Raw genomic sequence first — 576,716 nt, forward strand, 5'->3', positions numbered from 1 at the left:
TTTGTTAAAAAAAAAAAACTGCTGCTGGACAGTTTAACATGGTTGTATTATCTGCAGTTTTTTCATTTCTTTTAATTTCCAATCAGAGTTTATAGTGAAATCGGTCTGCGGCAGGTTTTACATCGGCTAGAAAAGGGACTGCTTCAGAAAACTACTGGGAAGTTTTTATCGGCCACCCAAAGCAGGCCTTTTATCCCTTAATGAAATAACATGTCATTGCTAAAACTTTTTTTTTTAACTGCAGTCAATCGGTGTTGCTATGCATAAACCAAGCTAATTACAAAAAGAGAGAAATTCCACAGCTGTCAGCTTACACTGTCTCTGAGATGGTCCATAAAAATATTACTGTTTCGTTATGCCAAATGTAGCTTTAAGGCATCCTGCAAGCATGGATTTTTGTTGCCCGAAAAGTCACATAAAAAGACCTTCTTTGCTGTACAGTCAGGTCCATAAATATTGGGACATCGACACAATTCTAACATTTTTGGCTCTATACACCACCACAATGGATTTGAAATGAAACAAACAAGATGTGCTTTAACTGCAGACTGTCAGCTTTAATTTGAGGGTATTTACATCCAAATCAGGTGAACGGTGTAGGAATTACAACAGTTTGCATATGTGCCTCCCACTTGATAAGGGACCAAAAGTAATGGGACAGAATAATAATCATAAATCAAACTTTCACTTTTTAATACTTGGTTGCAAATCCTATGCAGTCAATTACAGCCTGAAGTCTGGAACGCATAGACATCACCAGACGCTAGGTTTCATCCCTGGTGATGCTCTGCCAGGCCTCTACTGCAACTGTCTTCAGTTCCTGTTTGTTCTTGGGGCATTTTCCCTTCAGTTTTGTCTTCAGCAAGTGAAATGCATGCTCAATCGGATTCAGGTCAGGTGATTGACTTGGCCATTGCATAACATTCCACTTCTTTCCCTTAAAAAACTCTTTGGTTGCTTTTGCAGTATGCTTTGGGTCCTTGTCCATCTGCACTGTGAAGCGGCGTCCAATGAGTTCTGAAGCATTTGGCTGAATATGAGCAGATAATATTGCCCGAAACACTTCAGAATTCATCCTGCTGCTTTTGTCTGCAGTCACATCATCAATAAATACAAGAGAACCAGTTCCATTGGCAGCCATACATGCCCACGCCATGACACTACCACCACCATGCTTCACTGATGAGGTGGTATGCTTAGGATCATGAGCATTTCCTTTCCTTCTCCATACTCTCTCTTCCCATCACTCTGGTACAAGTTGATCTTGGTCTCATCTGTCCATAGGATGTTGTTCCAGAACTGTGAAGGCTTTTTTAGATGTCGTTTGGCAAACTCTAATCTGGCCTTCCTGTTTTTGAGGCTCACCAATGGTTTACATCTTGTGGTGAACCCTCTGTATTCACTCTGGTGAAGTCTTCTCTTGATTGTTGACTTTGACACACATACACCTACCTCCTGGAGAGTGTTCTTGATCTGGCCAACTGTTGTGAAGGGTGTTTTCTTCACCAGGGAAAGAATTCTTCGGTCATCCACCACAGTTGTTTTCCATAGTCTTCCGGGTCTTTTGGTGTTGCTGAGCTCACCGGTGCGTTCCTTCTTTTTAAGAATGTTCCAAACAGTTGTTTTGGCCACGCCTAATGTTTTTTCTATCTCTCTGATGGGTTTGTTTTGTTTTTTCAGCCTAATGATGGCTTGCTTCACTGATAGTGACAGCTCTTTGGATCTCATCTTGAGAGTTGACAGTAACAGATTCCAAATGCAAATAGCGCACTTGAAATGAACTCTGGACCTTTTATCTGCTCATTGTAATTGGGATAATGAGGGAATAACACGCACCTGGCCATGGAACAGCTGGGAAGCCAATTGTCCCATTATTTTTGGTCCCTTAACAAGTGGGAGTGTCAAGGTCCTACCTTTCTTCAGAGCTTGTGCATCTCCATGAGCTGGCATCCATCTTGGTTTTCTGCAAAGCATGGTGGGAACCTTTATGCCTTCAGGCTTCTGCGGCTCCTCCTCAGAAGGGTGTGGTTGAGCACATTTAAACCTGCTGTCTGCAAGTGTGCTCTGCACTTGTGTCCTGTATTGCAAGCTCTTGTGTTGTTCCCATTGCTCTCCTGGTAACCGACTCGGCTTGGACAAGACTACTCTCTGCGTTAACCCTTTACCTGACCTCCCGTTGCTGAACCCGGCCCGTGACCTGAGTATTCTTTGCCTACCGTCTAGTACTGTCTGCTCCGTTGTTATTGACCCGGCTTGTCTGACTACTCTACTCGTGTTCCCATCTAGCTCCCACCAGCTGTACGCCATTGGCGGCAGTCGTTATCGCAGCTGGGGTCACTCGGGGGCCGCGACCTGGTCTCAGGCTGCGTCAAGTCCATCCCCACCATCAGGGGCCCTAGTGAAGGGTAGCCTGGGGCTTAGACTCCGCGCCCTGAGGGGCTCTGGTCTGTGGGTAGTGGCTGTCGTCAGTCGCAGTGTGACCGTACCATAGGCCTGCCTGCCCATTCCAGCGTTCCTGCCCTGACAGGGAGGCACATATGCAAACTGTTGTATTTCCTACATCGTTCACCTGATTTGGATGTAAATACCCTCAAATTAAAGCTGACAGTCTGCAGTTAAAGCACATCTTGTTTGTTTCATTTCAAATCCATTGTGGTGGTGTATAGAGCCCAAAATGTTAGAATTGTGTCGATGTCCCAATATTTATGGACCTGACTGTATGTACTTTTAAAAACATTTTTTTGGGTTCACAGATTTTGAAAAAGGATTCGAGAAACCCTCAGGTACATCAACCCAGGCAGATTCAATCATCCCTAGTGAAGGCACAATGTAAATGTATATCTCAAATTCTACATACAAATTAACTGAAAGCTAGAGAAGCTGGCAGGTAGCTTGAGAACACTTTTAGTGGGGACTGGAGGTGATGGACAATTAATGTGGAGTATGCATGAACATGCACTACGAAAGTGAAATGAATGATAACAGGTTTTTCCTCTCTGCCAGGATTAACACCACCGAGCAGATATCTTAGATATCCTATAGAGCTTTGATAATGCAGAAGAGAGCACACTGATCTATGAAGTTGTTCAAGCTGAACTGGTAAGTAAAACACAAATTTGATTTTTGATGAAGAGGGCATCATCAGGTTACAAACTTTTCATGCTATGTTATGTATCCATAAAGAAAAAAAATCATACTGACTGCTCTACTTTCTGAATAACTAACTTCTATGAGAACTTCAAAAAGTGTTTCACTTATTTTTTATTTACTTTGGTAAGATGAAGCTTGAACATGCAAATCGGACAAATTCAGTACATCAATGAAAGATTACAATTTTTGTTTTTGCCTGTTTATGTTTATGCAGAGTTCAGTAGTCTGTAAAGAACCATGCAAATAATTAATCCCCATTACCAAGATTCCTCACATCTGCCAATAACTTGGCATAACATGGTAGACTGGGGTGGACAAGACATTGGTGACAGTCTCTTTAAAGACCCCTTGTTTGTACAGACATTAATTTCTACAACAACTATACAATTATGGTTGCATTTTAGCATGTTTTATGTATTTTATTTACTTGTCTCCCTTATGTCTCCCTTATGTAGAAATTCAGAAAGTCTGGGACTGCTGCTAGGTACCATCCTCTTGGATGTGATGTCAGCAGACATATTGCTGCCCTTCATGTGTGTCATCCTCTGGCAGCTACATAAAAGGTTATGTAGGGAGGTAAGTGGAGGGGTAGAGGAGTTGGGCCAGAACAGATAATAATTACACTCCCAGAAGAGGCGAGGGCTATGACATTGCAGGAGGCAGGGTGAACTGTATCTGTGCTAAGGAACTGACTCTTCCTGGAGTGTCTGAATTCCCTAGCAAGTTCAACATAGCAAGTGAATAAAAAAAAGTATATGGAAAGGAAAAACGCTAAAATTAAGCATTTAAATTGTGATTTTTCTGTGCTGTTACCTGCAACATTTTAGGTTGGTAGCAAAACCATTTTAGGTTGGTGCCGTGGTTGGGATTTGAACCAACAACCGTAGTACTGCCAGGTGGAAGTGCTAACCATTTAGCCACTGTGCTGCCCAGAATGAGTCCTCAGCCCTGTGTGTGCGCTCCAGCATAGCTGTCTGAAGTTTATAGAGGACTATCTTTCACTGCTCCCAATGAACTAGAGGGGTTACAGAGAGCAAAGAAAAAATATGACTATGCACAGTGCCCCCCCGCTTCCATGTACACATGGATGATACGCCACTGACTCCAAGAAAGTAACTTGGTAAAGTGTGTTTTGTTTGTTTTTTTTATTTTATTTACTGTAAGGCTCGGTTCACACTGCCACGACTTTGGATCCGACTTGTGGGACTCCAATTCGCATGACATGTGAAATCCCATATTAATGAGAGCTGTCTTCATTAGCACTACTGAAGTCACTCTAACTTTAGAAAAGGTTCCTGTACTACTGCAAGACGGCTTCTATCCGACTTGTGCCCATAGACTTGAATGGAAGTTGCCTCCAACTCGGATCCTCATCTATGCTGATGTGATTTGGATCCGACATTACAGGAAGATTACCCAGGCATTCCCTGAAAGTTGCTTCGGAGTTGCGTCAAAGTAGTATTCAAGTTGCCTGTCAAAGTAGCACTGTAAGTGTACAGTGTTACCTTAAAGCAGGACAAATGGGTACAGCAAGACCTTTTTGTAATGCCATCTCTGCTATATAGTTGGGGAAAGATGTGCATGCATGTGCCCTCTAAGGAGCCGCAATGTATTAATAAGCCCTTCCAACCGGTCTAGGGTGTGAGTGTTGGGGTGTATGGGATACCCATTAAGTTCTAGAAGATTTCTTGACTTGCTCAAGTTCAGAAAATGACTCCAGAACCTCTCACAGGTTTGTTTAGTGTGCCTTTAAGCCAAACCCAGCGATACTGGATTGCAAGCCTTTAGCTGAGACTGGCAATACTTTGTGTGGTGAGCAGTTCAGGCTTTCTGTGGGGTCTAATGGTGTTAGCTTGTACCCAGCCCTCCAGGTCTTCCACGACAGCAAAGTTCCTTCTGCAGGATGCTCCTAACTGTCAGCCATGCTTCCACTCCCTTCCTCCTGGAGTCACCTTCCAGAAGGGCAGCATAAAGTGCAAAGGATCCTAAACAGTACAGTGTTCTGCCCCATCCAGCCATAGCCTGCGACAATGCTGCACTTGTCCCTCCTGGGCTTACTGAAATACTGCAAGGGATGCACAGTGTGTAAGGAGCCTAAAGCTGGACACACATCGATTAAAATTCAGGCAGTCCCTGCTGAATCAGCTGAATTTTGATAAGTGTGACCATCCCCACTCAACAGAAAATGATTAATTGATCAACGTCTGACAAAGGGACAAGGGAAATGTACCTTAATTAGCAGCTGCAACCACTGATTAGTGTATTCTGACTGTGCTGTCCCTCTCCATTTTTTCACAGCTCACAGTATGGAAAGTGTATACTACTGCTTTGCAGCCTAGGGAAAAATATGGTATAGCTTCACATCCAACTAGATTTTGGCATGCTACCATTTTTGGTGCCCTGGGTAAGTTAGGACCTCAAATAATATAAGCGTACATGACAAGTTTTATACCAAAGACATTATAAAAAAAATGTTATAAGGGACAACCCATTCTTACAATCTTATCATACACTAATGTTGCTTTTCTACTAATCCTCAAAAAGCGGGAGTGGATCATATACATGACTAAGACTACATCTGTTTCTCATGTTTGCATTTTTTTTTCTTTTTGTGTTTCACTACAGGGTGGAAAGAAGAAAAAAAAACTGGGCAGAAGAGTATAAAGCAGATGATAATGCATGACAAAAACATGACATGTCTATAGGAACATAGGAAACGCTGACTGTTGCTGATGATGTAAAGCTGAGGATGAAAACATGTTGGGTGGCACATTTTTATTATGTGAGTGAACTGGAAAATACTTGATTGAAATGTTAAAAACAATTACTAGGTAGTTGACATAAAAGAGAAAAGACTTTCTTGCTAGATGCAGTACTTCCTTCTTAAGACACGGAGTATTTTAAGTCAACCTCCAAAAAGGGGTTTATTTTTCAGAGCTGTGCAGATCAACAATTACTACTAATGCTTATTTAATCTTTATGTTCCACAATTAGCACTTTATTAAAAAACACAGATTCTGTATTTTAAACTTATGAGGGCTAACAAAGCTGAATAAGCTGTAAGCAGGTCATTGAGTGGCTTTACAGTATATTTGAGGGCTCATTGTCACCTTGTGTTGTCATGCATTAAACAGATTGTTCCAGGCCAACCAAAATGTTCTGCTTGAAAGGGGCCATTATATCATTGTCAATCTGCCCACCCCATGCAGATATGGTGGCAGGAACAGTGTGCCAGCTGTCAGATTCATGCACGTGCACTTGTGCATAGAAGTGTAAGCAAACAAACAACTTTACATAGGGATATAATACTCATGCACTGCCACAAATAAATGATAAGCTGCTGGGAGTACCTAAATGTGTTTTCACTTTAACCACTTCCCATCCACCCTATAGCAGAAATACTGCTACAGTGCGGCACAGGGGTGCGCAAAATCATGTGTATATATATATGTGATTTTGCATCTCCGGGTAGGGGGCCACGCGCACCCCACCCGCTCCACCATACGCGGCCGCGACTGTCATTCACCGGGTCCTGGCCAGTGATTAATCGCCGGCACCCAGTGATTTCCGACGATCTCCAACAGGGAGGAGGACTGTTTGTTTACTAACAGTTCTCCTCCCTGTCAGCTCCAGCACACTGCTTTGGGTGGCTTTTTTTTTTTTTTTTTTTTTTTTTTTAGCACTGATCACTGTATTGGTGTCACTGGGGATGTCAATGACACCAAGTCAGTTCCCCCCAGTGTCAGAATGTCCGATGCAGTTCCGCTATAAGTCGCTGATCACTGCCATTACTAGTAAAAATAATAAAAACAAAAAATTCCAGTATCTATACCGCCATTTGTAAATGCTATAACTTTCACGTAAACCATTTAATTTACACATACATTGGGATTTTTTTTTTTAGCAAAGACATGTAGCAAAATACGTTTTGACCTAAATTTATGATGAAATTTGATTTTTAAAATTTTTTTTACTGGACATGTTTCATAGCTAAAAGTCAAAAATATTGTTTTTTTTTCTCAAAATTGTTGGTCTTTTTTTTTATAGCGCAAAAAATAAAAAACGCAGAGGCGATCAAACACCACCAAAAGAAAGCTCAATTTGTGTGAAAAAAAAGGACATAAATCTCATTTGGGTGCAGTGTTTCAGGACTGCGCAATTGTCAGTTAAAGTAATGTAGCGCAGTAACCCAAAAAATTGCCTTGTCAGGAAGGTTTGTAAATCCTCTGGAGGACAAGAGGTTAATAGACCAAATACCCCAAAGTAGTGCTCCTTAGCGCCCCTAGTGAACCAAAAACAAACTGCTAATAAACACCTTCCTGAGTATCCATCCCAATGGGTATATAAATAAATAAAAAAACAAAAACTTCCCACATAAAAAACAAATGTGAAAAACCAATGCAGTCAATAATTCATAAATAAATACCTAGCTGAGCCACTATATCCAAGTACTGTAGTATATACGGTGTATCACGTGCAATAGATAATAAAGCAACCACTATATATATATATATATATATATATTCATAGGTTAAACACCTGGCTGAGATTAAAAAAAATATATATAAAGTGTAAAATTCAATGGAAAAAATGATAAAATACTTGTGCAGTAATCACCCAGCTGAGCAATCAACCCCCGGTATAAAAAGTGTATACCCATACCTGCATAGGCAGTTTTTTGTAAAGGTGAACTATAGCCCTGTAATCTCTCCATTGGAGAGATTTTCCTCTCTCCCTGTTTTAGGTAGTACCAGTGTCAAGCACCGTAAGTGAGGGTAAAAATCAACAATGGTGACAGAAGATGCAATAAAGAGCAAGCAGGGCTCTAACCCTTCCCAAATAAAAAAAAAAAACAAAACACAGTTTTGGCTCTGACATAGTTGAAACAATAATCAAACAACAAAAGTTGTGCATAGCACATTTCAATCAAAGTGTCTGACAAGGTCATGAAGAATACACAATGGAATAATTACAGTGCAACATGAACACCTTCCCACCTTCCCAGCTTCGGATTTCAGAATTTCTTATGAGCCCTGCTCCATGTTATCCAGATTAGTAACAATACAAAGTAGACAGTAACTTCACTATAGCTGTAAAGCAGATACAATATAAAATACCTGGAGTGTACAAACAGGTACATGGGAAAGAGAGGGAGACCAACAAGAAATGATCATAGGATCTACAGTTGTGACCAAAATTATTCAACCCCCAATGCTGTAAAGGGGTTTAGGGACTATAGTGTACATTTGGAATTGTATTCAGAATCAAATCCTACAAGGACGTTGTAACTACCCAAATGCAACTAAAATGACATCAATTGTTTATGTAATACAGTAGTAAATGGTTCTTATGTGGTTTCTTCATTGCCACAATTATTCAACCCCTTAAAGACTACCACTCTGAAGAACAGAGGTTCATACAGGTGCTTTCCATCAGGTATTGAAAACACCTGTGGATGTCACCGAGCAGCAATCAAGCATAATAAGCACCAATTAGGCAGCTTTAAAATGACTGTGATACTCAGCTCCTTCTAGACATTTACTGGTGTGGTTACAAACATGGTGAAGGCAAGAGAATGGTCCAGGAAGACAAGAGAAGAGGTGATTTCTCTTCACAGGAAGGGCAATGGCTATAAGAAGATTGCAAAGATGTTAAACATACCAAGAGACACCTTAGGAAGCATCATTCGCAAATTCAAGGCAAAGGGCACTGTTGAAACGCTACCTGGTCGTGGCAGAAAGAAGATGCTGACTTCGACTGCTGTGCGCTACCTGAAGCGTAGAGTGGAGAGAAGTCCCCGTGTGACTGCTGAGGAACTGAGAAAAGATTTGTCAGATGTGGGTACAGAAGTTTCAGCCCAGACAATAAGACGCACACTGCGTAATGAAGGCCTCCGTGCCAGAACTCCCAGGCGTACCCCCTTGCTGTCTCCAAAGAATAAGAAGAGTCGACTGCAGTATGCCAAAAGCCATGTGGACAAACCACAAAAGTTGTGGGATAGTGTTCTGTGGACTGATGAAACAAAATTAGAACTGTTTGGGCCCATGGATCAACGCTATGTTTGGAGGAGGAAGAACAAGGCCTATGATGAAAAGAACACCTTGCCTACTGTGAAGCATGGTGGAGGGTCAATCATGCTTTGGGGCTGTTTTGCTTCTGCAGGTACAGGGAAGCTTCAGCGTGTGCAAGGTACCATGAATTCTCTTCAGTACCAGGAGATATTGGATGGAAACGTGATGCAGTCCGTCACACACCTGAGGCTTGGGAGACGTTGGACCTTTCAACAGGACAATGATCCCAAGCATACCTCCAAGTCCACTAGAGCATGGTTGCAGAGGAAAGGCTGGAACATTTTGGAGTGGCCATCGCAGTCACCAGACTTAAATCCGATTGAGAACCTCTGGTGGGACTTAAAGAAAGCAGTTGCAGTGCGCAAGCCTAAGAATGTGACTGAACTGGAGGCCTTTGCCCATGAAGAATGGGCGAAGATACCCGTAGATCGCTGCAAGACACTTGTGTCAAGCTATGCTTCACGTTTAAAAGCTGTTATAACTGTAAAAGGATGCTGTACTAAGTACTAAGATTGAATGTCACTTGGGGGTTGAATAAAACTGATAATGCTGTGAGCACAGAAAAGACATTTGTGGTTATTTCATTATAACTGTTATGTTATATTTGTCTGACCTACAAGTGCCTCTTTAATGTAAATGTAAGCAAGATGACTGAATGATCAAAAGCAATGTCAAACTGGCCAAAACACTCAATTTCAGTGGGGGTTGAATAATTTTGGTCACAACTGTACTTTGAGAAGCACAAAATTAGGCAATATGGGCATGCTCTATGTCATCATCAACACCTTTTTCTGCAGCTAGAAGTAAAAAGGGCTATAGAAGACCTACACACTTGTACCCAGAGGCGGACTGACCATTTGGAAACTCTGGCACTGCCCAAGGTCAGTAGGGGCACCATGAGATGCCCCTGGTACCTTTTTCATAGGCTTTTTTGAGTTTGGGTAAGGACACAGGGGCCCCATGATCCCATATTGCTCGGGGGCCCCATGAGTTGTCAGTCTGCCCCTGCTTGTACCCAAGCTTTTGCTTTGTGGAAAAGAGCTAAGATCCAGCCCAGTATCCGATCCCCCAGGCCCAATGTTTCTTGCATGTAGTACATCCAGTTCACCCTGTCAAAGGCCTTCCCAGCACTACAGAATCAGGTAGGGAGCTCTTTCAGGGCCATACTTCTCCCAGTATAGAGGACTTTGATGGTAAGTTCACGTGCCTCTCGATCTACCATGAAGCCTGTTCAATCATGGTGAACCAATGATGCAACATGGCCTTGGAGCTGTATTTACACTTTTTAGTGTCTGTATTTAACAGGGAAATAGGCTGAAGGATCCTTCCCAGATTCGGGCAGTACTGTTATACATGCCAATAAAGCCTCTTTGGGTAGGGAGTTTGAGTCAGTGATGGCAATAAAATATGAACACATTGGTTCCACCAACATGTATGGTAGTTTTTTAATATTATTACTTAGTAAAACCATCTGGTCCCAGACTCTTACCTGAAGGGAGGTCAGAGATGTCCATGCCCAGTTCTAGTTCAGTAATAGGGTGTTCTAGGTCACTTATTATTTGGTCCGACGGTTGTAGGAAAGTTGTTTCATGTAAGTATGCATTTATGCAATCCCTCTGTTGGGTGTCCATCAGGGAGGAAGTAGAAGTCGAGAGGTCATATAAAGTATACAATTTCTGAAACTCTCGGGTTATTGCGCTCTGTCCAGTACAGGCTTGTCTTGCACCAGCAATCTATGGACCTGATAGGAAACCTTGTTTGTACTGAAATATCAAGTTTTGGATGTGCTCAGTAAAATAGGCAGGGACAAAAATATATACAAAACGGGAAGAATTGCCAGCAGAGGAAGATAATAAATCACTGTAGGCACTGCAATATTTTACTGATCCTGGCTTGATCAGCAGTCAGAACAAAGTTACTAAAAGAACGTCTATTACAAGAAGGGGAACAAACTAAATCCGGCCACAGAGAGGATATGGACATACAGTATATACAGTATGAAGGTAGGAACCAAATTTCTGTAGATGTGTTTTGGTCACGTTTCTGTCAGGTCAAACAAGTGTTTGTGTTTGGGTATATGCATGATGGAGGCCTGGCCTGTACACTGGAGACAGTCCTGGTGCCAGTTTATCTGGGGAAAAACAATGATCGAAGTTTTCTAAGGACATGTTCATGTCAAAACACGTGTTTTAATATGCTTGTGTTGGTGTGCATTGACATGCATTATTTTGTACTTTTGAAAAACTTGAATTTAGTTTTTTTCTAAGGCACTGCAGAGTAACCCATTGATGGGATCAGAATCTGCTGAAAATAATGAATTTTTTGTACTTGAAAATGCAGAAAAAATGATCCCTAAACAGTCTGATCCATTTCTATCTTGAGGTTTGTCCATGGATATGAGATGATTACTTTGTCTGGCAAATTCATTGGTGTGATGATCATCGCACATCTATGGACAGCACTGTAAGGCCTCTTTCACACAGGCAGTTGTTCTGCCACTTGTAAATGCATGTTTTTTTTTATTTTGAAATTCCAACACTCCTGGCACAGTGATCACTTCTGTTTGTACATTGTGTTTATCTGCGATTACATGCGTTTACATGCAGTTGTGTTTAGCAACTATTTACTTATTTTTTTCTTTGTACTGCGATGAACTGCGTTTATGTACACATAGCTGCGGTACATCACTCCTGGATGCTGTCAACTTTATTTTTCCTAGACGCATAAAACCGTATGTTATTAAAACGTTGCTAAATGCAGTGTGTGAATGGAGCCATAGAGATGCATTGTCTGCATTTAGCTGCAGTAAATAAGTTCCTCTAAAAGCTGAAATCTAACCGCTAGTGTGAAAGGGACCTTTCCAGATGCAAGGCAAGTGTCATAGTAGTTCTGCAGAAAAAGTATAATAATTAAGGCCAAGTGTGCATATTTAAGCACCCAGTCTTCACCCCTGACAGCTTGTCTGATGAAAACAAGCAACATGTTTCAGACACAAGGGCGGACTGACCATTTTGGAACTCCGGCACTGCCCGAGGGCCCGGGGTCAGTGGGGGGCCACATGAGATGCCCCTGGTTCCTTTCATTGGCTTTTTTGGGTGTGGTTTGAGTGTGGATGAGGACACGGGCCCCATGATCCCCTATTGCCTGGGGGCCCCATGAGTTGTCAGTCCGCCCCTGTTCAGACAACATATTTTCCCCCAGGTCGGTTATGTTCAGGATGACTGCAGAATTTGTAGAGTGCTTATATTTACACAATCCCAATCACAGGATTACCTATGGCTGACCTGAAAGGTTTGTAACATGCAGGGGTGGACTGACCATTTGGAAACTCGGGCATTGCCCGAGGGCCCGGGGTCAGTAGGGGGCCACATGAGATGCCCCTGGTACCTTTCATTGGCTTTTTTGGGTGTGGTTTGAGTGTGGACAAGGACACGGGGGCCCCATGATCTCCTATTGCCCGGGGGCCCCATGAGTTGTCAGTCCTCCCCTGTTCAGACAACATATTTTCCCCCAGGTTGGTTATGTTCAGGATGACTGCAGAATTTGTAGAGTGCTTATATTTACACAATCCCAATCACAGGATCACCTATGGCTGACCTGAAAGGTTTGTAACATCCTAAATGTATTTGATCTATAGAGCACTGCCCAGTTCTGAAACCCATTAGGGAGTGTATTAAACCCTGCAACCAAAAAAGCTTACAGTTTATTGGAGCTATCACAGTCCTAGTAGGGCCAGTTGTGGAACATCAAGAGAAATCTTATACACAACATGGAGTATAGATGTTATCCCAGGCTGGAATTGGACCCAGGACCATGACACAGCAGGATGATTAAAAAGCTTTTGTACACCAGGTAACATAAAATTAATTTAATGCATTAAAGGAAGGGGCTTTAAAATTTTCAGTTATGCTAATAAAATTGTTGTGATTTGTATGTAATTTCAACTATGCAAAGATAAAAATTGTGATGAAACGTAAGCTGATCAAGTGCAGGGCATTTAACTGTCATCATTGTGCTCCCAAAGATTACTTGAGTAGTCTTGCTGTATTATGAAAACGGTTTTGCTATACTGGTCATCTAAAACGTATTATTATTATTATTATTATTATTCTTATACAGTATTTATAAAGCGCCAATAGTTCGCTCAGCGCTGTACATTACAAAGGGGGACAGAACATGTGACAGAACAATACCAATACAATGCAAAACATGAGGGGATCGAGGGCCCTGCTCTTTCGAGCTTACAATCTAGGAGGGAGGGGATGGTGGCACAGGAGGAGATAGCTGTGGGGGATGGAGTGGTAGAAGGAGTGGAGGAGTTAGCAAGGGGTGGGGTAGGCTTCCCTGAAGAGATGGATTTTCAGGGTGTGCCTAAAGGAGAGGAGAGTAGGTGATAATCTGATGGGTTGGGGCAGGGAGTTCCAGAGGATGGGTGACACCCTGGAGAAGTCCTGGAGGCGGGCATGGGAGGAGGAGACCAGGGAACTAGAGAGAAGGAGGTCTTGTGAGGAGCGGAGTGTGCATGTTGGGCGGTACTTGGATATTAGGTCAGTGATGTAGTACGGGGCAGTATGGTGGACAGCTTTGTACGTCAGCGTTAGGATTTTGAATTTGATCCGTTGCGCAATCAGAAGCCAGTGGAGGGATTGGCAGAGGGGGGGTGGCGGAGATGGAGCGGTTGGAAAGGTGAATGAGTCTGGCAGCCGCATTCAGGATCGACTGAAGCGGGGATAGCCAGCGGCAAGGCAGGCCAATAAGGAGGGAGTTGCAGTAGTCGAGTCGTGATATGATGAAATGTGATTGGAGCTAATGGGGAAAAAATGCCGCGAAGTTTGTTCAAACATAAATTCACAAAGCACTCACTCCCATCTATTTTCTTACCCACATGCTCCAGTTGTATCTGTCAAACGTTCAGTATTTCTGGCCCTTTTCTCCTTGCTTTCTGTTAATTCACATTCTGGTCCCTCTGTTTTCCTTACTCGTTTTGAATCTTAGCTGTAGCCCTTTGCTCTAGGACAGGTTATAGGGGTTTAGCTGAGTTTTGAATTGTCACTTTAAAGGGAACAGTGTTACACAATATACAGTATCCTCAGCTTCCCCTTAGATGTGCCATCTACTGAACCTAGCACACTTCATTACATTGTTTCAACTCACTTTCCAAAGCATTAAAGTATCTCTAGGAGACACTTTTTTGCATTGTCAGATTTAACCTTCGTTTTGTACTGGTTACCGCTGTCTCTGAGAGTGATGGAAAACCCAAAATTAAAAATGTTAGAATTTACAGGACACTGAAGGTGCACCCTTCCCCCCTCAGCATCTGTGGTGGCAACCTGGTTCTTTTGTTTTTCTGGAGAACCCAAGACCGCTGTGATTGGCTGTGCCATAGAGAGCAGGAGGTGACTGGTCAGCATTCTAAGGTGACTAATGGACCTGAAAGCAGCTGTCACCTGTGATTGATTAGTTGCAATGGAAAGTAGGGGAGACATCAGAAGGGTCTAATAGAACCCTTATAGTTCCATAGAGTGGACCTGTCACCTGCACAGTTATATCACATAGGGGGCTTTGTGATAGCAATACATTTAATAAAGCAATAAAGTAAACAAAGAAAAAAATGAAAGTGTTTAACCACTTGCCCTCCTGAGGATTTACCCCCCTTCCTGACCAGGCCATTTTTTGTGTTACAGAGCTGCGTTACTTTAACTGATAATTGCGCGGTCATGCAATGCTGCACCCAAATGACATTTATTTTCTTTTTGTCACACAAATTGAGCTTTCTTTTGGTGGTATTTGATCGCCTGTGCACTTTTATTTTTTGTGATATAAAATAAAAAGACCGTCAATTTTGAGAAAAAAAACTATATTTTTGACTTTTTGCTATTAACCTCCCTAGCGGCCTGATTATGTCCATATTTCTGTGCTCAAACTGGTACATTTTTTTGCATGGAAATATGTAGTTTTTTTTTTTATTGTAGGCCCGTAATGTTTAGGAATAACTCGCTGAAATCTGTCCGAACAATAGTCTAGTAAACATCCTGGTTATGTTAAAATTTGAAACACGAAATCATAAATTATAATTTAATAATTAATCATAAAAAATAATATAATAAATTTAATTCAATAATATAATGAAACCAAAAACACTGAAATTTGAAATGGAGCGCCAGTTTGCACATCACTGAGCAAAGTCGCAAAATCGTTTTCAGTGTCTGATGACGAATTTCCCCACAAATCATCACTCAATTCTGCAAGTGGTTCTGATTTACTATCGCTGTATACTAGCTGGTCTAAAACCGCTTTTGACCTAAAGGAACGCTTTTTGGACGCCATGGACATTTCTCAGTTTCCAGGCAGAAAGAACAGTAAAAATGCAGGCAGGGCGCAGGACAAAGCACTCGGGACAAAATGTATGTGAAATGGTTTGATACAGCAATGTTTTACTATGTGATTTTAGTGAATTTAGTGAATGTCACTTTTATAATTTTCAGATTTCCCGCCGTTCCGTCCCCGTACGTCCTGACGTCGCAGGGAACGGAACCCGGAAGACAGATGCCGGCATGAGCCGGAGGACATTGCCGGGGACACTGCAGGAGGGACATTGCGGGAGCACAGGACAAGATAAGTGAAGAGATCCCGGAGCAGCGCCGCATGGTAAGCCCGAGTGCAGCTCTATGCTTGAAAGCACTCTGTTTGAAACATTTATAAAAAATGAATTATAATAAAATTTTGAATTGCCAGCCTTTTATCCTGAAAGGTCTCTTGCATTCAGAAAATATGCAATTTTTGTTTGTTTAAAGTAATTTTTAGTAAAAACTGCAGATTTTTGAATTTTTAAATTTGGCAACGCCAAAGCTGACTGTACTCCCATGCATGCATGGGAATGACGTCACCACCGCCTGGCCAATGAAAGCATCTGGAAGTTGTGATCTGGAAGCTGGCATCTCGAAGATGCCAGCAGGGAGCTCTGGGACATTGCATCGCTGGATCCAAGGCGAGTATAGTTCCACTTTACCAGGGTTGTATTTATAATAGTAACCAGGACACTTTAATGCAATCATGCATGTGGGCGAGCATATGTAGTATCTGTATTTTAATTTTGAAAACATTTCACTTGTGTTTGAGTTTTGAGTTGGATCTCATGTATCTGTGCACTTTTTTTCAAACTGCACTTGCTGGTGGGTGATATTAAAATGATTTTTCTATGAATTAAAGTATATCAAACCAAAAATTATTTTGTATTACATAAAGTGGGGGAAGGCTTAGAAGCCCTGTCTGGTTTTTACCGCTGTCTGGAGCTTGGATGAGAGCTTTTCCCTTATTTACTGTCCACGTGACGCTGTTTTCCAGGCAAGAAAGTAGATCAAATCCACGACAAGTACAAAGACAGAAATACAGATCTGGCAGGGTCATAGCCTTCTCCTATTCTACTATATATATGAAAAAAAGTAAGTTTATGTCTTTCTTTGTTGCTATTAGAGCGTTCCCTCATTTCCTGTCTTGCTTTACATGAATGGAAGAGTGCTCTCTAATGAAGCACACAATAGCAGTAAAAATCTAAACCCCATATACCAAACCCCATAAGTACAGTTCATGTAGAGGAAGGCAGAAAAAACCCTTATAAAAGCATGGTCCAATGTGCTCCACCAAGGAGAAAATAATCTCTTTTTGATCCTCTACGGCAGGGGTCTCCAAACAAGGAAGGGCTAGTTTAATGTCCTTTCCTACTTTAGGGGAGTAGGAAATGCCCCAGCATCAGTGGAAGCAAACAATGCCTCAGGCTTGATGATAAGTGGCAGTAAAACCATTGCATAGTGTCTGTGGTCAGTATGAGTAATAGTGCTGCAAAATTGGTATTAATGGGAGGAATAGTGCCTCATTTGTTGGTGTCAGTGGAAGGAATGGTCCCTTATCATTGGTGTCAGTGGGAGGGACTATGCCCTATTGTTGGTGTCAGTGGAAATAATGGTGCCTCGTTATTGGTGGCAGTGGAAGGAATAGTGCCTCATATCATATTCTCTAGGGTGTCGCCCATCCTCTGGAACTTCCTGCCCCAACCCCTTCAGATTATCACCTACTCTCCTCTCCTTTAGGCGCACCCTGAAAACCCACCTCTTCAGGGAAGCCTACCCTACCCCCTGCTAACTTGCCGACCTCCTCGACTCTTCCTACCACCCCATCCCCCACAGCTATCTCCTCCTGTGCCACCAGCGCTGAGCGAACTATTGGCGCTTTATAAATACTGTATAATAATATCAGGGTGAAGAATAGTCCCATAAGGGCCAGATAAAGGCAAGCATAGGACCACATTTAGCCCCTGGACCACAGTTTGGAGACCACTGCTCTAAGGCAATCTCTGATGTTATTACTTATAAATACTAATAGCCAGTTATATTCTATGCATTCAGGAATGCATCCAGCTTTTTAAACACAATTTTAAACAATCACCTTAGCAGGCTAAATCTAGTTTCTGAGGGAATCTATTCCACATTTTCACAGCTCTTTCTGTGAAGAAGCCTTTCTGTATGCTGAGGTTAAAGCCTAAGTGCAGCCAAAATCACAAACAGAAAAATAAGCACAAGGGATATAAAAAACTTAGATTTGGACCAAACCCAGATGCAAGCTGTCACAGGCCCAAATCAGTGCCCAGCTAGAACTATCCCTGCTGCAGATAACAAAGGGGAAGGGCTTCTTGTGACACAATTGACCTAATGTGGCCTCATGCCCATATGTAGATACTGTTATCGACCAAATATGGCTATGTGGCCATGTTAGGTCACTGATGTCATGTACAAACCCACCCTGCAACTGCAGGTGTGAATGCTCTGACTTCAGCTGATTGGGCAATGATTTAACAGGAGTGACAGCTAGTTGTTCAGACCAAGCTCCTGCTCACCCCTATCTGTAAAGACTTTATTTACCTACATAGTTTGATGTTATCTGCAATGTTCAGAAATGGCACTTTTATTCTCAAACTTTTTATCATTTATAAAAAAAAAGTTAAAAAGTAAGGGTCCCAACACTGAAGCTTCTTGTACACCACTGACAACCAAAGTCCATTTAGAGCATGAATCATTAATTAACAATTCGTTTTCTAAGCCTATAATCTGTAATTTACACATTAGACTTATGTGGGGAACTGTGTCAAACGTCTTTGGAAAGTTAAAGTATTCTTTATCCACAGCCACTACTTCATCTAAGCTTTTGCTTACTTCCTCATAAAATGAAGCAGATTTATTTGACAACTCCAGTCTTTTGTGAATCCATGCCTTAACTCTCAAGTATCTTCCCTACTATGGACGTTAAACTTGAAGGTCTGTAGTTGGTAAAGACTTTGATCCTTTTTTAAACATAGTAACAAACTAGTCATTATAGAGTCTCTAAAAATTAGTAACAATGGCTTTGAAATAACAGAGCTCAGCTCTTTGATGGCCCATGGATATAAGCCATCTGGTCCAGGTGCTTTAGTCACCATTTTTTTTTTTTTTTTTGGTTGAACACTTTCTAGACCATATCAAGTTTGATAGTATTGTCACAGCCTCAGATGAACTACAATGGCTCACTTGACATGAGCAGCCCTGTGCTCCTTTGTATACTCAGAGCTGAAGAAGGTATTTAATAAATTTGCCTTTTCTTTGTCCCCAGTCACCCACTGTTATCTTTAGAGGGGCCGTACATGCTCAGTCCTGATCTTTTTTTACTATTAATATTTTTAAAGCATTTTTGGAGCATTTCATTACTGTTTCGCATCCTGTCATTTGTTTTGAATTTTTTCGATCTTGTTTCCCTTTTTACATATTTTGTTATATTCTTTGTAATTTTCAAATAATGAAAGTGCTCCTTCATTTGTATACATTTTTTTAAAATGTCCTTTTCTTATTCATTAAAGCTTTTTTAACATTGGATGTGGGTCACATAGGTTTTACTTCTAGCTTCTTAAACTTATTGCCCATGGTCATATATCTTGTAGTGTGTTTGCGCACAGTAGTTTTGAAACATTTCTAGCATCACTGGTGATTTGTCACTAAGAAGCAATTTGTTGCTGCTACCAGCTAAACTAGTTTTACAACAATGGTTTGGTGTGCTCTGCTACAAGTTGCTCTGCTTCAACAATTTGTAGCTAAGCCCTCAGAGGTGAATGAAACAAGTGATAATGTCTTTAACATGAAACGCACCCAAAGCTCCGTTGCTGAGCAACTAGTCACAAATCATTGAAAAATTAGCCAGTTAGTGATTCCAGTGAGAAATCACTTACAAAAAAAAAAAAGGGGGGGGGGGCTGCAACCACATTGCCTGTCTGACATCAGCCTTACCTTGGTGATCAGTGTGATGCCCCTTGATATTGATAGTGTAGTGCCCCCTTATGTTGGCGGTCAGTGTAGTTCGCCCCCCTTGTGTTGGTGGCTGAGGGGTCAATGTAGTGTGCACCCCGCCCATGTTGGTGGTCGGGGTAATGTCCCCATCTGTGTTGATGGTCAGGGAAGTGCCCGCCCTATCTTGGTGGTCAGGGTAGTGCCCCCCTATTTTGGTGGCTGGTGTAGATCCTCCTTACATTAGTGATCAATGTAGTGCCTCCTTACAATGGTGGTTGTTGTATCTCCTCCTTACAATGGTGGTCAGTGTAGTGCCCCATTCCATTGGTGGTTAGTAGAAAAGGGCCCACTTATACTAGTGATTGTTGAAAAGAATACCCCTTACATTGATGGTCAGTGGGAAGAATCCCCTAATAGCTAAAGAGATCACTGGAGTTGACCCAAAAGGGAAAGTTCCACTTTAAGTACTGATTTCCCGCTCCCCGTGAGGAATTGGTACCTTTTTTGGGGAGCAGGTACCTGATTTTAATGGGGGCCGTTCCCACTTCTGCTGCGACCACCTAGGTAATGGGAAGTAGAAGTTGTCCTCACCCAAGTCCCCCCCCCCCCCCACATAGTCTTCTGGGACACGTGACAGGTACCAGAAGACTATGGGACCATTCACAAGGTACAGCATGTGCAGTGGGCACTTATCTCTAAAGCCACAAGCTGTTACAGCCAGGTGACCACACTTAAGATGCCAGGGAACAAGGATGGGCAGTTACACAAACTGTGGTGAGTACATTGCTGGATGGTGGGACAGGTGAGTGGCTGTTTTTTACAAGTCAGCAGCTACAGTTTGTGTAGCTGCTTTTATTTATTTTAGCTTTGACTGGAGTTCCGCTTTAGGCTAGCAATACCCATATAGGTTTCTCTTATTCGGCTTATGAATAAATCTAACCAATTCCTCCATCCACACTAAACAGATTGGATAGATGAATCTCCTTTGTCAGCAATTGTATACAGCCACTGTTCAATGGACAATTTTCCACCTACCTCCTGTAATGTGATACTAAACTCACACTGTTTAATTTACATTATCCCTTCTCTTTCTGTATGTGGATGATGACACTGCAATTTTAATTAAAAAACAAAAAGCAAAAACATCCAAGTACTTTTTTCCTAATCAATATACAGCTGTCACATGACCAAGCTCTTGCCCAGTCTATCTGCAGGGAAACATAGCCAGATATTGGACACAATTAGGTTTGTCTATGAAAGTTTTTTTGTAGTACCTTATCTGACAGGTGGTCCTTGCTGAAAGAACCCTGGTTGAAAGTCAAAAAAATAGGTGTGCCATCAGTCTTATTCTTTACTGTGTACTGAGGAGCACCTCCGTACTCACAGAATTTACCATCTGGTGAGCACTTCCTCTGTCGTTAACAGAGAGGTGGTAGCCTAAGGTCAGAATAAGGTCCACTTATGCTACATGTGAACCGTAGGTCTGTTTCTTTGTAGGAAAAATTACTTTATAGTAGATCAATCAACAATCATTTCTGTCTATATCAGACTAGGGCATTCCTTGTCTTGCAGCCACATGTATATGATGGGTGTATATACATGTATACGATGGGTGTGTGTACTGGGCCAATTATCTGTGGCTGGAGCATTCCATGTCTTGGAGCCACATGTATATGATGATCATGTACTGTATACAATGGGTGTGTATATTGGGCCAATTATCTGTGGCCAGAGCATTCCCTATCCTGCAGCCACATGTATATGATGGGTGTATACACATGTATACAATGGGTTTGTACATTGGGCCAATTTACTGTGGCTGCGGCATTCCATGTCTTGCAGCCACATGTACAGTATCTCACAGAAGTGAATATAACCCTCACATTTTTGTAAATATTTTATTCTATCTTTTCATGTGACAATACTGAAGAAATTACACTTTTCTACAATGTAAAGTAGTGAGTGTACAGCTTGTATAACAGTGTAAATTTGCTGTCCCCTCAAAATATCAACACACAGCCATTAATGTCTAAACCACTGGCAACAAAAGTGAGTACACCCCTAAGTGAAAATGTCCAAATTGGGCCCAATTAGCCATTTTCCCTCCCTGGTGTCATGTGACTCATTAGTGTTACAAGGTCTCAGGTGTTAGTGGGGAGCAGGTTTGTTAAATTTGGTGTTCTCGCTCTCACTATCATACTGGTCACTGGAAGTTCAACATAGCACCTCATGGCAAAGAACTCTCTGAGGATCTGAAAAAAAGAATTGTTGCTCTACATAAAGATGGCCTAGGCTATACGAAGATTGCCAAGACCCTGAAACTGAGCTGCAGCACGGTGGCCAAGACCATACAGCGGTTTAACAAGACAGGTTCCACTCAGAACAGGCCTCTACATGGTCGATCAAAGAAGTTGAGTGCACATGCTCAGCGTCATATCCAGAGGTTGTCTTTGGGAAATAGACGTATGAGTGCTTCCAGCATTGCTTCAGAGGTTGAAGGGGTGGAGGATCAGCCTGTCAGTGCTCAGACCCAATGCCGCACACTGCATCAAATTGGTCTGCATGGCGTTCATCCCAAAAGGAAGCCTCTTCTAAAGATAATGCACAAGAAAGCCCACAAACAGTTTGCTGAAGACAAGCAGACTAAGGACATGGATTACTGGAACCATGTCATGTGGTCTGATGAGACCAAGGTAAACTTATTTGGTTCAGATGGTGCAAGCGTGTGTGGCAACAACCAGGTGAGAAGTACAAAGACTAGTGTGTCTTGCCTACAGTCAAGCATGGTGGTGGGAGTGTCATGGTCTGGGGCTTCATGAGTGCTGCCAGCACTGGGGAGCTACAGTTCTTTGAGGGAACCATGAATGTCAACATGTACTGTGACATGCTGAAGCAGAACATGATCCTATCCCTTCGGAGACTAAGCCGCAGGGCAGTATTCCAACGCAATAACGACCCAAACACACCTCCAAGACAACCACTGCCTTGCTAAAGAAGCTGAGGGTAAAGGCGATGGACTGGCCAAGCATGTCTCCAGACCTAAATCCTGTGGGGCATCCTCAAACGGAAGGTGGAGGAGTGCAAGGTCTCTAACATCCACCAGCTCTGTGATGTCGTCATGGAGGAGTGGAAGAAGACTCCAGTGGCAACCTGTGAAGCTCTGGTGAACTCCATGCCCAAGAGGGTTAAGGCAGTACTGGAAAATAATGGTGACCACACAAAATATTGACACTTTGGGCCCAATTTGGACATTGTCACTTAGGGGTGTACTCACTTTTGTTGCCAGCGGTTTAGACATTAATATTTTGAGGGGACAGCAAATTGACACTGTTATACAAGCTGTACACTCACTACTTCACATTGTAGCAAAGTGTCATTTCTTCAGTGTTGTCACATGAAAAGATAGAATCAAATATTTACAAAGATTTGAGGGGTGTACTCACTTTTGGGAGATACTTTGTATGATTAGCATGTACTGTATCCAATGGGTGTGTATATTGGGCCAATTATCTGTGGCCGGGGCATTCCCTGTCCTGCAGCCACGTGTATATACATTTATACAATGGGTGTGTATGTTGGGCCAATTATCTGTGGCCAGGGCATTCCCTGTCCTGCAGCCATGTGTATATGATGGGTGTATATACATGTATACAATGGGTGTGTGTACTGGGCCAATTATCTGTGGCCGGGGCATTCCCTGTCCTGCATCCACATCTACAGGTGAAACTCGAAAAATTAGAATATCGTGCAAAAGTTCATTTATTTCAGTAATGCAACTTAAAAGGTGAAACTAATATATGAGATAGACTCATTACATGCAAAGCAAGATAGTTCAAGCCGTGATTTGTCATAATTGTGATGATTATGGCTTACAGCTCATGAAAACCCCAAATCCACAATCTTAGAAAATTAGAATATTACATGCAATCAATAAAACAAGGATTGTACATAGAACAATATCGGACCTCTGAAAAGTATAAGCATGCATATGTACTCAGTACTTGGTTTGGGCCCCTTTTGCAGCAATTACTGCCTCAATGCGGCGTGGCATGGAAGCTATCAGCCTGTGGCACTGCTGAGGTGTTATGGAAGACCAGGATGCTTCAATAGCGGCCTTCAGCTCTTCTGCATTGTTCAGTCTCGTGTCTCTCATCTTTCTCTTGGCAATGCCCCATAGATTCTCTATGGGGTTCAGGTCAGGCGAGTTTGCTGGCCAATCAAGCACAGTAATCCCACGGTCATTGAACCAGGTTTTGGTGCTTTTGGCAGTGTGGGCAGGTGCCAAGTCCTGCTGGAAAATGAAGTCAGCATCCCCATAAAGCTCGTCTGCGGAAGGAAGCATGAAGTGCTCCAAAATCTCCTGGTAGACGGCTGCATTGACCCTGGACTTAATGAAGCACAGTGGACCAACACCAGCAGATGACATGGCTCCCCAAATCAACACAGACTGTGGAAACTTCACCCTGGACTTCAAGCATCTTGCAGTGTGTGCCTCTCCATTCTTCCTCCATACTCTGGGTCCTTGGTTTCCAAATGAGATGCAAAAGTTGCTCTCATCAGAAAAGAGGACTTTGGACCACTGAGCAACAGGCCAGGTCTGTTTTTCTTTATCCCAGGTAAGACGCTTCTGACGTTGTTTGTTGTTCAGGAGCAGCTTGACAAGAGGAATACGACATTTGAAGCCAATGTCCAGGATCCGTCTGTGTGTGGTGGCTCTTGATGCACTGACTCCAGCCTCAGTCCACTCCTTGTGAAAGTCCCCAACACTTTTGAATGGCCTTTTCCTGACAATCCTCTCCAGGCTGCGGTCATCCCTGCTGCTTGTGCACCTTTTTATTCCACACTTTTCCCTTCCACATAACTTTCTATTAATGTGCTTTGATACAGCACTTTGGGAAAATCCAACTTCTTTTGCAATTACCTTTTGAGGCTTTCCCTCCTTATGGAGGGTGTCAATGATGGTTTTCTGCACAACTGTCAGGTCAGCAGTCTTTCCCATGATTGTGATTCCTACTGAACCAGACTGAGAGACCATTTAAAGGCTCAGGAACCCTTTGCAGGTGTTATGGCTTAATTAGCTGATTAGAGTGGGACACTTTGAGCCTAGGATATTGCATCTTTTCACAATATTCTAATTTTCTGAGATTGTGGATTTGGGGTTTTCATGAGCTGTAAGCCATAATCATCATAATTATGACAAATCACGGCTTGAATTATCTTGCTTTGCATGTAATGAGTCTATCTCATATATTATTTTCACCTTTTAAGTTGCATTACTGACATAAATGAACTTTTGCACAATATTCTAATTTTTCGAGTTTCACCTGTACATGGTGGGTGTATACACATGTATATAATGGGTGTGTTTTTAACAAGACATGTGACTTAAAAACCACACCAAAAATGTACCGTGTGTTTTTGTGGCGTTTTCCAGTGATTTCAATGGAGCATTTTTAAAAACGCACCAGACCCGCAACAGATCAGTGTGAAGAGTTCCAGAAGAATACATGGTCACGTGTTTTTCTTCCACTTTTGTTTGAACGCAGAAGTGGAAGAAAAGCGGATGAGTGTGAAAGCAGCCTTGGATGACTTTACCCACTGACCCACAGAGGTTGGAAGCAGCCTTGGATGACTTTACCCACTGACCCACAGAGGTTGGAAGCAGCCTTGGATGACTTTACCCACTGACCCACAGAGGTTGGAAGCAGCCTTGGATGACTTTACCCACAGAGGTTGGAAGCAGCCTTGGATGACTTTACTCACTGACCCACAGAGGTTGGAAGCAGCCTTGGATGACTTTACCCACTGACCCACAGAGGTTGGAAGCAGCCTTGGATGACTTTACCCACTGACCCTCAGAGGTTGGACGCAGCCTTGGATGACTTTACCCACAGAGGTTGGACGCAGCCTTGGATGACTTTACCCACTGACCCACAGAGGTTGGACGCAGCCTTGGATGACTTTACCCACTGACCCACAGAGGTTGGATGCAGCCTTGGAAGACTTTACCCAGTGACCCACAGAGGTTGGACGCAGCCTTGGATGACTTTACCCACTGACCCACAGAGGTTGGACGCAGCCTTGGATGACTTTACCCACTGACCCACAGAGGTTGGAAGCAGCCTTGGATGACTTTACCCACTGACCCACAGAGGTTGGAAGCAGCCTTGGATGACTTTACCCACTGACCCACAGAGGTTGGATTAATAGTGGCAAATAGGCTGCTGACTTCACAAGGGAACTTTCCCTCAGCTTAGTGCCTAGCCAATCACTTGAAGGGAACATGAAGCAGCATGCTGTCTGGCTGATGATTGGGTGACGGCTCCCCTCACTGATCTGTGGGGGGTGATTCCCTCCTATAGCGGACAGAGTGTAGCAGAGCGGAGCCCAGGAACGTCTAGAGGGATGCGAGGGAGGCCGGAGTGAGGCGCTTGGTGTAGAGAAGCAGCCCCGCTCCTCCCCTCCTCCTCCTCCGGTGATCTCACCAGCTCAGCCTGCGGCTCCTATGAGCAGGGAAGAGAGGGGACGCGGAGTTTGGAAAGCCCAGCAGCGGCGTGTGGAGTGTCCGGGGCGCCTGTCCTGAGAGCGGGCAGTGTGGGGGGATCTGTGTGCGGAGCTGTGGACAGCCCCGTCCTTTGTGTCCTTGTGGGAAGTCAGCCTGCGGCCGCCTCTCCCTCTCCAGCCATGGCCAGCAGCAGTAGTAGTAGCAGTAGTACGAGCGGCGGTGGCGCCCTGACCGGGCGTCTCCCGGGGGCCCGGAGCCAAAACCCCCGCAAGGGCCGCATACTGGGCTTCATCGATGCCATCCAGGATGCAGTGGGACCCCCCAAACAGGCGGCGGCCGACCGGAGGACGGTGGAGAAGACCTGGAAACTGATGGACAAAGTGGTAAGAGGGCAGGGGTGAGGGGGCATTGGGGCACATGGGGTGAGGGGGCATTTGGGGGGGATACAGGGAAGTCGTGTAAAGTTTGTGGGGTCAGGGCAGGCTGGGGCATTGTAAACAGTGGAGGAGGAAGTTGCAGGCTGATTCCTGGAGATGACTGGGGGGCTCCTCTTACCATCTGGCCCCTCTTACTGAGAGTTTACACATCTCCACAGGGGGTGAGGGGGGGCACACTTCTTCATCATCACCCCCCATAAATGGACCCCAGGACTTCTTATCCAATCTGTCCGGGAACACACCACTTCTCTTTTCTACACTTTAAAGCCCGACTCCAGAAAAGTACTCCCTTTGCAGCGGTGTGCTTGGTTCTGTGCGGGGGGTGAGGGGGGCACACTTCTTCATCATCACCCCCAATAAATGGACCCCAGGACTTGTTATCCAATCTGTCCGGGAACACACCACTTCTCTTTTCTGCACTTTAAAGCCCGACTCCAGAAAAGTCCTCCCTTTGCAGCGGTGCGCTCGGTTCTGTGAGGGGGGGCACACTTCTTCATCATCATCATCATCATCACCCCCCATAAATGGACCCCAGGACTTCTTATCCAATCTGTCCGGGATCACACCACTTCTCTTTTCTACACTTTAAAGCCCAACTCCAGAAAAGTCCTCCCTTTGCAGCGGTGTCTTTGGTTCTGTGCGGGGGTGAGGGGGGCACACTTCTTCATCATCACCCCCCATAAATGGACCCCAGGAACACTTTTAGGGCTCATTCACACTTGTGGCCAGAGGGTGGTAAAAATAGGTGGCTGGGCCACAATTTTGCGGCTCTCTGGTCCCGACACAGTGGTTGTACACAAGCCATGGCCACCATGCATTCGCATTTTAACAGGTAGTACTGGTGCCAGTCAACACCCGTTCGTGTGGCTGCCCTGCAACCATGAGCGTGGCATGGTGGTGTGAACTTTTAAAGGTTATAACAGGTGCTGAAGAGGCGACATATGACTTTGTAAAGTTGGTACCCATGCTGCAGGTAATGTCGTTACCCATAGGACAGGTGGACAGCAACCTTAGTTTTGTATATGATTAGATTGTAAGCTCTTATGAGCAGGGTCCTCCTAATCCTCTTGTTTTGATTGTATTGTAGCCCTTTTATATTGTAAAGCACTGGGCAAACTGTTGGTGCTATAGAAGTCCTGTATCATAATAATACGGTGGTTCATATTGACAGTTTTCTTTTTTTTTGCTTCTTTTGCTTCAATTTGTTTTTAAAGTGTTACTAAACCCAGGATCCTGCATTCACTATATCTGGTCTCCCACAGTACACAGAACATGGAAATGCAATTATTTTAGTAAATTATAAACTGCTAAATAACTCATCAGCAGTTAGAGCAGTAGTGTGACCTCAGTATCCAGCAGAGCACATGTTAAAGCTTGTAGGAGGAGTTTTCTATCTGCTCTAGGAGGATGCAGGACCCCTGAACGCTGTCTGGACAGTGCTGATTGGCCCTGTGCTGACTACATGCTGAAGGTTTTTTTTCTTGGGAGATTGCAATACACAAACTGAGCATGTGCAGAGTGACTCCTAGCTTATCTTCTATCAGGAGATATATTGGGGTCAGTAGAAGAAGGGGAGGATCAGAGAAGACAGGATCAAACCACCTTTTTACACAATGCAGAGAATTGGCCCCTTAGGTTCCACAGTGAGTATAACAAGCATGCTTTGCTGTATATACAGACTGATTGTTGTGGGTTTAAACATACACATCACTTCTCAACTGCCTGTCATGCACCCTCTGATCCACATTTGTGGATCACTTTTCAAAGGAGAGGCAAGGGCTGCTGCTAATGTAAACAAGCTCTTATTACAGATACTTGTATAGCGCTGAATGTGCACAACACTTTACATCTATATTGTACGTTCACAACATCAGTCCCTGCCCTCGAGGAGTTTACAATGTAAGGCCCCTAACTCTAGATGCACACTAAAATGCAGTGTGGTGAAACCAGGGATCTCTGCGTGTTTCCTGCACCACATTCAAATCATACTGCCCTTTGCTATCTATAGCAGGTGACAGTGCAATTTTAATGACACCCCAAATGCAGGTTGCAAACACAGTGCATTAGCCTGCACCAGATCGCATTGGTACAAAACACCCATGCAGTCCGGTTGCAAATTTGGTGAATGCATGACTTTGGTGCAATTTTAGAGCATTCAAAAAGATTGGGCTCAAGTTGCAGTGCACTGAATCATGTGGGAACTGAATAGGAATGCAGTGTGGTTCCTGTGCGATTCATATGCGGTTCATAGTGTAAACCAATGCTTACTCACATTCATACACACACTTTAGACAGTTTAGACAGGAGACAATTCACCTACCAGCTTGTCTTTGGAGAGTCTGAGTAAGCCGGAGTACCCGGAGGAAACCTGCACAGGGAGAACATCTTACCTGATCCTCTGCAGACAACTCTCTCCTGCTCTCCAGCAGTGGACTGTCCCCTGGCATCTACATGTCCAGTACAGGGCTATGGTTCCTGCTTTAGGTCTTGAAGATGTCAGATGACCTTAAACCACTGGATTGCAGGAGAGGAGAGGCTGCAGGGACTGGTCTAGCAACTTGGAGGAACCTACAGGAACAGAGAATCCGGTACGTTAAGTGTTTTAAGGTAGATTCACATTAGATGTGATGAGACTGTATTGAGCGGCTATTCCAGCACAGTCTCACCATATGACCATGCAAAATGGCTTGTGTCCTGTGTGCCTGGGTCACACCACTGCGTTTTGAAAAAAAAAGTAATTTTTTTTTTATCCATTACCTCACACTATGGCATGAACTATTAAACTTTGAGATGTCTGTGACATTTCAATAAAGTTCCAAAAAAAAAAAAAAAGCAAACAGTGTGATATGCAGCACAGTGGCTAAATGGTTAGCACTTCTGTGTGGCAGTACTAGGGTCATTGGTTCAAATCCCAACCACGGCATCACCTGCCTGGAGTTTGCTTGTTCTCCCTGTGCCTGCGTGGGTTTCCTCTGGGTACTCCGGTTTCCTCCCACACTCCAAAGACATGCTGGTAGGCTAATTGGCTCCTGTCTAAATTGTCCCTAGTATGTGTATGTATGAATGTGAGTTAGGGACCTTAGATTGTGTACCCCTTGAGGGTTAGGGACTGATGTGAATGTACAATATATATATGTAAAGAGCTGTGTAAATTGACAGTGCTATATAAGTTCCTGAAATATATATGCCAAGGTCGGCACATTAGCAGTGCACAGATCTGGCTGGACTGCAGACCACCCGCTGCATTGTAATCCTGTACCTTTACCCAGTCCCCTAGACAGAAATGAGCAGATAACCCCACTGCAGAGAGGACTGTTAGTTTTCCCAGAGGTCACTTTTAAACTTGTAATCATTCTAAGTTTCTAAGTCTGGTGGTTTTGCATGTCTAGTGGAATCTCTCATAACAATCAGATTTATGATAAGCAATGTCTTGTCTGGTATGTGATGACACATTTTGCAAAAAGTTAGTGTATCTAAATCTAAAAAACTGATCGTGTTGCAGCCTACCAGCCTTAGAATATTGTGGCTGCATTGGTTTTCTGTGTTGAGGCTTTTTTCCCTGGTAATAGTGCCATCAACACAGTTCCTGTCCTAGGGTGACAACCGTACTGAGCTGCACTCTCACCCTAAGACTACACTATACCACAGAACACCTCCCTACCATCTCTTCAACTGGCTTGGTATGTTGTATTGCACTGGCTAACAATGCTATCTGATAACTTCCTGTGCTCTCTGCTTCTGGATGGTTATCGGCTCACAAGATTTCTGGCTGGATGAACAGCTGTTTTTTTTTTCCTTTGTTGATCAGAGCTAACCAAACTCAGTGATCTATTAAACCATCAAGCAGGGAGCAAATAAGGTAAATATATTGTTAGGCTTTCAGTATAGCTGAAGTGGTGGTATCTGAAATGGGCCAAGAAGAACTGCAGATTGTGGATGACTGATACGCTTGTCAGCTTGGAATAATAGGAAGTGGACGTTGGTGTACCTAGCTAGGTGTTGGCTTGGATGCAGGAACTAGGAGAAACATCCTACACCCACTGCCTACGTACTGCTGATTTGTTTTTGTTTCCTTTTCATTGATCATACAGGAGTTCAGGGTACTGTACTATTCTTGGAGCTAAAAGTTCAAATCAAACTGGGAATGTGACCCATATATGCCACACATTGCAGAGTGTTCGATGTACTTGGATTGCTTTAACAACATTACAGAGCAAGCACGGTTTTCTTGTTTCCATTTGTTTTATTGTGCGTATGGGGTGAATTTTAAATTGTTATCGTGCTGGTATATACAGTGCATTGTTGAAAGTTTGCCACAAACTTAACCTTTTGAAGCACTTGTTTTGTGTTTATTTTTCAGAAGTGAAAACAAACTTTAACTGTAGTTGGTGTTCTGTTGGGTCCACTGATTGGCCTAAAAGCCACCATACTTGTCATTACAAAATGGACTGTATAATTAACAGTTTGGATTACCTACTAAACTATCCAATCCATTTGTATCCTTTTAGGAAGGCACTTGTACAACATTGTTGTCAAATAAATCTAAAGGAGATTGTACAGAAAAATTGAATTGTGTGTGGTGAGCTTTCGAATAGGCAGGTAGATATTTCTCTAGAAGATGTCTTCTGTACTTTAATACTGGAAGTACTCTAATGCTTTTTGTAGGAGCCCACGATGGCTAATCATATAACTCTTTTGTTGTACAGAAGTAATGCATGTACTGATAATAAATATTAATGCCTTTCCTGATGAACACAAGGAAGGTTAATTCAGGTCCACACAGTTGGAAATATCTGTGAGTGATAGCAAGTTGTTCGTTTTTTTTTGTTTTTTTTTGTAATAGGAAGCAGTGATGGATTATGATAAGAGCAAAATAGGCAGCTGCTTTGGGCTGCAGACTCGAGGGGCCCCATAGGGTTGCATTTAAAGCAGAGTTACATTTCCATTTCCTGTGATTCCTCTCCCACACAGGCACTAGCATGTATTTATTTATTATTTATTTCAGGTACTTCTATAGCACCATCAATTTACGCAGCACTTTACACATATATATTGTACATTCACATCAGTCCCTAACCCTCAAGGAGTGTACAATCTAAGGTCCCTAACTCACATTAATACATACACATATTAGGGCCAATTTAGACAGGATCCAATTAACCTTCCAGCATGTCTTTGGAGTGTGGGAGGAAACCGGAGTACCTGGATGAAACCCACGCATGCAAAGGGAGAACATGCAAACTCCAGGCAGGTGGTGCCGTGGTTGGGATTTGAACTGGCAACCCTGGTACTGCCAGGCGGAAGTGCTAACCACTTAGCCACTGTGTTGCCCCACTTAGCCACTGTGCTGTAGATTTTAAGATTGTAAAGTTACTTTTGATTGTATTTATTCAATCTCCCGTGTGCCTATAAGATCCCAACAACTGAATCCTCTTTTGAAACTATTATTTTACGGATGCTGGCACATTTCAGCATTCATTAATCCTGTTTCATATATGTATAAATGCCATTCTTTGGCTGTCTTCATTGGTCGGTTTGAGATGACATCACTTTTGTGCATGCGCAGGAGTCAGTCTTCTCAGCAGTTGAAGATAGCAAGCAGGCAGGTAGTTGTATTTTATTGCAGAAGATAATTGCATGTCTCTTCTACAACAAAGGGGTCTGTCTGCTCACTGTTTTTGTGGTGGCAAAACTTTATGGGAAGTAATCTTCAGCGCTGCAAGACTGAGTGTTCAACAATGGCAGACTTTTATTGCCTTCAGTTAGGGTTTCTGTTAAGATTATCAAACAATCATACCCAATACTTATGCACACTCCATGTACCTGTAAGCTTTGCTTTGAAATTATCTACTGCGATCACATGATCCAATTCAAACTCCAAATCCAGGACTTCTCCAGAGCTTCCCCCATCCTCTGGAACTCTCTATTGCAACTTATCAGACTATCGCCTACTCTGCACAAATTTAGGCGATCTCTGAAAACCTATCAATTCAGGGAAGCCTATCCTGCCCTCAGCTAACAATGGAATCTTCTATTCCTCCTACCAGTCCATCCCTCACAGTTATTACCTTTTGTACCACTAGCCCCTCTCTCTTAGGTTGTAAGCTCCAAGGAGCAGGGCCCTCTTAACCCTCTTGTATTGAACTGTATTGTTGCTATATTGTCTCCCGTTCTATTGTAAAGCTCTGAGCAAACTGTTGGCGCTATATAAATCCTGTTTATATGTTTAACAGACCCATGTCAAGAGCAAAACAGAAATATCTTTTGTACACTGACCCTGTATCCTGCATGATCCAATTAAGCCTGCGGGAGGCCCACCATACTGTTTATTTTAGATGGTTAAATAATTGGCTCAGAATTGCACATTTACAACTGCCGTCTTGTCTGTGGGTAGTTGTGTACATTTCTCTCCACAGTAACGCCTATTGTATATTAAGTTAAGGTCGATATAGATTTGGATAGTGTTTGAAAATAGAATGGCAATACTTGAGACAGATGGTGGAAATGTTTTCATAAACAATTCATTCCTGTGGTTCTTCCCTTTTTTTTTTTTTTTTTTTTTTTTTTGGACATCTGTAGTGCAGGTTAGGTAAACTTAAAGCTGAACTCCAGGGAAAGTAAAAATCCTCCCATGCAGCCCAGCACTGCAAAGGTTAACTACTTGTTTAGGTCTAGTGGACAAGAAAGAGAGCAGTTTCACTTACTGAATTCCGTAAAGGTGGGTACACACGGTCCACATGTCGGCTGGTTCAGCAGGAACTGGCTGCCATTTGGACCATGTGTACAGCTGTCCTTCCAGCAGAAACAAGTGTAAAGTCTGGCTGAGGAGACAGTCCCCCTGTCAGAGCAGAAAGGCACAGCAAGAGACATGACTGCACTAACCAGAGTTTTTTTTTTTTTCTTCTTTCTTGTGAGAGTGCATGTGATCAGCATTGCCCAGATAGAGGTCAGGAGTTCTGCATCCTCCTAGAGAACTCCTACAAGCTTTAACCAGTGCTCTGCTGAACACTGATAGAAATCACAAGACTGCTCTAACTGCTGATGAGAAAAGGTATTTAGCAGTATGTTTACTTAAATAATTGCACTTCCATGTTCTGTGTACTGTGGGAGACCAGATAGTGAATGCAGGGTCCTGGGTTTAGTAACCGTTTAATCCTTACAGTGCGGAGGCAGCCCCACAGCAAGGGAGCATTTTTCCTTTCCCCAGTGATGGGTTTAGGGATTGTGAATGCTAATACCAGTTTACTGTCTGTAAAATCTACCTGTCACAGCCGGGTGCCCAAACTAAAGATGCCAGCGCGGGAAGACTGTACAGCGCTGGACCGAGGAACAGGTAAGGTCCTGCTGCAGAAAAGAACTGAGCGGCCGGCCCGGTATTCTGACACTGTGTCGGCGGCGGAAATACCAGACCGGCCACTCCATATTCGCTCCATAAGATGCACTGACATTTCCCTCCTTTTTTGGGGGGAAAAAAGTGCATCTTATGGAGCGAAAAATATGGTATTTTCCAATCTGACTGGTTCTTGCTGTCTTTAGGTGCTAGAAGATCCCCCACTCCACACACAGTTAAACCCATTTTTTAGGGACACTGTGCTGCTAAGCTGAAATAACGAAGACTAAGCCAGTCACATATTACTGTCCAGGAGCATGGTATCTTCATGAGGCGCTGATTGAGATCAGCTATTTAAAACTTTTTTTTTTTTTTTATCTACTCTTATCTATCTTGTACATACATATATTTTGAACTTAAGCCGCCCATACATGAACTTCAGCCAGTTCAGCAGCGACTAAATTTTGATCAATGTATAGGCAGACTGGTTGTACACAAATCAATGTACTGTGACAGCCGGGTGCCCACTGTGCATGCGCGAGAAGCGTTGTGCTTTGTGAATGGCCTGGCATGCGCAGTGGGTACCGGGCTGTCACAGCTGGGTGCCCACACTAAAGAGAGAACAACTCCACGGAAGTGGGAGCGGGTACCTGTCAAATCCCCAAAGGTCCGCAGTCTCTGGTCATCTCCTGTACTGTGTCCGCAGTCTCTGGTCATCTCCTGTACTGTGTCCGCAGTCTCTGGTCATCTCCTGTACTGTGTCCGCAGTCTCTGGTCATCTCCTGTACTGTGTCCGCAGTCTCTGGTCATCTCCTGTACTGTGTCCGCAGTCTCTGGTCATCTCCTGTACTGTGTCCGCAGTCTCTGGTCATCTCCTGTACTGTGTCCGCAGTCTCTGGTCATCTCCTGTACTGTGTCCGCAGTCTCTGGTCATCTCCTGTACTGTGTCCGCAGTCTCTGGTCATCTCCTGTACTGTGTCCGCAGTCTCTGGTCATCTCCTGTACTGTGTCCGCAGTCTCTGGTCATCTCCTGCACTGTGTCCGCAGTCTCTGGTCATCTCCTGCACTGTGTCCGCAGTCTCTGGTCATCTCCTGCACTGTGTCCGCAGTCTCTGGTCATCTCCTGTACTGTGTCTGCAGTCTCTGGTCATCTCCTGTACTGTGTCCGCAGTCTCTGGTCATCTCCTGTACTGTGTCCGCAGTCCATTGGTTCAGAATATTTTTTTTCTTGTTTTTCTCCTCTAAAACCTAGGTGCATCTTATGGTCAGGTGCGTCTTATGGAGCGAAAAATACTGTATTTTCAGTAGCACCCTAACTAAAGCAATGTATCTGCATTGCATAATGTACTAGTGTGGGTAACAGTGCATTGCAATACCAAAAATGATGCTGGTTTGAATTTGTTGTGCATTGGAAGACTAAAATAGATGGACTACCAAAACGCAACGCTTATTAAGGCTAATTTCACAGTGCTCTTTTGTGAAAACGTGTTAAAAACACACATGCTTTTTTTACTGTGGTTTTGCACCTCTGAAAAAAGGTCCTGTGACTCCTGGTGCATTTTTGATGCAGTTTCTATTCATTTCATTTTTCTATGCAAAAGCAACATTAGGCTGCTGTCTCCTGATTTTGACTATGGAACAACTTCCTCTCTCCTCATCCATAAGGGGGGGGGGGGGGTGTTCTGCAGTCCAGCAGCAGATAACTGATCAGAGCTGATAACACTGTTTGAGATTTCATTGTAAGGCTGCATGCACACAAGCCTACCCTGGCCGCAGGAAAACGCAAAATACGGCAAAAATGCGTAATATGTCCTTTCCTAACGCTAAGCTCCAGGAAAACGAAAACTCCTCCCTTGCAGTGGGGCTTTACCCACACTTCAAGGGTTACCTGCTTGTTTAGGAATTTGGAAGAGCACTTTTTACTACCCTGATCATCCACTCTTGCAGTCTTCACTGCTGTCCCTAGTGCTGCTAGACCAGTTCCCGCAGCCTCTTCTCCTCCTATTCTCCAGCAGTCTAAGGGCCTCTGGAATCATCAAGACTGATTAAGGGACCATAGCCCTGCATTGGATGGGAGGATGCCAAGGGACAGTCCAATTCTGGAGTATGGGAGAGTGCAATCTGCGGTGGTGTGGCTGATCAGGTAAGTAAAACTGCTTATTTATGCCTACAGGACAGAAAAACAGTCAACCCTTGGACTGTGGGTGCAGCCTCACTGCAAGGAAGGAGTTTTCCTTTTACTAGAGTTAGGCTGGGTACACATGGATCGAAATCACCTGATTCAGCAGGGACCAGCCAAACTCTGATCTGTGTGTAGCCCTCCAGATTTAACAAAAGCTGAGTGTTAGCCTGGCTTCTGTCAAATGGACCTGCTGGAAATATTCCTTTTTATCAGCAGCTTGCAGCCAATCAAGGAGTCTCAGCTGTCAGAATACAATAGCACAGCTGGGAGGATTCCTCCATCCACCTTGTTGTGAGGATGGGGCAATCTGTTTGATTGTTGAACACAATGCTGAACCGTGTACACCGTGGTTTAGACCCACACACACATAGTACCTTCTGTAATCTGAGAAATCCTCTTTTCAAACAAGACTTAAAGATGAGCCTAAAGCTGGCCATACACTAATAGATTTTTGTTCAGCGTGCAGTGTGGATGGACAGATCTCCCCCCTGCCAGGAAATTGTATTTTGACAGCCATGAGTGCTTGCTGTCAGCAAACCTAAACAGTGCCCACAGCTAATGGCTGCAGGCCCTGTTCGCCTGACTATTTTCAACACCTTGCACCAAGGCTGATTGTAAAATTGAACAAAAACTACTGCAATTATTCAATTTCTAGGCCCACCTGCCCATGTGGTGAGCTGAGACGTTGTGTGTTTTTTTTTTTTTACAAGTATCCTGCTTATTTTATTACCAAGTATCCTGCTTATTTTATTACCAAGGATCCTGCTTATTTTATTACCAAGGATCCTGCTTATTTTATTACATAACACAATATGACATTATCCATTTTGGATGTTTTCATGCTAAGACGAACTTGTTTTGAAACAGAATCAAGTCTGAGAATAAAAATAGACAGAGCATATGCTTCTGAACTAGCTAGAACATTTCAGTTTTTTCAACAATTGCTTCATCAGCACTGGAAACAATGACATGTAGAACTGTAAAATTGTACTTTCCTGTAATTGCTGTGATGTAGACATTGTAAATGATTTAATAATTTGTAGTCCTTGTGACTTTCTTGTTCTTCCTGGATTGAATCCAGAAACCGTACCGGAGAGAAAATTTAGCCGTAGTACTCGGATGTGCTTTCCTCTCATTACAGCCTGCTGTGCTTTGATGTGTTGAATATGGATAGCCGAAATGGAGACTCTCTTATACAACTAAAGCTGGCTATACACCATTCTTTTTAGTTTTTCCACTGGGAAAAAACTATCATACTCCTCTGACCACCAAAATGGATGGAGGAATCCCCATTGCCCCTTCTTTTCACGAAACATGCTAATCTGACAGTGATATGGCTGTCAGAATACACTGATCTGTAGCTGATTGGCTGCAGCCACTGATCATCAAAAGGATTTTCAACATGTCCCTTCAACAGAAGTCAATCAAACAGTTGACATCTGTCAAGAAGGGGAGCCCAGACACTAATCGAAATGTGGCTGGTCCTGCAAGGACTGGAAAATTTTCGATCAGTGTGTGGCCAGCTTAAAGCTGTATTTAAACCCAAAACCAAACATTTATTACATTGTAGCTTACCATTTCATAGGTGTGATTACTGCATTAGTTTCCTTTTTAGATTTTCTTTCTTTTATTTTCCTCTGGTGATCAGGCAAGTAAGTCTGTTTTTTCAAAAGAACAGGCTCCTTTGCAGTTACAGGGATGAGACAAACCATTTACCACTGACAGGGGTGCTTTCAATAGTCAGCGTTTATTTATGTAAAATCTTTCTCCAAAAAGGAAAAAAAAACTGTTGTAACTGATTATAATGTGTGAGCTGGAGTTTGGCTTCAATTTTGTCACTGTATTTAAATCTGCTAGTACATCTAACACTCCCCTCCCCCAGACTGACAATGCTGCTATCCAAAGGGGCTCCCTGTGCTCCTTCATTCAGAGTCGGGGGGCTCTTTAACATAGGCTAGATCACCAGGTGAAAATGGAAGGGAAAAAGACTAAAAAAAGAACACTAATGCAGCCACCACATCAAAGGATTGGTAAATTTCAATATATAAAATTTTCTGCGTTTGACTTGAATTCCTCTTTAAGAATGCTTATCCATTTAATGTAGTAACCACAATAGCAACTTATTAGAACTCATTCAACCATTCCTGTATGGCAGTGGTTCCCAACTGCAGTCTTCAAGTACCCACAACAGGTCTTGTTGTGAAGATTTCCTTCACCTTGCACATGTGCTTTAAATCACTTTTAAAGCCTTGAGAGCTTTCTTTTTTTTTAATCTAAGGCCTCAGGCACACAGGGGCGTCTGCAAAAGCCACTTTGAACATTGGGATTGCTGGAAGGAAAAAGCGGCATAAAAAATGCATTCTACTTGCCAGAGTACCTAATACACATTGGCCAAATGTTGGGTGGCATTGGCCAGTTCAATAAAAACTGACTGACATTCGACCTGTGTTCACAGCAGCAGGTCCGACAGAAGCCGGACGTTCGGCCGACTTCTGTCGAAGGTCTGCCAATCTACGCTCTCAGCCAATGGCTGAGAGTGCTGACCGGAGTGTTCTAGAGGGGGGCCTCCCCTGTCAGAACACAATAGCACAGCAGAGGAGATCGCTGTACTAACATCAGATAGAAAAAACTAGTAGTGTGTACCAGTCTTTTTAGTGTATTCTGGCCTTTTGGAATGCTTTTACACGCATACCTTTTATGCGCATAGCATTTAAACACATTTTTTGACTGAAACTCCTCTCTACAATGCTCCTTTTTGTTGTGTTTTGTTTTTTATGTTTTTTTTTGCGTGCCTGTAAAAACCCTTTTTTAATATGCCTGTAAATACCTACATGTATATGGGACACACAGGATTACATAGAGGTGCTTTTATAGGCTGGAAGAAAAACACTCAACACCTGTATAAGCAGTGTTTTTAAAGCTCTGCGTGCATGAGGATGAAGGGAAATTCCCAAAACATGGCTTGTTGGGGGTAATTGAGGCCTGAGGTTGGGAATCACTGCCATATGGAATGGATTTTGATTGGCTGCTATAGGTTACTGTGCTTAAAGTGAAACCCCCCCAAAAAAATTGGGCATAGGCAAAAGTATAATTTACTTCTAATGCTAATTATTCCATTACTGGCTGGCTTCTTGTTACTGTACTTGGCTCTTTACAACACGGATACAACAAACTGCATTTTTTTTTCCCAGCATTGCAACTGAAATTTCTGGCTTAAAGTGGAGCTCCACCCAAAAGGTGAAGTTCCGCTTTAAGCCTTTGTCCCCCGTTTCCCAGTTAAGGTTTGGCACCTTTTGGGGAGCAGGGGGGGGACCCGAATTTGACAGGTACCTGCTCCCACTTCTGCTGCGATCGCCTAGGCGATCGGAAGCGGAAGTTGTCCCCCCTCCCTCCCCCCGCCCCGTAGTCTGCTGGGACATGTGACAGGTCCCAGAAGACTACGGGTCATTCACAAAACTCAGCGCTTCTCGCGCATGCACAGTGGGCACCTGGTTGTGAAGCCGCCAACTGTCACAGCCGGGTGCCCACACTGAAGATGCCCGGCGGCAAGGAGAGAAGACGACCGGTTAAACTTACCGACACGCAAGTGTCTGTATTTTAAAGTTTTTGTAGCTGCTGACTTTTTTTTTTTTCAAGTGGAACTCCGTTTTAAGTACAGTGCTGTCATTGTGTCATTGTGTTGATTACTCTCCCCTCATCCATTCATAAGACTTGTATTCTGTTTAAAAAAATAAAAGACATTCACGCTTTGACATATCCCAGTATAGACTTCTCCATGCCTTTTTTCAGTGCACGCTGGATCTGGATTTCCTGACCTGCTCTGACCTGCTGTCCTTTCCAGCATAACGACTCTGCATATAGACTCCTTAACTATTGTAGTCTTGTGTATTTTGTGCATACTTGGTACCGTTGTAGGGGCACTGAACTCTTTCCTGTTGCACTTTGTGCAATTGTGCTAGGTTCTGTACTAAGTTCTTGTAAATTGACAATTAAAAAAATGTGTGTGTGTGTATATATATATATATATGTGTGTGTGTGTGTGTGTGTGTGTGTGTGTGTATATGTATATATATATATATATATATATATATATATATATATATATATATATATTTCTGGAAAATGTACAAGGGGAGGTACCATTATTTACCCTCCTCTCACATTCATAGAACACATTGCATTCCATGAAAAGAATTCAACTCTTTTTGTGAACAGATGAGGACAATATTTAAAAAAAAAAAAAAAAAAGTAGCGGCTTGTATTTGTACATCTGGTACTCAGCTGCTGCAGAGGTCATATGGATGGCAGGTTACTGACCAAAGCAGAGGAAAAACCAGTTGGATCACATTTTGTATTAAAGGAGAAGTATAGCCAAAGCTTTTTTTGTCTGAAATTCTATGGATCACAGGAGTGCAGCTAAAGCACACTGTCTGCTAATATCGCAGAGTCGGTCCAGGCTTTGGAGAGATCCCGTCCATATGGTCAGAATTCACCTAAATGCCTGGACAAGCAGCTGGCTCAGCTTCTCAGCGATCTGCTGAGAGTCTGAGCCAGCTCCTCCTGCCCCCTCCACAGTCCAGCGCTCCAGTGAGGTCTGGAGGAGGCAGAGCACTTTGTTCACTGCTCACTGAAGGCTAAGAACTGAGCAGTCAGCAGTGTCTGATTGCTCAATTCTCAGTCTTAGAAGTGGTGAGGGACAGATGCAGCATCAGACCTATGCTGCATCCACCTAGGTGAGTATTATTTATTTACTTACTTACCGGATGCTATAATCATGTGGCAATTCTCTTTGTTTACTACGTGTAGTCTTTCTTTGGGTGTTCACATCACTCAATGTGTGATGTGCACAACTCTTATTGTTAGAGGTTATGCTTCTAGTGGCTGGGTTCTCTCTTATAGGCTCCAAGGACAGGAGAGCTCTTGTGGGAGTTGAGAACACCAGTGCACAAGAACATAACAAGTAGGGAAAAATGCCTGGTTCCCAAGGCAGGAAATTGGCTTTGCTCATAGACAAAAACTATGACTTTGATCCATTACACTGCAGAATGTCTTAGGAAGAGGAATCAAAACTGAGGTGTAAAGTGTTAGCTGCTGGACCCTTGAGCCTACTCTCCATTTACAGACCCCAGATGGACACTCGCCTATGGCTGGCAGGCCCAATCTGCTGAGTTTCGCTGCTTTCTTTACTTCTGCTCTCCTGGATTCTTCTGCTCTGCTCAGAACATGCGCTCTTGACTTCCATAAAAATAAAGGCTCTTCTCTAGCGCATCTTCATTCTTTAGAGACAACTGTATTTTTTTTTTTTCTCCAATAACATGGACTGGGCACCATTGAAGAGAGTCCAGAGAGCAGGAGGTAAACAGAAGCATCTCCTGGAACCCCTTGCCTGCTGGATCCAGGGTAGTGCCAGTCTGGGGGGCTTTCAGTATCTATGCTGAGAATTTGGACATGCCATACATGGAGAAAAATTCTTTCCTGCAACCGTGCGTGCACAGACAGTGTTGATGGGGGAATCCCTCTTTCCGAGCTTGGGTTCTCCTGGCGAGGGAAGCTGTCTCCGCCGGAAGAAAACTGTGATTATTGCTAGCGGCTATAGCAGCTGCTAGCGATAATCACATGTAAAACCCGAAAATGCTGGTTGTACCCAAGTTGATCGATTTGATCAATTTGCTACATTCAGCCTGTCCATACATGGTTCAAATCTTAGCTGGTTCCTGCTGAACTGGACGAGATTTGAACTATCTATGGCCAGTCTCAGTTTTTTCTGTTGTGTTTAAGGTAAATACTAAAAAGGAACACTTAATCTTGTTAGGTCCCGAAAGCTAACACTCCTACAGAAAGAGTTTTCCAATATGCAGTTAGGTCCATATATATTTGGACACAGGCACAGTTTTAACTTTTTTCAGGTATTTACCAAAACATATTCAAGCTATTGTTATATAATGGATATGGGCTGAAAGTGAACACTTTCAGGTTTAATTTGAGGGCATTTACATCCAAATTGGAGAAAGGGTTTACGAATTACAGCTCTTAAGAGTAGCCATCCCCTCTTTTTCAAGGGACCAAAAGTAATTGGACAATTGAATCAAAATCTGTTTCTTGGCCTTGTGTGGGCTACTTCTTCATTATTTCTTCATCATTTAAGCAGATAAAAGGTCTGGAGTTGATTCTAAGTGTGGTATTTGCATTTGGAATCTATTGCTGTGAAACTACATCATGTGTTCAAAGGAGCTGTCCATGCAAGTGAAACAGGCCAATGTAAGGCTTCAAAAATGAAACAAACAGAGAGATAGCAGCAACATTAGGAGTGGCCAAATCAACAGTTTGATACATTCTGAGGAAAGAAGAACGCACTGGTGAGCTCAGCAACATAAAAAGGCGTGGACGTCCATGGAAGACAACAGTGGTGGATGATCGCAGCATCCTCTCTATGGTAAAGATAAACCCATTCACAACATCCAGACAAGTGAAGGACACTCTCCAGGAGGTGGGTGTATCATTGTCAAAGTCTACAATCAAGAGAAAACATCACAAGAGCAAATACAGAGGGTTCACCACAAGGTGCAAACCATTTATAAGCCTGAAGAATAGAAAAGCCAGATTAGACTTTGCCAAAAACCATCTAAAAAAAGCCAGACCAGTTCTGGAAATCATTCTTTGGACGGATGAAACTAAGATTAATCTGTACCAGAATGACGGGAAGAAAAAAGTATGGAGAAGGCTTGGAACAGCTCATGATCCAAAGCACACAACGTTATCTGTAAAGCATGGTGGAGGCAGTGTGATGGCATGGGCATGCATGGCTTCCAGTGGCACTGGATCATTGGTGTTTATTGATGATGTGACAGAAGACAGAAGCAGCCGGATGAATTCTGCAGTGTTTAGAGATATACTGTCAGCCTAGATTCAGCCAAATGCAGCAAAATTGATTGGATGGCGCTTCACAGTACAGATGGACAATGATCCAAAACACACTGCAAAAGCAACCCAGGAGCTTTTGAAGGAAAAGAAGTGGAATATTTTGCAATGGCCGAGTCAATCACCTGATCTCGACCCAATTGAACATGCATTTCACTTGCTGAAGGCAAAACTAAAAGGCAGACCCACAAACAAAGAACAGCTACAGTTAGAGCCTGGCAAAGCATGAGAAAGGAGGAAACCCAGTCTTTGGTAATTTCCATGGGTTCCAGACTTCAGGCAGTCATTGCCAGTAAAGGGTTCTCAACAAAATATTAAAAATGAACATTTTATTTATGATTTTATTCAATTGTCCAATTACTTTTGGTCCCTTGAAAAAGAGGGGATGGATACTCTTCAGAGCTGTAATTCCTAAACCCTTCCTCCAATTTGGATGTACATACCCTCAAATTAAACCTGAGAGTGTGCACCTTCAGCCCATATCCATTATATAACTATAGCTTGAATATGTTTTGGTAAATTCCTGAAAAAAGCTAAAATAGTGCCTGTGTCCAAATATATATGGACCTAACTGTAACTTATTCAGTGGTGTGGGGTTGGGTGGCACATCTTGTTTATTTTTAATAGAAATATAATTCCACAAAATGTCAGCCTCTTCAGTTTCTGCAACCCATTACATTGTTTTTTAAAACCTGTGACCAAGATCCCACCTATCCACCAATGACAGATATGTACCCTGCCTGGTACATGTGGTGTAGGATGAGTCAAACATTCCAGTCTTCTATTACCTATTAGTGGTAAGTGACTCTTGTTGAGGGCATGAAATGAGCTTTAACAATCATTTATGTATTTTACAGGAAAATTAAACAGGCCTTTACATTTACAGTGAATAAACAAGCATTTTAATTTATATTGGAAAATAAATGAGCAAAATACAAGAGAAGAACAGCTGGGGTTTGGGTATTTGGTATTCTTACAAGTTTAGGCAGGTCTCAGATCCTTCTTCAGACATCTGCCTGTGTATAGACAGCCATTGACTAAATGTGGCCTGAATTTTCTTTGGTTTTGCAAAGACGAGAGGAAATTGGAAATCTGATTGCATTTGGAGTATTGTCTTTCAGTTTTATCAGACATAATTTGTAATACAGCATACAACCTGTTAGCACAGGTATATCAGCTATATTTACATAGCATGATTAATTTACTGTTCCCTTCAACAAACATCACATAGACATACCATTAAGATTTGTACATGATGAAACAGGTTCGCTAAAAGATTGTTGAAGCTGAGAGACTAACATATCTGATTTACGTGGGTTAAAAAATTCATTGCAATATCTGCTAGACACATGGACCAAAATAACTGAGGTGTAAATAATGCTGTACGAGGAGCAGTTCCTCAAACACCGCATTAGATTTCATAAACAACTCCTACGTAACTACTCTGTATAATTAATATGAAGTTTTCCATCTTAAAGTTGCATGCTGTTTTCATAGCAACCATGCTAATGTATTGTCTTATGAGGAGTCAGTTACCCATGGAAAATGGAAAATTTGGTGTTTTTTTTTTTTTTTTAGAGATAAATTGATTTGTTTTGTTTATTTGCATGGCTTTAACTATGTATATATCGCTTAAATAGGATGCTCGTTAGAGGACAATAGGGTAATTGCTGGTTTATAGCACCCTTTGCTAGTACTGCAACTGAATGTTTTGACTATCATTATTGGCATTTACGTAGCACTTTTTACATACTATTCATCCACATCAGACCCTGCCTTCTCACATGCACACATACTAGGTCCAATTTAGACTGGAGCCAATTAACCTTCCAGCATGCCTTCAGAGTGTGGGAGAAAATCGGAGTATCTGGAGGAATCACACGCAGGCACAGGGAGAACATGGCCTGGAATTTGAGCTGAAGGCAGAAGTAATCGCCACCAAGCCACTGTATTGCCTAATGAGATACTCCTAACATCAGGAAAACAGGCCTTTCTCTTGGCTATTTTTTGTACAATAGGCCAAATCAGGGATTCTGTCAGTTGTAGGATAGCCAAGCATCTACTAGGCTTTTTACCCATCTGTTGTGGTTGGGCTCCATAGCTGCCTGAACCAATGTTCTGTCACTTTTGTTGCTGCTAACTAGTTATCAAGATGCTGCAGCAATTCTTCCACTGTGGAGCTTTCTGGCTTTTGGTAGTGGCAAAATCGCCAATGCTGCATGGGCCTAAAGATGTAATTTTTCTCAGCATCCTACAGAGAAAGTTAAATCATTCAGTTGTCTGTCATGGGAGCATAGGTGTATTTAAAGGAGAAGTAGGGTAAAGGTTCTCGTCCCTACTTCCCCTGGGGGTCACATAAGTGCACTTTGTTCTGCACACCTGTGAACCATATTCTGCCAACAGAGGGCTAAAGTCAGCTGTTGGCGTATGTCACTCAGCTAGTCCAGTCTCTGGAAGGAGCCCAAATTTAATGTAGGATCCACCCAGATTCTTGACTAGCAGATGGCTCAACATCTCAGATTGCCTAAGAGCCTAAGCCAGACGCTCCCGTCTCCTCCACAGCCCAGTGCTCTAGTGAGCTCTGAAGGGGCAGGGCGGAGAGCCAGTTACTGACCGTCATAGCTCTCTGCTCACTGAAGACCAAGAACTGAGCGATCAGTGGTGTGTGTGTGATCTTGCAGTTCTTGGTCTTGGACATGATTGGGGAGGGGGGGGGGGGCAGATCCAGCATCGGACCAATGCTGCATGCTGCATCCACCTAGGTGAGTACTGTGTTTATTTTTAAATCCCACACTTCTCTTTTAAAGTATATTTGAACACTAGAACTAAAGCACATAGTAATACAGGCAGCATTCATAATTGCTCAAAGTATGAAGTTCAGTAAAAATAGCTGCCAGTTTTATATCTGATCAGTACAAAAAGTAATGTGGCTGGTACCTGTGGATCCAAGTACTTTGCAGTTAATTGCTGCACTTTTTAATTAAATAAGTCTACATTTGGATGCATCCACTGCTATTGAAAATGAAGCTTTGAGCATGCAATATATCTATACATTGAACAATATGCACTTTGAATGCTGTTGGCACTAAACATTAACATTTTGCTCTCTACCAGTGGTACTCCCAGCTGATAAACATTAGTTTGGTTTTGTTTTAGACAGATATACATGGCTATTTATTATTTATTATTATGATGGCTCCCTTACAGATTTGGTACAGGAACCTCCTGAAGATTTGACGAGTGTAGAATTTTTAAATAACTTTTAACATCTGCTCCAATGCAGTCATGCACTGCTTTTTCCCCAAAGACTTTATCAGTATGTTTTACATTTGTTTGAAAATGTAGTCCAAATGAGCAGTATCTCAAATCACCCAGCAGCATATATTTTTATGATCTTTTAAATACCTTTCTAAATATACTAGTTAGAGCCCTAAATGTGTGCTTAAAACTGCTGCTTTGTTTAATTGCTTCTGAATCTGCCTTAAAATATTTTAGCTAAAAACAACTGGGCAGCACACGGCACATAGATTATTGTAATTTTGTAAGTTAAAGTGATCCTAAATCCTAGATGTTTTGTTTTTTTCAGATAATGCATCCTTTGCATTAAGGTACAAAATGGCTCAGTACTTTTTTGTGCCCCCACTGTCTCTAAACTTGTACCTGGGGTCCATGTTTATTGGGTCCTCCTTGATCTACACTGCTTTCCGATCTTCTGGGTTGCATAGGAGGGTTCTGAGAGCAATGGCGCAATAGGCTTCTACTACCATCAGTAAATAGCTGGGAGGGCGGAGCAGGGACATTGCTTTCTGGGTGCTTTGTGTAGCTGTAGAGCATGGGTGTCTCCTTAGCAGCCAGGTAGCTAAAGGTGGCCATATACTGATAAAATTTAGTCCAGAAATGTTTGTTTTAGTTTTTTCTAATCATCACTGAGGTCAAATTGATGTTTACTTTTGACCTCCGTGATGAGATATTTTTAAAGTGTAGGATGGAAATTGTTTTTTTCTAGATTTAATGGGGTTCTAACCGTGAACGTGGTTTGTTTGGGAAATTCCATTCACTGTTCAAAATAGAATGTTAAAGCGGAGTTCCCCTCCCCGTAGTCTTCTGGGACACATGACAGGTCCCAGAAGACTAAGGGGTCATTCACAAAGCAGCCAGATGCCCACACTAAAGATGCCGGCGCCAGGGAGAGAAGACACCGCTGGACCGAGGGACAGGTAAGAGGCTGTATTTTAAAAGTCAGCAGCTACAGCTTTTGTAGCTGCTGACTTATATTTTTGTTTTTCAGCTGGAACTCGCTTTAAGAGAACTTTTAAAAATACCTTTTGAACGATATTCATCATGTTACCTAATGTATTGATGATTTTTGTATAAATGTTCTATTAATGTTTGTAATTTATGCCCAGCTTCAAGAGATGAATGCAAAAGAGCAAGGGTTGCCAGCAGCTTGGAGGCTGGTTGAAAGAGAACAAATAAGAAGATTCAGCCTATATTGTATAATCTGTGTGTCTTTCTCTGAAAAGTATCATATCAATTTCAGCAAATTCTCTACTGGAATTTGAAGCCTCTAATAATAATCTATATGTAGAATACCTATTTTAGCACCGTATTCTGTGTACTCTGAACATCTCCCCCTTTATGCAGAAATGCCCTTCTTACCCAGACTAAACTGATGGCCATGATGGTAAATGTGGTAAAAGAACAGATCTGCACACGGATTGCGTAAATTGTGTACAATATGGGGTTCATTTACTAAAGGCAAATAAACTGTGCACTTTGCAATGTGCAGTTGCTCCGGACTTTAGTAAATGAGATGAAGCTTCACTTTGCAAAGAATACCCAATCACATGCAAAGAAAATTATTTAAACAAAAAAACAAAAAAAATGCATTTTTGCTTTCTCATGGTGGAAGATAGCAGAGCTTCTGTTCATTTACTAAGCTCTGGAGCAACTGCACTTTGCAGAGTCTGTTTTGCCTTTAGTAAATCGACCCCTATATGTCTTTTGGAAATATGAGAAGCATTTCAGAAATATGCTATACAGCAGATTTACAGAAAAAAATGTATGAACCCTAGAACTGAGGTCTACTATATATTTTGGAAAGAGTTCTGAAATCCAGTTTTCTGAAATTGTATTCTTGTTAGCTCTGTAGACTTGCATGTATGTCAGGAAACCTTAAACTTACACTGGCCTTACACAGAGTTTTGATGAATTCGCTAAAATTCAAGCAATGGAAGGCCCTGTTGTCATCCTTCCACCCAACTTTCTGCAATCTGAAAATCAAAGGAGCTAAGAGAAAATTGTCAGCCAAACAGCAGCTGCATCCAGTTGGATGCAGCCATTGTTACAGTAATCTGGCAGCCCTGGGTTCCAGCTGTTAAAGTTGTTGCTGACACAAATTTTTACATCCACGCTGTTTAGCATGTACAGTCAGGTCCATAAATATTGGGACATCGACACAATTCTAACATTTTTGGCTCTATACACCACCACAATGGTTTTGAAATGAATAAGATGTGCTTTAACTGCAGACTGTCAGCTTTAATTTGAGGGTATTTACATCCAAATCAGATGAACGGTGTAGGAATTACAACAGTTTGCATATGTGCCTCCCACTTGTTAAGGGACCAAAAGTAATGGGACAATTGGCTTCTCAGCTGTTCCATGGCCAGGTGTGTGTTATTCCCTCATTATCCCAATTACAATGAGCAGATAAAAGGTCCAGAGTTCATTTCAAGTGTGCTATTTGCATTTGGAATCTGTTGCTGTCAACTCTCAAGATGAGATCCAAAGAGCTGTCACTATCAGTGAAGCAAGCCATCATTAGGCTGAAAAAACAAAACAAACCCATCAGAGAGATAGCAAAAACATTAGTCGTGGCCAAAACAACTGTTTGGAACATTCTTAAAAAGAAGGAACGCACCGGTGAGCTCAGCAACACCAAAAGACCCGGAAGACCACAGAAAATAACTGTGGTGGATGACCAAAGAATTCTTTCCCTGGTGAAGAAAACACCCTTCACAACAGTTGGCCAGATCAAGAACACTCTCCAGGAGGTAGGTGTATGTGTGTCAAAGTCAACAATCAAGAGAAGACTTCACCAGAGTGAATACAGAGGGTTCACCACAAGATGGAAACCATTGGTGAGCCTCAAAAACAGGAAGGCCAGATTAGAGTTTGCCAAACGACATCTAAAAAAGCCTTCACAGTTCTGGAACAACATCCTATGGACAGATGAGACCAAGATCAACTTGTACCAGAGTGATGGCAAGAGAAGAGTATGGAGAAGGAAAGGAACTGCTCATTATCCTAAGCATACCACCTCATCAGTGAAGCATGGTGGTGGTAGTGTCATGGCGTGGGCATGTATGGCTGCCAATGGAACTGGTTCTCTTGTATTTATTGATGATGTGACTGCTGACAAAAGCAGCCGGATGAATTCTGAAGTGTTTCGGGCAATATTATCTGCTCATATTCAGCCAAATGCTTCAGAACTCATTGGACGCCGCTTCACAGTGCAGATGGACAATGACCCAAAGCATACTGCAAAAGCAACCAAAGACTTTTTTAGGGGAAAGAAGTGGAATGGTATGCAATGGCTAAGTCAATCACCTGACCTGAATCCGATTGAGCATGCATTTCACTTGCTTAAGACAAAACTGAAGGGAAAATGCCCCAAGAACAAGCAGAAACTGAAGACAGATGCAGTAGAGGCCTGGCAGAGTATCACCAGGGATGAAACCCAGCGTCTGGTGATGTCTATGCGTTCCAGACTTCAGGCTGTAATTGACTGCAAAGGATTTGCAACCAAGTATTAAAATGTGAAAGTTTGATTTATGATTATTATTCTGTCCCACTACTTTTGGTCCCTTAACAAGTGGGAGGCACATATGCAAACTGTTGTAATTCCTACACCGTTCACCTGATTTGGATGTAAATACCCTCAAATTAAAGCTGACAGTCTGCAGTTAAAGCACATCTTGTTCATTTCATTTCAAATCCATTGTGGTGGTGTATAGAGCCACAAATGTTAGAATTGTGTTGATGTCCCAATATTTATGGACCTGACTGTATGTGGGAATTAATAGATTCTCTTGTTTAGCCTGCGGGGCAAGATGAGACATCTTATAGTGTTACAGTAAAGTATGCCATATTGCATGTAACAGGCTACTTGTAATTTTACCTTGGGCTTTTTGAAGACCTCTGGGAGTGTCCGTGTGGATTCACACATGCTGTGCGAATTGAGGCTCTGTTTTCACAGCTAATTGACAACATAGTTGTTCAGCATTTCATGTCAGGTTTAGATCAGTATCCGGTCAGGATTTTATCCTGTTCATGAATGAATGCCATGTGCGATTCAAAAGAAATCCCATAGAAGTCAATGGGCCTGAATTCGCACCTGAACTGAACTGCACTTTTCAATATTTTTCAATTTTCACTGAATCCACTCTTCAGCTGCATTGGACATATGTAAACAGGCACAATAGAAAGCAATGTTCTTCACATGCCATGTGAATTGGATGTGGTCCAAAATGCATCCAATTCGCATATGTATGAACCGGCATATCCACCTATCCTGGCCATACACTTTAGAATACAATTTAGCAATATCAGCCACCTTTAAAAAAAAAAAAAAAAAATATTGATTGGAAGGCAACCTACCCCCAACAATTTATGGAATTAGACATTTATGTAATTGCCTGGAATGGTGGTATATTGGTATTTCCTGCAGTCACACAGTATAAGAAAGAATGATGATCTAAAATTTGCAGTCTATAGTGAGGAAGGCTGTTCTCAGCATTCAAAAAGCACCTATGAAGCACTTGTAAAAAGGAGCATCTTAAGATGTAAAGCAGCAATGGAAGCTTTCATATTTCTATCCTGTCAGGTTTCTTTTAAAGGTGTATGGTGTGTCACAGGCCATGCTCTTCCTCCCTCATTAGAAATGTTCAAATCTGACATTAAATCCTGCATTATGCTGGTTCTTTTACTGTCAAGTGGGCATGTGGTTAGAATCAGAGAGCGGAGAGAAATACAGTGATCACATCTTTTCCAGACTGTCAATAAAACTTTCTGCCTAAGATCTGCTTGCGGTTTATTTAATAGACTACCAATTGAATTTGAGAATTTTTTAGTGAGAGAAAGGGGGAAAACAGGAAATCTGTCTCACTCCTTTTTCTCCCATGTGACAGCACTGGTGCTTAGTGTTTGGCTGTTTAGGCACCCAGTGCTATCATATGGGGGAACGGAGAGAATCTTCAGTCTTATATAAGCTCCAAGTCGTGAATTTGAGCTTACACAGGGTTTCCTGTATTCACACTGATGGCTAACGTTGTAATAACATGAAGATAATGAGGGTGCCAGTTCATAGCCTACATGGGCAAGGCACAGGTCTACTTTACAGTAAAACTCCAGGCAGAGCATTTTTTAAAATATCAGCTCTGTAAAAAAAAAAAAGCTAATATGCGTTATTGCAGTGGTTTATGCACCCACTTTTTTCCCCTTCTCCCGTATGCCAAGTCGATCTGGTGGGGATCTGCGGCAGTTTTCTATATCAATAACTGCCACATCTTCATTGCTAATTGGGTGCAGACCCTGCATAATTTCTACTTCACAGTAAAATAGAAACCAATTCTTGTGTTGCACAGATACCTGAAACACCTCTATCTGCGCAGTTTTATGTGGTGCACGCTACTCAGACCAGTTTGCTGCACCATTCAGGTCCATGCATTGTTTCTAATTTTTAGGGACTGTTTAATGACTGGCATAGTACCACTTGGATTGGCATAAGGCCAATGTGGTACCAATATTTTAAAAGGCGTCAAAATCTTTACCAAGTAATTATAGTCTTGCTGGAAAAAAATATTTTAACCTCTTGCCGACCGCGCATAGCCGAATGACGGCTTCACCGCGGCCGGCCAGTTCTGAGTGGACGTCATATGACGTCCTCCCAGAACGCGCTCTGGGGCGCGCACCCGGCGATCTCCGTGATCGCTGTGTACTACGGACACAGCTGATCACGTGATGTGGTGAAAGGCCGATCCCACCGGCCTTTTACCACGTGATCAGCGGTGTCCAATGACACGCTGATCACAGGGAAATGCAAGTGCCGGTTCTCGGCTGCACTTTCCTCACGCTGTCAGATCGTGAGGAAAGTACTGCCGAGAACCGGCAGTTGTCAGAGCGGGGATCGGCACCGATCATCAGGGCACTGATGATCAGTGCCCTGATGATCGGTGCCCAGCAGTGACACCCGCAAGTTCCGCCCAGCAGTGCGCCCACTAGCCCCGCCCACCCGTTCCCAGCAGTGCCCCCACCTGTGCCCAGCAGTGCACCCACCTGTGCCACTCTGCAGTGCCACCTACCTGTGCCCAGAAGTGCCACCTACATGTACCCAGCAATGCCACCCACCTGTGCCCACCCACCTGTGCCCACCAGTGCCACCCACCTGTGCCCATCCACCAGTGCTGCCCACCAGTGCCACCCACCAGTGCAGCCCAGCAGTGCTGCCAGTCAGTGCCACCAGTCAGTGCCCAGGGGTTGTGCCAGTCAGTGCCGCAAGTCAGTGCCCAGAAGTGATGCCAGTCAGTGCCGTCTATCAGTACCCATCATCAGTGTCACCTATCAGTGCTGCATATCAGTGCCGCCTATCCGTGACCCCTAATTAGTGCTGTCTATCAGTGCCGCCTATCCGTGCCACCTCATTAGTACTGCCTATCAGTGCCCTTTAGTGCTGCCTATCAGTGCCCATCAGTGCCGCCTATCAGTGCCCATCAGTGCCGCCTCAACGCAAATCAGTGAAGGAGAAAAAATACCTGTTTGAAAAATTTTATAAAAGATACAAATAAACTTTTTTTTTTTTTCAAATTTTTTGCACTTTTTTTAATTTATAGCGCAAAAAGTAAAGCGCCCAGTGGCGATTAAATACCACCAAAAGAAAGCTCTATTTGTGAGAAAAAAATGATCAAAATTTCATATGGGTACAATGTTGCATGACCGCGGAATTGTCAATCAAAGTGCGGCAGCGCTGAAAGCTGAAAATTGGCCTGGTAAGGAAGGGGGTATAAGTGCCTGGTAGGCAAGTGGTTAAGCAACAGACAGCATGGATTCATGAAAGACAGAAGTTATCAAACAAATCTGATTTCTTTTTATGAGGAGGTGAGCAAAACCTTGGACAGAGGGGAGGCAGTGGATGTGGTATACTTGGATTTTGCAAAAGCGTTTGACACAGTTCCCCACATACAGCTAATGTGTAAGGTAAAGTCTATGGGCTTGGAAAAATCTGTATGTAAATGGGTAGAAAACTGGCGAAAAGATTGTATTCATAGAGTGGTGGTTAATGATTCATACTCTGAATGGTCTAGGGTTGTCAGTGGTGTACCCCAAGGTTCAGTGTTGGGACCCTTACTTTTTAATATATTTATAAATGATATATGATATGGGATTATATATACCATTTCAGTCTTTGCAGATGACACCAAGCTGTGCAGTGGAATAACGTCCTTACAGGATGTCTTCAACTTACAAGCCGACCTCAATGCACTGTTTAATTGGGCAACTGTGTGGAAAATGAGATTTAATGTTGATAAATGTAAGGTTATGTACTTGGGGGCTAAGAATATGCATGCATCATACATACTAGGGGGGTACAACTGGGAGAATCAATGGTGGAGAAGGATCTGAGAGTTCTGGTAGATCACAAGCTTAATAATGGCATTCAATGCCAAGCTGCGATTTCTAAAGTGAGCAAAATCCTCTCTTGTATTAGAAGAGGTATAGACTCCAGAGAGAGATATCCTATTATCCCTGTACAAAAATTCAAGCAATGGAAGGCCCTGTTGTCATCCTTCCACCCAACTTTCTGCAATCTGAAAATCAAAGGAGCTAAGAGAAAATTGTCAGCCAAACAGCAGCTGCATCCAGTTGGACTAGCTTATAAAAGCAAGTGCCCAAACTCTTGTACAATACCAGCCACTGTGAACATTGTTTTATGCTGCTTTTTACTGACCAAGGCTCTGACATTTTGTTTTTCTTCCCGTAGTGTTCATTAACCCTAATAATGGTGCAGGTGGTTTAGGTAATACCCCTGTATGTGTTTTATGTTCATTTACATGCTTTCAAAGTATCTAATCCACCCTATGGTGCATAGATTTTATTTTCCCAAAGGTACTGTATTTAAACTGAAGGCTAATAAAAACATTATATCATTTAAAATAATTACATGAATTGAAATGTATTTAAAATGTCCTATAACTGCATGTATGTTACTGCCCTTGTGAATGAGACCTTTAACTGTGTGACTAAAAGTAAACTTTAAATTTGGGTAAGTAGTTCTTAATATATTTACTGTAGGTACTTGATTAGCGACTATGATTTACACAACACTTTACGTGTGTGTAATATTTATTCACATCAGTCCTGGCCCTCAAGGAGCTAACACCGCCACAGGGAGGGAGAGCCCCTACCTCCTGCTCCTGCTCCCATGTTTCCTGCCTACACTCAGAGGGAAAGCCGCTAGCTCCTGCCCTGCCTGCACCATTAGGGAATGTCACCAGCACCGAGAGGGGACCACAACAGTGCAGAAGGCTCTCACGCAGCCGCACACCTCATGGACACCCCAGCGGGCTCCCTGGCCCTCTCCACCAGCACCAAGAGCCACCCCTGGAAGACAGGAAACAGCCGCACAACACTCCTGACCCGACCACCCAGAGACCACTCACACCGACCGCAGCTCAACTTGACCTAAAGACTAGAACCCTAGATGTAAGACACCATAACGCGAAACCCCACTGCACACCAGACTGTCTCCAAGCACCCCTGGCAACCATCCATCCACCCCCGATCCCCTCTCCCTACTACCCTATACTCCAGCTACCGGAAGACACAGCGACGAGATACGCCACTGCACGCTGGACTATCGGCAGCCAAGCCTCCCACCACTCCTGTCCGCCACCCCGTGCACCTCCCAAAAATGCCTCTTCCACTCCTCATATTCCTCTCCGTTCCCAAAATCTACTCTCTATATCCTTCTGCTCCTCCCAAACAACTGTATATTGTGTCCTCACTGCTTCCTTCGCACCTCTATGGCACCCACCACCTCCTCCTAATACTCCACTCTCCCACTGACCTGAACACCTCCACTGGTAGACTTACACGCTCCTGCACATCCCGCTCCCATGCCACCTTTCTCACTCTCCTCCTAACTGCGGGGGACATCTCCCTGAACCCTGGCTCTCCACCACCTCGCTCACCCACATGGCACCCTCCCACGTCCACATCCTCACGCAACTTAGTATCTGTCCCCCTGCTCCCTAAAACCACCCCCCCTGTTTTCGTGTGCACTCCTAAATGCCCGATCGGTGTGCAACAAACTCACCGCCATCCACGACCTCTTTGTTTCCCGCTCCCTCAACCTCCTAGCGATCACAGAAACCTGGATCCAGGCCACTGACTCTACCTCCCCTGCTGCACTCTCCTACGGAGGTCTCACCTGGATCCACTCACCCAGGCCTAACGGTCATAAAGGTGGTGGGGTTGGGCTGCTCCTGTCACCACAGAGCACCTTCCGAGTCCTCCCAAACCTCCCCTCTCTATCCTTCTCCTCCTTCAAAGCCCATTGCATCCGACTATTCTCCCCAACCCCCCTGAAGGTTGCCGTAATCTACCGGCCTCCTGGACCCGTATCCCGCTTCCTTGATGACTTTTCCGCCTGGTTACCCTTCTTTCTCTCCGAGTTACCCACCATCATCCTTGGGGATTTCAACATCCCTGTCAACATTGACAACCGGCCTCATCCCAACTCCTCCACTTAATCTCCTCCTTTGCACTCACACAGTGCATACAATCCACCACCCACTCCGACAAAAATATCCTGGACCTTGTCTTCTCCCACCTCTGCGCTCCCCACAACCTCACTAACACCCCCTTCCCTCTCTCGGACCACAACCTTAGTACCTTCTCTGTCTCCTCGTCCTCAAGCGCCTACCCCTCCAAATGCCATACCACTACCAGCCGTAACCTCCGCAACCTGAACCCTGCCCCCCTCCACTCTGCAGCTGATCAACTCCACGACAGCATCCTCCCCCTGTCCTGCCCCGACCTGGCTATGACTGCTTATAACAACACGCTGTCAGCCGCCCTTGATTTATTAGTGCCTTTTAACCACACGAAACATCAGACCCCGACCGCTCCAGCCTTGGCAGACTGATCACACCAAAAGTCTCAAACGACACAGTCGTGCCTTGGAGCGACTATGGTGCAAAACCAGATCCCAACAAGCCTTCACCCGCTATAAATCCGCCTTCCACACATACACCTCTGCCCTCCACGCTGCAAAACAAGCCTACTTCCTGATCTCATCAAGACCCTCTCCTCCAATCCTCACCGACTTTTCTACACCTTTAACTCTCTCTGCCCCCACCTCCACCCAGCACCTCACTCACCGCCCTTGAGATTGTCAATCACTTTAAAAACAAGATTGACACAATTCGCAAGGACATCACCGCTCCTCAAACTCCCTCCAAACCCATCCCCTCTCACACAGCTACCCCCTCATCACCCCTCTCCCTCGGCCTCACCACTACTCTGACCTCCACCCCACCTAACATTCCTCACGCTGAAGCCCCCTCCACACTCCACACCTTCGACCTTACTACCATCGAGGAGGTCACCAAGGTCTTTTCTGACGCCCGCCTCACCACCTGCCCCCTCGACCCTATCCCTTCACAACTCCTACTACCTCCCTCCCCCTCCATCCTACGCTCCCTCACCCACATCTTTAATCTCTCCCTCTCTTCCAGCGCATTCCCCTCCCATCTGAAGCACGCGCACATCACTCCCATACTTAAAAAGCCCTCCCTGGACCCCAACATCCCGAACAACCTCAGACCCATCTCCCTGCTCCCATTCTCATCCAAACTCCTCGAGCGCTTAGTCTACAATCGCCTAAACTCTCACCTCAACGACAACCTCCTCGATCCCCTACAGTCCGGCTTCCAACCCCTACACTCCACCGAAACCGCCTTACTCAAACTCTCCAACAACCTTCTAACGGCCAAAGCTAATGGCCACTATTCAGTGCTCCTACTCCTCGACCTCTCCTCTGCCTTCGACACAGTCGACTACCCCCCTCCTCCTCAAAAAACTACACTCCCTCGGCCTCAGAGATTCTGCTCTCTCCTGGCTCTCGTCCTACCTATCACAACGCTCCTTCAGCGTTACCTATAATGCTACCACCTCCCCCTCTCTGTTGGGGTCCCTCAAGGCTCCGTCCTCGGGCCCCTTCTCTTCTCCATCTACACCTCCTCCCTTGGCAAACTCATACACTCTCACGGCTTCAACTACCACCTATATAGTCCCCTGTGCTTTTTACTATGCTTTGTGATCTAATGTTGATTGTTTTTAAATGTGGTGTCGCACATCCCCATGGAAGATGCGTGTTAATACCAAAAATGTAGCCAAGATGGATAGTGCAATACAATATGGCTATTACTGCAATATTATTATACTTTCGTTCTCCTTGTACAGTATATGGTAAAAATCTGGCCATATTGACATAATGCAATTTCAGTTTTTTTAGGTTCTTTGACAGAAACAATTGAATACTGACGTGATACTTTTTTTTATTTGTACTAACATACAATTTTGAGGACAACCTTTCGGGGTATGTCCCCTTCTTCAAGGTCCAAGCAGTACCTGTTAGGTTCTTTGTAAGTGTTGATACATTTTTGAAAGCTGTCATGGAAACAGTCTGGAAGTAGGAGAGTCTTTATATTGCCTGCCCCTTCAAACAGAAAGGTTCATGTGTTTGACGCATCACTCTAAAAATGCAAAGAGATGAAATTTGCCTTAATTGTGTTACTAGGGTTCTAGCCTGGTCATCTCAACAATATTTGTAATGCTTTATTATCAATGTGACACACTTTATTATAACTTTGATTTTTCAGAATGTAAAGTGTAAACATAATTAATCTTCTGAACTTGACTGGCTCTTTAGAACTGTTAGGAGTGATGAATTTTAGAAAGCTGACATAAATACCTTGGTTTAAAAAACAAAAAAAAACAGAAAAATACAGAAAATAAATAATATTCTTGGTCCTTTAACAAGAAAGCATTGCATATTGGTTGTTTGAAAAAATAACATTCTGTACAGAACACTTGGGAACCTTAGCGTAGAGTCTAGACTGTCTTCCTGGTTACATAGTCATTAGTGTCTTCTGCGTCATTATTATGCAGTGAGAGAGAGTTTGTGATGGAGGGCCTCCTGTATAAAAATGATAAAAAAAGGACATTGTATAACCAGATAGCACACATTTTCCTAGTGCAAGTACAAAAAAAAAATTTGATTGGAACCAGCTATCGTTTGTAACACACAAGGCCCATTAATTTTTGTTCACATTTTGATTTCTCGGGGCGAAGAGTGCTTTTTGTCTGAGCTTTTCACATGTTTATAAGGCCTCATAAACAAGGAAGTTTTATCAGCTTACAAGTCCTCAAGTGTAAAATCCTTCACACTTTCTTGCGTCCAGGGAGCAGCATGTGCAACATGCAGCTACCAGTACAAGCGAATGGCTATAGATGGCTGTACTCATGTAACCATTGCTTGCATTTTCTTCTCCTAAACTGAATTACCTGGAATAATATGAACCTTTAGCTGCCTGTGCACTGTCTCAGTTCCCTCAGACTGCATTCATACTTGAGCGTTTTGTAGCTTGAAGCTACAAAAAAGCTCAAACTTAAAAAATCAGTTTTTCTCTATGTGCCTGTTTTCATTTGATCACGCGATTAGGCATCATAGACAATTGATTTTTTTAAGTTTGAGCATTTTTGGAGCTTCATGCTTCAAGCTACAAAATGCTCAAGTGTGAATGCAGCCTTAGAGTGCCCAGTTACCCTAAACCAGTGTTTCTCAACTCCAGTCCTTATGGACCCCCAACAGGTCATGTTTTCAGGATTTCCATTATTTTGCACAGGTGATTTGATCAGTTTCACTGCCTTAGTAATTACCACAGCTGTTTCATCTGAGGGAAATCCTGAAAACATGACCTGTTGGGGGTCCATGAGGACTGGAGTTGAGAAACACTGCCCTAAACTTACACTACTTTTTTACCGGCATCTTTGTGGCTCCTGTTCTGGCCCCAATTCTGCATGACATATGGGCTTGGCCAGAGTAGAAACTATGGAATCTGTGCATTACGGAACACCCAGAAGTTGCTGCCATGCATGGGCATGCTGCAGAAAACAAGAGCATTCTTGTAGACCACCTTTATTTTCTAAGTGGAGATACAAATAACTGTCATATTCTAGCTTTTTGCCTGGGTAATAAAAAGAATCTGCTGTCTCTTCCAATCTTGGGCCAAATGAACTATTCCTTTACTAAGAGATGCAGCCACTGTCCGGCAGGGTCTTGGGAGACTTTCCGTCTGCTTCCAGAACAAAATCTATTCGGACTTAGTGTGTTTTCAGCCATTCGAAGTAAGCCTTGAATTTTTGCAATACATGGTGACCTCTGATTTGGCTGAGGTAGAGATCATGTTATTCGCCTGCCTCTCCACCCTGGCCAGTCAGAGGAAGCCTTGCATTCATTGATAAATACAAGGCTTTCTTGTGAATGAAAAGTTTATCTGGACTTGACTTGTTCCAGCAACGAATGGGAGCTCTCCTGAGATGTTGCTGCTGAAACGCAGCTGATACTAGTACAGTTTAGTACAGGGCTGACAGTGGTTGCATCACTTATTAAAGAAAATAGTTTGTTTGGGCCAACCTGGTCCAAATGGCTATTTAAAGTGTTAGTAATGTGGGAATTAGGCAATAACTGTGTAAACATGCACAATGGTGTTCAGAATTTTTATAAATTTAAGCAGTCTGTACCATATTAGGGGTCGTTCACACCAGCTGCTGCATTCCAGCACAGTGGCTGGTGTGCGATGCGGTGGAGCAGAGTCCAGTGGTTTTGTTTTGTTTTTTTTTTTTCTTTTGTCATGAATTTTATTGAAATGTCACATAGACATCTCATAACCTTCAATTGCTGGCTGGTATGCAGTACTTTTTTTTTGTTTTCAGCGCACTATGCCTGCACATCACCACAGTGCAATGGTGTGAGCCAGGCAAATAAGAGACAAGGCATTTTTGCCTTGTCCATTCTTGGGGGACTTCACTGGAATAGCCTCTCAATGCAGTCCCACTGCATGTAATGTGAACATAAAAATCGAATGTCGATTGTGGTGCTGTGCATTACAGGTGACCACTACTGTAACAGTGAGTTACAGTTTCATTGAAACCAATGACACAGCATCTTACAGTGGTGCAAGGATTACCATAGATTGCAATTGGTGGTGCACTGAAATGAACATTCTGGACCGAAACCTCAGGATGCACTTGGCTGAAAACTGAAATCAACAGTTTGACTTTTAAACTACAGACACTTACCTGTCCCTCGGTCCAGCAGTGTCCTCACCATGGCTGATTTCACTGGCCGTCTTCTCTCCCCGGCACCTTTAGTGTGTGCACCCGGCTGTGACAGCTTGCGGCGAATAGCGCTGTGCTTTGTGAATGGTCGCGTGTCCCAGAAGACTACAGGGAGGGAGGGGGGAGGACAACTTTCGCTTCCGATTGCCTTAGGTGATCGCAGCGGATGTGGGAGCAGGTACCTGTGAAATTCGGGTACCCGCTTCCCCTTTTGGGTGGAGCTCCGCTTTAAGTTGACCACTGAACTGTCAGAGTGAGGACGGATTCATTTATCACAGCTGGCTATGGAAATAATGATGGGTTTAGAAGTAAAGTTTAATATTTAATTTTATTTATTTTTCTGTTTTATTTTCCTTGTGTCCTTAAAATCCATCATTCCTAGATGTAGAAGACTTCTATAACCTGGAGGCAAATAAACTGATTTTTAAAGAGGAGATGATAATTATCCTTTTTAGTTGTGACATTTTCTAAAGCACTAAGCCCTTTGTTTTTTCCCTTTGATGTTTGATGTCTGTGAACAGGCAGCCTATTAGTAGTAATGTCTGTATTTGCCTCATTTATCTTTATCTTTTGACTAATTGTGTTTTCAGCTACAAAACACTATGGGACTGGCAATGTACTTTTTTTTCCTTAGTAGCAGGGCACTGTGTTTTGAAAAATAACTTTTTTTTTTTTTTTCCTTTTAAAATATCCTCTTTTAAAAACACATTGAACTCTGGCTTGACGTATTAGGGGTCACTAAGATCAAAACCTTTGCTCCTTTCTGCAATCTTTTGAAATGTTGCAAGTTCAAAAGTATGGAATTAATTTGCTAGATACTAACCAAGAAGTAGTACTTTATTTCTGAAGTAAATGGTCTCCAAACTGGATAACTTGTATTTGTACGGTAACCTGACAGTATTACTAGTCTACAATCTGCAGTATGAAGAAGGAAGTGATCTGAAATCGTTATTTTTCTCTGACACATTTCCTTGTTTTCAGGCCCTAGATCTTAAAGATAAAATGCAAACGGATGTTTTGTATTAATTAAAACCCGTGTATAAGGCTGGCCATACACAGTGGATTTTGCACAGTTCCTGGTGAATTAGCTGAAATTTGCTTCATGGGTGGCCCTGCTGCCCCCACATTTTTTTCATTCTTCCTTCAAATGAAAATCTAGCGACCTGGGTAGAAAATTGTCTGTCAGAAGAATGGTTGCAGCGTTCAATTAGATGTAGGCACTGTTTGGTGCCAGCTGTCAGACTACATTAGCCGCCACTGCAGATTCATCCATCCGTGCTGTATAGCATAGATAGATTTTTTTCATTCTGCCTAATAGATTTCTTTATCAGCGAATGGCCAATTTTACACTAGTATTAGCCCTCTGAAGCGTGATCTATGGTAGTTTGCTGTTCAGAGGTTGTTGGATGGTGGTTGCACTATGTCACCTCCTCAACACCTGTTTTAACCTCTGCAAACCCTAACTGCAATCATGTAAATTGCATGACGGGGGGCCAATTCTTGTCATGGCATTTGTGCACCCTTGTCTGCTATCTTGCAATTTAAGGAGAAGTGGTTGGGGGTTGGTAAATACCTGGCTAAACTGTGTTTTTTGCCGATCCCAACCACAAGAGCAAATGAGCCCTTAATGGATAAAATAGTAAACTAAAAAGTTTTAGTTTTCGATAGTGGAGAGGGATTAGAACACCTGTCAGGTTTTTATTTCTGTTTGTCTCCCCTTTAGGGAGATCCACTCTATTTGTCCTCTCCCAGTAACTGTTGTTGAGGAAATTCCAAAATCTTCCAAGAGGAACACTAGTTCTGGTGACAACTGGGCGATCCTACACTTTGGAGGCGTTGCCTCTCACTTCCTGCTTTGACAATGGGACAGAAAGTTCAAAACTGAAAGGGGTTATAACCCTAATTGATTTATTTGTTTATTACAGGTACTTGTATAGCACCCTCAATTTACGTAGCACATATTTACACATTTGCTCTGTCCAGAATGGGGGGGAGGTGGAAAACATATGGAGGTGTGCACTGCCATGCTGTTAAAATTGTGGTAAACTCATTATATTTAAAATCCGCCGACAGGCAAGGTTTTATACCAGAAAAGACCCTAGCGGTTTCTTCTGTCATAAATGTCCCCCTGTCTGTCAGCAGGTAATATGATCTGAGCCACACGTGCAGCTCAGACCACATTTATGACCTGGTCTGTGTCTGATATGATTCCTGTATGCATTCACGGGAGTCATGCCACTGTAGTGTAGGCATTGAAGCAGCTGAAGACGCAAAGCCTAAAAGGAATACTGGGGGAAGCTGTGACAGCGCTGCACTTAAGGGCTCTGTGTACAGGTAAGTATTTAAAAATTCTAGTCCATTATGACTTAAACCTGCAGGGAGATGGGCTTTTTTTATTTTTAAGAGAGGACTTTACTACCATTTTAAGAGCACAGTAAATCATTCTTTTGCTTTTGTTTATGAATACTTTGGGTTATGCTGTGGAGGATACCATGGCAATTATTCAGTGTAGTTTTATGTGTACTTTGGTTGTGTTCATCACAACATGGCTTACCAAGTTGTTGAAACCTCAATTTCTGATACTTCGCCTCATTGTTGCGGCAGATTCTGTCCTATATTCACTTACCATAATGGTATGGGGATACAGGATGAGATCAGATAAAGATAAACACCCCCCTTCCATTAAAGCTGGATTGGTACATCCTGACCAATTCATTTTGGGGCGGTGAAGAGCCGTGTCCCTCTAAAATATCTTTTTCTATATTTCTGCTGTTTCTTCAAGATAAGGTGTGCACCAGTTGTCTCTTCTTGGTGTATATAAAAATGCATGTTTCAGTCAAACTATGGTTCTTTGAAAGTAGAAGGCTGTGGTTGCCAACATCCCTATTTAATCACATAGATTGAAGACCCCTTTCATGGGATTTTATAGGCAACCAGAAAACAAGCTGTATGTATTTGTAAAGGCATTCTTTTATTAATCATACCATTGTGCTGACAAAAAGTTGATGAACATTAAAAATAATTTTTTGTATACATTGCTTCACATATCTGTATTTTCCACAAGACTGTTGCATTTTTTGTGCATCCTTGTTGATTGATTATTTTCAGAACAATACAAATATTGCAATCTCTATACAGTGGTATCCCCAGCTAATACATGAACAAAACATGTCCACACTTTCACAATTCGTTGGTTCTTGATTGTTCGTTGGTTAGCTTGAGGTATCCAACTCGTTTCACAGCTTTTTTTCTTTCTCTCCTTCCTCAGGGAAATCATACCACTCTGCAATATAAGGTTCTTGTCGCAATCAACTACATCCACATTATAACGAATAATATATCAAGGAAAAAGAAATTGCTTTCAAATATAACACGAAAAAGATTTTTCTTATGTATATCATCTGTTCGATATGGAAGCCATCTTCTATAGCCGAGGTGTGATTAAATGTTTACTGCCATCGCCCCTATGAATTTGCACAAGGACCTCTTAAACCTCACTGCCCACGGTTATAAAAAGGGGATGATACTAATACATTTGATTTTTAAATAAAGGGATTCTATATATCTCAGGTATTGGACAGGTTGACTAGTTTAAGACTACACCTATCATTTTGGCAAAATAAATTCTCCTAGTTTATATTCATGCTCTTAAGAATGGGAAAGAGAAATATCTATTACACCCTGCCAAAACTTTACTGGTAAAGAATCGATCCAAAATTACATTGTCCTCAACCAGAGAGACTATATATTCAAGTATCAATTATTGTCACAAAATAATCCCTCTCCATTTGATCAGACTTGGCAAAAATTAATATAAAATAATTAAATTTACATTTATCCATCCGTAGTATTAGTGCAAGAATCTCCAAGCCATTTGCATGAGCTATCTCCACCTTGGATATATGTCCAAAAAGTAAATGCTTAAAGACATCTTTTATATAGGGCAAGCTCAGTAGGGGGAGCCAAATATCCTCCTATAAAGATCAGCTGCAAGTTCTGCTATGTGGGTCTCTCATAAAGGAGGAAAATGGGGCCCAGTCAGGTCCTCTGTCATTCATCTCATACTGCACATGTGCGGTCAATGACGCGCCGTGCAGTGACGTCACATCCTGAGTCATGACGTGATATCACTGGCATCATGTCCAGTTTTACCACAGGGGTTTCCGGAAAGCCAGGAGTGGCATCAAGAGATGTGCCACCAACACAACAAACCGCAAACCCGCTGTGTGAATAGCAGGTTCGAGGGAGGACAGGCTAAGGAGCTGCCCAAACCTTCATGCACGGCAGTTACCTCCCCTCACAAATAGGCAACGCCTATTGTGCCGGGTGTGTAGGGTTATGGCATGTGACCACCTCACCTCAATCTCAGTACAGGAAAGGACTACATATCAAAAACAAAAAAGAACAGTACATCATAAAATAAAAGTATAAAATACTAAACTCAAGCATTGAAATCAATTCTATCTATTCTCAGGTCATTTATTCGGAAGGGGGGGGTGGGCGTTTACCACCAAGAAGAAAAATAGGAAGAGAAAGGGGAAAAAAAGGGGGTATGATAAATTGAAAAAAAGTTACCAGAACCTTAAATTGAGGGAGGTCTCTATATCTATGATCTCTATTAGATTGCCTGATTCGTTTTCCTGCAATAACAGATTCAAATCCCTAATCGCTTTAAAATCAGCTGTTGTAAGGCCCAATGCACATTGTACATCTTCCTTCTCCTGTTTGGCATAGAAGCTGTTTAGCAACAATTGTCTAGCAAATAAATTAATATGTCTTATTGCCTCAAATTTATCTGTTCTCTCAGTGGGGCAAAAGGATAGCTCTAATGACAAGACTTGTTTCTCCTCCGCAGACAACGCATACTATGAAAGATTATTTATATTTAATCCCCCTTCAGTGTCATTTTGACTACATATGGTTCTGTACTTTTGTGATTCGTGATTGGATTGTTTGGATTTTGTCTCTCTAAAAAAGTGTCCCGTGTTCTTGAGAGAGCTCCTCCATGTTTTTCTCAATTTTACTTGTGTCTTGCAATTTAGTTTGAGTTTTAGTGAGTGTAGCATCTGTGCTACCCTGTGCACCACCTACTTTCATGTTGCTGTTGTGTCCACCACCTCCTTCACCATGTAATGCTTCCACTAATTGGTTATTGTTAATGGGAAGATCTTTTTGAAAAAAAAAAAATAATTAGGGGGATTGCAGTGTAGTGTTTTTTAAGTTCTTTTTATATTGCTCATTTTTACAGAGTCTTTTTTTTTTTTTTCTGTCTTTCTGAAAATATATATTTGGTATGGTGGAATACAAAATGCACCTGTAGTGTTCTTTGTGTAAAGAAAAAAACACACAAATACTGGCTCTAAAGTTGGAAAAGCTTTTTGATCTTCTGTACTGTGCTGGAATAGATTTCAGGGTACCTATTAGAAGGAAGTAGTGCAGGGCATGAAAAAGCCGCTCGCCCAGTCAATGCCAGGAGAATTTCTTGAGCGGCTGCGCTCCAAGCCTCATTGTGAAGCCGAGTTCCGGTTTCCGGCTTCTTCGGCACCGCCGCTGAGGGGACAGGTGCAGGAGAGGTCCGCTCTCCTCCGCTTAGAGGAGACACCCTCTCCACCGCCGTGGGGGACTCAAGGAGTAAGTACTGTATACATGTCATATCACTATAATGGAGTGCAGAGGAGCTGGGATATACATTACTGTATACATGTGATATCACTATAATGGAGTACAGGGGAACTGGGATATACATTACTGTATACATGTCATATCGCTATAATGGAGTACAGGGGAGCTGGGATATACATTACTGTATACATGTCATATCGCTATAATGGAGTACAGGGGAGGGGGGATATACATTACTGTATACATGTCATATCACTATAATGGAGTACAGGGGAGCTGGGATATACATTACTGTATACATGTCATATCACTATAATGGAGTACAGGGGAGGGGGGATATACATTACTGTATACATGTCATATCACTATAATGGAGTACAGGGGAGCTGGGATATACATTCCTGTATACATGTCATACCACTATAATGGAGTACAGGGGAGCCGGGATATACATTACTGTATACATGTCATATCACTATAATGGGGTACAGGGGAGCTGGGATATACATTACTGTATACATGTCATATCACTATAATGGAGTACAGGGGAGCTGGGATATACATTACTGTATACATGTCATATCACTATAATGGAGTACAGGGGAGGGGGGATATACATTACTGTATACATGTCATATCACTATAATGGAGTACAGGGGAGGGGGGATATACATTACTGTATACAAGTCATATCACTATAATGGAGTACAGGGGAGCTGGGATATACATTACTGTATACATGTCATATCACTATAATGGAGTACAGGGGAGCTGGGATATACATTCATGTATACATGTCATACCACTATAATGGAGTACAGGGGAGCTGGGATATACATTACTGTATACATGTCATCACTATAATGGAGTGCAGGGGAGCCGGGATATACATTACTGTATACATGTCATCACTATAATGGAGGACAGGGGAGCTGGGATATACATTACTGTATACATGTCATATCACTATAATGGAGTACAGGGGAGCTGGGATATACATTACTGTATACATGTCACATCACTATAATGGAGTACAGGGGAGCTGGGATATACATTACTGTATACATGTCACATCACTATAATGGAGTACAGGGGAGCTGGGATATACATTACTGTATACAAGTCACATCACTATAATGGAGTACAGGGGAGCTGGGATATACATTACTGTATACATGTCACATCACTATAATGGAGTACAGGGGAGCTGGGATATACCTTACTGTATACATGTCATATCACTATAATGGAGTACAGGGGAGCTGGGATATACCTTACTGTATACATGTCATATCACTATAATGGAGTACAGGGGAGCTGGGATATACATTACTGTATACATGTCATATCACTATAATGGAGTACAGGGGAGCTGGGATATACATTACTGTATACATGTCATATCACTATAATGGAGTACAGGGGAGCTGGGATATACATTACTGTATACATGTCATATCACTATAATGGAGTACAGGGGAGCTGGGATATCCATTACTGTATACAAGTCATATCGCTATAATGGAGTACAGGGGAGGGGGGATATCCATTACTGTATACATGTCATATCACTATAATGGAGTACAGGGGAGCTGGGATATACATTACTGTATACAAGTCATATCACTATAATGGAGTACAGGGGAGCTGGGATATACCTTACTGTATACATGTCATATCACTATAATGGAGTACAGGGGAGGGGGGATATCCATTACTGTATACATGTCATATCACTATAATGGAGTACAGGGGAGGGGGGATATCCATTACTGTATACATGTCATATCACTATAATGGAGTACAGGGGAGCTGGGATATACCTTACTGTATACATGTCATATCACTATAATGGAGTACAGGGGAGCTGGGATATACATTACTGTATACATGTCATATCACTATAATGGAGTACAGGGGAGCTGGGATATACATTACTGTATACAAGTCATATCGCTATAATGGAGTACAGGGGAGGGGGGATATCCATTACTGTATACATGTCATATCACTATAATGGAGTACAGGGGAGCTGGGATATACCTTACTGTATACATGTCATATCACTATAATGGAGTACAGGGGAGCTGGGATATACATTACTGTATACATGTCATATCACTATAATGGAGTACAGGGGAGCCGGGATATACATTACTGTATACATGTCATATCACTATAATGGAGTACAGGGGAGCTGGGATATACCTTACTGTATACATGTCATATCACTATAATGGAGTACAGGGGAGCCGGGATATACATTACTGTATACATGTCATATCACTATAATGGAGTACAGGGGAGCTGGGATATACATTACTGTATACATGTCATATCACTACAATGGAGTACAGGGGAGCTGGGATATACATTACTGTATACATGTCATATCACTATAATGGAGTACAGGGGAGGGGGGATATACATTACTGTACACATGTCATATCACTATAATGGAGTACAGGGGAGCTGGGATATACATTCCTGTGTACAGTTTTATATTTTGGACTATTTATTCTAAAGAAAAATGTAATTTCATAAGCTTTAAGGGGGCATGGTTGGGGGCGGGGCGGGGGTGGGGTTGGAGGCAGACCTGGGCAAGGTTGGGTGGGGCAACTGGTGGAGAGTAAGGTTTGTGCCTGGCTAGTAGGTCTAGACTCGAAATTTTAAGCCCTGAAGTAGTGCATATAAAAAGTAAAACATCGCTAAAGGGTTTAAAAATTATCTTGCATAAAAAAAAAAAAAAAAAAAAAAAACCTGTGTGTCTGCTATACTTACCAATAAAGATTGTTACAATTTGAGGCATCGTGTGAACCTTGTTGCTGTGTAAGAGTTAAGTGCATATTTGTCCTTGTATTAGAAACAATAAGGAGCATCTGCAAGTGATTTTAACAGACTGGTGAACACACGTGCTCAGCTAAGAATCCTAAGCAACAACAACCCTTTTGTTTTGTTTTTTTTCTTTTTACCTTGACCTTTCGGTTAAGCACATCCTGTTTACGTTTACATAGAACAGAGAATTGGAAAATAATTTGCTTAGAACCTAGACAAGAATTTATCTTTCAGACAAACCTAATATTCTTAGATATATATATCAAATATGTGGTTTTTTGACTTGAGGACAAAAATATTTTGTGTAAAAAGTGTATACCATTTTGTGGTTTAAGCATTTGTTTTTGATCAGCTGAATTCATTTTTTTTATTTTTTTAATTTCTAGCTATTACTCCCAGAATTCTAAGCAAAACAGAACACATGTTTACCGCCACTTTGTGGCTTCTGTGAAGATGAAAAGGTAGTAGTAGAGGGTAGAGGGGCACTGGAAATGGATTTTTATAAGTTATCAAAATGAGAACAGGGTCATTACTTGAGTCCAATTGGCCTGCATTTAGCAGCTCACCACACAGATTGAAATCCTCCAGAAAAGGACATTCATGTGAGTTGAGAAATCCAAGTGTAATATGTCAAATGTTCTGTCATGTCACCTGGCACTGATGAAGGGGAATTTTGTGGCTCCTAAAACATGTTAGCTGTGTTTTGACCTGCTCACTGTAACCAGTTGAATAATAAAGTATTTGGACTCCTAAAGTGTTTCATTTGGCTCTCCCTTGTGTTTTTTTTTTTTTTTTTTTTTATACACCTAAACTAGCAATGTAACTTCAGCGCAATTTCAGGTCTTTTTGGAAATGAATATGCACTGCTCAGGCAGTTCCCATAGCCATGTACATGAAAATGGATTAACCACTTCAGCCTCCGAAAAGTTTCCATACGTCGCCAGGTTGAAGTGGTTATACTGCAATGATGCCTACAGCTACTTTTCAGCTGGGAGTCTGCTTTAAAACAGAAATCTGGTTAATTTTTTTTTTTGTGCCATGCAGTGGGGCTGTGCCCCTGGTGCATGGATCAGCTGCTTATATTTTCTAGGGGTGAGAACAAAGCTCATACTCGCCAGACCTGCTTTTCCTTTGGAAAACCATGTTCCCCCTCCCTGGTGGGATGGAGAGTCCGGGACTGAAGGCAGTAGTCCTGGCCGCTGTACATAGAGATAGCGAGGACCAGAATGTCCCCAATCATCTCTATGGAACCTAAACAATGAGTATATTGTCACTCAGCTGTACACAAGCCATTACTGGCTTGTGGCACCATCTGATCAAAGCAATCTTGGTGTGATCAGATGATTTTAAGGACAGAGGAGAGATCTCTCCATAAAGAGGACCAAGAATTCCTCCAGAAAAATGTTTGTGGTTTATATACATGCACATAGATATACAGTTTATTAGGCTATTGATCTTTTACTATAAATTAGTAAAATACTTTATTGCAAAAAAAATATTTAGCTCTAACCTCCAATATAACAATGTGCTAGAGATGGGAATACATTCTTGTCTGACTTCAATAGCTAATGTTAACCACCTTGGCAAACAAACAGGCAAAGAATTTTGGCGTGTTTAAGGATTTTCTTGAATATACAGCTTGCTTGATGTTCTTCCATAACCCTTCAGATTAACTGAGATTTCCATTTTTACTGATCCAACTCTTTTCCATTTTTTTTTCTTGGCTAATTCCATAACTGAGCAGCCTAGGCCCCAGGACAGTTAAATAGCCTCAAGCTGTAATGTTTCCACCACAATGTTTCTTGGCTGGTAAGAAACCAGAATTGAGTTCTGCAAGAATTCTCTCACGCATTACTTTCTGTGCTTTATTTAGTTGTGTACCACAGTCACATCATGTGGCATTCTTCAAGTAAGACTCAGAGGAAAATTTAAAAATGAGCTACGGGTTAAAGTGATTGTAATCATGTTACCTGCAAAAAAAAGTGCATTTTATTATTTTTTTTTTTTCAAAAGGTGAACTTCGCCTTTAATAGAAATCTGACCCCTACCTGGATGTGTCAATTCATGTCTGTTCCAGCCCCCTCCTGCTATGTAGGCAGATTGTAGGAGCTTGCATAGCTGCTTGTTAGACTAGCCATGCACATCAAGATTTCTAATGTCCAGCTCTGCGGGGGCTAAACAGTGTGGATGGTGATTTTTTCATGTCAGCTATTATATTCTAAGAAGCAAAGGTATTACTGCTCAGGCAAACAATCCAGATCAATCTAAGACAGGTGCAGACTCTGGCTTGCCACCACACGTGATGCAATAGGAAGAAGGGTTAGCCGCACACCGGAGAGTTGATGAGTATAGTTAGTATTTATTGATCCATAGGACATATTTAGCACCAGGACATGTATACAGAACTTAACACTCTTCACAAAATCTAATTTTAATCATAACTGATCATGATTAAGCACAAGATTGTGTGAAACACGTTAAGTCCTGTGTACATGTCCTAGTGTTCTATATGTCCTATGGATCAATAAATACTATACTCATCAACCCTGCAGAGTGTGACTAACCCTTCTTCCTATAGCTATTATATTCTGACTGCCACTGCTTCCACAACTGTCAGGATACACAAACAGTGGCTGTATCTGATTGGCTGCAGAAACTGTTTAGTTAAGAATTTTATTCCTGGCTTTTTTCAGTTTTTGGATTAAAGTTTAAAGTGGTTGTAAACCTAAAAAACACAAATAAATCTAATTCTACAGTTGAATAGATTTTACCTTTACTAAGCATTTGAGCTTAGTTTGGTATCTTGAAGCAATCCACTTCTCCAGAAATCCCCCCCCCCTGCTTTTCTGAACAGAATAGATCCGACACAAGCAGAAAAATGGTGTCGCCACTCCTTCTCCTGTGATTGATAGGCTGTGCTGAAGATGAGATCAGCATGAGCCTCCATGTAATACACTGCAAAGGGGTGGGCACGTGTCCTCTCCCTGCTGGTCTTTGCCTTCACAAGATTGGGAACTCAGCAGCAATGATTTGACATTGATCGGCATCACTTCAGTAATGCTATAGTAATCTAGGTAAGACTGCTGACAGCTAATTGTCCTGCTCTATTCACAGCACCTAGCTTGTGAATTACATGAGAATGTTTCCTGGTCCACATTGCCACTTTAGGCTGCAAGATTCCTGGGATTTTTAACATTAACCCCTTCCTACCAGCTTTCTCCCAATTAGCACAGATCCTGTGCTGTAAGCAGAGCTGACATAGTCACTGGCACCTGTGTATTCCACTGAATGCACTCAGGAGACATGCTCGCAGGCGCAGAGATGTCAGATAGTTGTGCACGTTCTTGAGCCAAGGCTGGAGGGTGTGTATAACTGAAGGATTGTGTGACATCACATCTCCGCCTACTATTCTCTGGTCCTAAGCCATGCCCATGGACCAGCAGTTTTTGGAGGGCTGAGACAAGTTAAGGGAGCATTTTTTGAGGTACACTCACAGCTGTATGTATGTTTAAATGAAAATGTATTAATTTATGGCAAAAAGTGTTTGCGTTTACAACCACTTTAAGTTGACTGATTCGAACAGTGCCACCCATGGCTCGAATTTTGGACGATTCAGCAGAATCCCAAGCCGTGAAAAGAGTTGGGGTCCTCCAGTTGTAAGCTATTTGAGAGGAGGGGAGTAAATCGTACATAAATTGACGTTTTGATCAATCTATGGCTGTTCCTGTCCAACAGAACTTTCATTTGATCAGTGATATAGCCAGTCGGCTGTAGCGCTGATCAATGTATTCTGGCAGCAGAGTTGTCAGAATACAGTGTCACAGTGGGGAGGATTCCTCTATCCACCTGGCTTGTGTGGAATATGTTAATATTTTTTTTTTCAGCATGCTGACTGATTACCAAAAACCCCCCACAAATTACACTGTCTAACAGTTTGTGTTTAAAAGGTTTAAGTTGCACAACATTTGCAAATAAGTTGAAGCCACACTGCCTTGTCAAGGCTGCTCTGTAAAGTGTGGTGCTAACTCTGGTATATGAGAGTCTCCATGTTGAAGCATACAGTATATACCAACAGACACACGGGGGGCAGATATTATTGGAGGTATCCCATTCCTCCTTAAGGCCTCTTGCATACTGCAGTTTGAAAAAGCTCAGTACAGTGTTTATTTTTTACTCATCTAAAATGCAGTCCTTTGTTTACAATGTGCCTGTACACTCAGGGGTGTAAACAAGTTATGTCTGTTCTTGAGTAAAAAAAAATGTAGAAAAATCTGCGTCAGTATTTTGCACCCATATGCGCATATGAACATAAATATTACTGGAGTTTGCATAGGAGCGTATTGTATGCGTGAATGTAAATACGTGCATACCAAAACGTCTAGAATTATGTCCAGAAATGATGATGCTCGAACATCGGAAATAAATCATCCAAAAAAAAAAAGTATGCAAGTGTTTTTTTTTGTTTTTTTTTTATCACACTTACCTAGGTGAATGTAGCATCGATCCAAACGCTGCATCTGTCTTCAGCTGGCTCAAAGAGTGAGAACTAATGCACCTGATTCCTCAGTTCTTCCTGCTGCTCTGAACAGAAAGTGGTGACTGTCAGTCAGGGTATAGGGAGGGAGAAGGTGCATTTGTGTTAGGGGGATTTGCTGTGAAGAGGGTGGGGGTGTCGGTAAAGTGAATCTAAATGTTCTGGTATGTGTGTGTTTGTTATTTAAAAAAATGCTGTACTTACCTGCTCTGTGCAGTGGTTTTGCATAGAGCAGCCCCGATCCTCTTCTCGCCAGTGCTCCTGCCCCCCTCCTCCCCGCCCAGTGCCCCCCGATAGCTAGCAGCTTGCTAGTAGCGTACTCCTGTGTGCTCGCTTCTGAGCCACCTTTTTGTGTCCATAAGATGCACAGAGGACAGCTCAGCCCCTCCCCCCTGATCCCTCCTCACTGGATGTGATTGACAGTCACTAAGCCAATGAAAAGTGAGAGCAGAGAGAGCCTTGGCTCACTAGTGCAAGGGATGAAGACCGGACTTGGGTGAGTATTGGGGGGCTGGGGCAGGGGGTTGGGGTAAGCTACAGTTAGATTTTTTTTTTTTTGCCTTCATGCATTGAATGACCAGAGCCACACTGGTGGTTGTCTTGCTGCTAAGTGGGTTTATTACTTATTCTCTCAACAGCTAGAGATTAAAATTGCGTATTTTCTGCAGCAATTCAACAGGAATTCAAGCTCTGGGTGGCCCTGTTCCCCGCTCAATAAGTAGATCTTTCTATGGACTTTTGTCGAAGGAGCTGGTCTGAACATAGTTTGCTGAACAGTGCTTGCATCCAATCAGATACAAGCTTTGTTCATTGCTGGAGCAACGACTACTGAATACAATAGCCGATAGCTGACATTCCTCTGTCCATGCTGCTTAGTGTGGATGGAGGCATCAGTGGATTTATTCAGTCCACAGGAAATTCAAAGTTTGTATGGCCAGCTTTAGGGCGGCTGAAGGTGGTCAGATCTGTTGGCCATAGTATAACAAGGTTTGGATGACACAGGGCAGTCTCTATTTATTCTAGTGATGTTCTGTGTAGAGCTTGGGTTCTGAAGGGGTTATTCTCTTTTTTCACAGAAAGGATGAAGATAAGATTGGTTGCAGCATGTATGCCACTAGCTAAAGATTTATTCTCACGCTACATTTCTTTTTGTTCTTTTTGTCTTCTGTGAAATGGGATCTTCAGTGGATATTCTAAAAATCCTTCCACTCAACACCAGTTCTGCTTAGAAGAATTACAGGAGAATTAAGTATCCAGTGCAGCATTGAGCAGGAAATGGCCCCCTTATATTAAGATATGTTTTTATACAGTATTATAGTGTATATGACAGTGCATTTTTTAACTAATGTAATGGTTGTGATCATACTTTAAGTGTATGCGGGCAATTGTATGTAATATTTGGCTAGTTCTGTCAAACCATTTGTGATTGCAGGATCTCCATGGATAGGAACTCTTGCAGCAGCTACATTCTCATGAGGGCTGAAGGGCTTTTGATCTGTCCTTTGTCAACATTTTGCTATTTATCAGAGCATGTACAGTACAAGCAATTTGCGCATTGGAGTAGACAAGTTGAAGCACAGCCAGTCAACATGCATATTAAATTTGTCTAGCCAAAAGAGTGCATTATGCGATGGAATATTGATTGGGTAATGAATACCTTCTATTGTTGAAAGCAGCAATTTCCAGATCTAGAGTAGTGAACTCCAGTTTCAAACTTTGTAAATCATATTCAACTTAGACACATCTTCTATGCTTATTGGTACAGTGCCTTTGTCTTAAAGTATACCTAAAACCAAAAATGTATTATATTGCAGCTTAGATGTGTTGGCTGCATTAGTTTTCACTTTAAGAACCTTTTACGGTACGTTCAGAAAATGTTTAATTTTGCCAGAAGCATAAACCTAATTTTACTAATTGTGTAAACTGCCAGTTCAATCAATTCACCACGTAATGGAAATCAATAATGCCAGACATGCAAAGTGTTTCATGATTGGAGGAGACAGACCTTTCATTCATCTGCCCTATCTCCAATCATAGAACACCTTTCCTTGTGGGAACCTGTGGTATAGGTGCTATTAATGGAGCATGGGGGGCAGGTCTAGAAAGTTCAGCCTGTGTTGCTACCATGGCTGTCACCATAGTGGAGAAATTGGTGTAGACACAAAATGGACAGCAGGTGGTATTTACCAGTTGAAAAACAAAAATTGAAAACAAAATGCCTAAAAAAAAAAAAAAGGAAACAAATGTAGCCACTGTATTTGAGGACTGGTAAGTTGCACTATATTACATTTTGTTTTTGGATTTAGATTCATGTTAATGGTGAACCTCAAGGTCATATAAAATCTGATAATGGATACCGTTACAGTATGTGCTTTTAGAACTACAGTGAACATACCTGAATTTTTAGCCTGCTGTAATCCCTTGTAAAAAAGAATTTGTGAAGGGCAGGGCAGACCAGTGAGCCAGTCAGATTTTGTTGCATTACATGTCAATCCGAGCTGCTTGAAACTAGGAAAGTGAAGTCAATATGAGAATAATGGAATAAACGTGACAGGTCTGGGATACTGCTTAGCCAAATTTCTTAAAAATGTTAAACGATCATACATTGCTATAATTAGCATGATTTCGTATTCATTATTTACTCATGATCTTCTCATCTATACCATTTAAAATCAAGCATCTGTTTTAACATCTTGGGGAAATGTAGATCAGCTTCTTTCTTGCATCGCTTCTATGTAATTGGAAATGGGAAATCCCAATGTTTGAATTGGAAACATCAGACTAGTATATTGTAGATTTGTCAAAGTTTTCTTCTTCAACAGTAAATTAGTTTTATATAAAAAAACTCAGCGAGCACTCACAATAAGAAAGCAGCTATGCATCATAAAGGAACCATAAAAACCTTCAAAAAGACATATAAAATATTCGTGCAGCGCTAAAATGTAATCCTGGTACGTATAAATCATATAGCTCATAAATATAATTCCAGTCCGTAATCCATGTATAAATGAATATATAAAAGCTGAAGGTGACTCCAATATTCCCAGTTGTATAAATCGACAAAATTCGGTGAGGGGCAGGAAACAGATAAAATGTACACCCCTTCTGAAGACGTACTGGTGTACAAAACGTGTCTTGGAGGAGCCTGCACGACGTGCCATCACGCCGCTCGATCACGGAGGTCCGGCAGCCATTACTAGATACCAGCTGGTCAGTGCTTTCAGCAGCTTTATGTTGCAAGCTATCTATTTATTGTACACAAGGAATTTCTCCATGTATGAATGCATTTATTGATTTTAACATTCCTACATTCAATAACTATGGTTAAATATTACACTATGGGCATTTCCCTTCTTGCTCTGTACAGAGCACCTAAATCCCCCAGAGCTCCCCCTGGTGACTTTACCAGTACAATGAAGAGGCTGCACCCGTGTCCTTAAAGGGGACCTCCGGTTGAACTACTATCCTACAACCCTGCTGATGGCCATCTACCCTGGGCTGCTTCTAACACCACCCTAAGAGTGATTCCTGGCAGACCTCCATTTATTTATACACTGTGCATGAACTTTGCGCATCTGGTGAGTGCGCATTTCATCTGTTTCCTGCCCCTCACCGAATTTTGTCGATTTATACAACTGGGAATATTTGAGTCACCTTGAGCTTTTATATATTCATTTATACATAATTACGGACTGGAATTATATTTATGAGCTATATGATTTATACGTATCAGGATTATATTTTAGTGCTGCACGAATATGTTATAAGTAAATTAGTTTTAGCTTCTGAAAATGATTGTTTTAAATACAGGCATTTTGGTTCCAGAAATGTTTGTATCTGTTGGTACTGTAGATCATATATAGTACTTGCTATGGTATTTTTATGCACAGCACCATCTATGCGTATGGAATTAAGGGATGCCAGGTTTCCCCTGCCTTTTTTATATCGCTCCTGCCTCCCTGCAGTGACTGCAGAGGTAAAGGGGAACCAGCACAAAAATGCAAGATGTCTCAGTTTTCTGTAGTTCAATGTCTTTAGAACTATGTGGTCCACAACCAGTGTTTACACACTGAGGGTTGTAATTGAAATATGACTATATACCCCAGGGAAAGTTTTTATATTTATATTACTAGTTGTAATAATGTTGGGCCAAAAATGCCATGCTGTCATATAGCGCCCTAAATATCATAGCTATAAAACAAGCACAGAAATATTTGCATGCAAATTAAATTGTTTTTGTTTTTTTTGTGACAGGTGCTAAAACAGATGGTAACTCTCTTTCCCATCCCCTGTAGTGCTGGAAGTGATGACATTAAGTGTACCCAGCAGATGAGTCCTCAAGTCTCCCGTATTAAACTCTGTATAATATAAATAGGAGTTCATGCCCTAGAAAGACTGGGTAAACAATCTAAAATTCCTTTCTTCTGGGAGGGATGTTCTGTTAAGCAACATCCTGTGGTTTTGTAGCTGAACATGTTGGCTACCATTGCTGACCTCTCCTTTTAAAAGTGAAAGTTTGGTTGATTTCATGCTGATCCAGTGGCTGGAATAGTTTACTGACCTAGGACATGTGTGTACATCAGCTCTGACCTCATCTGCTGCATGTTTGTTCTAGCCTAGAGATGTTGTTAGACGTGAAACCAGACAAAGCCAAATAATTACCTTTTTCTTTTACAATCTATTTTATATTAAGGCTCCGTTCACATTAGGTCATTTCAAATCGTGTGCGGAATCAGGGTGGGGGGGGGGTGTGTGTTTGCTATTTGTGGTTTTCACGCTGCGATTGAAGCAAACAAAATTGCGGGCCGTGCAATACTCAAAAATGGTCCTGGAACCTTGTTTGCGCGATCATGGCTCATTTGTTGTGTGGAAAAGCCATGCTGCGAATGCGGCAAAAATGCCCCGCATTTTCAGGTGCCATTGAAATGAATTTTCACATTGTCACAGCATGGTTTCGAATTGTTGCGATTCCATCCGCGATTTCAAACGCCCTAGTGTAAATGAAGCCTTTAGTAGTACAAAAATAAAAAGTGCCTAAAGGGCCCTTGCAGGAGTGAAACCAAAATTAACAATTACAGTGCAGTCAAGTAAGGTCACAATCAATCATACAGTGTGTGGCTCAAGTACTAGAATAAGCTGAAAATGCACAATATTATAACTAGGGATGCACCGATATAACGGAGGCCGAAATGTATTGGCCAAAATCACGCCACATATCTTACCAGTCGTCTTCATCCAAATTGGAAATATCCACCTGCCATTTCAGTCTCAGAATAGATAACTCAGGAGTGGCAGCTATGATAAGGTTGTGGTATAAGATCAAGGTAGGTTCCTTAATAGTGTGTCATGTAAACAGGCAAGACTCAACTGGTGGGGTGGAAATTGGCTACTAAAGGAACATAAAAGTAAAAAGAGGAAACGTTGAATTGGAAATTAGGTTAACCAAAGGGGAATAAACTAGAGCCCCTAATATATGTGCAGAAGCCTTAGTTTTATAGTTGGCTCAATCTTGAGGGTAAGGGAATACATAAAAGTGGGGAAGCGAAGTGTTTAACCACGGAGGGGTTTTAGGGGAGAGTCTCAATTGGACACTGAGACTCGAAATGGAATTCCAGTTTCCCAAGCTTTCAGTGCGGTGTGCATGGAAGGCGTAAGTGAATAAGGAACATGTGGCTCTTGATATAATAAAAATTGGAGCACTTCAAGAGTTTATTATGGTGGCCTCTAACACGGGTGAAGCATTAGACATATTGGACTGCAGCCACCAGTGTGCCATCACTGTATGATATAAAAGATAGTGAGCGCTCCTATAAAACAGCCGCTAAAACACCAAAAGGTACCAATGTAAAACCTTCAATGTAAACAGTATAATAGGGGTGTAGCGCTAAAAGATATGAAAAATGATAAAAAATTGCCAGCACAGAAAAACCTGTATGGATATACTATTGTGAATGTCCGCTGATAAAGTTCAAATATAAATATAATCCCAGGCTAGTGACTAACCCTGAGTTAAGATGGCCACCGGGCTTCCTCCTGGCTCTGGCGGCAGTGATGTCACGTGCTGTCTGGTTCCTCCTGAGGCCTTTCGTGCAATGGCACTTCATCAGGGGGAGAACCGATGGCCATCTTAACTCAGGGTTAGTCTCTGCATTCCTGTCATTTATGGATATTGCAATACCCTGTCAACTCCACTGTATTTCAAATAAAGTTTGCTGAACCTACTACACTATGGGCACCTGTTTTCTGGCTCCTTTATGGAGCTATTAAGCCTGCAGGTTTCTCCAGTGACACAACATTACCAGAGGAAAAGGAGCCCTGTACTCAGGCTGAGCACCTAATCCATCCTTAAGGGGACCTCTGGATCCAGCAGATCTCTTTTCATTCCCTACGGCTTGATGACTACACCATAGAGGAAAAATTCACCGGATCATCCTGCCAATCTACAGATACCTTGATGGTTTATATTATATGCGCATTATCCATGCGCTTCCGGTGAGTGCGCACTTTAACTATTGGTTGGTGTCACAAGTCTATCTGCTGCTGATTTCACTATCCTGGGATTTTATTTATATTTTAACTTTATCAGCAGACATTCACAATAGTATATCCATACAGGTTGTTCTGTGCTGGAAATTGTTTATCATTTTTCATATCTTTTAGCGCTACACCCCTATTATACAGTGTGCCATCACTAGTTGAGTGGCAAGGAAGTATTTCTGACAATCTGGCATAGCCAAACTGCTCTGAAAAGGTAGTGAGTCTGTATCTCGGTACTGTAGTTGGGAACCCCATAGAAAGGACTTAAACAGCTGATTAAGGTGAGTGAAAAAGGCTTTAGGAATCCACTGGGGGGATTGTGAAACAAGTACAGCTGCATCTCAATAAATTAGAATATCATCAAAAAGTTAATTTCATTAATTAAATTCAAAAAGTGAAACTTATATCCTATAGAGTCATTACACTTTTTTATTTTGATTATGGCGTACAGCTAGTGAAAACCCAAAATTCAGTATCTCAGAAAATTAGAATATTGTGAAAAGTTCAATATTGTAGACTCAGTGTCACACTCTAATCAGCTAATTAACTCAAACCACCTGTAAAAGTTTCCTGAGCCTTGACCAGAAGATAGTCATTGACATCCGCTTTGTGGAGGGTGTCAATGACTAAGTCACAAAAGGTCATTGCTAAAGAATCTGGCTGTTCCGAGTGCTGTATCCAAGCATATTAATGGAAAGTTGAGTGGAAGGAAAAAGTGTGGTAGACTGTGCACAAGCAACAAGGATAACCACAGTCTTGAGAGGATTGTGAAGCAAAGACCATTTAGGAATTTGGGGGAGATTCACAAGGAGTGGACTATGGCTGGTGTCGGTGCTTCAAGAGCCACCACAGACTGATGTATCCAGGACATGAGCTACAACTCTCACATTCCTTGTGTCAAGCCACTCCTGAACCAGAGACAACGTCAAACGCTTTTTACCTGGGCTAAGGAATAATAGGAGTGGACTGTTGCTCAGCGGTCCAAAGTCCTCTTTTCGGATGAAAGTAAATTTTGTGTTTCATTTGGAAAGGTCTCAGAATCTGGAGGAAGAGTGCAGAGGCACAGAAACCAAGTTGCATGAGGTCCAGTGTGAAGTTTCTATAGTCAGTGGTGATTTGGTGAGCCATGTCATCTGCTGGTGTTGGTCCACTGTGTTTTATTTTTTTTTTAAGAATATTTATTGGGTTTTAATAGGAGAAGACAGATCATAATCAACATGGTGCAGTAGTGATGGCATACATGATACAGCAAACTAGTCAGCATGGTAATAGCATGACAAATGAGACATACTTAGTATATTGGGGGGCCATGACAGGAGACATTTGAAGGCCACCAGAGTACAGAGTTTGCAAAAGTGAGAAACAATAGGAATGGTATATCAACGTGGTGGGGACGTAGTTCTTGTGTGAGAAGAAAGAGAATAAGGGAAGTGCTAGCCATTTGAGAGTGTACCTACAGAGGATGAGGTGATGACGAGGTTTTTCCAATACGATGCGTGGACTAAAATGTATGCATGCGCCATCCACTCTCCACCAATGTCATTGAAAAAGAGGGTAAAAAAGGGGAAACGTCGGAAAACTGAGGGGTTTGAGATGCGTAAGTGGGAATAGGAAGGTAGAGTAGGAGGTAAAGAGGAGGAGGAACCATGAGCAGAGAAATCGGTCGGAGTGAGTAACAACTTAAAAATTAATAGCGAATGATACGAGAAAGAGTGCAAATGCTGGGGTGAGAAAGTAAAGGGGGAATTTTACCAGGAGACCTAGATAGTCCAAAGACAGAAGAGGAGAAAGAGTAAGAGAAGGGAGGAGACAGGAGAAATGGAAGTCCGCAATTTCGGGAACCGCCCTGGGAGAGGTCGAGGAGACGTCCCACTCCAGTTGCTTCATGAAGGTCTATGTTATAAAATGGTGTCCCATATGAATATAAGCCTAGGTAGGGGGGAAAAACCAAGGAGCAAGAAATAGTTGAGGTAGAAGTAGATAGAAAGCGGAAGGAGAAAGAGGGGGAGATCAATTGAAACAAACATTGCATAATTAATTGCTTAACAACGTGTAACAAAAAGCATCTAGTCAACTAGACCAACGAGCCGATGCCACTGGATTCGTAGGAGAATTCGTTGGGCGGCTCGATTGATTGGGATTCTGATGAAAGAAGACCTGCTGTTGTACTGGTAGGGTTCCTGTGATATAGGAATCCCATTTACGGAGGTAGTGCGCCTCTTTTGAAGTGGTCGGGGAAATAATTAGATTGAGTCTGTCGAGACGTAGAAGGGAGTTGAGCTCTTGCTTGATGTCCGCCATGGTTGGCGGAGAGTTGGAGACCCATTTCCGGAGAATGACCCGCCTTGCTAATAGGAGACGTGGATATCCAGGGCTTGTTATTCCTGAAAGATGACGATTGGGAGGAGAATAGACCGATGACTGGCTGTTCCATATAGCCAAAGAGTAACGGTAGCGGGTGGAAGGGTAGTTGGAATGTGGTGATGAATGTTATGAAGTTGAGCACTTGCTTCCAGAACGTGGAGATGGCTGAGCAAAACCAGAGTCTGTGCTGGAGTGATGGTTTTTGGGTCCCGCATAGAGGGCATACAGACAGAGCCGGATCGTTTTTTGAGTAGATGCAGGGCATATAGGCACGATGAAGGATCTTAAGTTGTTGTTCCCGCCAGAATTTGTTGTGGTTGAAGGCACATGTGGAGTTGAATGCTTTGATCCAAGATTTCACAGCATTAAATGAGTCGAAAGCTTTGGCGTATAGAAGGCTTAGAGTTCGGTATATGTTTGATATTTTATATTTTCCAGAGTTGGCTAAGACATCAATGAATGTAGACTGAAATCTCACCGATTTGGTAGGAGTTAGCCAGACACCATAAGCTTCGTGAGATTGTGGGAGAGAAAAGGAAGGGTTATGATGAATAGGAAGAAAGCGAGAAAGCCATGGATAACCCCCCAATTTACGCCTGACTTCCCTCCATGTGATGAGAGTATCGTGGAAAAGTGGATTATTCTTTAGATAAGGCGGTAACAAGTTAACATTGGAATACAATAGGGCCGAGAGATCATAAGGACATGCTAATGCTGATTCAAGGTGGTAATTAGAATATTTGGATGATAGGGTGATCCAGTCCAGACCTATGCGAAGCAGACACGAACGATTATAGGCTCGCACGTTCGGAAGGCCGGAGCCTCCTTCGCTACATGGTAGGAACAATTTGTCAATCGCTATACGAGGGCGTTTGCCTATCCATAAAAAAGCTGCAATTGCCCGATTCAGTCTCGTTATGTCACTGTCTTAGGAGAAGGGGTATGGTTTGAAGTGGATAGAGAAGTTTTGAGAAACTCGCCATCTTAAAAAGGTGTGATCTGCCCAGGAGTGATAGCGGTAGGTCTTTCCACATTCCAGTTCTCCGATAACCCTGTCAATCGTGGGTGTGTAGTTCAGCGTGTAGAGAGATGAAGAAGACTTCCCCATCTTAATGCCCAAGTAAGTGATGTACTTGGTAGCAATTTTGAAAACTGAATTTTGCGCCCACGCTGGAAGGCGTGACTGAAAAAGCGGAAGCACCTGACTTTTAGCAAAGTTTATGCGGAGCCCTGAGCAAAGATGAGAATATATTTTGAATATACGGTAGGTCAAGGGACAGGTGGGAGGTGAAAATTAAAATACCGTCTGCAAACATGGCGATTCTCAAGTCCTGCTGCCCATTGGTGATACCATGAAGGTCTGAGTGAAATAATAGAAAGCGTGATAGTGGTTCCAGGGCCAAGTTAAAGAGTAAAGGGGATAGCGGGCAACCCTGCCTAGTGCCTTTGTGAAGTGGAATGGGATTGGATATGTGATCTGCTGTTACAACCTCGGCCATGGGGGATGAATACATAGCTTGGATCAGGTGCATAAAAGGGCCTTCGAAACCAAACCTCCCTAGTGTTAAGAAAAGCCAATCGAAGTTGACGTTATCGAATGCCTTTTCTGCGTCTAATGAAATTATTGCAAAGTCTTGGGTTGTATCTTTAGTGGTCTGACTCAGGGCAGATATCGCCTTATGAATGTTGGAAGCAGCTGATCGTCCCTGTATAATACCCGCTTGGGAAGGATGGATGAGGGTGGGCAAAATAGTTGCAAGACGTAGGGCTATAATTTTTGACATGAGTTTTGCATCGAGGTTCAACAGGGATATAGGCTGATACGATCCAGGATCCGTCGGATCTTTGTTTTTTTTGGGCAATTAATTTGATGTGAGCTTGAAATCCAGAGGGAGGGTAGCCCCCTCCCATCTGGATGGATTGAAAAACTGATTGCAAGGTAGGAGAGAGGGTATCAAGCATGAGTTTGTAAAATTCGGCTGTATAGCCATCAGGCCCCGGGGCTGTACCAATCGTGAGCGATTTAATAGCTAGGGATATATCTGCCTGAGTAATTGGAGCATTGAGGGCTTGAAGTGCTGCAGGGTCAATTTGTGGCGGTGAAGGAGGTGGCTATGGCAGTGTCGATTGGGTCTAGGCCATACAGAGACTGATAAAAAATTTCTAGGGCGGAAATAATGTCTATAGGGTCATTTTTTAATATTCCCTGAGCGTCTCTCAATGATGTAATGAGAGTGGGCTTAAATGGCTTCCTGCAGAGCCGTGCGAGCAACTTTCCTGGCTTATTGCCAAATTTATGGAATTGCAAGTCAGTGTAGGATTGGTGTGTTGCCTCTTGAGCTGCTGCCCATGTATTGAAGTATTGTTTAGCTTCTGACCATGCTTTCCTATTTGCAGGGGAGTTGAGGTTCGCCAAGTCCTGTTGCGCCCGTCTAAGATGAAGGCTTGCTGTTGTATAATTACGAAGGGTATTTTTCTTATAGGTGGAAGTAAATGCTATAATTCTGCCTCGTAAGACTGCCTTGCCCGTCTCCCAAAAAAGGTTAGGATTAGTTTGGTGTTCGCCATTTGTTTCACAGAATTCACTCCAGGTGGTCTTTAAGACTCGGAGTAGATCCCGGTTATTAGCCAGAAAGGATGGGAAACACCATGTGCGCGTGTGATGATTGGGCTTCACTTGTTGAATGGAGATAGAGATCGGGGAGTGGTCGGAAATTGCTATATCATGGATTTCAGTGTCCCTAATGCTTTGTAGTAACATGGGGTTGACGAAAAATAATCAATTCTGGACAATGTATGGTGGACGGGGGAGAAGAAAGTAAATTCTTTCCCATCCGGATGAGACAGACGCCAAACATCCGTAAGTTGTAAGGCTTCTGTAAAGGTGGGCAATAGCGCGAGAGATAGGGGGGAATGGAAAGGGTTGGCTGATTTGGGATAAAAGGTTTCAATTTATCCTCCTGAGCGTGCATACATTGATTGAAGTCCCCTCCCAACACAAGTGGGAGGTGCATGAGGTTGGATAACTTTGTGGACAAATCTTGGAAGAATGGTTTGGGTGAGGAGTTCGGGGCATATAGGTTGACTATTACTAGAGGGGAAGAATCCAATGCAATGTGTATGGCCACATATCGCTCCTCTGTGTCTGTATCTATTGATATAATGTCTGGGTTAATACGTTTATGTATGAGGACGATTACGCCCGATTTGCGATTGTTGGAAGACGAACCTATGACCTGTCCCACCCATAATTTTTTCATGAGCGTGAAATCCGCTTGATGTAAATGAGTTTCTTGAAGAAATGCGATATCTGTTTTCAATCGTTTAAGATGGTGAAGGATAGCCATACATTTTTGGGGTGATCTCAGACCCTTTACATTCCAAGATACTACACGAATCATGGTAAAATTGGTGTTTGAGCATTCAGAAGAGAGGTAGAAACTTTCCTATAAGGTGAGAGCTCCACAGACCCGATATTATGTTCCCTGTTCTCTCGTTGCAAGATTAAAAGCTGAGGCATTGGGGGGTCTCCGAGTAGGATGAAGAAGAAAAAAGAAGAGCGAAGAGAGGGAGAAGTGGGGAAAAGCATAGGTATCAGGGTGACCCAACAGGGGTCCAGTACAGTAACAAAATTAACAATAAACAGTATAAGTATCATGAACTTCACATTATTCCGTATGTCAACCTTCGTCCTTGACCTGCGTTACCGAAGATGAAAGGGTGTAAGACCTGCACCGAGGAGCCACGCATACCGACACAAGATGAAGAAGAAGAAGGCTCCTGTAAATAATGTGAGACATCAGCGGCAGTGGATGGAATGCAGCCAAGGATCGACAGCAACGCAGCGGTCAAAGAGTAAGATAGAGTAACATAATATACCAATGTAGGCGGACCTGCTAGTGAACCAGAAGGCCTGGGAGTGAACTGAACATCTCAGGCGAAAACAACAGAATAGAGCAGTAAAATACGACAGCTAATACGTGAGTATGTCAATGAGGAGCTCAATGACCCTTAAGGTGCTCTATGTTTTGCTGGTGAGAAGTTGACGCGTTGGCGCTTTGGTGGTTCTTTTCGCGGGGTACGTTGGTCTCTCGGGTCGGGGTCTCGTGGTGGATGCTGTGATTGTTGAAGGCCCGTGATATCGGATATATTATTTTGAATGTACAGAAGGGCTTCCTCAGGGTGTGAAAACAATTTAGATTCCCCTGTTGGTGTGGTAAAGCGCAGAGTAGCCAGGTATGCTAGGGTTAATTTGACCCCTTTTTGAAATAATGTAGCGCAAATTCGCTGGAAAGCTTTTCTTTTGCGGGAGACTTCTTGCGAGTAATCAGCAAAAAGTAATAATTTATGACCATCTAGCTGTAGGGAGCGTGAATTACGGAATGAATTGAGTATCACCAGACGGTCAGCGTAGTTGAGATATTTCACGATTGTTGAGCGCGGCGTGCGTCTATCATTGGAAGGTGCGTCAAGGCGATGAGCCCTTTCAACCTGGCAGGGTGTCATAATGCCTAATGCTGCTGGGATGCGTTTAGAGCAGATATCGGCCAATGCGCCTGAGTTGTAGGGATTCTGGGAGGCCTACGACACGTAAGTTGTTTCTGCGTGAGCGGTTTTTAAGGTCCTCCAGCTTATCCCATATACTTTGTTGCTCACGTTTAGATTGTGTGGCTTCTGCCTGCATAGCTTGAATCTCATCTTATAGATCAGAGAGGCGATGCTCAGCATCCATTATGCGTTTGGCGTTTTCGCTCAAGTCGCGTCTGATCTGTTCTATGCCCTGTGTAACCGCTCTGTCTACTGCCTGAGTGATAGTAGGTAGCAATAGAGAGGCGACCGCCTGTGCAATCTTTTCATAATCTGACTGATCTGTGGGACTACAGGTACCAGCATGTCCTACAGGGGGAGTGTGGGGAGGCTGTGCATCTCTCCTACCTGGTCCATGGTCTGGCTCTGGTGCTGTGTCCATGGATGCAGAGGTGTCCCTCCTGGGGCTGGGGGTGTCACCGCCGCTGCTGTCCTCTGTAGCGTAGCCGGCGGCCATCTTGGCTGCAGAAGAGGGAGAGATATCCCTTAGGGATTGAGCGGCGGGATCGTGGCCGGGTGTCGCCGTCCACAAATATCGATCCATGGGGGATCGGGTGGGAGAAGTCACATGGCACTCCCGTGTGTATCCGCCAGGCTCTCCGGTGCTGGAGGCCGAAGTTGTATGCAGGTGGTGTCCGGAGCCGCGGGATGCCGTCCCTGCTACATGCGGCGCCGGAACCGGAAGTCGGTCCACTGTGTTTTATCAAGTCCAAAGTCTGCGTAGCCCTCTACCGACCAGCTTTATGGAGATGCTGATTTCATTTTCCAGCAGCACTTTGCACCTGACCTCACTGCCAAAAGTACCAATACCTGGTTTAATGATCATGGTATCACTGTGCTTGATTGGCCAGCAAATTTGCCTGACCTAAACCCCATAGAGAATCTGTGGGGTATTGCCAAGAGGAAGATGAGAGACACCAGACCCAACAATGCAGATGAGCTGAAGGCCGCTATCAAAACAACCTGGGCTTCCATAACACCTCAGCAGTACCACAGGCTGATTGCCTCCATTCCATGCTGCATTGGTGCAGTAATTCAAGCAAAAGGAGCCCCTACCCAAGTATTGAGTGCATACTATACTGTACATGGACATACTTTTTCAGTAAGCCAACATTTCTGTATTAAAAATCCTTTTTTTATTGGTCTAATGTAATAATCTAATTTTCAGAGTTGCTGAATTTTGCTTTTTCACTAGCTGTAAGCCATAATCAAAATTAAAAGAAAGAAATGCTTGAAGTATATCACTCTGCGTGTAATGAATCTATAGAATGAGTTTCACTTTTTGAATTGAATTACTGAAATAAATTGACTTTTTGATGATATTCTAATTTAAGATGCACCTGTATGTGAATTTTGGGAGAATTTTCAACAAATTTAATAACGCCAATTAGGGAAAGTGGTAAGTTTTGCCATGCTGTCAGTCTAGCTTTCTGTAATAAAGGGTTAAGACTGAGAGTAAACATATTCGTTTACATTTTGAGAAATAACAGCCCCTAAATACATAAACGTTTTAACCCAAGAAGGTCTCTAGAGGAGGACATCACCGTTTTCATTCTATAGAAAAGAGTAATGATTTGCGCCAATTCATTCGAAGGCGAGGTATCTGGGGGAAAAAACATTCAAAACGTGGAGGAGAAATCAGCATAATTTGGGAACAGTAGGAGGCTGTTGACATATACGGCTGCCTTCTCCCCCAGCCAGTCTATCTTAAGGTCCCTGAACCCTTGGAGAGATTTGAAAGGCCGCTATGGGTTACTTTCTAGAAATACAACCATTCTACTGTGTCAGAGGCTTTCTATATATCCAGGGAGGTTCCCATTCTACACCCTGTTCCAAATTATTATGCAAATTCTATTTAAGTGTCACAAAGATTAAATATTTTGTTTTTCAGTGTAACTCATGGATGGCATTGTGTCTCAGGGCTGTTTTGATCACTGAAAACAATCTCGGACACCTGTGATAATTAGATTGGCAGGTGAGCCCAATTTAAGGAAAACCTACTAAAGGAGGGTGTTCCACATTATTAAGCAGAGCACCATTTTCAAGCAATATGGGAAAGAAAAAGGATCTCTCTGCTGCCAAAAAGAGTGAAATAGTTCCATGCCTTGGATGAGGTATGAAAACATTTGATATTCCAAGAAAACTTAAGCGTGACCATCGCACTATTAAGAGATTTGTGGCTGATTCAGAGCACAGACGGGTTCGTGCAGATAAAGGCACATTGAGGAAGATTTCTGCCAGATCCATGCATCGGATCAAGAGAGCAGCTGCTAAAATACCATTACATAGCAGCAAACAGATATTTGAAGCTGCTGGTGCCTCTGGAGTCCCACGGACATAAAGGTGTAGAGTCCTCCAGAGTCTTGCAACTGTGCATAAACCTTCTATTCGGCCACCACTAACCAATGCTCACACACAGAAACGACTGCATTGGGCAGAAAAATACATGAAGACTAATTTTCCAACAGTCCTGTTCACTGATGAGTGCCGTGCAACCCTGGATGGTCCAAATGGATGGAGTAGTGGATGGTTGGTGGACGGCCACCCTGTTCCAACAAGGCTGCGACGTCAGCAAGGCTGTGGTGGAGTCATGTTTTGGGCCGGAATCATGGGAACAGAGCTGGTCGGCCCCTTTAGGGTCCCCAAAGGTGTAAAGATGACCTCTGCAAAGTATGTGGTGTTTATGACTTTACCACTTTCTTCCCTGGTACAGAAGGAAGAACTATGCTTTCCGTAATAAAATAATCTTCATGCATGACAATGCACCATCTCATGCTGCAAAGAATACCTCTGCATCAATGGCTGCTATGGGGATAAAAGGTGAGAAAGTCATGGTGTGGCCTCCATCCTCCCCTGACCTCAATCCTATTGTGAACCTTTTGGAGCATCCTCAAGCAAAAGATCTATGAGGGTGGGAGGCAGTTTACATCCAAACAGCAGCTCTGGGAGGCTATTCTGACATTTTGCAAACAAATTCAAGCAGAAACTGTCCAAAAACTCACAAGTTCAATGGATGCAAGAAGCTGCTATCAAATAAGGGGTCCTATGTTAAAATGTAACGTGACCTGTTAAAATGTTTAAAAAGTTAAAATGTTAAAAGTTTGATTGAAATAGCTTTTGATTTCAGTAAATATGCTGCAAACACATCAAATGACAATTTTCAGTTCTTTACAACCTATAAAGTGTTTTGAAACTTACTGTGCGTAATAATTTGGAACAGTGCAGTGTAAGTTTTTTATGTTTAACAAAAATCCTGTTATCATTAGGAGGTTTGCTCAATAAAATGTGAATTGTACTCTTAATAGTTGATAACATGAGAATTTTGCTGACTGTTATTTACATCAATTATTTAGGTAAATGAGAAAAATATCATTTGCATAATAATTTGGAACAGGGTGCAGAGCCCTGATTTTGATGTTGAGCATGCATATTAGAGAATAGTTTAGCAAATTTGTATCAGTAAATGTTTGAGGCATGAAGCCTGTTTGGTCTTAAACTATTAAGGAGTTTATAATTAAGCTGATCCCTACTAGAGTTCAGAAGTTTTTTGTAATGTTTTCTCTCTCTCTATTTCTCATTAATGAGAAATTATATTAGAGCGAAATATTGCTTTTCTTAAAAGGCAGGGTGATGTTTGTACATTGCTGTTTTAGAAACTGGAATATCCTTTTAAGATGAGCACTCCTTTCTGAGCATGGTGTAACAGCTGGAGTAACATTTTGTGTTTTAAATGTTGTGCATTTTTACAGTTTTAGAATACTACTGTGTAATATATACAGTAGTGTTGGTAAAATGCACGTCAACTGGGGATGCACTGATATATTGGCTGCCTTAAATTATCATCTGAAATTAGGGTTATCGGCATTTTGCCGATAGAAAAAAAAAAAGGTGCTGATTAATGGCATGCTTCGGTCAATATACTTCAGTGCAAAATCACGGCCCATAGACTTCAGTGCAAAAACGACTGCCACATTAACTGAATTAAAAAAAAAAATCAAAAATTGTCAGAGTTTGATGTGCATCCTGAAGTTTCGGTTTCGCTACTGGAATTTTGATTGAGTGCACCATTAATGCCAACCTTTTGCTGCTCCACTGTTTAGATGTGACCTAGCTCTGTAAAGTTTTTCCAGTAATTGCTTAGCCACCCTGCTTCTTTTGGTTTTGTTGCCTAAATATTTCCCATTGAAGATAACTTGCTGGTAACTCTGACCTTCCAGGCTGCGTGCTCGGATAAGGGTCTGACATGGATTTTGGGGGGACTCCCATTCAGTTTTTTTTTTTTTCATGGGGTTCTCCTTAACATACATACCAGACGCTAAGGATGGAGTGGGGCGTTGGGATTCTCACACTGGTTTTGTCACATTCATTAATTGCTGGCAACGTGTGGTGTGTATTTTTATTTTTTTTTAAATATGTATTCATTAAGCTGTCGACGGCTGATTACTCACCTGTTATTAAGGACACCGCGGCCAGCTCCCAGGCCCTCTGTTTAACAATGGCGGCACTGCTCCTTAACGCTGAAGCTGCTAAACGTAGCTTACACACTAGGCTAAACACTTTCAAAAAACACTAAAACATTTAGCGTTTTTTTGGTCTGCATTTCTAAAGCAGTTTTTAGCTTTTCACAGTGTGCATGAGACCATACTTTCCTGATTATAGCCCAAACTTTGGGATTTTCTTTATTTTTAGTTTCAGCAATAAAACCTATAGGGGCTCTAATGCCTCTTCACTCTATCCAAAATTTAAAAAAAAGACGTTTAAAGGTATACTTTTAACTGAACAAACTGAAGATAGAAATGTAAATTCTCCATGCTTGCTTGTATACCCTTTTACAACCAATATGAGATGACTGCTTTGGTTAAATCAAATTATGCATTATCTGAGTTTCTCAAATCTGTTTTGAGATTAGACAAAGCTCCTAGATGGCTTTTTTTAAAATCTTAAACCAAATACAACTATTGCTTCACCATCCCTCAAAGGTGATACCTCAGAAACCAACTTACGTCCAGTCTGCTGAATGAATAGTGAAAGATCAACAGCGGATATGTAAGGGTATCCTGTCAGTTCACACTCCCTTGTCCTCCTATCAGCACGTTTTTTTTTTTTTTTTTTCCAGCATAAATTTGCATGCAGTAAACCTGATTGGCCCCTAGTACTGCCCTTCCCTCACCCATACTAAGTGCCACAGGGAATGCAAGGCACTAATACCAAGTCAAATTCAGATGTTTAAAGTGAACAAAGCATATCCCTCTATTGTGTGCATTTGTCTCAATTAGGAGAACAAAGTATCATGTCTGTCTTCTGCCTCCTTCCACTGCTATCAGCATAAATCACTTATGACAAGTTTTCTTGACACGGAGAAAACAGTGGTGGGATCTCCAGCACACAGCCTGTGATTGATAGCCTCAGCTCTGTTCTGGTGTGCTGTGAGAAGGGGTACCCCTTCCCTCCAATCAGATCTCTGATTTCTGCAGAGTTATTTAACTCCCCACCCCCTGCTTTCTGAAAGCTCTGATAAACTGTATAAGTTATGCACTTTCAACGGCTTTAGAGGCTTGAGGGCTGCAGATTAACAGGTACATCTTATGTAGGAGGATTTGTTTTCTTCTGTATTTCACCTAAGTCTAGTCCTTTCTCTGGGTATATGTGAGGATTTACAACCAATTTTAATCTGATTGAAAAAAAATCATTATTTGTCAATATCAAGGTGCATTTCTTTGTGTCTTCTTGGAGTTCATATTTAAGTCTCATCTTGAGGAAAATGTCCTGAATATGCAGACATGCAGATTTTTCATCAACAGTTTTAGTGAAAAAAAGTTATGCATGGGCATTTTCTCACAGAGTTCTCTCGTTTCAGTGTTTCCTTTGTATAGATGCCATAGCCTTACTAAATCAAAATGGGAATTTTCACTATGAATAAGTGTACTTGTGTTTTTAGCTGTGGGCAGTGAAATGTTTTCACCTTGAGCTTCTGTTTTATACAACAATTTTTGTGGTTTATGTAGACTCTTATGTTTTGAAAAGGTACACTTCACTTAATTGTATACTTGCATGACTCAGGAGGGAACATATGTCAGCATTAACAAATAACATTAGTATTTTTGAGTTAGAATAATACCTTGCTTCTAATGCGCAGACTATTTCTAAGTTCTTTCTTGTGACCTAAAGCCTGAGAAAAGATAATTTAAGGTCCAGAGTTTGAAAAGTGCGCTGAAAGTAAAATGTAAAAATCACTGTTGGAAGCTGATTGTTGGCTGTAGGCAACAAGACAAGTTTACCTTTTGCTTACCTTCATGCATCAAGGCCTAGTCTCTGTCTACCATGAGCCCTCTGAATCTTTCACAATATTTGAGACTGAAGATAGTCTGTTTTTACCACTTGCCCTCCAGAGGATTTACCCCCCCCCCCCCTTCCTGACCAGGCCATTTTTTGCGATCTGGCGCTGCGTTATTTTAACTGACAATTGTGCGGTCATGCAACGCTGCACCCACATTAAATTTATGTCCTTTTCCCCACAAATGGAGCTTTCTTTAGGTGGTATTTGATCACCTCTGCGGGTTTTTTTTTTTTTTGCGCTATAAACAAAAAAAGACCAACAATTTTGAAAATATATATATTTTTGCTATAAAATATATTCGGTAAAAAAAATTAAAAAAAACTAATTTTGTCATAAATTTAGGCCAAAATGTATTCTGCTACATGTCTTTATTAAAAGAATCCCAATACGTGTAAATTACCGTATTTGCCGGCGTATAAGACGACTGGGCGTATAAGACGACCCCCCTACTTTTCCTGCTAAAATGTAGTGTTTGGGCTATACTCGCCGTATAAGACTACCCCTCTTCCAATGCACACCAGTGGGAGGAATAGTGCCCCATCATTGATGTCAGTGGGAGGAATAGTGCCCCATCATTGGTGTCAGTGGGAGGAATAGTGCCCCATCATTGGTATCAGTGGGAGGAATAGTGCCCCATCATTGGTGTCAGTGGAGGAATAGTGCCCCATCATTGGTATCAGTGGAGGAATAGTGCCCCATCATTGGTATCAGTGGGGGGAATAGTGCCCCATCATTGGTATTAGTGGCAGGAATAGTGCCCCATCATTGGCATTAGTGGCAGGAATAGTGCCCTATCATTAGTATCAGTGGAGGAATAGTGCTCCATCATTGGTGTCAGTGGGGGGAATGGTGCCCCATCATTGGTATCAGTGGCAGGAATGGTGCCCCATCATTGGTATCAGTGGCAGGAATAGTGCCCCATCATTGGTGTCAGTGGGAGGAATAGTGCCCCATCATTGATGTCAGTGGGAGGAATGGTGTCCCATCATTGGTGTAAGTGAGGGGTGGAATAGTGCCCCATCATTGGTGTCAGTGGGGGGTGGAATAGTGCCCCATCATTGGTGTCAGTGGGGGGGGGAATAGTGCCCCATCGTTGGTGTCAGTGGGGGGGGAGGAATAGTGCCCCATCGTTGGTGTCAGTGGAAGGAATAGTGCCCCATCGTTGGTGTCAGTGGGAGGAATAGTGCCCCATCATTGGTATCAGTGACACCAATGATGGGGCACTATTCCTCCCACTGAGACTTGCTGACCCTGTTCTCGTATGGTGCTGCTGCAGCCAGCATATGTGGTTGCAGCAGCACCTCTACACAACACTTACCTGCTGCTCCGGCACTCAGTTTTCGCGGGGCCGCTCGGCTCCGCCCCCTCGCCGGTGATTGGCCGCCTGTGTGCCTTTCCTGAGCTACAGTTCTGGCGGCCAATCACCGGTGAGGAGGCGGAGCTGAGCAGCCGCACGAACATCCAGTGGCCGAACTGAAGGAGACGCCGCGCTTCCTGGACCGGATCGTCGTGGGACTGGATCCAGGTAAGAGACATCAGCCCCTGCAAACCCCTGTACTTAATGCCGCAGCCCCCCTAACATGTGTACCGGCGTATAAGACGACCCCCGACTTTTGAGAAGATTTTCAAGGATCAAAAAGTCGTCTTATACGCCGGCAAATACGGTAATTGGTTTATGTGAAAGTTACAGCGTCTAGAAATGGCGGTGTGTATATATACTGGAATTTTTTATTTTTTTTTTTATACTAGTAAAGCCGGCGATCAGCGACTTATAGCCGGACTGCAGTTGGCATTCAGACACTGGGGGGGGCAGTGAGTAACTGTCACGGACATCCCCAGTGACACTAATGCAGTGATCAGTGCTAATAAAAACCACTGACGCTATACTAATGACACTGGGCAGGATGGGGTTAACATCTGGGGCGATCAAAGGGTTAACTGTATGCTGTGTTTTACTAGAGAGGCATGCTGTTTGGTATTTATCTGCTTTCTCAGAGCAATACAAAGCAGCATGCTGGAGCTGATGGGAGAGATCTGTATTGTTTACATGCAGACCTATCCTCTGTCAGTGATAAATCTGCGATCGCTGGGTGCTGGTGGGGAACCACCAGCTGGGATCTGGTGATCAACAGCTGTAGCCGCCAATGGCGGCACGGGAATACAAAATCACACATACATGATTTTGCACAGCCCTGTAGCAGTAGTTCTGCTATAGGGCGGTCGAGAAGCAGTTAATATCAGAGACCTGCACTAGTAGGGCCTGAATATGTAATGAACAATATGGCTGCTCCCATATTTCTTTGTCATAAAATAGTGCACACATATATCTCTATAACCTCATATATATGAATGAAAGCATCTAATGTATGAGATATGCGCGGCACTATTTTATGACATCTCTTTTGTGCGTGGAAATGCATGTAAGTGTCAAAGGCACTGGTATACACAGGAATCTGAGGAGTCATTTGTTGCACTGAAGTTTTATTTGTACCCACTTCTTTATAATTGCAAACTATAGAAACAAGGCTATTTTGACTTGATTTCTACAATTTTTTTTCTTTACATTGACGTAGCAAAAAAAACAAAATAAATAGAATAAAAAAATTAAGGAGCCTGCAATCTCACTTTATTTCATAGACTAAGCCCCAGTTCACATTTATGCAAAATGGATGCATTTTGAACTGCATCCATTTTGATTGACATGTGAACATGCAGCCTTTTCAATGGAGCCAGTTCACATATGTGCAGGTCGGCGTTTTCAAAAATAGAGCCCAGTACGATTTTGAGCCTGGTTTCCAAAGTCATACAGTCTGACAATTCGCACCTGAACCACTGAATAAAGTTGCACCAGAGGAGGCTGAAATCACACTGTCAAAACCAGCCTGCACATACAGTATGTGAAAGTGTGCTCCATGTAGAGTTCTTCGATCTGCTTGGGCACTTTATTGGCCTATACAGAGGTATTACCTTGTTCAGAGATATACTGGGTTAGACAGAAAAGGCTTGTGCAGAGTCTCGGGTATGTCTGTACTGCTTCTATTTTAAGCTTGTCCTTGACTGGAGGTAAATTAGATGTTACCTGGTTCTTGTCACCAAACTTCTTTTCATTGGAAGAATAAATTCATCAACGTTTAAGAATTGTGTAGGCATCCCGATGCTAGCCTGACATTTAAAATCTTTTTTCCCCCATATGTATGTGAATTACTTAGGACTATTTAGGCCATAAATGGCTCAGAAGAGTTTGTAATCTAAAGACCCAGTCATGTTGATGATTTCCAAACTCATTCAGAATGTAAATGTTTATGTTTTTATTTTATTTTTTCCAGGTAAGATTATGCCAAAGCCCCAAACTTCAGCTGAAGAACAGCCCTCCATACATACTTGATATTTTGCCTGACACATATCAACATTTAAGACTTGTTTTGAGCAAGTATGATGACAATCAGAAGCTTGCACAGCTGAGTGAAAATGAATATTTTAAAATCTACATTGACAGTCTAATGAAGAAATCTAAAAGAGCAATAAGACTTTTCAAGGAAGGAAAAGAAAGAATGTATGAAGAACAGTCACAGGAAAGGTAAGCAACCATTTCTGTTCTCTATGTAGCAACTTTAATACAGAGAAATGACATGTAATGAGCTTGTGAATTGTCAGTAAACAACACAAATGAAGCTGTTGGATATCAGCTAAAATCTATTGTAACTCTGTCTGCGGACATCGCTTTAGAGCCCTGCCTGGCAGTGATGCCTTTCTCTATATCACTAATTCCATTCTCCTTAGAGTTGTGAGAGGGGGTCTGCTCTGTTTCTTTCAGTATGGGGAAAGCCGTCTGTATTTTACTTCTGAGAGCATTCATTAAGACTATAGGCTTTCCAAAAGTGTGCTGTGCCAGACAAAGTGAATTAAGTTTCAGGATAAAGTGTTAAACTTGGAGCAACTGTTATCGCCACTGGGTGTGTTTTTTTTTTTTTTTTTTTTTGTAAAGTATATAGAAAAGCCCAATAGGCTTTGTGTATTAATTTGAGTGAAAATTGCATCTGTGCATGTTGCTCCCTGCATTGGGTTTTGTAGCAATTCAGTTAAGCAAGGACAAAGATGATTTAGGATTAGAATCATATAGGGCCTTGTTTTTTATAAAGTGCTTTACTTGCTTATTTTGCACAGGTAAGTTGTTTCATTATTTTCTTTAACCCCCCCTGGAGGTATTCCTGAGTGTAGCTCGGGGTTACGTTTCAGTACCAAAAGCGGTAACCCCGAGCTACACTCGGGATTACCCTGCATCGTTGCTCTGGGATCCCTCTTGCACTCACCTTGTCCTTCGCTCCCGTGATGTCCCCCCTGCAGTGTCTCTGGCCAATGCCAGCATCCGTCTTCCAGGTTCCATTCCCTGCGAGCGTCGGGACGTTAGAGGGACGGAACCGGCGGGAAATTTAAAAAAGTTAAAAAGTGACATTCACTAAATACACTAAAATCACATAGTATAACATTACTGTATCAAAGCATTTCACATACATTTTGTCCCTAGTGCTTTGTCCTGTGCCCTGCCTGCATTTTTACTGTTCTTTCTGCCTGGAAACTGAGAAATGTCCATGGCGTTCAAAAAGCGTCCCTTTAGGTCAAAAGCAGTTTTAGACCGGCTAGAGAACAGTGACAGTAAATCAGAACTACTTGCAGAATTGAGTGATAATGATTTGTGGGGAAATTCGTCATCAGACACTGAAAACGATTCTGCGACTAAGCTCAGTGATATGCGAACTTGGCGCTCTATTTCAAATTTCAGTGTTTTTGGTTTGATTACATTATTGAATAACTATTATTATTATATTATTTTTTATTATTATTATTATATTAAAATTTATGATTTCGGGTTTCAAATTTTATCATACCCGGGATGTTTACTAGACTCTTGTTCGAACAGATTTCAGTGAGTTATTCCTAAAAATTACAGGCCTACAATAAAAAAACAACATATTTCAATGCAAAAAAATGTACCGCATTGAGCACAGAAATATTGACATAATCAGATTGCTAAGAAGTTTAAACCATATGCTTAACAGGTAGAGTCTTTCGATAGCAGAAACGTTATAAATATTTTCTGCTAAAAGCATTACCTGTCTGCTAGCAAATTTGTATTATCCATGCAGTTGACTGCAGCACAGTATACAGTTCCATCCCATTGCTCTGCGTGTATAACATGCCGAGAATGGAGTCGCGTGCCAAGTTAACATAACTGTTGTTGGCATGTAGCACTAACGAGAATGGAGGCTGAAATTTCAGACATCACTGAATGATAGCACGTTCAAAGGTAAGTATACTGTGCATACAAGATAGCAAATGCTAGCTGGCCACCATCCTGTTTACTTCCACTTTAACCGCTTCCCGACCACCCTATAGTAGAAATACTGCGGCATGGGTGCGCAAAACCACGTGTGTGTGTATATACTTTGTGTGTGTGTGTGTATATGTATATGTGTATATGTATATGTGTGTATATATATATATATATATATATATATATATATATATATATATATATATACATACAGTGAGGAACAGAAATATTTGAACACCCTGTGATTTTGCAAGTTCTCCCACTTAGAAATCATGGAGGGGTCTGAAATTCACATTGTAGGTGCATTCCCACTCTGAGAGACAGAATTTAAAAAAAAAAAAAATCAGGAAATCACATTGTATGATTTTTTTTAAAGAATTTATTTGTCTTGCACTGCTAAACATAAGTATTTGGACACCTGAGAAAATCAGTGTTAATATTTGGTACAGAAGCCTTTGTTTGCAATTACAGAGGTCAGACATTTCCTGTAGTTCTTGACCAGGTTTGCACACACTACAACAGGGATTTTGGCTCACTCCTCCACACAGATCTCCTCTAGATCTGTCAGGTTTCAGGGCTGTCACTGAGCAACACGGAGTTTCAGCTCCCTCCAAAGATGTTCTATTGGATTTAGGTCTGGATACTGGCTAGGCCACTCCAGAACCTTGATATGCTTCTTACGGAGCCACTCCTTGGTTATCCTGGCTGTGTGCTTCGGGTCGTTGTCATGTTGGAAGACCCAGCCACGACCCATCTTCAATGCTCTGACTGAGGGAAGGAGGTTGTTGCTCAAAATCTCACAATAAATGGCCCCTGTCATCCTCTCCTTAATACAGTGCAGTCGTCCTGTCCCCTTTGCAGAAAAGCACCCCCAAAGCATGATGTTACCACCCCCATGCTTCACAGTAGGGATGGTGTTCTTGGGATGCAACTCATCCTTCTTTTTCCTCCAAACACGACGAGTGAAGTTTAGACCAAAAAGTTCTACTTTGGTCTCATCTGACCACATGACTTTCTCCCTTGCCTCCTCTGGATCATCCAGATGGTCATTGGCAAACTTCAGACGGGCCTGGACATGTGATGACTTGAGCAGGGGAACCTTCTGTGCAATGCATGATTTGAAACCATGACGGCATAGTGTTCTACCGACAGTGACATTTGAAACTGTGGTCCCAGCTCTCTTCATGTCACTGACCAGCTCCTCCCTTGTAGTTCTGGGCTGATTCCTCACCTTTCTTATCAGTGATACCCCACGAGGTGAGATCTTGCATGGAGCCCCAGTCCGAGGGAGACTGACAGTCTTTAGCCTCTTCTATTTTCTAACAATTGCTCCAACAGTTGATCTATTTTCACCAAGCTGCTTGGCAATTGCCCCATAGACCTTTCCAGCCTTGAAGAGGTCCACAATTTTGTCTCTGGTGTCTTTTGACAGCTCTTTGGTCTTGCCCATGGCAGTAGTTGACGTCTGACTGACTGTGGGGTGGACAGGTGTCTTGAAAGAGCTCAGACAGGTGCTAATAAGTTAGATTAATGAGTGGAGTAGAGGTGGACTTTTTAAAGGCACAGTAACAGGTCTTTGAACACCTAAGAAACAGGCTCTCAAATACTTATGTTCAGCAGTGCAAGACAAATAAATTCTTTAAAAATCCTACAATGTGATTTCCTGAATTTTTTTTAATTCTGTCTCTCAGAGTGGGAATGCACCTACAATGTGAATTTCAGACCCCTCCATGATTTCTAAGTGGGAGAACTTGCAAAATCGCAGGGTGTTCAAATACTTCTGTTCCTCACTGTGTGTGTGTATATGTATGTATATGTGTATATATATACGTATGTATGTGTATGTACAGGTGAAACTAAAAAAATTAGAATATCGTGCAAAAGTTCATTTATTTCAGTAATGCAACTTAAAAGGTGAAACTAATATATGAGATAGACTCATTACATGCAAAGAAAGATAGTTCAAGCTGTGATTTGTCATATTTGTGATGATTATGGCTTACAGCTCATGAAAACCCCAAATCCACAATCTCAGAAAATGAGAATATTGTGAAAAGGTGCAATATTCTAGGCTCAAAGTGTCCCACTCTAATCAGCTAATTAAGCCATAACACCTGCAAAGAGTTCCTGAGCCTTTAAATGGTCTCTCAGTCTGGTTCAGTAGGAATCACAATCATGGGAAAGACTGACCTGACAGTTGTGCAGAAAACCATCATTGACACCCTCCATAAGGAGGGAAAGCCTCAAAAGGTAATTGCAAAAGAAGTTGGATGTTCCCAAAGTGCTGTATCAAAGCACATTAATAGAAAGCTATGTGGAAGGGAAAAGTGTGGAAGAAAAAGGTGCACAAGTAGCAGGGATGACCGCAGCCTGGAGAGGATTGTCAGGAAAAGGCCATTCAAAAGTGTTGGGGACTTTCACAAGGAGTGGACTGAGGCTGGAGTCAGTGCATCAAGAGCCAACACACACAGACGGATCCTGCACATAGGCTTCAAATGTCGTATTCCTCATGTCAAGCCGCTCCTGAACAACAAACAACGTCAGAACCGTCTTGCCTGGGCTAAAGAAAAACAGACCTGGTCTGTTGCTCAGTGGTCCAAAGTCCTCTTTTCTGATGAGAGCAACTTTTGCATGTCATTTGGAAACCAAGAACCCAGAGTATGGAGGAAGAATGGAGAGGCACACACTGCAAGATGCTTGAAGTCCAGGGTGAAGTTTCCACAGTCTGTGTTGATTTGGGGAGCCATGTCATCTGCTGGTGTTGGTACAGTGTGCTTCATTAAGTCCAGGGTCAATGCAGCCGTCTTTCAGGAGATTTTGGAGCACTTCATGCTTCCTTCCACAGACGAGCTTTATGGGGATGCTGACTTAATTTTCCAGCAGGACTTGGCACCTGCCCACACTGCCAAAAGCACCAAAACCTTGTTCAATGACCGTGGGATTACTGTGCTTGATTGGCCAGCAAACTCGCCTGACCTGAACCCCATAGACGATCTATGGGGCATTGCCAAGAGAAAGATGAGAGACATGAGACCGAACAATGCAGAAGAGCTGAAGGCCGCTATTGAAGCATCCTGGTTTTCAATAACACCTCAGCAATGCCATAGGCTGATAGCTTCCATGCCACGCCGCATTGAGGCAATAATTACTGCAAAAGGGGCCCAAACCAAATACTGAGTACATATGCATGCTTATACTTTTCAGAGGTCCGATATTGTTCTATGTACAATCCTTGTTTTATTGATTGCATGTAATATTCTAATTTTCGGAGATTGTGGATTTGGGGTTTTCATGAGCTGTAAGCCATAATCATCACAATTATGACAAATCACGGCTTGAACTATCTTGCTTTGCATGTAATGAGTCTATCTCATATATTAGTTTCACCTTTTAAGTTGCATTACTGAAATAAATGAACTTTTGCACGATATTCTAATTTTTCGAGTTTCACCTGTATGTGATTTAACATTTCCAGGTAGGGGTCGCACGCCCTACCCGAGCCTCCATTTGCAGCCGCAGCTGTCAATCACCGGGTCCCAACCGGTGATTACCCGCGTGGCGCATGGTGATTACAGACGATCACTGACGGGGAGGATGGCTGCTTTGTTTACTAACAGTTCTCCCTATCGGCTAGGGCACTCTGCTCTGGATGGTTATGCACAGCTATCTAGAGCAGTGTGCTTGTAGTGAGGCACACACCCCACCACCTAGTAAAACACTCCCAGCTCACAATTAACCCTTTGATCACCTCTCATGTTATTCCCTCCCTGCCCAGTGCCATTAGCACAGTGTCAGTTTTTTTTTTATAGCATTAATCCCTGTATTGGTGCCACTGGGGATGTCAGTGACACCAAGTCAGTTTCCCCACAGTGTCAGAATGCCTCCCGCAGTCCCTCTATAAGTCGCTGATCGCCACCATTATTAGTTAAAAGGGAGAAAAAAAAAATTCCAGTATCTATACCACCATTTGTAAATGCTATAACTTTCACGTAAACCAATTCATTTACACATATTGGGATTTTTTTTTTTTAGCAAAGACATGTCGCAGAATACATTTTGGCGTAAATTTGATTTTTTTTTACTGGACATGTCTAACCGCTTCTGCACTGCCCTATAGTAGAAATACTGCTACAGGGTGGTACGGGTGCACAAAATCACAGACGTATACGTTATTCGCACTCCCGAGGTTTTCGCACCCTTCCCAGATAGCATCAGATTGCCTGTAGGTACACCAATAATCACATTTAACCCCTTGATTGCCAGGAACACGCTCACATACACAATAAACCTCCATTAGATCATTTCTAATAAAGCTCCATTGCTAGTATTGTGTCTAAACGGATCAATATCTTTGATCAGATCAGCACTATACCAACATTCACATTAGTATAATGTCCCCAAAAATGCAGCGTTAGCGGGATCAGCCCCGGCACCTGCCAGCACCTGCGTTTAGTGCCTTCACTTACCCCCCTAGCAATTGCAGTGTCAGTAGGTCACGGTCACTTGATACATTACACACAAACCCGCAGTGTTCGCAGAACCAGGCCTGATCTCTGTTAGCACATGCCGGTAACTTTTTGCAGCGGTTCAAGCAGTCCCTGACAGCCAGGTGCTCTTTTTCCCATGAGTCTCACTAGGTACCTATAAATTTAGTGGCCAAAATGTCAATGGAAAGGTACTCTAGTGAAGGGGCTTACAGGATTCTGAGCATGTCAGATTAGAGCAAAGGGGAAGACTCACTGACACAATCAGCCTCAGAATACGAAGCTGTAGACAGCAGCAGCACCCTGACAGATAGCTCAGATGATGGAGAAGAGGTCCCTGTTAAGATCAGGCGTACCAGAAACCGTTCCCAGGTTGCTGAGATGTTGCAATCGTATGATGACTCTCATATGCAGCAGAGTGCTAGTACTAAGCTGGTGTGGTGGCGAGCACAAGTAGTGTCCCGCAGCCACCAAGAAATCACACACAGGCCCATAGAACCCCTAGTATCCTTTTGGATGTGCTTGCAAATCCCGATTGGTAGCCCACAAATTCTTTGGCACCCGTATTTCCCCTATTCACTGCCCACCCATAATTCAGGTGGAAACGGCAAATTTAAATATTCCCCTTGATTTTTTGGAGCTGTTTTTGAAGGAAGATTTGTTTGCATTGATTGTGGATCAAAACAATTTATATGCACAGCAGTTTATCGCCGCCAACCCAAATTCAAACCTTGCCAGACCATTCGCATTCTTTTTTTTTTTTTTTTTTTTTTGGGCCTAACCCTCAACATGGGCATTGCTAAAACAAAAAATGAATTGCGGTTGTATTGGTCCACAGACCCGATTCATAATATGCCCGTGTTCTCTGCTGCCATGGCCAGGCATATATATGAGAATATAATGTGTTTTTATGCATTTCAATGACAACACGCTCTATCGTCCTCGGGGTGATCCTGAATTTGACTGGCTCCACAAAATTCGGCCCCTTGTAAATCACCTTAACCAAAACTTTGTAGATATCTGTACTCCCTAGCAAAACATCTGTGTTGATGAGTACCTCATTAATTTTTCTGGCCGCCTTGCATTCAAACAATTTCTCCCCAGCAAGCGTGCCAGATAAGGGGTCAAGATATATAAGACCTGTGCGAGGGCAACAGGCTATTCATAGAAGTTTTGGATTTACGAGGGGAAAGTCATGTGAAGCCCCCCGAATGCACAGACTACATGCGGAGCAGTGGCAAGATAGTTTGATACTTGATCATCCTTTTTCCATATGGGGTACCACTTATACGTGGACAATTTTTATTTAAGCGTGCCACTATTTAGACATTTGTACATTCTTGGAATTGGTGCATGTGGCACCGTGCGACCTAATTGCCGGGGTTTCCCCCAACAGCTTGTAAATACCCATCTTAGAAAGGGGGAAAAAGCCTGCATGAGAAATGGGGATGTCATTCGCCTACAGCACTGACTTGTTTATTCTGACAGCAACAGGGTCTTGCTCTCAGAATATACATAAGTAGGTGTGTGCAGTGCTGTTGGATGAGATTTTTCATCCGCAGTTTAAAAAAAAAAAAACATATATGCCGAAGCATGGCAGCCTGGGATGGCCAGTGGCTGGATGGCCCCTATGCTTCGGCTTATATATTTTATAATATTTTTTACAACTTTTCATGTGTGCCCACCATTAGAAGTGGGTAGATGCAGGGAAGTATATTCTGACAGTGGGCATACCACACACTTTTCTTCTGGCAGAGATTTCTTCTCTTTTTTTCATTCAGCCCACCGGCTGCATTAAAAAAAACAAAACATGGCATATACACCCAACAAGGACCAGTGACGTACTAGTACATCACTGGAATTTGAGTGGTTATACCAGGATGATGCAGCTGCAGGCATCATCCTGGTATAATTTTTTTCAGCTGGTGATCGGGTTTCATGTAAAAGCAATCCTAGTGGCTAATTAGCTGCAGTATTGCTTTTAAAACAGCAGGAGAAGATGCCCCCACTGCCTTCCAGGGCATTCTCGGGCAGTTCCGTTCCATCGGAGGAACCTGAAAATGCAGCTGGTGTCTCTGCCAGCTGACCATAGAGCTGATTGGAGACCGGAATGGTGCCAAACATCTCTATAGACTAAGAAATCGGAAGCTTACGAGCATTTAATCACTTTAGTTTTGCAGGATCTAAACAGCGCCATTTGTTTATTGGGAAAGCATCTGATCACACCGATCTTGGTGAGATTAGATAATGTAAGAGCAGAGGAAATATCTAGAGTCTGATAGACCCCAGATTTCTCAGTAAAAGAATATATGACAATGCCAATGGAAGTTATAAGGGATATTTGCATTCCCTGTGATAGCATTAAAAGGGATTAAAAAAATGAAAGGGACAGTGTAAAAAATTATTAAAAAAAATTAAAATCACTTGCAAAAAAAAAAGCACCCTACCTTCCCCTTTGCCAGTATGTAAACAGCGGTTGCACCATGCATGTGAGGTATCGCCGCGAACGTCAGATCAAGGGCAGCAATTCTAACACTAGACCTCCTCTATAAATCTAAAATGGTAGCTTGTAAAGGCTTTGGAAGCGTTGCCTATGGATATTAAAAATGTATGCAGTTTGTCGCCATTTCACGGGGCATGCGCAGTGAGCCCCGTGAAAGCATGTCATGTTTGGTATCTATTTACCTCGCATACAATCATCTTCCTTATAATTTTTCAAAATAATTGGCCAATATATTGTGTTTTTGTGCATTAAAAGTAAAAAAAGCGTATTTAAAAAAAAAAAAGAATTGCGTTTGAAATATCGCTGCATGAGTACTATGTGACATAAAAAATTGCAGCACCCACCATTAGTGTGTCTGCTTTAAAAAATATATATAATCTTTGGGGGCTAAAATTAATTTCCTAGCAAAAAAATACAGATTTTTTTTCATGTGAACAAAAAGTGTCAGAAAAGGCTTGGTCTTCAGGTGGTTAGAAGAGTGAATGATGTGTGACTTAAATTTCTAATGCTGGGCTTAAAATGCCCCCACCCCCCAAAATGACCCCTTTTTGGAAAATAGACACCCTAAACTATTTGCTGGGAGGCATGTTAGGTCAATAGAAGAATTTTTATTTTTTTTACCACAAGTTTTTGGAAAATGACAAAATTATTTTTTTTTTACACAAAATTGTCACTTAAATGATTTATTGCTCACACATGCCATGGGTATATGTGGAATTACTCCCCAAAATACATTCTGCTACTTCTCCCGAGTATGGGGATACCACATGTGAGACACTTTTTGGCAGTCTAGCTAAGTACAGGACCTTAAAATCCAATAAGCACCTTCAGGCTTTTAAAGGGCTTTTATTCCTCATTACACTTCCTGACTACCTATCACAGTTTCTGAGGCCCTGAAATGTCATGATAGTACCAAACCCCCTAAATAACCCTATTTGGGAAAGTAGACACCCCAAGGAATTTGATAAGATGCATGGTGAGTATTTTGCAGATCTCGTTTGTTGCCACAAGTTTTTGGAAAATGAAGAAAAAAAACAAAAACATATTTTTTCTTTTGTTTTTTTTTATATTTCAAAACCTTGTGAGAAAAAATGAGATCTGCAAAATACTCACCATGCCTTTTTTAAAATTCCTTGGGGTGTCTATTTTCCAAAAAGGGGTCATTTGGGGGGGGGGGGGGGGGGTTGGTGCTATCCTGGGATTTCAGGGCCTTCGAAACTGTGATCGGTAGTGAGGAAGTGAAATGAGGAAGTGAAATACTCACCTTCAGGCTTTCAAAGTGGTCATTGAATTTCAGGCTCATGTATGTGGCTAGGCTCCCAAAAAGTCTCACACATGTGGTATTCCCATACTCGGTAGAAGTAGCAGAATGTATTTTGTGGTGTAATTCCACATATAGCCATGGCTTGTGTGAGCAACATAGCATTTAAGTGAGAACTTTGTGTGGGGAAAAAAAAAAAAGTTTTTGTAATTTTACAAAAACTTGTAGAAAAAAAATAAATCTTCCATGGATTCAATATGCCTCTCAGCAGATAGCTTAAGGTGTCTACTTTCCTAAAAGGGGTCATTTGGGGGTGTTGGTACTGTCCTAGTATTTTAGCACCTCAGAAAGTAAAAGCTGTGTAAATTCCATTATCTATACCATAGTTTTGTAGACGCTATAACTTTCACACAAAGCAATCAATATACACTTATTGGGATTTTTTTTTACCAAAAACATGTAGCAGACTACATTTTGGCCTGAATTTATGACAAAATTTTAGTTTTTGGAATATTTTTTATGACAGAAATGAGAAAATGTTTTTTTTTTTTAAATTTTCGGTCTTTTGTTTGTTTATAGCGCGAAAAATAAAAAGCGCACAGGTGATCATATACCACCAAAAAAAAAGAGCTCTATTTATGTGAAAAAAGGACACAAATTTCTTTTATGTACAGTATTGCATGACCGTGCAATTGTCCGTTAAACTAGCGCAGCGCTGTATAGCAGAAAATGGTGTAAATTGCAGTATCTATACCATAGTTTGTAGACACTATAACTTTCACACAAAACAATTATTATACACTTATTGGGATTTTTGTTTTACCAAAGACGTGTAGCAGAATACATTTTGGCCTAAATTTATGACTAACTGAGTTTACTATATATTTTTTATAGCCGAAAGCAAAAAAAATCAAAAATTTTGAAGAAAAACTATATTTTTTATTTATAGCACGAAAAATAAAAAGTGCACAGGTGATCAAATACCACCGAAAGAAAGTTCTATTTGTGTGAAAAAAAGATGGGTTAGTGGTTAAAGCTATCTAAACCCTAAACCTCACTGCACTGTATGCATGGAGGAACAGTGTCACCCTAGACTGCTCTCCTGATTTGGACTACCATTACCTCCTCTTCTTATGTCATCTTATCTCTAGTACATAGTGGGAAATTGCTTTTGTAGTTTACAGAAGATAGCAGAGAAAATTGATAACATTGTTTGAGATTTTGAATCGGAATCAAAAGGTATTTTGAATCAGAATCAAAAGGTATTTTCTCTGCACTTGCAGAGAGTGTACTTAAGCTGACCATACATGGATCGAAATTTGTATAGTTTAGCAGGGACCAGCTTAATTTCGATCCTTGAACTGCCGCTGGAGTTAAGCAAAAGATGGTCTACCAATCAACTTCTGTACAATCCCACTATTGGAAAATTACCTCTCGATCAGCACTGCAGCTATAGGTTATAGACTGCAGTGCTGTTTAGTTCATTCTGATGGCAGGAGAGTCTCCCTACATTCAGAATACAATGGCACAGCTGGGAGGATTCCCCATGCACACATTCACTCCCCATTGGTTGATCAAATTAAAGCAGACTTGTCTATGGCCAGCTTTAGTCTTAAGGGTGTATTCACACCTACAAATGTGCCCCACATAGATTACATGTGAGAACCCCAGCTGGGGTTCCTGGCCATTAGCTGTGGGAGCACGCTCCCTTGAAAGCACTGGAAGGCTGTCTGCTCCAGCAGCTAATCATGGCCGCTTGCATGTATTCACTCATGCAGTGATCATCTGTGATTGATCAGCCCTACATTTTGTCCAAAAGGTAGGCAGTGTTTGATAAAAAGAGCATAACTTGAGAGAAATGACACAAGGGGCTTGCTGGACTAGGTTTGTGTGTGTAAATATGCATGTATCGTTTATTGGTGAATAATAACAAATAAAGTACCACCTGTAATGCATTATAAAGGCACATGTGACCTTTATAAATGCATGCCATCACATTTATACAGTAAATAGGGCACACAGCCCCGTGTTATTTGTTTATTTCTGACATGTAAAGAATAACAGCAGAACCCATTCAGGTGGAGGACTGTGTCAGTGACAGTTTATCCTACTGCCACTTCAGGCTCATCAGTTAGTTAATGGATAACAGAGATGTCTTTCACAAATACTGCAGCTCAGTGCTGTATCTAGCATCATAATGTACATGGTTAAACTTCTGGGCATTTTTTTAGCTTGCTGAAAGCTAGATTTATGAATGAATGACAGCCTAATTTATTATAAAAATGATTAAAGGCTATCCCAAACACTGCTACACATGATAATGCTTCGCAGTAGTGCTTACATCACTGGTTGGAATGAGGTATTTTTCATATTTGCCCCAAACAAAATTATTGCGCACTAATACTCAATAATTTCACCTCTGCACCAGAGGCCGAATGGGCGTTAAGGGCGTAGATATCTATGCAGTTGCTGCACCACCTGCTCTATGCAGCAGCTGCATTTATAATTATGCCCCTGTAGCCCATTTGGGGGGGGCTGAGCTTTGCCTCCATAACTCCATATTGGCAGGGATCACATACCTAAAGAGTTCCCCACACTCCTCCATATTTGCATGGATTTGATCCCTGAACTTTGTCCCCCAGACTCCTCCATTTTGGCAGGGATTTCATGCCGAAAGAGTTCCCTGATCTTTGTCCCCAGAATCCTCCACACTGGCAGGATTTTCCATGACTGTTTTGCTGATCACATGACCGGAATCAGGATTGATGTACATATAACTTCATAAAATACTTTTGTGAAGCTTAACGTATTCTGTAAATGGAATTTTAGATCAGAGTGTAATATGGCTATATATGTTGAAAGATTAAAGTCAGTATGTTTTTCTGTTTTTGTACAATATGAATAATTCTTACAACTTGCATTCAACATGTGGAAAATTTAAAATACCAGCAGCTTTCTGGAGTCTTGAGTAATACCCATCTGTAAAATAGATCTGAATTATAAGGAGATAAGATTACTCAGGCAGCCATAGAAAGCATGTTTTTGGGTTGGAACTTTTGTGAAAACGTCAGAGGGGTTGCATCTGGGCTCCAGCTGGACACACTGATTGAGAGTATGACTTTTGAAAAATGTGTTGTATCTGTGTTTATAAAAGATGTGATTTATATGGGCAGCACAGTGACTAAATGGTTAGCACTTCCGCCTGGCAGTACTAGGGTTGTTGGTTTGTGAAAATCAGAAATTGAGTGTATTTTTTACTTTGCCTGTTAAAATATGAGTAAAATCAAGTTGTGCAAGGAATTTGGTTAAAAAATAAAAAGAAAGAAAAGCGAGTTTTTCCAAGGAATAGATTGCGTAAACTTGTGGTTATAAAATTATATGAAATCCATTTCCTCTAGGAACTGTGTTTTTGGCTGGATGAGCAACAGCTTGCATATAGTTCATGGTATACCCAAGCTGGGCTACTTTTGGGTTGCAGGATTGATAGACTGTTCTTAAATGCTAGTTCTCATGTCAATTAAGTAATTTACCTATGCTTTACCCAATTTCATTCAAATATGCTTTTGCATTCAGGCATATTTTTATATATTTATTTTTGGAGAGTTAGGCGGTACATCTTGACCTTTCATTGTAATTCCCATATGCTAAAGGCCAAGTTCTCCTTTTTGATCATATTACATGTTTACCCATATTTAGGGTAGAACATGTTACTTGCTTCTAGGGGGGAACATGTACCTGCTCCTGCCCCCTCTACCCCAGACCCACCTTTACTGTCACTTTTAAAAACCGCGCTCTGCCCACAAAGCCATGTCATTCATTCACAGATTCCTCTGAGTGAATTAAAGTGGAACTGCACTGCATCTGAGTACCACAAACCAAAAATGCTAACAAAGTAATTTTTACTGTTGAAAACAAACTCCTCCATTTAACTGTCTCTATGCTTTATTTTGCTGAGAAATCATTTTTGAAAAACACCACCTCGCATTTCTGCAAGTGGCCATCTTGAATAAGGGCAAATGATTCATTTAACAGTTACTTCCTGAAATCCATCTGTACTTAGCTCAGGCATTGGCTGAGCTGAGAACCCTCTCCCCCCCCCCCCCCCCGAAGACTCCTGAAATGTACGACATCACCAGGAAGTAAATGAAGGAATGCAAAATAAAGGTTAAACATGTAAATGTTCTATACTTTTAGAAATAGTGAAGTTTGTACTTGTAGTTTCAGTGGGCTGTGGGGGGCACTGGTGAGTGCTCTCAGTCCACTGACGTGTTCCAGATTTCAAACAGGCAGCTCAAACGCAGGTTATGGACTGAATGTTGGAGGTCATGTTTTCAGGAGCCCTCATTACATCTGTGATCTATTGATTGCAGTTGAAGTGCTTTCCTGGCTCCTGCAAGAAAAAATAAATGCATGCATTTATTATTTTTTCTGTAAAGGTGAACCCAGCCTTTAAAGTGTAACTAAACCCTCCTGACTTCTTTTTGATTTGCAGGTGCCATGGTGCTACATCTGATCAGTTATGACACGAGCCATGTGATGGCTTGACTGTTCAGTTGAGAGCACAAGCACCTATGACAATTATCATTCACAGCATGCCTTGAATGGAATTGGTTTGGGAAGCCATTAAATCAATAGGTTTAGTTCTGTTTAAACCACTTGCTGTCCTTAGGATATGATCCTAACAATCATTTTGTAGAGTCCGCGATTGACTTTCGGATAGAAGTGATTTGAGTGGTTCTAAAGCTGCCCAATCACTTTTATGGGGCTTGGAAGGGCTTCCCACACAGTGTGCCCTTTTCCATCAGGGAACACTGGACCACTGTAAATAGTCGGGCTGGCTGCACACAGAGGTGATGGAGGAACATCCCTGACCTCCTCTGCAATTTATTGAAGCTGGAAGCGATAAATGCAAATTGAATATTTTTTTTTAAACTGTCATCTATGGAGATTTTTAGGTACTTCAGGAGAGAGAGAGAGGGAGGGAAGGAGAGGGAGAATATGAGAATATATCACATGAAACCTGACATGCGGGCGTTTATCTGGGAGACTCAGGGTGCAGACAATAGAAAAACTAGTCCACAAGACACCGCAATGAAGAATGATTCTCAGGGTGGCAACATGCGGCAGCAGAGGGCAGGTAGTCAACAGGGCCGTAAGTCTTCAGCACAAAGGGCAAAGGGTTCCAGACAGAATAGGGTTAAGTCCAGCAAACAGGCAAAGGGTTCCGGGCAGAATAGGGTTAGGTCCAGTACACAGGGCAAAGGGTTCCAAACAGAATAGGGTTAGGTCTAGCACACAGGGAAAAGTCCTTGGCACAGGTTGGCACTCTAGTACAGCAGGGCTTAGTCCAGAGCCAAAAGCACCAATACGGCCCAGGGAGTAGCAGGCTGCACACTGATACAGCAAAGTCTGGGGCACAGGGCAGCAATTCAGGGACTCACCAGCCAGCAGTAGCCTCAGCAGAGGAAGTCTAGGTAGATAGATATGTAGAAGGAGGTTGAGCGGGCAGAGGTCCTTCATCAACTCCTCTCGGGTCTTCGGAGGGCTGTGTGTCATGGCCGCAGCTTCAAGACTACACATGCAGCAGTTGACGGAAGAGCAGAGGGTAGAATAAAGTCCTGGTTTGCGGAAAGCCACACAGACAATGTAGAACTACTAGTCCCAGCTGTGCAAAAAGCAGATCTGTCTCAGCAGTTCAATGCATCCTAGCAAGGCCTGCAGCCATGAGCTCCTCTGTCCATCAGTGGCTTCAGCTCTGCATGTTTTCTGCCAGCATAGTGACATTATATTGTCCTTTCAATTCTACCAAACCAAGCACCCCTTGCCGACACATCTGGCTTTTCCCAGCTGCAGGACACCATGCTCTGTGCCTCCCACTGAGGTCAACCTCATCTCCCACCACCTGCATGCACAGGAACTCATAAATTTAATTAAGCAGACAAGCTGACTGCTTGACACACTTATTGATTTCAGCAAAACAACATAAAAATAAAATAATATTTCTGATCTCCGTCACAACCCCTCCTCCTTTTCCAAAACATGTACCTGCAAGAGGCCGTAACACGTCTTGTGCAAGGTACATATGTAGCAGTTCTTCAGCAGAACCATCTAAGTGTTCATATAACTGCTTGTTATCTGAGGGCCAAGTGTGTATTTGAGTCCATTCAAGCAGGGCATCATGTGAGTGTATGGAGATTGTTGGGCTATGGGCACATTTGAACCCCTGTAAGGACAATTTGGTCTACTGACATTATCTGTCCACCAAAGTGATGCCGTGGAGTTCTTCCTACCTCTCCAATGACAATTGGTCTGCATATGCCCCCTCTGTTTGCAGTTGTAACTTTGGGGCTGGTGTGCCCTCCCTGTATCTCTCCATTTGTTATGAGAACCACAGTAGGCTCCCTGAAATATTGGGTTTTTGGCAGGGATGACACGAGCCCTTACATAGGTAACAGGGTAAATACTTGATTAATGTGTGTCTGGCCTTAATTCTGTTCTAGCCTTTGGCTTCACTCCCAGAGAGTGGCTCTGGGTCACACTCCCCAGAAATTGACAATTAAGCTCTCCCAAATCATTCCCCAGCAGAATGTCAGCTGGTAGGCCTGGCATTACCCCAACAGAACAACGTTTTTACCCAGACCCGTAATCCAGATGAACCATAGCCCTGGGGATGCATTTCCTGGCACCCCCCACTAGTTCAATAGAAAAGCCAGGGTTTTCTTTGATCGCTGCGGGATTCAGTACACAGGGATCAACACTAGTCAGGAACGCACCTGTGTCACGGAAACCAATAATCTTTCTTCCTTCTATGGAGACCTCCTGCAAATGCTGCTGCCTCTTCTTGGGGTAGCTTGGAGTAAGTATACTCCTTGGGGGTGTCAGTTACTGTTTGAGGCATCCATTAACTTTGGGATGGGGAGAGGCTCTTTCCTCCTAGTACCAGCTGCACATCATGATCAAGGTGAGGGGTTTGGGTCTGGGGAGGGTGGATGTTCCATGGGCATCTAGCCTGGGGGTGCCCAGGTTGTCCACATCTGTAGCATGGGTGGTTCGAGGGTAACCCAGAGGGCTGGGGTTGGAGTGGCATTTCCTCAGAATCTGAGTACATGTCCACATAGTGCACCGGCTTAGGAGAGCTGGGCCTGAGAGTCCTTTCCTTAGCTGGTCAGCTGGCCTGCTAGTGACTGGTTTGTCCACAGCCAAAACAGTGTCTCTCTAAAGTAGGCCTGGGGGCACACTGTGGGGGGGGGGGGGGGGGCGGATTGTGTGAGAACGTTGGCCAAGGGGGTGGCACTGCTTGGGGACTCATCCGGCAGTGGGGAGGCATAGAGGGCTCTGATGCAGTGCTGAGCATCCTAGTAATTTGGTGGGCCTCGGCCGGGGGCTTCTTCCATTGTTGGTTAATCAGGAGTGCCTCATCTGCTAAGGCCGCCACTTCCACTAGGGTGGTGGGTTTCTGTTCTCGCAACCATTGCCTGAGCTCCAGGGCACTCTTGGAAAAAAAACTGTTCCTTCAGGATTGGCTGTATGATCTCCTCGGGGGAGGTTGCCTTCTCCCTTGAGAAACATCTTGAAGGAGGTCTCTGGGAGGTGGGGGCAGTCTGGAACTTGGCCTGATAAGACTCTGGCTATACAGCATAATAGTCCAGCACTGTCCTTTTTATATCCTTGAAGCTCCAACATTCGATAGGCCTCAGCAACCCCCCACCTCCCCATCTAGAAGCCTTACCACATGACGGGTCCAGTATGTGGGTGGAATCTCCAATAGTTCGCATTGATGCTCACAGTCCTGAAAGAACCCTTCCACATCTCCTGTATGTTCTTGGTAGGGCTTAAAGTCCTTCCTGGAGATTCTCTGGGCCTCTTGTACCACAGAGGCGGACACAGGAGCAGCTGCTCAGTTCTATGTGGTTTCCCACTGCCTTTTTTGCGGCTTTTCAATGGCCGCAAGCTTTCTTTCTGTGGTGGCATCCTCTCCCAGAATGGCCATCTCTTCCTCATACCATATGACCCAAAGACTCTTGCTGCCTGGGCTGGGGGGCTGTGGTTCGTTTTCCCTGGAGCACGTCTAACCCATGTTTGTGGCAGACTCCTCCTGCTGGCTGGCTTCCTCCAGCAACTGGACCAGCTGGTCCTTATTCAGTCCCCTGTAGTTGAGACCCAACACTTTAGCTGTTTCTTGAAGACTGTTTGCCATCCAGTGGCTATACTGTGGGGTCTCACTGTCCATGGTGTGCAGACTGTCATCAGCCATCTCGCGCACTCTCGTTCTGCTGCTGCCAACCAGTCATTTTTCCCCCACAAATAGAGCTTTCTTTTGGTGGTATTTGATCACCTCCTGAGTTTATTTTTTGCACTATAAACAAAAATTCTGAAAATTAAAACAATATTTTCTAATTTTTGTTATAAAAAAATATCCAATAAACTAAAATTTCGTCATAAATTTAGGCCAAAATGTATTTTGCTACATGTCTTTGCTAAAAGAAAATCCCAATCAGTGTATATTAATTGGTTTATGTGAAAGTTATAGCGTCTACAAACTATGGTATAGATACTGGAATTAACACAACTTTTACTTTCTGACTGCCTATCACATCACATTTCTTGATGTGCTAAAATGCCAGGGCAGTACAAACACACTCAAATGGCCCCCTTTCGGAAAGTAGACACCCTAAGCTATCTGCTGAGAGGCATGTTGAGTCCATGGAAGACTTTTTCAAAAAACTTGTGGGGGAAAAAAAAAATGTTTTTGTTTACACAAAATTGTCAATTAAATGATATATTGCTCACAAATGCCACGGGTATAAGTGGAATTGAACCCCAAAATACTTTCTACTACTTCTATAGAGTATGGGGATGCCACATGTGTGGGACTTTTTAGGAGCCTAGCCACATACAGGAGCCCAAAATCCAGTGACCACTTTGAAAGCCTGAAGGTGAGAAACTTCCTCACTACCTCCCCCCTCCCCAAATAACAGCTTATTGGAATGTAGATACCCCAAGGAATTTAATAAGAGGTGTGGTGAGCATTTTGCAGATCTCATGTTTTCTCTGGTTTTGAAAAAAATGTTTTCTTTTTCTTTCCTTGGGGTGTCTACTTTCCAAAAAGGGGTCATTTGGGGGGGGGGGGGGGGGTTTGTACTATTCTGGCATTTTAGGGCGTGAAGGTGCTTATTGGATTTTGGGGTCCTGTACTTGGTAAGACTGGCAAAAAGTCTCTCACATGTGGTATGCCCATACTCGGGAGAAGTAGCAGAATGTATTTTGGGGTGTAATTCCACATACCAATGGCTTGTGTGAGCAATATATCCTTTTTTTGTCATTTTCCAAAAACTTGTGGTAAAAAATAAATTCTTCTATTGACTCAACATGCCTCTCAGCAAATCGTTTGGGGTGCCTACTTTCCAAAAAGGGGTCATTTGGGGAGGGGGTTGTTATCTTGGCATTTTATGCATTAGAAGCTTATGCCACACATCACTCACTCTTCTAACCACCAAGCCTCTTCTGGCACTTTTTGTTCATGTGGAAAAAAAAAAAAATATATAAAAACATTATATATTTTTTTAAAGCAGATGCCCTATAGAATAAAATGGTGGGTGCTGCAATTTTTTATGTCACATAGTACTTGCGCAGCGATTTTTCAAACGCAACTGCTTTGAAAAAAAATCACCTTTTTTTTTTAACTTGAATGCGCAAGAACACAATATATCTCCTCTGCCCTTGCATCATCTGATATCATCAAGATCGGTGTGATCAGATGCTTTCCCAATTTAAAAATTGCGCTGTTTATATAACTGAAGTGATGAAATGCTCAGTTTCCGGTTTCTTAGACTATAAGGATGATTGGCCCCATTCCGGTCTCCAATCAGTTCTATGGTCAGCTGATGGAAATGCTGGCTGCATTCTTAGGTTGTAGAAAAATGGATCAGTAAGTAAAAAACCCACTAGGAAAGAAGTCCTCATGAGAACATACTGCGGCTTAAAACATTTATTTATTTTTATTTCAGGCACTTATATAGCGTTGTCAATTTACGCAGCACTTTACATATATATTGTACATTCACATCAGTCCCTAACCCTCTAGGGGCGTACAATCTAAAAAACATGTTTATTAACACTTTCGTGACAAAATACAAAAGGCTGTAGAACCCTACACTATAAAACCATGACAACATTGCCATACAGTAAAACACCTGTCCTGGGATCCCGGTCCACACCACACGAACCCACACAGGCACAGCACACTAGATCAGCAAACAAAATGAGACACCATGAGACCTTTTTTTGAGACCTAAATAGTGGAGTGCTTGTATAAAAATTATCCACGTATAAGTGTTACCCCATATGGTAAAAGGGTGACACAAAGTCTCAAACTATCTTGCCAATGATCCATATGTAGTCTGGCATCTGGGGGGAGGGGAGCGGGGGGCTCCACGTGACTATCTTTTCCCTTGTAAATCCAAAAATTACATGTATAGCCTGTTGCCCTCTCACAGGTCTTATACATCTTGACTCCATATCTGGCACGCTTGCTGGGCAGAAATTGTTTGAATGCAAGCGGTCAGAAAAATTAATGAGAAATTCACGAGGGGCCGAATTTTGTGGAGCTGGTCATAATCGGGTTCACCCCTAGGACGACAGAGTGTATTGTCATTGAAATGCATAAATCACATTATATTCTCATATCTATGCCTGGCCATGGCAGGAGAGAATACAGGCATTTGATGAATCGGGTCTGTGGACCAATACAACTGCTATTCATTATTTTTTTTTTTTTTTAGTAATGCCCATGTTGAGGGTTAGCCCCAAAAATTCTTTTAAATTTGGAAACCGTAATAGTTTTCCATGCAAATGGTCTAGCAACGTTTGAATTTGGGTTGGTGGTGATAAATTGTCCACAATCAATCCATACAGATCTTCCATGAAACACAGCTCCAAAAAAATCAGGGGGAGTAGTTAAATTTGCTGTTTCCACCTGTATTATAGGGTGGAAATTGAATGGGGGAAGTACGGGTGCTGCAGAACTTGTGGGCCGCCAATCAGGATTTGCATGCACATCCGGAAGGACACTAGGGGCTCTACGGGCCTGTGTGCAAATTCTTGATGGCTGCGGGATGCTACTTGTACTAGCCAGCGCACCAGCTGGTACTGCACTTATGGGACTCGCCACATCACCAAGTGATACTGCAGTGCCAGTATGAAAAATACCAGGATGTACTAGGCTGCTGGTGCTCGCCAGTTCACCAAAAGGTAGAGTACTGGCACTCTGCTGCATATGATAATTATCATGCAGTTGTACCACTCAGCAACCTGGGAACAGGGTCGGGTACTCCTGACCTTAGAAGGGACCTCTACTCCATCATCTGAGCTGTCAGGGTGTTGCTGCTCTCTACAGGTTCGTATTCTGAGGCGGATTCTGTCAGTGAGGTTTCCCCTTCGCGCTCACCTGTCATGCTCAGAATCATGTAGGCCTCTTTACTAGTGTACCTTTTGTTGGACATTTTGGCCATTACATTTTTAGGTACCTAGTGCGGCTCCCAGGAAAAAGAGCACCTGGCTGTCAGGCACTGCTTGAACCACTACAAAAAAATGACCTGCTGGTGCTAGCAGAGATCAGGCCTGATCTTACTAACCCTGCAGTTTTGTGTGCAATGTATCAAATGACAGAGATCTACTGACATTGCACTTGCTGTGGGAGAAGGGGGGGGGGGGTAAGCATAGGGACTAAACACAGATGCTGGCTGGTGCAGAGTGACCCTGCTAATGCTACATTTTTGGGGACACTATACTATTGTGAACGCTGATATAGTTCTGAACTTCACAATGATATATTGATCCGTTCAGACACTATACTAGCAATGGAGGTATATTGTGCATGTGAGCATTTTCTTGGCAATTAAAGGATTAAATGTGATTAATGATTTAGTGGCGGGCAATATGACACTCTCTGGGAGGGACCCAGGAACTTTTTGAAGGAAAAAAATTTGTACACTGTACTAATGACACTGGGGACAAGGGGGGTGATCAGGGGGTTAAATGTGAGCTATCGGTGCTTTTAGTGTGTGTGTGTGTGTGTGTGTTGCTTTGACTCAAGTGGATCTGCTTTCTTCTCTCTCTGGAACGGAATGTGCTCCAAAGAGAGAAGATTGAATCCTTTCCTGTGCCTGTATAATGTAAGCACAGGCAGAGATCTGATTTGGTTCAGCAGATCCAGGCCAAACATCATTGGCCTGAAACTGTTGAGTGATTGGTGCTGTACGAGAATGCGGATCAGGTGTGTGTGTGTATGTATATGTGTGTGTGTGTATATGTATGTATATATATATGTATATGTATATGTATGGGTGTGTGTGTGTGTGTGTATATATATATATATATATATATATATATATATATATATTTAATTTATTTCAGGTACTTCTATAGTGCCGTCAATTTACGCAGCGCTTTACATATATATTGTACATTCACATCAGTCCTTAACCCTCGAGGAGCGTACAATCTAAAGTCCCTAACTTACATTCATACATACACATATTAGGGCCAATTTAGACAGGAGCCAATTAACCTACCAGCATGTCTTTGGAGTGTGGGATCCCGCCCTGTAGCAGTAAAACTGCTGTAGGTCGTATGTTAACTGGTTAATAGTGGTCCCTTAAATGCACTAATGCTGATTCCCATAGTTATGTTTAGAGAGACTGCCCTAATATATTGGACCCTGCATTGTAGTAGGTGCACCTTGTTTTGTGATTATTTTTTTTTGGCACTGTTCTGAGCTTTTTTTTTGTTGCCATGGTGCCTTTGGCTTCATGTGTAAAACAGCACTACGCCAAGGACCACCGGAGGGTTATACAAAACTTGTAAGGCAAATTGATGTAATGGCAAAACATTTTACACCTTTAATAATCTGTTTTACGTATTGCAGTGTATTTATGAAACCCCTCTGCCATTCCATTTCCTGTGTTGTGCTATAAAAAATGTTGTTTTCTGCTAAAAGAAAGTGTTGACCTGCGTTTACTAAGCAGTCCAAATAGTTTCCTAAACCGATTATCTACATGAAAGACGGCTGAGATTCAGAAGACATTCCAAGCCTCTCCACGGACCATTTAAAGTATGCAGATTCCTATAACATTACACAACCCATCATATTTCTTAATATCGCTTTACAAATCTGCCCTATAGGTAAAGGCTTATCCACTGGATTTTTCTGCCATGAATTCGTGGTGGCGGAGTCTTTGCTGGAGAAAGACTGTTTAACCTTGCTTGGGGCTGTAGATTTGCAAAGTAACTTGAAATTGACTAAAAGTTTAATCTGTAAAAGTCAGGTAGAAATCTTAAAGCATTATATTTAACAGAAAATGTACACAAAAGCCATGTTGTTATTGATTGTTTTTTCTGGGAATAACTGTGGTCCTCTAGATCAGGGGTCTCCAAACTTTGTAAACAAAGGGCAGGTTTTCTGGCCTTCAGACTTTAGAGGGTGTCAGTGGGAGTAAATAAAATTACACTGCACGTTTGGAGAGGAATAATGCCCTATCATTGGAGTCGGTGGGTGGAATAGTGCCCATGCTTGAATTAAGTGGGAGGAATAGTGCCCCACCGTTAGTGTCATTGGAAGGAATGGTGCCTCATCATTGGTGTCAGTAAGAGGAATAGTGCCACATTGTTGGTATCAATGGGAAGAATTATACCTTACTATTGGTGTCTGTAGAAGAAATGATGCCTCATCATTGGTGTCATTAGGAGCAATAGTGCCCCAAAGGCCAGATAAATGCAAGCATATTAGAGATCATTTTGAGAAGAAACCTGGGACGGCTTGAGGGTGAAGTCTGGATTGTGAGCATGTTCATACTACACACTAAACTTGGGTGTAACATGAAATATAAGAAATGTCAAGTTAGCTTTTAAAAACACAATTGAAATACATACAGTTAGGTCCATATATATTTGGACACAGGCATTTTTTCAGGTATTTGCCAAAAAATATTCACGCTATAGTTCTAGAATGGATATGGGCTGAAAGTGTACACTCTCAGGTTTAATTTGAGGGTAAGTACAGTGGGGATCAAAAGTTTGGGCACCCCAGCTAAAAATTTTTATTAATGTGCATAAAGAAGCCAAGGAAAGATGGAAAAATCTCCAAAAGGCATCAAATTACAGATTAGACATTCTTATAATATGTCAACAAAAGTTAGATTTTATTTCCATCATTTTACACTTTCAAAATAACAGAAAACAAAAAAATGGCGTCTGCAAAAGTTTGGGCACCCTGCAGAGTTAATATCTTGTACTGCCCCCTTTGGCAAGTATCACAGTTTGTAAATGCTTTTTGTAGCCAGCCAAGAGTCTTTCAATTCAAATCAACAGTTTAGTACATTCTGAGGAAAGAAAAAGGAATGGACGTTCACGGAAGACAGCAGTGGTGGATGATCACAGGATCCTCTTTATGGTAAAGAAAAACCCATTCACAACATCCAGACAAGTAAAGGACACTCTACAGGAGGTGGGCGTATCATTGTCAAAGTCTACAATCAAGAGAAGACTTCACAAAAGCAAACACAGAGGGTTCACCGCAAGGTGCAAACCATTCATACGCCTATAGAATAGAAAAGCCAGATTAGACTTTGCCAAAAAACATCCAAAAAAGCCATACCGGTTCTGGAAAAGCATTCTTCGGACAGATGAAACTAAGATGAATCTGTACCAGAAAGACGTTAAGAAAAAAGTGTGCAGAAGGCGTGGAACAGCTCATGATCCAAAGCACACAACGTCATCTGTAAAACATGGTGGAGGCAGAGTGATGGCATGGGCATGCATGACTTCCAGTAGCACAGGATCATTGGTGTTTATTGATGGAGTGACAGAAGCAGCCAGATGAATTCTGCAGTGTTTGGAGATATACTGTCAGCCCAGATTCAGCCAAATGCAGCAAAGTTGATTGAACGGCTGTTCACAGTACAGATGAACAATGATCTAAAACACACTGCAAAAGCAACCCAGGAACTTTTTGAAGGAAAAGAAGTGGAATATTCTGCAATGGCTAAGTTAATCACCTGATCTCAACCCAATTGAGCATGCATTTCACTTGCTGAAGGCAAAACTAAAGACAGAAAGACCCACAATTAAAGAACAACAAAGACCCACAAACAAAAAGAAAAAGAAAAAACACTTCATTACATAAAGGGAAAAAATTATCATATAAAAGCTTATCAGTTATATGTATTCCCCTGTAACATCAGATGTGTGTCACACAAACATAAGCATGCATTTTTTTTCTACAGTTTTTTTCTAAAAGTTCAACTTTGAGATTCTTAGCCCCCATTTACACTAGTGCGATTTCTGATGCAGTTGCTGTTCCGAAGCATGACATGACAATGGCCATCAAATCGTTCTCTGAGGTGCCCATTCACATCAATGCATCACAGCTGCTTTTATGTTTTTGGAAAAGGTGCAAGTGCTGTCTCTTTCTCCTACAAAAAAATGCATGAGGCATGATGTAAACACCAAAAGCAGCTGTAAAAACATCCAGTGTGCATGAGGACCAAAACTTAAATGACCCATCATAAAACTCATTGGGGAAGATTTGCTAAAACTGGTGCACTCCGATCTGGTGCAGCTGTACATGATAGCCTATCAGCTTCTAACTTCACCTCAATTAAGCTTTGACCTGGAAAAACCTAGAAGCTCATTGGTTTCTATGCACAGCTGTACCAGATTTTGCACGCTGCAGTTTTGGTAAATAACCCTGAATGTTACCTTGAAGAAAAGAATGTCTAATATTCTAGAGTTCATAAAAGCAGACATCTGGCATATACAGTCTCACATGTCAGATTGGCAAAATCTGCATGCATCCCCCTGCAGCTCACAAATAACCACCTCTTAGGATGCCCACTTCCACCCAGTCACTGGATTTCTCTATACAGCTGTCACATATAATCTTACAATCTCCCAGAATTAGGTCTCCATCCTTCAGTCATCTCCCCTGATACTGATCTCTATCCCCACTGATCTCCCATGAAATTCAATTTAGAATGCAAATGTAAATTTTAAATGTTTGCTAACGCCACAGGTACACTGGAGTAAAAAGTTAATCAGGTTAATTTTATAGCTATTTACAGTTCCTATATCTTTTAACCGCTTACCCATCCGGCCTATAGCAGAAGCACTGCTACAGGGCGGCACAGTTGCGCAAAATCACATGTGTGTGTGTGTGTGTGTGTGTGTGTATGTATGTATGTATGTGTGTGTGTGTGTGTGTGTATATATATATATATATATATATATATATGATTATGCGGTCGCGGGAAGAGGGCACGCGCGAGTCCTACTACCCACTCTGTCATTCGCGGCCTCGGTTGTCAATCACTGGGTCCTGGCCAGCGGAGCATCTCCGACAAGGGGGAAAACTGTTTGTAAACAACACAGTTCTCTCCACTGTCCGCTCCTGCACACTGCTTTGCATGGCTGTACATAGCACAGCCATGCAAAGCAGTGTGGTTACAGTGAAGCACACACACAGGACACAATGTAAAACGGCACACAGTTAACCTTTGATCGCCCCACATTAACTGCTGGGGATTATCACAGAAAATACATCTTAGTATTTAACACCTGTACAATAATTACACTTTCTATTCCTGGCAATAATTTGTGTTTGAGGGGGTGCAGCCAAATGGGTTCATTACTACATATGTTATGGTCATGCCTTCCTGTAAGGAGTTACTGGAACATGGGATTTAGGCTTCTTCCTGAAGTTACTGGGTTTATTACAAAAGCCAATCCTCAGTATAGGCATAGTCCACTTCTCCACTACTCTAAGGCCCCCCATTAGCAATTTCATTTCTGCAGCTAGAATAATGAAATGGAAGGGAAACCTGGTTCCCAACATTATTCACGTAACCAGACATTTAGATTTAACCAGTTGCCCGCTGCCCTATAGCAGAAATACTGCTAAAGGGTGGCAGGGCTGCGCAAAATCATGTCTATATACATAATTTGCATTTTGATGGCTAGGGATGTCAATCGCTGGGTCCCGAACGCGATTCACCGCCAGCACCCAGTGATAGTCGGAGAAAGCTGACAGGGGAGAGACCTATGTGTAAACAACACAGGTCTCTCCCCTGTCAACATAAACATGCTGCTTTGTATTTCTCTGCTGTGCAGAGAAATACAAAGCAGCATGTCTCCCTAGTAAAACGCACACAGCACATAATGTTAAAAGCAGCACAGCACACAGTTAACCCCCCAGATGTTAACCCCTTCCTGCCCAGTGTCATTAGTACCGTGTCAGCGGTTTGTTTGTTTTTTTAGCACTGATCACTGTATTAGTGTCACTGGGGATGTCAGTGGCAGTCATTTCCCCCCAGTCTCAGAATGCCCACCACAGTCCCGCAATAAGTCGCTGATCACTGCCATTACTAGTATAAAAAAAAATTCCAGTGTATATATACTACCATTTGTAGATGCTATAACTTTCATGTAAACCAATTAATATACACTTTTTGGGTTTTTGTTTTTTTTTTTAGCAAAGACATGGAGCGGACTACATTGTGACCTAAATTTATGATGCCATTTGATTTTTAAAATTTTTTTTATTGGATAGGTCTTAGCAAAAAGTCAAAAATATTGTTTTTTTTTTCTCAAAATTGTCAGTCTTTTTTTGTTTATAGCACAAAAAATAAATAACGCAAAGCTGATCAAATGGCACCGAACGAAAGCTCTATTTCTATAAATGTAATTTACTTACAGCGTTGCATGATTGCGCAATTGTCAGTTAAAGTAACACAACTCCGTATCACAAAAAATGGCCTGGTCAGGAAAGGGGGTAAATCCTCCTTGAGGGCAAGTGGTTAATATATACCTAGGAAAAAAAGAATAGCACTTCAAATGGGCAAAAAAAAAACAAAAAACAAACCTTGGGATCTGTGGCTATCAGATTGTTACAGCCAAAACAGAGTATTTCGATTACTGACTGAAGATAATGCCGTTTGTATGTTTAAATCATAAAACACTGCACTCTTAGAATAAGGCCTCTTTCACATGAATGGGTCTGTCTGTCCGTTTTTCAGATGGACTCAATTGGAACCTCCATTCTCCTCTATGAAGCAGCAGGCATAAATGACACGTGTTTGTTTATACCCGTCTACATCCAATCCAATCTGCTAAAAGCAAATGGATGGGCCAGATCGGATCGGATGCCAGTAAGATGTAAATGAATAGGAGGCCCGTTTACATCCAACTGCCCATAGAGGAGAGCAGGCTGCTTCTGAGTCCACTCTGCATAAGTGGTGCGGACACAGACCTGTCATCCACCTGATCAGCAGACAGATCCCCTCCTGAGCAAGTGGATCGCAGGCAAGAGTCCACCCCGTGTCAAAGGGGCCTAAATGAATAATCCCAAGCAGCTGCTTGTAGATGTCCCCTTTAAGATCAAGCTAGCATAATGAAATAAACAGTAGTGCTATACAAGCATTCACATCTTCATACTAATTAAAGCAGTATTAAACCCAAAAGCAAACATTTATTACACTGCAGCTTACCAATTCTTAGATGTGATGGCTGCATTAGTTTTCTTAATTTTCATCTGGTTATCCACACAGTCTGGTTTTTCAGCAGAACAAGCCTGCTGAAAATGTAGCAGCTAGAACAATGGTCTTCTATCAAATTTGAATTTGGCATGACTCCACCCGTACAGCTGCATAATTCATTCCAAGGAGTTGGGAATGAAAGAACTACAACCATTCCCATCTGCCTCTGCGGCAGAGGGACTAAAGTTCTCATTGGAGCACAAGTGTGGTGACATCACCACATTTGTAGTCAATTCATTCTCTCCAGCCCTGTAGCTGAACGTTCAAACCTTGCTATGAACCTGAACTGGAGGAGCAGTTTGCAGCTTCCAGAGCATTGCGCCCATCATAATAATATCATAACAGTTCCATTCTGTTAGGTCAGATTCTACAATGCGATATTCAGTATTACTCACTTATATTATTTATATAATGTGGCTAAAAGCATCACTTGTCTTTTACGTCTGTAAAATTTCAGATTTTCATTTCCTCCTATTACATTTATTGTTAGGAAATCTGTTTGCCAAATGTACTGCAGCAATTTTCTAATTGATGTTCTTAATTGAAATGGACTATATTGCTTTTCGCAGCATCATGATGTCCTAGAAATGATTAGAAAATCATCCCAAATACACGTGAGGTTTTCAGCTTTTCTACCAGAGAAAAAAAAACATTCCCCTGATTTGAACACTGGTAGTCTCATGAGAGGAGTAGAGGCATACATTGAATTCTCCAAAATACTGTCCTATTTAAAACCCAACATTTTGTATTTTTAGCTGGTGGTATGCACATTTAAAGTAGTCATCTGTGTAAATGCCAGATTTTCTGTGCATAGAAGAAAGTGATTTATCACAATTTATAGATCTATCTAAAGTGCAGTGTTCTTTAAAAAGTGTTTAGTTAAAGCAGAGGGGGAACACAAATGTAAAACTCAATACCTGTTGCTGATCTCACCTGGTACTTTAGTCATGTTTTCCCTGCTGAGTGGCTTTGTAGTGAATGTCAGAGCAAAAAAGTGAAGTACGTATATGCGAAAAATGTGCATTTTGTGTGTTTTATTAATTTAAAGTCCCTAAAGATTAAAAAATAAAAATACCTTTTGATCTGTCAGAAATGCACTCTGCTCCTACAATTTCCATAGTGGACTGACAACACACATCATTTTTGTGGATTGAATGGTGTCAGCACTTATTCATGGCTCTACAACCTAAATACTAACTGATCTGTAGTCACAAGATCACACTTGGGAGAGTTATTTAGGCAGGCCATACACTGAGCAAATTTCTTTCCTGCAACCAGGACACAGATCATCCCTCCCACGTAGTTATTGTAGTTTTCTAGCAGGGACAGGGGAAGCCGTCCCTGCTGGAGAGGACAGTGATTATTGCTAGCGGCTATGACAGCCGCTAGTGATAATCGCATGTAAAATCTGGCAGCTTGGTTATACCCAAGTTGCTCGATCAACTTGGGCACATTCAGCCAGCCCCATACGTGGTTCTAATCTCGACTGGTTCCTGCTGAATCGGCTGAGATTTGAACTATCTGTGGCTGGCTCCTTGAGACAGCTCTGAATTTCTGACACAATTAAGATGTTTTCCCAGTTATACAACAGATATAAAAAAAACTTTCAAATGTATATTTAACAGATCAAAGGAAAGCAAATAAAAGTTCAGTGTTAGGCCCCATGTACACGGGACACTTCTGAATGATAGAAACTGACTGCTGGAAAACATAGGTAAAAAGCGTCTGTTTTTCCGCGTTTGCATAACGAGTTTATGTTTGTTTGCGTTTAGAAGTGGTTTTTAAAGATAAGCACAAGAGAACCTCCAAAATGCCCAGAATGCACTGAAAAGTGGTAAATTATATTTCAGACTGTTTCAGAGAAATACAGAGAGTACAAGCAGAGACAGCAGTATGTGTTGACATTAGCTAGGTGTGAGTTGCTCATTAATAGTTCTTTTGTTTCCAAGGGTGGGAAAGGTGTCTGGTGGCCTGAGTCAGGAAGGCCACCAGGCAGGGGGGGTCATCATGAGGAATTTGAGGTGTGAATGGTCATTAACATATCCTTTGTTTCCAAGGGTGGGAGAGGTCTGAGGTGTGAATTGGTCATTACAATGTGTGACAAGCTTTGTGGGAACATCCTGTGTTCAGTGTTTTGTACCTTGAAAACACTTTGCATACATTTTTCATGATGAAAAAAGGCTCTGGACAGCATCGGGAACTGGAAGAGTTAACAAAAAAAAATTCAAACGCTTATAAACACAATTTGCCGCGTTTACAAGTGTTTTTGCATTTGAAACGCTGATAAAATCGACTGCTGAATGCAAGTTTTCTGCGTTCAAAAAAACGACTGTAAACGCAAATGCCTGTGAACGACTGTAAACGATGATGTGTACATGGACACATAGGAAAACATTAGGGAGAGTTCAGGGGCTGCTGAAAAAAAAACGCTGAACAGCTCCTAAACATGAGTTTATCAGCTGCGATGTACATGAGCCCTTAGGGTTTGCATACATTTTAAGTATAGTTATTTTTTTTTTAAGTAGAACTATAGGGAAATCTTTTTTTCATTTGGGATAGAGTAAGAGAGGGTTATAACCACTGTCTGATGATGATGATTATTTTTATAAACAAAATATCAAGAGTCCATCAGACGTGTGCAAAATTATCATTCAACAGCTGTGCACCAAACACCAAGTGATTATGATGACGCTTACCAATTCCTTAGACCCCTCAACTCAAGAGGTTGAAATCAGCATTTAAAAGATGACAGATTCCGCATGGATGGATGGATGGCTCTAGCTCTCTTCCTCTCACCTCTACAAGCATAACTCTGTCATGAATGGCATGCCCCAAAAGTGGTCACTAGATCGTTTCTCCTATACCGGTCTCAGCAGCAAAAGCACATACCAAGGTAAGAGCAAGGAATCCCGTAGTGAAGTACTGTTTAAAAACATTTATTAATAAACCAAGTGGGTGCTCACAGAACTGATAGTATGACAAGAATATCGCACGGCACCACTGACTTTCCAGGGAGGCACGATGTCACTGCTAAACTCTGCCCAGTCCTTTGCTGCTGAGACCAGTGTATGAGAAGTGATCCAGAGAAAACTTTTGGGGCATGAAAGATTGAGGCTTGTTGAGGTGTGAGAAGAAGAGAGCTGGAGCCATCCATCCATCTGGGATTTGTCATCTTTCAAAGGCTGATTTAGACCTCTTGAGTTGTGAGGTTTAAGGATTTGATAAGTGGCATTAAAATCACTTGGTGGTTGGTGCACATCTGCGGCATGACATTTTTCTACACTTTTGGTGGATCCTAATATTTTGTTTATAGGAGTTTATTTTATGATTTGTTAAACATTATACATTGAATTTGTAGTTATCCTGATAGCATGACATTATTTTTTCAGTTGTCTTCGATATTTGTGTGAATTTCAGCGAGTCATGATTTTTTACATTTTCAACTTCATTTAATTTGAATAATTTGCCAAAAGTGGGTTAAGCACAATGTTGGATCACAGATATTATTTTTTTGTCATTTTTGGGGAGATTTCCCTTTTCACTTTCTGTCCCGTAGCCAAAAAAAGGAAGTGAGAGGAAATTTCTCCAAAGTGAGGGAATCCCTAGTTGTCACCATGACTAGTGTGCCCATTGGAACATTTCCTCGATGTTTATATTCTGGTGACCACTCAAAATTTTGTGATTTTTCTTTCACTTTTACTTTTCAGTGATAAAGGTAAAGAGGGCAAATAGAGAATGAATTTCTCTAAAGAGGACAAAAATACTTAAAACTATAAAAAGTTCTGTCTTTAGCCACACTTTAATACAAGCACCATTCTCCGCTTTTCCATGTCTCATAACCAAGGTCAGTGCTAGAAGTTTTTTACTTAATTTTTTTTTTTGTTTCTTTTGCTTTGTTGGTTTTGTGAGATTTGTAAACCGTAATCCCTGATTGATCACTCACAAAAAATTAAAAGGAAAAGCAAAATTATTATTATACAGGATTTATATAGCGCCAACAGTTTGCTCAGCACTTTACAATATAATGGGAAACAATATAGCAACAATACAGTTCAATACAAGAGGATTAGGAGGGCCTTGCTCCTTGGAGCTTACAATCTAAGAGGGAGGGGCTAGTGGTACAAAAGGTAGTAACTGTGGAGAATGGACTGGTAGGAGGAGTAGAAGATTCCATTATTAGCTGAGGGCAGCATAAGCTTCCCTGAAGAGAGAGGTTTTCAGAGATCGCCTAAAAGTGAGCAGAGTAGGCGATAGTCTGAAAATTGGGGTAGAGAGTTCCAGAGGATTGGGGGAAGCTCTGGAGAAGTCCTGGAGATGAGCATGGGAGGAGGAGATAAAAAAGCAAGTATAAAAATATGACCTAGCTACACCAGCACTGTATTTGTCTAACGCTGACCATATTTTGTGTCAAGCTAGCCTGGCACCACGTTTGGTGATTTTATAAACAAAAAATGTCATACATAGTAGCTGTAGACACTTTTAGGTCTGCTTTTTCCATGTAATTATAGTGTATGGCACTTTTTTGCCCACTCATGCAGGCTCATGGTATATGAAGCTGTAGGGAATTACATGTTGTTTCACAGTTTCTGCTTTTCTGGTGATGAAATGACTATTGTTTAATTTTATGTCAACCCATTTTTTGAAAATCACTGCTGAAATCTTTGGTACACCATAGACATTCCAGGCATTGACAGATCATAGCAAGTTTAGATATTTAATGCCCTGTGGTTTGCAGTTGGTTACTTGTTGATCATAATTGTCCCTGCTTAAACTGCAAAAACTTCATGGAACTCGAACGGGAGTAGCAATGTTTTTTTTTCTCAAACAAAGCTAATGTGAGTACTCAACAGTTCTAGTACAAATTGAGTATATCAGAGCCTAATCCAAAGTACTAATGTTTTTATTATGAGTTTTCTTATAAGATTCACTACATTTTGTTGTTGATCTGACAGCTTTTCTTGATGTAAGCCTAAACTAGCAAAGGTGTTTTTCTCATGGAGTCTTACAGCTTAAATTTACAATATCCAATTGTTTTGGCAGCAGTCACTAGGCTATCACAGGTTACATTTATTCATCCACATTTGATTCAGTGTTTTGTTCTTTGTGCCTTGCAAATGATTTTATAATTGCAGTTTATGAAAAACCTGTTGACCTTTTGTGATTACATAGTGGTGGCTAACATTAAATCTAATGTTCTGAGACCACAGTAATAACTTCTGAATGGTCCTAATAGTGACCCTAAACATAAAAACCCTCCTTTTAACAAAGCAAATCCATAGCCGTGTATACTTGCCACCTGTTCCAGTAATTCTCCTATTCCAAATCACAAGACCAGAACAAATTGCCCTGCTAGGTTTGACCCTTTACATCAACCAAAGCTTAAAACTCAACAAAGGTGTGCAAACCATTTTAAAATGATGTTGTCTATTTGAAAAATAGGTGTAATAATACTAGGTTTGGAAACGTGTAATTTTTAGAACACACTTGTGACTGTATGGTATAACACATTGGCAGATGACATGAGTGATTACAGCACGTTTCAGACATGTATAATAGTTAGTGTTTGTGAAACTTTGATGGCCACTTCTACCCTGGCTGTTAGTATTCATAGCTGCATTTGTTAATTTTTGTACCCATTTTGCATCATATATTTAGCAAATGGTGTACATATATTATTACTATAATTGCTTATCTCCCCGGCATTATAATTTTATGATCACAAACCTTGCCTTTTATTCTCTTGTACTTTATTTTTTCTCTTGCCTTTATTGCTCTATATGAACACCAAATAGCCATGAAAAAATTGCCAGATCTCAATATTTATTTTCCCTTTTCCTTCTATCCTACAGCTTCCTACATATTTGAAGCATGCACTATTAATCCTGAGTTTTTATCATGGCCACCACATAATCATTAGACTCGGTAATATAGCCAGGAATTAATAAACCCGCTGTTTGAATGCTTGAATAACGGGAAGTCGCATCAGTTGCTAGGCAGCAAGATTTGAGTACAGCGACAACTGAGGTGTCAGCTGGCATGTGCACTTTGTGTGGGCATTAATGATGTGTGTTTTTTTTTTTTTTTTTTTGCTGTATGGTTTCTTTTCTAAAAATAAATGAGCACTTTTTTTTTTTTTAAATAAAGTAGATTTTGTTCTGTGTTTATAGGTTTATGACTGTGTTCTAATACAATGACAAAATGTTGGCTAAAAAGTTACAGAAGAAAGAATACAATGACAAAATGTTGGCTAAAAAGTTACAGAAGAAAGTACTATTTGCTGTGTCATTGTACAGTAGATAGAAATTACCGTGTTGTACATGTCTTTATTGTCATGCATGTATAACCTACTACGTCAGTATATAACCTAAAGCAAACCTATTACAGAAGTTTAGGTTGCAAGACACTGTCACCTTGCTCATTTAGAGTTTTTAGCAGTTGGTTTTGTAGCCTAGGACTACACAAGCAATTAGAGTGGATGAAAAAGGCTGAATGGAAAAAAAAAATATGACCGGTTCTTCAATTCATTCTATACAGCATGGATGTATGAATCTGCATGTATTGAACTCTGCCAGCCAGCTCCAGGAGCTGTCGGAATACCTGAACAGTGGCTGCATCTGATTCAATGCAGACCACTGTTTAGCCAGCAATTATCCGCCTAGCCCCTTCCATTTTTTATTCAAAAGATGGGGCAGAAGAATGCCGATGGGGCAGTCGCAAAGTGAATTTCGTCTGGTTCATCCAGAGCTGGACAAAATTTTCTTTGTATGGCCAGCTTTAGATACGAAGAAATGTAACTGCTTGTTGACAGTCCTCTCAATACAAGCACTCTGAAATCAATGTGGTGTTAACAAAATAACTTGTCAACTATCATCATAGAAGTTTGGGAGCCTCTGAATTCTTTGGTTGGAAATTATATTTACCTGAAGCCTGCTAGTGACTCTATAAATGAAATGAAGTTTTAATTGCCCAAGCTAAACATTTGAAAGGGACTGGCAGATTTACATGCTAATATACATGAAAACCGCGTGAATGCCAAATTTGTGGCTGCTGAAACCCCTAAATAGGTTTTCTTCCCGAAAAGCCAATATAACATAATGCCATATAAATATGTAGTATGTGTGTGTGTACATGCTGCACATCTTTGATATATGGCTATCTTCCAGGGTGAGTGTGGACACGCTGCGGGTGAAAATCATGCGGAAGCTGGATTTACAGCAGGCTTTAGGGCTGCAAAGGCTGAGTCCAGGTCAGGCTGTAGCATGGAAAGAGGCTGGATGAGCTCCGCAGGATGCGGTGGAATGCAGGTGGACCACAGCATTCCATGTGACTGGAAGTCAGCCCCAAAGCCTGCTCTAGATCCAGCTTCCGCATGATTTGCATCCGCAGTGTGTCCACACCCACCCTGGAAGATAGCCATATATCAAAGATGTCCCTGTGTATGTCTCCTAAAATGTGAGTGCATTTTCAACCAATTTTTAATAAAGTGTTTTACAGTCTACACTCAGTGGTGCCTTCTCCACCTGTCTTTTTACATGTTTATCTGGAGATCTGCTTCTACTCCGCTTTGTAAGGCCAGCCTTGAAGTGTGCACTGCTCTGGAACCACTGAGAATCCTCTGTCCGACTCAGCAGTGGGTTTCTTTCCCAGCTTTCCCCTCCATCCCTTCTTCTTTTTCTACCAAAGTGGGACTATGGACTAGCCAGAGGACATTTTTTGCTCCAACACCATTCCATGTATGGAGTAATGGTAGCATCTTATCTTTCAATATAGAACAGTACATCTGTGAATTCATGATACCATCAATGAAATGCACCTCCCAGCAGCACTCATGCAGCCCCACAGAAGGTCACTGCTACCACCATGTTTCACTGTAGGCACCATGCATTTTTCTTTGTACACCTCACCTTTGTGACGCCATACAATTTTGAAGCCATCAGTTCCAAAAACATTTATCTTGGTCTCATCACTCCAGAGTACAGAGTCCCAGTAGTAGTTTTCTTTTTCAGTATGGGCCCTGCAAATTCTATGTGGGCTTTTTTGTGCATGCGCTTTAGGAGAGGCCTCCTTCGTGGACTGCACCCATGCATGTTATTACTCTGCAGTGTATGCTGTATTGTGTTACAGGAAACAATCACCCCAGTTTGGCTTTCCACTTCTTTAGCTAACTGCAGTGAACTTGCATGGTGATTTTCTTCAACACTTCTCATCAGAAGATGTTTCTGTCAAGGTGTTAACTTCCATCGACAGCCTGGTCGTCTCTGTGAGATGGTTTCAGTTCCATCTTAGTTACATTTTTGTATCACTTTTGCTACAGTATTCTGACTGATAATTAAATCTTTGCTGATCTTCTTGTAGCCTTCACCTTTAACCTCCTTGGCGGTATGATTCCTTCTGATTTTTTTGTGCTGAAAGCGGTACCATTTTTTCGCATGGAAATAGTTTTTTATTGTAGGCTGTAATTTTTAGGAAAATTTCCCCACAAATCATGATCACTATCAATCATTCTGTAAGTGGTTCTGATTTACTATCGCTGTTCTCTAGCCGGTCTAAAACCGCTTTTGCCGTAAAGGGACGCTTTTTGGACGCCATGGACTTTTCTAAGTTTCCAGGCAGAAAGAACAGACAAAATGCAGGCAGGGCACAGGACAAAGCACTAGGGACAATATGTATGTGAAATGGGATGAAACAGCAATGTTTTACTATTTAAAATTGAAAAAAAAAAAAATGACATTTTTTAAATTTCCCGCCGCCGGCACGTCCCGACGTCACGGGGACCGGAACACAGAAGCGGGATGCCGGCATCGGCCGGAGGAGATGGCCAGGGACGCTGCAGGGGACACATCGTGGGAACGAAGGACAAGGTAAGTGCTGCAGGGACCCCCAGAGTAGCGCCGCATGGTAAGCCCGAGTGTAGCTCGGGGTTACCGCTTGTGGTATAGAAATTTTACCCCGAGCTACACTCTGGAAAACCGCCAGGGAGGTTAAAGAAATTATTTTCTTTCTCTTGCCTTGTGACATTTCTCTTCCATGTGGTGAAATGGGAAGGGGTTTTCTTTAAGTAACGCCCTTTTATAATCAACTGTCTGCTGGACACCTGTTTAATGAAGGTTAGACTCAACTGTAGTTGAATTCTTGTATATTAGGATTTTGTTGTTTAAATTAACAAATCTTGTTTGAAATCAATGGCCTGCATTTGTGGGAGTATTTTGTAGTATAGTGTCCCATAGAAAATGTTGATTCTGAAAGGAAAGTCAAGGTTCTCTGATAAATTTGTTGGGGTGTACTCATTTATGCAAAGCAGTGTGTGTGTGTGTGTGTGTGTGTGTGTGTGTGTATATATGTATATATATATATATATATATATATATATATATATATATATATATATATATATATATATATATATACACAGCACTGGGGTTGTTGGTTTGAATCCCAACCATAGCACCACCTGCCTGGAGTTTGCATGTTTTCCCTGTGCCTGCGTGGTTTCCTCCCACACTCCGAAGACATGCTGGTAGGTTAATTAGCTCCTGTCTAAATTGGCCCTAATATGTGTATGTATGAATGTAAGTTAGGGACTTTAGATTGTACACCCCTTGAGGGTTAGGGATTGATGTGAATGTACAATATATGTAAAGCGCTGCATAAATTGACGGTGCTATAGAAGTACCTGTAATAAATAAATATATTTATTGTAGAAGGCACCAAGGATACTTCATGGAGGGGCATTATTTTTGTTCCTTTTGAGAGGTTCTCAGCCCTAGCCGAGAGATTTCAGGGAAATGCCAACAAGAGGGAAATTGGTTAGCAGTTTCCCCTGCATTTCTTTAGTTTGTTATGGGTCCCTGGAGTCTGGAGACTTTAAGAATTAATGGCACGGATGAGTCTCCAACCTCTCACAATGGGAGCCAAAGCGTTAATGGCCTCATCTGGGAGGAGAGGCGTGTTAAGGGTGTAGGCCTCACCTAGCAAGGGGACTGTGTGACTGTGTATGTAAAGACACCTGGCAGAAATCCGGTATCTACTCCTAAACTGCTGAGCCATTTTGCTGGAGTTGCTATGCGCTGTGTTTGACTCTCAGAGAAAGGCGAGGACACAGCCCTGGAGTGACCTATTCTGTGGATGGTGGTAAGCCCCAAAGATTATTTTGAGTTAAGGGCTGTTTATAATATATTATGTATATATTAAAGGCCATGAAACTAGACATAGAAAAATCTTGATGCTTCGTATAAAAGTGTAATATCACGATGGAGAGTTTCTGAGTGGAAACAAGTACTGTATGTACAAAGATAGTAGCAGAAAGGTAGAAAAGATAAAGTAGCTCACTTGTATGAGGACACCTAAAAACAAGGTTGGAGATTAAAAAGATTGACAACAATTCAGGGAGAACCCCTTTCCCAAGTCAGATCCACTAACTAAGCAATTGGTTTAACAGTAGACTGTTTGGTGTGCTGCCTTTCATTAATACATGGGACTTCACAAATAATGTGCTCTGAACACAGACGCTTGTATGATATCCATGAGATACTGATTCAGCCCTGTGATGTGGATTAAGTGGTTTTTGCTCAGGTTCATTTATTAGCCCACCACAAAGTAAATTTATAATAAGAAAAAAATAGAGGGGCTTCCATTGTTAACCACTTTCTAAATGCAAGTTGCTTTTCTATTAAAAGAGAAGTATGTTTTTTTTTTTTTATATCATACTTACCTAGGTGAATGCAGCATTGGTCTCCCACTGGTTCTAATGGTGAGAACTCTGTGATCACATGATCGCTGAGTTCTCATGACCACTCTGAGCAGAGTGTGGTGACTGTCAGTCACCTCTGTCTGCTCTGCCCCTTCCCTTGCTCACTGGAGGGCTGGACTATAGAGGGTAAGCTGGCTCAGGCTCTCAGTGGCTCGTTGAGAGGCAGAGCCAGATGCCGCTCCAGACTCTGGGGTGGATACTTACTTTAAATTCGGGATCTTTCCCCAGCCTGGACCAGCTGAGTGGCGCCAGCCAATGGTGGGCCTCAACCCGCTGTCAGCTGAAAACTGGTCACAGGAGTGTAGAACAAACTGTACTCTGTGATCCACAAAAGAGCTTTGGCTGTAATTCTCCTTTAGGCTGGCCATAGACCATTTTTATTTTCTTTCAGCCAGTGGACTGAATCTTATGTTGGGACATTGTATACACCGATTAGCGGCTGCATCTGCTGATTGACAAAAGTTTTCCGGCATGTTCCTATGACAGAAGTCAATCAATCGACTTCTCTCAAGGAAGAATGGCCACATGCTGATCGACATTTGTCCGGTCCCTGCTGAACCAGCCACATTTTGGTTAGTGTATTGCCAGCTTTACTCTGACAACTTGGTTCAGCACTTCTCATATGGAGCAAGTGTGTAGGCCTGGAAAATCGGAAAAAAAACAGGCTGTATCTGCATATTTGTTCTAGTTCACTGACTCTGGAAATACTGAAGCCATTTTTTTAAATGTATATATTTTATTTATAAATGTTTATTGTTATAATCATTATTATGTTAATTTCTCAAGCGATGTAATTTGTTGTTGTGGATACCTAGTTATAGGAGGCCTGAATGTCATTTTTGTATCCATTTAAAAACAAATATTATATCTAATTTGGCTGGCAGAACATCTGCATGTTTAATTTAGGTAGATGAAAGAAGCTAATTAATAGTAATGTATGTAATACTGCAAATTAAGCCCTAATCCTTTCTTGGGAAGCTTTTGTGTGTTGGGTTCTGTAGTATAAAATAATCCATCTTTGGTTTTTTAGTGTGTTTGAGCTGTAACCATGGCCTGCAACTTTGTGATTTGGTTAACCATTATGTTCCTCTTTTCTGTGTGTTTAATAAAATCCAATAGTGAAAATGTGTCACATTCCAAGTTTGTTCCCCTTTTATATCAAGGTTGAATTGTCTATGAGATTTGTTATGCAAAGTGAGTACAATGTATTACTTTTAGTTTACCACGGTAACCAACAGTACAGTAGTAGTAAGACTGAATGTATATATACAATAGCCTGGGTTGGCAGCCTGTGACAGTTATGTTTGATGGTTTTGTAGCCTCTCTTTCCATTGTATGTGGCAGTTATTTCCACTTTATTACAATTTCTTTTGTTTCTAGCCATCATCATTCTCATACACTTTAATGGCTAAGTGCAGTCCATTTAATGTACTATCCTACCACCTTTTAAATGTATAAAGCCTTTGTTATCTTGAGAGTAAAGACTACATTTTCTATCCCTAAAAGCCCTTTTGTATTTACATTTAAATCCGATTTAATACCTAACTAAATGGCATTTAGGACGGCCATACATTTGTACAATTTTCCTTTAGATTTGACCTCATATTACACGGTTTTCGTAAATCTAAACACTTTCAATTTGTTTACGAAAACCGTATAATATGAGGTCAAATCTAAACACTTTCAATTTGTTTGCAATCAGGCAGGCTCTTGCACTACATAATTGAAGGTAAATCTAAAGGAAATTGAATAAGAAAATTGTATAATGTATGGCTAACTGAAGTTTGCAAGTGCATGGTGTAAAAAATTGCCAGTAAATCAACATTTTATTCAATCCATTCGATCAATAATTTTTATTCTAGAAATGCATTGGCTTTATTTTTGTTTTAATAATTCCCTAACCCAGCAATGCCTTTTTTATTTTACTGAGGTTTTATAGCTTGAGTACTTAAATGTAGCTTGATCAAGTTTGAAATTACTGCTGTGTTTAAATCTAAAATTGGAACATTTGTGATATTTTTTTTTTCACAATGTGTACGCCTTCTTCTCTTTCAATTAAAACGCAATTAACTTAAAAAAGCTTCCATAGAATAAATCTGCAGGACCTAATAATACTTTTTTTTTTTTCACGTGGAACACCTCTTAATATAATTGCTACCAGCATCTAAGAAATCAGTGTGTATTAAGAACACCTTTGTTGCTAAAAGAGCAAAAATGTACATGCATTAAAAAAATCTGAAAGCTTTTCTTTCTGCACACTACATGCACATAGTTTAGAGTCTTTTTTTTTTTTGTCTTAAAGTTTTGACTACAGTTTATATATATTTTTTTTTTTAGTTTTGGATGGAGTGGAGAGGGCTTCGAACCCTTGTCACGTTTTTATTTTTGTCTGTGTCCGTTAGGGAAATTCATCCTTTCTATTTGTCCTGTTTACCATTATCATCAAAGTGAAAGTAGAGAAAATCCAAAATTTGGGGTTTTCCCCAGAAAAAGAATACAAAGGAAATCTTCCAATGGGGACACTGGTTCTGTTGACCTAGAGGTTTCCCTAAATTTGCAGGGATTTACTCATTTCCTGTTTGGCTATGGATCAGGAAGTGAAGGGAAATCTCTGCAATGGGACACAGATGGCTAAAAAAAAAATCTGACTGGTTATAACCCTCCCTCACAGCAATGCAGATGTCTTAATAAGGCTTTCAATCAGTGCTTTCTGCCTGTTTATATTTTCCCTAAAGAAGATCTAGCATTATATTTTCTCTGTGGAACAAAGTACATGTAGTACTTTGTTGCATATTGTCAGGTGCCTACTAACCTTAGCTATAAGATATGAACTGCACATCACCCCTTAATCCGCAATTGATCCAACAACAGCTAGAAAGGAGAAGGCTGCTTCCAACATCATACAGTACTTTATATATTTACCTGCCATGCACACAAATCATAAAGCACCATTAGGTCATCAAGAATGCTTTTCAGAATCAACTGCCACACTTTGGATTCCTTCTTAGATTATGCCTATTATTTACAAGTCTGTGAATGTAATCTAAGTTTAATACAGTAGTACTCAAAAGTTTGCATCCCCTTGGAGAATAGGTAATGTACAGTATGTACCATTTGTAAAGAAAACATGAGTGAGCAGACAAAACACATTTAATTTATTTCATAAGGCATTCATATTCAGCTGTAGGTCATAACAGAATGGCACAATCCTAAAACAAAACAAGTAAACAAATGGAAATGACCCCTGTTCAAAAAATTGGCATACCCTTTCTTCCTAATACTGTGTATTGCCCCCTTTAGCATCAATGACAGCTTGCAGTATTTCATAATAGTTGTGTATGAGGCACAGAATTCTTGCAGGTGGTAAACCTGGCCATTCGTCTTGGCAAAATGCCTCCAGGTCATGCAACATCTTTGAGCGTCTTGCATGAACCATACGTTTTGAGGTCTTCCCAGAGTGGCTTGATGAAATTAGGGTCAGGAGACTGTGAAGGCCGATCCAGAACCTTGACATTTTACTGCTGTAACCATTGGAGGGTCAACTTGGCCTTGTGCTCAGGGTCAACTTGGCTTTGTGCTTAGGGTCATTGTGCAGAAAAGTCCAAGAAGGTCCCCATATCCTTTTCGATCTTTAGTCCCATTACCTTGTTAGACATGTTTTTTGACAGTTCTTTTCTGCTTCCCATGGCTCAGTATCTAGCCTGCTCAGTGAATACACCTGAGAGCTAACAAACTCGTTATTTATATACGGACACTAGTTGCAATTTAAAAAGCCACAGATGTGGGACATTAACCTTTTAATTGCCATTTTAACCTGTGTGTATTACCTTGTGTATCTGTACCAAGGCCAAACATTCCAGGATATATAAACTTTTGATCCAGGCCATTTGGGTGATTTCTGTTGTTATTTATAAAGAAGCCAAACTACTATGTAAAAATAAATGGCTTCATTGGATCACTATCCTAAAAGACAGTTTTTTGGTATGATCAGTCATACCAATGCCAAAATTTAATTATTTCTGCCAGGGTGTGCAAACGTTTGAGCACAACTGTACATCAGGTTTAAGTACTATGTTTACCAGTTTGAACATTTCTCCTGACCAAGAAAATGGGAAATTCTGAAGAATTCTAGCTTTGCATTCATAAAAAAAAAAAAAGTTTTTTTTTGTTTTTGTTTAAATGAATACTTTTACCTAATTTTTTTTAAAGTTGGCTAAGATTTGCGCTTTTGTTTTATAAGAAGTTTGGTGGAAAAAAAAACCCATACTGTTGCAGGTTTAAAATAACAGGCACATAGAGATGCCTGCACATACCTGCAGCAGCTTTTCAAACATTGCCATGCCTGAATTTTGTATTTCCTGCTGGCCCCTGAGCTTTCCTGCCTCTTCCTGCACATTCCTAATGGCCAGTGAGGCTGCCCATCATTGTGATGACCCAGTAGTAATGTGTGTGTATGAGAAGAGGAGACTTGGTCTCTTAACATTAAGAATACCTATACTAGGTATTAGAGTCTAAAATGCCTGTATATAAAGTTCCCTTAAACTTCTAGGTGTAAAGACTTTGCAAGCAACCCAGTTGAGGTAACCTAAAATATAAACTAGATCTAAGCATTGAATAATGGACAGGTGCCCAGGCTAAATATAACAACCCTATTGACAACCCTGCTGGATCCTCCTAAAATACGTTGACTTTCTGGGATGTGGAGAAATTAGTACATCATCTTTTCCATTACACAAAGCTGCACTTGGTTCATTGGTGACATACAGCTAGGCCTGAGCTTTTTCGGTTGGAGAAGGGGATGCAGGGGACACATGCAAGCTAGTGAAACATCTACTTTTAGGAAGTTGGTATTTACATAGGACAGGCCAGGACAAATTTGCTTTAAATCTAGGAGCCAGGTGGGGGGCCGTGTGACAGGTGGAGGGGCAGCGTCACAGGAGAGGGGCAGTGTCACAGAAGGGGGGCAGCAGGACAGAAGGAAAGCAGCTGCAAGACCGATGGAGGCCGACAGGAGGGGGAATTGTCATGGGAGGGGGCAGTGGGGCAGGAGGGGGTCAGCATCATAGGAGGGAGGGGTCAGCATCACAGTAGGGGGGGGCAGCGTTACAGGAGGGTAGCATCACAGGTGGGAAGCAGTGTCACAGGAAGGGGCAGCAAGACAGGTGGGGGGCAGTGGAATAGGCGAGGGACAGAGTCACAGTTGGGGGGGCAGTGGGACAGTGTTAGAGGAGAGGGACAGAACAGGTGGGGAGTAGGACAGGTGGGGTACGGTGATACAGGAGGAGGGCAGCGTCTCTGGAGGGGATAGCGGGACAGCTCTCTCCTGTCCAGCAGTGGCTCCTTCAGATGTACGCCTGGTTGTTGTGATCGGTTGGGGCTGTCTGCTATCGCACAGGTGACGGGGCTTGATGACTCCGGTCCTCTGGTAGGGAGCACCATTGAAGTTAAAGGTGGAATTGATGGGCTCTGTGGTGTGGACTGGGCAGTTGGTGTTGGAGGCCGCGTCCTCTGTTCCATGTGCTCAGGAGGGGGGGCTGCAGTGTTCTCCAGGGGGCTGGCTTTTGTGTAGCTGTGCAGCTTTGTTTTCCACCTTGTGCACAGGGAGGGATGGGGGAGACTCCGGGGGTCCTGGAATGCTGGGTTCCATTCTGTTGGGCGGGGGAGAGGTGCTGGCCAAGGGCGTGGGTGGGTGACAACAGAGCAGTGTGGACTGATGGGGACCGAGGCACCTGGGAATTGTCTAGCCCTGGCTTAGGAAATAATGCAAGGTGCAGGTTCATGCAACAGAAGTATGATAAAGCACATTATTGTGGCTACTAAGGCTAGTCTTGATGGTATACTGGTACCCCTTTTTTAGGGTCCGTAATATTTACGCTTATTACTCTTATTCTGGGAATAATTGAAACTTCTAAATATACGTTACGAAATGTAAACGTACAACCTTTTTCCTAAGTGTTTTGTTGCTTAGAGAACCTCCATGATAGGTTGGTGGTATAGCAGAGGTAGTAGTTCATGTAACCTAATCCACTGCTATTTTCTGACCCTGTCATATGTATTTTACCAGATACATTGTGTATGGTTTCCTTTGTTTGAACATAAATGTTTGCTAAATCAGGGATATTTATTGCTTATGCTGTCAATCAGAGTTCCTGCGATGAAGGGCACACAAGAAAGCAAAGGGCCAGAAAATTGTTGTCTTGTCATTATTAGGCAGTTGATAACAAGAAAATGTAAAGTCAAATCCTTTACATTTTTAAACTGATCCGTGGGCTGATGCTATTGCATATTTATAGCCTAGAGTTCTCCTTCAACATTTGCTGTTTAAATATGGTTGGTTAGTGGTTAATATTAGGCTTAGATATAAGTGAGATTTATGGCAATTCCATGCACAGTGAATATTAGTAACACAGAGGAAACATCAGTTGACGATGGAGGGATCTGGATGTTTCACTCATGTACAATGCCAGGAAGTGGTATGTGTACGTCATAAAAATTGGTAGAAATGTTGGTTTTGTTTTGAGTTTTGTTATAGAAAAGCTTCTTTCCAGCTGTGAATTTTTATTGACCAAATATTATGGTTTTCAGTCAATGCAGTCAGTCTATTGTCTACTATATTTTAATTTATTTATTTCAGGTACTTATATAGTGCCGTCAATTAACGCAGCGCTTTACATATATATTGTACATTCACATCAGTCCCTAACCCTACAATCTAAGGTCCCTAACTCGCATTCATTCATACACATGCTAGGGCCAATTTAGACAGGATCCAATTCACTTACCATAGAAAAGCATCAACTGAAATCTGATTGTATTACCTGATAATGATAGTATTTTCATTGCTCTAGTATTTTCAGATGTCTATAGTATTTAAAAAATTGTTGGTTATACCTGATAAGTCTCTGAGGGCTTTGAACGTATTATGCTCTGATGCCATTATAATTTGACTGTGCTCACTAGTGGTGACCTTATAGCGAGTTCTATCCTAGTAATTGGAAAATTGGCTTTCAACATTGGTTCTGTTTGCAGTCAGTACACAGTGAGCATGTGTTCTAACCACATCAATATACAGTATTTATCCAAGCATTTAAATAGCTTGATTAATAACTGAATAAAACATTATTACAAACTCACAGTAATTAGATGAAAATTAGCTGCTAGAACATACTGTATATCCGTATAGAAGATTTGTAATGTGAAAGTAACCGGAAAGTGCTTTACAGTGTCCATATCCACTCATTTATCCAGTTTAGAAGTGCAGAACATCTGGACACTGTTTCTGTATTTACATGTTATTTTCATTCTGGTGACACATGCCGTTTCAGGATGAGAGTTGCACTGTATATACATAGTTACCAACATTTAAAAAAACATTTCCAGGGACACTTTTTTGCTTTTTGCCAGCCACTTTAGGTGGAGAATAAAGTTTAATTAAAGGAAGGGGCGTTCATTTACAATGGATGTGGTTCTAAAACCGACATCGTTAAACCTAAAGTTTAGCTAAAAACAAAACTCTATAGCCTTCAACAGCCCATACATTAGTCTTTTTTTTATCCATTCAACCAGAGAGTTTAACAAAAAAAAAACTGACTTGATTCCCCCATCCACATTTGTGGTGGATGGTGGAATCCTCCCACCCAGCTGCTGTATTCTGACAGCAGGGAGACTCCCCCACCATCAGAATACACTGCAGGGTGTAGGGCTAATCAAGTGGGGAAAATCCAACAGGGCGTTTGTACAGAAGATGATCAGTAGAATTGACTTCTGTACAACCACAGTGCCCATACATGGATTGAAATTGGACTGGTCCCTGCTGAATTGGCCACATTTCGATCTATGTATGGCCAGCTTTAGTGCACTAACTTGCAAATAGTGAAGGATATCCCAGGCAGCTCTATCCTGGAGAAATCTTCTGTGCAAGGACGCTACATCTTCTTTTTGTGTCTGAACTACTGCTGTGGGGGTTAATAGCTTTGGATCTTTTATGAAGCTGCTGTGAGAACGTTCCCCATGAGAATCCTCCATTGCTTCTTCTGCCTGTAGCATGATCAAGGATTGGGGGAGAAAACCTTGTGACTGATCAGACTCTCTTGCATTTGCAGAGGCGCCCACCCTGCAAATCTCTGTACTCCCAGCACACCTCCTAAACTGATGCCCCCATTAGCCCTCTGTACCCCCCCAGAACTCCTTGACCACCAATGTGCCACTAGCACTTTTCTTCCTCCAATGCCTTCCAGAGCACGTCTACCTCGAATGCTCTCGCACCACTGCCTCCAATGACAAGTCCCGTCAACACCCCCCCCCCCTTTAGCAAACCTGTGTTTCAGGCCCTAAAACCCCAACCCCCCTTCCCTTCAGCACACCTCTGTCTACTATTCTCCCCCCCCCCCCAGCACACCTCTGTCACCAGTGTTTCCCATGCTCCCTTCCCATGCCTACTGGGCCATCATGCCTCTGCCCTCCAGCACACCTATGCCACCAACCCCCCCATCCTTTTCCAAGAACAACTCTGCCATCCCTATCTTTCTTCTCATCCTGGCCAAGCATTGGTACACAGCATCATGTGACTGACCTGTACAGGCATTCCTTGGCATTTGTTCAGAAGCTGAAGAGTGCCCAGGAATTATGCATCGCCTACTCTCCCACTTTGGAGGTGGAGTGGGTAGATCCCGGGCTATGCAGTATGCACAGTGGTGCAGTGCGGAATGTTATGCTCCACGGAAATGCCTGCTCTGTAAGCCTGTGTGGGGTCCTGGGCTATACAGTATGCCGCTTGTCATGTACAGCAAAGTGTGCAGGACTGCTCTTTTCCTTGACAAAGCTCAGGACACAGTTTGAGGTGAGTGAAAAAATAGTTACTTGTGCTTACAAAATGAAGAATAGACCGCATATGTGAGAAGGATAAATTTGGATTTTTTAAAAAAATAGTGGTTCTAATGAATTAACTTCTTACTTCCCCCTCCCCCCCTCTCTTTGCAGGAGAAACCTCACAAAGCTGTCCTTAATATTTAGTCACATGTTGGCAGAAATTAAGGCAATCTTTCCTAATGGACAGTTTCAAGGGGATACCTTCCGTATAACAAAAGCAGATGCTGCAGAGTTCTGGAGGAAGTTTTTTGGAGAAAAGTAAGTGTTACCACTTCACAAGATACATAGGTTCAATGATAACATGTTTGAAATCTACCTGTCATTTTGTAATTAAAGTGGAACTATGGGCAAAAAAAAAAATCACATTTTAGAAGTCTGTCGGTAGCATTAACACAGCAGTCTTTGTTTCTCTGGGTCCAGCTATAAGTTTATTTTTTATACAAGAAAAAGAATAGTGCAGCGCTGGATATCACTAGGTCAAAATATAAATGAGCTTTTAATTGAAAAATCATCATACATAAAGGGGGGCCTTACGTGCTGACATCATGCCGCCGGTTCCAGAACGTGGATCGGCGGCCATCTTTGTAAGTCTGGACAGATTGATTGTTTTGATGCATCCACGTGACTGTTTTTAACATTCTGTATTAGAGATTTTAATAGACTTCTACACTATATACCTTAATCTGGACTCTGTGGTGTGAGCTCTTTTCCATCTAGGAGATCTGATTGGTGGCCAGGGATTGGAACGCTGGAGCTAGTGCTGGGATTATACAACGCTGGCTATAATGTATGCATCTGTATTTTAGCCCGCTGGTGAGTGCATAAGGGTAGAGGATGGTACATGGCTGGTGACAGGGTGGAGAAGCTCTTTCCCTTTTTATTTTCCTTGCACTGTTTTAGAAGTTATAAAAATGTTGACATACACTTTATGGATTAGAAATATTTATTTTCAACACTGCTTGATGATTCATTTTCTGCGATATCTGTTTATTTATGATCTATGGATTGATGTTTATTTTAGACCATTTTAGAGAAGTAATTGGAGGTCATTTTTTGCATATATACTTTTTGTACTAATTTTTTGTATTTTATGCACTGATGATTTTTCACTTATAATGTAATTTATATTTTGATCTAGTGATATCCAGCGCTGCACTATTCTTTTTCTTGAATGATTTTATAAGGTTGGTGCTCATTTATATTTCTTCCCTAAAGTTTTTTTTTTAACTTTTTTTTTTTTTTTTTTTTATAGACCAAGCTGTCCTAAAAACTGGGGAAAAAAAAACCATTTGAAGCTGCAATAATAAGTAAAAGCAAATTTTTTTTTTTTTAGTTTTGGACAAAGTGCAGAGGGATTAGAACACCTGTCGGGTATTTATTGATGTCTGTGTCTCTGTTAAGGAGATTCTTGCTGCCTGTGTCCTGTTTACCATTATCATTGAAAGTAAAAGAAAATATCAAATTTTGGGATGCCTCCAAAAAAGCAACAGAGTGGAAATCTTCCACTAGTTCTGGTAACCTGTGGGTTGCCAAGGAATTCCCTAAATTTGCAGGGATTTCCTCTAATTTCCTGCTTTCCAAAATGTAAGAAAAAAACGTTATGCCTATAGTTCTACTTGAAGTTAATAAATATATATTATAATAATATATTATTTATTTATTTTTTTTTATGGGGGGATACAGCACCAAACATAGTATTGGTTACATTTAGTGGTGTGTATCTTATTACTTGCAGGCTGCTGCTTCTTGTTAAAATCTTCTCTTTTGTTTCTTCTTCATAGCCACTGGTGTTTGCCCTGAGCGGCTACCTTCCGTCACTGTAACATCCACTGCTGCTAGTCTGAAAAGTTGCACCTCTCATATGCCCTTTTTGCCATTCACAAAACTCGTACTACTGTTCTCTGACAATGCATCACGTTCTGCTAATGATGGATGAGCAGTTGAATGATAGGATCTCCACCGCCTATTCCTATAATGTGATGCATTGTTAGAAAATAGCAATACAAGCTCACTGAGTGGCAAATAGGGCAAAAATGCCAGATCAGTGAAAGATGGGTGGGAGAGCAAGCAGCACAGCTTTTCATGCTGTTAACTTTCACAACACTCGGTAATAGCCTCACAGGGCAATATCTGGCCACTCCGAAGGAGGCAACAAAGGGAAGATTTTGACAAGAAGCAGCTGCCTGCAAGTAATTGAATATACACAATTACACATACCTAATGTGTTTGGTGCTTCACCCAAACAAAATCCTGAACTTCAACTTTAACACCGTTTCAACCACCCTCTCTAGAGCTTGTAATGATCAGCTTTTACAAAAAAATGTTATAAAAGGAAAAAAAAAACTGTTACTGTCTAAATAGTGTTAGCTGGAGTTAGGCTTTAAGGTAGTATTAAAGGCTGTCGAGTGCCCCTCCAGCCCCCCCAAATACTTACATGAGACGGATCTTAATCCTGTAATGAGCACAAGAGTAGAGGCTCTCTCAGCTCCCTTTCCTCATTGGCTCAGACACAGCAGTGGGAGCCATTGAGTTCCACTGTTGTCAATCACAGCCAGTGAGGAGGGACTGGGGGGCAGGGCCTAGCCACGTTCTCTGTTTTATGGACACACAAAGCTAGCTCAGGAGCGAGCACACACGAGTGCCCCCCATAGCAAGCTACGTGCTGTGGGGGCACTTGACAGTGAGGAGGGGCCAGGAGCGGCAGCAGGGGACCTGAGATGAGGAGGATTGAGGCTGCCTTGTGCAAAACCATTGCACAGAGCAGGTAAATAGAGAAAAAAAAAACTGTGGCTTTACAATCACGTTAAACCCTCATTTATTAGGATGCCTTACACTGTAAATTAGTTTGTTAGCCTAATTGCAATATTTTTTTTTACATTTTTAATTTTTGAATTGTTTAATTTATCGCTCTCAGCTTTCCCCCTGTCTGGTGCACACACATTTTTGTACTGATTCTTGGCAGGGAGGGCTACATATCCCTTGAGTCCTCGAATATGCATTGATCATGCACAATAAACTGCAGAGAGTCTCTATAGTTCATTGACGTGCACTGTCCGTTACAGCTAGTGGGCAGAACAAAGCTGTAATGCAGTTCAGCCACTCTAGTCTGCACATGTGTCAGTTCAGAATAGTGATGCATCAGTGTAATCCTTGAGGGGTAGCTCACATGCTGTGATGGCCCATTGAGACAGCGCTGGTACCTGGAACCCCAATGTAAATGGGTAAGTACTGGTAGCATGAAAGTATCAGTTCTGAATTAAATAGTGAAGAAAGCTTGCAATATCAAAGATGCTTACAAGTAAGTGTGACTATTACTATATGTATGAGGCCATCTAAGAGCAGATTCACAATAGGTGTGGTTTCTAGCTCCGATATCAGTGCGAATTTAAAGTAGCAGCGGTTCAGAACAGGATTTGAAGCGAAAACATCGTGTTTACAAACTGACGTGTGGTTTAGAAGCGGTTCCAGTAAAAGTCAGTGAGCCTGAATTCGCACCTGAACTGGACCGCAGTGCTCAGAAAATGTACAGGGCCCTTTTTGAATTTGCACTGAATCTGCACTGCGCATATATGTGAATAGGCATAAAAGAAATCAATGTTCTTTCACATGTCATACGAATCCGATGGAATTCATAACTCTTCCGATCCGCATATATGTGAACCGGTTCTGACAGTACTCTTCAAGGGCGGCTATGCTTCTTCACCAAAGATACAGTGGAGGACCAAGCATAGCCACCCTAGGACAGGAAGTGTGTTTCTGAGCAGATCTCCAGGTGCAAATAAAGGAAAACTTACAAAATGAATGCAGACGCCACATGTAAGGATTGGCAAGCTGCAATAAATTATGTTTTTGTTTTTGGCTTTATATACACTTTTAAGAAGATGAATCAGTGTTGACTCATCTGCCCAACTGTTTTACGTCAGCAAGTTTTTCATAGCCATTCTTGTGGTTATTTTTTTCTTGCTTTTTAACACAAGTGTCTTAACCACCTTCTCTAGAGCCTGAAACAAATAGCATAGCATGTGCCCTTTGTCTTCCAAAAATCTATCATGTGACCTTCTGGTGAAAGTTATTCAGTTGTGTCATTATCAGAGCTTTTACTTTATAGTCTTTTTTACATGGAATTGGTACCTTTTATTTGTACACAGTAACTGTACATCTATCCTGCTTCATATAAACGCTGTATACATTTGCAATATGCAGATTGCAGGAACCCACAACAGCCAGTCAGAATCCATCTTTCACTGATCTGGCATTAGAGAAAAAAAAACAAAACGGTTTCTCTATGTTACTGTAGTTTTCACATCATTTACACAGATTGGTGGTGGCAAAGAAAAGCTTCTGAAGCTATTGCAAGACTAATAATGAAACCTTCTAAAAAAATAAACAAACTGTAGACCACTTGCCCTCCTGAGGATTTACTCCCCCTTCATGACCAGGCCATTTTATTTATGTTACAACGCTGCGTTACTTTAACAATTTTTTTACTAGTTTTTCACTAGTTTTGCATTTGGCTAGGGTCAGTGTCACTACTGGTAGCATGAGGCGATACCTGGACCCCATAGAGATTGCACAGGCAGTCCAATTCCTCCAGGATGGCACATCAATATGTGCAATTGCCAGTTCGCTGTGTCTCCCAGCACAGTCTCAGGAGCATGGAGGAGATACCAGGAGACAGGCAGTTACTCTAGGAGAGCTGGACAGGGCTGTAGAAGATCCTTAACCCATGAGCAGGACCGGTACCTGCTCCTTTGTGCAAGGAGGAACAGGGTGAGCACTGCCAAAGCCCTACAAAATGACCTCCTGCAGGCCACTGGTATGAATGTCTCTTACCAAACAATCAGAAACACACTTCATGGGGGTGGCCTGAGGGCCCGACATCCTCTAGTGCAGTGGTCCTCAACCTTCCTAATGCCGTGACCCTTTAATACAGTTCCTCATGTTGTGGTGACCCCCAACCATAAAATTATTTACCCAGTAATTATAATTCATGAGTGTCATTTTACCTCCAATACTGCTGCTTTCAACACAGTAGCTGCTTTTAACAGAGTAGCTGCTTTCAACACAGCAGCTGCTTTCTACACAGTAGCTGCTCTTTACACATCGGAAATATGTGTTTTCTGATGGTCTTAGGAGACCCCTGTGAAAGGGTCGTTCGACCCCCAAAGGGGTCGCGACCCACAGGTTGAGAACCACTGCTCTAGTGGGTCCTGTGCTCACTGCCCGGCACCATAGAGCTCAATTGGCATTTACCATTGAACACAAGAATTGGCAGGTCCGCCACTGGCGCCCTGTGCTTTTCACAGATGAGAGCAGGTTCACCCTGAGCACATGTGACAGATGTGAAAGGGTCTGGAGAAGCCGTGGAGAACACTATGCTGCCTGTATCATTGTTCAGCATGACCGTTTTGGTGGTGGGCCAGTAATGGTCTGGGGTGACATATCCATGGAGGGATGCACAGATCTCTACAGGCTAGACAAAGGCACCCTGACTGACAGTTATCAGGATTAAATCCTTGGGCCCGTTTTCGGACCCTACGCTGATGCAGTGAGTCTTGGATTCTTCCTGGTGCACGACAATGCCCGGCCTCATGTGGGGAGATTACGCAGACACTTCCTGGACACCATTGATTGGTCCCCATGCTCACCTGACCTAAATCCAATAGAACGCCTCTGGGATATCATGTTTTGGTCCATCCGGCGATGCCAGGTTGCACCTCAGACTGTCCTACTGAGTACCATTTTGAGTTGCTGCAATGAAATTTCAGCAAAATGGACTAGCATGCTGCTTCATTTTTTCACTTTGATTTTCGGGGTGTCTTTGATTTCAGTCCTCTGTAGGTTGATCATTTTCATTTCCATCGAACAATGGGGCATCCTTACGTTTCTAACACGTTACCCAGTCCACATCTATATAGATATCCAGCATGATATTTTTCCCCATTGAGATCTGATGTGTTTTCAAAGTGTTCTTTACATTTTTCTGAGCAGTGTATGTTTTTAATCTTACAGTACAGGTTGCAAGATAAGCTAAACACGGGTTATGTTGCAACCTTCAGCAGAATGTGCCCACTCTGTCAGCCCAGTATACCCCCTCCCAGTTTAGCAGAATGGATATCATCTCTGCTCTGAGAGAAGCAATTCTTTTTACTTTTTGTCAACTTTTTATTAACAATTTTTTGCATACTTCCCTATGCATGTGGATCAGTGCGTTGAGCCGCAGGGTACTGTAGAGATCTGTACAGATCCATTGTGGTGAAACCCAGTCCCTGAAGACCCTTTAGTGGGTATGTCTGGGTTATGAGGATTACTGCCGAGGGCTTGTCCCTAACTCCCTGACTGTCTGCCTGGGGGATGTACAGAATTGAAGATGGCTGTTGTGAGTAGGGCTATTGCTCTTTACATGGGAGCTGCTTAAATGGGAGTTGCCAGATGTGCTGCTTTGGTCCCCTAGGGGTTTGTGGGCAAAGTACTGGCTGCTCTAATTACAGTCTCAGGTGCTGGGGTGGGGGTTGCTAACTGTTTAAAAATGCACCAGTTTTGGTTTTCTGGGCTTGTGCCCAGGGATGTCTCCACTGAACCTGTCCGGCCTCCTGGTTTGGGCTTATTGCTCATGTGCAAACCATTTTGGGACCCATGCACGGAACTGACTTTATATGCCACATGCACCAGCTATCCCTTGGGACATGGCTTATTTTTCTCCCTGCTGTCTTCAGTAACAGACACTGCTGGTGTTAGACTGCAGGTCCTCTCCTGCAGTCTGTTGAGGGGAGTTCTCTTACACCATGGCAGATCATAGGCGCAAGGTGCGTCATCTAGGGTGGCACTGCTGGCTTGCTTTTGGCTAAGAATGCAGAAAGTGTCTGCAGCATTCCCCTGAGGGTCCCGAAAATGTTAGCTCGGACCATTGCTTGTCAAGGGAGGCATTTTCTACCACTGTGTAAGTAGGTCAGTTTTTGACCTTGTTAGAGCATTTGGTCAAAAAGGGCCACAAACGGACCCCTCTATCACTGCTCAAAGAAGTGCGTATTTGATTCTTATTTGGTTAGAAAGTCAGGTTCTGACCCTGTCCAATATGGGTATTCTGAGCATGGAAAATTGGCAGTTGAACTCCCTCAGTCATCAAATCCTAAACTTCAAAGTCTGGTCTCTTCATCTCAAGGTGTTTCTATACCAAGCTGTAGGATGCCAGATATGGACCTTCTGGCTCCCAGGTTTGAAAAACAAACTTTGACAGGTTTGTCACCACACACAGTCATCTCTGGCCTTTGCATCTGATACACTTGGGACTTTGCGGGATCAGGTGAACCTAATTTATGCCTTACCTCTTCTAAAACTGCTTCCTCACCTAACTTGAAGGATCAAGCAGGTTTCCCAGTGATTCACACACCAAATAAAATATAATTAACTCTACTAGTGCAGTGCCCCCCTCTAAAATCTCATATCTATATCATCCAATGCAAGTGTCTATATAAAACAATACCACAGCTAAATATGTGAAAACCAATAATAATGCAGTGCAAATAGTATATTACCAAACATACAATATAGAAATGACCAAATAAAATATAAAGGGAAGGTGCCAAGTGGCTTCTGGTGCAGTAGTATTTTATTAAGTGTTATGAAATAAAAACAAAAATGAATGTACTCACAAACGTCTCATGGTAGTGGGCATGTAAACAGCAAAGAGCAAGTCCAAAGCCAGCAAGTGATGGTCCTGTCCCAATGGGACCGGCTGTGAGCCACTGTTTTTATTACATTACACTTATTAAAATATTACTGCACCAGGGGCTGCTTGGCGCCTCTCTATCCCCTTCCCATTTTCTTTTGCAGTGCTTGGGTTCCCATCCTGTTTGAAATGACAGCCTTACTTAGTCAACTGAGTTAGCTGAATACTTAGCATTAGCCTGCACCTCCAGAATTGTTGTTTTTGTTGTACTTATACATTGCATTTTTTATTTTTGTTATCCTTGGTACAGGTTTCTTACTTACCTTTTCACTGTCAGGCGCAAGCAGCCTATTTTTCCAGCTTGTATATGCAGCTGCCTCTGGCAGTCCTTTAGCACATACTATACAGTTCCATTCACCATCCAGTTTAATAGGATAGATATTTTTTGTGTTTTTAGCAAGAGTAGTTCTGAGTATGTGGGTTTGTTTTCTTTATTTTACATCACTGGACACAGAGCAGGCTATGATAATGACTCTGTGGGTTATGCATGACCTATAAGTGAATGGACACTGGCAGCTCAATCAAACAGGAAGTCCTCTCCTTTATAACTCCTCCTACACAGGAAATACGTCAGTTTTTTTTTGCATTGTCCTGTTATGATTCAGAGTCCTGCAGCCAAATGGTATTACATTTGCAGAAAATCTGACTGTCTGGTCATTATCCCAGTAGCCACTGGGGACAGTGTGCTGTTTGGTCTGGCCAGGCCATGCTCTGTGTGTCTCTGAAGGGGTATTGGGCTGCAGTTTTCTCCTCCAGCCACTAGAGGTTGTGGGGCCGCTCTGTATAGCCTACTCTTGTGCAGTGGAGGCAAGAAGTAGAGGGCCGGTCATTTTGGCTTCTGGCTGAAGTCACATGTGGGCTGAAGGATCAGTGAGGCTTCTGAGAGATAACAGGGACATGGAACAGTCTATGGCTGGTTGATGGTAAGTATTACCTGTGGGGGGAGCTGCTTGACCATACAGGACACAATTATACACTACATTAGTCTGCGTAATCCCGGGGGACTTGTACAACTGTTTTCTGATACACCCTTGCTCAGGTATCAGCGCGCTTATAGGAGTTGTTTCTCTAGAATAGCTTGCATTTGATCTGTAGGAGATTATATTTAGACTTCACTGAAGCAGCATACAGGCCGCATTCAGGCTGCGTTTGATGCATATGTGCTTGCTTAGTCCTGCAAAACTAGCATGGGGCCATGTGCAGTTCATTTTGACACAGTTCTTTAAAGAAACAATACACTTCTAGAAAGCAGGCAGTTGCAGCATTGTATTACATTATTGTAATACTTAAATGCGTGCTTGCTTAAACTGCAAACTAATACTTGCATAAACTGTATACGTAAATGCATACTTGCATAGACTGCATACACACATGCATACGTAAATGCATACTTGCATAGACTGCATACACACATGCATACGTAAATGCATACTTGCATAGACTGCATACACACATGCATACATAAATGCATACTTGCATAGACTGCATGCTTATACTTGGTTTTACAAGATTTTACCAGGTGGATGTCTGAGCCATGGAGGATTCTGACTTTGGTCACAGCGTATTTGGAACAGCTGAGTAGGTCCATTTAGGATTGATTGCAGTGGTCATTATGGTGTCATCCAACACTCAGATTTTTATTGCTTTGGGGCATCCCACATAATCATTATTATAGCCTGCTCTGTGTCCTGTGATGTACGATAGAGAAAATTGGATTTTTTCTACATACCTACCTGTAAAATCCATTTCTTAGAGTGCACCATGGGACACAAAGGTCCTTCCCCTCTTTCTGGAATTTTCATTGCTTGCTTCAAAAACTGAAGTACTTCCTGTGTAGGAGGAGTTATATAGGGAAGGACTTTCTGTTTGATCTGCTAGTGTCCACCTATAGGTGGCGCATAACCCACATAGTCATTATTATAGCCTGCTCTGTGTCCCGTGCTGCACTCCAATAGATACTTACTATTAGAAGTAAGTATGTAGAAAAAAGTCCAATTTTTATTGTCAAAGTATAACATAATCAATGTTGTGTCCAACCATGTAGACAGTCTATTGTGCAAAAATGTCACAATCAAACACTTTATCACCCCACTGACCTCAGTCTGTGCCAAATACTCTTTGTGCTGTGCATAGATATCCTTTCTTTGCATCTGTCAATGCAAAACTACTTCTATGTGCACAATCCCAAGCTCTTCCACTACTTGTGCTTTATAGGTGTGATTTCACCTATTAAGATGGACCCCTATAATATAGCAGGTCAAATACAGCCTGATTGAAGCCACCAGATTTCACGTTGCTCCTCTGCAGCATCTCAAACTCTCACCTCCACTAAGTATATAATGGCTCAAAAAAAACAAAAAAAAAAGGCTCATGGTCAGCATTCTTTATTAAAGTAATGGTTAAAAGCACTCGCAATAGATGTGATCAATTAGCATATATACAAGTTGTTCTGCAAGCTGCCTGTCACCGTTCCTTGTTTACATAAGACAGTGGTACTCGGCAATGCTTAGCCAGTTTGTCATGTGTGATGACATCACTTGACTCCCCCATCTAACGTGTTGCGTCCTGATTAGACTTTCTCAGGGATAGGAGAGGAGAGAGTACTGCACTAGTAATTTATTATTTGGGGTGTGAATCACATTAAGGCTCTATGCACAGTGGGCATAAATAAAGTTGCTTACACAGGCTTTTACTTTTTTTTTTTTTTTTTCTTCAGCCTGTATTAACAGCTCTATGTTAGTCTATTTGTCCATGCACATTAGGGAGTTTTGCAGGCATATTTGCAGAGAAATGGTTTCACGCAGAAAGAAATCACATTGGAATTTCTTTTGAAAGGAACTTTCAGGCAGAAAGAAGGCTCGACACGCACAAATGCAGCGTTTATGAGCATTGTATATTGATTAGAGCGAAGAATGAGCAGAGGGGAAAATTTTGGAAAATAAACGCCTATTTAGGTTCCATACACACTGGCGGTTTTGTAAGCTCAAAAAGGATGGATAAAACACACTGGTAATAGCTGTTTTTACAGTATATGTAGGGGGGTGGAAGGGGGGGAATCTAGAAAAGCTGTTAGGAGCATTCAACGTTTTTTTTTTCTTCTGGCAAGTTCTCCCAATGCTTCTAGAAGCTGAATCTTGAAAAATGCTTCCAGCCTACAATAGTATGCATGGACATGCTCATAACTAGCTGCTAGGAGCTTAAAAATAGGCTAGTGTGCATGAAGCGTAAAAGCTAATACCCATGAACGCTCATAAACTCTTGTGCAATGAGCCACTATGAGCATTTTTTTATGCTGTTTTTTTTTTTCTGCCAGAGGTTCTGGCTTTTTTTTAGCTGCCTAGTATGCATGGGCCCTTAGTGTTAACTGGCTTTCACATATATTTGTGTTTGGTGAGAGGCAGCACAGGGATATTGCACTTTGTCCCAATAATTATCATTGCAATTAATTAACCCACTTGGCTGTGGTACTCAGACCTCACCAGGCCCGAGTCCCGAATACAGTATAGGATCCTGCCTGATATATCTGCACTTGTATAGGCTAGGATGTTGACTTCTCGCAAAGTCTACAATTACACATGGAAAGTGTATTTTACCAGGAATTTCTATCCTAGAAAGTACTCTGTGGGAAAGTTCCTCTAGTCTGGTCTGGATCAACATTTTGCTTTGAATGCCACCAATGGTCAAATCTCAGCCTTAACAATTCTCTTTTGGAGATCACTGGCTTCCACTCTCTTGTGAAGGCTTTGTCCAGGGTTTTGCTTACTTCCTGTATGCTCCATGGGATCTCAGTCAGGCCTTGTCAGCTTGCTGCTCAGATGCAAGACTGCTACCTGGTCTTCTGTTCACGTGTTCTTTAAGTTTTACCAGGTGGCTGCTTGTGCTGCCCTCGTTATCTTCTTGTTTTGTTCCTTGTGGGCCTGTTAGCTTTTTGTTAGCTGTTGTCCACCCCTCAGTTGGACTACTTTTGGACGCCTCAGTTTTTCAAATACAATCCTGTAATGTATCTGTAATGTACGATTAGGAAAACAGGATTTTTTTCTGATCTGTAAAATACTTTCTTGGAATATATTACAGGACTATCTCCCCAATTCTTATGGCTCACTCATAGTTTGAATATCCTGTGTAATTTGATCTCTAGTTGAGGTCTGTTAATAGGGGAACAGCGGATAAACGAACAGTCAGTTCTCTGTCTTGGTATGGGAGGTAGTGGGTTGTCATAAAAGTTTTATTTATTAATGTTTATACAAATGAAAAAAGAAATGCAAAACATACAACACAAACATTTTTTTTATAATATTGTAGGCATTCATAAACACTGAAAAAGTTAATAGCAAGTATACTTTCAACTTCTAAGGTGTGCATGGTTTTAAATGTACCCTTCTTTTTTAGGGTATAAATGTTATACACAATCTGTTTGTTTATTTTCTGTACATACTTTTGTACACAACAAGCTTAATGGTTTCCCTTCCCTCCCTTCACAGAACCATCGTGCCATGGAAAGTATTTAGACAGTGCCTTCATGAAGTACATCAGATCACATCAGGCTTAGAAGCAATGGCTTTAAAATCTACGATTGATTTGACATGCAATGATTACATTTCTGTTTTTGAATTTGATATTTTTACAAGACTTTTTCAGGTATAGTGTGTTCTTTGTACATCTCTTCTTTTTTTTTTCCTTTCCTTGTTTATATTACTATAGTATATCAAGATGTTTCTGGCCTGTCCATCTGATGGACTTTCATAGATACTTGAGTCCAAACCTCATCTGAAAGTCTCCATGTCACTGTCATTTTAAATTTCTCTGTATAAATGTATGAATTTTTTATTTTAAATTTTTAATTATTTCAGCTCTTTATAAATATTATTTAAAGTGACATTAAAGCTTAATTAAAATATTGCATAGAGCATCCCCAATCCTCTTCCTCTGGGGTCCTTCACCAGTGTCCCTGGCCCCTCCTCTGTGACAGGTGCCCGATTGGAAAGCAGCTTTCCATGAGGGGTCGCCCGTGCGGGCTTTCTCCCAAGCCGCCTTCTCTGCATCCATTGACACATAATGGACTGCATGGCCCCACCCCCCACTACCTCTGCACAACATTTGTTTGACAGCAGCTGGAGCCAATGGCTCCCGCTGCTCTCGTGCACATCGCTGGATTGTATCGAGCTCAGGTAAAAATTAGGGGGGAATGGGGGATATTGTGCAGCACAGAAGGTTTTTCACATAGAATTAATTAGAATGAAAAACCTTAAGGCTTAAGAACCACTTTAACTCTTTTAAAGCAGTCTTTAGTGAACTTTAGGACTAAATTAACATTTTTAACTTACAAGCATATAATTGGAAGTAAAAGCAAAATGATAATTATTAGGATATCAAATTATCTTAGGATGAGGCAGGCTAAAAGGAAGCAAAAAACCCCAACTCTAAGATACTGCCAAATACTGCCTTTTTGAAGAAGAATTCCAGGCATTGGCATATTATACATAGTTACTTTGGTCCAGCTTGAACCAAGCTAACTATGTATATGACATTCCTGCCCAATGTCAGTGGAAACTGGAAATCACTGCAGTAGTGGTGTCTACTTTAGTGATCTCCATTGCATCGAGCAGCTGCTCTCCCATATTGTGAACACTGGAGGTTGTTTGTTCAGCACGGATGCCATTTTTCTGACTGTATGCAAAGCTGTCGAGGTAAACACACACACCTTGTGCACACCACACTACAAGCAAAACAAAGACACTGGTCATACAGTGAGAAAACGACAATCAATAAATACACATAATAATGAGTCATTTTGTATACACCGTATGAACATATATCCTACAATAAGAAGCCTATTAAACCACACAGGTTGACCCAATTCAGTTTCCCCTTCTTATTATATCTAGCTACACTTTTCCGCAAACTTGTAAATTCCAGCTGTTATATCTTACAATTAAGGGCGTATTAAGGGGAATTTAATAAAACTAGAGCATCCAGAATCTGGAGCAGTTGTGTATGATAACCTGTCAACTTGTAGCTTTTATTTTTACAGCTTACCTGAACAAGCTGAAGCTGATTGAGTACTATACAGAGCTGCACCTGGTTCTCTGTGCTCCAGTTCTAGTAGAACAGAAAGATTTTGTGAGTGTCTTCCACACGCTCTAAAGGTGGTGCAAACTATGCTAAATTCATGTACCTGTCTAGAATTTGTACTTGAATTTGGCACACATTGCACCACTTTTAAAACTCGCTTTAAAAAGTACCATGGTCTTCTGCACGCAAAAAGAGAGTTGTATCTTACGAAAGTGTCGCTAGTTAAGACCAACTGTCATTATGTTATTTTGATTTTGGCACATTCAATGTCAAATCCTTTTAGAACTACCTGAATTTGGGGCACAAGTCACTATCAGAATCAGAAGTGTTGCAGATGCTTCATGAATTTGGCGCAAAACATTGAGGGATTAACGCAAGAAGAGTGCTACAGCAGCTTTATTGAATCGCCCCCCCCATTGTTCTTTGAAATAAATGAAATGCTTCTAAATACTTTGGTTTTATTTTTTTCTGATTATTTTCTGATACCTTGGGGCCTATTTAAAAAAGGTTCAGCACTTCATCGAATAAAGAAAACATTTTGCCTGGTTTGTTTCACCTGTGCTTTTTCCCATTTCCTTCTGACTAACAGCTGCCATCTGCCATTTCCTACCAGGTACAAGCTCCTAACTCTGATATGGAAGAGCTTGATTGGGCAGTCATATAGGAGGAATAAAAGAGAAATGGCTTTGTGCCAGCAGGGTGCACGTTGGCTCATCATTATGTTTGGGTGCAGCACTGGGTCTAGAGAGTAAAAACAGATCTAGAACTTTAGCAGCCATGCGTATCATTGTCACTTGCTGATGGGACTTTTGAGGGGTATTTCAAGTGGTTGTAAAGGCAGAAGGTAAAAACCTTCTGTGTGCTGCTTCCCCCACAGCCTCCCTAATACTTACCTGAGCCCCCTCTAGATCCAGCATTAGAGAGCAGTTTATGCAGTCCTGATCAGGTATGCAGCCTGGCAAGGTCAAAAAGTCCAGGAATATAGCTGTTGCTACTCATTGATTCCATGGTCTTTATTTTCCCTGCAGATTCTGCGTTGAAGAATCCACAGTAGCCAGATTCAGAATGCAGTAATAGTACCTGTGTAAACCAGCTCACATTGCTTTTCAACTTTCAAACATTCCTCTAAAGTGGTTGTATCCCCCCCCCCCCCTTTCTGACTTTCCTGCTCCAGTATACCAATATTGGGGAACTCCTATTGAGGTTGGTTAAGCGATCTTACCTCAAAAGGATTTCTGGGACTATCTTTTAGCAGAGTCAGACATCTAAGCGCTTTAACTACTCCTCTTTGACTCAAATCATGTGATCATTGCTGTAGCATTTGGCCTCATTGCCTGTAATAAAAGAATCCTGGATAAGGGGTGCCTTCAGGATAGAGAGATATGTACATGCTATTTTAACTATTGTGAGCACTAGGGTGGGAAAATTAGGACTGAGGAGGGAGTTGTTGAACTCCTATATTTAACCACTAGACCAGATGCCCGCCATACTAGGGTTAGTGAATATACCTGTACTTCCTCTTGTTTACCTTTGTGTGCACATATAAAGCGGCTGTCCTCACTGCTGTTAGACACCAAAGAGCATCAAATAATGGCACAGAGCCAATTGGATGCTAAAATATTTGGATTTATACATGACATCTAGTCATTGCCCACAATGCAATTTCAACCTTTCATCTTTCTTCCACCAGTAATGGAAGGCTTGCACTTGGCATCAATGCGCCAGTTTTTAAATGCTAAATTTATTTTTTACCCACCTCAATACCAGGATATTTTCTTCATTTACAGAAAATGTGGCAAGCAATAAGATTACCTTGGGATGTCCACTTTCCAAAAAGGGTAATTTTGGGAGTGATTATACCATCCTGGCTTTTTTATTTGATATGTTTTATACTGGATTTTCAGTGTGACTTTGATGTGACTTTGAGTGCGTGCACCTTTTCAAAGTCGCTGCAACTTTATGTTGCACTGATTTGAATGGGCATCATTGGAAAGAATGGGCTGCGACTTGTTATGCAACTTTCAGGTCTAAAGATGGCAAGTTGCACAAGTGTGATACTGCTTTTGCTTGTTTACATGTTTGAAAGCAGTTCCAGTTCTGGCTTAGCACTTGTCAGGGTGTTGAAATCTTTGAAAAACTACTTGTCCAGGGACTAAATTTGGGTTTCAATCTACTTGTCCAGATAAAAAAAAAAAAAATACATTTAACCAAAACCGTGTTTAAATCTAAGCTGCTTTTAAGAATTTCTGGTGCTTTTAAAAACAAAAGGGGCTTTATGGTAACTTAAACGTTTAATATTTTTAACATTGTGCTGTTTATCTCCTCCTCCCCTTTCTGCCTGTCTCCAGCATCGCACCTGGGGATTAGCTGGGAGGAAAGACCTTACAGTGTAATGAGCACTGATTGGGTGGTCATCAGGAAAAGGGAGTGTCGGGCTTATCCCTTTTTCCTTTCGCTGCCAGAGCCGTTTTTATGTTTTTTGCACAAGTTTAAAAAATCATTTTTAAGATTTGTGTAATTTTGAAGATTACACAAAACCCCTAAATGTTATATATTTTCTGGAAGCAGACACCCTAGAGAATAAAATAGTGGTAGTTAAAATTTTTTATGTTGCACAATATTACAGCAGAATTTCAAGTTAATTTTAGGGCATAAAAAAGCAATAAATTACCTTTTTATTTGTAAAATATAAAAGGTGTGGTTGCACCAAGTAGATAGATAATAGATATCCAACATGCTAAATCTTCAATTTGCGTGTGCTCGTGAAATGCGACGAACTTCAGTACTCTAAATTTTCTACAGGAGACATTTTGAAAGCCCCTTATGGGTCATTAGTATAGTGTTATGGAGGAGTATCGTGCTAGAATTATTGCTCTCATTATGACGTGAAGTGACGTCCCCTATGTGATGATTTTTGGTGACCGATTCTCTTTATTGAGACATAAAAGGTCTGAAAGACCCTGGGTGTCTCCCTTGTCCTCCACTGAATGTAATGCAGTGGACATCGCATGGCTAGGAAATATTTCAACAGGGACCTGGAAGTGACATCATAACGTCCCTTCTGGGTCAGGACAAGAAGGGAAGTGGACTTGTCCGCTGTCCTCCCTCCCCTCTAGCTGACGGCGGTGAAATGATCCCGGGCCCGCAGATGGGCAAGCGGAGCCCGGGAGACATAGTGGGCGGGGGTTCACATAGGTGGGGCGGAGGCTGGAACTGTAGGGTGTGTGAAAGCAATTGGGTGGTAGCGCGGCCACCCGAATGCTTTCACCTGACAGGTGAGCCCTGCTGCTTGCCCGGCGCCCTGAACTATATGTCCCAGGCATCAGGTGATATGAATTCAACATCCCTGCACTGTGTTAAATTGGTGTACTCTACACTTTTTGGCTTGGGTAGGATAGACCTCCAACCCCGAACCATCACTGCCATCCTACCAAGTTCTCTTTACCAATCCCATGAAATAGGGTAAGCTCTTTGTATACATTTCTTTTTTTTTTTTTTCTTTTTTTTAATAACTAAAGCTTAGCAGTTCGAATCTCGATCGGACTGGCCAATATTTAAACAGTGTATGGCCAGGCTGGACATACCCAAGTTGACCAAGTGATCAACTTGGGTACAACACAACCATCTTGTTGGACCATCTTGTACGATACAACCATCTTGGGTACAACACAACCATCTTGTTGGACCATCTTGTACGATACAACCATCTTGGGTACAACACAACCATCTTGTTGGACCATCTTGTACGATACAACCATCTTGGGTACAACACAACCATCTTGTTGGATCAAGTGATCAACTTGGGTACAACAAAACCATCTTGTTGGATTTTACTTTCAATTATTGCAAGTGGCTATTATAGCCGCTAGCAGTAATCACTGTGTTCTCCTGGAGGGGACGCCCCCTTGGTTGCAGGAAAGAAAATGGCATTGGTCTGTGGCCTGCATAAGTTTATGTACTGAAAATAAACCATGATATGCAGTATTTAAAAATGTATGCTATATTTACTTGAATACATCAGCCTTCCATTGAAATTGTTTTGTTTTTCTTATCTAAAAATAACATTTGAAAAGCTGTGAGATTTCACATTTCCTTCCTGTATAATTGATAGTTTTTTCCACAACACATTAATAAGTAGTATGATTCTGAAAGAAATTTCTTGGAGCAAAAAAACCCCCCAAAAAAACAAAAATAATACTCCTATAATTAGTTCCCGCGATTTAGTCTATTGTCTGAATGTTGTTGCAAAGTTTAGGCTGAAATGTTTATCTTTTAAAAAGTGCTGACTGATTTTGTTGTTTGTGTTTTGCCCATTTTTTTTGTGTGTGTGGAGGAGATAAAAATAATCCACTTTGGAGCCCATCGTGGCACAAGCTTGTCCAGGGTATTTCCACAGAATCCTAATACTACTTCTGAAACTATTTTCCTTTTATCTTCACATTTTCACAGGGATGCAACCTAAGCTGATTTAGAGTAAGTTTTGTTATTAAATGAAGTGGCTTAAAGATTAGGAAAAAAAAATACACTTGTATATTAGAAGTGATGTTGCGTTCACACATTATTGCACAGTTATACTTAGAGAGTTTAAGGTCTGCTGGTCTTTGACATTGAAGGACAACTCTAGAAAATCTTATCTGTGTTGCTAATATTTGAGAATATTTACGGTCTGAACAGTGCTATATACAATTCCTTGTCCTTATTTATTATAAACCATCCTGAGCACATGTGCCATCATTTCATATATGGCTGATGCCACTGACACAGATCATGTCTGAAGTGTGTCCTGTAAATGTTGTATCCACATACAATTGCTGTGTTACCAAATGTTTTGGAAAGGTCATTCATATTTTACACATACTGTGGCAGTGAGCTGTATTTGGACATCCTGCAGTTTTTGAAGTCTCTGGGTAGCTTGAGTCTTCAAGACTCAGACCACCTTGAAAAGAAAATGACTTGATTCTTCCCAAAACCTGCATTTCCAGTCTTGGTGAGGTGCACTGGCTCAAAAATATTTAGCATACAGCAATTTTGGAATGCCTGGTACCTGGTCCCTCTCTGTGTTCTGTGCTTCCTTCTGCCGTCCTCTATATCCATATAGGGTGCAGTAGTGATGTAGTAGTCAATGGCAGTGGCACAGTGGTAGCATATAGTACCTGGCAGTGTGATAGTGCTTGAAGGCAGCAGAAATTGGCAGCATAGGAGGGGAAACCGTCATTTTCATTATAAACTTTCTTGAACTACTGTCAGGATTTCTTTAAGATCCTGCAATCACCACAGAGAAAGAAACATTGCACAAAATACTCTGAAATATACGTTGGCAGCACTGGAAGGCATGTTATAGGTGAATATACTTCTGTAAAGCATGCAGTTCCTATGGCTGTGAACCTGTGCTTTTACAGGGCAAAATAGGCTCACTTTAATGCAACCCTCCCCAACTTAAACTTGCCCTCATTTTGTTCCACTGCTGTTTTGTTCAACCTCCCAGGAGCGTGTAAAAAAAGTCCAGTGTAAGCTCTGAGTTACTGTAGTTGGAGCCTTTACTGGGCTGCGATAGACCCGGGCCAATCATCAAGTATTGTCAAATGAAAGAAAGGGGAATGAATCACATGCTTTGTCATACCCAGAAGTCCCAGTTATATTGTTTTGCTTCTAGCAGCTGAACAGAGCAGTGGATTGTGAAGGAAAAGCGCAAGTGTGTGCTGCTAGGTTGGGAGAACCCTGCATAGACAAAGCACGGGCTTTCTTGAAGAGTGCATTTTCACGGGTGTTTAGCACAGAGCTTTTTCTTTGGCTCAGTAGTATTCTGTTTAAACAACTTTGTCAACTTTGAATGTACTATAATAGTATCATTCTATACCATGTTTGAATGATATATTATGACATCAACCTCCTTTTGCTTGGCTGCTCATGGCAATGCATAGCACATGTTGTGCCAGTGACCATAAGTAACATCAGTATCTTTTTTTTTGTAGATTTGACTTAGAAGGGATGTTCTTTCTGTAAATATATGAGCCCTATCATATTTTTATATAATCATTTCAAATGATGTGCATTGAATGAGTTTTTACCGAGCTTTAAATGTTTCAAAGATCCAAACTCTTAAAATAGATGGCTTTATTATTGTCTGTACTGACACCAGTTTACCTTTTCCCACCTTCCTTCCTCAGCCATGGAGCTCCATATTAAGAAACTGGAACTTTTTAGCAGTGACTCATCCTGGTTATATGGCATTTTTAACATATGACGAAGTCAAGGCACGTTTACAGAAGTACAGCACTAAACCAGGAAGGTAAGCAGAGTTATTTTCCTTGTGGGTTTTTTTGTTCCTACTTCAAAGCTTTACAAATGTTCTACGTAATGTTTTTTTTTCCCTCTGTGTAATTCTCTTGAGTTTACCTTGTGTAAATGCAGTTGTTATTTTTTTTTCTTTTTTGATTGAACATTTTAAGTATTTTGTGATGTATGTAATTTTTCTTTTCAGTTACATTTTTAGATTGAGTTGCACAAGACTGGGACAGTGGGCTATAGGTTATGTGACTGGTGATGGGAATATTCTGCAGACGATACCTCATAACAAACCATTGTTTCAAGCTCTTATCGATGGAAGTCGAGAAGGATTGTAAGTATGAATAAATAGGATTAACTTTGGCTTGTTATGGTTGATAGACAAGATAACATTGCTTGTGATTGTTACTGCTTGTGACTGCTTTGTATATGTTATGGAAAGGCCCAAATCTCCCCCCCCCCAAATGTCTTACTATAGCTACTTGGGTGACAGATGGAAATAATAATATTATATAACTTCCGTCAATGCTTGATGCTACGTGTCCGGAACGTATATACTGGGCTAGGCACTAATTCTTTTTTGAGGCACCTAGGTCATCTCTTAGGTGCTGCTTAGCAATGTGTACAACAAGGTACATAACTTTTGAGCCGTTTCAGAAGAGCGGTTCAATCCATGAAATGTGCCTAAGATCCAGGTTTATGTGGGAGATAAGATTTTCTTCTCTATATGTCAGAACTAAGGAGGTCTGAGCTGGGAGAAAAAAAGGTGAATCTTATTCTGCTATATGTAAGCTTTCTGTCGAGTCAGCACAAAGTAGTAGGGCAGTGGCAGATAACAAAAATGCAGAGTTTTTGCCATTTGAAAGCCATAGAAACTGTTCTCTTTGTGAAAAACATATTGATTGGTTGTATTAGTTTTTCTTTAAAATGTATTAATTGAAAAAAAAATGTTGCTTTTGTGTTAGACTAAATGTATTTGGTGTAGCTAGGGCGGGCATTCACAAAGCGCTATTCATACTTTGGTGCAGTGATTTAAAATCCGTGGCAACACACTACATTGGGGTGTGTGGGTTGCCTAGTAGGGCTTAGGCTACCTTACAGGAATCATTTTGCTGGCTTTACATGCAAAGCAGTGTGTACTTCACATATCTGCATTTTTTGTGAATGTTCATGTGTGGAAATGTGTATGATCACAGAAAATGTACATGTAAGTTTGCATGTTAATGTTCCCTTTATAGTTTGCATTTAAAATGTTCCTAAACCCAGGACCCTGCATTCACTATTTCTGGTCTCCCACAGTGCACAGAAAATGTAAATGCAATTATTTTAGTAAATATAAGCTGCTAAATACTTCCTCATCAGCAGTTAGATCAGTCTTGTGACTAGCAGTGTTCAGCAGAGCACTGGTTAAAGGTTGTAGGCGGAGTTTTCATTCTCCCCTGATTGTCCTACGAGGCTGCATAACCCCTGACCCTATATCTGGACAGTGCTGATTGGCCCTGTGCTGATCACATGCAATACATACCAGACTGAGCATGTGCAGCTTGCCCTCAAGGCTCTGTTCTATCAGTAGGTGGATTGGGGACAGTAGACGTAGGGGGGGATCAGAGAAGACAGGATGAAACAGCCTTTTTATACAATGTGGAGGATTAACCCCTTAGGTTCCACAGTGAGTATAACATGCATGCTTTACTGCATTTACATACTGATTTTACTGTCGTGGGTTTAGTAACACTTTAAAGGTAGCTGTATATAACCCATGGCTAAAGATCCTGTGTCATGCCTTGTATTGTACTCCAAGAAACGTATTTTACTGGTAAACCAAAAATACTATTATTTACAAGCTGAAAAGTGAATGGAAATAGTTTGTTCTACTTACACACAATCCAGTCTGTGTGTGTGTGTATATAAAAGCTCTTGCTGTACCACACATCATTACACAAAGCCAAGGTAATCATAAAACAGCAACACTTGTACTGATGCATAAATGCTGCTCTGCTAATTATGCAGAAGGACAAAATTCATCACACTGGGAACTGCATGTGAATCACACAGGAACGCTGTGCGGTTCCTGTCATGTGCAGTTCTGTGCAGTGTGATTTCAACCCATTCATTTTGACTAAAAGCAATGCATGCACTATCTTTGGAAACTCACTGTAACCAGATTGCATGGTACTTTTGTGTCATGTGATCCAGTGCAGGCAAACACACTGCTTTTGGGGTGTCATTAACTTTGTACTAATGCCCGCTGCAGATTGCAAGAGCAGTGTGATTGTAATGCAATGCGGGAAACTGGCACAGAACATGGGTCTGGGAAAGTATACACGTGATAGAAGCAGAAGAGCGTCTAGCACCTGTATTTCAGCCTTTGTTTAGTCCACATTTGTTTTGTTTTGTAGAAGGGAAAGTATTTAAAGTGATTGGCTGAGCATTGAATAAAGATTTCATGCAGCGTTTGGGTCAGTGTGGAAGAATGTGTTGCTGTATGATTGCAGATGTGCCTACCTTTTAAACCCAGGTTTTGGGATGCTTGGCAGATTTTGAACACACCTGCTAAACGCACACGTTTTCTGCAGGTTGCAGTCATACTTGAGGCCGTTCTGAAGGCTCATATACTTTTTGAATAGTGTCAGAATTTATTGCTGCAACAGCAACATGCAGATACCTCCTAGGTGACTGCAATTTATAGCAGCAGCAATTTTGGTTGTTCTGGACCAAGTGGCTTTAAATGACCATCAGTATGATTCATAGTCCAAACACTTTGCTTGGTCTTGCAACATTTGCTTACAGAGTACTCCAAGTTAATTATGCCAGGTAAGCAATTTTCTAAGTAAATTCTACTAAGCTTTCAATATCATCATTACATGACTTTAAATGTAATGTTAGAGTTGTTATATTATTTTGCATTCAAGGCCCAACCCTGGGGAAAACCTTTTTGTTTTGGGTAGAGATTGGAAGGAATAGAACCCTCTTGACAGGCTATTTTTTTTGTTTTGTTTTTTTTATGTTTGCGATACAGCTAGGGTAACTTGTCATATTGCCTTGATGACGGAACCCATCATGGTTCTGAAACTCTGTACCAATCTTGTGAAAAGAATGCATTAATAAATGCAAGAACTTTATATGAAAAAATTGGTTTGCTGGCAACCTACATTTCCGTTTCCTTGCCATGGTGCTAACCATTGGTTGGTTCAGCACTCAACTACAAGGTTGATGTCTGGTCTGGTGTGTTATGGGGATACCTCACTGACCCACTGAGGAAAATTTCCCTTATTTCTTGTCTACTTGACATTTTTGGTTTTCTTTTCTTTTCTTGTACAATGATTAAAGTGTTTCTAAAGGCAAAAGGTTTTTTCTTGGTTTTTTTTTTTTTTTTTTTACCTTAATGCATTCTCTGAATTACGGAAAAAAACCTAGCAGCTCCTCCCAGTCCCCCCAAAATATTAACTGGTTTTTCATTTTTGCATCAACTAATTTAAGTAAAACTGAAGATTTTGTAATCTAAGTTATATTATTAACCTTACTTTCATGTAATGAGCTAAACAAATGTTCCATTAAACTCAGTTTTGTAGAAATTTGGGAAATTGTACATTGACAGCCCAGTCACATCGGGTGCAACTTGGCATGCGATTTGCAAATTGTATGCCAAGTCACACCCTATTGAGCAGTCAAATCGGTGCCACACCGATTTCTAAAGTAGTACATGTACTACTTTTGGCGTGATTTGCATAGACATCTGTGTCAGATGTCTTGCAAATTGCCTCTGAAATCGGCATCTCACCCGACTTTGAAATCGTACGACTTCACTGTAAGTATAGATAGATAGATAAACAATGCTCCTAAAAGCTTCTAAATGCTATTAAAAGGGCTACTGTATTACCAGTGTTTTTATCCAGCGATTTTTGAGCTTAAAAAAATGCTAGTGTGCATGGAGCGTGAAAGTTGGTGGTAATTTATTAGGAAGCACACAAACTGCTGTTGGTGGTGGCCTGATCTGTTGAATCAAGTTTCCTTTTACATTATGTGGATGGCTGGGTGTGTACAACATTTATCTGGAAAGAAGATGGCACCAGGATGCACTATAGGAAAAAGGCCAGTCATTGGAAGCAGCATGATGCTTTGGGCAGTGTTCAGCTGGGATATCTTGGGCCCTCCTGTTCATGTGGGTACGGAGGTCTGGTACGAGCATGTAGACCCTTTACAAAATAATCTAGAGTGGGTGACTTGGGACAGAGAAGGCAAATTTATTAAATACCTTCTTCAGCTCTGTATATACAAAGGAGCATGGGGAAGCTCTTGTCCATAATGGGCATGGTATTGACACAGCTCCAGATAATCCACATTGGCTCACAATTGATATGATCCAAACATATTTAGACAGAATAAAGATGAATAAAGCACGTGGATCAGATGGCATACACCCACGGGTCCTTAAAGACTTGAGCTCTGTCATTTCAAAGCCGTTGTTTCTCATTTTTAGGGACTCTTTAATGATTGGCATAGTACCACTGGATTGGCGTAAGGCCAATGTGGTGCCTATATTTAAAAAGGGGTCAAAATCTTTACCAAGTAATTATAGACCTGTTTGTTTAACTTCTATAGTTAGGAAGATACTGGAGAGTTTTAATACAAGACCACATAGATGAGTTCTTCCTGGAAATAAATATTTTAACCACTTGCCTACCGGGCACTTATACCCCCTTCCTGCCCAGGCCAATTTTCAGCTTTCAGTGTGTCGCACTTTGAATGACAATTGCGTGGTCATGCAACACTGTACCCATATTCCATTTTTATAATTTTTTTTTCACACAAATAGAGCTTTCTTTTGGTGGTATTTAATCACCACTGGGTGTTTTTATTTTTTGCTCTATAAACAAAAAAAGAGCAAAAAATTTTGAAAAAAAATTTTCTTTGTTTCTATTATAACATTTTCCAAACAGGTAATTTTTCTTCTTTACTGATGTGTATTGATGAGGCTGCACTAATAGGCAGCACTGATGGGCACTGATAGGTGGCACTGATGAGGCAGCAATGATGATGCACTGGTATGCAACAATGATGGGCACTGATAGGCGGCACTGGTGGGTGGCACTGCTAGGCACTGATGGGCACTTGTGGGTGGCACTGCAGGCACTGATGGACACTGGTGGGTGGCACTGATCATCAGAACACTGATCATCAGTGCCGATCTGTTTTCTGACGATTGCCAATTGTTGGTAGTACTTTCCTCAATCTATGACAGCATGAGGAAAGTGCAGCCGATAACTGGCAACTGCTTTTACCCGGTGATCTGCTGTGTCATTGGACACAACTGATCACGTGGTAAAAGGCCGCTGTGATTGGTTTTTACCACATCACGTGATCTCTCTCATGGAGGACGTCATATGACGCTCTACAAGAACTAGACAACTGCGCTGTAGCCGTCATTCAGCTACAGCGCGGTTGGCAAATGGTTAAGCAACAGACATCATGGATTCATGAAACACAGAAGTTGTCAAACAAATTGATTTCTTTTTATGAGGAGGTGAGCAAAACCTTGGACAAAGGGGTGGCAGTGGACATGGTATACTTGGATTTTGCAAAAGCGTTTGACACAGTTCCCCACATACAGCTAATGTGTAAGGTAAAGTCTACAGGCTTGGGAAAATCTGTTTGTAATTGGATAGAAAACTGGCTAAAAGATCGTATTCAGAGAGTGGTGGTTAATGATTCATACTCTGAATGGTCTAGGGTTGTCAGTGGTGTACCCCAAGGTTCAGTGTTGGGACCCTTACTTTTTAATATATTTATAAAAGATATAGGGTCTGGGATTAAAAATACCATTTCAGTCTTTGCAGATGACACCAAGCTGTGCAGTGGAATAATGTCCTTACAGGATGTCTTCAACTTACAAGCCGACTTCAATGCACTGTTTAATTGGGCAACTATGTGGCAAATGAGGTTTAATGTTGATAAATGTAAGGTTATGTACTTGGGGGCTAAGAATATGCATGCATCATACATACTAGGGGGAGTACAACTGGGGGAGTCAATGGTGGAGAAGGATCTGGGAGTTCTGGTAGATCACAAGCCTAATAATGGCATGCAGTGTCCAGCTGCGGTTTCTAAAGCGAGCAAAATCCTCTCGAATTAAAAGGAGGTATAGGCTCTAGAGAGAGAGATATCATTTTACCCCTGTGCAAATCATTAGTAATACCTCATCTGGAATATGCAGTTCAATTTTGAGCACCAATTCACAAAAAGAACATTGGGGAACTGGAGGAAGTACAGAGAAGGGCAACCAAACTGATAACAGGCATCGAGGAGCTCAGCTATGAGGAAAGATTAGAGGAACTGAATTTATTCTCTCTTGAGAAGAGGAGATTAAGGGGGGATATGATCAACATGTATAAATACATCAGTGGTTCATATAGTGAACTTGATGTAGAGTTATTCACCCTGAGGTCATCACAGAGGACAAGGGGACACTCTTTACGTCTGGAGGAAAAAAAATTTAATCTCTAAACACGGAAAAGTTTCTTCACAGGAAGAGCTGTGAAAATGTGGAATAGACTCCCTCAAGAGTTGGTCCTGGCCAGCTCAGTGCATTGCTTTAAAAAAGGCTTGGGTTCTTTCTTGGATACACAGAATATAACTGGTTACTAACATTTATAGGTAAAGTTGATCCAGGGAATATCTGATTCCTTCCTGATCTCCCGAGAGGCAATTTTTCCCCTGCAGGAGCAAAATGCATCATGCTTTGCTGGTTTTTTTGCCTTCCTCTGGATCAGCAGTGGGTATAGGATTAGAACTTTTTTTTAATGGTTGAACTAGATGGACTTTTGTCTTTTTTCAACCAGACTAACTATGTAACTATGTGGTTGGTACTTAAAACATACCACCTACCTAAATATTGTTGCTGACCAAGTACTCCTCTTCATGGAAACAGTATTTCCTGATGGCATTGGCCGCTTTCTTCAGGATAATGCACCCTGTCCACACTGTAAAATGGTTCAAAAATGTTTTGAGGAACACAACAACAATTTTGGGATGCTGACATGGCCTCCAAATATTAGTCTATCTAGCATCTGTAGGATGTGCTGGAAAAATAAGTCTGATCTATGTTGGCCCCACCTTGCAACTTATGTGACTTAAAAGAATCTTCTTGTGATGGCTTGGTGCCAGATACCACAGTATAACTTCAGCGGTTTGGTGTCCATGCCATGACTGGTGAATACTGTTTTGATGGCAAAAGGGGAAGTACCTACTCAATATTAAGTGGGTCGTCATAATGTTATGGTTGATCGTTGTATTTATTTAATCCAGTTGTCACCACTCTCAAGGAAGATGACTTTTGTGCCTCATCGAAATAAACCACATCACTGAATGTTCACCTTTCTTGCCCTGTGAGGGCCGCCTTATCATTTGGATTATCAATATTTTACACTTTTTTTTTCTTTTACTGGCGGATTAACAATTGATAGAAAATGTTTCTACTTAATAGTGATGCCTAGAGCTAGACTCAATCTGGCCGTGTATGAACCTTCAACAATGTTGGATTTGGCATGGCATACTTTGTAGTCTGTGCTATATCCCAGAACAATATCAGCTTTACAGAACATGTGATTTAACTCAATAATGAAAATGAGTGCAATTTGAAAATATTGTACATGTCAATATCAAGTGAAATGAGAGAGACACTCTGGTTGCAAACACTAGATTAGAATGGCTGTGTTCAGTAGTGAAACCAAGCGCTTCCAGGATGACAAGTGCTACAGCCAAATGTATGAACACTTAGGAAGATGGGATAATTTAGGCCTGTCAGCTGTAGAGTACAAGTAGGATATCCATGCTGCTAAGGATTTTGTTTTACATGAAGACCTGTACTTAACTAATGCTCAAGTTGAATAAATTCAAAAACCTATTAGGAAGGTGTTACAGTTGAGCAGAGCATCGCTTGTGATAATTAGGCTTGTGTAGGGGTTACAGGTGGAAAGATATGTGCAAGCAGTGAATGTGCCTGCAACTGATTAGGGACCATTCTATTTTCGCCACAAAGAAAAGCAACAGTCCTTTAATGTGTATAGTTCAGTTGGAGTTGTTCTGAATCAATAAGGAGGTCATAGATTGATGATTTACAGACTTGAATTTATCATATTTAAAATAGGTTTACTTTTATACCTTTTTAAATTTACTCCTTACTTAACTAGTGTGTATAGATGATAGAAAAACGAATGCGCCGCGCTCCTATATATTAGTATATACAGTTTATACTACTAAAGTGTATCAATATAGTGAATAGTGACTATACCACTAATTACATATATTACATATAAATCACATGCACAGTGAATACTCCTAAAGTGATAGTGCCTTAGTGGGTGCTATGGTGTAAACCCATATTGCACCTCTATATAGCTGTGTACATACTATATGATTAATGCAAACACATATGTGCACGTGCTGGTAATACACAAATAATGAATAAAGTCTTTGAAATAAATGTGCAAGTGAATATTCTGTTCCTTTTCTCCAAGTGCTAGATGGTCTCCTTATATGCTCACCTCTATATTTGCCTGAACAAATCCAGGCAAATACGCTTTTTATCCTTCCAGGATAGATGAAATGGGATGATGCCTTTACTCCAGCCGTCCTATAAGGTGGACATACCTATGGATGGATCCTCCTGTTCTTTCCTTTATCTCCCTGTGTATCAATGAGTACACTGAATAGCTCTCTTGGGATCTCCCAGTTCCCCTCCTGGGGTTGTTTCCTCGTTCACTCCTCCTTATAGCAGCTCATGGGATGTTTGGTCAAAGAAGAAAAAGCAGACCATAGTGTCTTATCCTTGTACAAAAAATGGATTTATTTCTGCCACTAACAGGTATAACTTGGTGGCATACAGCTCATATGTGATCCAGACAGGTATAGATGGCAGTCAGCAGGTGAAAAAGCCGGTAGCAAGAACCTCTCTGTAGCTGCCCCTGCAGTGCTATCTGCCTGTGCTTGTATTCGGATCTACTCGCTTCTCCAGTGCAATGTCGTGACGTCAGAGCCCCTCCCCTACGCATTGCGTCACAGGGTCACGTGACTTCATCAGGGGGAATATGATTGGATGCCACGACTGTGTATGCCCAGCTATTTATATCTCTCGGCCGCCATTTTCCCGAAGCCCATATGGGCGCGGCCATTTTCCCAGTGATTTTCCCTAGCTGTATTGCAGGTAGGTATTTACAATGTACATGTCTACTTGGATCTTACGTTTCCTCTGTCCGTCAGACATTGCTAACTGGGTCAGCTGTAATCCATCTCATAACCTGCAATGGCTAAATGGTAACAACGAGTTGTAGTTTATATTACAAAGATAAGCTAATTACTTCTAGTTCTGGCAGATAAGCTGATTCTTTACTTTATTCAAATCAATATAAAATATAAGGTATAAAATATAGAATAATAAGACAAATTAAAATATTAAAAATAATGTATTAAACATTATGCAACTAAAAATCATATATATTTCTATAATTAACCTATGTAATATTAATTATAGTGTCATCTTCAATCCTTAATGCTACCCATCTCTATATCAAGGAAGATGCCGATGACAAGTGTAGTATAGTGTTAGAATATGTGCGTTTACTGCTAATATATATTACTCAAATATCATCCCAAACCCACCATGAGTATGCCCATGATGGAGTTGGAAAATACTAAGCCCATATAGTTAAATGTTCTCAATCTGTATGTATATTGGGGGTCTCGGAATATCATTATGAATCTCCATGTTTATTTATTGCTAATAAAACATGTCAGGTCAAATTCCTTATTTAACCCACTGGGAGCCATACAGCCCATTTCATAGATCCACTTCGACTCCTTCTTGCTAATTTCCCTTACTAGGTTATCCCCCCTCCAGTGTTGTATATGCTTCTCAATGCCCCAGAACTCTAGTTTGCTTGCATCTTTATTGTGATATTTTTTGAAGTGCTGTGATAGATGGTGGTATTTGTATCCCCTATTTATATTGTATACATGTTCTTTGATTCTTTCTTTAAGCATCCTCTTTGTACGACCAATGTATATTAGATTGCATGGACATTTTAGGGCATAGATAACCCCCTTTGTATCACATGATATGAATTGCTGGATAGTGTATTCCTTTCCACTTTGGGGATTCTGAAATGTAAATCTTCTCCTTGGATTATTGGTCACTCTAATACAACTGTAACATCTACCACAAGTGTAGAACCCTTTTCCTTGAAAGAAGCTTATTTGATGATTTTTGACAGGTGGTACTATTACGCTCTTAACGACCTTATCCCTAATATTAGGAGCTTTTTGGTATATAAATCTAGGCATTATAGGAATATTATTCTTCAGGTGCTTATCTAATGTCAAAATTTTCCAATGTTTTTTTATTATATTCTGTATTGATCTATACTGGGTGTTAAATTGTAGCACTACCGCTAGTTCCTCATTTGCAGTGTTATCTTTACATTTATCTGCTATCAATGCGTTCCGGTCCATAAGGCCTACTTTCTCCCTTTCTTTGTATATTGTTTCTTTTTTATATCCTTTATTAATGAATCTTTCTGATATTACACCACTTTGCTCTTCATAGTCCTTCATGTTAGTGCAGTTCCTTTTCAGTCTAATAAATTGACCTCTAGGGATATTAGTTAACCACGCTTTGTGATGGCAGCTGTCTATGGGGATATAGGAATTTCTATCTACTGCTTTGAAATGGTTTTTAGTGTATAGTTGTAATCCCTCTTTATAAATTTGGATATCTAGAAAGTTGATAAACTTATCATGTATATCATAGCTCAATTTTATATTAGCAGTATTCATATTTAGGTTATCATAGAATTTCACCAATTCCTCTTTTTCCCCTTTCCATATCACTAGGAGGTCATCAATAAATCTTTTATATATAATGATATCTGGGCTTTTATTCTGAAATACTGATTCCTCTTCCCATTTTGCCATATAAAGGTTAGCAATGCTAGGGGCGAATTTAGCGCCCATAGCTACTCCCTTTCTTTGTATATAGTATGTATTGTCGTACCAAAAGTAGTTGTGAGTAAGGCAAAACTTTAAACATTTTATGATGAATCTATTATGTCTAATAGTGTTGTTTCCATACTTATTTAGTGCCCATTTAGCTGCTTCTATGGCCCCCTGGTGGTCTATGTTGGTGTACAATGCTGCTACATCTGCTGTACTCAAAATCGTGTTTGGATCTATGTTGGTGTCCTTGATTTCCTGTATCACATGTTTTGTGTCCCTTAGGTATGCTATAGTTTGAGTGACCAATGGTTGTAGATGATAATCTACATATTGCCCTAGCCTGCTTGCTTCCTAAACTGTTTGTGCATTCCAAAAAAAAGTAACCATATTTTTAACAAATGAGCAACATTGAAATAAGATTCTCGTAATAGAAGTAGTCATTCATTATTTCAGAAAAATTGGAAAGTGGTCTTTGAAATGAAGTAGTGAGCCACTGTTACAGACAACTTGAGGACAGCCTGGCATCCATACAGTGCCTTGAAAAAGTATTCATATCCCTTGAAAATTTCCACATTTTACAGCCAAAAATGTAAATTTATTTTTTTGGGATGTTATGTGATAAACCAACACAAAGTGGCACATAATTGTGAAGTGGAAGGAAAATGATAATGGTTTTTAAAATGTTTTGCAAATAAATATCTGAAAAGTGTGGTGTGCATTTGTATTCAGTCCCCGAGTCAATACTTTGTAGAACCACCTTTCGCTGCAATTACAGCTGCAAGTCTTTTTGGGTATGTCTCTGCAGGCTTTGCACATCTAGACAGTGACATTTTTGCCCATTCTTCTTTGCACAATAGCTCAAGCTCTGTCACATTGGATGGAGAGCGTCTGAACAGATATTTTCAAGTTTTGCCACAGATTCTCAATTGGATTTAGGTCTGGACTTTGACTGGACCATTCGAACAGATGAATATGCTTTGATCTAAACCATTCCATTGTAGCTCTGGCTGTATGTTTAGGGTTATTTTCCTGCTGGAAGGTGAGCTTCTGCCCCAGTCTCAAGTCTTTTGCAGACTCTTAACATGTTTCTTCTAAGATTGCCCTGTATTTGGCTCCATCCATTTTCCCATCAACTCTGACCAGCTTCCCTGACCCTGCTGAAGAAAAACATCCCCACAACATGATGCTGCCACAACCATGTTTCATGATGGGGATAGCGTTTTATTTTTTAGGCCAAAAAGTTTGGTCTTATATGATCAAAGCATCTTCCTCCACGTGTTTGCTGTGTCCCCAACATGGTTTCTTGCAAACTGCAAACAGGACTTCTTAGGGCTTTCTTTCAACAATGGCTTTCTTCTTGCCACTCTGCCATAAAGGCCAGATATGTGGAGTGCACAACTAATAGTTGTCCTGTGGACAGATTCTCCCACCTGAGCTGTGGATCTCTGCAGCTCCTCCAAAGTTACCATGGGCCTCTTGGCTGCTTCTCTGATGAATGCTCTTCTTGCCCAGCCTATCAGTTTAGGCGGACAGCCATGTCTTGGTAGGTTTGCTGTTGTGGTATACTCTATCCATTTTTGGATGATGAATTGAACAGTGCTCAGTGAGATGTTCAGAGCTTGGGATATTTTTTTTTATAACCTAGCCCTGCTTTAAACTTCACCACACTTTTATCCTTGACCTGTCTGGTGTGTCCCTTGGCCTTCAAAATGCTGTTTGTTCTCTAATGTTCTCTAACAAACCTCTGAGGGCTTCGCAGACTAGCTGTATTTATTCTGAGATTATATTACTCACAGGTGGACTCTATTTACTAATTAGGTGACTTCTGAAGGCAATTGGCTCCACTAGATTTTAGTTAGGGGTATCAGAGTAAAGGGGGCTGAATACATATACACGCCACACTTTTCAGATACTTATTTGTAAAAAGTTTTGAAAACCATTTATCATTTTCCTTCCACTTCACAACTATGTGCAACATTGTGTTGGTCTATCACATAAAATTCCAATAAAATGCATTTATGTTTTTGGTTGTAACATGACAAAATGTGGAAAATTTCAAGGGGTATGAATACTTTTTCAAGGCACTGTATAATATTAACTGTATGCAGGCTGTATTCAGAGCTGCAGTTTATTTTTCTGTTTTACATGATCTACTTTACTTCTACCTCCAAAACTATAATGACCAAAAATAATTTAGGATCAGGAATCCTGATGTCTCTAAACATAAATGATTATAGATAATGACATACTTATAAAACAATATCTCTGTTCTACTTAATAAAATAAAGATCCTATCTTTTCTTAGCATTAGTGATTCGTTGGATAGTTACCAAGTATTGGTTATCTGCCATCAATGACAAGCTTTTGCTTTTTTTCAGCTATCTTTATCCTGATGGAAGAAGTTATAATCCTGATTTGACTGGTCTGTGTGAGCCAATGCCTCATGATCACATAAAAGTTACCCAGGTAGTTAAGGATTTCCTTTCCTTGGCTTAGCATGCATGTTTATCATACTGTACATACAGTAATTGATATATAAATTCAACCTTCTGGAACTACTAATCATTTTTTATACAGGGTCTGGATTATGTGCTAGGTTTAATTAGATATGTGATATGGAATCCAGGAAGGGGTGGTGGGTATGCATAAAACCAGAAATTAATTTGCTTGACTCCATGCTTTTGTGCAAAATTGTTAGAGAAAATGGAACTATTTTACAAACTTTATAATATTCGATAGTTTAATTTTCTAGAACAAAAACATTGTGTCTGATCTTGTAATTTAACCTTAGAAAAGGTATTGTTTGTCGTTGGTACAAGCTCTGTGCTTCAGCTGGCCACGAACCTGCTACTTATATAAGGGTTTTCAAGCCAGCTTAACTATTAATATATTTTATTTATTTTTTTGCAGTGGTAGGTCCACTGTTGTAATATTTTTTTTCCCTCTTCCTTTCAGGAACAATATGAATTGTACTGTGAAATGGGCTCTACTTTTCAGCTGTGTAAAATCTGCGCAGAAAATGACAAGGATGTCAAGATTGAGCCATGTGGCCATTTGATGTGTACCTCATGTCTAACATCTTGGCAGGTATTGTAAAGAGTAGGTTTAAAGATTTAGATGTTAGCAACATTTTGTTAGAGGTGCATAAACCCTTTCAGTAATAAGCTATATCATGTCCATTTGCTAAACTTTAAAGTTACCCTACAATATTAAAATTTATGTAAACCCATACAGTTTTAAATAGAAATCGAAGGTAAAACATTTGAGTATAGCTATAAAAACATTACAAAATTTCCACTTTTTAAAAAAAGGGGGGGGGGGAGGATCCGAAGGCTTATCATTGGAGGAGAACAGCCTGAGTTCCCAGCACAGCTAGAGGACTGACCACGCTGTGCTCTCATGTCTAGTGGGGTCTTTTTTTTTTTTTATTAGGAAAGCAGAGAGACTGGCAGGAGCACCATGGATTTCACGCAAAGGAAGCAATACAAAGAGAACAGGACACTTTTTCATACAAGTACATGGTACCACAGGCACATATCAGAAATATGTAGTGTTGGATTTACATATTCTTTGACTATGCACAGCCGCATCAACTGATACTGTGTGGTATGTTTATACATTATAGCTGTATAATTTCTATGGTACAAACACTTAAAATTGCCAGCTTGTAGGCAAATAAAGTGTCTTCATGTTCTTTAGATAGTGAACAGCCCATTTGGTAGCTTTTAATGTAAATCACAGTAGTTCTGAGACTTTTCTTGATCCAGGAAGGCTTTCACTGTGTGCACCACTGGCTCCTAATTGGCTGTAAATGTCTAAATGGAAACTTGTGTGATTGTGTTTAATAAAATAGTAAAAGATTCTGCATAAATGAATGCAGCTATTTCCTTAAAAAGGGATGTCTAATAGTGGCTATATACTGCACTTCATTTTCAGTAATGGTAGACTGTACCTGGCATAAGTGCTTTAGAATTCACTGTATAATAAAACTGCACTTTGCAGCTGGTAATCAGAATACAAATATGTCAGGAGTTAGCTTTTTAAATAAACCCTCGTTATTTCACAGAGAGATTTTCCAGTATGTTGGGCAATCATTCTATAACTGGGTACAATCCTTTCCTCTCCCCTACTTTGAAAGAGAGAAAAGCGCAAAGCATAGCACATATTTCAGCTTCACCTTTGGGTGATCAAGGTGGGTCTGAGCACTAACTCCTTAAGGGCTGCTCGATATCTCCCTGCCTATCACTCAGAGAGATGTCTGTCAATCTACTTCCTTCCTAGATATACTAAAGCTTTGACATATCCAGTATTTTAACTAAATTTACTCTAGGTTTATATGTCAGTTGAATGCTGGTATGCACAGAGTCACTTTTTTTTTTGTAAATTCAGAAATGTACCCAATGTAAATATTTACATGCTTTGTTGATGAACATGTGTGCATTGCTAAACCCAGGTCATCATTTGTAGTAACATAGAAATTACACCTTTTCATATTTAAAAAAAACAAAAAAAAAAAACAAGTTTTCATAAATATATTCTGGATATGTCACAAAATTCATCAACCATGTAATTTTTCAAAACAAGAGGTACCTTTTCTCATTCAAGGCATAGTCCATAGTATCCTTCCATGGTCCATGCGCAGTGCGTGCTCTTCAAGCCACTTCGTTTTGTACATGTGCCTCATTTGAATAAGATAAGTGGGCTTCCATGAAGCTGAAAACAAGTGTCCAAGCTCTGCTGTGTCCCAGAAAATGTTAGGTGGAAGCAAAGGTAAACAATATGGGAGAATATTGGGCAAGCTTTGGGGTTGCCAGCAGAGGCCTACAGATGTGCCAGTCACATTGCAATGTATTTTGCAAAAATGCTTGGTACATTGTAATATGTTGAGGCCACATGTCTGCATGGGTTGTTTTACGCATAAGGTGAACTTCACTTTAATAAAGCATTTTTCTGAAATGGTGAACCAATCCTTTAAAGTATTGCTAATGGCAAAATGGCCATTTGTGTTCCGTTAACTTCCTGTTCCATTGCCAGAACAGGTAGTAAGTGGAATTCTCACCAAAGTGAGGGAATTTCTAGTTGTAATTAAAATCCCCTTTGGAAGATTTCCCCTCCATTCATGTTGACACTTGGCTTTGCAGTCATTGTTTACTTATACTGCTTTATGTTTACTAATGGTTATATTTGATGCATTCTTGCTGTGTTTACTATGACAGAAATCATACCATGTTTGTCCTTTCTTGAAATTAATTTGTCCCTACTTTAGCATTGTTTTCTGGAACAAAAAGTCAGTACAATAAATCCAGACAGGATACAGCGTTTAAAACAACAATAAGTACTGAATACATTAAGCAAACATCAGCAATATGTTTACCTACACAGCTCATGATAAAGCCATGATGGTGAAATGTCTTATTGATGTTTAACTCTTTATTAGTCAGCCACCATAGATCTGTGCCCTGCATTGCTATACACCCCTGCTTCAAGCTCTTGATCAGTGTTAGCAAGCTTTTACTTTTAGAATGTCTGTAGCCACCTCTGGAAGCATGTACCAAAAGTGTGTACTTAAATGTGTACACAAGTTTTAATGTTCATATGCACTTATACTTGTGATAACCAGACAAAGCAGCTATGCAGACATACTAATACCATAAAATCTGTCTCCAAGAGATTTTTTCATGGGAGGAGGTGGATGAATTTGTAGAGGAATGCATAAAAACAAATACGTCTTCTGACCAGACTCACTCCTTGACCAAGTTATTTAGTGACTTACAGTGCATCCAGAAAGTATTCACAGCACTTAACTTTGCTACAATTTGTTATGTTACAGCCTTATTCCAAATGGATTAAATTAAATTTTTTCCTTAACATGCTACAAACAATACACCATAACGACAATGTGAAAGAAGTCAGTTTTGAAATCTTAGCAATTTATTAGAAATTAAAACGAAAATAAAACCCCACACGTACGTAAGTATTCACAGCCTTTGCTCAATGTTTTGTTGAAGAACCTTTTTCACCAATTACAGCCTCAAGTCATTTTGAGTATGATGCTACAAGCTTGGCACACCTATTTTTGGTCAATTTCTCACATTCCTCTTTGCAGTATTTCTCAAGCTCCATCAGATTGGATGGGGAGCATTGGTGCACAAACATTTTCAGATCGTGTTCAAGTCTGGGCTCTGGCTGAGCCACTCCAGGACATTCACAGAGTTAGCCCGTAGCCACTCCTTTCTTATGTAGGCTGTGTGCTTAGGGTCATTGTCCTGTTGAAAGATGAACCGTCGCACCAGTCTAAGATCCAGGATTTTATCAAGGATATCTCTGTACATTGCTGCTTTCATCTTCGATCCTGACTAGTCTCCCAGTCCCTGCCGCTGAAAAACATCCCCACATCATGATGCTGCCACCACCATGCTTCACTGTAGGTTTGGTATTGGCCAGGTGGTGAGTGGTGTCTGGTTTCCTCCAGACATGACACATGGCATTCAGGCCAAAGAGTTCAATCTTTGTTTCATGAGACTAGAGAGTTTTGTTTCTCATAGTCTGAGAGTCCCTCAGGTGCCTTTTGGCAAACTCCAGGCGGGCTGCAATTTTGTCTTTTACTGAGGAGTGGTTTCCGTCTGGGCACTCTACCATACAGGCTTGATATGTGGAGTGCTGCAGAGATGGTGGTTCTTCTGGAAGGTTCTCCTCTTTCCATAGAGAAACACTGAAGCTCTTTCAGAGTGACCATTGGGTGCTTCACCCTCGATTGCTCATTTTGGCTGGGCGGCCCGCTCTAGAAGATTCCTGGTGGTTCCAAACTTCATCCATTTATGGATGATGGGGGCCACTGTGCTCATTGGGGCCTTCAATGCTGCAGAAATTTTTCTGTGCCTTGATACAATCCTGTCTCGGAGGTCTACGGACAATTCCTTGGACTTCATGGCTTGGTATGTGCTCTGACATGCACTGTTAACTGTGGGACCTTATATAGGCAGGTTTATGCCTTTCCTAATCATGCCCAATCAACTGAATTTCCCACAGGTGGACTCCAATCAAGTTGTGGAAACAGGATGCACCAGAACTCAATTTTGAGTGTCATGGCAAAGGCTGTGAATACTTATGCACATGTGTTTTTTTTTTTTTAATAAATTGCAAAGATTTCAAACCGAACTTCTTTCGTCGTCATTATGGGGTATTATTTGTAGAATGTTGAGGAAAAAAATTAATTTAATCCATTTTGGAATAAGGCTGGAACATAACAAAATGTGGCAAAAGTTAAGCGCTGTGAATACTTTCTGGTTGCACTGTAAGTGGTTAATATATTTCTAAGCACTTACCCAACTGTTTTTCTTCTCTATATTTTTTGCATTTCACATTATTTTGTAAATATTATCATGTTCAGAACATACAATTTCTTTCTCAAACATCATTTTTTAATTAATGTCCTAAAATCATCTGAGTAGATATTATCAGGCTGTAAAAGTATTGTGTAAATATTTTCTGCCCACATTTACCTCCAGTATATGCTCCATTGCCAAACATAGTTCTTATGAGCTCCTCAACTGTGAACAGCAGCTGACAAAAATCAATTTTACTCTGTACGTGTAAAGAATGCAATGACTACTATTTGTCCACTTTAATGGTTTGTTAAACAGTTGGCATGTAAAATAATTTGATGACTTCAAAATGTCATGACTCCTGAAAATCTAGGCAAGGTAAAACCTAGCTCTGAACAATTTACTTTTCAGAACAGAAGATTTATGGAACTCATTTGGGAAATACTCCAGCTGCCAATGCAGCAAAGTAGCATTAGTAACATGCATCCATTCAGTTGTATGGACTGGGAGATTTATGCTAGGCATAAAAATTACCTGTTTTAGTGTGTGTGTGTGTATTTGAACCCCTGTTTTGCTTTGTGTCCTTTAAAGTTCTTTGCGGTAAAAGCATTGAAGCAATAACACCTCTATAGTGTATTAATGTTCTTCACTAAACAAGATGCTGTACATACAAACTATTTACAATTATAAGAATACAAGACTGATAATACATAAAACACATGCTACCTGAACTTCCTAGCGAATGAGCATAAACAATGGTCTTTATACAGTAGGAATATTCGAATAGTTACTTAGCTCAGGTTGCAGTGGCTTTACAATTTCTATAGGCAGTCAAGGCTCATGGCTTACTGTACAAGCGATTGCAAGAAATTGGCACTAGCGTCATTCAAGTGAAGTTCCGTCTGGTGTAGATTGATCTAGTTTTTATTACATTGTTATTTCCCTGTTTTGCATACAGAATAAACAGCCAGATTGCTGTTCCCTGTACACAGAGATCTGTGTTTTGCAAAGACAGAACTCTGTGTGTAATTGGACACATCCGATCATCTGACTTCTGTCAAAACCATTGACTGAAATCGGCTGCCAAACTCGTGCTGTGTCCATTCACAGCTTGGGTTGGCAGCGGACACCCACAGACCCGGAAGAAGGTAGTCGCACACATATAGGTTTGACCCTGCTGCAGTAAATTTTCAGTGGCGGGGCGGCAAGTGGTTTAATTTTATGTACTTCAATGTATAAACACTCTTAATTCTGAAAATATGTGCTGTCGTTTCTAATTTATGAATCTTAAAAGTTCAGGCTACACTCTTGGTATTTTTAAGATACTAAGACTAGTAGTTTTGAATGCCAAACGGATGTATAGTCACTCTTCTGTCATTCAGATAAACTCAAGTTTACGTTCATGGTGCCTTGTTTGCACATTGCTTGCCATGAGTGGCCATTGGCAGCCACTACATTGCTCCGATGCCCCTTGTATTCTGAGTATATGTACAGTTATGATGTGTCATGGAGGACAGGCTGAAGGATATGCTGAAACATGGGATTTCCCTAATTGTGAAGGGGGAAGAATCTGGAAAAATGGAACGCATTGCAGGTTAGTTTGTGCTGATGATCTTACTGGAAATGCTGTTGAAAATCTGGATGGTTTTTTAAAATGTACAAATTCACTAGAGTTCCTCTTCACTACTAGGAGATATACAGTAGGTACTGTATTTAGACTAATATGAGACAGAGTTTTAAATCATGAGTTTACTAAACCTTAAAAACCAGGCAGAGCAGTTGTTATCCGATAACATGGCATATCAAGGTTCCCAGGTTTAGTGCCATAATCTATGTAAACTTGACCAATGCTTTTCTGTGTGTTTCTTCACCGTCTGCACAGCACTGTGAGCTAGTCACCTAATAGCTGCTGTGTATTCCTTTATGACCTCTCAATTGCTTATATAATTACAATATACTGTACATGATGCATATACAGTGCACGATATAAGAGGCCTGGAGGTGGTCATTGGATTTTGGGGGCGTGTATGTGGCTACGCTGCCAAAAAGTCTCTCACGTGGTATCCCCATACTCGGGAGATGTAACAAAATGTGTTTTGGGGTGTGATTCCACATATACCCATGGCATGCATGAGCAATAAATCATTTAACTGACATCTTTGCGTAAAAAAAAAAAAAAAAAAGTTGTCATTTTCCAGAAATTTGTGGCAAAAAGTAGAATGTTCCATGGACTCAACATGCCCCTTGGCAAAATCCTTGGGGTGTCTACTTTCCAAAAAAGGGTCATTTGGGGGGTTTTTGTACTGCACTGGCATTTTAGCACCTCAAGAAATGTGATAGGCAGTAAGAAAATAAAAGCTGTGTAAATTCCAATATATATACCATAGTTTGTAGATGCTGTAACTTCATACAAACCAATTATACATGTATTGGGGTTTTTTTTTTTACCAAAGACATGTAGCAGAACACATTTTGGCCTAAATTTAGGACTAACTTTGAGTTTGCTATATATTGTTTATAACCGAAAGTTAAAAATATCGGGGGGTTTTTTTCTCTTTTTTTTCAAAATTTTCGGTCTTATTTTTTTGTTTGTATCACAAAAAATAAAAAACCCATTAGTGATCGAATACCACCAAAAGAAAACTCTAGTTATGTGATAAAAAGGACATAAGTTTAGTTTGGATACAGCATTGCATGACTGTGCAATTACCAGCTGAAATAGTGCAGTGCCGAAAATCAAAAAATGGCCTGGTCATTAAGGTGGGTAAATCTTTCTGAGGGCCAGTGGTTAAGAAAAACAAATTGTCTTGTCTTTGCATTAGCACTGTACTGGGAAAAACTGCCCATCACAGCCCAATGCACCTGGCATAAGTGGGCCATTATTCGGGCTCTTTTGCACTTCTTTTTTTTTTTTTCTTTGAATTGAACAATTATACGTACAATAGCGTAGAGTGCAACATATAAGATGTTTGTTGGTATTCGTATTAACTAGTGCTAACTGACTGCCACTTGCTTTCTTCTCATAAACCCTCTAGACCAGTGGTCTCCAAACTGCGGTGCGAGGGTCGGATGCAGCCTTTTGCGAGCCTTTTTCTGGCCCTTAGGGTAATAGTCCTCCCACCGATATGCCTTCCACCGACACCACAGTGGGGCCTAATTCCTGACACTAATAGTGGGGCACTATTTCTCCCACTGATATCAATAATGGGGCACTTTTCCTTCCACTGATATCAATCATGGGGCACTATTGCTCCCACTGATATCAATGATGGGGCACTATTCCTCCCACTGATATCATTGATGGGGCGCTATTCCTCCCACTGATATCAACGATGGGGCGCTATTCCTCCCACTGATATCAACGATGGGGCGCTATTCCTCCCACAGGTATCAATGATGGGGCGCTATTCCTCCCACAGGTATCAATGATGGGGCGCTATTCCTCCCACAGATATCAATGATGGGGCTCTATTCCTCCCACAGGTATCAATAATGGGGCACTATTCCTCCCACAGGTATCAATGATAAGGTGCTATTTGTTCCACTGATACCAAGGATGGGGTACTGTTCCTCCCAGTAATACTAATGATGGGCTACTATTAATCCTTCTACTAACCACAGGCACTATGTAACTGACTACCAACCCTGTGGCAATGTTTATTCTCACTGATGTTGAGCCTGGGACATTTTCTACCCCCAATGGCCACAATCTGGCCGCCCTAATATCTGAAGGACAGTAAACTGTCCCTTTGTAAAGTTTGGAGACTCCTGCTCTAGATGTTGTCTGATACTATGTCTTTTTTTTCAATAATAATGTATCCAAATGTGTGCTGCAGGCATCACTTTTTGAATGGCTTTATTGGTATGGTGCTCCTGTGACTATAAACATATGTTACTCTGGTTGAATGTGGAAGATGCCTTTTTCTTATCCTTTAGCCTTCATCTTTATTGGTGGCAGTTAAATGAGTAATAAGGTTATTTTTATTAGGCCTTAGTCATAGATTTCACAAGAACTTTTCCATATGGTGTTTGTTGAACAGCTGCTCTGCTGAACAGTCCATAGCTAGTAAAGATCACCATAAAAAGTGGATGCTGCTCGTCCTAAAATCAGTGGCAAATTCTGAACATGCAGGGATATTCATGTTCATCCGATTACTGTCTTTCAGCTCTCAATTTAGCTAGGGAGCATGTGATAGTGTGGAGCCTAAGCTGATACTTAATTGATGTCAGACTGGGATCTTGTGACCAGGATGATCATTAGGCCACTGCTGTGTTTAATCATGCAGTGACAAAGTCATGGAAGTAGTAAGCTGGGATTTTGTTTTTCTTTACAATCTCCGTTTGTAAGGCAAGATATATTATGCATTATTGAGCTATCTATATACCAAGTAGAAAATAGAGCACTTACACTGTATAATGAAAGATGAACAAAATCCATGAGAACCAGTTCACTAAATCATAGCTTATTTGGCATTCTCATTATTGTGTGTTATTTGATCATTTTACAGTCAAAAATGATGATTTGAGTTCACCAGAGGTTTTCCTTTACTGATCAGTTGCCTGAACCACATACTTGTTACTGATTTTTGCAGTATTTTATGTGTCTGTTAAGTTCACAAAAATCATTGCTAATTGTTTGGTGGGACTTTCTTGTCCTTTAAAGTGTGGCTGGCTTCTGACCAGCAATTATTGTGTGGTTGTATGAGGTATACGTTAATTTGTACAGCAGAAAAAAGCCGTTTGCGATGGGGATGAAATTATGTTTTATAAGAGAGAAGTGCAATTTCTTAAGAAATAAGGATCTGGTATGGCTAAATAACAATTTCATGTAGAAAAAAAAAATAAAAATGGAAAGATTGCCCACTTGTGCAGTATTCATGTGAATTGAACATATTAACAAAATTAATGCAAAAGAAATTTAATATGGCTAAAATAACTTGTGCAGCTTGGCGACTTACTCCACTATAGTTGGCAATATAAATGACAAAGAAAAAACGCAGAAAAATGTGAACATATGTCACTCATTTGTAAACTATGCTGTACAAATAAACATTTGTTTCAAATTCAGAGTGCACCCTGCATGCCAGCTGCAATTTAAAATTAGGCTGATGGATTGTCTGCATGCATTTGTAATTAAATCGAAGAGAAGGGCAGTGCAAAGGTGGTTGACACTAATTCACTAGGACTAGGATTTGAACATGCCTGAGCTTATCCCTAGTGTTTAGGGAGATGATTTTCAACTACTCCTGCACACTATACACCCTTAAATATTTCTAGCACACTTCTGCATGTATTTCAATACATGTATAAAGAATAAGTTCACCTTTTGTAAAAAATAAATAAATAAATGCACATCTTTTTGCAAGTAAAAAAAATGTGCAATTATTTTTTTTACATTTCACTCTGTAAGGCATTGCAACCACGATCATCAGATCTCGGGTGCAATGATTTTACCCCTCAAACTCTGAGTATACTGTCTGCCCATACATTGTATGACAGAATCAACTAACTACTTAGAGCACTTACCAGCACCATGGTAGTTCATTGAGAACTATAAGCTGTCATCCACAAAGGCTGAGGGTAGTTGTACTTCTTCAATGCACAGAACTCTTGTGAATAAATGACGCGGCCAGGTGGGTGGAGCCCTGCACTGCCACTTTTTTTCTTTGTAATAGTGACAGCGAGTGCAGGGAGAAGATCCCCGGCTTGTTGTCACAGGGAGAGGCATGTTACATGTTCCACTCTAAAAATGGATGGAACATGTATCATGTTCCCAAAGGTAAACTTATCATTTTAAGCGGGCCAGCCACATTAAGATCCCTCTCTGGTCAGTCCCTAATCTACTTAGCAGAATTTCACATTTTTACCAGAAAGGTCGCTCAGCCTTTACAGAAGCCAATGACAGGCTGACCACAGCTGCAGCTGTCCATGGTTGTTTGCGGCTGTTCACACATCCAATGATTAACTGCGGTTTGGGCAAGAAGATGATCATCTTTCCCTAACCACAGGTAATCCATGGATGTCAAGTTACATCCAAACAGCCACAGTCAGCAGCTATTGACAAACAAGTGTCATTATGACCACATGAATCTTTTAATTCTTGCTGTTGGAAGTCACACTATATAGTGAAAACATGTGTTAAAGTGCACTGCATTGCTTTGTGTCTGGGCCCTGATCTAGTTCTCCTTGATGCTTGGACTTTTCGGGTATTAAAGTTTGTGGAGGGATATCTGTTGCTTTCTTGTTTTCATTGTGATGAAACTTTAATTAAAAATTGTGTTGTAATCAGTTATTGACAGCAAAAATATATGTTGTATTAATTTGTTTTAATTGATAAAAAAAAAAAAAAGTTTTGGGGAATCCATATCTATTGATCGTACATGCATATACATGTTTACATACTCAAAGTCCAAGGCTCATTTTTATGAAAAAACAGCCTCTTTTAGCTTTAATTAAGTTCACAATGATTCAGAACACAACGGTGATTGGCTATTTCATTCTATTTTTCATTTACTTCTTCATAGGAATCTGATGGTCAAGGCTGTCCTTTTTGTCGATGTGAAATCAAGGGGACTGAACCAATTATAGTTGATCCTTTTGATCCAAGAGATGAGAACAGGATCTGCAACAATATGGACTGTTTAGGTACTCCAATACTGGATTTTGATGAGGAGGATGAGAGAGAAGAATGCTTGATAATGAACAGACTGGCCTCTGTGAGGAAGGTAAAGAAATGTTGTTTTGGTTTTTTTTTTTTATTTATACAACTGAAAATTTGTTCCCAAGATTGTTCTTCAAAGGTTTGCGGCACCTCATTGTACTCATAGTAACAATGTTGCCATAAGTTGTTGGGATCAATTTTACGAGGACTATATCTACTGTAAATTTGTATTCCTTTTGGATAAATTTCTTTCCTATGGTTTTATTTCCACCAAAACCTTCTGATGGGTTACCTGACTTCATTTGATTGGTTCATTGTATTCTGATAAGCTTCAATCAAGTAATCAAATGCAACCTCTCCTATGTAATTAACCAGTGCAAAACACACAAGAAAGCAATTTGTAATATACAAAAACAAAATACATAAACAATATCCCTTTGATTGCAAACCGGTAAAAAAAACAAAAAATGCCCACTTTGTGTTATAAAATAAAGATAGAATAAGATAGTCTGTGTTTATCTTGCAATTATATTTCTCCAGATGCCTCCATGTGTATCTGCTTCTACCGCTGTGCAACCCTCCACCTTTACTGCTTCTAGAGAAAACCCGCAGGATATGACCTTTTTACTATAAAGCTTAAAAAAATGCTCTCCACTTTTAGCTGATCTTATTTCCTTCTATGTACTCTTCCACTCCACATAACACATGTTTTTCTTGATATTGAAATCAAAAACCACTTCCATGATAGTATTTCCTCTGAGTATAATTGTGCTCCTCTGCAGTGCAGTACACAAAAATACCCCAATATTTTAATGCATCCTTCTGTTTAACCCTTTCGCTTCCAGGTCCTTATGTCGTACTGACCTGACGGGGGGGTTACACACAATCTGGAGGCTGCAGTCACCGGGATAGTGTATAAAACTGACTGGCAAACTCCTTTCTGCTTCTACACACCCCCGGTAGCGGTGCCCCTGCCATCTAATCCGGGCTCCACTTGCTCATCTTTGGACCTGAGGCTGACATACCGGGTGCTGGCAGGTGGAGAGGAGGGAGGAGAGCAGACACACGTCCGCTCTCCTCCCCATCTTTCTGTGACCTGGATTAGAGAGAAACTGTCACCTAAAAGTCATCACATAGGGGACTCTGTGTTCCCTACATGATGAAAAAAAACAGTTACACTGAAGCAGGTAAATTGCATTTAAAAGTGCCGAACTGCACCAGTTTGTGCAGGCTCAAATACTTAAACCATTGCAGAGCTGTGTACCATTGGCAACATGCATCGCTCTCTGCTCCTGGTTATTTACTTAACTACTTGATTAGTTTTGCCAATGCATTTAGTCATAGTCTGTTAAGGGATGGATTAGACAATGCATGCAGTAGCTAAAACCACTGTGAAGTACCTCTTTCATTACACAGAAGCCTTATACAAACTCCTAAACGAGTGTGTAAAAGTGCAGTGCAACATAAATCTAAAATAAAGTTTATCATAACAAAAACTAATAACATTAGAAGCACATATAAATGATTTTAATTTATAAGGGGCCTTAAATGCACCCCCTTTTATAGCCAAACGGTCACACATACTTTTCAGTAAATGTAATGCTGCCAGAGACTGCAGACATGGCCTCTTAACAAAACGTTTGACCTCCCGAAGGATTGGTCAACATGGGCAATATAATATATCCACTGGTGCAACAACAGATCCTCAATAGGATTCCCCTCCAGAACAATCAAGATACTTCTCCAATTCAGTGAACTTCCGGATAGCAGAAACTCCCATCAAATGGTAAAAGAACACATAGGGAAAAGAAGCCAACTCATAGTGTAGTATTAAAATTGAAACCAGTGGATTTATATAAGTTACATGAATATGAATATCTGTAAAAACCAGCATGATATATCCTTTTATTTCTCAAGTGTCTGCCGGCTGCCTTCCAGTGCTCCCAGTATTGTGCTCTCCTCCTTCAGCTTTGACTACTCCAATAATGGGAAGAGAGCACCAGGATTTGTGGTCTCAATTTTGTTTTCTCCTTGTTTCCTTCCATAGTTTTTTTTTTTTTCTCTTGTAGATGAATGATAGCCATAGTTCACCAGTGACATCACCAGGTTCCTCCCCACTTTCACAGAGGAAAAAAACACCCCCTGATCTATCAGTGCCACATCTAAACCTTCCACCGGTTCCTCCTCGACTAGATCTTATTCAGAAAGTAGCACGCTCACCTTGTGCCAGTCCAACAGGCTCACCAAAGGTAAATTCACTATAGTTTAATTTTTTATTTGTATAAAATAACAGACTGTTTAGCACATTAATAAGATGAGTAAGGTGCAAACTTCACACTAAAGTTCAAAACCACCCAGAGCCCTGGTACACCCTAGTGTGATTTTCTAGCGACTTAGGACATTCTGGCGACATGTAAAACCGCAGGTGAATTGATAACACATAGATTTTAATGGATGCTGTCTTAATTGGCACGACTTGGGTCTACAACAAAAAAAACGACTTCTTGCACTACTTTTGGGTGATTCTTGAGCTGTATGACTCCCATAGACATCAGTGTAAAATTACAAGCAAGTCTTACATTTGTTTTAATTGCAGTGATTTTGCTGAGACTTTTGAGGCAGTTTTTTTAACCCTCACCTCTTCTTCCTTGTCATTCTTGCTGCCTAAAAACTTCCTTCCTAGTACATCCCATTCATACCTGGGCATAGAGGAAACGCATATTCCCTTGCACGGGTTTTTTGTTTTGCATGTTTTTCACATGTAAACCTGTATTGCATATAGTGCAGCCCATTCAGTTGAATGGGCTACCCTACACTCAACAAACACCCCAAAGTAGCTCAGGAACTTTTTCGGTTGTGGAGCATTGCACATTTTGGCAGCGAAAATTTGCATCTGTTAACCGAAGGTTGGGGTGTCATTAACAGCCTACATTCACATCTGTGTATTTTCAAATACATGGCAACCCATTTTGGAAACAAGGCAAATGCGTGTCACACATGCATTGCCATTTAGGCAGTATTTGAATTTATGCATTTCTGAACGCGATGCAACCCGCAAGAAAATGCATGCTTTGCCGTGCGTGTTGAAAACGCGAGGCAATGCGTGTCGTGCTTGCTTTACCACTCGTTCCCGTGTGTGCATTTACAAACGCACAGCAATCTGCAAGAAAACTCACATGTGCTCAATATGCATCACGTTTGTGTTACCATTTAGGCTGTGTTTGCATCTGTGCATTTCTGAACGTGTGGCAACCCACACAGGAATTTGCGCATTGTGCTTTCCATTTTGACGACGCAAATGCAGTGCACATTTGCAGTACATTTCGGAAGTGCACGACAAAGCATGCATTTGCTGTGTTGGTTGCCCGCCCCACATTCAGAAACTTGCAGATGTAAATGACACCCAGATCATGGTTAGCAGATGTGTGTATTTGCCATGAGACAAACCGTGCTGCAAATGCGCACTGAGAATATGTGACACTCCGTGACTTAAAATGTTCTAGAGCTACTTTTGTGCATTTGTCAAGCTTAGGTCAGCCCATTCAGGTCAATGACCTGCCCTATGTGTTACGCATGTTTATGCTTAAAAAAATGCAAGCAGACACATGCGTTTCCCCTATACTCAGAAGGATGTTTTTAGGCAGCGGGAATGAACAGAGAGGAGGGTGAGGGTTAAAAAAAAAAAAAACAAACCACTGATCCATCAAAGTCGTATAGCAATACTTCTTATCAGTAAAGTAGTTTTGTAGTTTTAAAATTGCTTTGAAATTGTACCATGTCTCGGGAAGTTGTACAACAAAATCGCCTGGGAATCATGGCGGCTTTCATATCGTACTAGTGTGAACCAAGGCTGAATATTCTGTAAACCTTCCAGCTTGGAAGCATGCATGTTCAAACTGCCAGGAAGCTGATGTTGCATCTGAAGTTTAACGTATATCTGGTTGCTTTTGAGAGCCCCCTTTAAACTATTGACAGGCAAATAGCCAAAAATGTGGTTGAAACACACATATGAAAACTATTTAACCTGCTCAAGGATGATCGATTCTGTTTTGCCAGTCCTGAGATTCACACAGCCCTGTCAAGTAACAGAACCATGTTGGTGGCCTGACTTTTCTTATGGCCACCTCTCTGCCTTGTCTATGATTGGACAATCTGCTATCTGCATTTTTAAAATAAATGTATATATGTGGGTCTCTGGCTGTGACATGTGTGTGCCTAGAATAGGGTTGCTCTGATGCTGAGTTAGTGTAAGGCATTTAGCCTTTTTTCTTGTATAGATTAGACTGTTGAATGGCTCACTGTACCTCTCCTCCAGGCTCACGTAGATGCTTGTAGATCAGGGCTTGAAAGATGTGCTTAGAATCTTGGAGCCAGCTAAAAAAGTAAGGAGCCAGTCTATTACAGCGTAGCATGAGTTGTCAGCACCCCCTAACTCTAATGTACTTAAAGCACAGCAGCCAGCCAATAACCCCAATGTAACGACGCCTGGGATTTGTCGAGCCCTATTGTATTAATTGACCTAATAAGAATGTGTGCCACAATGCAACAATGTTCTAATGTGTATTTCTTTCATTGTAGTCTTCTCCATGTATGGTTCGAAAACAAGATAAACCACTTCCAGCTCCTCCACCTCCTTTAAGAGAACCACCTCCTCCTCCAGAAAGACCACCTCCGATCCCACCAGACAGCAGAACATGTAGACACGTACATCATGTGGAAAATGTGCCTTGTAGAGACCAGCCAATGCCCCTTGAAGCCTGGTGTCCAAGAGACATTTCTGGTGCCAGTCATTTAACTACATGTCATATTGCACATGACCGTTCCCCTAAACTTGGAAAAACTGCTAATTCTATTTTCAATGGAAGACACATGAGACACTTGAGTTCGGATGCCAGATTTATGCACAAACAACATAAACATCATGATTTTTCTTCAGAAAGTGTAAGGGTAAGAATGTGAATTTTAATAAAGGTTGCTGACACATTACTAGCTTCTATTTAAACATACTGTATGGGATGAGTGATTTTTACCATTTCTATTTTATGAAAATGGAAGGACTGCTTTGATTACAGCCACTCTGCCCCCCCAAAAACCTCCACCTACCCACCTTCCCAAATACAAATGACTTAAAAAAATAAATAAATTGGTTTGTAAAGAAAATAAATTCATCCCAGCTTCAAGGAGGCACAGGTGCTGTCATAATGCCTCCTTTGGGAGCTGGACACTCAAAATCCTGCGAGATTGCGCATTTGCAACGGGCTGGAGTGCATTCTAGCAGCATTGTAAGTGTCCAGCTCTCCAGAGTGACAGCAGTGGGACACAGTCATGTCACCCACACTTTCCTTTCTATTGGTTCTTACAGCCTTTATTTTTAGCATGGTTTTTTTTTTTTTTAATCTTTCATATTTGTAGGCGGTGTCTATGAGTAAAGCAAACCTTCCTTTTTCAGGGAAGGTCCACTTTAAAAGTTTATACAAGTATAATGTCATTCATTTAAAATCCTTAACCACTTAACGCCAAGCAGCATACGGGTACATTTCACAACTTTGAGTGGTGATACCTACAGCTGTTTATGTGATAATGAAATCTGCCAACACTGGTATTGGAAGGTTTTATTACCTTAATGCAGAGAATGCTGTAAGATTAAATAAAAAAAAAAAAACCCTTTGCCTTTAGAACCATTTTTAGGCCTCACACAGATTCTTCTGAATGCCTTTCTCCTGACAAGGGAAAATCCAAATTTAAAATGTTCATAAAGCCACAATATTTAAACATGTTTTCGCATGTTCAGGTTTGTCAAGCGTTTGGGTGTTAATTTCAGTGTCGAGAATAATAATTTATTCTGGCTACTGAAATTAATGAACTCTCAAGTGCTAAATGCACTTAGCGTTAAGATGCATTTACATGCGTTTAGGTGCGTCAGGAGGTCTGCCAATAAGCTTCTCTCCTAAATGCAATTTTGGTGAATTCAGATTTTTGCCCCTAAATGCCACTTCCTCTAAACTAAATGCCTATGTGGATGTACACACAGGCTAACAGAAATACGTTTTGGGGCAGAAATAAAAATGTTAAATGCCTGCCAGATGGGCGTTTGACAGCTGCAATGTGCATGATGCCTAAAGGGGAACTAACTCCTCTTATCCTTAACAGCCAAGGAAGCTGCCATCTTAGCCTCTGTTCGATCTGCAGTTGCATTGGTGCTGCACATGGGATCAGTGATGACACCAGTCATTTGATGGCTTGACAGTTCTGTTGAGAGCACAAGCAGCTGTGAAAGTTATCATTCATGGCATTTCTGAATGTAAATGTTTTGTGAAACCGTTAAATTGATGGGTTTAATTTCACTTTAGAGTGATACTAAACCCATCGATTTAACAGTTTCCCAAAACCTAATACAGCCACTACATCTAATGATTAATAAACTGCAGTATATAAGGTTTTTTTGTTGTTTAATATGGCTTTAAATGAGGTGGCTACATTGATTTTCTTTTATTCTACTTTTTATTTTATTTTCACCTGGTGATCTTGCTATCAAGTCTGCTTTTTTTCAGCTACCTTTATAAATCAAGCTGCCCAGCAAAAATGGCAGTGTATTTTTTTTTTGGCAGACCTGATCAGAAGCTCCATGCAGCTCTGTGGGCAGTTTACATCTGCCAAGGCCCGATTGAGATAGGGCAACATGAAATATAAAACACCAGCTAGGCTTAAGCAATTTTGTCAGCTAAAAGGCAGTAGATAAGCAGCAGCAGTAACAACAACTTTCCTGTTGGAAGCCCCATTTAGCTCAGGGAGCAGCTTGTTTTACGAACCGTGACATTTCCTTTTTGGCAGGTGACCCAATCGCAGAAACCGCCTGGATGCTGTTATTTAAGAGGGGGTAAAACATTTCCACAATGGGAGGTGTGAATCCTGGTGGGCTTACTTTCACCCTTGACATAGCAGTAGTCAGCAGAACCTGGTGAGGGTCCTCCCAAATGAGACTGCAGAGGCTCCACAAAGTGCTGCTGGACCATTTCTCAGTCTTGGTACTGAGACATTGTAGAATGTCTCTTAGCTCAGCATCTGGCAAAATACTTGGGAATGCAGGTCAGTTAGTGCATGACACAAATGCATTACAAGGCCACTCAAAACTTCAAAAGATGTCAGTTATGAGGAAAAACAAAGTTCAGTCTCTAGTGCTTTATCAAAAAGGTCATTCAAAAGTAAAAAGGCTTCCTAGGTGTGTGCTTGATAAGTGTGAGCCTCAGTGCATCAGTCCATTTTCATTCCTGCAACTCATATACTGCTACTTAGATTTAGCAACTTGATCTTTTCAATCTATCAACTTTCTCACTATTCTGTAGGGGACAACACATTTGGGGAAAACACCCCCCACCCTTTTATAGTGGTTCAGCTACTACACCTCAAGTCGTAAAATATCTTTCTCATCCCAAGGAAATACTCCCACATACATAAAACATACAAAGTCATAGAAACTATACTTATTCATTTATGACAATCAAGCCCAACATTTGAGTTTGTCAACAGACTGCGAACAAACTACACATGCCCATTGTACATATAAGACAATTTCCAGCGTACTGGATCATTTTGTAATCCGCTCATGTATTTCTTGCATTAACAAAAGAGAAAATTGATTTCTGCAAGAGAAAACTGGCATGGTCATTTGAACACTCAAGGTTGTACCGAAAGATCAGCTGGCATGGCCAGATCAAAGTATCGACAACTAGCATATATATGCATTTTTATCCCTTCTCAACCTCCCGCTCTCATCCATGAATGTACTGAATGGTGCAGGTAAGATGAAAAGAACACAAACTCTATGCCCCATTTGTTAAATAATACTAAAAATATAACTAATTAAATACTGTATCTCAAACTAGAATACCTACACCCGTAAGCCTAAAAAGGTCTTCCTTTCACCCTTGAAAGTAAATATATATATATATATATATATATAAACCCTTTTCTGTGCTCATCATATATATCCTCCAAATATTATAAGTGGAAGTCCATAAAGTCTCAATCTTACTGAAAAATAATCACCAAGTGTCCAAAAACTCAAAATTCCAATCCAAAAAAAGGAAAATTCCAAATCTTTCTGACGGGCTCTCCAAATTGCTCCAATGAAGACGTAAATCTCAAAACAAGGATAAATCAATAATGCATTACCATTGATAAAATAAATCATTAATAATGTAACGTGTGCATTAATCACTCGATAAAATGTGACCACATACGTGATTGTGAGCACTTGTGAAAACCGTGATAGTGTATCACACTGTGAATCAATAATTATATACAAAAATAATTTCCAGTGGCATTCAGTGTGCACTTCTACAGTGTCTGAATTTAATACCCTTACCAGATAAATATTATAACACACTTTAATCCAGCAGAGGGTATAGGCAGTATTGTTCCCATGGATGCCTTCAGAGCCTCAGTGTATGTACTCCATTATACCAATGCTCCACTGTATACATAGGAAAGAGGAACAGACCCCTATAGTGTAATTCCATTTTAAATATTCTAAATCACTTTATTGGTTGCTCTTACATTAAAACAGCACAAAAATGTCTTATTCCCATGACTCCAAACCTTGAAGCAGCTTCCAGGAATGCCAGGTATGATATTCCAACTTCCAAAATGGCCGCTCCAACACTTCCGGTCCTCTGGTAACGTCCGATGTCCCGTCCCTTGACACGTTTCGTCACTTCCTGGACTTATTCATAAGGGGAGATTAGTGCACACATGTTACATTATTAATGATTTATTTTATCAATGGTAATGCACTATTGAGTTTTCCTTGTTTTGAGGTATACGTCTTCTTTGGAGCCATTCGGAGGGCTCGGCAGAAAGATTTGGAATTTTCCTTTTTTTGGATCGGAATTTTGAGTGACTTAATTATTTATGGACGCTTGGTGATTGTTTTTTAGTAAGATTGGGACTTTATGGACTTCCACTTACAACGTTTGGAGGATATATGTGTTGAGCACAGAAAAGTGTTTATATATATATATAAATACTAAAAATATGCTAAGGACATTTTTACCCCATAATTATAATAATACCTGACTAAACTTCATCATTTCAATTATTTAAGCATTCAATCAGGGTCCTTTCATGATCAATATTTACAGTTTTTCATACTTTCACATGCTAATGGTTGTGTGTTTTTCCACCAACCTCCCTAATACCTTATATCATTTAAATCTCAATTCACACAAAAAACATAACACACTCTATTAAGCCTATTTGTAAGCATTAGTAAAACACCACTTAAACTATTATATCACTGTCAGTGTTATTTCATTGTCCCTCAGGAATCAGTGTAAAAAGTTACCACACAGGACAGTTACCCCTTAAGGAACAACACTGGCTTCAATAAAGCAATAAAATAACACTTCATATGTTAAGATAACAAAAAGAACTCTCAATAGATAAATGTTCAGCCCATGTGGAAAAATAAAGGTTACATACAGCTGTGCTCAAAAGTTTGCATACCCTGGCAGAAATTGTGAAATGTTGGCATTGATATTGAAAATTTGACTGATCATGCCAAAAAATGCTCTTTTATTGAAGGATGATGATCATATGAAGCCATTTATTATCAAATAGTTGTTTGGCTCCTTTTTAAATCATAATAACAAAAATCACCCAAATGGCCCTGATCAAAAGTTTACTTACCCTGGAATGTTTGGCCTTGGTACAGACACACAAGGTGACACACATTAAAATGCAAATAAGAGGTTAATGTCCCACATCTGTGGCTTTTTAAATTGCAATTAGTGTCAGTGTATAAATAGTCAATGAGTTTGTTAGCTCTTACTTGGAAGCACTGACTAGGCTAGATACTGAGCCATGGGGATCAGAAAAGAACTGTCAAAAGTCCTGCATAACAAGGTAATGGAACTTTAGAAAGATGGAAAAGGACATAAAAAGATGTCCAAAGCCTTGAATATGCCAATCAGTACTGTTAAATCACCTATTAAGAAGTGGAAAGTTCGGGGATCTCTTGATACCAAGCCAAGCTCAGGTAGACGAAGAAAGATTACAGCCAAAACTGTTAGAAAAATTGTCCGGGATTTAAAGAAAAACCCGCAGGCAACCTCAAAAGAAATACAGGCTGTTCTGGAAAAAGATGGTGTGGTTGTTTTTATGGTGTACAATACAGTGATACTTGAACAAAAAGGAGCTGTTTGGTCGTGGTGCCAGAAAGCAGCTTTTACTGCACCAATGCCACAAAAACGCCCAGTTACAATATGCTTGACAACACCTCGACATGCCTAGCCAGGCCTTTTTGTGTCATTGATGCAGTAAAGGCTTCTTTCTGGCACCTTAACCATGCAGCTCATTTTTGTTTAAGTGTCATCATATAGTGCTCCTTCAAAACAACCACACTGTCTTTTTCCAGAGCAGCCTGTATTTTTCTTGTGGTTACCTATGGGTTTCCCTTTGTATCCCGAAAAAAATTCTTCTGGCAGTTGTGGCTGCCAGCTTTTTTGGTCTACCTGTACTTGGCTTGATATCAAGAGGTCCCTGAATTTTCTACTTCTTAGTGGAAGTGATGACTGGCATGTTCAAGGCTTTGGGCATCTTTTTATGTCCTTTTCCATCTCTATAAAGTTCCATTACCTTGTTACGCAGGACTTTGGACAGTTCTTTTATGATCCCCATGGCTCAGTATCTAGCGTAGTCAGTGCTTCCATGTAAGAGCTAACAAACTCATTGACTATTTATACACTGACACTAATTGCAATTTAAAAAGCCACAGATGTGGGACATTAACCTCTAATTGGCATTTTAACCAGCATGTGTTACCTTGTGTGTCTGTGCCAAGGCCAAACATTCCTGAGTATGTAAACTTCTGATCATGGCCATTTGGGTGATTTCTGTTATCATTGTGATTGAAAAAGGAGTCAAACAACTATTTGATAATGAATGGCTTCATATGATCATCATCCTTCAATAAAAGAACATTTTTTGGCATGATCAGTCATATTTTCAATAGCAATGCCAAAATTTCACAATTTCTGCCAGGGTATGCAAACTTTTGAGCATCTCTCTCTCATACAACATCAAACATTGCATCAATACATCCACAAAATGCATTAAAAAAAACTTGATAGCCACTAACTTAGAACGACATCATAATGGCTTTGACTGAATGCATCAACATATTACATAATATAAATACAAGAAGGGACCTAAACAATCTTCCATCTCATCATATTAATATTATTACAATATTATTACTATTTTCATGGTCCCATCTGTACAGTCCTGCTGTATTCGGGTGAACACTGATTTAGGGTTATAGGCTGCTCTGCTTGTCACAATAAAAGACCGCAACCCCCCAAAAAACTCATACTTAAACATACAAAAGAGGAAATGCCTTGCAAATTATGTGAATTCCCAAACGTACAGACTATAGCAGAGATGGAAAACTGTTGTGCACGGCACAGCCATGCCAAGCAGTGTACTTACAGTGAAGCAGCAACATACCACCCCCCAGTAAAACACTCCCTGCACACAGTTGACCCTTTGATCGTCCCCTCATATTAACCCCTTCCTGCCCAGTGCCATTAGGACAGTGTCTGTGCCTTTTTTTTTTAGCATGGATCACTGTATTGGTGACACTGGGGATGTCAGTGACACCAAGTCAGTTCCCCCCCAGTGTCAGAATGCCCGCCGCAGTCCCGCTATAAGTTGCAAAAAAGTAGTAAAAAAAATTCCATTATCTATACCGCCATTTGTAAACGCTATAACTCTCACGTAAACCAATTAAATTACACATATTGGGATTTTTTTTAGCAAAGACGTAGCAGAATACATTTTTGCGTAAATTTATGATGAAATTTGATTTTTGAAATTTTTTTTACTGGACATGTTTAATAGCAAAAACTCAAAAATATTATTCTTTTCTCAAAATTGTCAGTCTTGTTGTTTTTTTTTGTTTGTTTTTTCTGTAACACAAAACATAAAAACTGCACAGGCGATCAAATACCACCGAAAGAAAGCTCAATTTGTGAGAAGAAAAAGAACATAAATTTAATTTGGGTGCAGTGTTGCATGACCGTGCAATTGTCAGTTAAAGTAACGCAGCGCCATAACGCAAAAAATGGCCTGGTCAGGAAGGGGGGTAAATCCTTAGGAGGGCAAATGGTTAAGAACCGTTATAATTTTTTTTTTTGCAAGCACACTTTTTCTTTCTCTCTAAATTTAAAGGATGTTTACTATCAATTTGGTACCAAGTATTTCTTTAACCTAAATTAAACACCATATATATCACTTTACCATGGTTAAGAACTGCGATCACTTCATTACAGCACATGCTTATCAACACAATCATCAGTAAATTTTCTACTCCCCCCCCCCCCATTTGCTGTTTTGGAAAGGGGAGGGGGAGAAGTTTTTACTCCTGCAACATTACAAAGAAACAAGTAAACATACATGTTACACACCATTAGCTTTCCTCTCTTAGGCCTCATAAGTACAATAGGAATATCGAACGAATGATCCTCCGTTTTTTTTTTGTTGCCTGCTAGTCTCACATCGAAAGTGAAAAGGTTACTAAATATACGAAAATTCTCGTATGAAAGAAAAGAATGTAATGTATTTGTATTGTATTTTTGGACGACTACTGTACTGAATAAACGAAAATCGTACAAGAAAGATTTTTGCGCTTCTCCCTTCGGATATTGTCGCATGAATCGCTTTCAAGAGCTGTGCACTAACGAACCAATTATCGGTCAAATGGTCCTCGTACGAAAATGTTCGTACGATTTTCTTATGTGTACGGGGAATTATCCTGTACTTACTTAAAAGCTCCTCATGTGTTACTTAATACAACTAAAAATACAATTAACCTCCTTGTTGGGGTCTGGTCTGTAAAGAGGCTGTATATGAGGTTTAGGCTCAATAATTCAACACCTCATGCTCATTAATGCAAAATATGATGACATTGCACAAAGGGCCATCCACATGACAGATGACAAGACAGATATTGGGAAAATTCGAGCACAACAGCAGGTACAGGTGGATCAGAGTCCCGCAACGTGCTTCCGAGAGATGCTACCCAGATATGATTTAAACCTGGGGCCACTGTGTAGCCTCATAGAATTTCCCAATCAAGCACTACACACATTGAACAATTGAGACCAACTGTGACCCCCTTGCGTTCCAACTAAAGCTGATTTTGGCTGAATCACAGTTTTATACATTCAGTCCCTGAGATAAGGCTTTATCTTTCACACAGTCTAAACCATTTTTCATACACATTTGGAGAATTAGTAAAAACAAACAGAGCAACAAAACATTTGTCCACCGTCGAGAGACCGAGCCACTTGTCACACCAATGAATTGTCCCAAAGAGACTTGGCAAGGAGAGGAGAGACTTAAAAGTAAAAAGCTTACCTTTGGGGCCATTGTCTTATTCTGTCCTGCAATTATTTCTGTTCAGGAGTAATCAGATAGCGATATAAGTGCCCAAGCATTCTTCACCAAACTGTTGTGAAATTTCAGTCAGACCATACTCTTTCGGTAAACAAAAGAAATGTTTATTCACATCATACACGTGCATGGGCCAGTCCAGGGGAGGACTTGCCAACAGTTGCTATTTTACAAAGGTTATTTATACTGTGTAGGAGGCACAAATGTGGTTGGTCAACATTGTTAGCAGCTTGTCACCATATATAATTTGGAATAAATGACCAAGTATGGCATGCCACATTATAACTACACAATAAACAAGGTGCGCGACAACCATTGACGTATGTTCCCAAATGGTCATGTCATGAAACATTTTTAGCTACTTAAAAAGGTTATGATGTTTTCATGACCCATGTTTGAAGCATAATGTTTAAACCAGCAGTTACAGTGTAGTTACAGTGTAGTTATGTATTTATTTGATATCTAAGGCCTACTTTGGTAGTTTGTGCTTCTTACGTTAGGCAAGCATTTCTAAGTCTGCTTCATTATGAAACGGTGCCCCCACTCATGCTAGTGGGGGAAATACTTTTGTTTTTTTTTCGGAGATCTCGAAAGAGCTGATACAGGAGAAGTGGGTCACTGCTACAGTTGTTCAGGGGTACAAACTGGAGTTTCGGGGGAAATCCTCCTCCCATTTTTTAAGGTCCAATGTATCCATTGGGAAGGAAATCTTTGTTTCAGGCACTCGACCGGCTGTTGTCCCAGGGCGTGGTTGTGCAGGTTCCAGCATTTGAAAAGTTCTAGGGATTTTATTTAAACCTATTCACAGTTCCAAAGCCAAATGGAGATGTAAGGCCTATTCTAGACTTAAAGGGGCTGAACCAGTTCCTAAAGATTCGTTCATTTCGGATGGAGTCAGTCCGGTCAGTAGTCACATCTTTAGAAGAGGGAGACGTTCTAGCATCCATAGACATCTAGGACGCATACCTGCATGTGCCAATATTTCCAGCTCATCAAAGGCTTCTGTGGTTTGCAATAGAATAGAAACTTGACATTTTCAGTTCATGGTACTACCTTTTGGGCTAGCCACGGCTCCTTGAGTATTTACAAGGATTCTGGCTCCAGTTCTGGGGCTGCTCAGAAGCTGGGCAATATCGACTTTGGGCTATCTGATGATAGGGGTCAGTCTGGTCCAAGCCTGAGAAAAAATGTGGCCCTTGCGATTCATACTCTGGAATGCTTGGAATGGGTGCTCAACTTCGAGAAGTTGGGATTGATCCTAGACACTGTTCAGGCAAAAGTGTTTCTGCCTCCGGGAGAGGGCCATGCCCTGAGAGATCAAGTTAGGGGTTTGAGGAGCAGAAAAGATCTTTCCATTAGTCTCTGCATGAGGTTAATGGGGAAGATGGTATCCTCATTTGAGGCAGTCCCCTATGAGCAGTTCCTCTCAAGGCCTTTACAGAGGAATATTCTGTCTGCTTGGAATAAAAAGTGTCCCCCCGGGTGCTGCAAAGCTTGAATTGGTGGTTGGAAGCTCGGAATCTGGAAAAGGGAAAATCTTTCTCCCCAGTAATTTGAAAGCTGGTAACAGGTGCCAGCCTTTCAGGTTGCTGTCTCGAAGGACCTATATTGCACCCAGCTTTACAGTTGCTGAATTTGACAGCATGGCTGTTGAGACCCAAATCTTGAAAGATAGGGAAGTGTCAGACTCGGTTATCCACACAATGTTGAACGCTAGGAAGCTGGTTTCTAGGAACATTTATTTAGAATTTTGTACATTTCTTGGTGTGAAGGTCGAAATTTGCACCCCCGAATATATTTGATTTGCAGAATTTTGTCTTTACTCCAATGAGTAGAAAAGAAGTTGGCTGTTGGTACTGTTAAGAGTCAGGTTTCAGCCTTGGCTGTTTTCTTCCAAAGACCAATTGCTTCTCACTCTTTGGTTCATACTTTTTTACAGGGAGTGATGCATACTGTTCCTCTTGTCAGAGAGCCCCAGAGTCCTTGGGAACTTGTTCTTGGCAGTTTTACAGAAACCAACATTTTAACCCATCAGGGATATTCTGTTAGTTCTGCTAACTCGAAAGATTGTTTTTGGTGGCTATCACCTCTGCATCGGAGTTGGAAGCCCTTTCTTGTAGGGAATCATTTTTGGTTTTACATCAGGATAAGGTGATGTTACGACCTCATCCGTCCTTTTTGCCAAAGGTGGTTTCTAGTTTTCATCTCAATCAGGGCATTGTTCTGCCTTCATTCTTTCCTAGGCCTTAGTTGGAAAAAGACCTTTGCATGCCCTTGATGTGGTTCGGGCAAAAAGAGACTTTTTGAGAATGACACGCAGATTAGAAAGACTGATTCCTTGTTTATTTTGCCGGAAGGACCCAGGAGAGGACAGGCGGCATCCAAATCAGCCATTTCTAAGTGGATTCATCAGTTCATCAGTTAATCATTCAAGCCTATGGTTTGAAGAGTAATGTTCCACCCTTTCGGGTGAAAGCACACTCTACCAGGAGTGCGGGGGCATCTTGGCCTATCCGCCACCAGGCGTCAGTTGCTCAGGTTTGCAAGGCTACTACATGGTCTTCGGTTCATACATTCACAAGGTTTTAGCAGGTGGATGCTAGAGCCACGGAGTATTCTGCCTTTGGCCGCAGTGTTTTATGAACAGCTGAATAGCTCCTTTTTTGGGATGTTGGTGGTGGTTATTGTGATGTCACCCTCCCCTCAAGGTTATTGCTTTGGTACATCCCACAGTTATTATTGTGACCTGCTCTGTGTCCCGCGATGTATGATAAAGAAGATTGGATTTTTTTCTATATACCTGTAAAATCCATTTGAGGTTCCCTTTCCTCTTTCTGTATTTTCATTGTTTTCTACAAAAACTGAGTACTTCCTGTGTAGGAGGGGGTTATATGGGGGAGGACTTCCTGTTTGATTGGTCAGCCAGTGTCCATTCACCTATAGGTGGCATATAACCCACATAGTCATTATTGTGGCCTGCTATGTGTCCTGTGATGTACTCCAAGAAATGGATTTTACAGGTAAGTATGTAAATAAAATCCAATTTTTTGTCTGACCCCTGTAGATGGACACAGGTTCATGGATCCTTCACAGAACTACCACTGTCCACAGTCAAAATGTGGACACAAACTGGGTTGACACAATGTCACAAATCTTTTTCCCAATATTCTCCGATTCTGCAGGGGATCTTCTCATGGATCCCCAGCTGAAAGAAGACTAGCAGCATTGTGTGAAAGGACCCTTAAAAAGAACATTAATGCAGACATCACATTTAAAGATTGGTAAGCTAACAATATATTACATTTTTGTTTTGGGGTTTCAAATATACATTATGGTAAAAAAAAAAAAAAATATAGCTCCCCAGCTGCCCATTCTCCTTAACATTACATAGGGGAAGGGGAAAGCTAGGCAGGATTTTACACACACACACACACACACACACACACACACACACTCACACTCACACTCACTCACACACTCACACACTCACACACTCACACACACTCACACACAATTTTTATATATATAATACTTTTATTTATTTTTTTTTTTTAAAGGTATGCTATGTGAATATGAACCTTTAACAAAAAATATAGAAAATGTGTTATCCTAATTTAGCTGCAAAAGTGCAAATACACTTTAAAGTAGAACTCTGGTCTAAACTTTTATTTTCCCATAGAGGCGGGGTGTGCCCGCACTGCATGGGTTAAGTGTTCGTTTTGTCCAGGGGCTCAGGGAGAACCTTGTACTTACCCATTCCTCTGTTCCTTTGGGAAAACATGCTCCTCCACGGCCAGTGGTTGACTGTTCCTGTCGTCCTCTCATCTGGAGCTGGTCGGTGGTTGTGAAGACATCAGGAACAGCCCATTTATAATACTGCTAGCATGCGGGGACAACGGGCAGATGCAGCGGGGAACAGTCTTGTGCTCAGAGGATTGGCAGATTACATAGGTATATCTTTGCTTTCTGAACCCCTAGACAAAAACAAGCATATTGCTGTGCCCGCACTGTATGGAAAAATAATAGTTTTGCCCAGAATTCTTTTAGGACATGATCTTGAATGATTGTTATAGATTACGGTAACTGTTTTGCCTGATCATCGCCTATCAATTTTGTATAGCTTTTTTTTTTTTCATTTTTATGAAGTTCTAGTAATGTACACATCATTCTCGTCCTTCAGGTTTTATCAAATGTTTTAATGGAAGAATATGATGTGCCTCCCAGAATTTCACCACCTCCTCCATCTATATCTATTCACCCTGCTGTGAACCCTAATACAAAGTAAGAAATGTACATGAGATGGCAAATGTAATTGCTAGGGTGTCAAGCTGGCACTGACTTCTTTACTCATGTAAACGGATTGATCATGTGCAAGTCATTGTTCAATGTTCAGAAGTATCTATTTTTCAGTATGTGGCCTTGTCTATTATTTGATCCAACACTTGTATGAACAGTCTTGTCATATGCTTACATTATAAACTAAACAGAAAATGTTCTGACATGACCAGACACAGCATTTTAGTACTTAACCACTTGCCTGCTGCTTTATAGCAGAAATACTGCTTCAAGGTGATACACCTGCGCAAAATCACGTACAGTGGATATAAAAAATCTACACACTCCTGTTAAAATGTCAGTTTTCTGTGATGTAAAAAAATGAGACAAAGATAAATAATTTTAGAACTTTTAGAACTTTTCCACCTTTAATGTAACCTATAAACTGTACAACTCAATTGAGAAACATACTGAAAATTTTTAAGGGGGGAGTAAACATAAACTTTTGCAATCACATTCAAAATCATGTTAAATAGAAGTCAGTATACACCTGCCATCATTTAAAGTGCTCTGATTAACCCCAAATTAAGTTCAGCTGTTCTAGTAGGTCTTTCTTGACATTTTCTTAGTATCATTCTACAGCAAAAGCCATCGCCCACAGAGAGCTTCCAAAGCATTAGAGATCTCATTGTTAAAAGATATCAGTCAAAAGAATTTCCAAGGCATTAGATTTACCATGGAGCACAGTGAAGACAGTCATTATCAAGTGGAGAAACTATGGCGTAATAGTGACATTACCAAGATCTGGATGTCCCTCCAAAATTGATGAAAAGACGAGAAGAAAACTGGTCTTGGAGGCTGCCAAGAGGCCTACAGCAATATTAAAGGAGCTGCATGAATATCTGGCCAGTACTGGCTGTGTGGTACATGAGACAACAATCTCTCGTATTATTCATATGTATGGGGTAGAGTGGCAAGACAGAAGCATTTTCTTATGAAGAAAAACATCCAAGCTCGGCTAAATTGTGCAAAAACACATCTGAAGTCTCCCAAAAGCATGTGGGAAAATGTGTTATGGCCTGATGAAACCAAGGTTGAACTTTTTGGCCATAATTCCAAAAGATATGTTTGGCGCATAAACAACACTGCACATCACAAAAAAAAAACACCATATCTACAGTGAAGCATGGTGGTGGCAACATCATGCTTTGGGGCTGTTTTTCTTCAGCTGGAACTGGGGCATTAGTCAAGGTAGGGGGAATTATGAACAGTTCCAAATACCAGTCAATATTGGCACAAAACCTTCAGGCTTCTGATGAACATGAAGAGGAACTTCATGTTTCAGCATGACAACGACCCAAAGAATACATCCAAATCAACAAAGGAATGGCTTCACCAGAAGAAGATTCAAGTTTTGGAATGGCCCAGCCAGAGCCCACACCTGAATCCGATCGAAAATCTGTTGGGTGATCTGAAGAGGGCTGTGCACAGGAGATGCCCTCACAATCTGACAGATTTGGAGTGTTTTTGCAAGGAAGAGTGGGCAAAAAATACCAAGTCAAAACGTGCCATTCTGATAGACTCATACCCAAAAAGACTGAGTGCTGTAATAAAATCAAAAGGTGCTTCAACAAAGTATTAGTTTAAGGGTATGCACACTTACGCAACCATGTTATTTTAGTTTTTTTGTTTTTACTTCCCTCCAACTAAAAGATTTCAGTTTGTTTTTCAATTGAGTTGTACAGTTTGTAGGTTACATTTAAAGGTGTAAAAAGTTCTGAAATGGTTTATCTTTGTCTAATTTTTTTTTTACATCGCAGAAACTTGACATTTTAATAGGGGTGTGTAAACGTTTTATAGCCACTGTATATATACATGATTTTGCATTTCCAGGTAGGGGGTGTACCCGCGCCCCACACGCACTGCCATTGGCGTCTTCAGCTGTCAATCACTGGGTCTTGGTCGGAGATTCTTCGCCGATCGCCGAGCATCACTGACTGGGGAGAGGTCTGTATGTAAACAATACAGATCTCTCCCCTGTCAGCACCAGCACACTGCTTTGTATTGCTCTGCAGAGCAATACAAAGCAGCATGCTTACATTGTAAAACACACACAGACAAAATAGTAAAACAGCACACAGTTAACCCTTTGACCGCTTCTGTATTCGTGTCACTGGGGATGTCAGTGACAGTCCCCCCCCCCCCCCCCCCCCCCAGTGTCAGAATGCCCGCCGCAGTCCCGATATAAGTCGCTGATCGCCGCCATTACTAGTATTAAAAAAAAAAAAAAACACAATTCCAGTATATATACCTTCATTTGTAGACACTGTAACTTTCACGTAAACCAATTAATTTACACTTATTGGGATTATTTTTTAGCAAAGACGTAGCGGAATAAATTTTTGTGGGAAAAAAGCACATAAATTTCATTTGGGTGCAGTGTTGCATGACCTCGCAATTGTCAGTTACAGTACCGCAGTATCATATCGCAAAAAATGGCCTGGTCAGGAAGGGGGGTAAATCCCCTGGAGGGCAAGTGGTTTAAGGCTAAGTTCACCTTTTACAACAAAAAATAAATGCACATCTTATTGCAGGTAAAAAAAATTGTGCATTTATTTTTTTTTTACACTGCAGTTTGTAAGTCATTGCATCCACGATCAGCAAATTGCAGATGCAATGCCTGGATCCTGCAGAAACTTGGTAAGTTGTCCCACATACCTCTAATGGGCAAGCAGTTACTGAATGGCTGGAAGATTCCGTGGACTATGAGAGTGCTCACCAGTGCCCTCACAGTTCATTAATTGGTTCCCCACCGCCCTATAGCAGAACTACTGTGGCAAGGCTGCGCAAAATCATGTAAACTGTATTAGTGGCAGTTAGTCAGTCTCCCCCCATGTTAGAATGCCCACCGCAGTCCCGCTATACGTCACTGATCACCTCCATTACTAGTATAAAAAAAATACAAATTCCAGTATATATACCGCCATTTGTAGACACTATAGCTTTCATGTAAACCAATTAATTTACATGTATTGAGATTCTTTTTAGCAAAGACGTAGCACAATACATTTTGGCCTAAATGTATGATGAAATTTGATTTTTAAAATTTTTTTACTGGATGTATTTTTCAAAATTGTCGGTCTTTTTTTGTTTATAGAGCAAAAAATAAAAACCGCACAGGCGATGAAATACCACCAAAAGAAATCTCTATTTATGAGGAAAAAAAGGACAAAAATTTCATTTGGTTACAGGGTTGCATGACCGCGCAATTGTCAGTTAAAGTAATGCAGCGCCGTATCGCAAAAAATGGCCTGGACAGGAAGGGGGGTAAATCCTCTGGAGGGCAAGTGGTTAAGAACTACAAGGTGTCAGTTGCAATAGAAGATGGTACTTGTAGGCATTCATTCATTCACCGCAAACTGTGAATGAGTGACGGAACCATGTGGGTGGAGCCCTGCACAGCTGTGCTGTTCTCAAATTGTGACAGCAGGTGCAAGGAGAAGATCCCTGGCCCACTGTTACATGGGGGAAGAGCATGTTACATGTCCCCCCCTAAATAAGGAGGAACATGTAATATGTTCAGAATGTGAACTTAGACTTTAAAGGATTACTTCACCTTTACAAAAAACAAATGCCCATACAGGTAAGGGGTGTTTGTAGATAGAAACAAACTGTGCATCTCTGACTAAAGTTGAATAATGCCCTTGCTGTAAGTGTAGGACATTTACATACCTCCCAAAGCCTGACTCCCAGAATGTTGCCAAGACATTGCTAAGTGAGGTCTAGTCATTAATACTCACCCCCCCCATCATCACAGGAGTGAGGTCTTTCTCTGATTTAAACCCCCCTTCATGTGCTTTCTCTTTCCTGATGCAGTAGTTCTAAGCTGAGCCTTTGAGAGCTCGCTCCTGTGATGAAGGGGGGAGCAGTAACAACTAGGCCTCACTCTAGCAACATCCTGTCAGTATTCCAGTCAGGCCTTGGCATGTCCAGTATGTAAATGGCCTACACCTATAGCAAGGGGATTATTCAACTTCAGTCAGAGCTGCACAGTTTGTTTTCAGGTACAGATGCCCCTTATTTGCATAAGAAGTTTTTTGGTAAAGACAAACTTTTCCATCCATTCTTACTTTAAATATTCAGTCTTGTATGCCAATAATGCATTTCTGATATTTTATATTCTTGCTAAATTTAAAGTAACGTTGCCGGTGAATTCTAATTTTCACGGAAGTGAGAAGGACATTTTGTCTCTTTCCTTTATAAAGTGTCAGGGCAATTCATTACATCGCAAATACTGTTTTACCTGGAATAACCTTTTACATAACCTTTGACAACTTCCTGGTGCACCAGGATGTATCAGGCCCCTATATTTTATTGATGGTGATTAACTTCACTACAGAACCTACTGCCAGGATATTTATATGCAAATAATTTTGAAAAGAAGAAAGTCCTTTTTCACTTTGGAGGGAGTACTTTCATGGATTTATTAACAATAGTCTGTACGAAGGGCTCCAAATACTTGTATGCATGTTTGATTACTCAGGTATATAGGCTCATTCAGCAGTTCAAGTGGCAATTGCTTTATACATGTAAAAATAAGGGAAGTTGCGCTGAAGAATGCCTTTTGTACAATATTGTATCCTTTTAGCTGCATAGATATTGACTCCCTGCTGCCTGCTACTGGAGGCTTAGAGATCTAACAGCAATAGCTGCTCTGGTTTTTAGCTTGCAAGTATAACTACCTACAACATGCAACAAGAAATGTACACAGACCTAGAACTACCTACAGCATGCAATCAGCAATGTACACAGAACTATATTTACCTACAACATGAAGTATACACAGAGATATAACTACCTACAGGATGCAATGAGCAATATACACAGAACTAGAGATACATACACCATGCAATGAGTAATATACCCAGAATTAGAACAATGTACAACATGTAATGGGTAATCTACATAGAACTACGTACAACATGTAATGGGCAATCTACACAGAACTAGAACTACCTACAGCATGCAGTGAGAAGTATACACAGACCTAGAACTACCTACAGCAAGCAATGAGCAATATACACAGAACTAGAGATACCTACACCATGCAATGAGCAATATACCCAGAATTAGATCTGCCTACAGCGTACAGTGAGCAATATACCCAGAATTATATTTACCTACAGCGTACAATGAGCAATATACACAGTACTAGAACTACCCACAGCACGCAAAGAGCAATATACACAGAACTAGAGATACCTACACCATGCAATGAGCAATATACACAGAATTAGATCTGCCTACAGCGTACAGTGAGCAATATGCCCAGAATTAGATTTACCTACAGCGTACAATAAGCAATATACACAGTACTAGAACTACCTACAGCACGCAAAGAGCAATATACACAGAACTAGAACTACCTAAAGCATGCAATGAGAAATATACACACAATTAACCAATTCAATACCGGGCAATTTTACACCTTCCTGCCCAGGTCATTTTTCAGGTTTCAGCGCTCTCACACTTTGAATGACAATTGCGCGGTCATACAACACTGTACCCAAACTAAAATTTTATCATTTTCTTCACACAACTAGAGCTTTCTTTTGGTGGTATTTAATCACCGTCAGGGTTTTTATTTTTTGCAAAATTAAATTAAGTTTTTCTTTGTTTCTGTTATAAAAGTTTGCAAATAAATAATTGTTCTTCATAAATTTAGGCCGAGATGTATTCTACTACATGTCTTTGGTGAAAATAACCCAAATTAGGATGTATTTTTTAGTTTGTAGGAAAGTTATAGAGTTCACAAACTATGGTATAGATCTGAATATTGATCAATCCTGAAGTACTGACAGCCAATCTAATTTCTTGAGGTCCAAGAATGTCAGAACAGTACAGATATCCCCCAAATGATCCCTTTTTGCAGAGTAGACAGTCTGACGTACTTCATAAGAGGCATGGCGAGTTTTTTGAAGTTGTATTTTTTTTGTCATAATTTTTCGGAAAATAAAAAAAAATAATTTTCACTATTTTTTTTTTTTTACATACTGTTACCAGTGCAGTACAGCGTCATTGTATAACTGGCATGGCGGTGATCAGGGACACTGACTCACTGACTGGTGACAGTGTGAAAAAAAAAAATATATATATTTTTTTATTATTATTTAACATTTTTTATTACGTTTCTTTTTCTTTTTTTTAAGATTTTTTTTTCATATTTCACTATGTCCAAAGTAGTACCATAGTAACATTGTACTATGGGGAAGTGATCAGTACTTTTTTTTTTTTTTTTACACAATTTGCTTATAGCAAAGAATTACTTTGCTATAAGCAAGCATTTACCTGAATGACATCGATTCATTCAGGGTTTTTTTTTTTTGTGCTTAGCTGTGATTTGGCCATAGCTAATCACATGACGTGCATGTGATTAGCTGTGACCATTCACAGCTAGACACTAGTATACAAAGGATGGCATGAATGAAGCCATCCATTGTATACAACTGTCATGTGACCTGCTGTGATTGGTCACAGCAGGTGAGATGGTACCGGCAACGGCGCTGATACTCAGATCTGTCTTCGGCCGCGTCCGAGGTACACGGCCGGTGACAGATTGCGCCGCTGCACGGCTCTGCAAGCGCGCGAACTGCGCATGTGCGGGAGTACGCTAAATGGCGGCCTCCCGGAAAGCTAGGGCATTTTTCCGGACGCCATACGGCTATTGGACGGTTGTCAAATGGTTAAAGAGCTGTAGCATGTAAACTTTTTTTTTTTTTTACGTTTTGATGTTTAGATTCAGGCATTTAACGCCAGGTTCAAATTTAATTCTTACTCTGTAATGTATTAATATTTTGCAAATGACCTGCACAGAAAATTTGCTTTCTTTGTGGCTATATGTGATGTCTAAGTCACGCTTCTAAACAAGCAGAACTTTTGACTGCTGTGAACTTTTGTTGAAAATTCTGAGCTCCAACCCTGTCCTCAGAGGTACTTCTTAATGGCATAATGAAAATGGGCCTAAGTGTTGTATTAATTGCTGTTTCTGGAATAGGTGAGAGATGGATTATTTTATTAAGGAGTTAACAGTCCACTTAGAACAACAGCAGCAATGTTCTGTACAGTTTATTTGTGCCAGTGTGATTGTATTGTTGAGGTAAACTATTCTTCCAACACTTTGTAAATCTGCTTCTGTTCAGCTGTAGTTGTGGGCTGGTAATGGGTTTGGGTTCCAAATGACTGAGTGCCAGCTGGAGTTTTAAAGTGACACAGAACAAGAGAGAAATGCGAGTGAAGTGTGTGCCAGGTTGTTGTTGTGTACCAGGAATCATGCCAGAATATGGCAATAGCCCAGTAGTGTATTTGGCTACACACTTGCTTTTAATAAGCCTTGTTAGGGGAACAATGGTTTATAGAATCAAAGCGTTGATGTGCCCTGCCTGAGAAGAATGAATTTAGCAGCTCAGGAAAGAAATCCTTTAGCTAAGTGCTGCAAGCCTCTAATGGGCAACTGCAGTGTGCTGCTGTGGTGTTTGGGAGTTTATCCAGGGCTTGACATAGCTGAACCTGAGCACTTTATACACTATATAGCTGGCAAACCATTGCTTAGTGACATGTATTGTCTTTGTTTGACATGTTATTTTTTTCCTTTGGCTAAGATAGTTTTGTGTTGTTTTTCTACTACCTTAAGTACTGTGTGGAGTGTGAATTGAAGTTATTGTTCACAAACAAAACTGTACTGTGTTCATGGCTCAGCTAGCTACCTGCACTCTGAGTACCAATACGGATATTTACCTGCTTCCTTATTACTGCTAATATAATTTCTTTGTAGCCACCAGAGTACCTTATCATTGTTGCTATGGAAACTGTATTGCTCATTTCATCTTGAGCAAAATCATTGTGCCTGCTGCTGACCGCGAAATATGATCACAGCATAGTAGACTTCTTTACTGTACAATGTTAAGCGGTCGTAGAGTTGCATCTTTGAATTATTTCGTTACATGAGATGTCTTTTTGATGCACCTGTCTCATGTGGTTCCCCGCATATATCTGAAGTCTGTAGTCTTGCTGGCAAAAACTTTTGAAAGGCCAGTATGGAAATCTCTTGAGGATGCCGGAACAGATGTTCTTGGGAATGAGGGCTCAGATAGTCAAAAGAGCATCCTAAAGTCTGTTTCAGTGAATTGAGAAACTCCCTAGCCCTGTAGGCCACAGCTGCAGAATCTCTCTGCTGGAGTCCCTGCCCTGTCATACAGTGGTCAGTGGTTTTGTTTGGCTAGTGGACAGATCTATAAAATGCATGAGATTTACACACCTGAAGTCGCACAGAAATATAGACACCCACAAAACATTTTTATATATACACACACACACCAATATGTGTGTGTGTAAATATATATATATATATATATATATATATATATATATATATATATATATATATATATAATTTATTTATTTTTTTTATCAGATGCCTTGGAGAATAAAATGTTTGTTGCACTTTAATGCGTCATACAATATTTGTGCAGCCATTTTTAAATCACAAATTTTCAGGAGGAAAAAATGCAGTTTAATAGATTTTAGTACACATAAACACAATATAAATCCTCATCGCTTCTAGTTTCTGACATCTTAGAGGAGGGGTGAGTACAGATGTATTTGCCTTTCCTCTTCTAGCAGCCAGAGAGAGCATTTTGCAGCAGACCTGTACTCCCTAATCACACAGAAGAGCCCAGGAACAGCATCAGCCAATGGAGGGGCACCCTGTAGAAATGATTGGGTGTCTGTAAAGCAGGAAAACCCATTGCTGACTGCATATTTTTATACCGGGATGATGGATACATTATATGGATGCGTCCTAAGGGTGTGAAATGGTTAAAGAAAATGTCTACCCAAATTTGCATGTTAGAATTTTGGGTTGTTGGCATAATAAATCACCTTACTGATCTCATTGGTTCCCCCTATACTGATGAAATTTCCTCAGTTAAGGATAAACCTGTTATTGGGGGAGTAGCTGAAAAAGTGTTATACATTTGTTATGGTCTAGAGAAAAGAAGCTTAGGCACAACTACCAAGAAACAGAATCTGCCAGATTGCTCAAAGTCTGACCACAGCTTGAAAATGTAGGGAAAAACTGTTATGTAATTCTTGCATATGCTTTGAGCAGCCTTGAATACCCAGATTTTACAGCTGTGTTGGAGCTTGCTGCTACGTCTTCCCCAGTGCCTCTAAGGGTGTACTGACACTAAGCAAATCTATACAGTGCCTGATCACATTTGAACCCCAAAGTCCAGTTTGGCTGACTGCTGTAGCTGTGTACTATGCTTGGGCATGGTTCTGCCTACCGTGCTCTGGCCCATTTGGAAGAGGCGGGCATGAGCACAGCTCAGTTGCACTTTGGTTGGGTACGTATCTGTGTGATCGCTTACTGTGCCCAAGTATGGAACTGTCACAGATCATGAAAGCAAGGCATGGTACAATGTGACCTGGGAGGGGGTAAATACTGCTTTGATCATGGTACATACTAACTGTGCCTAGTGCGAGTACATCCTAAGTGTTGAAATACCAGTTTACAGGTGGACCTAAAGTAAGAGTAATCAAGAAAACTTAGAAAATATGTTGTAGCTCACCAGTCCTCAGAGGTGGTGGCTACATTAGTTTTCCTTTCCTTAGCTTTGTTTCCTTTATTTTCACCTAATGATCCTGCCAGAAACACAAGTCTTGTCCTAGGATAGCAAAATTCACTTGCTGTACTGCATCTGTGCAGGAGCAGTGTTGTTTCCCCTATGCAGGAAGTGTGGTGGGGCTGCAGAACACCCCTCCCCCTTCATTACCATAACAAAGGGGAAATGTTCTGTAGTCCACAGAGAAATGAACACAATGATCACAGAGGCAGATAGCACAGTGCAAGTTAGCACACTAGATTTCTGCCAAAATCACCAATTTTTTTTTTTCATTTATAGAACTGATATAATAAAACATGTTCAATGTATGTTTAGCCAAAACCTTGTTTTAATATGGGTTTAACTAAGGATTTAAAAATCCTCTAAGGTTATTTTTTACTGTGTTTTGTGCTGGAGATATTTTACTTTTAATTTTTGTCCTGAAGATGCAAGTGAGATTAAAGCTCTTAAAGTGAGGGAAATTTAAGACCGTTATTCCTGGAACATTTGGCACCATTGGAAGAGTTATTTTCATTTCTTGCACTCATGAAATGTAAAACTCAATGGTAAAATGTTGTATTTCACCTATCTGTGCTAAGACGGTCATCAGAATAAATGGAGGGCTAAATCTGCCCAGTGGAGACACAGATGGAATTAAATACTTTGAGAGGGTAGGGTTGAGCTTCTATCGAAAAGGCTACAAACTTGCTTTACATAAATAGAATGAATTGAAAAGTTCATAGTTAGGGTTTACGAGCACGTGAAACTTTATAATCTATATCAGTGGTCTCCAAGCTGTGGCCTGGGGGCCAAATGTTGCTCTTAGCGTGCCTTTATATGGCTCTTGGGGGCATTATTCCACCAACTGGCAATAATGATGGGGCATTATTCTCCCTACTGACACCACAGTGGGGCTCTATTTTCCCAATTGATACCAGCAAGGGACACCATTTCTCCCGAGGCATTTTTTACTCCCACTAGCCACAATCTGGCCCCTATAAAGCCTGAAGGACTGTAAACTGCCCCCTGATCTTATATGTGTTGTGCAGGCAGTGAATTAAGCAATATAGGTAATAATTTCCACATTGACACTATTTGGTGCCAATTTTACAGTGGTACCTGTGTGTTTGGCCGGGCTCTGTAGCCAGTCTAGGTCCTTTTTTTTTTTTTTTTTACTTCCTTCCTAAAGACACTCAAAGTATTGAGCTGTAATCCTAAAACAATAAGTAATGTTGTATCCTACTAACTGCCTTTTTAATAAATTGGGTCATTGTATAGGAATATATTTGACAAATATTCCTGATGCTGACTACCATAGTTTCCACATGATCCTGTATAGCTGTAGCTACATACTTCCAGTTGGCATGAAATGAAACCTGTAGTGAGCAATGTCTTTTCTGCTGTTATTTCTTCCTAAAAATACCTAGTTTCGCCTAGATACATGTTCAAGCAAGAAGGTGAATACAAACTGCTTACATTCTCTTTGTAACATATTGTGTTCTGTGGCCTATATATGGATTATATAGTATGCAACTACAAAAGGTACTATTATGACAAAATCAGCCAGTTCATACAGCTTTTCCTGAATGACCAAAAGAAAAAATATTAACTTACGTGATTCACATACACATGTAAATGTGCAGTGAGTTCCTTCTGAATGAACATGAAAGATGGAAGTGCAATTATTATTACCTGAGAAGAATATTGGATGACTTGACCTTGGAAAAAAAAAATGCTGCAGTCATGTCTAACCAACGTGACTAGACTAGAACATGCCATAATTTTTTATTCAAATATGAAATTCAGAATGTTAAAGATTTAACGCTCTGTATTGCAGGATTTTTTTTAATTGTACATTTTTTTTCTTTGTAAATATCATAATAAAAGTAGATTGTAGTAGATGTGTTTTTGTTTAGTTTTTTTTTTCAACATTGCACGTTTCCTAATAGGTTGAGGGTGTCTCGTTTGTACTTTAGCTCCCTCTACTGAGTACAAGTAAAATGACCCAAAGTTTACTCTCATAAAGTGTATGTAAATCCCAGTTGTTTTGGTCTGTAAAGTACACCGTTGCATTTTTTTTTTTGTTCAAGTGCACAAAAATATGTTTGTCAAAAATTCAGGATTGTTCTGTGCACACTTCTTGTATAGAACAGATGTTAGGAGCCAAGTGCATTTCTGTCAGATCAACAAGTATTTTTCTGTCTTTAATTGGGTAAAACATGGAGAAGTGTACATAAATTGCAGAGGTGTATTGCGTATTTATTTATTTTCCCCTGACGTTTATTTTTACTTGCAGTGAACATTATCCTGGTGTATGTGGGTATGTTTTTTATTTTATCTTTTGTTTAACTTTTTTTGTCTGAGTATAGAACTATGCTTGTCCCACGCATGTTTGAAGCTATTTACTGTTGGATGACTCGCTACTTCTGCTGGAAGTTTATTCCAAGCATCAACTGCTCTTTTAGTTAAATAGTACTTTCTGAGATTAGTTTTAAACTTTCCTCCAGTTAGTTTAAGGTCATGTCCCCGTGTTCTTGATTTTGGTTTCATGTTGAAAATACTCCTGAACCTTATTCACCCCCTTGATGTATTTAAATGTTTCATTCATGTCTCCCCTTTCCCTTCTTTCCTCCAGACTGTACATGTTAAGTTCCTAAAGTCGCTCTTGATATGTTTTATCCCCCAGACCTTTCACCATTTTTGTTAGCCGTCTCTGGACTCATTCTATCTTATTGATACCTTTTTGTAAGTGAGGTCTCCAGAACTGGATGCAGTATTCTAAATAAGGTCTAACTAAAGATCTATATATGGAAATCAGGACCACCTTCCTCCTGCTGGTGACCTCTTTAGTGATACATTGTAGAATTCTATTAGCTTTCCCCACTGCCTGGCCACACTGTTTACTCATTTTGCAATCATCTGAAATAAGAACCCCCAAGTCCTTTTCCTTTGTAGTGCTGGCCAACGCTGTACCCATTGTTATACTCTCTCAAAGGATTCTTCTTCCCTAGGTGCATTATTTTATATGAACTTGTCACAAACTATGGTTATACAAACTTATGTTATCCAAACTCTGCATACAATGAAAAAAATACGTATGCATGTTATTTGAAAATGACATGCACAGCCCCAATTATAGGCTATTAAAAAATAGAATTCTAAAAAATTGGAGCTTTGACCCCTGCCCCCTAGAAGTGTTTAACAAAATGGAAAGTAAATGAACAGAAGAGATTTCCAAATCAAAACAATATTTGGTATGACCACCCTTTACTTTCAAAATACCACCAATTTTTCTGGGTACACTTGCACACAGTTTTTAAAGGAACACAGCAGGTAGGTTATTTCATACATCTTGGAGAACTAACCACAGATCTTCTGTGGATGTTGGCTGCCTCAAATCCTTCTGTTTCTTCATGTAATCCCAAACAGACTCGATGTTAAGATCATGATCTCTTCTCTTCTAGACCTCCTCCCTTGGTCACTTGATAAACTCCCACGTGTTTAAGTACCATCTATGCTGATGACACACAAAACTGTCTTTCTACTCCTCACTTCACCCCTTCAGTCTCCGCATTACTAAACTACTAATTGACATATTGGCATCGATGTTATTCCACTTCCTCAAATTCAATCTTACTAAAACTGAGCTCATACTATTCCCTTTAGCCCGTGCCCCTCCCCTGACTTCTTCATCAAGATCAATAATGCAACCATCAGTCCCTCCCCTCATGCCAGGGTACTAGGTGTAATCCGAGACTCCCATCTATCCTTTCAGCCCAAATCCAATCACTGTCCAAATCTTGTAGACTTCACCTCCGCAACATCTCCAAGATACTCCCATTCCCAACCTCTGAAACTACTAAGCAACTTATTCACTCCCTGGTTATCTCTCACCTTGACTATTGTAACTCCCTCCTCACTGGCCTACCTAATCACAGGCTATCCCCTCTTCAGTCTATCATGAATGCTGCTGCCAGACTCCTCCACCTTACTAACTGTTCAATATCTGCTATCCCTCTCTGCCAATCCTTCCACTGGCTTCCCATTGCCCAACACATACAATTCAAAACATTAACAATAACATAAACCCATTTATAACTCTGCCCCAAATTACATCATCAATCTTTTTTGTAAATATTACCCAAACCGTCCTCTCCACTCTTCTCATGACCTCCTGCTCTCTATCTCCATTGTCTCCTCCTCCCATGCTCATCTCCAGGACTTCTCCAGAGCCTCTTCCATCCTTTGGAACTCTCTACCCCAATCTATTAGACTATCGCCTACTCTGCCCACTTTTAGGCGATCTCTGAAAACCTCTTCAGGGAAGCCTATCCTGCCCTCAGCTAATAATGGAATCTTCTACTCTTCCTATCTGTCCATCCCCCACAGTTATTACTTTTTAGACCACCAGCCCCTCCCTCTTAGATTGTAAACTCCAAGGAGCAGGGCCCTCCTAACCCTCTTGTATTGAACTGTATTGTTGCTGTATTGTCTACCTTTTATTTTGTAAAGCGCTGAGCAAACTGTTGGGGCTATATAAATCCTGTATAATAATATTTAAGCGAGTAGAATTTGTATATATTACGTATTAGCAAATTTTTTTATTTATTTAGTCAGGTATTGAATGGGTAATGAGGTTTAATGAATGTGCATTTTGAAGGGGAATTTGTTAAAGAGAAATATCTATTCAAAATGCTAATGAGATTTGTATTTTTTGTAATTAATTTTTTTTAGGCTAGGGTAAATGGCGATTCTCTTTAGGTTTGATCCATTGATATGTAGTATGCAAATGACCATAGGGATTAGATAACCAGGGGGTTGGCGCTACTGATTTTAAGTTTATTGTAACTGAGTTGTAATAGTACTTACTATTTATATTTCCGAATTTGAATGAACGTCTCTCTTTTATTTATTGAAGGTACTGGATGTATAGAGTTAAATATATGAGATTTTGATGGGATACCATTGCTTTTATTAGGCATACCTGAGGTTAATTATTCCGAGCATAGCCCTATACAGCGAGTGTATGTTTACGGTTTGGCCTTATGAGGAAGTCTGCATGGACAAAATATGTCGGTGCTACCATATACTGGATCAGATGCGACTCTGCACACTAACCCGGAAGTGACTTGTTGCTTGGTCAGTACAGCAGTGAGGTGGTGAGATGCTAAGATCCCGGGAGAGATACGGGAAGCAGGCATATACTGATGGTTGAGTATTTGATAGAAGGCGATGTTTTATATAACTTTTGTGAGTGGTTTTAATGGTTTTTAAATAAATTGGTTGTTACATTTCTCCACTATTGTGAGCCTTTCACTTTTATGGGCTAGTGTTGGATGGAAAGTCTATATGGAGATGTAAGTGCCTAAAGCAGGAGGGTCTTTTTTGATTTGAGGCATTGATTTTTTTTTTTGGTTAATTCAATCTACACTGTGGGAGTGGTTGCCACGTGCAGTGTGTGAAGATTGATTTACCGTATTTTTCTCTCCATAAGACGCACCTGACCATAAGACACAACTAGGTTTTAGAGGAAGAAAAAAATATTCTGAACCAATAGACTGCAGACATAGTACAAGAGATGACCAGAGACTGCGGACACAGTAAAGGAGGTGACCAGAGACTGCGGACACAATACAGGAGGTGACCAGAGACTGCGGACACAGTACAGAAGGTGACCAGAGACTGCGGACACAGTACAGGAGGTGACCAGAGACTACAGACAGTACAGGGGATGACCAAGAGACTGTAAACAGTACAGGGGATGACCAAGAGACTGCAGACCTTTTGGGGAGGGAGCGGGTACCTGAAATTTTACCTGAGGTACCTGCTTCCACTTCCGAAGAGTTGTCCTCCGTTTAGTTTGGGCACCCAGCTGTGACAGCCAGGTGCCCACTGCGCATGCGCGAGAAGCGCTGCGCTTTGTGAATGGTCCAGCATCTTCTGGGACCTGTCATGTGTAAGTATAAGTGCCCTGTAGGCAAGTGGTTAATTCTAGTTCAACTTAATTGCTCCCAGTATCCCCGCTTCAAACAGAGGACGTATGGGTGGTGCTGAAGCTGTTCATGACATTAGCTGTACGTTTGGGGTCATTGTCCTGCTGAGAATAAATTAGAGCCAATCACATGCCTCCCTGATGGTATGGCTTGATGGCGAAGTGTCTACTTTTGATTCCCAGCACTGAGGACACCATTGATCCTGACCAAATCTCCAACTCCATTTGCAAAAATGCAGCCCCAAACTTGCAAAAATGCAGCCCCAAACTTGCAAGGAACCTACATCATGCTTCACTGTCGCCTGCAGACACTCATTATTGTACCGCTCTCCCGCCCTTCAGTGAACAAACTGTCTCCTACTACAGCCAAATATTTCAAATATTGACTCCAGTCCAGAGCTCATGCTGCCTTTTTTCTGCAATCCAGTTCCTGTGCTTTCGTGCATAGTTGAGTCACTTGTTTCCTTATATGACAAAGTCAGAAGTGACGAAACACGTTGGGGCGTGGTTATTCTTAGACCGGAACCAGACGTGATGTGGCGGAGACTCCAGAGCATTCCGAAGGTGGTGAAATGGCTAAGGCACAACTGTTTATGCTGGTCTCATGCCATTTCGAATATAGAGGAGCATTTTTTTTCATTTTAAATTGTGAATAGCTTTTTCATCAATACATGAAGGGTGACTGGTTTACTGTACCATGGGAGGCTCTTTCTGTCTCTTTCATATAAATTTACGGTGATTAATAAGCTGGATGGAGGAGTAATCTGATGACGTGATATCACAGAATTGAAGTGTAATTATATTCAAAGTTAACGATGGCAGTCATGAGAATGAGTGGCATAAGGTTCTGGTGAGTTTTCCTGTCTGAAGGGAGAGGGACCTCATGAGCAGCTGCTGTGTGTGCAGTGTTGAAGAGTTTTGTGGGAAGGATTGATGCACTTTTTTTTTTCTGCACATTTTTTTTGTGAACTTTGAGGACTAAGGTATATTGATTTAATTTTTTCAAGATTGTACTACTCTTAAATTTTACTGAAATCACAGCGCCACTGTGAGTTGGACACATTGTTTTCTGACATATTGATATAGAATTGTTTTGATTTAAATTTTTCTTCCGTTTGCTTACTTGGCATATTGTAAATTAAAAAAAAAAATACATATTTTTGAAAGCATTCTTACTTTACAGCATTTCATATATATAATGCTGTAAAGTAAGAATGCTTTTAAAAATATATATATATATATATATATATATATATATATATATATTTTTTTTTTTTATCAATTTACAATGTGCCAAGTAAGCAAACGGAAGAAAAATCGAAATCAAATAACGTCTGCCTCATAATATGCTAATTTTGAGTTTCCCGTGCTTATGGTAGGTTTACTTTAATGTCTTTTTGTAACTCCTTATACAGTGGAGTTGCTATGGTGATGTGACTGCCACTTTTATACAGTTTCAGTAACCACTTGTTCTCCAAAAACAAAAAAGAACACAAAAAAAGACTGATATAAATTAAATATTGTGATATAAATTAAATATTATTTAACCTTCTTATGACCAAAGGCCTCTAATACTGTGATACTCAAGCCAAATTTTGCCACATTGTTGACTAACTTATCAATAACATTGACTAATTTTCAGCGCACCTGAATGAACTTATTTTTGTATTTCATGCGCTATTTAACGAATATCCCTACATAATTTCTATCATTGGCCGTCAAATGTGCAGCATTTTTTTGAATGTTTGTCTATTTTTAAATTTCTTTTACTGCACAGCTCTATCTGACAGTTGCACTATTAAATAGATGGCCCTGTATATGAACACTAAAGCCTGAAGGTAGCAGTATACATTTGCAGGCTGAAGGATTTAACTTCTCAGTGGAGCTTCACTTGGTTCACACTTGCCAGTGGGGATCCCGGATGTCAATGACAGTGCATTCTCTAGGCTCAGGGCATCTTTCAAAGAAACATTAAAATAAGGATTTTGGCTGGGATGGTGTTAAAGTATTGTGGACAGTCAAAATATTTTTTTTTTTTAGTTTTTGATAAGAGTAGGAAAATGGTTCTGACCTCCTAACAGTTTGTTTTTCATTTTCTGCTTCAGAGACCCACTAGAAAGTAAGTGGAAATCACCCCAAAGCAAGGGCTAAGCCACTTTCAAGCACTCATCATCTGAACAGGTGCCCACAATGTATGATTTCCCCTTCCGTCCAACACTAAAAGATTGCATTTCCCATCACATTTTCGTACTGAAAACAATGATCTCTAGCACAAATTTGGAGGGTCTGTCTACCCAACAGAGACACAGGCAGCTGTAAAAACCTTAAGCTAATATCTACACCTGCACAAATACAAAACAAATGTGCCAACCATAAAATAAAATATCCAATTCACACCACTTTTTAAATAACAAAGTGTGTATGTGTGTCAATAAAAAGATGTTAAGAGTTGCTCGTCGCCTGACTAAAATTAGCCCAAAGATATGTGAACATTTTTTTTTAGCACTGAGCACCATGTTAGAATTATTATTGATAATGGACTTTTAATTGCCTACACTTTTCATTGTGTATATATTTGAATTTATGGTTTCATATATACCTTTATTATATTTTTGTAATACTTTTAATGTATGAGAGCGTGGTCCATTTCTTAATTTAGATATGAGCTCTGTCAGGTGTTTACAGCTATCTCTTCTCCAAAATTAAATAAAAATGATTTTAGCTTCAGGCTTTTATTCTGCATAGTCTAACTAATCTTCCTCTATGGAAAAACCTTTGTAAGTAAATATTAAGAATCTAGGCAGATACTATTAAAACACCCCTTAACTTCGTTATGTATTTTTAATAAAGTATCTATTTTTTATGTATTTAATAAGGAATCATTTTATATATTTTAAATTCAAAAGTGCCTATAAAAAGTGTGTACCCCTAGGAAATTTTCCTGTTTTATTACTATTGAACTATATTTTTTTTTTGTACATTGATCAACAGAAACAGACTTTCATGTAAAAATGGAAGTGGATCTCTGCAAAGTAATTGAAATTAATTTGAATGAAAAAAAAAAACTTAAAATAACTGGATTACAGAAGCTTAGATCTATTTCATTTGACACACACAAATTCTCACTAGTGCAGCTAGTTCTTTTCCAAGTCACATAATTTATTGAATGAATATCACCTGGGTGTAATTAATAGGCTTTGAAGTGATTGTAGTATAAATATATATGTAGCTGAAAGGTTCAAATTCTAGATTAAAGTGGGACTTCACTCTCAATCAACATTTACTATTTTTAATCCTTATGCTGCCAGCATTAGTAAATAGATTGGAATGTATATTATTTTTATTTATTTTCTTTTTTTTTCTTTTACTTCTTGGTTTTCAGGCCTAGACAATTCTATTCATCCCAGGGGTCTTCAGGAGGGGAGGAGGGGCTTTGTCACCTAAGCTCACCTTCCTGTCTGCATGCCTAAACTAAGGGCAGACGGATTCCAGGAATTAAATGCTACATAAATAATTTGCCTTACTCAAGATGGCTAGCAAAATAAAGCATGGAGACATGGATGGGAAGGGGGTTGCTTTGCTTTCAAAAAATTAAAAATGAATTAAATAGTATTTTTGATTTGTGGTGCTCAGGTGCAGAGTTGTTCCGCTGTAGGCGTGAATCCACTCATTCAATGTTTTATTGGAGTGAGGTTGCTTTCACACTGATCAGTTTTTCTTCAGTTTTTTCATTAAAAAAAGCACAAGAAAAACGCCATTAAATGCTATGGAACGCTTCACACTGGTCAGTTGTGGGTATGTTCCGGTTTTCTAGCAGGCTGCATTTTTGGTGCATGTTTGTTTTGGTTAAAAAAAAGTACCTTCCCATTGAAATAAATGAATAACGCATCAAAAGCGCATTCACGGTTGCATTTTTGGTCATTTTTGAGAAATGAGGTAAAAACCTGGCAAAAGCGCATATGTATTCTTAACATATTTTTGCAACAAAGCATTGTGAAAGTAGCCTTAGTATGGTGACGCACCAAAACGTTAAGCTTTGGTGGTGGGTCTGGATGAATCAGATTCTTGCCAACACATAGTAGCTCTCTAATTGCCAGTAAAACAACTGCGGGAAAGTCAAATTTAAATAGAGTGAAAGGATGAGGCAAGCCATAGGGATCCATCTAACCTTAGAGTAACTCCACCTTTGTTGAGAAAAAAAAATTCCCCATCTGGGTGATCTACAGTATGTACATTGCAGTGATTTTAACAAACTTTATTGCAGATCCCTGCCTTTTGTTAGTCTGAAGGAATAGCTGTTTTGTGTCCATATGCTGAGTAAATCTGTATGGGAGCGACTGCTGCTGCATCCCTTTAGACGTGATGTTCCTTTTGACAGTATCTTACCAAAATTGACATTTTTGTTGCACGGGATGCTCAGAACCTGGTTTGTATATTTGTGCAGACTTCTGGGAAAAATGGTAAGCCAATCACGCAAGCAGGGTATTACATTTCTGGGGGATGTTCTGTACACCATGTTCTGTGCACGCTGCAGATTAAAAAATTTTTTCACCCACAAAAGTCGAGTTATCCTTTCATTTTTGTTTGTCACAAATGTTTTCATCAAAAGTTGATAGCCAGTGCATGTTAGGGGTTAAACACAAATCCCCCTTTATCAGGGCCTTTTCAGTAATAAAAACATATTTCTGAATTCCCGCATAGAAAAGTTAAGCCACAAATCTGGATATGTACATTGGAACTGGGTGGACAGAAATACAAACCCGTTGGCAGATAAAATAGGTCTAATATACAGTATGCATTTTAATTGTTTTAGTACTGTATATACAGCTATAAAAAAAAAATTTAGCAACATTTTTGGATGGTTTTGAGCATATATTATATATACACTATATTGCCAAAAGTATTGGGACACCCCTCCAAATCGTTGGCCACAGGAGTATAAAATCAAGTACCTAGGCATGCAGACTGCTTCTACGAACATTTGTGAAAGAATGGGTTGCTCTCAGGAGCTCAGTGAATTCAATTGTGGTACTGTGATAGGTTGCCACCTGTGCAAGAAGTCCATCTGTGAAATTTCCTTGCTACTAAATATTCCATGGTCAATTGTTAGTGGTATTAAAACAAAGTGGAAACCACTAGGAATAACAGCAACTCATCCACGAAGTGGAACCACTTAAAATGACAGAGAAGGGTCAGCGCATGTGAAGTGCACAGTGCCCAGAAGTCGCCAACTGTCTGCAGAGTCAATAGCTAAAGATCTCCAAACTTCATGCGGTCTTCAAATTAGCACACAATAATGCGTAGAGAGCTTCATGGAATGGGTTTTTGTGGCTGAGAAGCTGCATCCAAGCCTTGCATCAACAACTGCAATGCAAAATGTCGGATGCAGTGGTGTAAACCACGCCCCACTGGATTCTAGAGCAGTGGAGACGTGTTCTCTGGAGTGACGAATCACACTACTCTGTCTGGCAATCTGATGGGCGTGTCTGGGTTTGGCTTTTGCCAGGAGAACGGTACTTGCCTTACTGCATCGTGCCAAGTGTAAAGTTTGGTGGAGGGGGGATTATGGTGTAGGGTTGTTTTTCAGTAGTTGGGGGTTGGGCTTGGCCCCTTAGTTCCAGTGAAGGGGTCTCTTAAGGCATCAGCATACCAAGACATTTTGGACAATTTCATGCTCGCAACTTTGTGGAAACAGTTTGGGAATGGCCCCTTCTTGTTCCAACTTGACTGCGCACCAGTGCACAAAGCAAGGTCCATAAAGACATGGATGAGCGAGTTTGTGGTGGAGGAACTTGACTAGCCTGCGCAGAGTCCTGACCTCAATTCAATAGAACATCTTTGGGATAAATAAGAGCGGAGACTACGAGCCAGGCCTTCTTGTCCGACATCAGTGACTTCCCTCCCAAATGTGCTTCTGAAAGAATGGTCAAACAATCCCATAGACACACTCCTAAACCTTGTGGACAGCCTTCCCAGAAGAGTTGAAGCTGTTATAGTTGCAAAGGGTTTGCTAACTCAATATTGAACCCTACGGAATAAGACTGGCTGCCATTAAGGCTCATGTGCGTGTAAATGCGGATATCCCAATACTTTCGGCAATATAGTGTGTGTGTGTATATATATATAACACACACACACTGCTCAAAAAAAAAAGTAAAGGAACACGTTGAAAACACATCAGATCTCAGTTGGGAAAAATATGCTGGATATCTATATTGAAATGGACTGGGTAATGTGCTAGGAACGTAAGGATATCCCACCGTTTGATGGAAATTAACATTATCAATCTACAGAGGACTGAATTCAAAGACACCCAAAAAATCAAAGTGAAAAAATGATGCAGGCTAGTCCATTTTGCTGACATTTTATTGCAATAACTCAAAATGGTGCTCAGTAGTTTGCATGGCCCCCACATGTTTGTATGCATGCTTGTAATGAGACGGATGGTATCCTGGGGTATTTCCTCTCAGATCTGGACCAGGGCATTACTGAGCTCCTGGACAGTCTGAGGTGCAACCTGGTGGTGTCGGATGGACCAAAACATGATATCCCAGAGGTGTTCTATCGGATTTAGGTCAGGCAAGCGTGGGGGCCATTCGGTGGTATCAATTTTTTCATCCTCCAGGAACTGCCTGCATACTCTCGCCACATGAGGCCGGGCATTGTCGTGAATCAGCGTAAGGTCTAACAATAGGTCCAAGGATTTCATCCCCGATACCAGATGGCAGTCAGGGTGCCATTGTCTAGCCTGTAGAGGTCTGTGCATCCCTCCATGGATATGCCTCCCCAGACCATCACTGACCCACCACCAAAACAGTCATGCTGAATGATGTTACAGGTAGCATAACGTTCTCCACGGCTTCTCCCTTTCACGTCTGTCACACGTGCTCAGGGTAAACCTGCTCTCATCTGTGAAAAGCACAGGACACCAGTGGTGGACCAGCCAATTCCGGTGTTCAATGGCAAATGCCAATCGTGCTCTATGGTGCTGGGCAGTGAGCACAGTACCCATTAGAGGACGTCAGGCCACCCTCATAAAAAGAAGTCTGTTTCTGATTGTTTATTCAGACATTCACACCAGTGGTCTGCTGAAGGTAATTTTGTAGGGCTTTGGCAATGCTCATCCTTTTCCTCCTTGCACAAGGGAGCAGATACCAGTCCTGTAGATGGGTTAAGGACCTTCTACAGCCTTGTCCAGCCCTCCTAGAGTAACTGCCTGTCTCCTGGAATCCCCTCCATGCTCTTGAGACTGTGCTGGGAGACAAAGCAAACCTTTTGGCAATGGCACATGTTGATGTGCCATTCCTTTGTAGGGTTCAGGTATCGCCTCATGCTGCCAGTAGTGACACTGGCCGTAGCCAAATGCAAAACTAGTGAAAAAGTCAGAAAAGATGAGTAGGGAAAAAAATGTCAGTGGCTTCCACCTGTAAAACCATTCCTGTTTTGAGGGTTGTCTCAGTGTTGCCCATCTAGTGCACCTGTTTCATTAACACCAGCAACAAGCAGCTGAAACAGATTAGCAACCCCCTGTGCTACTTAACTGACCAGATCAATATCCCAGGAATTTAATTGACTTGATGCTGTACTCTGATTAAAAAGTGTTCCTTTAATTTTTTTGAGCAGTGTATATACACACACACACACACGTGTAACAGAAATATGGAAACACTACATGATTTGCACATGTGAAAGTGATGACATGTTTCATGTTTTTAGTATTCTTTTACTTCCGCTGTGTGTTGAGACACCTAGCTAACAGGTGGGAAGCCTTACTTTCGTCATTCGCTGCATGCACTTCTAGTAATACAGAGTCCTGTCAGAACTTTCAGCGTTTCAAAGAGGACAAACTGATGGTACCAACTTAGCTGGTGCCTCTGTGACTGAAGTTGCCAATTTGCAGTGTCACGAGGTACAGTATCAAAGGTTATGACAGCATATACAGTTTTTGACTGAAAGAGACAAAAAGACATTGCGCTGGATTGTGACCCAAAATAAGAAAACTACTGCAAAAGTGACTGCAGAGCTCAATCTCAGTCGTCCAATGTCCGTGTGCACAAAAACTGTGTGGAGGGAATTCCATAAGCAAAACATTCATGGGCAAGCTTCAATTGCCAAACCACTAGTGACCAATATTAATGCTTAGAAGTGGAGCAACACCCATAAATTGTGGACTGTTGATCAATGGAGGACTGTAATTGATGAATCGAGCTTCACACGGTTCCCAACCGCTGGACGTGTTTACGTGTGGCAAACACTGTCCCAAGCTTACGACCAGGACTGTCTTGTGCCAACGGTAAAGCATGGTGGCGGTGCAATCATGGTTTGGGCAGCCATATCTTGGTATTCTGCAGGCCCCATCATCACCTTGAAAGGTAGAGTCACTGCCAGAGACTAGGTACAAATTTTGGCCAACCATGTGCACCCCATGGTGAAAACATTGTTTCCTGAAAACAGCACCATTTACCAAGATGATGATGCTCCGATTCACACAGCTGGTGTTGTCCAATCGTGGTTTGGCGAGCATGCAGATGAAGTCTCGCACCTTCCCAGTGCGCCACATTCGTCAATATCCTAGAACCACTATGGTCAATTTGAGAGAACAAGGTTCAGGCTTGTTTTCTGCCTCCCGTCATCTCTGTGAGAACTGAATTGATTTTTGCCTGAAGAGCAGTGTAAGGTTCCATTATCCACCATCCAAGACTTATATTTGTCAGTTTCCAGGCAAAGGCAGTCCAACACCATATTGCGTAATAATTTGGTTTGTTTACCTGGTGTTTCCATAATTGTGCCCAACCCCTGTAAGTTTAACAATTGATGTTCTGGGGCCATAGCTAATTTTTCTAAAGGCAATGTTACCTTGAGAATGGTAGTGCCCTCCTCACTAAAGTGATTGTAAAGCTGCTTTTTATTCTCAAAAGATCAAACATGTTTTTCTTACCTGATCTGTATAATGGTTTTACACAGAATAGCCCTGAGCCACCTCTTCTGATGTCACTCCTGACTTCTGAGTACCCCCTTAGCAAGGCGGATGCTATGGGGGCACTTGTGCAGGCTTACTCCCGAGCCAGGCTGTGTGTGTCCATAGACACTCCCCCTATATCACTCCTCACTGGCTTTGACTGACAACAGCAGGAGCCAATGAGAGGAGAGAGAGGAGAAAAGCTGCTGCAGACAGACACAGCTCTGGAGCGAGATCAGGCTCAGGTAAATGTTTAAGTGGGGGCTGGGAGGAGCAAAAAGGTTTTTGGGGGGTTTTTAAGCCTAATGCAGCAAGGTGAAAAAAAAATTGCTTTTTTATCCACTTTAAAATGTTGATCTCTAGTATGGAAGTTTTCTCCACACGGCACCCACGGGTTATGATTCTGATAAAAATATTCTGATAGCTCTGATTTAACACTGCAGAAGGTAAGAGTGTGCTTGATTAATAATAACCCAGCTTTTAGGAGCTATTCATTGTTCTCTGTAAAGCAGAGCAAAATATATGCGAATTTCAACTTTGCCAACAGTCGATGTATTCATTTACTGTACAGTTCAATGTCATTCTTTGGAAAATAAACTGTAATATTTATTACACTATATCATCTTCCTTTTCATATACACTCCTTGCTCTTCTGTACATTCAGTGATTGAGCTGCAATTAATGTAATTTTTCTTGTATTTTGAAATGTTACATTGCTTTGGAGAGATCTATTTTCAATTTTACACGGAAGAGTTCTATGGCAGCCGAAATTTTAAAGTAAGCTTGGTCAGAATGTTCTGAAAGCAAGCTGGTTAGACACTAGATATAATACTTGCCTCTTTGCCTTCATTGTGCCCAACTTGGCTTGGCTAGAACGCTTCCTTCATTGACTTGAATGGGGAAATCATTTGGCATATAGGCTGACTCATTGAAAGGGATACTGCTTGACACTATTCTCAAATGAGCACTGATGCACTCGTACACATGTGTTGATTATGAAGAATGAAGCAATGCTCATTAACAGTCATATTGCATTTATGATGTGTTTTCATTGTATTTGTGAAGATGTTGGAAAAAGCTTCAAAAATGTTCGATAAATACCCATGAAAGTGTAGCTTTTTTAGTGGGAAGTGCTTACAGGGGAAGTGATGTAGAGGATATGACTAACTTTAAAGTTTGGTTAAGTTGTGATTTGATAGCGGGTATTTTTGTGAAGTCTCTGCAAGATGGATTTGTATACTTCGATCTCTTTGGCACTTGACTTGGTCCAGCTTGGCTTTGCTAACACAAAAAGCTTTACCACTGGCAATGATACTCAATCCCTCTGCTCCTGCTTGGCACTGTCAATATTGCTGGCTGATTTGATCATTTTGCCCACACATAGAAGCAAATGGAGTTACCACAGAGCTATGTTATCACACAGCTACTGTGTACAAAGATGAAGTGATTGGAGCTGCTCTGTCCCAGTTCCCTATTATTTCCTAGTACATTCAGGGATACAGGAACCTCCACTGTCTCTTCCCCAGTGCACAGCTAACACTTTATAAATGCTTCAATAACATGCCATAAATGCTTTAGGTGCCGTTAAGGTGCAGTTACAGAGCATTACCATTGAAATCAATGGAGACGGGTGGCAAATGTCAGTGCCTCATGAAAGCGACATCCTGACTAATTTTTAACATAACACAACACTACCACTCCTGTGTGAATAGCACTGTGTGGTGGCATTGTAAAATTCATGGCAGGCGTAGAAGGGTGGTTATGAGGCTTTAAAAAATGCTGAATAAATGCTGTAAAAACATAGGGCATTGACACACGTGTGAACAAGCCCTAAGTTTATTAGAAAAAAGCCACAACTCCACATTTTTTTTTGTCCTGCTTGATTTCACACATGGGCAGTTAAAGCACAGCACACTCTGCCAGACCTCACAGCATTTCTGCAGTCCCTGTTCACCGGATGACATCCCCCTTGTGTCCAGCCTTTCTGATCTGGAACTAATGCAGTCATGTGAATGAGGGAAAGACTCTCTAAAAGGTATTTAGCACATGTTTACTATAATGTGACCTTTATATGTATATATGATCCTGTAGCTATAGGCCCATTTTTTAGTTTCATACATTTTTTAGATGTTTTAGAGTCCCAGAAATATTAAAATGGTTGTAAAGGCTAAATGTTTTTTGCCTTACATCTGTACATGAAGGTAAAAAAACCTTCTGTGTGCTGTTCCCCCAACAGCCTGCCTAATACTCACTTGAGCCCCTCTCGATCCAGTGCTGTACACAGGAGCCTCAGCTGTCCTGGTTTTCTCTCTCCTCATTGGCTGAGACACAGCAGCTGGAGCCATTGGCTCTCACTGCTGTCAGTGAAAGCCAGTGAGCCAATGAGAAGTGTGGGGGCGGATGCCAAGCTACATCTGTGTCTTATGGATTCTTAGGGTAGGGCTTGGGAGTGAGCACGCACCAGTGCCCCCATAGAATCCATTTACACTTCTCAACAAGTTTTTGATTTGCTTTTTTAAGTACATTTTTCATGCTTTGCAGTGTTTTTTTTTCTATGCTTCTTCTGTATGTTTTTTGCAGGGTTCAGGGTTATGCATTTGACAGGTTCTACCATTCAACCCTAAAGAATATGTGCTTGCTAGAAACTGCACCAATATGCAGCAAACATTTTTTCATGCTTCTCAAGAATAGCCAACGCAAATAAAGATACAGAACTCCCCACGCTCTTTAGGTGCAGTGAAAGGTGTGTTAATAAATGTTTAAAGGAAAGATATATGATTTGGCTTGTCTAGCTAGAAAGCCAAACAAATTCAGTAATTGCTGTACCGTTAATGTTTTGAATGATTGTCCTTCAAATTGTTGTAATACAAGCATCTCTGAGAGTTTTGTTTTACAGCCAATTACATGGAGAGCTTAAAAATGTGTGTTCTTGTTTGCTTATGAATTGTAGCTGTTGCAAACACAGTATTGGTCCCAAAAGACTGCTTATGCTTGAAAACTGTGTTTCTCTGTTCTGGTTGCTAGTAATTGGGCCTATTAATTAACTTGGTTATCTTGAACTTTAGAGTGTTCTTACACCTAGATTCTGTGCATTGCAACCAAAATAACTGTGAGTATGCATGCTACTGCATTCTATGCATTTAGGTGGCAGTGACACTTTGGCACAAATTTGTGTTTTTCTAAATACAAAATTATACTTTTTTATTATGCTTTTCAACCAAAGGCACTGTTTATTCAGTAAGGACTCTACATTAGCAATGCCATCTGAAGATCAATCCGCAGTGGACCACTTTTCAGAGGGTGTTTGACAGTTATGTATCATCCTCACTGCCTGTTTTAAAATATAATTAAAGGCAAAACTTATTTTTTTTAGTTTTGGATAGAGTGGTAAGATATTATAACACCTGTCAGCTGCTGTCTGTGTCCCCATTAAGGAGATTCACTCTCTCTATTTTCCTTTTTACCATTATCATTGAAAGTAAAAGAAAAACACAAATTTTGGGTTGTTCCCAGAAAATGAATGGAAACTAGTTCTAGTGACCTGGGGGTCCCCAAGGAATTCCCTAATTTGCAGGGATTTCCTTCCACTTCCTGTTTGGCTATAGGACAGGAAGTGAATGGAAATCTCTGCAATGGGAAACGGATGGTGAAAGACAATTTGATGGGTTGTAACCCTCCCTTCTTCTATGCAAAATGAAAAAAAAAGTGTGCCTATATTTCTACTTTAATTTCTGAAAGCCTGCCCCACTGCAGTGCAAGTTGTTTCAAGGCAGTTAATGGCATGGCCCCATTTACTTGACAGGGTCCCATTCAGCAGGAATTACTGGCCTCCAAAAGCATTCCATTAAAGTTAATATAAAGCGGGTATAAATCTTGCCACGCCATGAAGCAAAGCATCACAGCCATGAAAAGTTTACAATCCTGTGGCTGCCTTTGCAGCTTAAAGGGCTGTAATTTTTTATTGCCTCCCCACTACAAATGTAAACTTGGCTAAAGCATGTTTTTGTTTTTTGTTGTTAATCCTACATCATCCATAGAAATGGATATCGCATGTATTAAAATGCTTCTAAAGAAAAGTAAGGAACAGTGTTCAATGGGCTCTTAGATGAGAGCTTTACATTTTTAACAATAAATAAAATACATTTTGAGTGTTAATAGCCTGTGGTAGAATAATTCAGTGTGGCACAAAATACCATATTCAAAGTAAAGGCAAATGTTTTAAAGGTGATACTTGTCAAAGTTAAAAGATGCCAAGTCTAATTTAAAATTATTTATTTGGAACAATACTATTGTAAGGGGCTTATTTATCAGAATCAGATAATGTCTGTTTTTTTTTTTTTTAACCACTTGCCCTCCAGATGATTTACCCCCTTCTGCACCAGGCCATTTTTTGTTATAGAGCGCTGCATTCCTTTAACTGACAATTGCGTGGTCATGCAATGCTGTATATAAATGAAATTTGTCATTTTTTCCCACAAATGGAGCTTTCTTTTGGTGGTAATTGATCTTCTCTGCGATTTTTATTTTTTGCACTATAAACAAAAAAATTTAGGGAAAACCCCCCCCCAATATTTTTGACTTTTTGCTATAAAATATATCCAATAAAATTGTCATAAATTTAGGCCACAATGTATTCTGCTACATGTCTTTGCTAAACAAAAAAAATCTCAATAAGTGTTTATGAATTGTTTCACGTGAAAGTTATAGCATCTACAAATGGCGGTATATATACTGGAATTTTTAGTTATTTTGTTATACTGGTAATGGTGGCGATCAGCAACTGTGGCGGGCATTCTGACACTGGAGGGAACTGACATCTCCATTGACACTAATACAGTCATCTGTTCTAATAAAAAGCACTGGCACTGTACTAATGACACTTGGCAGGAAGGGGTTAATATCTGGGGTGATCAAAGGCTTAACGGTTTGTTAGGGATTGATTTTGTTGTGTACTATTTTACTAAGCAGACGTGCTGCTTTCTTTCTCTCTGCTGTGTAGAGGATCATCGAGTCCTGGCCGAAAATCGCTAGCCGGGACCCGGTTATTGACATCCTCAGGAGCGAATAGCAGCGTGGGTAAGGCCCATCATTTTCCACATGCCCCCCACCCGGAAATTCTAAATCATGTATATTTACGTGATTTTGCCTAGTGAAGCTGCCCTGTAGCAGTACATCTGCTATGGGGCAGCGGGCAAGTGGTTAAATACTTCTGATTATAGTCTGTGGCTAAAACTGATCTCCGTACAAAATACTAAAAATCAGTAAATTTACCAGCACCTGGAGGCTGGTCATAATAATGCAGCAAAGAAAGCATTTGTGTTTGTAGACACGGTACTGATATTTCCATTACTCCTCCACTATTCTCTGCAGAACACTAGAAACTCTCAAATTGACTCTTATTCATTTCTGAAATGTCATGTTCTCATGGGAATTTATAGTATTAAATATAGTATTAGCAAACATGTGTTCCTAGTAGTGCAATACAGTGGAGGAAAGAATGTTTGCATTTGTGCAAAAAAAGAAAAAAAAACCTAATATATACGAGTGCCATTATACAAGCATCTTTGTCCACAAACCCCTTTAGACTGGTGTTAATAACACAGCAGGGCAAGTGTTTGTATTAGCAGACACAGTGCTGATATTTTCATTACTCCTTCACTACTGAACTTCTCAGCTGTCTCATTTGGAGCAGTAGAAAATATCATGTTTTTTTTCCTTCATTAAAGAGAATGTTATGTTCACTTGAGAATTTCAGTTTTAAAAATGTGCTAGTACTAACAAGCATGTTTTTTTTTTGTTTGTTTGTTTTTTTGAGCAGTAATAAAGCACTTTAGAAAAAAAATGTGGGGAAGTGGGGGGGAGAAAGATGGGTAATGGGTGCTCTGTGCTGATGATCATTATTGATTGTCTGTGATGAATACAGGTAACAGTAGAGAACTTCATGTCATGTATAATTTGTTCTCTGGTGAGCAGACCAGTCTCTGAAGTAACATATATTCATCATAGAGGTGAACAGTCATACCGCTGATCACTGGTGTCCATCATCGTAGGATGAAGATCTTGCATCTTCCTGCCCATGTCAGGTTCCCTGTGGTTTGTGTATGGTGTAGGATGCAGGCATTAGTACAGTAGTTTTATCAGGTCAGTCCCAGAGGTGTATATGGTGTGGCCTCAAACCCAGATGGGCAATATCAATTCCACCAAGCAGTGTGTGTAAATCGTCATAGAATATTATTGTAAGCAGCAAAGTTTTCTTATTATTTGAAGTCATGTGTACACTTCCTCTCATATATGATCATACATTCCATTGAGAAAGATCTGTGTATGACTTCTTGATTACCACCTGACCCTTATATATTATCAAGTAAAACCCCCTACACTCCACACATGGTCATACTACAGTGAAGGAAATAAGTATTTGATCCCCTGCCGATTTTGAATGTTTTCCCACTCACAAAGAAACTATCAGTCTAAAAATTGAATGGTAGGTGTATTGTAACACTGAGAGAATAGCAACAAAAAATTCAAAAGAAAAACATGTCTAACAAATTATGCACTGATTTGCATGTTCATGAGGGAAGAAAGTTTCCCTTTAGTTTGTTTCCTGAGATAAAAGAAACAAAGTATCCTTTAGCTCCAGGGAAAGTGACAGCTAATTCTGTGAGCTATAGTGAAGAAAAAAAAATCCGGCATACTCTTCGTATTGAGAAAAAAAATCTGTAAAAAATGTGTAAACTGATGCATTATTCTCAATGAATTTTCATTTTGTAAACTGACAGTTACTTTAACCGAGTTACACCTGTATCTGTAACAGATTACTTTAATTATTTTTATTCTGGATTCAGTTTATGAATTTTTTTTTAGAAAAAGTTTCCAAATCCATTAGCACGTTGTATGTTAATCCAATCACATGCCATTCTAATATCATCTATAATATGTAAAGTGGTATATAGGTGTGTGTACTGTGTAAGAAATATATAAAATATAATACTCATACCATGTGTAAAAAAAAAATAGCGATCATTACAACAGTTATATGAGTAGAGTCTTGGCTTCATTCTACCTCTGGTGATCATATTTCTCTCTCCTATTACATTTGAACTCCATTTTACACACCTCTGAACATCATGATATCTTTTCCTCCAGATTTTGAAAATGACAGCTTTTCTGAATCTCTCAGCCACTATCGCTTTAATATCATAATTCTGCTGGCATAATCTATCTACACAAGATATTGTTTTTACTCCATTCTGCTCTGCCCAATAGAATTGGTTATGCAGCTACAATTGAAATGTCAGGACCAATTGTGGTCTAATTTTATCCTCTGAATCAGATCTGTCACTTAACGAAAATAGCAAACCCCTAATAAAAAGCAGGCAGAAAATCAGCCACCTTCAGAGATGCAGAACAACAGTTACATATTTTTTTCCCCATAGTACAAACGTTACTTATTTTTAATCACTATGTATTTCAACACTTATACTATAACGAGGCATTTGCACATTGCCCCTGACCTTAGAATGGGATATTCTTCTTTACAATAGTGTAACGCCATGGAGAAATAAAAAACAGACCATTTCTTTTAGTAACAGAAACAGTACTGTAAATGGAACATCTTTTTCCTATAATGCTTTGTAACTGGAAAAAAAAAATCAATAATGCTTTTTGCTGGGTTTTTTTTTTCTGTATGTCAAACTACTCTGTATTTAAAACTTCACCATACAATTTTAAGGACCAAGTCTGTAAAATTGCTCTATTGTATCTATTAAGAGAGAGCTAAGATAAAATGCATTTCCCCTTCCATTAGTCTCCATTCAGTTTTGCCACTGAAACAATTTTCCTTGTACCCACCTGCCTATTTTTGTTGATGCTGATATTTCATTATTTTAAGAACTTAAAAATATTGCTTGCATTGTACTGTAGCTCCCTTCCGGATAAAAGGTTGGTTATTGATTAATTTTTATGGTATTTTTTAACTTTTTATATTCTGTACTTTTTATTGTTTTTTACCTCAAAATGTAGCTGATGTAATATTGCAAACTGACTAAATACTGCCTCCTCCAGCTTTCAGTGCCTGAAATATGTTAGACTAACAGCTTTGTGCAGTTCAATACATTCTGATTGCTTTTTAATGTTCGCATACCCATTCTTTCTTGGGATTGTGGGGGAGTTGAGATGTAACTCTAGTCAAATTTTCTACAATGTTGTATTTGGTTTTGCATATAGTAGAGAAGGGTCAGAAACTCTATTTCATAGTTTCTATGGTTATGTTTGGGAGATCCTGAGCAGGGAGAGGGAAAACTCCAATGTGACGATCTCCAACAATGAGAAAAACTCCATTGGAGTTACGGAGAGCAGTACATAGTAGATTCAGGTTCTCATTTTCCCCTAGTCTTACTAAATTATTGCTGTTGTGCTGTACCTTTATTATGGAACAGTAACCGAGGATAAATCTACCCAGTAGGGTTCACAGTTTTGTATAGAGTAAAATTAAAGTTTTGCTTTGGAGTTAATGAAAAATAAAATAATTTTAATGAAAATTATTTTATTTTAATTTTTTTTAATCCGATACTTTATTAATAATAATATACACACATGGTACAGATTTCCCATATAGAGATCATGACAAGATAACAGTGAATTTTAGGTAAGTATACTAGCGTTATTTAGCAAATTTCCGCCAATAGGATGCCATATGATGTCCTGGACTTTCAGTGGTTGTACTTGGATGGTGATCTTCTTCTTTTTTTTTTCTTTCCAGCCAGCAATTCCCTGTGATGTAAAAGCCATACTAGTGGATAATTAGCTGCTGGATTTCTTTTACAGGCAGTGGCAGGGGATGTCCACCGCTCACTGGCGCCTCTCTAGGCTCTCCTTTACAACTGGGGAACCCAGTATCTGATCCAGCGGCGTGGCTGGGTAATCATAGAACTGGCCGTGGACCAGTTGGTCCTTGGTCATCTTTATGGTCCTGGAAGTGTGGAAGCAACATCACTTCTGGTTCTGGCAGATGTATACCCTGCCATTTTTTTTCTGGAAAGCATCAGCTCGCTTTTTTTTTTGATCTGATGCCTTCCGGGGTAGAGGAGAGATCTAGAGTCTTATAAACTTCAGATGTCTCCACAAAGAGGACATGTCATTCCTTCTTTCTATCACAAGGGATGTGTACATTTCTTGTGATAGGAATAAAAGTGGTAAAAAAAAAGAAAAAGCAACAGTTTTAAAAAATTTTTTAAAGCACCCCGTCCCTACGTGCTCGCATGCAGTGGTTGAACAAATACAAGTACCATAGTTTTGCACCATTCCGCGAGTGTGTGCAGTTTTAAAGTGTGACATATTAGGTATCTATTTACTCGGTATAGCATCATCTTTTATATTTTAGCAAAAAATGGGGTATTTGTTGGGTTTGAGTATTGAAATTAGTGTAATTTTAAAAGATGTGTTTGTATCTCTGCGTAAATATTGTATGACATAAAAAATTGCAACACCCATCATTTTTATTCTTTAGGGCCTCTGCTTTAAAATATAATGTTTTGGGGTTCTAAATAATTTTCTAGCAAAAAAAGATGATTTTTACATGTAGGAGAGACAGAAATGGCCTGGGTGGGCAGTAGTTAAAAATAAATGAGCTAATTATGTAAATGAACACAAATTGCTTAGAGATTAACTAAAGTTCCATTATCATTAGTAATGTATGCAAGACAGCAGCACAAACACCTGTAAGCCTTTGCAGAAAACTAGAAAGGTGTACTTTTAGGAGGTTCTAAAATAGGATCTTGAAATCCACAGTTCTAAACCATGTAAAATAAATAAATTAATGTTGTATCACCCTTCTGGTTATTAAACTCTCTTCTATAAGCCTATAAATGGAAGAAGACAAATTCATTAGTACTCCTTTATATTGCAGTGAAACTTTAATGTATATGTTTTGTGCATATATTGTATAATATATTTTTTAATGCACTTCTACTTCTTGTGGTGCTTGATCATTTGACAGTTAGCCTAGGTTCACACTAGAATGCAGTTTGGGAAACCCACAATCAGCCTGTTTCCTGCACCACATTAAAATTGCACTGCCCTTCTGATCTGCAGGTCGCAAAAGCAGTGTGTTTCACTGCATCGGATCTCATGGTACAAAACGTCCATGTAGTCCTGATGCAGTGTGGTTCTAAAATACGTGCATGCACGACTTTGCTGCTATTTGAGCTCATTCAAAATGAATAGGCTCAATACGCACCTCACTGAATTGCCTGTAAATTTGAAAAGGAATGCGGTGCGGTTCCTGTGTGCTTCATATGCAATTCATAGTGTGGACCGAGGCTGACCGTATATATGACATTATTTACTTGACAGTTTTGGCCAGCATTTAGGTTTACTTTGTATTTTATACTACTTTGTGTTATGAGCCAGCAAATTGTTCTACATTAATGCTTTAATTACTGTATGCAGTTAGGTTGTGGGAAGCTGTGATCAGAGATGCTAAATTGCATCAGACCATCAGTTTAATTAAAACCAAACTGCAAGTCCATCACTGTCGTCAAAACAGTGATTGCAGCAAACATAGAGCGTCATTAGGTCCCTTTCCCTTGCTTTAAAAATAAAAAAATGGGGGGGGTTGATTATGTCAAAAACTACGTTATACTGACATATCAGGCTGCAGTGAGTGTTTTAAAGGGGATTAGCTCACAACCTTGGGTTCCCAGATCCAGAAGAGATGGTAAACTGGTACACTGCAGCAGTGCCTGGAGTAAAAAAGTACTGACTTTGGTAACTTGATTCTCATGTAGGCTTAATGGACATACCATTAAAGTAGAACTATAGGCAAAACTAATTTTTGAGTAAGGGAGGGTTATAACTCCTGTCAGATTTGTTTTTTTGGGGGGGTTTGCCATTTGCGTCCCATTGTGGAGATATACCTTCACTCCCTGTCCCATAGCCAAACAGAAATCACTGCAAATTAAGGGAAATCCTTGAGGACCCCTAAGTCATCAAAACTAGTGTCCCCATTGGAACATTTCCCGTCTCTTTTCTGGGGACAACCCAAAATTTTGTGTTTATTTTACTTTGTGTTATTGGCAAACAGACACAGACTGCAGTAAAAACTGACAGGGGTACAAATCCCTCTCCTCTCTATCTAAAACTAGAAAAAAAAAAGTTTTGCCTTTTCGTTATCAGTTAGCAATATCACCAGGGTGGCTGGCTTTAACTAGACCACGTCTACAACTATTTTGCAAATAAAACCTTTATGTGGGTTGTCTTTTACTATCTACATGTTTCCTTTCTCTAGGTGTCCTTTACTGTTACATTCTCTGTCTGATAAAATAAGGAATTCAACAGAAGATGATGATAGTGAATACAAAATCCCTTCTTCTCATCCTGTACATTCACGTCCCTTGCCTCTTCACTGCCATAGTATAAAGTCTTTTTCTAGGTAAGACTGATTTCACTGTATACACAATGCCATATTTCATGTGAAAAGTTCACTGCTCTCTGCTTTCCTCATGGCACAGCACTGTGCTTTCTCTGAAGCTTTCTTGAGCATGGCTCGAAAAAAGGTTAAAGCTAGACTGTAAAAAATCCAGACAATTCCAACTGTGCATATCATGATAAAATGCATTGCTTTCAGTAAAAGACCAAGTATCAGAATGATTGGTAGATCTAGAAATGTAAACAGCTGAAACTACAAGCACGTCTTTGAAAAATAGAACTTGGCTTTACTTCTCCTGTGCTCTGGAATCTCCTTTTTGGAATGTTAGAGTGCCCTGAAAATAAAAGCCCAGTTCAACTTCATGTTTAAAGGGTGTTCAATGCCTTACCACCTCCACACAGACACAGTACAGAACAAGGCATGGTCATTTACTAGTGGAGAAAATGTAGCTGCAGAGAGTTCACATCCCATTCTGCTGACTAGGTCTTTGTTGTCCTGTGCCTGCTGCACAGCTTCCAGAGTTCCTTTTTATAAAGTGGGACTGCCTAACCATTTTTTCTATACATGACTAGCAGGATGCTGTGATGCTAATGCTCCTTGTATTCCTATTATTTATTTATTTCAGGTACTTGTATAGCGCTGTTGATTTACATATATTATACATTCACATCAGTCCCTGCCCTCAAGGAGCTTACAATGTAAGGTTATTCTTGTTCGTTTTCCTTTTTAATTGTATCCAGAGTTACACTCGGGAAAAAGTAAACTGCATACTTTTAGTATACCAAGGTAACATGTTGGGTTTGTGTGGACTGGATTTAGCAGAATAAAAGGAGCTCACTTATCATCTGATCAGCCTGTCAATATATTAGCCCCATTCAAGTGTGATCTATATGATTTCTCAATGCATGGCTTGGTAAATCTAGTTTACATTTCATTAAACTTCATAACTTGCTTGTTATCACTGTCCATGCTGTGCCTCACAACATTTGATTTTTGGCATTCAGGAATCACACCAGTCATATGGGCCAAGGAACATAGCCTTGGCGGTTGTACTACTGACATTTTAAAACACATTATCCAAAACCTTTTCTTTCAGTTTTGATTAGGTTAAAGGTTATAAACTCTGTCATTTTATTTCTTACACTGTGTATCCCTTTGGGGAGATTTTCTTTCACCAAAGATCAAAAAGAGAGGAAATCTCTGCAAAGTTAGGGGAATTCTTTTTTAGGCAGCTGTCATTTGTACAGGTGACTGCACTGGAAGATTTCCCATACTTTGGTTTCTTTGTCGTAATGGTTGCAGGCAAAAAAAAAAGGATGGAGACACAAGTAATTAAAGCTTGACAGTAGCTCGAATTCCTTCCTTCTCTGCTTGATTCTAGAAAAAAAATGTTTTGGTTATACAGTTAAAATCAGCTTTTATGATTTAGTAATTGCTGTTTTTGTTGACAGTCGTTAGTGGGTTTTTTTTTTCTATGGATTTTTTTCTTTTCTTTCACGTTTTATCACAGATTACTCAGAACACTTTCAGAGTGTCATTTAATGTTACCAAAGACCTAGCAACCTCCAGATCATCATTTGTGGTAACATGGCTGGTGGCTGAAGCGCTTAATCTGAGTGGATGTTTAAAAGGTCCATGTTTTTACCTTTGGTCATTAGGTAGTATAGATCATAAGTAAATGGCACAGAGTGGCTGTATGCCTTTTGATCGCATTGATTGACAACCACGTTGATCACTAATGTAAATGTTACTTCTGTTACGTTAGAGAGCTGTTCCTTTTCACAACAGAGAAAGGGAAAGGAGGATGACTGCAGCCTGAATAAAGGAGATGAGAAAAGGGTGCAGCACAGGGAAGGCTATGGAAGAAAGACTTCATTCAAGTGGGGGGGTTTAAAGTGCCACTGCAGTGCTGATCGAGAGGGAATTTTCCAACAGTAGATCGACTTCTATACAAACATAGTACCCATACATGGATTGAAATTCATCCAGTCTCTGCTGAACTGGCCAGATTTTTATCCATCTCTTGGTAGCTCAAAAGTTTATTGTTGCCTTTGGTAGTTTTTCACTATGTTGGAAGTTTCGTTTTCTGACATTTTAGTATTTTTTTCATTAAGCATTTGATTTTTTTTTTTTTTTTATTTGCAGGTTATGTGAAAACGGACAGTGTTTAACAAATGGAACCCATGACACATCCGAGTTGAAAAAACTGAAGCCTCCAGATCTTGGTATGCATAATTATTTACTGAAATAAAAAAGCAGATGTATTTTTAACTCATGTTTAAAATGCGCTAAATAAATGCGCAGTCTGTTGTGAAAATTACGTCTTAAACATGTAACCACATAAAAATAGTGCAGCGCTAAAAGTAGTGACAATAAGACAAATAAAAGTCCACTAAAAGTCTTGGTCATATGGACGTGTCCAGTGACAAATGAGGATTCAGAATTGGTGATCCGTGTGGAAACGGCTGAAAAACGCACTCACCAGAAGTAAGACACATAAACGCAGTGTGCATCTAGAGCTCATGGATCCTCAATCCAGAGGGGAGTAAAGCTGGTCCGGTTACAGGAATGGTGAATCCCTCCTCTGTGGATGCAGCAACAGATCCTCCTTCTCTCGATTAGGTGTAGAATTCCAAGATCAAGATTCTGCAAGCAAAAGCTTAAGAGCAGCTCATTGGCTCCCCAACTATCTTAATTTGCATTAAGCAGATCTAGTGTTCTGATTTGCCGATGCTCTGTCTTACGCAACTCTACTCACACTTTGGCGTCACCAAAGTGTGAGTAGAGTTGCGTAAGACAGAGCATCGGCAAATCAGAACACTAGATCTGCTTAATGCAAATTAAGATAGTTGGGGAGCCAATGAGCTGCTCTTAAGCTTTTGCTTGCAGAATCTTGATCTTGGAATTCTACACCTAATCGAGAGAAGGAGGATCTGTTGCTGCATCCACAGAGGAGGGATTCACCATTCCTGTAACCGGACCAGCTTTACTCCCCTCTGGATTGAGGATCCATGAGCTCTAGATGCACACTGCGTTTATGTGTCTTACTTCTGGTGAGTGCGTTTTTCAGCCGTTTCCACACGGATCACCAATTCTGAATCCTCATTTGTCACTGGACACGTCCATATGACCAAGACTTTTAGTGGACTTTTATTTGTCTTATTGTCACTACTTTTAGCGCTGCACTATTTTTATGTTATTTCATTTAAGTTTATATTGGTTGCTTAGAGTGCTCACCCGCTTTCAGGATTAGCGCTCACTGCTGTTTTTTTCTATACCATTCTAAACATGTAACCGGTTTGCTTTTAATTGAACTATTTTTTCTGCATTTATTAGGACTAGGGTTTCCACCTGTACTAAATATAGTTGATCAGATAAGGATTGATTTTAGTGATGGCAAATCTAAGGGAGATTGTACAGTCAGATTGTAATGTGTACAGTCAGTTTATACCTGGCTGGTACAGTTTTTGCAGGCTTTGTGCAGTCTCTTTAAGGGTCCTTTCACATTGGTGTCATTGATTCATATTTTTTTTTGCTAAGAAAAAAACTGGTGAATATGGTTTCAAGAGATTGTAAAGGTTCCCTTTTTAAAAAAAATAACAAATAGCAAACACATCATACTTGCCTGATCCGTGCAGTGATTGTGCACAGAGCAGCCCTGATCCTCATCCTCCTCTCAGGTCCCCTGCCAGTGCTCCTGGCCCCTCCCCCCTGCTGAGTGCCCCCAGAGCAAGCTGGTGCCTGTGAGAAACACAGAGTGTGCCTCGGCCCAGCCCCCTTCCTCCATCCGCATTGGCTGTGACCAATGGCTTCCGCTGCTGTGTCTCTGCCAATGAGAAGGCAGAGACCTGGGAGAGCTTCTGCTCTCGTATACATTGCCAGATCGATATCAGGCTCAAGTGAGTATAAGGGGGGCTAAGGAGGAAGCTGCACAATGAAGATTTTTTACTTTCATTCATAGAATACATGAAGGTAAAAAAGCCTTCAGCCTTTAGAACTACTTTCAGGTTACATCAGTTTGCACTTTTGATTCATTTCAGTTTACATCCGTTTGTGTTTCAATTCACATCTGTTTTTTTGCATAATAATATTTGCAGAAATAGCATTGGTGACAAAAGTAGACACAAAAAGTGTACTTTGCTTAAAAACAGACATAAACGGAATGGATGTAAATGCACAGCATTCATTTGCATCCGTTCAGATCAATTTAACCACTTGCCGCCTGCTAACAGGAGGTACATGTATGTTGCTGAGCACATGTGCACTTGTGCACGCCCTGGGGTGCGTGTGAACACAGCGGATCACAATGATTGATACCCAGCCGCTGTGAGCACTGAGAACCTGTGATTGGCCCACAGCTGTCACATGGTACTTGGCACCCTGTAGCCAATCACAGCATCACAATAGTAACTAAGCTGTCAGGAATGAATGCCATTCAGGACAGTTAAAACTATTGCTTGTAACAGTGATCATCGCTGTTATAAGCAATAATAGTGTAAAACGAAAACAAAAAACACACACACCCAGAGTAGTACAGTGTCACTCTGGTGACCCTAAACTACTTTAATGACAGTATGTTAAAAAAAAAAAGGTTTAAAAAACAAAAAAATCTATCTGTCACCAGTTAGTATCCCTGATCAACATTACACCAGTCATGTGATGACATCACCATATATCTCTCCAAATCTTGTGACACTAATAGTAACAGGCAGCAGTGCCTTAGCTCTCACACAGCAAATATACCACTATAAAGCTGTAAGCACACTTAATGCCAGAAAGGACACTATTTCCAGGAGAAATTTTAGGATAAAACTTAAATCGTTCAGATTATTGCTTAGGCACCTTTAGCACTATATTCACTTCAACATAGCAAATCTTTGCTGTTTATGTTAAGGTTCACTTTAACCACTTGTCCTCCGGAAGATTTACCCCAACCCCCCCCCCCCCCCACCTTCCTGTTCCTCTTCAGCACTGCTCTGTTTCAACTAGTAATTGCATGGTCATGCAACTCTGTATCCAAACAAAATCTGTATCCTTTTTTTTTCCACAAAAATAGAGTTTTCCTTTGGTGTTATTTGATCACCTTTTTTTTTTTTTACGAACGGAAAAAACCTGAAAATTTTGAAAAAATATATTTTCTGCTTTGGTTACCAAAAATATCCAATAAACTCAGTCATAAATGTTGGCCAAAATGTATTCTGCTACATGTCTTTGGTAAAAAAAAAAAAAAAAAAAAAATACATGTGAAAGTTATAGTGTCTACAAACTATGGTATGTATACTGGAATTTAGGCAGCTTTTACTTTGTGACTGCCTATCACATTTCTTGAGGTGCTAAAATGCCAGGCCAGTACAAAAACCACAAATGACCCCTTTTTGGAAAGTAGACACCCCAAGGAATTTGCTGAGAGGCATGTTGAGTCAATGGAAGATTTCTATTTATTTTTTTTGACACACATTTTTTTGACACAAAGTTGTGACTTAAAGCGGAGTTCCACCTAAAAGGGGAAGTTCCACATTAAAGATTGGTCCCCTGCTCCCCATTAAGGATTGGCACCTTTGGGGAGCGGGTACCTGAAATTGACAGGTTCCCGCTCCTAACTCTGCTGCGAATCAACTAGCCGATCGGAAGTGGAAGTTGTCCTCCTACCCTCCTCTGTAGTCTTGTGGGACACGTGACCGGTCCCAGAAGACGAGGGGGCCATTCAGGAAGCCCAGCGCTACTCGCGTATGCGCAGTGGGCAGCCGGCTGTGAAGCCGCAAGCTGCTACAGTCGGGTGCGCACACTGAAGATGCTGGCACCTGGAATACAGGACGGCCGGTGAAACGAGCTGCGGTGGGGGGAAAGGTGAATGGCTGTTTTTTAAAAGTCAGCAGCTACAATTTTTGTAGCTGCTGACTTTTCTTTTTTTACAGAGTGAGTGGAACCCCACTTTTAATGATATATTGATCACATATGCCATAGCTATATGTGGGATAACACCCCAAAACACATTCTGCTACTTCTCCTGAGTATGGGGAATACCACACGTGAGAGACTTTTTGGCACCCTATCCACATACAGGCCCCCAAAATTCAATGACCACGTTCAGGCTTTTAAAGGGCATATTTCCCCATATCACTTCCTCACTACCTAGCACAGTTTTGGAGGCTCTAAAATGCCGGCATAGTACAAACACCCCCCAAATGTCCCCTTTTTGGAAAATAGACAACCCAAGAAATTTGATAAAAGGCATGGTGAGTATTTTGCAGATCTTTTTGTGACAGGGTTTTGAAAAAGAAAAATAGCATTTCTGTTTTCTTTCTTCGTTTTCCAAACATTCTTCAGAATACTGACCATGTCCCTTAGCAAATACTTTCCAAAAAGGGATCATTTGGAGGGGTTTCTACTTTAGAAGCTTATGCCACACATCACCCACAAACAAGCCTTTTCTGACACTTTGTGTTTACATGAAAAAAAACATATTTTTTTTTGCTAGAAAAGTACTTTGAACCCTCAAACCTTTATACAGTGTATATAAAAAGTCTGCACACCCCTGTTACGTCAGGTTTCTGTAATGTAAAAAAATGAAACAAAGATGAATTATTTCAGAACTTTTTCCACCTTTAATGTAAACTATAAACTGTAAACTATAAACTGTACAACTCAGTTGAACAACAAACTGAAATCTTTTAGTTGGAGGGAAGTAAAAATAAAATAAATAATATTATAGTTGCATAAGTGTGCACACCGTTAAACTAATACTTTGTTGAAGCACAAAGTATTAGCTTGGATGTTTTTCTTTGTACCACACAGCCAATACTGGCCAGATATTGCTACAGCTCCTTTAATGTTGCTGTAAGCTTCTTGGCAGCCTCCCAGACCAGTTTTCTTCTAGTCTTTCCATCAATTTTGGAGGGACGTTCAGTTCTTGGTAATGTCACTGTTGCATCACATTTTCTCCACTTGATGATGACTGTTTTCACTGTGTTCCATGATATATCTAATGCTTTGGAAATTCTTTTGTAGCCTTCTCCTGACTGATACCTTTTAACAATGATATCCATCTGATGCTTTGGAAGCTCTCTGCAGACCATGGCTTTTGCTGTAGGATGCGACTAAGAAAATGTCAGGAAAGATCTACTAGAATAACTGAACTTTATTTGTGGTTAATCAGAGGCACTTTAAATGGTGGCAGGTGTATACTGACTCCTATTTAACATGGTTTTGAATGTGATTGCTTAATTTTGAACACAGCTACATCCCTAATTATACGAGGGTGTGCACACTTATGCAACCACATTTGTTTAGTTTTTTTATGTTTACTTTGTTGTTTTTCAATTGAGTTGTACAGTTTATTTATATATAATTTTTTTTTAAAGCAATGGTCCTAGAGAATAAAATGGTGGGTGTTGCAATTTTTTACGTCACAGTATTTTCTCGGCGATTTTTCAAACGCTAATTTTTTATTTTAAAATACACTTTTTGAATCTTAACGCACAAAAACATAATATATTGCTGACTTGTTTGATAACATATAAAAGATGATGTTATGCCAAATAAATCAGTACCAAACATGACATACTTTAAAATTGCTCATGGCAACAGCGACAAACTACGTAAGTTTTTATATCGATAGGCGACGCCTTCAAAACTTTTACAGGTCACCACTTTATATTTAGACAGGAGGTCTAGTGCTAGAAATACTGCCCTCAATTTGTTATTCATGGTGATACCTCTCGTGCATGGTGCAGTCTGTGTTTACATACCGACACTGGACTGATGTCTTTGTGCACAAGCGTGGAGAGGTGGGGGGGTGATTTAAATTTTTTTTTTAATTACACTTTCCCTTAGTTTTTTTTTTATGGTTATCCTCTGTGATAGCAATAGGCAATGACAGGTACTCTTTTCTGAGAAATCTGGGGTCCATTAGACGCTAAATTTCTCCTCTGCCCCTAAAGCATCTGATCATGCCAAGATTGGAAATGATGAAATGCTTGTAGCTTCTGGTTTCTTAGACCATAGAGGTGATTGGAGCATTTCGTACCTTCCTGCTGCTTATAAAAGCAATCCAGCAGCTATATAGCCGCTAGGATTGCTTTTACATGAAATTCGACCACCAGCTAAAAATAACAATACTAGGATGATGCCTGTAGCGGCAGGCATCATCGTAGTATAACCACTCAAAGTCTAGCGATGTACCAGTATCTTGCTGGTTCTTGTTGGGCATATGATGAATCGGGTCTGTGGACCAATATGACCGCAATTTATTCTCTTTTTTTTTTAATGCCCATGTTTTTGGGTTAGGCCCAAAAAAGTTTTAAGTTCAGAGACCTTGATAGATTTCCATGCAAATTGTTTGGCAAGAGCTGAATTTTGGTGGGCGGCCATATATTGTGCGTATAAATTGCTTTGGCCCACAATCAATTGATACAAATCTTCTGTGAAAAACAGCGGAGGGGCTAAACGCTAGTGCTGGCAGCGAACAGGGCTGATCCTGCTAACATTGCGTTTTTGGGGATACTATACAAAGAAGGCACTAGTATAGTTCTGCTTGTGATCAATATATTAATCCACACAAACACTATACTACTAATGGTGATCAGAGTGGAGGTGCTAGTGGCAGTAATACAGTAATCAGTGAAAAATTCTACATACTGACACTGTACTAATGGCACTGGCTGGGTGACGGGGTGATCAAAGAGTTAATAGGGGCGATCAAAAGGTTAAATGTGCTAATCTAGCTGTTCTCTCTCCTCTACCTGGACCAATGGGGGGGTTAGGGGGCAGCAGAGGTTCACAGTCTGAAATAGAAAGTGACGCTTTGCCCAGAGCCGGGCAGGTGGTTGACAAGTAGTTACAAAAAAAAAAATGTTTTTTTTTTTTTTTTTCTTTAAATTCTCAAATTATCAGAGTAGTACAATTTTACCATAGTAAGGTTATCAGGATTTTTTTTCTTGTTTACTCTTTGCACGAGCAAATAAAGATTATTGCTCTGCAATGCAAAGCCTGCTTTGAACTGTCATGATCGAGTTACGTTCATGACAGTTCAAAATAATAGTGATTTGTGATTGGTTAGAGCTGGTCACATGGTACAGGGTGCTGTGATAGACCAATGTATCATGTGAGAGCTGTGGGACAATCACAGCTCACTAGGAAGAGCAGCAGAACTGTCATGAATCAGATTGATTCATAACAACTTTGCTAACAATAGTGATCATGTGATCACATTGTGATCATGTGATCGCATAGCGATCACATGGTCACTGGGGTCCCGTTCACTGGTATCTTCATTCTGCTGTGTCTGGTGGAAACAGCGGTCGCAAGTGGGAAGCGTCGTGTGCCCCCGTGTGTTTGTACAGCCAAAGCGACGTACCCGTTCACCACTTTGCCTGTAGCTGCCGCCCGTCAGCATTATATTGCAGGTGGGCGACAAGCTGTTAAAGTCCAACACCACGCAGACATCAATAACAACAAACCTCACTTGGTGTGTCCCCTTGAAGGAGCAGTATAGAAAAAAAAACATACTCACCTTGGTGGACGCAACATCAATCCCCCTCCAGCTCTGCAGTAAGAACTGAGTAATCAAACATCATTGATCACTCAGCTCTTCCCCGTCCGCTCTGACTGAAGAGCTGTGACTGTCAGTGCTGGTTCACATATATGCAGATTGGATGTGATTTGTACTGCATCCAATCTGCGTGATATGTGAAAAACATTGCTTCCTATGGTGCATGTTCACATATGTCTGGTGCACTGGCAGTATGGATTCAGTGCAGTTTAAAAAATGAGTAGTGTCCGATTTCTGAGCAGTGCCTTCGGTTTCTGGTGCTGACTACAGGCTGTTGACTTCTATGGAGAACCGTTACTAAACAGCATATGTGTGAACAGGATAAGATCCTGACCTAATCATGTTCTGAACCTGATGTAAACCTGAGGTGAACCGCTGAACAATTACTGTGTCAATTAGCTGTGGAACCTGAGCTTCAATCCTCACCAAACGTGTGAATCAGCTCTGTTTCCAGCTCACAAGAGCACTGGGCAGTGGAGGAGGCGGGAGTGGCTTGCTCAGGCTTTGAGGCCAATCGCCGAAAGGCTGAGCCAGGTGCTGGTCTGGGCTTCTGGGTGGATCCCGACTTTATGGTCAGGATCTTTTCAGAGCCTGGACCGGTTGAGTAACATCAGCCGACAGTGGACTTTAGCCACCATCGGCTGAAAACAAGTCACAGGAGTGCAGAATGAACTGCGCTCCTGTGATTCATAGGAGAAGTAAAGCCTAAAAAGCTTTGGCTATTCTCATACTAGGTCCAAAAGATATCTTCAGATCCTTTTCTGGTGAGAAGGGTCGGAAGGCGCCCTACATTCCCTCATGGGAACACAGGCTTTTCCTCCCATAGTAAAATTCTTAAGCTCCCTCACACTCATGGTAATGCATAGATATAGTGTGGACAGGACTGACAGTGGTTGCTTGGATAGTCATAGAGAGCATGGAACCCCCACTGTAATTGCAGCAGTAGGAGGGGGTATTTGTTAACATGCTCTTATCGTTTTTTCCTAGTAGCATGTACAGTGCTCATCAGTGGCTACCAGGATACTGGTGTGAGTCTATGGTAGTGAGCATTACTGGGTGAGCAGCTTTATCACACAGCTTGCTCCATGCAGTGTCCATTTGTGAGGCTGCTGCCATCATGACAACACCAGTCTGGACTGCAGGGGGACAGCCCCTGACAGCTAAGCCACTGAGGAAGGTGGCTTAGCAAAAATTGAGAGATGGTTGTCTACAGAATGTGGGATGACAAGGGTGCCAGTGCACAGAAACAGCTTTGACTCTGGTTGTTATAAACATTTTGATAGTCAGTATACATCGAAAATGTTAAACGTGAGCTTTTACTTTTACTTAGGCTCTATGGAGCTTCCTGTCTTTTCCAGTTCAACATTCCGTAAGTTGAAACATAAAATCCACATTAACGGTTTTTCTCAGCCAGTTTCCTAATTCTTTTAGCTGCAAACAAATGTTAATGTTAATTAGCAGCAGCAGCTTGGAAGAGACTATCACTCGTAATCTAACCTTGCATGATGATCATATCCAGATAATTTAATAAAAACATCCAATTAGCAAGATACGTAAATGCAGGCTAAAAAAATTATTTTTCTTGGCATGCACAACGTTTTTGGAAAAGTATCTTCATCCAAGTAATGCCATATTCTCTTTTTTAATATATATTTTTTGCAGGCAGCCTTATTCTGATCAAAATGAGAGGTTGAGAGTAAGGGAAATGTTCTCAGTTTCTATCAGTAAAGCAGCAGGTTTTTCAGATTTCTTAAAAGGCAGTTGATGTGTTTTAAGTGTTTACATTTTTCTTTTCCATTCTAATTGTTTAAATGTATTTTTATATATTTCCTTTACCTATGTACTTTAAAAGTTTGTACGTAATAATTCTCATATGCAGGCCACTTTGGCAGATTCTTTTGTTCTATCAAGAAAAGACTTTGCTTGGTAAAATAATCTTTCCAGCACTAAGTAAATAATAAGAATGATAGGTGAAAATCAACAATTGCTACATCTGTCTATTTCCCCATTTTGGTGTAAGTTGTAGGATAGTATAGACCCTCCTAGTTCTTTCTGTATAGAATGCCACTGCTGTCAGAGTAGTCTACAATTTTGTACTGGGAGAGCAGGATGGTTGCTGCTGCATTTTCTCAGTGGTATTGTGGTGCTATTTTGCCCTAGAAAATAGTTCAATAGTGTTGCACTATGTACATTAATAAAGACTAAACCTTTGCGGTTTTTGAATGATTTTGTACTATAGGTGCCAACATACACTTACAGATCTGTAGGGAAAGCCTGTTTTTTTTCCTACTTTGTCCAACAATAAATGGTATGAGTATAGATAACCCTGTTTACCAAGGCTATTTGATGATCTAAAAAACCGACATGCTACCATCAATTTTTTCTTAGTTGGACCTTCATGTATTATACAGGAATTTCTAATTTTGCATTGAAAAAGATGGGGAGTGCAAAATCAGGCTCACTTCTGCATAGAAACCAATTCTCAGCTTGTTCAGTTAAGCTTTGGCAATAAAACCTGGAAGCTGATTGGTTTCTATGCAGAAGTGAGCCTGATTTTGCACTCTCCAGTTTTAATAAATCACCATATGTCTATACAAAATGACAAATTCCTGTAAAATAAATGAAGGTCCAATTAAGAAAAAATATAAGGTAACCTCTGGTTTTTTTTTATCATTAAATAGCCTTGGTGGACAGGGTTATCTATACTCGGACGAATTGTTGGTGGACAAGGTGTAAAAAAAAAAAAAAAAAAAAAAAAAACTTTCCCTACAGATCTGTAAGTGTATATTGGCACCTGAAGTACAAAATCATTAGAAAACCACAAAGTCTTACTAAGGTTCAGGGCCAGAGACATAGCAGTGGTTTGGGTTATCTTTTTTTCTCCAAGAAGCAGTTTTTCATATGCTTTGCCTCCAAGTAATCAAATGCTAGAGATGGACTGTGCTGAAGCTTCTATTTTTTCCTGATTACTACAGCGTTTGGCAAATGCCTGTCCATATCTAATTTTTTATTTTTTTTTGCAGAATAGTTCATTTGCAGCAAGTATTTCACTGCTGTATATACCCACTGAAAAAAAAAAAAACTTACCTCTTCTACTGAATTCTAAGTAATGATGTGCTGTAAGCTGATCATAGATATATATTCACAACTAACTATGCTGTTTATTTCTGGTCGCCTGATGTGAATTTTGAAAGACACTTAAATCCACTTTAACCTCTTGACCTCTTTTACCTCTTTCATGACCAGGTCATATTTTGCTATTCAGCACTGTGCCACTTTAACTGGCAGTTGCTCAGTCATTCAACACTGTACGTAAATTAAATGTCCGTAACAGATTCTGGCGGATAGGGACTCTAACTCTCACTGACATTGCTAGTGACACTAATACAGTGATAATACTGTGCAGTGTACTAATGACATGCCCTGGAAAGAGGTTAACATCAAGGAGAAATCAAGGAGTTAACTGTGTGCCTAAAGTTTAATCTGTGCTGCTTTTACCCACAGATCTGTCTGCATTTTCTCCCTGAACTCAGAGTTTTTCAGGTAAAAGAAACAGCCAGATTTCTGTTTGTGTACAGAGTTCTGTGTGTTTGTAAACACAGAACTCTGTGCTGTGATTTTGTAAACACAGAACTCTGTGCTGTGATTGGCCAGAGCCAGTCAGCAGATATAGAGCCAAATTCATTGGTTGAAACCGGCTAACAAATTTGTGCTGTGTCCACCCAGAGCACGAGTCAGCAGTGGGTGCACGCATGCCTAGCCAGGCTGTGCTGCCTGCCCACAGTAGATGTACTGTGGGCAGGCAGTTAACAACAGTGCAGTGTTTATTTCTACAAGTGACCTTTGCCACTTGGACAGAAAGTGAGAAAAAAATGTAACCTTTTGAGGTATAACCAATATAGTCTAAACATCTAATAACTATCTTGCTTTAGAGCGATATCCTCCTACTTGTGTGTAAAATAACATAACATTAAAGGAAAATCTCCCCAATGGCATACAGATGGCAAAAAAACGGATGGGGTTTACACATTCTCTACCCTATCCAAAATGAAAACAAAAATGGCTTTAGATATTCTTTAAATTTGCCCCTACCCTGGTGCTAGCATGACACTGTCAATAGCTGTTTAGTCAAACAGCGGACTTTGCGTTTTCCATTAAGTTGACCAGCCACATTATAGGGGGGGAAATTGAGTAGTTTATAAGCTTTTATTTTATATCCATTCTCTTTGCACTTCATCCAGAACTTAATTTTTCCATTTCAAACGAAGTCTCTACTGTGCTGCCAACAAGCATTCCTCCCACATGCTGGGAATAATTACAAAATAGTTTCTCTGTAAGTGGTCAAATAGCTGACAGCACCAACATACCTCCATCTCTTCTAACTTCTGCATTTTATTAAACAGCTTGAGCTACTGAATCTTTATGCCTTTTTACAGCTGCTCTCTTATTCTTACTTTCTCTTGACTGCTGAATTTAGGAAATGTCTTTTCTTTTTTCTACCCCTTATCGCACCTGTACAATGTTCGCATGTGTCACATCACTTAAAGCATTAAATCCGGCAACAGGTTCCCCATTTCTTTGCTGCTAGATTCACAGAAAATTATATCCTCTTTTCTGTAAGCCACAACTGCAGCAATACAATGAGATTAGATAACATTACTCTAAGGACTCCTGACAGCTGAAAGTAGGACTTGCTCTGCTTCTTCTTAAGTGTTTTCTATCGCTTTAGTGCTTTTGTGTTAGATTTTGCTGACTTGTTTTGTTTTCAGTGCTTCTTTTGCTAGCATAGTGTGATAAAGGTAAGAGTGTTTGTTATGGCTGGGTGTCATATAGCATCTTTCTTTCGTATTCCTAGTAATGTTTTGTGGTGTTTTTTTTTTTGTTACATCTCTCCATTATGTACGTTACTATTTTGTGCACGTTGGTTGATCCCCGTACATTTTGTAGAGTATTATAGCAATGAGGCAGCTTAGCTTTGCTTTCTCTGTAGAGGTCAGAGAAGACTAGTTGAAATTTTGCAAACTGACAGATTTCATTCAACATTGAATGTCTCCCTACATAATCATTTGTGTCCTTATATGCATAAACTGCAGCATGGTTGTGCCAAACTAGACCTCTTTGTGTGACAACCTACTTATGTGTATAACCAGCCTTCTAGTACTGGCCATATGTCACTATGTCCAGAGATGTTGTGGTAACACAGTTCTTATATGTCAGATAAAATAAGTATTTTGTACATGTAAATTGTGTCATGTTATTTGTGCATGGAAATTGTCATTTTCCCTAAGTCTCTGTAAGCAAAGGAAATATGAAGAAATAAGTCAGATGCCTCTTGACCCAATAAAAATAAATTGATTGCATAGTCTTTGTGAACATTCAGGCTCAGGAGTTTGTCTTATGTGAAATGGAATTTGTATTTGACATCTCAGTCTCAAGATAGTGTTTCTTGTACTTGTTTATTGCCGTCATGGAATACAGTTTTTGATTTATGGCAGAAGTCACAGCCTTAGATGTGCTTAATACTGTTAATGAAGCTAAAAGATGCACAAATTCTATCCACATTCAGGTGAAGAAGCATTTGACAGCCCCCCTCCCTCACAGCCCCCACCTCCGCCACCACCTCCAGCTCGTGCCTGCATCACCGAGCATGCAAAATCATCAGTGTCGGGAAGCAGACCAAATTCCGGTGTGGACCTGTTTCTTCCGTCAGTGGGTAAGATTGGTTGGAAGCAAATAAATATATATAAAAACTTGTGCACAAACAGATTAAATGGAAAACTATTACCACTCTTTTCCATTTGATGTACTTTATTGATTCTTTTCCGGAATGTCAGATACCATCATGCATTAAATTGAAAAACATTAGGATTTGCATTAAATCTCCCTTCATTTTGCAGGCACTTGCCACAAACTGACATACTAAGAAGGTGCTATTTCTCCACATTTGTGAATTTCTAATAGCCATTTAGGTAAAATGAGCAGATAATTGATTTGTCTGTGGGTCACATAAACATCATAAGAAACCACCGGGGCAGACCCAATTAAAATTCATATTAGGATGGTTTATAAAGGCTTAGAATACTTCCCAAACAATTCATGCAAAGTCTTACCAAGTTTCAATGGATTCATGTTCGCTTTAGAAGTACCTTGTATTAAAGTGTGTGTTTTGTGCATATGTATCAAACATGTGCACCATACATTTTTAGGAAGAGTTCACACCTTTTGTGGTAACGTGTTGGTATTTGTGCCTTGACAATAATTCTGAATGGCACCCTGAAGCATGTAAGCAAGACCCTGATTCGCCACCAACAACAGTCATGCTGGCCAAGGGCCCCCTCTCATTATCTCCTGTAACAGGAACAAGATGAGGTAACAAATACCTGAATTATGGAGGAACTTTGTCATCTTGGCTTTGCACATATTACTGGTTTGAAGCCCACCTTGGAAAATAAACTATTCTGCACGTGGTCAGCCTTTTAAAATTGGTTACTGTGAACTGGGTGAAACGTTTTTTCCAGGGAAATTGTACATCACCTCCTTCTTCCCATAAAACAACTGCAACACTGTTCCTTACAAATTCAAATTTACAAGGGGGTGACAACCAGCTTTTCCACTTTCCTCTGCTTTAGGTTCCCTGAAATGGGTTCTCTCCTCTTCCTTGTTCTAGGCCTACCCCGAAGACCGCAATCCAGCACTAGTCTGCAGCCTGCATGATGGCTCTCTACAGACTTCCACTTCCCTTCAACCTCTGGCTCCAATCCACCTGTCCCCTGATTTATAAGACCGCTAAAAATACTTGAAGCACCTGGGGCAAGGCTTCCCTTAAAGGGGTGCTAACCCCTCCTTACATTACCGACCCATTTAACAATCGCTTGTACCCACGCCATGGGTACGATAATTGTGCACGGCTAGTAGCTCTACCCTAACACTAAACATACAAAAATGCATTGTAGAGAAAAATATAGCATATAAAACATATGTTTATATATAGGTACAATCCTTAAACAATTAAGACATAACAATATACAACAGTAGCGCCAATATTCTACCTTAACAATTTTAGCAGTCTTTTATGTCAAGGAGAGTTATACAAAATCAAAGATGATAGTTGGGGCTCTGGGAAGTCCCTCCACTTACCAGTGTTAAGCAGTATACATGCTGAGTCTGTTTTTCCTTTAAACAAATGGGTTGAACAAAAAAACTCACAGATCTCCGCATCAACACAAGCAATGTTGCTGCAGGAATTTTTCCCACTGTGTCTTTGTATCCTCTGCTGTTAGAATGCACAGATTAGTGCTGATCGAATGCTGGTTTTACAGCATGACCATTTGAGTGAAGCTGGTTGTTAGACTAGCTTCTAGTGAAAAGATAGCAATACACTTACTGAAATTCAGTAGAAACTGACGGACTTTCAGTACATCCATAGCTCTATTCGATAACATCTTCAGCTCTCTCGAATGGTAACAGATGTTACATCTTCCCATACAGCAGCCTCGTAGTTTTCCTGGTGTTTTGCTTAAGTCACAAAGGGTTTCAGGGAGATAAGTGAATTCTGCCTCATTTCGCTCCCATACCTTATGGACTGTCTTTGGAGCCATATGACAGTGGTGTCAAGCAGTGCACATGCCCCCTACCATGACCTGGGGGCAGATGAGAATTAGGTGCCCTCTCAGCTACAGCTAATTCCGCCAGCTCTCAGCACTGTCAGGCACCCCCTTGACTGTTACTAGGGTACAAACAACCACACTTGAGCTAGAAACGCTCCTATACAGTGAGTGTTCCTCACCATCTTGAGGCAGAACTGCACCACAAAGTGCTCCTGGTGCGGCACTAAGCACTGTCCCATATCCAAGGTCCAGCTGCTACTTCCACAGCCACAACAGATATTGATTCGGCTGTAAGGGTAGATTCCCCTTCCCAAATTCCTCTTGCTAATCCTGCAGCATCTCCCATTTCCCACTCTTGCTTCATCTCTCCAGACACCTGGATAGCACTGGATGCAGCAGCCCTTACATCCACTGTCATACTCGGAACAGATTCCACAGTTGTTATTGAAAGGGATGATGTATCCTCTGATTCCGCTGTTGAGGACTCCCCATTGGGTTGGCTCAACTTTGGCAGCAATTGAGGAGACTGCCCACGACTCACCCAACCATGGCTGGCTGGGGCCTGGAGATCCTACGTCTCTAACTGGTCTGCTTTATCTTCCTCACAATGTGGAGCTTCCTCCCAAGCCACATATCAGCTGTGTTTTAATACATGCTTGTTATGCTCTTAATTATTTCAAAAATCACCATAACAATATCACCCCCTAAAAGGTATGCTCCCATGAAGGGCAGTAATAGCCGTTTAAGCGTATAATAATGAAAAAGGTCCTTGAAAGTAAAACTCCAGATAAATGTTTCAATACTTTATTGAGATACATAATTGGGAGCTGTTTTACCTATTGAAGATTTTGTATTTCTGTCCATCCAGTTCTGAGATGTATACAGCCCTGCCATGCAGTACAGTAATTGGGTAATGACACTGGGTATTCTTCCTGCCCCTAGCTTGTAATTGGACAGTAATGAAGAATGTACAGACCAATGAGTTCATCTTTCTGTCACTCTGCTCCCACCTTTTCTAAGCATTTTTTTTGGTACCTAAACAAACTTAATTGCAACAGAAAGTTACAGACGTAGTTGCATCATGCATCAAAAGATACAGAGAAACAAAATGTATATTTATGCTAGGCAGAAACCTAAGTAGTGTAGAGGCGTATACAAACGGCTTTGCATAATGTTGTCCTGTTTGCCAGAGCATGTTCTTTTTTTAACACCTGATCACTGCATCACATTTCATTGGTTTAATGTGCTGTTTCTTTCTCCCCATTCTGAACTCTGCTGTACAGTGGACAAGAGAAGGCAGATACTATATCCAATTCAGGCACTTAAACTATTTGCATGTAAAGAAAAATACATTTAGTCATGTAATATTGAATACAGAACTGCATTAATCTGACTTTTTTATCTGCCTGAAGTTCACCCTTACAGCAGAGCTCCAGACAATAATGGAGTGTTCTCCCTTAATACAGAGCTGTCCCCTGCAATACTATTCTTCCATCATTAGATGCCATCAGTCTTATGACCAGCATCAACTTGCTTTTTCCGAGCCCAGGCCAGCTTAGGACTCACCCAATCTCTAACTGGACAGAGAAATGAGAAGCAGCACAGTGATGAGTTCATCTTCCTACCACTCCTCTTATCCACATGCTTTTGTTAGCTCATAAACTGTTCCCTCGATGCCTTCTTTCACTCCATTGCTGCTATACAAGGGCTGCAAGAGGATATCGGTCAATATGTGAACTGCTTGCACTTATAAAAAGGACATTTAATATTTTATTACTGATTACAGAGCTGTATTACCGTATTTTCCGGCCTATAAGACGACTTTTTACCCCTTGAAAATCTTCTCAAAAGTCAGGGGTCGTCTTATACGCCGGTATATGGCATACTGACACTTTCCAAGGGACACTAAGTACAGGGCTGGGCAGGGGCTGCTGTCTCTTACCTGGCTCCGGTCCCACGACGATCCGGTCCAGGAAGCGCGGCTGCTCCTTCATTCGGTTTGGCCACTGGATGTTCGCGCGGCTGCTCGGCTCTGCCTCCTCACCGGTGATTGGCCGCCAGAACTGTAGCTCAGGAAAGGCACACAGGCGGCCATACATCGGCGAGGAGGCGGAGCCGAGTGGCCCCGCGAAAATCGACTGAAGGAGCGGCCAGTAAGTGTGCCGTCCAGAGGTGCTGCTGCAACCACATATGCTGGCTGCAGCAGCACCATACTGGAACAGGGGCCAGCAAGTGTCATTGGTAGGAATAGTGCCCCATCATTGGTGTCATTGATACCAATGATGGGGCACTATTCCTCCCACTGACACCAACAATGGGGCACTTTTCCTCCCCCCCCCCCCCCTGACACCAACGATGGGGCACTATTCCTCCCCCCCACTGACACCAACGATGGGGCACTTTTCTTCCCCCCCACTGAAACCAAGGACGGGGCACTATTCCTCCCCCCCCACTGACACCAACGATGGGGCACTATTCCACCTCCCACTGACACCAATGATGGGATACTATTCCTCCCACTAACACCAATGTTGGGACACTATTCCTCCCACTGACACCAATGATGGGGCACTATTCCTCCCACTGACACCAATGATGGGGCACTATTCCTCCCACTGACACCAATGATGGAGCACTATTCCTCCCACTGACACCAATGATGGGGCACGATTCCTCCCACTGACACCAATGATGGGGCACGATTCCACCCCCACTGACACCAATGATGGGGCACGATTCCACCCCCCACTGACACCAATGATGTGGCACTATTCCACCCCCCACTGACACCAATGATGGGGCACTATTCCACCCCCCACTGACACCAATGATGGGATACTATTCCTCCCACTGACACCAGTGTTGGGACACTATTCCTCCCACTGACACCAATGATGGGGCACTATTCCTCCCACTGACACCAATGATGGGGCACTATTCCTCCCACTGACACCAATGATGGGGCACTATTCCTCCCACTGACACCAATGATGGGGCGCGATTCCTCCCACTGACACCAATGATGGGGCGCGATTCCTCCCACTGACACCAATGATGGGGCGCGATTCCTCCCACTGACACCAATGATGGGGCGCGATTCCTCCCACTGACACCAATGATGGGGCGCGATTCCTCCCACTGACACCAATGATGGGGCGCGATTCCTCCCACTGACACCAATGATGGGGCGCTATTCCTCCCACTGACACCAATGATGGGGCACGATTCCTCCCACTGACACCAATGATGGGGCACGATTCCTCCCACTGACACCAATGATGGGGCACTATTCCTCCCACTGACACCAATGATGGGGCACTATTCCTCCCACTGACACCAGTGATGGGGCACTATTCCCCCCACTGACACCAATGATGGGGCACGATTCCTCCCACTGACACCAATGATGGGGCACTATTCCTCCCACTGACACCAATGATGGGGCACGATTCTTCCCACTGGTGTGCATTGGAAGAGGGGTAGTCTTATACGGCGAGTATAGCCTAAACACTATATCTTAACAGGAAAAGTAGGGGGTCGTCTTATACGCCCAGTCGTCTTATACGCCAGAAAATACAGTATTTTGTGTCTTTTATAAATGCCTAGAGTTTTACTTTCAGTAAAATGTTTTGTAAGCCATTGAGGCTTTAAATATTTCGGTGTGCATTTCATCTGGAAAAAAAAAAAGAATTATACACCTAAGCAATATTTATTTTTGTGAATTGAATATTTTGAGAGAAAAAATCTTGAGTTGGCATAACAAATGTAAGTGAAATAAGTGGTTTACTAAAATTATTTTTGTCCTGTATTTTTTCTGTCAGAGGCTAACTTAATGTAATCAGGCAAGTGCAACATATTTCTGCGAATGCTATAGTTTTCAGTCAATTTTCATTATACGTGATTCACTGCCTATTGACAATATTATCAGAATGTGCAAAACGTTGTTGAATCAGCTGAAAAAAATGTACATTTCTATAGAAATTTGAATCCCAGAATACGATCTTTAAAGGTACGTTTGTGTGTTTCTGCTTTGCAATCCTTGGAAAGAGTTAAGAGGATGCTACTAACATTACAATATGTTAGATGTTTGACATAAGAATGCATGTGTGCTCTTGGCAAGAATGTATTCTAATAAGAAAGCAATTTCCTGGCATATAATAGGCATCAGATTATTTCACTAGGAGGTTATGATTCTTTTTAATGCTCTACATTTATAAAATATGCTGGATATTTAATATCTGATGCATGGTCCTTGTAGTACATTATAACAAAAAAAATCAATTTTAAAGATTAAAGTGACTGTAAATTCTTAAAGTATAACTAAAGGCAAAACCTTTAGTGGATAGAGTGGAGAGGAATTCACCCTATTTGTCCTGTTTACAATTACCATTGAAAATGAAAGTAAAAGAAAATCCCAAATTTTGGTTGTCCCCAGAAAAGTAATAGAGGGGATGTCTTCCAATGGGGACACTAGTTCTGGTGACCTGGGAGTCCCCAAGGAATTCCCCTAATTTGCAGGGATTTCCTCACTTCCTGTTTGGCTATGAGACAGGAAGTGAAGGGGTTATAACCCTCTATCCAAACTGAAAAAACAAAATAGCCCAACCTCCCCCCACCCCCACCGCCCAATACTTGCCAATGAGCCTGATCTCGATTTAGAGCAGTGGTGCTGCTTGCTCTCTCTCAGGACATGGAGGTAGCAGCGGGAGCCATAGACTCCGGCTGCTGTCAGTCTAATCCCATGAGGAGGGATCAGGGTTACGGCCAAGCTGTTATGTGTGAGTTAAAGGGTAAAATCTCCAGGAATGCCTATATAGCAAGCACCTTGCTATGGGGGTACTCCAGAGAAGAGGTGAAGCCTCAAGCAACGACAGAGGGCCCTGAGAAGAGAGAGGTCTGGGCTGCTCTGTGCAAAACCATTTCACAGAGCAGGTAATTAGGACATGTATGCTAGTTAAAAAAAAAAATTTCAATACATGTTTTCAAATAAAAGTATTGCTTAGCATTTTAGTGTTGCTTACTTTGAATTGGGAGTTCTTAGAATGGAACTGAACCCGCCTACCTTTTACAGTCAAGGAAGCTGCCAACTTAGCCTTGTTTAATCTGCAGTTGCCATGGTGCTGCACATGTGATATGCTATGACACCAACTACTTGGTGGCTTGACAGTTCAGTTGACAGCACTAGAAACTGTGACAGTTATCTTTCACGGAGTGGCTTGCCGTAATTTTTCTTGTACCAGTGTTGAAATTTGTTACGATCACTGCCTCTTCTGTTTCTCTTCATTATTTTCGAATTCCCTTTTACTCTAGGTCTCAGGTGTTTTTTTTTTTAATTTTCTTTGGTGCTTTTTTTTCTGCATTTTATACTTGGTATCTTCCATCCCTATAAAAAATGCACTTGCAGCAAAGGAAAAATGTAACTAGCGGGAAATGGGGGTAATAATCAGAATCTGTAAACCATTTCATGTGTATTATTGAGCGTTTTCAAGGTAACCCAAGTGGCAATGTTTTATTTATTTATTTATTTTTATTATTGTAAATTTTTATTAAAAACACTTTAGGTGTGAACGTTGCAGTGAAAGAAATCCACAATCAATATAAAAGAGAACAGAAACAAAAGAAATATGAACATAATTAGACAGCATGGTAAACTGTACAATACAAAAACACAAGACAATACAAAACACAAGACAACACAAACCTGCACATTGTTGGGTTACAGTAGTTGTCAGAGGCTTGGTAAGTAAAGAGGTATCTGAGCTATATAAGGTGGAGAGGAAGAAATTCTACCAGAGAATGATCCCTTGATTCCCAAATAGGTCGAAAATTACCTGAATAGTCAACCAATGGAGCTGTAAGATATTCCATTTCTCTGATTTCAGAGATCGCTCGTAGTGTGGGGGCATCAACTGATTTCCAGAATTGTGGTATTACCCATCTAGAAGCCATCAGAATATGTATTCCCAACCTCTTAGATTGCTTAGAAATACCCCTAAAGGGTAGCCCCAAAAGATAGTGTAGCAGGTCTAGGGAAGGGTAACATTGAGTACTTGTTCCATTACCTTTCCAACTATAGCCCAATAACTGGAAATCTGTGGACAGAACCAAAAGATGTGTGCCAAGGTGCCTACTCCTCCCATGCACCTCCAGCACGTGTCAGACAGATTTGGGTTGATTGCATGAAGCGCTACAGGGGTCTTGTACCAATGCATCATTATTTTATATACATTTTCTTTATATACAACACAACCAGAGGTTTTAGTAACAGAGTCCCAAATCATCTTCCAACATTTCAGAGAGATTGGGCATTGAAGTTCGTCTTCAAGAGGTAATAATATGTTGTTGGGAGGGACCTTTAGCCGCTATCCTCTCAAAATCTGTGGGGCGAGCTAGCGTCAGAGAAGAATTCAAGGTATGGAAATAAAGACGAAACTGCAAATAGATATATCTGGCTGATGCAGGTAATGTGGATTTCCACGCCCTAAGCTCCTCAAATGACCAAATCCTGCATGAAACCGGATTGATCAGTTGACGGAGTTGAAATATCCCACTAATTGCTGAAAATCTCATCTGTGGGTAAGACAGACTATCTGGGAGCTCTGGATTATACAAAGCAGTCAACAATAGAGAGCATATGGACAATAACTGCTGGGATTTCACACAGGCTGATTATATTTTGAGGGTGAATTTCATAGATTCAGGGGAGAGGATAGGGGTAACGCATAATGAAAAGGGCGTAGCAGTGAATGTGTGTGAATCTGATAAATATAACCTAATTCAATCTCTGTCCATCTGTTCTGGGGTTTTTTGGTGAACCATGATAGCGTTTGTCTCAAAAGAGTGGCTAGCTCAAAAGCCCTAGCTAAAAGTGTGGTTGTTGCGATTTTTTATGTCACTGTAGTTGTGCAGTGGTTTTTCAAAAATACACTATAATGAATTTTACTAAACAAAAACACAATATAATACCCGATTGTTTGGTAAAATTTTAGAAGATGATGTTACGCCTAGTAAATAGATACCTTGCATGTCATACTTTAAAACTGTGCACACTTGTGGAATAGCACCAAACTATGGTACCTAAAAAATGTCCATAGGCAGCACTCTAAAAGCTTTTACAGGTTACCAGTTTAGAGCTACATAGGAGGTCTAGTGCTTGAATTATTACTCTCGCTATGTTTACGGCAATACCTCACATGAGTGGTGCAATTGCTTTTACGTATGCATGCATGACCTACGTATGTGTTTGCCTTTGTGCACGGGGGGTGGGGTGGGGCGGGTTGGGGCTGGCAGGTACACTTTTAAATTTAATTTTTTTTTAAAAAACATTTTATTTTTACACTGTCTTTGTATTTTTAAATCACTTGTATTACTATCACCACTTCCCCCACCTATAAAAGCAATCCAGCAGCTTATTAGCCACTAGGATTGCTTTTACAAAAAACTGAATCGCTTGCAGAAAAAAACAGAATTGGAATGATGACTTTAGCTGCAGGCATCACCCCAGTATACCACTTTAAACTGGTAACATACGTGGTCACTGGAGGCATCCAGTGTTTGGGGCGGTGGGGGGTGAAATTCTTACATGACCCAAAACTAAAATGTCAGAAGTCCCACACTAAGCACCAATGACAGGACAAGGCAGTCAGGCCAGTCATCCAGGTAACAGGGATCTGTTAAAATTGATTATTAAACTGGAACATTTTGATCATGCAGAGGCGAAAAGATATTTAGTGCCTTCCGATGTACGTGAAAGTGCTCCATAAATTTGATGCATAGTAAAAGTATTGATACAAACATTTCATTGGCACAACATGCCCTCATTGCGTGTTTTTCTGATCTCTGTGTAAGTACTTTATAAATTATGAAACATATACCGATTTATAAAGTGGTATTAAACCCCAAACCAAAAATGTAATATATTACAGCTTGTCAATCATTAGATGTGGTGGCTGCATTATTTTTTTAGACTTTTTCCCCTCTGTTTTCACCTGGTGATCTGGCCTAAATTGGATTGCTCCCACTCTGGAGGAGGAGCAACTTTGCACAGCAGCATTGTCATGTTTGTTACACTGTAAATGTCTGAAGGTGTCTAGTAATGGTTTGGTATTTACTTTTCAATTGCAGTAGAAAACTGAGCTGTTAGTGGGTTGAAATAAATGGAAAGTGCCCTGTTTGCTGTAAAATCTTTTATCATAGCCATTTATCCTTCACATTTTAGATCACTGTTTAGAAGCTCCTTTACCACCCACTCGAAGAGCACCAAATGATGTAAAAATAAATAGACTTTCCCAAGAATATGATCAACTACCGGCATGCTCAGGTATATGCTTTTATTTTGTTACACTAATATAAATGTTGACTAGAGTATATATAAAGGCAAATATTTATTTTAGTTTTGGATAGAGTGCAGGGGGATTAGAACACCTGTTTGATCTTGATTGCTGTCTGTGCCCCCATTAAGGAGGTTCATCCTCTCTGTCCTGTTTACTGTTATCACTAGGAGCTAGTGAAAGATGGTTACAAATTTTGGATTGTCACCCAAAATAGAGGGGAAACCTTCCAAAGGGGACATTTATTTTGGTGACCTTGCTTACAACAAGGGGTTCCTTCACTTTGGAAGGGTTTCTTACTTTTTGACTATGGGACAGAAAGTGATTACAAATCACCGTATTTATTGTGGCACAGATGGAAAAAAAAATTGACAGGCTTAGTGAATCAGCATATGTTACTAACGGGGGGTAAGCTAACCTCTGTGTGGAAGTGGATGGTATGACCTTAACAAAAATGGCTGTCTATAGTTTAACACCTTAAAAGTGCTCAACTTGCTTTGCCATGTTTTGTTCAGACTTTTTACCATACTACTTGCTGATTTCTAAGTTCTGTATTGAATGCCCTTTTGTTTTCCTGCTCATATGAATAAGGCTGTTTCCATTTCTAGCAACAAGCTTGCATATCTTCATATGACAATAAACTGTGGAATTTTGCCCTTTTTCTGTAATGAAATATATTGTAGATTATTCATTTTCCTATTCTTAGCCTTACAAGTGTAATTGCTGTCAGAAAGAGCAGCAACAAAAGAAACTGAAAAAATAGTCTGTGATGAGAGATCAATACAGAAAAATGATAATGCACTGCCTGCTTCGGCAACATTACATAAAAATGGTTTAAGATGTCTTGAAGCCCTTCCACATGAATTTAACGAAGAGCTATAGTAAAAAAGTGAACAGAGGTTTTTCATTATGAAGCCTGCATGACAGCCTAACACTTGACTATTTGTTGTAATAGCAGTAATCCTAAGCTGCCTGGTCACAGTACCATTTCCAAGGTATTACCTACAAAGTCACTACCAGTGTGTTTGATTTTGGGAGAATATTCAGAGCAGCTGACTCTCTAGAGTTGCCTAAATGTTTTCTTAATATCTATCTACAAGACAACAGGGGATAGTTCCATGACCAGATACATGCTCAAAGATTGTTCTTTTATAATATTTTTTTATTCCGACTGAATCCTTTTTTTTTAATGTTCGATGTCCTCTAAGTCCTATATAAATCTTTTATTTGTTAGATTGTTTAACCACTTGAGCCCCGGAAGATTTTACCCCGTTCATGACCAGGCCATTTTTTTTCTATTTGGCAATGCACTACTTTAACTGGCAATTGTGCGGTCATGCAACGCTGTACCCAAATGGAATTTAGGTAATTTCTTTCACACAGAGCTTTCCTTTGGTGGTATTTGACTATATTTTAAAACTAAAATATATGGTATAAAACTATATTTTACTTTCTGCTACGAATAAAAAAAAAAAAAACCTTTCCAATAAAAAAATTTAAAAAATCACATTTCTTCATAAATTTTGGCCAAATTGTATTTTGCTACATTAAATTAAAAAAATTCCAATAGGTGTATATTGATTGGTTTGCGTGCAAGTTATAGCTTCTACAAACTATGGTGTATATATATATATATATATATATATGTGTGTGTGTACTAGAATTATTTTTTTAATACTACTAATGGCGGCAATCAGCAACCTATAGTTGACTGCGATACTGCAGCGGGCAATTGGTCACATCTTTCCAGTATCAGTTAGTGTCAAACTGCCACTGACATCACCACTGACATTATTACAATGATTAGTGATAATACTATACACTGTCACTGTACTTATGATACTGTGCTGCTTTTACTAACTGATCTCTTTCAGAGAGCAGGCATGTTTTTACAACTTTATAGGAATCCACCTGTGGTATATTAAATTGATTGGACATGGTTTGGAAAGGCACACACCTCTCTATAAAAGGCGTTACAGCTAAGATAGCATATGGTTTCAGAACAAAAGCCATGAGGTCAAAGAAACTGCCTGCAGAGTTCAGAGACAGGATTATTGCAAGGCACAGATGTGAGGAATGCTACAAGACAGAAGCCTCTCCTCACTGCAATACACATAAAAGCCTGCTTGGAGTTTGCTAAAGCTTTTTTTTGCAAATTCCAAATAGGCTTTTATATTTTATGCACTGTGAATAGGCTTCTGTCTAGCCTCTTTGTCTTAAAGCCCAGATTGGTGGAGGGCTGCAGTGATGGTTGTCCTTCTGGAGCTTTGTGCCATCTCCACACAGGATCTCTGGAGCTCAGTCAGAGTTACCATCGGGTTTTTGGTTATCTCTTACTAAGGCCCTTCTCCCCCGACTGCTCAGTTTGGCTGGGCGACCATCTTTGGAAGAGTCTTGGCTGTTCCAGACTTCTTCCATTTGAGAATTATGGAGGCCACTGTTCTCTTGGAAACCTGTACTGCAGCAGAATTATTTTTGTAGCCTTCTCCAGATCCCATCAAGGTGTAGAAACATCTCAGCAATGATCAAGAGAAATGGGAGGTACCTGAGCTAAAATTTGAAGTGTTTGTTGCAAAGGGTCTGAATACTTATGCCAATGTGATATTTCAGTGTTTCCTTTTTCAAAAATTTGCAAACACTTCTAAAATTCTGTTTTCACTTTGTCCTTATGGGGTACTGAATGTAGATTAATGAGAAAAAAATGAATTTAAACAACTGTAGTATCAAGCTGCAACATAACAAAATTGAAAAAAGTGAAGGAGTCAGAATACTTTCTGAATGCACTTTATATGTATATATACACTGTATATTTATTGTGTGGGGACATTTAGCTAATCAGTCGTGCATATACACATAATTTGAGATGCAGAGCAAAGTAGCAGGTTCACTATAATCCCCCTTTCCCAGCAGCACATACTCTTCTTTCACTCCCCCAACTCCATTCAGCTTCGATTATCTTTTGCTCCCAACAGCTGAATAGTGAGGCAAAAAAAAGCAAAGAAAAGGTGTATGGAGAGGCCAATTAAAGCAACTCTGTTGATTTGCACTGCATGTAGAAAGAACAGGTTTGCATTAAAGGATTCATAACAATATGGTGCAAAATAATATATGTATATTCGTTATAAGATAATGGAACTCTGGTGTTATGTAATGTTTAAATCAGATCCTGGTATATTGCATAAATAAGTGATGAAATATGATAATTCAGGACATATGGCTAATTGAAAGTAATATTTGAGAGTTAGTGGTATTAAAGGTTTAGCTTTAAAAAAAAAAAAAAAAAACTGTCATACTTATCTGCGGTGTGCAATGGTTTTGCACAGAAGCCCCGATCCCCTTCTCAGGTCCCCCACAGGCGTTTCTGGCTTCTCCCTCTTGACCAGTACCCCCTAATAACAAGTTGCATGTTATGTGGGCATTGGTGCGTGCGTGCTTGCTCTTTAGCCTGGCTCTATGCCTCCATAAGATGCACAGAGCTGTGACTTGGATCCTCGTCCATTCTCTCCTCATTGGCTCACTGGCTGTGATTGACAGTAGTGGGAGCCAATTGCTTCCGCTGCTGTTTTAGCTAATGAGACAGAGTCCCAGGACAGCCGAGGCTCTCATGCAACATTGTTGGATCGGGCTATGGTGGAAGCAGCACACAGAAGATTTTTTTACCTTCATGCATAGAAGGCTTCGGGGGCTGGTAACATGTTACACCCTAAATATGGGTGTATTATGTATTGCGTTACTAAAGGTGTACTTATCCTTTATGATGTTTATGGAAAAATGGGTTTTTAACCACTTATGAATCTTACATGTAGGAAATACGTCATTAAAAATGTTTGTATAGCCTTTGTCCTACACCCTACTTGTTAAACCAGGGGTAGACAACCTCTGAGAGGTGTAGATCTACCTGGACAACATGGAAGAGGTCAAAGACCACTAGGGTGTAGCACCTTTTTTTCTTTAAATAAATTAACTGGCAAGCTCCCCAGTAATAAGTAAAGACCGTATGAAGAAAGCTTAGAAAAATGTAATAAAACATATGCCAAACTCGACATTCACTTTAATTTACAATTTTGTCATACCTGGGGGGTAATTGGTTACCTCCACAATGCTTATCAGGTAGAATAAACAGCCAGATCCCTGTTTCTTGTACACAGAGTTCTGTGTGTGGTTACACAGCCAATCAGCTGACTTCAGCCAAATTCATTGGCTGAAATCAGCTGTCAAACTTATGCTGTGTCCAGTCACAGCACTAGTCAGCAGGGGGCATGCGTGAAAGAAAGATTGCAACATACAGGTATGTCACCTGGCCTGGAGCTGCCACACGATTGCAGTACAAGTCATGTGGGCAAGCTTAAGTGGTTCATAATTTTTTCATAATTTTTTTTTTTCCAGAATCGCAGTTTTTGGAAAATTAAAAAAGTGTTTTTTTTTTATTGCAAATAACTTTGCCATGCTCTGTAGCAGAAAAATAAATGTAGTAGAGAACAAAAGAAAAGAGCACACAAACCTTGCGCATTACCTCAGTAAGCAATTCATGTATTTATTGATAAGTTATACTCACAAGAGTAGCAGTAAAAAAGGTATATAACATCCAAAACCAACACAAGGTTAGATGACAAGTGCGAGCTCCAACCGGAAGGGAGAGAGAATCTTGGTCAAACTGACGCGTTTCAAAGGGGGATCCCGTCTTCCTCAGAGTTAAAAGAGGTTCTAAAATGGTTTGCAAAGTCTGCTTGAAAGGGTATATACCAGTGTGCAGATGGCCCTTCAGAATTTCTAGTGTTAATATGTGGTTGCACCCCTTTAGCACCTGATGGATAAATGCATGCACTAGCTGTTGGGATTTGAGCACAGGTATATTTTGTTCGTTTTTAAAACTAGTCTCAACATTTGATTCTAGGTCCATCTTAGGCACGCAAGTAGCTTTTTTTTTACTAGAGTAGAATTTTGCTGCATCTACTGTCACATTTCCTTAATAGGACTACAACCTTAATACAGCCATCTTTGTCCAGGGACCGATATACCAGTCCTAGAGGATGCAGACTTAGAAGGGAATAAAGACGTTGTTGAGGCAGTGTTGGAGGAAGCTGTGGGAGATTTCTTTCTCCCAGATTGTCACTATATTGAACAAGGAGCTTCACGCAATATGCTTGCTAACATTGGAAAGTTACTGTCTCTGTGCACAAAAGCCTTGGCATTGGGCAACCTGACTCTTCTCCATCTCGCCGTGCCCCTTGGGCACAAAGAGCCCTGCAGAAACCTGCAAACATTCCCTGTTCATAAATAGAATGTGTTTATGATGAGTGGGTCTCTCCTGAAAGGAACATAAGGAAAAGGAAGGAGCCTTTAAGTGTAGCATTAACGATTTATTAGAGAACAATTAGTGAATTGCACTTACAGGATAAAAATGGTAAAAGACTCATCGTGTGGTATCCGTGGTTCCTGATGAGACATCCAGCCTTCCAACGGCAGCACAGTCCGTAAGGGTCAAGAAGTCAAAGCAGGAATATCTCTGTAACCAAAACAAGTTATGGAGCGCAGTGTCGGATATGACAGGAGAAGGGGGCAGTAACGTGTTTTGGAGCATGTGCAGTAGGCTCCTTCACCGGACTGAGAACAGATTGAGGTCTGATGAAGGAACCTACTGCGCATGCTCCAAAATGCATTACCACCCCCTTCTCCTGTCACATCCGATACTGTGCTCCATGCCTCGTTTTGGTTACAGAGAAGTGGGCTATTACTGTGGTTCATCCTACCATCTCTCTCCTAAACAAACATCTCTTTGAAGGTGTTCCTTCTTTCAAAGATTCTGCAGATAGGTAATCTGAGACACTCCTAAAGGCTCTTTTTAATCTTGTAGGCCCAGCCCTGCAACCAGCTCTCCTTATAAGTCTAGTGTCAAGCTGCAGATAACTGGACTAGGACAATGAGCAATCAATATGACCCTGTATTTCAGGATGATGATGTTTCAGAGCAATTACAGAAGTTGCCTTATTCTCTGCTTTTTTGTGAGTCATCTCTCCAGAATGGCTCTAATCTTCATTCACATACACAGAATGTTATGGCTAAACGTTTGGACAGCTGCCTGCAAAATGCTCTTCACATGTATGCTGTTCAAAGGAAGACATCTGTTTGGTGGGTCTCTTGACTAATTTATCAGACGTAACAGAGAACCAGCAAACACAAATGCTCCTGCTCTTGGGGATGGACTCAATGCAGGCTTCAGCCACATTAAGAATGTCCTGGAACATGCACACCTTGCTGCCCTCAATAGACTGGGGAAATCCAAATATACTGAATGAGTAAAGAACAAACAGAGGGCGCACAGGCCTAGTGCATTACCATAAAAAATGTTTAATATGAAATAAAATAGGTGGTGTACTCACAAACAACAATAAAGTCAAGGCACGTCATAAAAGAACAGCTTAGTCAACACCGCGCTGAGTAACAGTCCGCAATAGGGAATGTAGACATCCAATAGGCTGATGCATTTCGAGGACTTGCCTCTTTCTCAGAGCCAACTGAATAAATGTCTGCTCCCTCTTTTATATGCTCACTACTAGTTGAACCAAAGGTCACATGGTCCGTCCTGGACACTCCCCTATGCAGGGGGGAGGGGTCACAGTGGCAATTGACATAGTATAAGTAAACACAAAAGATCTATAAAAATATATAATTATGTATAAATAAAATCACTGAAACTATTGACAATCATAAGAACCATAAGAAGTGTGCAAATAAAAAAAAATTATGCATATATATATTAAAAATCCTTCCCTGGTGATGTACTGCGCTGCTCGCATTTAAATAAATGGATGGATGAACTACACTACGATGCTGCCTAGTGCTCTCCTTGCCATAGACAACCATGGGACATGGATTTAATGAAGAGAGTAAATCTGGAACCCAGCAGTGACACTTATTAATTCATAGAAATGCAGCCTACAGGGTGTGTACTATTATTCTAGTATAGTCATATGTGATTAAACTTAAGCATGTGTGGCAATGCAGTGCACCAAGGATGGATGTCATTATTATTATTATTATTATTATAATACAGTATTTATAAAGTGCCAACAGTTCGCTCAGCGCTGTACATTACAATGGGAGACAGTACATATGTGATACTATATACGGGGACAAAGTAGATAAATCACTACTATAAACATAAATGTTAATATAAAATGTTGCAAAAAACGTATTATGGTTTACAAATTTTAAATAAAATGAAATAAGTATTGTTACAATATAATATCTGGTAAAATTAATGTATGGTATACGTGTGTATGCATAAACATGGAATCATAAGAAATATAAAATATATAAGAAATACATTTTAAAAATTTTTTAAAAGATATACAGTGGGGATCGAAAGTTTGGGCACCCCAGCTAAAAATTTGTAATAATGTGCATAAAGAAGCCAAGGAAAGATGGAAAAATCTCCAAAAGGCATCAAATTACAGATTAGACATTCTTATAATATGTCAACAAAAGTTAGATTTTATTTCCATCATTTACACTTTCAAAATAACAGAAAACAAAAAAATGACGTCTGCAAAAGTTTGGGCACCCTGAAGAGTTAATATCTTGTACTGCCCCCTTTGGCAAGTATCACAGCTTGTAAACGCTTTTTGTAGCCAGCCAAGAGTCTTTCAGTTCTTGTTTGAGGTATCTTTGCCCTTTTTTTTACAAAAGTCTTCCAGTTCTTTGAGATTTCTGGGCTATCTGTCACGCACTGCTCTTTTAAGGTCTATCCATAGATTTTCAATTATGTTGAGGTCAGGAGATTGTGAAGGCCATGGCAAAACCTTCAGTTTGCGCCTCTTGATGTAATCCCCCGTGGATTTCGAGGTGTGTTTAGGATCATTATCCATTTGTAGAAGCCATCCTCTCTTTAACTTCAGCTTTTTCACAGATGGCATCAAGTTGCCATCCAAAATTTGCTGAAATTTTATTGAATACATTTTTCCTTCTACTCGTGAGATGTTCCCTGTGCCACTGGCTGCAACACAACCCCAAAGAATGATTGATCCAACCCCATGCTTAACAGTTGTACAGAGGTTCTTTTCATTAAATTCTGTGCCCCTTCTTCTCCAAACGTACCTTTGCTCATTCCGGCCAAAAAGTTAAATTTTAACCTCATCGGTCCACAGAACTTGTTTCCAAAATGCATCAGGCTTGTCTATATGTTCATTTGCAAAGTTCAAACGATGATTTTTGTGGTGAGGACGTAGAAGAGGTTTTCTTCTGATGACTCTTCCATGAAGACCATATGTGTACAAGTATCTCTTTATAGTGGAATAGTGTACCACAACTCCAGTGTCTGTCAGATCTTTCTGGAGGGATCGTGCAGTCAAACGTGGGTTTTGAATTGTTTTTCTCACAATCCTGCAAGCTGTTCTGTCTGATATTTTTCTTGGTCTTCAAGATCTTGCTTTAACTTCCACTGTTCCTGATGACTGCCATTTCTTAATTGCATTCTGAACAGAGGATATTGACATCTGAAAATGCTTTGCTATCTTCTTATGGCCTTCTCCAGCTTTGTGAGCGTCAACTATTTTCAGTTTTCTAGACAACTGCTTAGAAGAAGAACCCATGGTGCTGATTGTTGGGGCAAGGTCAGATGAGTCTGGGCATTTAAAACCTTTGAGATTGACATCACCTGGTCTTCCCAGACGATTATTGAGAAGAATCCATGACACTGGCAGGTCTCAGCTTTGCAAAGGGGGCAGTGCATGCTATAAATTCTGCAGGGTGCCCAAACTTTTGCAGACGCCATTTTTTTGTTTTCTGTTATTTTGAAAGTGTAAATGATGGAAATAAAATCTAACTTTTGTTGACATATTATAAGAATGTCTAATCTGTAATTTGATGCCTTTTGGAGATTTTTCCATCTTTCCTTGGCTTCTTTATGCACATTAATACAAATTTTTAGCTGGGGTGCCCAAACTTTCGATCCCCACTGTATATGTGTGTTATATATAAGAATTCTATTTAGATGTCAAAGGTGTTATGGAACAAGCACCTGTATGACAAGAAAGAAGTGCCTGGAGAGAGCTCACTGGAACACATGCGTGCACACGTGTGTGTGTAACATGTCCATATGAGTAACTGCTTTCTTGTTAAAAAACATGTATATACATACACACACATATATGGAAACTGAATGAAAAAATGGGTGACCAATGAATGACCCATAGGCACAAGCGCCTGGGAATGCGGTCGAGCGCATGCGCATAAGGGTGACACAATCCGTGTGAAGTGAGCAACCTAGTGTGTAAGGATGCAGGGTATTGGTAGCTATACTGAGATAATATAGTAATAGCTGATGAAAATAAATATATCTAAACCATACATCTGTAGAGGATGGTATACTAACTATAGGTCACGAAGGAAAGGATGGAACTAGCACTAAAGAGGGGGGGGGGGGTTTAGGAGAGACACAAAACAGATGAGAGTAAGACTGTAAGGAACATGTACAACTCAGCAGAAGGTTCCTATGCATAACGGGGGTCAGTGAATGACCCCATGTATCTCAAGATCTTCATTAAGCCCAGTGGGTGAGAGGGAACCCAGAGAAAAGATCCAATAGGTCTCCCTCTTGCATAGTCTCTGGAATTTTCTTCCACCATCTGAATCTCCTGTGATGGGTTCAATCCCAAAGACTTTCATGCCTGATGGATCACCATTATGTGCCTCCCGAAAGTGCCGTGGTACAGAATATTTGTTTTTGCCTTTATTGCTCTCCGTGTGATTAATGATGTAACATTTGTGTTCACCAAACCTGACCCTCAAGGGACGCATGGTTCTGCCAACATATAGGAGGCCACATGGGCAGATGAGCCCATAAATCACAAAGGAAGTGCCACAGTTGATAAACTGCTTAATCTTATATGTATGGCCATTGGTGCCAGACAATGATGAAATCACTGGACAGTGACGTAGCGCGTGGGTCTGTTAGCGGAGCGTGGTGATGGTCGCCGCCATTTTGGTACACTTGGAAGTATAAACCCATATCAATATATCTGTTTGAGGCCTGAATTCAATTGATGTGATGTAAGTGTTCATTTGGCATTTCTCTATTAAAGTTTTTGCTTTAACATTACTACACTATGGGAGTGCTCTCTCTTTTTCCTCTGTGGTGCGTCTGAGCTGGCTGATGTTCCTGTGAAAAGGATTACCAGTTTCAACACTACTGAAATCATTATGGTTATACGGTGAGGAAGGCCATATTCCTGTGATCAGTGTGATTCTATCATCTTGGATATCTATTAAGGGCCCTGGGAGTGTGAGGCCTGAAAGCTGTGTGGCCCCTTAGGGTCTTGGCGTGGAGGTGAGGAGGCATTTTAGCTGGTGACGGATTTATCATTCATTTCACCCAGCTGCTTTGTTCGTTTGAGTTGGCGGTCTATTTACATGGACTTTATGCCGATTTGATGATCACTTATGTTTATTTTGATGGGCACTCATTATTTGTTATATGTCACGTTGCTTTAATTATTTTTTGTGCTTATTAACACACATTTATTATTATTATACAGGATTTATATAGCGCCAACAGTTTACTCAGCACTTTACAATATAACAGGAGACAATACAGCAACAATACAGTTCAATACAAGAGGGAAAAGAGGGCCCTGCTCCTTGGAGCTTACAATCTAGGTTTTATGATTTTAATTTAATGATTTCTAGGTTTTAATGATTAGTTTTGCACATATATTTCTTTGCTTTTTGATTGTCACAGTTTTCTTTGCACGGCGCTTTTTGTACCCTTTTTAATTAGGACGTGTTAGTCCTATTATGTTGAATACATCATTTATGTTCACTAGTTGGTTATTGTGCACGTTGTTTTCATCACAATCCATATTGCACTTAGTTTGGTCTGGTTTCAGGCCTTTACATTTTTATGTATTATTTATGATGCACTTACAGTTTCATGCATTTATAGTTTCATGCACTTTGTATTAGTTTTGTACATATTTTTTGCCATTTGATTTTGGCACAGTTTTCTTTGCACTGTTTTTTGTGCACTTTTATTTAGGACGTGTTAGTCCTATTATGTTGAATACATTATTTATGTTCACTTGGTGACTATTGTTCACGTTGTATTTCATCACAATCTATATTGCACTTCTGGGTCTGGGTTCAGGCCTTTACATTTTTATGTATTATTTATGTTCACTTGCTGATTATTACTCACATTGTCTTTGTCACAGTTCATATTGCACCTAATTAGGTCTGGATTCAGGCCTTTATGCTTATCACTTCTATTTTGGGGTTATTTTTTCTGTCTCCCCACTCTTCTAATTATTGTGTCCTTAGTACTATTGATATTAGCGCAACACCATTTTATTTGTTTAACTTCTACAGTTTGCAGTGGCAAACAGCCATTTCCAGTTTTGTCACACTATCCTCTGCTGCCAGTGTATTCACAAATGTCTTGGCACCCTTGCTTGCCCTTCTCAGAACTCAGGCCATCAAAGCCACAGGCTATTTAGACAACCACCTACTGTATGATTTATGTCCCTTGCAGCCCTCAAAAAATGTCCACAAGACAATTCAGCTGCCCCAGGCCTTAAGATGGGTGATCAGTTTCAACAAATCTGCTCTCCAGCCGTCCCTTCACCTGGAATAGACGGGTCTGATCCTGGACACATCCCAAGCTTGAGTCTTTCTTCCAGAAAAGAAAATTATTTCTCTAATAGCTCATGCTCGACAACTGATATCCCACAGTGAGATTTGCCATGAGAGTACTGGTCGCCTCTTTCGAGGCAGTTCCTTAGCCTAATTTCACTCAGGAACTCCTGTACAAAACATTATGTCAGCATAGAAAAAGCAGGCTTTTCCCCCTTGATTTACTTATGCTCCTATGCAGCCAAGCAAGAAATTCCTTATCCTGTTGGATCACCACACCAACTCTATCAGTCTCTCCTTTCTTCCTTCTCACTAGAAAGTCCTTAAACAGACACAAGTATGTCAGGCTAGGGAGGAGTGTTCCAATCCTTGACAATTCAGGGAATATAGTCAAGAGAGGAAACCAAACTACCCATCGGCATCTTGGATCCTTTACTAAGTCATTGTGAGCATGAAAAATATTACTGATCCTGGTTTTCAGCCTGAGACATTCTGAGTAACAGATCCTTCACAGCTCTGGAAACATTAGCTAACATGGAGATGTCAGATTGTAATGAGCCTCTCAGCGCTGGCAGCATGTCATGCAAGTCAGCCAAAGTGGCAGGCAGGGTTGTAGCCAGAAAATCCTCTGACCAAACGGGGCTGAAGCGCAGATGTCTCATGTGGGTTAAGGCGGAATCCCTATGTGTTTCCCTCTCTAGATTTTTGGGTTTTAGCTGGCTCTGTGTAGTGGGAATTTAGGGGGAGAAGAGGACTCACCAGAATGCAAAGGGAGCTCTGTTTGTGTCACTTAGGCGATCTATCGATCGCAGCTGTCCTGAGCTAGCTCTGGCTGCCACCACCATGTTGGATGAGCTGATCCCTGACCAGAGAAAAGTCGTCTGTGAATTTCTGCAGGCTGAAGTGATAGTTTCCTCCCGTAGGCATGTCAGCAGAAGGCAGGGGATTTAGAGGGAGCATGTTCACCTGTGCTGGGAGGTCTCCAGTAGCTGTGAGTCCCTAAAGTAAGCGTCTGTGTGTTGGAGCTCTCTTACATAGCTTCTATGCAGGTCTGTGGCCAGGCCCACCCCCACAAAGTAGCCTTTTCGGTAGCTATCCTGTCGGATGTATCTCTTAACTGGTGGCTCTTTCCTGTAAAGAGCCCTTCCCCATACTCCCTAACAACAAGGCTGGAACTCAAACTTGCATTTTCCTCTCCATCTCTATTAAATGGCGGGTGAGAAGATTAGTTGTTTACATAAGGAAGGTAACTTTCAGCTAGGCTCACAGGAAGTGACAAGGGTACAGAATTTCTGGCAAAATCCATAAGTATTTTCTGTACTTGCAAAAAAAGGATTTTAAGTTCTTAGCCTGTAAAGTGAAAACGAATGCAGTCACAATATGGACTGGTACTCTACAGTTTATCATTTTTTTGAGATTATATATTCTTTAAATGTCTTGATTTGAAAGAACTAAATTTCATTTTCTGTCACTGCAATATGGTAATCTACTGTACTTGCCAAATGTAATGTACTTGATGCCTTTTTCACAGTATACTTAAGGAGTCAGTTGTAAGTTGTTAATCAAAATTCCAATACAGACTAGATAGTGTGCATAAAGAATGAGTTACATTTTTGAAAATAGAAAAAAAAAATAGGAGTAGATTGTGCACAGTGCACCAGTGTGTTAGAGAGGATCTTGTAAAACAAGCTGAGAAAAGCACTTTTTAGGTATACGTACAAATACATACAATAGGAGAGTTTTAAGAAAGAGTCACTCACTCTAATGGAAAATAATGTACCCACAGATATAAATTTGGTTCGGTTCAGTCAGCAATGTGAACAATGCAGTTTAAATATTTCTCAAATATAATGCCATTTTAATTAAGTGTCTCAAGTATGTATTTAACCAGCAAAAAGAAATCCATAAAGCTTACGTTCCAGTGTATTGACTGGACTCCAGCACATACTGTAATCATTGTTGCAGAAATGTAGGTTTATGAAAGTTTAAAAGCTTGACTTTTAGGTGGGAAAAATCCAATATTGCTTTGTTGCAGCAAAATAATAATTTTCTATCTATCAATTCTTCTTGATTATGCAATTTAAAATAAATATATATAATAAGAGAGTGCGTTGAATGACTACATTGCTGAAGCCAGTTTTGTATCAGTTGTTCTTGAATGGGGATGACTAAAATCATTGGTCTTTTCCATTAAGTTTGTTTTGTGTAGATGTAGAATAAATAACATGGAAGATTTTATTGTTTGTAATGTGAAAAATACACATATCAGCAATAACATGACTTAACATAACCTGTCGAAGCATGTACTCCACTAGACCTGTTAAGGTATACCGTGGTATCTGGCACCAAGCTGTCAGTGGAAGATCCTTCAAGTCCAGTAAGTTGCAAGGTGGGGCTTCCATGGATCAGACTTTTTTTCTATTTCAGTTTTTTGTTTATTTTTCAAGAAAAATTACAGAAATGCAGAATAGCTGAGGAATACTAGGACTGCAAAGTGGGTTGGGTGAGTGCAGTATAACTGAACGTGCTCACATAAATGTGTTAGCAGACAATATGCAGTTATAACAAAGATAATTATCTTTAGATTCAGGGTGATTTCTATTTATCGCACCTTGATGATGTCCTGCCAAAAATCCTTTGAACATAGAGGGATGGGAAAAATAACTGACCTTAAATGAGCTGAGGAAACAAACCCTGCAACTATCCCCGTAGCCGTATCCCCTTGCTGGATAGACAGGGATGGTTACTAAATATGCATAAATAGAAGAATTTAACGTACTTAGTCATACAAGAATATAAGACTGTGAGCACGACAACATTAAGCTATTCGGCCACCACTAACCAATGCTCACAAGCAGAAACGGCTGCATTTGGCAGAAAAATACATGAAGACTAATTTTCAAACAGTCCTGTTCACTGATGAGTGCCGTGCAACCCTGGATGGTCCAGATGGATGGAGTAGTGGATGGTTGGTGGACGGCCACCCTGTTCCAACAAGGCTGCGACGTCAGCAAGGCTGTGGTGGAGTCATGTTTTGGGCCGGAATCATGGGAACGGAGCTAGTCGGCCCCTTTAGGGTCCCCGAAGGTGTAAAGATAACCTCTGCAAAGTATGTGGAGTTTATGACTGACCACTTTCTTCCCTGGTACAGGAAGAACTATGCTTTCCGTAATAAAATAATCTTCATGCATGACAATGCACTATCTCATGCTGCAAAGAATACCTCTGCATCAATGGCTGTTATGGGGATAAAAATAGAGAGAGTCATGGTGTGGCCTCCATCCTCCCCTGACCTCAATCCTATTGAGAACCTTTGGAGCATCCTCAAGCAAAAGATCTACGAGGGTGAGAGGCAGTTTACATCCACACAGCAGCTCTGGGAGGCTATTCTGACATCTTGCAAACAAATTCAAGCAGAAACTGTCCAAAACTCACAAGTTCAATGGATGCAAGACTTGTGAAGCTTCTATCAAATAAGGGGTCCTATGTTACAATGTAACATGACCTGTTAAAATGTTTAAAAAGTTAAAATGTTGTTAAAAGTTTGATTGAAATAGCTTTTGATTTCAGTAAATATGCTGCAAACACAATAAATGACAATTTTAAGTTCTTTACAACCTATAAAGTGTTTTGAAACTTACTGTGCCTAATAATTTGGAACAGTGCATTGTAAGTTTTTTATGTTTAACAAAAATCCTGTTATCATTAGGAGGTTTGTTCAATAAAATGTGAATTGTACTCTTAATAGTTGATAACATGAGAATTATGCTGACTGTTATTTACATCAATTATTTAGGTAAATGAGAAAAATATCATTTGCATAATAATTTGGAACACAGTGTATAAACCTCCGACTTGTAAAACAACCCCCACACAAACACACACTTTTATATTAGTGATCGCATACCCTCTGTTCCCAGCTGCATAAGGAGGTTAGAAAGCTAGGGGAGGAGAAACAGCAAAACATTGATCTTCCCAGTGAATGGTTGTGCAGGGATAGAGCATGTCTGCACAATCCTGACAATTAGATTATCTCCCACCACAGCTAGAAAACTGACCTCGTTGTGTTTCCATGCCTAGTGTGGTTAGTTTTTTTTTTTTTTTTTCTAATTAGAAAAGCAGGGGGACTGACAGGAACACCAGGTATTTCACAATACAAACAATACTTTTTCATACAAGTACATGGTAAAGCAGGCACATATCAGGAATACAAAATGTTGTGTTTTCATATTCTTTAGCATACCAAAAATGACCAGATAAGGCATGTTCATTGTTAGGATTTCCATAGAAGAACCCGTGGGTAATATAAATTTCGAGGAAATACAAGCTTTATAGGCTTCTTCCAGACAATGTATTCTTCGAGAGCCTCAAAATATTCAGGCATGTGCTTGTATCTTACGTTTGAGTGCCAATGTATTGTGGGGGTTCAAAGTGTCCCCTTCATGAGCGCTATAACAGCTGAGGCTTAGATTAGTGTTGTATTTTCAAATAACACATTACAGAGTGAGGGAAAAATCTTAATTTGACACTAGATTTTTTTTCTAGAGCTATTGTTTTTAAAAATACTAAGAATACTAAATCTAAACCTCATTTGCTATATATTAGTCCTGTTGAAAGGGGACCTTTCAATCCTGACACCCTTGGCATTTTTAATGAACTTTGTTTTTACTAAACTGTTTCTGGACTTATCTTTTTTTTTTACATCTAAAGACAATACACCAAGGGCTCGCTTGTGGCCATGGTACACAAGAAAGCTGCTTGTGAAAAACATCTACATCTAGTTAGGTTACCTACATTACCTGTGCCAGAGTCCAGCACCTCACATCCTTGATTCTTCTTTTTAACCTGTTCCTGACCGTGCTATAGCCAAAAGACTGCTATAGCGTGGTCGGCTAGAACCACACACACACCCCCGGAGCATGCACAGTGCGCGATCTGTGATCCCTGTGTCCTGCGGATACTGCTGATCACATGTCCAAGTAAAGGGCCAATCAGAGCCCCCCTTTACCATGTGATCAGCTGTGTCCAATCACAGCTGATCACTTTGTAAATATAAAATAGTTGTCGTCAGTCCTATCCTCATGCTGACAGCGCATGAGGAGAGGAGAGCTGGTTAGCGGCATTTCTCAGTGTGCCCATCAGGCCTGGCAGTCAGTGCCGCATATTGGTGCAGCCTATCCGTGCCCATCAGTGCAGGCTCTTCAGCGCACATCAGTGAAGGAGAAGAATCACTTATTTACAAAATTTTATAATAAACTAAGAAAACTAAACTTTTTTTTTTTTTTGCCAGAATTTTTGGTCTTTTCTTGTTTAAAAAAAGATAAAAACCCTAGCGGTGATTAAATACCACCAAATGAAAGCTCTATTTGTTAAAAGATAAACATTTTGTTTGGGCACTGTATTGCATGGCCATGCAATTGTCAATCAAAGTGCAATAGCGCTGAAAATTGGCCTGGGCAGGAAGAGGGTAAAAGTGCCCAGTAGGCAAGTGGTTAATGTGTCAGATATGAATTTCCTACTCTTTATAATGATAGCGAAAGAGAAAGGCAGCCCATAGATGATTCACATTTTTTTTCCCTTCTTTCAACCAGCAGGTTGAATAAAGATAACCGACTCAATTCCCCATCAACATGAGCGCTGGTAGTGCTGATCAAGCTGAGAAAATCTGACAGGGCGGTTGTACAGGCGACCTCCCTGCCCACACATGTATCGAAATTCGGCCAATCCTTACTGAACCAGCTGAATTTTGGTCCATGTATGGCTGGCTTAACAAAAGCATTTTGATGTGAATTATCGTCTTAAAGTTACTTTGTCATGAGAAGAGTACAAGTCTGCCATTGCTTACCTTTCTTTTAGGAATTGAAGTTTCCTACCTGTTGTATTGATGCTTTGGTTTTAATGCTTTCTATGTTACTAACCAAGAGAAAGTACATTAGATAAGTGAGTGTGACACTTATTTAAAACATGCTTTTTCCAGGTCACTGCCTCAAAATTATTGAAACCAGGCACGGCCATATAAGTAGCATTTTCATAAGAGATTCTTGTCTCCTGACCTACCTATTGGCATTACATGTGAGTTGGTTTTAAGCACAATCACTTTTAACCACTTCAGTAATAGGCACTTTTACCCCCTTCCTACCCAGGCCAATTTTCAGCTTTCGGCAGTATTACAGTTGGAATTACAATTGCACAGTCAATGCAACTCTGTACCCAAACAAAATTTTTATCATTTTGTTCACGCAACTAGAGCTTTCTTTTGGTGTTATTTAATCACCACTGGTTTTTTTTGTTAAAAAAAAATAAAAAAAGAAAATTTTGAGGGGAAAAAAAAGTTTTTCTTCATTCCTGTTGTAAAATTTTGAAAATAAGTGTTCATCATAAATTTAGGCCAAAATGTATACTGCTACATTTCTTTGGTGAAAATAACCCAAATTGGTGTATATTATTTTGTTTGTAGGAAAGTTATAAAGTCCACAAATTATGGTATATATCTGAAAATTGATCAATCCTGACGTACAAGCCGATCTCATAATTGTTTAAATTTTTTTGTCACAATTTTTTGGACAATGAAGAAATAAAAAAAAAAAAGCACTTTTTTTTTTTTAAACATACTGTCACCAGCATAGTGCAGTGTCATCCTATAACTGGTGTGGTGGTAAGGGACACAAACTGGTGACCGTGTGGGTGGATTTTGTATTTTAATAAAACACTGTGACCAGAGTAATATAGTGTTATAGTAACATTGTACTACTCTGGGGAAGTGATCAGTATTTTTTTTTTCTTTTTTACACATGATTGCCTATAGCAGTGAATTTCCGATTCATTCAGTGTTTTTTTGTTGTGATTAGCTGTGACTGGTCATAGCTAATCACATGACACAAATGGGCTGTGCCATGTGATTACTGTGACCAATCACAGCTAGCATCACAATTGTGTACAATGGATGGCATAAAAGAAAGCCATCCATTGTTTACAATTGTCATGTGATTGTTCACATGGTACCGGCAATGGACCCATGACAGATCTCACTGCAGCGTGCCAGCAATCCGAGAGGACATCATATGACGTCCACCCAGATCGATGAAAGTCCTGCTGGGACTATTGGACTTTTTCTTTTTATTGTAGTATTGGAAAAACAAGTTAAGAATTGTGATTTGTTGCTATTGATTACCTCACTTTGCTATTTTCTTTCCTTATATAATTTCGTAATATAATGTAGACAAGGTTTTCCATTTCCTGGATGAAGGTGGAAAATCACTATCAAGATCTTATACACAAACGTTCCTTTACGCAGTGTACCATTATAACATATTCTGTAATTAGTCTGTTTATTCTTCCTGCTGAGGTACTTTTCATTTTTGTGGATACTTTCACCGCAGCAATATAGTGACATGTGAATGACTTGGTGTTTTATGTGAGCATATGTGTTGCTTTAGTGTATCTATTCAATGTGTTTATGCAGATGTAGGGTTTGAGCTTCTTGGATACTATTTACCACATTAATATTTTTCTGATTTTTTTTTTTTCTCTTCAATGAATTTGTTTTAACCTGTTATAGTTTTTAATTCTAAATATATGTAGTGGAGCCATATTTGCTAATAGTTAAACCCAGTGCTTTTTTTTTTTTTCAGAATGTCCACAAGCACCAGCCAGACCTCCCAAACCACTGCCACGCAGAACAGCACCTGAGATTCATCACAGAAGACCTTACAGCGCTGACTGTTCACCAGAGAATGTAGACGCAAAAATAGCTAAATTAATGGGAGAGGGATTCTCCTTCGAAGAAGTTAAAAGGGCTCTGGAAATTGCTCAGAATAATATAGATGTTGCACGGAGCATACTGAGAGAATTTGCGTGCTGCCCTCCTCCTGTCTGCCCACGTTTAAACCTATAACAAGATGACATCTTTTAGGACCGAGGGTTTAAAAAAGAATGGATTTCAATTATCACCTTAATTTAAAAACTGTCATTCCAACATTTTGTCAGATTTTTTTTTTGGGGGGGGAGAGGCTTGAATACCTAGCTTACTTATGTATCAAAAATTAAAGGGAAAATTGAAAAGTGTTGATTTTACAAATCAGCCATATGCAGATTTAACATATGGCCATGTTTTCCTTTCAAAAGTAAGCCTGTGAATTATTTGTTTTATTTTTACATGATTAAAGCTGGTAATTTTTTGGCTATTATAATTATTTTTTCTAGTTTTACATTTTTATTTTGTTTTTGTTTTGACATTTTTTGTTGTAGAAGTTCACCAGCACTTTCTGACCTCATTGCATTCTGGAAAATGCTTTCTTTTTTTTGTCTTTTTTTTTTTTGTTGCATTTTAATTTATCCAAATATACTGCAAACAGTGGCCTTTACTACTGACATACTGAGGTTTTTTTTGTATTATGTGGAAAAGTATTTGAATGTACAATGAATGCATTTTTTGGGTGATTTGCCTTTACAAAAGTATTTTGATACTGTTGTTAGCAGAGATGTATAACTTCAGATATGCTGACTTTCAATCTTCTATGATCTTAGATGAAAGAGCATAAAAGGAAAAGGCTTACAATAAAGAGCAGGATCATTTTTTTTCTGTGTAATGTGATGTTTGGGGAAAAATAAGCATCAAAGAACAGAACAGTTTAAATTAATGTGATCTCTATTGAGGTTTTGGTGCTGGATGGAAAGCAATAGGATTATAGATCAGTGACATCTGTAGATTTCAGATGTAACACTTTCATTTCTCTTGACTGCAAAGGGTATGTATGAAACACATCGTCATTGTGACCTTTATGTGTAGCTGGAGATGAACTTTGAGTAAACCTTACCAATGACAAAAATAGATTTTGACTACAACAAATCATTTCATTTTTCCAGTAGTAACACATCTTATTTAAGAAATGTACTTTTTTTCTATGAACTCTTAGTTTCCATATATTTTATGCTGCTTCTTTAAGCCTGGTTTAAGAGTTCACATCTTTGCTTTTTTTATGTAAAGAAAACTTTTAAAAGCCATGATGTGATAAAAGGTAAACACTGATTTACAATAAATTACCACTGATAAATCCACATACAAATACTGGACAATTGGTTGAATAACAGTTCTGCAGCTTTGAGTTTATTTTCCTAATCCAGGAGATGACCTTTTAAAGCTACTATAATGGTATCTGTTTTTATTTTTTACTCCTGAAAATAGTCTGACTTTAAGATGACCTAAAGCTTGTTCATACACTAGTAGATTTTCAAACTAATGTTTGTATAAAAATTTGCAGTGCATTCAATGATTGGTGAGTGTCGTTCGAAAGTACTTAAAATTTTTGTTTCCTTTTACCTGATTTTGGAATTAATTTAATTTCCCAAACAGAAATCACATTCACTGTTAATTCTTTCAAAAAAAATGTAAGTGCTTGTGAGCTATTATGGTAAATGACAATTGTGCTAAATTCATCAATTAATTAAATAAAATAAACACACTTGGTTTGTTGACACTCAACACTAACTCATAAATAGTGCATGTAACTAAATATAAAATACAAAAAATGGTGCCTCGCTCCTATGATTAATATTCAAAAACTAACCATGTGATCTAACATCAAATAAATAAAAAATAAATTAATATATATAAACGTGAATAAAAATTATTGAGCTATAAATGTGTGATATATCATCAAAAATAGTCCAAATGATATGTAAAATTATTAAAATCTGCATAAAATATATATATATATATATATAAGTGTCCACTCTGTTATTATTCTGAAAATCCAGCATCAATAAATGGATTGGATGCAATTTTCCTATGCGCTCACCTTAAAATCCTGCATAATAATAATTTTAGCCTAATTGGTTATTAGGTTAAAACAGCTTTTTGTCCTACAAGGACAGATGAGAAGTTTTCCTGTGGCAGATATCCTTCCTAGATTATGGATTGAACGTTGTAATATTATTATTATTCCACCTGGGATCTCTCAAGTTAGCTGATCCCTGTGTTGGATGTGGATGGATGGATTTCTCCCTTTCTCCTCCAGGGGTCTACTCCTTCCTTTTGTTTCCTTTCTCCAGTACGATCGTATTCCCTGATGAAGCCACGTTACCCGGTGGCGCAACGCGTAGGGGAGGGGCTCTGACGTCACGGCGTTGTCTGGATCTAACAGCGAGTACAGGAAGTGTGCTGATCACCCACAGGTTTTCTGCTATTCCATTAAGCATTTTTTATATTGTACAAATGTGAGTGGTATAACATATTTAATAAATAAAAAGCTAAACAGGATGTTTTCTCTTCTTTTTTGATACCATTAATGTGGAGTACTGGAGAGAGGAAACAAAAGGAAGGAGTAGACCCCTGGAGGAGAAAGGGAGAAATCCATCCATCCACATCCAACACAGGGATCAGCTAACTTGAGAAACCCCAGGTGGAATAATAATATTACAACATTCAATCCATAATCTAGGAAGGATATCTGCCACAGGAAAACTTTTCATCTGTAAAGCTGTTTTAGCCTAATAACCAGTTAGGCAAAAATTATTATTATGCAGGATTTTAAGGTGAGCGCATAGGAAAATTGCATCCAATCCATTTATTGATGCTGGATTTTCAGCATAATAACACAGTGGACACTTTATATATATATATATATATATATATATATATATATATATATATATACATATATATATATATATACACAGTGGGGATCGAAAGTTTGGGCACCCCAGCTAAAAATTTGTATTAATGTGCATAAAGAAGCCAAGGAAAGATGGAAAAATCTCCAAAAGGCATCAAATTACAGATTAGACATTCTTATATGTCAACAAAAGTTAGATTTTATTTCCATCATTTACACTTTCAAAATAACAGAAAAAAATAAATGGTGTCTGCAAAAGTTTGGGCACCCTGCAGAATTTATAGCATGCACTGCCCCCTTTGCAAAGCTGAGACCTGCCAGTGTCATGGATTGTTCTCAATCATCGTCTGGGAAGACCAGGTTATGTCAATCTCAAAGGTTTTAAATGCCCAGACTCATCTGACCTTGCCCCAACAATCAGCACCATGGGTTCTTCTAAGCAGTTGTCTAGAAAACTGAAACTGAAAATAGTTGACGCTCACAAAGCTGGAGAAGGCTATAAGAAGATAGCAAAGCATTTTCAGATGTCAATATCCTCTGTTCGGAATGTAATTAAGAAATGGCAGTCATCAGGAACAGTGGAAGTTAAAGATCTGGAAGACCAAGAAAAATATCAGACAGAACAGCTTGCAGGATTGTGAGAAAAACAATTCAAAACCCACGTTTGACTGCATGATCCCTCCAGAAAGATCTGGCAGACACTGGAGTTGTGGTACACTATTCCACTATAAAGAGATACTTGTACAAATATGGTCTTCATGGAAGAGTCATCAGAAGAAAACCTCTTCTACGTCCTCACCACAAAAATCATCGTTTGAACTTTGCAAATGAACATATAGACAAGCCTGATGCATTTTGGAAACAAGTTCTGTGGACCGATGAGGTTAAAATTTAACTTTTTGGCCGGAATGAGCAAAGGTACGTTTTGAGAAGAAGGGGCACAGAATTGAATGAAAAGAACGTTTGTCCAACTGTTAAGCATGGGGTTGGATCAATCATGCTTTGGGGTTGTGTTGCAGCCAGTGGCACAGGGAACATCTCACGAGTAGAAGAAAAAATGGATTCAATAAAATTTCAGCAAATTTTGGATGGTAACTTGATGCCATCTGTGAAAAAGCTGAACTTAAAGAGAGGATGGCTTCTACAAATGGATAATGATCCTAAACACACCTCGAAATCCACAGGGGATTACATCAAGAGGCGTAAACTGAAGGTTTTGCCATGGCCTTCACAATCTCCTGACCTCAACATAATTGAAAATCTATGGATAGACCTTAAAAGAGCAGTGCGTGACAGACAGCCCAGAAATCTCAAAGAACTGGAAGACTTTTGTAAGGAAGAATGGGCAAAGATACCTCAAACAAGAATTGAAAGACTCTTGGCTGGCTACAAAAAGCGTTTACAAGCTGTGATACTTGCCAAAGGGGGCAGTACAAGATATTAACTCTGCAGGGTGCCCAAACTTTTGCAGATGCCATTTTTTTGTTTTCTGTTATTTTGAAAGTGTAAATGATGGAAATAAAATCTAACTTTTGTTGACATATTATAAGAATGTCTAATCTGTAATTTGATGCCTTTTGGAGATTTTTCCATCTTTCCTTGGCTTCTTTATGCACATTAATACAAATTTTTAGCTGGGGTGCCCAAACTTTCGATCCCCACTGTATATATAATGCGGATTTCCTAAATAATTTTATATATCATTTGGACTATTTTTGATGATGTATCACACATTTATAGCTCAATAAGTTTTATTCACACATATATATATATATATATATATATATATATATATATATTTTTTTTTTTTTTTTTTTTTATTTGATGTTGGATCACATGGTTAGTTTTTGAATATTAATCATAGGAGCGTGGCACAATTTTTTGTATTTTATACACTGTTAATTCTTTGTTAGGGAACATTTTTCCATTCTGCTGAATTTTCTCATCACTGCAATTGAAAGTAAACATCAGTTTGACCCCACTAAAGATTAGGAAGTCAAACAAACATTAAAACAAAAATCAACCAAAATTCTACTAGTGGATGGCCAGTTTAACATAAACAGTATCTTTTATACAGCTAAGTAGCGATTCTGTTCTGTACTCTCAGGTTCACTATCTTCAGGTATTCAATTTAAATGGTACAACTTAGATTAACAATTGCAGTTTCTCTTAACAGCAACATGGTCGCTGCTTCCATCTACAGAGCACACAGTTTTCCAAAGTATTTCAGACCAGGTGTGACAGTCTGATCATATGGCATGCAAATAAGTAGGAATGACACTGAAGGCCAGCCTTGTTGGTAAATGAAAGTATATCAAAAGCTGATCCTCATCTGATGGGCAAAAATAAATCCAGTTGCATAACAGTTGCTTGTCTAGTATGCCGTGGGATGAAACTAAATTACAGGATGCCGTAGCAAAATATTGATACACCTTCACCTTGCCCCAATTACAAATCTCTCCCATACACAGATCTTAATATTAACTCCCTTACCACTGGTGGCCAGAAACCTCTACTGCCTTTCCTTTACCTCAAATAAAGAGCCCTGTCTTCACTAGTGATTACTGATTGGTATCCTTTCCCGTTAAAATGCCCCATTAACACCAGTAGCTAAGTTTTATTTCATGCAGTCATATTGAAATGTTCCCTTTATCAATTGTGGATCCAAATAAATGCCCCCATATATCAGTATTCAGAAACTAAGTGCCCCCCTTAATAAAAAGCCCATTTTACATCGTTGTATAGTGGATAAATACCCCCCCCCCAAAAGAAACCCCAAAAACCTCCCTAAACATTAATAGAGAGTGGTGATCTACTACATGTATGCTCCTAAACCCCCCTTTACACTGTTCACCAGGACTTGTAAATCATTTGCAACCAGTGAAGAACTCTGATCTGATGTAGCTGTAATAGCTCTGAGGTGCTTGGCTTCCTCCTTTGGGAGCCACAAAATCTGCTACCTCAGTTTTCTAGCTGAAACTATGCTAGCTGCATTGGGTTCATCTGCATATTGAAAAGTAGATCAAACTTCTGAGCTTGCGTCAGGAGTAGAGCTGCTCTTTAAAGGCACAGGAACCAATTCATTGAGCAGGTGGTTGGATGCCCTTTGTATTCCTTTTCAGATGCTCTATTGGTTCTTTACCTCCAGGCTTTGCAGATGATGTGTAGACTGTTGAGGCAGTAGTGAAACCTCTAGTGCAGTCCATGAACAACAAAATGCTTTTGTATATGACTGACTTTACATTTCTTATACTATTTAGAGATAAAGTATTACAGTCATGGAAAGGTGTGAAAAGGCCTGTGGAAAAAAAACTGTACTTAAAAAATGCACCATAATAGGAAGCTATTACAATATCTTGTAAAAGGACATTTGGGTAGCCTAGAGTCTTCCAGCTTTTGTCATCTAATCACTCCTAATTTTAGACTGTGCGGTACCCCCAGTGTTCTATTGATAATATAAATATACAGCGAGTAAAATAAGTATTGAACACGTCAACAATTTTTCTCAGGAAATATATTTCTAAAGCTGCTATTGACCGTAAATTTTCACCACATGTCGGTAGCAACCCATGCAATCCATACATACAAAGAAACCAAAACAAGTTCAGAAATTAAGATGTGTAATAAAATGGAATGACACAAGGAAAAAGTATTCTACACTCTTAACTGAAATGTATTTAATACTTCGTACAAAATCATTTGTTGGTAATGCCAGCTTCAAGACGCCTCCTGTATGGAGAAACTAGTTGCATGCATTGCTCGGGTGTTTGATTTGAAGGTTCCTTGGGCCTCTTCTATGAACTTTGATCTTTAGTTCTTTCTATAGACTTTCTATTGCATTCAAGTCAGGTGATTGGCTGGGCCATTCTAGCAGCTTTAGTTTCTTTGAAACCAACTAAGAGTTTCCTTGGCTTTGTGTTTGAGATCATTGTTTCGCTGAAATGTCCACCCTTGTTTCATCTTCATCATCTTGGCAGATGGCAGCAGATTTTTTTAAAGAATGTCTTCGTACATTTTTTTCATTCATCCTTCCTTCAACAATATGAAGTTTGCCAGTACCATATGATAAAAAAACAGCCCCACAGCATGATGTTCCCACCTCCAAATTTCACTGTTAGTATGGTGTTTTTGGGGTGATGTGCAGTGCCATTTGACCTCCAAGCATGGTGTGTATTATGGCATCCAAAGAGTTCAATTTTGGTCTCATCTGACCAGACTATATTCTCCCAGTATTTTACAGGCTTGTCTAAATGTTGTGCAGTAGACATTAAATGAGCTTCACCATGCTTTTTCTTCAGCAATGGAGTCTTGCATGGTGAGCGTGCATACAGGCCACGATGGCTGAATGCATTACTTCTGTTTTCTTTGAAACAATTGTACCTGCTAATTCCAGGTTTTTTGAAGCTCTCCACAAGTGGTCTTTGGCTCTTGGACAACACTTCTGATAATTCTTTTCACTGCTCTGTCAGAAATCTCACAAGGAGCACCTTGAACATTCAGAAGTTTAGAAATCCTGTAACCAATGCCACCAGTATGTTTTGCAACAATAGGATTGCATAGGTCTTGAGAGCTCTTTGCTTTTACCCATGAGATGTTTCTTGTGTGACACCTTGGTAATGAGACTTTTTTTTATATATGCCATCAATTGGGACTGAACCAGCTGATATTATTTTGCACTGATAAGGAGCAGGATTGCTTTATAATTACTGATAGATTTCAGCTGGTTTCTTGGCTTTTAATGCCTTTTTAAACCTCCCTTTCTTCATGCGTTCAATACTTTTCCTCCCTGTGTCATTCCATTTTATCACATATAACGTAACTTATAACTTCTGAAATTATTTTTTTAGTTTCTTTGTATGTATGGATTGCATGGGTTTTTAATGATGTGGTGAAAATTTCAGGTCAATAGTTTCTTTAGAAATATATATACGTAGAAAAATGTGGACGTGTCCAATACTTATTTTACCCGCCATGTCAGGTGCAAAAAAAATGCTGTAGGTACCCATGTTTTATCCTTTTAAAAACCCTGTAAGTACAGAAAAATACCTGTTGATCTGCCAGAAATATACTGAGCTTCTATGCCCTACTGTGGACTGAGTGTTGTCAGCTCTGCCCAATTGTCTTTTACAAAACTATCCAAACCCTCCCCTTTTCATGTTCTGCACAATTCTATTCCTTCTGTAATCCAACACAAGAACTGGGAGGGCTAACCCAACACGGAATGTGCACAGGACAGAGCACCGATACAAAGCTCTGAAATGATTAAGAGGGGGTTTTATTTTGCACTTCTTGAACATAAACAACAAAACACTTGCAACGGAGCAAATGGTATCAACAAAGGCATCAAATATAAAGATGTTTATGCATTTTAAAGCTGAACTCTAGCATTTCAGCTACTTTGTAAACAAAGAGCAGGCATATAGTGGGTTAATTCCAATGAGGTGCATGCCACCTTGTGGATTTATCTTTTTAATTTACATCTGACAAGTGTATTGCACTCAAGAGGATAACTTCTTGGAACTCTGATGTTGGACCTTCTGATCACAGTTCCTTCAAGTTCAAAGTGGATGCAGCTGCTGTGCCCACCCCTACCTGCCTCCTTCCCATTCACAGAATGAGAACTCATTCCTAAAATACAAAGGCTTTTGTACATAGGCAGCAGAGGAGAGGGCAGGCATAGATGCTGTGTGTACTTCTCTCCCTCTAAGAGCCCCAAATGTATCCTCCCAGAGTGCCAAAAACCTGTCCAATGTAAGTGTTAGAGATATGTCCAGGAGGTGGCATGCACCACCTTGGACTTATAATATGCCTGCACACTTCCCAAAGTGGCTGAATTCCTGGAATTCAGTTTAAGGTATCCGTAGAAAAGAAGATTGCAAATCTGACCTATAAGTTTAGGATCAGAAAGTAATCCCATGCAAGCAATTGGAGAACATTCAAACACCATGCCAGTAGTACCCCTTTTAAGAAGCAAGCCCATGACCTATGCACTGCAAATCCACAATAATAATCAGCTGACAATTGTATCTATGAGATACATCGACACAATTCTAACATTTTTGGCTCTATACACCACTACAATGGATTTGAAATGAAACGAACAAGGATGTGCTTTAACTGCAGACTGTCAGCTTTAATTTGAGGGTATTTACATCCAAATCAGGTGAATGGTGTAGGAATTACAACAGTTTGCATATGTGCCTCCCACTTGTTAAGGGACCAAAAGTAATGGGACAGAATAATAATCATAAATCAAACTTTCAGTTTTTAATACTTGGTTGCAAATCCTTTGCAGTCAATTACAGCCTGAAGCCTGGAACGCATAGACATCACCAGATGCTGGGTTTCATCCCTGGTGATGCTCTGCCAGGCTTCTACTGCAACTGTCTTCAGTTCCTGCTTGTTCTTGGGGCATTTTCCCTTCAGTTTTGTCTTCAGCAAGTGAAATGCATGCTCAATCGGATTCAGGTCAGGTGATTGACTTGGCCATTGCAAAACATTCCACTTCTTTCCCTTAAAAAACTCTTTGGTTGCTTTTGCAGTATGCTTTGGGTCATTGTCCATCTGCACTGTGAAGCGGCGTCCAATGAGTTCTGAAGCATTTGGCTGAATATGAGCAGATAATATTGCCCGAAACACTTCAGAATTCATCCTGCTGCTTTTGTCAGCAGTCACATCAATAAATACAAGAGAACCAATTCCATTGGCAGCCATACATGCCCACGCCATGACACTACCACCACCATGCTTCACTGATGAGGTGATATGCTTAGGATCATGAGCAGTTCCTTTCCTTCTCCATACTCTTCTCTTCCCATCACTCTGGTACAAGTTGATCTTGGTCTCATCTGTCCATAGGATGCTGTTGCAGAACTGTGAAGGCTTTTTTAGATGTCATTTGGCAAACTCTAATCTGACCTTCCTGTTTTTGAGGCTTGCACGGTCTCGGCGTCAGACCCCAGACCTTCTCACCAAACTCGTGACCAAAGGACCAGCCGATCTAAAACCACTAGGTGACGTGCGTAACAACGCCACACTCAGCTGCGCCCTGCACGATTGTCCAGCTGATGGTCTACAATCTGTGCCTGAAGTCGGAATGCGCTTGTTACTGGGTCGGGTTAATTACGCAACTAACCCTCTACTGCCACCACCCCTTTTTGTACAGAGGGGAAACTCTCCTTATCAATTAATACACTATAATGATTAAAATAATGGTCGGTATAACACGGTCCGCAGGCCAGTTATACAGAGATTAAAACAAACAGTAGCGTCTCTTCAAAGGCAGGAATTCGTCAATTGCAAGTAAGCACTTAGAAACAGTTTAACACTTTCAGAAAGAAAGATTTATTACTAAAAGAGTCAAACAGGTGCAATAAAATATTTACAAATAAGATGTAACTAAGAGATATATATATACATAGAAAACAGCACAGCAAAGAGATAACGGAGAAGTTAAAAGGTTAAGTTACTTGCCATGTTAAGCCTTGAGGTAGCAGATCCAAGTTACAGAGCGAAAGGGTCTTTGATCTCCCGGGTGGTATATTGATGTTAAAATTGGGAGATGTGTTTAGCTTACTTTTTAGACTTGCCAGCCTGTCTTTTAAAGTCCCCCAGCAGGGGGGGTGGCTCTGAGTAACTGGCTAATACCCTGTTTTGGGCGGGATCGTCGGATGGACTCTGCATTAAAACTGACAGCTTCATAATCCATGATATGAAACATAGGTGACAGCTGACCTGAGGAATGTTCATTTAAATTCTGTCACCTGGCTGGTAGGGTTTATGAGATTCCAATTAATTTCAAGTCCTGGGAACAGCTGCCTTATCTTGGTTAGGAGGTGCGAGTTGACACGGGCCTTGGACGGCCAGGCTCTGCCTCCATGGGGGGACTTTGTAGTTCTGGGCCCCCTGCGGCTCTGCCAGCCAGTGATTTCTAACACACACACATCTGTCACTGTGCCTCTCAGGAAGGGAGGGGGAAGGAGAATAAAGGATTGAGGGAGAAATGTAAGCTCTTATCAAAAAATGGATGTGCCTTGACAAAATGGTGGCACTGCGGCCTTCTCTGAGCGCAAGATTGCTACAAGGCTCACCAGTGGTTTACATCTTGTGGTGAACCCTCTGTATTCACTCTGGTGAAGTCTTCTCTTGATTGTTGACTTTGACACACATACACCTACCTCCTGGAGAGTGTTCTTGAGCTGGCCAACTGTTGTGAAGGGTGTTTTCTTCACCAGGAAAAGAATTATTCGGTCTTCCTGGTCTTTTGGTGTTGCTGAGCTTACCGGTGTGTTCCTTTTTTTTAAGAATGTTCCAAACCGTTGTTTTGGCCACGCCTAATGTTTTTGCTATCTCTCTGATGGATTTGTTTTGTTTTTTCAGCCTAATAATGGCTTGCTTAACTGATAGTGACAGCTCTTTGGATCTCATCTTGAGAGTTGACAGCAACAGATTCCAAATGCAAATAGCACACTTGAAATGAACTCTGGACTTTTTATCTGCTCATTGTAATTGGGATAATGAGGGAATAACACACACCTGGCCATGGAACAGCTGAGAAGCCAATTGTCCCAGTACTTTTGGTCCCTTAACAAGTGGGAGGCACATATGCAAACTGTTGTAATTCCTACACCGTTCACCTGATTTGGATGTAAATACCCTCAAATTAAAGCTGACAGTCTGCAGTTAAAGCACATCTTGTTTGTTTCATTTCAAATCCATTGTGGTGGTGTATAGAGCCAAAAATGTTAGAATTGTGTCGATGTCCCAATATTTATGGACCTGACTGTATGTTTGTTGTTAATGTATGATTCAGCCTTTCTCAACCGTGGTACTGTCTGAGGTAATCAGGATAGCCATGGTATCCTGATTGAGAGAGGCATTCAGATCAGACAAGGCTCCTGCCGGGGAGCTCAATCAGGGCAAGCAGAAAGATCAGCTCTGCCGTGGGAAAGGTTCTACACTAACTAGAAGGAGACAGATCTCCACTGGCAGCAGTGAAGGTGTGTTGATGAATGGGGATGCTGTATGATTTGAGTGGGCTGTAAAGTTCCTGGCTGCCTATGCAGGGGGAGATCTGCTGGAGGCAAAGAGGATCACTGACAGTACCAACACAAATAGCATCATTGCACCAGGTGAGGCTGACAAAAATGCAGAGCCTAGAGGTGACAGGCAAGGACAGTGACCAGGACAGCCTTTTCTTTTACATGCAAGGGGCCATTGATAATGATGTATAGATGTCTTCAGGTCTGACAGGTCCAGGTACAAGTACCCAGGCTTGCATGAAGTGGCTTGGTGAAGTTGCGGAGAAGCTGTGTGTTTGCCTACTGCCAAGGCCAGAATTATATATTACCCCCCCCCCCCCTCCTAAGATAGCTATCTCTTGTCACTTTTCTATTCCCTGCTCAACGTGTATTGATGGGTTGTTTTTCTAAACTGGACCCCTAAAGCTGTACGATCAGAACTGCTTTTTAAAAGCTCATTCATAATAGTGGCAAAGACTGCCACTCCTCTGAAAAGTGACCCCATGCTTCAATTGCTTTTCTGAGGCATTTGATAGGAAATGAAGGAGCAAGATTTTGCCTTCTTAATACTGATTATAACCCCCTAAATGCAGCATCACTGTCCTCCAACCTCTGCACATAAAGGGGGAGCAGATGGAGGTAGTACAAATGCATAGTTTTTCTGCACCATCCCCCCCGCAACGTCACGTGTGAATGAGTCCTTGGTTCACATCTGTGCAATGGCATTCATTTCATTGGGCTCCCTTACCACCCAGGAAAACACGGAACAAAGCCTCACACCAATTTTTTATTTTTTTTGTAATCGTGCTGTGTTGGGGGTACCATTTAGAATTAATGGCACAGCTGTGCGTCTATAAAAGAACAGCACGTTTGACTGTGTGTCAGACATGCATGCAATTATGTGTGCATTCCCCAGCATGCAGTAATGTGAACCAAGCCTTAGAATGGGATGCCTCGAGATAAAAAGTCTTTTCTAGAATGCTGTGACTGGAAAAAGGATTAGAAACACTGTATTAACCTATTGTATTACTGATGGTTTTTTTTTATTTTGACATAATGCTGTTGATTTTGAAAGTTAGAAGAAATAAAAATTCAATCAGTTAACATAGGCTACAGTGGAAGATTAAAAACCACCTTTCACATCAACCAGCTCCAGGGAAAAAAACAAACTAGATCATAGTGCTTTCCATATACATTTTTTTAATTACAAAATGTATTAAAAATGCATTCACATATAAATAAATCAACCTTGCATTCTACAAAGACTTAAAGGAGCAGGGGTTCTCATCGTTCCACCAAGATCAGGCTGTCCACTCAGGCTTTGCCCCAGTAAGGTTGGGCTGCTGTGGGAACAATCCCCTGTGTCAGTGAGTGAGCAGCTATGCACACTGCCTTATGTGTTTTGTTGTTTGACTTCATCAGAGGAAGCAGAGCTCCAGGAGTGCATCTCATTTATGGACTATTAGCCTGCCCATCTAATCAGATCCCCAGCTGTCTGCCAGATCTCCCACTATCACTCATACAATCCAGTTGGTGGACAGATCGATCTAAGGGCTGTGCTTATAACAGACTATTAGCAGTATAAACTAAATGCAAAGTTTAAAATAATATCCCTATAAAAAGATATAGCATTGCTGCTCAAATGATATATACAGTCGATACATGTATTGTGCTTCAGTACACAATATCCTATCAAACTGTCAGTGGTTCATGTCATTTAAAAGTAAAAATTAAAATTGTGTTAAAAGTTGAATCTAAATAAATATAAAGTAGAGCTATAGGCAAAACTTTTTCATTTTGGATAGAGCAAGGAAAGGTTATAGCGCCTGTGAGATTTTTTTTTTTCACCATGTATGTCCCATTGGGGAGATTTACCTTCACTTCATGTCCCATAGCCAAACAGGACATGAGAGAAAACCCTGAAAATTAAGGGAGTTCCTTGGGGACCCCCATGGGGGTCACCAAAACTAGTGTCCCCAGTGGACATTTTCTCCTGTATTACTCTTCTGGGGGCAGCCCAGAGTTTGGGATTTTCTTTTACTTTCACTTTCAGTGATAATGGTAAACAGGACAAATAGGGTGAATCTCCCTAACAGTGGCACAGACAGCAATAAAAACTGACAGGTGTTCTAATCCCTCATTCTTTACAAAACTGAGAAAAAATAGTTTTGCCTTTAGGCCCCATGTATATGGGATGTTTCTGAACGAAGAAAACTGACTGCTGGAAAACATAGGTTAAAAAATGTTTTTTTAGCTGCATTTGCATAACGCGTTTATGCGAGTTTGCATTTAGAAGCGTTTTTTAAAGATAACCACAGGAAAATCTCACAAATGCCCAGAATGCACTGAAAATTGGTAAATTATTAACTATTTCAGACTGTTTCAGAGAAATACACACAGTAGAAGAAGAGACAGCAGTATGTGTTGAGATAATTAGGTGTGAGTTGCTCATTAACATTTCTTTTGTTTCCGAGGGTGAGAAGAGGGTGTCTTCTGGAGTGAGTCATTAAGGTCACCTGGCAGGGGGTTTTCATGAAGAATTTGAGGTGTGAATGTACATTAACATATCTTTTGTTGCCAAGGGTGAGAGAGGTCTGAGGTGTGAATTGGTCATTACAATGTGTGACAAACTTGGTAGGAACAATCTGTGTTCAGTGCTTTGTCCACTGAGCACCTTGGAAACTCTTTGCATACATTTTTCATGATGAAAAAAGGCTCTGGACAGCATTGAAAACTGGAAGAGTTAAAAAAAAATTTCAAACGCTTATAAACGCGATTTGCCACATTTTAGAAATGTTTAGCTGTGTTTACAAGCATGTTGTGTTTGAAACACTGATAAAATCGACGTCTGAACGCAAGTTTGTTGCGTTCAAAAAACCGACTGTAAACTCAACTGCCTGTAAACGACTGTAAACGAACATGTGTACATGAACACATAGGAAAACATTAGGGTGAGTTCAGGGGCTGCTGAAAAAAACGCTGAACAGCTCCTAAACGCGAGTTTAGCAGCTACAGTGTACATGAGCCCTTAGGTATGCTCTAATAAATATATATACAGTGGGGAAAATAATTATTTGATCCCCTGCACATTTTGTAAGTTTGCCCACTTACAAAGAAATGATAGAGACAGAATATCAACCAAAAATCCAGAAAAAAACACATGATACAAATGCTATAAATTACTGAGTTGCAGTTCAGTGAGTAAAACAAGTATTTGATCCCCAAGCAGAACATGATTTAGTACTTGGTGGAGAAACCCTTGTTGGAAAGCACAGAAGTAAGACATTTCTTGTAGTTGGTTACCAGGTTTGCACACATCTCAGGAGGGATTTTGGTCCACTCTTCTTTACAGATTTTCTCTAAATCCTTAAGGTTTCTTGGCTGTCGCTGGGCAACTCAAAGCTTCAGCTCCCTCCATAAATTTTCTATAGGATTAAGATCTGGAGACGGTCTAGACCACCCCATGACCTTACTGTGCTGCTTCTTGAGCCACTCCTTTGTGGCCTTGGTGGTATGTTTTGGGTCATTGTCATGTTGTAAGACAATGACGACTCATCTTCAGTGTTCTGGTTGAGGAAAGAAGGTTCTTATCCAAGATTTCACAATACATGCCCCATCCATTGGCCCCTCAATGCGGCAAAGTCGGCCTGTACCTTTTAGCAAAGAAACTGCCCCAAAGCATACTGTTTCCACCTCCATGCTTGACTGTAGGGATGGTGTTCTTAGGGTCATAGTCAGCATTTTTCATCCTCCCAACATTGTGAGTCGAGTTAATGCCAAAGAGCTCTATTTTGGTCCCATCTGACCACAGCACTTTCTCCTAATCCTTCTCTGAATCATTTTGTTCATTGACAAACTTCAGACAGGCCTGTACATGTGCCTTCTTGAGGAGGGGAACCTTGCAGGTGCTGCAGGATTTCAATCCATGGCGGCGTATTGTGTCAACAATGGTTTGTTTGGTGACTGTGGCCCAACTGCCTTGAGATCATTCACAAGCTCCTCCCATGTAGTTTTGAGCTTATCCGTCACTTTTCTCATAATCATCCTTACTTCTTGAGGCGAAACCTTGTATGGAGCTCCAGACCGAGGGTGATAGAGGGTTATTTTGTATTTCTTCCATTTGCCAATAATCACTCTTAACAGTTGTCTCCTTCTCACCAAGCTTCTTGCTGTTGGTTCTGTAGCTCTTTACAGCCTTACCTATGAATCTATAAAACCCTCACAATATAAATTGTTCACCTGGATGGGATTTGTCTTCCTAACTAAAACGAGAACTGATCAATAATTGAGGTTTTTGATAATCTGAAATTATACTTTTCACTTGGTATAAAAGTGCAACCTAGTCTTTCAGGGGTATGTGTATGTGCTCCTTATATGTTGTATTCTCTGCCAGCAGAAGTTTCAGCCTGTATAGCCCCTACAGAGGCTGTTTGGCCTATGCCTTCAGAGATAATAAAAGACACACTGGAGAGTGGAGGGTACAACTGTCACTTGTTGAAGCCTTTAGTTTTATTTCATATAATGTTAACAGGACCTTTGATATGTTATAGTAACTTTGAACCAAGACACTAGGACACCATACAACTTGATAGGAAAAGACAATTGAAAACTTACAATGGTGCAGTCTTGACAAATGGGTATTTTTAACAACTTATATTGGAAATTTTAAGTTATTTAAAATGGTCTTTGATGGCTGAACAAAGTAGTTAAATTCCTTGGGGGTTTAGTAGCTATGGGGTGAGATGAAAATTTAGTTTCATACAGAACTCTCTAGAAGCAGAATTGAAAAAGAGTATTCTCCTTGCCTCTTGGTCTCTCAGCTGCCATTTGCTACTACTTACACTGAGATGTTGATGTGTGAATACGTAATCTGCTTCCTTACATTGTAGATATGATTACAGATGACATTTGTGTAGCTTTACATTAAGGTAAGGGGGTTACCTTTTTAATGCTAGATAGCTTTACTGAGCTGAAGGCTCATGCAGGCTCCTCAGGAAGATAGGGTAATAGAACTACACGGCGCGGGGACACTTGCAATTCAGCATCTTCCATGCTGCTCTCTTTTTGCTGAATAATCATGAGCCCAGCAAGACGTGGAGGAAGGAACTGGCCCAAGTGATGTAAGGAAGCATTTGTTCACTTTCCTGGCACCAACGTCCTAAAATATTGTCAAACTAAGCCTGTGGACAAGCAAACTTCTTGCTTTGAATACGTAAAATATTTTAACAAAGATGTCTCAAAAACAGTATTAAGGGTTACTCACCAAGATTGACTATTCTGGGGGTTGTACGGATGTCCATTTCTACAGTGATTTGTTAGCAGCACTGAACTGGTTCTGGAGTGGCCTAGCCAGTCTCCAGACCTAAATCCAATAGAACATCTTTGGAGGGAGCTGAAACTCCGTGTTGCTCAGCGACAGAACCCGAAACCTGACAGATCTAGAGGAGATCTGTGTGGAGCAGTGGGCCAAAATCCCTGTTGCAGTGTGTGCAAACCTGGTCAAGAACTACAGGAAACGTTTGACCTCTGTAATTGAAAACAAAGGCTTCTGTACCAAATATTAACACTGATTTTCTCAGGTGTTCAAATACTTATGTTCAGCAGTGCAAGACAAATAAATTCTTTAAAAATCATACAATGTAATTTCCTGAATTTTTTTTAAATTCTTTCTCTCAGAGTGGGAATGCACCTACAATGTGAATTTCAGACCCCTCCATGATTTCTAAGTGGGAGAACTTGCAAAATCACAGGGTGTTCAAATACTTCTGTTCCTCACTATATATATATATATATATATATATATATATATATGAATGTAAGTAAGGGACCTTAGATCGTCCACCCCTTGAGGGTTAGGGATTGGTGGGAATGTGCAATATATATGTAAAGTGCTGCGTAAATTGACGGCGCTATATAAGTACCTGTAATAAATAATAAAATAACTGGCAGCAACAACAGAGTTTGGTACATGTAGTGATATGTTGTAGGTTAAGAACCCTCTCACCTGTTCCTTCAAAGTAGCTGTACAAAGCAATGGTCCTGCTGTTGGGGTGGGGGCCTCGTTCTCTCTGTGTTCCTGGGAAGGTGGTGGTGATGTCCCATTTTGCCTGCCTGCAGGATTGACTATCCTGGCCCTCTCAGTATGATCAGCCATCTGTAAAATCTCTTTCTCCGCCTTCTGGTACAATCCGATCCAGTCTGAGGCATCCTGGACTGGCCCTCCACTCTCATCCATGTCCTGCCTCTCCTTCAGTCCTTCTCTCTCTGCACCCCGGGCTCCTGGGCTATTCTTTTTATAAGCTCCCACCCCTTTGCTCATTCACTTGGGATCTGTAGTTCTGTGTCAGCTAACTGAATGAAAGAAATCCTTCTTGTAATATACAAGTCCCAGCACTTTTAGCATTGCTGTACGATTTCCTGCACCGACTAAACTGCAGAGCACTGCCATTTTGTGGCCATTTAACAATCTGCAATTAGTAACAATGCAATGTGTTACATAACCCCCCCCCCCCAGTTAAAGTCTTTTGCCCCTAAAGAACAGAACAGAGTTTGAAAACATACATGGGAAAAACAGATTTATTTACTTCATTTTATCAGGAGGTAGAATATTTGTATGAAGTTTTCATTATGAAGCAAGTTTAACAAAAAGGTTTTTCACCAAAATTTAAGAGACTTTAGTTGACCCTGAGGAGAGGTTACCTTCCCCATATCTGCCTCAGTGGTGTCAACAAGAGGATTTGCGGGCGCAGACGTACAATTGATGGCACTAAGCACAGGAGTTTTAAGAGTCCTTTGAATAGTATTAAACACTACTGAATTCTCACCCAGAGTGTCATAGGTTATCCTTTTTGGGTGGCTTTATAGCCCTCTTTTCTCTTGGTTCAGAATAAGCATTGCCTTCGTCTTCAACCTCTAATGTTCTTTCCTCCTGCTCTGACACATTCTCTAAGTCCCTCCTGGCTAGAGGCTTCATTAGGTCCTCCACTTCCACAATGGCTGGAAGGTCTGACTCAGATTCAGGAGAGTTAGTCTTTGGAGCATAAGGCTAGCTGGGGTACTGGCAGACTTGAACTAGAAGAAGGTGATAAGATACTGTCCTTAATGGCAGATAGGGTTTGACTGGCGACAGATCCTATTTCTTCTCCCTCTTCCTCTTTTGTCCCCTCCTTCTCTGAAGTTTGAGTAGGGTGAGGAGGTGATAAAGAAAGTTGAGGTCGATGTGCTTCCCTAGAGGAAGGTTCCTTTGTTGAAGTTGGGCCCTGCACAGCATCTGATATGGTCAATAGATGATTCCGATGCCATGACTTCACTGGTCCTCTTACCTTCTGGGCATATCTGATAGACTGGCAAGCTGGGTAAATTCCGATGCACAACATAGGGCTATGGCTTCCAGCAAGCTGCTATTTTGTGTTTCCCTGGGACTTCAAGGTTTCTCAATAGCACTTGGCTGCAAGTCTTGCAACTTCACTCTAGAGTCATAGTTTCTCTTATTCTGTTTGCTCCACCACTTTGGAGGCCTGACTTGCCCTTTCATAAGTAGTTTCTAGCTGGTGTTTCAACCTTTCCAAATATCCTTGATGTGACTGAGGATTAATGTGGTCAGGAGCAGTACCAAAGGATAGATCCACAGGTAGTTTGATCTCCCACCCAAACATTAGGCAGTAGGGTCTACTATCTAGTCTCTACTAGGACTCAAGCTACTCTGGAGCCTGTGATGTCATTTTCAGTGCTGTTGTACACATGCACCACTGCAACAATATGCTGACTCAACTGCTGCTTCTTCTCCAGAGGCAAGGTGCCAAGCATCTTTAGAAGAGTTCGATTGAACAGCTCCGGTTGAGACTCACCTTGGGGAGTCGTATTTTTTTTCTTTTTTTTTTTTATGCCCAAGAGCGTCAACAGTTCTTTGATCAATTTACTCTCAACGTCTCTGCCCTGATCTGAGTGAATTCTCTGTGTAAGTCTTGTGTGCAAAGAATTTCTGTACTAGGACCTCGGCTACTGTGGAGGTTACTTGTGAAGTGGTCAGTTACCACTAGAACATTTCCCTGTCTGCTGGAGTCTGGCTCCAAACACAGGAAGCCAATACACACCAACTCCATTGGTCCCTGGCTCTGAAGGTGGCCTATTAAGGCGGATTATTTGGGCAAGGTTTTTTTTTGGATACAACTCATGCATGTGCAGTAGTATTCCTCCACTTCCTATTTCATCCAAGGCCAGTAGAAATGGCCCCACTCCAACAGGAAAGTTCTCTCCAGCCCCAGGTGTCTGTGTTCATCATGCAACAACTTTAGCATTGCTCTCTTGAATTGTGCAGGAAAAAACAACTGCCATAGATCGTCACTTTGGACCTTTGGCTGATCACCTCGTTCTTCAGCTTCAACCTATTTCATTCCTTTATGAATGACCCTGGCAGCTGGAGTTGCATCTACCTGGAGCAAACTGGGCTTCACTGTCGCAAGGGATTGTATTGTTAGCTGGCAGAATGGGTCTTTATCTTGGGCCTCCTGCAGATCTTTCACAGTAAGTTGAGGTAGCTCATTGCTCTTCAACTGTGACATATTGCAGTAATACTGAGGAATGCAAGTACCCTGGGCTCCCAAAACTTCAACATAAGCCATTCCCTTGGCAAAATATTCACCTCCCTGGCTCACCTTTACTATTCTTCAGCAGCTCCATGACAGGTGTGGTTGTCTTGGCAAAAGCCTCCACGAAATGGCGATAATATGAACAGAACTCCAGGCATGACCTCAGCTTGGTAACGTTGTTGGGCCGGGGCCATTTGGTTACAGCTTCAATCTTGCTGGGGTCCATGGCCACTGCTTCTGCTGAGAATACATGTACCAGGTAGGTGACTGATGTCTGGTAAAACTGGCACTTCTACAGCTACAGTTTCAATCCCTCATAATGGAGCCTCTGTAGTACTTTTTATAGCCGCTCTTCATGCTCCTCCAGAGTCCTTCTGAACACAATTGTATCATCCAGATGACGCCTGCTGTGATGAAATGCATTGGGCAGGGCCATAGGAGGTGACGCCATTACGTAGACCATGATAATGTGCTGGTACTGATTTTATCTTGTGAGTATTTTTAACCATAATAAATTAAGAGGATTTTGTACCTACTACACTGAGAGTCCTTTTTACCTAATTCTGTTGACGACCTTGAGAGGGGAGTTCCACTGTGAGAGACAGACATATCCCGCTGTGGATGATCCTGCAAGCTTCTGTGACCATCCTCCTATTGGTGGTCATACCATCTGGTAAGGTGGATTTCTATACACTGTGGTGAATTGGTGGAGCATTCACTTACCATTTTTGGAAGGTGTGAAGTGTATATGGAAGGACTTATTTTTTTCTGTCTCTGGAACTGCACTGATATTTGTAGCTTTCTGTGCTGGACTTTGTTGGGGACTTTATGTTTCTTTTGATTTTTTTTCTTTTGTTGCATATTTGCAAAGATTTGCACATTCACAGTATATTTTTTGTATATGTTTATATACAATTGATGAATCATTTATAGTGCTCCAAACTTTCTACAATATTTGTTTACTGCTGCTCATGGTAGAGAGACTCCCAATCTCCAAGCAAATCTCCTGTGGGTGCTACCCCAGCTTTTGTGCTGCATAGATGAGAACAAAGGAAGTCCGATCGGCTGTACTCCAAACAATCCACTTTATTGAACCAAGCTAAAACCAATGCAGCCAGTGGAAATACAGTGGGGGACTGGCAGGTAAACGTGTTTCACGCTAAAGACAGTGGTAATTAATAAGCGGAGGTATCCTGGACCTAAAATCCCTAAACAAGTACCCTTAAGTTTCAAAGTTTCATTGGAATCCACAAGGTCAATCAATGTCTCTCTAAGACAAAGGGGATACCTAACATCTGTAGACATCCAAGATATACCTATCTGTATATTTTCATATACCCACCTCATCAGCACTTTCTGCACTTCACAGTAGCAGTTACAATGATGCTTTCATCCCCTCTTGCCTTTGTATGAACTCAAGGCTTTCAGGTCACTGGTTATGTAGAAGACCTTCTTATGAAAGATTCCTCCTAACACAATGGAATGTGATAACAAGTGCCAGCATCTCAAGCTGGGGAAGAGTGCTACAATCTCTCATAGTGCAAGGAACATAGTCACCCAAGGAGTGAAGCTCCCCATCAACAATTTGAAGCTCAGAGCAATATAAATTCCTCTGCATCACTGGAACCCCTTTTCATGGACACTCAGTCAGGATGCAATCAGATATTGCCACAGCCGTAGCTTATATTAGGAGTCTTGCAACCTTGAAAGTAGCAAGCCTGCTCATCACATAAAGTTGTGATCATCTGCAGTGCCACACAAATTAAAGTGCAAAAAGTTATCATATACAAATTGCAGTATAAAAAAACAAAAAACACTACAGAAGTGCATTATCAGCAATATTTAAAGTGCAAATGATATCACAATACCTAGTTCCCCAAAGAGTTTGACACTGGTACAAAAAGGTGTCTGTCTATTTCAACTGGCTATATATAACGCTTTTGTAATTTACAAAGCAACTGGATGAAGTGGATCCTCCTAAAATTTCAGGAAGCGATCATCTCGGACCTTTTGTATCCAGGTGCTGTGGCCCAATCCCCGTATGCAGATGCAGTGATCCAGCTGCATGAGAGGCATTTTCTGGATGTTCTGTCTGGTACCCCAAGCCAAAGGTGACCCCAAAGATGTTGTGTCTGTAGCCTATAGCGAATAATATGCAACACCTGCTTTTTCTGTCCCTCCTGTCCTGACCAACCTGGTCTCTGCATCAAGAACTGCTTCCATCGCTGCAACACACTAGTGGAGTATTAGTATAGGTTACAGCACAGCACAGTCTAGGGCGCATTTTCACAATTCTCACACAAAGGTCTTGAAAGATGTTAAATAGTCAGTAAACTGTCTATTGCATTTTGAGAAACCCTAAAATCAGAGGCTGTTCTTCAAAGGTACAAAAAAAAGTAGAAAAAAAAAAAAAAATATATATATATATATATATATATATATATATATATATATATATATATATATACACAGTGAATATAAAACGTCTACACACCCCTGCTAAAATGCCAGGTTTCTGTGATGTAAAAAAATGAGACAAAAATAAATAATTTCAGAGAGAGCTTCTTCCATCTTTAATGTAACCTATAAACTGTACAACTCAGTTGAACACAACAAACTGCAATCTTTTAGGTGGAGGGAAGTGAAAATAAAAAACTAAAACAATATGATTGCATAAGTGTGCACACCGTTAAACTAGTACTTTGTTGAAGCACCTTTTGATTTTATTCCTGCACTCAGTCTTTTTGGGTATGAGTCTATCAGCATGGCACATCTAGACTTGGCAATATTTGCCCACTCTTCCCTGCAAAAACACTCTAAATCTGTCAGATTGCGAGGGCATCTCCTGTGCACAGCCTTATTCAGATCACCCCACAGATTTTCAATCGGATTCAGGTCTGGGCTCTGGCTGGGCCATTCCAAAACTTGAATCTTCTTCTGGTGAAGCCATCCCTTTGTTGATTTGGATGTATTTTTGAATGGCTGGGCCATTCAAAAATTTTAATCTTCTGGTGAAGCCATTCCTTTGTTGATTTGGATGTATGCTTTGGGTTACTGTCATCCTGAAAGATGAAGTTCCTCTTCATGTTCAGCTTTCTAGCAGAAGCCTGAAGGTTTTGTGGCAATATTGACTGGTATTTGGAACTGTTCATAATTCCCTCTACCTTGACTAAGGCCCCAGTTACAGCTGAAGAAAAACAGCCCCAACGCATGATGCTGCCACCACCATGCTTCACAGTGGGTATGGTGTTCTTTTGGTGATGTGCAGTGTTGTTTTTGTGCCAAACATATCTTTTGGAATTATGGACAAAAACTTCAAACTTGGTTTCATCAGACCATAACACATTTTCCCACATGCTTTTGGGAGACTTCAGATGTGTTTTTAGCCGGGCTTGGATCTTTTTCTTCATAAGAAAAGGCTTCCGTCTTGCCACTCTACCCCATAGCCCATACATATGAATAATACGTGAGATTGTTGTCACATGTACCACACAGCCAGTACTTGCCAGATATGTCTGCAGCTCCTTTAACCCCTTGACGCCGACATTCCACAAATATGCGGCCTCACGGAACTGGGCTTTTTTCCGTGGGGCCGCATATTTGCACACATGTCTTTGTGCTGGGAGCGCGCCACTCGGCGTGCTCCCAGCACAGAGACCGTGGTGTCACTGAGATCCCAGGGTTCCGTTCTAACGATCGGGACCCGGGACTCCCGATTCCGGGTCACATGATCGCTGTGATAGCCTCTGATTGGCTATCACAGTGATCAGTCGTTGTGCAGCTTGGCCCCTTGTTTTTTTTCTCTCTCTATGAATGGAGGAGAGAGATACATTGTATCTCTCTAACTCCTGGCATAGAGAGAAAAAAAATGTTTGTATAAAAGAAAAAAGAAGATAAATAAATATTAAAAAATAAAGGAAAATACCTAGATCAAGGTTTGATCTAGTTCAGTGCTAGGGTTAGTGTTTGGGTCAAAGGTCAGGATTTAAAAAAAAAAATTGTTGTCAGTTAGTGTTAATGTCAGTGTCAGTGTGTTTTAGGTAACAAAAAAACAAAACAAAATGCGCACTATTGTTTCTGGGCTGTACTACGGGTACAAACAACAAATAACATACACATATTTGGTATCGCTGCGATTGTCAAGAGCTGGAAAATTTATTTTGGGTTCTTTGGTGGTAGGTTATGGTCATAACAAGAAACACACAGCTAAATTTAAAAAAATGATTTTTTTTTTACTATTTTGGGCTTTTCCTTTGATAATAACAAAAAAATCAGGAGTTATCCATTACCATTTACCACCAAATGAAATCCCAATATGTCCTGAAAAAATCAAGGTATAATCCACCTGGATGTACAAAGTAGTTGTGGTGATATTTACGGTTTTACTATCACATGTCAACGTTGCATGTATGTAGACTTTTTATATTCCATGTGTATATATATATATATATATATATATATATATATGTAAAAAATGTTTTTTTTTTAGTTAATGTTCTATTGCTACTGTTTTTGTTTTTTTTTTTGTTAATCATTGTTGTTTGCTTTGCAGGAACACAATTCCTCTGAACCACTAATCTGTTTATTCTGACAGCAACAGGTTGCTGCTCTCAGAAAATATACATAACGCTGCTGGAGGAGATTTCATATCCACAGTTAAAAAAAAGAATGTATATGTCCAAGCATGGGGGCCTGGGGTGGTCAGTGCACAAATTGCTCCTATTGTTTGGCATAAATTTTTTCACTTTTTTGGCACAGATTTCAATTAAAAAAGTATATTTCTTGAATTAATGTTCTATTGTTACTGTGTTTTATTGTTAATCGTTATTGTTAGTTGACAGGAACACCAATCAGCTGCAGCACTGATCTGTTTATTCTGACAGCAAAAAGGGTGTTGCTCTAAGAATATACGTCAGTCCATGCAGCACAGCAGAAGATTTGTCATCCACAGTTAAAAAAAAAAATGTATATGCCCAAGGGGGCCTCAGGTGGTCAGTGGGTGGATCGCTCCTGTGCTTCGACATATATTTTTTAAATTTTTTTTTGGACAGAGATTTCTTCATCCACATCGATCAATGTGAATGGAAGAATCTTTTAGGTTCTCCTTTTCATTCAGTCCACTGGATGAACGAAAAAAAGAAAATTACAGGTATGCCCAACATTAGAAGTGGGTGGATGCAGGGCGGTATATTCTAATGGTGGGCATACCACACACTTTTTAAGGCAGAGATTTCTTAATCCACATCGATCAATGTGAATGGAGGAATCTGTTAGGTTCTGTTTTTTCATCCAGCCAACAGGCTGCAAGAAAAAAAAGAACATTGCATACAATGATCAGCATAAATGAGTGCACCTCAACAGATATGTCAGAAAACCTTTACTGTTCTTTGAGAATCAACATTTTTTATTGGACACTACACTGCAAAATACTCCTACAAATGCAGGCCATTGGTTGCACACAAGATTTGTTAATTTGCACACACAAAAAAGTTAATTTTCTAATTAACAAAAATTCAGCTACAGGTGAGTCTAATTATTCAATAAACTGGTGTCCAGCAGACAGATGATTATAAAAGGGCATTACTTAACAAACAAAAACCCCTTCCCATTTCATGCTTTCAGCAATGGCACAACATGGAAGAGAAATGTCACAAGACCTGAGAAAGAAAATAATTTCTTTACACAAGAAGGTGAAAACTACAAGAATATCATCAACGCTTTATCAGTCAGAATACTGTAGCAAAAGTGATACAAAAATCTAACAAAGATGGAACTGCAACCATCTCCCAGAGAAGTGCAGGCTGTCCTTGGAAGTTAACACCTCGAAAGGAGCGTCTTCTGATGAGAAGCCATGCAAGTTCACTTCAGTTAGCTAAAGAAGTAAGTAGAAAGCCAAACTGGGGTGATTGTTTCCCGTGACACAATACGGTGTACACTGCAGAGGAATGGCATGCATGGGTGTCATCCACAAAGGAAGCCCTCTCCTAAAGCCCATGCACAAAACAGCCTAGTCACGTACAGGACCCCAAGATCCAAAAAGCGCTTTCAGACTTTTAAAGTGCATATTTCCTCAGTACACTTTCTGACTACCTATCACAGCTTCGGAGACCCTGAAATGCTAGGGCCCCTTTTTGGAAAGTAGACACTCCAAGGTATTTGCTAAGAGGCATAGCGAGTATTTTGCAGATCTCATTTGTTGCCACAAGTTTTTGGAAAATGAGGAAAGAAAAAAAGTTTTTTACTTTTCAAAACCTTGAGAGAAAAAACTGATTTCTGCAAAATACTCACCGTGCCGCTTATTCAATTCCTTGGGATGTCTACTGCCAAAATGGGATGATTTTGGGGGGGGGGGCTATTTTGGCATTTCAGAGAGCTGTGATAGGCAGTGGATGGATTTTCGGGCCCCGTATGTGGCTAGGCTCCCAAAAAAAGTCTCACACATGATATCCCCATACTCAAGAGAAGCAGCAGAATATATTTTGGGGTATAATTCCACATATAGCCATGGCATGTGTGAGCAATATATCATTTAAGTGAGAACTCTGTGTAGAATAAAAAAAAAATGTTTTGTCATTTTTCAGAAAAAATCTTCCATGGACTCAACATGCCTCTCAGAAAATAGCTTGGGATGTCTATTTTCAAAAAGGGATCTTTGGGGGGGGGGGGGGGGGGGGGAAGTTGTGCTATCCTGGCATTTCATGGCTTCTGAAACTGATAGGTACTGAAGAAGTGAAATAAATAAACTACGCCCTTTAAGTGACAACTTTATATTAAAAAAGGAACATTTTTTTTGTCATCTTTTAAAAACCTGTGACATAATATAAAATCTTCTATGGGCTCAGTATGCCTCTCAGCAAATTCCTTGATGTGTCTTCTTTCCAAAAAGGGGGTCGGGGGGGGGGGGTGTACTGCCCTAGCATTTTAGCACCTCAAGAAATGTAATAGGCAGAAAGTAATAGCTGCATAAATTCCAATATATATACTATAGTTTGTAGACGCTATAACTTTTACACAAACCAATTAATATACACTTATTTGGATTTTTCACCAAAGACATATAGCAGATTACATTTTGGCCTAAATGTATTACTACATTTAAATTTATTAGATACTTTTTATAACAGAAAGTAGAAAATGTTTTTTTTTTCTTCCAAAATGTTTGTTATTTTTTTGTTTATATCGCAAAAAATCAAAAACCCAGTGGTGATCAAATACCCCCAAAAGAAAGCTCTATTTGTGTGAAAAAAAGGACATAAATTTAATTTGGGTGCAGTGTTGCATGACCATGCACTTACCAGTTTAAACAGCACAGTGCAGAATAGCAAAAAATGGTTAGGAAGGTGGGGAAGCTTTCCGGAGCTGAAGTGATTAAAGGGGAGATTTAAAAAAAAAAAGTATTTTATTTCTTATATTTTGCATAGACATTTCGCTAAAAAATTGTTACTTATATGCCGTTTCCAATTTTGGTGCTAATAGGTATAATAACAGTTAAATAGGTTGAAATGCATCAGTTAAAAACTGTTCCTGCTTGAGTAACTTTGTATAAAAGGATACAATTCTGTACAATTTTAGTTACACATTTTTATGTGAATTGATTTATTATAAAGTTTAATTCCATTTAGTTTCAAAACATTTTTTTATTCTTTTTATTTTTCAGCAAACTTCCTTTATTCTGATGCATTTTTAGCTTTTTATGTTATTGTTGCTCTGTAATCACATGGTGTGGAAAATGTTGTGACTTGCCAGCGTTAGTGCAAGAGCAGACTAATATACAGTATACTGTATATTGGAATTCTCTGCAGGCAGTCCCACCACATTCTGTAGATTTAATTCACAATTTAAATGGGCGGTAAGCCAAAATTACAAGTAGTTTAAGTTTATGTAAGCATAACATTTCCAAATGTCCACTGAACATTTTTGGAGCTTATCACAGAAGAATATACAGTATCTTTCAAATTTAAACTTACCTGCCAAACCAGTTATGTAATGCATGCATAACAGGTACAGAACTAAACACATACTGTAGATGTGCGTTCCATTCTCTGTGTATGAGTGTACACTCCCACCCCCACCACCAATGGCGGCAAAAAAAGTATGACATTTCAATTCCTTCACAGGCAGCAATACATTATATAATATCCCCTTAGCCATGACCACCACCACCACAGGCACTGGATAACATGCCCACCAAACCCCACTGAAAGGCATATTAAATTACATGTTCACCCTATATCCTCCATCCCCAACATGCAGCAACATGTTTGTGAATGATGTCCTCAGGGAGCAGTGGAGTATTCTGCTTTTTTCCTTCTGCTGAAAAACAGTCAGATCAGTTTTACGGTCCTGGTACCATAATGAAAATGTAGTGCAGATATAACCCACACTAAAGGTGGTATCGTGGCCTTATATAAGGAAAGAACAGGATCAGAGAAGGGAAGGGCTGTCATTTACGGCTCAACAGGTCTAGTGTTTTCATTTTAATGTATTTTCTTATTTTTAACTTCATCAAAAATGACAAAAATACATACTGCAGTATAAAAAACAGGGTCACAGCCCCAAGTAGTAAAATATAACAAAAGGATACAAAGGCCCTGACACAGGTTGTTATGAAGTAAAATGATGCAAAACCGTCATCATAACAGTTTAAACTATAAGACTTATGCCTGTACACACTATCAGTTATTTTTTCGTTCAATGCAAAAAAAAAAATGGAAGCGCTCGGGGAGGAGCTTGCTGTACTAACTATCTAATGTTAGTACAGTGATCTCCCCACTGAGCTATTGTGTTCTGATAGGGGCACTTTGCCCCCCCCCCCACCAGAACACACTGGCGAGTGGGCGCAACCATTGGCTGGTGTACACGCAGACCGAATGTCGGCTGGTTTCTGTTGAACAGGCTGATATTTGGCCCATGTGTACGGGGCTTTAGGGTGGTTAAGAAGACAGCAATGGCTCAAAGCTAGCCAGTAACCAGTATCAAAGAACAGGTCTAGTGTTTTATCTTGGAATTCTAATGGTCAGACTGATAATTACAATTCCAATGTAAAACACTAGACTTGTTCTCCGATACTGGTTACTGGCTGGCTTTGAGCCATTGCTGTCTACTTAACCAAGTCAGCCATTGAGTACGCCTTTGGCTTTTTGGTTGTTTCAACTGGGTGATTTCCCTGCCCTAAAATTCCTGACTTCTACAGGAATGAAAAGTCCAACAGAGAGTGTGCACCCCTCATAACAGAAACATCAGGTGTGCAGAACCTGAAACATAAGCACAAGAGATTTCACAATAGTTACCTAGAAAGTTTAAAATAAAGATCAGCAAACAGGGATTTATTCTTTAACTGCTTCCCCGCCACCCTATAGCAGAACTACTGCTACAGGGCAGCAGGGTTGCAAAAAATCAAGTACAGTTGTGGCCAAAATTATTCAACCCCCAATGCTGTAAAGGGGTTTAGGGACTATAGTGTACATTTGGAATTGTATTCAGAATCAAATCCTACAAGGACGTTGTAACTACCCAAATGCAACTAAAATGACATCAATTGTTTATGTAATACAGTAGTAAATGGTTCTTATGTGGTTTCTTCATTGCCACAATTATTCAACCCCTTAAAGACTACCACTCTGAAGAACAGAGGTTCATACAGGTGCTTTCCATCAGGTATTGAAAACACCTGTGGATGTCACCGAGCAGCAATCAAGCATAATAAGCACCAATTAGGCAGCTTTAAAATGACTGTGATACTCAGCTCCTTCTAGACATTTACTGGTGTGGTTACAAACATGGTGAAGGCAAGAGAATGGTCCAGGAAGACAAGAGAAGAGGTGATTTCTCTTCACAGGAAGGGCAATGGCTATAAGAAGATTGCAAAGATGTTAAACATACCAAGAGACACCTTAGGAAGCATCATTCGCAAATTCAAGGCAAAGGGCACTGTTGAAACGCTACCTGGTCGTGGCAGAAAGAAGATGCTGACTTCGACTGCTGTGCGCTACCTGAAGCGTAGAGTGGAGAGAAGTCCCCGTGTGACTGCTGAGGAACTGAGAAAAGATTTGTCAGATGTGGGTACAGAAGTTTCAGCCCAGACAATAAGATGCACACTGCGTAATGAAGGCCTCCGTGCCAGAACTCCCAGGCGTACCCCCTTGCTGTCTCCAAAGAATAAGAAGAGTCGACTGCAGTATGCCAAAAGCCATGTGGACAAACCACAAAAGTTGTGGGATAGTGTTCTGTGGACTGATGAAACAAAATTAGAACTGTTTGGGCCCATGGATCAACGCTATGTTTGGAGGAGGAAGAACAAGGCCTATGATGAAAAGAACACCTTGCCTACTGTGAAGCATGGTGGAGGGTCAATCATGCTTTGGGGCTGTTTTGCTTCTGCAGGTACAGGGAAGCTTCAGCGTGTGCAAGGTACCATGAATTCTCTTCAGTACCAGGAGATATTGGATGGAAACGTGATGCAGTCCGTCACACACCTGAGGCTTGGGAGACGTTGGACCTTTCAACAGGACAATGATCCCAAGCATACCTCCAAGTCCACTAGAGCATGGTTGCAGAGGAAAGGCTGGAACATTTTGGAGTGGCCATCGCAGTCACCAGACTTAAATCCGATTGAGAACCTCTGGTGGGACTTAAAGAAAGCAGTTGCAGTGCGCAAGCCTAAGAATGTGACTGAACTGGAGGCCTTTGCCCATGAAGAATGGGCGAAGATACCCGTAGATCGCTGCAAGACACTTGTGTCAAGCTATGCTTCACGTTTAAAAGCTGTTATAACTGTAAAAGGATGCTGTACTAAGTACTAAGATTGAATGTCACTTGGGGGTTGAATAAAACTGATAATGCTGTGAGCACAGAAAAGACATTTGTGGTTATTTCATTATAACTGTTATGTTATATTTGTCTGACCTACAAGTGCCTCTTTAATGTAAATGTAAGCAAGATGACTGAATGATCAAAAGCAATGTCAAACTGGCCAAAACACTCAATTTCAGTGGGGGTTGAATAATTTTGGCCACAACTGTATATATACGTGATTTTGCATTTCCAGGTGGGCGCACACCGCCCTACCCGTGCCACCATTGGCGGCTACAGATGTAGATGACCAGGTCCAAGCCGGAGATTCCCTGCCAGTACCGGTGCCAAGAAACAGTGACGGGGAGAGACCTGTGTGTAAACAACACAGATCTCTCTCCTGCCAGCAGTAACATGCTGCTGTATACTGTGAAATACACAGTAGCATGTTTTCCTAGTAAAGCACACACAGTAAAACACAGCACAGCATTTTAATATGGGTGTGTAGTCTTTTTATTTCCACTGTAAATGCCTCGTGTTAAAAAAAAAGGCAATGTTGTATCTCACAGCACCTAAAAATGTGGGCTGTTTGGTTCCCTTTTTTGTCACCACCACACCTTAACCACTTGCCCACCGTCCTATGGTAGAACTACTGCTACAGGGCTGCGCAAAATCATGTATATATACATGATTTGCATTTCCAGGTAGGGGCACGCACCACTGGCAGCTAGGGAAACAGCACAGGTCTTTCTTCTGCCAGCAAGGACATGAGGCTGTGTATTTCTTTGCACAGCAGATAAATACACAGCAGCGTGTCTCCCTAGTAAAATACACACAGTTAACCCTTTGATCGCCCCAGATGTTAACCCCTCCCAGTGACATTAGTACAGTGTCAGTGCTTTTTATTAGCACTGATCCCTGTATTAGTGTCATTGGGATATCAGTGGCAGTTAGTCAGTTCCTACACAGTGTCAGAATGCCTGCCGCAGTCCCACAGTCTTGCTATAAGTCGCTGATCGCTGCCATTACTAGTATAAAAAAAATAAAAATTCAAGTATATATACATTTGTAGACACTATAACTTTTACATAAACCAATTAATTTACACGGATTGGGATTTTTTTTTTTAGCAAAGACAAAGATTTTTTTAATTTTTTTTACTGGATATGTTTTATAGCAAAAAATAAAAAATATACATATTTTTTTTGAATTGTCGCAAAAAATAAAAAATGCAGAGGCGATCAAATACCACCAAAAGAAAGCTCTATTTGTGGGAAAAAAGGGACATTTGGGTACAGCATTGCATGACCGAAGAATTGTCAGCTAAATTGTCAGGAAGGGGGGTATATCCTCTGGAGAGCAAGTGGTTAAAATGTTATACACGTGTTCCTATGTTTGGGGGGGCAGATGGAAACTGTGTTTTCAACTATTTACTGTAGTCTGTTGATTGCCCTTCTGTTTGAATGGGCCTTTAATACTCTTTACCTCCTATGTACACTACTTATAGGAAATGCAGTTACAATACAGGTGTTTATTATTTTTTCTCTATTGTTTCTTTTTCAGTACCAAGTTTTTGTTGAGAAAAATATAGGTCATATCCTCTGCTTACTCCTACTTGTACTTCTGAGTTCCTTAGTATCCTGTAAATCCACGAGAAGGCATCAAGAGCAAAGCAATGCTTGTAAATGGAAATTATATTGACAGCAAGTTCCTTCTGAATCCTTAATCAAAGTTTATCTTCCTGAATCATTATAGTGATCTGAAAGCATGAATCCGTTACAATTTATATCTTTAATTTCTACCTGTTTAATGCTACATCATTTGTTTGGCATAAAAAAGATTTACAATCATTAGTTTATTCAGAACTGTACATTTTAGCTTTTGTGCTCTTACATTATTGGTGAAGACAGGCTGAACTTGAGTCACATATAATGACAGTGTGATAATGAATGTTAAAATCACAAGGGCTTTAATATAATAAATCATATCTGCAAAATTCCAATTTACTGCCATGTCTCATTATTGTGTAGGAGAGTAATTTACTGCAGAGAGGTATGTGCATAATGTATATGATAAGTTGTCTGGAAAGAAGCTTCTTATGTTCATGCCAGTCTACTCAAGTTCAAGTTGAAAGACCATCCAGAGCTACTTATGCCTGGCCTTGTTTGAATACCATAGTTAAAATAATAGGTTAAATTTCAAACTGTGTTCAGGGAATTTGCTTTCACCATATGATTGTGGCTTTTTTTCCCCAACAAGTGCTGTCGAGTTAAATGATTTCCACTTAGAATTTTGCTTAAATGACTGTGGCAGACATTTTAGAATGTTAGTTCCTCCAGTTGTAGGATCTTATGTGAATGGATCCATGTGTGCCGATGTGGAATCTAGCAGCAGTACATTTACGTCAATTTATGGTACTATGCCAACATAGATCCTATCTATACTGTATATGCCAAGGACCCACACATGTAAATAAACTTTACAAAATGAGATATGCATAGGTATCCTCAGACCAAATATAAACACACTGGAGAAGATTTACCAAAACTGGAGCATGCAAAAGCTCTACACAGACACCAGCTTCCATTGTCAAAGCTTAAAGTGGAACTTTACCCATGATAGCTTGATAAAAAAAATAGTGTTCTTTAGCAAGGAACATACATTCCACATTAATAATTATGCTACCAAAAGTAGTGTGTGCTGTCAATTGACTTTGTCATTGCTCCTGTTTCTTGTTGCTGTAGGCTGCCATTTTGCTGAAACCCAAAGCCCCTGAGCAGCAGTAAATCTCTGGTCTGTCAGCAGATTGGCTTTTATTGGATTTTAAACAAAATAGGCACTTATTTTTAATGTTTCACATAGCTGTACCTACAAAAGGGACCAACCTGATGTGATTTAGCAGGATTTTATTTTCTGACAAGAGTTCCACTTTAATTGAACAAGCTGAAGTTTAAAGCTGATGAACAGGCAGGTTGCCTAGAAACGTGTCACCACCCCCTTGGAGGATTCCCAGCAACGTCTTGACATCATTTCCGCCCAGCGGACATCTTGGATGTGCCTCAAGCTGGCTCCTGTACCCACGCTGATGTGAGAGATCAGCAGCGCCCGCCCTGGATCCCGGTTCTTATCTGCGCCGCGATTCCCGGTTACTGCGCCTGCGATCCTCGCTTCCTCCTGTGGGACCCGCCTAGAGCGCCAGCCACGCAACACCTTGGCATTGCAGCGATCCACCTGTGAGGTGCAGCACAGATGACGTCCTTCTCCTTATATATTGATGCCTGATATCTACCCACGTCTTGTGAGTTTTTATAATCTTGTGTGCAATAAATTGTTATATTCATACTGCACTTAGTGTGGCGCACTTCTCTCTTTTCTCTATTTTTTTACTACAGAGTCTGGTTTACTCTAGAGAGTGCAAGCCTCACGACGGTGTCTACATTGCAGCTTTGTATATATATGTATACACACACATATATATATATATATATATATATATATCAATCATCTATCGCAGTGGTCGGCAAGCCGCGGCTCGCGAGCCACATGCGGCTCTTTACAAACTTAAATGCGGCTCTTCTGTGTGCCGGGCGCCCGCTCCCCTCCCTCCTCTCGGGCGGCCGCCCCAAAAGTCAGGATGTAGGCGGGGCAGCCAGGATGTAGGCGGGGCAGCGTGACGAACTCCTCTCCTCTCACAGTCCGCCCTGAAGACCAGATCGGCGCGGGAACACAGCGAGAAGAACGCGCGGAGCAAAGGTAAGTGAATTGATATGGGGAATGAATTCCTATAGGGGGGATGAATTACTATAGGGGGGATGAATTACTATATGGGGGATGAATTATTATGGGGGATGAATTATTATGGGGGATGAATTACTATGGGGGATGAATTACTATAGGGGGGATGAATTACTATGGGGGATGAATTACTATAGGGGGGATGAATTACTATAGGGGGGATGAATTACTATAGGGGGGATGAATTACTATAGGGGATGAATTACTATGGGGGGTGAATTACTATGGGGGATGAATTACTATGGGGGATGAATTACTATAGGGGGGATGAATTACTATAGGGGGGATGAATTACTATAGGGGGGATGAATTACTATATGGAGGATTAATTACTATAGGGGGGATGAATTACTATATGGGGGATGAATTACTATGGGGGGTGAATTACTATATGGGGGGTGAATTACTATGGGGGATGAATTACTATAGGGGGGATGAATTACTATAGGGGATGAATTACTATGGGGGGTGAATTACTATGGGGGATGAATTACTATGGGGGATGAATTACTATAGGGGGGATGAATTACTATAGGGGGGATGAATTACTATAGGGGGGATGAATTACTATATGGGGGATGAATTACTATGGGGGGTGAATTACTATATGGGGGGTGAATTACTATGGGGGATGAATTACTATGGGGGATGAATTACTATATGGGGGATGTATTTTCAGTTTTAAAAATGTGGCTCTCAAAATAAATTTCAATCGTGGTTTTGGCGAGATTTGGCTCAGTTGAAAAAAAAGGTTGCCCACCACTGATCTATCCCAATCCAGTACTGTTTGCATTACAAGTCCTTTTCCCTTCCTTTCCCTTCTCCCCCCCTCCCCCCCCCCTTCCCTTTTATTACCACTAAAGCTGCATTATTTGCTTGTTGTACTTTCATTACTAGTATATATAATTATATACCTCAATTTCCGTTTACTGGACTATTTTGCTTAAGATTTACTGAGTGAACTTTATATCCACTACAAATTCTCTTGTGCCAATTACATTGTTATTCTTGTCAGTTAAAGGCTGATTGGCTACCATGCACAGATCCACAAGATACTGAGTGCTCCATTTTTAGTAAACTCCCCCAATGTGAATTATCTACACATAAGCCAGTGAATGTGATAGTCGCCAAACATTTACTGAAGGTGAATCAATGATTGTCATTTAAATGACATGCACCTGGAAGATTTACCTGTAGTGAAAGTATGGTGATTCACCACTTTATAAATATGCCCCATATAGTTAAAAGATCAGTTGCATGATGTTGTGTAGCACTACCCCCACAGGAGCTGCTGAATTGTTTTGTGATTTCTCTGCACACCTGAAGATGACACACCTCGCTCACCCAGTACTTATTGACACACCTTGTGAAGAATTTATTAGGCCAAGCATAGCCTAAAAAGATAAATGATTATCAAGTGTGCTTATACAAACAATCTATAGGACAATGATGTTATTATGAGAGATATGGCTCAACATCTGCAGTATTCTAACAGTAATTAAAGTGTTGCTAAACCCACAACCGTAAAATCAGTCTGTATATGCAATAAAGCATGCTTGATATACTCATTTAACAAAAATGTGCCACGCTTCACTAAGAATGCTCAAAATAAATAATATACAATGGGTGCAACCAGGTGCTGATATAGATATCGTGTGACAAAAAAAGAAAAAATATATGTGTGAACCAATATCAATTTCAAAACCAATATGCATATACAAGTTATGAACAAAAGACGAAATACCAAAAATAATGTCCATATCCATATCAAAAGATATAATAAATGAAAATTATATTAAAAAGTCCACAAATATGTGCTTCTTCAATCACCTTTGTTTGTCACCCGATAATTTATATCAGCAGCTGGTTGCACCCATAATATATTATTTATTTTGAGCATCCTTAGTGAAACGTGGCACATTTTTGTTAAATTAGTATTGGTTGGCACACTAGTATGAGCATGTGCTAGGTGCAGGCGATTCACAATTAGCACTTAGTATTAGTATTAATTACCTTTCACATAGCAGTTCACAAGCTTTTACTTTTCATATGCTTGATATACTCACTGTGAAACCTAAGGCGTTAATCCTGTGCATTGTGTAAAAATGTTGTTTGATGCTGCCTTCTCTGATCCCCCCTTCTTCCAATGCTTCTCTCTTATCTCCTGCTAAGACATATCGCGTGGAGACACTGTGCATGCTCAGTTTGGTGTGTATTGTTAGAGGTTTTTTTTTTTTTCTTGGGAGAATGCATGTGCACTGCCCAGACACAGGTCAGGGATTCTGCATCCTCCTAGAGAAAACTCCTCCTACGAGCTTTACCCAGTGCTCTGCTGAACACTGATAGAAGTCACAAAACTGCTGTAACTGCTAATGAGAAAAGGTATTTAGCAATTTATATTTACTAAATTAATTGCATTTCCATGTTCTGTGCACTGTTGGAGACCAGATATAGTGAATGCAGGGTCCTGGGTTTAGTGACACTTTAACAGAACTAAACTCTATTTACCTAGCAACAGTATATAACGACAGTCCTAACTTGCTATAACAGTCCCAGTTTTATCCCACTGGCCAGTGATTGATGGAAAAAAATGAAACTCATTGGCTGGCAAAATTTGGGCCCTTGAGGAAAGTACAACAGTTCCCAGTAGTTAACAGATTAACTTGAGCAGTGTTAGTCTCTTAACATACCCAGGGTGCCCTCTTCTTTAGTACAGTGGATTGAAGTTCCCCCCTGAAGTCTGCAGGTCTGGAACCATGAGTCTGCCCAACATGACAACAAATCTTGGACCACAACCTTTAATTGGATCACAATCACTGTATATTATTACATTTTAGTCACAATTTCCTTCTATGTTTCACATCTGGAACAGCAGATCAAGAGTCTCTAACAGCAAGTCCCTGGTGGGGCCTTTGTGCATAGGTCTGCACAGTCTGTCTGAGTCTCTGTGGGTATGCTGGGCATTGTAGTGTCACAACAGCATAGCTCTGTCCCTGGTGGTAGTGTCTCTGTCCTTGCTATCAGCTGCAGCCTGTCTCTCGGCAACTCTGCACACTGGCTACTGGCTCGCATTTCAGTCCAGATCAACAAAGGAATCCCCTTGGGCACAGACTTCCAATACAGCAGCAAAAAGATCCAGTACAGATCCCAGTACTCACTGTAGGTGGGTGCAGCAAAGGTCCCTGCACTTTCCTCCCTGTCCTTCTGCCACACAGGTAAACATCTCAAGGAGCACCCTCCTATGTCCTTTCTGCACCAGCCTGTGTCCCCCTTCACTGCAATTTCATGATGCTCTCTGTCAGCTGCTCAGCTCAGGAAATGGTTGCAGAATCACATGGTCCCCACAGTGGTTTTCTCCCTGCATTCTTCAGACTGGTGGCACAACAGAGCTCCCTTTTCCAGCAGCCCAGTTCAGTGTCCCCTTGCTGTGGTACATCAGTCAATCACTTGATCAAGACCCAGTCAAGATGGCTGCCCCCCTGCACTGGAAATACTCCATAGATGAGCACTGCAAAGTGGTCTGCTTAAAGATGGCTGCTGCACTTCTGCAATAATGAATATTCACATTAACCCTGTCCACACTGCAGGAAGATGATACAACAGCAACAAAGAAAGAAGTTCCAGTCTAGGTTACAGTTGTAGAAGAAATACTATTTGTGTTTCACTAAATAAATACCAAGTATATTAAATTGTTTTCAAAGCATGCTACACAAAGAAAGTGGCCTCAAAAATACTGCATACTTTTTGTGTTAAAGCTCCATGCCTAAAGCTATGTTTACAGCAGGCATAAATACAGTATATACAGTGCGTTATATGTACTTTTTTCTGCCAAAGGATCAGTAATTTTGTCTTGTGATATAAGCCTTGTTCACACAGGATGTACAATATTGAACACCTGTGCAGGCACCCACACACATCCCCATGCAGGCATTCCCATTGATTTCTATTGGGATCCAGCCACTGCATAGACACGGCTGATGTGTCCCAATATGACATCACAGGGGGAGTTCAGAGACACGCATCCATACCTGCACTGATGTCTTAGGACACAGTGGCTGTATCCAGGCAAAGTGGACGAGGGACATTTCTGACTAGCAAGATCACAAGAATGGCTGGTTCAAATTACATATCACACAATCGTGCATTTACTTGTTTGCTGTAAATCCCACTTTAATGGACAAAGTGGTTAAAATGTATTAGAAGTTAAATCTGCACACTGCAAAATTTGCTCTGGTCATGAAGAAGTTAATGTGTAAATGTGTAGGCAAGCCGATATTACAGAATTTCCTACCACATACTTTTCTCCATTGCCATCAAAACAATGCTGCATGGGTAACGGTTGTGATTGGCCTCATCAGTGAAGTCACCTCTGTGCTCTCTTTTCTCGAATCTGCAAGCTCCATTTAATGGATTCTGCACACCACTGTGAATCATAATAAAGCCTAACTGGCTACCAGTGGTGCCCTTTCCTCTCTGTCTGACTGCAGATATGCAAGAAATTGCAATAGGTTAGTACAAAGGTAGTTTAAGGTCACATTTAAAAATGTGTTTTATGTGGCCTACATAGGCCTTATACATAAAGTGGAACTGATCTCAAAAAGAGAAGAACTGCTAAGTTATAGGGAACATTTAATAATAAATAATAACTGTGACTAAGCTTGTACTCTGAAAGATTCACCTTTTTTCTAGAAATATAGCAGTGCAATTCCTAGTAAGTGAGGGTGCCTAGGCATTCCTGTGAATACAGTCCTATAGCTGTAAATACACTCTCCAGCCACTTTTATTAGGTACTCTTTGCTAGTATTGGGTTGGACCCACTTTTGCCTTCAGAACTGCCTTAATTCTTTGTGGCATAGATTCAACAAGGAGTTGGAAACATTCCTCAGGGATTTTGGTCCATATTGACATGGTAGCATCATGCAGTTGCTGTAGATTTTTCGGCTGCACATCCATGATGCAAATCTCCCACCTCCCAAAGGTGTTCTATTGGATTGAGATTTGGTGACTGTGGAGGTGATTGGAGTACAGTGAACTCATTGTCATGCTCAAGAAACCAGTTTGTGATGATTTGAGCTTTGTGACATGGTGCATTGTCCTGCTGGAAGTAGCCATCAGAAGATGAGTACACTGTAGTCATAAAGGGATGGACAAGGTCAGCAAAAATACTCAGGTAGGTTGTGGTGTTTAAGTGATGCTCAATTGTTAGTAAGGAGCCCAAGGTCTGCCAAGAATATATCCCCCACATCATTACGCAATCACCATCAACCTGAACCATTGATACAAGGCAGGATGGATCCATGCTTTCATGTTGTTTATGCCAGATTCTGACACTGCCATCTGAATATCGCAGTTGAAATCAAGACTCATCCGACCAGGATATGATTTTCCAGTCTTCTATTGTCCAATTTTGGTGAGCCTGTGCGAATTGTAGCCTCCGTTTCCCGTTCTTAGCTGACAGGAGTGGCACCTGGTGTGGTCTCCTACTGCCGCAGCCCATATGCTTCAAGGTTCGAAGTATTGTGTATTCAGAGATGGTATACTGCAGAACTTGGTTGTAATGAGTGGTTATTTGAGTTATTGTTGCCTTTCTATAATCTTGAACCAGTCTGCCCATTCTCCTCTGATCTCTGACATCAACAAGGCATTTTTTTCCCACACAACTGCTGCTCACTGGATATTTTCTCTTTTTCAGACCAGTCTCTGTAAACCCTAGAGATTATTTTTGAAATACTCAGACCAGCCACCTGGCACCAACAACCATGCCATGTTCAAAGTCACTTAAATCTCCTTTCTTTCCCATTCTGATGCTTTGTTTGAACTTCAGGACGTTGTCTTCACCATGTCTAGATGCCTAAATGCATTGAGTTGCTGCCATGCGATTGGCTGATTAGCAATTTGTGTTACCAAGCAATTGAACAGGTGTACCTAATAAAGTGGCAGGTGAGTGTGTATGCAGTGTGAGTTTATTCATTTAAACAAAATTCTTTCCATGTATGCACTTAACATGCTATATATTATGTATGTTATTTACCTGTAAAAGCCTCCTTTGTGCAGACATCCTCATGCCATGAGACTGCTGCTAGGCACCGCAATCTTGGATGTACTGTCAGCAAACTCAGAGTGAGTCAGTGACACTCCATAGTATTCTCCTTCACTCATTTCCCAGCTACTACTCTTTTCTGTTTTGAATACCAGATATTCTTTGGAGCCCCCACTGCTTGCCCTTTATTGAGCGAGCTGCATCATTCTTTATTTAGCCATAGGGCTACCTCTGCCACTGTGTAGCATTATTGTTCCATACATCAGTGCATTATTCCATTTTTATGTGTAATAGAGACCTTTACTCTTTCTTTCTCTTTCTTACCTGAGCGCCACGGAATATTTTTTGGTCCCTCCACTTCTGGGAGTGTCCAATTACTCTCTGTGCTGGCCCAGCTCCCCTGTCCCTCCCTTCACCTCCATGCTTATGACTGCTAGTTTTTAGGATGTTTAGAGTGAGACTTGGTGATATCACTACTGTGGTGCTCACTGTTCACCTTGTATAACTAATTTGCCCTCTACATTTTGAGCACTGCTTCCAGAGTTCAATTCCTAAAGTTTCCCTGTCTTTCAGGGATTCATTATGACAGTTTAATGTAAGTAAGCAATCAGTAAAATGTTATATAGTTCCTGAATGGAAGCAGTGGGGCACATCTGCATATGTGGCAGTGCCTAGGCAGTGTCCTTCTACAATTTAACTTCACAAATTTCAATCAGAAATTGGAGGTGGATTCTGGGAAAAGGAAGATCTGTTCCACAGAAACACTGAGTGATGGATGAAATAGTGGGCCCAGGGGAAAAGAACAGTTCCAGAATGCTTACAAGTGATATATTATTCATAACTGACTTGTCTCACACTGTTTGATATGTTTGGCTAGAATCACTCTAAATTGCTTTGTAATGAGTGCATAACTAACAAATTAGGGTCTCCACTTACATTCTAAAGCAGAAATAAATCCAAAACAAAAAAAATAACATATTACCAATCATTAGACATGGTGGCTGCTTTAGTGTTCTTATTTTAGTTTTTTTCCTCTCTGTTTTCACTTGGTAATCCAGCCAGTAACACATCTCTTGTACTGGAGTGACCCTACTCTGGATGAAGGAGCACAGGGGTACCTTTGCACTGCAGAATTGTCAGTCTGAAGGGGGGGGTGTACTAGCAGCTTTAAATACACTAACAAGTTGGAGTCAAATTCCAGCTCACACTTTATAAGTCCTCCTGCATACTGGGCATTTGTGTTTCTACTCTGAATTGCAGAGCTCCTGGCAGGAGTAAAGCTGCTTAAAAATGCACCTAAAGCTGCCTATTGCATTAACTCTCAAGCATGCCTAGAGTTTAGACAATTTTACACATGTTTAGGAGTGTCAAGCTTTTTTCTGCTCAAAAGCTCCTCTCCTGAGCATTCCGGTGATTGTTTTTCAGCCTGTAAATGCTCTTCTTCCAAACTGCCTGTAGACATGTATGCATAGACACATAGCCTAACGGGTGCATTTACAGGCTAAAAAACCAAACCACCAATCCGCTATAAAAGCAACATTTTTCAAGCCCCATGTGCATGAGGCTTAAGCAGTTGCTGCAACTGTTTTGTTCCTTTTAAATAAATGAAAGCTGATGATATAATCTTCCCTGTCAGTAGAAAGGCCTCTTGCACATGGGATATAAATGCATTCTTGTCTATGGAGCCATACACACAGCTGAGTGAAGATGAGTAATACAGCACTGAGTATAGGGCCATAAAACAAAATAGAAAATTTTACAATTGAGTGCAGTAATTTAGGTGTGTATGAGTGTTTACGCATCTATACACATGTCTACGCATGTATATACAGCACACATATATAGCACAAATGGCAATGAAGAAAAAATGTCCACTTGCATACGCTTACGTTACGCAAGGTCTTTAGAAAACATTTTACTCGGGATCACCAGGTGAAAATAAAGGAGAGAGCCCAAAAAAGAAAATGATTGCAGCCATCACATCTAAGAATTGATATGCTGCAATATAATAAACGTCTGCTTTTGGGTTTAATAGTGCTTTAAGGGTTTACACTAAAAAGTAATTTTACAAGAAATATTTTTTTTTATCACTACTAAAGTGACTAATATCATAGTTCAAAGGGGGATTATGAAAATCCCTGTGTTCACCAAAAGTGAAGTAGTGAAAATGGAAAATAGAATTTACCAAATATAATAGCATTTTCTTTTGCTGAAGATTGAGGCACCAAACCATGGGGTGGCAGTAGAGGCACAGAGGAAACAATAGTGTCATATGGTTTCCTGAATATTCATAAGACTTAAGTATAAAACGAGAACAATATGTACAAGAAACTACCATACTGATTACTTGTTTTAGTTTGTTTTCTAAAAGGTTACAAGAAGGTTACTTTGGGTAACTAATACTTGCTGGAATATCAGGCAAGTCAAAAGTTCGACAGTATTTAGCATATGTATAGAAAATCAGTTTTCTATATTTGGTATTTATTTGCTATAAATGTATGGAGTGGAGCAATGTCATTTAAAATGCCAGCACCCCCAGTTCACAGCTGAATTCTGATTACCATTGTTGAATGGGGGTAGGTTTTAATGCCTACATCAAATAACATGACTGGTATGCAGGGATGGCCTTTGCCAAGGTAATAATGTGGTACTTTTTATGTGCTAGTCAACCCTTTACAATGCACCATCCCAATCACTTCCACACAGCTAGGTAGTGAGCTGCTGTGGAACTATAGGTCCCTGCTTGTTGTGCCATGCTGAGAAAATGTGGCATTTGCTTAGATATTAAAGCTGAACCCTTGATAAAGCAAATATTGTCTAAATACAAGATACCTGTGTACTTTGTGTATTTCTTACATATCTGTGCAGATATCCAATGTGAAATGTTGCCTCTGTGCAGGAGCATCTCTAATAAAGACCAGTCTGCTCTCTCACCTCGTGCAGGAAGACTGGTTTTGTAGCACCCTCCCAGGGGCAGACTGACCATTTGGAAACTTGGGCGCTGCCCAAGGGCCCGGGGTCAGTAGGGGGCCCCATGAGATGTCCCTGGTACCTTTTTCATAGGCTTTTTTGAGTTTGGGCAAGGACACAGGGGCCCCATGATCCCCTATTGCCTGGGGGCCCCATGAGTTGTCAGTCCACCCCTGCACCCTCCTGTATTTTTTCTGCAGGCAGTCTATAATGGGTGGGTTCTGCCAGGTCCCTGCCATAGCACCATTCCTATTACACGTGATATCTGGATTTGCAAAAGCATTTGGTGCTCACAGATTGGATTTATATCCTTTGTGGCTATTGAAGAATACATTTAAATGAAACATATTATTTTTGGAGTTCAGATTTAAGCATACCTGAATGATTATTTTATTTTGTTCAGACTGCTTTAGTACATATTAAAGATTGTGGTTTTGGAAATGTTCAAAGTAAAAACAAAGGTGTGCAGAATACTATGTGGATCCAGCAAAATATATGGATTATTAGGAAAATAATTTATATTTCCTTATAACAAAGCATTGTCATGGGTTGGTGTTGATCCTATGTTCCTAATTTATTGCTGGTGTCCTGGAGCTCTGAAAGATGTAAGTCTGTAGAGTTCCCACAGACAAGGAGGTTTATATTTTGCTGCTTGGAACTCCTGGGTCATGACTATTGGTTTTGCCCCATAAACAACAGGTTACATGCAGCTGAAGCAAAGTTCCAGTTTCTTAGAATGCAAGGTAGTGTGTAACCTGGCAGAACAGGTCAGGGCAGCAGGAATCAGAGTAGAGCCATTGCCAAGGGTTGATGGTTATCACTTGAGTCTTGTCAAAAGCAGAGGTTGAAGCAGGGAGTAAGTCGTGCACTCAAGCATGTAGTGTTTATGCTCAATATTTACACAGTGCAGTTAGCAGAATTTGTACTTACCTTTTGGTGGTATCACAGGCACTGCATGCCTAGTACCAACATGTCAAAACTAGGAGGACAAACACCAGCATAGATGTCTGCAAGGATGGAAGACTGGTAGCTTCACATGGGAGGCAGTTACTGTATAAGACACAAGGTCCTTACAATACTCCTCTTGTGTCATCCCCATGGAGCTGGTGGAAAATATTGCACAAAGATTTATAGGAATAATTATTGAGACCAACAGAGAGAACAAAGTAGGGCGAGAATATGATTTCTGAGGTTTGTAAACAACTAGATCGAACTAGGTCTGAACAATATATACTGTAGGCCAGACATATCCATGAGTCCTTTCGAAGGAAAGCATGGATGTTCAAAATTATCATAATTAGATCTCCAACTGACCTATAGGCATGACCTAATGCATGAATTTTAAGGAAGCACATATGTCTGCCCAGAAGCTATTTGATTCAGGGGAAGGGGTCTACATGTACTTCATCAATACACTCCAAAGAGCAGCATATCAGAAGGAATGTCTCATGAGAGACATTGTTCCCTCATGTTGTTCCCAGAGGGTCTTTGGTAAAAAAGTAAATGGCTAGTAAATTTCAGCTGCCATACTGCTTTAGTCATGAAAACAAGTTTTCTAAGGAACCTCCTTAGCCTTGTTGGGAGGTAAATTTCCTAGCTGTAGCTTTAACACAATCTCAACAAAATTGACATATCTTGTTTTCTTTCCTGTAGCATAGAATTATTATTATTATTATACAGTATTTATATAGCGCCAACAGTTCACTCAGTGCTGTACATTACAATGGGAGACAATACATGAGACAGTACAATAACAATGCAATGTGATACACAAGGGGTTCGAGGGCCCTACTCTTTGGAGCTTACAATCTAGAAGAATATATAATATAGGGGAACCCATGGCAAGAGTAGCTGAAGCAGCAATATGAACTTCAGGAGGATGAGAAGAATCTTAGGAGGTTCCTGGAATGGTTTGGCAAGGATAAACAAGCTTTGAGTTTTTTCCTTAGCTTTTTCTGACTTGGATAGTACAGGTACAAGGCAAAGTTATAGCAACAAGATTTGTGAAGGAGCAAACTGTCAGTGAACATCTACTTTGTCACTAGAGGTAGTCACATAGGTTTCTTCAAGGCACAGAACTTTAGCAGTGCTTCACCTTACCGGAGATCCAAATAGGTGGGTTTAAATTTTGGGCATAATATTTAAGCCCTTCAGTTTGCCACACTTGCAACAGTTGAAGATCTGGTGCTCAAAAAAGTGAATTGCAAAATTGTTAGGTAATGGCATAGTGTGTAAATTGGCACAATTTGGGATAGACAGCAATCAAACAAACATAAGCATGTGTCAGGGCAGGCAGCATTCAGGCAGAATTATTTCATGGCTGATTGAAACAAGTGGCAGACAGATGAAAAACACAAACCTGAAGATATATCCTGGCCTTAAGCAGGACGAAGATCAAGATTAACAGGGCATGTTTTAAAACTTATATATATAAGTGCAGCTTTAACTAATAAATTCATGACCTTCAAACAAAATAAACATAAAATACATAAGGGTTCTAAAAAAGACAATAAAGTCCTCTTAGTGAGCGATAATTATAAAAACACTGTATATAAATTAGTCCATCTAAAGTCCCAAAATGTGAAGAATATAAAAACAAGAAGTGTGGACACCTTGAGACTATAAAGTGACTAAAAGGAAGTCTTCTGTGTATGAGTATTCACCCATAATTCACAAATAGCGAGTAACATAAGCTCCTTACCAGAAGGTATTGACTCTCTTAGATTGTGAGGTAAAATAATACTTTAGAGCAACTATCCACAGAAAATGTCCATATTAGCTGCTCAGCAGGATGTTTATAGCACTCTCATATTAGACTATCTAATAGTATTTTTCATCAATGGTCCACAGGCTCCTATCTCAAATAAATGCTCTGCTGTACAGCAGGATTCTGCGGTCATCTACATAAATAGTTGCTCAGCTTGTTACTTTTTGTTACTCATCATAACAGCAACCCACAACTTAGGGACTGACAAGTCCAGGGGCAGACTGACAACTCATGGGGCCCCTGTGTCCTTGCCCACACTCAAAAAAGCCTATAAAAAAGGTATTTCTTGGGACCCCTAATGACCCCCGGCTCTCGGGCAGTGCCCGAGTGCTCGAATAGTCAGTCCGCCCCTGGACAAGTCTATAACTGCCACTGTTCAAAGCTTACAAGGACCAACAGGAAACCTTTGTTCAGACAAGGACGCACTGTGCAACATTTGTATTTACTGCTTGAGGAGATCAACAACATACTGGGGGACAGTTGTGTTATATTTTCTGTTTCAGCCAGCGGATAGCACAGGCACACTCCAAGTACCTATGAGAAAGGATGCTGCAATAAGAGCCTACAAGAGCCAACTGTGGTCCTGAACACACAAAGACATCCCTTTGTTTCAACCATGCCTTTTGAGATTAAAATAGCCTAGACTCTAAAATGCATCATTAGCTAGGTCCCATGACTTTTCAAATGGTGTATCTATTATTAAAATTTGTAAAACTTCAAAGCGATGTTCCATTGTTTTGTTTCTTACGTTTCATTCAGAACACCTATTCACACCTTGACATCTTTTAAAATCAATTATATGATTATGGTGTTCTTTAAAATTTGAGTCTTAATTTTGAGTCTGCCATCTTGTCACTAGTAATTTTTCCAACTGTAAAAATATCTCTGGACATAATAGATGCTGCTGTACCTAAGATTCGTACCATATAATCCAGGAACAGCAAAAAACCCCTGTTACATAACCCAATTTTCTTACAGAAAACGTTTTAAACAGACAAAGACCTTGGCAAGCTTTCATAATTTAAATATTGGAAAGTTTGATCTTGAGCCATTCCTTTCCACTACTATTATATCTGAACATTGTTTGTCCTTAGTACATCTTTTGTATGTTGTGTGCATGACACACACTAGTTACGGTTACCACATGGAGCAGCATTTTTCAGCACTAGTCTGTATACTTGAGTTGATTGAAAACAAAATGGAGATTTATTACATAAGAGTGCAATTAGCTACAGAGCTTACAATAAAAGCTTACTTGAGTCACTCTGTATAAAGACTGTCCTGTAATTATTACAGTGCAAAACAACTGGCATAATTGATCTTTGCAGCCAAAATAACAGACTAAGTGCTTTAATAGCTGTAAATATTTAGCTGGAAGGAAGTCTCAACAATTTAATATTTCCTTTAAATTTTAATTATGGTTTTTCAAACCTAATGCTAGCTGACGTTTGGATAATGTCTTAGGCTGTTATTCATGTGACTATAGAAATTCTTATGAATGAGATATATTTTAGGATTGAGATATATTTACCAAAATGTCTTAAAGAACAAATTCCCCAAAGCAATTTAGGATTGCATCTGTAATGTTCTAGTGTAGATGAAATCTTGATGAATGTATTTGCTTTTGCAAGTAAAAAAATGCATTTCTTGTTTTTTTTATAAGGAGCCTGCAAAGCAGTGCACACACGATTAGCAGATCACGGGTGCATTCTTAGACTCTTGCAGACTCTCAGGCTAGTTGTCTGCCCGTACCTCATACGAGCAGGCAGGTACTTGAGAGCAGGAAGAATCAATGAACTACCAGAGCGCTCACCATTTCCCTTGTAGTTCATTGAGAACTACAAGCCACCAGCCTCAATGGCTGACGGTACTTTTAGGATATTCGTTCACAGGAAATTTGTGAATGAATGATGTAGCATGTGGGCGGAGCCCTGCACAGCCATTTTGCTCTTGAATTGTGACAGCGGGTGCGGGTAGAAGACATAGGGATGGGAGGAATCAGGGGGGCACTCTGATGAGGACACCTGGCATAAAGGGACACTCTTATGGGGACACCTGATGTAAGGGGCTCTCTAATGGGGACACCTGATGTAAGGGGCACTCTGATGGGGACACCTGATATAAGGGGGTGCTCTGATGGGGACACCCAATGTTATGTAGAACTCTGATGGTGACACCAGATGTAAGGGGGCACTCTGATGAGGACACCCCTAGCGTAAGGGGGCACTCTTATGGGGACACCTGGTGTAAGGGGGCACTTTGATGGGAACACCTGATGTAGGGGGGCACTCTGATGGGGACACCTAATAAAAAGGGGCACCTTGATGGGGACACCTGGTGTAAGGGGGCACTCTGATGGGGACACCTAATAAAAAGGGGCACCTTGATGGGGACACCTGGTGTAAGGGGGCACTCTGATGGGGACACCTGATGTAAGGGACACTCTGATGGGGACACCTGATGCAAAGGGGAATTCTGATGGGGACACCTGATGTAAAGTAGAACTCTGATAGTGACACCTGAAGTAAGGGGGCACTCTGATGAGGACACCTGATGTAAGGGGGCACTCTGATTGGAACACCTAATAAAAGGGGGCACCCTGATGGGGACACCTGATGGGGCATTCACATGGGAATAACTGATCATATGTAAGGAGACACTCTTATGAGGACAGTTGATGTAAGGAGGGCTCTATTGGGGACACTGATGTAAGGGAGTGCTTTGATAGAGACACCTGATGAAAGGGGATACTCTGATGGGGACACGGATGTAAAAGGGCACTCTGATGGAAATCTGATGTAAAGGGGACTCAGATGAGTAGTTGTCCTATCAGAGTCCCCTTTATATTATATCTGATATAAGGCGGCACAGGTTTTGTTTAATCACCCTAACCTAATGACAATCTAATACATAATATTGTTTAACAGGTCATGACACTCTCACAGAGATTTACTATTAAACAGCGTCTAAAAAGAAAGCGCCCACAGCAGACGGCTAAATTGTGTTCTGCACATGCTCATTTCTATCCCTGCATAGACGTTGGAAAAGCGTCTAGTTCTTGACTGTCATTAATTCCCTTAAAAAAACAATTTTTTACCCATTGAAAAGTTTTTTTAAATGTAAGATATTGTTTAAAGTGAACTCCAGATATTTGGGAAAGCAAATTTCAATGTGAACATGTTTCTGCAGTAATTTTTCATTGTGTTAGACATGCTTCTTAGCAAGTCTGCTGTCAGGGAAGATCGCCGCGGCGCATGAATCTGCGCATGCACAGGATCCCGACAAGGCATACAGGCAGGCGGGCATTAGGACCCAGGCGCACCTGTCACCAATGATGGCCCCAGGCAGGCACTAGGACCCAGGCACGCCACGCCGGGCGGACTATTTAAATGGGCCACTGCAGGATTCCAAATTGCCGTATGGTCTTATTCCTTTGCCTGTGATTCCTGACTCTGAGTTGTTTCCTGTTGCCGAACCCAGCCTGCTCCTGACTACCGTTGACCTTCTCCTGACCTGATCCCTGGCTTGTCTCTGGATATTCTTCTGCCTGCTCCTGATCATTCCGACCTCCTGTTGCTGAACCTGGCCTGTGACCCGACTATCCTTCTTCCTGCTGCTCTGGTCTGCTCTGCCATCTCGGATACCAAACCCGGCCCGCCTGACTCCCCTACCTGCCGCACGGATCCATCCGCATCCTGCTCTGGTCTGCTTTGCCTCTTCACGTCAGGCTCACTACTAAAGTACGTGACATTAGCGGTCTCCTCTACCACAGCTGGGCATACCTGGGGGCCATGACCTGGTCTCAGCCTGCTCCAAGTCCATCCCCACCATCAGGGTCTCTGGTGAACAAGCAGACTGGGGCTTAGACCCCGCACCCTGGGGAACCCCAACCTGTGGACCTATAGAGCTGCCGCTAGGGTCGTGACATCTGCTTTCTTAGACTGATTGTGCCTGGTTAGTAAATTCGCTTTTGAGTCTACTTGTTGACACTTTCTTTAGTAAATGTCTTTGCCGTCTAAAAGTAGACGGACTCTAATGAAAAGTAGACTTTATCCCAAGGAAATGTGTCTATGCACATTAGTAAATCAGGGCCTTTGTGACAGACTGTTAGTGGCTTTCTCACACACACACACAGTGCTGACATTTTTTTACTGCACCCGCAAGATCCAGCCCTGGTGGAACATGTAACATGTTTCAAAGGTGAACTTATCCTTTAATGTATATGTTCATGTATTATGAAGCCCTATTGTACTGAAGATAACTCATAACTACTAGTTGAATCTTTTTGCTGATACATATTCCAAACTGACTGTAATACAGTAACACAAATGAGTATAATTATATAACAAATTGAAAATGGCTAAAGCCATTAGGTCAGACCCAAAAATATTGGGTATAACAGTTTCAGACCAGAAACATAAAATCAGACTGTATACTAATCAACCTTGTCTCTGTTGTTGGTGTCCAGCAGGTTATCACACCATTTAGCCAGCTTTCACTTTATAAAATAATCCCTTCAAATGTTAGATACACACATACAGCAAGGCCTTAAAACCCAAATCTCTGCATTCATTTCATTTCATGGGCTCTAAGTTCATCGCTACAATATTTGGGGATATAACTTAGTTCACTGAGCTCTGCCCTTTTTAAATGCAACTCCAATGCCTTATTAGAAAAAATACTACTCAATGCAATAAATCCCTGAAAAAACTAGTTTCCTGGGTGGGCAAAATCTTAGTGGTTAAAATGTTCATGCTGAATATTCTCTCTCCCGACTTCTTATCTGCACAAACTACAACTTAACTGCTTATTTGGTGGATGACACGACCCATATTCAGAAACACTACCTTACTTTTACCTACAACAAATCCTTGGCTGGCATGGGTGCCCCCAATATTTTTCAATATTATAGAGTCATCATATGGCAGCAATTGAAACAGTGTTAGTCCAACACCAGGGGCAAACACTGAATACAAATAGAAAAAGAAGCTAGAGATCTACTAGGCGCAATCCTTTGAGGATACAAACCTCAACCCGCTTATCTTCAATTAACACTACTGTTAAAATATGGAACTCCATACTCAGTTGAAAAAAAGCAACCAATTATGACAACCATGATGTCTTTGCCCCTAACCTCTCTAGAACTTCTTACCACAGACCTATCTCTTCAAAGTTGGAGGATCTTGGGCCTGGACACTCTTAGGCAATTATACAATTGGACTTACTCAGAACTTTTGAGAATTTGCACCAAACACATGATATCCCTAACACTCCGAAAGAACCCCTGTAAGTCAGACCTAGGTTAAACATTGTTGGAAACACAGTGGCAGCAGGCCTTGAGTTGGCCTCTTTGAGCCTCCAAATGTGTAATACCTTGGGAATCTTCTATCAAGCTGCTCCATCAAAGGTATTAGACTCCACAGAATCTTTTGTAATTCTGTTTTGCTCGAGGAATTGTGAACACATAGGAACTCTCAATCACATCTGGCAGACACTCTGCACACTTAGTCCCTTTTGGGACTATATTTTCTGCTTCATATCTTCCATCACCCACATTAACACCCAATCAGACCCAGCACTCGCGTTAGTACATTTGAGCATTGATTGACAGACAATTTTTTTTTAATTCAAGCACTTATAGACACAAGGAAAAATATTGCTAAGCTCTGGAACAAAGGAGTGCCCCTTATCAGATATACTTCCTGCACATCCTCAACAAAAAAACTCACACTGAACACGTTTGCAAATAAAAACAGAAAATGGGCAGCATTCTGGAAACCATGGAAAGGCTTGCTCACACATCCTGAGTGCATAGCTTTCATATAATCTCTCCTTGCTCTTAGTCGTTGAAATCTTAATATCTAATTGGCATCTTGAAATGAAAACCTTGCATGCCTTTTTTTTTTGCTTCATTTGCCTACCTTTATTTCATAACCACTGTGACAGTTCTTCTTGAGGCAGGAACTGATAGAAGAAAAAAATGTTTTTCTTTCCTTGTTTTTGTGTTATCTTTTATGTGTATCACATAGTTGGTTTTGGCAAGTACTGTATAAAAAAATAATCTACAGATTTGTTATGGTTTACCTATGTTATAATTTGAAACTGAAATGATCTACATTGCGTGATATTAATCTTTTTACTGATTTGTACATCCTGTAAAATTAATAAAGATTTGAAATAAGTAAAATTTGGCAGAGCTATTAACCATGTGAAACTGCATGTACACTTGTTCTGTGCAAATGGGGGCAAAACTGAATATTATTAAGCTATTTTCTCTCCAGACGTGATTCATAAAAAATAGTGGTTAGGGAAAATAACACTTCATGGCCACTAGATGAAGCTGATGATTATAGTAAATAAGTACTTACGTCTTCATCATCAGCTCCATCCAGTGGTCATATATGTTATTCTGTATTCATGAATAATATTTGACTTGGAAACCAAATAGCCTAGTAACATTTGATTTTGCCCCTTTAGCACAGAACATATGTACATGCAGTTTCAAAGGATGAATAGCCCTGCAAATGTTTTTATAACTACCCCCCAAATTGCAAATTTATCTGATTAAGTAAGACATAATTCTATGTCCATGTTAACTAATAGTAGGTCAAAATTACTTCTTCTTGATATAGAATTAAGAAAACAGAATTCATTGTAAGTGTGATATCTTATAATAATAATTATTATTATTATTATTTTTATTGTTATTACAGGTACATATATAGCGCTGACAATCTATGCAGTGCTTTACATATTTATTTTACATTCACATCAATGCTCGCAAGGAGCTTACAATCTAAGGTCCCTGACTCACATTCATACATGTACAGTACATACTAGGGCCAATTTAGACAGGAGCCATTTAACCTACCGGAATGTCTTTGGAGTGTGGGAGGAAACCAGAGTTCCCAGAGGAAACCCATGCAGGAACAGGGATGCAAAGTCCAGGCAAGAAGAATTACTAGCTCAGTAAACATTTATTTTTTATTTATTACAAGTACTACAGGTACTTATATAGCGCCGTCAATTTACTCAGCACTTTACATACTGTATATATTGTACATTCACATAAGAGCATACATTCTAAGGTCCCTAACTCACATTCATACACACACATACTAAGGTCTAGACAGGAGCCAATTAACCTACCAGCACGTATTTGGAATATGGGAGGAAACCAGCACATCTTAAGGAGACATGCACAGGGAGATTATGCAAACTCTGTTCTGGTAATGCCATAGTTGGGATCCAAACTGACGACCTGTTCTATGTTTTATTAAATATATTATATTAACCACTTCAAGTCCAGACACTTTCACCCCCTTCCAGTCCAGGCCAATTTTCAGCTTGCAGCACTGTTGCTCTTCGGGCTGACAATTGCGCAATCATGCAACACTCTACCCAAATTAAATTTTTATACTTTTTTTTAACACAAATAGAGATTTCCTGTGGTGGTATTTTATCACCAGTGGGTTTTTTATTTTTTGTTATATAAATGAAAAAGCACAAAAAGAAACAAACTTTTTTGTTTAGTTTTTGTTGTAAAATTTTGCAAATAAATAATCTTTAATTTAGGCCAAAATGTATTTTGCTAAATGTTTTGGTAGAAATAATCCTAAAGAGTGTATATTATTTAGTCTGTGTGAAAGTTATAGAGTCTGCAAACCATGGGATATATATCTGAAAATTGATCAGTTGAGACCCTAAAATGCTGGACTCTGGTATGATGTATGTCGGTGATCAGGATGTTGGCAAGAGATATGGTGGTGATCAGGATGCTGGTACAGAGGTGATCAGGATGCTGGTATGGGGTATAGCATTGATCAAGATGTTGGTATGAGGTATGGCGGTGATAAGGATGCTGGTATGGGCTATGGCGTTGATTGGGGCACTGGTATGGTGTATGGTGGTGATCAGGGAGCTGGTATGGTGTATAGCGGTGATCAGGGTGCTGGTATGGTGTATGGTGGTGATCAGGATGTTGGCAAGAGGAATGGTGGTGATCAGGATGCTGGTATGGGGTACAGCATTGATGAAGACGCTGGTAAGGGGTATGGCAGTGATAAGGATGCTGGTATGGGCTATGGCATTGATCAGGGAGTATGGAGTATGGCAGTGACCAGAGCACTGGTATGGTGTATGGTTGTAATCAGGATGCTGATATGGCATATGGCGGTGACCATGGCACTAGTATGGGGTATGGTGGTGATCAGGACATTGGTATGGTGTATGGCGGTGTTTTTGTCAGCACTGGGACAGTTGACAGGGCTGGTTGCATTTTATATTATGATTACAGTGGGGCAGTGATCAGAGGCACTGGGGTGGCTTGTACTCCACTCTATGAGCATACAAGCAGCCTGACAGGATGCTGTACACTCACAGGCTGCAGTATTGCTTACTTTCACTTGGTATTGTTTACTATGTGATTGCTGTGATAGGACACAGCAATCACATGGTACAATACCATGTGAACACTGGGACAAAGCTGTAATGTGATCTGCTGTGTCCGGGTGACACACGGATCACCAGGCTCCTGTACATGCTCCGTGAGCCACGCAGGAGCCTCTGATGCAGGCTGACATACACTACGTTAGCCCACAACGGCTCTGCTTCCCGTCCGCCATTTATAGGCAATGGGCAGACTGGAAGCAGTTAATATAGTATAAAGCTCATGCAAGGAGGAGATCAGATCCCTGTGATTAACATATAATATACAGGATGCCACAGGAGGCTAGTGGCCGGAAGCCCATGTAACCCTGCAACACTTATTAAACACATTTGTTTCCTCCTGTCTTTTATTCTCACTTGTTATTGCATTGTCCTTTTGAGAATCTATCTAAAGGCCACTTCAATAAAACAGAGTTATATAGCAAGAGTTATCTTGTAAATAAACAGTAACTATTGATATACACACCGGCCACTTTATTAAGTACACCTTGATAGTATCATGTTGGACCTTTTTTTCCTTCAGAACTGCCTTAATTCTTTGTTGCACAGATTCAACAAGGTGTTGGAAACATTCTTCAGAGATTTTGGTTCATATTGACATGAGTTACTGTTGCATTTCTATCATCTCAAACAAGTCTGCCCATTCTCTTCTGACCTCTGACATCAACAAGGCTTTTTCTTCCACACAACTGTCTCTCACTGGATATTTTATTTTTTTCAGACCATTCTCTGTAAACCCTAGAGATGGCTGTGCATGAAAATCCCAGTAGATCAGCAGTTTTCGAAATACTTGGAGCAACCCGCCTGGCACCAACAACCATGCTACGTTCAAAGTCACTGAAATCCCCTTTCTTCCCCATTCTGATGCTCAGTTTGAGCTTCAGTAAGTCGTCTTCACCATGTCAAGATGCCTAAATGCATTGAGCTGCTGCCATGTGATTGACTGATTAGCAATTTGTGTTACCAAGCAATTGAACAGGTGTACCTAATAAAGTGGCCAGCGGTGTATATTCATTATAACAACATTTTAAAATTTTACCTCTGATACTGGATTTCCTCTATTCTGCAACTATATTTCTATTTAACTTTCTGACAAGTACAGTTGCAAGAAAAAGTATGTGAACCCCTTGGGATTCCGTGGAGTTTTGCATGGATTGGGCATAAAATGTGCTCTGAACGTCATCTAAGTCACAACAATAGAAGAACACGGTCTGCTGAACATAATACTACACAAACATTAGATGTTGCCTTGGTTTAATTGCACATAACATGTAAACATTCACAGTGCAGGGAGTAAACAGTATGTGAACCTTTGGACTTAATAACTGGTTGACCCTCCTTTGGCAGCAATAACCTCAACCAAACATTTCCTGTAGCTGCAGATCAGACCTGCACAATGATCTGGAGTAATTTTGGACCACTCCTCTTCACAAAACTGTTTCAGTGTAGCAATATTCTTGGGATGTCTGGTGTGAATCGCTCTCTTAAGGTCATGCCACAGCATTTCAATCGGGTTGAGGTCAGGACTCTGACTGGGCCACTCCAGAAGGCGTATTCTGTGCTGTTGCAGCCATTTTTTTGTTGAATTACTTGTATGCTTTGGGTCATTGTCCTGTTGCATCACCCATCCTCTGCGGAGCTTCAGTTGGCAGACAGATGGTCGTACGTTTTCCTGCAAAATGTCTGGAATTCATTTTCCCATCAATGACAACAATCCGTCCAGGCCTTGAGGCAGCAAAACAGCCCCAAACCATGATGCTCCCTCCGCCATGTTTTACAGTGGGGATGAGGTTTTGATGTTGGTGTGCTGTGCCTTTTATTCTCCACACATAGTGTTGTGTGTTCTTCCCAAACAACTCAATCTTGGTTTCATCTGTCCACAGTATATTTTGCCAGTAGTGCTGTGGAACATCCAGGTGCTCTTTTGCAAACTTCAAATGTGCTGCAATATTCTTTTTGGACAGCAATGGCTTCCTCCGTGGTGTCCTCCCATGTACTCCATTCTTGTTTAATGTTTTCCTTATTGTATATGTGTCAACAAAAATGTTAGCATGTGCCAGAGATTTCTGTAGGTCTTTAGCTGACACTCTGGGATTCTTCTTTACCTCATGCAGCATTCTGCGCTGTGCTCTCGCAGTCATTTTTTCAGGATGACCACGCCTAAGAAGAGTAGCAACAGTGCTAAACTTTCTCCATTTGTAGACAGTCTGTCTTTCCGTGGACACATGAACATCAAGGCTTTTGGAGATACTTTTGTAACCCTTTCCAGCTTCATGCAAGTCAACAATTCTTGATCGTAGGTCTTCTGAGAGCTCTTTTCTGCGAGGCATGGTTCACATCAGACAGTGCTTCTTGAAACCAGTAAACCCAAAACAGGTTTGTGTGTTTTTAAGGGCAGGACAGCTGTCAGCAACATATCCAATATCATCACACTGATTGGAGTCAAGGTTGGCTCACTCCTGGCTCCAATTAGCTCTGGGAGAAGTCACTAAGCTAGGGCCTCACATACTTTTTCCTCGCTGCACTGTGAATGTTTACATGTTATGTGCAATTAAACCATGGCAACATCTAATGCTTGTGTAGTATTATGTTCAGCAGACTGTGTTCTTCTATTGTGACTTAGATGACGTTCAGAGCACATTGTATGCCCAATTCATGCAAAACTCCACGTAATCCCAAGGGGTTCACATACATTTTCTTGCAACTGTAGATCATGGTCCTGACATGCCACCACCTCCTGATCACACCAGTCACCTTTCAAAACAGAGCAGCTATCTGTAATATGTGAAGCAGAGCCACTGGAAGTGCTAAGTAAGTGGGGTGGGGCTGGACAGGAATGAGAGAGACCACTCCACTTGGTGAGCCATGGGTCTACCCGCCCAGCCATCATGAAGCTGTATCTGTGTTATTGCAGCCACAACAGTCTGATGGGATGCATGCTGGAAAACAAATTGGTAACTGAAGGCTGGATATTTGTGAAAGGACAGCCTTTGCTAGGAGGCAGCCAATGTAATGGCTGGCCCTCAGTGATGAACAAGCAGTGTTATATTAGGCTGCTTCCTACAATGCAGATGTGTGAACCTGCCAGATATCAACATTTAGTTCGCATTATATTGGCAGCTGATTGAGAGGAGGCAATGGTTATTGGCAGGGACTGTAGATACAAAGAGGCAGCTGCCTGTTATACACCATTGATCACCGACTTCTGCTTACATTCAACTGACCTTGTGCTCTGTGTTTACTACTTACCTCTGAACTCTGTCCTACATTCTTCTGATCTCTGAATTCTGCATTGCTTACTATCAAACTGTGCATGACTTACTCCTGACCCCTGTGCTCTCCATTACGTACTTGTTATCTTTGCGTTACATGATGCTAACCCAGTCCTCTGCCTTACTGACACCACCCTCTCCCCTGCTAACTGCCATTCTCTGCCTTCCTGACCCCCTCTGCTGCCCAGCTGACAGCTGTACACTGCCCTATGTACTACTGACCTTTGTACATTGATTCACATACTACTGACTGCTTTACACTACCCTAAATACTACTGACCGCTTTACACTACTGTACATACTACTGACCGCTTTACACTACCCTACATACTACTGACCGCTTTACACTACCCTACATACTACTGACCGCTTTACACTACCCTACATACTACTGACCGCTTTACACTACCCTACATACTACTGACCGCTTTACACTACCCTACTTACTACTGACCGTTTTACACTACCCTACATACTACTGACCGCTTTACACTACCCTACATACTATTGACCGCTTTACACTACCCTACATAATACTGACCGCTTTACACTACCCTGCATACTACTGACCGCTTTACACTACCCTACATACTACTGACCGCTTTACACTACCGTACATACTACTGACCGCTTTACACTACCCTACATACTACTGACCGCTTTACACTACCGTACATACTACTGACCGCTTTACATTACCCTACATACTACTGACCGCTTTACACTACCCTACATACTACTGACCGCTTTACACTACCGTACATACTACTGACCGCTTTACACTACCCTACATACTACTGACCGCTTTACACTACCCTACATACTACTGACCGCTTTACACTACCGTACATACTACTGATCGCTTTACACTACCCTACATACTACTGACCGCTTTACACTAACCTACATACTACTGACCGCTTTACACTACCCTACATACTACTGACCGCTTTGCACTACCCTATTATTATACAGAATTTATATAGCGCCAACAGTTCGCTCAGCGCTGTACATTACAATGGGGGACAATACATGAGACAGTACAATAACAATACAGTGCGATACATGAGGGGTTCGAGGGCCCTGCTCCTTGGAGCTTACAATCTAGGAGGTAGGGTAAGTGGTATGGGAGGAAAAGCTGTGGGGGATAGAGTGGTAGGAAGAGTGGAGGAGATCGGCAGTTAGCAGAGGGTGGGGTAGGCTTCCCTGAAGAGGTGGGTTTTTAGGGTGCACCTAAAGGAGAGGAGAGTGGGTGATAGTCTAATGGATTGGGGTAGGGAGTACCAGAGGATGGGTGATGCCCTGGAGAAGTCCTGGAGGCAGGCATGGGAGGAGGAGATCAGGGAACTAGAGAGAAGGAGGTCTTGTGAAGAGCGGAGAGTGCGTTTTGGGTGGTATTTGGATATTAGGTCGGTGATGTAGTTTGGGGCAGAATTATGGACAGATTTGTACGTCAGTGTTAGCAGTCTGAATTTGATACGTTGGGCAATTGGAAGCCAGTGGAGGGATTGGCAGAGGGGGGTGGCGGAAACGGAACGGTTGGTAAGGTGGATGAGTCTGGACGCCATATTCAGGATCGACTGAAGTGGGGATAACCTGTTGTGAGGCAGGCCAGTGAGGAGGGAGTTGCAGTAATCAAGTCGTGATATGATGAGGGAGTGATTGAGCTGCTTAGTAGTTTCTGGGGTTAGGAAACTACATACTACTTACCGCTTTACACTACCCTACATACTACTGAGAGCAGGACACTGCTCTAACTGCTACTAACTTCTGTACAGTATCCTACATACTACTGACCCCTTTACACTGCCCTACTTTATTATCCTTCTGACCCCTGGACACTCTCCTACTTACTACTGACCCCTGTACCTTATATACTACTGACCCCTGTACATGACCTTACATACTACTGACCCCTTTACACTGCCTTATGTCATGCTGACCCCTGGACACAGCCCTACATACTACTTGCACTGGTCAGAGCATTTAAGGTAGGCTAGGTTTATATTTTCAGCATTCAATCAGCACTCGCAGCCAATGGCTGCAAGCACTGGTCTGTCCATTCTGATGGGGGGGAGGAGTGCCCACTGTCAGTATACAATACCATGGCGAAGAGATTCCTACATCGACATTGCTTGTGTTGATTCAGGGACCTGTTATTTTTTTCTCCATTCAATCTGCTAGTTAAATGGAATAAACCTATTCATGTATATGCAGTTTAAGGATTACATATCTCATGGTAACTAGTTGCTTACAAGCAGTGACTCCTCTACTGACTCCGTAAAATTTATGACACAGCAGTGTCCACTCACAGGGCATAGTGAATACATGTCACAGAATTAAAGGAAGTTAATGTGTGGGGATCTTCAAGTCTACAAACTTCAAGGTCATTCAGATAAATAGGAGTTGGCTAGAAATAAACAAAATACAATGCAGAAATCAATGTATGAATTTACATTTTGGCCATAAGTATACTTTAAGGTTGCAGTGACTTAGTACAAAATGAACTCAAGAAACTATTTACGGGTTTTGTGCTGGAAGTGAGGAAGTGTACAGTGGATATAAAAAGTCTACACATCTCTGTTAAAATGTCAGGTTTCTGTGATGTTAAAAATTGAGACAAATGAATCATTTCAGAACTTTTTCCACCTTTAATGTAACCTATAAACTGTACAACTCAATTGAAAAACAAACTGAAATCTTTTCGGTGGAGGGAAGTAAAAATAAAAAACGAAAATAATATGGTTGCATAAGTGTGCACACCCTTAGACTAATACTTTGTTGAAGCACCTTTTTTATTTTATTAAAGCACTCAGTCTTTTTGGGTATGAGTCTATCAGCATGGCACATCTTGACTTGGTAATAAGTGCCCACTCTTCCTTGCAAAAACACTCAAAATCTGTCAGATTGGCAGGGCATCTTCTGTGCACAGCTTTCTTCAGATCGCCCAACAGATTTTCGATCGGATTCAGGTCTGGGCTCTGGCTGGGCCATTCCAAAACTTGAATCTTCTTCTGGTGAAGCCATTCCTTTGTTGATTTGGATGTATTCTTTGAGTCGTTATCATGCTGAAAGATGAAGTTTCTCTTCATGTTCATCAGAAGCCTGAAGGTTTTGTGCCAATATTGTCTGGTATTTGGAACTGTTCATTATTCCCTCTACCTTGACTAAGGCCCCAGTTCCAGCTGAAGAAAAACAGCCCTGAAGCATGATGCTGCCACCACCATGCTTCACTGGGGGTACGGTGTTCTTTTGGTGATGTGCAGTGTTGTTTTTGGGCCAAACATCTTTTGGAGTTATGGACAAAAACGTCAAACTTGGTTTCATCAGACCATAACACATTTTCTCACATGCTTTTGGGAGTAGTTCAATGATACTATGGTAACATTGTATTGTTTTGGTCATAGTGTGTTGAAAAAAAAATAATAAAAAAAAGAAAAATGTAATAAACAAAAATTATAGAAAAATTAAAAAAAAATATTTTAATTATTATTATTTTTATTTTTTTTACATACTGTCACCTGATCACTGCTACACCAGTTATATAATAACCCTGTACTGGACTAATGACAATATGAAAAAAGAAAAAAAAAATGATTTTTTTTTCTAAATTTCTACATTTTCCAAAAAATTTTAACAAAAAATTACAACCTCAAAAAAACTCGCCATGCCTCTTACTAAATACCTTGGACTGTCTATTTTCCAAAAATGGGTAATTTGGGGGGTATTTGTACTATCCTGGTGTTTTCGGTTCTTAAGAAATGAGATGGGCCATCAGAACATTAGGATTGATCAATTGTCAGATACCTTGGTTTGTGGACTCTATAACTTTCCTACAGACTAAGTAATATACACTAATTTGGGGTATTTTCACCAAAGAAATGTAACAGAATACATGTTGATCTAAATTTATGAAGAAATGTTATATATTTGGAAAAGTTTTTAACAGAAACAAAGAAAAATCCCTTACAAGTTCATACTACGGTCAATAACCTTTAATAGGTACAGGTAGCAACTGGCAGATTAATATTTAGAATTATATTCCGCTCACACAGATACCAAACGTTAGCATATTCTGCCACTCCGGATAAAAGAAATTACTTTCTACCTTCTTGTAGGCGCTACATAGGGATGTAAGGTGTCATGTTACTCATATTAAAATGACCCATCCGAATATATACTTCATATCAATGTGCCCAATTCCTGCTGAAGTTTATGAATTTGTATGAAAAATGACTCATGTGGGATGTATGTGTTAATGGCATGCTTTTAGTCCTTAATGGCTCAACAGGTCATGACCGACTGAGTTATGGTTTTACGACCGGGCAGAGGAAAATGGTTGTCAAGCAGACATTCTGGAACCAAGTTACTTAGGGGTTTACAGCCATGGAGCTCACCCAGCTGTGCATATGCACTTTTGACTCCCGTTCCCTTACATATTCACATTCCATTCAAAAGGGAGGAGGAAGGAGGGAGAATCAAGAGACAAAATGGCTGCCAGTGTCCATGTCTCTATGCGCACAATCGTCACACTCTTGGCAAGTCATTTCAGTTCTTCCACCACAAACTCATCAAATTATGGACAAGGCTTTGTGCGCTGGTCATGCTGCAATAGAAAATAACCTTCCCCAAGCTGTTGTCACAAGGTTGGAAATGCAAAATTGTAGCATTAAAAGCCCCTTCATTGGGAACACCTGAACTCAATCATATCACACCATTTCAACTTGGCACCTATATATAACAATAAAAACATAATAACTATTCTGGGGATTTTTGGTGTACAGCAATTAAAGGTACAGCAAATCTGAATACCAGAGTGTCAGTGTTTTTGTGACAGAGTAATACATTTGAAAAAGTAATTTTCACAAATAATATTGAATGACTAATACTGCCAATTACAGGGTTGTTTTTTAAATGGCATAATTACAGTCAGATGTTTCTTTAAAGAAATGCCACGAAAATAATTTGCTTATCAATCAGTCTGGCCCACACTTTATTGTATCATTGCCAAGAGGTATGTTTATTGTTTGTTTGTAGAGCTAATATAAATTCTTTGCAAAATGTGAAAAATAACATATTTAACGGTATGCATGGTAACAAACAGGCACATTTTTCATTAGAAATAAAGAACAGTAGTCATGGTAAATGATATATTGGTAATGTGTTGGGATGCTCTCACAATTAATAAGGACTCTATTGACAGTTTCATGGCCACTTATTATTAGTACCTGAGATATAACACAAGATATGAGGCAAGCGCAGATAATGTGGTAGCCGCTAGCACAAAAGGCAAGGTAACAAACCCACAGTAATCAATTCAAATGTAAGTGCATAAGTGACAAATGCAATCATAAAGTGGTTATGTGAATAGAAGTGTTCATGCAATACAATATTCCAATGAAATAAATCAAATAAAACGTCTCAGATCACATAGAATCATAAAATCATATAAAAAACCCTCTAAAATTCTGAATATAAATAGTGGATAGTCTGTGGCACTGCATGTCACAGAAGTGCCAAGTGATATATGTGTGCTTATTTAGCAATAATAGTGATTGTACATAGTCCTTTGCACTACAGGTCACAGCAATGCCCTGTGTTCGTGGAACTACAAGGTGCAGCAATACCAGCTGGGATGCTTAAGAGTGCTCATGATCCAACATAGGAATCCACCACCTTATATGGATGTGCACTCACCAGAATGCTCCTTGTATAATTATACAAGGAGCGTTCTGGTGAGTGCCCACAGGAGACTGTCCATAAGGAGACTGGTATGGTGATAAATAGTCTGAAGCACTGGAGTGCTGGGTTCCTTTTCCCCAAGAGGGTTCCAGAGCTGGAGATTCTGCTGCCTTCAGGCAGCCCATGGACTGTACAGCTGCTCAAGAGGCTTCAGTGGTGTCAGGGCTGAGGGCCTAGGACAAGGGAAAGTGGCAGCTGTCCTGGGGATTTGGGAGTAAAGACCCTAAACTCTTCTCTGTGACTGTGTAGTTTTCTGGAGATTGCACTGGGTACCAGCAGTTGTGCATCAGCTCAAGGTAACCAGATGCCAAAGAGATATGCTTCATGGTCTTTAGCTATGAGGCTTTAGGATGTCCAACACCCACAATTACTTAAGGAGAAGATTATCCTCTAGTGCTATGCGTTTTGGAGTAACTCATATCCTAATCCTCCTCTCCTGTTAAAGTTCTTCAAGCAGTAAATTATAAAATGAGGCATGCCCTAGACTTATTCATTGGAGCCGAAGTGTATGTACTGGTACATGGGACATTGGTAGCCTCTGTACTATTGGAGAAGATTCTAGTGTGGGCGTATCACTACATACATATTAATGAGCTGAGGTTTAGCTCAGACCTAGGGTAGATAAGCCCTTAGTAAAAGTGAAAGCACAATGAGAGGTGTAGAGATGTGCTGGTTGCTTTAAATCTTAAACAGCAGTTGCAAAGCATTTTTTTTTTCTTTTCCCGCTTTGTGAGTGACAGACAGGGAAAGCAGGACTGTGCTCTGATTGGTTGTTGCTACAGCTGAGAAGGATCCCCCATAGCAGCACTGTTGCATCTGGACTTATGATTGGCTGTGGAGGAAAGGAGAGAGGAAAAAGGAAGAAGAAGCACATGGGAGGAGGCAGACATTTTCAGGGGACCGCATGGAGCAGGGGCTCCTGATGTAAAGTTGCAGAGGCTCACTCTCTGTGCTGCTGGAACCCATAAACTGGGGTGGGAGGGTGTAGCAGAGAAATTGTTGCAGGAGGACAGTGTGCAAATCAAGGATTGTTCTGCCTGACACTCAAGATTACAGCCACTCAAGTGCATGTGTCTCTCAAAGTTTGGGGCTGCTGAAAGAGAGAGGATTTCTACTACTGTCTAATGCTATCTAGAGGACAATCCAGAAACAGTGAGTACTCTGGGATGAAAGGGGATTTTGATATTGCTGCATTTGCTGTTCATCTCTGGAGAATGGTCATGAGAAAGCCTGCTCTCTAATTCTCAGAGTGACACAGATATTGGAAAGCCCAAGCTGCTCAGAATTAGCTATTCCTGCTGCTGATTGATGAGAGAACTCTGTCTCTGTATATTACTGGTGATTGTCTCCTCAAGACTTGTGCTGTGGCTGAAGAGTGTGTTTTAGTTCCAAATCCCCACAGAAGCTTGCTGCTTTGAATATACTGAGCAAGTGTCAGTATATCAGGATTTCACCTGTATGGTAAAGATTTGTTGAAGTGTTGTTTTCTTCTATTGCAATGTTCACTGGAAGACTCTGCTTAAAGGAGACTGTGCTATTCTGCTATCCCTGAATTACAAATACTCTCCCATGCAGAGAGTGAGCGTTCTTCCATCGATTAAAGGGCCCCAACGTTGAGAGACTTTAAGTTTCATCCCACTGGCCAGTGGTTAGGTAGGACATTTCTGCACTAGATAGTACTGCTATAGTAAATGTCAATAAGCTGCTAAACCTCATTAACAGTTATTGTTTTAGGTGTCAATGTCACTCTTATATATGTCACCCTAGTCAGTGTGATACTAGTCAATTTTTGGAGTCTTTGGCGAGTGAATTGTGACTTCTTACTAACGGTCTTATACAAAGTGGTATCTGTGTTTTATGTACATTACCTGTGTTAAATCATCTAGTTCTTTTTCAGGGTTTGTCTTCTTCAATAAAACCCATAAAAAATATTCTCAGAGTGTCAAAGTGTTCTGGGTATAATCAAAGGTATCACCAGATTCAGGTGGGAGCTGAGCCTATATATCTAGCCAAGCATCACCCAAGGGTGTGCTACAGAGGGATGTACAGAGGAGGCTTTTATTGCCTATAAAAATAATGTCATGTAATGATAAGTGGAATGAGTTTCCTAAAATTGATTTAACCATAAAGTTACTGATTTTGCCTTTAATTGCATTAGCCTCTAATTTCACTATGCAGTTCTACCTAGGTGACATTTGATTGAAAAAAAGATTACCTTTGTGAAAAACTTTGTAAGCCCTGTAATGTCCCTCAAGCGAAAACCTAGCAGCTGTGGCAATTTTTAGTTGATAATGTTGGCATGCATAGTGGACTCTTACTGGACTCTTTTTGTTTTCCTCTTTACTTTTTGGATGCTTGGGTTTTCCTAGTTCTCCCTGAGATGCACCCTTCTATGCAATACATACAATTTCTCTTGTCTTTTCAACTAGGAAGAGGAGTGTGCTGTACTAGTCACAGAAGATAGTCTACTTGGCTATTTTTATTGTCTGTTCTTTATATAAGCAATTCAAAACTCTAAATAAAAAGCATTTAGCAAAAAAAAAAAAAAGAGAGCTTTCCAAACTCTCACAAATCATTTAAATCCAGTAGGGCCCTTAATATCACCTTGATTTCACCTTCCCCATTTTAGTGATATGGTGTCTTCTTTTTGGCGCAACTCAATTACTGTAGAGTTTACAAACTGTAGAATATAGTATCTATTGTATTAAGGTGGTACCATGTTATATTTCCCTATATATATATATATATATATATTCATGCCTACAGGAGCAGAGCAGATGTGAGTCACACTTGCTGGACTCATTAAATGACAGCGTTTTAAGTGATGATGTGGTTGCAGAAGCAAATAAGCTCTTTAATGATTCTCTAATGTTTACAATTTACCACTGGTAGGTCTCTAGTCAGAAACTAGAGTGTACAATGCTATTTCTGTATACCACTTATTTCCACTCATATTGTAAGTTCTAATAAAAATTGGAAAAACATATTGCTGTATCTTCTCATGCACAATATTGCTTTCTTGTAGTTTTGTATCGATCAAAGTAATGAGTGATTTTATGTTTTCACCTACAGAAACCCTATTATCGGACTTGTTAGTATGAGCAATGTGTTGCTAAGAACAAGAAAGAGTTGCATACTGCTTATCTGGACATTCAGGTTTTCATTCCTGGATAGTGTCCAGTGAGCTGAAAAATCACATATACTAGGAAAGAGATTCAGTAGCCATAAAACATTAAGCTTCTGTGTGCAGTTAGAAGAAACTAGTGTTGTTGCTGTAGCCAATGAGCATTGTATATATAGTATTTGGCAAGATTTCCAACAATGCTTTACTTCAGTGGAGGTTCATCTAAACACAACAGAATTCCCTATGGATTTTCATCCATTTTCAGGTAGCAATCATTGTCTTGATACATTCTATTACATGTTGTAGTGCAATTTTTGCATATGCCAAAAAAAAAATCTAAAACAGATCTACATTAAGTATGGGTAAACTAAAAGTTAAAGCAAAGTGTACCAAAAATATGTTTTCCTAGAGAATGATTACATGGGAATAGCATATCAGAAAACAATTAGTTTGTACAGTGATCATAGGTATATTTATGTTTTATAATAATAATTGTGATTATTATTATCAGATTCTTTACAAAATTGTTTCACAACACTCAGTGATTTGATTAGTTGTCTAAAGCAGCCTTTCTCAACCAGGGTGCCTTGAGGTTTCTTCAGGGGTGCCTTGGCAAAATGACTAAAAGTTGCACAAAACTTGTATACAAGCTAGTGGGTGGAAGAAGCCTGACTTTTAGTTACACAAAGCCACAGTTTTACATTGTGCACCATTATCACCTTCTAGCCATCGGCGTCCTGACAACCAATGCCATCATCAGTTGATAATGAGAGTATCAGTTGCCTGCACAGCATCCTTGTATGACCTTCCCCTGCCCCTCTCCATCAGTGCTGGGGTCACATTAGCTCAGTGATGGAGTAAAACTGAGAGAAACACTGTAATACTAGTCAGGACCAATATGAAAAAGTGTATTTGATTTGGAAGAATAAATCACCTCTAGCATTAGGTGTCCTACATGTGTGGATGTTGCTGCGTTATATAAAACTGAACAGTTTTTTACATTTTAGAATGGGGGGCCTCAAGACTGTCCATAATTTTAAAGGATGCCTCGGGACTGTCCATAATTTTAGAGGGTGCCTTGAAATTGTCCATAATTGTAAAGGGTGCCTTGACTGAAAAAAGGTTGAGAAACACTGGTCTAAAGAGTGGGGGACAAAATAAATGATACTATATATTATAGTGTTTCAAACATAACAGGTATGTTGAGGCATGTACAGAAATAATTTACTCTGCAGGGGCACAGTAAATCCAATAAAATGCAATATTACTTCTGTAGACTCAAACTAAACCAGTCATGTTGTTTTATATTTTAGGATAAACATTTAAAATGTGGTAAATAAGACAAAAATAAAGGACATTCTTGTTCATATTCACCTGGCTATTCACCAGGAAAGTAATATTTGCCAATGTGTTCTACAGTGTGAAATAGAGCTCTCCTGGTCATTCTGTTTATATTGTGATGCTGCATAGTCACGCAAATACCCTCATTTTGTATGTTTACCAAGGAGAAGTATTAAACCATTGAATCTATGGATACCTATTGTCCTCATCAGGGCCGGGACAAGGGGGGGGGGGGGCAGGAGGGATGGCTGCCCTGGGCACTGTGGTATCATGTGAGGTGGAGGGGCATCACAAGGAGATTGGGGAGGGGATTGGTGTTGGATTGGAAAATGTGGGGGTGGGGGCAGGGGGTAAAAACTGTTCTAGGAGGGGACATTTGGAGAGTGTTGATTTGGGGAGAGAGGATTTGAGCAAGGGGGGGCAAAGATTTGTGCTGAGAGGAGTGGGAAATTACAGTATGCTAAGGGCTAAGCATGCATATTAGTGCTCTATTTTTTTTTGGGGGGGGGGATTTTCGCTGACACATAATGCTCATACATCATACGGTTTTCGTCTTACAGTAAACCGTTAAAAGTAGCAGCAGATGTTTTGTTTCTAATTATGTACACAGTAGAAATGTCTGTCCTTGCAAATGGTCTGTTTATTTAAACATAATGAATAAATGCACATTTTTCTATAGAAATATGTATCTGATCTTTTACTTACTAACAAGTAAAACAAATTATTAATTTGTTGAAATGTCGGGTTATGTACACCAGTTTATATTCAATAATGTTTTCCATTTTCCTTGTTTCTCATGTATTTTGCCTTTTAGATCTAAAATTACAGTCATTTCTATGATAGCAATAGCTTTATGAATTGATAGAATATAACGCATTCAGATGCATTTTTAATAATTAAAAAAGATGTTCATATAAACATTTTTGTTGTGGTTCAAATTAAATACGTTTGTCAATGCCCTACCTAGATGTTTATTTCTATGCATATTTATAGTTATAATTAAGAGATACTTGTATTCCCATGGACAAATCTATGCTTTCTACCCTGTTAGACTGACTATATTTACCTGTTACCCCCTTCCTCCCCCACAAAATCAGCTGTTGAGTTGAGATCCCAAGACACCCTGTGCAAGTCCCTTGCCTAACTGAATAATTATGATACTTCTCTATATAGTTGCTGCTAAAACACTGTTAGTGACTTCGCAACACCTGCTACCAAAATGAACAACAATAAAGTATAGCGCAACAGACTAATATCTCATATAAAAATAAATAATAATAAAAAAGTCTCTTATAACACCACTAGGCAATGTTTATAAGTTAAATCTTCTTTCTTCTTTGGTGCCAACCGTGCCACCACCATTAGGTGAAAAACCTGCTCACCTCACTTTATGACCTCATCAATTGGTCTTTATGCACTCAACATATGGATAGAATTGTGTACACCTTCTGTAGTCTTCCTCTAGCTCCTCTCCCGACACTGCCATAGTATGCATTCCTCCAGCTGATGCTCTCATATAAAATGTATTATGGAAAACAGAAAAGTGGAACCATAGTGCTGTCTATTTATAAGACTTTATATTAGTGCCCAGATTAAAAACACTTACAAAATGTAAGAACCAAGCCAGCATATAATGTATCATTTTGCTACATGGCTCACTACACCTCTCTCCCAGATGCTCACTGAAGAAGAGAGATTTATCTTATACACATTGCATAGTGGTGTTATAAGAGACTTTTTCATGGGACTTTAATTATTGTTTATTTATTTTTATATGAGATATTAGTCTGTTGCGCTACACTTTATTGTTATTCATTATTATAAACGTTATGCACACGTGGTTGTTAATAATAATTTTAAATATGAACACAAATTGAAAGGCACTGGGAATCTAAATTGGTAATGGTTTCAGAATATATATACATATATATATATATATATATATATATATATACATACACTCTATATTGCCAAAAGTATTGGGCTGCCTGCCTTTACGCACATTAAGTTTAATGGTATCCCAGTCTTAGTCCGTAGGGTTCAATGTCGAGTTTGCCCACCCTTTGCAGCTATAACAGCTTCAACTCTTCTGGGAAGGTTGTCCACAAGGTTTAGGAGTGTGTCTATGGGAATGTTTGACCATTCTTCCAGAAGTGCATTTGTGAGGTCAGGCACTGATGTCAGACGAGAAGGCCTGGCTCGCAGTCTCTGCTCTAATTCATCCCAAAGGTGTTCTATCGGGTTGAGGTCAGGACTCTGTGCAGGCCAGTCAAGTTCCTCCACCCCAAACTTGCTCATCCATATCTTTAGAAACCTTGCTTTGTGCACTGGTGTGCAGTCATGTTGGAACAGGAAAGGGCCATCTCAAAACTGTTGGGAGCATGACATTGTCCAGAATGTCTTGGTATGCATCAGTTGCTTGCTTTTTCAGACTTCTTTGCTTAACTCAGCATCCTCCGTCCACAGCTCAACCCTGCGCCCTCCATCCACAGCTCCGTTTTGCACTTTTTTCCACAGTACACCTTTGCCCCCATCCATAATTCAGCTTTGTACCCCATCAGCATGTAACTTATGCTTCTGCTCCCCTCTACATCTCACCTCTGCCCCCCCAATCACAGCTTATCCTCACATCTTTCACCTCTGCACACCCCCTTTGAAACTCTCACCTCTGCTAACCCCCCCTTCCTTCTCAGCTATCATCCCTGAATAAATTCCCCCTTTTCTAGCTCTCCCCTTTGCACAAAACTCTCGCCCCCCTCCACAGCTCTCTCACCTTTCCACATCCCCCCACAAACACACAAACAGTTTGCTTGTTTTTCCACAAATATCCCCACCCCACACACAGTTTGCTAAACTATCCACAAATCCTCCCCTCCCCCTTTCCCTCACAGTTGCCTCACCTTTCCACAAATCCTCCCCTCCCCCTTTCCCCCACAGTTGCCTCACCTTTCCACAAATCCTCCCCTCCCCCTTTCCCCCACAGTTGCCTCACCTTTCCACAAATCTTCCCCTCCCCCTTTCCCCCACAGTTGCCTCACCTTTCCACAAATCCTCCCCTCCCCCTTTCCCCCTCAGTTGCCTCACCTTTCCACAAATCCTCCCCTCCCCCTTTCCCCCACAGTTGCCTCACCTTTCCACAAATCCTCCCCTCCCCCACAGCTCTGTCTCACCTCTCCTAGAATGCAGCCAACCCCATTTTGTTAGCTATGTCCAGGCTTTGTTTTGTAACACAGTGTTGTTTCCTGCAGCTCTGCCTATTAGGAATGTAGCATGGTGCCAAGGAAGAGTTTCACAGCACTTCACTTGGCTCGTCACAGCTGTGACAGGCGGGGAAAGAAGTTGCCTCCCCAAGCCCCATAGTTACAAAAAAAGTGGGTGGTTGCAGTGTCAGGATCATCTGCCAACGTTCAGCATCAAAAACTGAAGGGGAAAAAACAGGGGAGGGATTGCAAATGGACTTTTGAGGCACAGAAATTCCAAACACATATTGGTAAAATCATTTGTACTTTATTATGACAATAAGTTATGAAAAAACATCTTGCAGTTTAAAAGGTCATAGTTATATTGTCCCCGCAGACAATGTCCCACAGCCCACCATATACAAGGAACACCTTAATGATTGAAGACATGATAACCACCAGATGAATCCCATGGGGGGGTGTGATGGACATTAAACCACAGGAAAATGGCCCAACATGTTTCGCAACAATGATCACTTCCTCAGGGGCTTAGTAGTAAAATCTAAAAGAAATATACATGAATTGGATATATCAGATTACAACATGTAAATATAAAAAAAGGGGAAAAGAAGCACAATCATACATTAACATAATATGACTTACATATGATATCAATATGCACCATGCATCAGCAAAACCCTCTGTATGCAAGAAGTAGGCCTCCTCTGTATATTTCACAAGGCAAGAGGCCGCTCGACAGGCCAGATATGGGGCGCAAAAAATGGCTGACGGTTCAAAACCTAAATGGTCTAAAATCAACCAAGAAAAAGAAAGTACACGTAATATATACTAGCGTACACCCCAAAAGATCATAATAAAATATGTATATAATTGTAAGAGAAATACATTTTCTCCTAGATTGGCCACCCCAGTAATGATACTAATGTATTGAACATTACCTTTAATAGGAATGTTTGTACCATAGATAAAGCCCTTCCACAGGAAAAGGTCCTATCCTCCCATGAGCAACAATTGCCAAAGAAAAAAAGATACCTTCAGATATTCAAAAGCTGAAAAAGTTGAAAAAAAACATTTCTGTTGGACAGATAACAACACCCCCCAAGTGGTCACTTGTATGATAATACCAGCTACAATGACATACCAGCTAAGAGAAGACGATTCCCAATCACGATAATGCAACAGGATAATATACCTGGACCAGACCGTCAAATACTGGGGGGTCTCAAAAAAGTAGGCCCAGCCTTTCATCAGAAGGCAGGTCTAAGAGTGTAAATATAAATAAAGACAGTTTAATATCTTATATGTCTCGCAGAGTATATAAATTCATCTAAATGAATTCAAAAAGGCATCTTACCAAAAAGTGTTAATATTATGCTCAGTTTTATCCAGCGAGGAGACGGCCACAATCCCAGGGGGCACGAGACAAAGTTTGCACCACAACGCTAGTAGATCTGGTAACCTGCAGGGCTTCACCGCCCAGAAAGAATGGCACTGGGCGGCTAATAAACCAAAGCCTATATAGCGCTCCAGGTATGGCACGTTGCATGACGTCACCGTGTCCGGTCATCAGTGATGATGTCGGCGTGCAGCTGCCGCTCATGCTTCATCCAGCACAGCAGGCTCGGCCAGCACAGGTGCCCAGGGAGGAACAAGAAGTCATTACCAAGCCGCGGAAGTCTGGCCCCTAACAAGGGGGCCACAAGGGACACCACGGCCACCTAGCCGCACATCAGGCCTGACCGACAGCCCAGACCCAGTGAAATCACAAAGGAGCAATAGCAGGTCCAGCCCCCAGAGGCCAAGAGGGAAAATAGCAACAGGATGCATGGCCATATACAGATAATTTGACAATTCATACAACATTATGCTGCAACAGCACAGCATTCAAAGAAAGTACACGTAATATATACTAGCGTACACCCCAAAAGATCATAATAAAATATGTATATAATTGTAAGAGAAATACATTTTCTCCTAGATTGGCCACCCCAGTAATGATACTAATGTATTGAACATTACCTTTAATAGGAATGTTTGTACCATAGATAAAGCCCTTCCACAGGAAAAGGTCCTATCCTCCCATGAGCAACAATTGCCAAAGAAAAAAAGATACCTTCAGATATTCAAAAGCTGAAAAAGTTGAAAAAAAACATTTCTGTTGGACAGATAACAACACCCCCCAAGTGGTCACTTGTATGATAATACCAGCTACAATGACATACCAGCTAAGAGAAGACGATTCCCAATCACGATAATGCAACAGGATAATATACCTGGACCAGACCGTCAAATACTGGGGGGTCTCAAAAAAGTAGGCCCAGCCTTTCATCAGAAGGCAGGTCTAAGAGTGTAAATATAAATAAAGACAGTTTAATATCTTATATGTCTCGCAGAGTATATAAATTCATCTAAATGAATTCAAAAAGGCATCTTACCAAAAAGTGTTAATATTATGCTCAGTTTTATCCAGCGAGGAGACGGCCACAATCCCAGGGGGCACGAGACAAAGTTTGCACCACAACGCTAGTAGATCTGGTAACCTGCAGGGCTTCACCGCCCAGAAAGAATGGCACTGGGCGGCTAATAAACCAAAGCCTATATAGCGCTCCAGGTATGGCACGTTGCATGACGTCACCGTGTCCGGTCATCAGTGATGATGTCGGCGTGCAGCTGCCGCTCATGCTTCATCCAGCACAGCGGGCTCGGCCAGCACAGGTGCCCAGGGAGGAACAAGAAGTCATTACCAAGCCGCGGAAGTCTGGCCCCTAACAAGGGGGCCACAAGGGACACCACGGCCACCTAGCCGCACATCAGGCCTGACCGACAGCCCAGACCCAGTGAAATCACAAAGGAGCAATAGCAGGTCCAGCCCCCAGAGGCCAAGAGGGAAAATAGCAACAGGATGCATGGCCATATACAGATAATTTGACAATTCATACAACATTATGCTGCAACAGCACAGCATTCAAAGTTAAAAATAAAGTGAACATGATAGTAAAGTTTACAAAAAGAACATAGGTCATAACAGAGCTGGGAACTATATGAGTAGAGGAAATATCATACACAGTCACGATAATTCCCACAATATAGTCACCACACTAAGATGGTGACCCAAGGGAATATACAAAACCATAAAGATATATGGAAATTTCAGAATATAAAGGATTCATGGAAACTCAATATCTCATAATTATATTTACATGTTGTAATCTGATATATCCAATTTATGTATATTTCTTTTAGATTTTACTACTAAACCCCTGAGGAAGCGATCATTGTCGCGAAACATGTTGGGCCATTTTCCTGTGGTTTAATGTCCTTCACACCCCCCCATGGGATTTATCTGGTGGTTATCATGTCTTCAATCATTAAGGTGTTCCTTGTATATGGTGGGCTGTGGGACATTGTCTGCGGGAACATTATAACTATGACCTTTTAAACTGCAAGATGTTTTTTCATAACTTATTGTCATAATAAAGTACAAATGATTTTACCAATATGTGTTTGGAATTTCTGTGCCTCTAAAGTCCATTTGCAATTCCTCCCCCATTTTTTCCCCTTCAATTTTTGACTATTATAATTAGGATGTAGCACTTAAATATTACCTAATTTCTGGAAAGGATCTGGCACCTGGATACACTCCAATTTCCTCTAACGTTCAGCATCACGTGCCCTGAGTGCTAGCGCTAGCACACAGAAGCTAGTGGAGGAAGTGGGTCCTCTACCAGCTTCTGTGTTATGTGACAAGTGGGAGAGGATGGGGATGCTGGAGGTGGTGGAATGCAGTTCTGGCATGTGGAAAAAAAGCCCTGCTAAGCATGGTATTTTTACTTTCAGCATGAAAAGACCCTATTCCTCCTGTATGCTTTTTTTTTTTCTTTTTTTTTTCTTTTTTTACATTGGTACTTGCCAGAGCAGTGCCCAGCAGTTATCCATTCCCTTTTATTGATGGTAGTTTGCCTATTGGCTCTAAAAAGAGCCAGAATTTAACAAGAAGATTTGCCTACCATAGACATAGTGTAATTCGCCTTTATGTTTGGGTTCACCAGATTTCAAACAAGGTTTACCAAACCCATAGTGAATTAAACTTTTATCCATTACTAAAATAGATGACAATGACTTGAACTGAAGGAAGAATCACTGTTAATAGCAGCCATTGCAACCCTATCCAATGCTTTTCTCTCCCCACAACAAAGAAACTCTCAACCTTTCTAGCTCTCTGATTTCCACTTACAGTTGGAGTGCCTATAAACTACACCTCTGTTGATTGGTTGCTTCAGATGGTAGGAAAGCAATTTTCTGGTTCACAGTACATGTTGGGGTTGATGGAAGGTCCACCAGTACACACTAAAGGAGATTTACTAATGCTGGTGCACTCAGAATCTGGTGCAGATATGCATGGTAGCCAATCAGACTTCAAATTCAGCTTGATCAGTTAAGCTCTGAGAAAAAAACGTGGAAGCTGATTGGTTTCTATGCAGAGCTGCACCACATTTTGCACCATGCAGGTTTAGTACATAACCCCCACAGAATGCTGAAATAATAGCAAGTGTGAACTGCTTTTGTGTGTATGACAACTTTGTAGTTGGACGGTGAATAAAAGAACAGCCCTCTGTTCCTCTTGTACCAAATTGTATTGTGACATCTACCTTCATTTTGTAAAGTGCTGCGCAAACTGTTGACACTATATATAATCCTGTGTAATAATATAATAATAATTTCCCTGGACATATCATGAAAAACAGGGATTCTTCCAAAGTGATATGAGAAGTATGTGTCGGGGTGATTTGTGTACTGCCTAATTCAAAGGAGAGATAATTATTCTGTTCTGGTGACAACTAAATGTTGACATACTATTAACCTGTGTGTATTGAGAAGACAGAAAAATAAAACAGAATATAAATTATGTGATAACATCTCTGTATAACAGAATAGCAAGCACTGTTCTGCATTACAGTGTAAATGTATTTGTGAATTATATTCTTTTTTCGTAGCATTACCATCTTTTGAAAAGCTTTTGAAGAAGTAGTAATCATTTATATCTATTTCTATCCCATTGGAGTTTACAGTCTAATGTGCCTACAACAAGAAACAAACAAACGCAAGCAGGTTGTGGAACTAGGTTGGATAGGGCAAATACCAGAAAATGACAACTTGGGGTGCAAAGAAATTAATTACAAATGGGTGAACTTATAGGGGGGGTATTTACTAAAAGCAAATAGGCACTTAGCAAGGGAAGGTGCACTTTGCAAGGGAATTTTCTTTAGAGCTTAGTGAATGAAGTAAATCTCTGCAGACTTTCATTATCCAATTATGTGCAAAAGCAAAGCAAGTGAGCACACGGATTCACATAAAGCAGCTGGCATAAAAGGATGGACCCCTATATCCTCAAACACAGGAAAAAACGTAAAATGCAGCGCTATGCAACCTGATGAAACCAAGGTGTTAATGCATAAATTAATGAACAATTAAAGTGACAATGGTGACAGATTCAAAGTGAGGCGCTCATATTTAGCGCTAACGTGAATAATATTGCATAAGTGTCCCACAAAATGACAACGAGAAAGTGATATTTGCAAATAAATATAAAGTGACAATAGTGAACAGTCCAATATAAAATATGGTCATTCGGATAAAATAGGAAAAAAAAAAACATCCAAGCAATCTCCGTGATGAATAGGTAACAGTGACTCCGTGCTAGGAAGTGCATGGTTGGTTGAGGCATCAAATGATCAGCATAGATATTGAAAAGGGGAAAATGGCAGGCTGATAGAAGTATGGGCTAATATTTTAGTGATGTGTAAAAATGTCTGAAGCAGTCTCCGATGCATAAGCCTGGTTGAGAGGGACACTGGGGACAATGAAAACTGGTGTCTTTTCTAACTCCCCCTCTGCTGCATACCCAACATCTTTTTCGGATTCTTCAGATTCTTCATGAAGTCTGCTCACAGAATTGGAACAAATGTTTTTTTTAGGGGGATCCTTGCTGGTAGATAAGGGACGTGACAATTTCTTCTATAGATATGAGAAAGGCAGTGGGTCTTTCTGTAGATTTGGTGTAGGTGACATACATAAACGGTCAAATGAATAAGATAAATTGCAACTTTTTTATACTAGAAACGGGACCTTCTTGTTACTAAATAGGGCTGTAGAATCTGATCATTGAAATCCATCTCCCCATGTAGAGATTATAATCTTAGATGCAAGCAGGCTTTTGAATGGGACCATGTCTTACGGGAATTTCCACCTAGGTGTCGTGAATGGTGGACAGCTTGTACACATCTTTCTTATTCTCCCCTTTGTAGCCTGGTGTGTTCACTAGACTTTGTGGAAAGCCTTTCCTGTTTTTTCGGGAGGTACCGTAGACCATGGTTTTCTCATGGTACAGGTGTTAGAAAGGGGGCAGACTGGTATAGAAATTGTCTAGGTGGATGTGATAACCTTTTTGGAAAAGTGGAAAAGGTTCCAGACAATTTTTCCACTTGCGCCAATGTAGGTTGGGCCCTGGGGGGATGAAGCTGGGAATCTTTGACTTTGTACACGCAGAACGCATACAAATATCCAGTGGCTCTTTCACAAAACTTGTTGAGCTTTACTCCATATCTGGCCCTTTTGATTGGAATGTATTGCTTGATTCCCAACTGGCCAGTGAAGCGGACAGGGGATTTGTTCACAAATATGTTTTGGTCAGGGACATAAAGTTCAGCAAATCTTTGGGAAAAAAAATTAAGAAGTGGGTGAATTTTGTATAATTTGTCATAATTGGGATGATCTCGGGGAGGGCAGTGGGTATTGTCACTGAAATGAAGGAAACACATAGTCATCTCATAGCTTGACCTGTGCATTACAGCAGAATAAATGGACATGTGGTGGATGGACTGTGTGGACCAGTAAGCATGTCTTTCATTTTTTTTGTAAGCTCCATGTTATGGGTGAGGCCCAAAAATAACTTACATTCCTCCAATGTAGGAGGTCTGCTTTCAAATTAAAGGGCATAAGATGAGCTAAGGTTGTTAGTAATATATTGATTGGCAAAAGGTTAGTCTGGTCCAAAATAAACTGAATTAAACTGTCAGGCGAAAAAAATCAACTCTGAAAAATTTTCAGTGTTGGCTTGCTTACCTGGCTGTGCATTGAAAGGGGGAATACTTGTTGATCCGGAGTTGGAGGGCAGCCATAATGGGTTGGCAAGAGCATGTGGGAGGTATGTTTGGGCCCTGATTCTTGGGGTCTGATGGGATATTCCAGTGCTGGTCCAGGGCCTAACATCCATGGGTCTACCACTGTTGGCATTTGCCAATTGACCATTGGGGTGTATGGCACTGCTGCTGGCTGCCTGCTTTTCAGAGCCCTGTATCCTTTTCTCCTCTGATTCAGTCGCTGATCCACTACTTTCAATGGGTTCATACACTGAATCGGAATCAGACAGTGAGAGCTCCCTGCTGCTCTCATTCGACATACTGAGGATTTTTAACACCTCCTCACTAGTGTAATTTTTTTTTAACATGGCTGGCTCTGGTAGCACTGGGACAGGTAGACTGCTGATGGTGGCTGTAGGACGGGTAACCCGGTGATGGTGGCTGTGTGATGGGTACACTGCTGAGGGGTGTCTGTGTGATGGGTACCCTGGTGATAGAGGCTGTGTGACGGGTACTCTGGTGACGGTGGAACTGATGGACAATGTGCAACATTCGCACTGCTGATGGGCACTGATGGGTGACAGGTGCACTGCTAATGGGCACTTATGGGTGACAGGTGCACTGCTGATGGGCGATAGGTACACTAATGAGCACTGATGGGCAACAAGTACACTAATGGGAACTGATGGGTGACAGGTACACTGATAGGCACTGATCGGTGACAGGTACACTGATGGGCGACAGGTACCCTGATGGGCACTAGTAATACTGCTGATGGGCACTGTGACAGGGGTACTGAGTAGTGTTTAGGCACTGTACAGTTTAGAACAGTAACTCACTGTTAGAAGATTCCTCTCCTCACACAGGATCTGTGTGTGAGGAGAGGAAGCTGGTAACAGCGAGTTACTGCTCTGTGTTTATATTTGTGACCGGCTGTGATGGACACAGCCAATCATGTGGTAAAGAGTCACTGCCATTGGCTCTTTACCTCGACTGGTGATGTAGTGTGTCCAGCATGCCCTGTCCTCCAAGAACGGGATAGCTCCCGCCCATCCATCATTTGCCAATAAAGCGGGTGGGAGGTGAAAAAAATCTTTAGTGTCATTTTACATTCTGGAGATTAGAAGCCTGAACATACCATCACTGATGGAAACACATAATCCAGTGAAAACAGAATTAGAGAGTATCAGTGTTGGCTCATGATCACAGTAAGAGGTCCACCATGAACACACAGCCACCAGCCTGAAAATCACGCCACCAATCACACATTTCAGGCTTTGCCCCTTAATCAGAGACTAAAACTGCCTATGGGTAGTTACACACAACACCTAGCTGTATTAATAGAGATTAACACTGGATATGCTTTACCAGCCTGCAGCACAAGCATTGGATTGTTTTCCAGCTGCAGCTTTTACCACTGTCTATCCCTGATAAACCATATAATAAAACTGCCATGGGAAGAATGCAGGGGTCACCTTTACAGGCATTCTCTGAAAATGCTTGTTCCCTGAATGTCCTTCTGATGCAGTGGATTTATTATCCTTTGCATCAGTGACCCAGAACAAATATGCAGTTCAGGAAATCTGAATTCACTGGGTGTTTCTGGTCTGCATACATGCTCTGGGTCAGTGGCTTAAATACCATTAAAGCCAGAGAATCAGCAATCAGTGCTGAATTTGCAATTCGGCCACATAGGCTGTAGCCTAGGGCACCATGGGTGTGAGTGGCAGTGGTTAGTCATTGTAATTAACTTCTACGTTCCAGTACATGTGACATAATGAATACAGCTGAGTCCTGTGACCACTAGCACCATTTTCATACCTTCATATCAGTGAATTCCTACCCATGGCACCCTACTTTGGCCTCCTGCTCAGTGTGCATCCCCTGCTTCTCTTCCTGAGAAAGTGGAGTGGCTTCACAAGCAAGCTGAGGGAAAGGTTGTCCAAATGAGTTTATTAGGACAGTGGGGTATTCTTGGCAAAGTGAAATATCACCACATTCACTAAGCTCACGGGAAAATTTCCTTGGATACTGCAACTGCTCTTGAAAAGTGAAGAAACTATTTGCCTAGTAAATTAACCCCAATGTATTAATATGAATTTTGGGTATTTGTTTGGATAGGTATTGTACACATAGTATATCTGATACATGTTGGAGTAAGCAACCTATATGGCTATGGGGGAGGAGAGTATAGTGTATAAAAGGCTGTCGGTACCATACAGTATATATGCCTGGAATGGGTGGTGATTATAGCTAGAGGGGGCACATAAGACTTTTGGCTTAGAAATCCATAAAGTATAACTAAAGGCAAACACCTTTTTAGATTTATATGGAGTGGAGAGAGATTAGAACACCTGTTAGTTTATATTGTCTGTGCTCCCCATTAGGGCGATTCACCCTTTCTATTTGTCCTGTTTACCATTATCATTGAAAGTGAATGTAAAAGAAAATAACCATAATTGGGTTGTCCCCAGAAAAGAGGGGGAATCTACTAATGGGGACACCAGTTCTGATGACCTGGGGGTCCCAAGGAAATCCCTAATTTGCAGGGATTTCTTTGTACTTCCTGTTTGGCTATGGGACAGTAAATGAAAGGTAATCTCCTGAATGGGACGCAGATGACAAAAAAACAAGCTGACAGGGGTTATGACCATACCTTACTCTATCCAAAATTTAAAAAGAAAAGTTTTGCCTAAAATTCTAATATATCCAACATCTAATGCAAATGAATTGTCCAAAATACCTAACTAATCATACTTCTGTTACCAGTACACATTACAGTGATTCCAAATGATATAACAATCTAACCACTGAAAGAATTTTGATTTAAATGTACAGTTTTTGTACATTTTGCTAAGTTTTACATCTTTGCTAAGTGTTTTAAGGTGTCACCTCCATGCTATGCCAGTCACCTCCACATGCATGCATATCAGTTCAGTATTCTTCTAGAGTCCAAAAGCATGGATCACTTTAAAATGCAAATACCAATCACCTTTTATGCTGAATTGTTGATCCATCTCTTTGGGTGACAACATGGACCATTCTCTTGATATTTTTTCAGAGAACAGTCCGTATAGAATCAGAGCTCTTTGCTCTCTTTATGCATATGTGCTGCAGAGACTTATTTCACATGGCTAAGCCCAGTGCGACTGTATTAATATATTGCAACATTAAATCTGGAACTGACAGATCCTGCAAAAAATAAGTCACTTTGTCTAATTTCTGAATTGCTGCTTGTTCAAGCATTCTTTGCTAGGTGACAGATACTTTTAAGCTTCACAAAGTTACGGTCATGTTTAAAACATATGCCTATTTTGCAAGAAAATTGGATGCCATGGCTATACATGTAATTTTTTTTTAATAGAAAGAGGATTTGTGCATGTGGGATATTATGCCTGATGTGACCTATCACAACCAGTCACTGCCACTTCTGATTAATACATCTTGAACGTCTAGGATAGGTGGCTTGCTTCACACAAAAATAGAAAAAGATTTAATCATATTGCAAAACTTTTCAAATAATTGTCACCCTGGTCTCCATGCATGGAGTGGACACTGATCTATTCTGATTTTAATGTTACATATCTTATCTACTTTTTATTATAATTATAATGTGAAATGGAGCAGAAAGAAATCAGCACCAGCTTGAAGCCTCACTTTGCTCTGGTTCATCATCTGATCTGTTTTCATTTGTGTCTTATGGCTTGACAAGCCTTCAAGTCATTTTTTTTCCTTGCTAAAACTGGTTCAGGTCCTACCTGTCATGAAATAAATTATTATGTCCGAAAGGGAGTAATAAGAAAAGACAATGCAGCCTTTTTCTTTGCGAAATTACGGTCAAACAATTCTACCTGCAGAATCTCACCAACAAACTAATAAAAATATATACAAACATTTATACAGGATTAAGTTTGAGCTATTATTCATATGCTGTAACTGTCTGTTAAAGTACACCCCTGATTTGTGTCTCCATCATTTGTGTAGGGAAGGGGTTAATTTAGCCCCTAGGATGATATGAGAGACCCCTCGGAATTTCGGGAGCATACAGAAAGGACCACAGAGGCAGGTTGATTCTAAGTATGCTCGTTTATTGGTAGCATGAAGATCAATTAAATACAAAACAGTTATGGAGGGAGGATGGAGGGAGGATGTCCCCCCATCCAATCAGATTATTACAACTGGTACCAATTCAACCAATCAGAACATCATTAGCTAAGCATATTTTATAACAGGGTTATATAAAAGTGTTGTAGTCTGCAAGAATCCAAAGTTCATTGTCTGTAAATAGTGTGATTCTATCAAATTTCGGGAAGGTTGACATGACATATTAGAATTAGAATAAACATTAGCCGAGTAAACATACAGTATTGATTTTTGATCAAAGTTCTCTATCTGTAGAGGAGAATAAAATGTTAGTATTTTTCAGATTTATTAAAGTAGATATTAGACAGGAATAAAAGATTAACCCTTTCTCCCACAATTTGTGCAACTAGTTAGTATTATTAAGTTATTAAAGACGACGAGTGTGTAAAAGTGAATGATATAGCCTCAGTTATATATTATCCCAGTGGTTGGGGGTTGGGGTTGTTTTCCCTAGACTTCCACTTTTTATAGCAAGTGACTCCATTATGTACAGGAAGTTACTGGGTTTTTTTTTATCGTGATTAACAAAAGAGTTACATGATTTTGATCAAATTAAAGGTACCATAGATGGTAGTTATCAGATGCTCCAACAAAATAAGTAACTATACCAGTTCCCAACAGACATCCCGGCTGGTAGAACTTAGAAGGTAAAATGGGTCTTTTGGATAAAATCTTAGACTTAGATAAGGGCAGTATTTTGTAGCCGTTGGTGGCTCTGCCTTTATTCCACAGTGAGATAATTTCCTAATATTTGATGTCCTTGGTCTACAAACATAGATCATTGATGTAAAAACAAGGCATAAAAATGTCAGATGTTATGTTTTTAGCTGTATAAGTAGATTAACCCTCTCTTAACCAGCGGTCATTGAAATCTAGATGTCCAGTCCGGTACAGGGACAAGGTTATCCAGTGTCCAAGGCAAGGATCCAGAATTATGCTCCCCTCCCCCACTGTTAATATATGCCATAGAATGGGTGTACCACCCTGCATCTATTCTTTGCTCCCTTGCTTCATTGCACCTGGGGCAGTTCTCCCTCTTGCCCACACCTTGTCCCGGCTCTGATCTAGACCAAATTTATTAGCGTCAGTATTCTTCAGTTACCTTGAAATTTAATTTATAACTTATGTTCCCACTTAAAGAAATGTTAGTAGATCGTGGGTGCAATGTCAGGCTCCTGCAAACACTGCTTACAGCTTTTGACCTGTGCCTCTGTATGGACGGTCTGTTCGAAAGCTGTAGAAAATGTCAATGAACTGCGAAGAGCACTTGCCAGTGTCCTTGAAGCTTATTGAGAAATACAAGCTTTCTGCTACAGTGACAGATGGGACTTGTAGCTCATTCATTCACAGTTTCCTGTAAATGAATGATGTGGCTGTGTAGGTAGAGTCCCTCATAGCTACACTGTTTTTAAAATGTGACAGTGGGTGCTGGGAGAGAATCCCCAGCCAGCTGTCAAAGGGGGAGGATTAGGGGGGTGCAGGCAGTTGCTGTAAATTAACATGTTACACCCTAAATACAGGTGTAACATGTAAAATGTTAGTAAAAGCGCTATATAAGTATCTACTGTAAGGGAAAATGGAGCAGCCATTTTAGGTATAAATAAAATACATTGTTCATATGAAATACATTGGTAATCAAGCAGAATGCCTAAAAACCTATTTTTCCCTTTCCTGTATGAGAAAGCCAGTTCCACAGCAATCTCACAACCTGTTGATCTCCCTGCCTTTTTCAAGATTGTTGTCACAGCCTTTGGAAACCTGTCGAACTTGATGGACACTTAAAGTAACAGTAACATGTGGACAAATTAATCCCATCTCGGTGAGTTTCTCCAAAAACACAGATGGCTCTCCAAAGAAAGATCAGATAGCTAAGTGCCACCCACTGTAGAGGATATGAATTGTATTAGAAGGCCTTAGTTAGATAGACAGAGCATTACTTTGAATCCAACACCATGTATTGTTCTGCTCTCCCTGCATGGAGGTCTAGCTACATGCTTGTATAATAAACATCTACTTTTCAATCTGGCTTTGGCAGTCAAAATGTTACTGAAACCCATGAGTTTTGGGTTTCCCCGTCACCTATAATAAATAAATAATATAAACTTAGCCTTTAACAGCCACACCTAGTTGTCAATGTGCCTTAGACACTCCAACAATGAAATCTCCCTGTTATCCACTCTAGTCTTGGTCTCTTTTTGGGTTTTTCCACCTTCGCATTTTTCCGTTCTTCCTGTTACTTTAGTTATACTAAAGAGTAAGTAAGAAAATCACCAAGAAGAGTGGAATAATCTCATAATGCCTATATCATATATGCAGACCAAAGAATTAAAGCACAGAAATCGGGCCATTGGACTCTTCAAGACATTTTTCCATTTTTTTCCAGGCCTTCCCATCTCTACCCTTGACAAACTCAGATGGCAGCTCAGGGTTCAGAAAGGCTGTTTTAAACTATATACAGCCTTAAGGAGACTTACAAAAAGTATGGGGATAAAACATATCAAGAAAGACTTCAGAAATATGTACAATGTACAATATGTACAATGTAATAATACAAAAACATGTATCAATTAAACAAAAAAAGGCATACTCGATGGACCACTATGTCTTTTTTCTGCCATCACTTTTCTATGTTTCTATGTATATATATTTTAAGGATCAATAGATCAGTTTTAAGAGACTTAATAAAATGTATAATGCTTTTATTAATTGTTATTGCAATATATATTTACTATATGGGCACCTTAAAAGCCCTATCCACAATTTATTTTTTCTTTGTAGCAGTGTCCTCTTAAAAGCAGTGGATGTGTGTATACTGTCCTGAAAGGGGAAGGTTGGGGGGTGATTTCTGCATCCACCTTGTTTGTGGAGGAATCTGTGTTTTTGGCTGCCCTTTGGATGAATGAAAATAACACTAACATCGTATGGACAGCTTTAGAAACTATTGAGCAGTTTAACTCTTCATCATCTACCCAAAAACAGAAATATGATATTTAGGTGGACTGTACCTTTATGAAATACACAAATTCTAAACTTGGATTGTGTATTTGTTGCTCCTTACTTGAAATTGTTGAAAAACAAAGGAAACATAATTGAATTGTGCCAGTATTGGTGGCAAAATACATAAAATAAATGCACAGTATTTTTTCTTCTGTTAAATTGTAAATGAATTCAAACAGGATAATTACTGATGACAGAATGTTGTTTGTTTCCACATGATCTTACACAAATATGTTAGTGGCAAACCACAAATCGATCATTGAAAGATCAGGGAGGTCATAGACAGGAAGATTGCATAAAAGGCTATGAGATCTGTTTGACCTCAAAATTATTTCTACATACCACTACCTGCCACAAAAATCACACCCAACTCATTCAATGTTGCATTTGGCTTGCTTCCAGTGAAATGATCGAAGAGGTCCTTAGAGATTTTCCAGGATACTTGAAAACCATTTTGACTGACCCTACACTTGGGATGAGTCATGCCACATCCTGTATATGGCTCAGTTAGTGCTTACAGTTCTCAAGTCAGTTGCATTGCATGATAAATCTGTATATCACTAGCCTTAAAGGCAAAATATAGTCTTTTCAGTTTTTTCTAAGATAAAGATACACAATATTAATTTGATGGAAATAATATTTTCAATCTTTGTTAATGTTATAAAAGCATCATCATCTTTGTTTAATTGGCAGTTATATATAATAATGGGTGCAGCCATATAGCCATATTTGTTGTTTTTTTTTTTTTTGGTACTTTGGCTCCGATTCCTGCCTTGCAATGCTTCACAATAGTTGTTCTATACTGGTCCTTCATACAACACAGGTCTATAAACATGTAAAAGAGTAAAAGAGATAAGCTTGATGAAAATCATTCTACCAATGTGCGCCAATGTTACTTAAAATTAGTTTCTGTGTAGAGTCAGGGTCAGTGCTTGACTATTGCCCTAGGCAAGACCAGCTACTTGCACCCCCCCCCCTTAAAAAAACCCAGCAATATTAGTGGCAGCCATCAATAGAATATGCCAGCTCTGTATGTGGAAGACAAGAAAAAGACATGGAGAGGTGCCACTGCAATATTAACCTCTTGGCACCGGCCGCACATTTGCATGCAATTAAGAAAAACATATGTGCTGAAAGCGCATGCCCTGCGTGCTCCCATCACACATGTCTGGTACTCACGGAAAGGTCCCGATCTCCTCTTGCGATCGGTATCTTTCCCGCTCATGTGACAGCTGTGACAGTGAATCACAGCCATCACATGACCCTAAAACCCCGCCCCACCTCCCTGCTTCTGAAACCCATAAAGGGCCAAGGGGTTAAAAGACCAATGTAACAAGCAAGTGGTGTTAAACACTCACAAGAAAGAAATAAAATGTTGCTTATCATAGATAATGGTCACCGTCAGTTCTTCCCATCCTAAGGATCAGCCAGTGTGCGTGGAGAGATGGACAGATGTCAGGATGCCTCCAGACAACCCAAAAGTGCTTGGACTGGCTTGGAACGCACACGGGGCAGATGCAACATCACAGGGGGAAGGTCTGGTGCCTTGGAAGACAGGCTACACACTCTGAGCTCTCTGCTCTTTCTAGAGGCCTGGAAGCACACTGCTGTATCCCACTACTTATGGGCACAGCAGTGGCTAGGCAGACTACAGCTACCAGCATGACATTTTTTGAAACAATTCAATTAACTAAAGTAGAAAAAGCAAAGTGAACATAAAACCAGAGGTAAAAAAACACTCTGTGATACAATTCTTGGCAAGCAGCAGAGTAGGGAAACCAGCGGCTGTGCCTGCGCCCTAGGTGGCTGCCTAGTTTGACTGGCAGTAGTGCCACCCTGTGTATACTTTGTTATTATATTTGTACATATTGGCTGATCACATATCCAAACTCTGCTTCCTCGTGGTTTCTCCAGGTATAAGAAGAGAGCAGGAGCTGTGCTGAACATCACAAAGACCCAACCAGTGTGTCACGGAAGAAGGAGAGAGGCCTCAGGGGAGAGTAAACATAGGTTCTGAATGGAGTCAAGCTTCCTGGGATCCAAGTTTAAACACAAGTAGAGTTAAGAGTTTAAGGTATGGATCAGCGTCAATGGGATTGGGTGACAGGTAACTTGGCGGTTGAAGTCCAATGCATGTCACGTGGCACTGACTCAGACATTCTGCATGGAAGGGAGAGTAATGTAACAATGTATAAATCTAACAGTGTATAAAGCTAAAGAACAGTTCTACGGAATCTAAAGAGTATGCTCGCACCATCCACAACTAGTGCTTGGTAATTGGCTGTCATATCATGGGTGTTTGGAAGTTCCGAAGCTCCTGTAAGCTCCTTTGTAAACTTCAAGTCGTAATTTGGAGCTTACACTTGGCTAACTCTCGGGAGTGTTAGGAGAAGGAAGGGAAAGTAAGTATGTGCAGATGATGGGACCTGCAATAAAGTGAGCATGTTGCTTTTCCCTGCATGGTTCACATAGACACTGCAATAATAACACAATGCGGTCACTGAAAATACACTGTGCATTTTCTTAAAGGAAAACACTGCAGTATCCAAATATGTTCCATGAAAATACAAACATTTATTTTGTTTAGAAAAGATTAGGACACTGCAAAGTCATTTAGGTAAAAGACATACATATGTGTTTTAGAAGAGGTAAAAAAGAATAAAAATGGGTTGCCCAAACATTAACTTTTTCAGCATTTAACAAACATTTATGGCGGTGATGGCTAACAAAACATATTATAAATTAATCACATGGCTCCAGATGGTATATTTACATGAATAACTGTGTTGCATAAAACAAGCTATAAAGTCCTTCAAAGGCAAGGACTAATGAACAGTCTATTTACTTTGTAAAGAGCTGCAAAATTTGTTCTTGCTACATGAATGAATAAAATAAATGAAATGTGCCAAAACATAATGTGAACTAGACACATGTGAAGCCCAAATGAGTCATTTGCCTTTTTTTCTGATCAGCAGGTCATTCATATTCTATGTGGTATAACTCAGAAAAGTGCCTCCAATATATTTGAACATAGCAAACATAAGCTCGACTATAGATATGATGAAATGAACCTCACTTGCTACCCGTAGTGATAATGTGGTCACTTAATGTTCTAGAAATATGTCTGGTAATGAGAAAGATTCAAATCTAGTCTAAATTTGTATATGAAAATAAACTGTAAGTGCCTGCTGGAGCCTGAGATCAGATAAGCAACCTCCACATGCTGGTGGGTCTCACTGAGATATCAGTTAGTTCAAGCTCTCTAATCATTAGTTTAAGTGGCTGTAAACTCTTATGATAACCCCTGCTGTCAGTCCCTTATGTACTGCAGATAGCTTTTGGTTTACTAGGCTTTACTATTAGCATAGAGATTTCCAGCACAAAATGAGTGTATGTTCATAAAACAGGAAAGCTCCATTTTCACAGAATTCTTTCCTTTTGGAACATACAAAATTAAGCCCATTTTTTCCATCAATCTCAAGATTTATAGGAATGTTTTGCAATCACAGACACTGAATGCCATATGGCTGCTGGGTAATTGAATGTTCTTATTTAGATCAACTTTAGCCTGTTCATTGTAGCTGGGTAGCAATGGAGAACATTAGACCCAACACAAGCCATGCATGGATTTATAACTGTACTGAATTATTGAATGAGCTTTTGCTTTTTTTACAGCTCTACATCACCATAAAGCTCAGATTTATCCACATGCTGCATTACCAGAAAACTCCCCCATTCTCACAACACTATGCATTCATTCTTTCGGGAAACATAAAACATGTTGTAATATTAGCTCTAAATAGGAAGTACTGTATTCTGTTCTCTGGTGCCAGATAAGTATTTGTCTTGGGGCAATTTATAAGTTATATGGTCTCCATCAATACTTGTGTGTCCTTTTAACTAGCAATCTTTTTAAGATAACTGCGTGGTTGTAAATATTATGGGAGAAAATTATTTTAGAGTTATGTATGGATTACCACAAGCCTCACATTTAATGCATTTGGAAAAAACACATTTATTATAGATCAACAAGTCAAAATAGAATGTATTGGAAAAAACAATGGTACTATAGACAGGAATAGCTGGAAGTTCTGACTGATGCATAATCAAGATCCCTATAAGTTAAATGTATACTGCCATTGGCATATTTTCCAGCTTATACAGGGATTTTAGAAACTTATCATTAACTGAATAATGTCCAAGTCCAATCCTCTGCATGCATGTTAGAATACTAAGAGCTTGTTCAGATTCAGAGCAATACACTGCATGTTGTAGATATAACACACAGCTTTGAGCTCCCTCTGTACAAGCTAAGCCTGAAATGGTCTTTCCTGCATGAATGATAGGCTTTGTTCATCTTTTTTTCTGAGAAATGGAGCTATCCTTCATACACAGCACAGTTAAGCTCAAGCTTGGATATTAGAACAGTTAAATTCAGGCTTGGAAATTAGTACAGTTAAGTTCAGGCTTTGATATTAGTAAGCAAAAATGTCATTTTGAGTCTGTGACGGGCTTTGATGGGCAAATCAGTTTGAGATGCTACTGAGATTATTCAGAATCTATTGCAGGTGCAGTTTAGTTGATTCAGCTTTTTTTGCATTCCCCAAAGACTTGTATGGGGAGAGAAGCAGTTCTGAAGGGAATAAAAGCTCTTTGACACTTGCCCTTTAAGTGCTAATGTGTGAGCATACACTTTGCTGCACTTAATACCTTTGCTTTTAGTGTTGTTTTTATTAAAGATCTCCTGGCACTGAGAGCAGTACCCTACCCAGAGGTCCCCTCAAACTCAGGGCCAGGTATATACTTCTTGCTCCCTAGCTCTACTGTAATATGCTAACCCTCTTTTACTTTTCTCTCAGTTCAGTTCTATGTACAGCATTCCCCCTTACATTATGGTCCAAAGCATTCCCCTTTACATCAGCATTCCCCTTTACATCATTTATTTTATTTTTATTTATTTCAGGTACTTATATAGTGCCGTCAATTTACGCAGCACTTTACATATATATTATACATTCACATCAGTCCCTAACCCTCAAGGGGTGTACAATCTAAAGTACATCATGGTCCGCAACATTCCCCTTTACATCAGAGCTCTCACTCACATCAGGGTCTGCAGCATTGCCATTTCATTAGAGTTCCCCTTTACTTCAGGGCCGCAGAATTCCCCCTTGCACTGTAAGGGGGAATCTTGCAGACTCTGATGTAAAGGGGAACTCTTAGGACACTGATTTAAGGGGGAATTCTGAGAACTCTGATGTGGAAAGGACTCTGGTGACCACCGACCACCTTCCGCAGAGTAAATACACTAAGGTAAGGCAGGGTTACTGATATAAGGGGGAACTTTTATACCAGTGTTCCTCCTTACTTTAGTGTATTGACACCGACTGAGTTCCCCTTTACTTCAGTGACCCCCCCTCCACAGACTTTGTGTGGCCAGGGCAGCTGGAGCTGTTACTGACCTGCCTCGTCTGTAAGACTGCTGGGGTGCAGGGCAGTGGGAGTACTAAGGGAAGGCTCAGTCAGACCAAGGTCCTCTTCTGCTTCTTGGTCCTTCATCTGGACTCCTCCCCCATTCAGGTGCTCCCAATCTTGCTTCCACTGAAGGCAGGCGCAAGCAGAGCAGTCCGGGTCCTCCTCTGCTCTTTTATCCTCTCCATTCTGAACTCCAGATCTCTCCCATCTCAGTGCTCCTGCTCCCAGCAACCCCTCCTACAATTAAAAAAAGTGCCAAGCAGGCGCTATGACGTCACCTTGCATCCAGCCACCCCCGCCCGAGCCCTGCCCGAGCCCTGCCCAAGCATAATGGCATTTATGGAGAGTGTAAAAATCGGCTGATTTTTACAAAATGTCCATAAATTTATGTTTTATGTTATGTACGTTTGGCAACCTAGCTTGTAGGGGTTTTCCCCACTAAAAAACTTCCCACTAATCTCTAATATTAGCCTGGTGATCTTTTTGACTACTCCTAAATGCAAAATTATTTCTGTTGCAAGACTTTTGTGGGTTTTTTGGCATGTACTGGCAGTTTCAAATCTCCCTACAAATCTCAATGGAATTCAAATCAGGGAATTGATTTAGTCAGTCCAATATGAATAAACTGTGTCAGTCTTATGTGTCATTTGTGCAGTTATTTCACCGTTATCTCTGGGCACTGTTTAAATGAAGATCTAATGTTTGTCTGTTCAAATACATTGAAAAAGTCAATGATTTCCATAGAGTGAACTTACATGACTGTTAAAGATCCCAGAGGGGGTAAACTGTAAATACACAGTACACTATTTCACCAACACATACTGTTTGGGGACAGCAACAATGAGTGCCACACTGGACTGGAAAGGAGGGCAGTTTGATCTGACCCCACTGTTCCTAAAGACCACTACATTTTTCTAAAGGGATGAATGGAAAGCCTGTTTTACTAGAGCAGAAACTCAGAGCCATATGTTGCGCTGTCAATTTCAAGTTCATAAGCTAAATTTTAAAAGTAAAACTTTTTTGTATAGAATGTAAATACTAAGAAATACTTAGTACAAGATGCATTCGCTATATGGCCTGGCTGTCTCATAATAGACCCCAAAACTGCCTGCATGCTTTGAAGGCCATAGATGTAACTGAATCAGTCAGTGACCTTGGTAGAAGAGACAAGGGTGCTGTCCTTCCTCTGTGAGTTATGCTTCTGTGTGTGTAATCTTATCTCGCTAATATTCAAGTCTATTTGACAATACCAATTCCAAGGAGAGAAAATTGTAAGAGAATAACTGCCCTCAACAACTATGCTGGACAATGCTAATATATTATATTACAAATTAATTCTTCAACTGACCACACACGCAAGGTGATCATACTATGCTAATATATACCCTTTGGCGCTATATAAATACTGTATAATAATAATAATATAATTTTCAGTCACACCATATGACCATTTCATGTGGCCACAGCAGGCATCTCTCAGGAGAAAACAAAATTGATCCGCCAGGTTTTAAATGATTATGTTATCGGAATTGTTTAATAAAGGTAAGAATTTAGACACTGCATTGTTAATTGTTTAGTCTGTTGCTTTTCAACTGGAAAGGGTGATGATTTAAAGTGGAACGTCACCCTCTTAATCAACATGGATTATTTTGTAATCCTTATGTTGCTAGCATTAGTAAATAGATATATTTCTTCAGTTACTTCCTGGTTTCCATGCCTAGGCACATGATGTCACACATGCCAGGAGTCTTCAAGAGGGGAGAGAGGGTTCTCAGCTCATCCAATGCCTGAGCTAAGATTAGATGGATTCCAGGACATAAATGCTACATGAATCATTTGACTTTACTCAAGATGGCCATGGCCAGAAATGCTAGAGGGAGTTTTTCAAAATGATGTCTCTGCAAAATATAGCATGGAGACATGGATGGATGAGTGAGTTTGCTTTGAATATTAAAAATGAATTAAATAGCATTTTTGATTTGTGGTGCTCTGATGCAGTGCAGTTCCACTTTAGGTATCTATGAATGTGTATGTTCACAGTTTAGGAAATTTTCTTCCAGGCAGATCATATGAATGCTATCAAGTTCCCATATGAAGTCTGTGGTCAATATACAGTATGTAAGATATATACTATTTACAGGGCCGTCTTAATAGCATCATGGGCTCTTGGGCAAAGCAATGCACTGGGGCCCCTACCAGCCCGCCCCAATTTAAGATCAAAAGGAAGAGGGGAGAAGGAGGACAAAGGAGAGAAGGGTTGAGAGAGAGAGAGAAAGAGAGAGAGAGTGGGTTTAGAGAGAATGAACATAGGGGGATGTACAGTCAATCCCAGTGCAGGGGCGGACTGACCATTAGGAAACTCGGGCACTGCCCGAGGGCCCGGGGTCAGTAGGGGGCCCCATGAGATGCCCCTGGTACCTTTTTCATAGGCTTTTTTGAGTTTGGGCAAGGACACAGGGGCCCCATGATCCCCTATTGCCTGGGGGCCCCATGAGTTGTCAGTCCGCCCCTGTCCCAGTGGTATTACTCTATGTGCAGTATACCGCTGTCACCAATCCTGGGGAAAGAGAGAGGTGCCAAAAAGCCCACCCCAATACCCCCCTAGTTATGGTCCTAATGGGGCCCCCCTGCACCTGGTGTGCCCATGCGTTAAGGCAGCCCTGAATATTTATATACTATGAAGGACGATTGAACTTTAGCTGACCATCCAACAACCATTACATGTATTTTCTACCTTATGCACTTTTATGCACATGGATGCTAGTATCCATTAGGTGTTCAAGTGATTACATAATGCTTTCTTACATCTTACAGTGACATTTATTACAATAGAAAATCATCTAAAATGTCCAGTTCTGCCAATCCAGTTTTTGTTTACAAAGATCTCTCAAATGTGTCTTTTTTTTAATTTAATCATATAGTGCTTTTAAGTTGTTCAAACCTTTCGAAATAATAAATACTATGATTTCTTGTGCATAGATATCTTTACTAATACACTCCATGTATAAAAGATTTAGCATAACTCTCTGGGAATTAAATAGGTGTTGATTAAAGCTTAAAGTGTTACTAAGCCCAGGACCCTGCATTCACTATATCTGGTCTTCCACAGTACACAGAACATGGAAATGCAATTATTTTATTAAATATAAACGGCTACATCAGCAGTATATAGCAGTCTTGTGACTTCTATCAGTTTCCAGCTGAGCACAGGTTAAAGCTTGTAGGAGGAGTTTTCATTCTGCTCTGACAGTCCTATGATCCTGCATAACCCCTGGCCCTCTGTCTGGACAGTGCTGATTGACCCTGTGCTGATCACATGCACCTTTCCAAAGAAATAAATACCTCTCTAGCCATACACACTAAACTGATCATGAGTCAAGTGACTCCTAGAGCTCTGCAATATCAGCAGATGGATTAGGGACAGTAGAAGAAGGGGAGGATCAGAGAAGACAGTATCAAACAGCCTTTTTACACAGTGTGGGGAATAAATCCATTAAGTTTCACAGTGAGTATAACAAGCATGCTTAACTGCATATACAGACTGATTTTATTGTTGTGGGTTTAGTAACACTTTCATCACAAAGGAGGAAAGGGATATGATACACAGGGTGTCAACATCCCTAAAGAATACAAAGGGGGGTGTCTTTTTTGATGGGACTTTAAGGGCGCAATTCTCTTATATGATAAACTTAAACAGTTCAAAAAAGATTTTTTAAAAAAGATATGCAGTTTTATTTTTACAATCTTAAAAAACAAACATCAAGCTACAATACAGATTGTGGCGGTGTCATCAAAGATGGTATTGCAAATATAGAAATGGGTCATACATAAATCGCACTTGACACGTTTCGAGACCAACAGCAATCTCTTCCTCAGAAGTGCTCAAGAATGCATGACACCTACAACAAACACACACATATCAATATACATCACAAGGTGTTTTGTTGGTGTTAACAATATGATAATTTGCAATGTTGTTATACACTTATATGATCCCATGTGAGGTGAAAACCATCAAAAGATTAAGAACTAATTTTACATGAACACAGCCAAAGACTTCACATATACTCATATCTCAGGCAAGAATGATAGAACAAGAAATAAGGAAAAACTGAAAACCAGCAGAGGATGAATGCCTCCCAAATGCACCGCCAACAAGACCACCTGCTCACTGATGCTGATAGGGCAGTGCTTCAATATGAATAATAGAGCAAACAGTATTAATATCCATTCGATATTGTCAACCCTGGAGGACCATTAAATTAAGAGCTAAAAGCACTTACTATGAGTGCGAGGCGATGAATTTGGTGTAAGGAGATATTAGTGACCTGGTAATGATCAAAATTGGGATGTAGAGAACAACCCGCTATGAAGTGATATATCTAAGGAAAAAACATGTGTGCAAACATTATAATAAAGAAAACAAAAACAAAACCCATGTGTTATACCTTTAAAATAAATAAATAAATAAATAAATAATTACTGCAATAATCAAGTGCAGTATGTGATGAACCCACCAGGTCTATCCAACGAAGTGTGCATATCACAAATGTATACATTTTGGCTCAGTCCCCAATATAAAACTCATGGTATAGTCCCTGTGAACATTAGGGTTCTAGGGCCATCTCTGTGTGCTTTTGAATCTGCTACATGCACTCCACTAGCATGAAAAAATCCTGTTATCCAGCATTATTCCCAGTACTCTGGTCTCACATGACAATAGCAGCCACTACAGTTATCTTGCTTTGCTGGTTTCTTGGTATTAGGCTTGTCTTTTCTCTAATCCTCATTGCAATGTGTCACTGGGATCATTTGTGATCACCTACGACTATCATTCCTTAAGGAACTTGACTTTTCTTTTCTTGTCACAATCTCTAGCACTCCAGAATTCCTCTAAATTACAAAACTACTTGTGTCTGTCTTCACACGTCAGCAATGCATTCAATCAAATAATTTCGATTTCCACTTATGCTCAATATTTTTGCAGCTTTCTACAGGTGACATCTCCTGTTCTAGTACCACTTGTTTCTTCATTATTCTAAGTGGCAGATTTATTTTAAGAGACTATCATATTTTACTGATTGTTTTAAGACTATCGATGTTCATCAGATGTCAGTAAACCTAGTAATGGAAGAAAACCCTGGTGTCAGTCAAAGTCTTCGCTTTCCTTTGTCATCATTTAGGCCAGGACTGCTAACAAGCCCACACTTAAACATTTGTATGTAATTACTTCATTTGGATTCTGTGTAGCAGTAGGTTACAGATGAATCATTATATAAGGTTAAATGTCAGCACATTCATTCATTAAGGTTCATTTGAATGCTGTGCACAGTTCTGAGAGTTAATTAAAATGTCATTTTAAATATGTACCTTTCCTAATGATAGGAGGCATTATTTAAGGTAAACTGATGTTTGCAGGGCAGGGACATACTTTAAGTAAAGGAACACAAGATCTCTTCGATCAAAAAGCATACATCCAAGTAGTATGTATTTCTACCTATCTAGTGCTGTTTTAATGATGTTTTCTCATTTTAGGCAGTACTTGTTGGAGCGCTTTCATCATATCAGCAAACAGAAAGCCACTGCCTTAATTCCAAGAATGTATTTCCAGCATGACTCTTATTGACAGAATTTTTGAAAACCGGGAGAAAAGAAAAATCAGTAATAAAGTTCAATATAGATGCTTTGTGCATATCTAAGTATATTATAAAGGTGTCACATGTGCAAGTAAGCCAATATATATGTAAAATAAATAAAATGAAGCTTAGAATAATAGTATAACGTATGCATGTGTACTAAGCCCCATCAAAGCATCAAAGAATAAAACATAATTTGTTTTTCACACACAAATATTTGTTATAGAGTTCCATCACGGCCAATCGATGCAACAGAATAGAAATTGATCAAGAGCTCTCTAAATCCTTCAAATGGAAGCTCTGTGGTTGCAATTTTTATTCAGTTCAATTGGTTAATTCACATAGATGTCTATTTGACCACCTTAAGATAGTGTACAGAGAAGTTATGATTAGGAGCACCCAGACCATGATGTTTGTTATGTGTGCTGGTTTCACTCTCTTAATCATAAATATTTTTTGGAACATAGAGCACTGACGATTGCTTCTCGGAACTTTACTGTATTCACTGTTCACTGCACAAATTCAGACAGATTGAACTAGCATCTAACAAATGGGTTACTGCTGAAGAGCCCAATATTACTACCAGCTTTATTGACAGAACTTGATAAAGGTGGGCTTCGCAAAACATTGGACAAAGAATACATCAGTCAGTCCTCCATGTGGCTCAGATTGAGATAAAGAGATAGATAGATAGATAGATAGATAGATGCTATATATTTATTTTTTTAATCTCATAAATATGCATCTTAAAATAATACTTGATGGCCCCTACCAGCAGGGTCACTATTTAGGGCTTCTTATTACAGAATGACAACGCTCTCTCCCTCTCTCCCAAATTATGTCAATAATATTTTTTCGTAAGAATTGTCTAAGTGGTTCTGAATGCTGAAGGGTTTTCTACCTTAATGTATTATCTGCATTAAGGTAAAAAAAACCCTCCTGAGTGCAGCTCCCCTCCCACCCCCACTTATACTTACCTGAGCCCAATCTCAATCCAGCGCTGTGCATGAGAGCAGAGATTCTCTCGTCTCTCTTTTTGCTCATAGGCTTAGAGACAGCCATTGCCGTTGGCTCCCACTGCTATCAATCACAACCAGTGAGGAGGGAGCCGGAGGGGTGGGACCGAGCCATGGTCTGTGAGTCAATAAACACACAGAGTGTAGCTAGCTATGGTGGGCACTTGGCAGGGAGGAGGAACTAGCAGCACCAGTGGGGGGACCCCAGAAGAAGAGGGTGGGGGCTGCTCTGTGCAAAACCACTGCACAGAGCAAGTAAGTGTAAGATGTTTGTTAATTTAAAAAATTATGGGTTTACAATCACTTTTAGAACACTGTACAAAGTGCTCTAACTGACTTAAAGTGGTTGTAATGGCTCAAGGTGTGAGCACTGTGTGCAGCAGTCCCCCCAGCCCCCTCAATACTTACATGAGTCCCATCGAGATCCAGCAATGTGCACAACAGCCTTGGCTGTCCCAGGATTCTGCCTCTTCATTGGCTGAAACAGCATGCGGGAGCCATTGCCTCCTGCTGCTGTCAATCATAGCCAGTCAACCAATGAGGAGAGGGGGCGGCAAGCCACGGGTCCGTGTGTGAATGGACACACAGAGCAGTGGATGCCTCCATAGCAAGCTGCTTGTTATGAGGGCACTCAACAGAAAGAAGGAGCCAGGAGCACCAGCGGGGGACCCAAGAAGAGGAGGATCCAGGCTGCTCTGTGCAAAACCACTACACAGAGCAGGTAAATATAACATGTTTGTTATTAAAAAAAAATAAGATCCTTTAGTATCGCTTTAATGCCATGCAGAGTTGTATGTAATATCCATAAATAAATAAAAGGCTGGGGGAGTGGGGAAACAGGTATGTGCATGGGCCAGGGAAGAGAAAACCACTAAAAGTTCTAAAATGTAAACTCAGAAGTAAAATTATGTATATTACAAAGATTAGTATTAAGCTTTTTTTTTGTGGTTGACTGACTGCCCATTAGCTGCACAGTTAGCTGCTATGATCTGCCAGGAGAGTGATTATAGGAAAATTAATTTCTGTTTTCCTTTCTGGTGGTACCCATGACTGCTGGCCTGTACTTCACTATATCTAGTTGTTTTTTTCTGGGATCCTGGTCAGTGAAAGGATAAATGTATTTTCAGAGAAAGTACAATTTTTTTCCTAGTACCACTCAACAAATAAATCTACCCTCCTCTGTCCCAACCTCAGCCCTTTACCTGAATGCAGCAACAATGATCTGCAGAAATCCCTGTTTGCAGGGAGGCAAAATCATATGTAGAATTGGCATTTCTATCGCTTCTATATAGGACAGCATTTCGCTGTCACTGGTTGCTAGAGAACTGCTGACATCACTGAGAATCCCTGACAATGTAACCAAAGGGGTGAGGACAGCGGTGACATCACTACCCAATAACGGCCACTGGCCATATTTGGGCAATGACCTTGACATGGCAATGGGCATATTTGGTCATTTATGTCACCATTATCCTCTTCCCTTCCATTATTATAGCTGATGACAGTTTAGGAGCTGTAATTCAGCTATGAGTACCTTTAGAATTGACTCCCCAGGCCCTCATTTTTATTTTGCAGCAAGTTGGCAGGTGGTGGGCATTGTAATTGATGATGGAATTATAGAGGAACATTTTTGGGGGATTCATTTTTAATAATGAACTTGTCAAATGTTTGGGTGACTTTTTCTAGGTGACATTATTTTACCCAATACTCATTCAAGTACGAGGGGTTGATATTTGTGGGCCTCCTTAATATTAAAGGGGACATCCAGAGTCCGATATGCCCCATGCCCGCAGACCACGACAACCATGTACCAATTACTCCTAGGGTTGTGGGCAAGAGGCCCTTGTCCTCATCAACATAGGAACAAGGTGTTTTGCCCTTGGGGGGTTCCTTCTGGCAAGTCACCCTCCCATATTGAGAGGTTGTGGTCTGATAGGGTTCGGGGAGGGGGCTCATGCTTATCAAACCCCCCCTTTCCTGGAAAGTCAGGCTGCATGCTTGGATTAAGGGTAAAGTATGGATTTTTAGAGGGTCTCCACAATTTAGTTTTTTTGCTTGAAATTCCCTTAAAATCAAGTCCGGTACAGATTTCCTGAGGGGAGGAGGAGAGCTTATGCATTTTTTTGTTTTCCTATGTGAGGTATCCCCTTAAAATCCATACCAGACTCAAAGGCCTTGATTCACTAAGAAGTGAGTGTACTAGCAGAGACTGACCATTCAGGCAGACTCCGGTCAATCAATCAGTCGTCTGACCAGCGTCTAGCAAGCTCATTAACGAGCGTCTACTGACTACTTTGCCATTAGTGAATGTGGTATCCCATCTGGCACATTTTTAGGTGCAATACCGGATATTTTCGCTAGATGGCGCACAAGCGCGGGCTTTATTAACATTGGCGTTTTTCTGATAGAAAATTCTAATACAGCTGTACTATTACATTCTGAAAATTCTCTTTTGCTATTTTTTTTTTTTTGCTGTTTCTCCAAAATGATCAGGAAAGTATTGCATTTACTAATGAATGTCATACATTCTATTTTCAAATGTTAAACATTTTCACACTTATATCTCAAATAATTTATATACTTCTAATTTCCCAATATAGTTATATATCTTCATTCTCTTTAATCACATAACTATTCTATGGTAAAGACAAGTGCAGCGCTATAAATGCATGTGATCAATAATGAACGCATGTAAAAACCAAAAAGTGTAAAGAATTGCAATAATGATGTAAACTGGTAAATCGTGCTAAAATAAGTTCATATAATTATTCCTGAATAATGGAATGTCCTTGGTGTGAGAGTACCAACTCAGAGAGTGCCTATGAATGGCACGTGTGTTCTCTCCGTGACGGACAGTAGTACATGAACTCGTGAAAGGTAAACCACCCTTGGGACTGGTCTACACTCACCAGAACAAAAGTATTAATGTGCATGGGTTATACACATCGCACATCTGGGGGTGCAGCGGTATGCTGGCAGCTATGGGTTAGTCATCCAGCTCCATCCATCCATCCATCCATCAGGGTGGGTGCCCAAATGGTCCTGGGGAGGAATTAGCTCAGCCACAGGAGCCAGAAAGGTGCTCAATAGTGTAGTACACTGTCACAGGGGTGGATGACCTTTCACGAGTTCATGCACTACTGTTCGTGGTTATATTTATCTTGTGTAATACCATTTTAGTAGTCTATATCATTTGACCAGCGCTCGCTTTATCATTTTTAAACAATGTAACTATTCTACATTATAACTCAAACTGTGTCTCCCACAGTGGTTTAGTGGTTAGAGCTCAGAACTTACAGCACTTGGGTCATGGGTTCTAATCCCAGTCTTGGCAACATCCCAAAAAAATGGAGATCACTTTTCTGGGTTGTGGCAGGAATATTGATCAATCAATTATGATTTTGCCTAATGACTAGAAAGTGGATGAATGTTACTTGCGTACTGTTCTTCTGCCAATTAGGTCATGTGCAAGTTTCATGCCGTGTATATTTCATTGTAACTTTTTTCTCTTTTAAATCTGTCTCCTTATACAACTTGACCCCCTCCCCCACCCCATCATCACCTGTCCCATATGCAAATCTATGGATCATCGCCCCACTCTTTAACTATCTATTTACTGATCAAGTGAATGTGTCTCATTTTCTATCAGCTACAGCTCAGATCTCACATTATTATACAATTGCTGATTGTATCTCACCACTAGTCTGATTGAATTCACAATTCCTGGTCAGTCCTGTTCCCTGACCTCTAATAACCTTTAGGGCCAGTTCACACTACATGTGTTTCAGTTGCTTTTTCAACATCACAAACGCACAGAAAGAAGGTTATATGGTTGTCAATGTCATAGTTCACATCAGCGCTTGCATTTTCAATGCATTGCAGGTGCTGTAAACAAAGTTGACCACGCTGCATTGTTTCTGCACAGAACTGTACTGGAACACATTGAAACGTCCTTGAATGTACTAAAACGCACATGTCCCTAACTACATTGAATACAAAGAAAATAGAAAAAAATAAGTGGAAGGGATACAAAAATGCAATGTAAACATGTCCAAAACGCATCCAAAATGTACTGGAACACACTAAACATGCATGCCAAAAGGGCATGAAAAAAACCCATCAGGAACACATCTAGACTGTTTCTATAGTGTGAACCAGCCCTTAGGACTTGTTCACACCATTGGTGGTGCAGAAACGCATGCAAGAACACACATTTTCCAGCACAGCAAAGAAATGCAATGCCCTATGTAGATGTGCGCAGGTACCATGATGAAAACGTTGTTGCACCTACACACGTCTATTAAAAACAGCCCCATTCACAGCCACAAATACGCATGGCACCACACTACTGTGCGGTTAGGTGCGACACACTTGGAAAATAACATAAAAATAAGCCAACATGGCTAAAACATATCTTGAAAATATGGGGACTCTGATATCCGGCGACAGTCCGTTTACGAACGAGAAGCAATTCTGCACCCTAAAACCAACATAGAGGAAAGGGATGGTCAAATTGCTGTGCTGCTTCCAAACCACCTCTGGCATGCCAGGGTCATTATGCAGGTCCTCGATGCCAGTTCTTGCCTGCGGCCACAAAATATCCACTGGCCACAAGTGAAGGTGAGTGGAGGACGTGAAGGTGGATTTCTACCAGCTTCAACCGCAAGCAGTACCACTCCTGAAAAATGAGAGCAAATAATCATTGACACGTCATCATGACAGTCAATTCTTAGTGCAGGCTATCTAGAGTGTCTTTCCTTTTTAACCATTTCAAGAGTTCAAGGAAACATTCTTGGAGCATCTACTGTGTTTGGAAAGGCCAAAGGTCCCCCCCTCCCCCAGGCACACTAATGCTTATGCAGGCCATAGACGGGGAGAAAAACAGCCGATTTTTCTTTTAAAAAATGAAAAATCGGTTGTTCAAGCGGCCGACGTTACCAGCAATGGTAAAAAAAAAAATCGGCCGATTTTCATCCCGTCTACAGCCGGCAAAAAGTGTCCCTGCAGAGAGCTCCGCTATTTCTTTGACAGTTCTTTGACATTTATAGCGGTTGCAACATTGTATTTGTATCCATTTCGGATACAGATGTTTTTATTCGGAAACAAATAGATACAATGTTGCAACCGCTGTAAATGTCAAGGAACTGTCAAAGAAATAGCGGAGCTCTCTGCAGGGACACTTTTTGCCATACTGGAATTCCTCTCATTTTCATCCTTCTTCTTCCTCTTCTTCTTCTTCATCATCATCCTCTTCTTCTTCATCATCATCCTCTTCTTCTTCTTCATCATCCTCTTCTTCATCATCCTCTTCTTCTTCATCATCTTCATCATCCTCTTCTTCTTCATCATCATCCTCTTCTTCCTCTTCATCATCATCCTCTTCTTCATCATCTTCTTCTTCTTCATCATCATCATCCTCTTCTTCATCATCATCCTCTTCTTCTTCTTCATCATCATCATCCTCTTCTTCTTCTTCATCATCATCATCCTCTTCTTCTTCATCATCATCATCATCCTCTTCTTCTTCATCATCATCCTCTTCTTCTTCTTCTTCTTCTTCATCATCATCCTCTTCTTCATCATCCTCATCTTCTTCTTCATCATCTTCTTCTTCATCATCTTCATCTTCTTCTTCATCATCTTCATCATCATCCTCTTCTTCTTCATCATCATCCTCTTCTTCCTCTTCATCATCTTCTTCTTCATCATCATCATCATCATCCTCTTCATCATCATCCTCTTCTTCATCATCTTCATCATCATCATCCTCTTCTTCCTCTTCATCCTCTTCTTCTTCTTCATCATCATCATCATCATCATCCTCTTCATCATCATCCTCTTCTTCATCATCTTCATCATCATCATCCTCTTCTTCTTTTTCTTCTTTTGTCTTCCTCTTGCAGGTCACTGCTCATGTGCAGATTTTTTATCAGTAAAAAATCGGCCGATTTGCCCATCATTGCCGCGAAAATCGGCCGATCGGCAAATTCGGCCGTTTTTTTCCAACTTTACCGAAAAAAAAAATCTGCCAAAATACCGAAAAACGGCCGAACAAATAGCCCACTAACGATCCGAAAATCGGCCGATTTTATTTTCGGCCGAAAAATCGGCCGATTTTCGACCCATCTATGGCCTGCATAAGATATGGTGTGGCCCTAGGGTCAATGTGTGTTTAGAATACTTCCAAAATGCACATACAAAAACACTACATCCAAATGCATGTTGCATTTCTATAGCATGTTAAACAGAAGAATAACGCACTTCCATAATGTTAACATGCGCAAGTAAAAATAGACAAAATCCACATCCTTTTATTCTGGCTTCACATACATGCATTGTGGTCTAACACCGCACTCCTGGGCAAATCACATGCAATTTGTGTGCGTTGCAATTAGAGACAAACATTTTGCACACCTCAAATTGCACCGCATCCGGGCCAAAAATGTGCAGGACCCTTTTTCAGGGTATGCACATGGGTGTGAATAGGCATGCCATCCAATTTGGCAAATCGCAATACGCTTTGTGTACCAATATTGGTGTGTTGGTAACTTCACCTAGAAAGCCGCAGCAGGTGGCATGAAGGGGTTGCGGTTGTGATGCGGTGCAGCGCTTGCACAGAAAACACTGCAAATTTCACATCGCATCTGTGTGACACCAGAATGTGCCAATATGTGGCTTGACAAAGCACAGTGGTCAGTGCAGATTATTTTCAATCCATGTTTTTTTACACTTTTCATTCACTGGTTTAACTCAGGTGATCGTTAATCACAATTATCTCCGGAGATCACATGCAGCCCCTCAACCATCTACACATATCTCTGGAAATCTATACAGATCTCCTTGAAAAAAAGTCTCCTCTCTTCTTCGGAAAACAATTGTCCTCCACCTCATAAACAGGGGGACAGAGAAGACTTCTCCTTGATAACTAAAATCAGATTAATTATCTGTGCTTCATAAACATACACCAATACTGCAAATGCATTGTACTGTCCAAGGCATTGCACACTAACGCATTGCACACTAGAAATGTCAAAGGTGTTAGTGTGTACAGTGCATGAGTGTAAAATGCTTTAGTGCAGACTGCAGTGTACAACGCATTGCACACTGTAATACACTGTACAAAGTAATACCGTGTACACCAACACATTGTAGACTGTAATGCACTGTACTCTGTCATGCAGGATGGAGCAACGCATTGCACACTGTGATACCGTGCACACCCACACATTGTAGACTGTAATGCACTGTACACTGTCATGCAGGCTGGAGCTACGCATTGCACATTGTGATACTGTGTACACCCACACATTGTAGACTGTAATGCACTGTACACTGTCATGCAGGCTGGAGCTACGCATTGCACACTGTGATACGCTGTCCACTGTCATGCAGAATCCAGCAACGCATTGCACACTGTAATACCATGTACACCAACACATTGTAGAATGTAATGCATTATACGCAGTATACATGTCCAGATATTCAAAGATTAGCCATGAAGGCCTAGCTGGTTACCTATTTGGCGACCGCAGATAGCCGAATAACGCTACACTGCATCCAGGCAGCTCTGGGAGGGCGTCATATGACATCTTGGCAGAACGCGCTCTCCGTGATTGCTGTGTCCTAAGGACACAGCTGATCACGTGATGTGGTAAAGACCAATCACAGCGGCTTTTTACCATGTGATCAGCCATGTCCAATGACACGCTGATCACCGGGAAATGCATTTGCCGGGTCTTGGCTGCACTTTCATCACGCTGTCAGAATGTGTGGAAAGTACTGCCGAGAACCAGCAGTTATCAAAGCAGGGGTCGGCCCCGATGATCAGTGCCCACCAGTGCCACCCAACAGTTCCGCCCACCTGTGGCCAGCAGTGCCACCCACCAGTGCTGCCTCATCAACGCACATCAGTGTTGCTAAATTACCAGTTTACCAAATGTTATAATATAAACAGACTTTTATTCATTATGAGCTATTTTGTGGTTTATCGAGCAAAAAGTAAAACTCACAGCAGCAAGTCAATACCACCCAAAGAAAGCTCTATTTGTCTGAAAAAACTGATACAAATTTAAGATGGGTACAATGTGGCATGACCGCACAATTATCATTCAAAGGGTAACAGTGCAGAAAGATGAAAATTGGCCAGGACAGGAAGGGGGTATGAGTACCCAGTAGGCAAGTGGTTAATATCATTGACCCATCAATACCCAGGAGCTAATGTACAGATAAGTAGCATGTGCACCAAGTCAGATTCTGGTAGGCCCCACCCACAAAATTGCAATTACCTGTCCCTCACATGTTATAAACATATTTGCAATGGCCACACACTACCGTACATACAGTTGTGACCAAAATTATTCAACCCCCAATGCTGTAAAGGGGTTTAGGGACTATAGTGTACATTTGGAATTGTATTCAGAATCAAATCCTACAAGGACGTTGTAACTACCCAAATGCAACTAAAATGACATCAATTGTTTATGTAATACAGTAGTAAATGGTTCTTATGTGGTTTCTTCATTGCCACAATTATTCAACCCCTTAAAGACTACCACTCTGAAGAACAGAGGTTCATACAGGTGCTTTCCATCAGGTATTGAAAACACCTGTGGATGTCACCGAGCAGCAATCAAGCATAATAAGCACCAATTAGGCAGCTTTAAAATGACTGTGATACTCAGCTCCTTCTAGACATTTACTGGTGTGGTTACAAACATGGTGAAGGCAAGAGAATGGTCCAGGAAGACAAGAGAAGAGGTGATTTCTCTTCACAGGAAGGGCAATGGCTATAAGAAGATTGCAAAGATGTTAAACATACCAAGAGACACCTTAGGAAGCATCATTCGCAAATTCAAGGCAAAGGGCACTGTTGAAACGCTACCTGGTCGTGGCAGAAAGAAGATGCTGACTTCGACTGCTGTGCGCTACCTGAAGCGTAGAGTGGAGAGAAGTCCCCGTGTGACTGCTGAGGAACTGAGAAAAGATTTGTCAGATGTGGGTACAGAAGTTTCAGCCCAGACAATAAGACGCACACTGCGTAATGAAGGCCTCCGTGCCAGAACTCCCAGGCGTACCCCCTTGCTGTCTCCAAAGAATAAGAAGAGTCGACTGCAGTATGCCAAAAGCCATGTGGACAAACCACAAAAGTTGTGGGATAGTGTTCTGTGGACTGATGAAACAAAATTAGAACTGTTTGGGCCCATGGATCAACGCTATGTTTGGAGGAGGAAGAACAAGGCCTATGATGAAAAGAACACCTTGCCTACTGTGAAGCATGGTGGAGGGTCAATCATGCTTTGGGGCTGTTTTGCTTCTGCAGGTACAGGGAAGCTTCAGCGTGTGCAAGGTACCATGAATTCTCTTCAGTACCAGGAGATATTGGATGGAAACGTGATGCAGTCCGTCACACACCTGAGGCTTGGGAGACGTTGGACCTTTCAACAGGACAATGATCCCAAGCATACCTCCAAGTCCACTAGAGCATGGTTGCAGAGGAAAGGCTGGAACATTTTGGAGTGGCCATCGCAGTCACCAGACTTAAATCCGATTGAGAACCTCTGGTGGGACTTAAAGAAAGCAGTTGCAGTGCGCAAGCCTAAGAATGTGACTGAACTGGAGGCCTTTGCCCATGAAGAATGGGCGAAGATACCCGTAGATCGCTGCAAGACACTTGTGTCAAGCTATGCTTCACGTTTAAAAGCTGTTATAACTGTAAAAGGATGCTGTACTAAGTACTAAGATTGAATGTCACTTGGGGGTTGAATAAAACTGATAATGCTGTGAGCACAGAAAAGACATTTGTGGTTATTTCATTATAACTGTTATGTTATATTTGTCTGACCTACAAGTGCCTCTTTAATGTAAATGTAAGCAAGATGACTGAATGATCAAAAGCAATGTCAAACTGGCCAAAACACTCAATTTCAGTGGGGGTTGAATAATTTTGGTCACAACTGTATAAGGATCATCTCCTCAGTTGAGAAGTGTGCTCTCGCCATGTCCAAATGCCAATAAAGTTATCAAAATTTTCAACCAACACAAAACCTCCAACCACTTCTCATCCACTTACACTCCCCACAACCACTTCCGGGTGCGCGCGCACCAGATGACGGACTTCCGGGAGGATAGCTGCTCGTGCGCCATGGGGGACACCTGTTTGGCGTTTATTTGTGCACGATCGCTCATTTCTATGCACGGCTACGATAGCTTTCGCAAATGTGTGTTTCTTAGTGATTTTTTTTTTTAAACCTTGGCTAATATATATTTGTTGCCAAAGGCCAAAAATCAACATACAGTGGGGACTATTTTATTACTGTAAATCAAATTGTAGAAAACCTGTAGCTGGCTGCACAGTGAATGTGACATTCATTAGTACACAATATTGTGGTGCAAGCAGGTTTTTTATTTTTTTGTTTGGTTTTGAAAAAGCCAGTTTGCACCCACTTGCATATTCACGCTCTTACAAGCTACATTTGAGCAGATTATATTAAGTATACAAAGTAACTATTAAGGTTGTTCATATATTGAACATAAAATAAACACAAAAACATCGGTGAAACATTTATTGATCAAATATATCTTCATTTATTTGGTCAGCAGGAACAAGTAGGTGCAGTCAATATCTTGGTGAGTCACAAAAATAGGATTGATGTGGCAAAAATAAAACACTCCTGCTCATAAGAGCTTACAATCTAAAGATACTTATAGTGAACTGTGTGTGCTCAGGTTATAGCAGGAAACAAAGGGGAAGATGAATCAAGTAACATTTTCGTGCACATAAGGTTTACTTACACAATCACTTAGTATAAAGATCCATTCACAAAAAAAGTCTACAGATCAAAATATCAAGAACACAAGACATATGTGAAAAACCCCTCCCACCTCTACAAATCCCCTCCCACCTCTACAAATCCCCTACACATACATTTGTCAGCAGGTTTGTAAGAAAAATGCATTGGAGTCTAAATAAGCAAGCAAAATTAAAACAAGAGCAGATTTTAAACAAAACGATTGACATGTGTGAGGCTTTCAATGCAAAGAGAAAAAACAATCATTGTGCAATAACACACAAACACACTTTACAAGGCCAAAAATATGCAAACATTTCCAGCCCACTTCCAAACACAGCCTGAGTGGTGTCTGGGGCAATTCAGCACAAAATCTCTTCTTCCCCCAAACCACACCATGCAAGGACTTAGTCACAAACCACCCGGCCTAGTAACAGGCCAAATCACTCCCTACTGCACGTCTTTATATAAGCTAGGTTGTATTTGGAGCACGCCAAACAAGGCCCCACACCCAATGAAGCCACACCCACCACTGACCTTAATTTGGTCAGTGAAAGTGTTTTCACCTGACGAATCCTCTTCCTACCTGCATTAACCCTTGGTATACAAGCCCCACAAATCAGAAAGATATATACAGTGAAATGTACGTGTGCAGCATACAACAGAACATTGAGCAGGGATGTGAAAGGGAACCCCAATTGGAACCTTTATTGCTACTATGGTCACAATTCTCTCCAGATTCTCGCATGAGTTAAGACAGTCACATGACCACATCTTGTATGCAATACTGAAAATGACAAATCGATTTGACTAGTATGGTGAATTTCCCATCAATTGGTAAAACACTCCAGAAATCAAACATCACCAAACATTACACTCTGGGCAAAGCTGATTTACAAATCATGCAACTTACAGTAAAGTTGACCATTTCAATGCAATTTTCAAGACATCTGACACAGATCTCTATGCAAATTGCCACTAAAGTAGTACATGTACTACTATAGAAATCAGTGTTTGAAACGCACCCATGTGGTCACTCTAATAGCAGACAATAGGGTGCGACTTTGCAGACGATTTACAACTTGCATGTTGTGCAAATCACATGCCAAGTCCCACTCAATGTGCACGCTATTGGAGCGTTCATATTGTTGTGGTTCAAACTTGGTAGGAGCCGCAAGTAATAATAGAGTAATGAATACACTACTTTTCATGCAATTTGCTGAGAGATCGATGTCGAATGTCTTGCAAATTGCACTTGAAATCACCATGTACCCCGACTTTGAAATCATGCAACTTCTATGCAAGTCACATGATGTGACTGTGGTGTCAATAACACCACTTAGAAATCTGCTTTAATGTGACCGGGTAGCCCCCAGTAACATTGTTTGCGATTGCCATGCAATTGGCATGACAGGCGACTTGCAAATCGTAGACCAAGTCGCACCCTATTGGCCACTGTAGGCTCTGTTCACATCCAATTGGATTGTGAACTCGTGCAACTTCACTGTAAGTTGGACAATTGCCGCATCGGATTAGATGTGACAGTGGTGTTGGCCCCCAGTAACATTGTGTGCAATTTGCCATGCAAAGAGCAAGCTGCTGGCCATGCCAATCACATGACAAGTCACATCCAGGGTGTGCAATTTCAGGTGCGATTTGTGCATTGACATCGTACCTGATATTGGATATAATGAATGTGAGTGTATTAACATACACCTTTTGTTGCAGCAAGAGTTCAAAGGTATATGAGAATTGTGGCCATTTATTAGCAATTTAACATCTAGACTCAAATAGAAATCGCAATGCTACACACAATTGAAAACACAACTAGTTAGTAATTCTCTAGAAAACACAGTAAAATTGGCAACTTAAAGAGTAATTTTCAATTGCATATAGTGTGAGCGAAGCAGGAAAATTAACAAAGGAAATAAATCTTTGAAGGCGTGCGGTACCTGCCTGCTGGGATAAGGGTCTGCTATGCATTTGGGGGAAAAATGCACGCCAGGATTTGTGACAAGTTTGATGTGTGGATTCACCAACCAAGTCTTTTCTCTCTCGTTCACTCTTCTGAATGTCTCTCTTTATCACTCTTCAGTATGTATCTCTCGCTCACTCTTCTTTGTCTCACTGGCTCGCTCTTCTCTCTCGCTCACTCTTCTGAATGTCTCTCTTTATCACTCTTCATATGTATCTCTCGCTCACTCTTCTTCGTCTCACTCTTCTCTCTCTCTGTCAGCACTTTGCTTGCCAAATCCTTCACAAAAGTGGGTGGAGTGTAAACCATCATTATCAAATCTATTAGTGATTCAGGCCCTCATCTTATACCATTGTATGACATTCACATAAGGTGCAGCTTTGAAGGTGTTTCAACAGACAAGGCCTCATTCTAATTCACATTTTAGGGATCATTTAGACAGAAAGCAAAGATGTTGCCAGAACATGTATGTGAAGACAGCCACACACGGAGATCATGCTACTACCTCGCCGGGGTTGGGATTCAAACCGACAACCCTAGAGTTGTGAGGCAGTAGTGCTAACCACTAACCCACGGAGCTACATTGCTAATCCAGCCTGTATTTCTGTGCTGTGAATCAATCCTAGGTCCCTGGGCATGGTCAGTATAACTACCAGATATCTCCAATGTGACACAAATGTTGTGCTATGTTGCCAATTCACATGTATGTTGGTTCTATGTATCCCAATACAAAGGATTGCAATACTAATACAGGCGTACCTCGGTTTACCAATGCCTCAGGGAACGTCATATTTGGGGTACAAATGTCAAACCATTTCAGTTAATTGGTCTGTTTACAAATGTTTGAATAATTTGGTATGGGCATGTGGCCTGGTATGGTTCAGGAGGGGGGGAGGCGCTCGCTCGTCCCCCCCCCCTTTCCTGACCTGCCGGGCTGCATGCTCGGATAAGTATGTGTTATTGATTTAGGGGGGTACCCCATTCTGTTTTTTATTTAATTTCAGCGTGGAGTTACCCCTTAACATCCATATGAGACCCGAAGGGCTTAGTATGGATGGGAGGGGGGACCCCACGCCAGTTATTTAAAGAACTGTTTATAAATCACTGCAATACTTTGACATTCAACTGTCAGTGGGGAACTCCGCCGACAGCTGAAACATGAGCGCTGCATTGGTTTTCACTACTAAAATGCTGCATGAGTTGATAACATAACTCATGCGGGACTGTAGGAGCGACAGCCATGAGTTAATGTTTCAGCTGTCAGCGGGGTTCCCCACTGACAGCTGAATGTAAAATAATTCCCTTTATTGCATAAATAAAAAAAAAAGCGTGGGGTCCCCCCTCCCATCTGTACCAAGCCCTTCGGATCTGGTATGGATATTAAGGGGGAACTCCACGCTGGAATTAAAAAAAAAACCAGCGTGGGTCCCCCTCAATATCCATACCAGACCCTTATCCGAGCATGCAGCCCGGCAGGTCAGGAAAGGGGGGGGGCGAGCGAGCACCCCCCCCCTCCTGAACCATACCAGGCAACATGCCCTCAACATGGGGGGGGGGTGCTTTGGGGCAGGGGGGGCTCCCCCCCCAAAGCACCTTGTCCCCATGTTGATGAGGACAAGGGCCTCTTCCCCACAACCCTGGCCGGTGGTTGTGGGGGTCTGCGGGCGGGGGGCTTATCAGAATCTGGAAGCCCCCTTTAACAAGGGGGCCCCCAGATCCCGCCCCCCCCCACGTGAACGAGTCTGCGGTACATGGTCCCGCAGACTTATTCACAAAAAAACTAAGTGTGGTGTAAAAAAAACACAAGTCCTTGACAAGTCCTTTATTAAAACAATGTCCCCCGAAGTAGATCCAACGTCAATCACGGCGGCGGCGGCAGGGACCCGAAAAAAGCAAAAAAAAAAAAAAGGTTCTGCTCCCGTTGGAGGCTTCCAGCCTTGTGAAGAAGAGGCTAGCTGACAGTTCTTATATAGGTATGGGGCGGGGCCAGCCGGGCACATCATCCCCGCCCCTTACCTATTTGAGAAATGTCAGCCTGTCTCTCCACTGAGGCTAACTAGCTGAATGCAGGAGACAGTCTGACATTTCTTATATAGCTATGGGGCGGGGCCAGCCAGGAACAGCAAGCATGTGACAAGGGGCGGGTCACTCGGATGATGTCCCCGGCTGGCCCCGCCCCATACCTATATAAGAACTGTCAGCTAGCCTCTTCTTCACAAGGCTGGAAGCCTGGGACTGGAGCGGAGCCTTTTTTTTTTTTTTTCTTTTTTCGGGTCCCTGCCGCCGCCGCCGCGATTGACGTTGGATCTACTTCGGGGGACATTGTTTTAATAAAGGACTTGTCAAAGACCCTGTACTGTGTTTTTTTTACACCACACTTTTTTTTTTTGTGAAGGAGTCTGCGGGAGCATGTACCGCAGACTCGTTCACGTAGGGGGGGGGGCCGGGATCTGGGGGCCCCCTTGTTACAGGGGGCTTCCAAATTCTGATAAGCCCCCCGCCCGCAGACCCCCACAACCACCGGCCAGGGTTGTGGGGAAGAGGCCCTTGTCCTCATCAACATGGGGACAAGGTGCTTTGGGGGGGGAGCCCCCCTGCCCCAAAGCACCCCTCCCATGTTGAGGGCATGTGGCCTGGTATGGTTCAGGAGGGGGGGGCGCTCGCTCGTCCCCCCCCCTTTCCTGACCTGCCGGGCTGCATGCTCGGATAAAGGTCTGGTATGGATATTGAGGGGGACCGACGCTGTTTTTTTTTTAAATTTCAGCATGGAGTTCCCCCTCAATATCCATACCAGACCTGAAGGGCTTGGTAAGGATGAGAGGGGGGACCCACGCTGTTTTTTTTTTTTTTTTTTTTTTATTGCGGACCTTTATTTTTACATTCAGCTTTCAAAATAAATATTATCTAGACCTTCAAAATAAGTAAAATCATTACAGAAATAATTATAAAGGATAAGAAACAAAAATAGAATCACTAAAACTAAGGAAATCTAATTAGATTACATGAAGATATGCCGAGTGCTGTTTATTAAACACAGTAGTCGCGACCGAGTGCCGGCTGTCAGAGGAATCCACAATCAGATTCACTATTAGTCAGTGGCTAAAAAGCAAACGCCCATGGCAGAAGTCTAAAAGGTGTTCTGCACATGCTCAGTTCTATCTGCCAAAGACACTGCACGGGCATCTAGATTTTTACTGTGTCGATTTCCTTGAAAAAAACGATTTTTAACACATTCTTAAGTTTTTTGGAAATAGCAGATATTGTTTAAAGTGAAGTCCTGATATTTGGCAAAGCAAATTTCTAAGTGAACATGTCTCTACAGTGATTTTTCATGGTGTTAGACTTGCTTCTTAGCAAGTCTGCTTTTGTGAGTCTGATTCCGGGCGTGTGTCTTTTTGTGAATTAGATTGGGCGTCTGCTTATGGGCTCTGGTCAATAGTGAATTAGGTTGCAGGGTAAAAAATGGACGGACGCCCATGAAAATTGGGCTTAAGCCCATAAATGTGCGCCCACGCCCAATAGTGAATCAAGGCCAAAGGGTCTGGTATGCATTTTAGGAGGGACTCTACACAAATATTTTTTTCTCCATTCTTGCCATACGATGTGCTACAGCAAATGTGACATTTACAAAGAAAAAAGTTTAAATTGTTGTCAAAAAATTTTCATTGCTGGCTTCCTTAAACAAAAACAAACAGCACACAGACCCCCACAAAGGTCCCACAATACATAACAAACCCTTAGGGGTCTGCTATGTATTTTGGGAGGCCTCTGGGATCTGTGCAACATTTTTTTTTTTTAATAAAAGAAGCAGGGAGAGAGATGTCATTTTCTGACAATTTAAAACTCTTTGTTCCTTTGTAAATGTCGGTGCTTAATAAAAAAAAAAAAAAAAAAAAAAAAAATCACTGTTCCCAGCTGCAAGAAATTTTAAACCAAAAGTTCTGTATTGGTACATTTCCCAGGGCAGTGCCCATCCGTCTTGCTATTTTTTGACAACCCTTGCCTGTTAGTACATAAAATGGCCATTTTTAATTTGAGAGATCGGCATCTGAAATTCATTGAAGTTTACTGAACTCTGCTTGAACCAAACCCGGGGCAGTTCGACTCAGTCTGGACCAACTGTGCCAGCCTTGTCAGAAGATTTCAGCCATAGGCTGCAAAGATCGCTTCAGGCTGTTGCCATCAGAAATAAGTATGCTTCTGGGACAAAGGAAGATGTGTAAATCTGTTAAAGGATAAGTTCACCTTCTGTAACATGTTACATGTTACACCCATATTCATGTAACATGCTATGATTGGACCAGCCCCCGAACCACCCCAATCCCCATTGTAATAGCTAGCAGGGGGATCTTTCCTTCCGACTAGATGTCACAATTTTTTAAAAAAAAGAGGCTGCACAGGCAGGGCTGTGGATAAGGGTGTACCACCAGTCCTCCTGTATGTGGCTCAGGCCAGCAGGGGGGCCCAGGCAGCTGGGTTAATTAGATTTTGGGGCAGGGAGTGGGATTGACACGGTGGGGGAGGGGGATCGACACGGCGGGGGGGGGCAATTACTGGAACCAAATACCTGTATGGCTGTCTGCAGCAGCTGAAAGCTAGCTTCTTCTCTCCCTCCTGCTGCCTTTCATCTGTTGCAGAGAGAGCCATACATAAGATTGACTCCAGTAATTCACCCCCTCTTCCACACCCATCACCCTCCCTGAGCACCATATACTTTCCTTTGCTGTCCAGGCCCCCTGTGTGCCCCTACCCCTGCAGTGCTGCCAGCTTCCCTCCTCTCCTTTTCACTGGCAACTGCAGTCATGCAAAAGGTTCCATCAGGATGGAGACTGAGGTAAGTAAATATGTCACATTTACCAGCCCCCTTACTTTCCTGAATGAACACAATGAGGAATTGGTACCGGCCACTGATTGTTTTCATTCATAACTAAATCATATTAAACTGTGTTTTATTTTTTTTGAGGGGGCCATGTAAGGTTGGCTCTATGGGGCAGCCTTGTGCGATGGACACAGCCCTCCCACCCGCCCGGCCTTGTCACTCATTCACAGTATTCTGTAAATGGGAAAACTACAAGTCTTTGTGGCTGTCAGCTTGTAGTTTTCAATAAATTACTACGGAGCTTTACTGCACCAAGGTAGTTAATTGAGCCTACGGGATGTATAAGCAAGCAGATATCCTGACAGGTCAGGGGGAGACCTGCATGGTACCAGTGACCTGTTTATTGCTGTTGCAATGCCTTACAGGCTCCACAAACAAAATACATGTACATTTTTTCACCTGCAAAAAAAATGTGCGTTTATTATTTATAGTTAAAAGGCGAAATTATCCTTTAAGGTGGGCTCTGAAAGTGCAGTCATCCTTTAAATTGCTGGTGCACACTGGTGCAAATGCTTACTTGGATTAGCTGCAAGTAGTTTTTAAGGAAGCTCCTGCCAAAAATGTGTTATTAGCTCTATTTTTATTTCCCCTGCCTGTGTCTTCCCTGCAGACTGTACAGCAGCTGAGCAGTAAAGCCTGGCTTAAGACCTGTCCAGGTCTGTGCTTGGACAATGATGATGCAGCAACATATTGCTGATGCCATCACTCTGCTCTCTTCTTGTATAATTACTAGTTGGATGATACTGTGTAATGCAGTAGAGTATGATTGTTCTGAGGCTGCATTCACACCAGAGACCCCATTCACACTATGGCATTTTAAATCATGGGCAGAATCGCTGCGAATTTACCTGAGATTTAAAAACGCTCTGCCAAAATGACAAATCGCAGAACCCCGTGTTTGGGTGCCTTTCACCATTCACCTTAAAATGCAGTATGGTTCTGGCACCTGAACTGCTTTTGGGCAACACACTTCCCGCAATGCAGTTTGCCGCCATTGCAGCACAATTTATTGCATGACAATCGCGGTAGAGCCGCACTCTATTTTCAGGTGCCATTAAAATGAATGGCACCTGAACATGTGGTTGCGCAATTTGTCATTTTAGCAGACCGTTTTGAAATTGTGGGCAGAATCGTGGCAATTCTGTCTGCAATTCAAAATGCCATAATGTGAATAGGGCTGTCAGTGTGAAAACTGTCATGTTTTCAAGCATTTTTCAGCTCTTCTTAAATGCAGAATTGCACGTCTTTGCAACTTATGTCAGGTGTTCTTTCAGGCATCTTTCATTCAACTAAAAGGTGTCAAGCGCTGCTGAAAAAGGGGCTGAAAGCTGCTGTTTGAGTGTGACAAAACGCTTGAAAAAAAGCTCGAAAAAAGCTCATGTTGTGCTTTTTCTGTGTTTCCATTGAAGTCTATGGAGACAAAAATGCTCAATTCTGCCTGAAAAGTAGCTCATGTACTTTTTTGAGCGGCAGGCATTTTGTTTTGCTACAAGCAACAAGGACTATTGAAAACACATCTTGTTGAGCATTTTTGATCTTTGAGCTAAAAGATACAAAACACTCAAGTGTGAATGGGGCCTGATATTCCTGCACCTACCCACAATAAGCCTTCACACATTCACACCTATGCATCACATTTTCAAGCGTTTTTGGAGCTTTGTCAGGCCTTTTTCAACTAGGCATTTGGAGTGCTGCTGAAAAAGGGGAGGAGAGCTGGAGTTTGAGCAGAAAACGTGGAACAAAACACTTGAACAAATACTCGAACATTCTGATGTCGTGCTTTTCAAGCATTTCCATTGAAGTCTATGGGAATACAAATGCTTACTTCTGCCTGAAAAGTAGCCAATTTGAGCAACAGGCGTTTTACTATAGGCAAGAGAACACTCAGATGTGAACAAGGGCTATTGAAAATAATAGGTTTTTGCTTTTTGAGAGTTTTTGAGATTTGAGCTACAAGTTCAAGTGTAAGAGGGGCCTAAGGGTGCTGCTGTGCAGTGATTTACAGGAGACTGGTGTCAAGACAGGTTCAGACACGTTTTACTGTTACTCAATTAGGTTCATATATATTTGGACACATGCACAATTTTCATACTTTTAGCTCTGTATGCCACCAAAACAAATCAAAACAAAACAATCCAAAATGAATTTGAAGGAGTTGAACATAAATATCAAGTACAAATTTTAGGAACTGCAGCTATTTTTATACACAGTCCCTCCATTTTCAGGGGCTCAAATGTAATGGGACAAATGAATATAATCAGGGGCGGACTGACCATTTGGAAACTTGGGCACTGCCCGAGGGCCCGGGGTCAGTAGGGGGCCCCATGAGATGCCCCTGGTACCTTTTTCATAGGCTTTTTTGAGTTTGGGCAAGGACACAGGGGCCCCATGATCCCCTATTGCCCGGGGGCCCCATGAGTTGTCAGTCCGCCCCTGAATATAATCATAAATAAAATATTCATTTTTAATATTTTGTTGAGAATATGTTACTGGCAATGACTGCCTGAAGTCTGGAACCCATGGACATTATCAAAGACTGGGTTACCTCCTTTCTGATGCTTTGTCAGGCTCTAACTGTCTTCAGTTGTTCTTTGTTTGGGGGTCTTTCTGCCTTTAGTTTTGTCTTCAGCAAGTGAAATGCATGCTCAATTGGGTTGAGATCAGGTGATTGACTTGGCCATTGCAGAATATTCCACTTCTTTTCCTTCAGAAGCTCCTGGGTTACTTTTGCAGTGTGTTTTGGATCATTGTCCATTTGTACTGTGAAGTGCTGTCCAATCAACTTTGCTGCATTTGGCTGAATCTGGGCTGACAGTATATCTCTAAACACTGCAGAATTCATCTGGCTGCTTCTGTCTTCTGTCACATCATCAATAAACACCAATGACCCAGTGCCACTGGAAGCCACGCATGCCCATGCCATCACACTGCCTCCACCATGTTTTACAGATGACGTTGTGTTCTTTGGATCATGAGCTGTTCCAAGCCTTCTCCACAGTTTTTTCTTCCCGTCATTCTGGTACAGATTAATCTTAGTTTCATCAGTCCAAAGAATGCTTTTCCAGAACCGGTCTGGCTTTTTTAGATGTTTTTTGGAAAAGTTTAATCTGGCTTTTTTATTCTTCAGGATTATGAATAGTTTGCACCTTGTGGTGAACCCTCTGTATTAGCTCTTGTGAAGTCTTCTCTTGTAGACTTTGACAATGATACGCCCACATGCTGGAGTGTGTTCTTCACTTGTTTGGATGTTGTGAATGGGTTTTTCTTTACCATAGAGAGGATCCTGTGATCATCCACTACTGTTGTCTTCTGTATGTGTCCATGCCTTTATATGTTGCTGAGCTCACCAGTGCATTCTTCTTTCCTCAGAATGTACCAAACTGTTGACTTGGCCACTCCTAATGTTGCTGCTATCTCTCTGATGGATTTGTTTTGTTTTTGAAGCCTTACAATGGCCTGTTTCATTTGTATGGACAGCTCTTTTGAACACATGATGTAGGTTCACAGCAATAGATTCCAAATGCAAATATCACACTTAGAATCAACTCCAAACCTTTTACCTGCTTAATTGATGAAGAAATAACGAAGGAGTGGCCCACACCTGGCTATGAAACAGCTTTTGTTTCAATTGTCCAATTACTTTTGGTCCCTTGAAAAAGTGGGGATGGCTACTCTTAACAGCTATAATTCCTAAACCCTTCCTCCAATTTGGAAATGCATACCCTCAAATTAAACCTGAGAGTGTGCACTTTCAGCCCATATCTAATATATAACTATAGCTTGAATATGTTTTGGTAAATACCTGAAAAAAAAACTAAAATTGTGCCTGTGTCCAAATATATATATATGGGCCTAACTGTATGTAGAAGTTATTTTTTTAAACATATACATAGATGGATAAAATTATGTTTTATCTGTAATTAATTATAATACATCATTATTATTGTGATCTTATGATCTATGGGGCTACTGATCCTAACAAAGGGTCATTGATGGAAGAAAATGTATAAATCTGATAATAACACAACACTGAAAAAGAAAAACTGATACAAGATTCAGAAATCTGCCTGGGATAGCTCACAGCCAGTAGATCAAATAGTTTAATTTACATTAATATAATTTTCAAACAAAAATAAGGTGGTAATGATTCAATTCAAACAACAGGGCACTATTTTATTTTAAATTGATTTTAAAAGATACTTTAAAAAAAATAACATGTTATACTTACCTGCTTTGTGTAATGGTTTTGCAGGGTAGCCCCAATCCTCCTCTGGGGTCCCCCACCAACACTCCTGGCTCCTCCCCCCTGCTGAGTGCCCCCCAACAAGCCGCTTGCTCTGCACTCATGCAGACTTGACCCTGAGACATGCTCTGTGTGTCTATTGACACAAACAGAATGGCTCAGCCTAGCCCCCTGCTCCCTCCTCACTGGCTGTGATTGCGAATGGTTCCCATGGCCAGTGAAGAGGGAGAGAGCGGAGAGAGATGCTGCTCTCATGCACAGCACTGGATTGAGTTTGGGCTCAGGTGGGAGCTGCTTTTACCTTACCATAGAATGTATTAAGGTGAAGAGCCTTTTACCTTTAGAACCAATTTAAAGCTGCTTTTCATTCTTGTCTCTTGTACGTAAACCAATAGAATGTTCCTGTGCAGCTAAAATGGCCGATCAATAATAATGTTCAGGTACTTATTAGCTGCCATGTGATGCTCTGAATAAACTAAAACAACCTATCAATCAGGAGCTTAAGTGCTGGGAAAATAGAATCATAATGTCATATTGCTCTATTGACAAACAGTAAGTACATTATATAAGAACAAATGATCGGAGTTTTTTTTTTCTCCCTGTGTATTAAAGAGCACTCTGTGAACATGATTTAAAGTCTATTTCCAGTTTTGCAACCACATTGGGTTAAAGGATAAGTTCACCTTTTAGTAAAAAATAATAAATGCACATTTTTTTGCAGGTAAAAAAATAAGCATTTATTATTTTTGTCTGCAGGAGCCTGTAAAGCATTGCACCAGCGATCAGCAGATCACTGGTGCCATGCAGGTCTCCTGCAGACCTGTCAGAATATTTGCTTGCCGAATGGGATATGGGAGCAAGAAGATATACTGACAGGAAGAATCAATGAACTACCCCAGCGTTAGACAGCACCGTGATAGTTCATTGAGGACTACAAGCTGACAGCCGCTAAGGCTACCGGGACTTGTAGTCTCTCATTCACAGAATCCTGTGAACGAGTGATGTGGGCAGGTGGGAGGAGCCATGCACAGCCACGTTTTTTAAAAATTGACAGCTAGTGGAGGGGAGAAGATCCCTCACTAGCTGTCAAAGGGAGGATTGTAGGGGGAGCAGGGGCTGGTCAGATCGTAACATGAATACACCCTGAATATGGGTGTAATATGTGACATGTTTTACGAAAGGTAAACTTATTCTTTAACATACACTTTATATTTGTTACATGTCCCCATTCATATAGCATAGAATATTAAAAAAAAAAGCTTACTTTTTTAGATGCTCTTTTCTGGAAATTCCAGCAAGGAAAAATCCTGCTTAGTTCCCTTTGTTTATGAAGGGGCTGGAGGGCTGTTTTACCATAATTAACCCTGTGTATAATGTGCAGGTTGTGTATAGACTTGAACACTGCAGGGTTTATTTACTAAAGCTGGAACATGCATAATCAAGCTCACATTGGCATCAAAACCAATCAGCTTTCAGGTTTTATTTCCAAAGCTTAATTGAACGAGCTGAGGTTAGAAGCTGATTAGTTTCTAAGCAGAAGTGAGCCTGAATTTGTACTCTCCATCTTTAATATATAAACCTCCATCTGTCCTAACAAAGGGTTAAAGGCTTAGCAGCTGGGCTTCTCCATTGTATGTTAAAGATAAGGGAATTCAGCCAGTCCCCATTCTTTCTATTGATACATGTCATAGAGAACTAATCGAAAAATTCTTGCAGTCATTCATGACACCTACCCCTCAGAAACATCTAAATAGTAAGAAATATTTTTTTTCAAATGCAGGTATGCTGTGTGAATAGGAACCCATAACATTTATATAGTGGGGTTTTCTCCAATTTGACTGCAAAAGTGAAAATAAACTCTAAGGTGGACCTGTTGCTATATTACTGGTTTCTAACCTTGTGCTTTACAGAGAGAATAGTTCATATGGTACTGGAATTCTGGAAAATGAACAAATGCTGTATGTGCTTGTACCACTAGTGCTAAAAAACAAGCAAAAAACTCAGCTCTTACTAGCACTTTGTAAGTAATAAACTGCCTGTTTAAAGAGTATGTATAGGAATGTCCCAAGTATACTTTCAAACCTCCCTCTTCCCCTCCAAATCATGTCCCAGCCAGTGGTGGACTGACCATTTGGAAACTCGGGCACTGCCCGAGGGCCCGGGGTCAGTAGGGGGCCCCATGAGATGCCCCATGTACCTTTTTCATAGGCTTTTTTGAGTTTGGGCAAGGACACAGGGGCCCCATGATCCCCTATTGCCCGGGGGCCCCATGAGTTGTCAGTCCGCCCCCGGTCCCAGCATTATGTTTTTAAAACTTGATTCTGTAGAGAGAAACATATTTCACATCACCACCAGGTTTGAAACGTCCTTGCAGGGGCAGCTACTGGAAGAAGGGATTAGAAGGGTTCATTAGGTAATTTCCTACAGATGTAGGCCTGACGTCCAGAACTACATTTCTCAAGAGTCTTTACCCTGCATATATTGTGCATATTCATGTACCAGTCTCTGACAAATCTGTGTAAACTAAGTGTACAGCATTCCTTTTGCACCACCTGCTGATAAATTTTGAAATGTAGCTTTTCCTGTTGGTGTCACAATAGGATATATCTGAATAAATCATGCCATTTAATTTATCTATGAATGAGGTTCTGATAGGGTCAACTGCATTCTTGTGGTCTGTGGACACAGTGAACTAATGTGGGAATTTGCCATAGTAACCATAATACACTGCCTGGCCTTTGAACTTGGGTCAGCTGGCTTAGAAAGGACTGTAAGAGGGATTTTGCAAGGGCTAGCCCCCTTGCTATAGAAAGGTGGGGTCTCAGCAGACATATTGACACCATGCTTTAGCTGTGACATAGAACGCATAGGTAGTGCTGTTGACAGAAGTGCATAGAGAGAGAACAGTGTAAGCCTTGCAGGCACTGGCAGGCCTTTTAATAAGCCCTTACTAAATGTTTTACAGCTAGCAAAATGCTATGCATCTTGGGGGAAAAGAACAGTCTTTGGACATTCTGCACGTAACCTATTTATGCTGTCTGCCCTTCCTCCTCTTTATACAATTTCCTCCCCCTTTTGTGGCAGCTTGGCCATCTCCCTGCATTGTGGAGGGGTTGACACCCTATGACCGTAGGTTTTCTCCTCCTGTCCCATTTTCCACTCCTCCTCACAATCAGCACCCTGATCCTCCTTTTTCCTTTCTCCCTCCAGGTGCTTCATTGTGTTCCACATGCTGGTGGAGACAGCACTCAGGAAAGACCTTTTGGGAAAAATAATAGTGGCTAGTGTCACGATCGCGGTGTCAGACCCCAAACCTTCTCACCCAAACTCATGACCGAAGGGCTTGCCGATCTAAAACCGCGATGTGACATGCGTAACAATACCACACCCAGCTGCACCCTGCACAACGATTTTCCAGCTAATGGACAACAGATCGATGTGCCGTCAGCCTGAGCGATTGTTACTGGGTCAGGTTAATTACGCAATTAACCGTTCACACTGCCACCACATCCTTTTTGTACATAGAAAGAGGAAACTCGGCAATAACAGTTATGACACTATAATATTTGAAATAATCGTCTGCATAACATGGTCATAACACAGGCCAGTTATACAGAGGGTTAAACAAACAGTAGCGTCTCTTTAGAGGCAGGAATTTGTAAATTGCAATACAGAGCTATAGAAACAGTTCAACACTTTCAGAGAGAAAGATTTATTACTAAAAGGTCAAACGGGTGCAATAAAAATATTTACAGACAAAAGATGTAACTAGGATATATATATATAAATATACAGAGAACCATAGCACAGCAAAGAGATATCAGAGAGAGGTGAAAGGAAGTACTTGCCAAAGTCCTGGGTTAGCAGATCCAAGTTTCAGAGCAAAAGGGCGCGGGTCTCCCCGGGTGGTATTGATGTAAAAATGGGAGACGTCTTCAACTTTTTCTCTCTTAGGCCTGACAACCTGTTTTAAAGTCCCCAGAAGGGGGGGAGTGGCTCTGCAGTCAAGGGCCAATCTCCACTTAGGGCGTGGAAATATGGGTGGATGCCTCAACTAGAGCAGAAATCTCCCATAACTCATATTTGCCTATAACTTTTCATCTGCACAAATGACATTCCACCTGCGGGTAGATTATTATGCAGACAAGCCTGAGGATTAATTAGATATGAATTATGAAATTATATACTTCACGAGAGCTATGTTTCTGCTTCCCTGAGTGTCCAAGACAAGTGACGAGTGACCCATCAAACTGTTCGCCTGCTCATTGGCCCAGAAAATACAGAAAAAAAAAAAAAATATAAATACATATAACACCAAAATAAAAAAATAACAGAAGTAAAAAAAAGTCATTATTGTTGGGAATCTGCCACCCTGGCGTAACCCAGGCTTGAAAATTTCCACAAAATTATATATTGAAGTGGTTTGAGCACAAATAGTCTTGGCAAAGTGGGCTTCCAACTACTGCACATACTATCTAGCAACTATACAATATTTGTTTCTAATGTCACCTAAATAATACACTCTAATATTTATTCCAAAATACAACCTGCCTTGTCTCTCCCTAGACCAGGCTGCTTACTTACTGTCAAATCACTCAACAATATGTTGGACTATTGAGTTGTAGACAATATACTCTATTTTTTTTTTCAAGATAAAACCTGCCTTGTGTCTATTTGGTGCCTATTCAAGTGCTCACATACTCTCCTGACACTAGAAAATATCTAACAAACAAACACTTGAAGTATGTATTCAATATTTGCGTGGTTGTGGTTTTAAAATGTTTTTTTTGCATTTTATTAAACTTTAAAGGCTATACAGTGTGGCAGTATAAAAAACCTCACAAATTATACTAGGAAAATATTTTGCCACTGTCAGTTTGTGCAAAGCTGGGAGCTTTGGCTTTATTTCTTAAAAAGTAAACTTTACTATTCCTTTTTTTTAAATTCAAAATAATTTTTATTAAAGTTTTTTACATGCTATTGCTTTTAAATCTGTTGTGACTTTTGCTTCCATCATTTAATTCAGGTTTATTCCTGCTGGATAAAATAAAATCAGGTGTCACAACCAAAACTACCTAAAAAAAGACTTTTTTTTTCAATCTGAAATTAATCATATTTGGGTGCTGCTGTGTATTTACACAAAGTTATGTAAAATGTTAAGAAATTAATTACACATCCAAATCACCAAGTGATGCCACAATATGGTGTTGCTGACTCTGTCTTTAAAATTGTACTGCTCTTTAAGAGTCGGTTCACACTACAGAAACGCAGTCCAGATGCATTCCGCATGTGTTTCTGCAAGCACGTTTTTTGATGCGTTTTGGGCACGTTTGTGATGCTTTTTTGATGCGTTCCACTTAATTTTTTCCCCTCTGTTTTTCTTCAATTTTAATAGGGACATGTGCATTCCAGTGCATTTTTGGTGCATTTTCGTGCGGCCCAGTGCATTTTACCGCATTCTAGTACAGTTCTATGCAGGAAAAATGCAACCTGTTCTACTTTTTTTTTCTTCATCCAGAACGCACTGGAACTGCAAGCACTGATGTGAACTATGACATTGACAACACATGAAAGGCTGATGTTTGAGTCGAACTTAAGTTCGGCTTGAACATCCAGCCAACGTTAAACACCACACACAGCTTAAGACGCATCAATCAAATATGTAATTTAAAGGATTAGCGTTTTGCTATGTCTCCCTCAAAGGTGCAGTAAAAGAACACACCCCTATGGCAGTGCCCATCTTCCCATGCCCTTTTTGAAAACAGCTTCCCTATTAGACTTAAAAAAGGACAGAATTCATTATCAAGATTCACCCCCAGGGACTTCATTGGGGTTCACTGCTAAGTTTGGGGGATTGCAAATTTCAAGATTGATTCAGCAAACCCAGTTAGATTTGTTCAACCCTAGCATTTCCATAGTCAAACCAGCTTTTGCCATTGAGTTTGCACCAGCTCTTCCTGGTATCTGGCTGGTTCAAACATATTCAGGAATTGTTCTATCCCTAAGCATGGCTCCTATATAAAACAATGATATGCACAGATGTTGGTAGACATTACCTATCAGTGCTGTTCAGAGCATTAAAAAGGAAATATGGCCAAAACTTTTTTGGCCATACTTCTCTTCTAGGTCAAAGCAGTGCACTTACTTTTGCTCTCCTGTGACCCAAAATCACACACACACACATATATATATATATATATATGACTTAGCATTTCTGGGTAGGGGGCGCACACTCACACCACCCTACCCATGCCACTATTGGTGGTTAGGGCTGTCAATCATCGGGTCCCGGCCAGAGATTCCCCGCCGGCACCTGGTGATCGTTGAAGAACACTGGCAGAGGAGAGGTCTGTATGCAAACAATACAGATCTCTCCCCTGTCAGCACCAGTATGCTGCTTTGTTTTGCTCTACATAGCAGAGCAATACAAAGCAGTGTGCTTATACACGAAGTCACACACAGCACACTTAGTAAAACAGCACACAGTTAACCCTTTGATCACCCCAGATGTTAACCCCTTCTTGCAAAGTGCCATTAGTACAGTGTCAGTGCTTTTTTTTTTAGCACTGATCACTGTATTAGTGTCATTGGGATGTCAGTGTCAGTTAGTGTCAGATTGCCTGCCACAGTCCCGCTATAAGTCACTGATCGCCGCCATAACTAGCATAAAAAAACCGTAAACCAACTAATTTACATTGGGATTTTTTTTTAGCAAAGAAATGTTGCAGAATACATTTTGGCCTAAATGTGTGATGAAATTTGATTTTTAAATTTTTTTTACTGGAAGTTTTATAGCAAAAAGTCAAAAATAGTTTTTTTTCAAAATTGTTCTTTTTTTGTTTATTTCGCAAAAAATAAAAAACGCTGAGGGGATCAAATACCACTGAAAGAAAGCTCAATTTGTGGGAAAAAAAATACATAAATTTAATTTGGGTGCAGTGTTGCATGACCACACAATTGTCAGTTAAAGTAACGCAGCGCTGTATCGCAAAAAATGGCCTGGTCAGGAAGGGAGGTAAATCCCCTGGAGGGCAGGTGGTTAATATGGCATGCACAGTCAGTATCACCTATTTTATTGGGGGCTGCTTTTGTTAATTATCATCCCTACATCAGCCAGATACAGTCTTGTTCCCAAACATCCAGTGTTTATGACAATCTGTCCCTAATTCTTTCACTTAGTAATATAAATGGCCATCATTAACGTGTATCCCCAGTGGCAAGATAAGTGTAGCTTGGCCCCTGGGCTATTCTGTTCTTGGACCCCTTCCTCCCCAACCTTTCTACCTTCAGCTAATTCAGCTACAAATTAGTAGTATCAGGTGTAGCAGGTACATCTTTTTGCAAACATCATCTTAAAAGAGAAGTATGGACTTAAAAAAAGTATACTTACCTAGGTGGATGCAGCACCGATGCTGCATCTGTCCTCTGGCTGATCTGCAGTGAGAACTGAGTGAACAAACACCGTAACAGCCCAGTTCTCACCCTCTGCTATGAGCAGAGAGCCAGGTCAGGCGCTGGATCTCTGCTCTGCCCCTCAAGTTCTGGGCTGTGGAGAGGGCAGGAGGGATGGCTCATTCTCTTGGCGGAACGCTGAAACGATGAGCCAGTTGCCTGTCCAGGCTTTTCCATATGGTCAGGATCTTTTTCAGATCCTGGACCAGATATGTGAATGCAGAACGAACTACACACATGTGATCCATAGAAGTGTAGCCAAAATTGCTTTGTCTATACTTCTTCTTTAACCATTGAGTTATAAAATGTAGGATTTTTTAAAGAGTAACTCCACTTTTGTTGTGAAAAAAAAATCCCTTCTGGGTGACCCATGTACATTTTAGGGATTTTAACAAACTCTGTTGTAGATTCCTTCCTTTTGTTATTTTGAAGAAAGAATTGTTTTTTGTCTGTGTCCATGTTCAGATTAAATCTGTATGGAGGTGGTTTTATAATTATCAATCGGGTGCTGCACCTGCAGGGCTCTAATGAGGAAATTGGCAAGATTTGAATCCCTTTAGCTGTGATTTCCCTTTGGGAGTATCTCACCAAAAATGTCATTCTTGTTGCAGGGTATGCCAAAAATGTAACTTCCATCTTAGTGCATAAAATCATTGAGCCAATCACATAAGCTGGAAATTACCTTTTCAGGGGGTGTTCTATACACCATCTGTGTACAAAATACCTCCAGATAGCCATATTGCATTACATTAAAAAAAAAATTACAGCTCTGCAGATTGAAAAGGAAAGGTAATTTTTAATAATTCAATTACAATATGACTTGAGTACAATTGTATATGCTATATTATTGTTTTTTATTTGCTATTTTTTTTCCCATGAAAGTGGCATTACCTTTTAATAAAAATAGAAAATTGAGAATGTAAAACATGAATGTGGTAATATTTGCTTTTGCTGTACTTTTTATGTATAAATTAAACAAAGAGTTTTTGAGATTCAATTATAAACCCTATCCTTTTAATTACCGCTTTAATTTCTGTTACCAATTTCAGGCATTGTCCACTCACTCTTATTGGTGTGTTTTGGGATGTCACAAACATACTGTTCCTCTGAACCTACTGAACACAATAATTATTGCTTTGGTTGGCAGTTTGAAAGAGGATGTAACCAAACCTGACACCAACAATTATTCTGCAGCCTATGTCATTCATATCATACATCTTCTTTGTTCTAGTGTTTGCTGAGCAATGTCAAAACCTCTTAATCAGTTCTTCATGCTTTATGTATTGCAAGGCAGCCATATGCTGTGCTGTTTGTCTATTTGCATTACTGAGTAGGTACACTTATAAAAGTGGTAATTGAGTTTTCACCAATTTGTTAAATAGTAACAGTTATTTAACATCTACACGTGGGTTGTGTTAAATCTATACCACTTTTATGTTAACTTGTAGTCCATTATCATTTTGCTCTCTTGAATCTGGAGTGTGGTTACATCCAAGCGCAGGTTTTTGTGTTTTATAGTCCATTCAGGTAGCCTATCATTTGCATGTGCTGCCCAATGAACCAAAATGCAACCAAATAATTTTCCTTTTATTTATTTATTTTTTACTTTTATGTTTTAGTGATTGAAATAAATTGCTTTACTCTAGCTATGACAACCATTATAATGGTGGGATTCTGTATACGCAAGGTAATTCCGAAAATCGGTACTGTTTACTAAAGTCTTGCTGTATGGAAGGCCTATCTAAAATGCTGGCTCAGATTCACAGGTGTAGAGACGTCCATTAACTCCAACTCTTCAGCCTTTGAAAATCATCAAACAGCAGGGAACAGCATAAACGGCAAATCTTACGCGATGAGGTCACAATTAAGCCATCCGATGCGTGTCATCATACCAGCCGTCATCGCATAAGATTGATTATGCTGTTCCCTGCTGTTTGATGATTTTAATGAATGCTGGAAAGTTTACATTGTTTGTAAGTGCGTTTCCCTTTATTTAATGATTGATTTGCAAACTATCTGCACTATGAGAGGCACTTCTTTTATTTTTACATGAATGTATATTAACCCCGTGAGATCAGGGCGCTTTGAGAAGCAATTGAGGATACATGAAGTCTGGCTTGTAACACAGGAGTCTGCATTGGATGGGCTTCAACCAAGTGCATGTTGACTCCCTATAATTAAGGGGTCAAAGGGTCTGGTAAGCCTCCAACTTGTTGTCACAGTGGTGTAATGCTCATGTTGGTGGGTATAAGATCTGGGATCATTCACTATAAAAGGGAACTGTTTCATATACTCTTAAAGGGACTGTCAATTATATGATGATTCTTTTGCACTTTACCTTTTGGTCATTGGTTTATCCTTGAGCACTTTATTCACTGTTTACAATCGTACATCTATGAATTATTAATATATATCACTTTGATCAACTCTAACTGAATGACCTTCAGTTTGCCAAAACATGTTTTTTTATTCTTTTCATAAATTACTGTTTTTATCCTTTAAACCTTTGTTGCATCTTAACAACAGTGTTGTATCTCCTTCAGTGTCTTTGCAGTAGCTTTCCTTTTTCATGTACTCCAGCGACAGCTGCATGCTGTGTCATTTCTCAGGTTGGGGTTCTTGATGACAACAGTTGACCATTGCAGTGCAATGTTTGGTGGCAGGACTGAATGTAGTCTCCACCAGGGGTGTCAAGGCATATGACAAGGTGACATTGTAGGAGCAAAATTTGGAGACAGGGGCAAAGTTTTGTCATCACATAAAAGGAAGTACCTGCCCAGGGAATATTACAGAAGAAACCTGAGTACTATTTAAATGAAAGTAGCAGATTCAAACTAAGAAAATGACTTTTGAAATTACAATATTCATCATATGCAGGAAAATAATAAAAAAACAGCATTTTTGCTTATGCATGATTGGGTGATGGAAGCCAGTAGAGCTTCACCTAATTCACTAAGCTCTGGGGAAAATCCCCATTCAAAGTACAACTTTCTTTGCAAAGTCAACAGTCTATAAATCAATCCCATAAAATAGAAGAAAGAAATCTCTGCTTTGCTCACTGCAGTAAATAAATTCTAGTGTCTTGTCTCAAAATAAAGAATCTAAATGGCTGCTGTGAGCAACACACAGCACATTTTATGTATAAAACCCAAGATTATTTAAGGAAATTCCTAACCTATATTAGTAAGCAACAGGATTTTAAACTATGTGGGTCAGCCATGCGTGGGAAGATCTTTTGTCAGGTATGGCCAAAAATTCCACGACTGTTAGCTTTACCCTTCTTCAGTCTACTGAAACCATAACATGTAGGAGATATAGATATGATGAGGGTTGTACAGAGCGGAAGACTTATGAAGTGAGAGGACATTTCCCCATTTTGAGCTATAATTTATCTTTAGTTTAGAATCCAAGCGTGTAATTCTCTATTTTCAAACAGTATAACACTCACATTATGTATATCTTTGACTAATGCATTCTTCTATTGTATTTATCATGACATGTTCTATTCAATAAGAGCACAACAGCTTTCTTCATCTATTTAGCAATAGATGTTTCTGTACCTGACTGTGGCAAGATACATTTTATTATTCTATTAAACAAGTCTTTAATCATGTAAATGATTGATGCACATTTTGCAGTTTTTACAAACATACTATGCACCTGTTTTCTAGTGGCAGTGCATTGGAAATTAGATTAAAAAAAAAGCACAAGAGGCTCAAACAGGAAATTCAGACAAAACCAGCATTTTATATTCCGATCACATTTCCCATCTGCATTTGGGCAACATCCTTGTCTATTTGCCTAATCCGCCTCTGTGCCCTGATTCAAATAATCTGTAGCTATTTTCCATTTAACTAAAATAATTGGTTTATCCCAGGAAACTTCTTGTACATGTTTGTGAAACGTGTTTATGCAAGGAGAAAAGTTGAAAATATCTGCACGTATAAATGAAAACTACTGCGATGTAGCAAAGTTTTATGTGTCTTGATCTCAAGGTTTTCTTTGCAAGTGAATTCTGCTGCTTTCCCCTTTCTTCGGTAATGAAAACACGAAATTCAGTCTGTCAACAAGTTACATTATTGACACAGCCTCCCACAATTAAGCTCAGTACACTAGACTTACACAGGATATACAGGTCATGTTTCAATGCTCTAAATCTCTTTGTTTATTTTTAAAAGAAATACAACTACAAGTTTAAAAAAATAAAGGAGTCATTTACATTGCAGACATTTTTATGAGCTGTCTCCTTCATGGTCCAAATAGCCACAAAAAGTCCTGTTACAGTTCATGCTCTGTGTGGTTTGGGGGATTTTGAATTCTGTCTGCACTGGCTCAGTCCATGGCAGTCATTCTTTGCCATTTACTTGGTGACATATTTATTAAACACGCCTGTTTTCGTTCTCATCAACTAAAGTTGTTGACATATTGAATGCAAGCTGATACTTTAAAAAAAAAAAATTAGGTTGCTAATCTCAAGGGAAGGGAACTTTCTTGATGGCTTATTGATGAAGTAAAATTAAACAAAGTACACAGCACATTATCATAATGTAATGAGTTTAGAAAAATAAGCCATCTTGTCATCATCCACAGCTAAAACATTCATAATCAATCAACTTATTCTGGTGGAGGAGTCAGACTGAACTTGCAAAGTCCTACGTCTGGCCATGTGCTCAAACATTATAGAACAAGACTCAATTCCTGCACCTTTTGGTTTTTCTTCTAGTTAGGATGGCCGTTAAAGTGTAGATCCAGTGCATACTGTATGTATTCATGCAAAACATGTGCAAGCATTTTTGATTATAACTAATGCATATGTGCTGTGATTTGCTACAATATGGGTGTGTTTGCCTACTACTGAAATTGTTTGTTTACGTACCATTTAAAATAAATGGCACCACATGAGCATCGCACCAATGACAAGTGGAAAGCAAAGGCACGTCCATTTTCTGCTTGTCATTGTAATGGGCACAACTGTGACTATTGCATCAGACCCTGATAAATAAGGACCACTTCCCCATGTTACTTGAGATGTAGCAGCAAGATGGAAAATACCTTCAATATCATACTTGAGGGTTAAATTATAGAAAAAAAATTGCTTTGCGACTGTCTCATTCTCACAAAAGTCTCAAATAATACTTTGTAAATTTTTTTAATAAGTGAAACATTTTATTTTCTGATATTTGGGATGTCTTTTGCAGAATGAATGTAACTTTTTTTGACATGTCAAAAAAAATAAAAAAAAGAATGTAACATTTTCTGATACTCTTGGAGTATTAGACCAGAAGACTAAATAGCCGAAGAATATTCATGCAAAAGAAAAAGTACCTTAAGTACATTAAGAAAAAAGTACATTAAGAACCAAATTTTATATTTTTATATGTTGTGCAAAAAATATTGAAAACTTACAGTATGAGCAAATGCTGATAATTCACACAGAATGGATGTAAATGCAGTTTCCTTAGAAGAAAAATGCAAATTTTGCCTGGACCTGAGAATGGAGACTGGGGCTTTGTGGCTGGTGGAGGAGTAAAGACCTGTTGCCAGCTTAGGGATGAAATCAGGCTGGAAATTGAAGTAGTGGTGTGTTGGGCTTCAGGGAGATCAGCCAAGCTCTCCAGTAGTCACTGACTTCTTTAGAACTAAGTCATGCCTGTAGACCAGGGGTGGACTGACCATTCGGGCACTTCCCGAGGGCCCGCAGCCAGTAGGGGGCCCCATGAGAGGCTCCTGGTTCCTTTCTTATAGTTGCCATTGTCTGATTTTCAGACCAACAATGTGTCCCGGCATCATGGCCCTGTCAGTACTGTGTTTACTTTCCTGCTATCTCCTTGCTCTGATCCTAGTCCCTGCACTGTTTACTTGCCAGAGTAGATCGCTCTCCTGTCCCCATTTACCTTGTGCCTGGTCTGTGGGTGCTGCTGGGCTAGGATGCCCTTGGATGAGAATCTGAGGGAGTTTCACTCCTATAGGAGAGTCTCTGTTATTCCCCCTACCTCTGCTTTGCACCATCTTCTGTCTGCATGACATTGGTTCACAGTCTAGGAAGGGAAGGTTCTACTATTGGTGGGTCTGTACTTGGGGAAGGGGGAAAACATTGAAAAAATTATTACATTAAAATGAATAAAAAATTAAAATAAAACAAACTAAAAACTGTAAAAATTATACTACTGAGGGGTCTGTACTAGACTTAAGGGGAGGCTTCTACTACTGAGGGATCTGTACTTGGGGAGGGGGGGACTTCTACTGCTGAGGGGTCTGTACTGGGGGGAAGGGGGGCCTCTACTACTTAAGGGTCTGTACTGGAAGAAAGGGCGGTTTCTACTATTGAGATGTCTGTACTGTGGGAAGGGGGGGTTCTACTACTGGAGAGTCTGTACTGGGGTAAGGGGGCTTTTACTACTGAGGGATCTATACTGGGGGAAGAGGGGGACTGCTACTGATGAGGAGTCTGTACTGTGGGAAGGAGGGCCTCTTATTACTGAGGAGTCTGTACTGGGGTAAGAGAGCTTCTACTACTGAGGGATCTGTACTGGGGAAGGGGGGTTCTTTTACTGAGAGGTCTGTACTGGGGGGAAGGGGGGGTTCTACTACTGAGGGGTCTGTACTTGGGGAAAGGGGAACATATGTAAATAATTATTAAATTAAAATGAATAAAACATTTAAAAAAATAGAAAAAAAATTATTTGTAAGGTGACCATCTTCCTGGTACAGTATATTACTTTGCCCAAGTTCACATAATACTGTTAAGGTGGAACTGCTCATGAGAGGTTCCTGGTACCTTTATTGAGATGCCAGCCTTTTTCAATCCGCCACTCTGCATGTTGCCGAGTTCAGTGTCCCCTGCCGCTTTAATCTTGCGTCAAAAAGATGGCTGCAGTGCAGCGGCCATCTTTAGACCTCGGGGTCCATGATCCCCTGTTGCCTGGGGGGCCTTGCTTCAGACAGTCAGGGGATATCACAAACCCTGGTTATTCCTTATCATCATTTGTATAAGGAGAGATCTGCTCTCTATGGGGGGATTTTTATCTTCCAACATCCAGCTTTAGCCTCTTTGAGATAATTATGTGGGTAACCTGAAGATGAGATATTTCCACTTTACACCTAATTATATAACTGTCTCCCTAGGGTCCTGGCATATCTTTATGAGTGAAACTGCCACTTTACTATATTCCTACTACCTGACCTCTCTGCGGCTTTTGACACGGTTGACCACCCCCTCCTCCTCAAAAAACTGCATTCTCTTGGCCTCAGAGACTCCGCTCTCTCCTGGTTCACCTCCTATCTATCGCAGCGTTCCTTCAGTGTTACCTATAACGCTGCCACCTCCTCTTCACTCCCTCTCTCTGTAGGGGTCTCTCAAGGCTCTGTCCTCGGACCCCTTCTCTTCTCCATCTACACCTCCTCCCTTGGCCAATTGATAAACTCCCACGGCTTCAACTACCATCTCTATGCCGATGACACACAAATCTATCTCTCTACCCCTCACCTCACCGCCTCAGTCTCCAATCGCTTCACCACCCTACTAAGTGACATATCAGTGACATATGTCACTCCACTTCCTCAAACTCAAGCTTTCCAAAACTGAGCTTCTAGTATTCCCCCCAGCACGTGCCCCCCCTGACTTCTCCATCAAGATAAACAACACTACCATCAGTCCCACCCCTCACGCCGGGGTACTACGTGTAATCCTAGACTCCAATCTGTCCTTTCAGCCCCAGGTCCAATCACTGACAAACTCATGTAGACTTCACCTCCACAACATCTCCAAGATATGATCGTTCCTAACCTCGGAAACCAGAAAGCAACTCATCCACTCCCTTATTATATCACGCCTTGACTACTGTAACTCCCTCCTTACTGGCCTACCTCATCGCAAGCTATCCCCACTCCAGTCCATCATGAATGCTGCTGCCAGACTCATTCACCTTACTAACCGCTCTGTATCTGCCACCCCTCTCTGCCAGTCCCTCCACTGGCTTCCAATTGCCCAGCGGATAAAATTCAAAACACTAACACTGACATAAAGCCGTTCATAACACTGCCCCTAACTACATCACCGACCTTGTCTCTAAATACCACGCAAACCGTACTCTCCGTTCTTCGCAAGACCTCCTACTCTCTAGCTCCCTTGTCTCCTCCCATGCTCGTCTCCAGGATTTCTCACGGGCTTCACCCATCCTCTGGAACTCCCTACCCCAAGCTATCAGGCTATTGCCTACTCTGCTCACTTTTAGGCGCACTCTGAAAACTCATCTCTTCAGGGAAGCCTACCCTGACCCCGGCTAACTACTGGAATCCCCTACTCCCCCAACCACTCCATCCCCCACAGCTAATTACCTCTTGTACCACTATCCCTTCCTTTCTAGATTGTAAGCTCCAAGGAGCAGGGCCCTCTAATTCCTCTTGTATTGAACTGTATTGTTACTGTACTGTCTCCCTCCATAATGTAAAGCGCTGAGCAAACTGCCGGCGCTATATAAGTCCTGTATAATAATAATAAAGTAAAAACAATGTATGTGAAATGCTACACCACTACTCTACAGGACTGTAACTAAAGCCGTATATACTCTGAGGGGTTTGGAAATGCAAGGGGCCTATTACGCCTTGGAGTGTGTCCTGTACACAATGCCTACAGCTCTGTGCCCATACATCTGTATGGCTTGTCATTTTCAGAGCTGTAAGCAGTTCATTTGAACTACAAGTCCATTTGCTGCAGTAGATTCCTGTGAATGAATTCAGTTTTCAAAATGTGAAAGCGGGTATGGGGAGAAGAACCCCTGCTGGGGAACGGGCACTGAGTCGGAGAGTGGGGCCACTAGAACTTGTTATATGTTCCACCCTGAATACAGGTGAAACATGTAACATGTTCTAAAAATTTTATTTATCCTTTAAATGTGTTTTGTTACATCTGTTTGAAAAGTGCATAGAATTCACTTAGATTCTAATTTGTTGTACACTCTGCAGCAGGGGCGGACTGACAACTCATGGGGGCCCCGGGCAATAGAGGATCATGGGGCCCCTGTGTCCTTGCCCACACTCAAAAAAAGCCTACAAAAGGTACCAGGGGCATTTCATGGGGCCCCATACTGACCCCGGGCCCTCGGGCAGTGCCCGAGTTCTCGAATGGTCAGTCCGCCCCTGCTCTGCAGTGTTATTTCAAAGCAGTGATATCAGACTTGCCCAGTTCTCCTATGTAAACTACAGAACACTGGAAAAGATGAAGTGAGTTGACAGTGTTCTGTATTCCTAACCTACTTCTTGTTGTAGGTTAACAATGACGCTTCTCTATGGATACAGTACAGTGACTGAGCATTGTCACCTTAGGGCAGAAAGTCTAATACTGGTAGGATGGCCATTTTAAACAAAAGGAAATGAGCCAGAGAAAAGAAAATGAATACAGGTATTACATGTAAGGTCTGGAAAGCTGCAATATATTATAAAAATATTTTTGTTCTTGGGTTTAAATACACTTCAAGTAGGGAATAACAAAAAAAAAAACATGTGCAACCACCATTTTTGACCAGTTATGTTGGCAAGTCCCAGTACTCCAGCATCTCATCTATTAAGATATATGCACACCTATCATTTCTGGTAGACAATTGAACTTCTATGGACTGCATTAGTCCTTTATAGAACAATTCCGAAGGATTCCTCAGGCTTCTCTTTATTTGAAGAAAATATTAAAAAAAGAGTTCAATAATCTCTTGTAGATATTTCTGCTATTTTTCAGGTCCTTGACACTGCGAGTTTGACATTTATGTACACATATTTGAGTTTATTTACGAGGCTGTAAAGCTGTAATTATGGCTTTAAAACATTTTTTATGCCACAGTTAAATTCAGCAGGATGTATTCTGCATTGGCGATCTATGATACATAGACCCAAGCACTTGCACAGTGAACTGACAACAGAAAAGGCAAGCTGTGAAAATGCCATCACCATTTGAATGTCCAAAGTCAAGACTCTTAGCAAATCAATTCAATGGATTTTTAGTCTTATCTTTGAATGAATGAGATTTCAGGTCTGTCTTATGTATGTTAATGGAATGGCTACCAGCAATAACAGTAGGAGACTTCAGGAATCGAAATCATTATTCTTCTTGCCAATAACACAGACTGATCTTTTGAAAACCTTCATTTTCTCCATGTCTCGTTAACCCACGGAGATTCTGCAGCCGTGTAAACTGCAGGAGATTCAGCTGCTGACAGAAACTGTACTTGTTGCAGCTGGTTTTTCAGCACTTCAGAAAAGGGTTAACAGAACGGAAATATCTCAGATTGCATTAAGTAATCTGAGATATTTGCACTTCAAAAGAAAAAGCAAACAACAATCCTCCCTTCTGATTTCATTATTATGTCTGAGCTCCAACCCCTATGACTTTGATGATCATACAGCAAAGCCTGTCAATGATGAGAAAAAAGTGGCCCAGCCATTGGAGTTTAAATGTACTTCTAAGGAAAAATATACAGTTGGCTTTGCAAGCAAAGTTTTACATCCATAATATTCAAGCATGTGGGCATATGCATATATGATAAATACCCTTCAAAATGTTTCATTATATTTCTGTAAAGCACTGCCTGCCTGCAGCTGTGTTTTCTGTGACTTCTAATTCCATTCAACTTCCAGGAAATCAGGGAACGGTGATGTTTAAAGTAAAACACCAACCTTCACAACCAATTGTGATTCTAGGTATGTTTTCTGGCCAACATCAGAAGCAGGTATTGGTGTGAAATTTTGTTGAACAAAATTTTGATGAAATTGCCCTATACCTTTGCCTTACTGCACTGTAAGGTGAATTATAAAAAAATGCAAGTAATTTAAAGTTTTCCATGATACATAAAATTGTATAAAGAAAAAAATCTCAGTGCATTTTGTTACAAAATCAGCCGTTTTGCTTCCACCAATGCAAGTAATTTAAAGCGGTCCTTGATATGTGGGAAGTGTAAAAAAAAAAGAAAAATGCTGTGTGCAGCAGACTTACCATTTAGATAGACCTAGACATTCTTTAGATAATAGAAAAAAAAGAAGCCTGGATAGCAACATTTTCTGAAGACAATAGCACAAATATGTGCCAAGTGTTAATAGTGCTTTTTTCCCCCTTTTTTATGCATTTTGTTCTTTTTTAATGATAGTACACAATTGTAATTACTTTTTTCATATTTTTGTTCTTCAGTATGTGATATATGTAAATTACAACAGAAAATTAAGCAAAAAAAAATAGTACTGTATACTATCTAATTCAAGCTGTTTTACATTTTATGCACATCTATTGCCCAGATTCCAGAACACTTTAAGTAGCATGAAACTTCATGAAAAAACAAAAGAACAAATGACATTCATCTAGTTTTGCTCATGCTAAATTAGGCATTTTTTACCTTTAATGCATTAAGATGAAAATGACTGTACATACTCCTTAATGAACAAATGATCACTGCAACCTTCTAGTGTGGTAGTCTGTGAGACATACTCTAAACTAAGCCTGTCAGACAAGTAGAGTGAATGCAGCTTTCAAACTACAGGAAACATTCCGATCATATCGGATAAGCTAAGTGAATGTAGCAGTTTTGGGTGATGAAACCCTTTTTTTCTGATAACATCACATCACTTGCAGTTTACAAAACTTTTTGTGTGAAGCGCTTCCTTCTGACTTGAGCTCCCACAACTCAGAAATATTGGCTATCTTACAAGCATGGAGAGAACCATACACCACTGCAAATATTGAATCTACAATAATTTAATTGGTCTGATTGTTCTCTAGAAAAGGAGGAGTAACTACTTTTACACTATTGGTATTTTCCATGAGTGAGCTCATAATGGCAACATTCATTTAGCATACAATAGGTCTTGATGAACATAGTTTTTAACTTGTCACCTAACTGGGGAGGAGAGGGAACAACCCTACAAATTGTTCTTCATGGGTGAAATAGTGGTTCTTCATGGGTGAAATAGTGGCTATTTTGGCTATTTTGTTTAAGCATGGGTAACCCAGAGCAGAGTAGCCAACCCATCTTGAAAAATAACTAGTAAATGACTAAAAAATGCTGCTCTGGGGGCTTCATCCTTCACCTTAAAGTGAACCCGTAGCAAGCTATAGATAATCGAGCATTTACATATGCTCAACAAACATTAACTGAGCTTCGAAAGATAAGTGCAATTTCAAATTGAGTGCTCTTATCCTTTTCAGTCCCCTTCTATTACCTGGTTGCCTTGTTAACCTATCTCACTCTCCCTCTTTTGCGTATCCTGCCTCTGAAGATGGTCATATAGAACCCTATGGCAAGCTACTGAACAGCTGTAGCCAGAAATCTAAAGAATGACTAGAATGTAAGTTAACTCTGAAGGCTGCAGGTACAATTGCTAGTTGTGAGGAAGAGACAAAAATATTAAGTGCACTTAGTTATGTAGCGGAGTACCCATTTATTCAACCTGCTTAGATACAGAGCCAGGCCCTCTTAACTAATTTTCCTTCACCTCCCTGAGTTCTTGGACACACTCAGGGAAGATAAGTTTATTTGCTTCCCTCCCTCAGTAGTTCACAGAGGTCATACCTAATGAGGCAGAGGTAGCTGGGTAAGTAATCTTTAATCAGGTGAGAACCAGGGTTGACAACCATCCATAAATTTACAGTTTGTACATTTTGATCGATTTACAAGCTGTCCGTAAATGTCCATTAACGACAGAAGCTGCCTGTAAAAATAGGGCTCTGAGGAAGAGGCTAGTCCTCGAAACGCATCAGCCTTTTGGATGTCCAGAGTTCTCACTACAAACAGACACGCAGTGTGAATTGGACAGAGCTGTTCCTTTATGATGTGCCTTTTATTTATTGATCATTTATGAGTACAATACTTATTATTTACATTCATTAAACATTTTTAGGTAATGCTCTAGGCCAGTGCACCCTCTGTTTGTTTTTCTCTATTCAGTACTTTGGACTCCCCTGATCCTTTGAGGGCAGCAAGGTGTGCATATCCCAAGAATTTCCATATGTGGTCCTAATGACTTTGAGTCCATAACCAAGCGCAGGAGTAATTGGGTTTTCCACTTCTACACGCCCGTAAAAATATGGCTGCAGGCCAACTTTGGAACTGCACATGCGCAGTTACCAAGCCAGCTGGGCTTGGGCGGGCTTGTCAGGCAGGACTCAGGAGTTGGGCAGGCTCAACAAGTACAGGTTGTGGGCTGTGCGGTGATGTTATGGAACAGTGGAACTCAGGAGACACAGCACAGGCTGCTCTACCATGGGCTAACTGACCTTCCCACACACCGGAGCCTGTACTGGATAAGCCACAAATGATACTGCAGAGTGTTGAGTAGCTTTGCCCTGTGTCTTGTCACACTAACCTTGAAAATTAACATCTGTGACAAGCACTGGGTTGGGGGCAGGGAAATCACACATGTATATGCTTATATGTACACAGAAAAACCTCTAAATCAGAATTGATCTACAGGTGTTCTCTTCCATGCTAGATGAAATCTTATAATCCAGTGTAAGATCAAAGTGATCAATTGTGAGAGGCATCCTGGGACAGCTAGAAAGACTTATGTTTTGTATATGAAAATTAATATTGTTTGAGACATTATTCAAAATTTCCCTGTTCTTCCTCTCACAGAACAACTCGTCAAAAAAAACCCTTTGATTCTTTGCTGGTGCCTGGAGCTAACCAAATCTATCCTTCAGTTATTTAATTAAAGCAACAGAACAGAGGTCATGGTGATGGTGTCCGATCTCCTTGTCTGTGGCATCATGTCCGCAGTCTCTGATCATCTCCTGTACCATTTCCACAGTCTCTGTCCATCTCCTGTACCATGTCCACAATCTCTGACCATTTCTTGTATCATGTTTGCAGTCTCTGTGTCACAAGTTAGTCTGCAGTTTCTTGTTTGTGTATTGTTACCTCCTTGCTGCAGTGCTGCTCCTGATTCCTTTAACATGTGTGGTTTGTCTGTGCTTTCATATGGGCGTCGTCTGCTATCCTCTGGGTTTTATTTTCTTCTCTTCCATCACTTCCTGGCCTGCCTCCTAGTTTGCTTGTCTATATAAGACATGCTCAGTCTAGCCCACTTTGCCTGAGCAACTTCTTAGTTCTCTGAGTTCCTGTCTGTTACTACGCTTGTATCCTATATCTGACTACCCATCTCTGACCATCTCCTCTACCATGTCCGCACTCTCACCATCTCTTTTATCATGTACACAATCTTTGACCATGTCTTGTATCATGTCTGCAATCTCTGACCATCTCCTGTATCATGTCTACAATCTCTGACCATCTCCTGTATCATGTCTACAATCTCTGACCATCTCCTGTATCATGTCTGCAATCTCTGACCATCTCCTGTATCATGTCTACAATCTCTGACTATCTCCTGTATCATGTCTACAATCTCTGACCATCTCCTGTATCATGTCTGCAATCTCTGACCATCTGTTGTAGCGGTTCCCCATTATATTAGTAACCCCCCTTACCTTAGTGTATTCACTGTGTGGAAGGTGGTCTGTGGTCAACAGAGTCCTCCCCCACATCAGAATTCCTGGTGTTCTCCCTTAAATCAGTGTCTTCAGAGTTCCCCTTTACACAGAGTCTGCAGGATTCCCCCCTTATTTTGCAAGGGGGCACTCTGTGGGCCCTGTAGTAAAGAGCAACACTGCAGACACTGCTGTAAGTGGGATCTCAGATGCAAAGGGAAATGCTGAAGAATTTGATGTAAGGGGGGCTCTGGAGACCACCTTATATCAGAGTTTCCCTTTACACCAAAGTCTGCAGTATTCCCCCTTACATCATGATCCGCAATGTTCCCCTTTACATGAGAGTTCCCCTAGCACTGTAAGGGGGAAACCCTGCAGACTCTAATGTAGGGGGGAACAATATATTGGAATTTTAAAAAAATAGTTTTTTGTGAGCCACCAGGAGTTAACTTACTCTATTATTAGTGTTAATTGTGTGCTTAAGTGAATATTTATTAAATATTAGATCGCTAGGCACTAATTACACCCTCTCTAGGTGTATAAATATAAACTATGAATTCTTATACTGTACCGCGCTCCAATGTTATCAACCTTTTGTGATTGACCTTTTTTGATTGTGTGAATTTCTTAATATACCACCTATAATCCAATCATTACTTACTTCTATGGTGCTTAAATATACAATTAACATAAATTAATTTATAAATGTGAATTAAAAAATTATATGTGATTATAACAAATATTAAAAAAATTAATGAAAAAATTGGAATGTCAATTCTATGTGAATAAAATTAATAAAAAAAAAAAAAAAAAAAATGAATAAAACATTAATAAAAAATGGGAATGTCAATTATTTTCTTTGAATTTGAGATGGTGTTGTTATTCAATTTAGTTTATGTGATAAGTCTGTGTTGGCAGCTTGAACCTCTCCCTCTTGTCTCCTCTCCTCTCTCCTCAGCTCAGCCTTCTCAATTGTGCTTTCTTCACTGGCTGCTTTGTTTATTCCTCCATATACGGAACATGCAGAGAAGGGAAAAGAAACATAGTGTCTTATCCAGGATATAAGTGATTTATTGCTCTTTGATCTCCCACTCACATTGTGTAAATGTAAATAACGCTTTGCATTCAATGTATCCAGATCATGCTTCAGACAGCCTGGCTGATGTGTTTGTTTTCAGTAAATATACTCGCCTTTCCTCTGTGGATGCGTGATAACCTCACCGCCCCTCCCCTACGCGTTACGCTACAGGGACTCGTAGCTTCCTCTGGGGGATGTGGATTTTTCAAATCCACATCCCCCAGAGGAAGCTACGAGTCCCTGTAGCGTAACGCGTAGGGGAGGGGCGGTGAGGTTATCACGCATCCACAGAGGAAAGGCGAGTATATTTACTGAAAACAAACACATCAGCCAGGCTGTCTGAAGCATGATCTGGATACATTGAATGCAAAGCGTTATTTACATTTACACAATGTGAGTGGGAGATCAAAGAGCAATAAATCACTTATATCCTGGATAAGACACTATGTTTCTTTTCCCTTCTCTGCATGTTCCGTATATGGGGGAATAAACAAAGCAGCCAGTGAAGAAAGCACAATTGAGAAGGCTGAGCTGAGGAGAGAGGAGAGGAGACAAGAGGGAGAGGTTCAAGCTGCCAACACAGACTTATCACATAAACTAAATTGAATAACAACACCATCTCAAATTCAAAGAAAATAATTGACATTCCCATTTTTTATTAATGTTTTATTCATTTTTTTTTTTTTTTTTTTATTAATTTTATTCACATAGAATTGACATTCCAATTTTTTCATTAATTTTTTTATTATTTGTTATAATCACATATAATTTTTTAATTCACATTTATAAATTAATTTATGTTAATTGTATATTTAAGCACCATAGAAGTAAGTAATGATTGGATTATAGGTGGTATATTAAGAAATTCACACAATCAAAAAAGGTCAATCACAAAAGGTTGATAACATTGGAGCGCGGTACAGTATAAGAATTCATAGGAACAATATATTGGGTTATAATAACCTGACTTTCATGGAAATTGAGAAATATGTTTTTTTACTTTTCTTATAACTTAAATGCATTGCTAATAGCACTATTCATATATTTATAGCTTAAATATTGAGTTTTGCACTTAAAATGACCATTTTATGCAATTTATTTGAAGTGTCAGTAATAAATGTTGCTCTGTCAGTAAATTTTAAGATTTTGTCAGTAAAAAAAATGGTGCTGTTTGAAAATGATGGGCGTCCTGTTAGTAAATGTCACTTTGAGGGGTTGCCAACACTGTTCTGCTGTCAGAACTGGAATGTGGGTAGTTGGGCAGCTGGGTAGCTTCTCTAAAAGTCCCTGCCCAGTTGCTTTTACAGTATTGCAGTTCTATTGGTATGGTGCTTTACCTTTGAGCCTTTGATCTCTCCAGCTATTCACCTGTGTTACTAGAGATATCATGGACTTCACTATGGGGGATACTGCTCATGTGTCATTGCAAGTAGCTGTCTTCTGTGCTGTATTACTGTAGTGATTCTCGGCTTGACTATACTTTGTAATGGCGTCTTATAGGGACTATGCTATTGAGCCACACGCTATCCTGAGTCACAGAGACATTGGTGTGAAGAGTTCATGTTTATGCAGCTTGTGTATATGAATGTAGCTTTCCTTATTTTGCAATGTACACATGTAATTTTGCATTATTGCTTCTAAGTTTGCCCTGTTTAGTAAACTGCATGTTGCAGTTTCTCAGGCTGATTCAGGCAATTATTGAGTCTGTTAAAGTTTAAAAGTACACTTTTCTAGGGAAATAATCTTGCGCTCTGTGGCTGCAGGCAATGTGGAGCAATTCATCCTCTCAGCAACTCAACCTTCCCTGCTTCCCTCCTACAGCAACCTTCCTGCCATCTAATGTCAAATGAATACACAGAATATAACTGGTTAGTAACATTTATAGGTAAAGTTGATCCAGGGAATATCCGATTGCATCTCGGGGGATCAGGAAGGAATTTTTCCCCCTGCAGGAACAAATTAGATCATGCTTTGCTGGGTTTTTTGCATTCCTCTGAATCAACTGTGGGTATAGGATTATAATTTTATTATTATTATTGTACAGTATTTATATAGCGCCAAAGGGTTTGCTCAGCGCTGTACAATAGCGAGGGGGACAGAACATGAGACAATACAGTAACAATACAATACACGAGGGGTTCGAGGGCCCTGCTCTTTTGAGCTTACAATCTAGGAGGGAGGGTATAGTGGTATAGGAGGAAGTGGCTGTGGGGGATGGAGTGGTGGGAGGAGTGGAGGAGGTTGGTTGTTAGGTGAGGGTGGGGTAGGCTTCCCTGAAGAGATGGGTTTTCAGGGTGCGACTGAAGGTAAGGAGGGTAGGTGATAGTCTGATGGATTGGGGTAGGGAGTTCCAGAGGATGGGGGAAGTCCTGGAGAAGTCCTGCAGTCAGGCATGGGAGGAGGAGACCAGGGAGCTTGAGAGTAGGAGGTCCTGTGAGGAGCGAAGGGCACGGGTAGGGTGGTATTTGGGTATCAGGTCAGTTAGGTAGTTTGGGGTGGCGTTGTGAATGGCTTTGTAGGTCACAGTTAGTAATTTGAATTGTGGAGCGGTTGGTGAGGTGGATGAGTCTAGCCGCTGAGTTCAGGATAGACTGGAGTGGGGATAGCGTTTGTTTGGGTAGGCCAGTGAGAAGGGAGTTGCAGTAGTCCAGGCGTGAGATGATGAGGGAGTGTATAAGTTGTTTAGTAGTGTCTGGGGTGAGGAATGTATGCATCTTGGAAATGTTGCGGAGGTGAAGCCTGCATGACTTTGATAGTGATTGGACATGAGGTTGGAAGGAAAGGTTTGAGTCCAGGGTGACACCCAGGACTTTGGCGTGTGGGGTGGGATTGATGGTGGCGTTGCTAGTCGTGATAAAGAGGATGGGGGGGGCACGGGCTGGGGGAAAGGCCATGTCGTTCAGGAGGTGGGCGATGCGGGCGGAGAGTGAGGGGGTGAGGTGAGGGGTGGAGAGGTAAATTTGTGTGTCGTCGGCATAGAGGTGATAGTTGAAACCGTGGGAGTGTATCAGTTTGCCAAGGGAGGAGGTGTAGATGGAGAAGAGGAGGAGTCCGAGGACAGAGCCTTGGGGGACTCCAACAGAGAGGGGGAGAGAGGGGGAGGTGGCAGCGTTATAGGTGACGCTGAAGGAGCGTTGGGATAGGTAGGAGGAGAACCAGGAGAGAGCAGCGTCCCTGATGCCAAAGGAGTGCAGTTTGGTAAGGAGAAGGGGGTGGTCGACTGTATCGAAGGCCGCGGAGAGGTCAAGGAGCAGGAGGACGGAGTAGTGGCCATTAGCTTTGGCGGTTAGCAGGTCGTTAGTGATTTTAAGTAGGGCGGTTTCGGTGGAGTGTAGGGGTCGGAAGCCAGACTGTAGTGGATCAAGGAGGTTGTTAACAGTGAGGTGGGCGCTTAGGCGATTGTAGGCTAAGCGCTCAAGGAGCTTGGAAGTGAGTGGTAGCAGGGAGATGGTTCTAAGGTTGTTTAGGTCAGTGGGGTCCAGGGAGGGTTTTTTGAGTATGGGGGTGATGTGTGCGTGCTTTAGGGGGGAGGGGAATGTGCCAGTAGAGAGGGAGAGATTAAAGATGTGGGTGAGGGAGCGAATGATGGAGGAGGGGAGAGACTGGAGGAGTTGTGAGGGGATAGGGTCCAGGGGGCAAGTAGTGAGGTGGGCTTCAGTGAAGACCTTAGTGACCTCCTCAGTGGTAGCAGGGCTGAAGGAGCAGAGCGTTGGGGAGGTGATAGTGTGCGGGGCATTAGGTATGATGGGGGGCAGTGCAGTTACAAGGTCAGAGGAGGGGAGAGTTGAGGGGGTGATGGAGGGAGGGGGGCTAGGTGGAGAGGTAGATTGCGAGTTGACAATGTCCTTACGGATTGCGTCAATCTTGTTTTGGAAATGATTGGCAATCTTGTGGGCGGTGAGTTAGGTACTGAGTGGAGGTGGAGGGGGAGAGAGCAGGGATAATATTTTTGTTTTATGGTTGAACTGGATAGACTTCTGTCTTTTTTCAGCAAGACTAACTATAAGTAACTATGTAACTATGTATACACAGAGCAGGTTTGCTGGGGGAGCAGAACTTCTGGTAGATCAACTTCAATGTTTCTGCTGCCATTTTTGAGAATTAATTTCTCCACAGTCCCTGCAGCTAAAGAAGCTGGTTAGAGTTTGTTTTAAAATCTCATTAACAGCTTGTTAGAAATCTGTAAATAAAAAATGGTTAGACATGAACTCATGTGGAAGTATTTCAGTGGTTCTGGCTCCCAATAGAGCCAGAGCATGTAGTTAAATATATGTAAAATTAAAAGTTTGTATACCGTATATAACACATATGCAGTTATTTTTTTATTACTTTATATATTATAGTATTGTATGTGCTGGCAATAAAACCCATGCCTTCCAGTATCTGAAAATGTCAATAGTAGCATTTAGGAATGGTAAAGGCTACAATCAGCTCAGTAACCTACATAGTGTGTGCAAAATTCTCTTTTATCTGGAAATCTGAGGATCTGACGCTACTGATGAATACAATTCCTAGAATACCCTTCAAGCTGTCAGGACATGCAGTTTAAATATTGTACATCTGAATCACATGTTATCTATCCCTGTTGTGCCTAAACACAAACCTCTGCATGATGTTTACTATATAAAAGTATTGTTTTGTTAGCTGAAGAAAAAATAACTGCCAGCTGAGCTTCTCGTGATGTGTGCTCATGCTTTGCCCTTATGAAAAATAGAACTACTATGCTAGGGATCTTTTAAATCTGCTAGTGTTGCAATCTAATCCAGACAATAGTTTCACTGCACATTTTGTTCATGTCATGTGTGTACAGTTGATAACCTGTTCATACATTATGAGGAACTTCAATCCAAAGCTAAACAAGAAGGTCATCAGCGCCTATCAGCAATGCACGCCAAATCGTTTCTGACATCACGCTGAGAATTTTCTTTCAGTTTATGAACTTTGTACTGTGTGTAGTCTGTTTGATAAAATGTATTTAGGGAATGGGGAAGTGTTCTTTTCTTCCCAAATATTTTGAAATCTCGTTTCACAAGACTGTATATAATTGCTACTGATGCTAAAGGCAAAAGCTAAAGTCAAAAGAAGAAAGAATAGCCACATACATTAGATGTAGTGTGGATGTGTGGGTATAATGTACACATCCGACACAGGCGGTATCAACATTCTAAAATCTATGAAAGCATGAAGAAGGACAGCTAAATATCTTTAATGCTGTCCTTATCTTTGGGAGGAGGGGGGGGGGGTTGGAATGGGTATCAACTAAAAGCTGATCAGATTGCCTATTCAACAGGCTGGGAGTGTCTGCTACATCCACATTCTATTCTGCTTTTTTTGTCTAAAGTGATATTAAATAGTTTCAAAAGTCATAAGGTTTTTCTATGCATTAAGGTTAAAAAAAAACAAAAAACGTTCAGTGTCTGTTTCTCCCCCTCCCACCCAGTACTTACCTGAGTCCTGTATAGGGGCGGACTGGCAACTCATGGGGCCCCCGGGCAATAAGGGATCATGGGGCCCCTGTGTCCTTGCCCAAACTCAAAAAAGCCTATGAAAAAAGGTACCAGGGGCATCGCATGGGGCCCCCTACTGACCCCAGGCCCTCAGGCAGTGCCCGAGTTTACAAATGGTCAATCCGCCCCTGGTCCTGTATCAATCCAGCACTGTGTCCATCTGCAGAACCTCTCTCCTCTCTCCCTTCTCTCACAGGCTTGCCTGAGAGCTGCAGGAGACATTGGTTCCCACTGCTGTCAGTCAAATATTGTCTTCACATTTTAACCCTTTAAAACAGAAAAACAACTGTTCATGTGCCAGAAATATAGTTCCTACCTTCCTCATTTTAATGTGTATCCCCTCCCCATGCAATATTTTTTACAACTAGTTCATATTAAGATATTCCCCTAGTAACGTAAACAGAACACAGAGGATGCCAAGGATTCCCTGTTCTATGCAGTAATGTATAGTATAACCCTAGGCAGCTTTTTTAGGAGTGACAGTTGGCAATTACAGAAGCTGTTGTTGACATATAAAAAAAAAATAAGAAAACATGAATAGCTGCAGATTGCAAGGAAAGGAAATTTTTATTAATAACTAAATTACAAAATGGCTTGTGCAACAATTAAATATTCTATATAAGTTTTAGAATAAAACAGGGGTTTAAGGAATAGAGTATTCCAGGTAATAAGATTTGTTTCACGATTAGCATAAAACAGAATATTCATGATACTACTGTAAGGCTGGTAATATCCTAATATGTTATCATAATAAGTACATTAGTCCAATTACAAAGCGGTTTAAAAATGGAGAATTTATTTAAAATATGTAATGGCAGCAGACCTTCAGCCCCTAGGGTGCCAACATTATACGTTGTATATGTTTTCTTTTCAAGCTTCCAATATTTGTTCCATCTGAAATGCACATATACTGTATCTTATGAGTACCCATACATTCGGCTCTGTGGCACCAGCAGGATATGTTTCCTGTGGCTTTCATGCCCCAAAGTTGTTCAGTCACTCGTGCCATATAGGTTATCTAGCCTCAAGACATGTTTATATTTTTTCCCTTACCTCCTAAAATCTAAGGAGATCATAAAGCCACTAGATACAACATATTTCCTGAAAGGTTATATGGGTGCAAGCCTGGACTGGCTGAGGAATTACAACTGAAAGGTTAAGCCCTGACTGCAGATGAGCGGTACTTTTACTTAATGTTAATTTATTTATTACCTTCTACCAAAGATACTCTACAAGCATTACACTCTCTAATTTAACCACAGAATGTACATGATGTTATAGGTTAAAGCGGGGATTTAAATGACATGTGGGTATTTTAAAAGAGAAATAAGCACTTTTCTTTTTTTTTTCTTCAGGGAAGCTGGATTTATTTCTAAGAAAGTATTTATGACAAACAGCTTGGTGACTTTGCAAGTATAGGAGCTTAAAAGAGACTATTTCCTGTACTCTTGTTCTTATGTTACTGTTATTGTCTCACAGCACTCATGAATCACACACCATCAATCTTCATAGCTGTTTACCTTTTGTCAAACATGATATCCCTTGCTGTGTTTAAATGTGCCAGTCATTTGTATCTTGCCTAATTCTTATGTTGATTATACATACTTGGTTATAGTACTAGGTTAAAAATATATTCTAAGGCAAGTTAATGCTTGATTGCTAATAAATAGTGAAAGCACAATCAGTACGTGGTACAATGTGTTCATAAAAAGACCTGTTAGTCAACCTCCTTAAATAGAAGAACATTGCCTGGAGATTGGAAAGAGATTTCATTAGAAGTCTATTATTTTAATAGCTTTCACATTTTGTACACCCTCTTTGACTTAATTGAAAGTGCCTGCTCTATATCACAGGGCACAAACCTTCAGTGGTAGCACCAAAGAGACTGAATGTAAAAGTACTCTTGGTAGGCAATACTCAATGCTCAATCAAAGTCACTTGGTTTGTACTTGGCTTATTTTAACTCACCTATTTAGTTGATTTTCAGCACTGATCTCTGACAACAGAAAGAGTTTAGGCTGTAAGAACTCAGTAGCCATTGTGACAGTATGAACGGCAAAGTGTTGGATGGACGATATGTGTCACCTCGCATGACATCATACGGTGAGGTGTAAGGTGGAGTCCACTCCGGGTTTTTGGGGCCACAATGGCAGAGGTGGTTCCGGACCAGAGTTTGGGCTCCACTGATGTCCACCAACAGGTGGTATAAATAAGACAGGGCTGGAGCAAGGAGTCGCTCGTGGCCTGGGACTCAGAGAGGTATTCTGAGAGAGCTGTGTGTGTGTGTACTATACCTACAAGAAAAGGTTTGCGTTTGTTTTGTTTTTGGGTGACAGGGAGAAGCCCTTCACCTCTGAGAGAGGAAAGTTTCATGTTTAGTTAGTGCCTGGATGGCAAGGGTTTATTTTACTGTTTTGTTTGTTTTGACCTTTTGTGCAAACCTGTAAATAAAGCTGACAACCAGTCAGATTTTAAGAAAGCCTGCTGTGAGGTCTACCTTTTTCCCAGGGAAGGTGATCCCCCACCTGAGCTAACCCCACATATGGTGGAGGATGTGGGCAACTTCCTGAGCAAGTGGGAAGATGGAGGAAGTTATAAGAGCCTTGCTGCATGCCAATGCAGCACAACGGGAGACGAATCGCCAGTTGGCGGAAGCCCAACAAGCAGACCGAGAGCTCCTTAAGCAGGTGGCCCAACACCTATTGGAATTAAAGAAGGAATATGCAGATCCGCTGCCAGTGGAGCAGAAAATGGCGCGGGCCAGCCATTTTTTGCAAAAGTTGACACCTGCGGATGATGTGGAGGCCTATCTCACAACTTTTGAAAGGGTTGCTGTTCGGGAAGGATGGCAAAAAGTGCAATGGGCAGGACTGCTTGCACCATTTCTGACGGGTGAATCCCAAAAAGCCTATTATGACCTGGAACCAGGGGATGCCCAGGACTATGAGAAACTGAAGGCTGAGGTCCTTGCACGCCTGGGCGTCACCATTGCAGTCCGGGCTCAGCGGGTGCATCAGTGGCATTACAGGGCTGACAAACCAGCCAGATCTCAGATGTTTTATTTGATACATCTCTCCAAAAAGTGGCTCCAGCCAGAGGTATTGTCAGGCCCTCAGATTGTGGAGCGTGTGGTCATGGACCAATATTTGCGTGCACTCCCTGCCACTTTGAGGAAGTGGGTTGGCCGTGGAGACCCTAAATCTGCAAACGAGCTGGTGGACCTGGTGGAGAGATATGCAGCCGCTGAGGACTTTTTTCATTCACCTGGTCACTAGGGGTGGAAAACTATCCGGAGGATCCGGTAAGACTGTTCCATGGGCCAACGGCTCAGAAAAAAATGATAAGACTATTGTGTCAGATAATGAGACTGTAGGCTTAGGACCTAGAGACTGGCCAAATAGGTCAGGAAGGTCCCCAAAGCCGTTTAGAGGTTTAGGTACTGAACATATCAAATGTTATCGGTGTCATGCGTTGGGTCATATTGCTGCAAACTGTCCTTTAAATGATGAACCTATGCAATGTGAAAATGCTTATTTAGGAAAACGCATGTCTCTTTTTGCACAGGTGGTATGTACTGCAGCATGTCAGAAACGCTTGGAAAAGCAAATGTGTGTGATTGCCATTGATGAAAAGCCAGTAACTGCTCTGCTAGACTCGGGTAGTGTTGTGACCTTAGTTAAGAGTGATTTGGTAAACCCTGCCAGCTTACACCCTAGCTTGATTGGGGTTATTTGTATTCATGGTGATACACGTAATTGCCAGACTGCTCTGGTGGAGATTGGTACTCCCTGGGGCCCTGTGACCCATTCTGTGGGGGTGGTGCCCTCTCTGCTTCATGAAGCCATCGTGGGGAGAGATTTTCCCCATTTCTGGAAGTTATGGGATAAGGAGGGGAGTCAGGAGGACCGAGCTCCCCCTGCTGGGGAAACACTGAAAACTCCTGAACTCACTCCTGACCCCTTTGACGGCAAGGTGGAAGGGGAAACTGTTGGTGTGTCCAAGGAAGGTGTAGACCTTTTCCCTTTCTCTGTAATGGCTGGGGAGCAGGAGGAGTTGGATCCAACCCCAGACATTGAGGATATAGAACAAGAGATGATCGCTGGCTCTAGTGAGAGTGGACAGAATGTGGTGCCTGACCTAGAGGTCAGAAAAGAGGATTTTTGTACGGAACAACTGAAAGATTCCACACTTAATAGAGCCCGTGAAAACATTAAAATGATTGATGGGGAGCCAGTTGAAAATGATGAGGCGGTGTCTTTTCCCTACATGGCTCTTAACAATAACTTTCTGTATCAAGTGGTAAAGCAAGGGGAGGAGGTGGTAGAACAGTTAGTGGTCCCCAAACCCTTTTGCCGGATGGTACTGGATTTAGCCCATGGGCATATAATGGGTGGACACCTGGGTGTAGAGAAAACAAAGGAGAGAATAACCCAGAGATTCTTTTGGTCAGGCTTACATGGAGATGTCAAAGCACATTGTGAGTCATGCCCGGAATGTCAATATTCTGCGCCCTCACCCCACTTTCGCAGTCCGCTAGTACCTCTACCCATAATTGAAGTACCGTTTGAAAGAGTGGGCATGGACCTAGTGGGTCCAGTAGTAAAGTCTGCCCGGGGCCATCAGCACATACTAGTGATACTTGACTATGCCACCCGGTATCCTGAAGCCATCCCCTTGCGTAATACCTCCGCTAAAAATATCGCCAAAGAGCTTGTCCGGGTGTTTAGTCGTGTAGGTATTCCAAAGGAGTTATTAACAGATCAGGGCACGCCATTTATGTCTAGAGTTATGAAAGAGTTATGCAAATTGTTCAAAATCTCCCATCTCCATACCTCGGTCTACCACCCCCAAACTGATGGGCTTGTGGAAAGGTTTAACAAGACCCTTAAGAATATGTTAAAAAAGGTGGTGGACAAAGATGGGAGAAATTGGGATTTTTTGCTACCATATCTCATGTTTGCTATACGAGAAGTACCTCAGGCATCTACAGGATATTCACCTTTTGAATTACTGTATGGTAGACATCCCAGGGGATTGCTAGATGTTGCAAAAGAAACCTGGGAGACAGAGTCCACGCCCTATAGAAGTGTCATCGAGCATATCTCACAGATGCAGGATAGAATCGCAGCTGTCATGCCACTTGTTCGGGAACACATGGAGCAAGCCCAGGAGGTCCAGAAAAGGGTTTATAACCGGGGTGCCAGGATCCGTACCTTCAACCCTGGGGATAGAGTTCTGGTGCTAGTCCCCACCGTGGAAAGTAAATTCCTCGCAAAGTGGCAAGGTCCCTTTGAAATTAGGGAGAAAGTGGGAGAAGTAAATTATAAAGTTTACCAGCCAGGAAAAAGGAAACCCAAACAAATCTATCATGTTAATCTTTTAAAACCTTGGAAAGACAGGGAAAGTTTGTTGGCAGTACCAAGCCCCCAAAAGGACGTGGTCCCCGTGGCCCCTCAGGTACCTATTACTGAAACCTTGTCAGTAGTCCAGCAAAATGACGTTAAGGAGTTTGTGAGAAAGAATGGAGATTTCTTCTCTCACCTACCTGGACTGACTACGGTCATACAGCATGACATAGTTACCCAGCCAGGGGTCTGCATAAACGTAAAGCCCTATAGAATACCCGAGGCCAGGCGGGAAGCAGTGGCAAAGGAAATAAAAGACATGTTAGAGTTGGGAGTGATCGAGGAATCTCACAGTGAGTGGTCGAGTCCCATAGTGTTGGTCCCAAAACCAGATGGAACCATTCGTTTCTGTAATGATTTCAGGAAACTGAACAGTGTGTCTAAATTTGATGCGTACCCGATGCCTCGGGTTGATGAGCTCATTGACAGGTTGGGAACGGCTCGGTACATAACCACCTTAGATTTAACCAAAGGCTATTGGCAGATTCCTTTAACAGAAGCTGCAAAAGAAAAGACGGCATTCTCCACCCCCGAGGGGTCCTTTCAGTATAAGCGGATGCCGTTTGGTTTACATGGTGCTCCGGCATCATTCCAACGAATGATGGACAAAACGCTAAGACCACATCGCCAATATGCAGCTGCCTATTTGGACGATGTCGTCATCCACAGTCCAGACTGGGAGTCTCATTTGTCCCGCTTGCAAGCGGTAGTAGATTCGCTGAGGGAAGCAGGTCTTACCGCCAACCCCAAAAAGTGTGCCATAGGCTTGGAGGAGGCCAAATATCTTGGCTACATTATTGGTCGAGGACTCATTAGGCCTCAGATAAATAAAATCGAGGCAATTCAAAAATGGCCCCAACCCGTAAATAAAAAGCAAGTCCGGGCATTTCTTGGGATCACAGGATACTACAGGTGGTTTATCCCCAATTTTGCCACCATTGCAGCCCCACTGACAGATCTGACAAAAGGTAGGGGGTCGGTGATGATTAAGTGGAATCCCGAGGCGGAGACCGCATTTCAAAGTCTGAAACAAGCTCTCTGTGCTCAACCTGTGCTTGTGACTCCAGATTTCACAACAGAGTTCGTGGTACAGACTGATGCCTCTGACGTGGGACTAGGTGCGGTACTGTCCCAAATCAGAGATGGGGAGGAGCAACCCGTGGTCTTCCTAAGTAGAAAGCTCAACAAACATGAGAGAAACTATGCCATTGTGGAGAAGGAAGGTTTGGCCATCAAATGGGCCTTGGAGGCCCTGAAATATTACCTGTTAGGAAGGCAGTTCAAGTTGGTTACTGATCATGCCCCGCTCAAATGGATGTGCGATAACCAGGAGAAAAATAGCCGAGTGACAAGGTGGTTTCTTGCGCTACAAGCGTTCAGATTTACGGTGGAACACCGAGCGGGGAAACTGCAAAGCAATGTAGATGCCCTCTCCCGGGTCCATTGCCTGGTTGGGACAGTTGCTCAGCCGCAGGGGCTTGAGCAGAGGGGGGGGATATGTGACAGTATAAACGGCAAAGTGTTGGATGGACGATATGTGTCACCTCGCATGAGATCATACGGTGAGGTGTAAGGTGGAGTCCACTCCGGGTTTTTGGGGCCACAATGGCAGAGGTGGTTCCGGACCAGAGTTTGGGCTCCACTGATGTCCACCAACAGGTGGTATAAATAAGACAGGGCTGGAGCAAGGAGTCGCTCGTGGCCTGGGACTCAGAGAGGTATTCTGAGAGAGCTGTGTGTGTGTGTACTATACCTACAAGAAAAGGTTTGCGTTTGTTTTGTTTTTGGGTGACAGGGAGAAGCCCTTCACCTCTGAGAGAGGAAAGTTTCATGTTTAGTTAGTGCCTGGATGGCAAGGGTTTATTTTACTGTTTTGTTTGTTTTGACCTTTTGTGCAAACCTGTAAATAAAGCTGACAACCAGTCAGATTTTAAGAAAGCCTGCTGTGCGGTCTACCTTTTTCCCAGGGAAGGTGATCCCCCACCTGAGCTAACCCCACACCATAAAGAAGACCAAAATAGAGTTCATGTCTTCCTTGGTCCAGCTTACTCTTTATTAGCGTATTTCTCCTGTCCACATGTGTTATTTCCAAGTGCATGGCCATTTCATCTACAGGCAGTCCTCGGGTTATGAACAAGATAGGTTCTGTAGGCTTGTTCTTAAGTTAAATTTATATTTGGATAGCATAGAGAAAGGTTAACTGGCCATGCAGTGATGTGGGATTGCTGACAGGCCTGCCTGACATTAGGTGGTAGTATGTGGGGGGCAGCAAGATGGCCGCCCGGCTGTTTCTGGGACCAGCGTGACATAAACGCTGCCTCCGTTCTTAAGTATGAGTCATATGTAAGTCAGATGTTTGTAACTCGGGGACTGCCTGTACTTTGGTGTAGGCATGCAGCAGTTTTAAAGTATGACATAGACTTAGCAAAAGACTTATTCTAATTCTTGGCAGTGTAGTGTACCCTGATCATATACTGGTTACAGCTCCATCTAGATTTTTCACTGCCTGCAGCCTGGCCTCTATCTCCACCTGAGCAATGGGATTTCTGATTTTGTCTGTCTTATGATTTTTCTATAAGCCATTAGCTTGACAATACTTGCTATTTTGCTTGTTGGTTTGTTTCTTTTTTTGGGCAGCTGACTATACATAAGCTGTTTCCACTCAAAAAAAACACACACTTGTTGAAGTTCCTGGTGAACACCAGCTCCATAGATTTTTAGAAGAGGCCATTAAGGTCCACACTTTCCATAACACACACACACATATACATATATATCATGCATCTTCAATTCCTTATTTTAGTGTAGTAGGTGAAGCCATCCAAGAAATTCCTTTATGCTCTTGTAGCCAATTGCGTATCCAAGCTGCTGTTCTCTAGCACTTCCACAGCCTGAATAGAGAGTAATTTATCTAGCATACATTTTTTTCAGTATATTGTCTTTGTCAGAGGTTTCTGTGGCAATGAAGAGAATTTACAAAGAATAACCATAAAAAAGCAAAACCATCCACTTTTAAAACATATTTAGACAGATTTAAAACATATTTATGGCACGCTTTCCCCTCATTCAGGTGGTCAGACACTATAGCTAACTACAAACAACGACCTTTGAGCACGTATCAACGCAGTATCACAAACATGAGACTGTAGTCTTGGCTGGCTTAAATCAGGTTTGGTCTCCACCCAGAGACTGGCCACATCAATCACCTTGCAGGTGGAGAGACAGACAAGAAGAATGTATCACAACCAAAACCAGGATGCTGCAATGAGACCAGCAGCTGTGATGGAGCAGGAGCGCTACTTGTTCCTGACAATTAAATAATTTACCAGTCTTCATCAAATAATAACTGAATCAGCCAGAAATGTTTCATATTTTATTTTCCATAGACTCCATAGGAAGGAGAGGGCAGGAGTGTGAAATGCACAGAGTGTAGAGGTCAGGAGTGCATAATGTGCATGGTGCAGGAATCAAGTGTAGGTAACCCACAGAATGAAGGAGTCAGGAGAACATATCCCACAGAGTGCAGGGCTCAGGAGTGCATAGTGCACAGAGTGTAGGGGTTAGAAGTGTCTGATGCACAGTGTCTGATACATAGAACATAAAGTGCAGGGGTCAGGAGAACCTAACACACAGAGTACCAGGGCCACAATTACATAAAACACTGATTGTGGGGGCCAGATGGCAGGAATATGTTATGCACAGACTATAGGGGTCAGGGAAACATAACACAATGAGTACAGGGATGTGTAACACAACCTAGTGTGGGGTCAAGATTTGTAATGAAAGTAAAACTCTCCTCAATGTCTCCCTGAAGCAACAACATTATCATCCCAGTACAACAGCTCAAATCCCCCCCCCCTCCTCCTTTTCTGACTTGGGCATCTAGCAAAAGATGTGGGAATGTGCCTGGGTGTCTGGCATGCCCTTGCCAGAAGTGATGAAGAATTAAATCACAGGAATTACATGAATAGGAATAGAAGAAAAACTCTTCCAATGAGCTCACCTGTTATAGCAACAGCTGTCTGATAGGGTAGTCCACTCACTTTGGAGGAATCCTCTTACTTCCTGTTGTTTTTCTGGCATAAGTTAAACATTTCTAAAAAGGACACAGAAAAAAAAATCTTAAGCTAACCACATACTGTTATATTTTTTCGTTCATCCAGTGGGTTGACTGAACGTTCACCTACAATGAAATGATGATGAAATGATCCTCCCTGCCAAGACATTGTATTCTGACTACACTAATCAGTGGCTGCAGCCTATTGGTCGTTGCTGCTGATCGAGAACAAAATATTCTAACAAATTTGAATGACTTCTTGAATTGAGCAGGGAGTATGATGCACTAATTGAAATTCATGTGGTTCAGCAGGGACCAGGGGCGGACTGACAACTCATGGGGCCCCCGGGCAATAGGGGATCATGGTCCTTGCCCAAACTCAAAAAAGCCTATGAAAAAGGTACCAGGGGCATCTCATGGGGCCCCCTACTGACCCCGGGCCCTCGGGCGGTGCCCGACTTTCCAAATGGTCAGTCCGCCCCTGGCAGGGACCAAACAAATTTTAATTAGTGAGTCACCAACTTTACACAGGTTTTAACTATTCCCTGCAGTATCTAAAATGTTAACCATTTCAGGTTTTTAGAATGCATCCCTTGCATCCAGCTTCTCTACCCCTGCTGACACTTCCCTGCTTCTTGTACAGACAATTACCATGAATGACTGTTGGTAATAGCTTTTTATTACATAGCAAGACTGGCTATCAAAATGCAGCTGTTCCTATGTACATTTACACTTGCAGATAGTCTGCAGATGTCATGGAGTAAATATTTATTAATTACAACAGATCAATGTATTTTTTCATTGTATTCATTATTTCATTCATATGTAGTTCAATGTGCATGTGTGACCTGTGGTCTACATATAAATCACTTAAAGAAACCTTAAAAGTTAATAATTTATATTTGTTACTTTTTTAGTGTCATAACAAGAAATTGTGCAAAATTAAAATTTTTCAAATTTTAGAGGAATGCTGGCAAAAAAAGATTTTGCTCAACTTTCTAAAAAAAAAAACTAAAAAAAAGTATACACTATATATATTTTTGTTTAATATTTTTTCCTTTCTTTATTCCACTTACTGTTGACTGATTCACTATTTCTGTTGGAAGTTTATTCCAAGCATCAAATGCTCTTTCGGTAAAATAATACTTTCTAAGATTAGTTTTAAACTTTCTCCCTGCTAGTTTGAGGTCATGTATCTGTGTTCTTGATCTCAGCTTAGCTTGAAAATACTGCCCTCTTAACCCTTATTCACACCCTTAATGTATTTTAAGGTTTCAGTAATGTCTCCCCCTCCCTTCTAGGAGGACTAACATAAGACAAAGACCCCTTTCACAAGTGCAGACCATTTGTCCGTTTTTCATCCATCTGGCGATGGATGAAAAATGGACATCAATGCATCTGTATGGAAAAACAGAATGTTATTATTATACCGGATTTTTATAACACCAACAGTTTGCGCAGCACTTTACAACGTGAAGGCAAACAGTACAGTTACAATACAATTCAATACGGGAGGAATGAGAGGGCCCTGCTCGTTAGAGCTTACAATCTAAAAGGGGAGGGTCAAGTGATACAAAAGGTAATAACTGTGGGGAATGAGCTGATGGAGAAAATAAATGTACAGTTGTTAGTTGAAGGCAGAATAGTCTTCTCTGAAAAGTTTTCAGGGATCATCTAAAAGTGGACAGCGTAGGAGATATACAGACAGATTGGGGTAGGGAATTCCATAGGATGAGAAATGTTCAGGAGAAGCCCTGGAAGCCAGCATGGGAGGAGGTGACAAGGGAACTAGAAATCAGGAAGTCTTAAGAGGAACGAAGAGAGTGATTTGGTTGGAATTTTGAGAGTAGGTTCATGATGAAGCTGGGGGCTGAGTTGTGGATGGCTTTCTAAGTAGTTTGAATTTGCTTTGTTGGGTGAGTGGCAGCCAAGAGCAGGGATTGGCAGAGAGGGGAGGCAGAAACTGAACGGCTCGTAAGGTGGATGAGTCTGGCAGCAGCATTCATGCTGGACTGCAGGGGAGATGTAGTCTATTTAAAGGTAAACCAATGAGGAGGGAGTTGCAGTAGTCGAAGCGAAATATAACCTGGGAGTGAATCAGGACCTTTGTGGTGTCATTGGTTAGGAAGGGGCCTATTTTGGAGATGTTGCAGAGGTTGAGACGGAAAGCTTTGGAAACTAATTGAATTGGATGTGGGGATGAAAGGAGAGTTCAGAGTCCAGGATTACACTTAGCACCTGGAATGCGGGGACGGGTTGATGTGCTATTAATCTTTAATCCAAACAACTTTTATTGTCAAGATAATAGAAAAAATGGAACAGTACTTACAGAATCCACAATGACATTACTGCAACAGCAGGATTACACATACATAGAACAATGTGGATACGCAGTTCCGCAATAAACAGAATAACAGAAATGGTAATCAAACAAAACAGAGACCACAATGATCCAATACTTTCTTGACAATATCTTGCTTTTTCCTGTTTAGGAATTATCAATGCAGATTTCTTCTGTGACAGTTGCCAGTTATCCGCAGTACTTTCCTGATGCTGTTGTGAGATGGGGAAACAGCTCTCATTGTTTGAACACTGTTTGTGTGGAAGTAAATTAATGTTTTGGCTGACATTCTGTGGTTTAGCCACAAGATGTCACTGTTTTTCTAACACAGCCTCAGACTGCATAGATATTTGTATATTCATGAAGAGGTGGGGTTTTGCACTCAGAGTTGGAGTTTTAGTGAACAGGAAGAGGAGACAGCAGCCATGTTTTGGACGATGCTGAATGAAGGGGCCGTGTGAGCTGATGAGATTGCTGCTAGGAAGCTGATGAGATTGCTGCCAGGAAGCTGATGAGATTGCTGCCAGGAAGCTGATGAGATTGCTGCCAGGAAGCTGATGAGAGCAGAGGAACTAAGCAACATATATACGGCGAGACCGCATGCTTGTTGGAGAGACATTTGTTTTGTTCAGTCACCAGCAGATGCAAAGCAGACCCTGGTCGGTAAGATCGTGCACGCACCTCATTTCAGTGTTGGTGCCTTGAGACTGAGTCCAGGCCTATAGTTAATTAAAGTGACATTTCACATTGGAGAACTGCTAAAATCCTACAAACTCAAGCCAGACTGGCGTTTTGCTCAGAAGGAATACTCAGGCACGAGCTACAGGACCAGTTATGGGAGGGGGAATACTGTAGATTTGTGTAAGATTGTAAGCTTTTGTGCTGCACCGCAGGCTAGCCCATACCGTACACCCATACACTGATTCTTGCTCTTTTAGGGTAATAACAGGTCAGGTGTGGCAGCTTATTTGTACCCGCCAGTAGGTAAATTACTTCACTTTTTACCTTCATCCATCAGAAGGCGCTGTGCTGTGCAGCACAAGGGTCTCAGCCTTTGGGCTGGGTGTGTGTAAATTTATTGTATGTTTCTAGCATTTGTGGTTGTGTTTATTTGCCACATCTAAGTAAAATTCTGTTGTGGCAAAAGCTGGTGCTGGGGTTGCTTTCCTCGTTCGTGACTTCACTGTATCCTGGGGAGCCCACCCCGGTACACGGCTTACACTGTGATAGTGTGAGGAAAGTGCTGCCGATAACTGGCAACTGTATTTACTTTATGATCAACTGTACCATTGGACACAGCTGATCACGTGGTAAAAGGCCGCTGCGATTGGCCTTTTACCTTGTCATGTAATCAGCTTTGTCCCTAGGACAATGGGGGCACATTCTGGGAAGATGTCATAACACCCTCCCAGAACTGGGCAACCACGCTGTGGAGAAATGGTGGGTATGGAGACAAATAGTGCCATCATCCCTTGCAGAACCATATGTGGAAACACTCTCTTTATGATGGGATTTTTTAAGGCACAAACAAATCAAAAAATGTTAAATTCATCAAAATTTATAAAACCATCCTTTATTAAGCACAGAATGTTTTAAAATTTCCACAGACATAGAAAGGGTGGCAGTTATATGTTACAATTATCTGTTATAATAAATGTACAGGCAGGAAAGATGGAATAAGAATCATGAAATAGCACTTGACCCGTTTCAAGATGATAGACTATCTCTTCCTCAAAAGTGCTTAAATAGGACATGATACCTATTATATAGATATATAAGTAAAATTATATCAATGTAATACCTAGATTCCCAATTTCATTTACAAATATATAAAGAAACACTTACATAACCCAAAATGGGACAAAAGATAGAAGACTGCCACTTGTTATAAAACCAAAAGCCATATGTGTAGCCACTGTGTCTCAAATCTTCCCAGATAGGTGTGGGGAAAAGGGAAGCACGCCACCCTTGTTGCCTTCAAGAGTGGCCCCCCAAGGGCACCACCAAAGGGATAGTCAAATGTTTCAAAATTCAGATTGATCTCTAAAAAATGCATTAATGATAGTAAAAAGGAGTAGTTAGCTGACACCCTGACACAAAAACAATATATTGATAAATACCATCCCACATTGCTCTTTATAAGACAAAAGTATGCTTACTAAGCAAGTCTGAAAATAGGTAGTCCCCCACATAAAGAGTCACAGATTGTTGCTGCAAACAGGCATGGAAACGACTTCCTTGGTGTTATTAAATATATAGAGAAGGGTCATGTATATTAAGTATATAAATGGCGTATGTATATGCCGATAAATAAAACTAAAACATATGTAGATATTACATACCAGCTGCACAGAGAATGTGAAGTGATCTATCCAGTGGCTGCATATGCACAATGTGGGCAGTAAAGATGGCGTCTTGTATGAGATGGGATGGCTGGAAATACCACCAATCCACACAAAAATATGTACGAGTCAGGGAATCCCATCCACTCCAGTTATCCGTGGTGGCCACTCCCCGGCCGCAGGGTGCGTAGCACCACGATGCCCGACATCGGTGTGATGACGTCACACTGCCACTGCCAGGCAATGCAAACCCAGAAGTGGCGGTGGCCAAAGAGAGAGGCCAAGCCAGGCCTTGCTCTGATGGTAGATGGCCACCATGCCCACCCCTAGGATAAATAACCGTCACCCCTGTCGGGCAGAACTGGTGGGCTTTGTGCGCAGGGAAGGCAAACCCAGTTCGGCAACGAATGGAAAGGAAGAGGGGAGAGGAAATAAAACACCATTATTCCTAGAGAAGAGAGTTGGAACAGGGAAGAACCCAGTGACTACATAAGTGGATAATATAAATGTACAATAGAATCATCATATACATAAATCAATAAATATATACATTCTTTAAGTGGTGCAGCAAATACTCAGCAATTGTTGTATGCTCTTATTCAGATATAAAATAAGTGATATGATGGAAAATATATCTGTATAGATTAAATTAAAGGTATACTAAATGATGAGTGGGAAAAAATACCACAGCTCCAAACAACCTGAATCCCCCTGTAGATGATGAGCATGGTGTTATAGGTTCTTTTCACATCCTCCAGAAACAAAGCCCTCCAAAAATAGCTTGAAGGACATAGATTTGTTGAGACCAGGAAAAGCTGTGGCATTTAGTCGTTGAATCCATCTCAGCTCACTCTGGAGTAGGCTCTTATTCCAGTCCCCTCCACGTGGGCTGGGATGGATCCTAATCAAAATCAAAAACTGAATTTTAGGAAAAGTACCTCAATGTAAGCCAGTAGTGAGGTGTCCCAGTGGCCCCTCAACATTGTGAGACTTCATATTGGAAATATGATGATAAGCCCGACGCCAAAATTCCAGTTTTGTTTTTCCTACATAAAAACAATTGCAGTCACACATTAACAAATAAACCACTCCCTTTGTTTTACAGTTACTATAGTGCTTAGGTAACTGGAGTGGATGGGATTCCCTGACTCATACATATTTTTGTGTGGATTGGGATTGGCATATACATACGCCATTTATATACAGTGGGGTAAAAAAGTATTTAGTCAGCCACCAATTGTGCAAGTTCTCCCACTTAAAAATATGAGAGAGGCCTGTAATTGGCATCATAGGTAGATCTCAACTATGAGAGACAAAATGAGAAAAAAAATCCAGACAATCACATTGGTTGATTTGGAAAGAATTTATTTGCAAATTATGGGGGAAAATAAGTATTTGGTCACCTACAAACAAGCAAGATTTCTGGCTCTCACAGACCTGTACCTTCTTTTTAAGACGCTCCTCTGTCCTGCACTCATTACCTGTATCAATGGCACCTGTTTGAACTTGTTATCAGTATAAAAGACACCTGTCCACAACCTCAAACAGTCACACTCCAAACTCCACTATGGTGAAGACCAAAGAGCTGTCGAAGGACACCAGAAACAAAATTGTAGACCTGCACCAGGCTGGGAAAACTGAATCTGCAATAGGCAAGCAGCTTGGTGTGAACAAATCAACTGTGGGAGCAATAATTATAAAATGGAAGACATACAAGACCACTGATAATCTCCCTCGATCTGGGGCTCCACGCAAGATCTCACCCCGTGAGGTCAAAATGATCACAAGAACGGTGAGCAAAAATCCCAGGACCACACGGGGGGACCTAGTGAATGACCTGCAGAGAGCTGGGACCAACGTAACAAAGGCTACCATCAGTAACACACTACGCCGCCAGGGACTCAATTCCTGCAGTGCTAGACTTGACCCTCTGCTTAAGCCAGTACATGTCCGGGCCCGTCTGAAGTTTGCTAGAGCCATTTGGATGATCCAGAAGAGGATTGGGAGAATGTCATATGGTCAGATGAAACCAAAATAGAACTGTTTGATAGAAACACAACTCGTCGTGTTTGGAGGAGACAGAATGCTGAGTTGCATCCAAAGAACACCATACCCACTGTGAAGCATGGAGGTGGCAACATCATGCTTTGGGGCTGTTTCTCCGCAAAGGGACCAGGACGACTGATCCATGTACAGGACAGAATGAATGGGGCCATGTATCATGAGATTTTGAGTGCAAACCTCCTTCCATCAGCAAGGGCATTGAAGATGAAACGTGGCTGGGTATTCCAACATGACAATGATCCCAAACATACCGCCCGTGCAACGAAGGAGTGGCATCGTAAGAAGCATTTCAAAGTCCTGGAGTGGCCTAGTCAGTCTCCAGATCTCAACCCCATAGAAAACCTTTGGAGGGAGTTGAAAGTCCGTGTTGCCCAGCGACAGCCCCAAAACATCACTGCTCTAGAGGAGATCTGCATGGAGGAATGGGTCAACATACCAGCAACAGTGTGTGCCAACCTTGCGAAGACTTACAGGAAACGTTTGACCTCTGTCATTGCCAACAAAGGATATATACCAAAGTATTGAGATGAACTTTTGATATTGACCAAATACTTATTTTCCACCATAATTTGCAAATAAATTCTTTCCAATTCAGCCAATGTGATTGTCTGGATTTTTTTTTCTCATTTTGTCTCTCATAGTTGAGGTCTACCTATGATGCCAATTACAGGCCTCTCTCATCTTTTTAAGTGGGAGAACTTGCACAATTGGTGGCTGACTAAATACTTTTTTGCCCCACTGTACTTAATATACATGACCTTTTTCTATATATTTAATAACACTAAGGAAGTCGTTTCCATGCCAGTTTCCAGCAACAATCTGTGACTTTTTATGTGGGGGACTACCTATTTTCAGACGTGCTTAGTAAGCACACTTTTGTCTTATAGTGCAATATGGGATGGTATTTATCAATATATTGTTTTTGTGTCAGGTTGTCAGCTAACTACTCCTTTTTACTAATATTAATGCATTTTTTAGAGATCAATCTGAATTTTGAAACATTTGACTATGCCTCTGGTGGTGCCCTTGGGGGGTCACTCTTGAAGGCAACAAGGGTGGCGTGCTTCCCTTTTCCCCACACCTATCTGGGAAGATTTGAGACACAGTGGCTACACATATGGATTTTGGTTTTATAACAAGTGGCAGTCTTCTATCTTTTGTCCCATTTTGGGTTATGTAACTGTTTCTTTATATATTTGTAAATGAAATTGGGAATCTATGTATTACATTGATATAATTTGACTTATATATCTATATCATAGGTATCATGTCCTATTTAAGCACTTTTGAGGAAGAGATTGTCTATCATCTTGAAATGAGTCAAGTGCTATTTCATGATTCGTATTCCATCTTTCCTGCCTGTACATTTATTATAACAGATTGTAACATATAACCGCCACATTTTCTATGTCTGTGGAAATTTTAAAACATTCTGTGCGTTAATAAAGGATGGTTGTATAAATTGTTGAATTTAAAATTTTTTGCTTTGTGCAATAAAAATCCCATCATAAAGAGAGTGCTTCCACATATGACAACCACGCTGTAGCCATCATTTCGCTATAGCCTGGTTGTTGTCAACTGGTTAAGAGAAGCAGAAGTGTGAGGGAGGTAACATGAGAGTTGGATTTATACGTTAGGGAGGTGCCCTACGTTGGTGACATCACGCCGCACGCCCCTCGTGGAAAGACGGTGGCCATCTTGGATTTGTTTTAAATGCTAGATGTGAGTGCATACATTTATATTTATGCTTTTGACCCTTATACAGTGAAATACTGCACTATTGGAAGAGATGTTCAGACGAGAGAGCAGAAGTGCCATTTATTTACCGAATCCACTTTATTGGAACCACCCTAACATCCACCCCTCAGCCATGGCAGACAAATTATCTTTGTCATGATAAGGACTAATGTAAGACAAAGGCACCCTTCACACGTGTGGACAGTTTGTCCGTTTTTCATCCATCTGTTGACTGGCTCACTATTTCTGTTGGAAATTTATTTCAAGCATTAAATGCTCTTTCAGTAAAGTAGTACTTTCTAAAATTAATTTTAAACATTCTCCCTGTTAGTTTCAGGTCATGTTCCCATGTTCTTGATCTCAAATAAGCTTGAAAATAGATAGATCCTAAAGTTCTTTTCCCTTTTCCCTCTGCCTAGCCACACTGTTAGCTCATTTTGCAATCATCTGAAGTAAGTACCCCCAAATCTTTTTCTCTGTAGTTCTGGTCAACAATGTACCCCCAATATTGTACTCTATCAAGAGATTCTTTTTCTCTAGATTAATTATTTTACTTTTGGAAACATTGAACTGCAGTTTCCGCTGCTTTGTCCAATCTTACAGCAATGCCTAATCTGCTTGGCACAAACAAACTATTTAAAGTAATAGGAAACCTGGAGATCATCTTTAAGGTAATTGCAGTAGCTAAACTGAAATGTATTTTATGACTTGAAGAGATTAAATAAATAAGCCAAAGAGTGTTTATTATATTTGTCTGGAACTTTTCTTTCAAGTTGTGATAGTGGTAATGGAAATAGTAGATACTTTTCTGGTTTTATGAAAGCCATATTGTACATAACAGTATTCTTAGCATGTGTATTTTGGGTATTCTGTATCATTGCACTGTAATAGATGATTTATTTGTAATTAGTGATGCAATAATCTCCCCAGGTTTCATTTAACATCCAAACCCCATTGACGTTAATAGGGGGCAAATCATGTTACATTCTGGCCATTTTTATTTTACTATTACCTTGGCTTTTCAGACAATGCAGTGGTGGACTGTAAACGAATTGCTTAAAGAACAAGATAGTAACAAATTAATTCCTCTTATCAACATAAAACAAAAAATCCACAAAAGAAATTAAAAGTTAAAAGTGAATGCTGACCTCAATTTAACCACAAAATAAAATGGAAGATAAAAAAGTCCCCCAATAAAAATAAAAAGAGCAGAAGCATTTATTGCCAAAAGATCTATCAATCAAAATTAAAGTACAATTTCTTAACTGTACCTTTGCTTACTCTAATCTCTCCATATGCAGTTTGTCAGCTTTCTTTATGCTTTTCCTTCCAATTTTATAGTGAAGGGACTGGCTTATCAAAGAATCCCTTCTAAGCCTGCTGGCCATAGTTCAAAGGCCATGCAGTGCATTATGGTTTAAAAAAAATACTCCCAGGTTAATCTGCACAAAAATTTGCAGAGATTGTGACACTAAAATCCATGTGTGACAGACCCAACCGGGACAGGGTATTTTGGAAGGGACTGCAGGCTAGACTCTTGCCTACTGACCATGGGCCCTGGCATCTGAGGGGGCTCTAATCTTTTGGAGGGGTGGGCCTGGGGGACCTTTTGAAGTAGTTTTCTTCAGATTTAAGTCCATGTCTCTCCAGAACACACAGACTCTGAGAACTGGAGGACCAGGATACAGATCTGGGGTCTCTGTGCCCAAACCAGCATTGATTGCTTCAACCCCCCCTGACTCAGAGACTCCAAGCAGATGTTAATATAATCAGCTCAAAACAACCGGATGCTGAGGTCTCTTGCTGTTATCTGTTTATCAAGGTGTGATGTGTTTACCATTGTATATTTGTTCCATTGTTAATTGAGTCACTTATTTTTGTTGGCTAGTCCTCCTAAAGGTTTCTACATGATGGGATTAGTCTACTATCAATCTTACCACGTTATCTAATCAATGTGGGATGCTTATCCCAATGTGAAACATTTGTTTTTATTGTTCATGTGGGAACTGCTCCTAATTCTGAAGCATCTAAAAACGTGTTTGTGTTCAATAAAGAGTTACAGTTGCACCTAAGCTAGTGTTGTCTAATCCTTGGGTGCAACGCTCAGCTATAATACCTTGGGCCTGTGTTCCAGCAGCAACGAAGCAGTTTTCTAATGGAGGCACTCAGGTGCAGTGCCAGGCGGTCTGTCACATTTGATGGCAGTAGTGGGATATGCTTCATCCCTACAGGGCAGTTCCAAACTACCATGGGGACACATCTTCGGGAGACCAATGCAGAGTGGTGCTATTCCCCACAGTGATGGATGCAGAGTTTTGGCGGCGGAAGCAGTGGGAATTCACCTAGTCTGGTGGACCTGGTTCTGTACGGGACTCACTGGTGTGGAGGAATGTAATTCTCTGAGGGATATGGACAGAAACCCTACAGATGGAGCAAGAGCATTGCGAAAAGGATCTTGCTACCCCAGAGAAGTGATACTGGATATACAGATGTCCTTCCTCGGTAAGCAGCCCCATCAGGAATGGGTGACCAGACTGGAAAGTCTGGTCTGCATCGAGATGATGTTGGATGAAGTATACTGAGTGTTTCATTGGGACGTTACCCAGGTTTGTCCATGGCTGAAGGATGATACCCCCATGGAGAGCTATGATTTTGATGGTCCAGGGCTATTATTTATTTGAGAGAATCCAGGGAGATCCGGAATTTGGAAGTACAACCAAGTGGCGGAGATATGACATCCAGGATTTTAGGAAAATGGATATTCCCAACAATCTCAGAGTACAAGTAGATTTAGATTTTTTAATACTGCAAATGTGGGAGCTGTAATAGGCGTTCAAAGAACTATTTGACGCTGCTCAACAGCATACCCCAGTTGCCTGCAATGCAGCGTTTCCAGAGCTCCAACGAGAAGAGATAGTGATCCTATATCCCCAGCCACCAGCTCCAGAGACTATGGATTTAATAGACTTTTCTGCTGAGGAGGAACAATCCAATGAGCCAGCAGAAGAGCTGGCATCAAGGCAGAGCACTGCTAACCTCTGCCTACAACAATCACTGGCTCTTGAGGATTTGTGAAAAGCCATCAAATTTTCATTTTACTTCCCAGCGGAAGAGTTGGCATCAGGGCAGAGCACCACTGACCTCTTCCCAGCACCCACAGCACTTTCAGAGCTCCAGGGAGCCAGGGTGGGCCTCTCTTCTCCCCAGCAGCAGGTCGATACAGTGGAACTCCTATCCTCAGCTGAAGCACTGGCAGCGGGGCAGAGTAAGGCAAGTCTCTACCCATTCACAATCCCAGCAGAAGTGCTGGTAACAGGACAAAGGGTATACTACCTTTGTGTAACACCTACAGCACCATGAGAACCTCAGGGAGAAGCAGTCAGTGTTTCATCTCCCCAACAGTAGTTCCACAGTCTGGGAGAGGAGGTGGTCATCCTCACTGCCCAGTGGCAGGCCGAGGAGCAGGGAGAGGAGATGATTGTCCTCCCTCAACAGCGGCAGTTCCACAGTCTGGGAGAGGAGGTGGTCGTCCTTCCTCCGCAGTGGCAGTTCCACAGTCCGAAAGAGGAGATGGTGGTCTTCCCTCCCCAACAGTCAGCCAAAGTGGAGTTTTTCCACTTGCACCAGGGAGACAGTACCAGAGAAATGTCATCCCAGCAGCCAGATGACGGTACAGGAGATGGAGCAACCTAGAATCTGAGAGGGTTCTAGTCTTTGGGAGGTATGTGCCTGAGGGACCTTTTGGAGTAGTTTTACTTCAGATTCAAGTCCATGTCTTCCCAAAACACACAGACTCTGAGAACTGGAGGACCAAGATACAGATTTTGGATCTTTGTGCCCAAATCAGCATTGACGGATTCAACCCCCCTCTTAGATTCAGAGCGGAAGATTCTAATCAACTCAAAACAATCTGATGCTGGACTTTCCTACTGTTATGTATAATTAAGTTTATTAAGGTGATAGGTGTACCTGTGTTTGCCTATCCTGTCTAGGTATGCAGTGACTTTCTCTCATTGTGTAATTTCCCATTATATGCCTGCCAGGTGTGAATTCACATTCTTTATTAAGTAACCTGTTGTTTCTGTCTGTTTGCTAATCCTCCTGATGTGAGTAGTCTGGTGTCAACTTTAACACGTTATCCAACCATTGTGCCATGTTTAGCCTAATGTGTAATATTTGTTTTATTGTTCATGCTTTGACTGTCCCTATTTTTGAGTACAAAAGCTTGTATTTCTTTTAGGAAAATTATTCCTTAGGTTTTGTCTCAACATCTTGTCTGTGTATGATGCTTGGGGTAAAAGGGGTCAGAAACTCCAAGCAGATGTTAATATAATTAGCTCAAAACAACCTGACGCTGAGTTCTCTTGCTGTAATTATTATTATTATTATACAGTATTTATAAAGCGCCAATAGTTCGCTCAGCGCTGTATATTACAATGGGGGACAGAACAATAACAATACAATACAATGCAAAACATGAGGGGATCGAGGGCCCTGCTCTTTCAAGCTTACAATCTAGGAGGGAGGGGATGGTGGCACAGGAGGAGAAAGCTGTGGGGGATGGAGTGTAGGGGATCGAGGAGGTTGTTGTCGTTGAGGTGAGAGCTTAGGCGGGTGTAGACTAGGCGCTCGAGGAGTTTGGATGTGAATGGGATCAGGGAGATGTGTCTGAGGTTGATCGGGTCATTGGGGTCCAGGGAGGGCTTTTTAAGTATGGGGGTGATGTGTGCATGCTTCAGAGGGGAGGGGAAAGTGCCGGAGGAGAGGGAGAGATTAAAGATGTGGGTGAGGGAGCATAGGATGGAGGGGGAAGGAGGTTGTAGGAGTTGTGAGGGGATAGGGTCGAGGGGGCAGGTGGTGAGGCGGGCATCAGAGAGGACCTTGGAGACTTCCTCGTTGGTAGTAAGGTCAAAGGTGCAGAGTGTTGAGGGGGCTTCAGTATGAGGAATGTGGGGTGGGGTGGAAGTGGAGGTCAGAGCAGTGGTGGGGCCGTGGGAGAGGGGTGATGAGGGGGTAGCTGAGTGAGGGGGAACGGGGTTGGAGGGAGTTTGAGCAGTGACGAAGTCCCTGCGGGTTATGTCGATGGAGAGGGCGGATGAGGGGGTAGCTGTGTGAGAGGGGACGGGTTGAGAGGGAGTGTGAGTTGCGGCGATGTCCTTGCGAATTGTGTCAATCTTGTTTTTGAAGTGATTGGCAATCTCAAGGGCGGTGAGTGAGATGCTGGGTGGAGGTGGGGGTGGAGAGAGTAGAGAGTTGAAGGTGGAGAAGAGTCGGCGAGGATTGGAGGAGAGGGCCTTGATGAGGGTCAGGAAGTAGACTTGTTTGGCTGCGTGGAGGGAGGAGGTGTAGGTGTGGAAGGCAGATTTGTAGCGGGTGAAGGCTTGTTGGGATTTGGTTTTGTGCCATAGTTGCTCCAGGGCACGACTGTGTCGTTTGAGGGATTTGGTGTGATCAGTTTATCAAGGTGTGGTGTGTTTTCTTGTTGTGCATTTGTTCCATTGTTAATTGGGTTAATTGAGTCACCTATTGTTCCTGTCTGTTGGCTAGTCATCCTGGAGGTTCCTACAAGATGGGATTAGTCTGGTGACAACTTTATCTCATTATCTAATCAGTGTGGGATGTTTATACCAATATGTAATATTTGTTTTTATTGTTTATGTGGGGGCTACCCCTATTTCTGAAGTGTATCAAAACCTGTACTTCTGTTCAATAAAGAGTTCCAGTTGCACCTAAGCTAGTATCATTTAGTCCTTGGGTGCAATGCCCAGCTATAATACCTTAGTCCTGTGTTCCAGTCACGAGGAAGCAGTTCTCTGATGGAGGCACTCAAGCAGAGTGCCAGGCAGTCCATCACACCATGGTTGCTATAAGCCCTAACCTCATCTCCATTTGTAATTTCAGCACAGGCGTCACCTGATAAAAGTTAATATTGGATGTCTGAGCGTTATACCTTATGAAAGCTGTTCTGCTATGTGCACTGATATTAGATGATTTAATTTCCTTTGTTATCCTTCAACTCTATTGCATGAAGGCCGCTATAGATTCTGAAAAAGCACAGAAAGCTGTCTTCCTCTCCTGGGTGATCAACCACATTCATTTTTTTCCTTCCATAAGGCTTTATTATAATTTCACAAGAATGCATGTCATATGAGTCATAGACAAACATCACGTTCAATACACACAATACAATACACACTACAACACGTACAATACACACTACAACGAGTATAATACACATTGTAAAATTACAATGCTGGTGAAGTATGTGCAACATAACAGCATAACAGCATATAAACAGCAATTGGGAACAATAGGGGCAATTACCATATTGAAAAATAAATATATGTTAAGTATCCAAATCCAGGGATTGTGCTGGTTCAACCTATTAGCCCTAATAAGTAGTTGTTTAGTGTGTGGCTCCCCATATGAAGAGCAGGTCAATACGGGTGGCTTTAAAAAAAAAAGAAAAAAAACAGAAGAAAAAAAATGGGAGGATTAGTGTATATGATTATTATAGCTTGGGACTATATATAGTATAGGCAATATGTACAGTAGCATGTCAGATTTCCATGGTACTACCTGGTACCACGGCCAGACCCAAGAGCCCATGTTAACAAGACTCATATGGCCACAGATTACTTTCTTAGCATATTTAGTATTCATTGCCACTTTCTCAGTACATTGGCGATAAGGTTGTGGTATGTGGGGGACATCTGAAAGTGTATCCAGCATGCCCAGCTATTTGTAAATTTAGAGTGCTTATGTCATAAACTGCCTGGTGGTATCTCTAGCAACCCGCAGTGTGGGGTTCCCCAGGGCGTGGAGTCTAAGTCCGAATCTGCTTGTTCACCAGAGCCCCTGATGGTGGGGATGGACTTGGAGCAGACTGAGACCAGGTCGCAACCCCTGAGTAAGCCCAACTGTGGTAGAGGTAACCGCCAGAGGTGTGTAGAAGAAGAGAGCCTGCGTGAAGAGGCTAGCAGACATGGGCAGCAGGGACTGGATCCGTGCGGGATGGATGGATGTCCGTGAAGGTATAGCGTAGTCAGACAGGCCAGGTCAGCAACTACCGGGCAGTTAGGTACAGGAGGAGCAGGCAGAGAGTAGTCAGGTAACAAGCCAAGTTCAGCAATGGGAGATCCAGTAACAAGGAGCAGACAGGAGAGTGGTCAGGACAAGCCAGGGTCAGTGCAGGAGACAGTCAACAGGATCAGGATCAAAGAAGGGTCGGCAACAAAGGGTACTTCACAGAACAGAGGAGCAGGAACAGGTAATGAGACCATACGGCAATTTGCACATACCTATGGCTGGTTTAAATAGTGCGCCCTGCGCTGTCATCGGTGCCGGGTGCACATCTGCGATCGGAAGTGCGCATGCGCGGCCGCCGCTGCTGCCGCGGTTGACCATGTCCTAGTGCCTGCCGGTTAACACGCATCGGCGTTCTGCGCATTCGCCGTCCCATGTGCCGTCGTGATCCCTGGACTTCCTTACAGCTTATCTTGGAATAAATGGATCAGCTCTTCTATTTGAGCTATAGTGGCTTTTTTTTCAAGCCAATCTTTCATGGAGGAGATAGGTTTCAACCTCCAGTGCATTAACACACAAAGTCTGGCTGCATTAATTATGTGCATTGCTAGAGACTTAAAAGACCAGAGATAAAGATGGGCAGAAACGGCTCTGTGGTGGATAAGATAGGATGACGGAGTTTAGATACCACCATGACTGAGTCATTTACTGGCCTCCAAAAGCGTTGAATCTTGGTGCCGGATCACCATATGGGGATCAGTGAACCCTCTTCCTTCTCACATCTCCAGCACTATCAGGAATTCAATGAGGAAATTGTATGCTGCAAGGTTGGAGTCCTGTACCATCTTGATCTAAGTTTATAACTGTTCTTTTGAACTGCAATGTTCAGGTATCCTTTATGAAATCTTGTATTGATGGCAAGCCAATCTTCATTTGAAAGATCCCTGCCTAGGTTCCTTTCCCAAGCCTTGAACACCAGCACTGAGTTTTGCCATCTGGGATTCAAACTGAAATCTATAGACTGTAGATATGAGGTGTTGCTGTGGCAACTTCCAAGTGCAAAGGGATTTAAAGGGGGAAGGGTGGTGTGTAAAAAAGGGGCGGGAGCCTGAAACATTCAAGAAATGTCTAATTTGGAAATGGAACCAGAGTGGAACAGAACTGGAAATAGGAACAGACTTTGTGTTTGAGGCATCGGCAAGTGTCGCGAGGTCCATAAATCGTCCTTTGTGAAAGAACTGCTTTGCAAGCATTGTAGAGTGAGGCCATTCCCATCATGTACATTGATTTTTACTTTAACAAGTAAAGTCAGATTTTAATTCATGAGCAGTGTGTAATTTCTTACATCTACCATTTTACTTTATTATTACATTATTTACTGTTTATGTACAGTATGCTGGCATATTCTACAGAACTGCACTGTATAAAGTGTATACAGTTATCCACTCCATTCCCTGCCCTAAATAGAATTTACAATCCTATTAGCATACAAACACAAAGGTTGATTTGTGTGGAAGTCAATGAACTTACCAGTGTGATTTTGCTTTGTGGGAAAAAACCCCATGCAATCAAGTACAGTGGCTAAGTGGTTAGCACTTCTGCCTAACAGCATTAGGCTCATCGGTTCAAATCCCAACCATGACACTACCTGTCTGGCATTTCTCCCTGTGACTGCGTGGGTTTCCTCTGGGTACTCCAGTTTCCTCCCACACTCCAAAGATATAATGGTAGGTTCATTGGCTCCTGTCAAAAATGGCTATGCTTTGAATGTAAGTTGGGGACCTTAGATTGTGAGCTGCTTGAGGGTAAGGGACTGATGTGAAAGTACAATATATATGTGTAAATCTCTGTGTAAATTGATGGCGCTATACAAGGGCGGACTGACCATTTGGAAACTCGGGCACTGCCCGAGGGCCCGGGGTCAGTAGGGGGTCCCATGAGATGCCCCTGGTACCTTTTTCATAGGCTTTTTTGAGTTTGGGCAAGGACACAGGGGCCCCATAATCCCCTATTGCCCGGGGGCCCCATGAGTTGTCAGTCCGCCCCTGGCGCTATATAAGTAACTGTAATAAACAAAGAGAGGGCATGAGGAATCTATGTGGATATTACCCTGCTATAAACTGAATCCAGGACTCCTTTGAATAAAGACATAGGAAAGGCTAAGATAAACAAGGTTTTAACTGTTACTTTTCCCCTGGTTTTACACATGCTACATACTGTAGGCAAAAAATTCTGGGTAAATACCATTTTTACTTTTGATGTGCAGTCATGTGATTGCTCAGCTCTGGCTCACCTGTGTCAGTGGCCCATCCAACTAGAACCAAAAAGACATGGTTTTGACAGGTTTTGTATGGAAGAATTTGGTTTGCACAAGGCTCTGACCTCAACTCTGCTTAATGCCTTTGGGATTAATTGGAATGTGGTTGGGGGCAGGTCTTCTCATCCAACATCAGTACTTGACCTCACAATTGCTCTTTTGGTTGAATGTGCACAGTTTCATACAGACACAGTTCAAAAGCTTGAGGGAGGCTTTCCCAGAAGAGTGTAGGCTGGTATAGTTGCAAAATGGCAAATGTCAACTTCAAGTTATTGCCCATTATTTTGGAATTTTTAATTGGATGTGCAACAAGCTCACAAAGGCACTATAGTCAGGTGTCCACAAATGTTTATATAGTGTACAATATAGTATATGATGAACAAAATACATATAACAAACACAACTTTGGACAAGCAACCTTTAGGCAATCATGACACAAACAGTGATGGGGGCTGTTAGCAGACAGTTAAAGTGATATTAAAGACAATGAAAAAAAAAATAACAGACATGTCATACTTACCTGCTCTGTGCAGTGGTTTTGCACAGAGCAGCCCCAATCCTTTTCTTCTCCAGTCCCCTACAGCCTCCATAGCAAGCTGCTTGCTATGGGGGCATGCAAGCAGGCTCACTCTTGAGCTGCTGCTCTGTGTGCCCATTCACATACAGAACTTTAGTTTGGCCCCACCCCTCATTGGCTCACTGGCTGTGATTGACAGTAGTGGGATACAATGGATCCTGCGGCTCTCTCAGCCAATGAGGAGGGAGAGCTCCTGGAGAGCCGAATCTCTCATGCCCATCCCTGGATCGTGATGGGGCTCAAGTAAGTATTGGGAGGGCTGCTTCACACAGAAGGTTTTTTATCTTCATGCATAGAATGCATGAAGGTAAAAGACCATGAGCTTTTACAACAACTGTAAGATTAAGTGCTAAATGATGGAGAATCAGTAAACAGATAAACTTCAGAAGAACTTTCTAGATCAGGACCAGATCAGAAGTTGCATGTGCTGATTACCACCAGATCTCCACAAAGGATCTAAAAGTACAGTATATTTTTGATTAGATGCAGTGTCTGTGCATTGAGCAGAATTTGTAAATTTATTAAATTCCACTACATGGTGCAGGTGCAAACATTAAACCTGTCCAGAAGATGTAATGAGTGGGCATCAGAGCAAACCCATTTGTCTAAGAGGTATGTGGGAGACGACTAAAACAAAGGAATGCATGCTGTAATCTTTTTTTTACAGTAAGTGTTAATTTATACATTTTTTATATAATTCTTGGTAGGCAACCTTCACACTCACAGGTGTGCTAAATTACAAAATAAAAAAAAATAGTATGGTTCTACACACATACATTCAGGCATCCTGCACCTATCTATGATTAGTAGGCAAAACAAGATATTTACTCATTACATGTACATTAAAGCGGTAGTAAAACACTGTTGGTACACTTGTACCTACAAGTAAGCTTATAATAAAGCTTACCTGCATGTACAAGGAATTTCTCCTAAATGTGCACCTTTTAGAAGATAGTCACTGTTTCTGCAGCCCAGCATATGCACTCTGAAGGGACAACATAGGTAAGTATTTCATAATGTGCTAGTATGTGACGCATACTAGCACATTATGTTATTATCTTGCAGGAGGATTATTTTTTTTTTCTTTTATGAAACTTTGCTACCTTTTTAACAGATTTACATGTAGGAGTGGGACCCTCTCTCATTGTCAGACCACCAGATACCATGGTTGCTAGATCTTATAGAATGTTTGGAGGCAAGCCCTACTATTATATATTATTTTGAATTTGAGTAGAATATCATCAGTAAGCCTCTGTAGTTGAGTAAACCACAAAGGTGTAGTGATCTTCTAAACTTAAAGAATACATTTCCATGCATAGAACAGTAGGGAGCGAATTAGGATTTTATGCCTATTGGAAAGATCTAGATTATTTATTAGGCTGGGCAGACCAACGTCTGGAGTTTTGGGTCTGAGCCAAGCTCCATGACTTAGAACAGTTGGTACCAAAACATTTGAGACATAGTTACACATACAGAATGCATATAACGTATCCACAGGCAATATTTTCAGCAATTTGTGTAGTCTCTCAAGGGTATAATGTTGTAATCTTCTTACCATACACTGGCCCTCACCAACATAATCTTGTTTTTACTTGGTATGGTATTTTCTTAGGTAACAATGATCATTTTTACAGACTCAGTAAAATTTTAAAAATTATGTTCCTGGAAATTTCTGTCTATGAAAATGTTCCTGTTGTTTGTACTATTTAACTTTATTTTTCTGCATATTAAGTTAACTTATTAGTGTTTAATATTACATATTTAAAGGAATATTAATCATGAGACTGTCCAATTTATTCTAACATGTCCAATTTGACCTATTGTCAAAAAAGTTTATCAATAGCAAAATGCTCCCTAAAATGTCCCACTTCTTGGATGATAAGACTGATCCATATGAAGATTTAAAATATGCTTTCATATTTTCAAATAATAATTCTATAGTTTAAGCCCCTGGTCACACTGCCGCAATTTCAGGTGCAATTTGGGAATTGAAATCGTACCTGAAATCGGATCTATAGAATGTGAGTGTCTTAGCATACGCGATTTGCTGCACCGTGATTTCAAAAGTAGTTCTTGTATTACTTTTTCTGAAGATTGATGCAATTTCACATAGACTACAATATAAATTGCACTGCAAAACACAATGGAAAATGCAAGAAATCGTTGAGAAATTTTCAGAAAACGTTGCAAACAAAACGCGCGATTTTAAGTCGCATCCAGTGAGAACCAAGCCTAAGAGTATGCACTGAAGTCAGGATGTCAGCTTTGCTCAGTTTATCTAATTCTGACATTGTCCATCCTTTGTAAAGCTTCTGTCATTGACTTCTCAGGGTTATGCAATTGGACAACAATGAAAATACACATAAATGTGTATTTCTTTGAAGATAACAATTGGAATTCAATACAAAAACCAACTGAGGGTTTTAAACATAAGTTGAAACATTTTAGCCATGATGATTTCAAAGTAGTATTGATTTATCAGGTGTTATTGAGTGTTAGTGTCAGGTTTAATTGGCACCATCTTCTTGCTGCATTTCTCTAATCAGCTAATTTGGATGTGTTGTGATTTGCTTTTCCTATGTACATTTCTTTGAAGTGCATAGATTGCCTTTTCCATCTGTTTCTCTAAGATCTATTTCAGCTTCATGTTGTAATACCTACGTTGTAACAGCATGAAAATGTCTCCCTATTTTCTTTTTCATGAAATGCTCATCAAGACCTGGAACCAAAGTTCATTTTTAAATAGCTGCAGTTTTTTGCAGCAGTATTATTTAGACAGCAAATGAGAAGATTTCTATTCTATGACTTAGATTTCTATGCTATAAAAATATATGTATTTTAGTTCTATTCAAGTATAAATCATGTTTCACCCCAACACACTTAGTGGAAGAAGGGAGATGATGATAATACTGATGCTGTGAATACAGAATAGAATTTGGTATACTATATACAGCAGACTGGAGTAGAAACAATGATTACAGATAATGCTTGCTTAGATTGAAAGAAAGTTGAATAGTATCTGCCCTGTTATAATGTACATGAAACAATTTATCCAGATTGAATAATGTTACCCAGCCGATCTGTATCAACTAGGCCATAGAGTTTTTGTAATACAAAGGAAGGCACTGTTAGCTGTCATAATAGCCAGAGCTGGCTGTCATTCTTTCCTCCACTCATATCATTTGATTCCTTGGAACTTGTTACTGATAATGACTCCAGTGTGATTGAAAAGGCTGGATTAAACCTAAATTCCACCATTCACCTTACAGCCAACACTCATGTACTCTCAGAATATTATTACACTTTCAGTTCTTACAGTTTTCTCATCATGTGTAGTAATGTTGACAGGCCATGGATAGAGATCAACGAACCTCTTTAAATCTATACCACTGGTAACTGGCTGGATTCAATCCCAATATCCACTTTCCAAGAAGAAATCAATCATAGCTCCTCTGTTATGACAATTTATATGGTTAGTTTTTTTGAAGGAAGAAAATTATATTTAAGTAGTAAGTGCATTTTTTTTACTACTTGACAACACACTTAAAAAAGTGTACAGGTGAAATTGTATAGAATGAAAAGGGCATTTCAGTAAATTATATTTTGTCTTTGGTCAAATAGAAACATCCTTGCCATCATCATCTTGAAATGAGCAGAGACATTGCCTTTACATTCTTCTAGTCCTTTTCAGAATGTGTTTTACTAATTAACTGTGGAAGCTATGCCCAAATGGAAAAGCAAAGGGAAAATGACTTGTCACTAGTGATGAGCTAAGGTCGAAGCAAAACCCAGTTTAGCCCGAAGATGTGGGAAGCTATCAAATGATAGCAGATTGCCATCTCAATTAGCTGCAGCCAGGAAATACCCGGCCTTGCAGCTGCACGTAACAAAGGAATGGAGATGCTGGTGACATCATTTATCGAATATGGCCACTTGGCCTTATTTAGATAATGACAGCAGCCAACCCCCCCTTGTTACATGTAGATGCTTAGGCAGGGAGGTTCCTGGCTGCAACTGATCTTCCTGAGGGCTCAGGCCAAATTTGGTTCCACTGGGTTCCTTTGTTCATTCCTACTATACACCAGTGTTGCCTCTAGGCTCCCTGCAGCTGACATTTTTCTCAATAATGACTAGCCATGCTTTGTTCTTCACAGTATCTCTTTGCAGAAACAGCCATCTTAGTCTCATTCTTTTAGTATAAGAAGACATGACTAGATCAATCACCTAAGGACACTGAAAGGAACTAGGAGACTGCTGGACTGGGAGAGGTTATATACTTGGCATAGGACCAGCACATTTTTCACTTTGAGTGTCAGTGTCTATTCACCTGGAAATGGCAGTGTATAACCCAATGGTAATGATTAGAAAGCCCTGTGTCCTGCAATGTACAAAAAAATAAAATATTTTAAGTCTCATTTCCATCTTAAACTTGGGGTCTGCTTTAGGAAAAAATGTAGGTTATGTTAAGAATAAGTTCACATCGGCATTAAAAATAAAAGCTTAATCTAGTAATTACGTAAAACATAATTTGACACATTTTAGAAACTTTTAGATGGCATTTATAAAACACTGCAAAAGATTTTGGATTGCCTTGCAAAACAGAGTTTTTATGTTTCATAGCTTCCTGAATGTTTAAAGTGATTTTGATACAAGTTGGGGATGCTGTCATTGACTTGTATTAAGGCATTTGATAAGCTTTGCAAGTTTCCAACATTGATGCTAGGCACTAATCACAAAGCAAAGTTAATCAAGCAGAGAGCACATCCAGGTACTGTATTTAAGATATTTTGGTGTGTGTAGTGTACTGTGAATTTTTGCAATGTTTTGTAAGGGGACCTATTAAATGCTCCTCCACAAGATTGAATCAAAGACCGTACCTGGTTCCTTTTTGGTTCAATCAAGAATATTTTATGAACATTTTTATTTGATGGTTTCATCTTTATGTGATGGCTCACCTATATGGACCTCTTGAGATTTGCTATGCTGTTGTGTCATTCCTAATGCCCAGTTACTGTATGTATGGACAATGAACATTTTGGAGAATTTGCTTTTGGATTGTGTACTGGGTCATTAATACTTTCACTTAAGCCTTTCTTATTATGTAGAAGCATCTAAAATGTTCCATTTAATAAGCTTTGGGATGGAAATGATCCAAATTACTGCCATCTATGGTTGATTTTTCACAGTTTCCACCACAAACAAGTGGGTTTACCATCAACTAAAAGCCTGGGGTTGTGTCTCTGCGTGCTTTTATACCCACCTATGGGAGGGCACATATTTGCACTATTGATGCAGCTTGTTGGATGAGCAGTCATTACTTAACTACAAAATACTTCTGATGAAGCAGAAATATTAATAGGTGTGGAATGCTTTGAACTGAACTGAGTTGCCCCCACCTCACTGCAGCACTAGTTGTATGACATGCAAAATACACAAGTATCATAATGTTTGTAAATATGATTCTGGTCATATACAAACTGCCATGAAAATCCATGGTTTTACAATAAGGATTATACAGTATAAGAGATTTATTTTTTGTAAACACAAACATTTTAAATGTAAAATTTGCTGTAAGTGGTACTTTGAAAGTCTTGGCTGATGTGGCACCAGACCCACCACCATGTGCATTACAGATTATTAAGAGGACACCTAACCATCAAAAAACCTAAACATTGAAGTTTTTGTATGGTAAATATTGCAAGTAAAATGTTCCCTGAAGCTCTCTTAAGTCACAATAACTATAAGGGTAAAAGCTTGCTATATATTTAGACCAAGATAGTATAAAATATTTTTTTTTAGCTGGCCAACATCAGTAGGCAATTAAAATATTAACTTAAAAAATGTGGCCAGTCCATGGAAGCAGCCCTTCATTTCAGTGGCCAAGGCAAAGAAGAAAACCATCTGGATTATGGTGCTGTTAGGTTACTTCATAATACCATGGCTAGATTTGAAAGTACATGGGAACCCTGGGTGGATTTTATGAAAGTTTCTTTATAATTCATCTGTGAGGACGAGGGATGTATGTCACTCTGACTCTTTTTCTTCTCCTGTCTCGTACTTCTTCTCCCTTCTTTCTGGTAGTCTGTTACCAGTCTCAAAGGAGTATGTGAAGCAGGCACCCAAGGTGTTTGGTGCCAGGGGTTCCCTTTCAGGGAGATTGTAAATGATACATAGGGGATGATGAACATTGTTCTTTGATTTTATTTGAATTTAGCGGTTATAGTTGTAAAAAAAATGTGGCCAGTCACTTGTAGGAACATTTTTAGGTAATGGATTCTTTAGTGCTCATGATTAATCCAAATTTAGGAAAAGAAAAAAAAAAATCCCTGAATCTGCTAATCCTCATGTTATAACTTTTAGATTAATTCTCTATCTTTTAACAGACCAAGAAATTGGACCTTTTTAATTCCTACTAGGCTGTGTGCATGTAATTGTGAAATCACCACTAGGAAATATTAAATATTTGTGTCACTTTTTAGATTTGCTACTAAATAACATGTACACTTAAATTAAATTATTATGCTCATGAAATGAAGGCAGCCTCTTTTGAACTGTGACTGTATGATTGATAAAGGTTCTGTGCACAGTAAGAAAAAGAAGCCAGCACAATTTCACTCAGAATTTTTATTAATATTTGGATTGTGTCTCCTTCTAACAGACTCACATTAGGTGGCATGAACATCTGAAAGATTGAAAATATCTCCATTGAGTGAACAAGAATGACTAGATCAAATCCAGGGTTATGTAAATTGGTTTTCTCATCTCCAGTCATGGACATTAGTCCTAACTCATCATTATGACCAGCTCTTTAGAGGGCTCTTCTAAATAATGTAATTTTCATGGGGTTAGTTTATTACATTTAAAGCTTTGTGAAGACTAGGGTTATTATAATTAGAATATAACCAATTTATTGTTTATGGGTACTTGCATTGTTAAAATAGGACAAGTCTTTTAATTAATATCATTTCAATTGTTTATCGCATTGCCCTTCCTAACACTATGAAATGTATCAAAATAGTGGGAAAAGGTATGAAAGTATTGTTTAATAAATGCTACAAAAGAAAATCTTTTGATGGCCATTTTAATACATGTAAGACTCTGCCGTTGCCCAGCTTTATCTCTCTATGAAGCCATATTTACACCACTTATTTTATATAGGAAATGACTGAGCTACTTTGGTGAAAAATGTGCTTGGAAACTCAAATAGATATTCACATCATTGGTAAGTACCTAAGACATTTCCAGCGATGTCTGAAGCTGGGCCAGCATTCATTCTGTAATCCATTCTCTGTGCCTGCTGGATTATCAAGAATGTCTAAAGCTTTTGAGTTAGCTTTTGTGCTAGTGGTGCTGTAACATATCCTTGTTTGATTAATGTCTATGGAAGTTTTGATGCATTTTTCAAGAGTTTTCAGCTTGCTTCTTCTGAAGAAGGACTGCCTGGGATTTTGTGAGGCTGCTGGCATATACTGCTTACCAGCATAATCCTTTTCCGGTCACATAGTGATCATTGTGAACATTTCAGATACTTTACATTCTTGACTGCTTCAATTCTATAAACTAGAAAAGGAGGTCTTGATTTTTGGAGAGACCACATATAGAAGCACGCTGACTGTTTTTTAATATTAAAATAATATTAATTGCAATGTTAAAATATACATGTATATGAATTACTATAATATAGTAACAATTAACAGTAGAACACTAAAACACTAAAGGTGCATGGTTTATTATATTCAGAGCTGGAAACCTCTTATGTAATTTTGGTGCTGGACTTTTGACATTGAAAAACAAGTTAAAAGCCATATTTTCCTACAATTTATCCTCATTGTACCTAATAATTTTTACCAAATGCCTAATGCAATGTCCTAACATTTAACCCACACTCTGCCAATTAAAACCCACCTTGAAACTTGGCCATACACAGTTATTTTTTTATCCTATCAGCCAGAGGGCTGGAAAAAAAAACAAATAAGGTGGATGGAGGAATCCCACTAACCTCCACTCTCCTATCCCCTGGGACATTTTATTCTGCCAGCAGCACACACTGCTGTTAGAATACACTGAACAACTGATTGGATGCAGGCACTGGCCAATACATATTTTCCACCATTTGACAGAAGTCAATAAAATGATTGAGTTCTGTCTAATGAGAATGGCCACACAGTAATCAAAATTCCTCCGATACCTGCTGAACAGATCAAATTACAGTCAGTGTATGGCCAGTGTTAATCCTCAGTATAATCCTAACACTTACAATATTTAACCACTTGCCCTCCTGAGGATTTACCCCCCTTAATGACCAGGCCTTTTTTTGCTACTCGGCGCTGCACTAATTCAACTGACAATTGCGCGGTCATGCAATGCTGCACCCAAACGAAATTTATGTCCTTTTTTTCACACAAATAGAGCTTTCTTTTGGTGGTATTTGATCACCTGTGCGCTTTTTATTTTTCACTCTATAAACAAAAAAAAGACCAAAAATTTTGAAGAAAAACAAAATTTTTTACTTTCAGCTATAAAAAATATATAGTAAACTCAAAGTTAGTTATAAATTTAGGCCAAAATGTATTCTGCTACATGTTTTTGGTGAAAAAAATCAAAATAAGTGTATATTGATTGCTTTGTGTGAAAGTTATAGCGTCTACAAACTCTGGTATAGATACTGCAATTTACACCATTTTTTTTGCTATACAGCGCTGCGCTAGTTTAACGGACAATTGTGCGGTCATGCAATATGGTACATAAATGAAATTTATGTCCTTTTTTTTACACAAATAGAGCTTGCTTTTGGTGGTATTTGATCACCAGTGCATTCTTTATTTTTTGCGCTATAAAAAAAAAGGCTGACAATTTTGAGAAAAAAAAACAATATTTTGGACTTTTTGCTATAAAACATGTCCAGTAAAAAAAATTGAAAAATCAAATTTCGTCAAAATTTCAGCCAAAATGTATTCTGCGACATGTCTTTGCTAAAAAAAAAACCCAATACATGTAAATTAATTGGTTTACATGAAAGTTATATCATTTACAAATGGTGGTAAAGATACTGGGATTTTTAATTTTTTTTTATACTAATAATGGAGGTGATCAGTGACTTATGGCGGCGATCAGTGACTTATGGCGGCGATCAGCGACTTATGGCGGGACTGCGGCGGACATTCTGATGCTGGGGGGGAACTGACTTGGGATCACTGACATCCCCAGTGACACCAATACAGTGATCAGTGGAAAAAAAAAAACACCAACACTGTACTAATGGCACTGGGGAGGAAGGGGTTAACGTTTTTATTTACTGAAAGGGTTAACTGTGTGAGGGGAGTGTTTTACTAGGGGGCAGGGGTGTGTACTGCACAGGGGACAGCTGATCGGGAGAGATAAACGCATCTCTCCGGCTCAGCATGTCAGGAGCTGACAAGTAACTGACAGAAAGCAGAGCTACTGCAGAAGATGTAAGAAAAAACTTTTAAAAATCTTCCTGCGCTGATATGGAAATAAACCCTACTTTATAGCGGCCAACACCCTGTAGTAATAACCAATCAACCAAATAAAAAGTAATATAGTAAATGGTGCAGCGCTAACTAATACAAATAACTAAACATAAAATATATAATATAATAAAGTGCTATAAATGTAATAACACAAATAAAAGTGAACAACAGGGTCACCTTGATGACCTAAATTGGTGATAAACACACAGAATATCCAATAAATAAACTTGTGTTAAAGTGTCCTTATTTGTACTCAAAAAAACTATAAACCAAACACTTATAAGTCCATAAATCACAAATATTGGTGTTCTCAATACCATGCAATATGTGATAATTGATAGCTTCGTGCAAGTGCCAGCACACTATAAATCCACTCCAGCTGTAGTGCCTCCTCACTTCCTATACTTGACCCCAAAAGGCCAAACAAGCATTCAGGATCACTCTGGATCCTTTACAACACCGGCTGATCACTCTCCAGAAAGCCAAGGATTATAAACGAACTCCTGTTCCTCCTCCAATACTTCCTCCTCAACCTTTAATCAGGTGCTCTGTGGGGTGTATTACTCACAATACCAGTAAGTAATAAAAAAGATCCTCCATAGTGTAGTATTTAATGCAGTCTTTTTATTAAAAATGAAAGAAGTACACTCACGTGAACATGCAGTTCCTTCCTCCTGCTGTGTGTGGGTATGCTGCATCCATGTGGTATTTCCTGGGTGTACTAGATGTGCTAAGATGGCGTCCTCCACCGGAAGTGCGTCACTCGTGCCGGAAGCTGCGCGTTGCCTCGCGCGAACCCTACCTGTTTTGCAAACACACGTTTTAAAACGTGGTTTTGCCCAGCCGAGCCGCCCTGCCAACGTATTTCTACAGTGGCTGGGCGGCATGTGGTTAAAGTAAACCCTTAAAAGTCACTAAAGCCTTAAGATACATGAAAATTCTAAATTAATGACATTATGTTTGCTAAAGTGCTGTGTACTATAAAGAATTGGTTTTTTGCTTGTTCTGTTGTCTTTTTTTCAAATAAAACATTTTTCATTTTGTTTTATTATTTGTTACATTTAAGTGCTGCAGATCTCATGCAGCCGTATTGCTATGTTCTGTCTACATGTATGCTTTCTAGTGGTGGCTGCAAGGGATGACTTAGGACAGGCTTTCTGATGCTAACAACATGGACCACGCCTTCATAATGTATATTGAAATGGCCACTTGTTGTCTCTATTGGAAGCCCATGTGACACTGCAATAGAACAACAAAGAGACAGGGACAAAACACTACCACCCTATTAAATGAGGTGTCTGAATAAGGACCTTCATGGCAGGATCACCAGGTATTATTTTAATGAAAGCTGCAGATGTAAAAAAATAAAATAAAATTGAGTTTAACATATTAAAGCTTATTTGAGATTTTAGTGATTGTGTTTGCATTCTTTAATACTTAACCCCTTAAACAGTAACCTTAAGTTTAGCCTTAACCCTTAAACTAAACCATAACTCTTGGCCCCAACACTAAGTTAACATGAATACACAGCTCAAAAAAAATTAAAGGAACACTTTTAATCAGAGTATAGCATCAAGTCAATTAAACTCCTGGGATATTGATCTGGTCAGTTAAGTAGCAGAGGGGGTTGTTAATCAGTTTCAGCTGCTTTGGTGTTAATGAAATTACCAGGCAGTCCAACTCCTCCAGAATGGCACATCAATACATGCCAAACAGTTTGCTGTGTCTCCCAGCACAGTCTCAAAAGCATGGAGGAAATTCCAGGAGACAGGTAGTTACTCTAGGAGAGCTGGACAGGTCCTTAACCCATCAGCAGGACTGATATATACTCCTTTGTGCAAGGAAGAACAGGACGAGTATTGCCAGAGCCCTACAAAATGACCTCCAGCAGGCCACTGATGTGAATGTCTCTGACCAAACAATCAGAAACAGACTTTATGAGGGTGGCCTGAGGTCCCAACATCCTATAGTGGGCCCTGTGCTCACTGCCTGGAACCATTGAGCTCGATTGGCATTTGCCATTGAACACCAGAATTGGCAGATCCGCCACTGGTACCCTGTGCGTTTTACAGATGACAGCAGGTTCACCCTGAGCACCTGTGAAAGGGTCTGGAGAAGCCATGGAGAATGTTATGCTGCCTGTAACATCATTCACCATAACCTTTTTGATGGTAGGTCAGTGATGGTCTGGGGAGGCATATACATGGAGGGATGCACAGACCTCTACAGGCTAGACAATGGCACCCTGACTGCCATTAGGTATCACGATCCTTGTACCCATTGTCAGACCCTATGCTGGTGCAGTGGGTCCTAGGTTCCTCCTGGTGCACGACAATGCCTGGCCTCATGTGGCGAGTGTATGCAGGCAGTTCCTGGAAGATGAAGGAATTGATACCATTAAATGGCCCTCATGCTCGCCTGACCTAAACACCTCTGGAATATCATGTTTCGGTCCATCCGACGCCGCCAGGTTGCACCTCAGACTGTCCAGGAGCTCAGTGATGCCCTGGTCCAAATCTGGGAGGAAATACCCCAGGACACCATCTGGAGTCTCATTAGGAGCATGCCCCAATGTTGTCAGGCATGCATACAAACACATGGAGGCCATACAAACTACTGAGTACCATTTTGAGTTGCTCCAATGAAATTTCAGCAAAATAGACTAGCCTACTACATCATTTTTTCACTTTGATTTTTGGGGGTATCTTTGAATTCAGTCCTCTGTAGGTTGATAATCTTCATTTCCATCAAATAATGGGGCTTCCTTACGTTCCTAACACATTACCCAGTTTTTATCTGTATAGATATCCAGCATATTTTCCCCCATTAAGATCTGATGTGTTTTCAAAGTGTTTAATTTTTTTGAGCAGTGTATATTAATCCCTAACACTAAATAATTTCCAGTGCAGCCTATACTCACCTTTTCCTGAGCCCATTCAGCAATATATAGTTCTATTATTCTAATTATAACAGCACAAAGTTCTGGCTCCTGAAAGCTGATCCAAAAGCAGAATACATGTATTCTTCCTATAAGGTATACAAAATAATGCAACCTGAAAGGTTTTAATACATAGGCTGTGAAGTTTTAAAACTGGTATCGGGGAGGCAGTAGTCACAGATTTAAAAGTTCTTTAATTAAATAGATGACTCTCTTCAATGTTAAAACATTACAAGATGTATTATATGCACGGTGGCAAAAAAACCCCAAAAACATCTTTTCTTAGTTTAGTGAGGCAATAGCTGATTGGAGTTAATTACTCTAAATTTTAAATCTAGTGAGAGCCACAAAACTAAATGGACTTTGAAAACTTTTGTTCATAGATGGAAAAAGAAAGATTATAGAGAGGTGTAAGTGAAAATTGTTCAGCTTGGATGAGCAAAGGTTATAAAGATTTTATTGAGCATAGAAAGAGCTACTGATTCCTGAGAAAAGAGCATGGTTTTGCTTGATCGTGAATCATTCATTTGACCTCATCATAGATACAATATATAGTTTTCCCTACCAGTCCATTCAAAGAGGAAAAGGGAGTTTCATAGATATCATTTGACTTAAATTTATCATAGAACAATCAGAAGAAGTTGTTAGGGAATAGTGACAGATACTAGAAGCATCTTAAAAGTTTTATGTTGTCGTGAGGGTGATTGCGTATATTCTTGGGAACAGGGAAAAAATTGCTCTGCAGAGAATTTTGATAGTTGCTTTTGGGTCTTTTAGGACTATACAATTGTGGCAAAGAGGTTTTTTTGTGATAATTAGAGATGAGCGAAGTATTCAAAAATTCGATTCGACTGATTCGGCGAATTCGTAGAAAAATTTCGATTCGAGTCGAATATATTCGCTGTGAATTTAACTTAAAAAAGGGTGTTTCTAGGCTTCAGAGAGACTTAATATTAGTGCTGAACACTGTACCTTTAATTTAAATGCCCTTGGAGTCTGCTGGGGAAGAGAAATAATACTGTCAGGCAGTATGACATGCAGATGAGTGCCGTCGATCTTAGAATCACCGCACACTTCACTCATTTGGGCAGTCACGGGGCCAAAACCAGAGTGTGGAGCCACAGTGTGGCGGTGGAGGCAGCAGCAATGGGAGGCCATACAGCACCCTATGACAAAAATGGAAACCACCAGCAGTGTGAGGAGACCTGAAAGTGGCACATGGCAGAGTGTGGCGATAGAGACAGCAGCAATGGGAGGCCGTACAGGGACCCATGAGACACTCTGGACCTGGCAGCAGCATGAGGAGGCGGTACAGGGGCCCATGGCAGATTACGGGCCTGGCAGCAGCATGAGGAGTCGGTACGGGGGCCCATGGCAGATTACAGGCCTGGCAGCAGCAATGGGAGGCCGTACAGGGACCCATGACACAATCTGGACGTGGCAGCAGCATGGGGAGGCGGTACAGGGGCCCATGACAGATTACGGGCCTGGCAGCAGCATTTGGAGTCGGTACGGGGGCCCATGACACACTCTGGACCTGGCAGCAGCATGAGGAGGCGGTACAGGGGCGCATGACAGATTACGAGCCTGGCAGCAGCAACTTGGACAGGAGGACGTTCAGTTTCTGCACCGTCTGGTGCGTGCTTGCAAACTGTTGTCTCTTGGAAACGGATTCCAAGAAAGACTGCTGACGGAATCCGTGAAGAGGAGTAGCAGGAGAAGGAGCATCTGAACGAGCGGAATATGCCAACAAGCGACAACAGGGGCCCATGGCAGATTAGGGGCCTGGCAGCAGCTATGGGAGGCCCGTAATCTGCCAGCACCCTATGACAAAAAATGGAACCCACCAGCAGTGTGAGGAGACCTGAAAGTGGCACATGGCAGAGTGTGGCGATGGAGACAGCAGCAATGGGAGGCCGTACAGGGACCCATGACACACTCTGGACCTGGCAGCAGCATGAGGAGGCGGTATATAGGGGCCTATGGCAGATTAGGGGCCTGGCAGCAGCTATGGGAGGCCCGTAATCTGCCAGCACCCTATGTCAAAAAATTCTACACACCAGCAGTGTGTGAGACCTGAAAGTGGCACATGGCAGAGTGTGGCGATGGAGACAGCAGCAATGGGAGGCCGTACAGGGACCCATGAGAGACTCTGGACTTGGCAGCAGCATGAGGAGGCGGTATAGGGGCCCATGGCAGATTAGGGGTCTGGCAGCAGCTATGGGAGGCCCGTAATCTGCCAGCACCCTATGACAAAAAATGGAACACACCAGCAGTGTGAGGAGACCTGAAAGTGGCACATGTTTGGGGCATGATTCATGGCGGATTTAGTCAGTTGTGTCAGGAACTGGTGGTTTGAAATCCAGACTAATCCACGCCTGATTCATTTTCACAAACGTCAGTCTCTCCACACTTTGGGTGGACAGTCGTGTCCTCCGCGGAGTTGCAATACCTCCTGCCGCACTAAACACGCGCTCCGATGCCACGCTACTGGCCGGGCATGACAGCCTTTCAAGGGCAAATTCAGCTAGTTGGGGCCAAAGGTCAAGTTTCGTTGCCCAGTAGTCAAGGGGATTGTCTACCTCGGTTGGCAGGGTGCTGTCCAAGTAGGCCTAAGCCTGTTGTTTGAGGTCCTGCTCCAGGTCCACCTGATGCTGCTGCTGCTGCTGCGGCTGGTTAGTAGTTTCCTCACTGCGCTGGTGAAGAAAGCTACTCATCATCGACTGCAGACTGAGGCAGCCGCTGCTGGTGGAGCTGCCACTGCTCCTACCACCCCACCCCTCCCCTCCCCTGCTGCCATGGCAGCGGAACGCGAGCGCACAGGGCCCACAGTGTCTGAGGATGGACGTTGGCGCAGACAGGCAAAGACCAGCTGACTACATAGGTGGTTTTTATAGTACGTTATTTTGGCCTCCCTCTCAGCAGGTGTGAAAAAGGCCACCATTTTGGAACGGTAGCGAGGGTCCAACAAGGTGGACAGCCAAAAGTCATCCCTCTGTCTGATGGTTATTATTCGGCTGTCGCTACGCAAGCAACCGAGCATGCTATGGGCCATTTGTGCCAAGGAATGCGAGGGACTCCCTGCCTCCATCTCCACAGCATACTGCCACGGTGCGTCTGGGTCCTCTGTCTCCTCCTCCTCCTCCTCCTCTACCAGATGCTCCTGCTCCTCCACTCCTGTCCGCTGAGTGGAAAAACCACCCATTTCACTCAATAATTCCTGAGCACCAATGTCCTCCTCTACCTCCTCCTCTTCTTCCTGTCCTGCCCCCACAGGGGTCATGTGGCGTTGAGATCTGTGCGCCACGTCTACCGCACCCTGACCAGCCATTGTTAACAGCATTTGTTCCAGGACGTGCAACAGAGGAATGACGTCGTTCATCCCATAGTCCTGCCGACTCACGAATAGCGTGGCCTCCTCAAAGGGCCTGAGCAAGCGCAGGTGTCACGCATGAGCTGCCAATGGCTGACATCTAAGTTACACAGGGAATACCTTTATCCGCTTTTAACATCAGGAAATCTGTGATGGCCTTTTGCTGTTCGTAAAGGCGGTCTAACATATGTAGGGTTGAATTCCACCTTGTTGCAACGTCACAGCATGAGGAGTCGGTATAGGGGCCCATGGCAGATTAGGGGCCTGGCAGCAGCTATGGGAGGCCCGTAATCTGCCAGCACCCTATGTCAAAAAAATTCTACACACCAGCAGTGTGAGGAGACCTGAAAGTGGCACATGGCAGAGTGTGGCGATGGAGACAGCAGCAATGGGAGGCCGTACAGGGACCCATGAGAGACTCTGGACCTGGCAGCAGCATGAGGAGGCGGTATATAGGGGCCTATGGCAGATTAGGGGCCTGGCAGCAGCTATGGGAGGCCCTTATTCTGCCAGCACCCTATGTCAAAAAATTCTACACACCAGCAGTGTGTGAGGAGACCTGAAAGTGGCACATGGCAGAGTGTGGCGATGGAGACAGCAGCAATGGGAGGCCGTACAGGGACCCATGACAGACTCTGGACCTGGCAGCAGCATGAGGAGGCGGTATATAGGGGCCTATGGCAGATTAGGGGCCTGGCAGCAGCTATGGGAGGCCCGTAATCTGCCAGCACCCTATGTCAAAAAATTCTACACACCAGCAGTGTGTGAGGAGACCTGAAAGTGGCACATGGCAGAGTGTGGCGATGGAGACAGCAGCAATGGGAGGCCGTACAGGGACCCATGACAGACTCTGGACCTGGCAGCAGCATGAGGAGGCGGTATATAGGGGCCCATGGCAGATTAGGGGCCTGGCAGCAGCTATGGGAGGCCCGTAATCTGCCAGCACCCTATGTCAAAAAATTCTACACACCAGCAGTGTGTGAGGAGACCTGAAAGTGGCACATGGCAGAGTGTGGCGATGGAGACAGCAGCAATGGGAGGCCGTACAGGGACCCATGACAGACTCTGGACCTGGCAGCAGCATGAGGAGGCGGTATATAGGGGCCCATGGCAGATTAGGGGCCTGGCAGCAGCAATGGGAGGCCCGTAATCTGCCAGCACCCTATGTCAAAAAATTCTACACACCAGCAGTGTGAGGAGACCTGAAAGTGGCACATGGCAGAGTGTGGCGATGGAGACAGCAGCAATGGGAGGCCGTACAGGGACCCATGACAGACTCTGGACCTGGCAGCAGCATGAGGAGGCGGTATATAGGGGCCTATGGCAGATTAGGGGCCTGGCAGCAGCTATGGGAGGCCCTTAATCTGCCAGCACCCTATGTCAAAAAATTCTACACACCAGCAGTGTGTGAGGAGACCTGAAAGTGGCACATGGCAGAGTGTGGCGATGGAGACAGCAGCAATGGGAGGCCGTACAGGGACCCATGACAGACTCTGGACCTGGCAGCAGCATGAGGAGGCGGTATATAGGGGCCTATGGCAGATTAGGGGCCTGGCAGCAGCTATGGGAGGCCCATAATCTGCCAGCACCCTATGTCAAAAAATTCTACACACCAGCAGTGTGTGAGGAGACCTGAAAGTGGCACATGGCAGAGTGTGGCGATGGAGACAGCAGCAATGGGAGGCAGTACAGGGACCCATGACAGACTCTGGACCTGGCAGCAGCATGAGGAGGCGGTATATAGGGGCCTATGGCAGATTAGGGGCCTGGCAGCAGCTATGGGAGGCCCATAATCTGCCAGCACCCTATGTCAAAAAATTCAACACACCAGCAGTGTGAGGAGACCTGAAAGTGGCACATGGCATGAGAGACTCTGGACCTGGCAGCAGCATGAGGAGGCGGTATATAGGGGCCTATGGCAGATTAGGGGCCTGGCAGCAGCTATGGGAGGCCCTTAATCTGCCAGCACCCTATGTCAAAAAATTCTACACACCAGCAGTGTGTGAGGAGACCTGAAAGTGGCACATGGCAGAGTGTGGCGATGGAGACAGCAGCAATGGGAGGCCGTACAGGGACCCATGAGAGACCCTGGACCTGGCAGCAGCATGAGGAGGCGGTATATAGGGGCCTATGGCAGATTAGGGGCCTGGCAGCAGCTATGGGAGGCCCGTAATCTGCCAGCACCCTATGTCAAAAAATTCTACACACCAGCAGTGTGTGAGGAGACCTGAAAGTGGCACATGGCAGAGTGTGGCGATGGAGACAGCAGCAATGGGAGGCCGTACAGGGACCCATGACAGACTCTGGACCTGGCAGCAGCATGAGGAGGCGGTATATAGGGGCCCATGGCAGATTAGGGGCCTGGCAGCAGCTATGGGAGGCCCGTAATCTGCCAGCACCCTATGTCAAAAAATTCTACACACCAGCAGTGTGTGAGGAGACCTGAAAGTGGCACATGGCAGAGTGTGGCGATGGAGACAGCAGCAATGGGAGGCCGTACAGGGACCCATGACAGACTCTGGACCTGGCAGCAGCATGAGGAGGCGGTATATAGGGGCCTATGGCAGATTAGGGGCCTGGCAGCAGCTATGGGAGGCCCATAATCTGCCAGCACCCTATGTCAAAAAATTCTACACACCAGCAGTGTGTGAGGAGACCTGAAAGTGGCACATGGCAGAGTGTGGCGATGGAGACAGCAGCAATGGGAGGCCGTACAGGGACCCATGACAGACTCTGGACCTGGCAGCAGCATGAGGAGGCGGTATATAGGGGCCTATGGCAGATTAGGGGCCTGGCAGCAGCTATGGGAGGCCCATAATCTGCCAGCACCCTATGTCAAAAAATTCAACACACCAGCAGTGTGAGGAGACCTGAAAGTGGCACATGGCATGAGAGACTCTGGACCTGGCAGCAGCATGAGGAAGCGGTATATAGGGGCCTATGGCAGATTAGGGGCCTGGCAGCAGCTATAGGAGGCCCATAATCTGCCAGCACCCTATGTCAAAAAATTCAACACACCAGCAGTGTGAGGAGACCTGAAAGTGGCACATGGCATGAGAGACTCTGGACCTGGCAGCAGCATGAGGAGGCGGTATATAGGGGCCTATGGCAGATTAGGGGCCTGGCAGCAGCTATGGGAGGCCCTTAATCTGCCAGCACCCTATGTCAAAAAATTCTACACACCAGCAGTGTGTGAGGAGACCTGAAAGTGGCACATGGCAGAGTGTGGCGATGGAGACAGCAGCAATGGGAGGCCGTACAGGGACCCATGAGAGACCCTGGACCTGGCAGCAGCATGAGGAGGCGGTATATAGGGGCCTATGGCAGATTAGGGGCCTGGCAGCAGCTATGGGAGGCCCGTAATCTGCCAGCACCCTATGTCAAAAAATTCTACACACCAGCAGTGTGTGAGGAGACCTGAAAGTGGCACATGGCAGAGTGTGGCGATGGAGACAGCAGCAATGGGAGGCCGTACAGGGACCCATGACAGACTCTGGACCTGGCAGCAGCATGAGGAGGCGGTATATAGGGGCCCATGGCAGATTAGGGGCCTGGCAGCAGCTATGGGAGGCCCGTAATCTGCCAGCACCCTATGTCAAAAAATTCTACACACCAGCAGTGTGTGAGGAGACCTGAAAGTGGCACATGGCAGAGTGTGGCGATGGAGACAGCAGCAATGGGAGGCCGTACAGGGACCCATGACAGACTCTGGACCTGGCAGCAGCATGAGGAGGCGGTATATAGGGGCCCATGGCAGATTAGGGGCCTGGCAGCAGCAATGGGAGGCCCGTAAACTGCCAGCACCCTATGTCAAAAAATTCTACACACCAGCAGTGTGAGGAGACCTGAAAGTGGCACATGGCAGAGTGTGGCGATGGAGACAGCAGCAATGGGAGGCCGTACAGGGACCCATGACAGACTCTGGACCTGGCAGCAGCATGAGGAGGCGGTATATAGGGGCCTATGGCAGATTAGGGGCCTGGCAGCAGCTATGGGAGGCCCTTAATCTGCCAGCACCCTATGTCAAAAAATTCTACACACCAGCAGTGTGTGAGGAGACCTGAAAGTGGCACATGGCAGAGTGTGGCGATGGAGACAGCAGCAATGGGAGGCCGTACAGGGACCCATGAGAGACTCTGGACCTGGCAGCAGCATGAGGAGGCGGTATATAGGGGCCTATGGCAGATTAGGGGCCTGGCAGCAGCTATGGGAGGCCCTTAATCTGCCAGCACCCTATGTCAAAAAATTCTACACACCAGCAGTGTGAGGAGATCTGAAAGTGGCACATGGCAGAGTGTGGCTATGGAGACAGCAGCAATAGGAGGCCGTACAGGGACCCATGACACACTCTGGACTTGGCAGCAGCATGAGGAGGCGGTATAGGGGCCCATGGCAGATTAGGGGCCTGGCAGCAGCAATGGGAGGCCCGTAATCTGCCAGCACCCTATGTCAAAAAATTCTACACACCAGCAGTGTGAGGAGACCTGAAAGTGGCACATGGCAGAGTGTGGCGATGGAGACAGCAGCAATGGGAGGCCGTACAGGGACCCATGACAGACTCTGGACCTGGCAGCAGCATGAGGAGGCGGTATATAGGGGCCTATGGCAGATTAGGGGCCTGGCAGCAGCTATGGGAGGCCCATAATCTGCCAGCACCCTATGTCAAAAAATTCTACACACCAGCAGTGTGTGAGGAGACCTGAAAGTGGCACATGGCAGAGTGTGGCGATGGAGACAGCAGCAATGGGAGGCCGTACAGGGACCCATGAGAGACTCTGGACCTGGCAGCAGCATGAGGAAGCTGTATATAGGGGCCTATGGCAGATTAGGGGCCTGGCAGCAGCTATGGGAGGCCCATAATCTGCCAGCACCCTATGTCAAAAAATTCAACACACCAGCAGTGTGAGGAGACCTGAAAGTGGCACATGGCATGAGACACTGTGGACCTGGTAGCAGCATGAGGAGGCGGTATATAGGGGCCCATGGCAGATTAGGGGCCTGGCAGCAGCTATGGGAGGCCCATAATCTGCCAGCACCCTATGTCAAAAAATTCTACACACCAGCAGTGTGTGAGGAGACCTGAAAGTGGCACATGGCAGAGTGTGGCGATGGAGACAGCAGCAATGGGAGGCCGTACAGGGACCCATGAGAGACTCTGGACCTGGCAGCAGCATGAGGAAGCGGTATATAGGGGCCTATGGCAGATTAGGGGCCTGGCAGCAGCAATGGGAGGCCCGTAATCTGCCAACACCCTATGTCAAAAAATTCTACACACCAGCAGTGTGTGAGGAGACCTGAAAGTGGCACATGGCAGAGTGTGGCGATGGAGACAGCAGCAATGGGAGGCCGTACAGGGACCCATGACAGACTCTGGACCTGGCAGCAGCATGAGGAGGCGGTATATAGGGGCCTATGGCAGATTAGGGGCCTGGCAGCAGCTATGGGAGGCCCATAATCTGCCAGCACCCTATGTCAAAAAATTCTACACACCAGCAGTGTGTGAGGAGACCTGAAAGTGGCACATGGCAGAGTGTGGCGATGGAGACAGCAGCAATGGGAGGCCGTACAGGGACCCATGAGAGACTCTGGACCTGGCAGCAGCATGAGGAAGCGGTATATAGGGGCCTATGGCAGATTAGGGGCCTGGCAGCAGCTATGGGAGGCCCATAATCTGCCAGCACCCTATGTCAAAAAATTCAACACACCAGCAGTGTGAGGAGACCTGAAAGTGGCACATGGCATGAGACACTGTGGACCTGGCAGCAGCATGAGGAGGCGGTATATAGGGGCCCATGGCAGATTAGGGGCCTGGCAGCAGCTATGGGAGGCCCATAATCTGCCAGCACCCTATGTCAAAAAATTCTACACACCAGCAGTGTGTGAGGAGACCTGAAAGTGGCACATGGCAGAGTGTGGCGATGGAGACAGCAGCAATGGGAGGCCCTACAGGGACCCATGAGAGACTCTGGACCTGGCAGCAGCATGAGGAAGCGGTATATAGGGGCCTATGGCAGATTAGGGGCCTGGCAGCAGCAATGGGAGGCCCGTAATCTGCCAACACCCTATGTCAAAAAATTCTACACACCAGCAGTGTGTGAGGAGACCTGAAAGTGGCACATGGCAGAGTGTGGCGATGGAGACAGCAGCAATGGGAGGCCGTACAGGGACCCATGACAGACTCTGGACCTGGCAGCAGCATGAGGAGGCGGTATATAGGGGCCTATGGCAGATTAGGGGCCTGGCAGCAGCTATGGGAGGCCCATAATCTGCCAGCACCCTATGTCAAAAAATTCTACACACCAGCAGTGTGTGAGGAGACCTGAAAGTGGCACATGGCAGAGTGTGGCGATGGAGACAGCAGCAATGGGAGGCCGTACAGGGACCCATGAGAGACTCTGGACCTGGCAGCAGCATGAGGAAGCGGTATATAGGGGCCTATGGCAGATTAGGGGCCTGGCAGCAGCAATGGGAGGCCCGTAATCTGCCAACACCCTATGTCAAAAAATTCTACACACCAGCAGTGTGTGAGGAGACCTGAAAGTGGCACATGGCAGAGTGTGGCGATGGAGACAGCAGCAATGGGAGGCCGTACAGGGACCCATGACAGACTCTGGACCTGGCAGCAGCATGAGGAGGCGGTATATAGGGGCCTATGGCAGATTAGGGGCCTGGCAGCAGCTATGGGAGGCCCATAATCTGCCAGCACCCTATGTCAAAAAATTCTACACACCAGCAGTGTGTGAGGAGACCTGAAAGTGGCACATGGCAGAGTGTGGCGATGGAGACAGCAGCAATGGGAGGCCGTACAGGGACCCATGAGAGACTCTGGACCTGGCAGCAGCATGAGGAAGCGGTATATAGGGGCCTATGGCAGATTAGGGGCCTGGCAGCAGCTATGGGAGGCCCATAATCTGCCAGCACCCTATGTCAAAAAATTCAACACACCAGCAGTGTGAGGAGACCTGAAAGTGGCACATGGCATGAGACACTGTGGACCTGGCAGCAGCATGAGGAGGCGGTATATAGGGGCCCATGGCAGATTAGGGGCCTGGCAGCAGCTATGGGAGGCCCATAATCTGCCAGCACCCTATGTCAAAAAATTCTACACACCAGCAGTGTGTGAGGAGACCTGAAAGTGGCACATGGCAGAGTGTGGCGATGGAGACAGCAGCAATGGGAGGCCGTACAGGGACCCATGAGAGACTCTGGACCTGGCAGCAGCATGAGGAAGCGGTATATAGGGGCCTATGGCAGATTAGGGGCCTGGCAGAAGTAATGGGAGGCCCGTAATCTGCCAACACCCTATGTCAAAAAATTCTACACACCAGCAGTGTGTGAGGAGACCTGAAAGTGGCACATGGCAGAGTGTGGCGATGGAGACAGCAGCAATGGGAGGCCGTACAGGGACCCATGACAGACTCTGGACCTGGCAGCAGCATGAGGAGGCGGTATATAGGGGCCTATGGCAGATTAGGGGCCTGGCAGCAGCTATGGGAGGCCCATAATCTGCCAGCACCCTATGTCAAAAAATTCTACACACCAGCAGTGTGTGAGGAGACCTGAAAGTGGCACATGGCAGAGTGTGGCGATGGAGACAGCAGCAATGGGAGGCCGTACAGGGACCCATGAGAGACTCTGGACCTGGCAGCAGCATGAGGAAGCGGTATATAGGGGCCTATGGCAGATTAGGGGCCTGGCAGCAGCAATGGGAGGCCCGTAATCTGCCAACACCCTATGTCAAAAAATTCTACACACCAGCAGTGTGTGAGGAGACCTGAAAGTGGCACATGGCAGAGTGTGGCGATGGAGACAGCAGCAATGGGAGGCCGTACAGGGACCCATGACAGACTCTGGACCTGGCAGCAGCATGAGGAAGCGGTATATAGGGGCCTATGGCAGATTAGGGGCCTGGCAGCAGCTATAGGAGGCCCATAATCTGCCAGCACCCTATGTCAAAAAATTCAACACACCAGCAGTGTGAGGAGACCTGAAAGTGGCACATGGCATGAGACACTGTGGACCTGGCAGCAGCATGAGGAGGCGGTATATAGGGGCCCATGGCAGATTAGGGGCCTGGCAGCAGCTATGGGAGGCCCATAATCTGCCAGCACCCTATGTCAAAAAATTCTACACACCAGCAGTGTGTGAGGAGACCTGAAAGTGGCACATGGCAGAGTGTGGCGATGGAGACAGCAGCAATGGGAGGCCGTACAGGGACCCATGAGAGACTCTGGACCTGGCAGCAGCATGAGGAAGCGGTATATAGGGGCCTATGGCAGATTAGGGGCCTGGCAGCAGCTATAGGAGGCCCATAATCTGCCAGCACCCTATGTCAAAAAATTCTACACACCAGCAGTGTGTGAGGAGACCTCAAAGTGGCACATGTTTGAGGCATGATTCATGGCGGATTTAGTCAGTTGTGTCAGGAACTGGTGGTTTGAAATCCAGACTAATCCACGCCTGATTCATTTTCACAAACGTGAGTCTCTCCACACTTTGGGTGGACAGTCGTGTCCTCCGCGGAGTTACAATACCTCCTGCCGCACTAAACACGCGCTCCGATGCCACGCTACTGGCTGGGCATGACAGCCTTTCAAGGGCAAATTCAGCTAGTTGGGGCCAAAGGTCAAGTTTCGTTGCCCAGTAGTCAAGGGGATTGTCTACCTCGGTTGGCAGGGTGCTGTCCAAGTAGGCCCAAGCCTGTTGTTTGAGGTCCTGCTCCAGGTCCACCTGATGCTGCTGCTGCTGCTGCGGCTGGTTAGTAGTTTCCTCACTGCGCTGGTGAAGAAAGCTACTCATCATCGACTGCAGACTGAGGCAGCTGCTGCTGGTGGAGCTGCCACTGCTCCTACCACCCCACCCCTCCCCTGCTGCCATGGCAGCGGAACGCGAGCGCACAGGGCCCACAGTGTCTGAGGATGGACGTTGGCGCACTAAGGCAGAGACCAACTGACTACATAGGTGGTTTTTATAGTACGTTATTTTGGCCTCCCTCTCAGCAGGTGTGAAAAAGGCCACCATTTTGGAACGGTAGCGAGGGTCCAACAAGGTGGACAGCCAAAAGTCATCCCTCTGTCTGATGGTTATTATTCGGCTGTCGCTACGCAAGCAACCGAGCATGCTATGGGCCATTTGTGCCAAGGAATGCGAGGGACTCCCTGCCTCCATCTCCACAGCATACTGCCACGGTGCGTCTGGGTCCTCTGTCTCCTCCTCCTCCTCCTCTACCAGATGCTCCTGCTCCTCCACTCCTGTCCGCTGAGTGGAAAAACCACCCATTTCACTCAATAATTCCTGAGCACAAATGTCCTCCTCTACCTCCTCCTCTTCTTCCTGTCCTGCCCCCACAGGGGTCATGTGGCGTTGAGATCTGTGCGCCACGTCTACCGCACCCTGACCAGCCATTGTTAACAGCATTTGTTCAAGGACGTGCAACAGAGGAATGACGTCGTTCATCCCATAGTCCTGCCGACTCACGAATAGCGTGGCCTCCTCAAAGGGCCTGAGCAAGCGGCAGGTGTCACGCATGAGCTGCCAATGGCTGACATCGAAGTTACACAGGGGAGTACCTTTATCCGCTTGTAACATCAGGAAATCGGTGATGGCCTTTCGCTGTTCGTAAAGGCGGTCTAACATGTGTAGGGTTGAATTCCACCTTGTTGCAACGTCGCAGATCAGGCGATGCTGTGGAATTCCGTTCTGCCGCTGCAGCTCAAGGAGGGTGTGCTTTGCGGTGTAGGAATGGCTGAAATGCATGCAAAGTTTACGTGACATTTTAAGGATGTCTTGCAGTGGGATGGTGGATTTTAAGAACCGCTTGACAACCAGATTGAACACGTGAGCCATGCATGGCGCATGGCACAACCTTCCTTGACGCAGAGCAGACACCATGTTCTTTCCGTTGTCGGTCAACATGGTTCCGATTTTCAGTTTGCGCGGAGACAGCCATCTGTCGATTTCTCTGTTCATTACACTCAGAAGTTCCTCCCCTGTGTGACTACGTTCGCCAAGGCATACCAGGTGCAGAACAGCGTGACACCGTTGCGCCCTGCACATGTGATATGCCGGTCGGGTAATGGGACTTGGCACGGGGGTGGCGGCTGAGGACACGGCGGAAGAAGAGGTGGTAGAGGCGGACATCTTTGCCGGACCAAGGACGTGCAAACGTGGAGGCAAAAGCGGCGTGACCTGTCCAAGTTGCTGGTGCGGCTGTGACGGCACCACGTTCACCCAGTGGGCCGTAAATGACATGTACTGTCCCTGACCGTAGTTACAGCTCCACACGTCGGCGCTGCCGTGCACTTTGGCAGAGACCGACATGCTCAAAGACTGGCCCACCATGTCTTCTACATGTGAATGCAGGGCTGGCACTGCCTTTTTGGCGAAGAAATGACGGCTTGGCACTCTCCACCGCGGCGCGGCACAAGCCATCATTTCTCTGAAAGGTGCTGAGTCCACCACTTGGAAAGGGAGGGACTGCAGCACCAGCAACTTGGACAGGAGGACGTTCAGCTTTTGCACCGTCGGGTGCGTGCTCGCAAACTGTTGTCTCTTGGAAACGGATTCCAAGAAAGACTGCTGACGGAATCCGTGAAGAGGAGTAGCAGGAGAAGGAGCATCTGAACGAGCGGAAGATGCCAACGAGCGACAACTCCCCTCAGCAGAGGTGTTGGAGCCTTGACTGACTGATGGAGGGCGATTGACGTCGGGTGACGGAGCAAGTAACGGAGCGGGTGATGGAGCGGGGGCTGGGGCGGGCAGAACCGCCGTATCTTTATCACGGTTTTCCCAGGCCACCAAATGGCGACGCTGCATATGCTGCCGCAACGCTGTAGTCCCAACATGGGCCCCCTGGCCACGCTTGACTTTCTGGCCACATAGTCGACATACGGCTACGTTTACTTCCTCGGGCGGCTTGACGAAAAATTGCCACACCGCCGAGTAGGAAACTTTGCCCCCGATACTCCTCACTGGCTGACTGCTGCTTCCTCCGTGCACACCGGCACCACTACTGGCCGTGGTGGTAGGCTGCAGTGGAGCTGGTGCTCTACTCCGTGGACGTTTGGCTCCACTGACACTGCTGCGACCCTGCTGCTGTCTCCTGGGCAACCCACCGACTGTTTTGCTCGCTGCCAAGCTGCCACCCTCTTCTCCTGATGATGCGGAAGAAATTGCCTGATGACGACGAGGCTGCCAAGTGCGATCAACCTCCTCATCATCAAGTAGGGTCTCCGCCTCACTACTAGCCCCCTCGGCTGCGTCTGGGTCAGGAGACAGACCTGTCTCTAGACCGGCTACCGAGCCACTCTCCTCGCCACTACTTCTTCGCCTGGCTGCTGAAAAGGCGGATGTCTCCCCCCGTTCCTGACCGCCCTGTTAGCTCTTCCTCACTGTACAGTGGGGCTGAGCCCACAGCATGCGATACTTCGCTTGGTGAGGGAACACCAAAGGACAGGGGCAGGTAGAGGACACGTGATTTCAGTGGGCTTGGTCCCGGGCCATGCCAACTAACGGTTGTGTCTGACGTACCCACCGACCGTTGGCTGTAGGTGTCAGAGGTGACCTGGGAAGAGGAAGACGACCGAGCCAACCAATCGACGACGGCAGGGTTGTCGGTGGAGACACGACCGCTGGATGACACCGGGAGCACTGGCCTCTGGCTGCGAATAGTGCTGCCTCGACCCCTTCCTCTGCTGCCATGTCTGCTCGCTCCTAAAACATTGCCTCCTCTGCCACTCCTCTGCATGTTGTCTGACATACTCTTTAATTAAACGATTATGTGTCCCTGAGTAACAATTCTGTGTCTGTGCGAGTAACAATTCTGTGGCCCTAAGTAACAGTTCTGTGGCCCTCAGTAACAATTCTGTGTCCCTGATTAACGTTTCTGTGGCCCCAAGTAACAGTTCTGTGGCCCTCAGTAACAATTCTGTGTCTGTGCGAGTAACAATTCTGTGTCTGTGCGAGTAACAATTCTGTGGCCCTAAGTAAAGTTTCTGTGGCCCTAAGTAACAATTCTCTGGCACTCAGTAACAATTCTGTCTGTCCCTGAGTAACAATTCTCTGGCACTCAGTAACAATTCTGTCTGTCCCTGAGTAAAAATTCTGTGGCCCTAAGTAAAGTTTCTGGGGCCCTGAGTAACAATTATCTGGCACTCCGTAACAATTCTGTCTGTCCCTGAGTAACAATTCTCTGGCACTCAGTAACAATTCTGTCTGTCCCTGAGTAAAAATTCTCTGGCCCTAAGTAAAGTTTCTGTGGCCCTGAGTAACAATTCTCTGGCACTCCGTAACAATTCTGTCTGTCCCTGAGTAACAATTCTCTGGCACTCAGTAACAATTCTGTCTGTCCCTGAGTAAAAATTCTGTGGCCCTAATTAAAGTTTCTGTGGCCCTAAGTAACAATTCTCTGGCACTCAGTAACAATTCTGTCTGTCCCTGAGTAACAATTCTCTGGCACTCGGTAACAATTCTGTCTGTCCCTGAGTAACAATTCTCTGGCACTCAGTAACAATTCTGTCTGTCCCTGAGTAAAAATTCTGTGGCCCTAATTAAAGTTTCTGTGGCCCTAAGTAACAATTCTCTGGCACTCAGTAACAATTCTGTCTGTCCCTGAGTAACAATTCTCTGGCACTCCGTAACAATTCTGTCTGTCCCTGAGTAACAATTCTCTGGCACTCAGTAACAATTCTGTCTGTCCCTGAGTAAAAATTCTGTGGCCCTAAGTAAAGTTTCTGTGGCCCTGAGTAACAATTCTCTGGCACTCCGTAACAATTCTGTCTGTCCCTGAGTAACAATTCTCTGGCACTCAGTAACAATTCTGTCTGTCCCTGAGTAAAAATTCTGTGGCCCTAATTAAAGTTTCTGTGGCCCTAAGTAACAATTCTCTGGCACTCAGTAACAATTCTGTCTGTCCCTGAGTAACAATTCTCTGGCACTCGGTAACAATTCTGTCTGTCCCTGAGTAACAATTCTCTGGCACTCAGTAACAATTCTGTCTGTCCCTGAGTAAAAATTCTGTGGCCCTAATTAAAGTTTCTGTGGCCCTAAGTAACAATTCTCTGGCACTCAGTAACAATTCTGTCTGTCCCTGAGTAACAATTCTCTGGCACTCCGTAACAATTCTGTCTGTCCCTGAGTAACAATTCTCTGGCACTCAGTAACAATTCTGTCTGTCCCTGAGTAAAAATTCTGTGGCCCTAATTAAAGTTTCTGTGGCCCTAAGTAACAATTCTCTGGCACTCAGTAACAATTCTGTCTGTCCCTGAGTAACAATTCTCTGGCACTCGGTAACAATTCTGTCTGTCCCTGAGTAACAATTCTCTGGCACTCAGTAACAATTCTGTCTGTCCCTGAGTAAAAATTCTGTGGCCCTAATTAAAGTTTCTGTGGCCCTAAGTAACAATTCTCTGGCACTCAGTAACAATTCTGTCTGTCCCTGAGTAACAATTCTCTGGCACTCGGTAACAATTCTGTCTGTCCCTGAGTAACAATTCTCTGGCACTCAGTAACAATTCTGTCTGTCCCTGAGTAAAAATTCTGTGGCCCTAATTAAAGTTTCTGTGGCCCTAAGTAACAATTCTCTGGCACTCAGTAACAATTCTGTCTGTCCCTGAGTAACAATTCTCTGGCACTCCGTAACAATTCTGTCTGTCCCTGAGTAACAATTCTCTGGCACTCAGTAACAATTCTGTCTGTCCCTGAGTAAAAATTCTGTGGCCCTAAGTAAAGTTTCTGGGGCCCTGAGTAACAATTATCTGGCACTCAGTAACAATTCTGTCTGTCCCTGAGTAACAATTCTCTGGCACTCAGTAACAATTCTGTCTGTCCCTGAGTAAAAATTCTGTGGCCCTAATTAAAGTTTCTGTGGCCCTAAGTAACAATTCTCTGGCACTCAGTAACAATTCTGTCTGTCCCTGAGTAACAATTCTCTGGCACTCGGTAACAATTCTGTCTGTCCCTGAGTAACAATTCTCTGGCACTCAGTAACAATTCTGTCTGTCCCTGAGTAAAAATTCTGTGGCCCTAATTAAAGTTTCTGTGGCCCTAAGTAACAATTCTCTGGCACTCAGTAACAATTCTGTCTGTCCCTGAGTAACAATTCTCTGGCACTCAGTAACAATTCTGTCTGTCCCTGAGTAAAAATTCTGTGGCCCTAATTAAAGTTTCTGTGGCCCTAAGTAACAATTCTCTGGCACTCAGTAACAATTCTGTCTGTCCCTGAGTAACAATTCTCTGGCACTCGGTAACAATTCTGTCTGTCCCTGAGTAACAATTCTCTGGCACTCAGTAACAATTCTGTCTGTCCCTGAGTAACAATTCTGTGGCCCTAATTAAAGTTTCTGTGGCCCTAAGTAACAATTCTCTGGCACTCAGTAACAATTCTGTCTGTCCCTGAGTAACAATTCTCTGGCACTCGGTAACAATTCTGTCTGTCCCTGAGTAACAATTCTCTGGCACTCAGTAACAATTCTGTCTGTCCCTGAGTAAAAATTCTGTGGCCCTAATTAAAGTTTCTGTGGCCCTAAGTAACAATTCTCTGGCACTCAGTAACAATTCTGTCTGTCCCTGAGTAACAATTCTCTGGCACTCCGTAACAATTCTGTCTGTCCCTGAGTAACAATTCTCTGGCACTCAGTAACAATTCTGTCTGTCCCTGAGTAAAAATTCTGTGGCCCTAAGTAAAGTTTCTGTGGCCCTGAGTAACAATTCTCTGGCACTCCGTAACAATTCTGTCTGTCCCTGAGTATGAATTCTGTGGCCCTAACTAGCGTTTCTTTGTCCCTAAGTAAAGTTTCTGTGGCCCTCAGTAACAGTTCTGTGTCTGTGCGAGTAACAATTCTGTGGCCCTAAGTAAAGTTTCTGTGGCCCTAAGTAACAATTCTCTGGCACTCCGTAACAATTCTGTCTGTCCCTGAGTAACAATTCTCTGGCACTCAGTAACAATTCTGTCTGTCCCTGAGTAAAAATTCTGTGGCCCTAAGTAAAGTTTCTGTGGCCCTGAGTAACAATTCTCTGGCACTCCGTAACAATTCTGTCTGTCCCTGAGTAACAATTCTCTGGCACTCAGTAACAATTCTGTCTGTCCCTGAGTAAAAATTCTGTGGCCCTAAGTAAAGTTTCTGTGGCCCAGAGTAACAATTCTCTGGCACTCCGTAACAATTCTGTCTGTCCCTGAGTATGAATTCTGTGGCCCTAACTAGCGTTTCTTTGTCCCTAAGTAACAGTTCTGTGGCCCTGAGTAACAATTCTGTGTCTGTGCGAGTAACAATTCTGTGGCCCTAAGTAACAGTTCTGTGGCCCTCAGTAACAGTTCTGTGTCTGTGCGAGTAACAATTCTGTGTCTGTGCGAGTAACAATTCTGTGGCCCTAAGTAACAGTTCTGTGGCCTTCAGTAACAATTCTGTGTCTGTGCGAGTAACAATTCTGTGTCTGTGCGAGTAACAATTCTGTGGCCCTAAGTAAAGTTTCTGTGGCCCTAAGTAACAATTCTCTGGCACTCAGTAACAATTCTGTCTGTCCCTGAGTAACAATTCTCTGGCACTCAGTAACAATTCTGTCTGTCCCTGAGTAAAAATTCTGTGGCCCTAAGTAAAGTTTCTGTGGCCCTGAGTAACAATTCTCTGGCACTCAGTAACAATTCTGTCTGTCCCTGAGTAACAATTCTCTGGCACTCAGTAACAATTCTGTCTGTCCCTAAGTAAAAATTCTGTGGCCCTAATTAAAGTTTCTGTGGCCCTAAGTAACAATTCTCTGGCACTCAGTAACAATTCTGTCTGTCCCTGAGTAAAAATTCTGTGGCCCTAATTAAAGTTTCTGTGGCCCTAAGTAACAATTCTCTGGCACTCAGTAACAATTCTGTCTGTCCCTGAGTAACAATTCTCTGGCACTCAGTAACAATTCTGTCTGTCCCTGAGTAACAATTCTGTGGCCCTAATAACGTTTCTGTGGCCCTAAGTAACAATTCTCTGGCACTGAGTAACAATTCTGTCTGTCCCTGATTATGAATTCTGTGGCCCTAACTAGCGTTTCTTTGTCCCTAAATAACGATTCTGTGGCCCTCATTAACAAGTCTGTGTCCCTGAGTAATGGTTCTCTGTCCCTAAGTAACTTTTCTCTGTCCCCAATTATCGTTTCTGTGGCCCTAACTCTGTCCCTGTCCCTAGTACAGAGCGGTCTGCCTCTGTTCAATAACTGCAGGCAAATGAAGAATTCCAAAATGGCCGCTATTTATAGCTCGACCATTACACAGTGCTGGCTGGCTGGCTGCTGATAGGCTGATGCGATCACATGTAGTTGAGGAATGCATTATGGGTCAGCGCGCCTTGTCTGCGCGCCTTCCCAGACATCCCCGCTCCGTCGCCGCACATGTCAGCCGCCATTTTCTGAAAAATTTCGATTCGCGCGTCCGAATTAGGCTATTTTTCGGATTCGGCACGAATCGAAATTTTTCCGATATTCGACTCGAATTCCACTTCGGATACTTCGATTCGCTCATCTCTAGTGATAATTTAGGAAAAAGACTTTAGAGTACAAGTAGATGAATGGGTATGCACTAAAGTCTGCATGTTACAGATTCACATAGGAAAACTGTGTAAATGGCTCACGGTGCCTCTGCATCACTCCCCTAAAAATTCCTATCATCTAATAACTGCCATTATGATAAGTATAGATATTTGGCCAGTGGGGTACTGCAGCATAACTGAAAAAAAATGACTTTAGAACTCCAGCAGTGTATTTCTTTTGGCTGCCCAGTGTCAAATAGTTTATTCATAATAGGGCAGAAAAAATTTGCACAGCTTGTCAGTAGCATGTAAAAACAAAAATATAGTGTATTTTGGTGGGTGATTATAATTCCTCTGGGTAGTCATAGCAATGGATGTGGGCAATGTAACAATTTTAACTTTCAATGTTATGTTAAAGTGTATTTAGACCCAAGAAGAAAAATTTAATATATTGCAGATTACCAGCCCTCAGATGTGTTTGCTTTCCTAGATTTCTTCTTTTAGGCTTAATTTTCTTTATTTTCACATGGTGATCCTGCAAGATCCTGCATACTTTCCCTCCAGGGATGACACCTTATTCACTGTACTGTATTTATGGGGGAACAGTGTAGTCACCTTAGATCAGGACTAAAAAACATCTTCCCTCTCTCACCTCCATAACATAGAGCTAGCAGTTCTGAAGTTTACAGAGGTGAGCTGCGTAGGGTTGATTACACTGATCAAGATAACAAGGCATAGGACATGGGATTCCAAGTTGGATGTTATTCATTCATGAGTTAAGATGAGGCATTGAGATCTTGTGGAGTGTAGAATTCAACTTTACTTACATAGGATAACAGCATTCATTTGTGAGAACAGCATTACAGGAGATAGAAGAGAGAAAAAATCTTCCTTCCTGTAAAGAATATACAAGCATACTGTATACAGTATAAACACATAGACACTAGTAGTCACAACAGTTCTATCTATAGTTCTGAGTCCATAGTATATGCTGTTGCACTTCCCAAAATTTCAACTGCTGACTATTAGACTTATGAGGAGCAACTCCCCTCATCTGAAGGTGTCTACATATGGGGTGCCTACATAATTTCTACAGTGCTCTTCCCCACCTCTTTCCTACTTTTTCTTTCATTTCCTTCTCTCTTTCTGGAGAAGTCTTTCTATGTAGATTTATGTTGACAGTACAAAGGAGCCCTAAGGTCACATGCTGCCCTCTGCCTAACGTATTGACCATATTGAACTGATGGTAGATGAACACTTCTTATTGTTCACTTGTGTGCCATACCCATACCTACTCTGTCTTTTTAATTGCTCTCCATCTGCTGCCTTCAAAAATAATAAAAACTATTGAACAGACCACAAAATACCACAAAATACCTGAAACTAAATATTTTTTAAAAGAAAAGCCTTACAGTAAAAAAAAAAAAAAAGTTTGCTATGGATGGAATTGGAAAGAGGCTAAGAAGAACCATGGACCCTCAATCAACCATGAAAAAATTTAAAGATGTAAATAAACAAATAAACAAAAAAAAAAGGCAGCAAAAGGATTGATTGTGTAAACAGATAGCACAAAACATTTAAGGTACAGCTACAGTATTTATTTGACCCTAATCTCTTCTTATGCAGTTTTTCTGCTTTCCCTATGCTTTGCCCATAGCAGTTTCCAATACACTGGTACTTTTTAGTGAAGACTTATCTGCAAGCCCACGCAATGGGGGGAAATGAAATGTTCCACCACCAGCAAGACATCCAGCCAGCAGCAGTAAGATAAGAATTACACACCTTAGACATCATAGGATTAGCACACCATTTGTTGGTTCAGTGAATTGTGGCTTTGTTTTCCACATTGATTGAAAAACTGTGGTATAGTGGTAAACATACCTGTAAACAGATCAGAAAATATATTTTTCTCAGCAGGATAATAACCTACAAAGTTAGGAAAGAAAAATGTAAATTGCAGTCAAACTTAAATGTAGTCCACATAAAGTTATTCAGTGTGGCATACTGTAGCTAAATCCACCTAACTGCACTTTTCATTATCATTTTTATGTATATCAAAATATTACACAGCAAAGAATACAGTAATATTGTTAACAGTCTTGGAGACAAATGGGATTAGGGTCATGCTCTTTGATGTTCACAATCCATAAATCTTTTATTTGTCCCTACATATAGGGCTTTTTTACCACAATGAGGATTATGGTTTGATATGATATATTAATACAATATTTATATTCATGTTCAGACTGTGGAGTCTTGACCTCAGGGACCTCTTTGTAAGCCTGTTTCCAGCCCAATCAAGGTGAAAATATTCTTGTTCCCTGATTACTCATATCTGTTAAACTGCACAAAACCAACATAGATTGACCTATATGAGTTTTTTGCATGGATCTTGTGTTCTTAGGAGTAAAATCTTTATGGTTCAGGGCTATCCATGATGGCTCAGTAATAAGACTTTGCTTGTAATTACTTAGAACTGGAAATGTGTTAACGTACATTTTTTATGAAGCTGTCCAAGGCTGCCAACCTTATGGGAGCCTATTAAAAATATATTATGCTATGATTCCAAGGGCCAAACCATAAGGATCTGAATTTCAAATCACAAGGGGTTGCAAGTTTTTCTAAGACTGAACTTTCAAAAAAAGCTTCTAGGAACAGTATTATTGTTTTAATACTTTAATTGCTATAATGATACACTAATAAATCACAATGTGCTGAAAATTAGGTATTTTAAATATCCACAAATATATATGACCATAAGCAGCAAACTAATATTTTATTTCTATTTTATATTAAATTATACAGGTCTACAAAAACAAGGCAGCCTTTTTATCATCATGTGCTATTTGCAGCTACTAATAAGACTATTCTGTATTTAAAGTTGGAACCTGATTGGTTGCTGTGGCAAGCAGAAACAGTTCCTATGTAGCTCATGGTAAAGGAAGCTATACTAAAGTTAAACTTGTCAATGCACAGACTAGTTATTTGGAATGTTAAATATAATTTGTTATAATTTAATCATAATTGACACACAGACAAATTCTGCTACCAAGCTGTACACATTTAAATACCATATGGTCACCCAAGATGACAGAGATGCTGTGAATACACATGATGGTAGGTGTTTGGCCAAATCTGATATTGATCTGGCTTTCTTAAACATTGATTCCGAAAAGATGCAACAAAATTAACTGACATCTGGATTTAAGAATTATGCAATGGGAAAGTCAACTTTATACAACATTTGCTGTATATGTACACCAGTGAAATACTAGTTGATTGATTTCAACATTCTTTTTGTGTAACAGCTTAAAACAGTGGAGCCCAACTAGGGGCTTGCCAGCCACATGTGCCCTGCAAGAGCTCAGCATATAGTCTACTGTGCTCCAGACAACAGTTTAGGTTTTAAAGTATAACTAAACACAAATCTTCTTTTTATGTTTTGGATAGAGTAAAGAGTAATTAGAACACCTGTTTTCATTGCTACCTCTGTTCCTGTTATGGAGAGTCACCCTATTTTTTCTATTTACCAATATCAATGAAAGTGAAAGTAAAAGAAAATCCCAAATTTTGGGTTGCCCCCAGAAAAGTAATTGATGGGAAATCTTCCAATAGGGACACTAGTTCTGGTGACCTGGGGGGCACCAAAGATTCCCTTAATTTACAAGGGTTTCCTCTCACTTCCTGTTTTGGCTATGGGACAGAACATGAAGGTAAATCCCCCCAATGGGACACAGAAAAAAAAATATTACAGGGTTATAACCCTCCTTTATAAACTTTTTAAAAAAGTGTTGCTTATAGTTTTACTTGAAGCATATTGCCTTCAAACAAAGCGCACAGGGTTCCACCAGTGCTCCTTAACAGTACAATGTGACTCAATGCTCCAGCATTGTCTTAAATTGGAAGTGCTGTGAGCCTGTGCATAGTGCCATTAGCTCTTCCAGTCATTTAGGAATACATGGGCAGAGCTGGGTCAGCCTACCCCTGCAGCCATAGAAAACTATTATAGTAATCTATTGCTGATAACAACAGAGAACAATAGATCACTATTATTAGTAACCTGTTGCTGCAGAAGTGTATGAAGGAGCTAGATCAGCTCTCTCGTGACCTAATCCAGACCCTTCAATCTCTTCCACCTCTCTACCATGGGAGAAAAAGGGCCAAATGTTTATAAGGACCCCCTTAAAAGGCAAACAAGCTTTTCCACAATGTTTCCTTACCCTTTTGCCCCCACCCCTCTAAACAGGTGTAGTTATGATATAGTGACCACATGGCTAGTGTTAGGAAAATACCTGTAGAGAGCAGAGACCAATGGCCCAGAATGTCAGGCTAAGCACCGTTCAAAGTTCTGAGGGGCTGAAATGTCTGAACCACTAGACAGATGATTGGTGTCAGAGTCACTAGCTAAGGTTTATGCAGGAGAAGAGTTTTGTAGTCGTGGTCACAAGCCAAGGTCGACGCAGGAGAAGAGTTCTGTAGTCACAAGCCAAGGTAAATTCCAAGTAGTAATAGTGGTAGAAAAACAGGAAGTGCAGAGGCATGGCTTAAATCAGAAAGTGAATAGGAGGAGCAAAGAGTTCAAGGTTCAAGACAAAAACAAGACTCAAGATAGGATTATCCAAGGATTTCTTCAGGGAACTGACCAGCATTCCAGGTAGCTCAACAAGAAGAGACCCTGCCTGACACAGCTAAAGACCTGGCTTCATACCTAGTTCCTTCCGGACAGCCAGGCTGGAGACCTTATTCCCAAAATAGGCCTTCAGCCTGAAGATGGCACAGCAGTTGTCATGCAACCTGAAGATTGCAGTGTGCTTCCATTTAATTATGTAATTGTCAGATACAATTGCAGTATTAACAAAAATTATAATAAAATAACAGATCACTTTTAACTGTGGTGTATTCATACCAGTTATCAAAACAAATGTAATTACTATTTCAGTGATTTGTTGCTTCAGGGGAGAGGCAGGGTAGAACTGGATTTACTCTATCAATGGTCAGTGGGCACTCATCCAAATAGATAATTGGAGTTAATGATTACTTACCTCAGAGAGGAGTATCTCTACTGCTCCTGACCTACTAACTCTGCTGAGTGATGCTGGCACCAGATTAAGCTAGTTCAGGAGATCGAGCTTTCCAGGACTGCCTGTGTTTTGTCTGCATTGCCATTCTCTAAGACAATACATCTCCACACTGTCTGCACATAGATTATACAAGTCTCGCTCTTCCTTCCCAACCCCCATACATGGTATACCTCTGCAACTAAAATGTGGCTGTATTCCTAAATGAAGCACAAAAAAGCTCAATTTTATAACTATTGGTTTATCTACTCAGGTAAATCTGGTTGTTGTTTCAACAATATGTTAATTCAACCTACGTATGCTTATCATATATTTTTGTCAAGATGGCTCTATTTGGGCTATCTTATTTTAAGTAGAAAATAATTTACGGTATGTATATTCACTTCTGTTTTCATTGGTTTCTATCTAGGTGTTGAGTTGTGGATTGTTTTCATTAAAAATATGCTCATGTGAGCAGCTGAATTGGTTAAAATAACTGGAGACTCCAAACTTCTCTCTGCTTTTTGCTTCTGCTTCAAGATATTTTTTCTATGTTTAATATGTGCACCTTGTATCACTTCCTGATAATCAATACAGTTCTTCCCAGAGAAATTAATTTCATTTACAGACACTGCAATAATATAGGTTTAAATGCAAGTCAGTACATGAGTTGGATAGAAAATTACTTTTACCTTAGGAGTTAACAAAATAATCTAGAGCATTAACAAAATGAAAACAGTGTGAAACCATGTTTTATTTATTAGTGAAAACTACTATGATATTACAAAACTGATTTTTTTTGTCATTATCAAGTACCTAAAAAAGATTAGCATGTTCTTAGGATAAACCAGTGTGACTCTTCAAATCTAAAGTGAGTTACTATTTTTGGAATTCAAACAACTGATTTTAATAGCTCCAAGCATAGTCTTCTTTTTAAAATAATTTTTTTTTGTTTTTATAATTAAAATAACAAGTTTCTTGTGTACTGCAGATGTGTTAATCTTTTTGCTGCCAGGTCTGTACAGCGTATAGACCTATAGCCCCACTTCTAGCTGTCCAGGTCTGTACATTCTTCCTTTTGCTATAGGCTCATGGTCACTTCAGTGAGCATGAGTTTACAGCAGAACTATTCAGCAGAGTCTGCTGATCAGCCCCGTCTGCTTCACTGACATTTCTCCCCTGCAGTCAGCTAAAATGCACCCCCCACCACTTCCCCCTTCCCCGGCGAACCGACCCACACAGCACTGATTCTTTCTACACCCACCACTCCCCCAACTGATCCCATACACAAAAATGATCCACTGTGGCTTCATTCTTCTGCCCTCCTGCTGGATTTAGGTGCGGCATGAGAGCCACAGGGAAAAAAAAATCAAAATACAGTTCTGACCCCCCTGTAGTGGTTCCCCCTCTCACTGATCCACGATACCCCCTCCCTGCAATGGTGCTGGCTGGCTTTTCCTCCTCCCCCTCCCTCCAGCTGCAGCTGCTGCTGGGGCAGGAAATCACTGTCAGGATAGGGGGGGAATATTGGTAAACGTATGCCTCTATGCAGAGACTTCTATTCATTAATACTGTATGCAGCATTAAGAGACTGAGAACTGAATGTCTTCAGTTCCTTTCTATGTTTAAAAAAAGAGACTTCAGGGGTCTTTTTAGACCAAGATATAACACCAAAGCCCCCCCCCCAAAAAAAAAAAGTTTACTAAATTTTATAAATACATTTGTAAAATAATAAAAATTAAATTAAAAAAGGCCTTGTTCGCACAGAGCAGACAACAGTGTACGCTTGTGTGAGGCCATGTTTACCCACTCCAGAGCCGGGTGACATGTTTACCGGAAGTGATGCAGGAGCAGCATCTCCACTGTTGTATGAAATGCTTGGTTAATCCTCTGTTTATGTAAGTGCAAGTCCAGTTTTTACATACTATACCACGAGGGGTCCCCATGTATTATGAGCTTGATTGCAGAGCGCAGAGGAGGTGCAGGTCTGAGTTCTTAAAAGGGAAAAACACACTTATTTTCTCTAATGTTCCATACCCCAAAATTGACAAGATCTTGAGGAAGAACACCATCTGCAACATTGCCAGGAGTGGAGGCTGGACTGATCCCCTGGTGGAGAAGGTATATAGTTTTAAGCCGTGTACCGGGGTGGGCTCCCCAGGATACAGTGAAGTCAAGAATGAGGAAAGCAACCCCAACACCAGCTTTTGCCACAACAGAATTTTACTTAGATGTGGCAAATAAACACAACCACAAATGCTGGAAACATACAATAAATTTACATATACCCAGCCCAAAGGCTGAGACCCTTGTGCTGCCTTCTGATGGATGAAGATAGAAAGTGAAGTAATTTACCTACTGGCAGGCACAACTAAGCTGCCACACCTTACCTGTTATTACCCTAAAAGAGCAAGAATCAGTGTATGAGTGTACGGTATGGGCTAGCCTGCAGTGCAGCACTACAGCTTACAATCTTACACAAATCTACAGTATTCCCCCTCCCAAAACTGGTCCTGTAGCACGTGCCTGAGTATTCCTTCTGAGCAAAACGCCAGTCTGGCTTGAGTTTGTGGGATTTTATCAGCTCTCCAATGTGAAATGTCACTTTAAGTTGTGGAGTCCTTCCAATAATCAGTAACAACACTTGTGGCCTGACACCAACAGAGACCCTAACTAACTAACTATAGGCCTGGCCTCAGTCTCTAGGCGCCAACACTGAAATGAGGTGCTTGCACGATCTTACCGACCCGGGTCTGCTTTGCATCCGCTGGTGACTCTGAACAGAACAAATGTCTCTCCAACAAGCATGCGGTATTGCAGTATATGCTGCTTAGTTCCTCTGCTCTCATCAGCATTCCTGGCAGCAATCTTCCTTCCTCTGAACAGGATCAGGGTCTTGGACACAATCAGCTTCACTTAGCTGCAGCTCTGGTTACTGAGGGATGCTTTCACACCTGGATGTCATCAGATTCTCAGCTCACAGGGCCCCTTATTCACCATGCTCCAAAACATGGATTCTCCCTCTCCTTCCTGTTCTCTCTCAACTGTGTGTTAAAAACCCCACCTCTTCATGAATATACAAATATCTATGCAGTCTGAGGCTGTGTTAGTAAAACAGTGACATCTTGTGGCTAAACCGCAGAATGTCAGTCAAAACATTTAATTTACTCCACACAATAATTTACTTCCACACAAACAGTGTTCAAACAATGAGAGCTGTTTCCCCATCTCACATATTGACCGGATTGTTTTGCAGGTCCACAGTTGGAGGTGAGCACATCGATACGTGGTGGTGGGAGTCAGTGAGCACAGATTAATGAATTGATCATTCAGTCACACAGTCACACTCTAGCACACATGGAAAAAGGGGAGAGACTAGAGACATTTTATGTTACTAAGATAATACCAGATACTTTTTTGTGTTTATTTATTTTCTTTATTTATTATTCGTATTTTATATTAATATCATTGCAATAATTTTCTAGCACACGGTGATTTTATGTAAGAAGGAGTTGCAGCATTTTTTTAATGTATTATATTTTTTGTGCATTGGGGGAACAAAGGTTAAGGTTTGCAGCCACTTATTATGTTAATCAATATAGGTATCCACTTATATTTGTTCATCTATATAATTTTTGAATTTGCACACAGTGATTTGGTTTGCAATACACTACTACACTCCTTCATCACTAGATAGTTCAAGAGCGTTACTTCATATACGTTTCTGCACGTAAAATTAGAAGAGTGTTCCTTTTTAACTGTTCCATGTATAGAGGCAGTCATTGCTTGATAGGATGTTTCCATATTGTGCTAGCAGGAATTCAGACACTGAAGGTGACAAAGTTCATAAATGGAGCATTCTGCTTGAATGATTTAGTTTGATCTATATTTCAGGATTAAATGTGATTTTTAAAATAAAAAAGAGGTTTATATTTGCTTGCTCTATGCAACGATATTACACAAAGTGGTCCCCTTCCTCTTCATTAGTGGTCCCCCACCAGTGCTGTCTGCATCTTCTTCTCGTAAGTGCTCCCATAGCAAGCCACGTGCTATGGGGGCACCCGTGTGGGTGAGCTGCTGAACTTGGCTATTTGCATCAATAGGCACACACAGTGCTGCCCGGCCACACCCCTGGTGCTCCTCATAGGATTTGACTGACAGCAGCCGGAGCCAATAGCTTCTGCTGCTCTCAGCCTGTCCTGTGAGAGCAGGAAGAGAGACCAGTGCTGCAGACGGGCACAGCACTGGATCAAGGGAGGTGTCAGATAAGTGTTTAGAGAGGAGAGGGGGAAACAAGTAGTGGGGCATTTTTTTTACCTTAATGCAAGAAATGTATTAAGGTAAAAATGATTTGACTTTAGAACCATGTTAAGTGGCTGTCATTCTGTGTTATGTTATACAAATTAAAAAGGTGCTTTTATCTCATTTCCGCAGATAGACACAAGAATGACTTTACAGATGACCAGTGATAAGCGTTGTTGTATTTCTCTGGCGTTTTTTAGACAGACACACAGTTTGATCCCAGCTTTCTGGACAGAACTCTTTTGACAGATACTTATTTTTCAGTGCCTGTGTCTATTTTCAGCAATTAATTCAGTCTTTTCTGATGAAGCAATTATGAAGAAAAATGAAGACAGGCTAAATACAGATAATTGCAGAGAAATCTGCACAAGACTTTTTCAATATCTTTTTTGGAGCTATATTGAACTACAGGTGCAAATCTATAAGAATTGTTCATCTTTCCTGCTTGGTGCTGATTGTAGCCTCGATGTTTATTGAAATAGTAATAACTTTCAGACATCTCATGCAGCACTTCGGGGCCCAGACTTATAGAGATTCATTCCATTCCAAATGTTCCACTTGACTGCGAAAAGATACCCAAGATTTATTTTTTTATTATTTGTCCTAAGGTCACTTGAAAGGATGTAATAAATTCAGTTGTCTGATTCATTTATTTTGTCTGTTTGTTTTATACAGAGATCTTATTTTTTATTAAAATGTTAGATACAGGTTTTAATTGTATCCTAATGGCTAATCGGGTACATTTGTGGGGAATTTTGTACAGTACATTTACTGTAAACTGTCCCTCCCATGTGAACCTTATAATTATAAATTGAAGCTGATATTTTTTTCTTTTTGTTGTGTTTGGTGTGCAAGGCTGAATCTTTCATATTCTGCTCTACCTTTTTGGGGGTAGCCTACAGGTAAGCTTGTTCTTTATTCATTGCTATATATGTCCTACATAAGCGTACTCAGAGATAAATCTTTACAGAGGCACTTTAGCATGACATGGAGCTTGTACATATATTTGAAAATGTGTGCAACCGAGGACTTTTTGTTAAAATTAACCTGAGCTTTTAAAAGCTTTCCTTTGCTCGATATTAGTTTTGAAAGCTGAGAGGATTTTGCACTGGGTGCACAATCTGTTTCTTGTTTTTTTTCCAATAGCCATAAATTGCAATTCATTTGCTGTGGACTGGAATAAAATGTTTGGCCTTCTAGACCTAACAAAATTGGACAAGTACGTAGGGGTGTGCTGCCGCTGACACATTATGGATTGAATAGCGACATTTATCTATTGATTTCTGCCTATACTCATACAAGTGTTCATCTCTTATGTATGACTATCCAATCTAAATGTTCTCATTTATAAATCACTGCATCAATAAATGTGCCCAGGTAGTCCATTTCAGGAGACAATAAATCAGCTCAGTTATAAAAAAAAAAGTGATTTGCTTGATTTATGTTTAAAATTTCTTTAATTGTTATCGACTTACACTGTCTAGCATGACTTTCAAACTTCAAGCTCCAGAGAGCAGATTTCAGGGTCAAAGCAGCCTATGTCTTTTTTGAGAGACACTCTAAGCCTGATAACAAGATATTTTAAATGTCACTCTGAAGTACAGAGTTATGCTAGGCACCTTCTTAAAATAAAATGCTGCAGTGTTTAATCTCACTTTTACTTGCATTAGCTCTTTTCCTTGCTGTTCTCTAGCATCAGGGAATGATTACAGAGTGCATGGAGTTCATAGGTTTTCAAATGGTGTTAAATGCGAAATAACAGCATTCAGGGCAACTCGAGTTGCCATTCTCCACTTTGTTAGTGCCTTCTGTTTCATTTGTTATTGAGTACAGATGCTGTGATAAGTACTACGGAGATGTTTTCTCTACACTAGCATTTCACATCTATTATTTAGAAAAATTGTTTTTAACGAGTCTATAAGTAGCACTTTTGCAGTACTCTAGTGATCTTTCTCTCTTATCTCAATATACCATATAGACATTTCTTTATCTACTCATACATGTGGGGACATTGGTATAAGGCATTACTGATTTACTACAATAAATTGCACTTTAAAACTCTAAATACTACATTAAGAAAAAAGCTATCATATTTTGCCATGCTTTATACTGAAGTTATCGGTATTAGTGATGAGTGAATAAGCCTGGGTTTGATTCGGAGGCTGTTTGCTGAACACATGAAAAATTCCAGTAATTGTGAACTTTAACCCAAATCATATTAAAGTCTATTCTGGAAAAACAAAAACTTTATAAAGTACTTTTCAGCAGGGGGAAGGTCCTTCTTTGAATGCGACTTTGAGGGCAACATGTGTGGCATTACAGAATGATTAAGATTTTTATGGATAGGGTCAGAGACACTGCATACTGGCATCACATCATTTACAAATTTTTTACATTATTGCTTGGATTTAATATAGCAGCACCCACATCTGATTTATTATTACAACTAAAAACAAAAATAGTTTTTTAGGTCATTAGGTCATTGTCATCAGCATTAACTGATTTTTTTTTACCAATGTTAGCCAGCATGCTGATATTTCAGTGGTAGTAGCAGCCAGCAACAGCAAATTTGAAAGGAAATTGTACTCAAAAAAACAAAATTTAGGCCCACTACGTTTTACCCAATTGTCTAGCCGCCCAACAATTGTCCGGTGGCACAACAGTGTGATTTGTGTCCTTTTTCTGCAGTACCATACTGTATGATCCTAAAACTTTAAAGAGTAACTCCACTTTTGTTGGGAAAAAACTTTTCCCTCTGCGTGATCGATGCACATTGCAAGGATTTTAACACACTTGTTGCAGAGTCCTACCTTTTGTTATTCTGAAGAAAGAACTGTTTGTTTGTCTGTGGTCATGTGCTTAATGAATCTGTATGGAAGTGGTTCATAATTATATTTTAACTGCTGCACCTGCAGGGCTCTAATGAGAAAAATTTCAGAGCCTGCATCTTTCTAGATGGGATTGCCCTTTGGGAGTATCTCACCAAAAATGACATTTTTGTTGCTGGGGATGCCTGAAATCTGACTTGTATCTTAGTGCAGACTTCTGGGAAAATCAGTGAGCAAATTACAGAAGTAGGAAATTATGTTTTTGGGGGGCATTCTGTACACCATCTGTATACAGAATGCTTCCAGGTAGCCATATTGCATTGCATTTTACAGAAAATTAATTAGTGCTTCGGATTGAAAAAGAAAGATAATTTTTAATAACATTCAATTACAATATGACTTGTGTCACAATTGTATAAGGTATATTATTTTTTTTTTATTCCTTTTTTTTCCCCACAAAAGTGGAGTTACCCATTATTAAAATGTCTTCAAAACACCTCAAAACCACAACCCCACAGTCAGTTCCCAACCCCCTTCCATCCATGTTTTCCCAGTTATTCCCAAATTATTGAAAATATAGACTTCAGGTATGTGTTTAGCAGAAATTGGCTAGCATCAGAATAGTACCTGAGCACTTGAATAGGCAACAAATTGAAAGAGTTCTGTAGTGTGTGCCTCTTTTACTGTATCTGTTGCTGATAGCACCGGTGTGGTCTGCAGTCCCTACCTGAAGCATATTAGCTGTGGTAAAAGAGCCAGCCATTTGGATACCACATACATGAGGAAACAATGGACTATGCACCAAAGAGCTGGGTGAAAGCAGCACCACAATGATACAGGTGCACAACAAAAACCCTCCTCCAGGATGTGCAATGCTAATGTTTTTGTAATGCTGCACCACACTGTCAGCGACAGGATTCACATGATCACAGTCATGTGATCCAGCAAGCATGGGCAGAAATACTATATCACCCTCATGGTACACTGGGAAAATTTGCTGGAGGCTGGGAAAGGATGCACGATGGGGCACAGTACTGGAGATGGTGATGCTGCCCCATGCCATAACCTTTGGTGATGGATACAACATAGACACCTTTCTTTCCTTTCCTCAGGGGGTGAATCATCAGTACAATCTAGTGGCCAGAATGTGGTTTGATTTCATACCACATTTTTGTCATAAGATAGAGCTGATGATACAGCAGTTAATTTATTCTGAAACATGGTGAAATTTAGTTCAACTTTCACAAATGTTTCTAACATTCTTACAATGACAATTTATAAAGAAGTCCCTTGATGTGTCTGTTACTTTTCCGTAATGATCACTAGCAGCTAATTGTTCCTTTAAACACTCACAATTCTCGCTTTATTCTGCTATACTGCTATATAACAGTGTGTCTGTGATTGCATGTAAAAATGAGCAATTCGAGCATTGACAACCAGCATGTAATTGTTCCTGTAAACACTCTCAAATATCTCTGTAGTTTGGTATGTAACTGTATTGTTGTGCACTGTAGTGTGTCTGTGGCTGCTTGTAAAAATAGAGGCTTTTAGCATTCAGCACCAGCATTAGGACCCAGCTTTCCCCGCAGTCTGTCATCTGACCCCAACTACTTTTTGTCTCTTCCAACACACACCAGCTCACTGCAGAGGGTTTCTTAATCAGGTTGAAATATATTTTGAGATGCTGCCCCTGGCGTTCCCTATGGACAGAGGCAAAGTAGGCTTCATTATTTGTTTGCTTTCTGACAAAGCCTTGGCTTGGGCAAACCCTCTATGGGAAACCTGTTGTCCAGAATTACCCTGTGTTTGTGGCTTTCTCTGCTGCCAAGAGCCTCATGTCCATTAAACAGAGTATGAAAACTGTTGCTGACTGCACTATTGAATTCCGTACTCTGGCAGCAGAGGTTGGTTGAAACAATGAGGCTCTAGTGGCTGCTTTTTCCCATGGCCTCTCTGATAACATTAAAGATTAGATTGCAGCTTGAGATACACCTAAGTATCTTGAGGAGTTGATCTCGTTTGCCATTCTCATTGATGCCAGACTCTGAGAGAGACCTTCCTTTAAGGGACCTTTGTGGAAGCCTCCTGTACGTTTGGCTCCGAGCTTTGCATTCCCGCCCATGCCTGCCTCAACTCCTATGCGTCCTGGGCCCAAGTCCTCCACTGAAGTAGAGCACATGCAGCTGGGCTTCACACATCTCTCTGCCGAACAGAGGGCCTTTAGAAGAAGGGAGAGATTGTGCCTTTATTGTGGCCAAGCAGGTCACTTATTGAAGTCTTGTCCAATCCTTCTGGGAAACGCCCACACCCGAGGTCCTGTAGAGGAGAGACCTTAGGTGGCGTCTTTCTTGCCCAGCTATCCTTAAGTTTAAGCCTCTAGTTCCAGTTACCTTTTCCTGGTCTGAGTTTTCCATCAACACCCAGGCACTAATGGATTCTGGGGCTGCAGGCTTGTTCATAGATAGTGCGTTTGTGTTGAAGTACTCGATACCGCTGCAGCCTCATGCCTCCCCAAATGCCATTGAGGCTATTGATGGGAGACCTCTACAGCCCCATGTGACCCATGAAACCGCTCCATTGACCATTGCTGTGGGGGCTCATTGCCATGACATAATTCAATTACAAGTAATTTCCACACCTCATTACCCAGTTTTCATTGCTTATTCTTGGTTCCTTCAGTCTCTTCTTTGCTAGAGGAGTACTGTGAATTCTCTGTTGTCTATGACAAAGGTCAGGCCAGTTTTTTGCCTCCACTTCGGCCTTATGACTGCACAATTGATCTTCAACCTGGTGACATTCTTCCTTGTGGCCGGGTTTTCCATCTGTCTGTCTTAAAGGATGTCTTGGGGGTTCATCCATAAATCTTCTTCTCCTACCAGTGCTGGGGTTTTTTTTAAAAAAAGAAGAGTGGTAAACTGAGACCCTGTATCGATTATAGGGGTCTCAATTGCATTACTATTAAAAATGTTTAGCCAATCCCATTGATAACAGAATTATTTGACCGCCTCAAGGGAGCAACGGTCTTCACTAAGCTTGATTTGAGAAGGGCATACAATCTTGTGAGAGTGATGAATGGAAAACTGCATTTAATACTAGGAGCATACACTACGAATACCTCGCAATGCCCTTTGGTTTCCGCAACGCTCCTGCAGTTTTCCAAGTATTTATTAACAATGTCCTCTGAGATATGCTGCAGCAATGTGTGGTGGTTTACCTCGATGATATTTTCATATATTCAAAATGCCTGGAGAACCACCATGCAGACGTCCCCTGTGTGCTACAGAGGTTGAGAGGAAACAACCTGTATTGCAAGTTGGAAAAGAGCGATTTTCATCATGAACAGGTTAACTTTTTGGGTTATGTCACATCTTCTCCTGGGTTTTCAGTGGACCCAGAGAAACTGTCTGCAATCTTGCAGTGGCCCCGACCCAAAAGTCTATGTCCTCGCCAATTATTAATGGGAATTTATTTGTAATTTCTCTTCTCTGGTCAAACCCTTGACTGATATGACCAGAAAGGGGGGCAACCCTGGCATTCCAACATATGCTCTTCTCAACTTTAGTGGTCAATGCTAAGCTGAGTTGTAACCTGGTAGATTCTATCTATCTAGTTTATTTATAAGCTTTGGCAAGATCCTGAAGAGCTCAGTCCATTCAATTATACCAATCAGCCACAACATTATGACCACCTGCTATAACATGAACACACACATAATATTGAGTAGGTTCCGCTTTTGCCACCAATACAACCCTGACCCATCAAAGCATGGGCTCTATTAGACCTATGAAGTTATTCTGTAGTATCTGGCACCAAGCCTTCAGTAGCAGATCCTTTAAGTCCTTTAAGTTGCGAGGCGGAGCCTCCTTGGATTAGAATGTTTTTCCAGCACATCCCACAGATGCTTAATTTGATTGAGGCCTGGGAAATTTGGAAGCTAAGTCAACACCTTGCAAACATCTTCTTCCATTGCTCCAGGGTCCAGTTCTGATGCTCATGTGCCCATTGTAGGCACTTTTGACTGTGGACACGGGTGAACATGGGCACCTTGACTGCTCTGTGGCTATGCAGCCCCATACACAACAAACTGCAATGCATTGTGTGTTCTGAAACCTTTGTGTTGGAACCAGCATTAACGTTTTCAGGAATTTAAGTTACAGTAGCTCTTTTGTTGGACCGGACTACACGAGCCAGCCTTCGCTCCCCATGTGCACCAGTGAGCCTTGGCCACCCATGACCCTGTCATCGGTTTTCTAGTTTTCCTTCCTTGGACCATTTTGGTAGGTCCTTACCACTACAGACTGGGAACATCCCACAAAAGCTGCAGCTTTGGAGTTGCTCTGACCCAGTCGTCTAACCATTATAATTTGGCCTTTGTCAGAGTCGCTCAAATTCTTATGTTTGCACATTTTTTTTCTGCTTTCAATACATCAACTTTGCGGACATGTTCACTTGCTGCTTAATATATCCCACCCACTTTCATCTGCAATTGTAGTGAGGTAATAAATGGTATTCACTTTACTTGTCAGTGCTCATATTGTTATGGCTGATCAGTGTAATATCAACCTGTTGATCAAGCCTACGTTGGCTAAACATCTGGATGAGTTTGCCCCATAACATCATCTTGTGCATTGCCCAGACTGTTACAGGAGATATACCTTCACTTACATTATCCCTGAAATATTCCAATATACTCTTCTCAATCTCGACACACCAGGTAGGACCACTCAAAATTGCTTCATTGAGATGCCACTGAAAGGGTCTGCTATTAGAGAGTAAGAGTCCATTCACACTTAGTGGCTTGCCATGCGACTTTGGGGTCCAAAGTCGCATGACAAGTCACACCCATGTTTCCCAATGAGTACTGTTCAAATCTCTGAGTCTTCAAGTTGCAGCATCTTGAAAATAGTTCCTGCACTACTTTGGTACTACTTTTGATGAATGAATATGAATGTAAAATCTGATCAAAATGGAAATCATGCGACTTTGGAGATGTGAATGGAGCCTTAAGAAGAGAGAGAAATATTTAAAAAGAAAGTGATCTGGCCATGCTGATTCACATATAGAAGCTCGTTGAACTGTCCTCACTAGGTTGGGTGACAGAAAGACGTGATCATCCAGAAACATGCAGAGTGAGCATGGGGGAAGTTAGTATAGTCTCTCATCATGGGGTTGTGTTCCCTCCAAGCATCATTCAGACATACATAATGGAGCAAGTTGGCTATCCTGGTATTGGCCTTAGATGGCCACTTGAGACAGGCATTAGATGCATCAGACTTATCTAAACTTAGGTCAAATGCTATATTGGCATTACCTCCACAGATCACAGCACCTTCTAAATGGGGAAAAAAGGACTGGAATAAATTATAAAAGAAGGAGGCTTGACCAAAGTTAGAGGCATAGTAGGAAATAAAGGAGCACAGTTGTTCCCCTACAAGATCCTTCACAAAAAGGTACCAACCTGCCTGGTCCTGAATTTCTTGAAAAAGGGAAAAGGAATTTAGCTTAGCAAAACTTAGAGCTACCTATTGTTATCCAAGTGATTTGCCAAGTAAAATAATGGGTAGTGCTTGTGCAGGAAAGAGGGTCTATATGTCACCAGAAGTGTGTTTCTGTCAAGGTCCTACCTTTCTTCAGAGCTTGTGCATCTCCATGAGCTGGCATCCATCTTGGTTTTCTGCAAAGCATGGTGGGAACCTTTATGCCTTCAGGCTTCTGCGGCTCCTCCTCAGAAGGGTGTGGTTGAGCACATTTAAGCCTGCTCTCTGCAAGTGTGCTCTGCACTTGTGTCCTGTATGTTGCCCTGTTGCAAGCTCTTGTGTTGTTCCCATTGCTCTCCTGGTAACCGACTCGGCTTGGACAAGACTACTCTCTGCGTTAACCCTTTACCTGACCTCCCGTTGCTGAACCCGGCCCGTGACCTGAGTATTCTTTGCCTACCGTCTAGTACTGTCTGCTCCGTTGTTATTGACCCGGCTTGTCTGACTACTCTACTCGTGTTCCCATCTAGCTCCCACCAGCTGTACGCCATTGGCGGCAGTCGTTATCGCAGCTGGGGTCACTCGGGGGCCGCGACCTGGTCTCAGGCTGCGTCAAGTCCATCCCCACCAACCGGGGCCCTGGTGAAGAGTAGCCTGGGGCTTAGACTCCGCGCCCTGAGGGACTCTGGTCTGTGGGTCGTGGCTGTCGTCAGTCGCAGCGTGACCGTACCATAGGCCTGCCTGCCCATTCCAGCGTTCCTGCCCTGACATTTTCCTGCTGCAGAAGGACATCAGCTTTTTGGGAATAACTGTATTGGAAAGCTTTCCACCATTTAAGCAGATAGTTGAGGCTTTGGGTATTATGGGAGATGATACAACAAAGTACAATTTTAGAGAGAGCCATATATTCAGGTCAGAGAGGAGCCAACGAAACCCAGCAGGCCAGTACTAACTGCACCAAGAGAGTACTTCTAGGTCTGAAGGAGAGAAAAAGAGATATAAAAGAAAATTAAAAAAAAGGTGAAACAATTTCAAAAGAAGGAAGGCAAGGGTTGACCATATGACATACCCAGCCCTCATTACCAACCTCCTACACACCAGGAAAAATCCAGGCATGTGACTCGAGTTGAGACTTAGAAACCGAGTAAACGTTAATTCAAGTGGTGAGGCATGGCACCTGAAGCCTGCCTTTGCCAGTCAATATATAGATTGACTTAACAGTAATATACATGAACTGAAACCAGAAACTCTCCCTGGTATACCTCAGACAACAAGAAAGAGAGAGAGATTTTCCTGCCCCACCCCACTAAAGGTCAATGCAAAGGTGGCTTTGTGACAGAGGCAGGAATAACCCTGGTAATATGGTACCATACAGGTTCTTGAATAAAATGTCAAGCCTACAGCAGTTCCATATAAGGCTTAATGGAACCATTAAAATTTACTAGGGATACATGCATCCTAAAACATGAAAAAAGTGTAGAATGATCAAATGTTAAAATAGTAACATTGAGTCCTAAGAGGACCAAATTAATGGACACAGAAGAGAGACACCTTCTCTCATGAAGGATTGGATTCTCGGAGGCACGGTGCTTGGCCTTCTGGTAAATTAGTGATATAGGTGAGGCAGATTGAGGTGGAGACCATTGATAATGTTTAGACGATGCATGTGTCAGATCAGCATCTTGTGAGATAATAGCTAGTTGAAGTAGAAACTCTTCCCCCTCCAGAAATGTAGCAAATTAAAAAGTCGTATTGTTGTAGGAAAAGATCAAGCAGAGAGGAAGAACCCATCTATATTTAATCTCTTTGCAGGAAAGAACCAGGAGCAGAGGCTTAAGGAAAACCTATCCTGCCCTCAGCTAATACTGGAATCTTCTACTCTTCCAACCAGTCCATCCCCCACAGTTACTACCTTTTGTACCACTAGCCCATCCCTCTTAGATTGTAAGCTCCAAGGAGCAGGGCCCTCAAATCCCTCTTGTATTGAACTGTATTATTGTATATTGTTATTTTTATATTGTATAACGCTGAGCAAACTGTTGGCGCTATATAAATCCTGTATAATAATAATATAGAAAAGAGAATAGAAAAAAGGAGAGGGTCAAGTTGGGGGACATTAAGGCACAGAAATATATTGAATCCATGGGTCCCATGTTTTGTCAAATTTTCTAGTATTATTGTGTAGAATACAGGTGAGCATTTCATTAATCATAAACCAGTTAGATTTATTCTTAACATAGCCAATTGCTTCCAATGTCAATCTATAGTAATTCTCGCTGCCAACAGCATATAGGTGATCAATTTATGGGGCTTTCTGGAAACATTATCCAGGAATTTATGAAAGAGGCCATCTCTGGGGATCTGCAAATATTTATTCCTGTCACTGAATTGATGAAATTAAACATGCAAATCCAAAATCTGGTTGCTATTGGACATTGTCACCAGATGTGATACATAGAACCCACCTGATCACAATGCCAGAAACATCACAGGAGCAGATGGATGCATCCTCGTAGTTCGAGTAGGGACCAAGTACCATCTTAACAAAGTTTTAACTTTAGATAGTGCCAGGGAAATATCTTGCAGGGTATATTTAGTCTTTGAAATACTCAAAACGGTTTTGTCAGCTGCATAATTTGAAAGGATAAATTTTTGCAATGTAGAACTGATTCCCTGCTGTTCTTTTTAATGTTACATGGGAAAATAACTTCTGGAAACTGTGTGTGTGGATATAGACTTAGGATATCCAAAAGCAAGCAGATCACTTAAAGCCCTGATGCCATATCTAAAGTCCTTTAACACGTATTGTTTGGCCCATGGAGCCCCTGCACACAGTAGTCTGTGTTTTCTTTGCCTAGGTGCTTACTCAGATTGGCCCTTTGTCATTTATTGTTGGGCCCACAGAGTTCCTGCTCACAGCCGTCTGTTTTTTCCCTGTTTAATTAGATAATTAAATGAAAATATTCTTTAGACTGGGTTCTAGTAGTTAAATTTTTTGGTTTATTTCTTTAACACTGTCTCATTTCTGTGCTGTCCATCCTTCCTCACTTTTTATGTTTTTAAGCTCTAAGGCAGTGGTTCTCAACCTTCCTAATGCCGCAACTCTTTAATACAGTTCCTCATGTTGTGGTGACCCCCAACCATAAAATTATTTTCGTTGCTACTTCATAACTGTAATTTTGCAGTGGGAGGAGTAGTGCCACATCATTGGTGTCAGTGAGAGGAGTAGTGCCACATCACTGATGTCAGTGGGAGGAATAGTGTCCCATCGTTGGTATCAGTGGGAGGAATAGTGTCCCATCATTGGTATCAGTGGGAGGAATAGTGCCACATTGTTGGTGTCAGTGGGAGGAATAGTGCCCCATCATTGGTGTCAGTGTGGGAGGAATAGTGCCCCATCATTGGTGTCAGTGGGGGGGGGGGGGGGATAGTGCCCCATCATTGATACTAGTGTGGAGGGGAATTGTGCCCCATCATTGGTGTCAGTGGGGGGGGGATAGTGCCCCATTGTTGGAGTCAGTGGGGGGAGGAATAGGGCCCCATCGTTAGTGTCAGTGGGGGGAGGAATAGTGCCCCATCGTTGGTGTCAGTGGGGGGAGGAATAGTGCCCCATCGTTGGTGTCAGTGGGGGGGGAGGAAATAGTGCCCCATCATTGATGTCAGTGGGAGGAATAGTGCCCCATCATTGGTATTAGTGACACCAATGATGGGGCACTATTCCTCCCACTGACACCAATGATACTTACCTTGCTGACTCCTGCTCCAGCCTGGGCTCGCTCCCTCCCTCTCCCATCTACAGCCAGCATACCTGGCTGCAGCAGCACCATCTGCATGCTACAGACACTTAACTGTCAGCTGTCTTCCTTCTCCGGCCACTCCCTCGCTCGATCTTCTTTGATCTTCGCGCTGCTGCTCGGCTCCTCCTCTCCAAGCTCCACCTCCTCGCCGGTGATTGGCCGCCTGTGTGCCTCTCCTGAGCTACAGTTTCGGCGGCCAATCACTGGCGAGGAGGCGGAGTTTAGTGATCCCGGGCATATGGCCAGATGACAGGGGCGGCATGTCATCCCGCGCACACATCGCGGTCCAGGGAAATGTGGACGTATCTGCATGTGGGCGGACCCGCCTGGAGACTGATAGAGGAGCGGTGTCTCAGTTCCTAAGACCATTGGAAATATGTGTTTTCCGATGGTCTTAGGAGACCCCTGTGAAAGGGTTGTTCGACCCCCAAAGGGGTCACGACCCACAGGTTGAGAACCGCTGCTCTAATGTATAATAGTCCTTGCTGTGGCTCAAGTATATTTTATGTGGACTGTAAAAAACACAAATGTGGAAGCATGATTTGTAGATGGGCTCTAACAGCAGCAATAACTACCAGCCAAGTATAATGTGTCTCCAATATATGTCTGTCTCCCGCCGCATATCCCCAGTCTCCAACAACTCCAATAGCCTATACCCCTCCAGTCCATCATGAATGCTGCTGCCAGGCTCATCCACCTTACCAACCGTTCATTGTCTGCCACCCCTCTTTGCCAATCCCTGCATTGGCTGCTACTCACTCAACAAATTAAATTAAAAATACTAACAACAACTTACAAAGCCATCCACAGCTCGGTCCCCCAGATAAATCACTAACCTAGTCTCGAAATACCAACCAAATCGCTCTCTTCATTCCTTCCAAGACCTCCTGCTCTCTAGTTCCCTTGTTACCTTCTCCCATGCTCACTTCCAGGACTTCTCCCAAACCTTTCCCATTATATCGAATTCCCTACCCCAATCTGTCCAACTACCTCCTACTCCATCCACTTTTAGGTGATCCCTGAAAACCTTTCTCTTCAGAGAAGCCTATCCTGCTTCCACCTAACAACAGTACATGCATTTTCTCCATCAGCTCATCCCCGAAACGTTATTACCTTTTGTATCGCTTGACCCTCCCCTTTTAAATTGTAAGCTCTAATGAGCAGGGCCCTCTGATTCCTCCTGTATTAAACTGTATTGTAACTGTATTGTTTGCCCTCATGTTGTAAAGTGCTGCACAAACTGTTGGCGCTATATAAATCCTGTATAATAATAACATGATTACAATCTCTGACCACCTTCAGCAGTATGTATGCAGTATTTGGACATCTTGTGTTGCATGTCTGCTGTGTCTTCTAAAGTGGTTCTAAAGTTATAATATGTTTAACCTTAACGCATTCCAAAATGTCCCAGTAGCAGTATTGCTCCCCCTTCCAAATACTTACGTGAGTCCTCACTCGATCCAGCGCTATGTCTGTCTGCAGGGGTGCTTTCCTTTCTGTCAGCATTCACAAGACATAGAATCAACACTGGGAACCTGCTGCACTTTCTCCATCAGCTCATCCCCGAAACGTTATTACCTTTTGTATCGCTTGACCCTCCCCTTTTAAATTGTAAGCATTCACAAGTCATAGAATCAACACTGGGAACCTGCTGCTATTAATCACATACTGTAGCCCAGATCAGGAGTGAGCCCTCACGTCTGCCCTCATAGCAAGTGGCTTGCTATGGGGCAGACACATAAGAAGAGAAGCTGAGAGCACTGGCGGAGGACCCCACAGGAGGGGGGCCTCCCTATGCAATATCAATGTACGGAGCAGGTAAGTACAATACTTCTTTTATTTTAGGGAAAAAATGTATCTTTCAGAACCACTTTAAATTCAATGAGTATTATGTGCAGCCCTCTAGTGATGTCAGGGCTACACTTGAGGACCCCTATATCACAAAAGTCAATGAGAAGCTTCAGTTAGGCTTAAAAAATTAAAAGTCAGCAGCTACAAATATCGTAGCTACTGAATATTAAGAAAAAGAATCTTACCATTGCAGGGACCCAGCGCTGTCTTCTTCCGGGCTACTTCTTCACCTCTCTTCTGGTCCCTGGTGCCACCATGTTGATTGTGGGAAGCCAGATGTAACTTCCTGCAGCTCCATAGATGGCTCCACGAGCGCATACATGAGCTGCACCATGCTATCTGAATGGTCTTGCAGCCTCCTGGGACTTGTGACATGTCTCATGAGGTTGTGGGTGGGGTGCCTGGGGGACCCCAGCAGAAGTGAGTGCGGGTGCCTGTCAAAATTAGGTACTCATTTCCTAAAAACAGAAAAAAAAATGGATAAGCTGATATTCCCTTTTTAGGTGAAGTTCTGCACTAACAACTACAGTTCTGACAGTCATACCTGTAATTGCTGCACTATTGTGATTTTCTCCTTGTACTCTCTGAAGACACAATGTTGTAAATGTCTGGTAAAAAGTTTGTTTTCTATTCTGTCTAGGCAACATGTTAGAAAATCTCTGTGGATAAGTGCATTCTGGGCTCAGAGGCACTCATTACTGATGTTCAGTCAACTCCTTTCAGGCATTTCTGCTGCAATGTTTGCTTTTGTGGTTTATGGCCAAGATTACACTTAGAGTTTAGCTGTCTGTTATGTCTGCAAACAATCTCTATTACAAATCATCATTTTTGAAACATATATGGTTTATTAACCAAAGCGTAACCAATAATATTAATGCTCACATGGTTCCATATCTTTAGTGACTGGTGATGCAGATTTTTTTAACACATGCAAATAAATCAGCATGAATTTTATGAAGGTGTGCTGGCAACATCTGTATCTATATACTGATAAAAGAGCCATCTGTCTGGTTAATACCACAACATTAAGATCTTATTCTGCTGAAACATTTCATTGCCAATGAAAAAGTGAAAGGTCAGGGGCTGACTGACATGGAAAGCTGTGAAAATGGGTTAAATGTTCCCTTATCAGCAAAATACATTGTCACAGAGTATAATGACTATGCAACTTGTTTAAAATGATAATTTACTAAAAAAATGCCTGTTTTATTTTATGAGCAATTCTACTATTACCACTTTCACATTAGAAACCCAAAAGCCGTATTGTGCTTACTGGAATATTTGCACTCCTTTATCCCTTGCTTGAATCTTGAATAATAACAAAATCTATGTTAATTACAAAATTTTAAAATATTCTTCAACGCTACCTTTAGGCAGTCCTACTCCAAGATATTACAGTCGGATATCCAATAATGTGGGTTGTCACTAAAAGGAGACAGAAATATCTATCTGCTTTTGACTCAATGAGGTTAAAGTGATATTAAAGGTAAAGGTGTCCTTTTATGAAACAGAGATCAGCGGCGATCCTGAGGATCGTTGCTGATCTCTGATCATTAGTGGTTTAGGAAACAGAGATGATCAGCGGAGAATATGTTCTCTGCTGATCATCTCAGCACACAGATGGCCAGTATATGAAGGAGCTCCATCCTTACTGACTGTGATTGACAGCTGAGAATGTCTCTCAGCCAATGAGGAGTCAGAGACCCATGAAAGCAGCTACTCTTGTGCATATCACTGGATTTCAGTCTGGCTCAGGTAAGTATTAGGAGGGTCTGGGGGGTGCATACTGAAGGTTTTTTACCCTTAAGCATTACCTGCAGCCTTTAAAACCACTTTAACCTTCCTAGTGGTAATCTCGAGTGTGGCTCGGGGTTAATTTACAGTACCAAAAGCGGTAACCCCGAGCCACACTCGGGATTACTCTATAGTGCTTCTCCTGTAATCCCCCGATCCTTACCTTGTTCTGCGATCCCGCAATGTCCTCCCGCTGTGTCCCCGGCCATAACCTCCAGCCGATGCCGGCATCCATCTCTTGGGTTCTGTTCCCTGCGAGCGTTGGGACGTAGGGGGACGGAACCAGCGGGAGATTCAAAAAAGTTAAAATATGGCATACACACAATACATTGTAATCTCTTAGTATTACATTACTGTATCAAACCATTTCACCTAAATTTTGTCCCTAGTGCTCTGTCCAGTGTCCTGCACCTTTACTGTTCTTTCTGCCTGGAAACTTGAGAACGTCCATGGCATCCAATAAGAATCCCTTTAGGTCAAAAGCGGTTTCAGACCAGCTAGAAAACAGCAATAGTGAATTAGAATCACTTGCAGAATAGAGCGATAGTGATTTGTGGGGAAATTCATCATCAGACACTGAAAGTGACGTCAGCGACAATTCTGCAACTGAGCTCAGTGATGTGCGTACTTGGTGCTTTATTTCAAATTTCAGTGTTTTTGGTTTTATTACATTATTGAATTAAATTTACTATTATAATATTATTATTTTTTATAATTATTTATTATATTATAATTTATGATTTCGTGTTTCAAACTTTATCATAACTGGGATGTTTACTAGACTCTTGTTTGGACATATTTAGGTGAGTTATAAGAATTACAGGCCTACAATATAAAACACATTTCCATGCAAAACATTGTACCACTTTGACATTCAAAAATATGGATTGGTTAGACCACTAGGGAGGTTAAGTGGCCTAATCTGCTCCTACCCTTTTTTCACCAGCTATATGCTATACTCACAGTACAGACTTACTGGATAAACAGCATTTGTCCTCCTTTACATCCTTTTTTCTTTTCTCTTATTAGCTGTCTGAGCATCTAGTAAATATATAGAACATACAAACTCCAGGCAAGTAGTGCAGTGGTTTGGGATTTGTACAGATAACCCTAGTGTGGCCATTTGGAAGTGCTAACTTCTGTGGTGCCCATTGATATAGAGTTGGTATAGATTTTGAGGAAAATCCATTACTCTTTATTTGTGTTTAAAGGAACATTTTTTAAGCAATGAAAACTCTCCCTTTGGGAAGAAAAAAAAACAGTGTGGGGTTTCTCTCAAACTTAATGCTAGACTTATACGCAGACATGTGGCCTGGTTGGGGGGGGCAGTGAGTGTGTACCCCTCTCCTGAACCATATTGGTCTACATGCCCTCCACACGGGCAGGGTACCTTGTAAGCGTGGGTGGCAAAGTCATGACACTGTCAAGATACATCCACACATCCCTGGCCCGGGGGATGTGGGGGTCTTTAAAATAAAGGTATGACCCCCTCCCCAGTTAAATGAGTAAATTGTACATCGTACCGCTTGTTGCTCATTTACAAAAATGTAAATAGTATATAAAAACAAAGACAATGTATAAAAATCTTTTATAAAAAAAATACAAAAAACTATGCCCCCCAATTACATTGAGTGATGCCTTGATGACCCCTCAACATGATTCCCTGCTGCCACGGTGAACTTCTGCTGTCACACTTCTTTCACAAATGACAATTTTGCAGCATTGCTGGAATATAAACTACAGCACTGGGGAACCTAGGTGATTTCAGTGAACAAGTATAGTCATTATCTTATTTGGCCATTGACCTCATATGAGATCCCTTCTGCTGTGTACACAATTTGAAACAAGTTTTGGAAGTCTTTAATTTAGAGGCATTAATGTCACTGCTAAATGGCAAACTTTTAGGAGACCTAGGCAGGTGGGTCAGTTAGTTTGCATATTCACCCAAGTGCAAACAAGCTGGGTTTAGGTCAAACTCATGGCTGACATGAACCAAAAGCTCATCCCAAGGGTTTAATGGTAATTACTAGTGGTGCTGCCAGGCACTGTTGTTCTCAGAAGATACAGGGAAGCTACATCCCACACTACTTTATGCACTAGCTTATGACACTGGTTAATGGCGCACAGGAGGTGAAATCCTGAATATAAAATAAGTTACATCTCTGAAAAAATACAGAGTTATGGATCAGTATCTATCAGGGACAGACTGACAACTCATGGGGCCCCTGTGTCCTTGTACAAAATCAAAAAAGCCTATGAAAAAAGTACCAGGGCCATCTCATGGGGCCCCCTGCTGAGCCCAGGCCCTCGGGCAGTGCCCGAGTGCTCAAATGGTCAGTCCGCCCCTGGTATCTATTTGTATATTTGTAGGTATATGATGTTAAATACACAAAACATATATTACGCAAGCAATTGCTTACATACCATGTAAGTAAAAGTCTTTCATCCATAGCCACAGGTCATCACTCCAACCCATGTTTTTGCCTTTTGTGTAGAGACTACTCAGTCTGGTATTAAAGAGAATTAGGATGCAATGTGTTTGGAGGTAGATGCTGGAGCTTGGTTCAGTGCACAGCAATGGGAATACTTCCTGCGTTCTGTGTACTGATCTAATCAGTTCACTACAGTCTTTCTCCTTCAGGCATTATATATGTGCAGTAAGCCCTGCCAGTCTTGACTCCTAGGTGCATTAAGGGTCACAAGATTATCTTCTGTTTATCTCACCAACAACAGAACTGCAAAACTCGGACAGGTCCCTAAGGAATTAATGGCTCTGGACAATAAGTAAGCTTAAGAAATTGGTAACTAGTTAATGTCACTCCTAAACATTGCATTGGCTGATATAAATGAGAAGATGCACATTTTAATCTGTGCAATAAATTTCAAGCTTTACGGATCACAGTCCTCATTTCCTAGAAGCCGGTAATTAATGTAGTTATATCTGCTTGTTAAAGTAGTATTAACAGTAAATTGGAATTAAATAAAAATTTCAGTGCTTCCTTGTGGTTTAGCTGCATCACTGTACTAGACAGGCAACAGGTATTTTACAGATATCTAAAATTTTCCTTTACTGGGAAATGTTGAAAACTGCTGCCATTAAAGGCTCAGTACTAAAAAAAAAATCACTTAATTATTATGGTATAAGTCTGCAATACAACACCATTAAGTCAGTAAGAAGCACGATAGGGCGAATAATATGGGAGCACATCACCTACAATTTGCTTCAATATACACCCATTTGCCTTTTTAATGCTTATTTACAAATAAATACATGCCATGTGCTCCGCATTAAATGCAATTCATCTCTAAATGTATAATTTATTTAATTTGCAAAGGTGGTGTGAAATTGCATGTTGGATGTATCAATTATGTTGCTAGAATTGAGGGTTTCTTTCATTTTTTTGGATTTATATGGGTTTTATTACAGTGTACAAATTTGCTTTGACAAAAGCAGTACGACCTAGTGCATATATCCCATGGTATTTGGAGATATCCAGCAATTCTGTCATCTTACATCAATAAAACATTGAACCAGTCAAATGTTATAAAACTATCTGTACATGCTGGTATATAAGAACAAAAATAAATGGATAAGAAATATAATTGTTTTTATTTTATCAGGGGAGCAGCTATGACTGTCAGGGCTTTTCTGGAGATGCTGTACTGAGGCCAAACCTACTCCCTGGGTATCACTGTTTTCAAATACACTTGGTATATGGGCTCCTCAGCAGCAATGCGAATGTCTTTGTTCCATAGCCAGATTTAAAAATAGGGAGATGGGTAAGAATTAGACAATTTCTGCTGTAGAACAGAATATCCCAAATATGCCTTAAAGTGGAACTTAAGTGGCAAGATACACTTATTACCTAGGGTCCCCCTTCTCGCAGCTGAGCCCTCCCACACTGCAGGAGTTAAATGTTATTTCAAGGGGATTGTAATAGAGGTTGTATTACTTACCTGCCAAGTGAGCTATGTGACCAGTCTCCTGTAGGCTCCTCTGCGAGCTGCTCCTGGCCACAGCCACATGCTTGCCCCCACCATGAACAAAACAGTGTTAAAAGCCCTCCACTGTATGTGATGATGCCAAGGCCTTGCCTACAGAAGGGAGCTTTGGTGAGAGAAGGAGAGCACCAGAGGCTGCTGGAGTGGGAATCCAGGTAAGTAATACAGTGTCTTCTGCAACCCTATAGGCTTAATCCTTGCAGTGTGGGGGAATGGGGGGAGCTGCCGCACTGCAAGGTGTTTTTTTTTTTTGTAATGCTCAGATTTGGTCTTTAAAATAGACTATATTGCCAAACGTATTGAGACACCCCTCCAAATCATTGGATTCAGGTGTTCCAATCACCTCCATGGCCTCAGGTGTATAAAATCAAGCACCTAGGCATGCAGACTACTTCTACAAATATTTGTGAAAGAATGGGTTGCTGTCAGGAGCTCAATGAATTCAAGTGTGGTAACCAGATAGATTGCCACCTGTGCAATAAGTCCATCTGTGAAATTTCCTTGCTACTAAATATTCCATTGTCAACTGCTAGTTATTTATTACAGGTACTTATAGTTGTATTATAACAAAGTGGAAGCAACTCAGTCACGAAGTGATAAGCCATTTAAAATGACAGCGCACGCTGAAGCACACAGTGTGCAGAAGTCGCTGTCTGCAGAGTCAGTAGCTAAAGACCTCCAAACTTCATGTAGCCTTCAGATTAGCACAACAACAGTGTGTAGAGAGTTTCATGGAATGGGTTTCCATGGACGTGCAGCTGCATCACCAAGTACAATGCAAAGCGTGTAAAGCATGCCGCCAGTGGACTCTAGAGCATTTGAGACATGTTTTCTGGAGTGACGAATAACACTTCTCTATCTGGCAACCCGATTAATGTGCCTGGGTTTGGCGGATGTCAAGTGAACAGTACTTGCCTGACTGCATTGCTCCAAGTGTAAAGTTTGGTGGAGGGGGGATTATGGTGTGGGGTTGTTATTCAGAGGTTGGGCTTGGCGCCTTATTTCCAGTGAATGCATCAGTATACCAAAACATTTTGGACAATTTCATGCTCCCAACTTTGCGGGAACAGTTTGGGGTTCCAACATGACTGCATACCAGTGCACAAAGCAAGGTCCATAAAGACATGAATGAGCAAGTTTGGGGTGGAGGAACTTGACTGGCCTGCACAGAGTCCTGACCTCAACCCGACAGAACACACAGTCAATGCCTGATCTCACAAATGCGTTTTTGGGAGAATGATCAAACATTCCCATAGACACACTCCTAAACCTTGTGCACAGCCTTCCCAGAAGAGTTGAAGCTGTTATAGCTGCAAAGGGTGGGCCAACTCAATATTGACCCTACGGACTAAGACTGGTATGCTATTAAAGTTCATGTGCATGTAAAGGCAGGTGTCCCAATACTTTTGGCAAAATAGTGTATCTACCCATTACTTTATTATACATTGGCTTTCACACTGGAGAGGATGAATATTAGCATGCTATTCATACAGTCATAGGTGCAACAACCATTCTCATATATTATACTGTGGTTATTTGTTCTGCACAAGGCGGAAGTGTCTTGTTTAATTTGTTTTTCCTTCTTTTGGAACTACATGGTTAGTAAATTTCTATCTCTGTGTTCCTATAATTTTTCAATAAAACAAGAATGGTTCTGCCATGTATCCAGCAACATCTGCCTGTTAGGGGTCATATTTGCAGCAGCTTTCCAACAAATGATGAGCCCTGCTGCAATCAGAGTACTATATACTGCAGTTACAGATACAGCTTAAAGTTACAGGAAAACCGTTTGTGAAAAAAATGGTCAGAAAGCATATATGATGACTACTAACAGTTTCAAATTGTGAAGTTTCTACTTTTACAAACCAGAAATTGCAGTCCTGGAAATTGAAAATTAAGATGCTGTTGATTAGTGAGGACATAGATGAGCATACAAGAGCCTGAACTAAACACACCTAAAGGTGAGTGTACAGTGAAAAATCAAAACTCTAAAGTACTAAGGGCAAACTGCAGGATTTGGAAAGCTAGAATGAATCAGCACATGAGATAGGATAAACATCAAAAGGCCAGAAGTATTATAGAAGCAATAGAAAATACTGAACGTACCTTTTACTCCAAAGAGAGTGCCATATAATTGTTCACGTGGCGCCGTGACTCTGGCGCCACAATTCATATGACCAATGATAAAAAATTGTTTCACACAGCTTGATCAAAGAAAGACAGAAAAAAATGACATCAACTAATGAACAGAATATGGTCTCAGAAGAAATAGGGGAGGTTATCCACACTGCCCTCTATCCCAAACAGTCACCAGAAAGATACCTATCCAAATGTATTACATGTTTCTATTCTTGAAATTATCCTTCTGTCAGAGAAGAAGCTCTCAAAACAAGGATAATTAGTGACATTCAGATAGTAGCTAAAGCAAAAAATCACAGGTGGATTGTATCAGCTGAAGTGCAGTGAAGTAGTTAACACTGTCGAAGAAGGAAAAAAATTAAAGTCTATTCACACAAAGCTTTGCTGTCTTGGACACAGGAATCCTGAAACTTTAAAGATGAAGATCAGCATACTAGTAAAAATTGACCAATGCAGTCAAATAATCAAATGTGACTGATGCATAAAGGGAAAAATGCAACTGGAAATCTTTCCACAAAAGTAGCAATATCAGAGCCCTGCAGCTCATCCATTTAATTTACTCAGATTTATGTGTTCCTAAGAAAGCTCAAACACTAGGAAAGAAAAGTCATCACATTGATGACTATTCAGTGTATACTGTGCTCTACCTGTTACACAGCAAAAATGAAGTTTCAGATAAGCTGAAATAATATCTTGTCTTAGTAAGCAACAAATTTGGTGAAATGCCTTAAATAATCCACACAGATAATGGCAAAGAGTACAGTGATGGAACACCTAGTCTGAGGAAGCATACAATTATAATTCAGACTACAGTACCATAAAATCCAGAATACAATGGTGTTGCAGATAGAATGAACCACACAGTTTGTGAAAGTAACAGAAGAAAGTTTTTTTGTATGTGGATATACCAGCAACATACTACCTCTTATCTATTAAGGCACAAGAGAAATCTCCATATGAGCAAGGGAAGAATCCTGACCTAAAACACATTAAAATCTTTGGGAGCAAATCATACGTACATGTTCCTGGAGCAGGGGTGGACTGACAACTCCTGGGGCCCCCGGGCAATAGGGGATCATGGGGCCCCTGTGTCCTTGCCAGAACTTAAAAAAGCCTATGAAAAAGGTACCAGGGGCATCTCATGGGGCCCCCTACTGACCCCGGGCCCTCGGGCAATGCCAGAGTTTCCAAATGGTCAGTCTGCCCCTGTCCTGGAGAAAAGCATACAAAATGGGAATTTTGTGCTAAGGAAGGTATTGGTATTGGCTACAATGAGCTTCAAAAGGGACAACGAATTCTGCATCCAGACACCAATAAGATAACAATCAGCAGAAGTGTAATTATTATGAACATCTATATGTCAAAACACCATGAAATTACACAGTGAGCACCATCTGAATGACAACCTGAGCAAAAAGCCCCACTAATACTGCAAATAAAAGGAACCGTACATGAAAGAAATTAAATTTGGCATCAGTGATTTATTCTCGGAAAAAAAGGCTGAATCACCTGCAATCCCAGTCAAAAAATTAGCAAGCTCTCATATATATATATATATATATATATATATATATATATACATACAGACATATACACACACACACACACATATATATATATATATATATATATATATATACAGTGGAGATCGAAAGTTTGGGCACCCCAGCTAAAAATTTGTATTAATGTGCATAAAGAAGCCAAGGAAAGATGGAAAAATCTCCAAAAGGCATCAAATTACAGATTAGACATTCTTATAATATGTCAACAAAAGTTAGATTTTATTTCCATCATTTACACTTTCAAAATAACAGAAAACAAAAAAATGGCGTCTGCAAAAGTTTGGGCACCCTGCAGAATTTATAGCATGCACTGCCCCCTTTGCCAAGCTGAGACCTGCCAGTGTCATGGATTGTTCTCAATCATCATCTGGGAAGACCAGGTGATGTCAATCTCAAAGGTTTTAAATGCCCAGACTCATCTGACCTTGCCCCAACAATCAGCACCATGGGTTCTTCTAAGCAGTTGTCTAGAAAACTGAAACTGAAAATAGTTGACGCTCACAAAGCTGGAGAAGGCTATAAGAAGATAGCAAAGCGTTTTCAGATGTCAATATCCTCTGTTCGGAATGTAATTAAGAAATGGCAGTCATCAGGAACAGTGGAAGTTAAAGCAACATCTGGAAGACCAAGAAAAATGTCAGACAGAACAGCTTGCAGGATTGTGAGAAAAACAATTCAAAACCCACGTTTGACTGCACGATCCCTCCAGAAAGATCTGGCAGACACTGGAGTTGTGGTACACTATTGCACTATAAAGAGATACTTGTACAAATATGGTCTTCATGGAAGAGTCATCAGAAGAAAACCTCTTCTACATCCTCACCACAAAAATCATCGTTTGAACTTTGCAAATGAACATATAGACAAGCCTGATGCATTTTGGAAACAAGTTCTGTGGACCAATGAGGTTAAAATTGAACTTTTTGGCCGGAACGAACAAAGGTACGTTTGGAGAAGAAGGGGCACAGAATTTAATGAAAAGAACCTCTGTCCAACTGTTAAGCATGGGGTTGGATCAATCATGCTTTGGGGTTGTGTTGCAGCCAGTGGCACAGGGAACATCTTACAAGTAGAAGGAAAAATGGATTCAATAAAATTTCAGCAAATTTTGGATGGTAACTTGATGCCATCTGTGAAAAAGCTGAAGTTAAAGAGAGGATGGCTTCTACAAATGGATAATGATCCTAAACACACCTCGAAATCCATGGGGGATTACATCAAGAGGCGTAAACTGAAGGTTTTGCCATGGCCTTCACAATCTCCTGACCTCAACATAATTGAAAATCTATGGATAGACCTTAAAAGAGCAGTGCGTGACAGACAGCCCAGAAATCTCAAAGAACTGGAAGACTTTTGTAAGGAAGAATGGGCAAAGATACCTCAAACAAGAATTGAAAGACTCTTGGCTGGCTACAAAAAGCGTTTACAAGCTGTGATACTTGCCAAAGGGGGCAGTACAAGATATTAACTCTGCAGGGTGCCCAAACTTTTCCAGGTGCCATTTTTTTGTTTTCTGTTATTTTGAAAGTGTAAATGATGGAAATAAAATCTAACTTTTGTTGACATATTATAAGAATGTCTAATGTGTAACTTGATGCCTTTTGGAGATTTTTCCATCTTTCCTTGGCTTCTTTATGCACATTAATACAAATTTTTAGCTGGGGTGCCCAAACTTTCGATCCCCACTGTATATGCATACATGCTGTCTCTCATCCAGCTCCAAGCAAGAATGCAAATGTGTAAGCACATCAATGGAGGCAGCTTATCTAAAGTTGAAAGGATAAGATAATCTACTACCTAATGTAGCACACCCCCGCAGGAGACGCTTGTTTAGTAATTCCTATGGAGTTATTCTTCTTTCACTGAACTGCATTGAGTGGTGTCATACCTCGACCACGCTGACATACCCTTTACATACATAAACCACAAAAGTTTAAAATGACCTTGAGTATATTGAAGGTAAGTGAGTCAACAAAGGCAAAGTTAGACAACTATAATTTCAACCTTATAATAATTTACTACTATGCAACACAGTAATAAAACAGACTTAAATATGGAGATTTTTCACTAAAGGTGACTGAGCCCATATGCCACCATGTTTATCACTTGACCTCTAACAGGACCACTAATATCCAAACAGGGTAGCTACAAGATAGTTAAAACTTCAGGGAGCTAGACTACCTCTGAGGCTCAAGGATGGTCCTACTGAATCCAAGTTGCCTACAGGACTTTAATAAATGAGCTTTATTAAAATAAATAGTGAGACAAGCCCTAATAATTAAGAAAAGAGGAAACTATCGCCAAACAAATTTTTCTTTTCTTTTTCTTTTTTCCTAGCTTAGTTGGGGCTCTTCTTTGATGGTCCATAAGTGGTGAATCTTGGTTGGGTCCCTCCAACCTCCGAAAGGTGTTAGTAAGGTAATACTTTAGAAAAGAACCAAAACACTGATAGGTGAAAAAAATTTCAGTCTGGCTGCCATTCTTTTTTTCTGCCATAGTTTTTTTGTACAGTGATTTCTCATGAGGGCCCTTATGTGAAAAGGGTAAAGTCTGCTTTAATGTGTATTTCCACATTCACAATCAAATAAAAGTCCACAATTTGTTTTATATGTTACCAGTCACACAGCACACCCTAACAAAATATTTCTTACTTTTAAGATGTTTCTCTTGAGACAGTGTCATAGCTAACTTCAAGGATTTTTGAATAATGACAGAGTGGGGTTTATTTACTGAAGCTGGAGAGTGCAAAATCAGACTCCCTTCTGCATAGAAACCAATCAGCTTCCAGGTATCATTGCCAAAGCTTCATTGAACAAGCTGAGGTTAGAAGCTGATTGGTTTCTATGCAGAAGAGAGTCTGATTTTGGACTCTCCAGCTTTAGTAAATAAACCCCAGTGAGTCTATCCCAAGTCTGTTCTCATTAACATACAATGGAGGTGCCCAGTTTCTTTGTTAGGACTGGCAGTGTTTAAATCTAGTTACAACTGTTAATGATTTGCCTGCACAGTACAGACAGAGTTATTTATCGCAAAGACAGCTGCCCATCTCCTGGCATAAACAAAAAGAACTATCTAGGATTTTACAATGCTGGAAGGTCCAGCATAGAGATTCTAAAAAAGTAAGTTGCATTTTTAAAATATGTTTTAAGTTATGCTTTGTGACTGAGAACAGGTAACAACTATAGTGTAGGTGTTGTCCCAGGTTGGCTGCAAAAGTGGAAATACACTTTAGGGTTTAATTATAGCAATGGATTGAGTGGGGAAGAGTCAGTACCTCACCGGGGTAGGAGTAAAGTGAGGAAAGGTTGCTAAATGGATGAAAGAGATCTGTTTTTCTTTTACCAAATATAACATGTATTGATAACATGTATAATTTATTATTGCATTAGTAAAAGTGTGCATCATGCCTGTGTTGTGCCATTGCAGACATTACATCTGAATTTAGATTTAGTCATAAAAATGTATAAATGGTTTAAAGTAGAACTTCAGCTAGTTCTTTTATTATAGTTTTGGACAGAGTATGGCAGACTGTTGGGTTTTTAGTGCTCTCTTTATGCCATCTTGTTCTGGTGACACCTGTTCTTATGGGAACATAGGTAACATGGAATTCTAGCAAACATGCAAAGAAAAAAACACTGAATCACCAGATTGGATAAAAATAGGCTACGGCCTGGTTTATTGGTTTAAACATTGAATTAAAGATCAACTTAGCCCAGCCACTAAGACTCGAGCTGACAAGCATTTATAATGACTCATCGTCTTACATGTCCCAAATAACAGGTGGGGAATATACCACCCTCCTGTCACCATAACCCCAAACCATGGCTGATTCAATGCATGCTTCCATGTTTAGGTTAAAAATATCAGTCCTACATCTAATACAGTAAATGAACTCTATCATGTCAATATAGTCCTGGAATCCCTCCTTGCAAGTCAACATGGCGGAAATAAATGCCTATATAATAACCAAACATTTTTTATCTGCACGTTTAATACATATACAAACTTTCTCAAAGTTTTTAAAAGTAACTGACTCTAACCACTGCAATCTGGGTATTATTTCTGAGAAAACTAGTACTGTATTAGGGGAGGATAGTTTGATAAATTTAAAAGTATTTTGAATATGAAACATTTTCATGTGCTCAATATCATTTCCCCCTAGATGAATTATTAAGATGTCAGGGTGAGGCCAAACAGCATAACTGTCAGGAATGGACTTGCCAATAACGGTGGGACTCACCTGCCTTGTGGGCTGCAGTACCAGGGCTGGCCAGCGGGTGCTCTCAGCAATCAGAGACTCACCCCTGCAGTCAGCCAAAACACCTGAAGCTGATTGCAGGGGTTGTATTTAAGGAATGGCCAGACTCACAGTCAGGGCCTTGTTGTGTGTTTTTCCATGGGCCCCTGTATCTTGTAGCCTGCATTCCTGTTCCTGTTTCTGCCTGACTTGTTGCCGACCCTGCCTGATCCTGACCTCTGCTGACTTCTCCTGTTTGATCCCTGGCTTGTGACCCTGACCATCCTCTCCGCCTGCTCCTCCTGTACCTACCTGCCCGATAGTTATCGACCCGGCCTGCCTGACTACGTTGTGCTCTATATGTATATGTACCTGTGTATCTATATCAGTTTAGGTTTGGGTTCGTTTCACCTTGTTGTATGTATTTGTGTTAGCTTGGGGTTTGGTGCACTGCATTTATATTTGTATTGTTAGTCTCAATAAATTATATTATTTACTATATCTGAAGCCTACGTTTCCCTGTGTCAGTCCACACACTTCTGGTCACACCCGCATCCCTGACAATAACACCTTCCTAATTCAAAAACAAAGTCTTCCCAAACCATCCCTCGAACACCATGCCAATTGCAAGAAGCAGAATCCAATCCTAGATTTTTTGTGTACACTCTTTCAGCTACCTTACAAATTTATCATTACATATTAAAAGTTTAAATATAAATAGGTTTACTAATTCAAAAGTAAAAGCAATTCTAATGCCGGTAGGACTGCATTTACTGAAACAGCAGTGGTGGGTCAGAGCCTAGGGCAGCAGGGTAAGGGAGGAGCACCAAGTATAAAAATGTTCAGATTGTGATAATATTTTTCTTATTTAGTTTCTGTAGTGCTAGTCTGCAGCACCCACCAGATTACAGCCACGTGGACCGGGCTGTCACCACTGCCCTCATACTGCAGTCATCATTTTACTTTCCCCAGCTACAAGTGAAGTGTGTGGAGCAGCTTCACAGTTGTAAAGAGGGAAATAAAGGACACAGGCACTGTTACAGGGTTGCATTTGCAACCAAAGTTACTGAAGGAGAGCCTACCCATGTCCAGGATGCAGAAGGCACTGTGACTATCTGCAGTGCAGGCTGGGGAGGAATCGGCATGCCCCCCTTGCCAGAGGACTGCTTTAAGGAGCAAATATTGTGGTGAATGTAGTCCCCAGAGATACTGGACTCCGTGTTGAAGATCTGTGTGGGACTACAAAGACCAGAAGCCATGTGCTAGAGAAAGGAGGAAAATGAAGCAGATGCCAGGGGTTCAGGGCAATCTCACATGGGAAAGGGAGAGGTGCTCACCAGAGTGAGCTGCTGTACTGAAGAGCTTCCAGCTGGAACTATCAATGTGGAGTCATAGAAATGGAGATTCTGCTGCCATATCTACACGGAGGTCACAGCTATAAAATATCATCACTGTCAGGTCCTGTGCCACTGTTGACATCACAGATTCTGTGGGAAATCATTATTTCTTTCTGAGCTCCGAACACCCCCTTACGCAACCTGCTGGGCTACTGACTTTGATGTCTTGCTGGAGCCTGATGACTGGGCAGATATTAGGCAGTCTACTAAGTCCTCAACTGTCAATATTTTATCTCTGGAGTCCAACTATAAGGTCCTAACTAGGTCTTACCTAGTTCCAACTATGATCGCTAAAATATTTCCTTCTAAACCTTTCAACTGTTTTAGGGGCTGTGTGGATGAAGGAACACACTTACATATTTGGTGGACCTTTTTCCCAGAAAACGAAAGAATGGCCCAAGATCCAGACTATACGCTGAGTACATGGAAAAGGAAATAACAGAATCAGAATGGATGTACAATTTTGAAGAATTGGAATGCTATCTACTCAAATTTTTGATACTGTTAGCTTCTAAACCAGTTCTAGAAGCTTCTGTAGCTGCCCCAATTTGCAAAGAATGTGTGGATATCTGTAAATGACTCAGTCTTAAATTAGATAAACATTTCTTTAATACTCCATTAAACTGGTAGCTCCTCAGTGGAGAACCATCACTGTGAATAAATAATCTTTAATTTAAGGATGGTCTAATGCTAAAATATTCCTGAAGGTGGTATAGTGGACATATCTTTAAGTTGTGGCACTGGTTTAAATTCAGCTATGTGCCAAAACCTAAAGTATCAGTCTTGCTTCAAAGAATGCAAATTCTAATTGAATCATCCTGTATAACAATATTAGAGAATAGAAGACCTCTGGATTTTGATGCTGGCAAAAGTTCTGATATTCTTAAAGCCACAGATAAGGTTAATGTTAATTGCTTTAAATAAAACCGCTCTATACATTGATGCACAAATGGATATCGTAACCCCACATAACTGAGATAGGATCGTAGGATTGATAGGGCTTCTATTATTCATAGAAAAGTTAACTCTTCTATATCCTTTAAGTGCCTGCCGAACAGAAAAAAAGCTCAAACAAGTAAGAAAGTTATGAAGCCTCAGGAAAAAGGAGATTCCAGATAATATTTTACCAATGTGGGACCAAGAATAACATTGAGACATTAGAGTCAAAAAGGTTAATATTTATATTTGCTATAAAAGCCATGCATAACAGTAACTTTCCTAGCAGATTGTGCTAACAAATTCTGAAGTTTTCAAGAATTAAATTGATCCCACAGATGAACAGGGCAAGGAGCCCCAGAGGGATCTACTGTTGTTACCAAATGAATCAATACCTTTGTACTGGAATATACTTTATCCAAATATTCCAACATAGAGAAAAACCATATACTGTAACATAAAAGTGATACCACCTGGGGGGACTTGGAGAAAAGACAGTTGACCAAAAACAATACCCCTTTATTTGTCAGTACTTATTAAAATCATTCTGTTAGAATATTGTTGTCCCCAAATTTCTAATGCCAAAATGATCGGGAATAACTAACAAAACTATGTTTCTACAAAAGGCATTAGAAACACATCTGGAAGGCCATGTTGATGTGCACCAGTACTTAACCCATATAGCCACAAAGCCGACAGAGCCATTCGCGTTCGTGGATAAGCAGAAGTCTTTATCCAGCATACATTTTTGTTGCCAGAGGGGTTTTCCATTGAAATGCTCCAAGAATTTTACCCAAATGAAAAAATCCTCTTTAATATCTGAGGTCAGCCTAATACGGGAAGATGGGTTATAAATTCCAGCTATAGCATCATAAAGCCTGCGAGAAAAAATTCTCCCCATTGGTAAAACTCTTGAAGCTAATGCTAATTGATCCAACAGAGTTTGCATTTCTTTTAATAAAACCTTATGTCTTCTGATAAAATTCAGTAACAATTGGTGAAGCTTGTAAAGCTTGTCTGCTGGTAATCTAAATTCCATATGCGCTGTATTTAAAGTAATGCCTAGGAAATCAAGACATGTTGTAGGAAAAACTGTCTTTGCTTCCGCTAGGGGGATGCTAAAATAATTGCAGATTACAGAAAATGTTTCCAAAAGATAAAGGCAATGAGATAATTTAGCTGTTGCCATAAACAAGAAATAATCTAAATAATGGATAGATGAACAAGAATCCAAAAACCTCATTCACTACCCATTCTAAAAAGGATGAGAATGTTTTGAAGTAAAAACAGGAGAGCAAGCACCCCCACGGCAAACATTTGTCAAAATAAAATTATTCTCAAAGTATATTCCCAAGGAATTAAAACAAGCAGTATTAAGTGGAAGATTGTATAGGAGCTTTAGGGTTCATGTACACTGCAGCTGATAAACACGTTCAGGAGCTTTTTAGGGTTTTTTTCAGCAGCCCTTGAACTCTCCCTAATGTTTTCCTATGTTGTTTACAGGCAGTTGAGTTTACAGTTGCTTTTTTTAATGCACCAAACTTGCTTTCTGGAGTAGATTTTATCAGTGTTTCAAATGCCAAACATTTGTAAATGCTTTTAAACGCGTGTAAACGTGGCTAACCGCGTTTATAAGTATTTGCGGTTATAAGCGTTTTTTAACTGTTCCACGTCCAGATGCTGTCCAGAGCCATTTTTCATCATCAGAAATGCATGCAAAGTATTTTCCATGTATTCAAATGGACCCAGTACACCAGCACAGTCAGTTCCAGTTTACGTGAAGGAAAAAATGGTAGAACGTGCTGCATTATGCTCATGATGGGATCCATAGTGCATACAACCACATAAGACAGGTAATCTCAACACCTACTGCTCTCTCTATTTCTCTCAAAATGTCTGAAATAGTTAATTTTTTACTATTTTTCAGTGCATTGTAAGCATTTTGGAAGGTCTCTTGAGGTTATCTTTAAAAAATGCTTCTAAATGCAAACGCTCATAAACGCAGATAAACACATATAAACGTAGTATGCAAACGTGGCTAAACAGACGTTTTTAACCTACGTTTTCCAGCAGTCAGTTTCCATTGTTCAGAAGAGTTTTCAAAACGTCCTGTGTACATGGAGCCTTAGCCATCGGAGCATTGGGGCCCAATGATCGAAGCTTCTGAACCGCTATGTCAAAAGATGTATATGATACTGAAGATAAAGTTGGATCTATTTGATCATTTAAAGAACTACCAAAGGGAAAAGAAAGGCGATGAATAAGTCTAAATGTGTTTGGCTCTTTTTTGGAGACAAAACCTAATAGAGTAGTGCAGCGCTATATATGCATATTGTCATAGCATGAAAACACAGAGAATAAATATATAAATAGTAAGGTGATGGACCCACATAAATGTCAGCGCACAAGGCATTTATGTGGGCCCATCTCCTTACTATTTATATATTTATTCTCTGTGTTTTCATGTTATGACAATATGCATATATAGCGCTGCACTACTTTCTCATTGTTTTACATCATCTGTACCTTTAGTTGAGGTATTTTAGTGTTGGCTGCTCAGTGGTAGTTTCCATCCATATAAGCGCAGGAGGTATCCCATTATTTTCAAAACCTAATAGAGATATCCTAAAATTTGCAAATGGCGTGTAACAGAGGGCCCTTCCATTCTTCCTGCTGCAATTTCTTTAGTTAATTTTTCACGCACAATCTGAGGAAAAATTTTAACTGGTTTCAAATTATTTACCACTGAGCATCCATGACCTTCAAAGGCTGGGAGACTAAATCCTTCTAAGAAACCTTTAATTAGTAACGTAGCCATCTGCTGTTCTAGGTAAGCCAGTAGCCATGGGAACATTCTTTCCAGGCTCACCGGTGTTACTACTTTTTTTAAAAGAATCCCTTGTGATGACAGGAGAGGCTGGAGTTTTCTAAAACATTGAGAGATAGGGTGAGCTCCAAAGCAAAAAGCGCATTCATGACGATATTTGCAATTGTTAAGCTAACGACATTGACTTTCGTTAAAAGCAAAATATATTCCTTTCTTATAAGTACTATTAGAAATGAAAGTGGCATTACCTGACTGGAGCACAAATAGTTGCCTTTGTGGCAAAAATAAATTCAGCCATAAGCTGACATCTTTAGATCCCCATTGAAGAGAAGACTGAAAAGACAATATCTGACGAAATTCCTCATCATTAAGAAACCATGCAAAACCACTGAAACTTTTATAACCCTCAAGAATTATGTTGATATGTTGAAATGATGCTGTCATCAGATTTTTCCTCCTTTTGTCAGATTTATTAGGGAATGCTTTTATAGTCAATAAGGAGGATAAGTAGACATAACTCCCCCCCTCCCATATTTTTTCTTTTACTGTAGGTGACAGGTGAAAACCTGGGGGAGATAAAATACATGGCATACATTCCTTTCAGCACATATTATTAATATTAGATTTGGTTATAAAAGCATCCTGTAGGGGTATATCCTGTTGTGCACCAACAAAACCCTCATCCCACTGCCTGAATCAGCCAAAACTGCTGACCAGGAACTTCTTCACTGCAGGTGCCTTCTCTTGCCCACCTGCTGCAACACTGCCTCTTCACCTCCGATGACAGCTTCCTGTTCCCCGACCTCCAAAACCTCTTCCATCAGAACCTCCTCTTCTCCACTCAGGGCAAAGTTCAGCCTCAGTCCCTTCTTGCTGCTGAATGCTCATGTTTCCTCCGCTCTGCCATTCTCTTCTTCTAGAAAGCACAGAGAGGTAAGTGAGCGCTAAAAACAGCTGAGCTGCTGAAACACCAAAAAGGTACCAAAAAACCTTCCAAAGCATCAATATAAAGTTGGGTGTAGCGCTAAATATATAATATAGTATAAAGTTTCAAATGCAATAATCACAGATAAAAATAATGAAAATAATGAATCCAAAATAAAGTGACTAGTGATATGTGACAGGTGATGATGTAACAACCATAAAGTGACTTAGTGACAGCATATGTCTTTGTCACTGTATAGTGACCAATGGTGCTTAATAAAGTGCTGGTATGCTTGATTAACTGTCCAAAAAAAAAATCGATATACAGAAGATTCAATGATGATCTTCAATTGCTGGTGATATATATCATCTATCCAATAGTATGGTGATGTAATGTAAAGATTGCGCACTCACCAGATGCGCAATCAAATCACTCATTTAGAGATAACACTCTCAGTAGATCAGCTGAAGGTCCCTTTAAGGGTAAGTATGGTCTGGTCTGGAGTTCCCTCACTGCTTCCTCTGCTGTCAGCAATGGCTTTGCCGTCCTCCTAATGCAGCTCAGTGTGCAGCTTTTCCTTCAGTGTGCAATCACTAATCTGAGAGAGCATTCTCCATCATGCTGTGCTGATGCTACTGCAGCAGAATCAACAACTTTCCTGTGCAGCTCAACCAGGCCTGTGACCAAGGTATTCTATCACCAGGGACAGCACCCAGCAGTGACAAGGACTGGCAGGTCAGGAGACATTCCATTTTTCTATCAGAGTTCCTGGTAGTCAAAGCAACAGCTCAGCCCCCAGCAGGACAGAGGCGTCCTGCCCTGCCTGACACACACCGTCTTCCATTCTCTTCTTCTGCCTCAAAGTCTTGACCCGCCGATAAGTTGAGACATCACTGGAGCCAGTCTTCACCGCCAGCAGCTTCGGCCCGCTCCAACAGCTGCCGAATGAGGGTTTTCATGTCACCAGAGTGTTCTCCTTGGAGACGGCAGTAATATAGGTCTTTTGCTGGAGCTTCTTGCAGTGGTCACTCTCTGGCGACTGGCAAAAACCCTGCCTGACAGCCTCTTTATATAGAGCTCTTTGGGGTTCTGGAAAACTCTGGGGGGTCATTTGTCCTTAATTGACCTATCCCTTTTGACCCCCCAGAATTTACAGAACCTTCCTGAGCCTAATTGGCCAATCATATTCACCCCCCACTAAAATAAATGTAATTACAGGTAGAATGCCGCCGCCACAGTAACACCACATGAGGTTAAAAGGGACCTAATACAAACTTCCCACTTCTTCCTATACATTCTTGTGCTGTTTCAGAGCGACAGAAAGTGAGGGGAAGTCTTCACAAAGGGGACTCAGACAAGAATCATTTAAAAAACCTAACAGAGGTTGTTCATTCCAAACTTATTCAAAAGCAATAACAGTACATTATAGCTACCACTATAAAAATACACATTCTAACCTTGGTTTTACTTCATTTGCAGTGTATCTAAGCTAGCTTTACATGAAGCTGTACGTGGAAGACCATGGCAAAAGCCCTACATAGAAGATACTGTACAAGAACAAAGTATTAAAGAAGTATTTGACTAGTGCCACACCTGTGGACTTGGTCAAAGAGAAAGCAATAGTTACCCATGACCGTTAGGTCCAGATATACAAGCCTTTGCACACTTTCACCTCTGCAGTATTTGGACAAATTCTCATACAAGGGAACTGCCCTGCATCATACATTTGTACTGTGTTTGTATTGCACTTGTATATGCTTGCTCTTGGATACATTAGACAGAATTAATCTCTTTTTTATAAATAGCGGTTCAACACATTCTGCTAAACCTATGTTTAACTTACCACACCCAAATGCTTTTTGTTCTATTAAGGCACAAGTTACGCCCAGCAATAGAAAGTGATTATCTCCAAAGTAAGCCATGGAAAGGGCACTTCAAAATGCAAACAGTTCCAAAGCCCAGTGTGCACATACCCTTAGGGTCCCAGCAGCTGCTTTGGACACAAAGTCAGAGTAAGAAACAGGCCAGAAATAAGCTCATTGTTCATTATTCTCATTGGAATGCAACAGTATATCAGAATAGTGAACAAAATCACATTCAGGCATTTGTATGCCTCCCCCTCTTGTTCTTTTTTTCAAGCAAAATAAAAAATACAATTTCCCTAGCATCAGGTAGAAAATGCAGTACATTCTTGTTCCACAACTCAGCCTGGGGCACACAAATTACTAGGCTAAGGATACAGATGTTATAATGATTCCTACTACTGTACATGTTGTGACAGAAAAAGAACATAAAAGCTTGTTATCTAAGGCTAACCAGTTTCTTTAAACTGTATTTACTTGTCCAATTATGTTTTCATTGCTTTATGCTTTTCTCTGCTGTTATTTCATTGTAATACTAGGTGATAAAGCAGACAAATTCAGCACACATTCTAATGTTACCAATGCTTAGTGAGGTGTCCTGTGGATATAATAAAGTAATGTACTTTTTGACGTGAGCATAACTAAAATTATACTTTTTTGCCCTCCCACAGGTTTTGTGTCCTTCTCCTAGATTTACCTTAACAAGATCAGATCATGCAGCCACACAACAGACCAAGGCTGGAGCGGTGAGGCAGAAAAAGTCATTTTGCCTATTTTATGTCAGTACACCTAGACTCAAAGTGTAGGGCAAACTGTCACCATGCTCTGCTAGCAATTGAGTTCTAGGTGTTGTGACATGTGTGTAGTTGCATTGTTTAGCGAAGTCCATGTCAGATGGAACCAAGACTTTTTTTCAGTGGGAACGTGGGGGAACGCAGTTCTGGCACCTCCAGTGCTGAATGTGTGTGATGGCAAGGGATGCTGTAGGATCTATTGTTGCTGGCTGCTGGGGATCTATTTTTGTGTGATGGTCTGTTGTTGCTGGTGGGGGATCTATTGTTGATGGGGGGGTCAATTGTTGCTGGAATGGATTTACTGTTGAGGGAGGGGATCTATTTTTCTGCTTTCCTTGTTATCATTAACAAATTCCATACAAATCATTCAGCACCACAAAATGATACTTGGCTCTGTATTCTCTAATAGGAGAGATACTGGGAGGTGAGGGGGGGGGGGTGGAATCAAGAAGTGACTCAGAAAGGGATAGTTCTTGCATCTATTTTTTTAAGAAAAAAAGCCCTGGACGGAACTGTTTTAAGGGCCTGGTAACCCACTTTTATTTAAAGGAAAATAGAAAGTCCATAAAACATAAGGTTTCCCACAAAGGGTTCTTCTCTAGCAAAAGATACAAATGTAAAATGCTAGCCCACCTGGCTCTTAATCTCTCACTCAGCTTTAATCGCAGTACCTCTGCTCTTTACACTGGTCACCCAGACCACAGGTTCTTCAATGCAGACAGCTTCACTCTAACGCACACTTCTTCTTCTTCTGCATGACCACCTCTGTGTCTGGGAGATTCTGGGGCACTTCAAATCCCAGCATGCCAGAGGAGGGAAGGCAGCAGCAAGCTGTGTTAGATCAGGCTGACTTTTAGTAAAGTGCTGGTTTGTGTGTATGTGTAGATGTGCATGTGTGTGTATATCGTATGAACCCTGTGGACCAACTGCCACTCAAGGAAGTCTATCTACCCACTTGAGTCCCAGGTGCCAGATATGCTAGGTACACCAAGGGTGCTTACTTCATGGAATGCAGCAGCAGTTTCAGATTTTTAGCGGCTTTGAGTGTTTATAAGTGGGGGTTTTGGAATTAATAATTTAAGTGATTGTTTTATTTCCACCATGTTCAAAGAGGCTTTTAAAAGAGCAAAGTGAGCCTGAGGAACCATTAGAGTGATGGAATTATGTGTAACTATAGGAAAAATAAAAATGACGTATGGTATGCAGTCTCTTTATAGCATTAACAAAACATTTTTTCTATTTTTCCAAGTTCTTTTGTAACATAGATTTATTACCTGTCAACCTACAAATTTTTACTTCTTTTAAGGACTCATGCACATCAGAAACTGTACATTTTTCATGTGCATTTACACGCATTTGACATGTGTTTGCAGTGCATTTTTTCTATTATTATTATTATTGTACAGGATTTATATAGCGCCAACAGTTTGCTCAGAACTTTATAATATAACAGGAGACAATACAGCAACAATACAGTTCAATACAAGAGAGTTAGGAGGGCCCTGCTCCTTGGAGCTTGCAATCTAAGGGGGATGGGCTAGTGGTACAAAAGGTAGTAACTGTGAGGGATAGACTGGTAGGAGGAGTAGAAGATTCCATTATTAGCTGACGGCAGGATAGGCTTCCCTGAAAATATAGGTTTTCAGAGATCTCCTAAAAGTGAGCAGAGTAGGCGATAGTCTGATAAATTGGGGTAGAGAGTTCCAGAGGATGGGGAAAGCTCTGGAGACGAGCATGGGAGGAGGAGACAAGGGAGCTAGAGAGCAGGAGGTCGTGCGAGGAGCAGAGAGTACGGTTTGGGTGATATTTGGAGACAAGATTAGTGATGTAATTTTGGGCAGAGTTATAAATGGCTTTATATGTTATTGTTAATGTTTTGGATTTTATCCGTTGGGCAATGGGAAGCCAGTGGAGGGATTGGCCGAGAGGGGTGGCAGAAACAGAACAGTTAGTAAGGTGGATGAGTCTGGCAGCAGCATTCATGATAGACTGAAGAGTGGATAGCCTGCAATGAGGTAGGCCACTGAGGAGGGAGTTACAATAGTCAAGGCGAGAGATAACAAGGGAGTGAATAAGTTGCTTAGTAGTTTCAGAAGTTAAGAACGGGCGTATCTTGAAGATGTTGCGGAGATAAAGTCTACAAGATTTGGACAGCGATTGGCTTTGGCGCTGTAAGGACAGATGGGAGTCTAGGATTACACCTAGTATCCTGGCATGAGGGGAGGGACTGATGGTTGTGTTATTGATCTTGATGGAGAAGTCAGGGGAGGGGGCACGGGCTAGAGGGAATACTAAGAGCTCAGCTGGAAAGACTGAGTTTGAGGAAGTGGAGTGACATCTATGCCGATATGTTGCTTAGTAGGTTACTAATGCGAGAGGAGACTGAAGGGGTGAGGTGAGGATTAGAAAGATAGATTTGTGTGTCATCAGCAAAGAGATGGTACTTAAAGCCATGGGAATTTATCAAGTGACCAAAGGAGGAGGTGTAGATGGAGAAGAGTAGGCGTCCAAGGACAGAACCTTGCGGGACCCCTACAGAAAGAGGGAGTGAAGAGGAGGAGGCAGAGTTATAGGTAACGCTGAAGCAGCACTGCGATAGGTAGGAGGAGAACCTGGAGATAGCAGAGTCTCAGAGGTCAAGAGAGTGGAGTTTTTTGAGGAGGAGGGGATGGTCAACAGTATCAAAAGCCTCGGAGAGGTCAAGTAGTAAGAGTATGGAGTAGTGGCCATTGGTTTTAGCAGTTAGTAGATCATTAGTGAGTTATAGTAGGGCAGTTTCAGTGGAGTGTAGTGAGCGAAAGCCAGACTGTAAACAGTCAAGAAGGTTGTTGTCAGTGAGGTAGGAGCTCAGGTGATTGTAGACTAATCCTTTAGGTCTGGTAAGAAGGTTAGGAGGGACCCCACAGTAAAAGAATTTTTAAAAAGTGCATGGGGTTCCCCCTAAAAGCCGTACCAAGCCCATTAGGCCTAGTAGGTATTTTAAGGGGAACCCCAGACCCCCAAAATGGGGAGAAAAAGTATGGGGCCCCCCCTAAATTCCTACCAGACCCATGATCCAAGCACAGGCCTGGCAGGGCAGGAAAGGGGGAGATCGAGCCTCCCCCCGCAGCTTACCAGGCCACATGCCCTCGGCATGAGGACAGTGTCCCCATGCTAATGAGGACAAGGGCCTCTTCCCCACAATCCTGACCCACAATCCTGGCAGAAGAAGGGCTCATTAGTATCAGAGTACCCCTTTAAATAAGGGGGCACTCTGATGCTGCCCTGCCTTGTGAATGAGTAAGGTGTACCCCTACCCATTCAATAAAGGGTTCAATTTAGAAAAAATAAAGAAGCCATACTTTTGAAAAATTCCTTTAATTGAACAAAAAACAAAACAACAGTCCTTTAGTTTAAAAAAAAGTTAAAAAAAAATTGTTCCATTGATGTAATCCTTCATCAATCACGACTTGTCCCAGCGACGCCAACTCACCAAAATTTAAAAAAAAACGGCGCCAACCCATCCATACCCACCGAGCACTTGCCGAAGTACAACAGGTCTGACAGTTGCCGGTCAGATATAAACAATTGGGTGGAGCTAGCGGTGATGACAGCGGTGATATCACCGCTGGCCACGCCTATTTGGTTACATCTGGCCGGCAAATGTCAGACCTATCATATTGCAGTGAGGTTGGCTGCTGTGGACAGGTTGGCGGGTGTCAGACTTTTTATTATTTCAGCGAGTCTGTGTACCCCCATTTTTGGGAGTAGGGTTCCCCTTAAAATTACTACCAATCCTAAAGGGCCTGAAATGGCTTTTAGGGGGAACCCATGCACTTTGAAAAAAAAAGATATTTTTGGGGTCCTTCTAAACCTTCCTAACAGACCTTATGGATTTTTAAATGTCACTCCTGCTGCATCAGGTTCTAAACATTGTACAGATATGCAACTTTGCAGGTAGTTTAAAGGGACCCCCCAGGCATGATATTTAATGGAATTTTTTCATTTTTGTTTAACTTTAAGCAATGAAAAATTACTTTTTGGAAAAAGAAATTCACTGATTCATGTCTCTCAGGGCAGTACCCAAGTCTCAATACCCCTTCTATGGCTACTAACTTACATATAAGCCTTCAAAATGGGCATTTTTGAATTTACAAGTTCGAGTCTCATAGACTTGCATTGAGTTTGAACGTTCAACTGTGAACCAAACACTTGGGTGTTTGGCCCCAGGGGCGGACTGACCATTTGGAAACTCGGGCACTGCCTGAGGGCCTGGGGTCAGTAAGGGGCCCCATGAGATGCCCCTGGAACCTTTTTTCATAGGCTTTTTTGAGTTTGGGAAAGGCCACAGGGGCCCCATGATCCCCTATTGCCCAGGGGCCCCATGATTTGTCAGTCCGCCCCTGTTTGGCCCATCACTAATATACACTATATTGCTAAAAGTATTGGGAAACCTGCATTTACAGGCACATGAACTTTAATGGCATCCCAATCTTGGTCTGTAGGGTTGAATACTGAGTTGGCCCACCCTTTGCAGCTGTAACAGCTTATACTCTTCTGGGAAAGCTGACCACAAGGTTTAGAAGTGTGTCTATGGAAATGTTTGACCATTCTTCCCGAAGTGCATTTGTGAGGACAGGCACTGATGTCAGACGAGAAGGTCTGGCTTGCAGTCTCTGCTCTAATTCATCCCAAAGATGTTCTGTCGGGTTAAGATCAGGAGTCTGTGAAGGCCAGTCAAGTTCCTCCACCCAAAATCTCTCATACATGTCTTTATGGACCTTGCTTTGTGCACTGGTGTGCAGTCATGTTGGAACAGGAAGGGGCCATCCCCAAACTGTTGACACAAAGTTGGGAACATATCTTGCTATACTGATGCCTTAAGAGTTCCCTTCACTGGAACTAAGGGGCCAAGCCCAACCCCTGAAGAGCCAATCCAACACCATAATATCCCCTCCACCAAACTGTACACTTGGCACAATGCAGTCAGGAAAGTACTGTTCTCCAGGCAACCGCCAAACCCAGACATATCCATAGGATTGCCAGGCAGAGAAGCGTGATTTATCACTCCAGAGAACACGTCTCCACTGTTCTAGAGTCCAGTGTCGGCATGCTTTACACCACTGCATCCAACGCTTTGCATTGCACTTGGTGATGTAAGGCTTGGATGCAGCTGCTCGGCCATGGAAACCCATTCCATGAAGCTCTCTTCACACTGTTGTGCTAATCTGAAGGCCACATGAAGTTTGGAGGTTTTTAGCTATGGACTCTGCAGACAGTTGGCAACTTCTGCGCATTGTGTGCTTCAGCATCCGCTGACCCCGCTCTGTCATTTTACGTGGCCTACAACTTCGTGGCTTCCCAGTTGCTTCCACTTTGTTATAATACCACTAATAGTTGACTGTAAAATATTTAGTAGCAAGGACATTTTCACGGATGGACTTATTGCACAGGTGGCAACCTATCATGGTACCACGCTTGAATTCACTGAGCTCTTGAGAGTGACTCTTTCTTTGCTTGTAGAAGCAGTCTGCATGCCTAGGTGCTTGATTTTACACACCTGTGGCCATGGATGTGATTGGAACACCTGAATTCAATATATTTGGCAATATAGTGTGTGTATGTGTATATATATATATATATTTATATATATATATATAAATATATATATATATATATAAACTGTATGTAGCTGGTGAAATCTCACTTCCCCTTTAGACTTGGCTCCAGCCATTATGTGTACCAAGTTATTGATTACAGTCATTTATATAGTGTATGTCACAATTTATTTACATACTGTCACCAGTGCTCTACATCATCATCATATGACTGGTGTGGTGGTGATAAGGGATACTGACTGTTGGCAGCAAAAAAAAAAAAAATAATTTTTTATTCAATTTTTTAAACATTGTTTTCTTTTTTTTCTTTTTTTACTGTTTATTTTACATACATTCATCAGAATAGGTTAGTGTCACCATAGAAACATTGTACTACTCTGGGATGGTGGTGGTGGGGGGTGATTAGGGATTGTTTTTACTTTTACACTGTTAATAGCAATAGTTTTAGCTGTCATTAATGGTTTCCATTCATGACAGCTTAGTTACTGTTGACATCCTGTGATTGGCTACAGCTAATCACATGGCACAGATAGCCGGGTACCGCCTGATAGCTGAGAGCCAATCACAGCTTCACAACACCAAGCAAGAAGTCATGAATGGAAACCATTCATGACTGTTTTGTTTACATTGTAATCATGTGACAGCTATGACCAATCATAGTGATTACATGATACCCTGGCTGCTCATAGTGGCAGGATACCAAGTGCCATGATCCACAGGAAACAGCAGTCATAGGATCATGTACCTGCACGTTTGAGGGGGCACCCATTTGCAGAAAAACTACTATGGCCAAGCAGCAAGTGGTTAAAGAAACAGTCATCAGGTAACACTTTTTTGGGCTGTTGACATACTGGGGTTGATTTACTAAAACTGAAGAGTGCAAAATTTGGTGCAGCTGTGCATTGTAGCCAATCATCCTCAAACTTCAGCTTGTTCAATTAAGCTTTGACAAAAAAAACTGAAAGATGATTAGTTTCTATGCAGAGCTGCACCAGATTTTGCACTCTCCAGTTTCAGTAAATCAACCCCTCTATGTTGCAAATTATTACTTACTGATGCTGCACTTCCTATAGCAATTCATTATGCTTTTTTGTTGGTAATAGCCCTGCAGCTTTCTTCACTCTCTAACACTGTATTAATGGGCTTTTGTTGGCTTCAGTTGGGTTTTGCATCCCCACACAAGTCTAAGGCTGGCCATGCATTTTACAATTTTCCTTTAGATTTACCAAAACCATATAATATGAGATCAAACCTAAACACTTTCAATTTGTGTGTTGAAGGTAAATCTAAAGAAAATTGAACAAGAAAATTGTATAATGTACGGTCAGCTTAACCTCCCTGGCGGTCTGATTCTTTGCAATTTTTGGTGCTGAAAGTGGTACCATTTTTTTTGCATGGAAATATGTAGTTTTTTTATTGTAGGCTGTAATTTTTAGGAATAACTCACTGAAATCTGTCCGAACAAAAGTCTAGTAAACATCCCGGGTAGGATAAAATTTGAAACACGAAATCATAAATTATAATTTAATAAATAATCACAAAAAATAATAATATAATAATAATACATTTAATTCAATAATATAATCAAACCAAAAACACTGAAATTTGAAATATAGCGCCACAATAAATTCGCACATTGCTGAGCAAAGTCGCAAAATCGTTTTCAGTGTCTGATGACGAATTTCCCCACAAATCATTATCACTCAATTCTGCAAGTGGTTCTGATTTACTATCGCTGTTCTCTAGCTGATCTAAACCGCTTTTGACCTAAAGGGACACTTTTTGGACGCCATGGACGTTTCTCAGTTTCCAGGCAGAAAGAACAGACAAAATGCAGGCAGGGCGCAGAACACAGCACTAGGGACAAAATGTATGTGAAATTGGTTGAGACAGCAATGTTTTAATATGTAAAATGTAAAAAAAAAAAAAATGAAATTTTTTAAAATTTTTAAATTTCCCGCCGCCCGTACGTCCCGACGTCACAGGGACAGTACACAGAAGCCGGATGCCGGCATCGGCCGGAGGAGATGGCCGGGGACGCTGCAGGGGACACATCATGGGAGCGCCGGGTAAGGTAAGTGAAGAACAAATGCCGGAGCAGTGCCGCATGGTAAGCCCGAGTGTAGCTCGGGGTTACCGCTCTTGGTACTGAAATGTTACCCCGAGCTACACTCGGGAATACCGCCAAGGAGGTTAAGGGAATGGAAAACCAGCTTACAGCAGATCAACTGCAGGTGAAAGATACCTGTCAATGAAGGCTGAATGGGCTCAAAAGCATCTCAAAATGATGACAAACCCCCCCACCCCCCATTTGGTTTGTGGTCGAACATTCAAACCTAACAAAATTTCAACCGCCAAATTTGAACAGAGGAGACAATTCATTAAGCGATATTTTACTGTATCTGAGTATGCTGTAAGATACCGCACACCTACTAAAATACCGCACGAGTTATATTACTAAGTCATGCGGTATTTTAGTAGTGAAAACATTCTTTAATATTTTAGCTGTCAGTGGGGTTCCTGCTGAATGTAAAAAGAACTGCTGGTATTGCCTAGCAATTAAAAAAAATTGCACGAGGTACCCATGCGCTCTTCGGACTAGAATGGAGTTTGAGGAACCCCCCATGCCAAAATGTAAAAAAATGGCATGGGGGCCCCCAAAAATTATACCAGACCCTTATCCAAGCGTGCAGCCCAGCATGTCAAAAAAGGGGGGGAAGAGAGAGCGCCTCCTCTCCTGAACTATACCAGGCCACATGCCTTCAACATGGGGGGGTGCTTTGGGGCAGGAGGAGCTCCCCCCAAAGAACCTTGTCCCCATGTTGACATGGGGACAAGAGCCTCTTCCCCACGACCATGGCGGTGGTTGTGGGGGTCTGCGGGCAGGGGGCTTATTGGAATCTGGAATCCCCCTTTAACAAGGGTGCCCCCAGATCCTCCCCTATGTGAATGAGTATGGGTTACATGATAGAGCTACTCATTCACAAAAGAAAGTGTAGTGTAAAAAATGATAGTAGACAGTATTTGCCAAGTCCTTTATTAAAAACAAAAATTAAAAAAATGTCCCCTGAAGTAGATCCAACATCAATCACGATGCCTGCCTTCACCGGCAACTCAAAAAAAGAAAAAAAAAATGCTCCACTCTCACCACTGGCTACCGCCGTCTGACAGCTGCACCGGGATTACAGTTCTTAAATACTGTGATGGGGGGTCCCCTTGTGACATCATCATGCACTGTGACTGACCAAAGCATTGCATCTGACCTGTGGTCAGGGGCATTGCTTTGGCCAATCACAATGCATTGTCAGGGTGCAGTGCATTGTGGGGCGCAGTAGGCAAACAGCCCACTGAACGCCCTTACCGTTCATGTATTCACTGAACACTCGAATGGCCATGTTTCTACCCAAACATTAAGCTCAACCCTGGTCAGCACGGTATATGGCTGCTTTCTGTGAAGACTCCAAAGCCTAAAGCTATATGTGGGAGAGTGCCCAAACATTATCATTGATATTAGTAGGTTCTTATGATCAAACACTCTGCCTGTTACTCCCTGGTAGACCAGAAAAGGGGAGGGGAGGTGCAGGGAGGGCTGTCTAAAAGTGTTAGAGGTCATATCACTGTTAGCATTAGAACATGCTAATTGTAAACATTTTATTTCTGTGAACAGCCTGAAAAATGTTTTTGAAGACAATCGGGGAAATTCCCCATCAAGCACTGCACACCCCTGCTACAAAACTGCGATGGGTGCAGTGGCTGGGGAGGGAAGAGGCGCACTAAGGAAGAAATGTGCAGTATTTAAAGTATATGTAAACTCTCACCTTGTAAAACAACCCATTTAGTTTAGCATGGAAATGAATGGCAAAATATTTGTGTGTAGATATAAAAACATTATAAATACTTCTTTCCCCTTTTTATAAGTGATCACATTCCCTCTGCTCTCAGCTATATGAGGAGCTCAGGGAGGAGAAACAACAGCACACCGATCTTCCCAGTACATGGCTATGGGGGGGGGGAGGGGGCTAACCACCCTGTACTCTCATGTCTAGTGTGGTCAGGTTTTAATAGGAAAGTAGAAGGACTGGCAGGCATTTCACACAAAGAGAACATAATGTTTTTCATACAAGTACAGTACAGCAGGGACATACCAGGAAGATGAAATGTTGAGTTTTACGCATTCTTTAACTTTCAAATTAATATTAGCATCTTTGTGTCGTTTCTTAAAGTGTATATAGACAAAACATTTTTTTTTTCATTTTGGTGGAAGAAGAGAAAGGTTAAACCCCTGCCAGTTTATTTTTTTGTATTTTGTGTACCATTGGGGAAATTTCCTTCACTTTCTGTCCCAGCAATGAAACAGCAAGTTAGAGGAAATTTCCCAAAGTGAGGGAAAATTGAAGATTTCCCCTTAAGTCTTGTTTTGGGGCCAACTCTAAGATTTTAGATTTCTCCTTACTTTCTGTTTCAGTGACAATAGTCATTAGGACAAGCAATGGGGACATGGAAAACACTACAAACTTGACAGGAGGTCAACCTTTTCTCACGCTATCCAAAACTAAAAAAAGGTTTTGCCCAATAATAAACTTTAAGAATACAGAGATTTATAGTAACATTTTTAGTTACTTAAGCAATTAAATAGAGAGAGAGAATGTGTATTCTTATTACAAGCCAAAACATTTGTAGCATGTATTTTAAAAGCATACCAGACTACTCAGGGCAGTGCCTATGTTTGTGGCAAAAAATGATTCCCAATCTACACCAAAAGCAATCCTTAACCAATTGGGGTTCAATTTGCATAACGTAAATAATTTTAACAACTTCAATACCAGGCACTTTCACCCCCTTCCTGCCCAGGCCATTTTTCAGCTTTCAGCGCTGTCACACTTTGAATGACAATTGTGCAGTTATGCAACACTGTACCCATATTACATTTTTCTCATTCCTAAGACCTTTTACTTAGTCTCTGTTAAAAAAATTTGGAAAAAATGTCTACTTCACTGATGTGCGTTGATAAGGCTGCACTGATAGGCTGCACTGATGGGCACTGATAGGTTGTACTGGTGGGCACTGATATCCTGCATTGATGGCCACTGATATCCTGCATTGATGGGCACTGATATGCTGCATTGATGGCCACTGATAAGCTGCACTGAAGGACTCCAATGAAAAGGCACTGTTGAGGCTGCACTGGTAAGGCAACACTGATGGTAACTGATATGCTGCACTGATGGGCACATATTGGCACTGATGGGGCTACACTGAAATTCTGCACTGATATGCTGCACTGATAGGCACTGATGGAACTGCATTGATACTCAGAGCACTGATGATCAGTGCCCTGATTATCAGTGTAAATGTATTCTGTCAAACTGTGACAGCGCTGAGGGGAGGAAGTGCCGATAACAGGCATTTGTTTAGTGATCAGCTATGATTGGACACAGCTGATCACATAGTAAAGAGCCAATGTCATTGGCTCTTCACCCTGGCCAGTGATGCGCTGTGTCCGAGGGACACCACCGATCGCCGTGCTACGCTATGAGCAGCATGACAGGGAGAATGTCATATGACGTCCACGCAGAGGGACGTAAGGCCGCCCGGGTGTCAATCTGCTATTGGCTGGGCAGGAACCAGGTAAATACTGTAAATATAGAACATCAACTATTAAACTTGTTAGCTTAAAAAAGAAAATTGAATTTATCAAAAACTAATATAATTGTGCATTACATATGTACTTTAAATATCTCAATTGAATGCAAATCACACTTCACTACTTGTTTACGAAAGAATAGCTATCAACAAAGAATAATTATATTATTATCCTGTTGTTGCTGGAAAATAAATAACAACCATAGTTGTATACATAACTGCTTCATTGCACCAATTAAGTTCTTGTATTTTTAATTCCAAGGTTTTAGGCCAAATCAAATAAATTATTTTCCAAACAAATTCAAATGATACACAGACCTTACGAATAGCAAAAGAAAGAACAAATACCAATTAACTACATAGTTGTTGTTAGAAAAGAAATAACACCTGGGGTTGTGTACAATACACTTATTGAAGTATTTCCTTGACAGGTACTACCATGCACTGAAAAGTTTCAACTAAACATTTCACCACTGAAATAAACTAGAAACAAAATGAAAACATAGAGTTGGGGGTGAACAGAAATACCTTCAGTCTGTTGTCTATTATCATTAATTATCTTCAAAAGTTCATCTTTCTGCACAAAGTAAAATATTAATTCACATATATTAGGATGCTCTGAAAAAAGCATCATATAAAGTCCAGCAGACTGTTTGTACACAAGTTGATCGATCAACTTGGGTACAGTCAGTTTGCCCATACATGGTTCGAATCAATTCCAACCATCTATGGCCGGCTAAATTATCTTCCTAGTCACAACAATAGACAAAGTGTTAGCTTAAGCCGATAACACACAAACAATTCTATTTTTTATGTCTTTATTAAACACACCCATTAAACATTTACAGTGCTGGAGGAAAGAGTAGGTGAACCCTTGGAGTTAATAGCTGATCGAACCTCATTTGGCAGCAATGATGTAGCAGATTTCTTTCCCGCAACTACAGACAGTGGAAAAATCCCCGCAGGGAGAACACAGTGATTATTGTTAGTCGCTACAACAGCTACTAGCAATAATCTCCTATAAAGTCCAGAAGACTGTTTGTACCCAAGTTGATCGATCAACTTGGGTACAGTAAGCTTGTCCATACATGGTTCGAATCAATTCCAACCATCTATGGCCGGCTAAATTCTCTTCTAAGTCACAACAATAGACAAAGTGTTAGCTTAAGCCGATAACACACAAACAATTCTATTTTTTGTGTCTTTATTAAACACACCCATTAAACTGGAGGAAAAAGTACATGAACCCTTGGAGTTAATAGCTGATCGAACCTCATTTGGCAGCAATGATTTCAAACAAGTTCTTTCGGTAACTCTGGATCAGCACAACATTCAGAAGGAATTTTTGCCCATTCCGTTGAAGTCATTCCACAGCATCTCTATGGGGTTAAGGTCTGATCTATGACTGGGCCACTCCAAGAGGTGTATTTTCTTTTTCTGAAGCAATTCTGGAATGGATTTACTTTGATGCTTGGGGTCATTGTAATGCTACATCACCCAACTTCTTCTGAGCTTCAGCTGGGGAATAGCCACTCTGACATTATCCTGTAGGATATTTTCTTAAACTTGGGAATTCATTTTCCTCTTGATGATAGCAAGTGGTCCAGACCTTCCACCATAATTCACTGTTGGGATGATTGTTTTGATGTTGGTAAGCTGTGCACTTTTTGCGCCATACATATTGCTGAGTATTCTTCCCGAATAATTCAACTTTTGTTTCATCAGTCCACAAAACATTTTCCCAGTAGTGTTACAGTTTGCCAAGGTACTCTTTGGCAAACTTCGGGGCGCAGCAATGTTTTGTTTTTTTGGGGGATATTAGTGGCTTCCTCCATGGTGTTCTGCCATGGACACCTTGCATGTTTAAAGACTTATGTATGGTAAACTAATGAACAGGGATGTTTGCTCGTTCCAGTGATATCTTCAAGCCTTTAGCTGTTGCTTCTTCTTTACCTCATTAAGAATTCTGCGTTGTGCTTTGGGAGTCATCTTAGCTGGATGTCCACTGATAGGAAGAGTAGCCACAGTACTAAACTGCCTCCATTTATAGAGAATTTTTCTAACTGTTGACTGATGGATGTGGCTACGTTAAACACTTTGAGATTGTTTTGTATCCCTTTCCAGTCTTTGGGCTGATCAACTACTCTTGATCGTATGTCTTCAGAGAGCTCCTTTTTGTGAGGCATGGTTCACATCAGCTGGCTGATCGAAAAAAATGCATCATTTATGGCCTGTGTTACTTTTTCCTCTAGCACTGTGAATGTATAATGGGTGTGTTCAATAAAGACACAAGAAATTCGAATTGCTTGTGTGTTATCAGCTTAAGCACATTGTGTTTGTCTGCTGTTATGACTTAGATGAGAATCAGATCACATTTTATGGTAAATTTAAAACAACAAAAAGTGGCACGTTAACTAAAAACTACACATATTCACAATAAATTAAAAAGTCCCAAAATGTCCACAGTCTCTTTTAGTGCTTTGCTTTCACATATATACTTCATTTAGCCCTGGTTCACACTGATGTGGTGAAGAATTTGCAGCGTTTTCTGTGCGAATTCCGCACTGCATCAGAATCGCACCCCGTTCATGCGAACCGCTGCGGGTGTGTATGTTAAGTTAACAACACCCTGAGATCGGTCTGCAAAACGCGGTGCGATGTGCAGAATCGGATTGCATAGGTGTGAATACCCATGCAATCCGATTCTAGTGCGGACCAAAAAAAGGGTCCTGCATGTTTTTGGTGCGGGTGCGGTGCGATTCAGAGCCATCCAGAATGTACGGCTCCAATCGCACTGCACACAAATCGCATGTGATTTGCACAGGAATGCGGTGCAGTTCCTGTGCGAATCACATGTCATATACCGCACTGCACATATGCGAACCCTGGCTTAAAGTGAAATACCCATCCTCTCTTATACCTTTAAATACTGTGAGACCTCCACTAGATGTGCTCTCACCTGGATTCTATGACCTTACTAATATGTAGGGTCATACAGCGCTTGCGTCCACCAAAAGTGGACTATGAGATTTCTTATAGGTAAATAGATTGTTCAATACTTTTTACTCCTGCCGTGTCATGAGCTATCATAAATTTGCCCCGTGTATATTTCCTCTCAACAACATATAAAGAAAGAATGGCCAAACAGTGCTTTATCCTTATATACATGCAATTTATTTAAAATACCAAATATACACTCACATTTGCATGAGGCTAAATCGCACCAGATATTGCCAGCATATGTAAACAGTAGGCATGTATATGTTATTTCTTTGGCACCATGTTACTTTTTCCTCCAACACTGTGAATGTTTAATGCGTGTATTCAATAAACACACAAGAAATTTGAATTGTTTGTGTGTAATCAGCGTAAGCACATTGTGTTTGTCTGTTGTTATCAGAATCAGATCAGATGACAATCAGATCACATTTTATGTCAGAAAACCAGTTAATTTGAAGTATGTTTTCTTGCCACTGTAATATCTAACCAGTAATGAAGTCCAATAATAGTCTGCTTGAAAAGCAAACCATATGATTGAGGTTGCACACAAACATTTATTTTAAGGCAAGCTGGAAAGGGACCATTCTCCTGTGTGTCAGAGCAGCTGTCTTTATGCAGTGATTCAAATCCCCTCCCCGCACAGCAAGAAAGAGAAACTAGAGATCGTAACTTTAGGTTTGATTTACTAAAAGCAAATAGAATGTTCACTTTGCAGGGGGATTTTCCCCAGAGCTTTGTGAATGCTGTGAACCTCTGCAGACTTCCATGATCTAATCATGTGCAAGCTACAATGCATTTTTATATTTTCCTTGCATGTAATTAAAGTGGTTCTTAAGGCTCAAGGTTTTTTACCTTCATGCACTCTATGCATGAAGGTAAAAAAACTTTATGTGTGCAGCATCTCCCTCAGCCCCCCCAATACTCACCTAAGCCCCCTCTCGATCCAGCGATGTGTACTGGAGTTTCGGCTATCCCAGGACTCCTTCTTATCATTGGCTGAGACAGAAGCTGGAGCCATTATATTACATTACATCAAGTTTATATAGCACCAAAGGGTTTGTTCAGCGCTGTACAATAGAGGGGGAGGGGGACAATACATGAAACAGTACAGCAACAACAAACAGCACACAAGGGGTTAGAGGGCCCTACTCTTTCGAGCTTACAATCTAGGAGCCATTGGCTCCCTCTGCTGTCAATCACAGCCATTGAGTCAATGAGAAGAGAAAGAGGGCGGGATCGGGTCACGGATGCCCCCATAGCAAGCTGCTTGCTGTGGGGGCACCCAACAGGCAGGAGGGGCCAGGAGAGCCTGCAGGGGACCCGAGAAGAGGAGGATCTGGGCTGCTCTGTGCAAAACCACTGCACACAACAGGTAAGTATAGACATGTTTGCTATTAAAAAAAAAGCCTTTAGAGTCACTTTAGGTATTCTTTGCAAAGTGAACTTCAAGTTCCTTTGCAATTATCAAATTTCAGGTTCCCTTGTAGTATGAATAAATAAATCTCATTATTATTATTATTATTATACAGTATTTATAAAGCGCCAATAGTTCGCTCAGCGCTGTACATTACAAAGGGGGACAGAACATGTGACAGAACAATACCAATACAATGCAAAACATGAGGGGATCGAGGGCTCTGCTCTTTCGAGCTTACAATCTAGGAGGGAGGGGATAGTGGTACAGGAGGAGATAGCTGTGGGGGATGGAGTGGTAGGAAAAGTGGAGGAGGTCGGCAAAATACAATTTAGTCCTTGATAGCAGATTTTTTAGGCACACTGAGAGACCAAACCACCATATTAAAAATTACAACTTTATTTATACAAAGACCATAAAAAAACAAGATAAAAAATAGGATAGCATCCAGGACACCCTATCAAAGAGGGAGATAGTTCCTGGCTTAACCCTTTACATAATATGTAGTACACATCGCCATATTGTGAAAATGCTATAATATAAAAAATATTACTGTACAATTAAGAACGGTCAACGCATCTCACCTATGCGTATGGCTTCTTCAGAACCGTAGCTTCTTTGTAAAGGGGGACAGTACTACTATATATAAAAAACAAAAAATATATACACAGTCAGTTACATATAACATAATAATATGAATATGTACATGTAGTATTGAGGAAACTATTGGGCTCACATAAAAGTGACCAGTAAAATCCAGTCTGGGGGGGTGGACATAGGGGACTGAAATGTGGATCGCTCAATGTAAGGTGCATGAAGACAAATCAACGTATATCTAGATTCCTATGGACTGAAAACATGTCACCACCAACAAAAATATATATATATATATTCATGGACTCCCATATATTGCTATATATTCAAATAAAAATGAGTAGGTATACAGCTACAAAATTGCCAAGGCCTGGCCACCTAATATACAAACTTATACTCACAATGGTCACAAGATGTTACATTACATGAAAAAGGGTGAGAATGGTTGAAGATGTTAGACCAAATGGAGTTTCAAATAACAAAGGTGTGGCCAGAGGGGGAATATTATACCTAAGAGCAACACATTATAAACTAGGTATATATTAACTAAGCTAAGGCCATATTTAATATTAAATAATAGTATGTTTACTTGAATGACTAAGCAAGGACAAGAGGATGACTAAGTAGATTAGCAAAATGTCTTCTAGTGCAAGATTTTCCAAAATGGGACAGAAATTGTCCCACAGAACATAGACCAAGTATGTCCTGCAATATCCTCTACAGCCAACCACCTACAAAAGCACAAACAGAGAATAATGTACCCCAAAAATAATCTAATAGTTTATAGGGTACAATATATTACTATATATATCTCAGTTCAATACTTCACCTCATATAGGAGCAGTAAAACTCAATCCAACTGAAGAGCCAAAACTATTCGCCTGCACCTGATGCATATAAAGAGCACCTGCAAAGAGCAATGGAGTACAAAAAACACTACAATAGGGCTAAACCATATATCAGTGCAAATATTCTTGCCACAAGATATACCTTGAGTCAACATCTTTCAATGTAGCTGCAGCCCCTACATGCATCACCTGCCGAACACCCCATTTAAGCACCCCTACCATGCCAATCAAACCCAGCCATGTGTGTACACTGTGGCCAGTAACGTGAAGACGCAGCGTGTGTCTGCAGTGAGTGCGGCTGCACAAATGGCGTAATACGCACGCAGTGTTCAAGGAAGGAACGTGCATGTGCTGGACTACAATGGAGAGGTGCAGGTGCACAATTAGGGCTCACACCGCAAAAAAACTGCCCTGCAACAAAAAACAGGGACATTGCGGCCAGCCCAAAGGGACTCCCCCAAGGAAACGGGAGTGTGAATGGACACATATGTCCGCCCCGAGACTAATACCTTCACCGATAGCCGTCACCTTAAATAGACTGAAAACCCAGAAGAAAAACATACATTTTATAAAACACCCTAATAACAACAAAAGTACGAAATATTAATGTCATATAGTTCATCTATACAATAGTCCATAATCAGTATATATCAGGTGGTGGACATACAGTATGTGCACAACTGGGTATTTGACCCATCCCACATCAAAAAGTGGGTAAACCTAACTGTGAGTGTAGAGATAACCCCGCAGTAGTATTACACATATTATGAGAAAGGTTTATAGCTCAAAGTTTCATTTTCGACCAGGAAAGGCTGTTGCCTTCAAATGTATATCCAGCAAGCTTTTCGCTGTAGGATACAGTATATTTATCAAAATTGCTTCCCCTTGGATGTTCTTTATTACATTCAAATGCAGCAAACGTAATGACCTCAGTGTTATTTCTATGGCATAGTTCTATATGTCTTCCTATGGGAGTGGATAATAGGTTGTTGTTGATATAATAAACATGGTCTTTAATTCTTCGAGAAAATTGGCATTTGGTTTTGTCTTCATAAAAAGCATTTTTTTTAGATGATATATTTAAAAAGTTTTGGTTGTCATCCTCTTTTGGACAGGATCTACTAAAAAACTTTCAAGAATTTCTGAGCAAATCTAGCTTGTTAAAACAGGAGTGTGCAGTAATGGAGACCATGGCATGTCACAATAAACTAGAACAGCTAATCAGTAATAGATTGTAAGCTGTTATTGAATAACTAATGAACTTAGAAACTTCTGAGTGAAATCAAATTGTAATACGGTTTCTGTGATGCTAATAATATGTAATGTAGATGTGTCTCACTTAACTCCTATTTCTTTGAGGGCTTATTCATTAGCTGTTTGAAGCAGGCAATGATATGTCATGAAACCTGGCAGGGCAACCAATCGCTAGCAGCGCAATAGCTTGGTGGCTATGGGTCCTGTGATTGAAACCCACCACGAGTGCTATCTGCATGGAGTTCGTATGTTCTCTGTATTTACATGTTTCTCCAGGACCTCTAACTTCTTTCCACCAAACAAAATCATACTGATAGGTTAAAGTATAACCAAAACAAGAACAAAAATTCAGTATATACCAAGCTTACCATTTAGATGTGATGACTGCATTAGTTTCATTTTGCTTTTATAAACCACCAGTCCCTCGCCTCCCACGTTAAGAAGGTTAACAAATGCAGAGATATTTAAAGTCCAGCCTGGATTGTGACAGTTGCTACATCTATGGATACAGTGGAGGAGTGAGGGGAGCCACCAAGGAGCAGAAAATGTTATTTGCATTATTACCAGGTGAAAAAACAGGAAAAAAGTCTGCAAAAAGGAAAACTATTACAACTACACTATATCTAAGGAGTGATAAACTGGAAAATATTAAAGTGGAAGCTCAGTTAAAATCTAACTAAGGTTAAACCTACTCCCACCCCTATTCTAAGACTATTCTATCTACCCTGTAAAAGAAAAGATGCTTATTCTCCTAGATTGTAAGCTCCGAGGAGCAGGGCCCTCCTTTCCCTCTTGTATTGAACTGTATTGTTGCTGTATTGTCTCCCAGTATATTGTAAAGTGCTGAGCAAACTGTTGGCGCTATATAAATCCTGTATAATAATAATAATAATAATAATAATTGTTTATGAGAACATTAGTTGCAATTATTTCAATTTAAACTTTACCTTTCAAACCAATGAAAAATTCATCTCGTTTTTGGATATTCTAATAATGCTACAAAATGATGTATCACAAACCAACGGTAGGAAATACAATCCTACATGCAGATAGTTTCCATCCTAGGACCTTGATACATAGCATACCTTACAATCAATATTTAAGGCTCCAGTGCATTTGTTCAAATGAACAGGATTTAAAAAAAGAGGCAGATGCATTTCGAGACAGGCAACTACAAAGGGGGTACTCACACGCAAAACACTCCATAAGGCATTTAATAAAGTATGCCATCGTACAAGGGAAGAGATTCTGTTCCAGAAAAAGACACACTCTAATTCTAACACGGTTAAATTAATTACTCCATTTACTAGACAACATGGAATAATACACACTATTCTCCAAGAACACTGGTATCTCTTAACCAATGACACTATTTTAAGGAAATATATTAAGGAATATCCTGAAATTACCTATAAAAGGGCTCCATCTGTTAGGGATAAAATTATTAGGCGTCATTTTGCACAGGAGGGATCCAATAATGACTGTCAACCATGTGGTACTGGGAAATGTGGCAAGTGTAATTTTTGCAACTAGATATATGAAAATCAGTCATTATACTTGCCTAATGGCCAACTTCATTCTATCCAACATTTTGTGGATTGTCAAACTATTGGCATAGTCTATATTATGTTCTGCAAGTGCAGAGCGTTTTATGTAGGAAAAACCAAACACCAATTTTGGTGAAGAATTAAAGACCATGTTTATTATATCAACAATTACCTATTATCCACTCCCGTAGGAAGACATGTATGACAATGCCATAGAAGTAACACTGAGGTTAGTTTATTGAAGAAAATCCAAGAGGAGGCAATTTTGATAAAAATATCCTACACCGAGAAGCTTGCTGGATATACATTTGAAGGCAACAGCCTTTCCTGGTTTAAATGAAACTTACTGCAGACACACACTGCGTCATCATGTTACTGGCCGTGGTGCACACACGTGGCTGGGTTTGATTCGGACGGTGGGGGTACTTAAATGGGGCATTCGGCAGGAAATGCATGTAGGGGCTGCAGCTACATTGAAGGATGTGGACATAAGGTATATCTTGTGGCAAGAATATTTTGACCGATATATGGTTTAGCCCTATTGTACTGTTTATCATAATCTATTGCTTTTTGTAGGTGCTCTTTATAGGCATCAGGTGCAAGTGAATAGTTTTGGCTCTTCAGTTGGATTGAGTTTTACTGCTCCTATATGAGGTGAAGTATTGAACTGAGATATATATAGTAATATATTGTACCCTATAAACTATTAGATTATTTTTGGGGTACATTATTCTCTGTTTGTGCTTTTGTAGGTGGTTGGCTGTAGAAGATATTGCAGGATATACTTGGCCTACGTTCTGTGGGACAATTTCTGTCCCATTTTGGAAAATCTTGCACTGGAAGACATTTTGCTAATCCACTGAAGTATTGAAACGATATATATATATATATATATATAAATATATATATATATATATACAGTTAGGTCCATATATACTTTGACACAGGCACAATTTTAGTTGTTTTCAGGTATTTACCAAAACATATTCAAGCTATAGTTATATAATGGATATGGGCTGAAAGTACACACTCTCAGGTTTAATTTGAGGGTATGTACATCCAAATTGGAAGAAGAGTTTAGGAATTACAGCTCTTAAGAGTAGCCATCCCCCCTCTTTCAAGGCACCAAAAGTAATTGGACAAATGAATATAGTCATAAATAAAATGTTCATTTTTAATATTGTGTTGAGAACCCTTTACTGGCAAGGACAGCCTGAAGTCTGGAACCCATGGACATTACCAACGACTGGGTTTCCTCCTTTCTAATGCTTTTCCAGGCTCTAACTGCAACTGTATTCAGTTGTTCTTTGTTTGTGGGTCTTTCTGCCTTTAGTTTTGCCTTCAGCAAGTGAAATGCGTGCTCTTTTGGGTTGAGATCAGGTGATTGCCTTGGCCATTGCAGAATATTCCACTTCTTTTCCTTCAAAAAGCTCTTGGGTTGCTTTTTCAGTGCGTTTTGGATCATTGTCCATCTGTACTGTCCAAATATATATGGACCTAACTGTAGTAATATATTGTACTTTATAAACTATTAGATTATTTATGGGGTACATTATTTTCTGTTTGTGTTTTATAAGTGGTTGCCTCTGGAAGATATTGCAGGATATACTTGGTCTATGCTCTGTGGGACAATTTCTATCCTGTTTTGGAAAATCGTGCACTGGAAGACATTTTGCTAATCCACTTAGTCATCCTTTTGTACTTGCTTAGTCATACAAGTAAGCATACTACTATATAATATTAAATATGGTCTTAGCTTAATTAATATATACCTAATTTATAATGTGTTGCTCTTAGGTATAATATCCCCACTGTGACCACACCTTTGTTATTTGAAACTCCATTTGAACTAACATCTTCAACCCTACTCACCCTTTTTCATAAATTGGAACATCTTGTGACCATTGTGAGTATAAGTTTGTATATTAGGTGGCCAGTCCTTGGCACTCTTGTTAGTGGTGACATGTTTTCCATCCATAGGATTCTAGATATACGTTGATTTGTCTTCATGCGCCTTGCATTGAGCAATCCATATTTGTGTCCCCTATGTCCACCCCCCAGACTGGATTTTACTGGTCACCACCACTTTTACCCAATAGTTTCCTCAATACTACATGTACATGTTCATATTATTATGTTATATGTAACTGACTGTGTATATATTTTTTGTTTTTTATATATAGTAGTACTGTCCCCCTTTACAAAGAAGCTACGGTCCTGAAGAAGCCATACGCATAGGTGAACCGCGTTGACCGTTCTTAATTGTACAGTAATATTTTTTATATTATAGCATTTTCACAATATGGCGATGTTTACTACATATTATGTAAAGGGTTAAGCCAAGAACTATCTCCCTCTTTGATAGGGTGTCCTGGATGCTATCCTATTTTTTATCTTGTTTTTTATGGTCTTTGTACATATAAAGTTGTAATTTTTAATATGGTCCCTCAGTGTGCCTAAAAAATCTGAAATCTTGGCCGTACAAATATTGTTCCGGAATCTTTTTGTACTTATTGCCTTCTCAGTTGGTTTGTCTCAATTTCCAGTGGTCTCTAGTCAATGTGATGTCTTTTTGTTAGTGAATGTGAAACTGGTGATGGTGGCAGGTCAAAATAGCTAAGTTATAATTAAAAAGGAAGAAGAGGAGTATGAAAATCTCTTGTAAAGTGATGTGATGCAGATTGTTGTTGGTGGTGGTGGTATGGTATATTAAAGATAGGAGTCATGAAGTCAGTACTATATCCACATGTTCTTTTGAGGCAGATTGCATTGATGATGTAGTGGAAGCCAGTTTAGAATGATGGCACTGCAGAAGGTGATGAGCTGTTCTACTTTGCACAAAGTTTCAGGTGACATAACTACTTGTAAAGTGATGCACTCTGGAGTTGTTGATGCTGCTCTCGTGTCTTCTCTCAGGGTGCGAGAGCAGCAACACACCCTGACTGCAGGACGTTTGCTAGTAGCAGTCAAGTCGTGTTGGCACATATGGTCTGGCAATTTTTCCTCCTACCACTGGACCACACAGTCTTTGCTATTTGAAAAATACAGCATGTAGCTTGTTCAGACTTACATCTTAGAACTTCAAATCTCACACAACAAATAAAGCATCATGTTACAATCCTTCTCACTTTTATAGGCCCAGTGGCATCACTATGGGGATGTGGACTGCACCCGTGTGACACCTGCCAGAGGGCACCTGGCACACCCTAATCACCCTGCATGCCAGCGTACCTCCCAACCTAATTTCACTGGTACTTGGCTCCACTAATGTGCCAGGCAGGGCCACATTTGTGAGGGCAAACCCTGCATCTCTTGGTTTATTGGGGCATTTCCCTGCATATGTTGACATTCCGGGTGCGGGCAGAGTCCAGCGGTAACAGACATGATTGTGTGGGACTGCCGATGTGTCTGTCCGATGTTCTTGGGCTTGGCTGAGTCCTGGTGAAGTGGTTGGGCGGGACAGCAGGTTTTGGGAGTGAGCGGAGTCCAACTCTGGTTGCAATAGAGACATGCAGGATCAGCAGGAGGAGAGGAGTCTCCAGAACTGGCTGATGTCACTTTGGAGATCTGGTACATCACAACCCCCAACCCCCTCCAGGGGAAACAACCTCCACTGAGACCCTCCCTCTCTATAACATACTAGTGATGTCTGAACCCCCCTACCTGGCAAATTCCACTCATACCCCTATAGGTCAACTCCTCACCCAGCAGTCAGCAAGCTCTCAAGGCTCCTCCTTCTACCCCCAAAATGGCAAATCTGGACTGCCCCTTGCTGGGGTAATTGTAGGGGGGGGTAAAAGAGGTGTTGGGTGATTAGCATGGGGAGGCGGAGTTAGTGGTATGTGGGTATGTTGTGTGGGTTAGGTAACAAGAAGGTTAGGTTACAGAAACAGGATTATTTTCATGGGTGGAAATACATGGCGGGTCAGCAAGGTGTATATATTTAGAAGTGCGGTGTATGCTTAGATAGTTATGATGCAGGGTAGGTTTGACAGGATGGGGAAGGTAGGGTTAAATAGTTAGGATGGGGGATAGATTTAGCTAGTTAGGATGGGGGCGAGTTAGCATGCCTCCTATCCATCCTAGATTCAGAAGGACCATCCAGAGATTTAACCTCCCTAGCGGTATGATTATTTCAGATTTTTGGTGCTGAAAGCGGTACCATTATTTTGCATGGAAATATGTAGTTTTTTTTATTGTAGGCTGTAATATTTAGGAATAACTCACTGAAATCTGTCTGAACAAGAGTCTAGTAAACATCCCGGGTGAAAGGAATGATTTTCTTTCCCCCTCAGAGACCCCCGGTCTGTGGAGAGATTCCTGGTTTATCAGCAGAATTCTGGGAACACCCCTTGAACACGGAAATCACGACAGCTTATGTTCAGAGATGTTCAAAGTTTATTAGACATTAATAAGATTATATAGGATACAGAAAATAATAAGGGAGGGGGGAGCGAGTTTCAAAACTGTAACTTGTAACTTTCCATCATGAGCTAACTACATGAAACATAACATATACATTTCTTGGTACAAATTATTTTGGCTAACTTTCTGGGAAAACAGCCAGACAAAGACATTGTCAGGGTCGTGTTAGCTTCTGTTGATACATCCTTGAACAACCAAAAACAGTTTCATTAAACTTCTAATATCTCTACAAAAAGCTAACTTAATACTTAAAATGGCGTACATAATACAAAATGGAAGTTATCTAGATTCTTTCAATCCTCTCTAAGATCATGAACATGATCTCAATTCTTTACATAGCCAGATAACCTTCATTTGTATTTTGCAGCTTTGTAGCTCTAGCAATGCAATAAAATGAGCATTTAAACCATAGATATAAAAATAAAACAAAAAACAATATCATGACTATGCTTACAGCGATACCTTTCTTCCATGAAAAGATGGAACCAAATCCTGATCCTAACCAATCAAAAGGAGTCCATCCATCTTTTCCTATAGCTCTAGCTTCTTCCATCAAACCATCTACCTGTTCCCTGTGTTGCTTTATTATTTCATAATAATCTGGAACAGTCATTGTGGTATTATATATCCAAGTACAACATTCATAATCCTCTGTCATCTCACACAAACCTGTCAGAGCAGCACTCATACTTTCAATAGCTAATTCTTGCATCTCCAGCTGTTCTCTAATAGCTCTGGTCTCAGTATTTAGCAACCCTATGTCCTTAGAGTTCCTCTCCAGTATGTCATCAATAATGTTTGTGTAATTATTTATTTTGTTCATGAGTGTTATTCCCCATCCAGTGTAAGTAGGAAACCATGACCAAACCTTATCCCCTGTAGAGAATAGATCTACCTTTTCTTGTTTGGTTTCCCTTCTCTGTCTCAGAGTTAGTTGGTATTTTGGGTATGTACTGGCTTTTACCTGGTGTTCCTTCTGGTCTATAGCTGCCATAATTGGCACTAATTGGGCTACATAGCACCAGCCCTGGACATTACTCGGTATCCAAGGGTAACAGATCTTACCACAACAGATATAGGTATTGTTTCCCAAGGAGATCGGCAATTTTTGTATTGCAGAATGAAATTCAGGGGTGACAACAAGTGTGAAATAAAAAAGAAGTTTTCCAAACATAGTTTTCCCCACATTATCTTGTATCCCTTCTAAACTTTCATTCAGGGTTTTACCATTTACTTGCCAGAGTTTCACAGAAGAAGTTCCATCCCTCCTTCCAGGATCAGATATGTTTAATATGGACTGAGAGCACATTCCCTTTCCCTTGTGAGAAGTATTCCCCAGTCCAAAACACCAATCGGGGAGTTGAGTGACTCCCAGAGTTGGAAAAGATATGGTGGCATTAGAAGTAATATTGGTCAAACCAATACTTACATTCCCTTTTATTAACAAAAATATTTTGACTGGAGCGGCCAGAAGAGGAATTTCATATGTGCTAGGATGTAACTTACTACATATCCAACATTTATCAGAACCTGACTTTTGAGCATAAGCATATTTAAACTGCATCATCAACATTTTTCCTGAAAAAGGATTGTTCTCTTCAAAACTTTCTTTTTGACTTTCTTTCACTTTTGGTTATCTGGGTCTCATTTAAAACTAGTCCTTGACCACAGATACCTTTTATTAGGCCCAAGTCCTCAGGGTGATAAATACAGTTAGTTAGGATCCATACTGGCAGGAAAAAGAGCACAGTCAGTGTGCCCAATAGGACCCAGAGTTTCAAAGCACCATGAGGGGCAGTAAAAAATTTCATCTTCAGGGCCTTTTTCACTTACTTCACCCACTCTTCGAGGATTTTTCTCTCATACTTCACCTCCTTTTTCCATCTCATGTTTCTCAGGTGTTTGGTTCACCTTCTTCACTCGACTAGCATGGATCCAGGACTGGGAATTCTCCACCAGAACAGCCGTTCTGGTAACCGCTATCACCGTAGTAGGTGGTCCAAAGGGGTAGCCTTGCTTCTTGTCTTTAGCGAGTTGGCGGACCACTACGACATCTCCCACTTGGAAAAGGTGTGTTGGTTCCTGAAAAGATAAAGGAGAAGTGCGAGCAACATTTCTTTCAATCTGATCTAAAGTCTGAATCAATTTTCTCACATATTCTTGTTGTACCAGGTCAAGGTCCCCTCTTTCTAACATAAGTGGCTGTCTAGCCCAAGGAGTGGGGAACGGTCTTCCCATTAATATTTCAAAAGGAGATAACCCTGTAGTCTTATTAGGTGTCATTCTTACCTCTGCTAGAATTGCAGGTAACATCTTCTTCCAGTGGGTATAGGTTCCTCCAGTGGCCTTCCTCAACTTATCCTTGATTGTCCTGTTTTTGGCATGTGGGTAAAATCTATTTGTAAATGGGTGAAAGCTGTAGTTGGGTACACTAGATGCTGGTGTTGTGATTTCTTTGGGTTCTGTGGATTGTTCCTTATACATGTAATGCACCTAGAAACATATTCTTTCACCAACCTAGATAAACCTGTAATGTAAAAATCCTGCAATAATGTTTCACATGTTGTTTTCCATCCTTTATGTCCTAGACCGTGGTACTGTGCAATGAACAATGGGGCACTTGACATGGGAATGCATGGTTTCCCCTCTAAGCACACTAGACCAGAAGCTGGATCTAGTTGTGCTCCAGAACCATCCCAGTCTGCTAAATCGATTTTTGTAGCAAATTTTTGTAAATCTGCATACATCTGGTCATGTGGGGTGGTTGTGACGCCTGAAGTGAGCAAAGGCATCTGCTCACTGGCCACCTGTTGTAATGCGGCTTCCTTTGCTACCTTATCTGCTAATGCATTTCCTTTGGCAATATGATCTCTGCGATTTGTATGTGACCTGCAATGTAGAATGGCTAATGTTTTTGGTAACTGTATGGCTTTGAGTAGATCAGATATCAAAGAAGAGTGAGATATGGTTTTGCCATCAGCAGCAATGAATCCTCTTCTCTCCCAAATGACCCCAAAATCATGTACAGCACCATGGGCGTACTTGGAGTCTGTGTAAATGTTGACATCCTGTCCTGCAAATAATTGACATGCTCTTGTAAGGGCAATCAGTTCGGCTGCTTGGGCTGACTGATATGGAATTGGCTTTGCCTCGAGTATTTTGTCAGGAAGTTGCACAATGCCGTATCCTGCATGGTAAGTACTATCATTTGGCCTAGAACATGAACCATCAACAAACACATCTGGGGCCCCATCAAGAGCCACAGCTGACATGTCGGACCTAGGGGAAGTGTCTTGCTGTATGTGGGTTATACAATTGTGTTCTGGTGCCACTTCATCCTGTTCCCCCTTTAGCCCCAGTAGGGCATTCAAAATTGGAGCAGGACCTGAATTTGCTGAAGAATATTTAATAATCAAGTTGGGATCAGATAGAAGAATCACTTCATATCCGCTCAACCTTTGTGCTGACATGTGTTGAGTGTGTATGTTTTTCAGTAGTAAGGACACTTGGTGTGTGGTGTGTAGGGTAGTTTCATGTCCCAATGTGAAAGAAATAGCCATCTCCACCAGAATTGCGCACGATGCAACAGCTCTCAGACAAGCAGGCATGCCCTGAACCTGAGTTGGCACTACTTTGGAAAAAAAAGCTACAGGGCGGAGCTTGCCTCCATGTTCCTGAGCCAGGACCCCCGCCATGGTTGTACAATTTTCCCTAGCATACAGATGAAACATTTTCTTATAGTCAGGTAGTCCAAGACCAGGGGCCGTTACCATAGCATTCTTCAGGTACACAAAGGCATCAACCATTTCATTTGACCATGTGAGAATGTCAGGTGATTCTGAAAGTGTGGCAGACCTCAGAGTGTGATCATAGAATGAACAATCAGGTATCCATTGGCGACAGTAACCAATCATACCAAGAAAAGTTAGCATGTCCTTTTTTGTTTGTGGGCGGGGCAGACCCACGAGAGCCGCAGCTCTTTTGTGACTGACATTCCTCTCACCATGACTTAGAATAAAACCAAGGTATTCAACCTGTTTTTGGCACCATTGCAATTTCTTTTTAGATGCTTTGTGACCATTCCCTGACAACCATTCTAACAGAGACCAACTATCCTCCTGACTGGCCTCCTGATTTGAACTACAAATCAATAGGTCATCCACATATATAATGAGGACCGAACCATTGGGAGGGGTCCAGGACCTCAGTGTGGTCTGGAGGGCAAGTGAGTAGACTGCAAACAAATCTACATAGCCCTAGGCATTCTACACCAGCTCATCTGGCAATTTTCAGAATATAAATACAAATAGCGCCCTTGTCTGGTGGTCCACAGGAACTGAAAAAAATGCATTTGTTAAATCAATCACTGTAAAATATTCTGCATCGGACGGAATGGAGGTGAGGAGTGATGGCATATCAGGCACTATTGGGGCTAATGGAACCACCAAATTATTTATGGCCCTCAAATCTTGTACAAACCTGTAAGAGCCATCCGGCTTCTTAACAGAATTGATAGGTGTGTTGTAAGGAGAAACAGTTTCTTCTACCTTCTGTGGTGTTCAGTTTGTAGGCAGTAGCCTGTGTATTACTTGGTTCTATGTGACTAATGCTTTTTACATTTATCCAATCCCAAGCTGGATTATTTCCCAGAATACCATCAATGATCAATCTCATATCTTCCTGTGTGTAATTTCTTCCTAAACATGCCTTTTTTAAATAAGCAAGTGTACCTCCAGGAGATACTGTAGGCTTGGGACAATGTTTAACAATCTTATTAATATCTTCTAATTCTATGGGTTTTTTTAGAATTAGTTCTCCTGCTGTGAGAAAAGGTAGTGTCAATATAGCCACCTCCTTTCCTCCTACGGCCCCCTCATCTTCTCTTTTTCCCTCTAGTTTCTTATCCATGGATCTAAGCTGCATTCTAAATTCCTCCACATCTCTCTGCCCTTTCTATGACTGGTGTCACTTCTTCTCCATTGACCATCCTTTTTCTGTAATTTTATTATATTTACCTGTCCCTGTTCTTCGTATTCCAACTCTCCTTCGTTGTCATTATTCTCTGTAAGGATGCCTTGAACTTGGCTACCCTCCTCTGGTGATTTTATACTAATAATCTGTTTGGGTCTAGTGGAGGGGCTTGGCTGTATTGGTTGTAGATCCGGGACGGGAAGTGGCGCAGGGACAGGGGCAGGGACTGGAGGGGCAGGGGCAGGAGCTGGAGAGACAGGAGCAGGGGCTGGAGGGGCATTAGGCTGGGGAGTAATCATCCCCAAACTAATCAAAAAATCATAATCAGCAGCATTCTTAAAACCACTTAATGAAGGATATATATTAAACGGAGGGGGTGGGATTGGTGTCTGAACTGTTTTCAGTCCAATCTTGGGTCTGCATGTCTTTTCAGATTGATGCATTTCCTGGCATATTTTTAATGTATCCAATTTCAACTTCCTCTTTTGTTTTAAAGAGAAAATCAAATTGAACTTTCCCTTGCTATTATCAACCCAATACGATGACCATTTTAACCAGTTTTCTCCCCCTTTCTTGGGAATGGGTCTGTACTCCCCATAGCTTCTGTCCAGCCTGCCATACAATCCACCCAGGGATTTATTAAATAATAGTCCGTCCCACAAACTCTAGCAACATAATCCTTACAATTTTCTCCCTTTTCTGGGGGACCTGGTGGGTAACTACCTCCTTGACTCATATTTAGACAGTGGATAAAACAATTTTAGCTTAAAATCTTATTTTGTTCCACACAACAAATTATCTTATACTTCTACGCAACAGAAAGAAAAAGCAAAAGACAGATAAACCAGAATCTGCTCCACAGACTTATTAACCTCTTGATAACTTTCCAAAAGTTATCTCTTCACTGTTTTACCAAAAACAGTGTGTTCTTCCAGAGAACTGTGTTTACCAAAACACCTTTTTTTTATATTATAGTGCACTATTTTGTAACTCTTACCAAAGAGTTAAGTCTGTTTTACCAAAAGCAGCTACAGGTTATCACGGGTCTATATAGACAATACAGAATGATTCAAGACCTTCCCTCAACACAGGGCAAGAAAGAGCTTTTAGTCATAAAAACACAAAAGGTTTACTTACCAAGTGAGGTGGGTGGTCATCCCGGGCCGAGCCCCCAGCTGAAAGGAATGATTTTCTTTCCCCCTCAGAGACCCCCGGTCTGTGGAGAGATTCCTGGTTTATCAGCAGAATTCTGGGAACACCCCTTGAACACGGAAATCACGACAGCTTATGTTCAGAGATGTTCAAAGTTTATTAGACATTAATAAGATTATATAGGATACAGAAAATAATAAGGGAGGGGGGAGCGAGTTTCAAAACTGTAACTTGTAACTTTCCATCATGAGCTAACTACATGAAACATAACATATACATTTCTTGGTACAAATTATTTTGGCTAACTTTCTGGGAAAACAGCCAGACAAAGACATTGTCAGGGTCGTGTTAGCTTCTGTTGATACATCCTTGAACAACCAAAAACAGTTTCATTAAACTTCTAATATCTCTACAAAAAGCTAACTTAATACTTAATACTTAAAATGGCGTACATAATACAAAATGGAAGTTATCTAGATTCTTTCACCGGGTATGATAAAGTTTGAAACACAAAATCATACATTATAATTTAATAAATAATCATAAAAAATAATAATATAATAATAATACATTTAATTCAATAATATAATCAAACCAAAAACACTGAAATGTGAAATATAGCGCCAAGTTCGCACATCACTGAGCAAATTCGCAAAATCGTTTTCAGTGTCTGATGACGAATTTCTCCACGAATCATTATCACTCAATTCTGCAAGTGGTTCTGATTTACTATCGCTGTTCCCTAGCCGGTCTAAAAACGCTTTTGACCTAAAGGGACGCTTTTTGGACGCCATGGACTTTCCTAAGTTTCCAGGCAGAAAGAACAGTCAAAATGCAGACAGGGGACAGGACAAAGCACTAGGGACAAAATGTATGTGAAATGGTTTGAAACAGCAATGTTTTACTATGTAAAATTCGTTTTGAAAAAATGAAATTTTTTGAAAATTTTCAAATTTCCCGCTGCCGGCGGCGCCCGTACGTCCCGACGTCACAGGGACCGGAACACAGAAGCCGGATGCCGGCATCAGCCGGAGGAGATGACCGGGGACGCTGCAGGGGACACATTGCGGGAGCGAAGGACAAGGTAAGTGCTGGAGGGACTCCCTATGCAGCGCCGCATGGTAAGCCCGAGTGTAGCTCGGGGTTACCACTTTTGGTCCAGAAACTTTACCCCGAGCTACACTCGGGAATACCGCCAGGGAGGTTAAACTAAATGCCGGGGTCCATGAATCCAGGCTAAATCCCTGAGGTGAAGGAAGATTTGTGCTAGGAATGGGAATTGGGGGATATTTGCTCTGGGTGGGGAAGAGAGAATTTTCGTGGGGGGAGGGGATTGGTGACACCGACTCTAATAACGCCACTGTATGAGCCCAGATCTCAGTGTAAAACCTTTTTCACAAGGTTGTCCCTTCTCCTTTGACCATTTACTGAAAATTGTCTTCAGCATCAATGAGAAAGAGGAATTAACAAAAAATGTAAAAAATGACTGCTATGAATGGTAGGTGTCTAACAACAAAATCATTTTTTAGCCTTCTTTTCCTGCCTACCTTTGCCAGTTATTAACTGTGTATAATACAAAAACTGGCACCAGACCCTCCACATATCTAAAAACTAAACTGTCATCCAGTCACCAATGTTGTAGCCATTGCCCTGTAGAATGTTAACACCTCAGCCTTTAGAAGAATTCATGGAGAATGCTTGTCCTTATTGTTAGATACACAGGTATTTCATTAATAAAGTGGACCCTTTGCTTTACATTCACGTGTCTGAGAATATGACATGCATACCAGGAACAACGTCATCCCTTTTTATTTCAATATTACGAATTCAATTACCTTAATACAGCAAGGCAAGGACAAGACAAAAGACAAACTTCAGGATCTGATTTATTGTTTTACAATTTTGCTTGGGGGGGTGGAGGTTCTCAGGAGAAAAAGAATGGAAATGGGGGACTTTAAACGGATTGCAAGAGTAGATGAGCTGTCATTGCCTTGGTGATGAGGCTGACTCAGTGGGGTTGATTTACTAAAACTGAAGAATGCAAAATCTGGTGCAGCTCTGCATAGAAACCAAACAGCTTCTAGGTTTTATTGTCAAAGTTTAATTGTACAAGCTGAAGTTAGAAGCTGATTGCCTACGATGCACAGCTGTACTAGATTATGCGCTCTCCAGTTTTAGTAAATCAACTACCATGTCTAGAACTTCAGCAGGGTCATCAAAATTGTAGCATCTGGAACACTGGCAAGCTGCAAAAAAGCAGTGTCTCTTATATTGTTTTCCCGGGCTTTGTCTGAGACCATATTCCTTTTGGTTGCAAGATTCCCTAATTATTCAGCATACAAAAAATAAAATGAGCAAGTGAAGTTACTTAAGACTGTCAGTTAATTAGTTGTACAGGTATTATTTGTTTCATTCGCTTCTTACTTTGTGCATGACTGTTAGACATGCAGAATATCAAGGCTAATACTTACCCCTAATCCATAAAACCACCACCACCCTTCTACCTTCCCCACCTAAATAAACAGATGACTCTCTTTTGGTGTAAAACCGGCCATAGCAGCCATTTATTTAACATAACTCTAACATAACACTTCTTACAGTACACTCAAATAATAACTGACAGTAATAATCCCAACCGGGTCAAAGGTCTTCGAAGGCACCATTACTCACATCCAAAACTCGGCTGTATCTGACACCCAATGAAAAGGCCCCCAGCCGCTACTACACCGCCTACAGTTACGTAGTCCCAGATACAGCCAATGAACTTCCACATTACCCACGTGACCTTATAATTGGGAAGGAACACCCATACCTACGATGGGCCCAACCCATAATCCACCAAATTGTCACTCCAGCACCGCCTTCAAAGACCCATCGACCTCTGCCAGCTGCCATGATAAA

The 576,716-nt window shown here is 41.2% G+C and overlaps 1 protein-coding gene across 5 annotated transcripts; it reads left to right on the plus strand.

The window, feature by feature from the left end:
- The first annotated feature begins 25,942 nt into the window (after positions 1-25,942).
- CBLB (Cbl proto-oncogene B) lies at positions 25,943-289,488 on the plus strand. Of its 5 annotated transcripts, none has more exons than XM_089692243.1 (17): positions 25,947-26,416; positions 96,509-96,759; positions 145,079-145,225; positions 157,178-157,334; positions 164,936-165,057; positions 165,250-165,387; positions 178,421-178,508; positions 178,998-179,129; positions 189,892-190,092; positions 192,098-192,277; positions 194,607-194,969; positions 207,661-207,761; positions 243,656-243,799; positions 245,942-246,021; positions 258,913-259,059; positions 269,172-269,273; positions 288,543-289,488. In XM_089692243.1, the coding sequence occupies exons 1-17, from the start codon at positions 26,213-26,215 to the stop codon at positions 288,803-288,805; spliced, it is 2,820 nt and encodes a 939-aa protein (XP_089548369.1). In that variant the 5' UTR covers positions 25,947-26,212; the 3' UTR covers positions 288,806-289,488. The 5 variants fall into 5 exon arrangements, with proteins under 5 accessions (XP_089548370.1, XP_089548371.1, XP_089548369.1 ...); XM_089692242.1 differs by having other exon boundaries at positions 25,948-26,416; positions 194,607-194,975; XM_089692244.1 differs by lacking the exon at positions 269,172-269,273 and having other exon boundaries at positions 25,943-26,416; positions 194,607-194,975.
- Positions 289,489-576,716: the final 287,228 nt, after the last annotated feature.

This window comes from Staurois parvus, unplaced genomic scaffold, assembly GCF_062004578.1.
Source record: "Staurois parvus isolate SC_StPar_1 unplaced genomic scaffold, SC_StPar_1.0 ptg000580l, whole genome shotgun sequence".
Lineage (NCBI taxonomy): Eukaryota > Metazoa > Chordata > Amphibia > Anura > Ranidae > Staurois > Staurois parvus.

Excerpts from the sequence above, each read along its gene's own strand:
- CBLB (XM_089692242.1), top strand. The coding sequence starts at position 26,213 with ATGGCCAGCAGCAGTAGTAGTAGCAGTAGTACGAGCGGCGGTGGCGCC. Across the intron at positions 194,976-207,660 it reads TTTCTTCAGAAAGTGTAAGG|GTTTTATCAAATGTTTTAAT; the intron begins GTAAGAATGTGA and ends CTCGTCCTTCAG. Across the intron at positions 243,800-245,941 it reads AGTATAAAGTCTTTTTCTAG|GTTATGTGAAAACGGACAGT; the intron begins GTAAGACTGATT and ends TTTTATTTGCAG.